Here is a 576,716-nt window from a genome sequence, read left to right as displayed (position 1 = left end):
GTATCAGAGTCCTTGAAAGGTTATAAACATGCTTCTTATTTCTGGGGCCATATGGTATTCGTGATTCAACGAACTGAGAAAACATACAACAGTGCCTACAAAATTATTTTTATTGTATTTGATGCATTAAAAGAGAAAGGCTATTTTAAAATGAAGGCTGGTGATGACTTCCTTCTGGAGTCTCCCGTTAGTGTGGTCATCAAATGCCAACCAGCCAAGCAAATCCATGAATCAGCCACGTTAGTGGGGAAAAAAGTGAGTCAAACCAATTTCCTGGCCTTATATAGTTTAAAGGATTGGTTAAATGACCTAATTTTTTGCTGGCCAGTAGGTTGGCATGATGTCTTGTAACTACAGCCCAAATTAGTGTTGGAGGCAGCGTAGACAAAAAGCTGAAAAGATGATCTGATTAGCTCCTTCCCTTTTTCAATGTTTTGTATTATTTTACTTGCTTTTCTCTTTGTCGAGGACAATGTGATTCTCCCAAACTGAGGAGGAACGCAGTACCTCCCAACACTCCCCCCTAGTCTCATCCACTACTGGAGAGCAGAGAAAAAAGTAAAAGAATTCCTCTTTTTTTTTTTTTTTTTTTTTTGTCTTTTTGTTGTTGTTGTTGTTGCTATTTCTTGGGCCGCTCCCGCGGCATATGGAGGTTCCCAGGCTAGGGGTTGAATCAGAGCTGTAGCCACCGGCCTACGCCAGAGCCACAGCAACGCGGGATCCGAGCTGCGTCTGCAACCTACACCACAGCTCACGGCAACGCCGGATCGTTAACCCACTGAGCAAGGGCAGGAACCGAACCCGCAACCTCATGGTTCCTAGTCGGATTCGTTAACCACTGCGCCACGACGGGAACGCCAAAGAATTCCTCTTTATAGGTTCATGGATTGTCTTTTCCCTTGGAGTAAGGTCATCGGACACCTGCTAGACTGACTCACTGGAGATTTAGCATTGGCTCAGATACAAGTGAAATTCAAAGGAGCGCAGAAATTCTGCTCTGTCCCATTCTTAACGTGGGCATGGGCCCACTTTGGCCCCACTGGTGACCACGTGCGGAGAGTCCTGACATAATCGGGCCAGACCTCCAGGGGTCTTCCTGGGAAAGACTCAGCCTAAGTATTGTTTGTATTGAGGTACGTGGAAGAACATAATTAAAGGCATGGTAACATCTCTAATCTCACTCAGCCAAGCCCCCAAGGATGGGGGGAGGAAGTCCTAGGAACAGAAAGCCACCATAGAGACCTCAGTGACACAGGGAAGAGCTGTTTTCCTAAAAGCCCCACAGCACACACTAGGAGCCACGTGGCTGGCCTGAGAGCCCGACCCCTTGTGGACAGAGGGCAAGCTCTCCCTTTAAGCTCATGGCTGGGATGTGAATCAGGAACCAGCTCCAGCAAAGGGCTTTTGCCACTGCACTGTAGCCATGGGCAGTACATTGGGAAGATGTATTTCCATGACCACTGAAGGGTCGGGTACCATCTCAGAAGTACGACAGTGGCCCTGGTGCCATTAGGAGCCAGTGGAAAAATCAGACCCCTGGCATCCCTGCGGCTCTGGCCACTTTTATGTTTGCAGCAACTGGAGGCATCTCAGCAAGAAGCCAGATTAGAGGACTGTGGCAGGAGCCACCCAGTATCTGAGAAGACTCACGCGCCCAGGGAATTAACCCGCAGAGCCCCTTAGGAGGGAGCATGAGGATTGGAAGGGACAGGCCACTCTGTCACTGTGCAGTTAGAGGAGAGGGAGACCGAGCAATACCATTTTGTCCCAGTGAGAGTTCCCAGGCTGGGGCGGTGTCAGCACCCAGGGGCCAGGTTCCAAAGGCTCAGACTAAGTTGCTCAGAAAGGCTATGGATGTCGTGTCTCCCAACCTGCGGGCCAGAATGACTTTCTGAAAATCCAAAGAGAAACTCTTAGTGCAGAGTTGCCATCGAAATGGTGTTATCTTGTCAACCAGGGTGTCAATTAAACGGGGCTTGAAGAAGCATGTTTGTAGCTCCCCATCAGGTCTGGTCTCTCGGAGTCTCAGGCAGCAATTCTCCCCACACAGTGCACGCCGCCTTGCTGTCATAATGTGAGAATGGGAATCATATGCTCTGCCTTCCTGAGGGGGAGAAAAATATTCTCTAATGTCTTCCAGAAATGACACTGTTTTTCATTATCCAGTACGTTGCGTGTCTGTCGTTCTGCTCAGCATGTTGGATTCGCATCACAGTGGTTGTTTCCAGGGGCTGCGGCGGGGTACCAGCATTTTCCTCGGCTACGTGTTTGGCAAGGATATATCCATTTCTTTTCCGAAAACGAGACGCATTTCTCCTCCCCTGTCTCTCTCCCTCACCCTCCACCACCTCTTTTACTCTTCGACAAGTGCGTTCGCTCTCTCTTGAAAATATCTCCCCAGAAATACAAAATTGACATGGAAATAATTGACATGGCCATGGCATCCTAAGCATTTTCTTTGCCATAATTTACTGGTTAGACATTAACCTAATTCTTGAAGGGATTTCGCAAAATATAATCTCACCGTACACTGCCAGACAGAAGGGGGCCATATGGTCTATCCAAACCCATCCACCTGTCTGTCTAATGTTTATACCATGGAATTTTTTTTCTTCCTTGTCTGGCTCTTCTTTGTATAAACCCACCAAGCCTGTTTCCTTGTTGCCTTTGGTGAATCTTCCCACACATAATTATTCTCTGCATAAAGAAGGTGGGTATTTTTTTTTTTCTTCCTAAAGGCTGAAGGGGAAAAAGCTGACCATGAGGAACTTGAGTCTTACACTAGCAAGTGGGCAGTTAATTGGGAAATGGAAGCAACCTAACACTAATTTGCAGGCGTGTTCAGCTTTCGTGAGCAATTGTCATGTCCAAGGTAGGTTGGGGGCAGGCTCAGTGGAGCTGAACAGGCCATGCCTAAATACAGCTGTGGCACTTGTGACATATGTTCTTTGCCTGGAGGTGTAAGCAGAAGAAAAGGGTTGTTCCTGGAGGTAAACTTGGAAGCAGAAGACATAGGACATTTTTCAAAGGAAAGTAAAAGCCGAGGGGGCAGAGGGCCTTCAGTGGAGTCAGATGGTCCCTCTGAGTGGCCCAGGCTGGGCTGCTTGAGTGCAGGACTATGGCCTGAGGCTAACTTTCTCTCCCCTAAGCCAAGAAGGCCTGTGTCTGCAATCTTGAGGACAGAGCCTGCATTTTACGCTCTAGAAGCCTATGCAAGACCTATGACCATAGCACATACCTAACAGGTACTCAACAAACAGAAGGTTTGATGGAAATACGGAAGGTACGGGTTCCCAAGGCCCCTTGAAGGGTGTGTTCAGACTGAACACTTTGAGGGACCAGGGGTTCTAATCCAGCACCGGCTTCCACAATGAATGGCAAAGAATATGTTCATTTTCGAATTCCTTCTCCAGAATGTCTCTAACTTCTTTACTGTAGATGCTTCCATTTGTTTTTTTTCCTATTGAAGTAGTTGATTCACGATATCGTGTTAGTTGCAGGTGTACAGCAAAGTGATTCCGTTATAGATATTCAGATTCTTTCCTGTTATAGGCTATTATAAGATATTGAGTAGAGTTCCCTGGGCTATACAGTAGGACCTTGTCAGTAATCTACTTTATATATAGTTTAGTGATGTGTATATATGAATCCCAAACTCCTGATTTATCTCCCCCCATCCCCTTTCCCCTTTGGTAACAGCAAGTTTGTTCTCTATGTCTGTGGGTCCGTTTCCGTTTTGTAAATAAGTTCCTTTGTATCACTTTTTTTTAAGATTCCGCATGTAAGTGGAATATCATATTTGTCTTTCTCTGGCTTACTTCACTTAGTAGAATAATCTCTAGGTCCATCCACAGTGTCGCCAGTGGCAATAGTTCATTCTTTTTTACGGCTAAGTAGTATTCTGTTATATATATGTACTACATCTTCTTTATCCATTCATCTGTTGATGGACATTTAGGTTGGGTCTGTGTCTTGGCTATTGTGAATAGTGCTGCTGTGAACATTGAGGTGCAGGTATCTTTTCAAATTGGAGTTTTCTCCACATAGATGCTTAGGAGTGGGATTGCTGGATCAAAGGATAGCTCTGTGGAAAACAGTAGGCTTGGTCCACCCTAATTTGAATCCTGGATGTTTAAATGCTCTCACCTAACGTGAATCTGCATCATTAACTCATGGTCCTGAATAAAACCAGGAATTGGGAAGAGTTTTACAGGAGTCTTGGCCAAAGTCTGCCTCCTGTGCAAGAGATCTTCAAAATTAGCCCAAGGATCTGGGATCATGGACCAGAGATAGGACTTCTTTAGAAAGGTATCTACTTGAATGCAATTTGGACCAAAGGCCTACAACTTTGGGCCACCTTGTCAGATGGCCTAGAGGCATGTTTTATATCCAGAGACATGTCCCTGGGGATGGAGAGATAGAGTCTATGACTGGGCCCTAAAAACAACTGTTTGGCTAGTGCAACAGCCTTGAATTCTGCCATATGGCATCAGAGGCTCCTGACCAAGACATAGCTGAGAGGGGACACAGCAGCCTCAAGGAGAGGTTCTCTCTCATGATGGGGGTAGTGTGTGTGTATGGGGGGTGGGGGTCACTGAGACACACAGAATGTGTTTGAATGGAGGAAAATGACTTCAATGGGAGTGTTTAAGGCATATGGAGAAGCATTTGGAAGAATCACAATTTTACTGCTGGTTCCCCAAGTCCCTAAGAAAAAAAATTCAGGAAAGGTCTCTTTACCATTTGTGAATTGTGAAATAAACACATCTCCAGAGGGGTGCGTGGGTGTGTGTACATATTAATATTCCAGGGGTGTGGGCAATATTGACACTGATGATTTTCTAAGTATTGGCAATTCCTCCCCAACTGATTCATCTGAAATCTATGTATTGCGAATCCTTCAAGGCTGCCAGATTCCTTTTGCAGGGAAACGTTTTTTCCCATTACCTTTCAAATCAGCTCTCCCGGGCTTAGCCCAAGTGCTGTATTTCAGTGTGCAGAGCAGAGGAAGAGGAAGTGTGCCTCTTGTGGGGGGAGGGGGGGCCAGGAGACCAGGAGAATAACTGCAGCCACATTAGAGAGGAAATGTGCCTGACGACTTCGCTGGGGCTTCTGTAGCCTCACCATTTACCAACAATTTACTAAATGCCTCTGCTAAACTGCATCTTCTTTGGCTCCCATTGTTCTACTTAACCGAAACAAGCCAGCATAGCATTGTCATCTGTGTCAATAATGGCCACAAAATGGCTTTTCCTCCTTCTGCAGCAGCCTGCCTGCAAAACATAAAAGAGTGTATAGTGAGGCGCCCAAGCAAATTACCCTCCCAAACTCATTTAAATAACGTTTTCCCCTCATATATGCAAAATTCAGATGAATATTTACAACATCCAGGAATAGGTACCACAGGAAGGAAAAAAAAAAAAAAAAAGACACACGACCAACCCACCCCAACCCTGCAAGTGTAATCATTCTCAAAAATGCTCCCCAAACAAATTGTACTGGGTGCTGTTGCCCAGCAACAATCCCACGGCAGCATTCTGCCCGGGCACAGGCAAAGTGGGGCGGTCCGTCCTTTCTGCTCGGAGTGTGTACAGTCCTAATGGCAGCAGAGATGGAAAGCGAGATGTGACGAGGGTCAAAGTCGGGGTCAGAAGTGCAGGTGGCCGTGACCCTGAAATCGACATGAAGCACTATTTGTGACATTTTTTTCTGCGTTCCATCGCTTGCTGTTTGTCTTGCCACGAACCACCTCATCAGACTTTGGGGACCATGGGACCTTGGGGTTTCCGTAGCGTCAGGTCTATTTCTACCCACCAGTGGATGAAGCAGGCCATTACCTCGGCTTTGGAGAATCTCAAAGCTGTGAAGCTCTGAGCAGAGAGAGGAGGGTGTGTCTGGGGGCTCCTGAGCCATTCGGGAGGCCCCGATGGAGCTGGTCCAGGGCTTGAGCTGGACCCAGGGCAACCCACCGGGGCAATGGCAGCTTCCTTGGAGCAAGTCCGCCCTGTGTGTGTTGGGGTGGGGGTGGGGGTCCCTGAAGGCCTTCCTCTAAAGGTACATGAAGAAGTAGTTTTTATTCATCTTTCTAACAGATGTCCATGTAAAGAAGAAAAAGAAGAGAAGGAAGGAATCATTCCTACATGACCCTATTCCTACATGACCCTAATCATCAGTCTTAATAGAGTTTTGCAAGTGTATCAGGGTGGGTTAGAATATGCTCAGGTCAGACCCGCCAGGACCTGAGGCCTGAGGTGATGCCAATTATCCCTGGACCTTTCAATATATTTCTAGATATTTTTTAGGTGGTATTGATACCAGAAGGATGATACCAGAATCCGGGTTCTTGTTCACCGCAGTCGAAGAATGAACTCCGCAAAAACACACAGGCAGCAAGCAAGCAAAGTCTTTATTAAAGAAAAGCAAATAGCTCCCAGGACAGGCTGGGAGGGGGGAGAAGAGCCCCCCTTCTCTATTGTCCTTTGGGGGGGTTTATTCCTTAAAGATGGGTGGTGGGTACCAACGTGGGGTCCAGAAAGATGAGGTTTTCGCCCATCGGCTTTGCTCAGTTACCTGTATCAGTCCTTGTCCAATAGGGCTTTTAGGGTTGGAAATGTCCCGTGTAGGTTTTATGGTTTCTTTGTCCTTTTCTTTGCTTAGATTAAGTCACCATTCCTCTCATTCCCTTTTTATCAGTTGAGGAGTGGGCTAGAGATTCGCATTTCCTACAGTGAACAAAGTCTGTGGGAAATTCGCATTTCCTATAATAAAACATGGCCTGTGGAGGTGTTATTGCCTGGAGGCCTTAAGCCACAAAGGTTAATCAATATCCATATTAAAGGAATGTATCGGAGCCCATGCTCTTATACTAAATACCTGAGTTAATATTCGGTCTCAGTATGGTCCATTCTAAGCAGTAGAAGACTCCATTTAAAATTGAGATTTTTACTTATTTACTGGTTATTAATTTCTGGTATACTTAAGTTTTATTAAATACTACTTCAAATTATTTGTTATAACTATAACTGATCTGAGCACAGTATACACATCTGAAAACTACCACCCACAATTTCCTCATGTACCTCTTGGATTAGGAAGGTTTCTCCAGCTCAAAGCTCTTTAGAGCCCCCATTCCTCAGGGTAATATCTTGTTGTTGCTTTTGAGGGGTTTGGTTTGTTCCGTTTTTGGTGACTCCTATGGCACCTGGAAGATCCCAGGCCAGGGACTGACCCCACACCACAGCAGGGACAATGCCAGATCCTTAACCCTCTGAGCCACCAGGGAACGCCGAGGATCATATTTCAGCTTCTTTTGCATCTTTCCAGCATAGCCTGGACTTAACCTTGCTAAGCCTGATGTCCCATGCCTCCCCTTGGTGGAAACTGGGCTCTACCCAATCACAGGTGGGGCCTGGCAGAGCACAGAGAGTGTATAAGAGGTGGGGTTTCTGAGTTCTGGTCTGGCTTCCTCCTGATGATCTGTGGGATCAGCCAGCGCCTTAACCTACCCTGGTCTCTGTTTCCTCGAAATGTTCTGCAGGCAGGAGGTCCCATGATTTCTAAGACACCCCCCCCATTCAGACCCTGACTCCCCCTGTTTTATTCACACTGTTGTCTACACTCTCATAGCAGCTATTGCCTCTCTCTTTCACGATATTGCTCCCTCCTCAGTATTTCTTTCCTCAAATGCCTTTTCCTGTCTGTTTCTCATGGAACGTTCCCTCTGCTCCACCCTGGAATCCTGGAGGTACCTGTCAGGAGCAAGCCCTCCCTCAGTTTCTTGCATGAGCTCAGCTCTGACCATGACCTCACGGAATGCCACCAAACGGACCTCTGCCATCTCCAGCTCCAGCCCCGAGTTCCAGGTACACATTTCCAGCACCATCGGATTCCCCCCGGGGGAGTCTCAGCACCCCTCCCAAGATTTCCAAACTGCAACTCCACGTCATCTTCCTCAAACCAGTGTCTCCTTGACTTAGTCCAAACTATTCAAATGTGAAGGTCTCTTTCTTTCCTTCCAATCAGCCTAACCTCAAGAATCAAGTCCATTTTCAGAAAGAACTGCTTAGACTGTATGTCTTTCATAAATAACACATCCCATATTCTGATCTCTTACTTCCCCGGTAAGTTATTAGAGCACTCATTTCATATGGCTCACAATTATTTGCCAAACACTGGTCTTCAGAAAGCATTTTTCTCTGTATTGATTATTACTAATGATCCTGTTTTATGAATGCCAGATTTGTCCTTTCTTCCTAGTGCTGTTTTTAATCCCACAAAGGAGAGGTGAGAAACCCTCCATTCCTTTATCTGTGTGATAACGAATGGCGCAGACATGATTTCTCTTTTTCACTGCAAGTCTGCATTTTTCATTTATTTTTTAATATTTAAAGAAATAAAGCGAGATGTCATAATGACATTCTAGCAAATGTTGTCATGGCAAGCGTTTATAGTAAAGAAATACTACGTTTGTTTGTGCTTCCACAGTCTGTCCATTTTAATCAATCTTGCAAGGGAAACTCAGACAAATTTTTGTTCTCAAAGCAGCAATATGAAAAGCCAGGCTCCAAATGCCTTATTGGAATGGTTTCGGAAAGCTGATGGGGGCGGGGGGATGTGTTATTAAGATGAACTGGTTGCTTGAGAGCTATTATAATTCATGATTCTGCTTCAGATGCCTAATATTTTCTGCAGAGGCTCAGGCAAAGATTATTGTACATTTCTGTGGTCAGAGGAAAAGCTTAGTGTGAAACTTGAAACTAGGAATAAATGAATCTTTTTGAAAAATAGGATTTGGGGTAGGATAAATATCCTATAGGACACTGGAAATTTCATAGAACGTACCTAACCTGCTCCCAGGAGACTTTCAGAGCTTCCTGCCAGGTTGCCAGTGCCAAGAAGATGAACTTTCTGGGGGCATCTCTGTGCTCCACTTGTGCCTCTGAGAAAAAGAAGTAAAAAGCTGTGCAAATGAAAGTTTTTAATCAAATTCCTTTGGGCCAGGACGGAGTCTGGACTGGAGCTTAGAGTAATATATATATGTGTGTATGTATGTATTTTTAATATTTACTTACATATACAAGTATATACATATAGATGAAAAGAACTGCACCTGTGATATATGCACCTTCCCAGGCTAGAGGTCCAAACAGAGCTATAGCCGCTGGCCTACGTACATCACACCCCCAGCAACGTGGGATCCAAGCCATGTCTGCGACCTACACCCAGCTCACACCAATGCCGGATCCTTAACGCACTGAAGTGAGGCCAGGGATTGAACCTGCATCCTCGTGGATACTAGTTGGGTTCTTAACCCACTGAACCACAGTGGGAACTCCCTGGAGTATATTGTTTATGTCACACTTAAATTTATAGAACAAAATCTTAGTCCTCAATGAAAATTATAGTTATAGAAACCCACTGAAATGAAAATAGTTGTTCCTCATTTTAAGAATTAGCCATTTCTTAAAAAATTTTTAACATGGTGAGCAATATTCTATATCAGCCTCAACTTTTAGGTGAAGAAGATCCATCTGGTCAAATACATTCAGCAGTCACTCTCGAAATTTCTTTTTGGTCTCCAACTCCTCAGGCTAAGAACACTTACTCGGGAGTTCCCGTTGTGGTGCAGCGGAAACGAATCCGACTAAGAACCATGAGGTTACGGGTTCAATCTCTGGCCTCGCTCAGTGGGTTAATGATCCAGCAGTGCCATTAACTGTGGTGTAGGTCGCAGACATGGCTTGGATCTGGCATTGCTGTGGCTCCGATTAGACCCCTAGCCTGGGAACCTCCATATGCCACGGGTGCGGTCCTAAAAAGACAAAAAAAAAAAATTTACTGGAAGGGTTTGGAGGACATATTGAAAGATTTTATTGAATAGAAGATGTGATAGGAGCAGATTTAGCAAAAGAGCCACACAAATTCTGATTTTTTGGTCTTGTGATATGTATGAACTGAATAGTTCATGAGAATTAGGCCTTGGAACCAAAATTTTCTTTTTCTTTTCCTTTTCTTCTCTTCTCTTCTCTTCCTTTCTTTTCAACAGTTGCACCTGTAGCATTCGGAAGTTCTTGGACCAGGGGTCAAATTAGAGCCACAGCTGAGGCTTACGCCACAGTCACAGCAACACCAGATCTGACCCACGTCTGCCACTTATGCGGCAGCTGGTGGCAATGCCAGATCCTTAAGCCACTGAGTGAGGTCAGGGAATGAACCTGAGTCCCCACAGAGACAATGTCAGGTCCTTAACCCACTGAGACACAATGGGAACTCCCAAAGTTTCCTTTAACGAAATATATCTAAGTTTGCCTCCACTAGGTTGAAAAAGTGAATTAAAAAATATATTTTAAAAAATGTAAAAAGAAAAGCCTCACACTTTCAGCTGACATCACTGGAGAACTGAACCCAAAAAGCTGCAGCAGCAGGTGATGCTTGGAGGAAACCAGATTTCCAATGGGCTGCGAAATCACAATTGCTGTTTCCACCTGTGCCGCTTCCTCGTGTTGACACTGAGATGGCCTGGACCCATCCATCCCCTGGGGCAAATAAAATGCTTGGTGTGCATCTTTCAAAATAAAGCTGAAATCAAGTCATGTCCCCGGTGTGTGTCTGCACGTGACCTCTCCTGCCTAGGGACGTCTTGGGTTTGACCATGACTATCCTTGGGCAGGTTTGGCCACCAGGAGGATCTGGAGAGTCGAGGCCATAACGTGGGAGGCCATGACTAAAATCTAGGAAGTCCCATGCATGCAGGTAAGGCTCAGCTGCCCCTTGACAGCCACCAGGGCCACTCCTCCCGCCAAGTCCATTACATTAAAGTTTGTCCTCTCATATAGCAAAACCAGCAGTGTGAGGCCAAGCCACAGCATGAAGTTACTGTGACTTATACGTTTCAAAATGGAGTATTACTTCATAAAGCATCAGACCATAGAAAGAAAAAGATATCCTTAAACTTCACCACAGTATCTGCTCAGCCTTCTCCATCACTGCTACCTTCCCTCAAATGTTGGCAAGGATTGCATGGTTCCCTTGGCAACGGAGCTCTGCTCCTCCCTCCCAATTTCCCAATTGACGCCATACTCTGTTTTCCATGTCACTCAGTCCACTCCTTCACTTTGGGTGGCTTTTTAAAAACGCTATTGTACTACAAAAATGTTTCTTCCTAGCTCCAACTTTGCATATTTGCTTTCTTTCCAGTTTGAGCCTGCTCTGTTCTGGCTACACTGATTCTTAGAGCTGTCATCTACACTTCCAAAGCATTTAAGTTTCAGCTGCATATAATAGAAACCACCTCTGAGTAACTCAAATAAGAGAGCGAATTCATTGGATAGTGGAATATACTGTAGAATTCCAGGACGAACTGAATAAATGAAACTTCAGAAGGGAAGAAAGAAGGGCAGCCCTAGTGACTTCAGGGATAAAACATAAATTCTTGGCTTGAGCATCACATGAGCCAACTGCAAGGTCCTCTTACAGGATGGACTTGATTGAAAATTCTGATTTCCCACAGAGAAGAATCCGAATGATCCAGCTGAGCTTCAGTTACCCAACATCCAAGCCCACATGAAGCACTTTGAGCCAAGAGGATTGGGCATTTTTTAGAAATGCACCTGACTTCTTCTGGAGAGAGGTCTGGACAACAAGAATCATTTTTTTCTGGGGATTTGGGATGGAAATGCTATAACATTGGGTTGTGATGATCATTGTACAACTATAAGTGTAATAAAAATTCATTAAGTTAAAAAAAAAAAGAATCATTCTCCTGAGAAAGAGGCATCTTTGTGAGCTAAGAAGATGTCCCATGAATAGTAAGTTCTTTGTACAGCTGCATCTCTGTCACACTTTGGGGCAGTATATGCTTCATGTAGTATACATTAAAAAATATGTTTTTTCCAGGCTAGGCTGTTTAGCTGTTCCATGGAAATAGGGGCTATGTCCTTGCTTTTGTCCTAATGAAAGGGTGGACTTCCAGCAAAGGTCTGACCAACCAAGTTGGCTAACACTATGCCCACTCTCGAATGGTAAATTTCACCTAAATCCTAATCCTTAATAAACACCTACCAGGCACCAAGATACTTGCTAGCCATTGCATATTTAAAGGTAAATTAGACAAGACCACTTGCTAAGACAGCTAATCTAGTGGATTTTCGGTATGATAATATTTCGGAGGGAATTTAAATAACAAATACTTTTAAAACATCATTAGCAGCCCCATGTGGAGGGTTCTCAGAAGCTGGGAAGTTTCTGCTTGACTTATTCGGTCTCACTCTAGGCATCTCACTTCAAGGACTTGCCATGTAGTAGAGGAGTCTGATCCGCAATCTTCCCCAGCTTCTGCCCTGAAAATAATGTTTTCATTATCATCCACAAGCTGTTGTTGGAAGACCATGTGTATTTCTCTCCTTTGTTATCTGTATCTTCACACCATACTTATCGGTGCTATTTTAGAGTTGTTTTGCTGTTCTGGTATTATGCATATAAACGCTCTTCTGTGACTCAGAGGTCTTGCTGGGTGGACAAGAAAACTGTGGGAGAAGAAAGAGGCTCCAGAGAAAGCTAGACTTAGGTTTAAAGCCTGGTTTCAGAGCTTGCTAGCTGTCTGACCTTGGCCACGTTACTTTTTGCTCCTGGGTTTCTTCATCTGCAAAGTGGGGTGACAATACCTACTTCACACAATTGTGGTGGGAAGAACCTGACAGATAGAGAAAAATCCCCAGGGGGCAGCCTTCTTGCCTGGGCCTGCTTCCTAGCATAGCAGCCATCTCCTGAGCTTCTGAGCCCACACTGACCAGTTGCCCAAGGAGGGTGGGCAGGTGAGCTTCTATTACTCCCAAGACAGCTCGATTCCTGAGGGTGGATGGCCACAGATACTCTAATTCTGAGTGTGCCAAACACAAGGCTGAAACTGTGGAGCAATGTATCCCTACACCTGCTGGATATGTACGACATCTTCTTAATCCATTCATCTGTCAATGGACATTTACGTGGTTTCCACGTTTGGGCTCTTGTCAATAGCACGGCAACGACGAACAAAATACTGTCACTTGCAGCAACATGGATGGAACGAGAGACTCTCATACTAAGTGAAGTAAATCAGAAAGAGAAAGACAAATACCATATGATATCACTTGTATCTGGAATCAAATGTATGGCACAAGTGAACCTATCTCCAGAAAAGAAGCAAACTCAAGGACAAGGAGAACAGAACTGTGGTTGCCAAGGGGGAGCGGGAGGGAGTGGGAAGGAGTGGGAAGGACTGGCAGTTTGGGGTTAGTAGATGCAAATTATTGCATTTGGAGAGGCTAAGCAATGAGGTCCTGCTGCAGAGCACAGGGAATTAGGTCCAATCACTTGCAATGGAACCTGATGGAGGATAATGTGAGAAAGAGAACGTTATGAAAGCGTATAACTGGCTCACTTTCCTGTACAGCAGAAATCAACAGAACATTGTAAATCAACTATAAAAAAATTTTTTTTTAATATTCTGAAACTAAAAAAAAGAAAAAAAGACAGTCGATAGAGACAAGGATTGATAGGTAGGAAAGTTGCTTTTTTTTTTTTTTTTTTTTTGCTTTTTAGGGCTGCATGTGCAGCATATGGAAGTTCCCAGGTTAGGGGATGAAGGGGACTTCAGCTGCCGACCACAGCCACAGCCACAGCAGTGCCAGACACAAATCATGTCTGTGACCTACACCATAGCTCACAGCAGCTTCAGATCCTGAACCAACTGAGAAAGGCCAGGGATCGAATCTGCCTCCTCATGGATACTAGTTGGGTTTGTAACCCACTGAGCCACAACGGGAACTCCCAGGAAAGTTGCTTTTAATCAGAATGCCAGAAATCTGGGGAGAAGTCAGACTCATACCCCCACCCCAAACCAACGCCAAAAATTCTGTTTAGCCATGAAAGGTTTTAAAGGGAAGTCATCTCAGTTAATCATTGAGATAGGGGCTCAAGAGTGTTTGGCTTCCCCCCTGCGTGCAGGCTTGGACTTGTGACTTTCTTTAGATGCTATCTTGTTCACACAGTTTGTTCATGAGATTGCTGCAGGATGAAGCTAGGGAGGAGATCTGGTCATCTGTTAATTGCTTATTCTTCATTTCTACTTCTTTGATCTATGGAAAGAACCAACACGTTAGGCAAGGTACTGTGTGATCCAAAGATATGACAGGTGTGCTAGTTCCAGAGATGAGTAGAGCATGGGGGCCCCTGATTGAAAAGTCAGTTACAAAGTAGCTCTGCTAAATTGACAAGAAAAGGGGTTTCCTGTTGAGGGTGCTTTCCTACGAAGAGCTGCTAACATGACTGTATATTTTTTTTCCACTCGCAGATAAAGATGCTAATGTAAGGAACTGCCACAGATTAATCAGTTGATGACTCTTCCAGTGGTTTATGTTTCTTTAAGCAAGTGGATGAATGAACAGATTTGGCCTTGGGATGCCATTCAGCTCAAAGTTGGTGGCAATCACAAATGGCTTTAATAAATGAAAGAGAGATTTTGGCAGAGCCCACAGAGGCGAATAAAGATGAAGGGCCTTGCCAGCATCAGAGTATATTAGATCCTCCTCTTTAATTGCTGCTTATGAATGGAGAGGATAAAGGAAATGGAATTTTGATTTGTCCATCTAAGCTATGCTCTTGAAGGAGAAGGTCTTTGTGACCTTATGGATTCAAGACAAAAAACCTCTACAGGGCATAGCTGAACCTGGCATAAAAGTTATGTTCCATGGCTGACATTGCTGCTGTTTGATGCTTGCTGTCAAAGTGTAGAAAAGCAAGACATGAATCCCTGATTGATTTTTCCGTGTGTGCATTTGCAACAAGGAAGGCTGAATCTAGCTGGAACCGTGTGGGGTTGAGAAACAGCAGAAGCATAATCAGTTTGTGTTGTGTCCCCCATGGTGAGTTCCAGGGCTGGTGATAGCTTTAGCTGTTTTTACATCTCTTGCTTGATATTCAGACATGGATTCCATGTCCTGCAGATGTACACATTCTATGTCAAGCCCGGGGGGGTCCAGCATGAGTTAAGAAAGCCCGAGGATGGCCTTGCCGTTTCATTGTCAGAAAAGCAGGGAGGAGGCATAAAGAGCACACAGCTGGGGGGAAGGTTGGGGGGACTCCTTTGCTTCAGCCCTTCTCTCATTTCCACTGCGCTGCCCTCAAATGCATCCCTGGATGATAGATCCTCCTCTCCAATCGACTCTGGGTGCTCGTGACTTATTCTGCAGATACACTCATCTCATCGGCTCTTCTGAACCCCAGCTGTGGTGCAGTTGCCTCTCTGCCTGCGCGCGTATAATTCTCAGACGGTCTTGGCGACCCAGAGATAAGCAGCTTGATTTGAGTTATCAAGGGATCTAATCTTCTCTGTTTGCCTCCCTAATTTCCAAAAATGAGTTCATTCCTCACACTCTATAAATAGATATTTGATATATATCTGACATATGCCTGAAAAATCTGATATATACACACAGCATATGAAAAGCCACATGGTACACTAAAAAAAAAAAAAAAAAAAAAAAAGCTTTAGACAAAAGGAGGGGGAAAAAGCCAGAAGATAAAGGACTTTGTTTCTAACTAATTATGTGATCTTGAGTCAATAAATAATGTATCCTCTTTGAAACTCATTTCTTAGCCTTAAAATCCATAAAGGAGATATTAGAACAATCAAATGAGACCATCTATAAAAAAGCATTTGAAAACTATTAAGATCTGTATAAACGGGAGGCAATATTTTAGTCCTTACTTTAACCTGAGCATGTTGCTGGTCACTGGGAAATATCGAGAAATGAAAGGCATTGTGCCTGCCTTTGTGGGATTTACAACCTACTCAGGAAGATGACACATATATACGTAAAAGGTAATTAGTCATGAAAATCATTATAAACTGATGCATACTTATAATGTGGGCAGATGGCATACCTCCTGATAATAGTTCGAAACCCTGGAAATCCTATAAACATTAAATTGCTACACAAGCCTCATGTGATTATTAGCAAAATCCTCCTCCTCCTCCTCCTCCTCTTCACCACTTTCCCATCATGGGGGTTGTTTTAGGGATTATCTCTACCCCTTTTTTGTCTTCGCTTAGATTCCAGATAAGCCTACACATATATCTGACATTTATTTAGTGCCTTTTTATGTCTTGTTTATCGCTGTATCCCAATGCCTAAAGCAACTTTTCAGTAAATGTCATTGCATGAAGGGATGAATCAGTGGATCAACCCAGGAGAAAAGAGGCAGCTTTTCATTTGGGTCTACACAAGTATTTTGCATTTCTAGAGAAAAAAATAAAAGAAAAGCGGTGGAAGAAGGACTGGCAGGGGCATGCACACACACGCACACGCACGAGCACACGCACACACTAGCTTGATCATACGGAGACATACTGGATTTGAAGAGGGCGAGCGTGAGGCTGGTAGGCAGACTGAAAAAACCCCCCGATGGCTCTGCCAACCTCACATCTACTGAGAACCACTAGTCGAACATATTTAGGGCCCCCTCTCTCTAACATGGGGTTCCCACAACGTGAGAATCTTTCTTGCACAGTCTCTGGCCTTCAGATTTTTCCTCATTCCTTTCAGCTGCCTAGAACCTCATGCCCCTGGCACACTTGCTTAATGTTCGTGCATGAATTTACATCCCCTTTGGATCATCTATTCTTTTAACCTGGATGTGGTTCTGAGCGTGGCTGGAGGTACATCAAGCAAGCTCTTAACGCATTGATGTTCACATGTTGCCGGTCCTGATTCGCTCGGATGGAGCTGTTTTCCATGAAAACCCAGCGCTCTCATCGGTGTCTATGTAAGAGTTAACCCCTCAGGCCACAACATATGCTTGTCATTGTGCAGCTGCGCTGATAGAAGAGCTTGGCCCGTCTGAGTGTTTGTTCCAGTTTTATGTAATTGCTGACCACCCATTATCTGTAAAGGAGCATCATCATTTTCTTTCCCAATTCCTGAGAAACAAAAGCTGTTCTCCCCTTCTTCTTGCAAACTGTTGGAGATAAAGGCAAAGAGGAAGAATACGCCCACCTCCTTGTCTCCTGTCCACCCAAAATTGAGCCACCACGGCTCCCTGCCCTGGACTGTTTTCAAATATTTCTGTACCAAAAAAAAAAAAAAAAAGGCATTTTTATTTTTTTTAAACCAAGACTGCTGCACATGGAACCCACACAGATCCTCGTCTTCAACGGATCAGGCCTTGCAAAATGGCTCACATCCCCGAATGAGAACAGATCCGGTTGGAAATTAAAAACAACCTTTTGTACTTGAAATGGAAACGCCAGCAGATGTCACAAGAAACATAAGGAACTAGCTACAGACAAAGGAGCATTTTTGGGGTGTGGGGTCCAGCAGAGGGGGTGTCTACCTTGGACTGTGGAGGGAACAATGGGCCAGGGGTTCAGCAAAGGGTTTTCTGAGTCTGGATTGTGTCCTAATGAGACAGTATTAACCATCCTGACTCAGTAATTTAAACATTTCTTCTCCAGCACTTTCAGGACACTCTCCATAATTATATTTATTTCACAATAGATTGATCCCAGACATCTTTTCAAATGTACTTGCCATTGAATTTGCACATTGTTATGTGTTCTCTCTTTGAATCTCAGAGAGAAACAAAGTAGACAGGCAGCAAAAATGGGACAAGGACACATTGTCCATGGGCATTTTCCACTCCAGAGGTCTCCCAACCCTCGTGCTAGATTGTTCATTTATCGCTCTCGCCTGTCTATCAAAAAACAGAGACATCATTTGACAACCCATGTTTTTTCTAAAATTATATATATATATATATATTGCTTCTTAGGGATGCACCTGCAGCATATGGAAGTTCCCAGGCTAGGGTTCAAATCAGAGCTACAGCTGCCAGCCTACACCATAGCCACAGCAACACCGGATCCAAGCCACATCTGCGATCTACACCACAGCTCGTGGCAACGCCGAATCCTTAGCCCACTGAATGAGGCCAGGGATCAAATCCGCATCCTCATGGATACTGGTCTGGTTTGTACCTCTCTGAGCCACAACAGGAACCCCCTGAAATCGTACGTTTATACATTTCCCTGATAACCAAAAATATGACTGAAATTACTCTGGTAGAGAGTTTTTTTTCCCCCCTGAAAATGGCAGTAATATAGTAAATGTTCTCTCGCCCGCGTGCTGTGGGGGAGCATGTGATCACGAGGCAGAGATCCATCGCAAGTCATTTTCCTTAAGTGAAATTTATCCTTCCCAAAGAGCTCGCTGGAGTCTGTGACAGAAATAAAAACGCTCTCCCTGTACACAAGTATTGTTTCTAAGGATGAAAGAGCCCCCAAAACCCCGACTGACATTCCAGATGGAAGTACTGTGACGGTGTGGAAAAATAGGATTTTACACAATGACACCAGCAATAAGAGTTCTGGAAGGCATTGCTGGTAATGAAAGCTCCATTTGGAACAGCCCTGCTTGTGGACTAAAACGGTCTCCATGTGGTGGAGTGTATTTGTGAATGAAGTGCCTTTCAATGAGGAGAAATCAATTTGAACAGCTCATTTATTGATGAAACCAAGTCTAGTCTCGGCAGTGAGAGTGCTTTCTTGGAACCAGGACTCGAAGAGATTCATGTGTCTCACCTTAACGGATGGAAGAAAAGCTTCTCATAACAAATGTTTATGGCTGCTCTGCTGCCACTGCGGGTTGGGTGGGCTGCATGTGTGGCATACGGGGGGTCCCAGACTAGGGGTTGAATCGGACGGCAGCTGCCAGCCTATACCACAGTCACAACAACACCGGACCCAAGCCGTGTCTGCAACTTACACCACAGCTCGCAGCAGTCTCAGATCCTTAACCCACTGAGCAAGGTCAGGGATTGAACCCGCATCCTCATGGATACTAGTCGGGTTCGCTACTGCTGAGCCACAGTGGGAACTCCTGAATGGGCTGATAATTGATAATGAGTGAACAGGGTGTTGGGGAAACTAGAATTCCTAACATTTCGCATGCCTAGGGGATTCTGTGGAGTATTCAAATTTGTCTAAGGATTAACCCTCTAGTGGCCATGTCGTGGATTCATTTAATGTCTCCATTCATTAATGAATGAATGTCATAACATTAAATGAATGTTTAATTAAATGAGCTTCCTTTACTCTACCTCGGCTATGCTGGTCCATCTACCATCCCCACACTGTGCCTGACACTTCCCCTCCCCTACGTTTGAGCTCACACACAGCCGGTGTACAGCAGCCCTGGAGGTGTGCTGTGCACAACAGGATGCAGTGTCCTTGTGCAGGGCCCTCCTCCCTGGGACCAGGTACCTACCCCCCATCCTTCCCAGGTGAAGTCCTGCCCATCCTCCTGGCTTCAGCTTTTCATATTTATCTTTAAATTGCAGTAGAGTTGATTTGCCATGTTGTGTTAGCTTCTGGTATACAGCAAAGTGTTTCAGTTATATATTTTTTTGTCTTTTTCAGATTCTTTTCCATTATAGTTTGTTATAAGATATTGAATATAGTTCCCTGTGCTATACATAAGGTCTTTGTTGGTTAGCTGTTATCATACAGTAATGTGTCTCTGCTAATCCAAAACTCCTAATTTATGCCTTCCCACTCCTTTCCCCTTTGTTTTTTCTCTGCCTGTGAGACTATTTCTGTTTTGCATATAAGTTTTTTTGTATCATTTTTTAAGATACCACATATAAGTGATCTCATATGATATTTGTCTTTCTCTGACTTACTTCACTTAGTATGAGGGTCTCTAGTTTCATCCATGTTGCTGTAAATGGCATTATTTCCTTCTTTTTTGTGGCTGAGTAATATTCCATTGTATGTACATACCACATCTTCTTATGCACGCCTTGATGCATAAATGTCAATGGACATTTAGGTTTATTCATGCCTTGGCTATTGTAAAAATGCTGTTCTAAACACTGGGGTGCATGTATCTTTTCAAATTAGAGTTTTCTCTGGATAGGTGCCCAGGAGTGGGATTGCTGGATCACTGGCTCCAGCTTTGTTGCGAAGTCTCCCCTAACAAATGTAGCCTTACCTCTTCTCTCGTATCTGATTAACCCCATCCCTACTGTGGCACAGACCAAGTTCTCTTAGTTGTTTACAGGTGTCTGTTGAGAGTCACAGACTGATTTAAAGCAGGAAGGCAGAGGCTGAATACCCTTTTACTTCCCAATAATCCATAATAATCCACATGCTTTCTCCACCTTAGTTACTAGCACCAAGCCAAAAATGTAGACCCCCCCCCATTCTTGCTCTTTCTTTCTTTATTACCTGTCTATATCCAGAGTAAATCCAGTCAGCTCTGCGATCAAAATCCACTTCTAGTCTTATCTTTTCTTACCCTCTCATTGACATTGTCCTTAGACCAAGCCCCCATCCTCTCTCACCCAGAAAGCTGCCACACCCCCCAACTGGCTTCCTGCTTTTAATCTTTTCCCTCAACAATCCCTCTCACATAACATATATCCTCTTCCTCCACCACTGCCTAGTCCATATGTGACATTTTTCAGCTTCGTTGAACCTGAGTCCCCCTGCCTCTGTGATGAGCACCCATCACTGTGTGAGTCTTGGTGACAGACAAGACCACGCCTCCTCCACTGAATTACTTTGAGCCCTGGTAGGAGCTCAGCTGCTTCCTGATGAGATGACTAAACCCACATTCAGCAGCTGACTGTGTTAAATGAGGTCAAGATGGGATAGAGTTTGGTCAAATAAAAAGTAAGAAATTCAAATTCCTCAGCATTAGAAATGCTGGTGTGAATTAACTCTTGTAACCTGTCCTCTTTTTTCCCCCTAAAAGGCAATTTTTCACATGACCTACTGCTTTTTCTCCTCTATGAGGACTTCTTCCTTCCCCTCAGATCTCTAGTCACCTAGTGGTCCAGGGCTGTGATCAATTCCCTTATGGGCTTCAATCCCTGGCTCTGCTCAGTGGGTTAAGGATGCAGCATTGCTGCAAGCTGTGGGATAGGTTGCAAAGACAGCTCAGATCCGACATTGCTGTGGCTGTGGTATAGGCCAGCAGCTGTAGCTCCCTAGCCTGGGAACTTCGATATGCTGTGGGTACACCCCCCAAAAAAAAGAAAGAAAGAAAGAAAGAAAGAAAGAAAGAAAGAAAGAAAGAAAGAAAGAAAGAAAGAAAGAAAGCTTTTTCACATGGGGCTTTTTATCAAAATACCAAGCCACCATGTGTTTGTTGCCCATGATGGAGCAAGGATTCTCTGATTCCTGTGGCCAGAAAAGCCCCTGCATGCCTCCATCACATGGAAGTGGAGCTATGAGGCAGGGACCAAGCCGGTTGTGAGAGCACAAGTGGATGATGGAAGCATGCAGCTCACGTTTGCAGGGAAACTGCCCTGCCCCACCCCCAATTCTCTGCCACTCCCTCTATAATCTGCGTTGTAACCTCCCCGGAGGTCCCCCTACTATACTGGCTACAGAGGAATCATCCTGAAGCCTGATTTCCTTTCCCCTGGGAAGGGACGGCCATGTGCTCACAGCTGCATGTATCACAGGTGGTCCTGGGGGCAGAAAGGACATTTATTTTTATTTTTATTTTTATTTTTTTTGCAGTGCAAATAACCGACTAGACCATCTCGTAGTCACAGTCAGAAAAGAGGGGGAACCTGAGATCAGAATCTATACCAACTCAAGCTGAGAGGGCGGTTCAGGATATGACTCTATAGTCAGATACATGGAAGGGCAAATGTTGGATGGCTCGTGAGACAATGAGGTTTGGAGGGCAGTGTGTGGGTGGACCTCTTGGGTCCAGAATGAACTATTTGTTTCTCACACAAATGTTCACCCAAAGGGCACCACGACAGAAAAATGTTGGACAATGACAAATATGCCAGATCCTTCCAGACACTGGATGTCACCCTCTGGTGGTTGCCCTCATTGTGTCGCAATGGGAAGAGAAAAGCAAATGTGAGGAAGAGCCTAACACCTCCTTATCTGTGTTTTTGGCCAAACAATGAGGAAATCAATTATCAAGGGAGGAGACTGGAGACAAGGAAACCAACTAGAAGATTAATCTGATGGTTCAGGGGTGAAATAAAGGCAGAAACTTGAAATAAACCTGTGGCAGAGGGGGAATGAAGTGAAGAGGATGGATGCAGATATTAAGAGAGGTTTCAGAACAGGGTTTGACCATGCATTATGTGTGGATGTATTGAGAGAAAGCACCGCCTAAAATAACTTTTGTAGTTCCAGCCTTGGTGATTTGGAGGATGGAAGCGATGTCCAGGGATGAGAAGGCAAAACATCAGGGATCTGGTGGAAGAGAAACACAGCTGGGCTCCGTCAAGTTCGAAGATCGACGTCAGATCTATCTTCACATGCCAAGCTTGCATTTGAAAATTTGGGAAATCACAGGATGGACGTCCAGGGCAGTGATGCAGTTTTGAGGTGATATTTAAATACTGAGAAGAAGTTAAAGAGAGAAGAATGTCAACACTCAATAACAAACAGGAAATGAGAAAGTAGATAAAGAAAATGAATCGTTTTGCCCCAAACAACATGGCAAAGTAGAAATATGTGTCACTGATTCCCCCAGTCCTGTTTTCTATCTCCTCCCTCCCCCCATAGTTCTTGCTCCTTTTCCCTTTTCATACTTCAGTTATACCTATCTTATCTTTCCTTTGGAGAGAAAAGAAACTGAACATATCAACTTGAACTTGCAACTTTGATCCATGTCATTTCCTACTCAAAAACTATTCATGGTTCGTGATTGTCCATTCACTGATATCCCGACTCTGTAGCATTCAGAGCTTCCCCTGATATGGTCACCCTCTCACCTTATACCCCAGGACAGTCACGTCCCACTATGCTCTATGCGGATTCCCCTACTTTGGGGTCTTTGCTCAGCTGCTCCCTGAGCCTGGTATGGCCTTTCTTTCCTTATCCAGCCATTGGGGTACATACATACACATCAAGGTTTTGAAAGCTTCCCAGCTTTTCCCATTCAAAATTCTCTCACTTGATGGGCTTACAGAATCCGCTCTGCACTTTGGTCAGAGCATTGGCCTCAGTGTTCTTTGCTGTTTACACGCCTTTGTCCTCAATAGCCTACAGCTAGAGAAGACTGAAACCTATTCCCTTTGTGCTCTATGCTGGCTTTTTTGAGACTCTGAGCACAGCCATGATTAGATGGATGTTTTGAAACGAGAGAGAAGAAGAGAGAGCAATAATGCAACGAGGCTCAGTCTGGCTCTGTGTGTTCTCTTTCTTAGTCTGACTGATTTGATACGGTGATCGGAGACGTCATTGAACTCTCATAAACAGGTATAAAGGTCTCTGGTATTGCTTCATGCGCTCAGCTGATTACTTTCAGAAAAAGAAAGAAACTCACAAAATGTATGAGGTCTGGGACTGGAGGGGACTTCATTATTTTTAATGTCTCAGTAAAAGATCCTTTTTCCCCTCTCTCTGCATTTACCAGACTAATCCCAATAATGTCTTTTAAACAATTAATTCTAGTTTCAAAAGCATTCTACTCTGCAGTTTGTCCAGAATTAAGTGACCATTAGAAGGCATTAGCTTAGAAATGAGTGCCCTAATTACTTCTGAAAGTTAGCAATAAAAGACGAGGAAAAAAAGTCCAAATTTCGGAGACATCAGCATCTTTGTGATCCTGGCTGCCTTTTGTGTACCTTTCCGTCTTCCCACCGTGCAAATTGCTGAGCAAAGGAAAGCACTGGAGTGTTTTGACACCTGCTGATTTCATTTTGCATTAGGCAAAAGTTTCTTCACCTTGCCTCATGGAAAATGAAGTGTATGAAAAGACATTAGCAACATGTGGATCATTTATCCTAGATGAACTCTAGGAAACACCGCGAAACAGGATGGGGCAGATGGGTACAAGCGATGCATGTCTGACTGTGCAGCCATGGCATTTGTTACTACTTAAAAAGAGTGTCATAGGGGAGTTTCCATTGTGGGTCAGCGGTAATGAACCCGACTAGTATCCATGAGGATGTGGGTTCCAACCCTGACCTCACTCAGTGGGTTAAGGATCTAGTGTTGCCATGAGCTGTGGTGTAGTTCACAGACTTGGCCTGGATCTGGCATTGCTGTGGCTGTGGTGTAGACTGGCAGCTGCTGCTCCACTTTAACCCCTTGCCTGGGAACTTCCATATGCCTTGGGTTCAGCCTTTAAAAAAAAGAGTGTCGGAGGCACAATAGTTCTCTGTGGTAGGTGTATTTGTTACAGCAGCAACACCACGTCAATCGGCTTTCTGTGTTCAGACTTCACAGGTGTTTGTGGAGGCCTGGTGGATATTCTCTTCCTAAGTCTAGGTGGACTAAGGCGCCTATGTTTCTAGTACATTCTCTTTTCAAGGTCGGAGTAGTCTTCCCATGATTCCTGCTCAGGGGAGATGTGCTAGGCTGTACTGCTCTGGCTGATGGGGGACACTTCTCTCAGTGGAGTAGTTCCACGCACCCCATGGGTGACATCTTAGCTCATGTTGGGTGGGCGTGCTGGCAGCACTCATAACCTTTATGTCTATTTTAGAGGCAATTACTTACAGCTTCCACATTGGCCCGTGGAAACGCAGGTGTCCCCAGAAAGAGTTCTTGCACTGCTCCGGTGGGAGCATCTCATATTCCCTGCTTCCCCCTTCCCCTCCTGTCGAGGGTAAGATCTTAGCTGTTGTAACCCTTAGGGGACCAGTATAGGATTAGGGATATCTTCAGGGGGAAGGGTAGCTCTTGGGCTTATTTAGACTGCTGTGCAAAGATGTGAGGTTTGGGACCAGAAAGAAGCAAATCAGAGATTTTTTTCTTTAGCTTTTGCTCCAAACAAGAGCAGCCACAATTCCTCAGGCTCACCTGGTTTTCCCAAGATTCCTCGCCGATGCTGATAAAGGGGCCTTTGAGGCCATCCTTAAAAGAACTCACTAGCCAGCCTGGTTTGGGTTTTTTTCCCCCTTCTCATCAAGTGGTTAGTAGGAAGTTGAAATGGGGAGGTAGTCTAGCCAAGTGGGGTCCCCAGCCCCACGCTCCTGCCTGGGGACCCTGGCTGGTCCCACTCTTGCTGTGCGATGTCGGGCCCCTTCCTTCCCTGTAAAACCCACATCACAGTCTAGAGGTGAAGATTACACAAGATAACGTGTCTGAAGTATTTGGCACAGTGCTGAGCACACAAGTCCGAGGACGTGGGCCATTCATTAACAGTGCTAGCAACAACAGCAGCAAAGGAATTTTGTGGTCATGTTCCCCGAAGCTTCACAAAGGAGAGTCGTGCATCCGAAGGAGGAAGCACAGAGAAACAGCACTGCTGTCTCCATATCGCTGTTTCCTTAGGAGTCTGGACTTTCATCAAATGAAAGCATATTAACTTCAGAGCATCACTGTAGTCAGATGCTGGGCACTGTACCTGCCAGCCTAATGAAGGCTTTGATGTGGTTTGTCCAGGTTGTATAGGTACCCTACCTTTAATCATGCGAAGCCAATGACAGATAGTACCTCACAAGACTCCCTTTCATCTCAAAGTATTCTTCTAGCATGATTTTAGAAGTAAATACCTAGGCATATTATTTTTGCCTTTATGCCAAATTAGAAGCAGGTGAAAGGAGGCTATTTGGTGGCCTTTGCCATGAGAAGATGCATCGCCCAGGGAAAAGAAATAGGTATTCTTCTTCAAAAGGTATGTATTTCTCTGAAGCCTAATGGTTTATGCAAGAGCTCAGGGCTGGGAAACCTGAAAGTTTGGGGAACTGTTAACATGGCACCCTGGAAACTGGTTCCCACTCCTTCAAGAAAGGTCATCAAAGGCAAGACGATGATGAAATCATTATGCATTAATCCTTTAGCTTCACCAGGGGTTTTCCGGTTTCTAGCTTTCCCGCCATTGAAAAAATATTCATAACACCTACATTATTCCATTTATTTTATGGTTATAAATAATCCAATACAATTTGCCGCTGTGTGGTTTGTAACGCATTCAGATCCACTTAGAACGTGATGGAAAAGAACAGGCTTGGTTGGGGATTGAGGTTTGCGAAGGGCTGAGCTCCCCAGAGAGTTCCCTCTCATCACGGAGGGCTCAGTTATGTGGCAGGGACCTCTCTGGTGGCCCAGAGTAAGGCCCCGTCTCAGGAGGCATGTCGGGAGCACCCCGGGGTGAAGCTGTGCAGGCTGCAGGCCGGGAGAAGAAGGACCACGATTTCAAACACCAGCAATCTTTTGAGTCATCTTGGCTCACGATTTCTTTAAATCTCCAAATCCTTCAATGCAAAAAAGAAAGAGAGGGTGATAATTCAAAACGGAAGATTGTTGCTGCGACTCGCTGGTGACAACAATATGGTCAAGGTCTGTTTTTCACAGTTCGGTTCACACTTATTTCAGGGCTGGGGGGGGAATGTGTTCTTGAAATAAATCTGAACTCATTCAGAGATTGCGCGCGGGAGATCTTAATGGAGATTTTTTTCTGTCTTTTGAGACTGTGAGCTTCATTCAGGGTCCAGCCTGCCTGCCTGCCGAAAATGCTCTAGCAAGACGGAGGTGGGTGCTTATCCTCTCTGGCTTTTCTTGAGACCCACTTCCAAACATCCTCCCACCTGCCCGTTGGCTGCAGCGCCGGATTCTAATTAAGTCCTCGCACATGCCGGCTGTCTCCTTTGGTGACAGAGCCATGCCTAGGGAGACTTCGGAGCCTATGGCACCGTGTATTCCTGAGGCCCCATCCCTGGCACTGCCTGCTCCTGGCACTCAGCCCCTCCTGTGAGCTCAAGGGCCTTGCTCAGACGCCATTCACAGGAGCAGGTGAGAGATGCAAGGAAGGCATTGCCTTCATTAAAGCCTCAGTAACGTTTAAGGGTCCTTACACGTGAACTCTACCAAGGTATAGATCCAGCAGCTAAATCCTTGAGATGACAGGTACTAAGTACCCAGGTCAGATTAAAAAGGCCACGATTAGACCTGTGTCCTGAGTCTGCTGACCTTGTTCCAGAGGAGAAAAGAGCATTGGACCCTGGACTTTTTTTTTTTTTTTTTGGTCTTTTTAGGGCTGCATTCATGGCAATATGGAGGTTCCCAGGCTAGGGGTCTAATCGGAGCTGCAGCTGCCAGCCCTACACCACAGCTCACAGCAACACCGGATCCTTAACCCCCTGAGCAAGGCCAGGGATTGAACCTGCAACATCATGATTCCTAGTCAGATTCATTTCCTCTGCGCCACAATGGGAACCCCTGGTTTTGTTTTTTTGTTTGTTTGTTTGTTTGTTTTTAAGTGGCTACAATTCTTGAATGGGCTGATCCTGAGCTCCGTATGGGTTTTTTTTTTTAGATTTTTTTGGTTTTTGGCTGGACTCTCAGCATGTGGAATTTCCTGGGCCAGGGATCCAACCTGAGCCACAGCAGTGACAAGGCGGAATCCTTAACTGCTGGGCCACCAGGGAACTCCCCTTGTGTCTTGATTAGGCACTGAGGCTGTCCTCTCCTAGGAGGTGTGGGGCCAGTTGAGTCCACCTCAAACCACCTCTGCCAATATCTATGAGATGAATCTTCACCTGGACCGGGAAGGTAACGCCCAGTCACCTTCAGAAATTCCTCCTCCCCGCCTCTTGGCTTCGCTGTCCCCATTGTGTGCCCTGAAATCCAGCAGCATGACGTGTAACCCAAAGGCCCCAGGCAGGCCTCGCCAGCTTGTGGAGAGAAAGATACAATGTAAATACATTTCCATCCTCTCGCCCTTGGGAGGCCATCTCAGTTCCTCCCCCTCCCCGGTCGCCTGTGCCCTGGAGTCCCAGACGGTCACGTGTGCAGTCAAAGGGTTCCCACTCTGCGCCTGCCCAGCCAGCTCCTCTGGCTGGGAACCCGTTTGAAGGGGTTCTGATGCTCCAAGCTGCCACGTGTCAGAGCTACGAAGTACCAGCCGAGCCGGGCTCAGCCGTCCTCCCGCCTCTGTTGCTAATCCTTCCCTTCGGGGGACCCAAAGCCCATGGGCAGGGCAGCTTGAGGGCCAATGCCCTGTTCTTAGGTGGTTCTGTCCATCCACAAAACAGCAATATTAACACAAAACCCTCTCTTCCCATTGAAAAGCACGGCATCCTCCTGCACAGTGATGTATGTTAATGGAGACTGACGGGTCACCAGTCCCGATCTACGGCCCCGGGGGCGTGGCTAGGACTTCCTGCTACAGACGACGCCCCGAGTACCCAGCAGAGATCACCTGACTCCTAGGAAAGACTCAGCCAGCCAGCTCCTTTCTCTGGTGTCTGCTAGGAGCTGAACTGGGTGCCGCCTAAAATTCATATTTGAAGCCCTCACCCCTGTGTGACTGTCCTTGGAGATGGGTCCTTTGAGGAGACAAGCAAAGCTACAGGAGGTGATAAGGGTGGGGCACTGGTCTCACAGGACCTGTGTGTCCGTAAGGAGAAGAAGAGAACCCAGAGGTCTCTCTCTGGTCTCGCACAGAGGAAAGCCCACGGTCAGAGGAGGCAGCCATCCTCAAGGCAGGAGGAGGGACCTTTGCAGACACAAGCCTCATAGCACCTTGACCCTGAACTCCCAGCCTCCAGAGCTGCGTGAGAGAAGGTTTCTGCTGTCTGAACACCCACAGCAGGTGGGGTGAGAGTACCTTCCAGCCAGCCTTGTTGTTTGCTCGGGGATGGGGTGATGGGGGCCGGGCAGGTGGAGGCTCTGCGGCCGGTGTGTGGACTCCCTCAACCCGGGTTTGTGGCCATAGAACCAGAGGAGTGATGGCCTCATGCCGTTGTCCCTCTTGGGTGATTTTCGGGCACGATGTTTTATTTGGTTTTCATAAGACCTTTATGACCCTTGGCAGGTGTCAGGGCATTTTATTGCTGCTCTACAGCTGGTGAAACTAAGGTATTCAACAGACTGTGTAAACTAAAAAAAAAAATTAATTATAGTTGATTTATAATGTTGTCTCAGTTTCCTCTGTACAACAAAGTGACCCAGTTATACATATATACACATTCTTTTTCTCATATTATCTTCCATGGTGTTCTATCCCAAGTGATTGGATATAGTTCCCTGGGCTGTACAGGGACCTCACTGCTTATCCATTCTAAATATAATCGTTTGCATCGACTAACCCCACACTCCCCGTCTACCCCACTCTCTTCCTCTCCCCCTTGACAACCACGAGTCTGCTCTCTGTGACCGTGAGTCCAGCAGGCTGGGTAGTTCATGGAACTTGTCTGAAATCTCGCCGAGAGTATGAGCCCCAGGCCCCCTCCACCATGCAGAGTGTCTCCAAGTGGACAGGGCTCAGGATCTCTGTTGGCTGGTGAAAAGGTCACTTCCTTCTGGTTTTCCAGCATCTGCGTAATGGCCCAGGAGCTGGTTCAGTCGTGGAGCAGCTGAGAGGGAGTCCGGCAGGGTCTTTTTCTGAGATGGAGGAGAAGATGGAAACTGCAGGCATCAGCCACCGAGATGCCACAAAGTCAAGAGGCTGGATCAAAAAGCAAGGGGGGCGGGCACATCCTGCCTCCTGTCCTCTTAACTGCCAGTCTGCTCTGGAAGCTGCTACACCGTGTACCCCTGCGGTGACTGCCAGGCTGGCCTTCTGCGAGCCCGCCCCAGAAGGAACAGGGTCAACATCTTTTAAGTCTTGGTGGTCTTACCAACAGACTCCCAGAGGCACCTTCTTTGCGTATTTCCCCCAGAGGCGCAGGACCTCAGCGACTTCTCCTTGGTCTCCCGACACCCTCTACAAATAGGATGCTTCCTGCCCATGAGCCCCTGACGGCAGCAAGACACCCCCAGGGAGCACCTCGTTTCCAAAACAGCCTTTACATGGGTGAGAGTCGCCAAGAATGGTCTTCCAGACTCATCCGGCCTCTTCTCCATCTCGAGAGAAGTCTCTGGTGGGCTTTATTTTCCCTCCAATCATTTGGCTCTTTCAGGGGTTGTTTCCTTCTGGCTCAAACAGTGGTTGAAACCAGAGACTCTGGGGCCCAACTGCCTGGGTTTGAATCCAGCTCTGACACTTACTGGCTTGTGTGATCTTGAGCAAGCTACTAAAACTTCCTACTCTGGAACTTTTCTCATCTGTAAAATACAGATAAAAGTAGCACTTCGGAGGGTTCAGGTAAAGATTACACAGCCTAAGATAGAAAGTGCCTGGAACAGGGCCTGATAGAGGGGGAAATGCTATGTAAGTGGTAGCTGCTACTATTATCATCATCTTTATTATTCATCCAGTAGTTGCCACTGAGTCCAGTCATGCTCGATGTATGGTTGGTGTAATGGCCCAGGTGCCAGTTCAGTCGTGGAGCAGCTGGGAGGGAGCCCAGGGGTCCCAGTTATATATTTTCTTATGTAACTAATTTTCCCAAATATTGGCCAATAGCATGCACTGGGATTATTCTCAAGCTTATGCTCTCATTCTTGGACCTTCCAGTTTTAATTTTGTCACCTTCCTTCCTGACTACCCTTCAATTTATATAATTTTTAAAATGACTCCCTGTATAGTCTTTCCTCCTCTGTTATTTTCAATAGCTGGTGAGATTTATTCTGGTGAAAAGCTAGGTGTCTCTAGTCCTCTTCGGAACGCCTGCCTCATTTCACACTCATCGCCTCTTCATGGTCCCCCAACTACACTGATGTTCTCAGGGCCAAGGTTTATATCTGATACCTTCTCTGAGTCCTGCATAATGCTTTGTGTGCATCAGATACTGAGATAGTAAATAAGGGTGGATTTGCTCCCATCCTGTCCCTATTCTCCCACTGCGGTCCCAGGTCTAAAGTTTCTCTCTCACAATTGTCAAGTCTATTGTACTGATACTGAATATGCTTAGTATACAGCAGATGAAACTAAAACCCACCCACCTAAAAATACATGCATCATGTTACATTACTTTTTTTTTCTTTTTCTTTTTTAGGACCACATCCCTGGCAAATAGAAGTTCCCAGGCTAGGGGTTGAATTGGAGCTGTAACTGCCGACCTACCTCACTGCCACAGTGATGTGGGAACCAAGCTGTGTCTGAGCCCTACACCACAGCTCATGGCAACACGGGATCCTTAACCCACTGAGGGAGGCCAGGGATCAAACCCGCATCCTCATGGATACTAGGCAGGATCATTACCGCTGAGCCACAATGGGAGCTCCATGTTTTTCGTGTTTTTTTTTTTTTTTTTTTTTTTTTGTCTTTTTGCTATTTCTTTGGGACGCTCCCGTGGCACATGGAGGTTCCCAGGCTAGGGGTCAAATCGAAGCTGAGGCCACTGGTCTACGCCAGAGCCACAGCAACGGGGGATCCGAGCCACGTCTGCAACCTACACCACAGCTCACGGCAACACCAGATCGTTAACCCACTGAGCAAGGGCAGGGACCGAACCCGCAACCTCATGGTTCCTAGTCGGATTCGTTGACCACTGCGCCACGACGGGAACTGGAACTCCATGTTTTTGAGGCTGGTTGCTACTCTAGCTGAGCTCCTCTCTCCTCCTAAGCTGGCCACTGGCACTCCCATCTCTGATACTAAGAATAGTGGAGCAGCTATTGTTAGTTGCTTATCTATCACCCACTGACCTTGTTTCCTTGCCAACATAACCTCATCCTGACGGCTTTATGAAAGCCTAGCCCTCAGCCTGGCCAAGAGGGTGTGTTGTAATCATTCTAGGTCAATCCTAGGTTTTTCTACTCTTGTTGCTAGGGGTTGGTTTAGGAATGGGCATGTTCTATGCTTTTGCAACTGTTGTCCTTGCCCCTAGAAAAGGGCAATGTGATGCCTGGATTTGTGGCAGCTGTCTTGGCATCATGAGGGGACGCAGCTCAAGACTACAAGCTAAGATCCACTGATGGCAGAGTGGGAAAGAGAGAGACCCTGGGCCCTTAACGATATTGCTGAGTTAGTAGTGATTAACCAGTCTTGGAACCAACCCATCTACACACTTCTTATGTGAGATAATCCATATCTATGGTTGGTTAAGCCACTTTTAATTGGGTCTTCATCTTCCAACACTAACGGCCTGCTGACCCAGGAGGCCAGCCATAGATTTTGTTAACTTACTGACTGATCAAACCTGCCTTGATTTATGTCCTATTAGTGAACTAGAGCTCTCAATGTTGACCACTATAGGCAGGGAGTTCTGGTAGTGGGAAAAAAAAATATTAAAACAATCAAGAAAATAGAATGTCTTTTACGTTGTTTTAGGTCTTGACTTTGGTGGGGAGGCTGATGTGCCAGGAGAGTCTGAACCTTGGAAAAATCATATTAAGAGAAAACGTCCAACAATTTTTTATTGTCAATTTTTAGTTGAATTATAGATTTAAATTGGCCAGTGCCCAAAATACTGCCAATGTGGGCCTGGAAGCTGAGTTTCACTCTGGCTGCTGCTGAAGCAGGATGTGGACTTAAGTACCAGTCACAGAGGGCTGCTGGGACCACCCCCCACCAAGCACCTCCAGGGCTGCCGCCAGTGGAACAATGTGGCCGGTGCCATTAGCAGGGACCCATTCCATCAGGTGGGACCATTTGCAGCCCAGAGAAGCAGGCAATTTTGATTCTCTTTCCATTTGGTCAGTGTTCCTTTCCTGTCTGCATGACCTGTATGAGTCTGAAGGACCATGGATTTGTCCCAAGAAGGAGAACAGCCTCTGACATAAAGCAGAACAATTGCTTCCATCAGTTCTAGTCTATAGAAGGATTTCTGGTGCTTGGTCATTTGGATATTCTGCTTCCTCTCCTGGAGTATTCAGGAACCTCGTGTCTATTAGCCTCTCTAGCTTTGCCTTATTCCACCTCATGCACCACGCTGGTGCTGCTGCCTTGCTCACCGCGCTTGCATGGTACCTCATCCTCCATGGATACGTGCCACCTCTTCAGTCTGCCAGGCAAGGCCTGGCTCCCTCTGGACTCCGCCCTCCTTCCAGCCTCTCCTCTCCCCCTCATCTCCTATAGACGAAAACCTACCCACGTCAACCTCTCTGTAGCTTCTTGAGCTTCTGGTGCCTTCCTGGCACCTCCTCAGCGCCCTTCCCCATGCTCTCTTCTCTGGATGCCTTCTCCACCTTGCCCCTTTGCACAGGTCCCGTCCCTTTGGGAGACACATCTCTGATGTGTGCAGGGAAGCCTTCCCCAATACCCTCATGCAGAGCCTCCCTCTCCTCTGCTCTGCCTTGTCCTATTCACTGCATCATACCCATCAGCCAATCATTGGCTGGTTTCTCCATCTCGCCCCCACTGCATTCTGAGCATCTCGTGGTCAGGACTTGGACCTGTCCATCTTTGTATGGTCTGGGCTTATTTAGCACATGCTAAGTGCCTGCCAGTCACTTTTGGGGTTGAATTAAAGTGAATCAAACTGGAAAAAAGAGTGGGAAGAAACACCTGCAGCAATTGCTGACACAAACAGGTCTGTTGCAGGCATTTTCTCTTTGTCAGGACCCTGGGACCACAGAAAAGGAAGCAAACATGAACTCCTTCGCAGGTTAATGCTGGGGAGTAGACATAGAACAAAGAGAAAACTGGGGAGTTGAGCCAGCAGGTATGGAGGACTGAAAGACCCCCAAATTAGTCCTGTGCCCTGCTACCCTCTCATTCTTTGTCCTCATTCAGATCCTTAAAATATTTCCTCAAATTTACAGTTGCCCTTAAAGCTGACAGGTTGATTATTTTCATTCCATCCTCCTTTTACTTCAGCTTTCAGAGACAGACCTCTGGGCGTTGCACGGTCTCCTAAGGAGTCCAAGTCTTTGACTCCTTGTGAGACCAGAACATTTGTTATTCTTTTACATCGTAGGGTTTCCTCCAGCCCCATCTGGGAAATACCATCTGCTTCTGCTAGCTCTCCCCAACTTCCTTTGTGAACTAAAAGGCAAAGTTTTAACTTAATAATGTTAGCGATAGCTACCTCCCTGTTGATGAATAAATCTTTTTCTGCTTTCTTTTGGGAGCTCTCCATCTCCTTTGGTCACCTATCATTCCATACGTGCCCGTCACCTCTCAGGAACTTTCTTGAGGACATCATTCGAGTGTATCTTGGACGGAGAGATGTACCTGGAGTCCGGAAAGGGAGTCCCACAAGGATCCTGTAGCACAAATCCTTCTCCGGTATTTTTTTTTTTTAGGACCACACCTGAGGGATATGGAAGTTTCTGGGCTAGGGGTTGAATCAGAGCTGCAGCTGCTGGTCTACACCACAGCCACTACGACTCAGGATCCAAGCCACCTCTTCGATTATGCCACAGCTTGCGGCCATGTTGGCTGCTTAACCCACTGATCAATGCCAAGGATCCAACCCGCATCCTCAGGGATCCAGCTATGTCTGATTCTTAATGGGACCTCCTTTCTGAGCCACAATGGGAACTCCTTTCTCCAGCCTTTTTTTCCAGCATCTTCCTCACTCCTCTGTTGCCACTGTGAGAGGAAGAGTGGCCATTCCTCTGTGGCCATTCCTTTCTCACGCTGTTACTGAGAGACTTGAATGAGATTCATTTGTCTGGATCCCTCTCTTCCATCATGTTCCCTTCTGCAGTGTTTGCAAAGCTGGGTAAATCGGGATACCTTACAGCCACCTTGTTTTCTTAATCTAGAGGTTTTGTGAAATGACACACTCCCTTTTGCTGGGCTACCACGGCTGAACTCAGAAAGTATAATTAGGAAGAGGATATTTTATATGGGAAACGTTGGTATTAGCGCCTAATCAAAGAATGCTACAGCTAATAGAAGGCTAGAGAGGTGACAGGTAATTATATTTTTGCTTTAGTTGCACGGGATGGAGTTTATCTCCGAGAGGACAGGGCACGTGTATGGCTGGCTGGGGGGATTCAATTAAAAAGGTCTATGGAATGCCCAGGAGTCTCTGTGCTCTTCTAAAGGGCACCGTTTGGCATCTTTAGGAAAGCTACACCCACACACTGGAATTTCTTGAATGTTTTACAGAAGGGTTTTTACCAGTTTCCTTTACAGAATTGGTTTCCAGAGAGTAAGGGCAAAAAAAAAAAAAAAAGAAAAAGACATGAGGATGACGAAGGGTTGTCATGTGCTTTAGTTCCCAGGCATGAAATTGGGGCTCAGGCCAGAGGAGTGAGTTTTCTTTGGGTCCAGGCCAGCAAAATGAAAACCCCAAGAACCCAGTCTTTGGATATGTCATTATCTAACAAGCCAAAGGAAATGGATGACATGATGCTGATTAAATGAGGTGAACGGGTCTGTAATTTATGTGAACATCCACAAGCAGTTAAAGGACCGATTAGTATCAGCATCAAGTTGTGCCATCACATGGACAATGAGAGCAGAGACGAAACGCACACAAACCCGTCACCGTAATAAGGAGTTCGGTCTAGATACCCCAGCGATGATCATTAATTTTGCCATGTTTTGATTTAGTGTTTGTGTTAATGTATTCTAGTATGTCTGAGAATATGAAAGTAACACCTGGCGTGCTCTGTGCAAGTGCTTCTCCACTTCACGACGAAAGCCAAAGGGGACACACAGCTGAACCCGAAGCTTCGTTATAAATAGGCTCCAGGGAATCAACTCCTCAGATTTCCGAGAATAAAACAAAGAGAAAATATACAAATAATAGGAGCCTTCCTTGTGCGCAAGACATACCTTGAAGGAAATATTATGCTCAGAAGTTTGTTTTGGGGGCAGTCTGTAAACCAAGCCAGGTTTTCATGGCATAGCTTTGTTTGCTTGCAAATGTTGCCTCCCACACACACGCACATGCATACACACGCACATGCACACACACACACACATGCACAGGCACATGCATGCACATTTCTCAAGCAGAATCAATGCAGCCAATTAAAACAAAAATGCTCATGTCCAGAGGTTTAATTTAGCTGCTATGTCAAGACTGTCAAAAGGTGGCTATTTCTTCTAGATTATTCCTGCCAGCGCTGGGCACATTGTCGACTTCATACTCCTTGAGGCAATTATTTCAGTTCTCTGTGCCTCTGAGATCAGCGTTCCTTCCTTTTGTGTAATTGAGAGCTGGCAACTCACATGCTTAGCTTATTCCAAGAAGAACAGGCAAGGCAAGAAGCAGTTCTTGCCTCAGAAGACCTAAAACGCAGCGTCTTTGCAGTGCGAAAAGCTGCCAGATTACTTTAAATTTGTGATATTTCCTCCATCTACGCAAATCTAATAAAGGGAGATAAATTGACTTTGGGGATTTTCTTGTGCGAAAATATCCAAAATCCATTTCATCCTTTTATTTCAGTTTTACTTAAAAAAAAATCTTGGCAGCTCAGTTCCATTCACATCTAGCTTGCCCCTGCCACCCTTATAAGAATCCATCACCAAGGAGAAACTCACTAATCCATGTCCCAGTTTTCATAGCTATGTTGACCTTATACACTTCTTAGCAGTTTTGGTGGGCATTTCTAAAGTGTAACACGAGAAAGAGAGAATTCACCATTTGTCCCCTGACATCTAGAAGAGCAAATGGTTCTTATTTGCCACAATCCCATCTCTAGGAAGTCCTGCTGGCAGTCTCTGCCTTCACCTGGAAGAGAAAGGTGAGAATACGCAATCCTTGAATTCAATATACACTGAGAATACATTTTTGGCTCAACACGAGTGCTGAGTATTCAGCTGGAGTTCTCAGGTGCAGTAGGAAAATGCAGTGGTCTGTTGAGCTCACATTCTGGCTGATTAATACACTGCTAAATGCTCTTTGGAGCTGCGCCAGGAGAAATATAAACAGCAAAAGAACTTACTCTATAAGTATCTGTCTTTTTGCCAAATCGTATGAGGAAAACGTGTTTAAGGGGGGAAAAAAATGGAGGAGGATGTGTTTTTATTACATGTATGCTCATCAGACCCCAGCTCTGTAAAACCCATTAAAACAACACGAAGTATTTAAAATCAGCCCCAATCACCTTGGCCGGTTACTGATTTACAAGATTAAACACATTCTGACTGGAAGATGAAGGGACATTAATAAACACAGATTCCTGAAAGAATCCTTGGTGATTACCTGCCAATCTGTTCAGAGAAGGGGCTCAGCATCGCAGGGAAAAATGTCAGCACGTAAGTTAGGAGGAGGCGTTGATATTTGACAATGACCCTGGGAAGCTGAGAGGGTTGCACTTGCAGAGGCCTAAGAACTGTCACCATTTATTTGAAAGTCTCCAGCATGCATTGGTGCAGGGCGGGGCGGGTTTTCAAGCTAAATATGCATCACAAGGACCTTCCCAGTCTTAGGGAACATGTTCCCTTAATTCCAGGCCTGTTGGGTTTGGTTACTCAGCTCCTGGAGGAGGAAAGGGATGTTCTCACACCAACATGGAGTAGAATCGCCATTGTCACCAGTCCCCATTCGGAGCATTTATAGATATAAACACCTTAAAATTTTTAAAAGACATTTACTGAAGTATAGTTGATTTACGATTATTGTGTTCATGTCTACTGTATAGCAACATGATTCAGTTTTATATGTATATAAAACTGAATATATAGATGCACGTGTGTAACTCATGGACACAGAGAATAGACTTGTGGTTGCCAAGAAAGAGGGAGGAGGGTAGGGGATGGCCTGGGAATTTGGGGTTAATAGATGCAAACTATCACACGTAGAATGGATAGACAGTAGGGTCCTACTGTATCGCATAGGGAACTATGTCCAATTTCCTGGGATAGAACATGATGGAAAATAATATTTTTTAAAAAAGAACATATATATATATATATATATATATATGATTGAATCACTTTGCTGTACAGCAGAAATTGCCACCACATTGTAAATCAACTATACATTAATAACTAAAAATAAAATGACATCGAAATGGAGAATATTTGCTTTTGACATTCTCCAGTGACAAACATGGAACTTCAAATTTATAAAAATTGCTCAATGTAGAATTTGAATAAAAAGTCAAAGACTATATGACAAGTCTTCAGTGAGCCCAGTCCTCCCTATTTGCCTGAATGTCAATATTCTAGCATTGCCTTAAGTTCCTTTTTTCCCTCAGATAGCACGTTTAGGAAATGATTCTTCTTTTTTGTCAGTGAACTCACATCAAGAAAACGTGATTTGATAGGTTATTTTTTCCATCAAATACCCAGCTCTCTCCCCATGGTTTCAAAGAGCCTGTCACAGTTCCCCAAATGTTAATGCTAAACCAGCCATGAACAGAGGCGCATGCCCAGGGCTACAGAAGCTAAAGTGATGAGAACCAAGATAAGACTGGGAAGGAAACATGCATACATATATAACACATCAGCACATACACACATATGGGTATTTACACCGACACACATGTATGTGCAAATATAATACCTATATTTGAAAAAAATCTTTTTATGCCCGTGATTTTTTGGGGTGAGTTTTAATGGAACTATAAGTGGGAAGCAAGTTGATGCAATCTCTGCATTAAGCAAATGAATGTCTTAAATGTTTAAAAACCCCTGATGGAAGTCTTGGTTCCTTAAATTTTAAGGAGAAGCTGTCTTCTTTTAGAAGCCACTGGACTGGAAGTGAGGAAGCTGGGTCCCTGACCAGGTTCTGTGAAACATCTTAACTCAATGGTTTGGTAGAACTGGTCTTGTTTCCTTACACAGGAAATGAACGTTGGGGTCTTTAATGAACTTTCTAGCTCTAAAAAAATTTGAGTCTGCCGTTTATAAAAACACACTGGATGTGAGTCTCCTGCTGCTGCTGCTGGACCTGCACCTGAACTGGTTCTTTCTGGGGTGTCGGAGGGGCCGTGCACACTCATGAGATGTGCCCTGCCCGCCTACCCCCACGCCCTGCACAGCTGCCGTGGGAGGGCACGGGGCTGTGAGCGGGGATTCTGGGTGGTGATGATGCCATCAGGGTCTGAGCCGGGGGGATCTAGAATCCATGACTCCCACGCCATTGAAGTATTTCTGCCGTGAGGTCATTCACTCACCACTTAAAACGTTAACATTCCATACGGCGACATGGAAAATTGCAAACACTAAAACCCAAAACAAAGTGCATCATTCAGGATACCAACAAGGAACAGATGGCTCGCTCAAATTAGGAGATTTCAAAGGTTGGTTCACAAAGGAACTCTTTATGAAAATGTAGGAAAGCACAAAAGGAATATTGCAGTAACCTGGGGTTAATAGCATCAGAGAAGCCACCATGACTAAGGCCCGGGAGCTGAGAGGAGGGAAGGGGTGTCTGGAATTCTTAAGCCACTAATAGAGGAGCCCTTCCGGAGAGGGGCAGGGTTGTTTGCCTGAGCAGCAAAAAGGAAAGGGGCTGAGGGCAGCAAATAACCTGAGCGCCTCTCCTCCCTCTCCGTCTTCCGCCAAGCCTGGAGTCCAAGGGTCCACGGATGGCCTGCATACTCATCAGCCTTCCGGGGCAGGAAAGAGGGTGGAGAAGACAGAGAGTGGATCTGGAGGATCAAAGAGAAGGCATCCGGCATAAAAAGAAAACAAACACGCCCTAGGGACAAAATGGCCTCAGATGCTTTTAGGAGGTAACTGCAATCTTAAATCACTAGCTGTATAAAAACGATCACATATTTGTTTCGCCTTTTGTTGCATGAACTATGGAAGCCATCCCTGAGAACCCAGAGGTGGGGGGATAGGGGTGCAAGGAGCATCAGACATGACACTGACATCTAAAGAATGAGAGTGGAGACAAGTAAAAGCGGAGCAGTTGACGTCCTGGTCAGCAGGACCCGAAAATAGCTTGTGAGCACATAGGTGTCTAGGAAGCATCACGCTGCTCAGCAAGGGGTGCTGGTGGGTTCTGGAGGCAAGAATTTGGGGATGCTTGTTTCAGCCCTGGATGGGAGAGCGTGCTCAGGCCGGAGGAAGAAACCTGTCTGATCCCCGGTTTGCATCTCAGCCTGTGATAGACAAGGACCCACCCGGGGTCCCTTCCTGCACCTGTGAAATCCCATTGTCGGGAGCACAGGATGTGCAGGCAGCTCTCATCCTGATCTGGTGTTATCTGTGCTGTGGATACAGAGGGAGAATGTTCTGAGGCCACGCCTCAGTTGCCAGTTGTGTTTCTCAGGACAGTCGAGGAAACGGGGTACTTCTCCTTCCATGTGTGTTTCTCAGCCCAGCCCATGTGGCTGTGGTCAGCTCGTCCCTGCGGGACGGATCTGCTTCTTGTGCTGCCCATCACATTTCCAGTCTGCCAAGCTGAGGCTCATGTGTGGACCTGGACACTCCTGAGGCCCTGGGGGATCCCAGTGCCCCTGCCCTTGAACCTTGGGGACATCCACCTGCTTCCTGTCAATGTCACTTCCATAAGGGCTCTCCCCTCTGCTCTTCTCGGCAGAGCTCTGAGAACGAGTGTATTGTCCTTTTTCAGCAGAGACTGGGAGGGAAGCAGACAGACGAAGTTTACAATAACCAGTGGCTGCTGACTAAAAATTCTATGTCACCAGTCGCGATGGCTTAAATGTTTTAAGAAATGTGTATACACGAGGCATTTTTCTAAGTGTTTTATAAGCGTTCACGCATTTATTGCTTAAACAACTCTACGAATGAGACTATTACCTTCCCTGTTTAGTGTGTGAGGAAAATGCAGCCAGAAAATTAAGTAGCTGGCCCTAGGTCACGCAGGGACTGAGGTGTTTTTCTACTCCAGGCAATCCGAGTCCAGAGGCCTTCTTTTAACCATTTGGACCCTTCAGGGGCTCAGACTGGCCAGAGGGACTGGAGAGGCCGAGGGAGGGAGAGGGGTTAGGGGGACAAGTCAGTCCAGGCCCAGGCAACGAAGCGGTTTGATGAGCTCAGATGTTCACTGCAGATCCTAATTAGTCCATTCTGTCTCTGAGTTAAAGGCTGCTTTCTTTTTTTTTTTTTTTTTAAGCTGAGATTCTAAGTCCAGCCTTTGTCACCCGTTTGAATGAACACAACAGGGAGGTTCAAAAGGTGAAGTTACTAAAAACAAAACCTTGGTGTTTTTGTTGTGTTTGGTTGGGGATCCCGAATGTCTATTGCCAGTATTTATGGAACCAGGAAGTGCTAATGTAACAGGAATGTGAGGGGCAGCGTAACCTGATACCCAAGAAATCAGGAAGTGCTAGAAACTGCTGGAGAAAAAAAAAAATGGTTGTTGCAACATTTCGCCTTGACTCTTTCCCCGAGTCCAAATAAAACGATGGTTTGTCAGGTTTTTGTCAGCGGCGAAACGGCCTGGGCTGTGGCCGGGCCAGACGGCAGAGGCTTCTCGCTTATGTTGAGGTCACAGCCTGTCCTGCTTTCCGAAGGTCACTGCCCTTCTTTCTGAAGCAATGCCACAAAAGGACCCTGTTTTTTCCCATTTCAGAACTGAGAACTCACTTGTGCATGAGAGGGGCTGTTAAGAGATGGCGGGATGGAATGTGTCTTAGATGACATCTTTGTGTAATGCCATCTCACATCGAACACACTGGTCACGGGCCGCATATGACAACGTCAACTGATTAAAGTTAAAAACAGTAAGAGTTCAGTTCATGGGTTGCACTAGCCCCCGTTGAAATGCTCAGTAACACCTGCGGCTGGCATTGACGAGTGCCTGCTGCATGGGACGGGGCCATGGGCGACATTTCTCTTGTCACAGGAGGCCTGCTGGAAAGCCACACACAGAGCCTGATCTCAACTGGGAAAAAGAGGCAAAGCCTTAAAAGGGGGTCGAGAGGGGCCTCCCTGGGGCCTCTTTCCTGGACTCATGACTGGAAGGTCAAGGCGTCTGTAAACCTCCAGGAGCAAGCTGGCTCAGGTTGAGTCCAGAGGCTGCGCTTCTGGAGCCAGAACAGGTGGTATTCCGCACTCTGTGCCTCTCTCCTCTTAGCCTCTGCAATACGACTGTCGTCAGAGCCTTTTCCAGCTGCGCAGCAGGAGCCAAGGAATGGGCTTTGGGCCTCAGCTGTCTGAGCATCAAGGGTGACAGTGATGGTGGTGTCGTCATAGTAAAAGAGCCCAAATCCCCTTCACGAGTGGAACCAGGAGATTGTGGATTCCATTCCTTTATGGGGAGGTGTGTTCTCTTCATAAGAAGCCATACTGCCAGCATCTCTGAAGCTCTCTGCCTTCACTGAGTCAAATGGTCTCAGGGTCATTCCTGTAGAGCAATGATTCTCTCAATGTTGACCGGACATGAGACTCATCAGGCATCTTTTGAAGCCCCCAGTGCTCGGACTGCCCCCGGGGCTACCTGCATACAGGTCTCTGGGGTGGCTCAGTAATGGGCATCAGTGCCCAGGTGAGTCTAAGGTGCAGCTGAGGCTGAGAAATCAGGCTCACTATGGAGAATCCCTTTTATTCACAGAACAGAGTGACCTTGACACATATTCCACAACCTTTTCTCTTTGACTTGGTTTGACCGGAATAGGAAGGCCTTTCATTCATATTGCAAAGATCTGTCATAATAGTAGTGCAGTGAAGTGAAAAAATCTCGGAATCAGGAGCCAGGACATCTGAGTTTAGTCCAAGCTTTTCATCTGATGCATCAAGATTCATCTGCAGCTGTTGTAGCATGGGGGTGTCAGACTTGAAGGGTCCTAAGCTCCCTCCCATTGCACGCTTTGGGCCAAAGATGGTACCAAGCATTCTGTTCCACAAGGGTGGAGATGACGGACCTTTGATGATACAGCTGTGGACCCAGTAAGCGTTTGGGGACAAGGAAACCTTCTCTCCCTTGATGCTCCCAGATGTCCAGAGCCACGCCTCTTTGGGTGTTGTAGGTACGTACTAGCACTGATGGGTAACCACATACTTCATTCTTCTTCCCCGGGGTATTGACAACCAATGCTGACATGGAATGAGCAGTCTTGTCATAGGGCAATTAGATGCAGGGCTTCTCCAGGACAGCCACCCAGCTGCCTCTCTGCCACCCCTGCCCGCTGCAACAGAAGAGTCTGAGTGGCCCTATGGCCTGCAGGACAAAGCTTGGGAATAGGACCCAGGATGTTGCACATGGGTTGAACTTGGCCACGTGTGCTGAGGCCTCCCATATGCTTACTTCTCTCACTGGCCACCTCAAGGAACTAGGGAAGGCTAAGCCTACCAGTTAAAACCAGTAGAACCCACAGCTGCTTTACGAATGACTCAGAAGACCGAGATCCTCACCTTTATCGGCTGCATGACCTTGGGCACCAAAAAAAAAAAAAAATCTTTGTTCATCACTTACCTTTAAAATAAGACGCTTGGCCACATGCTCCTGAGATCCTTTCCAAATCTAAAACCGTGCGAAAGAACGTTTTCTTTGGAAAGCAGTCCTTGTTATTACTCATTGCCCTGCTCTTTTCAAGGTGCCTGACAGTAGATTTTTGTGATTATTTCCTCTGTCTTTCCCCCTAACTTCTTATGTAGAGAAGTGAGCAGTCCAGGCTTTTTCAGGGTCATTTCTTTCTCTGGTTAGAAGACGAATCCGAATTGTTCCATTCCTGTTTTGGTCAAAGCATTTGCTCTTCAAAAAAAATCTTTAAAATGACAGCTGATGATCCTGCAAGTACTCTGGATGTGTCCTTAAGTGTTTGTAGTTCAAGTTGTCAAGGCCTAGAATGGATTTTAATGATTTCTCTTATTTTGCCTCATTTTCCTTTCTTCTAATCCCAGGTTTCCCTACATATAGACTAAAGTAGAATTTAGTGACTTTTTGGAAATTGCCAGGAATTTCCCCCATCCTTTAATGCGGAGGTTCTCAGAGTGTGGTCTTCTGACCAGTAACATCAGGGTTACCTGGAAACTTATTAGAGATATAGATTCTCAGGCAGTTCTGACTATAGAATATTCAGTCTTGTGTTTTAACCAGACTTAAGGTGATTCTTGAGAATTTGAGAACAACGGCTCTAATGAAAGATCTTTTTTCTTATCTTTCTTATTCGTAATGTATTTCCTTATGTAATACATTAAAAGACTGTGCTATTGTTTCTCTAATTCTTTTGAAAGTGGAGTTCTATTCTCTGAATTGAGTTTTCTTATTCTGGCCCTAAAAGACCTATTGATTTCTCTTCTTCTTTATTGAATGAATTTGTTTTCTCTTTATCTGGCTTTTGCAAAGAATAAGTTAATCACCCAGCATGACTTAAATGAAAGGCAACCAAACTGTTGGCTGATTAATATTTTTTATAAAACTCGATAGATTCTCACTCCTCTGAGCTGGTTGGTTCTGCAAAATCTCTGAATCTGCTCCAGCTCCACTGAATCTGGTTCTGTATTCTAACAAGGTCTCCAAAGAATTCATCTACAAATTAAAGTTTGTGATGCACTGCTGTAAAAGAATATTGCAAACCTTAAATGGAATGCCAGTTTCAGAAGTTGGAATAATGTTACCTGAAAAGTTTAGCCGAGCAGTCAAATTTTTCTCCGAGGTAACACAGTTGGTCTCCCATAACCATGGGTTCCAAATCTGGGGATTCAACAAACCACCAATCAAAAATATTCAGAAAAAAAATTCCAGAGAGTTCCAAAAACAAAACTTGAATTTGCTTGCAATTATTTACTTAGCACTTATATTGTATTGTATTGTAAGTCATCAAGAGCTGATTTAAGTATACGTGGTTACATACGCTGTCGATGTGCAAATACTACGCTAGTTTGTCTAAGGGTCTTGAGCATCCTGGACTGTGGTACCCACGAGGGTCCTGGAGCCAGTCTCTCATGAGGGGTGACAGTAGATCATTATGTTTGGAAACGTAACATGAGCTTTATGATGGTGATCATGAATAAATATAGTCTATATTTCAGATTATTTTATCTGAAATAAATGGATTACAGATATAGTAATCAATTTAAAAAAAAGGTTTTCATTCTTCTACGTAGGATTTTGCTAACTTGAGGACGGAATCACAGAGAATGTGTAGGTGCAGATAAAGGAAAGATCATCAGAAAGAAGGTGCTGGGGTTATAATAGAGGCCACTCCAGAAATGGTAGAGGTAAAGTCCCTGTAGAGAGATGACCGTGTAGTTCTGGAGGCAGATCTGGCTCCATGGAAGGGCAGTGTTGGGATCACATTATTCCTGCCATGTATTTTCTGAGCAGATCCTAATGTCTGGCCCACTGCTCCCTGCCAAGCTCTTTGCAAGGGACATCTCACAAGGAGTCCACAGCAACCGCTGAGATGGTATTGCTACTATCTCTGTCGTACAAGGGAGATTTAGGAGATGGGAAGTTATAACTAAATATGGGCCTTCGCACCAGATAACTCTTACTATTTTAATGAGGTAACATTGGTGGCAGGAGTAGGTAAAATCCCAAATCTCAATGGCTTATGAAGAATTCACCCTTACTTAGGGTCAGTTCAAAAAAGGCATTCCTGGAGTTCCCGTCATGGCGCAGTGGTTAACGAATCCGACTAGGAATAATGAGGTTGCAGGTTCAATCCCTGGCCTTGCTCAGTGGGTTAAGGATCTGGCGTTGCCGTGAGCTGTGGTATAGGTCGCAGACGCGGCTCGGATCCCGCGTTGCTGTGGCTCTGGCATAGGCCAGTGACTACAGCTCCAATTCGACCCCTAGCCTGGAACCTCCATATGCCATGGGAAGTGGCCCTAGAGAAGGCAAAAGACAAAAAAAAAAAAAAAAAAAAAAGTGTTCCTGATTAATGGGAGGCTCTTTTTCAAACACACCTTCAGGAGCCTAACTTCTTCCGTTCTTTGGTTCTGCTGTTTTCCACATTTGGCTTCCAGAACTCGCCTGTATCCACATCGCCCAAGTGGAAGAAGATGGAGTGTGGAGATTGGGGGAGAGGGGCTTTTCCAAGGTCAGACCAGAATAGCACGGATGGCTTCCATTCACTTGCCATTGTCTTGAACTTCAAGGGAGGCTGAGGAATGTGGTCAGTCCCAGGAAGAAGCTACCTGCCTGAGTTCATGAAAGGAACTTACCCTTGACAATGTCCATGTCTCCATCTGTAATGGAGAATAATTATACCTGCCTCTTCAGGAGGTTGTTAGAATTAAATTTCCTAACCACTGTTATTACTACATTGTGGAGCTCATAAAGCTTTGGTTTTCCCAGCTGAAAATTCCCCAGTTCAGAAGAGCCTCGTCTCTTCAAGACTTATTCTGATCTTATTAAGGATGAAGATCCAAGAAAGACATTGGAATTAAGTGAAAGTATCATCTGGGCGTCCGGAAGAGCAAGGAAATGAAATATTCAGCAGTTAGGCATAAACATCAGATTTTAGGGAAGCAGATTTCAAAGACTTCAAAGGAAGTATGTTCTAGCCTCCTGGCTATAGACCATAGATGTGAATGTAGTTCATTAAGGAGGGAAGGGTCTAAGCAAAAAGCAAACTCTGACAACACAATCATACATGATTACGTTGAGGAAGAAAATGGGATTCAGAGTCCAGAGGGAACTTTGCTGCTCTCAAGAGTGTTCTCAGATAAAAGGGCATGCATGAAATATGGGATACACTCCTTAAAATTATCGGAGCATCAGATATCAGGAAGAGCTGAAACCTTGTTTGGAGGAGAAGCAGAAAGGAACAAGGCCCTGATGGGACCCAATGGGGTGAAGTTCACAGCTGTCAGAGGGAATCGAGCTCATCCAGTTCCCATTATCTCCCGTGTTCTCCTTCAAGAACTGGGAAGGATGCAACCTAGTTGGGCAAGGAGATCATCTGACCTTTAAAATGGGTCCAGATCCCCAGGCCCAGGTGAATTTCATCCCAAATTAATGAGACTGAGAGCCAGCATAATGGAGATGGACAAACAGCCTGATTTTCAAAAACCAGAGTAAAGGAGGTAAGGGGAGCCCCAGTTTGGGAAGCTTCACAGAGACCCACAGCAACTCCTGGAACAGATGATTTACATGAGGGCTTGTGAGTACTTTGAGGAGTGTCATGCCAAGGAACAAGCATGGTTTCACCACATCAAACCCAGCTTGTTCCCCCTTGGAGGGGGAAAGGTGCCACAGTCTTAACATGAAGTGGTTTTGACAAAGAATTTAGCACAGTGTTTAGCACAGAATAGGTGTTCAATTAAACTTTGTTGCATGAACGCATGAACAGGATCCTTAGGAAGAAGATAAATAGACAATGAAGTTAGGTGGAATGGTGCAGTTTGGACAATGGATCTGTATTTTCAGGGAGGAAGGTCTTTATCAGTGCTTCTGTCACAGCTCTGTGTGGGCCTGAACTTGGCCTTGGAATGGGCATGAAATGAAGACACAGAAGATAAATACGTCAGATCTAGGAAGGATGTGCCCAATTTAAGGAAGTGGTAGCAGCGGCACTGTTCCCTGAAGAGGTTGACTCAGCTGCAATATTGAATCAAAGTCCGGAAACCACATGAAGAGGAACGTCAGCAAACTAGAAAGTGTCCAAGGAGGCAGCAGCAAGGACAAGAAGATGGAAACCAGGCCCTATAAGAAATGCTAAGAGCAATGGAGTTCGTTTAGTCTGGATCGAGAAGACCGGAGGTGGGGAAGGTGGACAGATGCTGCCTTCCATACGTTCTAAAGATGGTGGAGGGCGGGGCCGTGATGACGCATCAGCTCTTGCAGGGATCCCGGTCTCATTTCAATATGCAGAGAACTTAGCAAAGAATGAAGACTTGCCCCATTCATTGATCTCCCTCTGCTTTGAATGGCCATCTTGCAGCATTGTTTAATAGATGACTCTAGCTGTGGATGATAAGGGGAACTAAATCATGCTTGGACTTCTCAAAATCCAAAGTTGAGGTGGTCCAAATTCCTCCCCGATTCTTTGTTCTCCTTTCTGACAAAGAGCTGAGGAACTAAGTTTGTCGCAGCTGGTGGCACGGGAAAGCCAGGGCTGCCAGCTCACAACTCTGCCTGCCATGGCTGCCTTGCTGGGAGGAGCAGCACAGATGTGTCACTTCCATAATGCATGCTGCCTCCAGGGGAGAGACACCTCTGACAGCTGGCCAAGGAAGAGCCCTAATGTCAACTGTCAAAGCACCCAGTAGTCTGTGCTTGCGAGGGGGGCAGGGAATGAGATTTCAACTGCAGCAATAAGAGAGCAGACAATATGATCAAAACTAAACCAACGTGAACTAAGTCCCTTAAATTTATATGATACTGAGCATTCTCCTGGGCAAACTGATGTAATTATCATGAAGGTGATAGTTACAATGAATGGCACATTATTAGAGTAATGGTAAATATTACAATCTTTGTATTTGGTTGGAACACCCTGAGGGCTGTCCTACTTTTCTATTCATTTCTCTTGAACCACACTCAATAACCTTCCTAATTCCTCACTGCCTTCTACTGCTAAGGTCTCTTTTGGAAGGGATCAAAATCAGAAAATTTGGGAATTGGGGAACTCGGAATGAGAGCTTCTAAAATAAAATGTCAACATAAATTTCATATATTTCTCAAGCAGAACCCAAACACTGAGCCTGACGCTGATGCAAATAAGGAAGTGATGTGAGATTCTTATTTACACTGTAGGTTGAGGTCTTTCTCAGACACATTAAAAGGCAGCCGTGAAAATTTTCAGACTCATTGTGCTTCACTCTACCTGTGATTAGAAGCAGTTTGACTCTCTTTCTTTGAAGGTTTTTCTTTTATCTTTTTAACTCCAATATTTATGTCAAGCCACTGATCATACGATAAGATCCTGGAGGGTAGGAGTGGATTTTTAGCCACTCTTCTGTCCTCTACACAGCCTGGCGCAGTACCTCACTCACAGGCATTTAATTATTTGTTGAATAAATGGACAGATGAGTGGATATGTGATATTTTATTCAAACAAGTTGAGCAAGAAATGATTTCAAAAGAAGCAGAGAAACGCAATGTTTACATGACAGTTAAAGTTTTTTAGTTCTTGAATCCCATCTCCACCATCTCTCCCAAGTACTTTTTATTTGGAGATATATCACCGCCACTCTCAGCACTTAGTTCCAGCTTTGGATGGGATGGATCACTTTGTGTGAAATTCTTTACACTGATTCAGGGTAGCTCTCTGGAGTTTCCACTAGGAGGGTTCACGGTCCCATCTTAGGGGCGCCTCACACAGGAATTCTCATCCTCTGTAGCTTTACTTGCCTCCATAAAATCAAAGGCAAGTCTTATGAAACATACATACTTTCCAAGTAAATACGCCAGAGTCTCCACCCATTCATTCCCCATGAGAGATGCTTTCACAAGTATCCTTTAGACCAGGCTGCATGCTTTGGTTGGCTTTGAAGAGAAATGGCCACTCTGGATGCTCTCCAGATTCCGGAGAGCAGAGGAGAACCATTCAATACCCCATCCAGCTCCTTATTCTGGAGACCTCCTTCCTTTTCATGAGGCCTCAGGCCACTTTCTTTCTCAAGGCAATATCCTTGGGCCCTTTGTTTATGTGAGGTTACTTTAAACATATAAACCTTTTATCATGTTGCCGGGAGTTCAGTCATGTCTTCTCCACATCATATTGTTGAGGTTCTTTATTTTTTAACACAGATGGAACATTTTACATTTATCTCTGTTATATTTCATCTTGTGAGATTTGGTTCATCATATCAGTCTGACAAGAACTTATTGAGCTGGTTCCATAATCCCACATTTTTCTATCCTTCTAAACCTTGTGTGAGCTGCAGAGCAAATAAAGCCACATTCTATGTCTTCATCTAAGTCTAGCATCCAAGACATAACTATGGCCTTTTGGGTATATTTTCCCTTTTCAAATCATTTGGCTGGAATATACGAAGCCAGCTCCATTTTTATTATGTACTCACCTTCTGGCTGGCTGTTATTTCATGTGCCCCAGTTATCTGCGGATGCAGTGACCTGAATACATCTACAGTAACTGTTTTATTGATGCTCCCTGATGATGGCTCAGGAATTTGGACAGAGCACAGCAGGATGGCTTGTCTCCGCTCTGTCATGTTTGGGGCTCAGCTGGGAAGATGTGAATGGCTGCTGGTGACTCAAAAAGCTGGAGGCCAAAATCAACTGAAGCTTCCTCACTCACATGCCAGGCACACGGGCTCAGCTGGGACCATCCCCTGAGCCCTGACACGTGGACCCAGGGGGCTGGGTCCAAAAAGAAGCATCCAGAGAAAGGACGTTCCAAAGAATCAGAGGAAGAGCTGCCCAGCCTTTCCTGACCCAGGGTCTGAAGTCACAAAGCATCTTTTACTCTATTGGTCGAAACAGGTACAAGCCTGCCCAGATTCAAGGGAAGAGGCCCCACACCCCACCTCTCAGGGGAACAGTGTCAAAGAAGTTGAGGTCATTTCTTAAAAAGCCATATCTAAGTTGCATCTGATCGACAACTTCCCAAATCTCTCATGTCTTAAAAATGAGAATACATTTCTGTTAAGGCTTTCTTCAGGGAGGGAAAGCAAGAATGAGCCCACAAAAGGCTATGGATTTTTTATGTTCCACCTATATGGAGTTTCTATTTATTTTAGCATGTCAGCTTTGGAGGCATATCTCAAGGTAGCAGAATACTTAAAAGCATTGTTTTTGATGGGTTGACCATATTCAAACGGCACCTGGTGGTCAAGGCCCTAGTGAACTGTGCAAATGATTTCTGCCCCTCGTTAATGCCTTCTTCATTAGTAGTGTGATGCTCAACCCTGAACATGGCCACTGGGGCCAAGGTGTGGTTGAAGCCAGAAGTGCCAGCTCATGGAACATGCCAGGTGGGGGTCGGGCTCTGTCCCAGGAGAGCTGAGGGCTCACAGAACCCAACCACCTCTGAAACTCTCACGAGCCTCAGGATTAATTCCATGGGAAGGAAGACATCAAGAGCAACAGGTGTTTTTTTCTGCTTTGCAGGTAGCCCATGAAAAGTCAACCAGAAAAGGAAACTACAGGGGAAAAAGATTAAGGATGAAGGGGAAGGTTTCCATACGGCTCTCATAGGAAACAGCAGCATTGGGAACGTAACATGATAAAAACATCAAAAAATAGAAAACTGAAATTTAATCTAAGTAGTCTGTCTAAGTCAGACTTCATGTCTTTTCTCTTTTGTCTTTTTAGGGCCACACCCACGGCATATGGAAGTTCCCAGGCTAGAGGTCTAATCCACTGCAGCCGCACCACAGCCACACCACACACCACCACACACCACCACAGCAGCTCCAGATCTGAGCGGCATCTATCTGCGACCTACACCACAGCTTGCGTCAATGCGGGATCCTTAACCCACTGAACAAGGCCAGGGATCAAACCTGCATCCTCATGGATGCTAACCCACTAAGCCACAACGGGAACTCCAGCTTTCATTTTTTTTTTTTTTTTTAAATGATCACATGAAACTACCATTCAGGAAATTTGTTCTCAGGGGGGTCTGTGAACACTGGTGACAATGGGACAGTTTCAGGGGCCTGCCGGGTGGCCATGGGACCTGCAGCAAACAGACAGCATCCTCTTCTACTGACCTCTTCTTTGAGATCCAACGAGGACTGTGATGCAGTGCGCCAACCCGAGCTGGCCGGCCCTCAGAATTGTGCCTGATTAAACGCCTGGATGTAAAAATCATTGTCATTTTCCTCCCGGAGTTTGTTATGCTGCAGTGCTCATCATCACCACAAGCAGCTTCTAGACAAACATTCCCCTCGGAACATATGTTTGAGGGGGAAGGCGTATGTTCCTTGGGAATTCTGTGATGAAAACGCAGTTTAGGATTCCAAACGCTCCCTTTAAGAGATTCGAGCTTTAGCAGACCATTTTAATTAAAGTTCTCTAGACAGGAGTCAGAAAAAAAAACCCGAGATTGACTGGAATGCATAGAACCTGCACGGGGCAGGGGGAAAAAAAGCCCATGCGGACAGGTGGAGCTCCGGTCTGTGTTTTAGGAAAGCAAATCCTGATGTAGTCCACAAACAAAGCCTGGGCTGCTCAAAGATAGAGTTAAAAATATCCCATCACATGGCGGGAGGCACAGGTTTATTTGAAAAAGTACATCTTTATTGCCTTACACATTCGCTTTAAACGAGAGATTTGTTGGTGTGTTTGTTTGTTTTTTTTTTCCACTGAAGGACATGCTGATTATTGTCCTGTGGTTTTCAATTAATAAGTTCACAGTTCACAGTTTTTAAGTACATGGAATCATGTAAATTTCCATATCACAGCGGCTAATTTGTTTGTTTATTGTGATAGAGCCGGCACCACGTGAATCTGGTTTTGAAATCCATTCCAGGGAAAGCAAATGATTTTTTTTTTTTTTTTTTTTTTTTTTTTTTTTTGTAGGACAGACAATATGTAAAAACGACCCTCAAGCCTCACACCCTGAGTCATGGCATCTAGAAAGGGTTTCATGTGGCCACGGCCAGCTGAACGGGGTAGGAAGCCTGTGTGAAAATCCCCCACTGGTAGAGCGGGAGGCTTGAAACCCGTTTCTCTGTGACTCCCTGTGATTCACGGCTATCTTTTATTTATGATTACACAATTTTTTTCTTTGAGAGCTCTTAATGTATTCACAGACATACAAACACAAGGATCATTAAGTTACAAGCTGGGTTTATTTACCATTTGCAGCTAGCTCAGATGGTATGGCTCTGCTGAACAGCATTTGAATTTTAAGATTATGTACCAGCATTTCCACGTCTCCCGAACCCGGTTCCAGACCGAGGCATGCGTGGGGGATTTCACTCTGACTTTAGGAAGTGGAGTCTCCATGGAATGCTTTAGGATTAAGAAGGGATCTTTTTCAGGGAGTTCCCATTGTGGCTCAGCGGGTGCAGAATCAGACTCGTATCCATGAGGATTCAATTCGGATCCCCAGCCTCACTCAGTGGGTTAAGGATTGGCATCAGCACAAGATGTGGTGTAGGTCACGGATGCAGCTCAGATCTGGCGTTGCTGTGGCTGTGGCCTAGGCCAGCGGCTGCAGCTCCAATTTGACCCCCAACTAGCTTGGGAACTTCTATATGCTGCAAGTGTGACCCTAAAAAGAAAAGAAAAGAAAAAAGGGATCTTTCTAAAGACCGGACGTTGCAAACGTTTCTCATAGAAATAATAGGAAATGACTTCGGGGGAACTGGATAAAGAGAATAAAGGATTATGAAGAGGGAAAGTCCATGGAGAGAAGACACAGGAAGGCGTGTTAGAAAGTTCTGACACTCGACTTTCGGAAAAAAAAAAAAAATTCATAATGACGATCTGTTCCTTTGAAATGAACAAACGTTTGCGCATTTCAATCAGTAAAATGCACAGACCTTGAAGAAAAAGTGACACAAAGGCACTGAGAGATAAAATTGAGTAAAACGTCCCCAGTTAATTTGAAATTTCAATGCGCTCTCGAAATTGCTGGCAACCCAATGAAACCTCACAGCCATGCAAATTGGAATTTTCTTTTCCTGTGAGTTCACGTGGATGGTGTAATTGCATATCTGAATGTATAGGCTGCTGTTTATACTGGCCTTGAAGGTGTTGATCTTGGACACTTTTCTCATGTAACCTATTAATGTTAACATTTTCTCCCAATGCAATATGAGCCACCCTAAGCACTTGAGTCCTAAAGCAGCTCCATGCCTTCATATTTAGTGTTCCATGAACATAATGAGAAGGGCCCATTTTTGTCCTTCCCCAGAGCTGTCATTTAAAGCAGCCCCCACCTTACACATGTTGGCCCCATCTGTCTCCCTTCAAGTCTGCCTTTGTTCTACAGCAGGAAAAAAAAAATGGGCAAATTGGAGATGAAAAACAAGGAAACCACCATAGATTGAAAAATATTTCAATCATGCCTTTCGAAGTGGTTTAATTTTGCATTCTTAAAAAATAAAATTCAGATGTAAATAAGCTAAGCACGCGTGGATCTTGTTTCAAGACAGGGACAAGTTTTTCCAGAAAGCAGAACACTCTCTGTATCATTCCCAACTCTCAGGTCCAAGATGCAGTAGAGTTAATGCCTCTTAGAAAATCAGGCCTGGGGAGCTGGTCCCCTTTGCAGGCCACAGGGCTGTAGGACACAAAATTAGCCATTGAGCCATTGTGGTTTGCATATGAGTGTGCTCCATTCTTTTTTTTTTTTTCTTTCTTTTCTTTTTTTTGAAGTCTTTTTATAGCTGAACCTGAGGCATATGGAGGGTCCCAGGCTAGGGGTGGAATTGGAGCTGCAGCTGCCAGCCTACTGCACAGCCACGGCAACACTGGATCTGAGCCACACCTGCGCCACAGCTTGCAGCAACTCTGCATCCTTAATCCCCTGAACGAGGCCAGGCATCGGACCCACATCCTCACAGAGACAATGCTGGGTTCTTAACCCACTAAGCCACAACTCCTGCATTGTGATTTCTAAGCAGAGAATACATAATCTGCAATAGGATTGTGTTTCTTCAATTAAAATACACCAGAACCGGCAGGAAATCAGTCATAGCCCTCTTTAGCTACCTCTACCCCAAGTTCCTGCTCTCTGATAGAAAAAAGACTGAATAGAACAATTCGGTTCAATAGAACAATATTGGAAAGGTGTTTGGGAGAGAGAAGGGCTACCTATCAGATTCTTTGAATTTTTTTTTTTTAGGGCCGCACTGGCTGCATATGGAGGTTCCCTGGCTAGGGGTAGAGTTGGAGCTGTAGCTGCTGGCCTATGCCACAGCTCATGGCAACACCAGATCCTTAACCCACTGAGTGAGGCCAGGAATCGAACCCCTATCCTCATGGATACCAGTCAGGTTTGTTCACCACTACAGAATCTCCCTCTCTGAAATTTTTTAAAACTGGTATTGCAGTGTAGTTAATTTGCAATGCGGGGTTAACTTTTGCCGTTCAGCAAAGTGATTCAGTTATACATGTTTATCTTCTTTTTCATTTTCTTTTCCATTATGGTTTGTTGCAGGATATTAAATATAGTTCCCTGTGCTATACGGTAGACCTTGTTTATCCATCCTGTATACATAAGTTTGTATCTTCTAATCCCAAACTCCCAATCCTTCTTCCTGCACCCCTCTCCCCCTTGGTAGCCACAAGTTGGTTTTCAATGTCTGTGAGTCTGTTTCTGTCTTGTTGATAGGTTCCTTTGCGTCATATTTTGAAGTCTACCTATGAGTGACGTCATAAGGTAATTCTCTTTCTCTGACTTACTTCACTCAGTATGATCATCTCTAGGTCCAGCCTGTTCCTACAAATGGCATATTTCATTCTTTATTACTCAGCTTCTTTGCATGTGGTGCTCAGGAAAGGGAAATTCAGTGATAGTGTGGCTTAAGGCCAGTCCCCGTTCACTTGGCAGAGGTGACAGGAAACAGCCTCTTTGTGTTGAGCTGTGGGGGAAAGGCCCTTAGCTGTGCTCGTGCTGGTTTGCTCTTGGAGTTCCACCTGAGAATTCCTACAACGGTGCCCCGCATGGAGGTGAGGCTGCTTACATGCCACCTGCCACTTAGTCACATTACATGGGTTACCTACTTGCGTTACCTAAGTCAAGTCCTGGCTGCCAGTGGGCTGAGGGTTGGTGGGTAAAAGTCTCCCTGGATCCTGTGAAACTCACAATCCAGAATTGCCAACTCCGCCTGTGTTAAGAGACTCCCAGATCTGTTTAAACAAATGTTTGTGATGTGAAATTTCAAATTCTTGTTTCCGAAGTTATTTCCTAGACCACCTAGCCAGCTGCGGGAGGGTCTGAATCTAGATGTGGCGTCCTTCCGTGTGGTTGGCTTCTCCATGCCATCATTTGCCCTTGGGTGAGTGGCCAGATGATTACTGACGCCGTTGAGGTAGAAATTGGTGGAGCAGAAGCAGCGTAGCCCAAGAACTGGGTAGTGACGTCTGGTTAGGGCAGAAGAGGATGCACAAGGATATTTTCAATTCAAAACCGTCTGGGGATAGTTGGCTCTTTGGGTAACTTTAATATAAAGAAGTGGCTTCTGGTACCCACTGGATGAGATTAATGGGAATGAATGAATTCGGCATTTTTGACAGACAAAAAGGGCTCTCAGAATCTGTAGGCTTCAGGATGAGGTATCATTTGGCAGTGGCAGAGACAAAGATTGTGGCAGACACTCCAAGAGATTAAGAATCCAAGACGTAACCAGTAGGTTGGTTTCAGAAGGCTAGAAAAAGTGGGAATCGGACAGACCTTAGATAAAATGGACAGCCAGGTTCAGGACAGGGTCCAGCCTGGATGGTCTTGAAATAACTTTCCCTTCTGAGAGTCTGGGATAACAATAGGAAACAAAAATGGGGAGTAAAAAAATACCTAATGAAAAAATACATACAAGAGTCCTTGGGAGGATCTGGAGTTCTCGTCATGGCTCAGTGGTTAACGAACCCGACTAGGAACCATGGGGTTGTAGGTTCGATCCCTGGCCTTGCTCAGTGGGTTAAGGATCCAGTGTTGCCATGAGCTGTGGTGTAGGTCGCAGACATGGCTCGGATCTTGCGTTGCTGTGGCTGTGGTGTAGGCTGGCGACTACAGCTCCGATTCGACCCCTAGCCTAGGAACCTCCGTATGCCGTGGGTGCAGCTCTAAAAAGAAAAAAAAAAAAAAGTACTTGTGAGGATCAAATTTGATGACTACCAAGCGTGTGACATAGTGCCGGGCACAAAATAAATGTGAACTGTTGCTATTGTTAGATTATCACTAATAAGATATAAACATTCAGTTAATGTATATTATGAAGTTCTAATACTATGCTTACATACTATAATATATAAATACAGTTATTAATTATATGAAGAGTATGTTATATACGTATTTTATAGTACACATTAAAATATCATATGAATACATTATTGTTACAATATTTTTTTACTAGGAGAAAGAATAAGGGGTGTGGGAGTCCTGAGACCATTTCTGACTAAATGATGGCCTTTAAAAATGGGGGTCACAGGAAAGATGTGCTAGGTCCCCTCCAGCAAGAAGCACCTACTCAGTCCTTGTTTCACGTCGTAGTGAGATTTTGCTCTTATGATCTTGAGTAGCTTAGAGAGGAGAATGGGCCAAACGAGGCTTTTGGACACATCGCCTGAGAGCCTCAGGGAACCTGACTCACTGTCTATGGCAAGATGCCTGGTCCGCGGACATTTCCAGATTGTTCGGAGGCTCCAGTGTGGGAAAGGAGTCGCTTTGCCTTCCCACGGTGTTTACAATTCTCCTTCTCCCAGTCGTGCCTAAAGCGTTAGCCCCTGGAATACCAACCAGGGTATTCCCAGGGATGCATCGGTGGCTGCATCCACCTCTCCTAGGGTTTCTTTCTTCCACCACAAACCTGTAGGTGGGCTTTATAGCATCCCTCAGTATCTACACTGAATAGGGAAACATCCTCCCCCGAAATAAAGGCCACGTTCCTCAATGACAGGTAATGATTTTCTAGTGTTGAGAACAAAGGGACCACTGTGTATACGCTTTACTGTATTAATCAACAAAAGCTTGTTCAAAGTCTGTGACGCGAAGTCACAGAATCTAGGGCTCTGAGAATGGCGTTGGCATTGGGCAGGACAGCAGGTGGTGGGGGGGTACGTTATAAAGGGATGCAAACAACACATAGTCATAATCCTGCCCCCAGTAAAATGGCAATCTATGTGTCCTATGTATCTGCAGTGCTCCCTGAAAATGCTAAGCAATTGTTTTATCCTAGAAAACCCAGCAATTTTAGGTGCTAAATTGGCCTCTTCTTTTGAAAGTATTTGAACTTTGAAATCCCCATGTTCAAATCTGAATTCACCTCACTCTAGAATTAGTTACTTCCCTAAAATCAGATCATCTGTCTTTTCATCACTAGACCAAAAAACCTGAAAAATATTTAATTTCTCTTCCTCTCCTCCCTACCCCCTGCCACTCAGGTGAGGCAGCTGCCAAATCAGGTGGATTGTTACTTTGCAGGGTCTGTCTGGTTTCAATATCTCTTGTCTATTTCTGCTTCCATTATCCTAGTTCTTGTACTTAGTAATTTTATTCCAAACTGTTCTCCCCATCTTCCTCTCTGATTCAATCCTTCCTTCCTCCAAGTGCTAGATTAATCTTTCTAAGAAATTGTTCTAAATATGCTCAGAAAGGAGGAATCACCCTGCTAAAACTGGAAAGTCAGTCCACTGGTATGAAAACCACACTTTCACAGATTTGGCTTTTGCAAATCAACTCACCAATGCTTTGTCACCCCTAGATGAATGCATGTAGCCGAGCTTCCAAACCCTCAATGTTTGACATATATGATGACCCCAGGGGAATGCAATAGCCATGGGGGACTCTATCAGGGACACCATCTCGGATATTGTCATTTTAGAGTAATAAGCATTTTGATCACAGTACTAAGAATGTCAACATTTATCAAGGACTATGGTCTGGGAACCCAAATAGAATTAATTCCAAACTCTATTGATGCTATTTATAAACTTCAGGTCTTGGGCCATTCATTTTGCCTTGCTGAGTTTAAGCAATATTTTCCTGTTATTGTTTTTTTTTCTTTTTAATTTCAATCTGTAAAAGAGGAATATTCATGCCTACTTAATGAGTTATATATAAAGAGATAGATGATAGAGAGAGAGAGAGAGGTAGAACCTAATACATAGTGGTTGCTTTAATAATAATTATCCTGACAAATATTACTACCATCTGGACCTCCTTGCTATTTGTATTTTAATCCTTAAACTTTAATTTTAATTGGGCCTTTCCCAAAATATTATTCTTCCCATGTCAAGTCTTTAACATCAATTTCCTTTTTTGCCTATGATCCAAAAAACATGAAATTGCTGCAAAAAATCTCATCCAAAGCAGAGGGGAAGGGGGCTGTCAGTCACTGACCTTCGAGTCACCTTTGGCATTTTCTTTTCACTGAAGAAATAAAGGGAAATACTGAGCCACTTTCCTGTAGGATGTGTTTGGACTTGCTCTTCCATCACCTCTTTCTTCCTACTAATAATCACCCTTTTCCCCTCTAGAGAAATAGTTTTCTCTAAGTACTTGAAAATGCATTAGAAAAAAAAAAAAAAAAAAAAACCTCAGTTCTCTTTTCTTGAGCAAAGGGCTCCAGCCCAGATGAAAACCCAGGTCAGTACAAAAGCAACAGGAGAGCATTCCTTTCCCCAAGAGAACATCCTTCTGAAGCTATTTTGAACTTCTTATGATGAACTCCAGTAGGAGTTCCCAATAGGCTGGAAGGAGAGGAAGAACAGGAGAGAGAGTGTTAAATCTTAGAGGAACAGCTTTCTACAGAAGAAGCTTTTAGACTAGTGAATGGAGATTCTGAGCCCAAGGCTCTCGCCCATTGATGTCTCTGCACTGGAGGAGCCCAGGGCTGGGAGCTGTGCCCAAGCAGAAAGAGATGTGCCTTCAGTCCAAAAGGACCTTCAGCAAAGTCCTCATCCCCTTTTGGGCAATGAGGACATGTCTTTGATTTGGCTTTCTTTCAGTCCACTGATGTCATCCACCTTGTCTTCTGTCCAAACTCCGTTCCTGTCCTGCCATCCCACTGACTCACTATAATTTAAGAGCATGTGGGGGTGGAGAGAGGGCTGAGCCAGGAAGCAGGAGGCCAGCATTCTGTCTTATGCTCCATAGCTGACCTTCTATAGGACCTTGGGCTCAGTGCTTAGCCCCAAACTGTCCTTGTCTCTTCATCTGTTTCAACAGAGGTCACAGCAAGTTATTCACCCAGCAAGGAAAGTCTCTGTGAAAACCAAATAAGATGATGCAGGCAAAGGTGCAGAGCAGCGTGCAAAGAGGAGGCGTTTTTATGATGTCCTTTCACTGAAACTGTTTCCTCTCTCTCAGATGGGACCAATAATACGAGAACCTTTCAGGGGCTGTTCTTCAGCTAATAAACACATGATTCACCCCTTAATGAATAGAATAGGAAATGTGTACAGCAATCAGATCCAGGCAAGGACAGCTGCTCATTTAGTAGCCTCTGTTTAGAAAACAATAACTTGAATCTAGATGCTGCAGATCTCTTTAATAAATAACTCTTTAATCATCTGAGCCATTGAAAACCTTAGGCAGAGGAAGAAGCCTGTGGATCAATGTTCGAGGAGGAGAGGGTGTTCAGGCAGCTGGGTTTCTGAAGGCACATCTGTATTCAGCATCTTGTTTTCACAGTCAAATTATAAGAAGCAGGAGTGGGACCATAACTTCATCACATGCAAGCCATTGGCCAATAGGAAGGAAGAATGAGCCACGTGCTAAAGAAGAGCATCTCTAAGCTGGAACGTGCAGAGTTCTGTGACAGAGAAGATCAAACCTGACTCCATGTTGGATCTAACCCTGTGCTTTTTTGCCTGTGTTTAGTCATACTGGCTCTGCATCTTTTATTTTTTTAAAAATGTTGCCTATATCTTGAAATACACAGGATAGCCCATTCTCAAAGCTTTGGCTTTTAAAGGTATAACAGTTTTCCACTCATATAGAGACAGAAAGTTGCAGAACAGAGAGTAACATTTGTCTTTTTGGAGGTTTATAGGAACATTGTGCCCAGGCCTCTGTAGACAACTACCAAAACGAAGGATTCTGGCACCATGAAGTTCCCAGCAACCAGCCACACTCCCACACCCCCTCCCCTTTGGTTATAAAAGAAGCCTGAGTTCAACTTGGGAGAGATGGTTCTTTAGGACACTAGTCCACCTCTTCTTGGTCTGCTGGCTTTCTGTCTAAATAGAGTCAACACCTCATCTCTCCATTTATTGGCCTGTCATGCAGTGAGCAGTATGAGCTTGGATTCAGTAACAGTTTCTCCAAAGGGCAGGAAATGCTAAAAAATTCCAAAGAAGGGATCCTGAGGTCAGTGTACGCAAAGATCTCTCCCAAATATAGAAAATTTGCTTATAAGTTGTTAAATTTTCTTTTCTACTCTGATAGTTATTCTGAGGGAAAAGACTGGTTCAAGATGAAGCAAAAGGAAATGAATGGCCCATGGTGCCAAGATGGTACGATGTAGCGATTTCTCTAGAAGAAATAATATGGGGAGGGAGGTAGCAAGCTGGTGTGGGGGCCAAGTTTGTGAGACAACTTTTGGAGCAAGAAAGTTGAGACTAACAATTTCACCTTCTCATAGAGTCAGGTCTTTTGTCAATTCCTCTTTGCTTTTATACTGGAATGTTCTTAACACTCCACAGTAGCCAGAAAGCTCTGGTATCCTGACAGGCACTCCAAGGTGAGCCCTGCCTTCCGCCACTTTCACCAAGAAGCCCAGCCCTAGAGAGGACGTGGAGGCAAAGATGGGAATGTTCCAGGGAGCAGTTATTCTAGCTAGCCCCAAAGCTCTCCTTGAGGCTAATTCCACTTTGAAGCCCTCATATACTATCCATGGGAATGTAAATTGGTGTAACTACTATGGAAAACAATGTGGAGGGTCTCCCCAAAATTAAAAATAGAACTACCATGTGAGGCAGCAATTCCACTCCTGGGTATATATCTGAAGAAAACAAAACCATTTGTTAGACAAAATATGTGCACCCCCAATGTTCATCACAGTATTATTTATAATAGTCAATATATGGAAAGAACCTAAGTGTTCATCAACAGGATAAATGGATAAAGAAGATGTGGCACACACACACACACACACACACACACACACACACACACACTCACCATGGAATATTACTCAGCCATAAAAAAGAGAATAAAATCTTAACATTTGTAATAACATGTATTGTAGGGTTTATAAGATAGTCAATGTAAAATGCATGAAAATAACAGCACAGAGATGGGAGTACACAGTACACTGATATAAAATTTCTTAGACATTACATGAATTTATATATTGCTATCTCAAGATACACTGAGAATAGTTTAACTTGTATAAAGGAATTAGAAAAAAAAATTAAAATAAAACACAGTTAAAAAGCCAATAGTGGAGATATACCAGAATGCTAAAAGTACACAATTTTTTAAAAGTCGGGAAAAAAGGAAAAGGGACAATTAAAAATGTAACAAATATAAAATAGGTAGCAATATGGTAGACTTAAGCCAGGCTAGATCTATGTTGCACTAAATGTGAAGGGTATAAAGTACCCTTCAAATTTAAAGGTGGAGATTGTCAGCCTAGGTTAAAAGGCAAAGCCTGACCATATGCTGTTTACAGGAAACACATTTTCCAATTGAGTAAATGTAAAATGATAAAAAATGGAAGACCATGAAAACAATAATGATAAGAAGATGGGGTGAATATATTAATATTAGATAAAATAAACTTAAAAAGAACCAATATTATCAAGGATAAAAAGTGACATTTCAGGAGTTCCCATCATGGCACCGCAGTTAACAAACCTGACTAATATCCATGAGGACACGGGTTTGATCCCTGACCTCGCTCAGTGGGTTAAGGATCTGGCATTGCCGTGAGCTGTGGTGTAGGTCACAGACGTGGCTCGGATCCCACGTTGCTATGGCTGTAGTGTAAGCTGGCGGCTACAGCTCCAATTCGACCCCTAACCTGGGAACCTCCATGTGCCGTGGGTGCAGCCCTAAAAAAGACAAAATAATAATAATAGTAATAATAATAATTTTAAAAGAGTGAAATTTCATAATAACGAAAAAATCTTTAGGAAGACATAACCATCATAACTGTGTATTTATCTACTAAGAGAAGTTTGAATAGATATAGCAACTTCTCACAGAATTGAAAAGAAAAACATATGAATTGATAAGTACAGCTAGAGATTTTGCTTTCAACATATAGAACAAATAAACAAAATAAAAAATCTATCAGGATATAGAAGACATTATCATTTCCAACCAACTTAACCTAATTGATATCTTTAGCACATTCCACCCCCTGACAGCAGAATCTACATTTTTTAAGTGCATGTAGAAGATTCACAATATTTGGCTAAATGTCTCGATTAATTTGAAAGGATTGAGATGGTACAGAGAATGTTCTTGACAACATTGGCGTTGAATTAGGAATTTATATCAAAAAGATATCTAAAATATCTTCTAAATATTTGAAAATTAAACAATAAATGTTTAAATAACTCATGCATCAATAAATCACAAAAGACAATAGAAAATAATTTTAATTAAATTGAAATAAAAACACACTGCCAAAAAACCGTAGGATGCAACTGAATCAGTATTTTAAGGATGACTTAAATGTCTAAATGACAATATTAAGACAAGGAAGAACAAAAGTCAATGATTGAAGCTTCCACCTTAATATGCTAGAAAAAGAAATAGAAGAAATAAAATAATGGAGATAACAGTAGTTATCTGTGAAATAATAATTCTTAAAAAAACAGAGAAAATCAGTGAGACCCAAAGATAGCATTTGGTTTAAAAAGAATCAATAAAATTGACAAACCAGGAGCTTGATGGTCAAGATAAAAGAAGAATTTGCAATATCATAAATAAAGAGAGGACATGACTCCAGGTATTTTAGACATTAAAAGAATAACAAGGAACTATTACAAGTAACTCTCTTGCTAAACTCTGATATGGGTTGGCAAACCATGGCAACAGGCCAAATCTGGCCTGCCACTTGTTTTAATAAATAAAGTTTGATTGGAACAAGCCAAAACCATTTGTCTATGCATTGTCTGTGGGTGTTTTCATGCTACAGTGAGAATTGATTGACTGTGACAAATACCATACAGCCCACAAAGCCTAAAATATTTAATGTCTGTCTCTTTACAGAAAAAGTCTGTGAATCTCTGAATGTAGCTACATTTCCCAAAATGTAGTGAGAAAATGTCTTTAAATATATAAATTTTATCATAAAAAATATATTACAAAATTGAATTCCCATATACAGTAAATAAATTAATTTCCTATTACAAGTTTTCCATAACATAAACTCTAAGCTTAGATGGTTTAACTGGTGGAATCTATGAAACATTTGATGGAGAAATAACACCAATCCTACACAAAATCATCCAGAAAATAGAGAAGGAGGAAAACTCCTCTTTAATTTTATTTTATTTATTTGTCTTTTTTTTAAGGGCTGCACCTGCGGCATATGGAAGTTCCCAGGCTAGAGGGTGAATCAAAGCTATAGCTTCCGGGCTACGCCTCAACCACAGCATCACCAGATCCAAGCCACGTCTGCAACCCACACCACAGCTCATGGCAAGGCTGGATCCTTAACCCACTGAGGCCAGAGATCAAACCCACATCTTCATGGATACAGGTGGGCTCATTACCGCTGAGCCATGATGAGAGCTTCTGGAAAACTCCTCTTTTAAAATTCATTTCATGGAGTTCCTGTCGTGGCGCAGTGGTTAACGAATCCGACTAGGAACCATGAGGTTGCGGGTTCGGTCCCTGCCCTTGCTCAGTGGGTTAACGATCCGGCGTTGCCGTGAGCTGTGGTGTAGGTCGCAGACGCGGCTCGGATCCCGCGTTGCTGTGGCTCTGGCGTCGGCCGGTGGCTACAGCTCCGATTCGACCCCTAGCCTGGGAACCTCCATATGCCGCGGGAGCGTCCCAAAGAAATAGCAAAAAGACCAAAAAAAAAAAAAAAAAAAAAAATTCATTTCATGAGCTCAGAGTTACCCTAATATCCAAAGTAAATGACATTACAAGAAAACTAGAGACCAACATCTCTAATGAATATAGATGCAAAAATCCTTAAGCAAGATCAGTAACTAGAATCTAGCAATATATAAAAAGGATGATATGCTCTAACTAAGCATCTTATTCATCATTTTATACTACCACCCTGTGATTCAGGCAGGTTTATATCAAAGGGTAGTTTCTACCTACATGAAAATCTTTCCGGTAACATCTCAGTTACCAGCCTCCCATAGAAGAAATCATTCCTATTTGCACCATCCATGGCCGTAGAGGTTTTCTGCATAAATTCTGGGCCTGACTTAAGGACCCTCCACTGCATGGATTCATATCAGGCTCCTTTTGTTTAGGACTCTATGGACATTAAAAATGGCTGCATTTTCTTTAAGTAAAAGTTTGTTGGCCCGAGGACAATAATTAGGTCAATTCTCTGAGATCAAGTGAACCAGTATTTACTAAGTCCTTGTGTCCAGTGTTCCGGGTTCTCTGCAGCCCCGAGAGTGGGGAGCCATCATCCTTGAACATGTGCAGATGATCCCTTGTCAGGGTGGGGGGGTCTTGGGGGGGAGACAAAGTTCTAAACCAGCAGCAACCAGAAAAAGGTGCTTAGGAATACACGCTAGAAATCAGACTATGCAATATATTCTGAGAGTTTTAGGAATTCAGAGAACTGGAAAAGCATCCCCAGTTGGGTAGTCAGGTAAATTTTTATGAAGGAGATGAAATTTAAGTAAGCTCGGAGCAACCTCAATCTCGTTAAATGTTCTTCCTGGGACCATTAGTCTATCTCTTGGGTCATTTCAGGCTCTTTCCTCCAGAACCCACAGGAAAAGTGGGGTTATTTCCTAACGAAGCTGGTGAACGAGGGTCCGCCTGAGAGAGTTTCCTGAAGAAATATGCAAAGTGGGCATCTCTCTGGATCACAGCTGTGAGATTTTGTGGGGATCCAGAGAATAGAGCTTTCTACTCTTGGAGTTTGATTTTGTCATCTGAATTTCCATTTGCTTGCTCTGCCGCTCAGTATGCCACAGGACTATCAAGATCCTGGGAGCAACAAAAGCAAGGTCTTAGGAAGCAAGCTTCTTGCTGGATCTGGTAGAACGAAAGGGGGTCACATGTACCGAGAAAGATGGAAAGATCTGTAAGTAGCCATCATTAGAGAATTTGCTAGAAACACTGCATGCTCTGTCGACTTCTACCCCTCAGGTTCATTAGGCTCTTGTCTGTGATGATTAAGATGAAGTGCCTTGAAAAGTGAAACAGGACAAATATACTCTGCCCATCAATATCTACTTCAGAGGAGTATCAAATCTCCCAAAGGCAATATTTCTCTCCACACTAATCATTATTACATCTGATACTGGTTGCCTAATCTTGAGAGAAGCATTTATAGCTAAGTGGGTATATCTTCCATTAATTTATTATGGGCAGAAATACATCTCATCTTCACTTAGTTATGGAAGGTCTAAAGTGATTGAAAATAATTACTGTTGTTCTTCGCAAGGTTCATCTTGGACAATAAGATAATTCCAGATTTCCAAAGAATATATGTTACTTATGGCATCTTCCAAATGACCCACTCTAGCATTCTTATGAAGCTCCAAGATTTCATTTGTGAATTAAGCAGATTTTATAGAACCTGGGATTAATTCTTAATATACTACAGAGAAGAGGATACATAATAATCTTTTAAATTCATCAGAATAGCTAATTTTGTCTGATGGAAAAAAAAAAAAAGGGCCTGATAAAAAAGGTGAGGGGTGCTTACTCTAACCCTGTATCTTTACAACAACAACCCCCACCTGTGAACCAGATTCCCAGGGGCCAAAACATTTGAGATTCAAGTACTATAAGTCACTTTGAGAAAATGATTTAAGGCCCTACTCTCTGGTGGTGGTGACTGTGCTTGTTGCTGTTCTGCTTCTGCTTCTCCTCTTCCTCCCCCTCCACCTCCTGTTTGGCTTCCCCTCTGTTTCTCCTTCTTCTTTTTTTTTTGTTGCTCTTTGCAAATTCTTATTTTTCTAGATTTTTACTCTTTGGCTCTGAATTTGTCAAGCACTGCTTTTATCCCCTGAGATTAACAACAGATATTCATTTCCCTGGATTTCTTCCTTTGAACTTTTTCTAAAGGACAGGATTAGATTCCCTTTGGACTTGGTCTACCTCGAATATTTGGGATATGAATTTTATGCTATTATAGCTCTGGGTCCAAGCACCAAAATGAAAGGTCACTTGCTTTTCTGGCCTCTTTCTAGGTTGGAGAGTAAGAGAGATTAAATTTAGAAGTTTTAGAAGGCACTGGACAGATGGAGACAGAAATATCCACTTGGAAGCAAGAACACCAGACCCAAGAGAAGGTGAGAAACAGACTTGATCTGGGATGCCCTGGGGTTTAGGGTGCTGATTTGAAATCTAGGCTTTGTGGAGTTCCTGTTGTGGCACAATGGGATAGGCAGCATCTTGGGAGCACTGGGTCACAGGTTCAATCCCTGGCCTGGCAGAGTGCGTTGAGGATCCAGTGTTGTGGCAGCTGTGGCTTAGACTGACTGTGGCTCGGATCTAATCTCTGGCCTGGGAACTCCATGTGCCTCGGGGTTGCCGAAAAAGAAAAGAAAAGGGGGAAAAAATCTATGCTTTATTACTCGGAAAAGGAAGAACTGATGCATTGTCTTTCAAATCCTCCTAATGGTGCAATGAGTGGCCTTCAGGAGTAAAAATATAAGCAGAAGGACATATAGCAACAAAACTATAAAAACAAAAACACTATGCAAACAGAAGAGTATTTCTTAGGTGTAAGAGGGTACCATGATTAATCCTACTTTCTCAGTTTCCTCATCTGTGAGTTGTATCATAATAACTACACAACCTCCTTTATGGGCCAACAGAGATAGTCTCAAGAAAAAAAAAGATATAAATGTGTCTCATAATGGATTTGAAAAAGGCTTTAACTTTCACGTTGGAAAAAAAATCATCGACTGCAGACTTCTCACATCAAATCCATGGAAATAAATGCGTATGCATTGTCTTCCTTGGAAAGAAGACAGAACAGGAACTATGAGAAGTCCTAAAAGAATGCAAATGGAAAACCATAGAGGGAACATCAGCCAAAGAGGGAGGCTAGAGGCCAGGACAAGCCTAGGAGGAAGCAGCAACACACAGATGAGAGAAGTGCTAATCAAGCTTCCTGCTTGGAAGTGGTGGGAGCTGGAAAAGAATGAGATGGGGAACCACCAGGAGAGTGATTCATTGTGATATCTCAGAAGGAGGGGCGAGGTGGGTTTATTCCTATGCTTTGCTCTACCCTGTCCATAAGCAACAGTAACAGATGCATCTGACTCATCAACGAGAAGACTGTCAGATCTTAAGAAAGAGAAAATTGCAAAGCCTGGGCTGGTTTGAAACTCCTAGAAAGTACAGGGTTGCACCATATGGAGGATTAAATGCTGAGATGCCCTGTGCTACACAGAACCATCTCTCCATCCCTGACACTGCTTCCCAAATTACCTTGAAAGGTCAAGTCACGCAGCAGCGCAACAGAGGCAGACCAGGCTGGAATCTCAGCCACAGAAACAGGTGCTCAGCTGAGAATCCCCCACTATTTGATGATAGCCAACATTATGAAAGAGAAACAATAATGTCAACAAATGGAAAGATTCACACAAAGACTACAGAATCAATAGAATCATTAGAAGAGGACATAAAGGAAAAGACTAGTATCAGATTTTCCACTGATTAAATCAAAACAAATATGAAGCAATTTTTGTATACAGAAAGGAAATAATTATGAATCTGTGGGGCCAAGTTAGTTTTCTACATAGCGTCTATTGTATTCTCCCCTCTTGCTAACAGAACTCTAACATTACTTATACCATCCACATCTAAAATACTAAAAATACTCACTTCTTCAAACTCCCTTGTGACTAGGACTGGCCATGTGACAAAGATACATAAAAAGAAAGTTATTTGGGTCATGGTCCCCAGAACTCTATTATTTTCCTAATAAAAAAGACAGACATGTTGTCCTTATCTTATCCCTTTTTCCTCCCTGGAACACAAACCTAATAAGTATAGGTATGTGAACCACTTGTAGCACTGAGACTAAAATCACATGGTGAGGGTTGCAGAAGGTAGAAGAAGCTTTTGATGACTTATATGAGAAACTGCAACAGCCTAAGACTTCCAATATCCAACTTCTTACTACACTGAAAAGAAATCTCTAATTTGGCAATCTTCCCTAACCAACCTCATTGATCAAATTGCTAGTCATGCAGCCAAATGTAATTCCTAACTTATAAAAGCAAGATTTCTATACCTAGCTAAACTATCATCCAAGAGATAGCGTATGCTAAACATATTTTCAAGGAAAAAAATGCAAGAAGCAATGAAGAATCCAACTGCATTATGTGTATAATGTTAAAAAGTTATAATAATGTAAAACTATATAAAATGCAAAGTAATTCATACTTTTGTCAAATTTATCACTAAAACATTAAATGATTTTTCAATTATATATATCATGAGAGTGAAATTTTATCATTAAAAACATGTGATCTCTTATAGTCATCTATTGGTTCAAAATATTTAATTACGTTCTATCGTCCCAGGAAATAAGTTAGAGAGAGAGAAGCTCTGGGCCTGCTAAACCCTGAGCTACTCCCCAAACCCGTTCTACTTACTCATCAAAGACTCCAGAGATAATTGAAAGACTGTAAGAAAATGGAACATTCATTCTTGAAAGCAATATTGGAAAACAAAGTGTGACCTAACAGCGAGACTGCTGCTTGGAGACAATAATAAAGATGATGAGGAAAAATGGCAAGAAGAGGAGAAGGAGGGTAGAAATTATGACAAGAGTGGCTCAACATGTTTATAAGTGCCAGGCCCTGTGATCGGTGCTTTATGTGCATTATGTTCTTTATCTATTTGGAGCCTCTCTGTGTGCTCTGTAGTTGAGGATTTGACTCATCCATAGGGCAATGAAAGTGGCAGGTGACGGGGTTAAGAAGGGGTGAGAAACTGCAACAATTCCTTTGTTGGGAAAAGTTGCAAGACACAGAGGCCCCCAGCTGCTGGGGTCACGAATTTGAGCCCTTATACTCCTCTTCTTTCCAGTTGCTTTTATGCTATATGATAAATGGGTCTCTAAAACTCTGCCTCATGTAGATCTTTAACATCTAGATTCTGTTTACTTTGGCTGACTGGGGAAGAAGAACAAGGGCAAAAATGAAGAAAGATGGATAAAATTGACTTCCAACATCTGGTTAGAGGAATATTTCTGTCTGCTTTTTTCCCCCAAAAAAGTACCTGCCAAATTAACTTTCTACATATTTCCTTCTCATATAGAACCCAGATGGAAAAAAACATGAAATACAGTAGAGGGGAAGGCAGAGACCAGAATAAAGGGGCAAGAAAAGAAAATATTTGTTCACTCTCCTTTGCTGTTAGTTGTTTCTATAGCACGATAGAAAACCTTGCTGTTCCTCCTGGAAGGTGATTTATTTCTTTATCAGAGTTTTTCTCCCCCTTTTTCCCCTATGTATCACCATCCACCTTTGGATGGACTGTGGGGACCAATCTGTGCCATGTTCTCTCACTTGAGACTAGGTTGCCAGTCATCTTCAATATCTGCAATTCCACATCTGGATGTGAAGGTAAGCAACCCTACACATTGCTCGGAAGAGGCTTGCAACATAATTATGGACTCTGCTTTTCCTAGTGTAAAATTCAAGTTAGATTTAGTGATTTCATTGTCGACCTGAATGATATTTTCCTGAGGTTTTCAAGTCTACTCCGTGTTAACTCCTTTTCTGCCCAACTGTTTAAGTTGGTCTTACCTCCCGGTTGCCTTCATTTTAACGTCCTTCCACAGCTAGCATCCTTTTTCCTTGCTCTCCTGGCATTAAGCCTAACAGTCTCACTGCCCGTCCAGTCCAGATGGCATGACTTTTCGAGTCCTGATTGAGGATTTGAATTTGAGATGCCCCTCTCTGTCCACAGCAAGTTTCCCCTAGACTTTCATTCTTTCTTTACTCCTATAAAATTAATATGGTGCTTATAGGAGAAATACTGGATTTTGAGGATGTTTAGGTTTGAAACGAGCTTATGCCACCCACTACCTGTATAAGCTGAAAAGTCACTTCACCAATCTGGGCAAGTCACTTTTCTGATAAATGATGGAGTTGGTCTGGCTGGATGGTATTTAAGATACCTTCCAGCTGCAGCATCCTAGGATAAGTGTAACTAGTCTTTAACTTTCCATATAAAGGGGTCATGCAATTACATTGTTATAAAAATGACACATCCTCAAACCTGTTTTGGCTGGAGCTGGGTGTGTATAAATAAATTTATAAACATAGAGATAACTTAGATTTCTTTTTTGAGGAGTTCTCACCGTGGCACAGTGGGATCCAGCGATTCTGCCTGGCCAGTGAGGAGGTTCAAGATCCCCTGCCAGGGCACAGTGCATTAAAAGATCTCGTATTGCTGCAGCTGCAGCCTATGTCAAAACTGTGGCTGAGAAAAAATCAAACAAACAAACAAAAAACAAAACAAAAAGAAAACTGCGGCTGGATTTGATCCCTCGCCAGGGAACGCCACAAGCCATAGGGTGACTAAAAAAAAAAAAAGTTTCTTAAACAAACAGGGTACATTTTTTAAATAAGTTGGCATGTTGTTAAAGCAATGGAAAACTAAGGGGAAATTGCCTTCTCTTCTCCGCCATGAACAGCTCAGTCCAGACGAGACCTTCTATAACCTGGCCTCTGACATGGGCATTATTTATGACCTCAATGTCCACTGCACCTTGAATTATGTTACATGGTTTTCTTCTCTGGTCTACCCACAACAGATGTTTCGTTGGTGTTTTTATGTTAAAAGCAGAGAGAGAGAGCGAGTGAGAGCAAGAGAGAGAGAGAGAGCGAATGGAGCCTTTGTGGGGCCTGGTGGTTGGTTACAACAGCAGCAGTCAACTGATGGTCTGTCCTAGAGCTACTTAACGCAAGTACCAGAGTTCCTGTCTGATGGATGGAGTCGCTGTGTGAGCACACGCCCCACGGCGGATGCTGAGACCCAGGTCGCTCTGGGGGTCACGGGCAGTCACTCTGCCCAAGAACTTTGCCCTGGCAGAGGGATCCCTGCCAGCAGGGCTCAGCCAGGAGTCTCGCTTCTCACAGGGCTTTTTTATTGGTCTGCTAACTAGTGTTGACACTGCGTTATTTTTCAGGAGGTGGTGCTTTTCCCTGGACAGCATCTTTGTGGCGGTAGCACAAAGGTAATGGATGTCCCAGCAGGTTTTCAGGCCTAATGAATGTGGATGCCTTGAGCTCGGGAGACCTTGGGGGAGTGGGTGGCCCTTCACTCTCCCCCACCGCCCCGCGTTTCCCTTCCCGTTGTGTCCTAGAGCTTTGTTTCCGACAGGCTGCCCGTGGCAGTGGGTTGGGAAGATGACTCCGAGGGGGCGTCAGCCCACACAGGGACATGTGTGACAAATTATCCTGACAGGGCTGCCACTGCGATATTAGCAACTCGTTAGAAGAGATGGGCGAAATGCATCTCGGCTTTGATCAATTTTCTGCTAGCATTTCAGAACTTTAAAAGAATCCCACCTCCCCCACCGCTAAATTTCTCCTAATTTTTTGTTGTTGGGGCCGACTTGGCAGGACTTGCCAAGGGTCCAGAGAATCTGGAAACAGACTGAACGAGTCTTCCAAGAGCTTATGCCCCGTGTTGGGAGGAGAAAGGCAATGTGAGCCATCTGTAATTGAAAGAAAGAAAAAGAAGGAAGAAAAGAAAAGAAAAGAAATGAAAAGAAAAGAAAAGAAAAGAAAAGAAAAGAAAAGAAAAGAAAAGGAAAGGAAAGGAAAGGAAAGGAAAGAAAAGAAAAGAAAAGAAAAGAAAAGAGAAGAGCGAGCTTGGATGAGAGTCAGGAAGGTTCTATCTAGCTCTCACACTCTGACTCTAGGAGGCAAATGGGAAGAGCCGGTGGGAGAGGGGAAGGCCTTTGCACCTGGACTTCCTCTGCCTGAGAGTCTGGAAGACGGAAAGGCCCACAAAGAATGGCCTGTCCAACCCCGGTACCAGGAGTCGTAGATGCGACAAAGGTGGGGTCCTCCTGATTTTCCATTCCAGTGTCTCTCCCACTTGACTGCATCACCACAAAAGAGAAAGCCATCAAAAGTGAATTTCTCCGTTATGGTTCTCCAGAGAGAATCAGTAGGACTGGGGCGGGTGTGTGTGGGTGGAGGTGGGGGTTGGGAGGAAGGATTAGATTTACTTTAAAGAATTTGCTCAGGGGACCACGGCAAGCGGCATGCTAACAGGCTGGAAACTAGATGGGAGTCTGTGCAGCCTGCTTGAGGCCGAACTTTTTTTTTTTCCCTCCAGGAATCCTCAGTATTTGCTCCTAGAGCCTTCACCTGATTGGATGCGGCCACCCACAATATTGAGGGCCTTTTCCTTTACTTATTCAACTAATAGTAGATGTTAATCGTGTCTCCAAAGTAGATTCTCAGCCACATTGGGGCTACTGTTTGAGTAAATAAGGGTACTCTAACCTGGCCAAGTTGACATAGAAAATTATCCATCATAGCAAGGAAATGAGCCATCAAACATGGAGGTACTGTGTATAATCGTATCTTGTGTAATAAAAACAAACACATATATGGGGGCTTATCATGTGCCAGAAAATGTCCTTAGATCTTACACATTTGATCCTTGTTATTTGTGAATTATGTATGTAAATTCATATACACACTAATATTTATTTGTAATCCCCGTATCAACCCACAGGGTCACTTCAAGGTCATCCGTGGACAAGGATGAGAAATTGGTGTCACCCCACATGCACGTTTCCATCTGAGATGGAACAGGGTGACGTTCTGCCTTCTTATTTCAGCTATGACAGTAAACGCGTGTCCTTTTTGCTGTCTAATTAAGGCCATGGTTTTTGCATATCTGTGCTTTTTGATGGTAGTTTTGCTATTTATAGTGGCCCCTGGGCTTGGAGCTGAAGCAGTGTCTAGTGTTTCTAAGAACAAGAAGGCTGGGATGTGCTTTATGAGGAAAATGTGTGTGTCAGATAAGCTTCATTCAGGCATGAGTTTCATAGTGCTGTTGGCTGTGAATGTGAGTTCCATGTTAATGAGTCAACAATGCATATTAAATGAAATGTCTTTAAAGAAACACACATACCTGGGCATAGATCCAGAAAAGACAAAAACTCTAGTTCAAAAAGATACATTCACCCCTGTGTTCACAGCAGCACTATTCACAATAGCCAAGACATGGAAACAACCTAAATGTCCATCAACAGAGAATGGATAAAGAGGATGTGGTACATACACGCAATGGAACACGACTCAGCCATTAAAAAGAATAAAATAATGCCATTTGTAGCAACATGGGTGAACCTAGAGATGATCAAACTAAGTGATCAATCAGAGAAAGACAAATATCATATGATAGTCCTTATATGAGGAATCTTTAAAAAATGATATGAATGACCTTATTTATAAAACAGAAATAGACTTACAGACATAAGAGACAAACTTATGGTTCCCAAAGGGGAAAGGAAGGCAGATAAATTAGAAGTTTGGGATTAATAGATACACACTACCATGTATAAAATGGATAAATAACAGGGACCTATTGTAGAGCACAGGGAATTATATTCAATATCTTGGAATGGCAAAGAATCTGAAATAAGAATATATATGTGATAAAATCGCTCTGCTGTACACCTGAGACTAACAAACATTGTACTTCATTTTTTATAAAAGTCTTAAGAAAAAGAAACACACATAAAATAAGGTTTTATACGGGTGAACTGACAAAAATGTTGAGACCAGAGGCTTAGGGCAACTAACCCCATGCTTCTCCTAGGAGCCATGGCTCAGGATTCACTAACTCAGAGTCCTTGGCTACTTCATAGAACATAAATACTGCACATGACTGTAGATCATGAGGTTCAACTGGTTATTAAGTCGTTTAATCCTAGAAGAACCCTATTATTCCCATTTTAAAGGTGAGAACTCTGAGGCACAGAGAAGTTAAACAGGTGTTGCAGCTGTGATTCAGTCTGGATGGTTCAGGGTCCCGAGTCCATGGCCCTGACCTTGACCCTGTACTGTACCCCGGATACTACGGTTCCATCTATGCCTTTATCTTTGCTGACTCCCTTACCTGTTGTGTTATCCCACTTTCCTGAATTTTAATGTTCTGTGGGCCTTCTTTGATGGGTTGGTTTTTTTTTTTCTTTTGGTCTTATAAAGCAGTTCAGAAATGGGAGTTTGCAGAATAAAGGAAGAAAGATTAAACAGAAGGAAATACGGAAACTTGTTATTGCCCCTCTGGAATGTTCTGAAAGTTCGTTGACAAGCAGTCCAGAGAAAGACGACGGGAGACAGCGTCGGACTGAGTCAGGGATGGGAAGTCAGCAGCAAGGGAAGACAGGTTCAAATTGGTTTGTGCAGATTCCCACAAGGCACTTTTAATTGTGTGTCACTTAAAATGTAATGCTGCATCTCTCCCTCTCCTCATTAGTTGTACTTTTGGAAAATGTAAACTGGGCAAAACACAGCAAGGCGGCTCGCTTTCTGAAGATTTTTATTTACCTGTGCAGTGAGGCACGGTGCAGAGTTCCTGCCTTTGGGGATTTTATTGTGTTTGAGGAAATAGACTAAAAGCGATCATTTTAATGCAATAGTGGAGGTCTTTCAGGCAGAGAAACCTCACGGAAAAGATGCAGAGGCAGGAGAGTGTATAACTTGTTTCAGGAAAGGCAAGTAACCCACTGTGATCAGGACAGGAAGGTGCAAAGGTCAAGGCCACCCCTCTGCATGATTCCAAAAGACATCCTTTCGTTGTCTCCCAGGTGAACAGAATCTTCTGGCTTTGTCTAGTGCACAACCTGAGGACCTGGGTGAGGTTGGGAAGGGGGATCCCTTTCCTCTTTTTCTCTTATTATGTAGGGGAAGATTTGAAGGGAAAAATGGCATCAGCTTTTCCCATATTTATTTATTTATTTATTTATTTATTTATTTTGCTTGTTAGGGCTGCACTAGCAGCGTATGGAGGTTCCCAGGCTAGGGGTCCCATCAGAGCGGCAGCCGCCAGCCTATGCCACAGTCACAGCAACTCCAGATCCAAGCCGTATCTGTGACCTACACCGCAGCTTGCGGCAATGCTGGAGCCTTAACTCAGTGAGCGAGGCCAGGGATCAAACTTCGGCATCCTTGTGGATACTAGTCAGGGCCTTAACCCGCTGAGCCACATCAGGAACTCTCGGCTTTTCCCATTTTTAAAAGGACAAAAGCTTTGTCTTTTCCTGGATCAGCAAAACTGTCAACCAGAGATAATGTGTTTGTAGCTAATTCCCAAGATACCTGCTTGAAATATGACTACGGGCGGTAAAGTGAAAATGCCTAGTTATAGAGTCTCCACGGATGACAAGTGTTCTGACCTAAGGTCAAGAACTAGGTCAGAAATATAACCTTTCCAAGTATTTAAGCATTTTCAGAATGAAATGCTTAGGCCCTCGGAATATGCGAAGGCTCTGTGAAACCTGGAAGGGCTTTTAGAAAAATTCCAGTCTCCTTTACAGATGAGGCCAAATACCTTTGCAAATTCTACATCAGGCAGCGAGAAGAAGGAGGGTTTAAGATGGTACACTTTCCTCCCCACTGACTTGCCACTAAAATAAACAACAATAATAAACATTCATGCTCTTTGAGCCGGAATGGAGGTGCCAGGCCAATCTTTTCCTCGATGTTTTTTCTCTTCTGTTTTCCATTGCCTCAGCTTGATCTCAGGTTTGTACTGGAACGGAGTCCAAACAGGATAAAATACCCTGAAAAGCTTTGTTGGGACTGCTGCAACCTGGCCAGAGGCAAGAAATAGTAGAAATCATGAGAGAGCCTGTTCGGATGAGAATTCCAGCGGCGCTCGGTTCCATTCAAGCAAGTTCCAAAACAAGAGAAAAATCCTTACATGGCCCGCCAACATTTTTAGGGTGCTCCTCCAAAACAAACAGAAATTTGCATCTTTGAAGAGTCCCCAAGTTTGGAGCCCATCCATTGCCTGAGTTCCCCTGGCGGCCCCCTCCGTCTGGACCAGAAGAAAGTCCATGATGCAAAGTCAGCGGTGTGGACCTTTGGTGAGGCTGCTGCTTGGCCTCTTGGACACCTCCAACAGTGAGTGCTTTCCTAAGGCTGGGATGCAGAAAGTCCTGAGTTTCATTTTTCTTGTGCCAGCATTAATGGATATGATGCTGTCTGTCATTCTCCCACCCTGTAGAAGAAAATCGCTCTAAGTTCATGACTTAATCTCTGCTCATAGGAGACATAATAAAAGCTAGAACTCCCCCCAAAAGAGAGGTGAGCGTGGTTAATCACTCTGTCAGTGCAGAAAGATTCCTTTCTGCTGCACAGTTGTTCACTGACCTAAGACAGATTTGAAGAAGAGGTCCGAGGCTCATCTATGCTCCAGAGGCCATATTGTTTTGCAGATGGTGGAATAAATAAAATATTTCCTGAAGCGTGAACACGTGCAGGAAGGAGCAGAGGATGAGGGGATGCTGCTGTAAGCCGGGCTAGCCAGATGTGAATGCTGACCTCCACGCACTGGAATCTGATTGACAGTGGGGTTGGATTTCTCCAGCTGTTTGGAAGAGCTGCATGGGAAGTCAACTCGTTCCCAAGACGAAAGGGGGCCACCTGCAACATATCCCCTTCATCACCGTTGGGATTTCCATCGTGTGTATTTCTGGGATCTCGAATCCCTCGTTTTCAATGCGCAGAAATCTTATAAAAGGGATTTCCGAAGTATCAGCAACCAGATCTCTGAAAGAGAGTTCTGTATTCTTTCCACCAGGATCAGCGCTCAGAGTGTCGGCCGATCCCTACAGAGCTAGGTTTAATATTTAGTTTCAGGATGATTTGAACTGTGGATGGCACATACCGCAGCCAACAAGCTAACAGAAAGCACACATGCCTTGCGTATGTGTGTGTTCATGAAAGTAGGTGCGTGTTGTGAACAAGTTCCTGCAAATGGAAACCATCTATAAAACTGTCCACTGGAGCCAATGGAATACTCACTAATTAGAATCGTTTCTGGAAACTATTGTTTCAGGAAAGTGGTAGTTCCAGGAAGCCTTGAAGATTTTATTTATGTATGTATTTGTTTATGTAGGTTTTTATAACTGCAGCCTTGGCTAAAATTAACATCACGAAACAAGGACAGCAAAATTGCATTTTTAAATGTGCCCGAAAACTGAGCATTAGTCATAATACAATGCCGGATACCCCTGGATTCAAAACCAGCAACTCTGGGGGAAAAAAAAAAAAAACCTACAGAAACGTGAACCTCATGTATAGATTGGTTAGCTGAAATATACCTTTGCAGGAGCTACAAAATAAAGGGTTTGTGAATAACTGCAAATGCAAATTAAATTGCGGGCCAAGGTTTAAAGAGAACAACTGGTTTCAAACAGACCCTTAAGCATTTCAGAAGCAGCTATTTACATACAAGCAATTAATGCCTGAATTACAAATCATTCTTATCAATTCATTAAAACAAGCTCCCCAGGGACCTCTACTAGACTGAAAAAAATCTGAGATCTCTAACTTGTATACATTTGAAAAAAGGCACACATTTCACTGTTCACCCTCTGCTAATTCAGATTGTCCTTTTCAACAATCTGAGTGCGAAAGGTTTCTGCCTGCTCCTGGAGCGAAACCAGCTCTGAGTGATAACACTGACACTGATCTCTGATGTCTTGGGGATGTAGAAAAAGACCTCCTCCAAGTGTAAAAGCAGATCACACTTGTGTGACAGAAGAACCACTTACAAGATGCCATTTAAGGGGCCCATCTCACCTCCAAATATATCCCCACTTGAGTCTCCAGTATTTAAGGTTTCTGTGATTGGATTCATTTGGATGAAGGCAAATAGCTTTGTCATGGGGCTGCTGTTTAAATGAAGATATTTTCTGAGTGGGAAGGTAATCCATGCACCTGCCTGGGCTCAGGGGCCCCAGGGCAGCCAGGTTCAGAGTGGGGCTCAGATCAGAACATGGGAGGGGGAAGGCCTGCACCTCACGGCCTTCATTCACAGAGGGAAACCTCGAGAGCATAACGGGATCAGGTGGACAGGGGCGGTGAGGAAAGGAAGTGCTAAGAACAATTTCATCACTGTGTTGAAGGCCAGCCTTGCCTCCAACATGCTAGTTTAGCGTCACGGTCCCCAGGAAGTCGGCTCTGGGGACACCTTCTAAACTTCCAGGCTTTGCTCTTCCAAGGCTGAAGCCCCACACCCTGCCTTGTGCCAGCCCCTCCAACAGGTCTTCTTCCTGTTTGCAGCAGGCCCTTTAAAATCCCGAGAGGTTGCCTTTACACATCTGTATGCTCTCTGGGGCGTGCGGGGGGCGGGGGCCTTTATCCCACCCCACCCCCCCCCCCCCCCCCCCCCCCCCCCCGATCAAGCGTGGCTCTCACTTCCGCATAAATCTCCCGACTTCTCTGAGAAGGCTTTCCAGAATTAAAATTCAAACCCAAGCAAAGTATTTCTGGGATACTGTGAAATACAGTCAGCAACCCTAACATGTCACGTGCTGAGACGTCAAATACAGAAAAAGTCCAAGACTTTATATGACCTACTGAACATTCACACATTGTCCAAAGATTTTCTTTGAAATGCTGTTCTAGCCCAAGGGGATGGATCTGCTAAAAAAAAAAAAAAAAACTATATGAAAATCTATCCAGGTGGATATTTTAAAACCTAGTTGCCTATTGACCAGTCATTTCTTCCACTTAAAAAGTTAGAACTTTTTTAAAGGCAATCCTCTTTTTCCCTTGGAGAAGGTAAGCAAGAATCCTGTTTTGCTTTCATCACTGGAAGTCATTGTTCCATCCCGGAAGACATCTCTGTGCTTCCAGGCTGTCAAGCCAGTGACAAGAGATTCATTGCCTTCTCACCTAACTGGACCATTCCTAGGAACCACCAAGCCCTGCAAATCGTTCCCTATTTATACAACTACCACTTTTTTTTTTTTCCTTTTCTATAACACGGAGCTTTGAATGTTATTCCTGGGAGATTTCTACTAGGTGCTTAAAGATCTGTGATTGTTTTTGAGGGCCATGTTAGCTATGTGGGTTGGGGAAGATAACCTTTATTTGAGAACTCTAGCGTATCAAGGCAGATTTTTTTTTTTTTTTTTTTTTTTTTCCTGTGCATGTAATCCCTGTGCTTCCTGGTGAAAGGAATTTTGAGACTGCTAATCTGGTTCTCAGGACACCCAGTTAAGACTCTTAAGACTCAAACAAAGAGAGATGCACAGAAGGGCCCAACCAGATGGGAGGGAGAGAAGCAAATTGTTGTCCTTCAGAGGCCAAAAACTTGTCCATAGAGAGGTTGGTAGTGCAAACAGCTGTATTCAGGATCTTAGCAGGTGGTGAGAGGGGAGACCTTGGGGTGTGATTCAGTGTGATGTTTGACTCAGCAGAAGCACCTGCCAGGTGGGGGTACAGCAGCAACAACCCAGAAGAACAAAGCAACCTAGACTCCCTCTCAGGTGACCTCAGGAGAGGGACTTGAAGTTCAGTAATGAAGTGCTTGGGGGGAGGTGGGGAAGCACCAAGCATCACTCGGATTGTCCTGTGAACTGGAGATTGGCACTTGTCATCTGCCTCTCCGTGGACTGAACCATGGAGCCTCTGCAGCTGCTTGACCCTCAGCATCCTCTGAAATGAGCTCAGGGCGGAGACCAGCAGTGAGGCACTCTGTGCTCCAGGGAAATTGGCAGAACAGGTCTTCCGATAGTTAGCTATTTTCAGGAGGAAATTTTATGAGCCCAATTCTTGCATCTCCTCGTATCTAGAAAAGCACTAAAATCCTTCCTGGTAACCTCCTCTGAAGGTGACTCGTAGCAGCCTTCAAAAGCCTAGCAGCAACCTTCTGTACAATGCGTGCGTGGGTGCCGGTGAGCCCTGAGGGAACTCAGGAAGGAAACAAAGAAAACCTGCTATCTAGCAGCCATCAGACGGCAGCCACTCCTAACAGCAAGCCCCAAGGATGCTCAGGCTGTGAAAATACAGGATACTGGCTCCAGATAGCTGAGATGCATATCAAAGGCATGATTTCAATGAGCCCAGACCTTTGTACCTTCCCATAGAAAAGCACTAAACTCCTTAACTTGAGATCTCTGGTTTTCTGTTAGAAGCAGTCATCTTTTGTTTCTGCTACTTTACCCTTTGTGACCCAAACTCCTCAGCTCCCCGCTGGCCTCGTGGAATGGTTTTCTCAGGGTTACTTGAGATGCTGCCTCCTGGGTTTAAGTCCTCATTTTGCCCCAAATAAAACTTAACTCTCAAATTTTAGGTCATGCTTTTATTTTTTTTTAGATGACAGTCCTCACCCAAGCAAGCCCTGGGTGATCCCCAGAGCGACAGCATCTGGGAAACTGGAGGTTAGGTGCTGTACAACGTTGTCTAAATCCAAACATAAATACACCACGTTAGACTTAAGCTACATTTTACGGCAGATCTCAACACCTGTTCCTCTTGATCCCCTAAATCAGGCAAACCCAAGGGGCAGCAGGAACGAAAACCCTGTAGTCCCTAAGCAGAACTCTGCTTTTCACTGTCTGCTGGAAACTTTAAAGTCGGCTTAATAGTTTATCACTTAACACCCGGTCCCCAGTACTAATAAACTGCTAATCTGATTTGATTCCCAAGGGAAAGGTGCTGACATCAGAAGGTCAGGTGCAGATCAGCCTGCTGGTATAAAATATGTCTTTACAAACCTATGGAACGTTCTCTCTCAGATGAGTTCTGTCTTTGACCCCATGACCTCAAGCTGCGTGGATACGCAGATTCAGTCTGAAACAGCGATGGATGGCGCCTCAGCTCAGCAGCACCCCTTCCCCAAACATCACCTGCTGTCCCTAGCCCTCGCTGTGGACAATGCCTGACTCATAAACTAAGCAGATCTTACAGAAACACAGTCATTATAGTAACTTTAGGAATGATATTCAACGTTAAGATCGAGAAATTTATTTGTCAAAGTTGCTGAATTGTTCGACCCACCCTCACAATGCCCAGAACAAGGAACATGGTTAAACCAGAACAAAAAACAAATGCACTCATTTCATCCATAGATACATTGAAGAGTTTTTAAAGGGGATAGATGTATTTTGAGATGAGCATCTTTTTGGCCAATGTCATCTTTAACTGTTTCTTAGCAGAATGCTTTTCTTTGTTCTCCTCCATCTTTTTTTTTTTTTTTTTTTTTTGTCTTTTTGCCTTTTCTAGAGCCACTTCCACAGCATATGGAGATTCCCAGGCTAGGGGTCGAATCAAAGCCGTAGCCACTGGCCTACGCCAGAGCCACAGCAAAGTGGGATCCAAGCCACGTCTGCAACCTACACCACAGCTCACGGCAACGCCAGATCCTTAACCCACTGAGCAAGGGCAGGGACCGAACCCGCAACCTCATGGTTCCTAGTCGGATTCGTTAACCACTGCGCCACGACGGGAACTCCTCTCCTCCATCTTTTTCCTGGAAGTTCCTGGTCTTGGCTTTGAGGTAATGTCGCCTTGCTCACAAGTTTGTACTTGAAACTATGCTATGTGTCTTTGGAAGGAGACCATCCTCTGATCCTGGAAAAAGTCTGAACCTAATCAGGAAGAAAGTCTCCACAAGATTCCTCGGAAATTTTGCAAGTTAGGGATTAAGGCGAGCTAATCACAAACATTCAACTAGCTGTGGCCAGAGAAATAGCACCTTGTGGGTTCACTGCGGCCAACACTTAGAGAAGGGTGTCAGTGTCTACCCAGGAGCCAGACTGGCCCGGTGTGATGCTGAACAAAATGTTTAAAGCCACTATCTTCAGCTGATGTGCCTGGGCCTTTGTCATCAGCCACCCGTATGTAAATCCCAGACAGAAGAACAAGGCCTGGCCTGACTCCCATCCCTCGAGGTGCTGGACGATGTGCTAACCTGGGAGGAAAAAAAAAAAATCACTGGACTGGGGCATAAAATAGTGTTTATCTGTCGCTGTAGTCCTGCTTTTATTGAGGAAATAGATTATCCAGAGAAATGTGTACTGTTTATAGTTCTGTCAGATGGAGGGGTTGTTTCTAGGTCACATAACTTTATTGTCAGATACGCGGCCCCAGCAGTCTCCCCAAGAAGAAGACCTGGGTCCCAAAGCTCGGGCTCAACTCAATCATTCATCCATCGCCATTGACAGAGACCAATGATGTGCCAGGCTATATTAAAGTCTGATTATACCAGCAGAAAAGCAAACAAACTCCTTGCTCATGGTCTGGCTGAGCAAATAGTCACAGAAATAGATAATCATTCGTTGGAACCCTATGAAATGACCATCTTTCTGTCCAATATGATCGATATTGAACATTTCCTCTGGTGTAACCTTTCTGATGCAATTTATTAGGCTCAGTGATAGAAATACACCCGGTTTTTTGTTGGTGGTTTGCATTTAGCATGCAACAGGGCAGTTCAGCTGGGGAGTGTGGATTGGAGAAGGGGCTGGGGTGGGGGGCACTGGGTAGGCTTGCTGGGGGATCTTTGGTCAAAAAAGATGAAGGCGTGGGCTACGCACGTAAGAACCTTCTAGAACAAAATGCCTTTACAAAAGTATCATGAAGAGGCCCTTTGTTGTTTCATCAGCAAAGTTGCTCCAAAAGAGAAGAACTTTAGAACTGAAGGGTGATGACCTAGGGAGCTGACACTGAAGCCAGTAAGTGTCTGCCTGACCCTTGGTTTTTTTGTTCTTACTACCTGGAGCGGGCTCCCTGACCTGATAGGAGGTGCCCCATCCTAGATCTTAAGCACCTTCTTGAGTCACAGTCAGCTCCTGTGAAGAGCCCTTCTGCCTCCCACAACTGGTGTCATCCAGCCATAGATTTTGCCTCTTCCTCTGGGAAATGGTTCTTATGCCCAGTGTCTGGATTGTAAGCCCCGCTCTGCTGGTTCAAGGTTGGTGACTCCAGGCCCGTAAGCTCTGACCTTGGCTAGCTTTGTGACTGGTCTCACCCTTGCAAAATCTTTTTGGTTTTCATTTCCTGGCTTTCATAACATCCATGTCTAATCCATCTGGCTCCTGTCATGTACTAATCGGGCTGCATTCTCTGGTTCTGCTTTTTATTCTGAGTGAGCGATCTCAAGCCCTGAAAAAAAGGGATTTTTGAAGCGGCAACACAAGAGCACCGGGGAGGAAGGCCTATTGAGTGAGACTCCAATAAACCTTTGCAGCAACTCAGGGTTCTCCGAAAGTTCATTGAAAGTGTGTTGCCACATCGCTGTCTGGGAAGCTCTTGATGGTACAGGCTGCCAATGGTTTCACTTTACGCTCTGTGGCTTACCACACAGACAGTATTATGGGGAGAAGAACAAGCTTGCAGCCTAATAATTCATTAGAACTGGGAAGCGTGTGGCTCATGAAGATAAAAGGTTGTATAGAGATACATGTTTCTGGATCTGCATCGCCGCCACCGCCACGTGATGAGACCAGACACATGACAGTGAAGAGGGGTGGATAAATGTGGCAGGTCCCTGCATTAAGGAGAAGTTGTACTTAAGAAGATGCCTCTTAAGGTTCCATCCAATTCTGATGATCCTGCGACTTGCAAAATCTTTCTTCTTCTTTTTTTTTTTTTTTTTTTTTTCCCAAACATGAAATAGGACCTTTCTTTACCGAATATCACTAAGGTCCTGTGACAAATGGGTGCTATTACTGTACGTTCTCTGAAGCCTGTGCGGCATGTCTAAGGACGTTTTAACTCATGTTCTCCCCCAAGCTTTTAATCATTGCAGGAAAGGCCTGGGACCCATCGGCAGGAGCAGCAGAGTGTGTTTGTAGAAGGTGGTTCAGAGCCCTGGAAGCTGTGCTTTGAGACACAGCTGGAGACCTCACTGGGAGCCACCCTAGTTGTATGTTTTCCTGCTGTCAGGGGCTAATCCGTGTCTGGATGGGCAGTTTCTGAGGCCTCATTCACAACTTTTTAGTAAAGTCTACCAGGAACTTGTTTTCTGTGATGACAAGATGCATCCCAAATTACTCTAAAGATGATATTGATTTTCCTGCAAATAATAAGTCCAGCCGCGGGAGAACCATAAAACTTGAAGTTGTTGCTTCAGTGAGCGCTACCATGTAATGTCAGTAGCTTTGGTTTTTATTTAATTTTGTGATTAAAGTTTTTATTGATTTCCCCGCAGGGTAGAATATATCAATACCTTTGGTTTCAAAGGAGCATTCAGAAACAAGAAAACATAAAAGGACTCCACTACAGAAAAGTGGGGCTTTATTTGAAAATTTAAGAAACTGCCACTGGGAATCCCCACGGTATATCTAATTTTGGATGGGGCCACTCGGCCTTGTGTGTAGACCTAATCCCTCAGGTAACCAGCAGGTTAAGGCCTGGGAGATTCAGTTCAGAAATCCTTAGCTAGTGGTTATGAAAGCTAAGACGTCTTTGCCAGAAGCTGATGCACCAGCAAGTGAATCATACTCCATGTTCCCATAAATCATGCAGCTACTTCCTCTTCACCAGAAAAGGAGAGGCCTGATGGGACCCCATGTAAGAGGCCTTGCGGGCAGCTCTGTGCGTAAGAGAGATGGTTCCTTGCAGAGGGATTGCATCACTGAGAAACACAGATTGCTGCCCTCACTCCAGTTGGAGCCCACAAGGATTCTACAGCGTCTACAAAATAATACAGGAAACGTGCGGTTTCCTTCAGAGTTAGGAAGGGCCACACAATGATCCAGTCACCCACTTTCGTGTGCTTTCTTCTCCCCTTGGGCGTGGGGGCTGGACAGGGTGCCTTCCCTTTTGTGGGATGGGCAGGGGGGACAATGTCTTCAGGCCACACTACGTTCCTATTACATAGATCAACTGGTTCTATAGCCTTAACACTCACAATTAAGATGAGTGTTTCCCCAGCGACACTTCACCCCATCCTCCCAACAGCTCCCACGTTCTCAGCCTTATTCCACTGCTTAGCAGACGAAGCCTTGGAGGGATGCTAAAGATGTATTTCATGACCTACAGGTAGCAAGTGGCGGAGCTAAAAATTAAACCTTGTTCGCTTGGCTCCTAATCCATTCTTCCCTGTGAAGATGGCATGAATCCACTATAGCCTCCTTGCCATGTGGGCACTGGTGGATTGGTTTGACTTTTTTTTTTTTTTTTTTTTTTTTCTGCTGAGTTGTTCTGGCATAGAAGAACCACGGAAGCCCGGTCTGCCCCGCACACAGGGCCACACAGAGCCGCTGTCCTCGGAGTACCTGGGGGTGCTGTTCCTTGGAGCGAGGTCTTCTTCTTGGTGCTGGAGAAACAAACACAGGCAGCAGCCCGGCAGATTTTGCAAGCTCACCAAATAGTCGTTTGTCTGCAGCCAGAAAGACAGGGCAGTTTTCACTCCCCCTGTTTCCTCCTTAAAAACACATTCCCCTTTGTTTGAAATTCCAACCAATTTCGAAAAGAATAAGGCAGAATGATCCCTGTAGCACACAATCCAGAAAATATAATTGAGTGCACTGCAGCCGGGGAGAGAGCCAGGAAACGGAGGGAGTGAGATGGCTATTCATCAATAAAAACAATATTAGAAAGAAGGCCCTGTCCTCTGGCCTCAGGACTGTCCCTCTCCCTCGCTGCTTCCTCCTGCTTTGAGAAAAACAAAGGAAAGGAAAACCTTAGTGCAAGTCAAAGAAGAAGGAGGAAATTCACATTTGATTCTTGATCCTAGAAACTCAGTGCATATTCAGGTTCGCATTGGATCGGTTCATTTGATCACCCGTGTTCCCAGGGAGAGGTCCAAGGGAGCAGAGCAGCCCTGAGTAGCTTCCAGGCTTTACCTCCAAGAACACGCCCTGCTCCAGGGCAAGCTCAGAGTCTCCCTCACGGGGAGGCACTGCCTAGAGGTCTAGAGTCACAGAGAGAGGCCAAAAGCAAATGCAGCCGAGAAGCAGGCATGACTGGAGATATTTGCCCACGCTGTGGGGCTAAAGTTCTCATCGGAAGGAGGCCTTTGGATTAACTGTTGTTGACACATCAGTCAAATGTTAAATACTTGGGAAATGGCCTGAAGTGACTACTGGCCATCAACTCAGAATGCTCAGTTAATTAACTGATCAAGTTATTTCTTGATTCCCCCCCCCCAAAAGGCTCCAAGGAGTTGACGCTTAAGACAGGTCGAGGAGAGGTGGTCTGGAGACTTTGCTTGTAATCAGAGGTCCCGCATTGTCTGGAGGACAGTGGGAAGGAAGGAGCCAAAGGGAACAGGCAGAGGCTCAAAGGTCCAAGGAAAGCAGTTACAGTTCGGCTCCAGTGAAGCTTCAGTTTGGGTAAATTTGGATTTCCTTAACTGGGTCAAGCTGGTCCCGTAACTGTAGCTGTTGTGAAAGTCAGCCGCGCAGGAATCCTTGGGCTTTTCTCAAAATACCCGAAGAACAGGCCAAAGAAAAGGGCAGAGGGTGGTGGTGCTGGGACAACTGCCAAGACAAAGACACTTTCAGATTTCTGGGGACAAGAGGCCATGTGAAAGGAATTTTCCCTTCTACACACACACACACACACACACACACACACGCACGCATGCACGCACACACACACACTCACATACACTGAAATGCAACAGAGGGCATCTCTGTGCCTGTGGCTGGCAGAAATTTGATTAATTAGCTGAGCAGCATCGGCTTGAAATTAAAACAATTTCACATGTAGCAGGAGAACACACAGAGGGGACACGATGTTAAAATGAGCACAAGAATTAGAGGCAGAGCCATTTGGAAAAGCGAATCCAGACCATCTGGAGCTGAGGACGGGGAGTCCATGGAGCTGCAAGCATCTGGGATACCGAGTCTCCTCGTGGGGAAGGGGGTGAAGGGGGCGTGGAGCGTTGTGCAGGCGGAGCGAAGGTGAAAGGTCTGCAGTTCCCGGGCAGTGGCTTCCTACCCTGGGCTCGGTTCTGGTGCCAGCGCCCTGGGCTGGAGGGGAGCAGAGCAGCGCGGGCTCCCTGAGGACAATGAGGAGAAACAGACCCCGGGCTGCCTGCTCCTCGGCTTGCTTCTGGCCCGCCGATCGGATGCCCTGGCTCCCCGGACAGGAAATGAGTGCGACTCCACGGAGAATTGCTCAGGGATTCCAGAGGAAACCGTGGACCCTGGCAACAATAGAAAGAGGGGAGGGCGGGGCAGAGGAAAGAGTTTGTTTGCTTACTGTTGATCTACTAAAGGTCAGAGATAAAGGCCGGCAAAGTCCTTGGGCTGCACACTTCAGAGGACGGATGGATCCGGTTTCCTGTGCGCTGTCCTGGGGAGCTGAGGGTGCTTAGGGCTGAAAGAACCACCGCATCCCAGCCGCTGGAGCGTGCCCTTGACTCTCCCCTGTCCCAGGCAGCCTCTGCCAAGTAGGATAGAAGGTTTGGCATGGGTTTGCAAAGCAGGCATAGTTTATCATTTCTTAACTCAGGCTGGGAAGCAAGACCTTGAGTCCCCGTTCTTCCCAAACCCGGTGAGTGAAGCCCCTCTGTGGGCAAGAGAGCCCCCAGCAAGTCAGCTCTGTGTCCCCATCTGCACATTGGATACAAATTCATTTACAGAACATTTCAAGTACATAGCACCTTACCCGGCACTTGGTAACTTCCATCGGTGCAGCCACTGCTGTGTCGTCACCGTATGGCGATTTATCGTCATCGTTTCCATTTGTCACTGTTGTTGATAACACAGAAATAAATATCTTCATAGTCAACTTTTGTCGGGATCTCTGATTCTTTTCTCTAGTGTCAGTTTTTACAAGTGGTAAACGGAGTCCAAAGATATAAACTTTTTATTTATTTATGTTTTCACTTTTTAAAAATTAGTTGGTTTACAAGGTTGTGCCAATGTCTGCTGTACAGTGACGAGACCCAGTCATATATATACATCTTTTTCTCATATTATCTTCCATCGTGTTAGAATGTCAACTTTTGAGAGGTGTTTGATAACATTCTCAGATTACTTCCCATCCTGCTGGTACCCACCTCGCTCCCCTCTGTCCTGGAAGGGAACACAGGTAAAACAGCTTGATAAGCCCAGATCAAGCCATTTAAATCCGTTCAATCAGCACTCATTTACGTGGGCTAGGTACGTTTCTGGGCACTTAAGATAACAGCCACAGACAACAACAAAAAGAATTTCCTGTCCTCGAGGCACTCAGATCTTGTGGGAAGACCGACAAAAACAAACATATTTACAGAATACTTTTGTGAAGCCCTATGTGCTATGAAGAAAGTAACGCAAGGCTGGTGGGCTGATGCTATTTGGACAGAATCTGTCTAATTTAGACAGGAAGCAACACTTGAGCCTGGAACAGAATGAAGGGAAGCCTTGTGAAGATCCAAGGAAACAGCATTTCAGGCAGCAGAAGAGCAGGTACAAGGGCTCTGAGGTTGGCACTGCCCGATCATTTCAAGGGCAGGCAAGGAGGCTAGTGGGAACAGAGACGTGAGATGGGGGAGCAGGGCTTGGAGCCACAGCCCATGATGGAGGGTTGTTCCTGGTGCCTGGAGTGTTCTAACTAGGGGAGAGACTCCACGTGCCTCAGGCCCTGCCAGATGCATCTTAGGTGAAACTGGAGGGGTCGAAGGTGGGAGCAAAACCAATTAGCGGGGCCATCTACTTGTTGCTAACGTGAGAGACTAGGAAAAATATGTCTCCTTTTAATCCCCACGAGTCGTGAGGCTGCCTTTGCATATTCTTATTGGGCGTTTGCATTTTCTTGTTTTCTTGAACTTGACCCTCTTTCAGAACCACCCCGGCTCAGCCATCTGGGACCTTTCAGCTTCTGCCCTTGAGAGGGATCCAAAAAGCAGCACCTAGAAATTTCCATCCAGTTCCCCGTCTGTAAGTCTCCATCTTGGAGGCATTTGGGGGAGTTTTGTGGTTCTGTTTTTGGCTTCTCTCACTGTTTTCTAACAGCCTACGTTTTAAAATATGTCCTTTATTAAGCTGTGATTGTGCAAATTGGGGGATGGGACGGGTTTGGATGTATTAAGCTGAAAACTCAGGCTGGATAAATATTACATTGGGATTTACTCTTTTATTATGCTTTTAATCATTCTGTGAATGCTTTTTCAAGAACTGCTGGCATCTCAGGAATGGAGAATCATTCAGCATCATGCTCTTTAAATGCAAAAACTACTAGATAAACTGAATCTTCAAAATAACTAAATGAAAGTGTGCATTTGTTATGCGACATCACACAAGCGTTCCATTGGCACACCTTCCTAATGGCTTCTTTATGCAAACGTGGTCGTCTTTGTGCTATTTTCTACTTGTGCTGTTTCCAGTACATTTATTTCAATGAGGACGGCTGAAAATCTCTAAAGGAATTGGAGAGGCTGGCCCTCTTCCTCATGCTTCAGGATGTGCATTTACTTGAAGAACTTGCGTAAATGACCAGCCGAAGCCAGGAAGGGGCACCTCCAAGCTTCAGGCATGCCCTGCATATGCGGGCAAAGATGCCAAGCATACGCAATCCATTTCAGAACAAATTCTTACAGAGGTGGTTCATGAAAGGCGCAGAACTGGGGCTTAGATTGAATCTGGTCTTGGGAAGCGCTTACCTTCACGTCCATTTATAGATTTAGAAAGTTGGTCAGGGGGAAAAATGCTCTTCTGGTTCATCCCTAAGGTGGGGGCTGAAGAATTTTCCCTCTCTGGGTTTTGTTTTCTGTTTCCTCTGTGATAAGGCACTTAAGGAAGACTGAGTAGAGATGTCCCTGCAGGATTCATTACCTTCTGCCCCGTTTCACCTTGTTTGGGGTCCACACAGTGCTGCTTCATCAAACCTTGTCTATTAAGGACTTTCTGCCTTGGTGCATCTTGCTTCAGTATCTTTACAAAAGTTCTGATGCAGGAAAGTGTGTTGAGCACAGTGCTTGTGCAGCTGCAATGTGTTCTTTCTGCACAATTACATAAAGACATGGCCACTAGGACCGCGTGGTGCGGCAAGAGACACCCTGGGTTTGACTGCACTGAGGCTGAGTCTCCGCCAGAAACCCAACCCTGGGAAGTCGACCCATTATCACCATGCACGGAAGCTGATTGCTTTAGTGCAGAGGTCCTAACTTTTTTTTTTTCCCATGCCTGACACCATTTATCTGAGCGGCATATTCCCATTAATAACATCTCGCACTTCAGGGAGACGGGATGACGGAGAGGTTAGGAGCCAGGCTCCTACCAGCCAGGAGACAAAGATGCAGAGAGCTGTTCCAACCTTCAAACCCTAATTGACTGAGCATGTCCTATAAGCAGCATTTCTACAAAGACCTAAAGAGATAGAGAGGGATATATATATGTCCTGATATATTTCTATATATGTACACATACTGTATAATAAAGTATTGTATGTATCCTTTTAATTTTATAAACATTAGCTGCAATTTCTTCTATATCATAAATATGCTAAATCATAAATAAAATCTGAATTAATCTGAATGTTACAGAAGTGTCGTATATCCTTATATACTTATATCTGTATTCCTGGAACATATTCTATTTATGAGTTAATGTATTTACAATATAGAAGTTGCCGCTAACAGTTTCATTTGGAAAATTTAATTAAAACTTATTGATTGCACATGTTACATGTTTCTTTTTCACAGTTTTTTTTTGTGGCTACCCTGCAGCATATGCAGTTCCCAGGCCAGGGTTCACAGTTGTCTTTATGTATTGGATTATTTAGATAAAGCATCTACCTTTGTCAGAGAATGAAAACCATCTCATGCTTCCTCTAAAAGGTGAGGCTTCTCACATTCCAAAATTCTTGTATGAAGCAAATTGCTTTCATTCATTTTATCTTCAATAGAGGCACGTCCTTGTACTCGACAAGCAATTTTGGACATCGAGCAGTAAGCAGAGGTTTTATTCCTGAAGTCAGTAAGAGCTTTTCTTACTGGAACGCAGTAGAGTTTCATTTCTAATGAGATCCTTGTGCTTGAAAGTTAGCATGGAAGGAGTTTATGGGGATGATCCTGCTGATAATGACCGCTGGAACTTTGGTAAGTTTCAAAAAAAAAATGCACAAACACACCAGTCTAAACCAGGGCTTGGCAAACTCTGTCCCCAGGCTAAATCTGGCCCACAACTTGTTTTTGTAAATAAAGTTGAATCGGAACATAGCCATGCCTTTAGTTACATAAATAGGGCCCTCAAAAGCTAAAAATATTTGCTAACAGATCCTTTATGAAAAACATTTGCTGACACCTGGTCTAACCTGCACTGGACAAAATGAGATCAAGGTTAACCAAGACTTGGAATGGAAATGGAGTTTAAAAAAAATTCTAGACGCCACCACATCAGCTGTCAGTCAGCGGCTTCCGCCTTGCAACCACACTTGATGTGCCTGCCTGGGTGAGCCCCCTGTGCTCTGCTCCACATCCCTCAGGATGCCATGGAGAGATGGGGGCAGCCCAGCAAGAGCACTGGACCCCAGGCTGGATGGGATGTGTCTCCAGGAACCAAGAATAAGGAGCACTGCGGTTCTCTGCTGGAGGTGGAACCATGAGGTCCTCCTTATTTCTAAGTCCAAAAGCTAAATTACCTCCCAGCAGGGCACCTCCTGTGTTTTCTGAAAACTATCGCCTTCACTTGCAGCCTAAAGAACTGTTCCATTTTGCAAACTTGGAAGAAGTGAAGTTTTAAGTATTCTTTAGCCAGTGGAGCGTGGAGTTCGAAGTGCCATGCTCACCCATGGGAACCATCTCTAGATTAAAATCAACCTTGATGGACAATGAGGGAAGCCTGGCATTGTGACAAGAAATGAAGTTAGGATGTTGGGACCAAAGCCAGGAGACCTAGGTCCCCAGGTCCCTCCTGAGTTGGCTGTGTGATTCTGAGTAGGTCATGATGAACCACCATTTACTCGTTTTCAAATTGTTCTTCTTTTTCTTTTCTATTTTTTATTTGAATTTTATTGAAGTACGGTTGATTACAAGGTTGTGATAATGTCTGCGGTCCAACAAAGTGATTCAGTTGTACATATACACACATCCATTCTCTTTCAGATTCTTTTCCCACATAGGTTATCACACAACACTGGGTACAGTCCTCTGTGCTATACAGCAGGTCCCCACTGGCCAATCATTCCATATACCTCAGTGTGCACATGCCAATCCCCAACCCCCAGTCCATCCTTCCCACCCTCCCACCTGTCCCGTTTGGTTGCCATAATTTTACTCTGCTATAACTGTTTCTCACTTGGGATAGTAATGCCTAACTTATCTATCTCATTCAAATCCTCGCAAGGCTAAAATGAGATGGTATCACACATTTTTATGTAACGACTGCATTTAATCGAGGAACCAACCCTATTTGATTTGAGGGACGCCAAAGCCTGTTTGATATTCTTTGGGATGATTTAAGATCTAGGACATGTTGCAACATCCAGGGACCCACGTGGAACAGGAATACATTGAGATAGACGTACCAGGGAGGGGAAGATAGCCAAGATGCAGGCTGGACCCTCGAGGAAAGCCAGACCTTGTCCTGCTCAGTGAACATGAGCCCTTCCGAGTGGGTCAGGGTCTGGGAAGGAGTAGAACCATCCCCTCACAGAGGACCCCGGTCTATAGAGGGCATTATGGAGCTGAAAACTCTAACTACAGAGACAGGCTTGGTCTCAGACCAAAGTGAGAGGAAGCATTCTAACTGAGGCTCCAAACGCCAGGCAATGGAAGAAGACGGATCAACAAGGCAGGAAGGAGGGGAAACCGTAGTTAGTGAGTCACCCTGGTACCCAGGACTGAACAACAGCAAAACTAATTTCAAATCCCATCCCCTGGTGAGCAGAGGCATCTGAGGTGTTCCTGCTCTGATTGGAGGTTCCAGAGTGGTCTTGCCTGGGAAGTGTGAGCTGAAATCCCCTCACCCAAATATAACTCTCTCACTGGCTAACACTTGAATGGAATATTTCCATACTTTCAGTCTTTTTTTTTTTTTTTTTTTTTTTTTTTTTGTCAGAAACCTTTGAATAAAGTAAATCTCTTGGGAGAGAGTGCATTAAACTATTAAGAGCCATTCTTGCTTTAATGTGAATTTACCTCTTTGAGTTCATTCCTGCTATGGCGTTAACCCTGAGGATATGAAATAGAGAACAGGGAGCTTATAAAACCCTCATGACAAACTTCACTTCTTTGCATCTTGTGACTTGTCCTTGTGGGAAAAGCCATCAGGGACAGGTGTGTGGGTTGCAGCCCACACAAGCCTTCAGTAGTCAGATAACAGCTGCCTACCAGTGGCCATAATAACAAAGGGGGTGCTTCCCAGAGGGGCAGCTAATTGCAATGCTCTGCCCGGAGGAGACATTTTTTTCTCAGTCTCCCACAGGCATCCTACATGCTTGATAGCATCAGGGAAGCAAAAGGGCCACAGGCCCTTTTGCATGGCTCAGGCCAGCCACTTTCAAGACTGCCAGGTCAGGAAATGCCAAGGAATTCTGGTTCTTCCAGAGCTGTGGGTCCTCTGCCCAGAGCCAGGAGGTGCGAGATGGTACTATCTCTATTGCTGCCTGGATTTCATGGAGGAAGGACACTAAGGCTGTCAGAGGTGAGAGCAGTCAGAAGCGCCAGCCACTTTCAAAGGTGGTCTTGTTTTTCATGAAAGTTCCAAGTGATAATAACATGTCTCAGGATTGAGACTTTGAGAATGAATTTGCAGCTCCCCAGTGATGGATAAAACACCATCAGAAAGTGTGACAGTGCCCTGCACATCCAGCTCTGTCAGAGGGAAATGAATCACACACCACACACACACACACACACACACACCACAAAGCAGGCCTCCCAGAACATATTGCCATCACAACCCAGGAACACTGGCCACCACATTTCTGTTATCTATCTACAAATAATGTGCTGGGCTAATTTTCTACTGAAAGACAGCATGCCTCTACAAACTGGCTTTATTAACTCAATTGGAAAAAATGATTTTGCAATTTGCATGGGGCTTAAGAGTGTAATTAATACAATTCATAAAAGGCCGATGCCCCTTTGCAGACGTTAACCCCGCAGGGGATTGTGAAGTAGTTTGCTTTAGACAGAGTTCTTGCATCTGCAATTCCAATGGCCAGCAGTGCCCTACTTCTTGGTGGGCGACTCTGATCTTTCTCAATCATAATACACAACTGAGAAAAATTAAAGAAAGCCTAAATATAGAGATATTCACATATTAGAAGTAGTGTCATTGCAAATATTTTTCTCTCCCAAATTCTATACTATAAAGCAATTCCAGTTAAAGTATCAACAGTTTTTTTTTCTTTTGTGAAATTTGGCAAATTTATTATAAAACTATATGGCAAAGCAAAGAAGCAAAGGAAAATGTATATAATTAGGGTATTCTTGAAGAAAAAGTTGATGAATGGGAAGGAGAAAGGAAGATTTGCTCTACCAGATACCAAGACAACTTGGAAACTAAAGCACAGGGCACCTTGGCATTGGTGCAAGGATAAGCATTAAGATCAGTGGAACAGAATAAAATTCCAGAGGCTGACCCATATACAGACGGAAACTTAATATATAGCAGAGGTGACCCTGCAGAGTCATGGAGAAAGGACAGTCTTCTTAATAAGAAGCTCTGGGACAAATGGATCTCCATGTCAGAAAAAAAAATCAGTTCCAAGTGGAGTCTTGACCAAGTGTTAAAGCCAAAACAGTAGAGCATTTAAAAGTTGTCTTAGAAGGTTATACGGCAGGATATTTTCATAACCTTAAGGTATGGAAATATTTTGAAAATAAGACAGAAAAATCTCTAACATGAAAGAAAAAGATTAATAAGTTACTCATCAAAAGACACCTTTAAGAGTGTGAAATGCACCAGATAGGAAAAAATTGTAACAATTTTGATTATAAATCTTTCTGAAAACCATGACAATTTTTCTTGCATTTTTTTCAAATAGATGCCCTGAATAAAACACTTTAGCACTTTATGAAAGTGGGACTCATTGGTAATTCATTTACTTCAGAGATGCAGAAAAGTACTGGTAAGCTGTTTAGAAATGTTTTCCTCCTTGGAAGATTCTAGAAGCTTCAAATCATACCTCAACCCTACATCCTTCCTCTCTTGGATTCATTTCTTTCATCCTTTCTTACAGTGCAGAATCGTAGCAGACTTTCAAGTCCTCTGCAGCTGAGAACCTCCTTAGAGAGGCACTGACATGTACACAGCCTTTGGGTTTCAAAACCTGCCAGATCTTTCTTGCTCTCTCTTCTCATCAAGGTTGCAAAGTCTGGGGTCAGTTAGTCAGAAGAAGGGAAATTTACTGACTGTTCCTTTGATGATGTAATTTTTATGAAAGCTAGTGCACCTCATAGCTCATCAGACACCCAGGGCCCTGTATTCCCAAACCAATGATTGGGCGAGTCGCCTTCACCATAATTTTGTTTTTATCAAACCAGACTGAAAAGCCACCATCTTTTCTTTCTGCACATCTGCACATGATAAATTATTTCTATTCCCTTTAATCCATTTTTTATTATTCTTCAAAAATATCTCATGCTTTTCGTCCCTGGTGTTGTTGGAAATAAAGCCCTGCCAAATTCAGCTCCATGTTGGGGAGGCCAGCATCATACAGAATGGCCATTTTCCCCGAGTTAATGAATTAGTAAATTAGCAAGTGGTGAGTCGAAATTAGATAATTGCCTTAACTTAAAAAATCTCTGTATTCACGAAGCCCATTAACTGAAAAAAAAAAAAAATTATTGCCACTGACATCTCCACACACTGGGCGTTTCAGGGCTTTTGCTCTGACCTCTTACAGGGAGGTGGGGGAGGGGATTGAGCGGCTGGCCATGAGTGTATCAGCAGCAGCCCCATTTCGAGCCTTCAGCTAACCTTCCCCCTGCAGCTAATATATTCTTATTTCATCTCCATGCTGATGGTTATTATAGCAAAGACTGGGCTAATGCCTTGCTTTCCTACAGCCAGTTTTTTGCTCCTCAAATACCCTGAGGAATGAACTAGACGTCTGTCATCTTTGCCCATTATGGAAAGAAAGTTCTCTAATTGCATTGCACGTAAATAATAATATGGAATGCCAAGGCAAAACTTCCTTAGGCCCTCTGCAAACCTTCCCAGATGCAACCTCACAACGTCTGACTCCTTGGAAATAGACTGAAAATTACTGGAAAGCTCAGGAGGGATCATCTGGATGAGAGAATTTTCATATGGTTCTCTTTGTGATCTGGGAGACTGGATGGTGGCTGTCTGGGGGAACCGGATGCTTCTCTGCGGACACCGTTCTCTCCAGAAAATGAATCTGTCCTTCTGTCTAGAACATCATTCTCTTGAAACCATGAGGCGGTCGCCCCCAAACTTCAGTCAATGAATAAACTTCCTGGAAAACTTTCTAGACACCCAGATTCTGGAGCGTTTCCTCCAGAGATGGTATTTGGGGCGTCTAAGTTTGAGCCTACGATTTTGCATTTTTTGGAAACCAATACCCAAGTGGGTCTAAAACAATTGATCCCAAGATGTTCCTGAAACTAAGCAAAAGTGATTGTCATGTGGACATTTTGAGATAGGAGGTCTCTGGTCTTCTGTCTTTCAAGATAAAGGACTAGAACCTTCACTGTGGTTTGTCTGAGGTCGATCAGCACTCCCTATTGATGGGCCTACTCCGGTAAACTATCCACAGAAGTTTCCCTCAGGTCACCTAAGCAAGCTGATCTGCTAGAAGAGCTAGTCAGTACTTTGGAAAAGGTCTACCGTAAACTGTAATTTCAGTTTAGCTGAAATGATAGGAAATGAATGAAATATGAAATGACCTCCATCTTCAGTTCACCAATAATGGAGTCTTAGGCTGCAGACCTGAGCAGAGGTCAGCTGGCCAGGTGGTGATGGCCGGGGGCCTGGTGTGTTCTGAGATGTGTCCCGGACACTCAGAGCTGAGTCCAGCTGGTGACAAAGAAGATGCATGTCTCAAAAAGACAAAAGGGGCTTTTAAAAAGTGGAGATGCCAGAGACGGCACATCCCATGAAGTCTAAAAACATGGATCTGAAAAACTCTTTCTGAGCCTTCTTTTGCAGAGACTCATAGAGGAAGCAAAGTGAAACAAAATGGAAAATCAAATCTGAATCGCTTTTCATGGCGATCCTGTGACATGCTTATTTATGGGATAGACCCAAGCTAAGTGCTTCAAGTATGTTTGGATATGAAAACACTCAGTGATGCTGGGTGCGTTGCCTCATTAAATGTGTGTGCATGCTCACGTGTGTATATATGTAATGCATGTGTGTAGATATACATCTGTATTGTGTATACACGTTTGTGTATATGTGTGCGCATGTATATGCATATGTGTATTATATATGTGCATGTATATGTGTGTGTGTGTACTGTATGCATACATGTATGTATGTGTGTGTGTATGCATGTGTGTATGTTGTGTGTGTGTGTATTTTGGGGATGGGGCTTCAAATGTTCTTTTTGTGTATGATACATAAATAAACTTTGCTTGACTCATGTTTGATTCAAGATTTTTTTCTGTAAATTGAATTGGAATATACAACCTGCTTGCTTTGTAAGTTCTCATTGCATTATTAGTCTTAAAAGGGTACCAGTGAGAATAAAAATAGATTAGTGAATATATGTTTATACACAGCACACTCTTCCACGAGCCCATGAGATTCATATCTTTCTGTTTATTCTTCTGTGTGTATCTATTGATATCTCTATTTCAACATTCAGAAAGTATTTTCCATTTGACTTGTTGCAGAGTAATCATCCCCTAATTTTTTAAAAATCCATGTTGATTTGGTAAATTACAATAAACTCTCTTTTGCAGAACAAAATTGTTAGGTCAATCATTTCAAAATCACAGTCTTTTTATTTTAGCTATTTCTTGAAATGTTCCCATGTATTCAGTCAATAAACTGTAGAACGGCTTTAAATAACAATCTCGAATTTATCTCTCAGGTGAGCCATATTTCCTTCTCAATATGTATTTGTTTGTTAAAAAAAAAAAAAAACCCTCAAGAGGAGCTCCCATGTGGCTCAGCGGGTTAAGAACCCCCGACATAGTGTCCATGAGGATGTGGGTTCATTCCCTGGACTTGCTCAGTGGGTTAAGGATCCAGGGTTGCCACAAGCTGCAGCGTAGTTCACAGATGCAGCTCGGATCTGGTGTTGCCATGGCTGTGGTGTAGGCTTACAGCCACAGCTCCGATTCAACCCCTAGCCCAGGAACTTCCATGTGCCACAGGTGGAGCTCTAAAAAGAAAAAAACAAAAACCCCCAAGAAAGGTAGGCTTGGATTACAGCCTAGGTAAAGGAATCTCTAGCTGTCACGGCAGAGAGGACTTTCGATGGACCAGGTCATTCCTCCCACACAGCCCTCCCCCAGCACCACCACTTGGCGGGTTTTCCCTGTCCCACTTTCTGTCCCCCGCTCACTCTGGGGCTGAGTACCTGGCCTTGGTCAAACAGACACGTATCTTTTCCTGAGCTCGCCAGGCTGTGCCTTCCCCCCTCTGTGCCATCACTCCAAAGACTTTCTCCTTTCTCATCCCACATATCTGCTTATCATTCACATTTAGCCTACGAGTCTTAAGCTTGCCAAAGCCTTCCCAAAACTCCCTGGGGTCCCACTGAACCCAGGTCATCCCAGCACCTATAACACTCTGCCTAGGAATGTGTCTTTCTCTTTTCATCTGCTCTGTGATAAACTCCTTTGAAGGAACCAATCCACCTCCATCTTTGACCCATCAGCCCCAAGAATTCATTGTCTTCTGGTGTTTGGTAGATGAGGGTCCTATACCTGATAGATGCAGGAATGAATGAATCAAAGGTGAGGTCCATGTGAGGAAGCCAAAGCCATGCTTATCTTCTGTAGACCAAAAGGAAGAGCACCACGAAACCCAGTCTCCTTCCGTTATTTCTGTGAAAGCAGCGATGTACTAGGTTACCCAGCCCTACCTTCAGATAACACAGTGAACCAGGTCACCTGAATTTTACAGGAGAATAGCCAGTTTCCTCTTACCTTTGTCACACATCACAAAACCTAAGTGACACACAGTGAGTTTTCTAGATTTTAGATTTCTATGCTCTTGTGTCTTGCACACTGTAAATGGCGAACACGTATTTGTCGTAAGACAAATTAACGAGTGGGTGGCTAAAGGCTCTGAGGTCGTTGTCATAGGGTATATCTTAGAAGGAAATCAATTCTACTTTCCAAACATGGGCTCTTGCATTGTAATAGTCAAATGGGAATTAAATTCAATTCCTCCATTATCTGTATCTTTCCTAGGACCCACCAAAGGCATCGTCTTCAGGTTTCTCAATATATTGGTTGGTTATACAAGGGCTTCTTCTACTGAATCACCCAGAATGGATCTTCCTGTTTCCAGTCGGCAGCCCCCATCCCCTGGGAATAGGATAATGTGGAAGCTACCATTTTTCCGTTTTTCCTTTTAATGTTCTTAGGCAGAAAGCAGAGATAGGAGTTTAATAGCATATTATTTATTCCTGTCTCTCAGAGGGAGGAGGATGGCGGATGTGAATTCCTATTTGTGAATGTAATATAGCATGGATTAAGGTCTGAGAAGCTTTTTATCACGGATCGTCTCGTTACAGATGCTGCCAGCACCTGCTGAGGATGAGCTGCATTAGAGAAATGTCTCCCCGGCTCTCCCGTCTGGGGTTTCTCTTGGCATTACTGTTCTAAACTCTGTCTCTCAAGGGCTTCTCCTTCAGAGCTAAGCTTTGCTCTTTGTTGAAACTTGGCAAACAAAACCTCAGCTTGGGAACACTCTCTTCCCTCTGTCTCCCAATCTCCCCCACTCCCTGTTTATTCATTTCTTCCCAGAACTGCCCAACAGCATTTAATTGGGTACACATTTTGCAAGACATATTTATATGTATGTAAATAAATCTTGAGCCCTTTATTTCAGGTTCCTTCTAATTAAAGAAATGGTTTTCTTCGGGGTTTTTTTGTTTGTTTGTTTGTTTGTTTAGGGCCACACCTGTGGCATATGGAGGTTCCCAGGCTAGGGGTCAATCCGAACTACAGCTACCGGCCTACACCACAGCCACAGCAACACAGGATCCAGGCCGTGTCTGTGATCTACACCACAGCTCACGGCAACGCCGGATCCTTAACCCCCTGAGGGAGGCCAGGGATGGAACCTGCAACCTCGTGGTTCCTAGTCGGATTGGTTTCCGCTGCACCACAATGGGAACTCCGAAAGAAATGTTTTGATGACTTTCTCCATCAGCTCCTCAAAAGGAAAAGAAAGTTTAAAATAAGTGGTGCCATCCAAGTATTCTAGAATGAATTCTTTGCGAGCTCAGAATTAAGAGACGGTCAAACCCTACCATCTCCATTGTCATGCAAAAAAAATTTTTTTAAATATGTGTGTGTGTGTATATTTTTTTTTCTTTTTTTTTTTTTCTTTCAGATTGAAGTTGAGCAGCTTCTGAGAATGCTCAGCCCTACCCCCAAGGGCAATCCTGCTGCCCGGAATCCGCATGCCACACATGTGCAGGCAGGGCTCCAGGGTCATCTCACGCCTTGCCCAACTTCCTGCCACATCTGCTTCTGGGGATCCCACGGTGCACACTGCCTTCTCCGAGGGCATGTTACCTGAGTACCTGCGGCTGCCGTAAGTGACAGCCTCTGGCTGAAATCTCATCATCCCGAAGGTGTTTCAGCAGGATGGGTCACCTCCCCAACTCATCCAAACATCTCATTCCACGCTGTCCCTCTCTGCCTTGTCTACCTCTCCCTCTGTTCCCAGATGTGACCACCTCTCAGCCACTCTGAAAGTTCCCACGCATGCCCTAGGGTTGCAGTCGAAGCGCTGTGAGGCCAGTGCCCTCCTCAGACCCGGTGCCTGGGGAGGCTGTCCTCCTCCTGCCCACCCTGCCTCTCCTTCAATCAATCTTCACCCACAACCTTGAAAAGCTGTTGAAAATGCATTAAAATAAACGTGACGATGATTACCTCCTGGCCACACCCAGGAGTTATCACTTGAAAGCTCACATTCTGACATCCCACTTTCCCATCATGGACTCCGTCCTTCCAACTCGGTCCGCCCCACACGCAGTCAAATGTGTACTTCTATTGCCCCAAGCATTATGGGTCCTCCTCTCTGTTTCCTCTAAACGGCCTCCTTTTTTTTTTCTTTCCTCTCTCTCTCTCCCTCCAGCCTAGAATCCAGTATTTATCTCTTATATCACTTCTCACCCACAGTCTCACTGTTTCCAGACTGAGCAAACACCAAACCAGTTCTCTGTCTCCCCTTCCCCTACATCCAAGCCTAGAGATTCCCAGAGGGAGACACACAGTACCAAATCCATGCTTCTGCAGGGTCCATTCTCTCCCTGAGCCAGGTTAGTCCTCTGATGGATTGTGACCAGGGGCTTCTCTCATTTCTCATGATGTCCCTTCAAGCATGACCCTCCACTTCTATCCTTTCCCATCCATTCCTGGAGAAAACTTTATTCCCAGTTTCACAGGGGGAAATACCAGTGTCACCAACCTCTACTGCCTGTCCCCAGGAAGACACATTTATCTGATCCATACAGACCCTTGCCTGTGGCCTCCTTTCTTCCCACCTCACCAAAGGAGGGCCCTGCTCCTGCACCTGTCCAAGAACCTCACTCCATGGTCTAGTCCAACCACGCCTCTTCGATGCCCCTCCGCCACCTGGTTCCATCTCTCTTTTCTCTGCACGGCCACCCTTCTTGTAAACAGTTTCTGTTGACTGCTTCTATTTCTCATCGCTACGGTTTCTCCAGTACTCCACACCGCCGCTGAAAAATTCGCTCCACTAAGTCACCAGTGGGGAATGTAAATTGGTGTAGCCACTATGGAAAACAGTACAGAGGTTCCTCAAAAAATTAAAAATAGAGTTGCCATATGATTCAGCAATCCCACTCCTGGGCATATTTCCAGAGAAAACTCTAATTCAAAAAGATCCACGCAGGTTGCTGACGTGGCTCAGATCTAGCATTGCTTTGGCTGTGGTGTAGGCCAGCAGCTGTAGCTGCAGCTCCTGTTCGATCCCTGCCCTGGAAACTTCCATATGCCAAGGGTGCAGCCCTAAAAACCAAAAAAAAAATACATGCACCCCAACGTTCATTGCAGCACTATTTACAATAGCCAACACATGGAAGCAACCTAAATATCCATCAGCAGATGAATGGATAAAGATTTTATACACACACACACACACATAATGAAATACTACTCCATTATACAATACAATACATAAAAAAGAATGAACTTCTGCCATTTGCAGCAACATCGATGAACTCAGAGGGTATTATGCTAAGTGAAATAAGTCAAACAGAGAAAAACAAATACTATATGTATCACTTACATATGGAATCAAAATAAGACACAAGTAAATTTATCTATGAAACAGAATCAGACTCACAGACATAGAGAATGGACTTGTGGTTACCGAGGCAGGTGGGTGGAGGAATGGATTGGGAGTTTGGGATTAGCAGATGCAAACTATTATATATAGAATCGATAAACAACAAGGACCTATGGTATAGCATAGGGAACTATATTCAAATCCTGGGATAAATCATAATGGTAAAGAATATGAAAAAGAATATATACGTATAAATATATATACACACATATATACACATACGTGTATGTATAGAGAGAAAGAATATATATATGTATGCATAAATGAATCTTTTCTGGACAGTGGAAATTAATACAACGTTGTAAATCAACTATACTTCAATAAAATAAACAACACAAAACAGAGTCGTTAGTAGTACTCCAGTTGCTAAATCCAGTGGTCAACTCTTGGTCTTTCCTTTGCTCACCTTTTCTGAGTCACTGCTGCATATTTCCTATGTCCTCTTTAGTGTCTGTACCTGCTCTATACCCTGGAAGATGAACTGTGCCTGTGGCTTCAATGGACTTCCTTGTTCTTTGGCTACCTGTTGGGTTTGGCCAATGGGAAGCCCCATCAGACCAGAGGAGAGGGAGCAAGGTCATGGCTGAGTGCATATATCCTACTGCCCTCCAGTGGGTGAGCTAAGGGTAGGCTGCTGCCCTTGACAGAGTCACAGGTCCCCTTAAGGGCTCCTTCAGACAGTACTCTCCCTCTCTCTCTCTCTCTCTCTCTCTCTCTCCCTCTCTCTCTCTCTCTCTCTCTCTCTCTCGTTCTGTCTTTCTCTGGGTAGCACTTCTTTCCTCAGCTATCCAAGCCTAGGTGAGCTGACCCCACACCCTGGGGTTACGTTGGTATTCCATTATTACTTTGGGGTTCCCTACACCTGACCACAACTTTGTAAGTAGTCCCTTTACTCAACTCTCCTCGAGTTTCTCAGTTTCAGGGGTGTCATCTCTTTCACATCATGACGAGCACCTGGGTGAGGTCATTGCATGCCAGCAACCACTGGACCCCTCCTTGGTCTCATGATGGTGTCTCTCGTTCTCCTTCTATCCCTCCAGCTCTTCAGATCAGCCCCCTTTGGACCACAGTGTGATGCTTAAGGAGATGGGCTCCCTTGGGAAATTTCCCAAATATCTATGCCTCAGTCTCTCATCTCCAAGTGGCAGGTGCAAGGCTTCCTTGCCTCAGAGTGTTGTTAAGAAGATGAAATGGGTTGGGAGGTTCTGTTGTGGCTCAGTGGGTTACAAACCTGACTAGTATCCATGAGGATGTGGGTTCTATCCCTAGCCTTGGTCAGTTGGCTAGCAATCTAGCACTGCTTCAAGCTGCAATGTAGGTCATAGAAGCACCTTGGATCTGGAGTTGTAGCTAGGGCTGCAGTTACAGCTCCGATTTGACCCCTAGCCTGGGAACTTCCATATGCCACAGGAGCGGCCCTAAAAAGCACAAAAAAAAAAAAAAAAATTTAAAAAGATGAAATAGGTTAAATTAGGTGAAGCCCTCAGCACAGCATCTGGGGGCACAGTAAACAGATCATGAGTGTTGCTTATTGCATGTCCCTACTACTGATAACCCTCTTCTCTCTTTTCTATCTGCCCCCTAATTCTTGGTGGTCCCAAGAGTCCTATCTGGACCCACTTTTCTGTTCACTATTTAAAAACATCACTGGGTGATCTGAACTATGAGTTAACGTGCCTTAGGCCCGCCCCACATCGACACTGCTGTACAATGTGTCAAGTCCATAGACCCTCATAGAAGCTCTGCGTTGGGCAACTCACTTATTTCCCAGAGCTGCAATTTCCTTCTCCGTAACACAGGGATAATATTAGTACCTAGCTGAGGAAGGCTTTTTGTGTGCATCTGATGACTGGATACAAAAAAAAAAAAAAAACCTATCAGGTAGCACTTGGATTATCTGCAAGTTATATAAGAAGCCTTGCGACACAAGAATGTAAAGTCACTTCCCACAGTCACAGAATGGGACATCGAGGGCATTCCAGCCGGGCCGCCGCTAGGCTCACATGGGCAGTAAGGGATAACTTGGGTTGCATCTAGTTCCTGGAGTAAGGAAAAAGCTCAAGAAGTGGGAAATAGATCAGCTTTTGAAACCAGCCCCATGATGTCCTAAAATGCTAATAAAACCGTTTTCCTGGCCCTAAGAATGGATGAGTGCCCCAGCAGCAGCCAGGCATGCCTGCTCCGTTCACATAGATGGGAAATCAAACGGAGCAGCCTTTGACAGACAGCAAGGCTATTCCATCATTTTTCTAACCCAGCGAAATGAGGGGAAAAAAAAAAAAAAACAAATAGGCTGCATATTCTTTAGGCATCTATCTCCCCTTTGGGCATTGGGTTCACACCGACTTCAAAGGAAATGACTACTGAACTGGAGTTAAGGGAAAGCAGACCCTGAAGAATTGGGCTAGAAGAGCATAAATAATGACAAGGAATGGAGTCTGGGAAATTGGCTTGAATAATCTGCACTGCGCCCCAGCAATATACATGATGAACTTTTCCCTGTAAAGTGAGAATTTCTTTTATCTCACAAGTGTCTCCTTAAACAATGTTTTTAATTAGGACCCTTGTTTTCTTTTACTTCTTTATTAGGGAAGCTTCACACTTAGCCTGACGTTAGAACATTCTTCGAAATAAACAGTTTCCATAAAAGCAAAATTCCGTCATAAGATCATCGCTATTAGGTTGTATGGGAAATGGAATAGCACCTCTGGGAACTGAATGCTGTCAGGAGTCTATTTCAGTAACACAGGATGCTCTCCGGTAAGACCAGCCCCGTCTCCATTCGCTGCCACATCCCATGAAACAAGAGGAGACCAGTAAACTACTGATGACCATCAAAGGCCTTTTCTTGCATGAACAGATAAATTATCTTTTTAAAAATGGAGCTCCCTTTTCACATCAGAATCCACTGGTGCTTGCTGGTTGAACCCAGTGATAAAAATTTGCCACCACGGCAGAGGGAGAGAGAACACTACCAAAAAAAAGCTCCCCACTTTTTAAGATGGGATCCCAGCTCCTCTTTTTCTTTTTGCTTCCACGGGAGGATTTGGAAGAAAGAGGAGAGAATCTGTGGAGAGGAGATGCCCTTTGCACCACACAGAATTTCAAATCTGTGCGGTGTTGTATACTATCTCTGAATTCACAGCTGTCCAGCGAAGCCCATGGCTCTCTCTGCTGGGACCATCCCGGGCCCTGGGCTGGTCCCCTCCCCACCTCCTTCAATGACTCATGTGTAATATAACATCTGAGTGTGAATGTAAGCATTTTCATATGAAAAGGATTGATTTTTGCCACTGACATGGGATTCTAATGATTGGAAACAATATATTGATTTTTTTTTTTTAATTAAAGCCATCTTCCCACTCATAATGGAAGGTCTTGCCCTTTGTGAAATTTATATCCATAGTCCTTGGGTGATGTTGGCAATTACAAATCCCAATGGCAAGCACCACGTTTGGGAAGGAGGAAAGACAAATAGGAGAGAAATTATTCTCACTCCCTTCTGGGTAATGGGCTTTTAGCGTTGGTCAAAGGTGGCTGATGGAAGACTCGATGGATGTTGAAGTGTCTCGGCCCCACCGCACAGCCCCAGACGGACAAATTCCCAGGGGGCTTCGAGGCTGCTCCTAATTCATGGGCTCAGAATTCCCTTTATCCTTGCCCTGCTCCCGGAAGCGTCTAGAGGAGGCCAATTAAGACACTCCACTTTGAGAAAATGGTTTAAATTCAGTCCTGTTTGGTCAAAGTACCCTTTCTCATCAAAGAATTTCTCATCAGATATTCAAACGCTGACCCCAGGTCTCAAAGCCCAGAGACTAGTTCCACCCAGGCTGGCTCAAAGCAGAGCCATGAAATAACGAACTGGCATAGGTTGATTTGGGGTCCAAGGTAGCCTTCCTCTGCTCTCCACACCCACCTCCCTCCCTCTCTCCTCTTCCATGTATCAAGGTCACAACTGTTCAGACCTCCCAGGGCGTTAGAGGAGATCTTTTTTTTGACCCTGAAGACACACACAAAGCCAGAGTGGTTATGTCACATGCCCGGGCTTGCTTCTGGCAGAGTCCAGCCAGCAGGAGTTCTCAGTGCCCCATCCATCTGGTGCCCTCTCTCTTTCTGACACCACATCCCTTCAGGTCCCAAATATCACCGAAGGTTTTCTCCAGATTCTCTTGATGACTTATACTGTAGTGCTTGGTAGTTCTTATTTTATTGAAGTATAGTTGATTTATAAGTTGTGTAAATTTTCAGGTGTACAGCAAAGTAATTCATAAAGTAATTCAATTCAAAGTTTGTATACGTATTTATACATATATAGTTATATATGTATAACTATATCTATTCTTTTTTATATATATCTATTATATATATATCTATTCTTTTTTAGATTCTTTTCCACTATAGGTTATTACAAGGAATTGAGTATAGTTCCCCATGCTATACAGTAGGTCCTTGTTGGTTATCTATTTGATATATGATAGTGTGTATCTGCTAATCCCCAATTCCTAATTTATCCTTTCTCCTCTTCCGTCTGCTTTGGCAACCATAAGCTTGTTCTCTGTCTGTGAGTCTGTTTCTGTTTTGTAAATAAGTTCCTTTGCATCTTCTTCTTTTTTTTATTTTTTTAGATCCCACATATAAGCGATCTTATACGCTATGAGTCTCTCTCCGTCTGACTTACTTCATCTCTAGGTCTGCCTGTGTTGCTGAGTAATATTTTATTCAAACCTCTGTCAATGGACACTTAGGTTCCCTCCATGACTTGGCTACTGTAAATTGTGCGGCAATGAACATTGGGGGGCATGGATCTTAGTCTTTTGTGTGGCTCTACTCCTTCCCTCATCCCTGATTCAGCTCTCCTCCCTCTCTGCCCTCCCCACCCTGCAGGTTCACATCCAGGACTCTTCTTACCCCCATCACTTCTCAGCATGCTGTCTGGTCTTTCTCCTCTTCCCCCATGAATTCCCTTGCTGCTTCCTCTTTCTGCATTTGAAAACACTTGGCTATATGTAATGTATGTGGAAAGGGCAGCCTGAGACCCTGGTGCTAACCCTGGCTGCCCTGAGATTTCTCACCAGCAAGGGGCAACCATATCCATTTATCTGTGGGGTTATTGTGAAGATCAGCTCAATGATGTTTATGAAGACACATGCAAACTAAGAAATACCCCCAAGCACAGCCTGACCAGCTGATGTGAGAACCTAAGACAGGCATGATGGATAATAGCTGTGATAATAGTTATCCCTCCTGACTGATACGTTTGCCGTGGCAGCATCTTCTGTAGGCAAAGTGACTGCTCAGTGGGTGACTCTAGTGGGAGGATGGCAGACACCAGGGCAGGACTTGAGGAGATCATTTTCTGTGCAATAACTCCAGCCTCTAGAAAGCCCCAATTTGAGTACTTTTATTCTACCATGCTTAAAAAGGAAGAAAGACATTATCTTGAAGAGTCACATTCCGGAAGATGGGAGGGCTTTCCTAAAGTAAGAGTGTGACCACTGCAGTGGACAGAGGTAAAGCCATAATCAGCCATGGGACCCACCAAGTGTGGGACCAGGTACCCTTTTCATCTCCAATCTTAGCAATTCAGGCGACAGAGAACATCATTGTTCTAACAGATTCGTTGCCTCAAACACAGACGCCTCACTAGCCTAGAACGCAGCCACCGTACTAAGAGGTCCCTATGACATCAGAAATACATCTGAGAGTCAAATCACTTGTCACCTATTTATTTCTTGGCGGGGTGTGCTACTTTTTTAATCGGCTTGATATGAAAGATGGGCTGAAAGAACAATGAGTCTTGCTAGGCATAGGGGATTAAAGGTTAATCTATTATGGATAAAATAAATAAGCTACAAGGATATATTGTACAATGTGGGGAATATAGCCAGCATTTTATAGTGACTATAAATAAGGTATAATTTTTAAATATTGTGAATCACTATGTTATATACCTGTAACTGATATAATATTGTACCCCTACCATACTGCAGTAAAAAAGTTTAAAACATTTAAAAAATAAACCAGAGTTCCCACTGAGGCTCAGCGGATTAAGAACCTGACCAGTATCCATGAGGATGCGGGTTCGATCCCTGACCTCGCTCAGTGGGTTAAGGATCCGGCTGTGGCATAGGTCAAAGATGCAGCTTGGCTCTGGCGTGGCTGTGGCTGTGGCGTAGGCCGGCAGCTGCAGCTCCGATTTCCCGCATATGGGAATTTCCATATGCTGCAGGTGTGGCCCTACAAAGAAAAATAAATAAATGGATCAAATTAAAAATTAAAAAAAATAAAAACCAGCCAAGGATGGGTCCTGTTGCTGATGCCGTCTTGTGCGAGGCCAGCTCTGTAGGAAGGAACGAGGAGGAAAAGCAGGAAGCCAGGTGGCACACTGTCCTCTCTGGCCCATCAGCACCTCAGGCCAGCTCTGGAGGCATCCTGGAAACAGGTTTGCTGCCCTCCCCCAACTCAGAGGGCCCGCCAGGTGAGTCACAGGGTCATCCAGATGCGCTTTATTTCTGGAAGGGGCAGACACACCCTCAGGGACCCCTGGAGAGGGGACGGGCCAGGCTGCCTTCTCGCAGGAAGAGGCAGGGAGTCCCATTCTCTGTTCACACCCTCCCACCCAAGCGCCCCCTGCAACCCCACACCAGCTCCTCTCGGCAAAATGTCAGCCTCTCTAGTTTCTTCCTCTTTCCTCTTCCTGGGTCTCTGTCTTACTGAGACACGTTTTTTTTGTTTGTTTGTTTTTTTGTTTTGGGTTTTTTTTTTTTTTTTTTTTTTTTTTTTTTTTGCTGACAAAAATGTGTTTGCCTAATTGTGCTTATTCAGGAAATTCTTTTTCTACTAACAACGCACACGAAGCATAGGATGGCCTGTGGGACCTCCTCCAAGGCCGTTTCCATTCATATGACTTAACCCAGGAGGATTTCCCTGCTTGGGGAAATTTGTCTTCAGCTCCACACCCCCCGGCCCCTCTCCACGCACTCTGCCCCACGCACTCTGCCCCGTGTGCCTTTAGGCATTTCTCACCTCCTGCAGAGAAGGCGCACATCTGAGCTTTCGCTGGGCTCCTCCCCTTCTCAGCACCGGGGCCCTGATGGGTGTGACCACTTCACCCCGATGATATAGCTGCTCTCTTAAAATGCTAAGAAATCATCTCCAGACCTCCAGACAGTGCAACGGGAGGAATCGGTTCATAACGGCCAATAGATCGAATGTATGTCCCCTCTGTTCCCTAACCCCTCTGGGTGACCCTGGGAGCAGAGGTGGCCGAGATAAAACTGGCACCTGCCAACCCCGGCGGGAACTGAAAATGGGGGAGAAATAATTCTCTTCCCTCCATCTTCTCAGATCCTATAGAAGAGGTGCAAAAGCTGGTGTAATGAGCTCGGTGACCAAGAGACCAGCAATTCCTCTACATGCAATTTTTTTTATTTCTAACAAATGTTTTATTAAAGTATAGTTGATTTACTATGTTCTATTAATGTCTGCTCTATAGCAAAGTGACCCAGTCATGCCTATATATGCATTCTACAAATGCAATCTTGTGCTAAGGGTTTCTCTACTGCAGAATGGAGTGAATTTGGATCGGTTTTTAAAGGAGAATCTTTAGATTATTCTGGGTTTTAAACTGATAGGCAGATCTCCACAAGTGAAAGCCTGAAGTTCCTTGGAGCCATTGCCAGATCTGACACAAGCTAAAGAGTAGTGGAGGCCTCATGGGAAGCAGAGACCAACCTTTCTCACAAGTGCTAGAAAGACAGGTCACATTATCATTCTCTTTCTTTCTTTCTTTCTTTTTTGTCTATATCCACAGTATGTGGAAGGCCCAGGGCCAAGGATAGAATCCATGATCCAAGTTTTGCCACAGTCACAGTAGACAAAAGTGGGAAAACTGGACACTCGTTCCAGAATTGAGAGTGAAAATTTTACTTGGTTGCCACTATGAAAACTGTTGCGAATGAGAAATTTGGGTCCTATGTTCACATGAAAAAAAAATGTGTTCACGCAAAGAGGGAATTACAAATAGTTCTCTAAGTCTTAAAACTGAAGCGTGATTTGAGGACCAGAGGGGCCCAATGGCAGGAGAAGGCCAGGCATCAGGAAAGGGGGACTGGCATTGTACTTTCTCATCCTGGCGACCTCTGCAGAGAGTCGGTCACTTCTGGAGAGCAAAAGGCCATCTGTTAGTGTTGACTGTATTCCTGCTGAAGGCTGATGCAGACAAGTGATCTTTTGATGTTTAATTCAAGCTCCTAGCAGCACCTATTCTCTGCTTACCTGAAAATGGTATAGGGTAGTGACTTAAAAGAGCTGGACAGGTGGGCAGCTTCAGGCACAGGAGTGACAGATGTCCCAGGTTAAAGGAAAGCAATTTGGAGCAAAGCACTTTGGAAGGGAAATCCCTTTGATTAGGTTTGGTTCAAATTATGGAGGTCATCGCCTGGTGAAACGCATGACTCTCTTCCTTATAGAAACCTGAGCTTATACATTAAAGAAGTGCTTCCAGGAGTCAGGCTTTGATCACCTGTGATTGTGGGAAAAACTTGGTTCTGGGTGAATGAACTAGAAGCAATGAACCGGGGCAGTTGTCACGGAGGGCGTGGCTCTGTTCAGGGGGAGTGTTTTCGGAGGCTTGCAGAACAAGAGGCAACACAACACACAATTTCTGCCAGGGCCTTTTCCTTAGGCTAAACCTCGTTTGGTGAGGAGATTTCAGAGAGGAATACATGGACCTTCCAAAGACCTAGATGCGTATCCTTGTTGTAGATATTAGGATTTCAGTTTCCTAATCTGAAAAGTCCCAAACTAGGACAAGATCGTTGCCATGCAAATGGGCTATTTCTCTCTCAGGGATGAGAGTGAAGGAGGTGTCATTTGGAATTGTGTGATCTTTCTAAACTCACCAATCCGCCCTGCTGCCATCAGAAGCATTCTAAGTAGCCAAGAACCATTTGCTTGGAAATAGTGAAGGAGGTTAGCCGCTGTGCCATTCTTCTGGCTAAGAGACAAGCCTCGAAAGAGAACGATATCTATGAAAAGGAGCAAAATATTGGGCCCTGAGGTTTCATTTCTGTATTGAACGTTTCTGTCTTTATAACCATTCTAAAATTAGGTTTCTCCCCAAAGGTGCTTTCCTACAGAAGGTATCATATTTGAGTGGTGGATGATATCAAATAACAATTAAGTGATCAAATGTTGGCATTGGTTTCTCTTCAGCTTCTGGTGGGCAAATCCTCAACTGAGGGCTTCCTGCAGCTAGGCTGAGAATCAGGAACCCAGGCAAGAAGTTAGGAAAAAACCTCCCAAGTTAGACAAACCATTCTGGGCTCACCTACTCCCTACTTCACTAAAGAGAATGACGGCAGGTTCTCACAAAGAGGGAGAAAGACAGCATCCTTGCGTGGCTGTGCTTCTCAACGGTGATCTTTTCTGCAAAAGGATTCCAAGAATCTTAGAAAGCAGCGGGCTTGGAAATTGTATTTCCTCATTCTTGATTTCAGTGTAATCAGCACATCCAGAGGGGTGAACGTGAGACTCATCAGGAGGACCACACTGGTAACACGGCCAGCGCAGCTCAGGTCACGGTTGCATGTGGCTTCGAAGTAGACACACACTTGCCCAGCTGAGCAGTTATCGGAACCAGCAAGACAGGACACTGGAGACAGGTGAGGAAGTTGTCTGCAAAGTCCATTCTAGGAAGCTTCCATGGAAGCCGGGATTAATGAATTCAATGCAAGTGAATTCGCAATATGGGTTGTCGCTCTTGCTTTTGAGCTGGAACCATGATGGTATTCCAGCCTCACCTCTTAATTTTGCTATTCTTTTCTGCACTCTGAATTTCTCTTTTCCACATTCTTGACTATTTCTGTGAAGACCTGGTCTTTACTCCCAGGCTGAACTACTGTCTTGAGGAAAAGTGCTGTCTCCCCCTCTTCTCACTCCCTCAAGCACGGAGACGGTGCACTCACACACACTCAATGCACACTTAATGATTCCTCACCAGCAAAGTCTGCCCTATCCTATTATCTTTCTCTAGCCCAGTGGCTTTGAAATGCCAGTTACCCAACTAGGGCTTTTCTAATTGAGGTTTCCATTGATCTTCAGAGAAATGAGAAAATGAAGGCAAGGCAGAGAGCTTTTCATAAAACCAAATTTATTCTCTTTAGAGGACTAGGGTATTCTAAAATGTTGCCTTGCTCCTAGTTTGGTATTGAAATGTCCTTTCTTTTGTCAAAATAATTGGGATGGGGTAGATGGTAATGGCCTATTATTTAATATTCTTAGTTGACAAAATAAAAATCGCAACAATCCTATGCTTTCTTTCCCTCTCCCTTCTTCCTTCTTAAATATTATGAGTCCATGAAACTCAAAAGCCTAGGAAGCCCTGCTTTAGAAGGCATGACTCCTTATTTTTGTTTCTTTGTGGAAAACCTTGTATATATGATAGATAGCTTGCGTTGATTTTTCCAGTAATGATCCCTCTTGGTGCTGCCAGAATCCCTCCTTCTGAGTATTATCTGAGTTCAGTCAGTGACATTCACAGGTAGCCGGTCAGCTCAGTGGGTTAGAGCACGGTGCTAATAGAAATTCACAGATACATCTACATCTCTGGGTAGGCTCCTCTGTCAATGAGTCAGGCTGGGCTATGTGATTTGCTTGAGCTGAAGGGACAGCAGCAAAGGTGACACAAGCAGACACTGGAAAAGTGCTTGCGCATTGAGCTTGCCCCTTAGCTACCCTTGGATCCCTGCCTTTGTCAGGCTAAGGTGCCCAGGCTAGCCCAATGGATGATGAGAGGCATGTGGTCCAGTGCCCCCACTGCCCCAAGCACCATCCAGCCAACCACCAGCCTTGCGAATGAGGCCACTGGGACAAGCCAGCCTCCTGCCAGCTCATCAAGGGAGTGCAGACGTGTGACAGAGCCCAGCACAGACCACTGGGGCTGCCCAAGAATGGCTCAGTGGGATAATGACCATTAGCTCATTAACTCAATTAAGGGGTTGTTTAAGCCACTATGTTCAGGGCTGCTTTGTTATGCAGCAAGAGATGACTGATACAGGGACACAGTGTCAAGTCTTCAAAACATTGTGAAGAGTATCTGAAATTATCTTGGATGTATAGGATGTGACACAATCCTTTGGCTCAAAGTGATTTTGGCTCCCACAACTGTCTGCTCTTCAAGAGGTACACATTCTCTCTCTCTCTCCCTCGCTTATAAGATCACCTCCAGAGCAGGAGCCTAGTCCAACGCCGGGTTTTTAGGACCAACAGCTTTTGAGCAAACCCAGTGCCTGGGATCAGGGCCAGTCTAGTGGTAGGAATGCCCCACAGACTGCGATCTGAAGGTTGTAGGAAGGGCTGCTTCTCCCCCTCAGGTCTCCCTGATGCATGCTTGACATTTCAGAATCAGCAGTTTGTTCTCCGTGCTGATGTTGTGCTCCCCATGCAGTCTTTATAAAATGCAAACATTCCTGGCTGGTGAGCCTACTGTCATCCCCTCCCCGGGAATGCATTTCTCAGATAACTGTCACCAAGGGGTCAAAGTCGAGTTGAGAGTAAACAGCAAAAAGGAAAGGAAAGCTGAAAGAGGTGACAAGGCCCCAGCGACCCAACGTGGTGCTGAGTCAGCGCTGCTTCCCAAGGAGAGCCCCAGCCAAGAGGGGCATGGCGCCTCCAAGGAGAGGACCAAGGAATCTGCCTGGCTTTGGACTGTTGCCCTGGGGGTGGGATGGTTGGATGCGAGGTGATTTATCACCTCCGAGTATTAGCATTTCCCTGGAAGGCCTCCTTTGCTTCTTTGTACCCCAAAGCAACCCTTTTTCAATACCTTTGTGTGGTGCACATCAGCCCTCTGCTTTCCATCCTCACACCCTGGATGTCTCTCTCTACTTTTCTTAGACCCTCTGGATGTCAAACAGCTTTGCCAACATGCAGAACTCCAGGGACGAGAGCCACCAATGGGACAGGCCGGTGGGATGCATGGCTAGCTGCTGCCAGATTCCTTCTTTCTGAGCATTATCCAAGTTTAATGAGTTGAAACTCACAAGCATAATTAGCATGAAGCTTAAGATACTACTCTCTGTCCGTAATTGAATTTAATTTACAGCTTGAACAATTGCATTTACATGTTCAACCAAATGTTTGTCTTTGTTTGTTCTAAAATCTCTGTCCATATTTGTCTAGGAAATCTTAGCAAGGCCAAGGATCATTTGTAAAGAGCTAGGGTATTCGGGCTTCTCTTGGCTTGAATTGGAAAGTGAGTTTTTAAAAGGCAATCCTTGGAAATTACCCTAAAAGACTTTAGGCTTTCTGGTGTGAGACACTTATCAGCTTTCTAAATGTATAGCCTTAAGCCTTAAAAGAATGCTGTTCTGTTGCTTAATACAGCAACCTGAAGCCTCCTGGGGTGAAAAGTACTTAGCATAATTAAACTGCTGACTATTCTTGAAGAGAGAAGGTGGGTTTTGTTTTAAGATTACAAGTGGCATTTCCCAGCACTTTGAGTGGAGGCCATCTTGATAGTATGGGGTATCTTGCCTTCTGCTATCCTTGAATTGCCGGCAGAGCAAACTAAAAGTGCTTATAAGAGACAGTGTAATTCCATACACATGTCCCCAGGGTACCCCCAGACATAGATCAAAGTATCTCTTTCCTCCCTCCTCCCACCCCTTCTTTAGTAAGCGAAAGCAGAGCATGAACAAGACAATGTTTGCAAAACTGAGCTCCTCTTTCCCGGGCATTTGCAGCAAAGATTCTCAAGAGCTAGGATCTCATTCTCAAGCCTCCCAGAGAAACGGGAAGGATCTGCAAGCCTTGGCCCCGTGCAACCGCTGTCATTGCCCTTACTTTATCAAAAGCAGCATAGGAAGAAATCTTCAAAACGGAATTGCTTTCTATGTATTCAATATGTCACTAAAAACCTTCACACAAAGAAAACTCCAGGCTCAGGTTAATGTATTGATATTTCTCCCCAAAAATTTGAAGGAAGAAACAACGCCAAATTTAAACAAACCCTTCCAGAGAATGCGAAGGCAGAATACTTCTCAATATTTTATTAGGCCATGATAACTTTGAAATTAAAACTGAACAAAGGAAACTGCAATAACTAAAGAGATGAAAGAGGAGTTCCCGTGGTGGCGCAATGGAGGCAAATCTGACTAGAAACCGTGAGGTTGAGGGTTTGATCCCTGGCCTCGCTCCATGGGTTAAGGATCAGGCATTGCTGTGAGCTGTGGTGTGTGTCGCAGACACAGCTCGGATTCCGAGTTGCTGTGGCTGTGGTGTAGGCCGGCGGCTACAGCTCCGATTACACCCCTAGCCTGGGAACCTCCATATGCCGCGGGTGCGGCCCTAAAAAAGACAAAATAATAATAATAATAATAAAAGAAAGAGAGGAAAGAAAGAAAGGGAGAAAGGGAGAGCAGAAGGGAGGGAGGGAGGACAAAGAGAGCAAAAGAAAAATGAAAATCAGAAAATCATAGGCCAATATCCTTCATGAATACAGACGGAAAAATCCTAAACAAAATAATAGCAAACAGAATAAAGCGCTGTGAAATATACATCACTGGGCGCATCTGACGAATGCAAAGTTGATTCTCTGTTACAAAATCAAACATCATTTACTATAGTAATAGTATAAAGAAAGGCAGCCATATGGTGATCACCATAAATGCAAAAAATGTTAATTCATCACTAAAACAAACAAAACTCTCAGAAAACTAAAACCGAAAGGAATTTTTTTTAATCTGATTAAAATTTTCTACAAAAGGAAAAAAAAAAAAAAAAAAAAACTAATCCTGAAGCTCACATCATACTTAACAGTGAGCTAATGGAGGTGTTCTCTCTGGCTTTGGAAATCAGATAAGGCTATTTTCTGTCTCCATTTTCATTCAGTATTGTTCTAGATGTCCAAAGGAACACAGCCAGGCAAAAAGTAAAAATTTAAAGACTGTAAAGGAAGGGGTGAAAATATCATTCTAGAAAGGTGCTATATTTTGTGTCTGTAAAAAAAAAAAAAATCTAGGAGTTTCCATCATGGCTCAGTGGTAACAAATCTGAGTAATATCCATGGGGATGTGGGTTCAATCCCTGGCCTTGCTCAGTGGGTTAAGGATCCAGCATTGCCATGAGCTCTGGTGTAGGTCGCAGACACGGCTCAGATCTGGAGTTGCTGTGGCTGTGGTGAGGCCAGCGGCTGTAGCTCCGATTCAACCCCTAGCCTGGGAACTTCCATATGCTTCGGGTGCAACCCTGAAAAGCAAAAAAAAAAAAAAAAAAAAAAAAAATCTAAAAGTCTCTTTTTACTATTCGGATTGATAACTGAATTTACCATCTCCCTAGATATAATGTCAACATGTAAAAATCAGTTGAATAATTTGAAATTTAAATTAAAGAAAACCTGGGAATTAGGAAGGAAAATGGAAAGAGAGAAACTCAGTAGAAAAGGGGTCAGGAACACACCGATGGGGAATGCGGTTCTGGAAGCACCTGGAAGGCTGGGCTTTAGGATCTAACTGTGTATGGGTCTGTGTTCATTTCAGTTGCTATTGTTTTTGTGTTGTTCTGTTAATAGAGAAGTCTTTCCCTGCCCTGATGGGAGGCATAGAAGCTGGTCCTAAGGGGATAGAGAGAGGTTCTCTAGGATTTGGTTGTTATTTTATAGATATACACACTCATTTTCGTTAACCCTGAACTCCCCCCATCTCTCTGCCCAAATCTGATAGATCTTTCTAGAAGGTTTTGTGCCCCTGGGTAGCTATGTCACCCATTTTGAGTGTTAGGGTGTTTTTAGACTTCTTGAATAATGGTCTTAAGATAGAAATGTTAATTTTCTCTTTTTTAGTATAGTCTAGGCTTTTTTCATCTCTGTAAAGGGATGGTAAAAAAGGTTTATGCCTGAGGCACCGGGTTATAACAGAAGGAAGGCCCATCCCCTGGGGGAAGGTGACACTTCAGGGTTACTGGAGGGGTCACGCCCCATCGCTCCTCACCTGTGACTCGCTCTTCAAGTGTCCGTGTTTTAATTTGTTTAGTTGTGACATGCATGATGAATAGAAGCATAGATGTTTACACATTTAAGATTTGGGTTTTGGTTAGCTACCAGAGGACACAAAGCAGAGAGACACTGAGGCAAAAATAGCCAGTGGAGGAGTTCCCACTGTGGGGCAGTAGAAACGAATCCGACTAGGAACCGTGAAGTTGCAGCTTCGACCCCTGGCCTTGCTCATTGGGTTAAGGATCCAGCGTTGCGGTGAGCTGTGGCTAGGCCGGCAGCAACAGCTCCGATTAGACCCCTAGCCTGGGAACCTCCATATGCTGAGGGTGCAGCCCTAAAAAGACAAAAGATTAAAAAAAAAAATAGCTAGTGAGGAGGCAACCCAGGATTTTCCCAGTTGGAATTCTCGTGGGGTATGTCCTGCTCCTGCCTCCCTTGGGCTCAGCTTGTCTTGCTGAGGGTGAGACAATGGAATCTCCCCCCCATCCCAACATCAGGGAGAAAATCACACAGAGCCCTTCCTCCTAGGCTGCCAAGGTGCCCCAGGCAACTTTCCTTTTCATGCTCTGGGACTCTAAGCATACACACAGGAATGCCATCCTTTGGGATTCCCTCATTGCATATTTAACCATTATTGTCCATTTATTTTTTTATCATTTATTTATATACATATTTTTTTTTCTACTACACAGCAGAGTGACCCAGTTACATTTACATGTACACATTCTTTTTTCTCACATTACGTGCTCCATCATAAGTGACTAGACAAAGTTCCCAGTGATACATGGCAGGATCCCATTGCTAATCCATCCCGAAGGCAACAGTCTGCATCTATTAACCCAAGCTCCCAGTCAATCCCACTCCCTCCCTGTCCCCTTGGCAACCACAAGTCTATTCTCCAAGTCCATGGTTTTCTTTTCTGTGGAAAGGTTCCTTTGTGCCATATATTATATCCCAGATATAAGTGATACCATACGGTATTTATCTTTCTCTTTCTGACTTACTTCACTCAGGATGAGAGTCTCTAGTTCCATCCATGTTGCTGCAATTGGCATTATTTCATTCTTTTTCATGGCCCAGTAGTATTCCACTGTGTATATATACCACATCTGCCTAATCGTCCATTTAAATCACCTTATCAGATTTGCCTTACTCTTCTGATGGGCTGACACTCAGCATTGCTCAGCTTTCCTAGAAAAAGAGTAAGAACTTAAAGGGATGACATAAAATACTGTTTCTCAGAGATACCCATAGCACAGATGCCCGAGGGTTTTCCAGTGACTGTGTGTCAAACAACAGTGAGCCACCAGGTGTGGGACTGGTCTCTTTAACGGTCCTTCAATCCTTTCAATTAATCAAAGAGAATTTCTCATTTTTGTTCTTCAGTGTCCTGAGCATCTCTGTCACCCCTGTGAATCATCCACTCAAGCCAAGGGTAGACCAAGAGTGGGAGGATCAAGCACAGTCGTTAAAGGAGGCTGTTCTAGTCTCTGGGCAGTATTAGCAATATTCTTTCAGTTTTCATACGTACTTACTTTGTCACCATGGATTAGCGGCTGTCGGTACTAGTTTTTCACTTATTCATTGAACCAAAGTAGGATATCCACTTTGTGCATGCATGCCATTCTAAGGAATTTGAAGGTTCTCCTTGAAGGGGTTAAGGAACCACTGCGAGATTTTAAACAGAGGAATCCCATGACCAGCTGTCCTCTTAGAAAAACGAATCTAGCTGCTTCTCTCTGAACTTTTCATTAAAAAAAAAAAAACACATCTATCAAAGTGTGATGCAATTGGTGAGACCTAAACACAATAACGAAAAAATCTCTTTTCTCGTCTTCCCGCAACCTCCAGTAAGCACAGTCGGACATCCTCTACTTTCTGCTCTTCAAGAGTGTGCCAAGAGAGATGGTCGAGACAAGGAAAAGTCATGGTTGTTTGATTGTACCTTCCGGCACCTGAGCGCCCCCTATCTGCACCCTTTGCAAAGGCGACCCGGATTCTCCATCTCCTCCGAGGCTCTCTCCTTTCTGTGAATGAGAAAACAGACGGCCCCAAGGTGGGAGAGCCTGAGCTCAAGCAGATATATTCTCATTGGTTGCTCCTTCCATGACACCACAGGGTCGCTAAAGAGAAGTGTCCACCTGGGACTCTGAGCTTCATGGCTTCTTTCCACTGTGTCCCATGACCGGGATCTCACCCCCCCTATGGGGACATCACTTATCAGCCTCCTTTAGCGACTGTGCTTGATCCTTCCACTCTTGCTCCACATTAAAGAATAACATTCACTTCTCTTTTCCACTTGAAGTGAGCCTTGACGATGATTTTTTCCTACCCCTTTCCAGTAGGGTTCAGCGATAATGTCAAAACCTGGCTGTTGCAGACGAGCTTTGGTCAGGCAGTGCTTTTCTCGTAGCATTTTAAGACTCCATTGCTGACCTGGCATTGCTAATTTTTCCCCCTTTCAATTCCCCTCCTCTGAGAGGCAGATGATCACTAAACTAAATGCCGTGAGCAAAACTTAATTCATTCTAGGGATTCACATCTGTAAAACAAGCTCTGATAGGGAGAGCTGTTTGAAATGCAATAAGAGCTGAAGCTTACACAGCTCAAAAAAAAAAAAAAAAAAGAAGAAGAAGAAGAGGAGGAAAATGGGCTGACATGCCTCTCTCAGTGTGAAGGGATGAAGATGGGTTTAATTATCTCACCTGGTTGGTGTTATTTCATTTATTCTTGCTCCCTATTGTTTTCTTTTTTTAATAGCTAATGTGATAGCAGAAGAGCTGATGTTATCATCTGGATTTCTTCCTTTAGGAATGCTCAAAAGCCCCAGGTTAAAAAGTAAAAATCGTAGGTCAAAATGGTCAGAAATACGTGATGACAAGAGCAGGGGCTTTGGTTACTGTGCTCCATCATGGACCAATGCCAAAACTACCTGGAGACTCACGACCGAATACCTTATGCATTCTTTTTTTTTTTTTTTGAATAAAATAAATGAGGTTCTAATGAGAACAGGATGTGAAAAGAAGTTGTAATTGCAGGTATAGATAGATTATATCACAGGATATAATCTCAGATCCATTCTTCTGTCCTGGTCAACCAGGTACACAAAAGTCAATGTCTGGGCACAGAGCAATTTCTTTTACTGACTGAAATATACACACACACACTGACCCGCAGAAATAATTTCTGCTTCTTGGCATTGATTCTAAGATGATAGCTGCCCTCAGTTTAACATTTGCTGTCTCCTCCTCTCCTCTGTTTGACCTGCCTGGGAGCAGAGGAAGGAATTTTCCACAGTTCTTTCTCTTAATTGCTGAACTCCTGAAAATTCTCCTGTGATAAGGACCCAGACAGCAGCCTTGAGCATGAAGTATATTAAGGGAAAACTTATGGGAGAAGAGAGTGAATAATATAAGGCAAAGGGGACTCAATCCAGGGAACTAGAAATTATTATTCCAAACCCTGGGAGCAGAGGAGTAAAGTGATGCAGGAAGACAGAGGCTGCTGCCTGTGCCTTGGGGCTTCCTGGCAGGCAAGGAGAGTGGGGAAAGAGAACATGGCCAGTGTGGGGAAGTGCAGATCTCCACAGGGAAGAAGCCTAGAGTGCATGGCCTGTGGTCCTGCTTTTGGTCACTTATCCTGGAAGGAAGACTCTTGGCTGCTGCTACTGTTCAGGATATTCTAAGCCAGAGAAAAACAAGCAGAGAGTGGCAACATGTCAGCCTCTGATAGGAGTGGACAGAGGAGGCAGTGATGGGCATCTCACCTTGATCCTGGCTCCAAAGATCCAAAAACAGCCAGTCGTGAAACAGGATGGCCTTCCCGAGGGCTAAACCACCTGCCTCATGGCTGAGACTCATGTCAAAAAGCTGCTCAGTCAACGACTGAGGACTAGCTGCAAGCTGGGCACACCCATCCCAGCTGTCCAGGGCTCTCTATGCCACCAGGGGACACTCAGTGGGATGCAGAAAGTCTCTCTTTCCTCTGGAAACACCAGAAAAAGATCCAAGAAATTGCTTCCGATGTGATCCTTATCACTGAAATCTCCACTGATGAGGATAAGCAAGGAACAAACACATCCTTCCCCACGTAAAACGGCTTTTGGAGAATTGAGACGGGGAAGTAAGAATTGAGCCCAATGATTGTGAAAATCTGTAATCAATGAAACCACATTTCACAGCAAATGGGACACTGGCTGTCCTTGCCCAGCTCCGGGAGCTGTGGGTGGACGTGGCGTGGAAGGAAGGAAAGCATTCTAGCTGGGATGGGGGATGCTCCATCTCATCCTGTGCGGCCTTAAGGCGTGTTTGATTTCTGTTCCTCTGGTGTTATTGGTACTGGCGGTCCTACCAGTCAGGAAGAAACAACCGTGCCGGTTTGTGGACTGTCGGCGGCAACTTTTGGCTTCCAGCTCAAGTCAGGGCCCTGGGTTCTGGCCACAGCAGAGAGCCGGTCCCCGAGCGAGTGGCTCTGTGACAAAGGTGAACACAGGTAAGGACCACAAGCCAACACTTTGCAGATGAGGGCAGTGTCACGATCAGATTATGCTCCAGAGTCAATCTGCACTAAATCCATCTACTAAATCCCAATGCCCAACATCTCAAGAACTCCACAGACTCTGTCTAGAAAGAGGAAACTGGGATGGTTTCAGGAGGCAAGAAAGGAGTTTGCCTTTATTTAATCAGGCTACATGATTTAAGCCCTCCCAACATAGGCTTCTAAGGACATAGCATTATTTCCCTCTAAATCTTTTACGAATTATGAAAACTTTCAACTGGAACAAAGGAAATTTCCCTGTTTTTCAATAGAATCCTCTTACTTGTTGGCATCTGGGATAAAAATTAGAGCATCCCCAGCACAGTGGCCAGCCAAGCAAGCCTACCCCAGTCGGGATAAGCAGAGATGCACTTGGGCCCTGGCTGCCTCTCCTTGAGCAAGCAAACCTCAATAAATGTTTTGGATAATAGCAGGCACCACCTCTGGGGGTGCCTCTCAGGAAAGAGCCTTACCCCCCACCCCCCGCCCCGTCTTCAGTAGCCATCAGCCCACCTTGGACAGCTCTAATCATTAGGAAGTTTTCCTTTTTGTTAAGCCCTCAGCAGCTTTACTCTACCTCCCATCTCTTCACAAAGGAGACATGAATTTTAAAATATCTTTGCCCTGGAGCAAAAAGCACTCAAATATAAATACTGCATCTGCCAATTGCAGATAAAAGGTTGGTGTGTAGCCCTGAGTGGCAGGAGGAACAAGTGTACCCCGTGTATGCACATTCATATGAGCCCAGCTGGGGTCAACTTAAGCATCCTATTAAGTGGAGCCCCGTGAAACCGCTCATTTCGTAGGTACCAAATGATTAACAACTGGCCACTTGGTACAGTTCAGCCTAGAACATGATGGTTAAGAACGTGAACTTGGAAGGGCTTCTATGTACATTTTTGACATGATCTCCGAAGGGAGGTAAACATGCAGTCACACAGACAAGATTTATGAACTACCGTTCATTCACGGCAAGTTGTTAATTCTTAACAGTATTTATTACAATATTTAGAGATTTGTTTTGGCCTATCTTCATTTTGGACCATACTTGAACCTCCTAAAAACATACAACTGGCTCACATTCCCTAATCTCTGAGAGGCTGCAGAGAAGGTAACAGCTCAAAGGTATTAACCCCTGTGTACTTCTCAGGTGGAAATACAAAAGGAGAATATTGCTTAAAGGATAAAGCTAGCCGCATCCTTTCTTGGTAGAGCCCTTGACTTCTACCCACAGGTCACCCCTATCTCCATCTCAATGACATGTTCAAGGGTTTGGGGAGGGTGGTAAGTCACACCAGAGAACAGCTTGTGTCACTGCCTATGCCAAGAAATGAAACCTTGAGCTCCTTGCCAATGTTTTTTAAAAGTCTTATTGAGAGAAATAACGTTTAGAAAAAATAATCAAAATTACAGAATACTCCACATCCTCAGACACTCTGAAATCTCACCATGGATTAAGATAGCTCAGTAGGAGTTCCCGTCGTGGCGCAGTGGTTAACGAATCCGACTAGGAACCATGAGGTTGCGGGTTTGATCCCTGGCCTCGCTCAGTGGGTTAATGATCCCGGAGTTGCCGTGAGCTGTGGTGTAGGTCGCAGACGCGGCTGGGATCCCGCGTTGCTGTGGCTCTGGCGTAGGCTGGCAGCTACAGCTCCGGTTAGACCCCTAGCCTGGGAACGTCCATATGCCGCGGGAGCGGCCCAAGAAATGGCAAAAAAAGACCAAAAAAAAAAAAGATAGCTCAGTAAAGAACTGCTTATTTACCCAGTATTTTAAATGCCATCTCCCCTGATTGCTTCCCTGAATTGCCTGTATAACGGGTCAATATGAGAGTCCACTGAAAGTCACTGTTGCGTCTATTATATTAATATTATTCTGATTTCAAATGATATCCGCTTCATGCCCAGAGGAATTTCTATTTGGTCTTGAAATCAAGAATAGTGCATTTTGTAAATGACCGGATTGCCATTTTCAAGATGGCAATTAAAAACCTTAGAACCCAAACAGTGGTCCGTTAAATAAATGTCAATTTTTCTTAATCTTATTCCAGGTACCTTTTATGTCCCTGCCATTATTTTATTTTCTCTTAAAAAAATTTTTTTTCATCTTTTTGCCTTTTCTAGGGCCACTCCTGCGGCATATGGAGATTCCCAGGCTAGGGGTCTAAACGGAGCTGTAGCCACCAGCCCACGCCAGAGCCACAGCACCACCCTGATGGTATATAGAATATTTCTGTCACCCAAAGAAAGTTCCCTGATGCTCATTTTTCATCAGTTTCCCTCTCCCATCTCCGGGTTTTAGATGCCCCTGATCTCTTACGGTATAGTTTTCCCTTTTCTAGCCTTTTTTAGAATTTCACATAAAAAGAACCATACAGCTGTTTTGTGTTTTTGTTTTGTTTTGTTTTGTTTTTTGTTTTTTGGCTATGCCCACAGCATGAGGAAGTTCCCAAGCCAGGGATCAAATCTGAGCCAGAGTAGTGACAACTCTGGATTCTTAACTCCTGGGCCACCATGGGACATTAATACAATCTTTTATATCTGGCCTTATTCTGTTTAGCTTAGTCCTTTGGAGATTTATCTACGTTGTTGTGTGTATCAGCAGATTGCACCTTTCTATTGCTAAGTACTAATTCCATTGTGCAAATATATTGATGTGCTAAGATAGAGCTTGATTCCAGTTGGGGGCTATTACATATAAATCTGCTAGGAACTTTAATGTACAAGTATTTGCATGAATGTATATCTCACATTATCTTGGGTAAATACATAGAAATGGAATTATCGGATCATTTGTTAAGTGCGTGTTTAACTGAATGAGAAACTGCCAAGGTGGCTTCCAAACTGGATGCACCATGTAGCATTTCATCAGCAATATATGAGCAGGCCAGTGTTTGCATATCCTTAGCAACACATGGCATTGTCAGTCTTTTTCACTTTATATATTATATATGTGATGGCATATTATGGTGGTTTTAATTTGCATTTCCAATGGTTATTGATGTAAAGCATATCTTTATGTTATTTGTCATTCATATATTTTCTTTTGTGAAGTTTCTCATCAAAACTTTTGCCTCCCCCCACCTTTTAAAAACTGGGCTGTTTGTCGTCTTATTGAGTTGTAAGAGCTCTTTATATGTGCTGCAAATATTCTGGGTATAGATTTTCCTTGACTCCCTCTGGGGAGGCCCAGAGGTTTGTCATCATAGGATAGATACCTGCTCTAAGGATGGATTTGCCTCTTCTTCCCAGGATCCTCATCTGTTGAAGAAGGTATTGAAGGTTCATGCTGGCTGTTGTATAGAAGCTGGACGGTACCAGGCAAGGATGAAGCCTAGGAGGGATGCTGCAGACACTCAGGTAAGAGTCGCTGGGAACCTAAATGTCCATCGACAGATGAATGGATACAGAAGATGTGGGACATATATGCAATGAAATCCTACTCAATCATAAAAAAGGGTGAAATAATGGCATTCGCAGCCACAGGGATGGACCTAGAGATGATCATACTAAATGAAGGAAATTAGACAGAAAGACAAATGTCATTGATATCACTTACGTGTGGAATCTGAAAAAAATGATAAAATAAAATTACTTACAAAATCGTAATATTCTCACTGACAGAAAACAACCTTATGGTTACCAAAGGGAAAAGGGGCAGGAGGGAGGGAAATTAGGAGTTTGAGATGAACAGATACACACTAGTATATACAAAATAGGCAAACAATAAGGACCTACTATATAGGACAGGGAGTTATATTCAATACCTTGTAATGCAATATAGTGGGAAAGAATCTGAAAAAGAATATGTGTATATTTATCTCTACACATCTATATATATCTATATAAAATATAGATATATGAATCACTTTGTTGTACACCTGAAACTAACACAACATTGTAAATCAACTGCAATAAATAATATATAAATAAAATGTTTAAAGAATTAAAAAAAAAACAGTTGATGAGAAATTTTGGGTAGGTGGCAGGAGAGAGAGTGAGATGACAGGATTCAAGTTTAAATAAATCCCTAAAAGATCAACCGTATATTAAGAAAAAAGCCAACATTCTTCTAAGGACGTTCAAGCCTACCTTCTATGTTTTAATAGCCAAGAGTTCCCCCTGATTACCCCAAGTCAGTGAGTCCTTTGATAGAATTGCAAACAGTGTTTCAGGGTTCCATAGTCACAAAGAAAGCAGGGCAACCATCTAGTGGCTATGTGCCCAGAAAGGGTGTTCCTTTTGGCAGAATGAACCAGAGCAATTTCCAAAGTGGTATTTATTCTTTTTAAAATTATGCACACAACCAATGTCTGGGTGAACTGATTTCTCTCACCCATGCACTAATGTGTAGGTAGGCTTATAATTTGGAGCCCTCACTCAGGAAATCCTGAAATGAAGGTTCTTTCAGAGACGTTGACTCATCCCCCGGGCACTTTCTCAATATATCCATTTAACACGTCAATTACTTACTCTAAACTGCCTTCTAAATTCTGCAGGTGATTTTCAGATGAAATGTTGCTTGGCTAATTCTGGTGGGTGTTGTTTAGGATTTGGTTTTGCTCTGAAAATAGCTTCGAGATTTTGCTTTTGATAAAATTGGAAACTACTAGAAAGGGTCCAACCAACTGAAAATTTCCCGGATCTACTGCTGTGACTCCGGCGCAATCTACTAGCCCGTGAGGTTAACATTCAAATATGGCATCCATCCACGTACGCCTTTCACATCTGTAGAAAGCAAGTCCTTGGCACGGAATAGCTGTGAAAAAAAAAAATTGCTTTTAACCATGTATGTACAATTCCCAGGAAACCTGACTAAATGTGCGAGATAATGTAAAGAACCACCATATAGGATGTGTGTATGTTTATCTCACCAGTTAGTATTTTCCCAAGACATTAATTTTCTGCCACAAAAGCCTTGTCAAACATTAATTCTAATTTAAAACTGATGATTTCAAACCTTCAACAAAAGCAGATACTGCTCACGGAGAGCCATACCTATGGTGGATTTTAAGTGATTTTTTTTTTTTTTTTTTTTTTTAATGTTGGATGCATGAAGAAAGCATCCATTCTGAAGCAGAATTTCTAAGTTGAAAAAAAGGGAGAAGGTAGGTAAAGATAAGAATCTGGCCTCTCACCTCATCAGTGACCACAGTTTGGAGGATGGAGATAGAGATTTATGAACGGGAGGGCAGGGAAGGGTGTTGATGGAAGGAACAAACTTTTTTGGTAAAGTTTGTTTCTAAAAGAGCATCAGCCTTTCTGGGCTGGTCAATGGGATGTTTAATCTTCAATAACTATAACAAGAAGCTGCTTAAAAATTAAAAAAAAAAATGTTTATAGCTCCTGAAGTACCAAATGCAGCTATTCACTCTGCATGTACTTTTGTATACAGGCCTTCAGTGTTCAGGCTATAAAAGAACATGAGCCCTCAAATCATTAATGAAAGCAAGTGAATGTATCTGACATAGAGTGAGGCCAGGCCATATGAAAATGGAGTTTGGAGCAGAGAAATATTTATTGCCATGCCATGCAATGCAATGTGAATAAATGAGGGCTCATGCTCCCCCCAAAACCTCGAGCTCCCCAAAGTGTTTCAGTAAAGTATTTTAAAGGTAAGGTGAGGTGGCGGGGGTTGGAGCTGGTTGGTTTTTGCTAGCTTCTTAGTGTCAGAATCCTTTGTTCTTGCTGCTATCCGTGTAGGTCAGGTCACAATGCCTGTAAACCTCCAATAAGACAAACGTCATTCTCTTTTCAGCAAATTTTTATTTCTATATGAATAGAAAAGTGTTATACCTCTAAAGGTCAGAGCCTTGAGAATGGGTTATCCTGTTTATATCGGGCTAGAGGCAACCTTCTTTCCTTGGCGCAAAAGCAATGCAATACAAAGGTTAAATTAAAAGAGCCAGATCCAATATGGAGGCAGAGTTGTACTTCCCTATTACAAAATCCTAGGGAAAAATCAGACTCATGTGGTATTAGGAAAAGGAGGCCATGGATAGAAATGGCCAAGGTACAGACGCTCAAGGGACCAAGAGTCTTATCATGTATGTGTGAATTTATCCAGCTTGCAACTTGTGCTGTTTTTCTACCATGATTCTTCCTTTTGGAAGTTATGAAAGATGAATTTAAGATTCAACTCTGGATTAAGTCTGTATGAATGTTAAGGTCTATTCCTAGTCCTAGGTTCTAGGAAGCCATAGAAATGATGCATTTGGCCACGTTTTTTTGGTTATACACTCTGCTGCCCATGTCCCTTTCTGCCACTGTCAGCTTTTCACAGGGAAAAAAAAGTTTTATCAAAACTTATATGGCTTTGGAGTTCTCGTTGTGGCTCAGTGGTTAAAGAATCTGACTAGGAACCATGAGGTTTCCGGTTCGATCCCTGGCCTTGCTCAGTGGGTTAAGGATCCAGTGTTGCCGTGAACTGAGCTGTGGGTCGCAGACGGGGCTCAGATCCCGCATTGCTGTGGCTGTGGTGTAGGCTGGCAGCTGTAGCTCGGATTGGACCCCTAGCCTGGGAACCCCCACATGCTGCAAGTGTGGCCCTAAAAAAGACAAAAAAAAAAAACCTTACGTGGCTTTATTTTCTCCATGAACATTTATGACATGCAAATTTTCTGACCTTGAGTAGTTTGGGGTTCTTCGGCCAGGACAGTCTTTTCCAAACCTGAAGAGCCGAATGGAAACGTGTTGTGCACGGCGGTATAGACAGGACAGCGCATTTGAAACTTCAGGATACGGCTAAGAAATCCCTCAACTCCTCCTCTGGCCTAATCTCTCCTTTTATTCCCCTTATCTTTTTCTTCTCTCCCTAGTTCTGTAATCCTCCCCCAGTTTCTTCTGATTCCCAGTCGCACACGCGGACACACACACATACTAACCCTCATTTTAATCTATTTTCTTTCCTTTCAAATTTTGATTGTTCTCCATGCTTCCTCCATTTTTTTTTTTTTTTTTGGTCTTTTTGTCTTTTTAGGGCCGCACCTGCAGCATATGGAGGTTCCCAGGCTAGGGGTCCAATCAGAGCTGTAGCTGCTGGCCTACACCACAGCCACAGCAACACCAGATCCGAGCGGTGTCTTCGACCTACACCACAGCTCACGGCAATGCCAGATCCTCAACCCACTGAGCGAGGCCAGGGATCGAACCCACAACCTCATGGTTCCTAGTCGGATTCATTTCCGCTGCACCATGACGGGAACTCCCCTTCCTCCATTTTATTTCTTCTCCTTCTGTTCCTCATTTTAAGACGCAGTATTAGAGTGGGGCTCTGAGGACTCTCATTAAGGATGGAAAGGACAGATGAGCTTTTGCTGTCCTCCAAATTGGAGAACATTTGTAAACGCTCCCTTTGGGGAAGAAAGGAAACTGAAAAATCAACAATGTTACTGAATTTTTCGTTTCCAGGAATTCAGTTAAAAACGGATTCTTGATACTTAAGACCTTAGGGACTAGGCCTCAGGACATAGCGCCAATGGACACAGAATTTCAATAGATATATTTATTACTAAGTTTTATTCACAGCTGCCCTTCTGGATCCTATAGCAGGAAGAAAGTTTGCTATTATTTTTAAGTAAATATATGAAATTTATTGAATATAATATATATTCAATATATTTATTAGATATAATCTATTGAATGTAAATGTATGAAATTTATATAAGTATAAATATATGAAATGTATTTAATATAACTCATTGAATAATATAACATATATTATTTCAATATAATACATGAAATTTATTGAATATAATTATTTGAATACAGAAAAGCGCCTGAGTCATAACTGTACAGCAGATCAAATATTCATAGTTAATGATCCTTATCACCAGATCAAGAAAATGGGACATTTCCAAGCCCCTAAGTCTCCCCAGACTGGCCCCTCCCTAGTCATTAAGTTCCACAAAAATGACTACTCTCTGAAATCCCCTCACCATGGATTGATATGGCTTGTTTCTGAGTTTTATATACATACAATCACACAGTAAATATATTTTTTCTGACCATTTCTTTCGCCTAACATTACTTCGTGAGATTCGTTTATATCGTTTAAGTATTGCAGTAGTCTACCTCCTCTTACCACTTTATCATGGTCAATTGTGTGGTCTAATTTATACATTCTTTGTTGGTAAATATTGGTTGGTGTCTACTTTTTTGGTTATTATAAGCGTCTATGAATATTCTTATATGTGTCTTTTGGCACACACAAATATGTCTAACAAAATTGCTAGACATTTACCGAGGGATGGAGATGCTGGGTTATAGAATGTGTTTCATGTAGTTGTAATAAGTCCTGCCAGACAGGTTTTTAAGGTGGTTGTATAGATTTGTGCAGAAATATATGAGCATTTCCAGGTGTTCCACATTCTTGCCAATACTTCGTGTATTCTTTTTATCATCAGCTATTCTGTCCATTACGCAGAAGTATTTCATCTTGGTTTTAATTTTTATTTCCCTCCTGACTAATGAACACATTTTCCTATGTTTATTGATAATTTAGAGATTTACTTTTGTAAAGTGCTAGTCAATCCCTTGTCTATTTCTCTATTGTGCTTTTGTCTTTCTTACTGATTTGTAAGGTGTGGCAGACAGCTCCAAAATGGCCTGTAATGGAGTTCCCATTGTGACTCAGTGGGTTAAGAACGTGACTAGTATCCATGGGGATGCAGGTTCAATCCCTGTCCTCGCTCAGTGGGTTAAGGATCCAGTGAGGCTGCAAGCTGTGGCCTAGTTTGCAGATGCGGTTCAGATCTGGCATTGCCATGGTTGTGGCGTGGGCAGGCAGCTGCATCTCCAGTTCAATCCCTACCCCAGGAAATTCCATATGCTGGAGGTGTGGCCCTAAAAAGAAAAATAAAGAAAAAAACAAAATGTCCTGTAATGATGCTCATCTCCTATAGTCATGTCCCTTGAGCGTGGACTGAGCCAGGTGACTCGCTTCTAATGAATAAAATATGGCAAAGGTAGTAAGATTGAAATAAGGAAGAACAAATGTGACTCCATATCGTATCTGTTTCTTTTACCTTAACCTCTGTATTCTATTGCTTTTGTTATAAATTAGTCACTAAAGTGATGCTGCCTATAAGTTAAAGTATACATAATGGCCCAACCCTGGGGAACCCTGCCTCCCATGCCTGAGTATTAAGCTAAAATACCTTTGTTTCAGCTCACAGGAAATGTTCCCAACCAGGCCCACCTGTGAATGGCTGGAAGAAAGAAGAATTAACACATCCCCTCCAGAGACTAATTGGAACCAGGAAATATTTGCGACAACTTATCGCCTTTTTTAATTTTACCTCCTCGCTTTCATCTCTTTGCTCTGTAAAAGAAACAAGCATCCAAACACAGGCTGACTAGTTCTTTGGGACACAGTTCCACCACCTTCTTTGTCTGCTGGCTTTCCAAACAAAACCACCATTCCTTGCCCCAATACCTTTTCTCTCAATTTATTGGCCAGTCCCACAGCAAGCAGTAAGAGCTTGGACTTGGTAACAAGATGTTTTTTTTGTTTGTTTGTTTGTTTTTTGTCTTTTTTGCTATTTCTTGGGCCGCTCCCGCGGCATATGGAGGTTCCCATGGTAGGGGTCGAATCGGAGCTATAGCCTCCAGCCTACGCCAGAGCCATAGCAACGCAGGATCCGAGCCGCGTCTGCAACCTACACCACAGCTCACGGCAACGCCGGATCGTTAACCCACTGAGCAAGGGCAGGGACCGAACCCACAACCTCATGGTTCCTAGTCGGATTCGTTAACCACTGCGCCACAACGGGAACTCCCTACATTTTTTTTTTTAAGGGCTGCATATGCAGCATGTGGAAGTATCCAGGCTAGGAGTCAAATCGGAGCTGCAGCTGCTGGCCTACACCACAGCCGCAGCAACACCAGATCCTTAACCCACTGAGCGGGGCCAGAGATCAAACCTGCATCCTCATGGATACTAGTTGGGTTCGTTTCCCCTGAGCCACGACAGGAACTCCCAGATGTTACTCTTGACATTAGATCACTAAAAGATGGTAACGTCTGTCTTGCTGGTTCTCTGTTTCTCTTTGTTTCTCTCTGTGTGTCTCTGTTTCTGTCTTTCTTCATCTCTCTCTCTCTACCCACCCCCAACTCTCCATCTCTCTTTCTCTCAAAGTCTTTACTTGGGGGAAGCCGTCTGCTATGTTGTGAGCTGCCTTATGGAGAGGCCCGGGGATGTGTCCAGGCACCTGATGGACACATGAGTGAGTCTGGAAACAGACTGTCCTCTGTCGGGCCTTGAGATGACCCAGTGGTAGCCGACAGCTTCACTGCAGTCCCATGAGAGACCTGAGCCAGAGGCACTCAGCTAAGCCGTGTCTGGACTCGCAACCCACAGAAACTGTGAGATCACATGTTTGTTGTTTAAGCCACTAAGTTTTGTGGTAATCTGTTTTGCAGCAATAGGTAAATGATTTAAGCATTTTTTTTACATATATGCTGAATATGAATCTTTGCATTTATATGTATTGCAAATATCTTCTCTTACTCTTGGCTTTCCTTTTCATTATTGGTTTATTTGATGAGCGTAAATTCTTAATTTTTCATGTATTTCTGTTTATCCTACTTCTCTTTTATGATGAATGCTTTTATGATGTGTTCTCCTTAAGAAATTTGAAGAAAGCTTTGCTTACCCAAAAGTCAAGACAAAAATTCATTTGTCTAAATAGAACAGGTTTCCAAATAACCACATTATAATACATAACATTTATTGAACAATTACTAAGGGAAAACCACTGTGCCAGTTGCTTTAGCTACATAACAGAACTCAAACTCACAAGCGTCTATGCAGCAGAGGTGGATTTAAAACCAGACATGTAAGAGCCTTTCAAAATCTTCACCATTTATTATTTATTTACTTACCATTTTCTCAATACAAGTTGTCACTTTAGAGTTCTGGTTTATCTAAAGAATTTTCTGTCTTAAGAAGGCGGGCAGGGGGTTGGGGACAAGGGGACTCTCGTGTTTGCAACTAATCAGTGAATTAAAAACACGTTGACCTTCCTTTTTATTCCTCTTGGTTCCTGTACAGTAATTTCAAAGTAGTGCCAAAGCTGCAACGAACAGAAGGCACACCAGGCTTCCTGTGTTCTGTCTTCCAGTCCAGGGGTGAACCTTTTATAGTCTTGAGAATTTGGGCAGCTCATTTCACCTCCCTGAGTATATTTTTGGTGCTTTTGAAGTAGACGCCTTTCCTTCCTAATCACCCAACATTTTGCCTTTTTAATAGTGCTCTGACTTTTCCTGGGGAGTTCCCTCCTTAGCATTGGGCACAGCCTTCGTGGCACAGATCAGGACTCCTGCCCTCCCACCAGGAAGACAACTATGTCCCTGGAGGCTCCTTCTCCTCACTCCCTCTTCTCCCATCACAGCAGAGCCAAGGACCAGGCACACTATCTGCAGCTCAGCTAACCACAAACTCATTCTGTCTGTGATACAATGGGGTGATGATGCAAAATTGGAGATTAACTGGTCTCCGTTCATTCTTTCCAGGGGAATTGACTGACATTCAAGTAATTCTGATCCTGTTCCCACCTCTGCCACTTAGGACCATGTAAGGTTTGAAGTTTTTTTTTTTTGTCTTTTTGCTATTTCTTGGGCCGCTCCCACAGCATGTGGAGGTTCCCAGGCTAGGGGTCCAATCAGAGCTGTAGCCACCGGCCTATGCCAGAGTCACAGCAACGCGGGATCCGAGCCACGTCTGCAACCTACACCACAGCTCACGGCAACGCCGGATCCTCAACCCACTGAGCAAGGGCAGGGACCGAACCCGCAACCTCATGGTTCCCAGTCGGATTCGTTAACCACTGCGCCACGACGGGAACTCCGGTTCGAAGTATTTTAAGTAGCAACGGTAACTAGCATAGCAGTTCCCTCTAGTAGTTCTTCAATATATATTATGTGTCATACTGTGATTATGGAGAAGCATATATTTTATTCTTTTTTTTTCCCCCATATTTTTAGGGCCACACTTACAGCATATGGAAGCTCTCAGGCTAGGGGTTGAATCAGAGCTGTAGCTTCTGGCCTACATCACAGCCACAGCAACGCTGGATCCTTAATCCCCTGAGCTAGGCCAGGGATGGAACCCACGTCCTCATGAATACTAGTCAGGCTCATTACTGAGCCAGGATGGGAACTCCTATAGGCTATTCTGGTTAATGAGTTTTTCTTTTGAAAATACAGTAAAACAAACGGTGTTGTTCAATTTTTATAATGTTTGTATTTGAGTGTCTGTTTTATACTCCAAGTTCTTCATTAAGACTGAAGTTTTGTCTCTCTGAAAACCAAGCGGGTACCATGGAAAGTGGAAAACTTTGCAGAACTAGAAACAACTGCTGAGAAACTGACTTTGAGGTCACTTGTATGCACAGGGGCTGTTTTGTCTTCTTATAATTATGGTATCTAGTGCCTGTGAACAACTTCATAGCTATATTTAACTATTTAACATTCTTTTTCTAAATATCATCATATATAGGTCTTAGGTGTTAACCTCCCTCTTTGACTTAAATCTTTTTTTTTTTTTAATTTTGTCTTTTTAGGGCCACACCCTTGGCATATGGAGGTTCCCAGGCTAGGGGTCCAATTGGAGCTGTAGCCACCAGCCTATGCCACAGCCACAGCAACACAGGATCTGAGACGTGTCTTATGATCTACACTACAGCTCATGGCAACACCGGATCCTTAACCTACTGAGCAAGGCCAGGGATTGAACCCACATCCTCGCGGATGCTAGACAGGTTCATTAACTGCTGAGCCACGACAGGAATTCTGACTTAAATATTTATGTTCTTTGAATGGAGCATTTCAGGGGCAGGGTGATTACACAATCTGTTTATATGTATGTTTCTGTAATACATATATTTTGTCCAAGTTCTCTCAAAGCAATCATCCATACCTTACCTTTCTTTTCCAAAAGTATTCAGTGGGAGCGGGGACAGTTAGCGAAGAAGATCAAGGGTCCTAGAGAGAGGATGAAGAGGACAAATGGCCAGGACAAGAAGAAAGTCCCTGAGCTTTATAGCTCATAGGGGCCTGTGACAGCCTAGGACATGCTTCCTATATACTCTCCCACACCAGGACCCCACGTAAGGCCAGGGCTGCCCACACAGTGCATCACAGCCTCTGGACTTGCTAGTCCAAGGGTTGGCTGCCACCCTCCAGAGGAGAGAGGCAGACAACCTGCAGACAGGGCAGAGGAAGGAAGTGAGCTGCACCAGGCCATCAGGGGGCTTAGGGAAAGGCTGGCAGTCCAGGGGTCCCTCAAAGCTCTTGCCATATATACAGAAACCACTTATGAATTAAAGGCTGTCTCTGAAAATGTAGGAAATAAGAGCACCAAAAAGAACAGAACAAAAAGTAATCCTTTGCTGAAGCCATTAAGCTGTCATTTACTCTTTGGTATAAAGCATGATGATAAATTCATTGAACCCGCATCTCATATCTCTTTAGAAAACACCTAATTTGTGAGCTCTAATGCCAAATATTTGGGGACTGCAGTCTTGGCTTTAGCCCAAGTTGAAGGAAATTCCAGGTTTTTCTTGCAACAAGGCAGCTCAGCTTTAGCAGCACAGGATCTATGTGAGGGCATATCTAGGCAGCCAAAGCCTAAAGCTTAGAATTTTCCTGATTGTCTCACCATGGGCTCCTGTACCTTCTTTGGGGTTCTGCCTCCTCCTAGACTTGACCTCTGATACTCTCTCTATAGCTTTTTTTGGTCTAAATTTGGACATATCATCTTTCCCCTTAGAAGCAAAAGGTCATGCACATTCTTTAGAAGACATTAAAGGACAAAGTTGGGAGTTTCCCTTAGGAAACTGATGTACATAAAACAAAGTTCCCCCAAAGGGTAACTGCTAACGTGTAGAAATCAATGTTCTGTATCTCAGGTCAATTACAATCTGAGGGCACATTGATTATGCAAGAATATTTCCTATCCCCTCCCCAGACCCTAGCCTATCTGACTTGAATGTTGAACTCAGGTATCTGAAGTCCTCACAAGGACAGAATGGTTTTGCTGGACTTTCATTTTCTCCTTGAACTTTCTTCTTAATCTCCGCAGATACACCTCTGGGTGACCCCCCCCCACCCTGGGTCTTTACTGTGCAATACGTTTGTGTTGGTCCCGTCACAGTGAATTCAGCTCTGATTCTTGGCTCCTAAATCAGGTCCAGGAAATTCCTTTTCTTGTTTTGAAGCCATGTGCATGGATCTTTGAAGCCATCTTGGTATCACAGTTTTCGAAGGACCTGAACACCAATAACCTCTACTCTTGGCTGATCTAATTCTTACTACTCTCGTTAAGTAGTCTAATCAGAAGCTCTCTTGGAGGGCCTGTTAAAAAAACACTGATTCTTGGGCCTCTCCCCCAGAATTTCAGATTCAGTAGATTTGAATGAATGGCCAAGAGTCTGCATTTCTAGTAAGTTCCCAGAAGATGCTGAAGCTGCTGGTCAGAGATCACTCTGTGCAATCTGCTGTTCTGCAGCCTTGCTACTCAAAATGCAGCTCTTAGATCAGCTGCACACAACAACCTGGGAGCTTTTAGATATGTAGAATCTGGGATCCCACCCTGGATATACAGAATCTGATTCTTTTTTTTCACTTTTTAGCCCACACCCATGGCATATGGAAGTTCCCAGACTATGGGTCAAATCAGAGCTACAGCTGCTGGCCTACACAACAGCCACTGCAACATGGGACATGAGCCAAATCTGCGACCTACCTCACAGCACATGGCAACGCCCCATCCTTAACCAACTGAGCAAGGCCAGGGATCAAACCTACATCCTCATGGATCCTAGTCGGGTTTGTTAACCACTGAGCCACGAAGGAAACTTCTGAGTCTGAATCTTAAAAGGTTCCCAAGTGCTTCCTCGGGTCAGAATATGTTCTCCACTTGGCGTTTATTAGACTGGGGCACTTAGACTCTGGAGTGTGCCAGGGACACACAAATGGCAATTTGAAACATTATTTTTATATTAAAATGAACTTAAGTATATTAGGGGGTAGAATGCACAATTCGCAGAGCTTTTAAAAGTGAAAACAAGAACTTATAAATAAATTTGGGGATTATAACAAGTAATTTCAAAGTCTGCCCCTAAGGATCTCAGGCATGTATGGTATTTATCATCTTCCCTTATGAGAAATTATATTAGAAGATTTGAGAAGCTGTGCTTCTTCCTCTGTTTCTGAAAGCATGTGAGCCTGATTCTATTCATCATGTTGTGGCTTTTTTATTTTTAATGATGAGACTTTAATAGAAGCTGTATCTTCCCTGAGGACAGCATGGGAAATATCCTTGTCCTAAGAAGCAGAAGACTTCTCTGTTGGTTGGAAGTCTGTTGATCTTATTGGACTTCTCCCTGTCCCCTATTTCTAGCCTGAGTTTCCAGTTATAGCATCTTCTCTGTTGAGAGAGAAAAAATATGTTTTTGTCAAAGCTGTAATACACACTTGAGGATATCAGACTCTAGCTCTGTTAATTGTCTTGGAGGGTTTGTTTTCTACTTTTAAACTGAATGAGATCCTGAATTCTCCTAGATTCCTCCAACATGTGGCTACAGCTTTCCAAATTAATGTTTCCAATTTTCCTCTCATCCTTCTGGCATCATTGAGCACCAAAGCAGGCTTTTTCTCAGAACCACTTAAGCTAAAGCTGGACAACTTGATATAAACTTTGGAGAGTTCACCACAAGAGCTCATGTATGGACCATGTTCATGTCTTGGCTGTATGACCACCCAGAAAGACTACCGAGACCTTCTGTCTATAAACCAAGAAAACGGTCAGACTGCCCCCGGTCCCCCTCCCTCCATCTGAAGATGCTTCAAGCCTGACTGCGAGAAATCTGCACTGGTTATCTTCAAAACTCAGAAATTGGGGTTACAGCCTGCGCTGATCCTTAACTACTGTTTCCCTTTTGTTTCCATAGATATATCTCTTATTGGAGTTTCTGTTGTGGCACAGCAGAAACAAATCTGACTAGGAACTATGAAGTTGCGGGTTCGATCCCTGGCCTCGCTCAGTGGGTTAAGGATCCAGTGTTGCCTGTGAGCTATGATATAGGTCTCAGATGCCGCTCAGATCTGGCATTGCTGGGGTTGTGGCATAGGCCGGCGGCTGTAGCTCCATTTCCACCCCTAGCCTGGGAACCTCCATAAGCCGTGGGTGTGGCCCTAAAAAGACAAAAAAAGAAGAAAAAAAAGAAAAGAAAAGAAAAGAAAGAAAGAAATGTCTCTTATTAAATACCTGATGCAGATACACTGTATAGGCTTTGGGGGGCCTACTACAATGCCACCTCCTAAGATGAGATGAAGTTGTTGAATTAAACTGCCCTATTTTCAAAATGAAGAAATTAGTTCAACAGAGCAATCTACTGACCCGGTTTCAAAGGCAGAGCAGAAGGGGACCAAAATAAACCACCCTAAAATACACGTACACAAAGGACACCATGACTCCCATTTGTCCTCCTGAAAGCAGGAAAGAATTCTCCCACTGGATGGTACCGTCTCTATTCTGGGAGGCTCACAAGCATCCTTATCCCCAGAAATAGGAAATTTAGTGCCAAGAAGGCTGTCAAAAGAAACCTTGTTACTTCTTCACTAATTGACTACCATCCGCTCAAACGCTTTTGTTGTGCAGTTCTTCACAAATGTGTTGTCTCCTTGCCCAAAAGGTACGAAAATTGCCTGCTTTGGTCCTGTCGGGGTGTCTTAATTCCTAGCTTGCTGTACGTAGGACATTGTCTTTCTCCTGTAATTTGTGGTGTGTCAGTTAGAACCAAAGAACCGAGAAGAAGGGGAAGGTTTCTTCTTGGACAACTCTAAGCTCTGATGAGATGGTTCCCTCTCTGCCTCTCCCCCACCCCCGGAGAACTGACTTGTTTCCAAATCCTATTTTACTCAGAGTTTCAATGTTAAGCATGTTTATGCATGCGGTAATGATAATAAACAGCGCTCTGAGAAAGGCTGTCCTCTGTTCTCACAATAACTCTTGACATGTCTCCTTAGAGACTTTGGTTGACTCTGCTTTGTTAAACATCTAAAGATACGGTAACGAGAAAAGAGGCCTTAGCGAAGAAGCTAGAAACGAGAGGCTTATCAATTCCTTAGAAGACAATAAATGAGGCAGAGAGAAAATCGTGGAGTTACATATTTGGAGAAAGAGCTTAATGCATAGGAAATGTGGAAAGCTGTATTTGAACTTTGATGGTGAAATCATACCCAATAAAATCCCTTGCCAGCAACCACCGTTGCTTTTGAACTTCTGGTTCTACAAAATGGGAGAGAGAAGAAAGACTCCACCTGCTATGTTGATATTGCAAAGCACGGAAAAGATAGCAGCCTTATTATTATTTCTCTTTCAGATTAGGAATCCTATTTAGGAAGGTAGAGGAACTTCTATCTGAACATCGCTCATATGGCTGATGAAGTGGGGGTCACAATAAAATAATTGCAAGGGACTCTGGCTGAAAACACTTCACTTGCTCATTATCTTTGGTCTCAATAAAAAACAGCTCAAGTGGTAAAAGCTCTTCTCAGTCACCAAGGAATCGTAGCTGTGGGTAAGGAGCTGTGAACTTGAGAAGGGAACGCTTTATAAAGAATGGCGTTTCTCAGGATGCTCTGGTTGACGGCCGTCTTAGGGCTCCCTTAGTAACTCATTCTCCAGGGAGGCACTTACACGCCAATCTAAGCCACAGTGCACAGAAAGGGCTAGAACGCCAGAATTTTCTTCCTTGTTATCACACCTGCCCTCTCCCTGCCTACCTCATGCCCCCTAAAATCTTTAAGCCCTTTTATTCCAATGCATATGAATTAAATAGGAATTTTATGGTAGCTTACAAAGTAGTTTACATTTTAAAAATTGTTGAAGAGACAGAAGAACAGAGTGGACATACATACTGATGGAATTTTCTCTACTCTAGCGCTACAGAAATGGACATCCTGAAAAGAAACATGGTTTTCCAAGTTGGGGTTTTTGTTTTTGTTTTTGTTTTTGTTTTTCCACGAGAGTAACATTGGCCAGATTTCATAACTCAAGAAATGCTCGGCCAATCTGATGCTTGTTTTGTAGCAAATAGAAGTTTTGATATTGTCTTTCCTTTTGCATTTTTTTTCTGTTTTTAAAGTTTTATTGACGTATAGTCGATTTACAATATTGTGATGATTTCTGCTGCACAACAAAGTGATTCAGTTATACATGTAAACCCATCCGTCCTCCTTCAGATTCTTTTCCCACGTAAATCATCCCTTTGCATCTTGCTAAGCAATTCTGAAACGGCTCTCCTGGTGCCGCTTCTCAAACCATGGCATGATTACAAAGAAAGAATCATGCCTAGGCCAATAATAGATGCATAAAATCTGACATCCTTGGGATTTTCGCATGACTGTCAGAAGGCAAAATATAGAAGATGATGGGAGTTTAGTGGTTATGAATTTTCAGTCTAATTTCAGTGTCTTCATTAATACATCCGCTGTGATAACTTCATTATATTTTGAGCTTATTATTTGGTAACAAAGAAGCAGAGACAAGCTCTTCAAGGGAAAACTCTTCCTTTTGAGTAATGAGCTTGGGCTCAAAGGAAGCAACTGTGTTCCTTCTCTGCTCACATGTGCTCTGGAGGGGACCGTGACACCTGCAAGAGGTGAAGATAGGAGCAGAAATCACCTGGGGTCCTGGAGTTGGGGGGGGTGTTGGAAATGGGGGGGGGTATGCTGTCCAGGAAAAACCCTCTTCTGGTGCAGGAGAGGGTTTATAACGTGATCAGAGGACTTAAGGTACCATCTATTTATTAAAATAGTGGCATCAAGGTCCCCAGGTTTCTTGTGGAAAGCCCAGGAGTCACACCCAGGGGATCCCCCCCAAGGAAATTAGAGCAATGGAAGAATCCCCTTCCCCGCTGGCTCCCTGCACGGGTGGTTTGTGCTGTCTCTCGTCTCAGGAAGTCTTGGATCAAACGCACTAAGCACAAACAAAAGGGTGGCCCCGCTTCCTGGCACTTTCAAGTCTCTGTTTTTACCTGAACAAAAAGACGGGGTCTTTTTGGTGAGTACACATAGGTGAAGGGTCCTTTTCAAAGGCCCGGGAAAGAATTCATAAATTACCGAGTCACCTTTATATCATCTAACATTTTTTTAAAAGTTTCAAAATAATATTCTATGAAATCCAACCCGTCTGAATGTATCCTAGAGACATGAACAATAGTATTCGAGTGAGAAAAACAGATGAAAAAAAAATGTGTGTCATGTGAAACCCAGACCACACTCAGCCCTTCTGATCTAATTAAAAACCTTTCAGTCTGGCTCTCTTGGTTTGGCTATTCCATGCTTTCTGGAGAGTATTTCCACCAGGATGCTGGAGATCTGGGAAGCCTGCGGCCAAGTCCAATGTGCTGTGCGGTACAGGGCTGGCTAATGTGGTTCCCAGAAGAAGCAAGGACTGTAGTCTCTGGGCTGCTGCTGCTCCGACACCCCTCTGAGCACTCAGCATCCTCCATATAGATCTTGGTCCAAAGCCATCTCGCAGCCGCCAAAGTGCAGGTCTCACTCAGAAGGCTGCTATGAGACGGTACGTGACCACCTTGGGTTGGACAGAGACCTTGGGCTTCACTCGTGAATATTTTTCACTAAACATGAGTCATCTCCATGTGAAAAAGATTTTGATGAGTACTGTCTACATGCCATCCCAGCAAGCTGTTACCATTTTTACGTACTGTGTGTTTTGCATAGTGGTGATCCTAGGGTCATTTTTCACTCTGCTTTTTAAAAAAATAAAGCGTCCTCCCATTTTTCACGTTGGCCTTGTATTTTTTCTTAGATCTTTCTCTCGGTAACTGCATGTTCACTGTGTAATATACCCACAGTGTCCTATTGTTGGACATTCGGGGGGGGGGGAGTCCCTCCCCCACCGTGCTGATAACGTTATAGAGAATACTCTTTACAGAGCTGTTGCTTCTACTGAATTAGTTTCTTAAGATAAACTCTTAGAAATGAAATTACAATGGATGACCGTCTTTGTTGCTCTCTCTATTCTGTGTCTCATTGTGTCTCTCCCAAAACGTTTATACCAATTTACAGTGGCGACAGTAAACGTAGGCCAGTACATGTATAAAATCTCCTTTTAGTAACTAGTGACTAGAACCGTTTTGCTAAATCAGAAGAAAACGGTTTCCCAAGTTTGCTGTGGCTTGCACTTCTTTGGTCATACTTGTGAAGATATAAATTATTTTCCTGTGTTTGCTATTTGTATTTTCTCTTGTACCAATTATCAGAGTGACATATTTGTAATTTCTCCTATGCTCTGGCTCCATCAATTTTATAATGAGGTCTAGAAATACCTGCACAGTTGATTAAGTCCCCATAATCGATCTGTTTCTTCCATTACCTTGAGGAATGGCTTTTAATGATATTTTTGACTAACAGACATAACTAAAGGAATATTCAAGCCCATCCTTGGTTGGGTTCCATGCCTTGTTCACTATCTCTCTCTCTCTCTCTTTTTTTTTTTTTTTAAGATGGTTCGCTATCTCCTTGGAATCCATATTCTAGCCTAGGACAGATAAAGTGGTCAGTAGTAATTGCTTTAAACAAGTAATTCTAATTGGAATAAAAACAATTTTACCAGGAAGTTAGAGCTGTAGACATGCTGAGCTATTGAAGATGTGTATCCAAGCACTAGAGCCCATTTCTCCAGCACAGGAGAAACTCTTATTTAAAGACATCTTTATTATGATGGTCGGTCTAGACAACCAGTGTTTTCTTTCCCCTGGACCAAAAAAAAAAAAAAAAAAAAAAAAAAAAAAAAAAAAAAAAAAACCTGTCATCTCTCCCAAGTTCTATCAGTATTCTGAGTGCCCAGTACAATTCTCAATGTGTAGCAGGTGTTTAATAACTATTTGTTGAATAAATAAATGAAAGAATCAAATTGTGTGATCACAAAATTACTCTCACTGCAATTGGGACACACGAAGATATAGACTTTACCTTTTGTAAGAGCTGGGAGCCCATCTGCTAGGTGGTAGAGAGAAAAACTTGAGTTCAAAGTTTAAATCTTGGACAGAAACAAGAATTGACAATCTCTTTTGAGGTTTAACTCATTCTTTGGTGTAGCATTTCTCAGGATTTCAGATTGTTCTCCCAGCTCATCTCGGAGATTCTCTTCAAGGCACAGGGTGATGCTTACCTGACTTGTATCACTGAAAGAATGAAGCCCCTGACCTGGTGCTGATTCTGCTCTGGCTGGCAGTGAGGATCCATGTTTGAGCAGCACTCGAGGTCACTATAGATGATGAACTTGTGGCTTATTCCTGTTTACTGTCATCAAGGACCTGGAAATGTGGCCTTTTCCCAGCAAGTGATGGTGCAGTAGATGCCAAGGGGTGTCTGACACATCTTCCATCGGTCCCTGGTCCAGCACCCATGTCCCCTGAGCCCCTCAGGCCTTTCTTCTTAATGATGATGCTTTCTCTTCTTACCTGGGCCTAGGTTGCCTCATGTTGATGGATTATATAGAAAAGCAAAGGCGAAAAGTAAGCCAGCTTCTTCCAAAATAGCACCTCTACTACATGAAAGAGTGACTGTTAGGAGGGCTTCACAAAGAAGTATTCCATGACCCTGGACATGAAAAAACCCTGCAAATTAATTTGGAAGGGAGCTTGGAAAGAGTGTCATAGGTTCTTTTTTGTTATGAGTTGATGGCAGTTTTCTTTTTTTTCCCTGTTTCTTTTTTTTTTTTAATTGTTGAAATACAGTTGAAGTACAATGTTATATTAATTTCAGGTGTACACCAAAGTGATTTAGATATATATACATATATTAATTGCTTTGCCATTTTATACATATATATGTACTTTTTCAGATTCTTTTCCATTGTAGATTATTAAAAGCTTCTGAGTAGAGTTCCCTGTGCTATACAGTAAGTCCTTATTGGTTATCTATTTTATAATTGTAGTATGTATCTGCTAATCCCCAACTCTTAATCTATCCCCCCACCCCAGGGATGAATTCTTAATTCAGTGTCCCATGCAACCTAGGAAAATGAGATTCAGACATTCTTGCCTTGTTCTTGTCCATTCACTGCTCCCCTCTGTAGGAGTGAATGGGTGAAGGATGGAGGCCAAATGTCTACTTCTGAAGAAGGGCCTCCACTGGAAAGTCTGGGGAATGATCAGGAGCAAGTGCTGCTGTCCACACTTGGGGCTGGACGAGGACCCAGGGATTGAGTTGCTGGCAGTGTCTCTGCCTCCATGAGCACTGATTCCAAGCTCTTTTGCTTCTTTCTTACTGATTGTCTCTCCTCACTTCAGTCCAAATCCCCATCCAAAGAAATAAAGAGAGTTCCTGTTGCAGTGCAATGAGATCTGTGGTACAGCAACTCTGGAGCGCTGGGATAGAGGTTCGATCCCCAGCCCTCCCCATGGTGGGTTAAGGATTTGGGAATTGCAGATTGGATCTGATCCCTGGCAGGGGAAATCCATAGGCCAGCAGTGGGGCAGCCAAAAATAAATAAATTAAGTAAATAAATAAACCAACAAAGAAGCAATGAAAGCTACCCAATCCTTTTTTGTTCCATGTCAACCTGCTATAACTAAACCAATTTGCTTTGTCTAAACTGGGGTCTGCAATAGCCTAGGCTACCTGGAAAACAAGGACAGTGTTTAATTTCCTAAGATGTTAGACTCCAAAATGCCACCATATATTTATTTATATTGCTGTGCTCTTTAGCAAAACAAAGAGAGCAGCAAGGAAAAACCCTTCTGTAATGAACTTTATTGAACTCAGTCTGCTGTTAGATGTGGTGGGAATCTCCTGATCCTGTGCCAGCCGGCGGAGGGAGCCACTGGAATAAACCGGAGAGGGGGTGGGGGGGGGGGAATGTGGGGGGGGGTGTGGGCTGTGGGCGTGGAGAAAAGGAGCTGTCCAGGATCTGCCATCTCTGGGGTACGATCTCCCCTAGCGGGTGGGGAGCTGCATGTCCCGCTGGGGCTGTTGAAGGAGGCCACCATATGCCCTGTTTGACTCTGAGTGAGACATATGCCCTTTGGACTGTAGAAGTAGCCTCTGGCTTGACAGTGATGAAACTAGGATTCTAAAAAATGCTTCTGAATGCATCTCCAGCATAGGAAAGGTGGGCAATAAACCTAGATGGTGTCCACGGGGGCAAACATCAACCCAGGCCGCTCACTCACGGAAGGAAGCGGTGCTGTGCCCCGGGGCAGAGCTGGGAAAACGGAGGCTGTTCGCTGGAGTCTCATAGGGAGGGGCCAGGCCCAGAGGCCGCCACTTCACTTCCTGTGAGCAACCACTCTCCTTATTACATAATTTCCCCCTGAGCCCGCACAATAGGCGAAATGTGTGTTCAAGAGGCTTTCCTCTGCCGAAACATCATTTTCTGCACACCATGATTGGCAAAGCCTTCTCCTCACACCCAGAGTCTATGATTGGCCTTGATTACTGGACCACGGGAGGTCAGGGATGGGTTCCTCGGCTTCCTACCTCCTCCTCTCTCTCTTCTCCCATCAAAGGCTAATCACCAAGATTCTCGGATTCTAAATTCACTAAGGGCTGATTTGCCGCACTTGCCACTTATCCAACCAATTTAGCAGCAAGACACTCCTGGGACCTAATTTCTGGTTTGAGTCGTATTCATCCGCAGCCTAGAATAAATGAAGACTCATCTGATGGGAACGCGGGGTTAGTCGTGTGGAGGGTTAACCCTTGGGGGAAGGACGGATGTGGCGGTGGTATATCTGGACACTGGAGGATGATGGTCTTGATCCTTCTTCACCTGCTTCTCTCTGAAGTGCTCACCAGCCCTCGGAGTAAACATGAAACCCGGTGGCAATGCCGGGAAACACAGTGGAAACGGACCTGCTGGAGCCAGTGGCAGCTCTCCTGCTTCGCAATCAGGGAGGGAGCTGGGCCCCGCGGAGTTCAGTGTCCTTTACAGACTCCATGGGTCTCAGTGCCCAGTGCCATTCTCACACCGGAAACCACGTGGTCTGAATTCTTCCTGGGCTTGTGTGATGGCCACCAGGCTGCCCATTCAAGGAGCTATGACCTAGGGTCAATGTCAAGATTTCATGAACTTCCAACAGGTTTGTCTTCAGCCCCCTGCCTTCTGTCTCAGACCCTCTTTCCTATCTCAAGGTCTCTACCTTGAGCATTTGGTACTATGTCATCCACCAATTCCCCAAACTACCCATGAATGTTTCCTAAAAGCATCTTAGCCAGCAAGAGGATCATTACTTTTCTTCTGGCAAGCTCTGTTCCTCCAATATTTACCTGTCTCAACTCAAAATGCCCTATTGGGCATTGATCTGTTTGATTGACCATGACCAGGCAGGGGTTCCTCTGCCTTGATTCTTTCCTGAATCTGCTTCTTACACTGAAATCTACCTCCCCTGTGTCCCATCCCTTCAACCCCCCTGTTCCCAGTCAGCCGGCTGTCTGGTTCAGTGCAACCAAAGAAGGTACTTGGAGACAGTGAACAACAGAGTGGATCTGTTTTAATTGGTGACATGACACCATAACCCAAAGAAGGGACTCCGTGCCAAGAATTTCAGACTCTCCGGAGGACAGTGTTGGATGGGGCTGAACATGCCGGCTCGGTCTTTTCAGAGCCTTTCAGGCTCCACTTGCAACCTCAATGCTGCCTACTCCGATAATGCTTAGGGTAGCTTAGTCATCTGTCACGTGCACTCTTGTCCCAAACCTCATGTAGGACAACTCTTTAGAGTGATCATACTTTCCAACCAGAAATTGATATACATGATCTAAAAAATAAGAGGGACTTCTTCATTGTAGATTTATTGAAAGAACAAAGAGAAATCTATAAAAAACACATTAATTAGGTGAAGAACAAAAAGGATTCTTTGTAAAAAGTTAACCAGTATAGGAAATTGGAAGTTTCTCAGAATATTAAAGGTCCATGGCTCTATGGTGGCCACATCAGGTCACAATGCTCCAAAGCTATAGCAGAATGAGAGCCTTGGATCAGAGACCTTTGTGCTTATCACAGCAGTGCCAGTAATGTGATGTGACCTAGACTGAGTTATTTGATACCTGCAGACATCCTACCCTCATTCTTTAAAGAAGAAAAGAATCCTACAATAAGACTATACAGCATGGTCTGTGACCTCAGACAGACCTCAGTGGCCATCCTGGCTCTGCCGTGTTTCAAGCAGTGTGACCCTAAGCAGATGACTTAGCCACCTCTGAGCTACAGTTTCCTCATCTGTAAAACACAGATAATGGCAACATAATAGATAATTCACATAATAGATAATTCACTCTTGTGTTCAGTGAATGGTAGCTATAAGCATAAAATTAATACAATATTGTGATTAGATTCATTGAATACGAAGTTTCTTTCTAGACAATCTGTTTATCAGGACAGGAGGTAGAGGAAATAAAGAGAAAAGTTTAGAGGCTATGCCCCTGCTTTTATTTTTTTTCCTCCATTTTTCTCAAATGCCTAGAAGCATCCCTATAGGATTTCCAGATCCGGATGACTCAGCCAGTCTCCTTTCCGCCCCCCAGCAAAGGAGATTCCTAGGGAAGAGGTAGATAGGACATTTTAAGTATAATCCCTCAGTTTCATTTCCCAAATGAGTTCTGTCAGCATCCAGAATCCCCTTCTCTAATAATGACCTTCCCCAGTGAAAATTAAAGACTCATTTATCTAGAGATGGCCAAATGTAAAATTGTGCTTGTAAAATAACACCAGCTAAATCATCATCCTTCAACTTTGTGGCAAATAGGAAGCTTTTAACCTCAGAACACTTAAGAATTTGGGTTTTAAGAAGCCATAACCCACAGGTAGTACATGGATCTTTTGCAAAGAAACTTCCTGCCACGCTCTTTTGCTGTGGTTTTCTTCCTACCCTCCTAAACCTCATGAAAGTAAAAATAGCAATCAATCACCCAAAGTGGTACTTGGTCTAAAATAACTGAAAGGCGATAGAAGATGAGTGCTAGGAATGCTTAGCAGCAGACACTGGCTCTCCAGCCAAGAGATTACTCATTAATATTGGGCACAGGTTGATAGGGCGTCGTCGTTCCCAGAGCCTCTGCACTGTGTCCTGAGAGTCTGGTGTCCACTTATGTTCTTCAACAGCCACATCAACTTGAATAGACCAGCTGTCCACGTGAACCCAGGAGTTCCAGGGAGCAGAGACGGCCTGGTTTTGTGCTCCTGGGCCCAAAGATGTCCAAAACATTTTTATGATCATTTTAATCTTTTTTCCTTATACAAGAATTTTATTAAAAATTCACATGTACCCTCCCAATCCCTCTATAAAATAGTCTTTCAAGCTTGTTGGTTGAAGGATGATGCTTTTGTAGTACAAAAATAGGATGAAGCCAGGGTGAGGGTTTCCTTTGAATCCCTTTGATTCTGGCAAATATAGTAAATCCGGATGCCACGGATGTGTCATGGTGTGGCCTGTAACCCAGGAGTGCATTCAGTTCTCCTTCCACTCCTCTCTAGGCTGCTTTGATTAATTCATTAAACTTACTGATTCATTCTAAAAATATTTTTTGCCAGGTACAAGGTGTCTGAAATTGAAAGATAAGAGGTCACAGTCCTGGCCTTCCAGAAGCTTATAGTTTCCTGGGGGAGGTAAAAGAGAACTCAGTGATGACACTACAGCTGTGGGGTGACCCAAGGAGCCATGGGAGCCTCAAGAAGAGGAACCAGCTTGGAGGAAGACACAGGCTCCTGAAGGAGGTGACGCAGATGTCAAAAAGAACAGTGATTCAGAACGGAGGGGCTGGTATTGACCAAGGAGGAGAAATCCAGATTGGAGATTTAATCTAAAACTCAAGTGGTTATTTGCAAAATCCATTTACTCTCAGCAGTTTAGTCAGAGATGGAAGAGACAATTTTTGTGCCCTCTGATTCACTCCTGAGTCTGAGTGGCTGTGCTCAGGAAGAAGAGATTGCAAAGCTGTTGACCTTCTGGACTGATGCTGGTAGTGGGTTTCTACCCTATGTCATTGACCTTGGACACACCTGAGAAGTAGGTTCTCCCTGTGGGTGGCAGTGAGCAGGACAGGTGGGCTGGAGTGAGGCCAAATTGGAGGGGGGGGGTGGGGTGGATAAAGCTGGATCATTCACAGCCTCTCCAGAGGAGATCCAAAAAGGGCATCCCCCAGGGACCGTGGGTGTGGGTCAATGGAGCCCTAGTCCCAGCCCTTCCTTCATCAGCCCTGACCTTGCTTCTCCTCGGTTCACCCAGCCGCTTAGGAAGCCAACACTCTGAGGCAGAGACATATTCAGGCCACTGACAGGGGGCCCCAGTCCCCCTCCTGAAAGAACCAGGCACAAGGACCTGCCTTATCATCACTGCTAACAATTACACCACCAAGAAGCACAAAGCCTGGCTTTTTGTCGTGTGATGCGCTCAACCCACAGTTATGTGCAGAATCTCACATTACCCACCTCACTGGGTTGTTGCAAGGATTAAGTGAAAGCGCCTTCTCCATAAACTGCACAGCACCATATAAACACAGATTATTCGTGTTATTTTATTATCATCAATCCGCACAGAAAATCCCAAGAGGCCGGGAGGCAGGCATTATTAACTCGCATTTTCAAGTTGAAGGAACACAGAGGACAGGGAAGAAACTGCAGTCTACGGACTCAGAAAAGCTCTGGATGGTTATTGTTCTGAAAGAAAGGAAATAAAACAGTAGATTTTACAAACTCTCTTCTCATCCAACAATTTCAAGTTTAAATAATACGGTTTGATTTCATTTTACTTATTTCTAAGTCTCTATGGGTTTCTCAGGGAGAATAGTCTGACAGAAGTGTTTTTCCTTCACTCTTCATTTTATAAACAGTAAATTTGGTTGGTTTATCACCGAGAACAAAGAACTAAATCCTAACTGCAGGGTGTTTATTTTTCCAGTGAGGATCATCTTCAAGAAAAAATAGGGTAAGTGTTCAGGAGGGGCCAGGTGGGCAGGTGTGGCGACTTCTGAGAGCAAAAGGTTGGCTCACCTTTCCCTGGGGGGCAGGGCAGTGTCTGAACCCCAGGGCAGCTTTGTTCCTGCCTGTGCTCAAGTGGCTCTGCTCGAACCCGCCATCGATCCCGTCTGTGAAGTGTCTTTGTCATTTGCAGCTCTAAGTGCTGCAGTGGCTGCTGGTTGATGGAGTGGGGCTGGTGTGTTTGGGCGGCCCGGAGTGCTACCAGGGCTAGAATTCCCCAATGGAGGGGGCCTTATCTTGATGAAAGGAGCCGGTGGCCAGACATCACAAATAGATTTTACCCTTTGCATTAGCCATAGGGCATTGAGGCATTAGAGTCCAGGGTCTGCCCTAGAGCCAGGGTTGCCTGGCTTGCTTAGGTGGGGTCCAGGGAAGAGGGATGGAGGGTGGATGGACTCCCATCAGGCTCCTCTGAGCCAAGAGAGGAGAGGCCACCCTGGACGAAACCCGCATTTGCAAAGGGGGGACACTTCCAAAAGCTTCAAGCAAGGCCACTGCGAGGAACTAGGACATGATTTTTATGAATATGACTTAGATCTGGGACTGTCCCAGCTCCTGCCTTTGTCCTATTGTACTTAAGCAGAGCGCATCTCCTCACTTTCCAAAACATTACTCTTACCTTAGGCATGTGCCTAAGATGCTGACTCTGGTTGCCCCAGGATACAACATGCACTGACACTTAGCTTAACTAGCAGGTATCATGTGTCAGGCAGGATTCTGAATGCTCTGATCTTACTTTAATCTTTCCATCAGCCCTACCATGCTGGGATCCTTCTCCCCATGACACCACTGAAGACACAAGCTTAGAGTGTGTGTGTGTCACAGGCCTAGAGCAACCCAATAGGAAAGGGGCAATGTGAGAACAACGCAGTTCCACCTTGAATGGGTGATTGCAGTGGTGGCCTGTTATGGCTTTTCATGGGGTTCACTAGTGCAAACAGAATCAGGGGTCCACTCTCATTCTCAGCTTGTTGGCCGACTCTCCCAGAAACAACGTTTTCCCAGGTTTTTGTGTACATGATGATGCTTAAGGTCTATCTTCCCAACTAGTTTGGAAAGGGATACAGTGATGGGAAATTCGTTGACTTCCATGAGTGCAATGCTGGGCTGGGCACCAAGATGCAAACCCTCTAACTCTGAGCAGTAAAGGTATGAAGTGACTCCTGCACTTACATACTCGTATTTCCCACAATGCCACAGACCTGTGTCTTTGCAGAAGAGGTACCCAGTGTGTGTGACGATGAGTGAGCTTTTAACAGTCCCAGAGAATTTTGAAATAATAGGAAAAAAGAAAGAAAGGAAATTAAAATCATACTAATAACTCCTTGGAGTGCCCATGTCTTGTCAATTCTAAGCAACTGTGATTCAGTCACATCAGCGAATATCAGGTCTTGGTGCCGGACTATTTTGGATTAGGTGTTGGCCATTGAATTAGACCTTGGTGAGGACATTTGTTGCCACAGTGATGGGTGTGAGGGTCCTTTCACACCCCTGATTAGAGGATTTTGTATTAGGGGCCCTCTGACTACTCTGTGAGGTGTAGGCTCTTTTCAACCCGGGTTTGTAAGCCTGAGTCCACACCTGCCTCCAACAGATCCCTGTCACTTTGGAGCTGGATGTTCTTCTATTGGAATTTAAATCACTCCTCTCTTTGCTCAGAGAGGAGAGCAATCAACGCGGCAAACCCAGAGTGGACATGCTAGCAACACATCTCTCTCACCATCTGACACCATTCTGAAAGATTTCACAGCCCAGCAGCAGGGAGACCATTCATCATTTCCCAGGTCTCTGATCTGGCACAGAATGTGGAGCCAATTCAGGGCCAAGGTTGTGAGCGGTTTTATTGCAGGAAGGGGGACCCCTTCCAGGGCCCGAGAATGGGCTCTCATCTAACACTTGGGAATGAATTGTCCAAGGAGGCATTCATGCCAACAAAGCAAGAGACTTTATTGGGAAGGGGCGGAGAGCAGCAGGGTGAGGGAACCCAGGAGAACCGCTCTGCCATGTGGCTCGCAGTCTTTGGTTTTATGGGAATGGGGTTAGTCTTGGGGTTGTCTCTGGCCAGCTGTCTTGCTTGGCCTGTACTTGGTCTGGCTCAGGGTCCTTCTTGCTGGTGGGCATATCTCTCAGCCAAGATGGACTCCAGTGACAAAGACTCTTGGAGGTTGGTCATCTCCTGCCTCCTACTGGCCCCTCCCAAATCCTCCTGGTTAGTTGTTGGGGTGTCACCCCTGTTCCTTACCGGGGCCTCCTGCTATGAGACAGCTCAGGCAGGTGGCTATTACAGTGCCTAGCCAAGGTGAGCAGCTTTGGTCAGTGGTCCCCTAACAGTTTCTCAGAGAAGACAACTATGGCCTCCAAAATGACAGCAAGAAATCCCTGGGTCTTGAGGAGCCCTCCTTTGGATTTTTGATGACTACTGTATTTTTTACAGTTCTTTATTTTGGCCATTTATAAACTTAGACAACAGTCAAGAGAACAGGAGAATGAACTCCCATGTACCCATCTACCACGTTCAGCAATGAACAAGTCATGGCCAATCCTGCTGTAACCATCTGGACTCCACAGCCTCCTCACCCCCACATACCTGGGAGTATTTTCAGACAAGTCCCAGAAAACATGTTGATGATGACTATTTAAGGAAAGAGGAATGTTTATGTACCACAATACAATAGCTAAAGTTTTATACCAAGAAGTTGGGTAAGAATCCATTGATGGACATAATTAAAATCCCATTTTCATGGTTGAAATGGTTAAAATAATCATTCTGTCTAAAAAATGGAAAACCACTTACTTTTCTTGGTATCAAGACGGTGGATTAACCTATCTGTCAATGCTAAAAATCTCTCCCAATTCCCGATTCTTTTTAAAATTTTTTTTATTTTTTAGAGCAAACCTGCAGCATAAGGAAATTCCCAGGCTTGGGGTCAAATCAGAGTTACAGCTGCCAGCCTTTGCCACAGCCACAGCCACACCAGATCTGAGCTGCATCTTCGACATACACCACTGCTCACAGCAACACCCAATCCTTAACCCATTGACTGAGGCCAGGGATCGAACCCTCATCCTCATGGATACTAGTCAGGTTTATAACCTACTGAGCCACAAGGGGAACTCCTCTCCTGATTCTTTTAAGGGCTTGATTCTTCCACTCTTTATTCCAAATTCCCCAAAGGATAGGTGCTTTTCTTTAATACTGTATTATTTCACTTGCCATCAGCAATATAGATGGCATTTAAAATCTCCCAAGGTGTCTATATACATTTTCCTGTATATTTCTCCAGATGAATTTTTTGTTTCTTTCCCCCCTGAGTCTCTAAAATCAGGACAGGCTCTGTGTTGCCCTCACAGGCATCTTCTGTATTTCTGACTCAAGTTAGATCTTTTGGATCACCTGATTGTGGGGCCATTCAATTCCATAAAACAAGAAAAGAAGGCACATGCATTCTCTCTCCTCTGGCTTTACCAGAAAGGTCCCTGCATGCCCATTCTTGATCCAATCTCGGCTTCTTTATTTCAAGATTACAAAATTTAAAGGACTATCTTAAACAACAACAAAAACCTCTACCTACATTAGCAATTAACATTAACTCCCTTTTACAATCATTCCATTTTCCCTCCTGCTGTTCTAGGAAAATCTGAATTAAAAAGCCTGGTGCTGCTCAAGGGCAATTAATAGCATTGAGATGACAAAAGATCTTAGAACAGCTGACAAAGTGGCCCTGGGAGGGAACTGGGCCCTGGCTCAAAGTCACGGTGGGGGAGCCTGTGCCCCGGTGCAGCAGGAGCTTTTATGCATGAAGAATGAAAAGATTTTCATCACCCAGGATAATGCAATTAAAAAGTACACCACCAGAACTCACCCCATGCCAACTTGTTCAAAATTGGGCCTTAGACCCAGGGGCGGAATTGAAATTCGAAGCTTAAACATCTCCATAGGGAGGGAGGGGAGGGGCTTGGTCTGTGTCCTTGTGCAGACAGGTGCCTGTTGGAACCCAGGGACATATGTCATCGCCTGTGGTAAGAAATGATTGCAGGGACTAGGAAGGGTGGACAGGAGGACCCCCGGCTAATGTCAGAGGAGAAGCTCATTTAAGCGGGATGCGGGTCTCTTTTTCTCCTCTCCGCGCGATGTTTCTGCCCGATGTCGCTCTATGCACACAATTTGATGCGCATGGCGAGAGGAAAGCAACCATCTCTAATTGCCCGAAAATGACATCGTGTTTGTTGTCCTGGACACCGCTTTGCCCAGGCGGAAATTGTTTTCCTGATTGGTTTGCTTCCACAGACTCGGTGAGGTCCACCGTGCAGTTGGGAAGTTGTTTTTTGGTTTGGTTTGGTTTGGTTTTGATTCCCCCCATAATCTTCTGGAGATGAGCACAATTCAGGCTGCTGATTACTGACACGCCAGAGTAATCGTTCCAGGCAATTGCTCAGACCGTGGATTGGCAGGAGTACGGAAGAGAGGGAAAAGCCCCCTTCCTCCTGGGGAGCAAGAGGCGAACCAGCGGAGGGTTAAGCGAGGCCGGCTTTCTGTCACTGGCGGTAAGGTCCCCAGCAGCCATCTCGAAACTGTCCTCTGCTGCAGGATGCTCTTCCCGCGATATTTCCACCTCTTAACTCTCCTGATGGGTTTCTTGTCCCCAGGGTTACTCCGCAGGGCACACACACTCCAGGAGCAAGTTAGGCTCTCCAAGCTGAGCTTAAATCGACAGGTACCAAGCGGCTGTGGACTGCCAGGGTCTCCTTGTTCCCATGGAGGGTTCAATGCAAAGAGGCAGTTCCAGGGCACTCTTCTGTCCAATCAGAAACTTTCTCTATGAAATATGAGGTGGGAGAGAGTGGACAGACATAAAGCTGGGGGCAAATATGCCCACGCACAGCAGCGAAGGTAGAGGAATAGGTTCGGCTATGTCAGGAGAGTTAAAGTTTGGCACCTCGGTACCAGGGACTGTGCTAAGCCTTCACAAGGATGCTTTTTTACTGTTCACACTCAAGTCCTTTTATGAGGTCCGCTTTTATAGCAGAGAAAGCTGAGGCTTACAAAAGTTAAAGACACATAGAAGTGGCAGGGAGAATTCAAACTGAATTCAGACTTGACGCAAACTCCTGACCTAGCTGAATATCCAGTGTGCAAAGAAAAAATCGAAGATTCTCAAGCATAGACCCATTTCCAGTTAACAAGACTAGAGGAAAAAAATGGCAACTCCTATCATTTGTAATAACCGAGTTGTCTATACTGGGCACGCCCAACCAGTTACTATTTTTGACTGCACCTCCCTTTGTAACCATCTTACAGGGAGCAACCGCCATGGGGCCTCTGTGCTGACAGTGGTTCGCATTTGGAATTTCTAGGAGAGACCCAGAGTTGCAGCTTCTGGGCAGCCCAGAGCACAGGGAGGTAATTGTTTCCAGGATGCACAACCAAGGGTACTTGGGAAGGTGGAAAGGGCAGAAAAGGTGTGCAAAGAGGAGGGTGGAGAAAAGTGTTTCTTAAAAGCAGCAGTTCCTTTGGGAAGAGTTTGCATGTCTGTGTGGATGAATGGTAGTGGGTGTAAAAAGAAGAGTCGGTGTAAAAGCTAAAACCTCCCTCTTCTCAGAATGAATAGTCTTGTCTGTACTCTATTGGCAATTAATGATACACCATCCTGTAATGTCCTCTTTACTACTGTCTTGTATTATTGTCTTTGGCCTTTACTGTTTACTTTCTCATGTATTATTGACTTATCTTTCGAACTCTAGGATAAGCTCTTTGAAGTTTTAAAATTCCTTTTAACTCCTGAAGTATCTAACAGAGAACCTTGTCCATATCTATTGGCCAATAAAAGAGGATGCTTGGGTTCTTTTTTTCTCTGAGCCTGAAATAACAAAAGGAATTTAATCTAAGACATCCCAGAGAGGCTCAGAGGGGAGTAGAAAGAGCTTTTTCACTGCAACTCCAGATACGTTATTCATGCATCCTTCCATTCATGCGTTGATCCATTTATTCAATGTTCCTAGAATTATGCCAGTGAGAGGGGTACAAAGAAGCTTAAGCGTGTGGACATGTCCTTTAGGACATCATAACATCATAGGCAGGAAGAGAGGGCCACAGCTGCTAACATTCGGGAAAATGAGAAATCCCTGAGGGTCTCAGGTTGCCGACAACCGTGTCCTCACACACTTGCCATTTAATTCAGTGGTTCATCCAATAAATATTTTTTGAGTGTTTACTGGAAATTGGGATGTATGTGTGAATAAGATAGACGAAGACGTTATACTCATGAAGCTTGTAATCTAGTGAGTGAGATAGACATCTACAAAATAATGTCAATGATTAGTTAATTATAAGTTCAATGAAAAAAGAAGCATAAGTTTCTGTGGAAGTATACAGTGGGAGTGGGGGCAGGGATCTAGCCTAAATTGGGCCAAACGTGGTGGTGGCTGGAAAAGTATTTTCCATGGAAGTTTCATTGAAGCTGACACTTTAAGGCTTAGAAGAGTTTTGCTGAAGGAGAAGATAGAAAATGGAGGAGAATTCCAGTTGAGCGGCTTGGAGGTGGAAAAGAGCTTGACACAAAAGAGGAAATGAAATAACACTTATCAGTAGAGCATGGGGGGTGAGGGGTTGGTGGCGCCAGATGAGGTTAATGAAGGAGGGCCAGATCGTGTGGGAGGTTTGAGTAGTTTTTGTCTTGGTTTCAGCATCTAGCATCCAACCTCTCTTCCGTTTGGAGGCATCTCCCACTGTGCATGACGTCAGTGCAGCCATAGCTATGGTCTCTGTTCCAGAGTATGGCGGAGAGAGATCTTCCTTCTCCCATCCCTGGCATCTAAGGCATAGTCACAGGACTTACATTTGCACACTCACCCTGGACCAGCCTGGTCCCTGGATCTGGAGCAGGAAATGCAAAGTCAAAGGGAAAGTGTAGCATGTGCTCATGGCTGTGGCATCATGTGGCATCCAGCAGTGGTAGAAGTTCTCTCTGGTGCTCTGGCCTTCCATCTGGCCTCCAGAGCCCCCTCTATTCTTCTCATTTCCCAAGTCATCCAGGGATTCTGAGAGTCTGCTCTCATCTTCCAGAAACTTCCTACCATCTGTCTAAATTCATCAGAACTCTTTTCAGTGGCCAGCAACCCAGAGGCTGGACTGGTGAACAGATTAGGAGGTTGGTCTTTAACTCAAGGAAGCAGAAGCTTTGAAGGGTTCCATCAGATGTACATCAAGAATGCAGTTGAATGTGAACATCACTGAAAGTCCATTAGGTTTTCAAACTACTTCTACGTAACTCCTCTGGTTTTTATAGAAAGCAGAGAGGTAGGAATTACCATCTCTCCATTTTATCCCAAAACGAGAATGCCGCTGGAAGAATCCCTTGTGTAACGGCTGATTAATTAAGGGCAGAACTGGGGTCAGAGACCAGGTCTTCCAACTGCTTGTACACTGCATCTTCTGTTACCCCACGGAGAGAGGGCAGAGCCAGGAGGCCACGGGAGCCAGAGAGCACATTCCATGGCTTCCATGTCAGAAGCAGTAGCAAACTGTTTAAGCTTTATATCTAAGCTATAGAAATTCTCATAAACACTGTGCTTATACCCACCACATTTTTTTTTTTTATGGCCACACCTGTAGCAATGGAAGTTTCCAGTCTAGAGGTTGAATTGGAAGTGCAGGCCAGGGAGGATTGAACTCCTCACAGAGTCATCAGGTCCTTAACCCACTGAGCCACAACAGGATCTCGCCCCCATTTATATTCGATAGTAGATCAACATGGCAAAGAAGGTAGCACCCCCAGAACAGAGTGTGGAAACACTTCTAAAGCACAAAGGGGCAGTTAGGAAATTACAGAGTCACAATTTTCTATAGCTACAGAGACAGGCACTCTTACTAGAAATAAGTTTGAAGCTTAGTCATAAGCCGCCACACAACAACAAAGAGCATATATTAGTAAAAGAATCGAGCAAGGCATTAGGTAGCCTGCTGGGAAGTGGCAGAGATGGAGAGTCAAATCGTAAGATTTGCCTTGAGACGAGGAGACAATACTTATCCTGGAGGACTATGATAAGCATTAAATAAAGTAGCCCATGGAATGTACTTTGCTCAAAGGCCAATATGGAGGAGATACTCTCTTCAGTGTTCATTGTCTTCCTTGCTTCCAGAGGCATTAGAGAGCAAGAGGGGATTTGTCTGCTAGAGCCCTAGAATGGTACGGTGGGTCAAAGAGGACCATGGTTCAAATCCAAATCTATCAGGTAGGTATGGAGGTACCTCAGAAAACTAAACATAGAACTACCACATGACCCAGCTATCCTACTCTTGGACATATACCTGGACAAATCTTTCATTGAAAAAGATACGTGCACCCATGTGTTCATTGCAGCACTGCTATTACTATTCACAATAGCCAAGATTGGAAACAACCTAAAGGTCCACTGATAGATAAATGGATTAAGAAGATATGGAATACTACTCAGCTATAAAAAAGAACAAAATAATGCCATTTGCAGCAACATGAATGGAACTAGAGACTCTCGTACTAAGTGAAATAATTCAGAAAGAGAAAGACAAACACCATATGATATCCCTTATATCTGGAATCTAATATATGGCACAAATGAACTTTTCCACAGAAAAGAAACTCATGGACTTGGAGAATAGACTTGTGGTTGCCAAGGAGGAGAGGCAGAGTGGGATGGACTGGGAATCTGGGGTTAGTAGATGCAAACTATTATGTTTGGAATGGATAAGCAATGAGATCCTGCTGTATAGCACAGAGAACTATATTCTGTCACTTGTGATAGAATATGATAGAGGATAATGTGAGGAAAAAAATGTATATATACACATATATATATGTGTGTATGACTGGGTCACTTTTCTGTGCAGTAGGAATTGACAGAACACTGTAAATGAACTATAAAGAAAAAAATAAAAATCATTAAGAAAAATCCATCAGGTGGGAGCTACAGAGTAGATGTTGGGGCAGATGGGGAAGCACCCAGACAGACATGGTACCTTCCAGATCCCCTCCTTCTCAAGGCCAACCATGCTGCTGGGCTTTTCTTTCTAATAAGTTCTCTGGAACTTAGGTGACCTATTCAACCTTCAGGGATGTTAGGTGAAAGAAATCGGTGTGTCGCTTGAAATAAAACACACAGATATTAATCCAATTCTTTTATATTTTTTTCCTAAAAACTGATAGGAAAAGTTTTTTTTCCCCTTTATTGGGGAAAGAAACAAAATAATCTTTTTGATAAATAAAGAGTATTTTCTTTGCTATGAAAAACCAAATATTTTTCTAAAAGCAAATTTTATTTTCCAAATATTTGACAAGAGCAAGCTGTAAAATTCTGAAGAAGTTTAGTCAGCTGTGCAGATTGACTTTTGAAGTGTAAAATAAACCTTTACTTAACAGATGTCAGGACTGTGACTTTGAGAGATAATGACAGTTTTTATAGTAGGTTGGTGACAATTTCTAAGGAAAATGAATAAAGTTTTGGTGCCAAGTCTGGAAAAAAATGACAACATGATTATTAACAATTGACTGAATTAAGGAAAGCAAAAATAAGTGCTCTAATTTGTTTGATTAGACGGCATAAATTGTTCCATAAATACCGTAAAATGCATTTAACAAAGGGAGATAGGCTGTACCTTCAGGTAAGAATGAGAGTAACTCAAAGGCCCTACCTCCCTCCAAAATCACCATGAATGAAGTTGATGGAAAATCATTTCAAAGGCATCAGACAAAGGATCAAATAGCCACAGAAGATTTTTTTAATAACTGTGATCAGACTCTACCCCTTGAGCAGCAAATAGGGAAGAGCCTGCAATGATGACAAACACATTGCAACCCGATGGTGTAGGGTCAGCAGCCATTGCGGTATCGAGTAGAATTGAAATGTTAGGCAAAATCAAATACCCCTGGTCCCCATTCCAGTATCTGACAATCTTCCCCTGAGTCCAACTTGCTTGACACTGAGCAGCTTCTGGATACAAGTTCTTCCTGAGCAAAGCCCTGTTGGACACCTCTGTTCTCCAGGCAGCTCTCTCCTCCTGAATACAGAGACCTCTGGTATAATTTACACTGCAGCATTGAACATTGGCCCATGACATCTGGGGTGAGCCAGAATCCTCAAACCTTGGACTCCACTCTGGGTCCAGCTTCTCCCTTCAGATAGAGTGATTTTTTAAAAATGATTGGGTTAAGATCACCCATCTTGATATCTGATTTCTCTTTGTTCCATTTGTTCTTTGTTTCTTTTTCTTCTTTTTCTGACTTCTGTGGATTTAATTAAGCAATTATAATTCAATTTCATCTCCTCTATTGAGTTCTTTAACTTAAGATAATTGCTAGTGATTGTCTAAGGATTTATAATATAATTTTTAAGTAATTTGCATCCAATTTCAAATACATTATACTGCTTCTTGTTGAGTAAACATCTTATAACAGTATATTTACAATTCCCCACTCTAATCCTTTGCAGTAACATTGGAAATTTTGCCTTTACATATTCTGTAAACATTCAATCCATCGTGACTACTTTTGTTTTAAATAGTAGTTTTTTAGAGCAATTAATAGGAAAAAATATGTATCACTTACGTTAATTCCATTTCCAATGTTTTTCATTTCTTTGGATAGACCCAAGTTTCTCTGTCATACTCCTTTTGCCTGGAGAAGCTCTAACATTTCTTATGAAGAAGTTCTGACACAAGGCATCCATTCCTTCTGTTTGTGCTTGTTTGAAAAAGTCTGTTTTTCAAAATCTGTTTGCTCTGGATACAAAATTCTGGGTTGAAAGTTTTCTTCAGCCCTCTAAACTTGCTCGACCATCATTTTCTTACTTGCATGTCTTTTGATGAGAAGTAAGATGTAATTCTTATTCTTGTCCCTCTGTAGGTAATGTGTCTTTTTTTTCCTCTGGCAGCTTTCAAGATTTTCTTGTTATTTCTGGTTTTCAGCAGTTTGATTATCATATACATAGTGGTTATTTTTGTGTGTATCCTGGTTTTTATTTTCTAAGTTTTGTGAATCTGTGGTTTGGTGTTGCTATTAATCTTGGAAAATACTCTGCTATTATTTCTTTATATATTTCAGCCCAATTCTCTATCTCTTCTTCTGAAATTTCAGTGATGCCTATTTTAGACTCATTAACATTATCTGAAACTCTTAGATGCTATTTTCTGAAACCACTCCCCTCTGTGGACCTATATTCAAGTTTGCTGATTCCTTCCTAGTCTATATCAAATCTACTGATGAGCCCAGGAAGATAATCTTCATTCTTATTATTGTATTTTGTTTTCTAGCATTTCCATTTGATTTGTTCTTACAGTTTCCTTCTCTCTGCTGACATTACCTATCTGATCTTTCATGTTGCCTATCTTTTCTGTTGAAGTCTTTAACATGTTATTAACAGTTATTTTTAATTCCACATCTGTTTCATATCTTAATCAAACATTAAGATTTTCAATCAAACATCGATTGATGACTAATCTTAATTATCCATTGTTTTATCTCTTCAGGTTTTGTATCTTCCTGACTTTTCTTAGCCTTATAATTTTGTTGTTGTTGTTGAAGCTGAGTATGTTGCAAAGAACAGTAGATACTGAGTCAAATACATTTTAAGCTGGGAGATAAGCATTACATTCCTGCTACTAGTCGCCTCTCCCCCAGCTTTATTCAGGTGAAACTGACCTATGACATCATGTATATTTAAGGTGGAAATGTGATGATTTGATGTGTGTAGGTATTGCAAAATGATTATCACAAAAGGTTAGTTAACACATCCATCTCCTTACATAATTACAATTTTTTTGTGTGTGATGAGAACATTAAAATCCGTTCTCTTAAGCAATTTTCAAGTATATAATACAGTATTTTTAACTATACTCATCATGCTTTATTTGAAATCCCCACTACACATACAAATGAGATCATAGAGTGTTTGTCTTTATCTGTCTGATGTATTTCACTTGCAATAGTACCCTTAAGTTTTATACATATTGTCACAAATAGCAGAATTTCCTTCTTTCTCGTGGCTGGATAATAACCCCTTTGTGCATACAAAGGGATTCCAATTTAAATGTTTAAAATGTGTTGAAAACACCTCTAAGAAGGTGATAGAGGAGTTCCTGTTATGGCGTAGTGGAAACCAATCCAACTAGGAACGCTGAGGTTGTGGGTTCAATCCCTGGCCTCGCTCAGGGGTTCAGGATCTGGTGTTGCCGTGAGCTGCAGTGTAAGTCGCAGACGCGGCTGGGATCTGGTGTTGCTGTGGCTCTGGTGTAGGCTGGCAGCTGTAGCTCCAATTGGACCCCTAGCATGGGAATCTCCATATGCCAGGTATGGCCCTAAAAAGACAAAAGACAAAAGACAAAAAAAAAAAAAAAGGTGATAGACCTCTAAAAATTCAATAACAATGAAACTTATAACTCCCAAGAACTTGGAGATCTCTGCCCTGTACTCTCAAACTTTGATTCGTATTGAATACTCATTATAAGGTGTCATCTTGTCATTCAGGAAAATGACATATAAAAGTCATATAAAAGCTACAGTGAAATTTTCCTTGCTCATAAAACATTTGACCTGCCCAAGTCTTCTGATGCCAAATTCAGTGTTTTGACTGCATACCAAAGGAATTCATCTTCACTCCTGTACTTTTTTTCAAGCTCTCTACAACTCTTTGCTTGAAAATTCTATGATTACTGACTGTAAAAGTTTGTTTTCTTTTTTGTTTTTGTTTTTAAGGACAGAGACTTTATTTTTTTGGTCCACTTTTTGGATGTTTTCATTAGTGCAGTAAGCTGTACCAATTTCAACTGGTACTATTTACTATGCAAACACCAAGGTAGGTAAAGGAGGGCTGAATAGATTTTTACCCCTTTACTCCAGTGCATGAATAAGAGCTTGTGCTGAATGGAAGCAAGGGGCACACGGAGTGGTACTCCCAGTTGTCTCCACACATACAATGCATGAAAAGCATAACAGACTCACACTGGCATTTGGGAATTAATTCGTGGCTACATGGGAATGTAAGGTAAAGATGATCCAAGCCCCCTATCCCTGTAGTTAATAAATTTGTGTGTAGATGAGAAAGGAAGGCCAGGTTCTAAGGCCAAATCCATGAAAGCTTGTTCCTGATTGTTACCAGCCTAATCCCTTCTCAGTTTCACAATCATGAAGCATTTTCTAATGACTCTATCTCATTACTCTCTTCCAAGGGAACTTGCCATGTGCAGGCGACAAGGATTGCCTTGTAGGTACAAGGGCAGTGTCTTCCACGATCTGGTCTCCACTCATTGCAGTGCTAGGGCCTCTGAGACCATTTCAGCAGCACCAAATATTAGGTACAAGGATGGCGATTTTTAAAAAGTTTTGTTCAACTGAAGATTCTATACCACGATCCTTTCAGTAGACTTAAAATCCAGGTGATGAGCAGAAATATTGTGTTTGTCACTGATGAAACTTTCCTCTAAAATGAGAGACATAATTGGAGGTCAGGCATGTATCATTTACTAGTGAATTTACTCTCTTCATGGACAGTATTGCCAATAACTCATGACCTAATTTGCCTTATTTTGTGGGAGTAAGCAGAGAATCTAAACAGGAGGAAACAGAGAAGTTGCCTTTTTCAGTTCTGAATTTCACAAAAAGTATAAAACTCCTGTTGGTGAAAAATGACTTTATTTTCTTTTTCTTTTTAGGGCCACACTTGCAGCATAAAGAAGCTCCCAGGCTAGGGGTCGAATTGAAGCTGCAGCTGCAAGAATATGCCACAGCCACAGCAACACTGGATCTGAGCCACGTATGCAAACTACACCACAGTTTGTAGCAACACTAGATCCTTAACCCACTGAGTGAGACCAGGGATTGAACCCATATCCTCAGCAGGTTCTTAACCTATGGAGTCATAACAGGAACTCTGAAAACATGTTAATTTTTTTAACTGGATCTACATACACAAACCCATTCCAAATATTTCATTTTAATCAGACCTGTTATTAGATGTCATGAGAATAATGAAAGGAAAAAGATGAGCTGGTTTAAATCATAAGTTATGAAAGGAAAAAGATCAGCTGACTTAAAATTCTTTTTCTTAACTAGTTTGTATAATTAGAAACAGACGTGGGCTCTCTCTCTACCAACATTGTCAAAAGTCAGAAAGTTGCATCTTCTAGAGCTTCCCATTATTTTTTAACACGAGGGAGTAAAAATCTATGTAATTTCAACTTTTAATTGGTCAAATAAAGACCAGAAAATCCATTTAGTTTAAACTAAATATATACATTGATTAAAATAGGACTTTAAGGATTAACTCTGATTTGATCATTGTGAGTCAACTGCTTCTTTGTCAGGGATTTTTTTTAAAAAGACATCTTTATTGTGGAAATATACCATCAGATCCTGGGAAGAATGTGTGTAGTTAATAGATGGTTATTTCTCCAATTTACTAAAAAAAAATTTTTTTTTACTTGAAGAAATGTGAAAACTAGACTATAAGGTGTGGGCTTATGTGAAAGAAAGGAGCACTGAAACAAAAGGAAAAAGAAAAGAGAGATAAAAGCAAAAGCAGGAATAAGAAAAAATATTCTATGCTATACACACAAAAAAGACAACCAGTTTACTATGAAGAAAAACTACTTAATTTTTTACGCTGGAATTCCAATACACGCATGCTGTTTTTGTGATTACCAGCAACAACATAAAAGATCTCTGGGATGCTAATTTGGTCAAGTTGGAGGTCAGATTCTCTCAGAAAGAAACATACAATGACCATACTTTCAAGAATCTAGTTCCGGCACTCTAGCCTAAGAAAGAAATGTTAAATTTGCAACGTTTGCTGGCCCTTCTAGCCTTGCAAAGGGTTGGAAATGTTTCAGAAGGAAAACCACCCCGCAGGACCAACAGAGTCACCAGCGTGCATTCCAGTGCCCCCGCCACCGTGGCCACGTGTTTCCGAAGCTCTTTCACCTCCACGAGTGAGCACCACGGTTCTCCAGTCCCCAGTTCGTCTGTTGCACCAGCTTCAGATCAGAGAGTGGAATCGGAGAGAGTACCACCCACTCCAGTGCACTTGTTGCTCCACAGACTGTCGGCAATCCTGGGGCGGGTTTCTCCTCTCCCAGTCTCTCAGTCGATGCACTTCTGGAAAGTAGCTGACAGTCAAGAAGATGATTTTCCTGCCCCAATCCCCCTCCCCTCCCCCGGCCCCACTGTGTACGAAGCTATTTGCCATTCTTTAGAAATAAACAGAAAACATAGAGAAAAATATAAAAATAGGAAAGATGTGCCATAGCACTGGAAGCCTAAAGATGAACCAGTGGCCACTTTGTCCGTTCAGACAGCATATGAGACATTCATGCATTCATTCAACAGATATTTACTGACTCAGATGTTTAAATAGGTAGGAATCAATAAAAATAATGAATGATAAGGTACAGTTGAATAGGCAACAGTAAGTGACAAGTTTCATAACATTCCATTATTATGCTTAAGGGCCTAAATCCCATGTCTCATCTTTACAAATGTGATGTTCTCCTGTTGCTCCCAGTGACAAGTATTTCAGCATGAATACGACAGAATGTTATATGTGACAACTTCATGGCATAAGGGCAAAAGGATAGGAAAAAATCACATTTCCATAATAGCCCCCAAGTAGGATGAAGCACAGCACTGGGTGGGCTGAGATGAGGAGACACCAATGGCAGAAAGGACACAGCCTTGGAGAAAGCAGATCTGCCCCTACCTGTGTGCCAGGTGAGGAAAGTACCTTCTCTTGGGGAGAGATCAAGGTCTAGCCAGTCCCCGGGGGGTGCTCAGAGACTTCCCACCTCACCTGGGTAGTGGCCACTCCTGGTGAGGACCCACTTGGCTACCGACACCCAGTTTGATGACCCGAATTGAGCTGAGTTTGAGCTGACTTGCTTATGGAGCAGCAGAAATGGAAGAGAATCCACCCCTTTCTGATAGGCAGTCTGTTTATTTTAACATATGACACCTGTTGACTTAAAAAAAAAAAGCACAACCTGGAGTTCTTGTCATGGCTCAGTGGTTAACGAATCTGACTAGGAACCATGAGGTTGAGGGTTTGATCCCTGGCCTTGCTCAGTGGGTTAAGGATCCGGAGTTGCCATGAGCTGTGGTGTAGGTTGCAGACGCGGCTGGGATCCCGCGTTGCTGTGGCTCTGGCGTAGGCCAGCGACTACAGCTCTGATTGGTGGTGACGGAGGAGCTAAGATATATAGGAGTTTTTGCAAATGAAAGGAACCAAAAAAAAAAAAAAAAGGAACAAAAGAAGCCTGGGCTCACTGAAACCATTTCTTTGATAAGCACCTCTGCTCTCAGAGCCAGTATCCTGAGTTTTCACAGCCTGCAGGACTCACTCACCGGCTCTCACCCTTGGAGGTGCCTGCATTCCCAGATGACCATGATATTCTTCGTTTTATCCTTAACTATCGTTCATTATAGCTCTGAAGTGCCACCCCAAAGAGGGAAGGGGGACTCTCAGGAAATGATAAAGCGGAGGGGAGGTGCGTGCAGCACACACACATTTTACAAAAGTTTGTTGCTCATCTCCCGAAGGGCACAAGGCACAGACATGAGTGTTTTTCTAGATATGAGGAGATGCAAGAGTTGGGCTCAAACATGTTCTCCTAAAAATCTCTGTCTATCTAAAGACGTGTTCTTCCAGTTTTCCCAGCGCACAGAGGGACTCACTCCTGACTTTCACCCTGAGCTCTGCTCAGGGGGTGCTGCGGGTCGGCAGCTGCAGTGACTCTTAACTTTATCCATGGAGCGGCTGATGGCAAGGGCCAAACTTCAGTTCACACGCCCAAACAAATGGATGCCTTGCCCATGGTCACACAGCAGACGAGGAAGGGCTGATAGTTAGAATGCAGATTTCCTGAAAGCCAGCCTTTTTTCAAAGGGCTTCTTTGCAAGCGTTTTCTGCAAAGTGACACAACACCTCTGCCAAGGTGGGATGAAGGCTGGCTAAGATGTAACATTTGGGCGTGTTGGCGAAGAAATAATCGTCTTGGAATTCCAATGACATGTAAGCCATTCTTTCCCTTCTTTGTTAGCATAGGTCACATCCAGAAGTGAGCTAGAGCTGTTTGTTTCCACTCACTAGAGGCGATGACTGACTTGCCAGCAGTTGTGCAAGTCAGATGAGGTCACATCAGTAGCTAGAGATCAGCCGCGCTGCAGGGAGGGTCTACACCACAGTTTATTCCATGAAATCCGTGCCGAGAAGCCAGTTGTCTAATATTTGCCAGCACATCACAGATTACATCAGTAGCTGAATTTATAATTGGATGAAATAGGCACTGAATCAATTGAGAACATTCACCTGATGGGCCAGCTCTCTCTGGCAATGGCATAATCGTCTGAACATAAAAACCACACAATAAAGATGAAATAATATGAGATGTGGCACTCCTTTCTCCCCAGGCATCACTTCAAACATCCTGCGACCTGCCCACTTGCATAATAAAAAAACTGCAAGTTCAAGTCAGCATTATCTAGAGAGCTTGGTCTTGGAAAGCATACGTGCTTACTCAGTATCTGAATGTTGTAAACAGCTAGAATGAGGGTGTTTAGGGTCATAAATGTTCATATCAGGGCTAGTCCCTTGCCTTCCCACAAATCTGAACCAGGATGGAAATTGTTCCTTAAGGGGAAAAAAGACCGCAAACTGCTTCCGGCAAAGCACCTGCCCCTGTACCAGGAAATAAAACTTTCCAGAGAGACTTATGCCCTGTTTACACAGAAGGTTTCTAGTCTTACCTGCTTTCTTAACACTGCTATGTGATGTAATTTTTGGCTTATGATTCTATGCATGCTAAGTGATCTTCAGTCACCATATCTGCTAAATCAGATGATCTGGTCATTTTCTTCTTCATAGAGGAACAAACAATTTGAGTTCACCATGAAATAGTAGCTTGAAGGCAAATAGTAGGTAGTGGTGGGTGGCTTTTTAAGTCTAAATGTTTTTTTTCTATTTGATTTACTTAATTGAGCTAATGGGTTCTATGGTCGGCTGAATAGTCCGGTAGCTAAAGTCATCATTAGCTATTTTCTTGGCTAACCCAATAATGACCCTTAAATTGTCTCCAGTATTTCCAATTACCTTTGAAAACATGTGGAATGTCAGAAGCTCTAATAGGAAACATATATGATATGATGTTTATAGGAAATCTACTAGGAAAACTACTCATTTTCACAAAGGCCTTTTAAAGTGTCAAGAGGAAATGAAAAAACAAATTATGAAACAAAAACAGAAGGATCTAAAGAGAGGATTTTGTCTTGATAAATACTGAAATCGACGAGTACTAGAATGATGTAGAAATGCTTTAGCCCAATCACTTCATTTTATGGTTGAAAAGATCGAGGCTGGAGAAGATAATTACCTTATAAAGATAACATAGCAATGAGTGGCAGCCAAAATTAGAGACCATTTTTTTTTCCCTTGAAAAGTATGTTTTTTGGTACCAGTCTATTAAAAATATGCTTTATTTAAGAAGCCCTTAAACTTAAAATTCCAAGTGGCTTAAGCCTCTCTTTCTTTCCTCTCGCTCCTCCTTCCTCACCCGCCTCTTTCCCATAAACATAAATTGCAATTCATTTGCGATCTCATTTTCAAAGTACTCAACTTGCTGCTGAGGGTAGGGTGGAGCAGTAGAATAGGAGCACGACTCAGCCGCCGTTCTTAGGTTCTTAGTCTCCGTTTGCAGCCTGGTGAGAATGGCGTGGGTACGACAGACGGTGAACGACAGTAGCAAACAAGGAGAAACAGGAGTTGGAGTAAAATTGCCGAGTGTGGATTGAGTATAAAAGTCCCCGCCCTACAGATTCTAAGGTGGGTCATTAGTGGTGTGACACTGGCTGGAATCTCACACCTGGGCAATTCCTTATTGGAATAACCAGTTTGGGGTCCCATCCTGGGGTTTTTATCATTTTTTTCGCAGTGGAGTAAAATGCAAGGAAAATGATTTTTGTGAAGCAAATTCACAAGAGAATCACTGGCGACTGTACCTAACCTTATCTTGTTAAATCACACTGTGGAAAATCATTGCCACAGGGTCTGGAATACCTGTCAGCTGGCCATCATGCTCTCTACCCTGCAGCAAAATCTGTGAGCTGCTGGGAGCAGTGGGTGTGCATTATTTATCTCTGTGTGCCCTGCACCAAGTGTCGCGTTGGTCCCCGCGAAGGTGCTCGAGAAAGGCAGAGTGAATACATGAATAAATGAGTGAACCACCAGAAGCTGCTGGTCGAGCATGAATCCAGCAAAGGGAGCTGGATGATTCTAAGAATGTGTGTCAGCTCACAACGGTAAATGTACACAGAGGCTACAAAGGATCTTCACTACTCTCTCTGCACCCAGTCCCCTGAGAGGCAATGACAAGATCAAATCTCTGACCTCAGAAGTGGGAGGGTCCATACTCGTACCATAAAGCAGGATACTCATTAATATGATACCGTCTTGTTGGACATTTGGAAACTTGGCAGCTGGTCGTGCTGCGTAACTCCCCACTTTCATCACCTACCTCCGTTTGCAATTGCTCCAGCCTCTCTAACTGAGGAAGCTCCCTCTTCTGTAGGAATACACATCTCAAGCTAACAGAATACTCTGAGAGCAAATCAGGAGAACTTCTTCCTTCACAAGGGGCAAGGATGATTGTTTCCAGCAGGAGAATGGGTAGTGGTGGTGGTGACTGCATTCCAAAATGCCTGAATCCGTGCTAGTGGATTTTTTCTCCAAACTGCCCAAAGCGATAGGCAATAAAATGAATCGCACCAATGTCATAGCCATAGCCACCAGTCCTTAGTAAGTGGTTCTTTTGATTGTTCTCTGGCCATTTAGAAGCTAAATTTATTCCTAAGGAAACTAAAGTTGATTTTCTAACTTTAATTTCATTTGAAAACACATACAGTAAAATTGATTCTTCTGTGTACGGTTCCATGAATTTGAGCACATGTAAGAATCATGTAAGCCTCACCCACTATCAGGAAACAGAGTGGTCCCCCAGCTCCCTCCTAGTGCCATTTGTCAGATTTTAATACCCATGACTTCTCCTGTTCAGAGCTATTGTGGTATCTTTTGTTTATTTCAGTCTCCAATGTTTGTTGCTTTTACGTAGAAATACGATTAATTTATGGGTATTGACCTTGTATCCTGAAATCTTGTCAAACATATTTATTAGTTCTAGGAGCTGTTTTATGAATCCCCTGGAATTGTTTACAAAGAAAATCCTATCTATGAGTTAAAAACAGTTTTATTTCTTCCTTTCTGATCTGGCCACCAAGGTTTCTGATGACTGCAGTCATCAGCATTGGTGTCCCTTTATAAGCAATGTTTTGCTTTTCTCTGGCTACTTTCCTATTTTTATTTCCTCTGTGTTTGGTACATTCTGCCAAGTAGAGTGGAGGTTACTTCCTCCATCCTAAAGGAAGTGGAAACTTGATGGTGGATTTTTAAGTCTTATTCTTGCAGGAAAAGCTGAGAATTACAGCCCTGAATCTGATAGATTCCTTAGCGGGGGCACTTTTGTGGAAATTTTAATGTTTTGCTCTATTTTCCAACTTCCAGAAAACTTGGCAAAAATGTAGTAAGAGAAACTCCCTTATAGTCCTGACCCAAACTTACTATTTTTTCACATTTTTCCCATCTGCTCGATTATTCCCTTTCTTTTTTCCTCTCTATCTCTCTCTAGATTTTTTTTTCCCTGAATCATCAAAAACTAAGCAGGCGACATCATGTTTGTTCTGTAACTACTTCACTGTGTTTCCCAAGGATGGAGAACATTCAACATAACCACAGTACAGTTATCAAAGTTGAGTAATTTAATACTGACATAATGCCATTGTCTGATCCACATTCCATATTCAAATGATCTATTCAACATTATGCCTTTCATTTAGTTTTTAATGTCTCTTTAGTATCTTTAATCGGTAACAGCTTCTTAGCCCTTTCTCTGTCTTCCTTGACCTTGACCTTTGAAGAATGCAGGTTCATTATTTAGTAGAACATCCTTCAATTTGGGTTTGCTGATGTTTCCTCATGCCTGGATTCCGTTTATGGCTTTTTGGCAGGAATACCACAAAAGTAAGGTTGTGTCCTTCTCAGTGAAGCATATCAGGCATCTCTTGAAGTCAGTTTGTCCAAGTGCTGGTTTTTATAGCTTCGTGAAGGTGGCATCCACCAGGCTTACCCAGAAAAAACTAAGAGAGTTTTGCCCAAGAACGAGTGTAGGGGAATCAGTAGCTGCTCGCTCTTGTGAATTTTCTCTCTCTTGCTTTGTTTAGGTTGGTGGTTATTTTGACCTAACGTTTAGGGAATGCATTATTTGCATTCTGCCTGGAATCAAAACAAGCCTGAGTTATTCTTTTGCTGCTTGCTTGCTATTCCCGGCTGAGAGCTGTGTGGATGCCTGGGTGGCAGTGGGCCTTTCCTAGCCACGGTCTGGGCACCCAGCTTTATTCTGCATGCCTGTGGTGCCTAAATGAATGGAGGTTGACCAGCTCTGTGGGTGGGAAGGAAGAGACTCAGAAGACGACAGGGCCCTCGTTTTCATGGGAAAAAGTTTATCCTAACCTTACTTCTGGCTCTTGAAATAGGCTAGTGAGGAAATGCTTTCTGAACATGAATTTCAGCCAATGAGACATTCAAGAGCGTTCAGTTACTGAAAACGCTGGCCTCCCCCACCCCAGCGGTCTCTGCAGCTCTGCGGTGTGTGATCTCGCACAAGCTGCAGATGAGTTGAGACAAGTCATCAATATTTCATTTCTATATTTATAACTCCACTGAAACTGCAAATCTGACAAAGCAATATCCATTAAGGGAAGGGAAAAAAGAAGGGAATTTGCAACAGGGCGTTTCCAAGATATATTCACACTGATGAATTGAGGCCAGATCCTCAAAGAATTCATTGCATTCATGCGGGTCCAGGTGAAAGATTCCATCTCTGTGCAAACGCAGCCATTAGTACCCAACTTCCAAAGTTACTGGAGGGAGATGAGGAGACAAATATAGCCCTGAGCTAGTGCCAGGTGGAGAAGTGTTATCTCCAGTTTCATTTGCTATAGCTATTTAAGATATTTAGAGGATAAATCTTGGATTCATCCTTCCTTGTGGTTTATTAGTCTCAATATTTCGATGCACGGTGTTCAAAGACTTGCGTGCTCAGTCTCAGCACCATGACAGCCAGAGCTGTGAGTAGCTTGCGTTCCTGGATTTTTCCAGGTCTCCCTAGAAAAGAAGAAAGAAATTTCAAAAAGAAAAGAAGATATCGGACATGTGATGAGTGGAACGGAGAATGGCCCAGGGCTGCAGAGGAAATTCTCTGGTTCTTGTTGCTCGGATGGCTGGAAATCCCTGCGGACACATATACAAAGTCTATGCAGAGCCACAACTCATCTTCAGCCCTGTCTGAGAAACATCAGGATTTCTCTGTTTACAGGGGACCATTCCGTCACTTTGCATTAGCGTCACCCTGATTTACTTCTGCCGGTCACTTCTGACTCTCCTCATTTTTACAGTGAACAAATTGGTAAGTTTTGACACATTTATAAAAGTTTATAGATGTATCCTTTTTTTTTTTTTTGGTGTTGTTTTACACATTGGCATTCCTAAGATGCTTTCTTTTCGATACCCCTCTTTTCCTTATACATTCAAGATTCACGCTTTTTCCATCTCACATCTTCCTGTCCTCATTAGAATTGCCCACTCATTGCAGTCATCTCCTGGCGAGTGACATATGCTTGAAACAAGGCCCTGGTGACTTCCGACCATGTTATGTTCAGAAGGCCATTCAGTGCCATGCATTCTGGGAGGCTTCGAGGTGGAGGGTGGCAGTAGCCCCAGGCAGGAAAAGGTTTTTCCTCTTCAGGTGATCCGGAGAAGGTGACCCAACTCACTTCTGGACGCACCTTTATGGTTGATGGGGGCAGAGACCTCCCAGGTAGCTCGTTCCAAGACTGGGACTGGCCTGGACTCCTCAGCCTCCCGGGCCTCTCGTGGGCTGCAAACTCACACTGGCACAGAGGGCTCATGAGGACCCCACTGCCTCCGCACCTTGGCTTTGCTGTTTGCAGGAGGGACGTGCAGAAGCTGACGTCCGAGGCAATGAACTCACCCTTTCCCTCTTGGAACACAAGGCCATTTCACATTTACCTATGGGCCATGGCAGAGCCCCACCCATCAGGACTGGAGCGGCCTTGTTAAGCCATCCAGGCTGTCCCGTGGAGGGGCTGCCCGCTCCCCACTGTGCATTTTCTGGCCATTCGTCCTTTTCACTTGAAGCCGTTCAGACTGAATTTACAAATGGCTTTTAAACTGGATCACCTCAAGATGAATGTCTGTGCTCGATCAGATGTTAGCCATGTATTCTTTGGATTGTATAAAATGGGAGTTTAGTGAGTTTAATTTCTCCCTCCTCCCCACCTTAGGCTAATTATTGAAGAAAGTGTTTGCAGACCTGGAACTTCTCATAATTCATCCTGCTTTCTGTTTCTTTAGAATCGGGCTCATCAATCTCTGTTTGTGATGACATAACCCCTTACAAGAGGAACGAGGTGGTAGTGCCAGCCAAGAATTGCAGCTGCAGCCTCCGAGCAGAGCGAAAGAGACTCATCTGGAGAAATAGACTTTGGCCTTTTCGTCCTTTAATTGTGAGGGGCGATGTGTTGGAACACGCTCATGAGCAAGGGTAACCACCACATATTAAACCAAGAGAACTTGATGCTTATTCGAAAACACATCTTCTGAAACCTTAGGAAGAAAACAGATACTAAACAGACCCTAAGAGGAACCAGTCACTTTCAAATGTATTGTCTCTGAGAAAGTGCAACATTAAAAAATATCCAATCAACAGCTTTCTCTTTAGAGATCACTTAGCTTTGAAAGATAGTCAAATATGATGTGATCTTCCATTTTTAATTTCTGCTTCCCTCCTCTCTTTAGGGTGTCAAGGAATTTGCATCGCTTTGACATATGTATATATTATGCATTCGAAAAATTATATAAAGAAACAGAATCGTGGTGCATTAGAACTCTAAGAATATTTAAAAGATTTAGTCCGATGCCTAATTTTAGAAATGAAGTGACTGAAGTCCAAATGCATGTCTGAGAGCCGATTACTGAGAGCAAGATTAGGAGGTGGGACCCAGGCCAGGCACTCTGGGTGGCTGATACATTGTCCCTGTGCCCATCAGCGAGATGTCAGACAGACAGACAGACAGACATTTCCGTTCATCTTGGCCCGCTCCCATTCATGGTTGTGAGAATTCTATTATTAGGAAAAAGCTGGTGTAAGTGTTCTCATTTCAAGCTCAGGAAATGAAATGGAATTGAAAAGAATTGAGGTTCATGACATAAACGTTGATGTGGTTCAACCACCGCATCCTCATCTTTAAAATGAGGGGGTTAGGTAGTTGATCCTTGAGTCTTTTCCAACGGAAAACTTAAGAAGTTGAAATCTAGCCCAATATTCTCTTTGAGGTTTTCCCTTTTTCCTCTTCTGAAATATTGCTCCTAACCCTTCAATTCCCCCCCGCCCCCAATACAAAAGAGAGCTAATGAAATTTACTGTGGCAGTGGTAGTAGGAAATCAGATGATACGGAGAAAGCACCTTTAATTCCGATGAACAGTAAACCACTTAGAGCAGCTCAAGAGCAGCAGGAACTGTAAAAAATAGAATCATCTCTAGATGAAGCATGTATGGATTAGTATTTGTTGGTGGATTATTTCTAGCAAATATTCTCTTTCAGGTTGATGGCCCTGCCACTCAGCATGCATGAGGACTAGTCAGGATGAACTCAAGGAAACACCCGCCATTTTTAATATTTACTAAAACCATCTGTTATTAGAAAGGTAATTTGCTTTTGCCTTGAATGTATAAATTTCAATGCACTCCAGAACTACGGTTTAATGTCATTTTGCTCACCATTTTGGATTGCTTATATATGTTTCCTCCATTAGCTGGGCTAAGGGAGGGCCAATTATAGGATGTTTTATAGAATTTAGAACATGTTTTTCATGTATTATAATTATTTTCTCTTTTATCATCTCATTTGCGAGTATTATCAGTTGAGATACTTAAAACCAGTTCATGCTCTTAAATGAACTTACCATGGCTTGATTTTGGTGTCTATTATGTAGATAGGGTAGCTGCCATCATGGATGTGGCTTGAGTCAGGCAATCTAAATCTGGCTCAACATAGCCCCATAGTCAGCTGATTATTTGTTTCACATTTATCAATCCTCCTGCAGGTGGCTAACGGCATAGTGCTTCAGGAAGACTTGCTTTAGGAAGGAAATCTCATTACCCATCCACTGGGGTGACTCTGGTGTTGGAAATTCCTTTTAAGAAATAGAGGGGGAAAGAAGGGGCCCAAATTTTTGTCCCTGTGGGTGAACCCAGCCCATAGATTATAGTATGTCCACATGGTTTCTCCTGCCTCTCAATCCTTGCCCACCTGGAGGGAGCTAAAATGATGTTGTGTAAAGAGTTGTAGTTTAAAAGAAGACAATGAATGAATTAAAATATTCTTGAAGTACAAAGTGCCATTCTGGACTAGACTCTTTAAAGGGGCTATAAACAAATTGACATTTTTTAAAGTGGGGCCACCAGACTTGAAAGAATTCCTATTTTCTGAGGGATAGTCATGGAAATAGAGAAGCTGTACCTGGAGATGACAGACCCAAAGGGACATGTTATGTGTCTTCAAATAGCTGAAGCATTGTCATGTGGAAGGATGACTTTAATTCTTCTTCTTGGCTCCTAGGAATGTGGAAGGGCAGAGTGTAGCTTCTTTTGAGGGAATATTTTCAAAGGACCAGAAGGATGGGCGGAGTCAATACACCTTGAACTCCCAGGAACAGGGGATTTAGGGCCCACTGTAGGTGAACGTAGGTCAGGGGGAGGCCAACGCTGGCAGAAGGGTGGACTACATGAAGCTCAAGTGTACCTCCATCGCAGAGATGCTGTGATTTTAACACAATAGCTTTGGCGAAATGACTGTGTAGGTCTGTTTTTTTTCATCTACAAAATGAAGATTGACACAATCACTAGCTTAGTGATTATCACTCTTTTTTTAATTCAGTATGGTCATTTTTTTCTTCCCCTAAATGAAATCTCGGGCAACCCCAAGATGAAAAAAGTAGAGGGAGACTTTCCACTTTTGGAAAAGGGAATTGAAGTTCTGAGCTCTGGTCCCGGGTCTCTCCACCTCCTCCTCCTCTGCCTCCTCTTGGGCAGCCTCTGAGCAAATCTGGAAACTAGTTTGAAAACCAGAAGACGAAATGTTTTCTAATATTCCTAGCGGAGCTACAATTTCATGACTGTCATATAATTCTACTACTACACTCTAACTGGATTAATAAACACTAAAATTTATTTTTCAACCTGTTTTAGACATCAGGCTTACAGAAGAGAAAGTCAGCAGCCAAGCAGTTTACAAAAAACCAGCTTCAGGACCAGAAAAGCTTGGGCTCAGATCTCAGCTCTGTATCTTATCAGTTTTGTGACACTGAGGGAATTGCCTTACCTCTCCAAGATGCAGGTGGTAAATGCAGAACTTATACCCACCTTGTAGAATTTGGGGGAGACGGAAAAAGATCATTTATGAAGAGCTCATGTTATATGTGAAATGTGAATAAGGACTCAATGAGGTGGCTGCTTTATTAATAAAAAGGCAGACTTGCGGTTGCCAAGAGGGAGGGGGAAGGAGTGGGAGGGACTGGAAGTTTGGGGTTAGTGGACACCAACTATTACATTTAGAATGGATAAACAGTATGATCCTACTGTATAGCCCAGGGACTATATCCAATCTCTTGGGATAGACCGTGATGGAAAATTGTATATAAAAAAAAGAATGTGTGTGTGCATGTGTGTGTGTACATATACATGTATATCTGAGTCATTTCACTGTACAGCAGAAATTGGCACAACATTGAAATCAACTACACTCTAATTTTTTTAAAATGCAGTTAAAAAAAGACTAAATTAGACTGAACAAAATAATTTCTTCCACATGGAGATAATTTATCACTGGGAATAAGAATTAGAAACCAACAACCTTATCATTACCTGCTGAGACTTAGATGGATACATCCAGCATTGATATCAGATCCTAGTGCCCCCTACTCAGCCTGCTCTAGGACCTTGATCAAAGTTCTTGGCCGCATTAGGGCTATTCCCCGATAACAAAATGAAACATACATTTTCAATGTAAAGAGATGTCTCTAAGAAGGACTGAGGTTTGGTTTATGAGGTTTGGTTTATCCAAGAGAGCCTTTTAAAATTCATTTATTTTATTACTGTTTGAGATACCATTGATGAATAATATTTATACTGCATATGTACAATATTTATATTTAGTTTCAGGTGTACAACATAATGCTTTGCAATTTTTAAAGGTTATATTCCATTGATCATTATTATAAAAGAATGGTTATATTTCCTGTATATTTATTTACAAGAGAGCCTAATTTGGGGGACAACTTTTCCAACATCCAAAAGCTTTCTCGGAAAAATCCTGGAGCTACCTCTAATAACCCTGCCAAACATTCTTATGCGCCCTTTTTTCTTAAGGAGCACCTTTTCTTCTGCCTAAAGTTATTTGTCAGCAACTTCCCCTGGATGTCCCTCTGTTACTGCCGTCTGTCTATCTCCAGCATCCTCTACATCAGCTTACATGGCACCTCCTCCAGGCTCCCAGCTCCATCACTATTTCTCTGTTTTCCTCCACTTCCCTAAGGACACTCAGCGCTAATGTTTGGAGGAAATGGTCTAACAGGCAAATGCAGTTAATAAGCTGAAATCTTCTCCTTATCTGCCCGCTAGAGAGAGTCGATGCCAGAAGCTTAATAAATTTACAATTTAATCTTTGGTTGATGGGATGCATGAGAAAGACTCTTTGCTGCAGCTTTCTATCCTGAAATTTTGCCCCCTTTGTTTTTTTTTTTTTTGGTCTTTTTTGCTATTTCTTTGGGCCGCTCCCACGGCATGTGGAGGTTCCCAGGCTAGGGGTCGAATCGGAGCTGTAGCCGCTGGCCTACACCAGAGCCACAGCAACGCAGGATCCGAGCCGCGTCTGCAACCTACACCACAGCTCACGGCAATGCCGGATCGTTAACCCACTGAGCAAGGGCAGGGACCGAACCCGCAACCTCATGGTTCCTAGTCGGATTCGTTAACCACTGCGCCACGACGGGAACTCCCCCCTTTGTTTTAAATCATAGAACGATGTATGATTGTAACATCAATTACAAACCATTGATGTAACAGTCACGTAGAGACACATCCCAGTAAACTAAAGAGAAGGTATAGTAAACACTGCTTCGTAACGTGACAGAACAAGGGATGTACAGAACAGCATATCAAAAGCAAAGGTGAGCTGGGAGAGAGTCCTAGGCTGAGTATGTGTCATTTGGGTTTTGAAGGAGGTCATAGGCATAAGCAAACTTGGTCCCATTTTTTTTTTTTCCTGTCTTCTTGGAAGTTTTGAAAGAAGGATGAGAGCGCAGACATAGATGAGGATGATAGGGAAGGTAAGGGTGCTTTGGGATGCCCCACACTTGCTGGCAGCTCTTGACTGACTGGTTACTAGGAGACAGCATGCTTCACTCCTTCCTCCCCCTCTGTGGCCAAGCTTCTATCATTTATCACCTGGCACATTGGATCACGACTGATAGAATCTTTAGAAACAATTACGGAGTGCTCCACTCTAGTAAGGAGGCACTAAACTGTGGAAATAAAATGATCCCCGAAAATGAGGTCTCCTCAGAAAGCATCCCCACACGTGTCCAGTATGCACTGAGAGCCCGGGGAGAGATAAACACAAGATAAAATAGCAACAATATTTCTTCTTCTTCTTTTTTTTTTTTTGTCCATGCCCACAGCCTGCAGAAATTCTAGGGCTGAACCGTGGCAGCGACCTGAGCCGACAGGCTGTAACAACACCAGATCCCCAGATCCTTAGCCTGCTGAGCCACCAGGGAACTCGAGAAACAATATTTCTTTAAGACATTAGTGTGAGATTTCAGACATTTAGGAAAGAGGGAGAAAGTCACAAAGCAAGGTGGGTTTTTTTTACATTATGGAGAAACATTTTTAATCAAGGATCTCATAAGACAAGTTTATTATTTTTTTCCTTTTATTTCCAATTCTGTATCCATTTCTTCTTGTCAATTGTAACTTTTTTTTTTTTTTTTTTTTTTTTTTGTCTTTTGTTGTTGTTGTTGCTGCTATCTCTTGGGCCGCTCCCGCGGCATATGGAGGTTCCCAGGCTAGGGGTTGAATCGGAGCTGGAGCCACCGGCCTACGCCAGAGGCACAGCAACGCGGGATCCGAGCCGCATCTGCAACCCACACCACAGCTCACGGCAACGCCGGATCGTTAACCCACTGAGCAAGGGCAGGGACCGAACCCGCAACCTCATGGTTCCTAGTCGGATTTGTTAACCACTGCGCCACGACGGGAACTCCCCGATTGTAACGTTTGAAACACTGAGCACATATTTCTCAAATTCTAGGCCACTTTAGAGAAGACATTCAAGCAATGGATTTCCTGACCTAAGGCTCAAAAAACTAACTATAAAAATTTTAAAAATAGAAACAATGTATATTTTAAAAACCCACTCATGGCAATGTTGAGACCAACGTGGATAGTAAATACTATGTTCCTTAGAGGTTTTTCCTTCCAATCTTCTAAATAAATATATTTAATGGTAACACAGTGTTCCTAATTTCCATGAAATGGGCCACTTCAATATTCCTTTAATAATCTTTCCAAAGATTCATATACCTGGAATAGATCAGCACGAATTCCAAGCAATCAGATCTTCCAAGATAATTATAAAGTATAAATTATAAGGCATATTAAGCACCATGGGCATGAACTGACATACAGAAAAAGCTGGTCATCCGTGTACCCCCCACTAGCTCACGGGCATGAGCTATAACGTAAAATTTTCAGGAATTTTAATAAAGGAATGTTTAAGGTATTTCCATAACAGCATCTGTATTGTCAGAGACCAAGCCTAGGTAACAAAAGCTTGACCTGAGAGGAGGAGAAAGCATTATTAAAAATCAGGAGGCTGGGAAATGTTGCACGCGAGGAATGACGGTGCACGCATGTCAGAGCAGGGCCAGCAGTGAGCCAAGCGTCCAGGGACTGAAAATACATGCAGAGAGATGGGGAGGGGGCTTATTTTGCAAATATTTGCTGAAGTTTTCACTCTGTATTCTGCCCTTACCTTCTTTCCCTGTTCAAGCAGATATCAAGATATGTGCCCTCTGGGGCTTCGCAGCAGGGAAGAAAGCAAAAATTATCAAAATTCTAAGACCATTGAAAAGAGTGGTGACTCAAGAAGGAGCATCTATATGCATCTCTTGGGGAGGAAGAGGGGGAAGGAGATTGGAGAGAGGGAGGAGCTGACTTCCCTCCGAGGAACTCGGATGTTCCCAGTTCAGGCAAGCAGGGACCTGCTTCCCACTCTGCCTCATATTGAGACTGATTCAGGGCCTCGGGGGGAGGCAGGCAGGGTACTTGGAAAGACTCTCAGCCCCAAGCTTCGCACAGAAGCTGCAGAGCAGAGATCACCACGTGGCCTGGAGCCATGATCCTCCGGGCAGCCACCAGGCAGCCAGAGGAACCACCTTGGCCACCCGAGGTCTCAGGGCATGGGTCAGATCCCCAAACCCTGTCTGTCCAGATCCACTGAGGTGACCCTGGGGAAACCCCAACAGTGGCTGAGCCTTTCTTTCCTCTAGCCCAGGGGGAAACGGACTTAGAGGTGATAGTAAAATGCTTGATGCACCGGAAACCACCAGACTTTATAGACTAAGATTTATACCTGCTACAAACGTATCCATCTTTTTATCCTTTGGATGCTAGTGAGGCACTGAGACAGATTGCTGGGTTCTGGCCCCAGCTCCACCGCTCACTAGTTGTGTGTAACCCTGGCAAGTCTCTTAACCTCACCAACCTCAGTTCCTCCACCTGGAAACCTGGGATGACTAGGAGTACCAATTTCACATGCCTATCACAAGAACCAAGCCAGAGGTCTGAGTCTTTGACACAAAGTCTCAATAATCACCAGCTATTATCCTCGTCATTAATGTTGTTATTTAGTTTTCTGCTAGCACTATCCCAGTTGTCACCTCAATGTGAAGGAGCGATTTATACCTTAAAAAATGTTTCAATTGATGCCCCAGTTATTTGTGGATTTTCTCTTATCATAGGCTTAAAAAAGAAATACAAAGAAGTCTCTCATTTCCTTTTGGCCCCCAGGAGACTCCTACATTGTATGTGAAATCAATACCTTCCGGGCAAGTGTTCCTGGGAGAAAGATTTTTCCTAGCTCTTAAGTAGTTTCTTCAGTCCTGACTTGGGCAGAGACTCCTGGCTGCCAGTAGGAAAGCCACCTCTAAAGGTAGGAACCCTCTGTTCTCCCAGCCAATGGGAACTGGCCGGACCTCTGACACCGAAGGATCCAACGGGCCCTTTAGGGTCTTGGAACACATGCCAGATTGGGGAGGGAAAGGAGAATTCTTTCTTATAAATGACATTTCCCAGAGTTCTCTGAGATAATCTAGATTATTTCCATGGGAATTCAGTGCGCAGGCGGGGCAGGCGTCCATGGACTGGCATCCCGGACTTACACGGAGCAGCAGACTGTCTATGAAATGAGCCTGTAGAGGTGAATTTTTTTTGTCACAACAGGTGATGGTTGTGAGTGAAATAATCAAGTGATTTCTCTAAAGGATTGTCCAAGGGCCCTGCTGACAGCCCCTCCCCCGTTACGTCACGATCCAGCTCTGGTTCCCAAACTGTAAGTTTGTGGAAGGCAAATGGGCTCTGTGCTGGTGGCTATGACTTTCCTGCACAGATGTAGACAGAGATGGGCAAGAGGGTGCCACCCCTAACCATGCAACGGCGCGTGTGTTCACTGATGTATATTCATTCACGGCCTTTGGACCTCATGTCTTTGGGGGACCCATTCCAGAGGCACAAACTGTGGGCTCCCCAACTCTGCTCACTCGGGAGAGCCCGCTTTGTGCCGCCCCGCCTCCGCCGACCCTTGACCTTCTTCATGGGTCTTGACCCTTCGCATCTCCTACTCGGCACCTGTTGAAAGTCCTAGGGCTGAGGTCTTGCGTTTTGACTTACTGAGCTGCTTAATTCCCACTTCCCCTCGTATAAGATGCTCCAGACTCCAGGCTTGGGGAGGACACAGCCCTCCTGTCTCTGCACAGTTCTTGTATTTCTCGTATTTTTCTGTATTCAGAAAAATAATGCCCCTCAAAGAGCGAAGCTGGTTCAGGCGCCTCAGAGGATATGAAGGTTTTTCCTCGGGACGGGGGTGGGGTCATGCCCTCATAGGGAGATGGTCACAAAACTACGAGTTCCTGTGGCCAGCGACACAGAAGAGTTAAAATAGATGCAGGTTATTTGACGTCAAAGGAGATTCCTTGGGAGGGGCCTCAAGGAAGAATTGTGGCAACGTCCCCGCAGGTCAGGGTAACAGGGCGCACAGAGGCTTGGGCTTATTAAAGGACGGTCTGGGAGGCTTTGAACACGGATCTGAGGCTCCCTCAGAAAACTACACTGGGGAGACAGCAGCTGAGTGGGAGGCAAGATGTTTGATTCCTTTGGGTTTACTGAAAAGAGTATTATTTAGAAATAACTCCATAACTCCAAGAAGTAACCTTGAAGAACAGTCCTGGAGCATGGGGGGCAGGGGCGGGGCCTCAAAGACCAGAAGCCCCAAACTTACTGGGACCTGGATTCATCTCCTGAGGCTGCTGAAACAAGTGAACCCAAGATGGGAGACCTAAGGAGTTCCTGTCATGGCTCAGTGGGTCAAGAACCCGACTAGTATCCATGAGGATGTGGGTTCGATCCCCAACCTCACTCAGTGGGTTAAGGATCCAGTGCTACCGCAAGCTGCAGTGTAGGTTGCAGATTCAGCTTGGATCTGCCGTTGCTGTGGCAGGGGTGTAGGCTGCACCTGCAGCTCCGAGTCAAGGCCTAGCCAGGAAACTTCCATATGCTGCATGTGCGGTCCAAAAAAAAAAAAAGAAAACTGTATTCTCTCACAGTCCTTCAGGCCAAAAGTCCAAAAGTCCAAAATCAGTATCTCTGGGTCAAAATTCTGCTTCACCCTGAAGCTTTGGGAGTAAATCAGTGCCTCTTTCCTCCAGGTCTGGAAGCTGCAATTTCTCCTGAGCTTGTGGCTGCATCACAGCCATCTCTGCTGCATGGTCACATCCTCTTCTGCGTGTGTGTGTGTGTGTGTGTGTGTGTGTGTGTGTGTGTGTGTGTGTAGACCCCTTCTCTGCCTCTCTCTTATAAGGAAACGTGATTGCATTTAGAGCCCAGTGGACAGTGTAGGCTAATCTCTCCATCACAAGATCCCTAATTTAACAACTGCAAGACTTTTTTTTTTTTTTGCCATATATGGTAACATTTATAGCTTCCAGGGATTAAGACCTGGATGTCTTTGTGGAGCCATTTTCAGCCTACCGCGGGGCTCACCTTTATACAGACTGTCTTGAATTTCCCAGCAGTTCCTCAGTTGTGCTTTACGGACCCAAAAGGGTTCTGTCCCTCCCCAGGTGACTCTGTCCCATTCAGATCTCTGGCCTAAATCTAAAAGCTCATGCCAACCCCACTGAGCAAACTCTTCTTCTCAAACCAAGCCTTTCCAGGTCTTTCCAACTTCAGTTAAAAAGGTAGAGAAACTGATCAGACGCTCTTGGTAGCCCATCAGTATCTGTGCATGACGAGGTGGCAAAGCTCTGGGAAGGGTTAGCCGTTTGGAAACGCCTTTAGAAATCCAAATACAAAGACTTAGGATGGTTTGACACTGATTTCATACCCCCATCTACCCATTTCCACCTATGTCTTTGTTCCTTGTTTTCTTTATTTTAATGTATTCCATTCTCACAATTGTAAAATGGGGCCCAAGCTGTGCATTTCAGGGTCATTATCGCCTTTCTTAGGAAGTCAAAGCCCCCATCTTTGACCTTATGCTTTCTAATACCACCTAAGGTGGTAAAATTACCCACAAATGCACAGTCTGTCAGGTCTTATTGCTCGAGTGCAACCCACTTCCACAGCAGGATGAGGAGGGAGGGGGTAGATTCCTGTGATTTGCATTAGCACTTGTCCTTGGGATATGCTGAATCTTGGCTCTGAAACAAAGTGTAAAAATGATAAATTTGTCACCTAATATGGACCACTGCATTCACAAGACTGCAACTCCTAACATTAGTGGAGATTAGGATATAACTTTTTTAATTTGGAGCCTCATTACACAGTATAAATAAAAATAGAGCTCCAACTATATCATCTTTAATTGCCTCTAGACAGAATGCTGATTATCTTCAGAGGTCTCGACCATGTGTTTCTGGGGAGCCAGCAGAGTGGGTGCCTTGCTTTAACAGCAAAGTCAGGAAAACCGGGTGGGTATCATTAAGAGAGGGCAGAGCTGGATGTCTGTAGTCCTCCCAACTAGCAGCACAGTTGAACAAAATGTGTGAACAGAATATGACGCCATGGTCAAGGGGATGTCTTCCTGTGTGTGAAGTTGGAGGAAGGATGTACATTCAGCCATCTGAGTGTAAGGAACCATCCATCCACTTTTCCTTCGGTTTCTCCTTACCAAGAGTTTGAAAATAGCCACGGTTTTCACTCTTAGCCTGGCAGAGATCCAGAGAGAGATGCTGGTACTCAAGCTGTGATGGCTGAGTCTTTTAGCATCCCTTGGTACAACTGATTAAAGCAATCGATCAATACCAAAGTTTGAGAAAAACTAGTGTGGGTATGTTACAGACGAAGTCCCATGAATAAATAACTCAGATAATGGCGTTTGTCTTACTATCCAGCTCATTCATAATTTAGCAAGAGTAATACCCATTAAAAGAACACCTAGGATGATCTCTGCCAAAATTAAGAGTTAATTGGTTTCTATCTTCTGGGAAGTCTCTCCAACAAACAGGGAAGGGAAAGTGGGCTATGTACTGTAATAGTGGATGTAAAGTCACTTCTAAGCCATACTCTCATCTGCTGGAGATTTTTCCTTCAATAGTACTTCAAGTAGCATCTTTGGGATCCAACTTCTACAGCTCAACAGAAGTTTTAGAAAGGTCTTTTTTCTGTCCAAGTAGGGCTCAAATCTGTATCATAAAAAATATAATCCACTGCTTTAAATAAATTAATTCACTGGGCTCTGGGTACAGAGAGTATAAATAAGTTCCTCCTGGGATGGAAATGTTTTTGTAATACAAATGAAGCATTGCTAGAGGCACTCTCTCCATTCTGGCTGGTTCAGGCTTCAGTTATAAATGGTTAATGGCATCCCATTCACGCGGCTCCAGCACTTGGGTTGGTCTTGTGGACAAGAGAAATCAGGACCTACCCTGGGAAGCGAAAGGTAAGACGACACCCCCAACAGGCCAGGAGATAGAAATGTTGTGATCCAGTTCCAGACTATCCAGTAAAGCAGACGGTTCTTGCTTTACCACTGAAGAAATCGGGCACAAGGAAGTCAAGGTGATTTCATCAAGGTTCACATTGGAAGCCCAGTCAGCAAGTTTATACTGAAGTGACTGCATAGCTCTAAATTTTGACGGAATGATGCTAGTCCTGGGTGTGCATTTGAGGCTGGGAAGCTTGTTGATTACAGGATTTAAAAAAAAAAGCTGACGTCCTTGCCATAGTACAGATGGGCATCGATTTTTGCCTTACCAATTGATCTGTCACTGGATTTCAGTGAGCTCTTTAGAGACACACGGATGAGGTTGGAGTGTGTGAAAATCGTTGTTGAACCTTATCATCTCCAAAGATGTATTGGGGGAAAAATCATGTCTTTCAAATAATGTCTGTGCTTATACTGCATCAGTAATTGCTGTATAAAATAAACTTGAGTATGTTCCTAATGTCCTCTAGAGATGCTGTAAGTACCGTTTGCTAGTATTTATGATCTGCCATCAACCAAGAGTCAAGGCCATAAATCATTACCCTGAATATAATATTTTTGTTTCATGAAAGTCTGAGCTTTCAACCCCAAAGCAACAAATCAGTCCCCTCCTTATTGAGCCTGTCACAGCCCATCCTTGAGGACGAGCACATTTATTACCATTTCCGTGTGAAGGAACTGAAAGGAGGGACGGGGACCATCAATATAAAGGGAAAAGCAGTGCCTGGCGGGGGGCGTGGCCTGGCTCCACCACGTGGAGGCGTCACCTCAGGGTCACATTTTTGATGGCCCGTGTGTGATGTGGCGATCAAGTTTCCATGTCACCAAGAATCGAGCTGTTAACTGTCACCTTAGCTGAGAGGCTTGACATGAGGGCAGAGGGCTCAGAGGAGCTGGAGGCTGAACGTTCAGCCTCTTGACCGACCCCTGAAGCACTCCAGGCTCCTCTGAGGACAAGCCTGCTTCTCAAGGAACCACATTTGATGATCTTCTGAGGGAGAAGAGGTCCCCGGGACCGGCCAGTGTTAGCTTGTGTGTGCAGGAGGAAGCTTTTCCCCTCTAGGGGTTTCTCTTTGACAGATTGGATGAAACCTGAGCAATGCTTCTTGCAGAATAGGAAGCTGCTTGTTTTCCCTCTCATGGGGAGATCACGGTGTGGGCACAGCTCCCAGGGAGGAATGCCACCCAAAAGGGCAATAGCCAGATTTCCAAAGTGGAGCAGCCACTTGGGTGATGCTAACCAATATTTACCAAGACCTGTTGCCAGAGACACAGAAGAGCTCTCGTCATGATGCAGAGCTTTTTTCTCTGGTGTCTCAATGAAACCATCATTGATTGGGGCGTCTTCTCCATAGGGCCAATATTTGTAAGAGGAGGAAAAAAAAAAAAGGTATCTCTGGATACAATGAGATACCTTTTATTTTCATCCTCCTCATTCAAAAATGAACTCTAATATGAGCACAGGGCTGTACGAGGTAAATTACCACATAAGAAGAGGTTGTCCGCCAGTGTGGACAAAACCACAACGTGTAAGACAGACGCGAGATGTCATTAGGGATGGCATTCAGCTGCTTCCAGAGCCTTCTGCCTTACTCCTATTGGTCCTTCTTGACTCCACCTAAATGGTCCCCAGTATAACCCGACTGAGGAATTCATTGTCTTTTATTCTAAGTTGTTTTGCTGATACTGGTTTACACGTCTCCACTGATCCAGAAAACAGTCTTCACCAAAAACATGCACGCAAAATACCATGTGTCCTTTGCTTCTAGTTCCATGTGGTTGTAATCATGACACTTACAGCACGCGGCCCCAGGCGGATCTACCCTCAGCTACACAAAATTCAAACACAACCGACGCACTTACAAAACGAAAAGCCAGTATCTTAGTCTAATCTTACAGAAAGCAGGTTGCTGTCTTCCCCTCAAGAGAGCAAGCAGAGACGGAGCACTGGTGTTTGATGAACATTCGGTTGGAGGAGGAAACGCTAAATTGCTGCTGGGTCCATGAGATTTCGGGCAAGGCGTGCATCTTCTCTGGACCTCAGCTTTCCCACTCAAGATAGAGAGCAACTCTTCCACAGGGGTGTGTTGGGAATTAGAGGGTAGGTGTGCTGCATGCAAGAAATCCATGTGCACCCTTCTCTAACTCAGCTTCAGAGAGGCCTGTGTTAGGGAGCTGTTTGTCCTTTGTAGCTGAACTCAGTTGAATTATGGGGAATTTGGACCTGATGCCAAGAGAACAGTTAAGATCATTCGATGCCTCTGAAATGAGCTCCATGAGAAGACCAAAGAAACTGGAGTCTTTAGGGGAAAGAAAGACGCTAGTGACATCTAAGACAAGCCCTGGTAGAAGTAGGACTCACACAAAGGAGAGTGGGTCCAGAGAAACTGAACACACACAAATGCTCATTTAGAAAGACCTCTTCGGGAGTTCCCATCGTGGCTCAGTGGTTAACGAATCCGACTAGAAACCATGAGGTTGCGGCTTCGATCCCTGACCTCGCTCAGTGGGTTAAGGGTCTGGCGTTGCTGTGAGCTGTGGTGTAGGTCAAAGACGCGGCTCATGTCCCCCGTTGCTATGGTTCTGGTGTAGGCCGGTGGCTACAACTCCAACTAGACCCCTAGCCAGGAACCTCCATATGCCACGGGAGTGGCCCAAAAAATGGCAAAAGGACCGGGAAAAAAAAAAAAAAAAAAAAAAAAAAAACCTCTTCGGAAACAACCCATGTCCTATACTCATAGCAGATGAACAAACAAAGATTTGGAGAGACTGAAGTCACATTTCCACGTTCACACTGCTGGTTAGATGGCACAACTGAGATATAGATGCAACTGCTATCTGACTCCAAACCCATGCTCTGTGCAGAATCATAAGGTTGTAAAACATCTTGCCCTGGGGCCTGGCACACAGTTGGTGAACTACACCATGTAACCATTAACTTCTTGAGTTGGTGCCACTCTTTCTGCTAGATATCTGTTCTCTTTGCTACCTTCCCTGAGCTTCAATCAAACTAGTAGTTATAGAAGCCAACAAATTAGACACAGGAACAGAAAGCCCAAAGACACTTCCTATAGACGATTAGGGGGACAGTTTGCTGCAAGACTTTTCAAGCCAGTATGTTCTGTTCAGTTTTGTCACTCTCCACCCCATGCCCGGCGCCCAGCAGTTCCCATTACTTCTTTGAATTCTTGTGCCAAACACAGTAGGTTTCTGTGTATCTTAATAACATGCTGTGAATATCATCGTTTCATAAGACAATCTGCACTTTTTATTTATAGGTAATTTTTAAAAGGTTGTCGTGTGTGCATGTGTATCTATATGTGTATGTATGTGCAATCTATATATATTTGATATTTCCTGGAATATTCCTCAGGAAATATGTAGATTAGATTATGCTAATTACCAGTTACAAAAACAGATAAACAAAACACGAGATTTTCAGATTTTCGGAGGGCTGGGGCTCCCTCCGAGTTCTGTCACTCTGAGAACATTTTGCACTGGAGGAGATTTCAGTGATTCCGATGAAATCATACAGCGAGAGTAATTGTTCTCAACTTTAAGACTATTTAGTAAGTGAAGAGGAGACAGTTTCTTCTTTAACCAAGATCCACACAACTAAGAGGCTTCCAGATTCAAGTCGCAATCCTCAGTCTGAGTGCCAAGGAGGAGATGCTGAAAGATCATGAGACCGTCTGTTATTCCAAGACTGCCAGCGGTAAAGAAGTCTGGAGGAGATACTGGGAGGCTTGACTGTGATCCTCTTAAACCCAACACTTCTACAACTCCATTTTAACTCCACTTTCGTGAATTTCATTCTGCTGAGACCTACCAATACTCCCCAACACACCAGCAACAAATACAAAGAATTACAGAGGACAACATGACACTCGACTACTTTTTTTAAAATTTCCGTATCATTGAGGTATCATCGATATACAAAATGGTAAGATAAGTTTTTTTTTTTACTGTGCCCACAGCATGTGGGAGCTCCCAGGCCAGGGATCGAATATGCACCACAACAGTGACCAGAACCACAGCAGTAAAAACACTGGATCCTTAACCCTCTGAGCCACCAGGGAACTCTAGAATGGCAAGACATTTATTTCTTTTTCTCCATCAGAATGTTGTTTCCTGTTTTTGTCATGTATCATAAGCTTTAAGTTGGACATAAATTGATATTTGAATATTACTTTCACAGGGTTTCGAATCCATATATACGTATAAATGACATACATATATATAAATATCTGTATAAGATCTATAGATACAGATAAATAGATAAAGATATATATATAGATATGACCATGAAGATTATCCTGGAGTAGGCTGACAAGATATTCATTTACGTCTTTATTCTGGAAACACTTCTAAAAGGAGTAGCATATGGTTATAGAACATACGCCTGGTGTTTGCTGGATTTCTTCATTGTTGATGTAGGTACTTTTGAACACTCAACACTTTTATAGACATTCTCCTTTTTCATGTCCATCTTCCCCCAGCTATCTCCCCACTTCCATATCTGTCCAGTGGCCATGTTTACAAAGTGACAATGCGGCAAGTCAACTTGCCCAATCAGTTAAGTCCGTCAATCTGTAAGTTCAGCGAGAACGGACACGTTGATTCAATGCCCCTGTAAATTAAGTCAAACGGTTCAAACACCTCGACGCCTTCTGTTGAGGCTCTGAGTCTTAATAGGCTAATGCTAAGGCTGAATTCCAATTTTAGTTTTGCTTCTAAATCAAGGTTGGTGCTCTTTGAATATTAAGTGATAATAATTATTGAGATTGCTGTAATTACAGTTCACATGGCTTCAAAGTTATGTGTATCATTTTATTTGCTAAATAGTATTGTTTTAGTCTGCATGTTTACATTTACCAAGCAAATAGAGAGAGCTTTGACGATACCTGTTCTCTCTTGGGACCCCCATGGAAAACGAGGTGCTATGTCTCATAAGACATTCTTGGCAAATGCACTATGTAAACCAAAAAAAAAAAAAATTTCCATATGGTGCACAACATCCCTCAAATGAAAAGTAAAGCTTCCCAAGAAGGAGCCTTGGGGGATTCTGAAGTCAAATTGCAAGGAACAAATGTGCTATTTTAATTTTGGCCTTAAAACTTCCTTTCCTGGAATGGTCTCAATCTTGCAATCTCTGCTCGACAGCACACTTTAAACTCAAAACTCGTCGTTTTCTGGTTTGCTTTTCTTCCGAAAAAAAAATCATCAGAGCTCTGGATGAGATTTGCAACCCCCTGTACACCAATCTTAGAATCTCAAGAAGGGTCTATAACTTAATTCCCAAGCAGGCTGCAAAAGGAGAGAATTCTCCAGGAGAAAAGCCTTCCTTTTCTTTCCTTCCTCCTTCTTTGGTTGCAGTTCTGGGGTGTTTGCGGCTTCCTGCTGTTCAGATGAGTTTTGCCCTTTCCTTTTCCCATTGCTGGGAAGTTGCTGAGGGGGCCCGCCTGCAGCAGATCCCCTGGACTTTTGTCATCTTCCTGCCCCTGGGAACATGTGTCTGTTTCCTGATGCTCCGTGTGGCTCGACCACAAGGGGAGACACAGAAGGGCCACCTCCAGCCATGACAATTTGTCCATCATCATTATCGCAAGCTGTGTGGCAGCACCACTGGAGTGAGGGGTCACTGTGGCTTCCCATTAAAACTCCCCACTGAAGATGGATTTATGTTTGGGCTATTTCAAAACACATTGGGCTGCAACTTATCATTTAAGTTGTCAAGCTGGAAGCACTTTCCTTTTTTAGTGCAAAGGGTTTAAAAGCTATTAATTCATTTTGTTTAAGACGTAAAGACATAAACGAATGAGTTTTCTTGTTTTTGTTTTTGTTTTTTTTCCACTTAGGGGGAAAAAAAACCCTTTGGTCCAGATGTTTTCTGGATACAGTGAAACATTTTGAATGTGAGTCAAATTGGCAGGTTTTTTGGTCCTATTTATTGGGTATTTCTGCTTTTAATGTGTTTACTGTGGGAATGTTCTGGTAAAAAAAAAAGAAAGAAAGAAAGAAAAAAAGAACAGACTCTTGCAGATGATCCTCAAAATCATATTCTGGGAATTTCAAACAGAGCCCAACTCTTTTAGGGGTGATTTCCATTTCTCAAGGAGAAACATGATTTCCTGTTTTTGAGGATAAGAAATATGTACTTTTTAATCACTCCAAACACAAAGTCAAATTCATGTTGGGACATTTTGTTGATGTTAGCACAAATAAATCCATCACTTTCAGGAATAAAAATTCTATTACATACCTGTGGTTTAAAAAAATTAAAGAGAAGGGAAAAAAATTGGAAAGGGGCAAAATGTTTTAGGGGAGCATCCTGGTAAATCAGATTCAAATCAGGTCTAGGGATGGTCTCTGTTTTTGATAAATGAGAGCTGAAAGGGGAAGGAGACAATAGGAAGATGGGAGCACGTCCCTTGCCAAGAAAGACCCAAACGTTTCAAAGCCAATACATCTCAGCTCATTTATCTTGGGTAAGAGCCATCCCCTGGCCTTCCTCTAATCTTGTTTGGTTGTTTTCTTAGAGGGGGTCCTAGCTGAGGTCTTCTTTAGTGAACAATAAAGACCTACAGATTGCTCATCTTTTTTTTTTTGCTTTTTAGGGCTGCACCAGAGGCATATGGCAATTTCCAGGCTAGGGGTTAAATCAAAGCTGTAGTTGTTGGCCTATGCCACAGTCACGGTATTTGCGACCTACACCACAGCTCATGGCAATGCCAGACCCTTAACCCACTGAGTGGAACCAGTGGGACCAATGGGATACTAGTTGGGTTCATTACCACTGAGCAATAACGGGAACTCCCTTAAATTCATTTTATTGAACTATAGTTGATTTATACTGTTGTGTTCATTTCTACCGTAGAGCAAAGTGATTCAGTTATACACAGGGACGTTCTGTTTCATGTTCTTTTCCATGATGGTTTATCACAGGATATTGAATATAGGTCCCTGTGCTCTACAGTAGAGCCTTGTTGCTTCTCCCTTCTATATACCACGGTTTACTCATCTCTTTTTGATAGCCTGAAGCTTACTCTTCTCCAGAATCCATTCTTGCCCCTTGCCCTCCCCATAACTTGGGCAAAATCAATTCAGCTCACGCACTCCACCTACTTGGCAATATCCATCAGCGGTGAAATCCAGAGTTCTGACCTATTGGGCAAACTTGCGATGGGCGAAGTTAGTGTAGCTGATGATGGTGTCATCGTCCAGCAGGACTTTGCAGCACGGGAGCTGGGGGAGCCCTCGGCAGGTCAGAAGAACTCAGAAAACACCAGAGGTGGAGGGTGTGGAGAGCCCAAGCCACCCCCTCATTTCTGCTCAGACCCCGGCAGATTCTGTGTGTGACCCAGCCTGTAAAAAGGATCTCCTTTGTGTTAGGAAAACTGAGAGATCTTCCCAAAAACTTAGAGAAACCACCTTAAACATCATAATGAGAATTACTGAGAAGTGTCCTTTGTAAAATCTGGTTGAATCTGGGAAATGCTACTGAGTTCTGCAGCATCCTGTCACAATTAAAGAAATATAGTGATAATAAAATGATAAGCCCAGCGCCTATTTGTGGAACTGTACATACCGCTGGCCACACACAGGATGACAAGAACTCAACAGACTTGATCTCATCTAATCCTCACAGCAGGGATGATTTTATAATTATTTTTAAAATGAAGTAACTAAGGTTTTCAGAAGTTAAGTAGCTTGCCCCCTGGACATAACATAGTGGTGCTGGGATTTGAACGCTGAAGTCTGACTTGAATCTTCAAGGCTTAATTCTCCCCAAAGCATGGCGGATAGAAAGCCCTATGATTACAAGTGTGTCCATCAAGTGACAATTTGGCCACCAAGGCCGCAATCTCTGGTTGGATTTTCCCATCCCCAAGGGGTGTCATCTGTTCCAACTCAAGTCCAAATGACTTCTCTCCAGTTCATAAAGGAAGAGAGAGCATGACACATGTCTGGTGTGAACGTTCACAGGGTAGAGTGTCCATTGAGAAAGGAGAAAAGGCCATTAAAAGAGGCACGTGGGATCAATTTTGTGTCACCGTTAAGCCCAATATATGAATTCATAGCTGGGGAAGGGTTCCTGGTTCAGAGCCCCATGTGGGCCAGGAGGCGACAGCTGCAACCATGGGGTAACTGGGAAGCTGGGTGACTCAGAGGATGAACAGCTCCCCACTGAGGGACGGGATTGGGTAGGTCCAGTTTCTTTCTACTGAATTCTGCTCGGCTTTTCTATCTGCTTTGCCAAGTGAGTAAATATCATCAAGCAAAGTCTGCTAATAAACATCGAATAAAATGGAATCGACTGTGTTCCGTCATGGGTGGAACACCTCGGCCTCTTGCCCGGGGCTCTGTGGACCTGCAGAGTCATAGCACAGAGGAGGATGCAGGAGTTCTTGATTGAGGGTTGTATTTGTTTGCTTGTTGTTGGTTTTTTTTAAATTCTAAAATTAGTTGAATTTCTTTTTATGTAGAGGCACTGAATTCACCCAAGCACTGATATAAAACTCAGACTGTACCCAGAATTAGGAAAGAACTTCATCTGGGGAGGGGCTTGGGGGTTTGTCCCCAAAGCATCTTAGAATCTGGAGACATGCCGACTCCCCTGGCTGTGAAGGTAAAGGCTTTGGCCAAGGGGTCCCTGTTTCTCCTCTGGGTAGAGGAAATGAGTCAGACTAGCAGAGGTGCCAAAACGGCGTGGGTGCGTGGTCCAAGTTACCCTGCAAGATGCAAGGGCTCAGAAGAGCTATTGCATTTCTGTCTTATCAGCGCCAAATGTGTTTCTCAGTCCAGCCTTTCTTAGGAATCCAGTGGAGAAATGGCAGGATTCAAGTCGTAACCCAGCTTCCCTCCCTCCCTGCCTATGGGAGTCCGGAATGCCAGCCCCTTTGAAAAGGAAGCGACTTCAAGGGGGCTGGAAGAAGGCTTTTCCTTCCGGGGGCGAGGTGGGAGGGCACATGTGCTTCCTGTTCGGTTCCATTCCTCCCATAAGTCAGAATTTGCCTGTGATTTCTCCCACCTAAGAGCATCGTTCAGAAGGTAAAGTGTTGCTTTGCCGACTGCAGTGTGAATTTTCATGTCTTCCATCAGTCCCTGGGAGCTGCTGGGGGTTCCCATCCAAGACACTAAAAGACAATTTCCATCTGTGGTCTGTGTGTCTAGCACCAAAAAATGTTGTTTAGACGGGTGGGATGTCACCTTTGATTGGAAGGCTCCGTCTGAATGGAAGAGGCTCCTCGACATGTAGAGCATTTGGCCGAGCTTCTCAGATCCGGAAAATCAGGCTGGAAGCTTTGTAGGAGTCTGTGGGAAGAGACAATTTGGAAAACGTTTTGAATCATTCCTTATTTTAATCAGACTAAAAATACCCAAACATGGCTTTTTAGTATTCTATCATTGGTCCCTGTCTTCTCTGTCAGCATGAAGACATCAACAATAAGGAAGAATTAATCTCCCTTTAAATATCTGGCCTTTTATTTATATATCATGGACTTGGACTTGGGTTGGCTCCAGTTTGGGGGAAAGATCCAGATTAATAATTTAGTTACTTTGATCCAAACCATATTTCTTTAGTTGGAATTTGATTTTCTAAGATTTATATTTACCATGGAGAATCTAAAGACTTTTTTTTTTTTTTTTTTAATTCCAAGTTGGAGGAACACATTTCTGGGGATCACGCAGCAGGAAAAGAACAACAAAAGACTGTTATCTAAACATGTGAACTCGACATAGTGTTGAATGTTACTGGAGTCATGAAAATGCTGCCTGAGTATGGACTATTGCATAGATTTCTAACCTACATGGATGCTCTTTTCCCATCAACTTTGAAATACAACAAATCTTTTTTTTTTTTTCTTTTCTTTTTTAGGGCCCTACTTGCAGCATATGGAAGTTCCCTGGCCACGGTTCAAATCAGAGCTGCAGCGGCTGGCCACAGCCACAGCCACTGCAACAGCAACAGAGGATCTGAGCCACATCTACAACCAAAGCCACAGCTTGCCACACCAAATCCTTAATCCACCGAGTGAAGCCAAGGATCAAACCTGTGTCCTCATGGAGACTAGCTGGGTTCTTAACCTGCTGAGCCACAGTGGGAACTCTGAAATACAACAAATAGTTACATTAATAAAATAAGCAGAGTGCAAATGAATGTCAACTTATATTTGAAATCAGTGGGTAATTATTCTAAGAAGGTTTTGTTTGTTTTTTTATTTGTTTTTAAATAAGACAGTTGTGGAGTTGCAGTCATGACTCAGCAGGGTGGAGCCCTTGAATGGGATTAGTGCCCTTAGAAGAGTCCTGAGAGAGTTTACTTCCTCTCTCTGCCATGTGAAGATGCAATGAGATTTAAAACTGGCCATCTGATGGCAGGGTGAAGTGGGGTAGGTGGGAGACTAGTGGGATTAAGACATAAGAATCCAGGAGTTCCCAGAGTGGTGCAGTGGTTAACAAATCCAACTAGGAACCATGAGGTTGCAGGTTCAATCCCTGGCCTTGCTCAGTGGGTTAAGAATCTGGTGTTGCTGTGAGCTGTGGTGTATGTCACAGACGTGGCTCGGATCCTGCATTGCTGTGGCTCTGGTGTAGGCCAGTGGCTATAGCTCCAATTAGACCCCTAGCCTGGGAACCTCCATATGCTGTGGGAGCAGCCCTGAAAAGGCAAAGAGACAAAAAAAAAAAAAAAAAAAAAAAAAAAGGACATAAGAATCCAGAGGGGTGACCTCAGTTAGAATGGTCCAGCTTTGGATTTCTGTTCTAGCGATGGCCTGTAAACCAAGACGCCCCTTTTATTTTTTCTCTAATCATTGAATGAGTGGCATCTATCACTTTCAAGATGAGAACTCATCTCTAATAATGTTTATTTAAGAATACTTAACATTTAATTGATAGATGAGATGCTTCATGATGGTCCCACTGAAATGAAAAGCAGAGGTTCTACCAAAGTATTTTTACAGGTTTTTTCAGGTCCCAAAGAACTTGAGTTTTACTTACGTCCTCATTTTTAAAAGACATATTCAGATATTCAGGAAGATACCCCTAAAAGAAATTTCCTGGACAACCATAGTTTTTCTCTTGGATAGTTACAACCTTCACCTTTGCTTTCAGTTCTAAACTTTAAGGGCAAACAAGACATAATCAACTCATGGTCCAAACCTGCAAACCATGCATATGTAGATTTATGTAAATATATATGCAAATAAGGAACAGCCACTGGGCTTCTGGGAGGTCGCAAATGGGGCCCTTGGTACAGCAGAGGTCAAATATCCTTGGCTTAGAGCTCAATTCTACATGCAGATTTTTATAGGACAATGGCAGCCCCTAAACACAGCAGTCTTTAAATGCTGTGATAATTCTACGCTTGAGTAGTTTTCAGTCATAATTAGAAAGAGGTGACCTGGTTCAGAGAAAAATGAAGAGCAGAATGAAACTGAGCTCTAATATTCCAGTTTTCTTAAGTTGGATACTTATTATCTCCCTTCCCCCGCTTTCCTAATTTTTTCACATGCTCTTGAAAGGACCTCAGATGGCATGAAAAATAGCTTTTTAAATTTTCAACTTGCTTTGATTTGAGTACCAAATTTTTCCAACTTACCTAAAAGGCAGATCGTTCAAAGCCACTGTCCTTGGAATGGCCTCAATGCCAAGGAGCCTCCTTCCCTAAGAGACTGCGTCACCACCACCAGTTAAATTATCCAAGGCTACAGCGACAGATAACCTGCAATGACTGTTGCCACTACTATTATTACTAAGAGCTATGTAATTTTAATTCCAGGGTAATCAGTGGAAAAGACCATTAAACTTTAGCATTTCCTTGTGGAAGCTTGCTGGATACCCTTGGTACAGAAGACCAGGCTATTTCCAGTCCTTCATCCCGGGAGAGGGAGAGAGATGTGTGGAACAATGGGAATGATGGTATCCAATCAGCGTTAGTCTTGGAGAAATGAACCAAAATGGTCCTCAAGCATCCATGTAGGGCATTGGCAATTGAGTTCCCAACCAGAGGTTTTCGTCTGCTTTTGCTGCAGGGTTCAATAATTGTGCCAAGAAGTTTGACTTTGACCTTCACCAACTCTTCCTGCCCAGAAACAAGACTCAGGCAGGAATCTTAACAGTTCCCAACTCTGGCCACTCCCAGTCCACTGTCACCCAGCACCGCCTCCTGGGCTCCCCAAACACTTTGTTTTATAGGCTGACAGTGAGAAAATTCCTGTTCTCTTAAAGTGTTTCCAGGACTGTGGCCAACGGCAGACACTAGGTCATTAAACACATTTACAGCTGAATGACTAAAGAAAAGACATGATAGTTTTAATTAATTCTCTGCAATTGAGCCCTACATTCCTTGGATAAGATGATTACTTCTGTGTTCCTCTGATTCCAGTTCTACAAAACTGAGGTCAAAATGCCAATTTTCTTCAATGAAATGGTCTGGAAAATAAGAAAGATAAAAATCTAAAAGCATTCACAAATATCTCTTGTTAAGTTGAGAAAAGGCATTGAGTGAGTTTAAAATTAGCCAAATTCCATGAAGAGTGGCTGTAAAAATTTAATCTATCAGGATAAGAGCTGTGGTTTCAGTGCTGACAAAAATGTGAAAACAGGATTAAAAGAGGTGGGGGTGGGGCATCTAAAAAGTCAGAGAGGGCGTTTGCTCTGTTGAGCACAGAGAGCCAAGGACTTGGGGCAAAGGGAGTGGGTAGAAGCAGACAAATTATGCCATGGATCAGCTTTCAGTTTGCCAGATGAGGACTTTCATTTAGATGGTAAATAATTCTCACCTCTGGTTAGGTATAAACCATGTAAGCAGTACCAATATTTGAAAGAGAAAATTGTTCTCACTTCTAATTAAACGGTATTATATTCTCAGTCGGCTCTGTTGTCCAAGAATCCATTAATCAAAGAAGCCATTTCATCTCTACTTACATTAATTCCATCATTGTATCACGTGAGTTATGTTCAAACATTTATTGCCCAATAATTTTCAGAGAAAAATGTAATAACTTGGGTGGAGATATCATTAATGTGAGGAGATTTTTGGCACAGGAGTTAATGAAGTGCATGAACTAACCCTCCAACCCCAATTATAATGAACTTTTCCAAATTCCAAGGCTAATGGGAAAGCTTCAAATGCTGTAAATGAGACTCTAGGATTTGGGCAGCACTCTGTGAATGTCAATTTAGTCCTAGACTCTAGCAAGGATAATAGCAGGTAAACAAAATCAGCCATCTTTCTCATCTTCCAGAACACTGGAGGTTATTTCTTACATGCCATTAATTTTTTTAGCAACAATTTCCATCATGGAAACCTTTACACACACAGGTATGTATATAATGACTTTCTAAAACAGGATGTAGATTGTTCCTTTTTAAAATCTCAAGTGGTAAAACAAAATATCATTACGAGAACAAATTCTAACAAGACTTTATAGGTTATTATAAGAGGATTTATCATGTGTGTTGCCTTTTATCACTAGGCTTGTCAAACTGCAGAATTATGAGATAAATGGTTAACGGTAGTCAGTAATATTGGCTTTAGGGAGTCTGAGCAATTATAAAAGAGATGGTACTACTTATGCCTAACACTGGGTCTCAGCCTCTTGAAATGCCAGAGGTTTACCGCAGATCTGAAGCAGGAAAGAGAGACCGGAAATGAGAAAATGTGGATTTTGGCTCCCTCGCGGCATCTTTCTGTTCCAAGTGACCACAGGTGCTAATCTCACCCAGACAAGTTCTCCCTCTCCCGGTCAGAGAGGAGACGAGGCCTGAGGATGAGGACGGCAGCTGCCCCCCGTGTAGAAATGGGTAGGAGAGTGGGGACCCTCCCCCACTGCCAGGTCCTCAGGGAGTGGTTTTCATTTTTAGCTACAGAAAGTCAACAGAACACATTTTAAGTCAAAGAACGTATGACATCCCAACATAGAAAACATAGAAAACAGGGGCTGTGTTGAGGGCTGAGGGGTGGAGAACAGCCCCCACCCCCTGTGCTCTGCTCCCCAGCCCTACACAGCTTTCCTGGGGGAGGTGAACGGACACTTAGCTCTCTGGGGACCTGCGTGGGTTCAGACTGTTCCAGCTGCAAATGGAAGAACTCCACCTGAGTAAGGATGAGTTCAAGCAAAGGGAAACGATGATGATGACAATTACCTCAGAGGCCCAGAGGTCAGACAGCTGGGTTCCAGGAAGGATCCAGAGCTGGAATGGTGGGTCATCAGGTCTCTCCATCTTGGTCTCTCCCTTTAAACACACATGCACCCTGTGTGTTCCAGTCATGGCTCAGTGGGTTAAGAACCTGACTAGTATCTATGAGCATGCAGGTTTGATCCCTGGCCTTGCTCAGTGGGTTAAGGACCCAGCATTGCAGCAAACTGCAGTGTAGCATGCAGATGTGGCTCAGATCCGAGGTGCTCGTGGTGTAGGTCTGCAGCTACAGCTCTGATTTAACTCCCATGTGCGGGCCTTAAAAAAAGAAAAAGAAAGAAAGAAACACTCGTACACCCTTCCAAAGCCTACGCAAAAGTTCTGATAAGTCCAGTTTGGGTAGAGCCCAGCAAATGGGATGGCGATGAGGATGGGGGGAAGAAGGAGACCCAGGGTCGTGGAGGAGGCACTGGCTGCTGAGGGAGGTGGAGTTTCAGGGTCCAGGGAAGAAGAGCTGGTAGGTGGTCCAGCAGTTGGAAAACCACAGGACGATCCACTGGATGTGAAGACACACACACACCGCACTGGGACGGGAGCTTGGAGACCAGCTGAGTCACAGGAAATACAGGCCACCAGGCCGAGCATCTGAGCACAGCGCTGTGATCCAGGGCTTTGGGGTCGGGGCAGCAAAGGCCCTGCTCTCTACCCTCTGAGAAGTCCACAGGACTAGAGGGTATATGAGACTCTAGTCAAGTGCAGCCATGGAAACCCAAGCTGGGCACCTTGGGGCAACAGGCAGACCGCACAGGGAGCTATGCACCCACGGTCCTGGGCCCTCACTTCTGCTGAGGTTCAGAGTCCGAGCTCGAGGTTTGTGGTGCAGGGTCCTTGGAAAAAGTGGGAACCAGGAAGTGGCCTTGAAATAAACGTGATTAGCTGATATCACTTCTCTGCAGAATCTAAAATATGGCACCAATGAACCTTCTACAGAACAGTAACAGCCTCACAGACGTGGAGGACAGACTTGTGGTTGCAAAGGGGGAGGGAGTGGGATGGATGAGGAGCTTGGGGTTGGTAGATGCAAACTATTACATTTGGAGTGGATAAGCATTGAGGTCCGACTGCATAGCACAGGGAACTACATCCAGGCTCTTGGGATGGATAGAACATGATGGAAGATAGCATGAGAGAAAGAATGTATATATGTGTGTGACTGGGTCTCTATGCTGTACAGCAGAAATTGGCACAACGCTGTAAATCGTGAATATGCTTTAGTTTTTAAAATGTTAAAAAAAAATAAAAAGAAAGAAACATGGTTAGAACAAGACAGAAGCCCCACCCTTAGCCTGGAGCTCAAGGTCAGGGGACGGGAAGAGCAGGACTGTCGAGGGGCTAAGTCCCCTGAGCCTCAGAGCCAGGCCTCAGACCCTTGCTTTCTGAGTGGGGGCCCCGGGGAGCCTGCAGGAGGTGGTGGGGCCAAGGATGTGGCCTCTTAGGACAGAACAAGATGGGTCATCAGAACTTCCCACTTGCTCTGAATGGTATTTGTGGGGAGGCCAGAGCCCTGTATCCTCTGCTCACTGTGGGCCCTTAACCCTTCCTGACATCCTGACGGGGTGAGTGATCCCTGAGAGGAGAAAACTAGCAGCTCCAGGTGAACACGTAAGGCCTGAGCCAAAATAAAGACAGATGTGTTGAAAACATGTGTTGTCTGAAAACACATACACATATGTTTTGTTTTGTTTGGTTTGGTTTGGTCTTTTTAGGGCCACACCTGTGGCACATGGAGGTTTCCAGGCTAGGGGTCGAATTGGAGCTGTAGCCACTGGCCTACACCACAGCCACAGAAACGCCAGATCCGAGCCGCATCTGCGACCTACACAATGCTGGATCCTTAACCCACTGAAGGAGGCCAGGGATCGAACCTGCTTCCTCATGGATACTAGTCAGATTCGTTTCCACTGAGCCACGATGGGAACTCCCTAACCTTACATTTTTAATCCATATTGTCTTCAGGTGTGTATAAAGATTTCCAAAGAAAGATTTGGTGAAGTAACTTCCAGAGTTGCTCATATATGTTACTCATGATATTTTTCTCGCATAGGAAGACTAATACATTAAGCTTGTCTACATTTCAATGTTATATGTTTTACTCATTCACTTAGTTTGCTGGTGATTTCAGTGTCACATGGCAGCCAGAGAAAGGACATGGAAAACATTTAGATGCAGGACTTGGGGTTTTAACTTCAAACGCCCACACCCAATGCTTCTGGCGAGAAATAACAAAATATTTGCCTCTGAGATAGCGAACCTCGCCTCCATACACAATCGACGACACATTCCGTTGGCAAGCTTCACGCAATGCCCTCTCCCCTAAAGAGGATGGAAGCCGTTCTCACAAGATGAGAAGCTCCAGGAACACACACCATGCTCCAAAAACTTAGATCGTCTTAGACGATTGTTCATCGAATTTAAGGGTAAATGTCAAGAGACATGTTTTGCTAAGAGTTAAAATTTCAACATAGACCAACTCCGGCGGGCATGAGGCTTTTATCTGCACAGAACCCTCTCCCAGCCCCCAGGATCCCATGCCCAGAGGAAGAATAGACACCTTGGTTTGTCACCCCAGGGTGACAGAGTTGTGTGTCTTCTTTTGTCTTTCCAAGTCATTTCTTTCCTCCAAGGACTCTGCATGCTTTATGTACAGAACCAACCCATGGCTTTGCTGACATATTTTGCCCAAGTTGGCATTATACACTTGTGCCAATCACCAGTGAAAGGTGATTACTTATTCAGGAGAGAGGAGCTTTGAAGAATAGTGGGACACGGTTCCATCTAAATGACACATTTTATCTGTTTTTCAAATCATTCATGGAAAATACTGACATAAAGTGCCAATTATTTTTTCCCATGAATAGGGCTGGCAGTCTTATTGTATACTTTAAAAGTCACTTACAATTTGCTCACATTTTTTTTAATTCCCCAGGGAAAAGGATGTCTTTTCTTGGCTCTAAAGATTAAAGTTCAATTTGACTTCCTATTTTCTGAAAGGGACTCAAAGACACTGCAGTCTTAGCTCCTCCTAGATAGCGCTACAAGCTGTAAATTTGGTGATTGATGTCTACTAGGTTTGGCCTGGAGAGGCTGCATGCTAGTTAAAATAATAAAGTGTCCCATCCTCTGGATGCAGTCGAGACAATAGCAGGTGGTCGTTGTTTTCTGTGCTACAGTGAGCCACTCCATTGGAGACAGCTTGTTTTGGACCCAAGCTTCAGGTCATGCCTGAGTGATTCTACTTCTAACAAAGCCGCCAACAGACTCCATCGCATTGTTTGATTTGAATGGGAATTAGCTGCTGCTACTTGCAAGCCCAAGACCCTGTGTTATAAAATGGTTTGCTAGACAGGTTTACGGACGTCTCCCGGCTGCAGATTTTGGAGGGGGTGGGAATGATACCCAGTGGAAGCACACCTTTCATTTCTGACCTCTTATTCTATGTAAGACTCAAGGACAGTAGACTTTTCCTGGCAGGCAGGAAGAGAGGTGACAACGTGCTTTGGCTAGTGTCGGGGCAGCTGTGTCACTTAGACTCCCAGGAAAACACGTCGTCTTGGGAAAACAGTGGCCCATATGTTTTCATTAAAGAAAGAGCACACAACTAGTCCATGAGTCATCAGGGTAATTGATACTACAGAGTCCTACTCAAAGAGCACTGTATCCACACAAGCATAGGGCTGGTCTGGGCAATGGCTGCTGAAGTTTCATTTGAGAGGGTCAAAAAAAAAAAAAAAAAAAAAAAAAAACCACAAAAAACAAAAACCTGGGATTTGCAAGATGCTGTTCCCCAAAATAGTCCCTGGATATAGCTGTGCAAGATTGTTTGGGATGAGCAGTGATTGTATCCTGCACACCTGTCAGGTCCAGCCACATCACAACATGGACCACTCTAGCCTTGTACCTTAAAATATGTGTTTTATGGAGTTCCCATCGTGGCTCAGCAGAAATGAATCTGACTAGGAACCATGACGTAGTGGGTTTGATCCCTGGCCTCGCTCAGTGGGTTAAGGATCCGGTGTTGCCATGAGCTGTGGTGTAGGTCCTAGATGCAGCTCAGATCCTGCATTGTTGTGGCTGTGGCGTAGGCCAGTGACTACAGCTCCAATTAGACCCCTAGCCTGGGAACCTCCACATGCCGCAGTTGCGGACCTGAAAAAAAGCCCAAAAAACAACAAAAAAACATGTGTTTTATAGCATGATCTAGCAAATCTGAGTTCCCATACATGAGAGTCAGAGCACTTTAGAAAGGACTTACTGGGGTCTGGTATAAGCATCAATGCCAGAGCAGGAACCAGAATGCCAGCTTCTAAGTAATTGCTCCTATTCCAAGGACCAGTTGTTTGTATATATTTATTTGTCATGCTGCTCAGGACACGTTCAAAGTCATATTTTTTCTTTAAAGAAGATAGATCATTTGCCTAAAACCAGATGAGAGTTGTAGAGCTTAAGGTGGTCACAAAAATTATTATCGAGTTACAAACAATCAAGTTATCAATGCAACCAGTATCGTTTCTAGAAGGAAAAAAAAAAAATGTCATGACTCAGGATCACCATAGCAATCCTTATTGACTTATTAATTGATTGCTGCTTTAAATTTTTTTTTTTCTTGGCTCAGTTAATACAGTCTGGTAAATACCTATACTTGGTTTCTCATGCATTTATCTGCTCATGCAATGGTTTTTATCAATGATATTGGGCTTTTTCAAGGTTCAGTGTAGAAATGTACAGCTTGCTTGGCCTCTGAACAATATTTTTACTTTAATATGTTAGAGATCATGTCCAAAGGATTTGGGCTAAATTTTCATAGAGTTGGACCAAGGAAACTCTATGGTATGATCCCACTTTCCCTGCACTAACAGCACATGTTCCCTGCCATTTCTCCATGGTTTAAGGTGGAACTCATTCTCACTGGCTGTTTTCTGCGATACTTAAGTACAAGGGCAAGTTCAATGTAACTTGTGTAAAATTATTGGACTCGACCATTGTATACTGAACCTAAATTCTCCCAAACATTTTTTCCCCCTAGATATTTCCTATAATTTACCAGGAACTGTGAAAATGAAGTTTAAATTCATTTCCTACTTGCTGAAATGATTTTATATGTAAATTGAGGAACAGGACGTATGACGTGATCTTGCAGACTTCCTGGGGGAGATATATTCAAGTTAGACCCTTTCTGGACCCCTAGTTACATTCTATATACAGACTTTAGGTAGCGCAGATTATTGGGATTTGCTAGATATATAAGCTGAGAAGCTTGACGATTCTACATTTCATGGTCAGAAGTTACTACATGACGAACATAGATAAAAAACAACACAAGCTCATTAAGCTGTAGATGCACAACGGCAAACTAAATTCCCACACTAGTCAGTGATTTCCTCCTGTACATCGTGATTCTAATGCCCAAGGGAAGTAGTAAAAATTGGAATCCCCTACAACAGTTGAAAGTACTGATGGTATGTCTATAAACTCCAAAGTTCTGCTCTGTTGCAGGGGTTCATTGAAGGTGAAAATCAACATAGTGGTATCTGAATTATTCCTTGAAATAAGTTAGAGCTTAAAAACAGAAGAAAAGGGAAAGAGTGCATGGGAAAAAGGGAAAGAGTGCATATATCCAGGGGTAGCAGGCAGTGACTGGGAGCAAGAAGAGTGCTGAAATGGACCTCAGAGAAAGAGAGTTTCCCTTTTCAAGCCTTCATTTGGTATAAACCATGCTAGTATCCAACAGCTGTCTTATTCCCCAGAAGTTTTAGTTATAACGAACCAGGAATTCTCATCATGAGGTTTAAATCCATTCTTGTTGTGTTCAGTGTTGTGAACTGGGGATTGGCACTTGCTCTCTGCCTCTACACGGACTGAATCATGAGCCTCTGTAGCTGCTGGCCTTCAGCACCCCCTGAAAGGAGCTCAGGGTGGAGACCAGGAGTGAGACGCTCTGGGCTCTGGGAAAGCTGGCAGAACTGGTCTTCAGATAATTAGATATTTTCAGGAGAAGAGTTGATGAGCCCAATTCTTGCATCTCCTTGTATCTAGAAAAACACTAAGATCCCTCATGGTGACACCTGCTCCTCGTGACTAGCAGTAACTTTCACAAGACCAGCAGCAAACTTCTGCAAAAAGTGTGCCTGGTTGCATGTACCTTCCCTCTTTACCAAAATCACATACATATGACCCCCCCCCCACCTCTTTGGAGTGGTTTTTCAGAGTCCTCATTTCTCCCGCAATAAAACTTAACTCTCAACTTTTCGGGTGTGCCTATTTTTTAAGTCGACCTCATGAAGCTAGATCTGCATTCTTGCACCAAAGATGAGAAGATTTTCAATGATAGGAGATTGGTAGCCATTGGTCACCAACCTCTGTGTAAGCTGTCATGTTTATAAATTGCTATGGAGAATCTTTCAGTCTCTGTTCTTCAGAATTAAGCTTTTCAATCCCTTTTGATCTTTTTCTCCCTGGGTTTCATTTTCTATGTCTTAACTTATTTGACTCCTTACTGAACTACACAAGCAATAGCTCTTCATGTGGCTTGAAGGAGAAAGAGAATGATAAAAATATACTGCTCCTAAGGGGCGAATGATGTGTATGTGTGTGTGTGTTTGTGTGTGTGTGTGTGTGTGTGTGTGTGTGTATGGCACATACATGCTGCTCTACAATGTCTTCTTCTATTGGCAAGTAAGCATTTTTTCCTTTTGTTCCACTTTCCTTGCCAGGGAAACTCATTCCACTGCTAAGTAAAACAACATGGAAGACAAGAAAAGATACAGTGACTTTCAGACCCTTCCTAAACAACCAGCAGTGACTTTCAGACCCTTAAACAACCAGACAGGACAGGAGTAGCTTGACTATCGAATGAAGAGATGAATGTGGAGGTTCTAGCCTTGGTCTGGTCTTCATGGTTCTGAAAGCAATTCTTCTCACCTCTCTGTATTTCATTTCCCTATTTATAGAATGGAGATGAAAATCCCTTCTCTTATTTCCCAAGACTATATCTGGTGGACTAAAATCAACTCCTTTTTTCTTTTCTTTTTCTTTTTAATAGGACCATACTGTAGCATGTGGAAGTTCCCAGGCTAGAGGTCAAATTGGAACTACAGCTGCCAGCCTACCTGCCACAGCCACAGCAACGCAGGATCTGAGCTGCATCTTTGACTTATACCACAGCTCACAGTAACGCTGGATCCTTAACTGACTGAGCAGGGCCAGGGATAGAACCCTTGTGCTCATGGATACTAGTTGGGTTCATTACCGCTGAGCCACAAAGGGAACTCCCTGAAATCTCCTCTTAAAGAAGAATATTCTATGGTTCATATGTCTGTCTATCCCCGATTTCTTCAACGGTCTCGAATTAAACAATACTGTTCCTTTGTCTACATAAAGCCATGAATATTTCCGGGCAATTCCAACACTTCAATGTTTAAGATACATTTCCTACACGGCCAAAAAATGTACAGAAATGCTACAATTTATTTTTTCCCCTCTGGCCATACTCCCTAGATTTTTGGTGTTGAAAATGGAATCAATCACTATACGTTCAATGTAATATTTTATTTTGGGTGTGTTTTTTCGGCTCGACCAGCTATATCTTTACTGGGAGTGTTGAGAATTGGTTGGTGGCTCAAAATCTCCACATCACCGCCTTTCTTTCTAGCCCACAATTATCCTTCTTTTTCTGAAGGACAATCCCCTTCTGTTATCACGTGTCTTTGTTGTCTCACATAATTTGTCTCATCTTCCTCATTTCAGGAGCTTTCATAAAAGGCTTAGCAAGAAGGGAAAATGAGTTTGATACCCAACTGTAGGAGACGTGGGTATCAAATGCTTTTGTTCAGGATTCTTCTTTCTGAGACTGAGATGGTGTGACTCTGAGACAGAGACAGAGCTTATGAGGGAGTATCCAGGCCAGTCAAACCCGAGGGAGACTTCTAATGACGATAATTGTTGTCACTTTGATATGTTTACAATCATTTCTTGCTTGCCCGGCTGCTGAAAAAGCCTTCTACCCCCCAGCTTCCTTTCTTTTCCCCCAAAGTAGCCCAAGTGATCTTTTAAAGTAAAAATCAGATTGCCTTACTCACCACCAGTCTTCAATGCCACACCATTACTCCTAGAATAAAGGTCAAACTTCACCTTGGATTAAAGACCCACTTCTCTGGGCTCCAGTTCTTAGCTTCCAGCTCCACACCCACCTCCTTCCTTGCTTTTCAGCACCTTCAGAGCTCATGACTCCACTGGGCTTTCAATTCTGCTATTTCCCTTGATGCCATTCAGGTCTGCACATGGATGTCGCCTCTCAGACAAACTCAGCTTTGCCCAGCTTTTCTTTTCTTCATAGAATCACCTAAAATTACATTAAACTATTCGTTGGTTTTGTAAGGGTCTCTCTTTTGAGAACAGGCACTTTTGGGGGTATTATTTGCTAAAGTCTCCCGAGAATCTAGAACCACACCGGGTACATACACAATACTTAATAAGTATCTGTCCGATAAGTGAATAAATTCTTACACGCACACTATACAAGCTTCTTGTAGCCCAATGTTATTATTCTCCAGAGGGGAAAATAAAATTTAATCTCATTTTTATGAATACATTCTTTTTGGTGGATTAAGTCATTTTGTTATTGATTTATACGAAACCTGTTAATTCACTTCCCAGGAAACGTCTACCTTTTTTTTTCCTCCCCCGTGAAGCTGAGGATCCTCAAGCCTGAAGATGAAAGAGTTCATCATCCTCCTGGCAATTCCTCACTAACTTTTGACACAACAAAGAGGAGCTAAGATACAGATGATGCCCGCTCAGGTACATAGGAACATGAGAGAGAAAGGGCAAAGGCAGTGGTAGAGGAGAAATAGATGACCTCGTCCCTCCTCTGTCTGGCTCTAGAAGAATATCAAGATGCTCGCAGAATTCCTAGTAACTGAGCCAGGACTACCAAGGCTATGAATGCACATAACTGCGGAGAGAAGAGGTCATTTTCCTTTGATTCCGTATTTATTTACTGCAAAGTAGATGTGGCCACAGTCATTCTTTTCACTCCACAACAGTTTATGGAAAGACATTGAGAGAAAAATCTAAACTTGAACTTCCTTAGAAATGACCCCAGGGACGAAGGCTGCTCTGTAGTTATAGCAAATGATTCTAGGAAGACTCAAAGGGAAAAATGTTGTTCTCATTGTCTGTGAACCCAACAGAGAAATTTTTTCCTCCAGACAGAGTTTTGCTGGCATTTGACGTGAATCTACCACACCAAGAACTCACTGAACTTCAGGTGTGCCAGGGTCAATCTGAATTGGGTGAGACGGTGTTCTTGACTGTCTATGGAATTTATATTTATCCGGGAGAAGTGTGTGAGGGAGCCAGACTCTGAATGGAACCAACCAATCCAGACTTAACAGCTTTTTGCAAAGTGTACCACAAAGTATTCACATGTTGTTAAGACTCTAAATTCTTGAGTCTCCCATACTTCTTTAATTGAGTAACTTTATTCAATAAACATTTAGTAAACACCTACCAGTACCAGAGAGCATCCCAAGGGATACAAACACATTTTCCTTTTCTCCTGTAGTTTAGAATCTAGTTTATTTTGCACTTTCCTATCATGTGGCAGAAAGTTTGGGAAAAAAATAGGAATTTTCCCTCAAGGAGAGAAAACAATACATTGAGAACTCCAAATCAAGTGGAAAATGGCAGCTAAGACACAGAATGAGATTTCTTAGATTTGATGCTGATCTCAGTGGAGCATGGATTTCACAGGACTAAATTATGGAGCCAAGCTTTAGTTAATCAGTTAGCTTCTCTTTGCTTCCAAAGCTACATACTTCATCTCTGAATGCAGGCCAGTGGTTTCCCAAGTATTCATGTACTCAGGACACAGGGGATGTGGAAGCTGGGAGGGTTCTACCCAAATATTGCGTTATCGTTAAAAATGACCCACCGCAAAGACTCCAGAAGCCCTTCCCTTTAATTTGGTGAATTGTTAATTCCATAACATTGTAACGTGGGATATACTTATTAGGCTTCCTGAGTCCCAACCCTTCCCCATGTTAGGAGGCTATATTTGCCTCTTCCTATTGTGGAGAAAGAGTCCTATGGTCAGGAGGGGACCGGCTCTGGGATTGCCAGAGCAAGTGCCCTAGGCAGCAGAGGCATACAATTTCTGACTTGCAACTTGCCAAGGGTAATTGCCAACTCTCTCAAAGTTTAAAATGTGCGTGATTTTTGTCACTTAGAGGACAAGGTTGAGAAACTGTTGCCATGCACACTGCTTGGCCTTTTTATATAATCATATAATTTCTTAATGTCATTCCCATGAATGAGTTTATTTTTTGTCTACACGCTCTTTAATCACTGAGGGTCCAGAGCAAAACTTGGCTTTGTCCTACATTGGCATGGCCTTTGAAACACACACCCCCAAAGCTGAGATCTCCCTCCATGCAGGTATTTCATTTTGCCTGCTTTTACAACCCAGGATATTTGAACTGGAAGGATCTTTAAATGAGACGGTTCAACCCAACTTCTCTGAATGGCCCAAGACCATATGATGAATGAGCAGCTGGACTAAGGCTAGAACTCAGAGCACTTGGCTCCCAAACCATCCCTTACCTTAGGATGAGGCTTAGCTCTGATGCTCTTCGGCCCCTCTAAACACCCACTGAACAGCCCAACATTATGGACCTAACAAATTCACATGCGGTCTTTATTTTCAGCAGCTCATCTGAGGCCTTGGAGAAAGGTTTTCATTACCTTGAGTCATGGTGGAATCTAATACTTTAATTTGCTTAAGCCCCATGAAGTTCAAAGGTTACAAGTGGAAGAGGGGAGGAAAGGTTAGAGGGGACTTTTCCCTCAATTCTTTTAAGTAGGTAAAGTTTACACAGGGAAGATGCACAGGGATGGGGAAAAGATCCAAGCTGCCACTCACCAGCTCTGACACTTTGCTAGGAATCTGTGTGCCCAGGACAAACCAAAAAGGCAGTATTGGGAACCAAGAATGAAGACTTTCTTTCAAGGTGAGGTAAATCTCTATGTTCGAAATAGTTTGAGATTTGAGATCGGAGGTGTTCTTTTTCTGGGCTTCAAACACCAATTGAGGTTCTCCAAGAGCAAGTGGGTTTTTTGCATTTGAAAGGTTCCCTGAACATAAGATGAGAGCAACTGTGTTCCTACAGGTACCCAGGGAGCCATGGAGAATGGGTTTCAGTTATTTGGGATTCTGTAGGTATTGCATGCCTGCTATTTCAGTTTAGCAAAATAAAATTGGGGGGGAATGGCTGGGGTCTCTGAATTTCTGAGAAGAAAGTAGGCATTCTGATATTTGATCTGATGAGGAAGGCTTGCTAGTTCCTGGTGAGGCCTTGTGTCCATTTGGGCCCAGGCTCACGCTGAGTAACAAAGGCGGGTCAAGTTCAAACGCGTGGGTCTGGGAGGGAGTGAGCATTAGAAATTGTTCCCAGGTCTTCATGTGAGGAAGGAATCAGTCTAGAAGGTTTTTTTCTCTCCTGACAGTTCTGATCTATCTCTTCTTTCATCCATACCTTTTTCAGTCTGTCTCGAAGAAAGAGTTATCCATTTTTTTCCCCAAGGCCAATTCTTTCACTCTCTGGGCAAACTTGATTGGATCCTACCTACGAAACCCAGTTCTGTCAATTAATTCTCTTCTCCCAGTATGTTTCTCCAGTTCATTAATCCATTCTTTTCTAACTCCATTCACATTTAAGCCTGATGTGGAAGGTCCTGTGAGGTCAGGTGACTCTTGGAGTCAAACCCAGGTCTGAATCCTCTGTCATTTTGACAGCTTTGGGTCTTTGAACAAATCATTTCTCTCCTAGTTTCCTCACTGTAAAAGGAGAATCATAATAGAATCTATGCCTTCAGGGTTTTTAAAAAGACAAATGATGATGTATATATAGTGCCTGCCATATTTAGAGACTTAATAAACAGCAGTAATTGATTTTTTGCTATCATTATTATATTTGCAATATAACAGTACATTATTATTACCAATATATTATTCTATTTCATCTTCTCACATACAGGAGAATTTCTTCTTCATTGCCTGAGAGTATCTGTCATGATGTGATACCATACATCTTCACTGGATGTGAATTAAGTCAATGCAAGCAATGATTTGCTACAATAATTTGAGAAAATGTGGAGGTTTGGTTTGGATGTCCAGTGGCTTGAGCCATTTGTGCTTTTTGAAATTTGCTTAGTAGTTGAGTAGGGCTTAACCTCCTCATGGTAACTTGCTAGTGTCTCAGAAGTCTCAGTGGCTTAAAAAAATTGTGGTCCCAGGCATGCAGACAATGTATGACTTTTGGTGTTTATGGAAAGTAGAAAAGTGGAACAAGGAAGCTATCATGAGGAAGAATAATAGGAGTTTAATGCACACACAGATTCCAAGTTTTGTTCTGGAAAGAAGAGTGTGACTCAGCTTTTCGTTGTCATCCCTGGAGTTACCTGGGATGACACATCCTGGGATCCAGAGCCCACCCTTTAGAGCATCTGCCCAGCATTTCTCCAAGTGCTTCTAAGTCTGCTCAGTGTTATGCAAAGACCGAGGAAGAAGTCTGTGGCCAAATTACTTTGGGGAATTTTCGCAAAAAAATGAAGATAAGCAATTTCTTTACTACAGGATTGTGAATAGCCTTTAGGGAATACAGTGTGTAGTGATTTCCAAACTCATTTGCCTGAGGAACACTGCTTTTCGGAATATATCACAAGATTCTTGTCAGGAGTCATCCGTTTCTAGCCTCTTTATTTTATAGATGTGGAAATCAAGTTTCAGAAAATTAATCTGCCAAGATTGCTTAGTGGGAGAGCATGAAGAAGCTAGATGTCCTTATCCCTATCTTAAATCGGTCTTACTACTTATTTTTATTATTTCTTGGAGAAATAATAAAATTCACACATGAATTAGATCACTTTGCATTTTCCAAACAAGCTTACACTGAAAATGTACCACCTTACTTTTGAGCATTAAACTCTTCAATAATAATGAAATGATTTTCCCATGAGATGGGGAAAACAATTACCACCAAAGTTCTATTAGGAAAATGGGTGGCTTAAAAAAAAAAACAAAACAAAAAACAAACTAGAATTCCCTAAACAAATTTCTTTGATATTTTACTCATTATTTTCATGATTAGGCATAAGATGATTCATGCTTTATCCATAATTTAACAGGTCCTTTTGGTTATTTCCAAATAAGATTAGGCTTTCTGCATATTATAGATAAGCAGTCAGTCATTTGTGACATAAAGCTCTTCTTAAAAATAATTAGGTTTGCAATGTAATATTTAGAATTTCTCAAACTGTCTGATTGAAAGAAATAATCAAAAATTCATAAGAGGTGTAAAATTCTGCTGTCAGTCTGATGAAACTAAAAGAGTGTGAAAGTGAAGTTACAGTATTTCACTCATGGCAAGACTAGTTCCCTAGCCACACAGTTCTTAAGCTTTTAACCAAGAGTAGCTGATGTCCACTACTTTCCAGGTTAAAGCAAAAAAAGACAGTTCAGGACCTGAATCCAAGATCATCTTCAGAGAAAAATCATCGTGTTGTGTTGTTATTGTTGGTGTTCTAAACGCATGGAGTTCAGGCCACTGGGGCAGAGGATAGGTTTCTTCCCTTGTGCAGGCTTCTCCATGTACCACAAACATCTAGAAAACCCTCAACTGAACTGGCAAGTGAAAAAGGCTCCTTGGGCCGCCTTATGGCAACAGGGGGTGGACTTTTATTTTCTTTTGCCTTTCTTTTTATTTTTTTTATTGAAACAGAACCAATAGGTTTTATTTTATTTTATTTATCTTTTTAGGGCCACATCCAGGGCATATGGAGGTTCCCAGGCGAGGGGTTTAATCAGAGCTGTAGCAGGCAGCCTACACCACAGCCACAGCAATGCCAGATCTGAGCCACCTCTTCGACCTACACCACAGCTCATGGCAACTCCAGATCCTTAACCCACTGAGCAAGGGCAGGGACCGAACCCGCAACCTCATGGTTCCTAGTCGGATTCGTTAACCACTGCACCACGACGGGAACTCCCTGGACTTTTATTTTCTTTTGCCTTTCTTTTTTCTTTTTTTTTTTTTTAATGAAACAGAACCAATAGGTTTTATTTTATTTTATTTATCTTTTTAGGGCCACATCCAGGGCATATGGAGGTTCCCAGGCGAGGGGTTGAATCAGAGCTGTAGCAGGCAGCCTACACCACAGCCACAGCAATGCCAGATCTGAGCCACCTCTTCGACCTACACCACAGCTCATGGCAACTCCAGATCCTTAACCCACTGAGCAAGGCCAGGGATCAAACCTGTGTCTTCATGGATGCTAGTTGGCTTCGTTAACCACTGAGCCACGACGGGAACTCCAGGGAGTGAATGTTTATTCCCTTTTTCTGTTTTGATTGTGGGAGACAATGTTCATGCATATAGTTGGAAGCCCCTAGGTCACCTTTCCAACTGATGATACTCATGACCATAGCATGGGGTCAGGGGGAGCAGGGAAGGGCCAGGGGCTGCTCTCAGAAACCGTGCTGGGACTGCAGCTATTCTGGGAAGCTTCGGTTCCTCCCTGGAAAATTGTACCATGACTGGTGAGGACAAGCTAAAGAATCTCCTTTAGGAGTTCCCTGGTGGCTCAGTGGGCTAAGGATCCAGCATTGTCACTGCTGTGGCTCAGGTCACTACTGTGGTATGAGTTAGATCTCTGGCCCAGAAATTCTGCATGCCGTAGGTATGGCAAAAAATATATATAAAAACAAACTTTTGACAGTAAGTAAGAAGGAAATGGCTGGGGACATTTTACTTAGACATTCTTGGGTTTCTGAAAGTGCTTAGAATGGGTATTTGTTTAGAGACTTTTTGAAGTGAATGTGCTAGAAAATGTGTGTCTAAGAAGAGAACTTGAGATTTGAGGTGTGAGAAGGTTATGAGCCCTGTGACTTAATACACTGGCCACTGACCAACAGATTACTTCATCTGTCCTTAAGTCATCTTCTGAATGTGCAGCTGAGTGGGCCAGGTGGATGTTTTCTAAGTGGCTGCCCTGTTTGAACTGTTCCTGAATCTCCTGATGAACTGGAGGCAGCACCCAATGCAGGCCTTGCCCTTCTCAGCATCTCTGGTTACTATGGTACCGGTATCTTGTACATTCTCAATAAATACTTGCTAATTGGTTGATTGATTAGCTTCTGACTTCACCCTTTTAGCCTCAGTAGCGAAGCTTCTTTCTCAATTCTCAGGACTCGCTCTAAACTCTCCATTTTTCTCATATTTAGCATTCATCTGGTGTCTCCTGAAGCCATTCTATTATTTCAGATACTGCCTTAGCAGAATTTCTAAGTGCCAAGGAAAAAAAAAAAAATTTCTTTAACAACTTAGAAGGGAGATTGAGAATCATAAGTATGCTGCCAGCCCTGGAACGTTTGCCTAGTGACCTAATTTCATGGGAATTTGCCAGGCCAGCTCCATGGAAGAAATCCAGGCCTATTCCTCCAGTCTCCATGGGTTATTCAGCAGACACTCTCCACAGCCAGCTTCTTCACCTTGTAGTGACCTTCAGGATACTCTCCCCTGAATCCTGCTCTATTTTACTTTATTTTATGTTTTGGCTTTTAGGGATGAACCTTCAGCATATGGAGGTTCCCAGGCTAGGGGTTGAATCTGAGCTGCAGCCGCTGGTCTACACCACAGCTCACGGCAATGTTGGAGCCTTAACCCACTGAGCAGGGCCAGGGGTGGAACCCACATCCTCATGGATACTAGTCAGGTGCATTACTGCTGAGCCACAACATGAACTCTCGTTTAGACAGATTTGTACAAGGTAACGAGCTGAACTGAAATGATACTTCTTGCACTGAATTATGATAGGCACTTGTTTCTTGTTACTCCAGACTTCTTTTGCCTGTATTTGGGAGAATTCAAAAAGTTTAGCCATGTAGGAGTTCCTGTCGTGGTGCAGTGGTTAACGAATCCGACTAGGAACCATGAGGTTGCGGGTTTGGTCCCTGCCCTTGCTCAGTGGGTTAACGATCCGGTGTTGCCATGAGCTGTGGTGCAGGTTGCAGACGCGGCTGGGATCCCGCGTTGCTGTGGCCTGGCGTAGGCCAGCAGCTACAGCTCCAATTGGACCCCTAGCCTGGGAACCTCCATATGCTGAGGAAGCGGCCCAAAGAAATAGCAAAAAGACAAAAAAATAAATAAATAAATAAATAAATGTCACTTAAAAAAAAAAAAAGTTTAGCCATGCAATTTATGCAGTACATTATCAAGACCTATTTCATAAGATGTTAAGTTACCTCTTGCCCAACATGGATATTCATATACTGTCTTTTCTCTTTTTTGGCCCCTCACACCTCCTAAAACCAGATCTAAGGTTATTTTAGACATCACAGTTCATTGGACATCGTAGTATATATGGATCTGACATGCTCTTCAGAAAACCAAGGCCAAAGGACTGTGTGTTAGTACATACAAGTACTAAGACTTGTATTCTAACTCTGGTCCATCTATAAGCTTCTAGCCTTTCTGAAGAACACTCAGTACCTGCTTCATCTCTCCATCTGGAAGCACTGCAATGGCTTTTGGCCAAAAGCAATGAAGTTGTGACTTTCTTACTTCTCTATAGCTTGCCCAGGGACTTCAGTGAAAGAAAAGTAAACCTATTCCATTATCCCAAATGGCTTTTTAAATAATTAGGAGATTTTAATAATAGTGCCCCCCTGATGCTCTCAGGTTCCCCACAGGCACTCCAGCATTTCCAAGGTGAATAAGATGGCACCAAAGCTTCAAGAGAGAAGACCTCACTCTCACTAAACATGACCTTCAATTCATACAAAATGCTGAAAACAGCACTGGGCATCCCATTACTGAAATGGATTGTCTGGCATCACTGCTCGTGGTGTTGGAGTCTGACACCATTCTAGGGTGATATCTTTGAGAAAAGAAATGATTCAAATTTTTAAAGAGGCAGAGGTTGGATTTTGAAGGTTTTAGAAGGTTGGATTTTGGACATGTTCATTCTTTTCCAAGCTGGCTCCCCACATCTTGAGTCACCTCCCATTTCTTCTCTATATAGAAGGTGATGAAAAGAGATGCTAAAATCTGAGGGATTTCAGAGGAGTAAGAGAATGATGTTAAAGCGGCCTCAACATGAATATGTACCAAGGGCCTCAAAAAGTACAAACTCATACCTGGAAACTCCATTACTAAAACTTCGTCCTCAGCAAGTAGAATCGATAATGCATATGCATATGTGTATTCAACATAAGCGTAACCATCACAGTGTTCTCTATAATACTGAAATTGTGCAAGCAAATACCCAACAAAATGGTTAAACAATGGAACACACTACAGCTATAAAACATTTTGTTGTAAAGGCATGTTTATTGACCTTCGCAATATTTTACTTGAAATAAAAAAAGCAGGTTAGGAAATTCCCTGTCGGCCTCGTTGTTAAGGATCCGGTGTTGTCACTGCTGTGGTGCAGGTTTTTGTTTTGTTTTGGTTTGGGGGTTTTTTTGTCTTTTTTTTTTTTTTTTTTTTTTTACCATTTTTTTGGGCCACTCCCGCGGCATATGGAGGTTCCCAGGCTAGGGGTCAAATCGGAGCTATAGCCACCGGCCCACACCAGAGCCACAGCAACGCAGGATCCAAGCCGCGTCTGCAACCTACATGTGGTGCAGGTTTGATCCCTGGCCTGGGAAGTTCCACATGCCATGGGTGAGGCCAAAAAAAGTGAACATAAATATTAAAATTAAAATTAAGAAGTGTATTATAAAACAGTTCTTCTCATGAATTTTTTTTTCAGAAATAGAGACACATGAATGTGGTTGGTGTCTCAGTGATCAGCATTTTCTAATTATTCTATAGGCGACGTATTTGTCCAAAAAAAAGGAAAAGAGAAAAAGATGTATTACAATTCATATTAAAATTTTCTTGTAAAGAAGACCTTAACAAGAGTGGCATGCAGCTGTCTCAACGTGGATAAGAACAGCCCGGTCAGCCCCTTGCACCCTAACACGAGGGAACAGGGAAGGGGTGCTGCTTTGAGGAGGGAACATGGTGCAAGGAAGCCATCTCTTAGCTGGAGAGGTGCAGCGCTTCTGCGCACCTGCTCATATGCAGAACTCAGAGCAGGGTATTCCAATGGGACGGGGGTGGAGGCGCGGGGGGGTGGAAAAGAGCCAACAGGTTCCAAACACCCTTGGCGGGCAACATTTTCAAGACGGTGGCTTCTCAGAGAGTTTCCAGACAGAGTATCACGCTCTGTCTTTTCAAGAAGACATGTACACACACACACAGAAGTGACAGCTTTTTAATGCCTACTTGCTAGAGTAACCAGCTACCATGAGATGGGAATTTTATCAACGTGCTTCTTCCCCTGCTCTTTTGTCCTTTCCTTGTGCAAAAAGATGAGTTTCCTTTTCAAGACGAATCCTTCACCTCTCTTCTTTACCCTGACACCTCCTATCTTTTCAGGAACCTTGGTCTTTAGACAGTTGTCGGATTTCGGCCTGTGTCCGCTGGTGCCGAATGGAAATGCAGAGACAGTTTGGAGAAAAGGAGAAAAGATTAGCTGTCCTGCTTTGCCAGGCAAAGGAGGGTCACGGCAGGCTAATGCCCTGAAGACTGTGGCCCCCATTGGAAAGAACTTCCAGGAGATTTATACTAAAAAGGAGAAAGACAGTTTTCAGATAGGAATCAGGATCGGGACAAACGCGCATTCTCTTTGGGGGGATCTTAATCCATCACAGCTGGATCAGGAGATCTCAGCCTGATCATGACGGCGGTCTTCTGGGTTACTGCCGAGAGTAACAGTAGCAAAAAGGGCACATTGATCAGAGATTCTGGGTTACTGCCTAGAGTAACAGTAGCAAAAAGGGCACATTGATCAGAGATTAGGACAAACTAGGCAAGTTCCTGAAAAACATCATGGGCTAATAATCTTTAACCCACAAGCAGTTATGCTCAGGGTGCCTAATCTTTAGCTTAGAAGTGATTGTGTTTAGGGTCAGGGAGAAGGAGAAGGAAGGACTCTAAGCTGTTCAGTTTTTAAGTATTCATTTCTAAAAGAAGCATAAGGAACATAACTTTTCTTTTAGGTGTGTAAGATACCTACATCCTTGTGTGTATCCCTTGAGAGTGGACCAGGATCCTGCCCCAAGGCTGTACTGTTGGTGCTTGACTGTTCCTCCGCTGTCTCTGCATCCCATCCCTGCCCTGAGCAGCAACTGTCTGAACTGCCTCTAGGAACTCAGGGAAGGTCATGGTGGCTGAATGAAGCCCATTTCCTAAGAAGCAGAAATGGGGGACACAGAAAGGCTTTTGTGCCCAGGGGCACCATGGGGCCCTGCTCGGTTTCAAGACTATTTCAGCCAGTAAGCAACAGAGAGAGAGTGCCTGCAACTTGTGAACAATACAAGGGCCTACAGACATGTGTGTGTCCAAAAGCAAAAAAAAAAAAAAGTTTGCATTCAAAATGTAAATAATGCAAAGCAAATGTAATAAATAATAGAAGGTAAATAAAATGCAATATTATGTCAGCATTGCAGACCTAATACTCATAAACATTTCACTCCATTTGCAAATAATTTGTGAGTTGGATGGTCTCCATTTTCCAAACTCCCGACTATGCACTATTGGTTTTTTGTTTTTTTTTTCAAACACTTAAATGTAGTAAAAGACTGTCCTATTAATTCTAGGATTTTCCCTGACAGTCTTTTGGATTGTTGATCAATGAGACTGAATTACAAACTGAGTTATCCACCGCCAACTCATTTTGCAAGCAAAATTATAAACGTCCTTGTAATTTTTTTTTCTTTGCGAAAGACATACTTAGCGTGAATGGCAGGTGCATTTTAATATGTTTGATCTGAGGTCAGGAAGGATCTCTGATATTAAGAGTGCTGAGGCAACAGGTCCTCTCACTATCCTGTGTCTTTCTTCCCCTTTTCTCCTGCTTCTTTCTCTAAGAAGTGAAATACACTTTCGCATTCTAAACTTACCATCTATCGGTCCCTCCTCACCCTCCAGCTTTTACTCTAACCCTTTACTCTCCTTCCCAGTTTCTCAAATATGGTCTACACACATTGCCTGTATTTTCTCACTCCCATTCACTCTTTTTTTTTTTCTTTTTAGGGCCACACCTGCAGCATACGGAAGTTCCCAGGCTAGGGGCTGTATTGGAGCTGCAGTTGCAGCCTATACCACAGCCATGGCAATGCCAGACCCGAGCTGTATCTGCAAACTACACCCAGCTTGCGGCAACGCCAGATCCTTAACCCACTGTGGGAGGCCAGGGGTCAAACCTGCATCCTCACAGACTCTGTGTTGGGTCCTTAACCTGCTCAGCCACAATGGGAACTCCCCTACTCACCCTTTAGCTCACAGAAATAGGGTGTCCATCACAACCATTCTGCAGAAATGGAATGTCCTCACCAAAGACATCAACTACCTTGTTCCTTTATCCAATTCATATGATTCAGTTCCTTTTTTACCCACTTTCTCTTCCTTTTTCTTGAAGCACAGCTGCCTGGGCTTCTGTGATATGTTTCTCTCTTGGTTTTCTTCTTACTTCTCTGGCCACTCCTTGGTCTTCCTTCAAGATTCTTCTTTGTGCCTTAGGTGGTATTCAGGGATTTTATCCAAGCCTCTCTCTTCTCCCCCTAGGCACTCTCCCTGGGCAAGTTCCCCAGTTCACCTACCATCTATGTGGTAGTGACTCTCAGACCTATACCCCACCCCATCTGTCCACCTGTCTCTCTCAGAGTTCAGACCAATAGAGCCAGCTGTCTACCTCCGTAGGAGAATTCCTGAGTTAGATTTCCCCTCTAACAACTCAGTTCTTCGCCACTATGCTAATGCCTTCCAGAACCATGGAGAAAGTTCTCTCATAGTTACTAAGCACAGTGAAATAGCCAGATAAATGCTCCTAGTAACGGTGGCCTATTTTAAGTAAGAACTGGGTCTGACTGCACAGCACAAAGTGGGCTGCCTCTGCTGCAATGATGTCATTCAAGGTGATTTGTTGGAAGCATTGAAATTTATGGCTGGTGGGGAGGGAAGCCACAGAGGACATCCAGAGCCAGATTCAGACAAGTGCTTGCTGCTGTTCACAGCAGTCAAGTGGATGCCTCCCTTCCACGCGCTATCTGCTCAATAACACGGGGCACAGTTGTTGCCACATTTTGAAAAGTTAGCAAATTAGTACAAGAGGTCACTTGATTTCCTTCCTAGTTATAGCACACACTCATGATTGAACTGCTTAGCAAATATTCTTTGTTAATAATTAAGCAGTATTATTTGTGAAATTTTGCACAGGGACCACAGCAATATTAGCTTTTCACTTGTGATTGCTAGGTTAAGGAGGCAGCAGAAGTAAAAGACATTCCAGATTATTGGGGTGAGTTAATTTGAAGGCAGGGTAATGTTAAATTGAGGCTTAACAAATAAAGGGGCTTTTAGCAGCTTTTGATGAGGCATTCAGATAGCTTCCCTTTCTTGATGTGCAAATGGTTTGAGTCCAAAGGGACAAGGAGGGCCTGCTGCCAGACAAGTGTAGACACCCTTATTTTTATGTGCTTCCTGTACTGACAGAACTGTGGCTATGCATTTGTATTCTTGTTTTGGCAAAAGCACCAGGAGAAGCCTCTTTAAAGTATGAGGCTGGAGTTCTGGCTGTGGTGCAGTGGGTTAAGAATCTGACTGCAATGGCTCAGGTCGCTGTGGAGATGGGGGTTTGATCCGCAGCCCTGCACAGTGGGTTAAGAGATCCAGTGTTGCTACAGCTGTGACTTAGGTCAATCCTTGGCTTGGATTCAATCCCTGGCTTGGGAACTTCTATATACCAACAGTACAGCCATAAAATTTCTTTTAAGAGGAGGTTGTTACCACCTAAGTGGGACTCAAGTCTGTAGGCTAATTCTTTAGGTAGAGGGAATATCAGTGCATAAAAAAGAAATCATGGCACTTTAAAGGAACAGCATTTATATCACATATCCTTGCAAAAGAAAATAACTGGAGTTCACGATTTTGCTGAAGTCCTTTGGTGAAGGTATGTTCGCGAACCCACGTAAGTGGAGCAGGTTTTAGATTAATTTGCACATTTTTGCTTCAAGCTAATAAAGTATACATTTCTTTTCTTTTTTTTTTTTTGCATCACCCGTCATGTAAAAAATGGGGTAGTGGTAGTTTCTTGAGGACTGGGGAGCTAATTAATGTTTGCCAAGCACTCTGAAGATGAAAGGGCCGACATTAAATCCAGAATTACAACTATTATCGTCACAAAGCTCAGGAATTTAGGAAGGGTGAATCGGGAGCCCATATTCTGGATTCCAGCAAGATTCTGTCTGAAAACAGTCAAACCGATTCCAGCAATGTTTCAGATTCTAGGGATACATGGGGTCGGGTCCATCAAGCATGATGGTAGAAATCAGACTGCATTTCACCTGATAATTTTGGAAATAATGTATTAAAAGAATCCCAAGGAGTTTTGTGTCTGTGTTATCTCTAGAGTCAAATCTCTGCAAGGTTAGCCTGAAAAGAAGGCAGTCAGCCAAAGTGCAGGGCGGCACAGGCTGAAGGCGGTAGATAGAGACCGGAGGCAGAAACTGCCAACTGCAGCCGATAGAAGCATTTCATGAGTCACAGTCTTAGAAACAAACAATTTAGTAGGGACAAATCCATATCAGGCAACTCTCTCAGCCCCCTTTCTCAAAGACCATTTCCTGGGCACCACTGCTCACATGGATCTCATTAATTTTTAAAACATTTGGGGGAGGAAGATGTTAACTGCAGGTTTCTCATAAAATGCCCTTGATTGGGTTGAGGAAGTTTGCCCCTGCTCCTAGTTTGCTGAGAGTTTTTTTTCCCCCCTAATCAAAGATTGACAATGGATTTTTTTTGGGGGGGGGCTGCCCACTATGGAGGTTCCCAGGCTGGGATCGAATTGGAGCTACAGCTCCGGGCCTACACTATGGCCACAGCCACACAGGATCCAAGCCATGTCTACAAACTACACCACAGTTCATGGCAACGCCAGATCCCCGATCCACTGAGTAAGGCCAGGGATCGAACCCACATCCTCATGGATACTAGTCGAATTGTTTCCCTGCACTACAACGGAAACACCTGGATGCTGATTTTTGTCAAGTGCTTTTCCTGTGTCCATTGAGATAATTACTTGTTTTATCTGTTTTAGCTTATTAATATGATGAATCACATTGATTGTTTCTTTAATGTTAAATCAGTATTCCTGAGATAAATTTCATTTGGTCATAATATATCATGAGTTTTGTATATGTTGGGGTTCGATTTGCTAAAATTCTACTTAGAATTTTGTAAGTATGTTTTTAAGGGTATGGTGCTATACTTACCCCCCCCAACAATGTCATTGTTTGCTTTTGACGTTATGGTAGTTCTGGCCTCATGCAATAGGTTAGGAAATATTCTCTTTTCCAAAAGGACTTTGTGTAGACTTAGTATTATTTCTTCCTTAAATATTTGGTAGAATTCATAAATGAAGCTATCTGAGCTTGGAGTTTTCTTTATGGGAAGACTTGAAACAACAACTCCAATTTTTTTAACACATACATTTAGTTTCTATCTATTTTTCAAGCATCTTTTTGTTACTGTTTTCAATTTCTTTTCATGGTGGTCAAAGAGCATACTTTATGTTACTTGGATCCTTTTAAATTGAATATTGAGACTTTCCAATGACAGAATATGGTTTATCTTGGTAAAATATCATGGGTACTTGAAAAGATGGTTTAACCTAAGTTGTTGGCTGAAGTTTTCTATAGGTGCTAATTAGATCATTTTATTGTAGTGTTGTTCAAGTCTTCTATATCCTAGCCAATTTTCTGTCTTCTTCTTGTACCATTTATTAGCAGAGTATAAAAATCTCTGATTATAAATGTAGACCTATCTATTTCTCCTTGTATCTCTGTCAGTTTTTTGCTTCATGAATTTTAAAGCCCTTTCATTACATGCATAAATGTTTAAAATTATTATGTCCTCTTGATTAATTATGCCCCTTTATCATTATGACCTTTTTCTATCCCTATTAATATCCTTTGCCTTCAGATCTACTTTGTCTAATAGTGATATAGCCACCCTAACTTTTCAAAAATTAGTTTCTGCCTAGTATATTTTTGTGATTCTTTTACTTCTAAACTGTTTGTGCTTTTATATTTAAAATGTGTTTCCTGTAGACAGCGTTTAGTCGAGCCCTGCTTTTTGTAATTTAATGGCCTCTGTCTTTTAATCAGGATTTAAACCATTTACATTTAATATCATTATCAACATAGATACATATAAATTTATTATCTATTGGTTTATCCTTTGTCCTACCTATTCTTTGTCCCCTTCCCCTCTTTTTATACTATGTTTTCAACCAACTGCATAGTTTTTATTATTTCATTGCATATCTTCTAATCTTTTCAGATATTTCTCCCCCCCGCCTCCTGGCTTCAGGTAGTTTCCTCACATGCACAATGAGTATTCACATAGAAGCTGGAGGAGACCCTCAGAACACCTGCAGAGTTCCTTCTCTCTCTCTTTCTCTGTCTCCCTGCTTTCCTCTGCAGACATCTCCTAAAAGCATGTTATCTTGTCAATTCTAGCTGCTTCTCCACGACTGAGACCACCAGACTTTGCCTGGGATCCCCTTTCCTACACATTGGCTTGTAAGTAGCTGAAGTAACAGCTGGGGCAATCCTAGGGCTTCCCTCACTTGTCTACCACCTCTCGGAGATTACTGTCATTTGTTGTCTAATGTCCAATGTCTTGTTAACTGTCCTTCCACACGTTTGTTTATTTTGGGTTTGGGTTTTTTGTTGCTGTTGTTTCAGGCACAAGGGTAAATCTGGTTCCTTTTACTCTGTCGTAGCTGGAAGGGATTCTGGGTGGAAGGTAACGTTGTTGATCTTACAAGTTATTCTGAAAGTCACAAGTTGTTCTGAAGCAAAGTCACAAGTTATTCTGAAGCAAATTGGACATGTTTTGAAACATGACTCAGAAGAAATTTTCTGAAACTTCATCGACTATCCTAGAATATTTAAGAAAACTGGATGGGGGTTCCCGTCGTGGCGCAGCAGAAACGAATCCGACTAGGAACCATGAGGTTGCGGGTTTGATCTCTGGCTTTGCTCAGTGGGTTAGGGATCCGGCATTGCCGTGAGCTGTGGTGTAGGTCGCAGATTCGGCTTAGATCTGGCGTTGCTGTGGCTTTGGCGTAGGCTGGCGGCTATAGCTCTGATTAGACCCCTAGCCAGGGAACCTCCACATGCTGAGGGTGCGGCCCTGAAAAGACAAAAGATGAAAAGAAAAGAAAACTGGTTGGAACTCTTTTTTTTAATGTTAATTAGCTCCAAAATGTAGTTTCATTAAAATATTAAAGCAAAGTAACCCAGAAACAAATAGCTAATTCTTGCTCCAGTTTAATAATCTCTTGCCAACACTAATGTAACCTCTCTCTCAAGGACTTAGTTAAAAGGAATGCCTGTTAGATTTATTTCATTTTCAGGAAAGAGAGAGGTCATTATGGCTTAACAATTACCCAATTCCCTCCTTGATTTAATCTTAATCTATAAACGTAAGTCTATATTTTCAGGAGTATTATGCTGAATGAAACTAATTTATTGATCTTGGTGGCTAAATGTTTACCCCAATGCCTGGAAGAGACATACACAAAGCTAATTTACCCCCATGTGCGATTAACTGAAAATATATGTCTTCTATGTAATGAAGTCTAAAAATATTTTCTTAGTACTCTGGGGAAAAAAAAAAAAGAGAAAGAAATGAAGAAAACCATGTAAATACTTGTACAGTTTCCACATGTCAATTTTTTTTTTTTTTTTGGTCTTTTTAGGGCTGCACCTGTGGCACATGGAAGTTTCCAGACTTGGGGTCGAATTGGAGCTGTAGCCGCTGGCCTACACCACTGCCACAGCCACACCAGATCCAAACCGCGTCTGGGACCTACACCACAGCTCACGGCAACACCAGATCCTTAATCACTGATCGAGGCCAGGGTTGGAACCCGTGCCCTCATGGACACTGGTCAGATTCGTTTCTGCTGAGCCATGACAGGAACTCCCATATGTCGATTTTTTTAAGGGTAGTTTTTTTCTTGTTTGTATTTCTCTCTGATTCTCTGAGCTCTTTACCATATACCAGCTATTTTCCTTTTATTCTTTCCCAAACCCTTCACTTTTCAAGAACATCCAATATAAACAATGCCAGTGACCTAGATTTCTGTGTTAATGGCAAGGTCTGAACGTTCTCTGTAGCAAATTGCTTAATGACCATCTATCTTGTTTTTTCTGGACAGTCAGTCCTGGCTTTTGAATCTTCTTATTTTCCTTGATTAATTCCCCAAATTCTTTAAGTCTCTCATATATATATAATATTTATATATATGTATTGCATACATATATAGTATATTTATGAATTATATGTTGCTCAAATATATATATTTGATTTTAAGAGTATAAGTACACATATATATGTATATGTGTCTGTTTGTATATATGTATTTTACGTATACTTTTTTTTTCTTTTTTTGGCCTGGAGTTAATTTCTTTGATTTTAAGAAAAGTTTAAGAAGAGGCAAAGTAATAATAGCCTTAGGTTTGGAGGAACAAATAACTGTCCCAGGAGGAAGGAAAACACACGGCTTTGTCAGGCTGAATTCGTTCTGCGTCCCATCCTTTTGAGGCCGAAACTGGTGCCAGAGACAAGGGCCTTCCTAAGCCATTGACTCTACCCTCTTCTTTCTGCAAAGCTCAACAGAATAGTCCCCAGTTTAGCTCTGCATGTTTCAACTCACGAAATCCTAGCTGACCTCAGGACTCTCCCTATGCCTTGCTAGTTCTGGACCGTTCTCAGAGACTGGCCGCTGAAGTCCGTGAACAGGCTCTGCAGAGCTTCGCATCCTCCATGCCCCTCCCCTGTGTGATTGGCAGGCCTGAGTCCGCGTCCAGTGTCAGTTTCTGAGAACGGACGGTAGCTGCCGCCTTGTTTTTACGCCAACCTCCCTGGGCGAGTGGACGCTAAGAGGGACAAAATCACTGTCTTGGCAATTTGTCCCTCCATTTCCGGGATTCCTTCACCTACTTTAGTTTCAATTTGCCACTTCCTATATCTGTTGCAGGGCCCTGGCACACGCCGGCATGCCCTTGTTCCCCCGTGCATCCCACTCCCCTTGGGAGATGCACCGCGGAAGGGACGTGGGCAAAGGGCAGAGGACGTGGGGAGGCTCGGAGACGAGAAAACCTGAAGAAGCTGCTCTGTCACCTGTTTTGCCTCCACTGGGACCTTCTGCCATTACGTGTGATGAGGGAGGGCTCAGAGGAGAGGGAAATGGTTGTGGAAATTGGACGGGAGTAGGAATTAGGAGAAGCAACAGAGCAGATTTTAAGCATTTTGCAGAGAAATGGTAGAAAAGTGAACGTTGAGTCCATTGAAGCGGAGGAGAGGGGAACTGGTGAGGAATGAGAGGGCGCTGGAAGTGGCGGGATTTTTTCACAGAAAGAATCATGTTTTGCTGGACTAGATTTTGTTCAGGTTAGGTATATTTCCCCACTTAGTTTTGTGAGATGTCTGGAGGTATTCTTTTCTTCTTTTTTCATACAAATGTTTCTGTAGATGGGTGGGTTTGCTATAAACTGCTTTCACCCTGCAAGGGGTTCTCCCTGCCAAACTTTCCAAGGTACCACATTTCAAAACTCTCCGTGTGAGGATTCCCGTCGTGGTGCAGTGGTTAACGAATCCGACTAGGAACCATGAGGTTGAGGGTTCGATCCCTGCCCTGGCTCAGTGGGTTAACGATCGGGCGTTGCTGTGGCTCTGGTGTAGGCTGGTGGCTACAGCTCCGATTGGACCCCTAGCCTGGGAACCTCCATATGCTGTGGGAGCAGCCCAAGAAATGGCAAAAAGACAATAAATAAATAAATAAATAAATAAATAAATAAACTCTCCGTGTGAGAAAATGGTAAATGTGAGGCCATTGGTATAAGCTCTTTCAACTGAGCAGAGAGGAGAAAGATGAGGCAGGTCCTAGAAGTTAAGCAGAGACATTGCACACATTTGAGGTAACCAAGGGTCTAAATGCGACTAACATCTTTCAGAGTGTTGCATGCCAGCAGAAGGCAGATTCATATACTGACAGTGGTAAGACACCTCATCTATCAAGCTTAGTTTTACAGTCCATATGTATGCAAAACACTGACCAAAATAATGGGACTTTGCTTTCGCAGACCTGGCAATACGGTACACAATTGATACTTATTTGCCTCCGTCACTGCCTCATAAATAGGACGCATTATAAAGTCAGCTGTGGCATCCTATAGTATTCTCTCTGACTTCCTATGTTTAGAGCTTTTCCTACGGTCTCCTCTCCTTTGCCAGCCCATTTATAAGAAAAGGGGTGAACTCTGCTGATGTCACTTAAAGGCACCCTTGTTATTGACTTATGTCCTTTACTTAGGAATCAATCAGAGAAACCACCAAGTATTTAAGAGCTCATACTATCTGTCTACACTCAAGTTCCTTTGTAAGGAGAGATGTGTCTTCTGTTCCTCTATCTCTACCGGAACAAAAAATGAAGCTACTAACCAGTTTTTGTTTCCTCAGAAATAATGAGCGAGGCCTCCTCCTTCAGGATGAAGAGGGCAAATCAGAAAGGGAGCGTTTCCTGGCTCTTAGCAAGGTCACATGGCAGGTAGTTAAATGCAAAAGAAAGTTTCATACGCCTGTGACTGCCTGTTTTGGTGGTGGATGCAATGGGGGGGAGGCGGATACAGTTGATGATGTTTCCCTGCTTTATTGTCATCCAGCATCATTGACTCAAATGACCTCCAGCGTGCAGGAGACAAGAAGGGTCAGAGACAGGAGGGTTGGACGGGAAGGGAAATAAGGAAAACGAAGTCTTTGGGATGTTAAAAGGTGAAATCTGAGGACAGGGGAGTGTACGCACTGTTAGCAATACTAAACTATTACCGGGCTTTATTTATTTATTTATTTTTGCTTTTTGGAGGTGCCCAGGCTAGGGACTGAATCTGAGCTACAACCACTGGCCTACATCATAGCCGCAGCAACACCGGGTCCGAGCTGCGTCTGTGACCTACACCACAGCTTTACCGCAACGCCGGGTCCTTAACCCACCGAGCAAGGCCAGGGATTGAACCTGCAACCTCATGGTTACCGGTAGGATTCGTTTCCGCTGCGCCACAGTAGGCGGGAGCTCCCAGTTATTACAGGTTTTGAACATACTCTAAATAGAGTCCCTTGAACATTTTATCTATACAAATACCTTTCACAAGTATTTAAAGCTGAGACGAAGACTTTCCATACCTTGCTTAGCATGCTCAAAATTCTTTAAGAAAACTAGTTGCTTTTTTTCCAATGTCGGTCCAATTGATGAGAATATGATTTTATAGTGTGATTCAAATTTCGTAGAGAGCCTTTTGGTGACATGTATGCTCATGTGCACAGGCACACATCTTCCACTGGCAGAACAGTGCATTAAAATAATACTTGAAGAAGTGTCAGGAGGCATGAACACAAGGCCTGGCTTTGACATCAGCATGTGTCCTTGAGCCGTCACCAAAATTCTCTGGGCCTTGGTCTGCTGGGCTGTACAATGGTGGCAGAGAGAAGCCTGGCCCAGGAGGGATGGTTTGTAATATTGGACCAAATGAGGCTCTTCCTCATTTTTAGGGGAATCTTGCTTATAAATCCACCCAAGCGTCTCTTACTCCCTAGCGCGCCATGAGAGGAGGGCCTACCTCTAGCGGAATTATTTGGTTTTTACTTGTCCCTTGTACTTGTCTTCCTGTGACATGACTGCTTAGATCCCAAACATAACTTGCCTCTAATCAGACTTAAAATAATGAATGTCTAGCTACCATATACATCTGCTAAACAATGAGCCCCACAGGAAAAAAACCAACATCTGAATTTCATAAAACTTTCTTTTTTTTTTTTTTTTTTTTTTTTTTTTGGTCTCTTTGTCTTTTTTCCTAGGGCCGCACCCACAGCATGTGGAGGTTCCCAGGCTAGGGGTCCAATCGGAGCTGTAGCTGTCGGCCTACGCCACAGCCACAGGAATGCAGCAACTTGGGATCCGGGTGCTGTCTGCAACCTACACCACAGCTCACGGCAACACCGGATCCTTAACCCACTGAGCAAGGCCAGGGATCGACCGGCAACCTCGTGGTTCCTAGTCAGATTTGTTAACCACTGCGTCACGATGGGAACTCCAGAATTTCATAAAACTTTGTTTTCTGAGACACTTATCTTTCAAATGGGAGATACATATTTTTTCAGTATTTGGCCATTGATGGAAAGAATTCAAGTACATGTCATTGTATTTTGTCTCAGTCTTGCTGCTTCTGTCTTGAGCCTAAATACAAATTAATTTGCAAACCAACTCAGGGTACTAAAGCTGAGCGCACATTTGAAAAAAGCCGTATCTGGAGAACACTGACTCTTACCTGGAATTTTGCTGTTGACACAGTGTTTCTCATTTTTCACTTTCTCTAGTGTAGTGTCTTTAGTGGAGTTTGTATTTATCTCCGTATGAAGCTGGATTTCACTTTACTTTCTCTTTATGGTCTTATCACACGGTTTACAAACACTTTATCTCTGTTACAGAAAATAAATGAAATTCCAGGCTTTCGGTGAAATGTCATGCTGAAATGGATGGTCCAAAAATCTATATTTAGATGACTGACTCCTGTTTGAGGAAGACATGATAAATGTTCCATGCATATAAACTGAAGGATGATGGATTTAATGATCATACCCTAACTGGGGAATGCTATTTTGGAATAATTAAATGTTCCATCATTTGCAAGTCTAAATAGTCCATTGTTAGTTCCTGTTTTTGTCTGTCAACAGATCCTTCCACTTTCTAAAGGAAATTTATCATTAAAACAATTGAACTGATAGCAACATCCCACCAGAGTGTGTTAGCAATAGCACATTTCATGGGACTCTGATTCATAGCTACAGTTTAGGAAAACTTAATTTATGTATGAGTCTGCTTCATAAGTGACAAACATGACAAGCATTGTTTAAAGGCTACTGGTAGATATTTATCTTCAGGTACCGAAGTGATCGCCTGCTCGAAGCAGTGGCTGAGCCTTTTGTCAGATGAAAACAAAACTCATGTAATAAAAGAGCATTCACAGAGTATTTTCTGATTAAATAATGATAATTTTACAGTCTATTTTCTTGCTGATTCTATGTTTTAGAGGTTTTTACATCCTACATGCCTTTTAAACTCTTAATTATTGAGGCACTTCAAAATAATTGTATCTAAGTACCTAATTATATATGTGAATATACACACTGATATACATTTTAATATTTAATTCTTCTAGGTCTTGGGCCTTTAGACTGCAAATGGTGGTGGAGAGGAGTGGGACCAGGGAATATTTATTTACATCTGAATAATGTATTATTTATATCTATTTATATCTGAATACACATATCATAGTTCTCATGAGAACTCTTTTTTTTTAACTTATAAAACAAGGATATAGAAATTTTCCCTAAAATCTATCAAAATGTTTGTCCTTGTGTTCAAGATGTTTATATATGTCTCTAGCTAGAAAGATAGATAGACAGATAGACAGACAGATAGATAGGTTGATAGATAATAGAAAGCCCTACAATGGGCAAGGCATAGAGAACACATTAGCCATAGCCGTGAGTAACAAATCACTTAATTGTGGAGGTAATGCTCCTCAGCCTCATCACTGGTAGTTATGCTCATACGAATTATTTCCATAAAGTTGCATTGGATGAATGTTTTTGAGAACCTAGTCAAGGCTTCACTATTTCTGTGACTAGGTCCTAGACATCAAAACAACTAGACCAATGATCAAAAATGCCTGGCCACATTACTGACCAAACTGGATCATGGAATTATGGATTCAGCTGCCTCCCAATTAATTATCAAGAGGGCTGAAAATACCAGACGGATCATCCCACGACTAACAGATTTCAACTGCCTTGCCTGTGCTGTGCGGTCCATATGCGGAAGCCTGAACATTTGCAGACAGGGGAACTGGCTGGGTATGGCCAGATGGGCTTGCCCAAGTTGGGGAAATCATGGCAAGCCATTCAGAACTTTCTGTGTATCAGTGCAGTGGAGGGACACGTCCGTGAAGTGCTGATGGAATTGATTCAAGAAGCAGCCATCGTGGAGCAAGTAGTTCTCTAGATGCTAGGGTCTGCTTTTAAAAACTCCACAATGGGAGTTCCCGTCGTGGCGCAGTGGTTAACGAATCCGACTAGGAACCATGAGGTTTCGGGTTCGGTCCCTGCCCTTGCTCAGTGGGTTAACGATCTGGCGTTGCCGTGAGCTGTGGTGTAGGTTGCAGACGCGGCTCGGATCCCGCGTTGCTGTGGCTCTGGCGTAGGCCAGTGGCTACAGCTCCGACTAGACCCCTAGCCTGGGAACCTCCATATGCCGCGGGAGCGGCCCAAGAAATAACAACAACAAAAAAACAAACAAAAAAAAAAGATAAAAACTCCACAATGAAGGTTTCCAAACTACTTGGAATCATCCTTGTTGATTATTTTACTTAATTCAAGCACATCCAGCCTCCTTATTGATTTTGAATAGCCTAAAGCCATTCTTCACATTCGAGCAAAGCCGTTTGAAGGTGCATAAGTTCCTGCATATAGGCTGTAGTGAAACGCAGTGATCCAAGCCCATCAGATCTGACCTGGTCAATGTGGTATTTTCAGATGCTCTAATGACCAAAGGTACTGCAATCCTCAAAACTATGCTTAAAAATTTTAAACCCAATTTATATGTGATTTCTATCATTAAAGATATATTGAAGCTAAATCATCTGCAATTTAGGAGATTTCATGGACAGAAGTACCAAGCAGTGCGTCCCTGAAAAGGGAAGGTCTTATACTGAAAATAAGCTTGTATCAGTGGACATAAATGGATTTTTATGAGTTTCCCTGAATGAAAAAATCTTTAAGGCACATTACCATAAATGTTTTGAAAATAATTTAAAGAAGAGAGAAGAAAATTCTCAATCATTAGAAATCAGAAAGAGAAAGCACTGTTTAAGCTGAAAAGTTTATTTATTTTTATTTTTTATTTTTGTCTTCTGAGGGCTGTACCCGTGGCATATGGAGGTTCCCAGGCTAGGGGTCCAATCGGAGCTATAGCCACCGGCCTACACCAGAGCCACAGCCACAGCAGATCTGAACCACGTCCGTGACCCACAGCACAGCTCACTGGCAACGCCAGATCCTTAACCCACTGAGCAAGGCCAGGGATCAAACCTACAACCTCATGGTTCCTAGCTGGATTCGTTAACCACTGCGCCATGCCCAGAACTCCCCCAAAAGTTGATTTTTGATGTGTTATCAGTTGCATCTTAAGTATTTTTCAATATGGTTCATTAATTAAGGTGGCACTATAAAAATTAAAATATTGATAGAGGCATAAACATCAAAATCATGTCTGGACTCAAAATATTGTAAAGAAAAAGTCAACCCAGGGTTATCATCAGTGATTCACATGGATTTATTACAGTAGCTGTTTGATTAGCCAGAATTTGGTTACTAGAGAGGTAATAAAAGTTGAATGTCCCCTCAAATTTTTTGATTTAGTGAATCAGTGTAGACACGGCTTTATCAGAGATTAATTGCACTTTAATCATAATCCTAACAAAAAATGAACATTAAACCATAATTCAAATTTATGGGATGCTCAGAGAGAAAGTTGATTTAAAAGAGGCCAGAAAGGCATGGCTGCCTCCATGCAGCAGAGCTTTGGTTTGGGTTGCAGGAAATATGGTGCAAGCTAACGTGAGGAGAGAAAACATGTCTTATTCATCTTTTTACTCTCATAGTGCCCTCCTCAATACCTTCATGTAGAGCAAACAGTTTTTAAACAGTCATTTAACGGCTGAAACATTGCACAGGAAAATCAGAAAAGAAAGGAAAAAGTATTAACCAGTTGTTTAAAAAAAACAAACAGGTTTTATTGTTGGATCCATCCCTTTTCTTGTTGCTTTTTGTCCATGGTAAGTCACTTATCCAGATACCCTTGTATAAAATTAGAACTAGATCATCTCTGTCTACCTCTCGAGACTGTTGAAATTATCAGACAAAAGATGCACATGATGTAAGTGTTTTGAATATGGTGAGAGACTAAAAGAATGAATTGATGATTTCTCTATTTATATCCATAATTCAATCAGACACATTTGATTGGCCATGTTAGTGCGTTAAATGCTGACACTGGCCACCCGGGAAGCATGTGGTGAGACTCACCATCCCAGACGTCTCTAAAATAGAGCTCTATCTCTATAGCACGGAATTGATTGGGAAGAAACAACTCACTAAGAAACGTTGTAGGGTTTTTGTCAATAGTATAGATTCAAGAGTCTAACTCTTACTTTCAACAGGAAATAGAGGGTTTTAAAAATTAAGCTAGGATCTGTAAATACTATTTTAAAAACAAAAGAAACAAAACTTTCAAAAAGATGGGTTGATATAATTGAATCATTGCCCCCCCCATTCACATGTTGAAGTCCTAACCCCAAAAATGACTTGTAGAGGATTTTTGCAGAATTAAGATTAAATGGGGACATAAGGGTGGGACGTCAATCTGATAGGATAGTGTCCTTCTAAGAGGAAGAGAAGCCTGAGCTCTCACCCCCCCTCCTCACCCACCCCAAGGAAAGGCATGTGAGCAGAAGGAGAGGGGGTGGCCATCTGCAGGCCAGGAAAAGGACCCTCGGCAGGACCCAACCATGCTGGCATCCTGATCGCAGACTTCCAGCCTCCAGGACTGAGAAGATACATTGCTGCTGTTTAAGCCATCCCTTCAATGGTATTTTGTTATGGCAGCCCAAGTAGACTTATGCAGGTTTTAAAAAAACTAAACCTGAATAATTGGTTTTGAAGACTTAAATAGAATTGTACAGATCACATTAAAGATGCATATTTTCAACCACCGTGATGTTTAGAAATTAAATACTCTGGCTTATGCTTTCTGTTGTTTTGTTCCTTTCCTCACCAAAGAATTAAAATATAACAAAGACATGCTTTTTTCTGTTTGTTTCCCTCCCTTCCTGAACAACTCAGCCCTGATAACCACTGCTACCTTTCATTAAGCACCTATTAAGTGAAAGACATGGCCCTAAAAATTGATACCATTTTCTTAGAAAACCATATACACTAAATATATCTCCTCCTTCCCTCCTTCTTTTCACTTACTGTAATATTTAGAATATTGGCATCATTTATTTTTGTAGAAGTGGGCATGACTGCAATTTTAAAATTTGAGAAATTATAGGTCAAGAATAAGAAGGAAATGGAGTGAAGGGGGACAAGATCCGAATCAGGGACACCGCTCCAGGGGCTCCAGCAGCATTTCAGGCAAGAGATGACGATAGCTTAGAGGCCGTGTGGCACTGGGAGGTAAACAGAAGTAGATGGGTTTGGCATATGTTCTGGAAGCAGAGTTAACAGATCTTGTAATGGATTGAAAACAGGGAGTAGAGGAATAAAAGAAGTCAAAGATGACATCTAGGTTCTTGGCTTGAGTGACTGGTAGAGGCAGGAATATTTGGCTGGCAAGGGGCAGACTGGGAATGCATTTGCGGTAAGAAATCAAGAATTCTGTTTTGAACACCGAGTCAAGAGCCTATGAGTCATTTAAATGTGGAAGTCCAAGAACCAGAGGAGGTCAGGACAGAAGTAATAGATTTGGGATTCATTATCTTGTAGATGATAGCTATAGCAATGGGACTTGATAAGATTACTTGAAAAAGAAACAAAGATATAGAAGAGGAGGCTGGGGTTATGACCGGGATATTGAGCTGAGGAAGAGAAGCTGGTGGAGGAGACTGAGAAGCAGCAGCCATATGGAAGGCAGCGAAGAGCACGACATCAAGAAAATCAAGAACAGTGTTTTCCGAAGTAGGAAATATGCAATTGCTTTTGAAAGCGCCTAAGAGGTCAAGTAAGAAAAGGCAAAGGAAATGACCACTGGTGACTCTTAAAAGAGCAGTGTCAGAGGATGATTGGAACGGAAGCCTGATTGGAGAGGGTTGAGTGTTGAAGTGAGAAGTACAGATCTTCTACAGGACATTAGAAGAAATAGAGAAGAGACGGGGAAGGGAGGATTTGACAGAAATGCAGAGTGCACGCTTTGTTTTCTCTGTTTACCACGGAGGAAACCAAGAGTTTGCCTCAAGTTGGAAAAAAACCCCAAAATATACATAAAATACATATATACACACACACACACATATATACACACACATATATATATACAGGCATATGATGAAAAGAAGGAAAAAAATCAATACAATACAATAAAATGAAATTTTCACAAAATCAAATGGAAGTAATAAAATGGTTTAAAATTTTTAGGTATAAATAGCGATTTAATGAAGAGTTTTTATCTGTATTGCAAGAGAACTGAAAAAACTATGTAACCAATCAGCTTTAAGCTTTATGCATTATGTTACATTGCTACTAAAATGCCAAAGGTAATTTTCAGTTATATATATAAAGAACTTGTAACATGGCTATATTCTTGTAATTTAAAAATTATTGCATGCCAATAAAACTATTAAATTATCATTTTAAGGCATGAAAATGAATAATTTAAAGGCTATGAGAAAAGTCCTTCACTTTAATAAGTTCATAAGGTGTCAAACTTTCCAATTTATTACAAATTCTCTAGCTAATTTGCTATAATTAATGTGATTGAAAAGATTTCATTGCCTAAATATTCTGTTTATGTATTCCTTTCTAATGATGAAACAAAAGAACTAATTTGTTAAAGATGTTCTTTAATTGATTCCAAGGGGAATACTTAGGATGTAATTTGCTGACTCGTTTTGTGCGATTCCTGATTCCTACCACTCAATGACGTCCATAATTTTACAGTTACAAAACAGTATAATCATATAGTAATGGGATTCCCAAGCACTCGAGTTCCCAGTGAATTTTCACTATCAATTGTGTGGTTTCATAGAAAGAAGACCGGTATTAAGACACACATACTCTAGGCCTTCCTCAGCCATTAACCAGTTGCACGATATTGGGGGGGTTTTGTTGTTGTTGTTGTTTTAGCGTGGTTAAAAACAAATTTTTGATTTTTAAAGGTGGAGATAAAAACACGTTCTTCTGGTGAAGTAGGACCTTTCGACCAAGAATACAGATTCAGGAACAGGTAGGTGGATAGACATGGAAGTACTACCTTTTCCTGCCAGACACTTGCTGGGCTAAGGAGAAAGGAGGGTCTTCTCCTTCAAGGGAGACTAGCCATCTAGGTCTCTTCATTCAATTCCAAGTGTGATGTGCCCCCTCGGGTATTAAGGTGACAGGATTCCACTACCTAAGAGGAAGGTGTGGGTGGAGGTACAGTACCAATGTCCAGGCACTTTCTTCTATGTTGCAGGCTGAGCAACACCTGGCCCTACTGACAGTGGCCAGGGACTCACTGACTGGGCTGCATGGGCACAGAAACAACTCACCTGTCCTCTCAGTCACACCCTAGTCCTTCAAATATAGCAGCTACTACACTACAAATTTCTTGCATGTTCTTATTGGTGATCTGGGGCTTATTCACTCCGGCAGGTTAAGGGAGAACCTGGAGGCAAGTGTTTGCTTGAAAAGGCAGGTCCCGTGGGGGGTTGTTTGATTTAGGTTCAATTTTTAAGTGTTCACCACTTGGGTTATATTTCTGTCAATAAAAGACCATATTCTAAACCTTAGTTTGTACAGCTGCAAGACAATGATAGAATTAGGAACCACTCAACATCCACAGCAGGATGTTCACGAGACCCTTAAAGACGATGCTTAGGAAGGTTCTCAGATGAATTTGTGTTACTTTACCAATCAAAGGCTGCTTCAGTTTCAGTGTTCTAACATTAAAATGCTAATCACACTGGATATTCATTACAATATAGCCTGTGTGAAGGGTAATAACTCTTCAATTTTATGACCCTGAAGAAAAGTTTAGTGATCTGTTCCTACAGCCAAACTTCTCTTCGTTCCAGAAGTCATGATGGGCAGAACAAATGTGGACCCATGACATGGTCCTGACGTTAGGAAGTAAACATCACATGATGTCCTGTACGTGGAGTATGAAATGTGAGAGTCAAGTCATTCTTTAACCCCTTCTGTCATATATAAAGCCCTTTATTAATGGGCTCTGCCAAGATGGGGTCTTTACTACTAAAAAGACAGAAAATTTGGACCGGGTCCAGAGGAGAACATGACAATTGTTAATGACTTAGAAAAAGGACCTATGAAGAAAGGTCAAAGACACTCAGAACTTTTCAGAGAGGAGTTAAGTGTCTTTCCAATTTGAAAATGGGTAATTAACCATCAGGGAACACAAAAGCAAGAAGAGTAGTCTGGCTGTTCAAGTTGTCAAACATTAGAAGTTTCCGAGAGAAAATGTGGACACTTATCTGGAGGGGTTTGTGAGTTTGACAGTCTTTGGTTGGATGGCTTCAGTCTCCTATTTATCTCAAGTCATTGGCTTCAATGCATGGACCCCTTGAGGTCATTTAGAAAGGGGTGGTTAGGCTTATCGGAAGGTAAATATATGCTCTCCATGTCAGACTTAGAGCTGGAACCCAAGACTAGAAACTGAGACTCTGTTTTTTCATTCTGATAGCCAACCTGTCATGTCCTTATGTAATCTGTTGAAATAAAAATCTACCCAGTTCAAAAAAATCATTTGAAAACTCAATTTCAGTTTTAGATCTTTCTGAGAGGCACTCTGTTTAATGTCCCACACGTACTTGCTGAACACACTCTGAATTCACCCCACACATTCTTTTTTTGGCCACACCTGCGGCATGTGGAAGTTCCTGGGCCAGGGATCAAACCCACACCAGAGCAGTGACAACACCACATCCTTAACCTGCTGCACCACAAGGGAACTCCCATATCTGAACTTTTCTTAAGCTACTCTCCTTTCTTCTAGGAATGCTTTTGTTCAAACCTTCCATCTGTTAAAATACTACTATTTTATTTCCTATTCCTCAAGGCCAATTCAGTTGGCATTTCCTCCAAGTAAACTCCTTAGTTCTCTTCTTCCATTCTGCTGGAACTAATCTCTCCCATATGCACATATGGAAGGAGAGCTTCTATTGCATTTTGTACCTTTATTTCACTTCTGCTTTTGAAAATAGATGCTCGGTTATTTATTTGCTTCTCTTCTAGAGACCAAGTTTCTTGAGGACAAGAGAAATTTTCATTCTTCTACTCCCCATGGCACTGTGCATAGAATAAATAGTAATATTTCTCAGGAAATAGCCTCTGCAATGATGGATGTTATGAGTTCTTGTACATTCTGTTCTTCAAGACTGGGATACGCTGTCTCAGCCTAAGAAAAGTAGGCTGGTTTTCTTTTTCAAAACTCTGCGTAAGACTTATAGTCTCAATGGATAAGCAATGAGATTCTGCTGTATAGCCCAAGGAACTATATCTGATCACTTGTGATGGAAAATGATGGAGGATAATGTGAAAAAAGAATGTGTGTGTGTGTATATGTATTATATATATATTACATATATATAATATATATAAAACTAGGTCACTGCTATACAGCAGAAATTGACAGAACATTGTAAATCAACTCTAATGAAAAAATTAAAAAAAAAAAGACTTATAGTCTCAATTATAATCTTGGAAACTAATCTCACTGACTCATTGGTTCGCATTATTCTAGACTCTAGACCAAAATCTACTTTAGTTACCCATGGCTGCATAATAAATTACCCCAGCCTTTAGTGGCTTAAAACCCATATTGTCTCCCAGTTTCTGTGGGTCAAGAATGGAGGCCTGACCTAGCTGGCCTTCTGCTTCCTATCTCTCCCTGATCGCAATGGAGGTGTCTGTCCGGGGTCTGCAGCTTCTTCTGCAACATCAGCTGGGGAAGGATGAATCCCCCATGTGGTCGCTGGCTAGATTCAGTCTCTAAATGTGGGCTTGAGATCCCTTGCTGGCTATTGAGAGAAAGATGCTTTCAGTGCCTTGCTACACAAGCCTCTCTAGGATGGCATCTTGCTTTATCAAAGCCAGTGAGAGAGAGAATTTCTAGAACATAGAGCTTTTGCCATCCCACTCCCATGCTATGCATTTATTGGTTCTCACGCCACCTTAGACCACACAAGCTGAAAAAAATCAATCCTTCTCCCTCTGTGACTGTGCACAAAGCATGTTCAACAGAGCTGTTCCTTGACAAAAAACGAGGAAGTCTGAGAAATACGACACTTAAATCTCAAGAAGTTTCACAAAACAAATAAATACATTAAAAGCTCTGTAGTATGTTAAATTTCCATGGTAAAGAAAACTGTTTAACTTTATTTTCCACGCTTCCCAAATTTGTTTGGCAAGGGGTCCCTTTAACAACCTACAAAGCTAATGCTCTGCCAAATGCGCTTATGAAAACATGGTATCATTAATCAATATAATGAGAAGGAATCACTTCTGAGAATGTACCCAAAACATGGAGAAATTGAAAGCACTTGAGAGGCATTTTCTTTCATGCAAAGCTATCCAGGAGAGGGGGACGGAAGGCTGAGTGCACGGTTAAAAGCAGGCCCTATTGGGCAAATTCCAGGAAGGAATTTGATGAGCAGGGGTTGGAGGTTTCCACACACAGGTGTGTTTAGGCAGGTACAAATCCAGCTGAGAAGCCAAATTATGGGTCTTGCTTGGGAAACCTACTTCAATAGGTAAATGATTAACTTGCTCCTTGCAAACCGGGGGCTTGCAAACCGGGGGCATAGCACCATCACCTTCCTGCCCCTCCTACCCGCCCTTCTCCGTGTTTCTGGACTTAAGAAGGTCAGGGGGTACAGAGAGAAGGGAGGGCAGAGGGGAGAGGTCACATGGTAGTGCCATTACGATTGCTCGGGCTGTCATTTACAGAGACTTGAAAAACAGGGCAACTGTTTCCCCGATGTAAACAGTGACCAGACAAAAGGGGGATGTGGCGGCGGGAAATTGAGCTGCAAGGCGCTCCCAGCCAGGATGGAAGTGTGTCCAGACAGCGGTGAAATTGGCTGAGCTGTGAAACTGCCCAACCACTGTCGATTTTATCCTCCGGTGAGACTTAACCCCCTTATTCCTCCAAAGCACAGTATTAATAAACTGTTCTGGAAAACATCAACGTTATTTGAAAAGGTCCATTATGGCATCTCATTTCTTTATGCAAAATGGCTGTTTAACAAGACTGCCTCCTTGAACTTTTCACACGAATACGAGAGCCAATCTCATTTGCTAATGGAGGCTTTACAGCAAATCCTCTCCCTGCCCTTGTCTCTCTTTACCATTCTTTCATGGAGAATAATTTACAATTTGCATCAGCTGTGGGGGAAACACCCAGGAACACAGGGTGACATTCTCAGCTCTGCCATCTGGCAGGAACACCCCTGAGGTCCCTTTTAAGGATGCCAGCCCTGGCCCGGTTGGCAGCTTGAAGGGAAGAGAGGAAGGGCAGGTGACACTGGCCACGAAGGTGAGACCCCGGCTAACTGAAGAGCTCCCCGCCTTTGCTCAGAAATTCTATGCATCAGACACGTCTGCATGAGTTATCAAGAAGGTTAAGGAGTCATAAGGAAGGGACCCCCCTCCCCCACGGGTGGAGCACAGAGAGGATGATGTGGGTAATGAGGCTTCTGCTGCCGCTAGTGATTATTCGAGTGAGTAAGGGGAGAGACAGGGGTCAACAGTGGGAATATCTTGGCAAGAGAAACATGACCTGGATGAAAAGCTTAGGCAGCCCTCAGATCCCTCAGTGACTGTCCCCCTCATCCCCCAGCCCACCCCCGCCCCGAGTTTGGACACCGGTCAAACACTGGCCGATGTTTTTTGAGTTTGCCAGCTGTAGATACTACCCCCTTGACATCATGGGAGATGTGCATGTTCTCCATGGAGGGAATTCCTAAGTAATTTTTGGTTAAATGGACGAATTCCCTCTGAGTAGCAAGCGAAGAGGTTTTCCGCTGCTTTTCAGAAAGGGAAGGACAGGAGGTTGTAGGAGGCAGGCCAGGTCCCTTGGATAGAAGGAAGGGGAAGAAAAGAAGGTTGAATTCACTACGACGAGTAGAATCAGGCAGAAGCACTAGGGAAAGGAAGTGATGAAGTGATGGAATTTAATTTTTTCGAAGGTGATGTTATGAGCATTTAAATGACCCCTGGGAGTAACTGGGGTAAAGTATATGGTACAAAAGTTAAGTAATTTGGGGATTTTTTAAAGTGAAAAGTGTCATGTTTATTGCTGTATTTGTTGAGTTTTGACTCATCTTTTTTTTTTTTTTTTTTAATTCAAAAGACCCAGTTTATTTCAATCATCTAGGTGATTTAGGTTTTATGTTGATTTTAGTTCTTCTGGCCACAGAGTAACTAAAAACATTTTGGAAAGGAGGGAGGGGTTGAAAATCACTAGTAGGTCAAGATTTTCATTAAGATAAGAAAGAATGATCAATTGTCTTGAAATACTTCTTATTCATGGATGAGCAGAAACTATTGAAGGAACAATGGTAAGTCTGTTGATCCTGATTTTGCTCACATTAGGACCATTGTTATTTAACTTCTCTGGTTGCCAGTTTCTTTGACATATATTGTGAAATACACGGTTCTTTTCAAGAGGCCACCTTGATAACATAGGGAATTGCAGGCCTTCTGAGATGGAGCCTTGGGAAGGTGCCAACGAGGGGCGGTTTCTTTCCTGCAGTTTCTTTTGGAGAATTTGGTACTTCTTCAAGATTAACATGATGTAAGAATGCCAGATCAAAAAGAAAAAAAAGAAAAAAAGAAAAAGAAAAATCAGAGAGCATGGATTTCCCATCATGGCTCAGCGGAAACAAATCTGACTAGCATCCATGAGGACACAGGTTCGATCCCTGTCCTCACTCTGTGGGTTAAGGATCTGGCATTGCCATGAGCTGTGAGTAGGTCACAGATGAGGCTTGGATCTGCCATTGCTGTGGCTGTGGTGTAGGCCAGTGACCAGAGCTCCCATTCAACCCCTAGCCTGGGAACCTCCACGTGCCGCGCGTTGGCCCTAAAAAAACAAAACAAAACAAAACAAAACAAAATCAGAGAGCAAAATATGTTTTTCTTTCTTCAATCAACCTTTATCCTGTGCAGAATCCCTTGAATTAAGAGTTAAAATTGAAAATGGGTGGGCTTGAGAAATTTTCAGTGGTGGATGTATGTGTTTAGTCAAACTCTTTTCTAATAGAAAAAAAAAATGGGATTAGGAAACGATCCTTAGAGGACTAGCGATAAAGAGACCCAGCCCCGAATGGTGATGCCAATACTGCATCAAAATGCCTGTGGATGGCAGGTACCGGGGGTGGATGATGAAGTTTGAGCATTCATCTGCATCAAAAAGGCCATGCGATTAATCAGATTTAATATTCACTCAGCAAAACAACAAAATCCTCAGGCCATCATATGATTTTTTTACATCATGTTTACATATTATTATCATGAAGAAGTACCAGTCTCCCCCTGCACTGCTCATAGTCCAAGTTAATACAAATATTTATTGAGTAATTCCTCTCTGTATGGCTTTATACTAACCACTGTGGAGAGTGCAAAAAAACTGAGTGAGACATCAATCTTGCTCCTAGTTGGTTAAAATACATGAATATTCCCATCAGAGGAGAACTTTACAGAATTATTCCCAAGGTGGGGGAGCACCATGAGTTACATTAACAGGGATGAATAACCCTGAAGACTTTGTATGGAAATAGTCACAGAGAGAATTATATTTTAAATGCTCAAGGAAAGTTGGCTAATTTAAGAAAATCCTAAATTGTCTTACATAAGGCAGAGAAAAGGAAGGAAAAAGGAGAAAAAATTTTGTTAGTTCCAACAATCTATGTTACTGCTCATTTCTGAATTGCATGCTTATTTGAAAAGGACACCCCTGTTATCTTGCAGTGAAATTCTGTTTTTTAAACAAGCAGCATAATGTAACCAACCTTTTTTAAAAAAGCATGTGACATCAGCATTATCTTTTCATCAATGGCCAAAAAAAAAAAAAAAAATGCTTTCTTATGGTGTTTACTACAAAGACACTCATAAGAGGAAAAAGCGTTCCTTTCACATGAAAGATAATTTGCAGCGCACGGTGTCATAGCAAAAATTCCCACTACTTTGCCCATTTAAAGAAAATGTCTTTTGTTCATTATGTCCCACAGTACTTTTATCCTGTTCTGTTAAAAAGATAAAGGCATCAGCATACATTCAGAATTCTGCCTTAAGAAAGGTTACTTGTTTTTGAAATCATATTTTTTTCTTCCTTAAATGAATGTGGAAACATTAAAAATGTAATTTAAATGACCTTTCTTTGCAGTAACCTGATATATTTCCGGACATAATGCTAATTTATACTACCACAGGTTTAAAAAAAAAAACAACATAAAGAACAAGCAAACATTTGCTGGTTGCAGTTTGACATATATATGTAGTCTACAGACATGAAGGCCATGTAAAAGTTTTAGTGTGGAAAAATATTAGAATGCTTTCTTTTCACTTATTCTGATAGGCTGTGAAGGTCAAGAGGGATCAATCCACAGGGGCCAGTAAAGTTAGGAGTAATTTAATTAGGGTTGTCTAGATCTGAAATATCATCTAATCCACTTATTGCTAGTGGGGAAATACGTGTATCTATATTTGTCAAAAATGATTATGTACTTTTATAACCTGCAAGGAATTACACCACAAACCCAATGAGGAAGACAGCCCCATAGGGGAAAAAAAAAAAATTAACTGGCAATATTTATCATCATGCTCGATGTTTATTTTAAAGTGCAGTGGCATTTTTTTCCCCTTCTATATGAAACCACTGCACCATAACAACCACCAAGGGTCCTTTAAGAAAAGTTTATGCCTAGTCCCTTGCCACCCAAAGGAAGCCAGCTTGTCACATTCACAAGGATGACATTGCGTGGTCTTGGCTCCCTCCCAGCAGGTTACATTTCAATGTCACGTTACCTGCTGGTGTCACAGAATCCACTGTGTTGGAGAGAGGCCAGCAAGATCCATCTGCTTTCCCAGGGAAGTTCAAGAGATAGGATTCCCGCCCCCTCCATCATAAGATGAATGGATAAAGAAGATGTGATATATACATACACAAAGGAATACTAGTCAGCCATAAAAAAGAATTACATTGTGCTGTTTTCAACAATATGGATGGACCTGGAGGGCATTATACTAAGTGAAACAAGTCAGACGAAGACAAATACTGTAAGATATCACTTATATGTGGAATCTCAACAATATGACAAACTAGTGACTATAACAAAAAAGGAGAACAAATTAGTAGTTGCCATTTGGGACAGGGAGGGTCAACATAGAGGTAGGGGGTTAAGAGGTACAAATGATTTGGTATAAAAGAAGCCACAAGGATATATTGCACAACACAGCGAATGTAGCCAATATTTTATACTAACTATACATGGAGTATAAACTTTAAAGACTGTGGATCACTATACTATAAACCTGTAAGTTACATAATATTGTACCTCAGCTATACTTCAATTAATTGTGTTTGTTTTAAACAAAAAGAGAGACAGACTTTCAAATGAAATGTAATGATGCAGAGCCCAGGGGCTCCAGAGAAGCTTTCTGGTATCTAGAGCCCTCCTTTATCATCTCCACAGGACCACACATGGGCAGCAGCCCCAAAGCACTGTGGGGAGCTGCTGGGGGTCCCACCCGAGGGTCCCACCCAGCAGGTGCTGGGCAAACATGGTGGACAAAACACTTCTGCTCGGTTTCTCCCTGTCTCCCGAATGTGACTGCCAATAGGGCACTGGTAACTGGTGGGATTTCTGTTCCCTCATAATTTCTTCCCCTCTATCTGTCTTTGTAGACACTGAATCCACAGAGAAGCTGATAAGAGAAATTATAATTAACAATTAATAAATAAGGCTCCTCAGCAAGGCAAGTCCCTTAATCCCCAAGGCTTCTAGATGCATTTGGTGACTAATTGCATAAGCAATTCTGTCACCTGTGACCTTGCATTAAGACAGTTCATTATAAACAAGGCTCCACAAAGTTAGTCCATTTGTTCCAGGAAAATGAAGTTGATGCAAAATTCCAATCCTGCCTATAAGAGTTTTCAAAGCGCAGATTCATACATGTTGCCTAGAGTTCAGCATGTTTTCATAACACTGTTTGTAGACTTCTCCTATGGTGCTTAGAAATTGATGGTGGGTTAAGGATGCAGCATTGCCCAAGTTGAGGCATAGGTAGCAGAGGCAGCTCAGGTCTGGTGCTACCATTGCTATGGTTGTGATGTAGGCTGGCAGCTGCAGCCCTGATTCAACCCCTAGCTCGGTAACTTCCATATGCTTGTAGGTGCAGCCCTAAAATGTCAAACGAAAGCAAAAACAAAAAACAAAAAAACTCAGACTTGACTTAAAGATCACACATCATCCCAAACTTTTCTGAATTTAGGATTGGAAACACCACCATAAGTCCACAATAATGATGATGGACAGAAGAAAAATACTTGTTTCACATGTTTTCATAACACTGGCAGACTTCTCCTATGGTGCTTAGAAATTGATGGTTAAAAAAGATCTCGAGATGGGGCACCAAACAGACCTGGTTTTGAATCCCAGGCCTGCTACTTACTATGTGAGGTTGGCCAAGCCATTTAACTTCTGAATGTCCCTAATGTTCTGGTTATCTACCGCAGCAAAACAAATCCCCTCAAAAGTTATAGATTAAGACAGATGTTTTTATTATGCTTGTGGAACCTGTAGATCTGGAATTCAATCACATCATGGAGAGAATAGCTTATCTCTGCTTCCCTGGGTCTGAGACCTCAGCTGGGGGATGGAATCTGCTGCAGGAATCACTGGAAGTCTGACCTTCCATGGATCTGGCACCTGATTTGCTAGCTGTCACTGGGAGCACCTAGGCATGTCTTGGGCTTCCTCACAGCATGGCTGCCCCAGGAGGTCTAACCTCTAACATGATGGTTCTGGGCTCATAGGGAAATCGTTTCCAGCAACCAAGGCAGAAGGTGCATGGCTTTTTAAGACTCCTTGGAAGTCACATAGGCTGTGTTCTACTGGTCAGTGCAGTCACAAGCCTGGGACGATTCCAAGGGAGAGGATATAGGCCCCACCTCTCAAAGGGAGTGTCAAAGACATTGTGGCCATGTTTTAAAATCACCAACACGACAGCCCTATAGGAATGCTGGGAGAATGCAGCAAGACAGTATATGTCAGGAAATTAGCTGGTGCTTAATAAATGGAGTTCTGTATCTTATTATGTTTATTAAGATACCAATCGTAGCTGCCCAGCTGTGAGCTCCCACAAGACAAGGTCAGGTGGGACTTCCATGGGGTTACCTTGTGTTCACACAGCATCCTGGAATGTTCTACACACACTTAGCTAAACATTCACAGTCTGCTACTGGTTTCAGGCCCAAGGTTATAAATTAATTAAGGCACTTTTTGGAGTCTTAGAGGAGGCAACGATACTTAAACTATCTAAAGGTAGTTTACTAGAAGATATTGTTTATGCCCGAAGCACTTAAAGAAAGTGCTTTGGAATTATCGACAAATTATCATTTGGGTATTGATATTGATAAATGTGCCAGAGCAATGATTTAATATCATGCATATAAACTGCATAATTCTTTTCAAAAGCACCGGGATCCCTCATGGTCATGTATCAATACTATTTGTTTATTGACTTTAGAGTGTTGAGAATGCAATTTTCCTTATGCTTTTTTGTTTTTGTTTTTGTTTTGTTTTTAATCCACAATGCCTGAGATTGTACAAACCAAAAGCAATGAAAGGAGAGGTTAGACAGGAAAATTTTGCTGGCCAAAATGAGTTTGCACAGCTGTGAGCAATAAAATACAGCAGCCATGGCAACCCTCTCCAGTGTCCTGATAACACATCTGAAATGAGGTTATTAGAATTATTAATTCACATTAGTGGCTATTAAAATTACTACCTGCAGATTTGCTGCCTGAAAATCCTTTCTGTGTGTGTCAGAGGAAGGCTTTGTTTCCAAAGGGATCTGGATACTTAAACAGATGCGATCTATTGTGTGAGAAGCATTAGAAGGGGACCAGCAGATAATAAAAGCTCGAAGCGAGATGGGAAAAGCCGCCTTGCAACGCAAGGCAAGCAGATGTAGGGCTTTGTTCTTCTGAGGATGGCAAAGGACCAGCCGGGCTCTGATGGCCAGAGTGATAACCGGAAGCTCGTGGATTCCCTGCAAGGTATTACTTAAAATCCAACCCTGTGGCGGCTGTTTCATGCAATTCTGACTGGCATAGAAAATATTCCACCTTGGTGAGGCATAAACAAATCAGAAGAATCAGCTGTAAAAGTAAGCCATTTTTAGGGAGTTGGGGGGGTTCTCGGAGAGCCCGTGGAGACCCCCGTTAACTCAGAAAGCAGAAGCCTGCTGTTTCCAGCGAGAAAGAAACACCAATGCAGAGCTATCATGGTAGGAATTAATCTGGGGAAGCAGCTCTACAGCTGAGAAAGAACATTTTATTTATGGAAATGGGCAGGAAAACCCACAGGCACGGGACAGGAGACACACAGGTAGGGGAACAACGTCACCATGGCGGCGAGACTAGAGCTGCCCCACCTCCCTCTGGCTCATGAGGGCCACGTGCCTTGTGGAGACATCCCCCCCCACCCCCAATCCTCAGGAGCATCTTCCGCCCCCTGAGCAGGAGGGAAACCCATTCAGTCCCAGGTAGCACCACCACCACCAACAAAAAGGGAGCCGCGAAGAAGAGGACCTGGGACGTTTCGAATTCGGATCACACAGGAAGAGGATCCCCCTACTTCTGTCTTTTTGATCCAACTCCACGGAGTTCTCCACCCACTCAGAGGCCATTGGCTCAGTCTTAAAGGTCGCCAGCCAGATGGAGCAGGCTACCGCCACTAACAAAGCAGTTTTTTTTTTTTTTTTTTTTTTTTTTTTTTTTTTTTTTTTTTTTTTTTTTTTTTTTTTTAGGTCGCCAGCCAGAGCACACCGCCCACTAACAAAAGTGGGGGTTTTTATCACTTCTGCATAAAGCACCAGGGTAAACCGAAGGGTTCTGTCTCACCGGCTTCTGAGTCTAGGAAAGCAGGTGAGGAAGCTGGGACCCCCTAGGTGGGACGTTGACTTTGGAAGCAAAGCTCCATCTGCCACATTCTCCAACCAGAACTTCATGAAGCACAGGACCCACAGAGGCCTTGGGTTGCTTCCAAATTCTCAGAGCTGCCCAAGTCAGGCACAGCTCAGAAGTTAGAAATCCTGAAATTGCTGGGACATTCTTATGGTTTCCAGGATGACTTGATGATAGGCTTGAAATTGAGTCTGGCCTAGAAAACCAGAAGGTGTATTTGCTCAGAGGTCACCCGCAGAGACCTTCCTGAAGAGGGTTTTGTCATGGAGACTGGCCTCAAACCAGAACCTTAACTTCTCCCCAAACAGAGTTCCCATGAGATTGCCTAGTAGCTGAGATCAGAGCTTATCTCTCTGTAAAGTACATACCTGCAAAATTCAACTCTGTTCACAAGTTCGCGTTATCCAACAGGTATTTATCGAGTACTTTTAAAATAAATGGTAACTGTTCTTAGCATTTTGAAATCACATTGCCATAAAGTTCTTATGTGCTAGCAAAAATGCCCCACTGCTTATGGAACAACATGAAAAAATATTTTTTCAAGGATTAACTGATTACCTTTTGGGGCATTAAGATGGCTTAATCCTTCATTTGGCTTGATTTTCAAAGTTAGCTGGCTTTCTTAATGATAAAACAATTTTTTTTTCTGATTACAAAGGAATTCAAATTTAAAATAATGTAGAAGCACGGAAGTAGAAAATGAATACTATTCAAGAAGTCACTACCTACAAGCAACCACCTTCTACTCTTTCTCTCTCTATGTGTGTGTGTGTTGGTGTTCCTTAAAACTTGTTTCTCTGTCTCTTGATTAAAACCTGGATTCCAGGTTTCCCGAGCCCCTGCCATGAGTCCTATATGGTTCTTTTCTTCAATCTTAAAATTTTCAGCTGCAGCTTCAGCCATAGCTTGGTGCACCTCTGACTCTTCAAGCCATGTATTATGTTCACTTGTAGGTTATTGATTATTTCATTTATCAATTCCCTGCCCATCTTAACCTCTAACCCCAGTGCACATACCAGTATCAGAAACTTCCCTTCCTGTGGAGTCTCCAGGCACTGATTCTGCCTTTAACTCCTGAGAAGAATAGGGTGGGTGGGGGGGTGCCTTTGTCTCTCTAGGGAGAGGACAGGTGGCCCTGGCCATCTGGGTGTCATTTAGGCCAAACATGTGCCTCTGATTCCCCAGACATTTCCCTTCCAGAACACTTGTCTTTTCCTCTGTCCCTCATTCTCCACTCTCATGGCTCCACCGATGTCCTCCATCGGTGTTTTTGCTACTTCCCCTGTCCTTTCAAAAATCAGTCTTATGTTCATCTTGCACATGCTTCTCTGCCCTCCGTGCTGCCTTCCTTCTGGTTAGTTATAAAATTTCATTCCCTTCGATCCATGAGAATTTTGACTTTAATCCTTCGCTTGATTCAAGAGCTCTTCCCGTCCCTGCTCCGGAATCCTGCCTTTACATCATCACCCAAAGTTCATTCTTTGACGCTATGAAAAAGCAGATTCCACAAGCATATTGATTCAGACAAATGCACGGAAAGATGCACAGGTGTAGATGCACAGAAAACGATAAAGTCTGGACAATGAATCCATCTCATAAACCCCCGGCAGCGGTGCTCGTGTTCTGTGTGTTTTCACCTCCTGCCCACTTCGGCCCTTGAGACGTTTCTTCCCGCGTGTGGAGTGAGCGGAGTTGTCCCCTGGGTGTCGTGATCCCCTCTGCCCTCTTTCCTAGACACCTCCTCCCTCAAGTCTTGACTTTTAAATGTTTCTCCCCATACATCAAATAACCAACCTAAAAATGAACCCTGTTTGTTTCCTTTTTGAGACGCCTTCATCCCCTTCTTAACTGTCAGCAACACCTCCCGGCTTCCCAAATTCAGGGGCCTGGAATCATCTATTATTTCTCCATTTCCTCCTCGGCCACACTCATTCCCATGGGACCCTCGCTCCACTTCCTGAACAGGAATCTTACCAATCGAGTGCTTTCTTTCTCACTTCCACTCTGACTTTAGTTTAGGCTGAAATAATTTCCTGCTCCACCTGTACACAACCCCGACTTCCTACCCCCTCCCTCTGCTTATCTCTTCTTGTTCCTCAGAATCTAAAATTTTATGGAGGAAATATTTTATTGCCTCGGTCCCCTCTGCCACAGCCCTCTCTCACAGATGTACTCCATTCGTGCGGGGTTTTTTCTCTTAGATTGACTTTTCATTTTTTAATACAAAAGTCAGGATCTTACGATATTTGCATGACCCTCCTTTTTATCTTGTCTTCTGCCACTCACTACAGCATCCTTCAACTCCCAGGTTTATTTCATTTTGACACATTGGACTTGAAGCTTGAGCACTACCTAGAAACTATCATATTAAGTGAAGTTACTCAGACAGCGAAAGACAAATATCCTATGATATCACCTATACGTCGAATCTTAAAAAAAAAAAAAATAGCATACAAATGAACTTATATGTGGAACAAAAACAGACTCACAGACTCTGAAAAATTTATGGCTACTGAAGGGGACAGGTGGGTGGGTGGGAGGGATGGGCTGGGGGTTTGGGACCGACCCATGCGCACTGAAGTACAGGGAACAATGGGCCAACAGCGACCTGCTGTATAGCACCCAGAATTCTTTTTTTTTTTTCTTTTTAGAGCCGCACCCTCGGCATATGAAGGTTCCCAGGTTAGGGGTCAAATTGGAGCTACAGCTGCCAGCCTACACCACAGCCACAGCGACACAGGATCTGAGACCCATCTGCAACCTATACCACAGCTCACAGCAATGCCAGATCCTTAACCCACTGAGTGAGGCCAGGGATCGAACCCGCAACCTCATGGTTCCTAATCAGATTCATTTCCCCTTCGCCACGAGGGGAACTCCAGCACAGAGCAATCTACCCAGAATTCTGTGATTATCTATGGGGAAAAGAATCTGAGAGAGAATGGATATGTGTATGTGTGTGGCTGGGTCACTTTGTTGGACAGCAGCAATTATCACAACCTTGTAAATCAACTGCACTTCAGTAAAACTTTTTTTAAAAAGGTTAGTACTGAGGGATGTTAAACAAAAAACAGCCACATGAATCTTGCAACTGTATATGTTGGAGGCACAATATTGAGGTTTTAGTCTTTTATATTACATAGCTTTTTCCATGTAAGGATGCAGAAGAAATTCCTTTCATGGCTCAAGCTGAGAAAGGTTGGACTTGGCCTCAACAATATTTTAAATCTAGTAATTAATCTTAGTATTTTCATTATTGCCCCCCAGAGAAATCAGATATAAATGTGCGTGCGCCTCCTTTTGTGCAAATGTATTACCTGTTAAAAGTTTTATTTTAACTTGAAGAAAACATAAGCTTGAGCCCTATCCTATGTATTGTATTCCTTCCAGAACAGTTTGGTTAAAAACTGCAAGGTTGCATCAGATTTTGTTACTACATGGCAAATGATCTGGCAACACTTCTTGTTCTGAATCACAACAAACACTGCCACAGGCGCCAATGTTGCTGTTTCTTTAAGTACATGACCTTGTCCAGGAAATGGGAAGTGGACAGCCCTAGAATAGCCTTGAGGAAATGTTTGTGTTATGGAAACTTCTGCGGGGATAACATGGTACATTTCCTAAGACCCAGGTAAAAGCAGAAGCGAGAGAAAGACGGTCTCAGCTGCTTCCCAGGGATTGTTCCTGCACTGAAAACCGTGTCTCCCTGGCTCACTGAATGGGGAAGGGACTTGGGACATGGGGACCAATCTGTCTAACTTCAGTGGAGTTGGACCGGTGCTTAAAATAGGCACAAGGGCACTGGACCCAGCTTTTTGAAGTCTTTCTGTTGGTCGCAGACACCTCCTCTGTGATGTTTGACATTCGCTCTTCAGCTGGAAGGTCCTTTTGAATCGTATAGCTATGAAGAACCATATTTCCTCCAGTCCAGCTTAACCCCTTCGTCTGTAACCGCCAGCATGATGCCTTCACTTTCTCACTTTGACTTGGAACTCTTAGGTACCACCTTCAGAGTCCTTCAATACAAAGAGGTACTGAAATGGCTGAGGCTGTATAACGTCACAACTCAATACTCAGGTTAACTAGTACTTCCAGGAGGAGGCAGTTCTTGTCCTGATGTTGCCCCAAACCGGTCCCCTCAGACCACTCCTGGGAACCCTGTCCCAGTTGCTTGCGCTGTTTCCCCCCTTCGATTTTAATACATATTAGCAAAAACGAAATGAGATTTTTCATGGAGGTAATTTCAATTTCTGCCCAAAGATGGGCAGAGAAAGCAGCATGATACTTTGCCAGCTGCAGCTTTAGCACTTTGATGGAAGGATGCAAGCACACTCTTTATCTCTTTATGGATCACAAAGGCCTGAACTAATTAGTACTTATTAGAAAGCCAATTAGAAATACATTTTATTTCTCCGTGTGGTGTAAACGGAATATACCAAGGTGGATTGCGGGCTGGGATACCCTCTACAGCACTAAAGCCCAGATAGAGAATCGGGGTCTGCAAAGCGCTGCACACAGAGTGGGGGTTATTTTCACCCCATAAGTCTGGGAGCGTGAGAATCTCTTTCTTAGATGCGATATGGACCCAACGCTATGCAAATGCTGAGTCTGCTGCTAGGAGCCCTGTGCTTTGGGTAATGAGTATCCTTTGCCAATTTTAGCCTAACAGCCTAGCATTCCAACAGACCTCTCTTTGGTAATATTTCCTTTTCATTCTCATTTTCTTCGTGCTCAACCTTGCGCCTCCTGGATTTCCTTTAAATGATTTTTCCACCCCCATAGTTAAACATAGACGGCATCTGCTTTTGAGAACCTTCCATCTTCTTCTCTGACAGCCCTCTTATTCAGTTATCCGTAAGTGCAAAATCAGGGTTGACGTATCTCCCACACTCCCTTTAACCACTCTATCCCAGACCGACCTATGTGGGCTCCTGATTTTTCTCTAAGGGATCTCCACCAGGTGGCCAGCTGATGAATCCAAAGGAGCCATATTCTTCCACAAATTTCCCATTCACTCAGTTGATATTAGATAATGCTAATGGCTATTTACTAAATACAAAATTCATTATATACCATATGTAGGTATGCATATATCCATCCATCCATTCATGCATCTACAGCTCTATCATCTACATTCTATTTATTTACCATCATCTTTCTATCATCTATCTCTCTTTTTCTCATCTATACAAGCTTTGATAACAGTCTATGTATTATACGGCCTAGGAATTTGGAAGGGGGATGGCTTTTCCTATCATATGCTTCTTTTGATTCAGACGCAGCAGGTAAGCCCTTTCTGGCTCTCCACTCATGACCTGGATCTGTATGCATTTAACTTAGGTGTCACCTCTCCCCTCACTGGACTGTTTCTTATTACCCAGCATTGTGCCCATTTCGAAATGGACATCCTAAGCTCAGGCGCATCCATGTGGACAAAGGATACCTGATAGTTCTCAGAAGTACTTGCTCAGGGCCTTGGCTCTCCCCCACTGTTAGTGCTGAGCTGACTAAGCCATCTGCTAGCCTGCTTTCTTTTCTTGTACTCTTTGGGGCCTCCCATGTGTCATTCTGAAAGCCACCACTGCTACCCACTAAATTGCTTTCTGCTGCTCATATTCTTTATTGCCTTTGTCTTATTTTAGAATCTTACATAGCTCTCATCCTTCACCCACCTTTGAGCTTAAACAGAATTGGTCCAGTTCTATGGGTCACTCTTTATGATTATTCAAAATGAAATGAAAGCTTTAGCACAGAAAGGTCTAATAAAGAGAGTTACTTATTTTATCCTGTAATATCACTGCTTTTTTTTTTCTGGGGGGAGGGTGTGGTAGGGACAGGTTTTCAAGGTTTGTGATTCTAAACAAAAATGCCCAAGAAATTCTATTACCCATAAAGTACAAAATAAACAGACTTCCACAGAAAAGGTACATCCTTATGCCCCCAATATTGCCTTCAATGCACTGGCCGCTTGGCTGACATTTACACTGGTATTTTCTTCTAGTTTTTCCATGAAATTTGCTTCCCCCCTTTTAAGGGCGTCTCCATCATATCACTTTATTATAAGTAGGAATCAATCACATGTCTGTTCTTAGATCAGTTACCAAATAATATATGGAACCTCATCTATCCCTAAAATCCACCCTCACTTTTCAATCTAGGGCATTTAAATACGCTTTTTTTTTTTTTTAAATCCCTTCTCGTGTATCTTCATTTTAGACAGTCCAAGTTTTGTGTCCATCTTTTGTCAACTAATGGGCACAAGTGAATTAATGATCCTTGAAAGAAAACCTGGGACCAGGTTTTTGAGTCATTCCTGATCCAGAGATTCTTCTAGCATTCCCTGAACTTCAAAACCCTCTCTAATGAGAAGAAGGTTCCAATAAAAGCTGGGTTCACTTGCCACAAATTAGAAGTGTAATTCTTGGAGTTCCCTTGTGGTGCAATGGGTTAAGGATCCAGCATTGTCACTGCTGTGATGTGGGACCTTCCACATGCTGCAGGCATGGCTGAGGAAAAAGAAAAGAGGTGTAATTCTTTCTCTTTTCAAAGACTTAGGCATTTGGCCATTGGAATCTCAACAAGGAGGACTCCAGCTGTACAAAAAATTCACACTTTCCTGTATTAAATATTATTCACTGTTAAAATTTTATTTCCAGCCCAGATCCTTGCTGCTGTATGGTTCACTGATGTTGCATTCTCTATACATAACCTCCAGCCTTACCCTCAGCTGCTCTATGACCGATCCTTCAGGCTTCAAGAATGACCCGTGAGTGTGAGGGCCATTTTCTCCCCACTTTCCTCTGCTGGGTGATTGGAAGGGTTTTCCCGGGTTTGCGACGCAGCTCCTCCCAGATCACTCAGATCCAAGTCACTCCTGCTACTGGAATCAGACTTAGCGCACGAGATACACAGAGCCCTTAGATTTGCACAGTTTTTCTGAAAGCAGGGGTGGATGGTCAAAGCAGGGGTGGATTTTATGACCCCCTGGGAAATAGGACTGCTGCTGTACTGTCATTTCCTGAGTAACGAAAAATGCATTTTTAGTATTTATCAGAGCATGATTCAACTATAACTGATCCTCAGTTGTAGTTTTAATTATACATACTTGGTTTTACTTTTTTTTTTTTCTTTCCTGCCATGCTCATGGCATTTGGAGGTTCCAGGGCCAGGGATCATCCAATCTGAGCTGTAGCTACAGCAAAGCCAGGTCCTTAACCCACTGCGGGAACTCTAGTCATAACTTTTTTTTTTTTTTTTTTGAGATGGAAGTGAATTTATAAACTAACTTGGGAAACATTACATTCTTATGATATTGAATCATACATTCTACAAAGAGAATTTTTAATGAATACACGCTAGTACTTTCTTTTTTTTTTTTTTTTTTTTTTTGTCTTTTTGCTATTTTGTGGGCCGCTCTCGCGGCATATGGAGGTTCCCAGGCTAGGGGTCAAATCGGAGCTGTACAGAGCCACAGCAATGCAAGATCCGAGCCGCGTCTGCGACCTTACACCACAGCTCACGGCAACACCAGATCCTCAACCCACTGAGCAAGGGCAGGGATCGAACCCGCAACCTCATGGTTCCTAGTCGGATTCGTTAACTACTGCGCCACGACAGGAACTCCTCTTTTTTATTTCATTTTAGAAGTTTCATTGAAGGTTGCAATCATTTCTACTTGGTTTACTCTATACGTAATAGTTTGTACCTCTTAATGCCTACTCCTATCTCTCCCCTCACCTCCTTCCCTCCCCACTGGTAACCACTACTTTGTGTCTATTTCGTTATATTCCTTTATTTGTTTTATGTTTTAGATTCCACATGTAAGTGATAACATAACAGAATTTGTCTTTCTCTGACTTATTTCACCAAGACATCCTTGTTGCAAATGGTAGAATTTCATTCTTTTTTATGGCTAACATCCCCTTGCGTATCTGTACCACATCTTCTTTATCCACTCATCTGTTGATGGACATTTAGGTTGTTTCCATATCTTGGCCATTGTAAATAGTGCTCTATGAACATGGGGGTGCAGGTGTCTTTTCAGGTTAGTGTGAGGTCATAGATTTTTCATAATCTTTGGTGGATGTACCCTGTTTAGAACTTGGCCATCCTGAGGAAGCAAAGGGAAATCTCAGAAAGGTCTTCCTTCTGTCTCTGGTTCCTTCTGGTTCCTTCCTCACAGGCCTGCCCTTTATGACGGTCCACAGAAGTAAATGGAGCTTTCCCTGCTACATGAGGTCACGAAGCACCACTTCCCCAGGGGTACCACCAGGCCCAAGCTCACCCTGGGACTGAGTGAGTCTGAGTAAAGTACTGACGGATAAATGGTCTCTGAAGACACACCTTCCAGAGAGTGGTTCCCAACAAAGCATCCTTCCCTCATCCCCTTAGCTGCACTCCCCAAATTCCGCCCCACATCTTCTGTCCATCCAGCTTTGCCCCTTCCAGGAAAGGTGACCTAATCACAGCTTTATCCTTGGCCTCCTTACCAGTGCTGCTGCCAGGTCAATATTGATCTTATCCTCCAGACCAAGTCAGAATTCCATGGTTCACGCTTATTTTATCCTCTATCGGCTCTCAACTCTGGAGTCTGAATTGCAACGGAAGTGTGGGTGAATCACAGCCAGAGTTTGAATAATGAAAGGTCCAGCAAGGATGCCCAGCGTGGGCACTCACTGACTTCTCCTTCCACCCTCGTCCTGATGATGAATCACTTTTGGCCATCTTGTGATTTGCCCTCTTCCTCCTCACCGACCCTTCAGAGGCCAGCTGGTTCTCTCCCTCTGAAACTTTAGAGGAATTAACCGAATGATTCTTCCCATGCTAGAGGTGCCAATTCTTAAGCCCAGCATTTCTCAAGTGTCAGGAACTTGCATAGAAGTATAAAACCTCAGTTGTATGACTGGACTTGGGGGGGGGGGAGAATATTTCTCATCCATCCCAAACTATCACTTCCAGAATGGACAGAGAAAGTAAAAATTAGTAAATCTGGATGACAAAAGTAATCACATTTTAAATCACAATGGGAGGCAGAGTAGCAGTGAACTGAAGCCATCAACCGTCTTTCTTCAGGAAGATGGCCCACAGGTGCTTTGCTCAGCTTCCTCTCTTCATCCTCCCAGATGCTAGAACCTTCTCAAGAAAAAGCCATGGGCTGTTGGCATTTCTGTCCCCATACTCCTCTCTTTCCTAGCCCATCTTTGCCCCACTCATTCTTCAAGTGAAGGTGGATAAGAATTTCTATCTCTGCAGAGCATCAGGGCCGCTCCACAGACATGAGACGATGTCAGCAAAGGAACAGCAAGCCTGGTTTCTCAGTCCCTTTACCAACCAACACAGGGCCCAGTGTTCCATGGTGGATGAACACTGATCTCATGGATATTACCCCTTTTATTATTATAGTTCTTAGCTTTTAACATGTATTGAAATGTTTTTATTTCAATCTCACTGTTGATGGTAGTTTAGCTGGTTTTAAAAATCATGTTGCTAAGTAGTTTCCTTTAGCTATTTGTTTATCTGCCATCTGTTCTAGATAAGCTATCTCTTCTGTCTTCTGTGCTTTCTGAGTTTACTATGATGTGACTAGGCATACAGATTTGGTTATTTGGTTTTTTTTTTTTTTTTCATTTTGTTCTGTTTTGTTTTTTGCTTTTGGGCCACACCCATAGTATATTGAAGTTCCCAGGCCAGGGGTAAAATCAGAGCTACAGCTGCCAGCCTAAGCCACAGCCACAGCAATGCAGGATCTGAGCTGTATCTGCAAGCTACACCACAGCTCATGGCACTGCCAGATCCTTAACCCACTGAGTGAAGCCAGGGATTGAACCTGTGTCCTCATGGATACTAGTCAAGTTCATTACCACTGAGCCACAACAGGATCTCCAGTATAGATTGGTTTTGTTCCTCTTTCTAGACTCACAGTATGCATTTTCATTACAAGGACTCATGCTTGTCTTTTTGCCCACTCATTTCCTCCATTCTCTTCTCCCAGAACTCTCATTAGATTATGGAACTCGTAAACTCTCCTCCATGTCTCTTAACTGCTCTTTCATGCATGTTTATAAATCTCTTCCTCCTAACCCCACTGTTTGCTGCATGCTGAATATACTTTCTTAGCAATATCTTTACAATCTGTTATGTGCTTTTTCACAGAATTAAGTTTATCCTGTATTTGAGTTTTCTTTTTATTCCAATTATTATATTCCTTAGTTCCAAAATTTTAGATTTGGTTCTTTCCCATATCTATTCATTCTGGCTGTATTTATGCCTTCTTATGTTTGTTTCTTAATTATATTTTATAACCATTCCTCTTCATTTGTCTTTTTAATCACCCTAAATATAGGTCTTTGCCCAGACTTTATCTATGCTGATTTCTTGTCCTGGTGGTGTTTTGTTCTTGTTTGTTGGTTGGTTTGTTAGTTGGTTGGTTGGTCTACTTTCTTAGCATTAGTCTCCTCTATTTGGAATTTTGTTTTGCTGCTTCCTTTCTCTCTCTCTCTCTCTTTTTTTAGGGCTGCACCCACAGCATGTGGAAGTTCCCAAGCTAGGGGTCGAATCAGAGCTGCAACTGCCAGCCACAGCCATAAGAGCCACAGCAACTTGGGATCCGAGCTGCATCTGTGACCCACATAGCAGCTCAAGGCAACACTAGATCCTTAACCCACTGGGCAAGGCCAGGGATTGAACCCGCATCCTTATGGATACCAGTCAGATTTATTTTCACCGCACCACAACAGGAACTCCCTCTTTCTCTTTTTCTCTCTTGCCTGCCCTCACATTCTCACCATTCCTGGTCCACCAGTTTTGTCACTGTTTCCACTTGGCTCCTGGGTTCCAGGTGCAGAACCAGGTCCTATAATGGTCATTTGGGGCCCTGGTAGTTTGAAGAAAGCAGTGAGATCACAGACGGGGCAATAAAGCTGGTGAGCAGAAGGTTCATTTGCTGCTTCTAAGACTGTCTCTCTCTTTTCCTACCTCCCTGGATTTCTGATTGCCATAATCTATAGCCCCCAGGTAGCAGTTGATAATAAGTTTTCCAATATTGTTTTAACAGTATAGAGTGCCCCTGCCCCAGCCCTGGTTCTGGTTTTCCCTTCTTGGCATATCTTTGCTTCCTTTTCCCTGTAGGAACTAATGTCCTGCTGCCACTGCTTGCCTTGTGATGTGGCTTTGACCTACTATTTTGTATTTTTGTTTCATTTTTGGTCCATGGAAGTGTTTAATAGTGCTTCAGCTTAGCTCTTGTGAGTTTTCTCTTTTAATATTTAATCTCTCATTTCTTAGTGTTTGAAACAGATGGGAGGTATGTCAAAGCCTCACCTCCCTGTAGTACTTGACCGAAGTCCAACTTGACTTTTTATTTCCAAGTATTCACCAAAATAAGACCTTGGAAGGAAGGAAGCCCAACGCCTTTGCCTGTGCTGTATCTCTCATTGGAATGCCCTCTTTTTACCTGTGTTAAGTCCTTTAAGCCTAACCCATCTCCCTCCTGCCTGATGAAGGCTTTGTCAAGCACTCTAACCCTCACACCTTCAATCCTCCTTTGAATTTACGAAGCACTGTAGATCCTAGGCAAATGGAAATAAAACATTCATAGCTTAGTCATTCTATGAACTATTTAGAAGATCCGTGCGTAACACTAACTGGTGATGCATAACTAAACAACTTAGTAAAACCAAATGACCCCTAATAATGCTGACTTTCTTGTATTTTTATTTATCATTTAGTCATTTGCTACCAAAAAGGGATCCAAAACTCCCACTCTTTCAGATTTAGATAAGTTCATAAGTATTTTGATCATGCACTCATGCATATAATATGGTAAAAAGTTCGTTTTAGTTGTAGGATTCATTTCAATAATGTCATATAGTTTTTAGTTCTGCACTTACAGAGTTTTAAGTTTTGATTGAGACCACAATACTCTTCAGTTAAATTTTATCAAATTTTAGAAAGTAGAGGAAACAGTTTTAGAAAGAGTATTTCCAAATCTGGAGGACTTAACAAAATCTAGAGACATCTTTCATTCAGGTTAAGAATCTACTCATAAAATGTTTCATTCCACAACCGTGGCTTAGCTTCTACTTTTACATAATAGTTTCCCTCATATTTTCAGCCTTTCCAGCTGGATTAAAAACTCCTTGGTGGCAGAGAATGTCCTGCAGAGCCTTGAAGACAGAGACTTGGCTGGGTTTATCTATGCAAACCGGGGTTATCACAAGGTTTGGTTTACAGCAAAAGCTCAATAAATGGTTTGTTTGTTTTGCTCCGGTGCTCAATCAGTTCATTTTTATTTTCTTCAATCTTATCTATAGTAGATAATGTTCAACAATTGGGCTATAAACTCCTGTTATTAGCAAACGGTCTTGTTCAATTCGATGTGTAAACTAAAAGCAGGATTAGACTCTTAGGACACAGAGACCAAGATGATATGATGAGCCACTAAGATGTAGACTGTTTCAGGGAGCTTTTGGTGTATCGGAAAGCCCTTTAGGGACAGGGTTCTGTCTTCTACTTATTTTTATATCTCCCTTAGTGTCTGGTATGGTAATGCATATTTACCCAGATACTCAATGAATTCCTATTGCGTGAATGCCAAATCACAGCCTTCTATATGCTGTATTTGAGGGCTCAAATAGCCCCCTGGAGAAGTCAGAATAAAATGGGATTGGGGAAACTGGCATCCACATAAGGTGATACTTTATTATCAGGTGTTGGACTCCGAGATGTGCTCATTTTGCCAGCTGGATGGCTGTGTGGCAAACCCCTTTCCAGAGTTAATATTAAATTCTCTATCTCTATGGGCCTCCCTCCCCTGGTCCCCTAGGTCTGATGGCTTGACAGTTTCAGATAATGCAAAACAATGGTAGTGCTTGGTCTTTGCTTGATTTGTGATTAGTTTTCCTTAGCTGTTTTCCTACGTTAGCATTCCATCTGCCTCCTGAGACTTTGATGCTGGGCACATATTTTATTTATCTGAATTTTAAAATGCTATCTTCCTTTGTGAGAAAAGATAAGTAAGAGGGCTTTTTTTTTTTTTTTTTTTTTTTTTTTTTTGGTGCCCCCATGGAGCTGTTCTTTGTTTTATCCGCAATGCACGTGCTAGAGAACAACTTTAATGGGATCTGTCCTGAGTGCCTGAAGGACATAGTCAGATTGGAATTCACTTCTTCAGAGAAGATTTCACCATCCTCGCTGTGTCCTCATGCTAGGCTGTGCATCCTTTGATAAACTGAATAACAGACCCCCAGGGATGTTTATGTCCTCATTCTCACAACCTGTGACTGTTACCTTATGTGACAAAGGGGTATTTGCCGAAGGGATCAAGTTAAGGATCTTGAGATGGGGAGATTATTCTGAATTAACCACGTGGGCCCAGTGTCATTCTAAGAGTCCTTATAAGGAGTCAGAGGGAGGTTTGACCATGGAAGAGGAAGAGGTGATGTGATGATGGAAGCAGAGGCTGGAGTGATGCACTTTGAAGATGGAAGGAGAAACCACAACCCAAGGAATGCCACTGGCCGCTACAAGTGGAAAAAGACTAGGAGACCCTCTCCCCTTAGAGCTGCCAGAAGGAGCTGGCCCTGCTGACACCTTGACTTTAACCTAAAGTGGACTCTGGCTTCCAGAATTGTAAGAGAAAAAAATTGTGTTGCTTTAAGCCATTGAGTCTACAGCAGTTTGTTACAGCAGCAACAGGAAACTCATACCCATGCTATAAAGTATAAGTAACCAGCTCACTTACAAAATGGCACCAAATCCTAGAAGCTTTCTTTTAAATAGAGCTTTCAAGGCCAGGAGTCCAACAGTCCAAGTGATGTTTGAATCTCCATCCCGTCCATGGCGGGATCACTGGATGGAGAGGAAACCATCTACCTGGCATGTGAGAACTTTAAAGTAACAGAAAAAGAGATAGGTTTGCAATCTGGAGTTCACCTAAGGCCCCTCAGCTGCACAAGAAGATAAAAACATGTACCTCACAAAATTGTTGAAAGGATGGAAGATTCTAACATAATACCTGGCATGTATTAGTCACTTACTAAATGGTAGACCCCATAATTTTTACATGCACCAAATCAACTTTTCTCTTAGCTTCACCCAATTGGACAATCTACACTTTACAGCTATAAGGCAAAAGTCTAACCTCTCCTCTTACATAGGAAACCCTTTTAGTATTTAAAAACAGCAAGGAGTTCTCTTCGTGGTACAGTGGTTAACGAATCCGACTAGGAGCCATGAGGTTGTAGGTTCGATCCCTGGCCTTGCTCAGTGGGTTAAGGATCTGGTGTTGCCGTGAGCTGTGGTGTAGGTCGCAGATGCGGCTTGGATCCCGTGTTGCTGTGGCTATGGTGTAGGCTGGCAGCTGTAGCTCTGATTAGACCCCTAGCCTGGGAACCTCCATATGCTGCAGGAAGTGGCCCTAGAAAAGGCAAAAAGACAAAATTAATTAATTAATTAATTAAATAAATAAAAACAGCAACATCTCCTGTGTGACTTCATCCATCACAACAAAACATTTAAAGGGCAGTCTCTTTGTAGCCCAGGATCCAGATAATAAGCTGGGCTCCAGAGGAGCAAGTTGGTCATAAAATGTATGTATTGAAAATCTCTGAACCACAATGCATTGGCTCCCTGATTCTGCCTTTTCAGGGCAGCAAGCAAATGTTCTCAGTATGCAGCAAAACGTTCCTTCTCGTTGTGTCTTTGGCCTACCTCAAACTCTTCAATGACTGTTTTTCTTGTTCTTCCTCTGCAGCCCTCTCCCCACCACCCTTGCCCCCTTCCACACACCCTGAGACAGGAAACTACCACCAGCTAGGTAGGGTGTCACCTGTACTCCCCTACACCTGCCTGGCACAATCTTCTCCCCAACCTATGTCTGCTGAACCAATTCCTATTTCACTTAACACCCATCTCAGTGCTTGCCTCCTCTAAGACTCTCCCTTTACCTGTTTCGCCCCATCACTACCACAGGGATGAATCAGAGCTCCTCTGTCTGTGAGTAAAATGCCATGTGCTTGCTGCCATCATAAGACTTGTCACACCCTATGGTGTTGGATGCTCATCTCTCTCTCTCTCCCATGTGAATTGCTGAACTTTTTGAGAGCAGAGATTTTTTTTTTTTTTTTTTTTTTAATCTGGGTATTGCAGGTACTTAGCACAGAACTAGACTCTGGAAGGAACTAGACGAATACATGCTGGATGCAAAGATAAATGCTCCTGAGTGCTCTGTTACTATGTGTGCACCTTTACCTAACCTCTCTCCGTCTGGTGTCTGTCATTATGCCACCGACAGAGCTTGCTGCACATTTACCCTACGTGGCATGTTAGGACGCCCCCTTGCTCCAGATGCTTAGCTCCATTCCAGGATGGCTTCTCCAAGGAGCAAATGCTAGGTAGCTCCAACAAGCCCAGGACTTACAAAATAGAAATGACTTACCTAGGAAAAACAATGTGGAATAATCCTTTGGGCTCTCTATACCAGCTGGCACCTCTCAAGCTTGAGTCTGATCTCTGATTGATGTCGGAGGCTTGAATTACTTAACCCTGTCTCCCCTTTAATCAATTAATCATTTGCAAAAAAAAAAGGCAAAATAATACAAATGATTATTTATTTATTGCTTTGAGTCCCTTCTTCAAGCACTTTCTAGACTAGTCCATATTTCAGTGCATGTCACCTCTCTTCAATCATTTCTTCTTGACACAAGCTGATTTCTGAATTTGATATTTATTGCAGCCTACTTAATGTATTGTTCTGTGAGGTATTTTTTTTTCCCCAACAGCATTAGAAACTATGTGTTTATTCTTCCACAAGAATTGTTACTGATTTTTCAAGGCACATTTTTGGCGTTGTTTTTGTTTCAAAAAATGAAATTGCAAGGCCTTGCAGATTCTTTTGGTTATATTCTAAACTGGAAAGAAAATCTGTGCAAATGGATATCATTGTAAGTTTTTGTGGAGAAGGTAGAGAAACTTTTCACTTACACTTCTGGAAAGGTCTTTGATAATTCTCCTTATTCCCCTAAAGTAACTCCTGACTGAGGCTTGCTTTTTTTGTTGTTTAGCAATTTGTATAAATGCTGATCCAGCAGTGATGACTTATTTTAGAGAGAGAAAATGTATGCCCGTCTTCTTGAACTCATTGTGTAAACACACATAGTAAATCTACAACACATTTCACAGGAGACACCGGAAGAGGTGAAGAGTGTCAGATGGTCCTTTCTAAGTAAGGACATTTTGCCTGTTTCCAGTTTCTAGCTGTGCTTCTAAACACACACAACTGTATGACAATCTTCTGCTCCTTGCCTAACATGTCACCTGAGAGCTTGACCAACAGCTTCCTTTAGGGATGCCCACATAGCAAACTTTAGCTGAGCCTAAACACAGACTTTTTGCTCAGGCACCAGTCCAAGAGTACCAGCCTAAGTAATGAACTCTCCTTCAGCAGCTCTATGCAACACAAGAGAGAAGGAAACATACAGTGGCTTTGAGCAAAAATGAGTACACAGGACCAGTCCCATTCATTTCAACCATAAAATGACTTATGCTAAGAACACGTAAGCCATCTAAATAGAAGGTTTGAAGGTTTCACAGGACTTTTGATTCCTTCCCATGGCAAACCTCTTCAGTAAAATCACAAGATAAAATGTAGACTATTCTGGTTAGGCAAATGCACAAGATGCTAGGAGTTAAATAACTAAAAGCTAGAATATAATGATCAACTTAGAAAATGGGCAAAAGACACAAACAGATACTTTACTGAAGAGGATATACAGATGCAAATAAACACATGAAAAGATATTCGACATCAGTCGCCATCAAGGAAATGCAAATTAAAACCACAGTGAGACATCACTACACACCTATTAAAATGGCTAAAATTAAAAATACTGAACACTTACAAGGATGCTGAGACACTGGATTCCTCACGCATTAGTGGTGGGAAGATAAAATGGTATAGCGACTCTGAAAAAGAGTGGGGCTATTTCTTATAAAGCTAAACACATGTTTACTATAAGACCCAGAAACAGTACCACTAGAAGTTCATGTCAGAGAAATCAAAACTTATGTTCACATAAAAATCTGCACACAAAAGTTTGTGGCAGCTTTAATCCTAATAGCCGAAACCTGAAAACAACCTAAATGTCTTTTTTGCAGGTGAATAGATAAATAGACTGTGATGCATCTGCGCCATGGAATACCACTCAGCAATAAAAAGGAACTTTCAACTCTTGATACACAGATCTCAAGGAAATCATGCACATTTTAAAGTCAATATCAAACGGTTACATACCATATGATTCCATTTTCATAACATTCTTGAAATAAAATTCTAGAAAGCAAGAACATATTAGAAGACCAGCAGCAGAAAAGAGAGGGAAGTGTCTGGGCTTTAAAGGGTGGCCAGGTCAAACTTGTGAACTGTTCTGCATCTTGACTGTGGTGACACATGAATCTACAAATAGGATAAAGCTGTATAGAATTATATACATGCACAGATAAATAAGTGCATGTAAAACTGGCAAAATCTGAGTACAGTGGTGGAGAACATCAATGTCAGTTTCTTGGTTTTGATCATCGTAGTCTAGTTACCTTGAGGGGGACACTGGATGAACAATATACAAGATCTCTGTGCTATTTCCTACAACTTCCTGTGAATGTACTATTATCTCAAAATAAAAAGCTTTAAAATCGTTAATGTTAGAAGAATACTCATAGGCTATTGATAGATAGGATTGAGGTTGTAGGCTGATGAATTTGCTCTTCTGAAAAATGATGGGCAGATGAGTAAGAAGTTCAGATATGAACTCCAGGTACCAAGGCAATGGATAAATAGAACTGGCTATCATTCCCACTTTTTCCTTTTCTTCATCCTCTTCCACCCTACATCACTCTGCTTCTTGTGCATCCCTTAAATCCTATCTCCTCCTTTGTTTGCACCACCACTGCCTTAGTCCACCATCACTCCTTAGATGGACTCTTCCCGAAGCCTCTTGACTAGCCTCTGCTCTCCCTTACAGTCCATCATCGAAAGTGCCATAAGCTAGTCACCTTTCTTAAAAGCACTGTTGCTATTCATCTTGCTGCACTGGCTCCCAGTTACATCCAGGATGATAAATTCATCACAAGCATTAGAGAGAAGTCCCCACAATGTCACACCATTACCTTTTTATCTACCCACATGGCTTATCTCCTGCTTCCTCCCTCCCAGCACCTGATACTTCACGGATTCTGAATTCCTTGGGATTCCTATTCTCACCACAAGCACTTATGCTTGCTTCCATACCTTTGTCCATCCTCTTTCCTCTCCTTTGAATAATCCATGTCACTCCCTTGTCTTCCAGGAAAACCCTATTCTCCTGCAAATATCCAACTTCATTATCATCTTCTCTATGAAACTCCCTGTGGAATGTATCACTTCATTTTCTTGAATGTATGGCTGAATTTATAACATTGCCTTGTATTTGTTGGTTCAAATGTCTAGCTCCCTTCTTAGACCATGAACCCCTTAAGGACAGATTCCAAGTCCTTTCATCTTTATCTCCTTAGGACCACACACAGTGTTTATCTAACAATAGGCACTTAATAAATATTTGCTGAGTTGATGGGGGAAAAACTATGGAACTCTGGCAGTCTGACTGAACTGGCTGTGACTATTTGGTGTCCATAATGAGAATAACAGCTGTGATTGATTGCAATGACGGCCGAGTTACTGGCCTCTCTTTACAATGTGACTTTACAGCTCCTCCCACCAAGAAGGGGAACTATTTCTCCACCCCTTGATTCTGCTGGGCTTGTGACGTATTTTTTAAAATAGAACATGACAGAAGGATCGATGTGCCAGTTCTGAACCCAGGCCTTGAGGGACCTCATGTGATTCTACTCTTTCCTGGAACCCTGCCCAGCCACCATGTGAAGGAGCCAGGCCAGCCTGCTAGAGGACAAGAGTCCACAGGCAGGAAAGCCCAGTTGTCCTAGCCAGGCCATGCCTGACAAGTCTACAGTGAGCCAGCCCCACCAGAGAGACCAGCAGAACTATCTGACCTATTGTTGGCAGCAGATACATAAGTGAGCCAGTGGAGACCAGGCAGACCATCCCACTGACCTGTAGATTCCTGAATAAAATTAAGTGACTATCATTGCATGCCAATGATGTTTGATTTTTTTGATACAACATTATTTTGGTAATAAATAATGATGTGGAAATTGGTACTAGAAGTGGAATGCGAATGCAATCAAAATCTAAAATGTGTAGCATAGATTTTTGGAATCAATGAGTGAGTAGAGGATAGAAAAGCAGTAAACAAATGGTAACCTGTGTTTCGTAGTAGCAAAACTGGTTGCAAAAGTAGTGCTCCTGCATATTATGCTCAGTAAAAGAAACAGTCTCAAAAAGCCCATATTGTATAACCCTACTAATGTGAAATGGCCAGAAGAGGCTAATAAATAGAAATAGAAATTACATTGCTTGAAATTAGAAAATTAGAATATTAGAAATAGAATAATGTACAAGGGCTGGGGGAGGAGAGTAACGGGAGTGACTGATAGTAAATACAGGGCTTCTTCTTGGAATGACAAAAAAGTTCTAAACTTGATATCGTACAGTTGTACAATTCAAAAGAGTGAAGTTTAGAATACGTGAATTATTTTTCAATAATGCTGTTATTGAAAAAACTGTCACCTGCAGCAAAACAAAGGCTTCTTTATTGATCAATTGATCAATAAAGTTATTTTATAGCAGTCATAAGCTATAACTATATATACATTTATATATTTGTCTCAAACTATATAGATGTGTGTGTACACACACACACACACACACACACACACACACACACATATTTGACCCTTGAAAACACAGGTTTGAACAGCATGGACCTACTTACACCCAGGTTTTTTTCATTACACACTACAGTACTACATGATTCATGTTTGGCTGAATCCATAGATGCAGAACAAGGGATGTGGGGCACCAACTTGAGCATCCATAGATTTTGGCATCTGTGGCAGGTAATGGAACCAAACCCATGGATACTGAGGGATGACTGTATGTGTATAGATAGGTAGATAGATATTTGTGAATGATAAGATCTATAAAAAAACAGATCTTCCTTGACTTGTGATGAAGTTAATTCCCAATAAAGCCATTATAAGTTGAAAACATCCTACGTCAAAAATGCATTTAATACACCTAACCTACTGAACATGATAGCTTAGCCTAGCCCACTATAAACATGCTCAGAATATTTACTTTAGCCTACAGTTGGGCAATTATCATCTAACATAAAGCCATTTTATTTTTAAAAAGTATTGAATATCTCACATAGCTTTTTGAATACTGTACTGAAAGTGAAAACAGGATGGTTATATGGGTACAGAATGGTCGGAAGTGTATGGGTCCTTCACCCTTGTGATCTTGTGGGTGACTGCAAGCTGAGGCTTGCTGCCACTGTCCAGCATGATGAGAGATTATCATACTCCATATTGCTAGCTCAGGAAAAGGCCAAAATTCACGGCTGCTACTGAAAGCCTATCACTTTCACACCATCATAAAGTTGAAAAATCCTAAGTTCAACCATTGTAAGTTGGGAACTGTCTGTATACCTAACAAATGCTTGGATGTGGCTAAATGTATTCCACTTACAGGCAGACTGTTGAAAGTGTTAGCTGATTGCTTCTAGCTGCATATGGCAAGGTATATAAGAAAAAGATGAGGTAAAAAGGAACTGGCCAATTTATAAGCAGAGTGACTTGTAAGATGGAAAAACAGAACAATTAGCCTTTTTCAGTATCTTCAGATACCAAAACATTCTCAATGTAAAATACAGTCTGAGAGCATAGATCAAATCATGGTTGTGCTTGTAGGACCTCTTGTTAAAACGTTTGAGATAATTAAAGCAGACTATCTTGCCTGGACCAAAGGACTTCTAAAATATTGATAGCACAATCTCACAAAAACCTGGTTCCAAAGAAGCCATAAGTAAATCTGGCACATCTGTAAAACAATGTGGGTGTTGACTTTGTCCAATGAAATAAGTAAAGTCATCAGATTAACCAGATGCCCACTGCATTTTTAAGGAGGTTGTATAGTCAAAAGTGTTGCCATCTTGGATTAAAGAGGACTGGGATTGTTCAATATATGCAAAGCACTCTGAGCCTCCTATTTTCTAAAGGCAGAAGCAGATTAAGAAAGCCGGTCATCTGCCAACATGGGCTATTTCTTCAGATGTAGCCAAGAAGACAGATGGAAAAAGGAAACCATCTCAGAGGGCAGAAGCAGAAGCTAAAGTAAGAACTTTTTAGGAAAAAGTGAACCAAGGGATTAGTCACAAGAATCAGAACCAAAGTCTAATCAGGTAACCCTCCCCACCCCCAGAGTTGGGGTTCCTGCAATATTTACCTGGTGAGATTTCAGAATTGCTATGGACCAGTTACTGCTAGTGTCTCCCATTCTTTCTCCTTTTCAAAAGGAGTATTTACTGCCATTGCCCTGCTGCTGCACCATCATTATACACTGGGTCTCTGGGAGCAAGTAACTTGTCTCTATATTTCATAGGCCTTCTTATCAAGAGGAATCATATTTAAAGAGCCACATGTACAACTGATATTGAGTTTGGTACCATGATTGGATGAGATTGTGTTGGTCTTGAAAGAGTGTGACTATTTGTTGCATGTAGGAGGGCATGAATTATTGAGATAGGACGGCAGACAATTATATTGGATTGGGTTGAATTTGCTATTTGCTTTGACCAAGAGAATATGGTGAGAGTAACACTATGCCAGTTCTGTGCCTAGGTCTTGAAACCTTTCACACTTCCACTTTCTCTTATAATCCTGCTTCCACCATGAGAACAAGCTTAATGATTCTGCTGGCACATGAGAGACATCTGTCTGTCTTTTTGTCACATTATCTTCAACCCACAATTTTTGCTATATGGCTCACAGAAGATGTATCAGTTCCAGCCATCATATCTGTATTCCAGCCATCAAGGGGGGTAAAAATAAAAGGCTGGGAATAATAATCTTTAGCAGAGCAGCCATGTTGCTAGTTTAAAAAAAAAATGTGTGAGAATGAGAGAATAGGTATAGAAGACAACTTGCCAACTGCGTCACATGCAGATCACAGAGCTAGAGGGAGATGAAACCGAGATTGTACTAAATGCTGGCCTGCCCTTAAAGCCTTGGTCTGCTGTGCTGCAGCTCTATCATCCTTTCTTGCTCCCCTACCTTCTATAAGAGCATTTCTGCTGCCTTTGTTACAGTTGTTTATGTAACAACTTTGTCTCAAACACAAGACTTCAGGAGTCCTGAGATCACAGGACCTATGTTAGTCCTTTTTGCTCCTACGTCTTCATTTACTCCTCGTGATAAGGGTGCCAGGTAGTGCGCCAGACCCTTCATTGCTCCCGCATTCCTCAGGAGAAGAGAACTGAATGGATAGACATCTCAGAGGTCAGGAAAGTGATGTTAGAGAATTAGGTGACTTGCCTGAAATCGCGCAACTAGAAAGTGTCCAAATGGAAATCTTGAACCTACACTGTTTGCCTTCAAAGCCTCTTTTACACCAGCCATCCCACACTGGACTCAGCCCCAGAAATTCATGATTTGCACTCACCCCTCCCATTCACTCCGGAAGCTGTTTAATCATGCCACTGAAACTATACCTTTGGGACTATAAATACCACTTTTTTTTTTTTTTTGGTACTTGTTCGCCAAGATTTTCTGGGTTGAACCATTGACTTCCTTCTGAAAATTCCCTCCTCTCTCAGCATCATGCTGGGTCCCCTCTCTGCTGACCGTACACCCTCCTTGGGAGTGTTTCTTGCTGTTCTTTCAAAGCTGGGATCCCACAGGCACTCTCTGATGTCTGCTGGCCCCTGCTGGCCACCTCTCTCCCCCCAAGACTCGGTGGAGAGCATTCCTGGAAGCCCTGCTCATTTCTCAGGAGTCTTTCTCTCAGCCTCACCTTTCTCCCCAGGTCAACTGGTATGTGGCCACCTGCCTGTGGATACTTCCTTCTGGTAATGGTGCTTTTGGCCTAAAGCTGTCACCCCCAAAGGAAACATCTAACCTTTGCACCTCCTCCACTCCCACCCCAAAACTAAAATTAAAACTTCAATAAACCAACTCTGGTTTATTTTCCTTTTTACATCAGTGTCATTATCTTCTATATCATCTATGCTCTGAACCAAATGGTAGCCTCTGACTTATTTTTCTCTTCAGTCCCTTTTTCTCCCTCTGTTGGTTGGTACCCCATGTCAGACCCTGGACTCCTGGGTCAGGGAACTGGCCTCTCACACAGCTCTCTGCGGCCCCTAGGTCCTGTCTCAGAGTATGCCAGCAGTGCACCCCGGGACTTAGGGCCCATCTCTCTGCAGCTTTCTGTCTCCACTGTTCCCAGAAGTCTGCACCCTGGCTCCCTGGGCCCACCTGGGGCTTGGGCTTGGGGCAGGATCGCAGCATGGACTGATGGCTGTGACCCTTCCTGACTTGAGCTGGCTGTGTCACAGAGCTCTAGGGCACCTTGGTAGAGCTGATCCTTTCACCCATTGTATCCAGGAACCCAGCACCTCCAGGGGCCATGCCTTGTGGTCACCAACCTACTGTGGGCTGGGCAATGGGCCATGGGTCGGGAAGATGCCTAGCTGCACTTCTCATCACCAGCCAGGGCAAAGCAACGTGGTCCAGTGGCTGGTGGGAGGGAACACCTGGCCCCTAAAAGATGCTCCTGCTCTTGCAGCTGTGGGGTGGGGTACCCAGGCTCCCAGGGAATCTTGAACTTTTCCCTGAGTATGTCCTATGCCTAGGGAAGCAAGATACAAATAGAAAAATCCCAAATCCATGAATGGTAGAGAGAGAGACCACAGGAGGGAAGAATTTGCTTTCTTTCAAAAAAAAATTTTAATTCAATTAATCTTACTCTATTTATCATTGTACAACCATCTTCGCAACCTAATTTTAGAACATTTCCATCCCAAACCCCCAGTCCATCCTTCCCCCCTCCCTCTCCAGAATTAGCTTCCTATTCTAGGAATTTAATGGAAATTTTCCCTACTTTTTAAACAAGGGACCTTTCACTTTCATTTTGCACTAGTTCCTGCACATGGTCCCTCAAACACCCCTTCAATCTATGGTGTCTCCAGCTCACTTACTGGGTATCCTGGTAAAACACAAATCTGCCAAAGCTTTGGCCTTGCACATAAGTAGCCCCCTTCTCTGGACACCACCACCCCTCCCTGGCTCCCTCCTTCAGCCTGCCTGCCTGCCTTTGCTCCCACTGAGCCCCCATGGGAATGCCAGCCCACGTCCCAGCCTATCTGAGTCTACCTGCCTGAATCCCACTTGTTCTCTGGAGCCTGGTTAAATGCCCTCCATGATGTCATGTGACTTCCCAGCGGAAGAGCCCTCTCTGAATTCCTCCATCATTCCCACGCATGGGGTTATTTTATCGCCTTATGTTTCTAGTTATCTGTTCCACGTTTGTTTCTTTTCATCCGAAAGAGATTTGAAACCCCTTGAGGGAAGTGCCTGGGTCTTAAAAATCTTTGAATTCCATACATTTGGAGCAGAGCAGAGCACTGCCACACAGCCAGCAGACAGGGAGAGAAGGCACACAGAGGTGTGGGGAACGGCAAAGCTGCAGAGAGCAACAGGATCTGCAAAGGCAGGGAGCTGGGAAGGGTGGGGAAGCTTCAGGAGGTGACTTCCTGCCTAGAGCTGGGGCTTCTGGTGGAGGAGTGGCAACATTACCCAAAAAGTCACACTTCACCATCTCTAACAGCCCCGTCAGAAGGGTTCTGGAATCCTCAGCACAATTTTGCATTCCCACTGCAGGAGCCCCAGGTGCTGCTTTCATACATTGATCTCCTTAATTGTATCTCACTGCTCATTTGAAATGTGATTTGCAAATCCAGCCTAGGGCTTCAGAGCCCAAGTCCTGGCCGCTGCCTGTCACAGATTCAGAGGCTCTGCCTCCACCTCACCCAAGAGTGCCGCAGGAGAGAACCTTCATGCCTCTGCTTTACAACAATATTTGGGGTATTTCAGTTTCCTTTTGGTGATTCCAGTCAGACAGAGAAGGTCTGAGCTCAGTGTGCAAGAAAGGGCAGAGGAGCTGTAATTTTCCTTAAAACGGTTCTTGGCCAGAGCGCCGGTCTAATTTGTATGATGCATGGCTCGACAATGTTACGAAACACCATGCTGGCCTGCAAGGCTAATTTATGGAAATTACAAACATGCATGGGTTGGATTCTTTTTTATACGATAAAATGGTTTGACGGTTTGAATTTCTGTTGGCTTTTTAGTCTGCGAGGAATGAGTGAGCTCCGAACTTCCTAGCGGTCTCCCCCCACTGCCCCACCGCACATCAGAATCTTGCTGATCCTTTGGTGGTCTCGGAGTCCAAAAGCAGGAAAGCTTTTGAAAAATGCCTCCCGCATCCTGTTCGGCATTGCATTTCAAAGTTTCTTTGAGATGATTTTATTTTTGTGAGACCTTCAGAATACTGGCTGTTTTCGAGCCGGCTGTTTTGTTCACCTTGCTTTCTATTTCACCAATGTCTCAACAGATAGGACTTCAGCCAGAAGGACCTGAGCTCACACCTCAATGAAATCCTTAATGCAAGGACATTAAAAATCAGCCTTCAGGGTCCCACTGAAATTACTAGAAACGCATTTATACTGTAAAAGATCATAACAATTGAAAGGATTTTCTTTTTTCCAAAAATATAGGTAGTCATCTGATCCTGGGTATAGGCAACAGTATCAACTCCAAGGTTATCTTTATAATAATAAAAAAAATCTACTGATTTGCTTAGCTTTGATGATAAATTCCATTTTTTCTAGGTACAATATAAACTAAGGATTTGTCTATTAGGAAACAAGGATTATGCAGGGGTTTTTGTCTCCATTTAAATTATAATTGCCATTTGAGATAACATTTAAATAAATATCCCTTTTATCCCAAGAAAGGCAGCCTATCATCAGTTTTTGTCTAAATGAAGAAGGTTACTAAATAATAAAAATACCGTTTCATCTCTTTAATTAATTCCTTCTTCAATCCTATAGACCGAAACAAAAGCAAAACTGTTTCTTAAAGTCATATGTTGCTTTCTGATCTTCTTAAAATCTTCAATCAATTTCTTTCCTAAAATCTTTCTGTAATTAGGTGTGGAATATCTTACATTTATTCACTCATTCCTACAACAGACATTTTCCCAAGAATTCTCATTTCTCCATTTCAATCTTGGCTTTGCAAGCAAGCCTGCCATTTATTTCTGGTACTGATTGATGTCGCTTGGTTTAATCCTCAAATAATTATACTTAAACACCCAAAGAGCACAATCGTAGCAGCCTAACTCTTTTACTCAAATTCTAAGTCACTAGTTGTTCATGTTAATGGCTATAAGGAGTTTTTAAAGCATATTTTATCATGATTTAGCATGCCAGAAAAGGAGTTTGGCATTTCTTTTCCTTGCCTAATTTCAAAAATTGCTGGGATTATGATCACAGCAAACCCTTCTGGCTGACCTGTGGGTATTACAGACAGGTATCATACCTTTCCATGACTTTTCGCCTCCTTTTGTTATGAGTCCAAGCTTATACTGCTTGTTGCATGATAGACCAATAAATCAAGAGACAAGGTGCTGGGGCAAGGAATAGCAACAGTATTTGGAAAGTCAACAGACTGAGAAGATGGTGAACTAGTGTCCCAAAGAACCATCTTCCCTGAGTTAGAATTCAGGCTTCTTTTATACTACGAGGGGGTTTTGTCTGTTGCTGCAAACTTCCTGGTGCCAGAATCCTTTGCTCTTGCAGCTGTGCACATAAGTCTGGTTACAGTATTCCTATAAACCTCCAACAAGATAATTGTTATTTTCTGCTAGCAACTTTTTATCTGTGTGTAAGGAGAAGTGTTATACCTTTAAAAGTCAAAGCCTTGAGAATGGGCTATTGTGCATATTTCAGGCTATAGGCAACATTCTTTTACAAAAGGTGCAGAACCAGGAAGACTAAGCACAGGTAACTGAGCACAAGGGTTAGAGCTGAAGAACAGATCCATTATGGAATCGGGTTTGTGCTTCTCTGTTACACTTTCTCCTTCAGTATGTGAACAGCAACAGAGGATGCAACGAGCTGTGTCTTTTCTTGCCCACACACTTACTCAGGTCTAGTTATAATAAACACGCTGGTCAGTTTTTGAGAGGAAAGCTTGTGACATCGTGGGTGCCCTCCATGCCCTCTACACACATACAGCTATAACTGCTCCCTGGTTCTTGGGAAGCTGCCCCAGTTGTTCGTGCTGGGAAACTGAGCATATCTGACTCTGTAGCAAGTCAGCTCCTTCAGACAATGAAAGTCTGGAAGTTAAGACTTTGGCTTTGGCTTCGTGCTCCCACAAAGAAGGCACACGCCAGTGCTGCCCTTAGGCTCTGTACCCTCCCCACTACTCTCTCCCTCTTTCCCTGCCTCATCCAGGTCACTGCCAAACCCAAGCCATCAAGACAGAGAAGGACCAGACAGTGGGGGATGGGCTCAGACCAGTGGGGGACAGCAGGTGCAGGGAACACAAGTCTTGTTGCCAGAAAGACTCTATGCCTGACACTGCTCTCCCCCTTTCTCTAGTTTCCAGCCAGTTTCCCACATACAGCCTGCTAGGGCCAAACTTCTGATTTTCTTTAACCTCTCTTACCCAACTTTCCTTTACTGGCCTTCTGCCCCCACCTACTGCCCCAGGAATCCCTTCACTTCCTTCCAAGAAGAAAGCCCAGAACACACTATTGCAGTCTTCCCTTCAGATTTATCCCAATTCAGCATCCTCTCCTAAACTGTCGGTAACCAGACCTGTGACCCTGAGAAGATTCTTCTGGTCAAGTGTATCATCAGCTCAGGAAGGCTAGTTGGTCTATGAATGGGCATTTATGAAGACCACCTAGTTGTGATGCCTTTTATCTCAGGTATCTGGCCTCATGGATGCCCCTTCCTGTCTGAACTCTAACACATCAATGAGCTAAATCAACAAGATAATCTTAAGACAAATTCTTTCATCAAAGGCTGCCTGGGAAACCCTCCGACCTTGATCACATCAGGCTTTCCTTTTTATGTTTTGGAAGACGACCAAAATATACTACCTAAAACACACTACCAAAGCCAAACACTACTACTACAATTATTTCTACTCATTTGAAAGTAGCTGCCTTACCCTTGTGCCAGGCCACCAGTGACACCATGGGAAGTTCTCTCTGTCAACATCTGACCGTCTTCAGGATGCTGCTCGCCGTCTCCAATGTCATTCCAAAAAGCACTCCTCCAGGGCTGTAATAGAGGCCAGCTTTGGTATTCAACAGCACAAAGACTTCCCTTCCCTTCCTGCCAACTTGAGGCATCTCTATAGCTGCAAAGGACAAGAAAATTCAGTAAGTGCCAAGACTAAATGGATCAGTCTCCAACAGCCATAGCAAAAATTGTGAAGGAAATAATAGGCCAACAACACCCGGTGCAAAACAGTGGTCACTGTAAGTGTAAATTTCATGGCCTTTCTGTCACAAAAGAAACAAACAAATTAGTCAAGATCTTTGCCCCAAAGAAATTAGCTTGGAATTTAGAAAGAAAGTGCGACACATAATTTAAGGATTTTAACCAGAAACTGGCATTTTTATCCAAAGCATATATCTTGTATTTCATCAAACTTCTCCTTAGAAGATCATAAAATGCTGCATTATGGATGGTGTGGAAACCTAATGAACTATTGTTTTTGGCATGTTTGCAAGAAGACACTAAAGTTGCCTTTTCTTGGCTGTCACTAGACTGTTGTCATTCTCCGGGACATTGCATGAACTTATGTTGTCTTTAATTTTGCTTTTGCACACCAGCAGTCACAAGAAAATCTCCTCTTTCCCACTCTGTGAGTTCCTTTTTTTCTGTCTCTCCTTCGGTGTGATCTCAGCTTGTAGGGAAAAGAAGTGGAGAAGATCAATAAGGGCAAAAGACTGCAGTTGGCAGATAGAGACAAAGCCTTGGTGAATCTATACATATTTTTGGTTAAGTGAAGCACCGCTGTCATGCAAAACTGGCCCCAATATAATGCTAGTAATGAAGGAATTCCCAAATATTGGACAATTGAGTGGACATTCCCCTTCCTCTGGTCACCCAGCACTGCAGGGCAGCCATGCTTTGGAAGCTGCCCTATTGTATCTGACTGATGTGCGATGGCAGGTCTGTCATATGCAGAGAAAGATTTGGGCAATGCCTAAATTTCTCCTCATTAAGACAGCAACACAGATTCTGAGACCTCCAGTGTCCTAAGTGTTACCTTGGAGCCCCAAAGCCAGCCACTCCAGAGTCTTATCTGGATGTCATGTGCAGAACAGGGTGAGGGATCAAGACGGCACCTAAAAGAGAAAAAAAAATGGCTATTAAAAACATTTAAAGAGCTCTGATTCCTTGCAAGATTAGAATATGAAGCAAGCAAAAGGAGAAAGCTTCATGTCTGCCAAACAAAGCCTTCCTGATTGAGAAGAAACATGGCAAGCTTAACACCAAGTTAAGGCAAAAAGCAATCAGAGCCAGTGATGTTGCTGGTGGAGGAAGGAGACAGAGGAAAAAATGTGGGGAAATCCAACAGCACCATGGCACTTGGGCGTCCCCAACCTTCCAGGTTAAAGAGACATGCTCCCCACTTCCCATCTTCCCACTGTCCGTTGGGAGCCTCTTTCTTAAAAAAGCTCATTTAGTCTAAAGAGTAAAACATTGATAAAGCAACTGAGAGACCCATAATGAGAAAGACCCACCGAAAAGAAAGACCCCAACCCTTCAGGTCCTGGAGGATGCCCAGGAAGGAGCAGTAGGAACTTCTACTATTGGGGAGAGGGGTTGAAGAAACCCTGGGGTGGAGAGGGAATATCCCAGACATCATGCAATTGGCTCTAATCTTAAAATAAGGAAGAATTGTGAGCTGTTCAAGATCATGGTCACCAATAGAACCCGAGTCTTCTGACTTCCTCCATTACCTCCCCAGGACTCAAATTTCCGAAGCATAACGAGGCTAATGGAATTAGTTAACTCATAACCCAATTTCTCGGCCTACAGAGAGATCAGAAAGGGAAATACCAAGTCAGCATGCATTTGACAACGAGACAGGGCAGCCCAGAGGAGAGCGTGGGCAGACAGGGACCTGCGCTGATAACATCAGGGGGCCATCCCCCATCAGGGTCTGGGATGTCTGCAGAGGCATCCGGAAGTTACAGGCAAGTATGCGGGCACGGCCATGGCCACAGAGGTCAATAGCGGCAGGCGAGGCCAACCTGTGCAGGAGGAGTGCTGAGAAATTCCTTCCTCCTCTCAAGTCAAAGGCTCTTCGTCCCCCCGTGTTCTGGGGCCCTAGACAGGTGGCAACACAACAGATTGTTCCAAAGATGGTCCCATGCTTCCCAGGTCCTGACAAATGCTGTTCACAGTACATGCTGGGCAGGGCTTCTCTGAATGAGGAATTGACGAATCTGGCTGACTTCACCTGAATAGCCATTTAAACTAACTTTGATTATTGAGAAGAATATGTGTATATTTAGCAGGGCCTTTGAATACATGTAACAGAACTAATTAGAGCTACTTTTCATCCTAAAAGGGGGAAAAAAAGAAATTTACTAACAGTACACAAGCCATCCTACAGGCCCCCGTGGTCAAGAAAGCTGCAGGCTTCAGCAAGGAGCTGGGAATGGCCAGGACTCTGCACCTGCCAGCCTGTTCTGCTCTGTAGATGGCTTCTTCCCTCGCTCAGCATTCTGACTCTCTGCCTGGCTGTCCACACCAGGCAGGAGGTGGCGGCCCCTAAGTCCCCAAATCTGCAGGCTACAGCACAGCCAAAAGCAGACTCTAGTTGGCAGGTGTCCAGGCTTAGTGCCAAATTCCTGGCGAAGGGGATGGTCTCATTACTACTGGGTTCCAGATCCATCCCTGGCCCGCTGGCTACACTCAGGGAAGGTGGTGCAGAGTGAGATGCAGCTGGGGGCTGAGCAGATGGTTCTCAGAGAAAGAGGCAGTAGCAGGGTCCTGAGGCATCTACCATGGATCCATTTACCAAATAGAAGCCTGAACCCCTAGGAGAACTTCCCGGCCAAACCAACCACTTTATAAATAAAGAATCTGGGGCTCCGAGAAGCGAAATGCTGGCCCACATTTATAATTTATAGATTGCAGAGCCAGCCTTAACCTGATCCCATAATTCATTCATTCGACTCATGTCAACTTACTACATGTCCAGAACTTCTTGGCTTGAGACTGTTAATAAGACTGTGCAGGAGTTTTCTTGTGGTGCAGCGGGTTAAGGTTCGATTCCTGGCCTAACATAAAAAGACAAGAGATAACAAATGCTAGTGAGAATACAGAGAAAAAGACTCCTCATGCATTGTTGGTGGAAATGTCAAATGTTGTAGCCACTGTGGAAAACGGTATGGAGGTTCCTCAAGAAATTAAAAATAGAACTGCCATGTGATCCAGCAATCCCACTTCTGGGTATATATCCAAAGGAAACAAAACCACTAACTTGAAAAGATACCTGCACTACGTTTATTGCAGCATTATTCACAGTAGCCACAGTATAGAAACAACCTAAGTGTCTGTCAATGGATGAATAGGTAAAGAAAATGTTATATACTTACATACATATATATATATATATACACACACATATATTTATATATATATTCCATAATATGTGCATATATATATGTGATGGAATATTATTCAGCCTTAAAAAAAAGAAATCCTATCATTTGTAAGAATACAGATAAACCTGGAGAACATTCTGCCAAGTGAAATAAATCAGATAATTTACTGCATGGTATCTCTTATATGTGGAACCTAAAAAAAACAAAAACACAAACAAAACACTCTTTCTAATAGAAACAGAGAGTAGAATAGTGGTTTCCAGGTACTTGGGGCGGGGGAAATGGGGAGAGGTTGGTTACAGTGTATGAAACTGTGGTTAGGAGTTCCTGTGTGGCACAGTGGTTAACAAATCCTACTAGGAACCATGAGGTGGTGGGCTCGGTCCCTGGCCTTGCTCAGTGGGTTAACGATCCGGCGTTGCCATGAGCTGTGGTGTAGGTTGCAGATGAGGCTCGATCCCGCGTTGCTGTGGCTCTGGCGTAGGCCGGTGGCTACAGCTCCGATTCGACCCCTAGCCTGGGAACCTCCATATGCCGCAGGAAGCGCCCTAGAAAAGGCAAAAAGACCGAAAAAAAGAAGGAAAAAAAAAAAAACTGTGGTTATAAGATGAATGAGATCTGAGGATCTAAGGTATAACATGGGGCTTATGGCTGATACTATCATACTGTATAACTGAAATTTGCTATGAGAGAGAACTTAAGGGTTCTCTCCCACACACACAAAGGTAAACAGGTGAGGTGATGGATGTGTTAATTAACTGAGTCACTGGAATCCTTTTACAATGGATATATGTATCAAATCATCACATTTTACACTTTAAATATCTTCAATTTTACCATCAATTATACCTCAAAAAAGCTGAATAAATAAAATAAACCTGGCCACTTTACAATTTTGTTAACCCACATTGCTTATACAGATGCCACGTGCCATTTTAGAATCTAGAAAAGTGGTTTAAAAGCACCCATAACCATGGCGTGGTCCTTGGTGTGATCGTCCAGCAAAGAACATTTTCTCCAAAGATCCTTATTTTGTTTATTGCTATTGGCTGAATATTTGAAAACAATGGGAATATTTCGTCAGCTCAAAATATAGTGTCTTGGAGTTCCCGTCAGGCGCAGTGGAAACGAATCTGACTAGGAACCATGAGGTTTGGGTTCGATCCCTGGCCTCACTCAGTGGGTTAAGGATCTGGCATGGCCGTGAGCTATGGTGTAGGTCGTAGACATGGCTCAGATCTGGTGTTGCTGTGGCTGTGGTGTAGGCCGGCAGTTGTAGCTCCGATTGGACCCCTAGCCTGGGAACCTCCACATGCTGCAGGTGCGGCCCTGAAAAGACAAAAGACAAAGCACCAAAAAAAAAAAAAAAGTATATATATATATATACATACACACACACACACATATATATAGTGTCTTTTTCAAAGATTCTTGCAGTACAACCATCCTAAATCCTTCTTTTTCAGACATTTGTGACTCCTCCACTAAGACGTTGTCATCAAAAATGTAAAGCCTATGAAAAACGGACATGACTTTGGCCTGGTGAAGGACCTCAGTTGGAATAACACCATCACATGTCTTCACTTCTCTTGTACGTATGAAATTGTACTTGGGGGATTTTTTTTTCTTTTCCTTTCCTTTTTTTAACTAAAGCAACTCAATTTCAAAGTAGCTAGCTGCCTTCCTTCTTAAGGGAGTCCTCTTGATTTTCGTGTATCATTGTTCTGACCCATTATAATGCAGCTGGTTCCATCTCTAAACAAGCAACATTCCTCATCTCTTTTTCCATCCCATAAAACCCAAACTGAGTTGGGGGGAAAAAAATAACTCCAAAATAGCATCCTTCTATATTTGCAGTTTTATATGATTATAGCATGCTAGAAATGTCACTATAATTATAGCAACAAATTATTTCAACAGTCCTCACAAGTGATGCTATTTATAGACAATCGGAAGAGGATATAAAGTATGAATCCACCCTGGCAGGTACCCTGGTACTGGCTGAGCTTGAGCCTCAGGCTGGGACCACCTAGTATCAGGTGACTCCAGGTATCCTGTGCAAAAGAGAGGTTCCACGAGTCCCCAGTCAAACACAGAACATGAGAAATGGAATAAATAAGAGAAGACATTTGATTATATCTTGATTATATCTTGGCACTTACTCTGCATTCTTAGTGCCTTAGGTAGTATTTTTAAAATTACAACCACCACTTAACACTCTTTCAAGACTTAAAGCTGATTGCTCTATCAGAGGGACCTCAGGTTCAGAAGAGGTGAATGACAGGAGATCAATGTTGAGGACACACACACAAAAAAATCCCACCAAAACTAAAAAAAAAAAAAAAAAAAAAAAAAAGGTATCTATGTGTCCTTTATCTGTGTGTGCTCATTTATAGACCATTCAGCTGGAAAAAATACAAATAGTTACTATGTGCCTTGCTTACTTCCTTCATTTCATCTTGAGCAGGGGGAGGGAGCTGGCTGAGAATGCTTGCTTGTTATTGCTTTTTCCTTTTTTAGGTTCAGTCTCTTTCATTTTATGGTTTTTATACAGTTTTGCTTAACAAAGCTGTAAATTCAGGGATGAAATAAATTTCATAGTGGCTCTTTAACCTCTGCTGCTAGGGTACATTTGCAGAAACTTCAGTTTCGCTCAGAGATTCAGCTTGGGGTGGGGTTTAGAAAGGAAGACAAATCATTTCACTCTAAGTAACCCCGCAATAAATCACGATTTGCTCAAAATTATCAGTGTTTTCGCATATTGGGTAATGCAGCTCTCCCTGGGGTGCGGAGTAGAACCTCAGTGCTTTCATCTGGAGGTGATGGGTAAGGAGCCTCCCACCTCTACCCCCTAACCTGACCACGCGGCTCTGGGATGTCTCCCACGGAAGTGAGGACCAGCTGCAGTAGCTGGTAACGGCGATCTTGTGTTTGCCATGCTTCAGCCAACAAAAATGATATCCCTAATTTTCCTAACCTCTTCGTGAATGGCTGCCTCTGTGTCATTAAATGTTCACCTACCATACTTTAGTCTCTATCAAAGACTGCTTTTTTCCCATCTGTACTTCTCTGCTGTGTATTATTGCCTAGAGACTGTGAGAGTAAATTTGCCGCTAGTTGGCTGTCATTACCTTGTAGGGACACACATCCAGAGTGAAGCTTAATGCACTCAGTTGAACTTCAGGGACTATTGCATGGCACCCAGGAAGTGATCTGGGGGCAACCGTATGAGTACCTGGCAAGTGCAGAAAGGTGCCTCTAAGAGAGAAAGAGGGCAAAGATTTCCAGGGTTAATTGCTGGTTGCTTCTTCGGAGCCACAGGAGGAATCAACCTAGGGAGGAAAAATAATAACAACAACAAAACAAACCCCATAACATGTGTGCAGCAGGGACTGTAGCTGCAGCTCCATTTGGAAAGAATAAACACGTGTTAATCATTAGAGTTTGAAACTGATCCCAGAGTATGTTGCATTAGAGCTACAGACGTGAAAAATGAATCTCTGCATAGACAATAGCCATGAATGCTTAGATGATGACCAAGCCACCCCTCTTGGTGTGGCGCCCAGGATGGGCTGGGGAGGACTACATGATGTCAGCCGGTCGCATTTAAGGAAGAAGGAGAGGAATTTTCCTCGGAAACAGCAGGAGGTCCTCTGGCATGCAACCTACCAGCTTTGTAAGAGAGCTCCAGATGGATGCTGAGCGTTAAGATACCAAACACAGTAACACCATGCTGGTTGGACAGCTACCTGACAGCATTGGAAGGAGCCTGAGGAAAGGGTCCCTTCATTAAGCTAATAATACACTGGCTTATGTGGTTAACTGAAGCCAAGGGCTGGGGATAATTTTACAAAAAGGAAAAAAACATAGCTGCCATGGTAACCTGGACAACGACAGATCTCTGGATGTGACAAGATTCCAGTCTGAATTACACAAAGTCACCATAAGCCCAGAAAGCAAAATGGATTTAATTAGTTGGTTAAATCTGCAGCACAGGAAGAATGGCAACATTTGTCCTTTATTTTCCTTCCAAACTCACAATGCGTCACCAGTACGAGCATTCCCAGCAAAGGAGCATTTTTAGCGAAGCACGTGAGTGCAGAGCGATGCCGCACATGGGAAATCCCCAAATTTAAATTCCCTCAAATTAGCCATGACTACTTGAAGGATGCTCATGGAACAGGCTTCATCATATGTCATTTCTAAACATGGAGTCTTCAAACACCCCTTCCCACAGCCATAGATGCCAAGAGTACCACTTTCTAATTTTACGTCCATTATGATAACTTTAGCACAGGAGCCCACTTCATCTTCTTAATCAAAATATATTTGGAAAGTACATATGGCATTGTATTGAGCAGGAGATAAGCAACCTGCAGCAGAGCAGATTCTCATGGACTCAGATTTTACTACGTGAAATAACCCACATTATCGTAGGCAGATCTGTGGAGGGATGTTAAAGGGCACTGGAAAACTTTTCTAAAATAGGATGATTTATAGAACTGTTTTGCCTTTCTATAATGTTCATTTCCGTGGTGACTTGGCTGTGTGTTACAGGCTATTGCCATTATACTATCAAGTACTATTACCACTATTAGTAGTAATTATTACATTTTTCTATCTGCTTTCTAAAACTTTCTCCTTTGGTGTCTATGACCCCATCTTTGGCCACCTTGGTCCCACCCATAGCGGCCTCTCTGGGTCCCTTTCTCTGCCTCTCTCATGTCAGTGAGGACCTGAGATCCCCTTCCTCGAATTTACCATTTGATGTTTCTGTGCTTCCCCAAATCACCCTACGTATCTAAAATTAAACTCTTCTCTTTTTTCCTTTATTTCCCTCATTTTCTATCAATGTTGCCATCATTCTTCTAGAACTTCAGAATTGGTGATCTTTGTGTCCCATATCTAAGAAGTTGCCAAGTCCTGTAGGTGCTTCTTTCAGGTTTTCATTCAGCCCTGCCCCCCCTTATTTCACACTTGGAATATCAGATGAGGTCTAGTTCTGTAAGCAGACCTTCGTCTCTCAGGTCAGCTTTGTCTCTCAGGAGCACATGCTTTGAGCAAACATCATTAGGCAGCGGTAATAAAAACTCAAGAGTAGTTCCCAAGAAAGAATCTTGAGAGGATTCAGTAGGAACCTCATGCAATTTGAGAGAGGAAGCAAAGTCCAACTCGCAGACCAGGAGCCCAGGTGGGAGAGTACTAGGAGCCCAGGAGGCATTTCTCTCCACCCAAAAGGGGCTCAATTCCCTCATTTGCTGAAACCCACTCTCCTTGCTTATTCACCAACATGCAAATGACCACAGGGCAGCAAGACCTACCAGCTTCCCCTTCTATCACCACCTGGCAACATGCCTGGATCTCTTAGGTCCAAGGGCAAGGGGAAGAATAGATTGGACCAAATTAGCTGTTTAGCCAGGGCCACATGTGTGTTTGGTTGCTGGACCACTGGGAGGTTTCCTATGTGTCAAGTACCAGGCACCCACCCCTTAGACAAGCAGCCCTGCCCAGAAAGTAGGCGAAGTGTTTACCCTGCTGCTGTCTGAGAACCTGAGCGTGCAGTATGGTCTTTGGAAGGGGCCATGGGGAGGACAAACAATGAAACAGCTCTTGTCAAAAGTGCTGTTTCCCAGAATACGCTTTCTCCACCCACCCACTCAGAGCACTCCTCCTCCTCGTTCTGTGAAAGCCAGGAAGGGTCACTCTTTTGTTCCACATTTCACTCATTCTGTGCCGAGCTCAGAGCAGGAACAATCACACCCTACTCTTTCTTGAGCTCATATCTCTTTCTGCACATAATTCACTAAACCCTAATTATCTATTTGCATGATTGGGTCCCCTACTGGATCAGGCATCTCTCAAGGTTTAGAATTTTATTCATCTCACTATTCCCAGTGTCAAACTCGGTGTCTGGTACTAAATGCTCAACAAATGTTTTGTTGACTGAATTGCTTTTAATATGCTAATTAATTAATTAATATTTATGAAGGTGGTCTCCCAAGTCTGCCCCTTGCTTTAGGGAATTAATTGTATATAATTGAAAGGGCAGAAGTTGCAGTTAGAAGCAATGAATTAGAAGCATCCATAGAAATATGGGCGAATCTTAAAAAATACAGTCCTCAGTGAAAAAAAAGGAAGGAAGATATATGAATATTATTTACATAGGTTAAAAATGTATGCGCACAAAATAATATTGCTCATTTTTCAAAAACACATAAAAATACACATCAAACAAACTGAAATTTTTGGTTATGGAAACAGAATAATGGAAACAGGGTGTAGGCATTTTTAAAAGGGAGAAAAATAAAATAAGAATGAGATCTTGCTCAACTGGAAGATGACAATGTGCCTTGATGGTTAAGTCAACCAACTTCAAAATAAAGAATAAAAAACGGGGTCATCTTTAACATTATAAAGGCTTAAGTTCAAACCCCAGCTCTCGTTTGTTTGTGAATTGTTATGGAAACGTTATTTAAATCTCCCTGAACCTCAGTTTCTCAATTTATAAAATCAGGATATTATTAACTTCATAAGGTATGAAGATGTATGTAGATGTATACTAAGATGCATGTAGAATACCTGACACAGAGTAACTCAAGAAATGTTCCTATAAATGGACATGAAGTCTCCCTGCCTGCATTTGCTTATGGATTTTTCCAGTTCAAATCTACCCGGTACCAAATCTATCTTTCAAACACATCTAGCCCCTGCTCCATACCTCTCTCTTGGAGTTCCTGTTGTGGCTCAGTGGAAGTGAACCCGACTAGTATTCATGAGGATGCAGGTTCAATCCCTGGCCTCACTCAATGGGTTAAGGATCCAGCGTTGCAGTATAGGTTGCAGATAGCGCTCAGATTTGGCATTGCCGTGGCTGTGGTAGAGGCCAGCAGCTGCAGCTCTGATTTGACCCCTAGCCGGCAAACGTCCATGTGCTGCAGGAGTGGCCCTAAAAAGCAAAAAGAAAAGAAAAGTAAAAGAACCTCTCTCTTATTTCCTGCTTCCTATATTCCCTATTTCCCAATTGATTAGGATTGGGTGGATGATGGTGGGAAGGCTGAGATATTAGCGATATCTTAAGTCTTATTATCCATGAGATTAATACAGTAGGGGATGAGGTGTCTGGCAGAGATGACGTGAGAGGACAGAGAAGGATTGCCTGCATCCATGGAGTGGCCACTGGCATGCCCATCCCTCTTCTGTAAGATGAGGAGTGGACTCACCTGTCACCTAATGACCCATGACTCTGCATCCAGGAACTCAAGGCCATTCCATCAACTTCCTTTCATAAACTTTCTGCTCTTGGTAAACTGATTTTGTTACTGTCCTCACTGCAGGAGCCAGGAGGTTTCCTGGTTCTATGAATCTACTGAAGATATTCCACACTTGGAACATCTTGTTTTCTGTCCCTTATCCATTCTTTAGTGACAAGATGAAACCCTAACTTCTGTAAAAAAAAAAAAAAAAAAGTCCCTAGATCACCTCAATGTTTGAGTAATTTCTTCTTTCAGGATGGTCACACTTATTTGACACTATCTCCTGCCTTCTTCCAAATTTGTCATCTACTCATTCTGAATTATACCTATTTTGAGTATATAGACATTTATTTTTATGGTATCTTTGATTGTGCCTAGTATATAGTAAACCCTCAAAAAATATCTTTTAATGAAGAAGCCATTTCAGTGGTTTAAAACAATGTCATGTTTGCATGGGTTCATTGAAGAGTAAAATCCCAACTTATTCAATCACCCAGGAGAGGGTTGGCAGAGAAAATAAACTATCAATGGGCAAAAGTGGTCTTTTGAATTTCGAGGTTCCCTTTCTTTTTTCTAAATTGCAGAGGTATATGGCGATGCTCTCTTGGGATAAGTCACAACACCAATGGGCCTTAGTTTGGCCATTTATAAAATGAAAGTGTTTGATCAGAACTTTGTTCAGTTGAAAGTTTACATAAACACCCAATCGGTAACACACTGAAGATAGACAGCTGCCATAATTGAGGTTGAGGAGATGCTCAGATGCCCATCTTCTTATCCTTATTCCACTCCCAGCCCAGTCTCTTTGAAGATGAGTTTGAAAACCTCAGGATGAAACTATCCCAAAGGCTCTCAGACACCTACCAGTTGCTGATTCCGTGGATGCCGAAACCAGACCCTCCTGCTCTTTTCCAGCCACTTTCCATTAGACTGGCTTTCAGACAGTGCAAATCACTCAGTGGGAAGTGGTGGGAAACTCATTGCCTTCCCAAGGTCCTATGAAGATCAAATGAAATAACACAGGTCAAAGTGTTTGCTAATGCTAAATCTTAGCATAAAGATGTAGTGACATTCTTATGACATTATCTATGTTTAGGTAGAAATTGCTGTTTTTACTATTTTTATTACTACTTCACAAAACTGTTTAGAGATGGTTATGTTAGTTTACTTAAATAAGAGGAAATAGGGGCTCAGAGAAGTTAAATAAGGACCTCAAATCAGGCAAATCATAATAGTGATTCCAACTGAAGGCTTTTCTTATACCAAATTCATGATATTTTCATGCTGTGCTGCCTCAAGCTGAATTAAGAGAGCCTTCTTAAAAGGAAAGATGACCCTAGAAAAATGTGTTTAAAAATAACACAACTTACTGTGTCCTCCGTAATGACAATCCTGGCTAACATCTGTGAAGAGGTGAGGGTACATCCTGTTGGATCCTAATGTACCCTGGGACATGTCCAGTGCCTTCCATGACCTTGGGCTGCAATAAAAGATGTCAGAAGGGAGCAAAGATGAATGGGTGGAATTTATCAAGAGCCAAGGACTACCGCTTCTGGCATCAGCAGATTCCTGGGCTGTTTCTCTCATTCCGTTTTGTCATCTCCCACTCTTGGTGATGGGTTGACACATTTCTATGTCTGGTTTTTAGGTACCAAGCATATGCTAGTTAACTCAATCTTTGCTTTCTGAAGAGCTCAGACTAACACCTCTCAAAGTATGGATTAGACCCACATGCATTCACACACGCTCTGCTTTCTGGTCTCAGACTGGTGTGCTCGTTTTTGATTCTGTCAGCTCAGGACTCATCAATCATGACAGGTAGGACAAGGATGTTGCCTAGATTATGAGATGAAGTGACTTGCCCAAGATCATGCAGACAGTAACAAATTCACAGTCCAGACCCCCAATGCTCTCCACAGCATAGATTTTGAACAAAGCCTCAAAAATCAGCCTATACATTACTTTATTGCCTTCTGATCCCATTAGTGATATAAGGACTATGTGCCTTTTGATTGTTACATAATTAGACACTACAAATGCTGTGTTTCATGTCCTCCCGATCTATAAGGACAGTGATGAGAAGGCAGCATGGTGACTTGTCTGGTCTTAAGAAACCTCTACATGAGTGTGAAAGGGAGCAGGTATTGGCATCTACTCAATTTTGTGACCTTTCAGTTACTTTTCTTTTGTAAGTTCTTGTTTAAATAATTAATCAACCCCAATGAATGAGGCTTTCTGTTTTTTTTTTTCCTAACCTCATCTCCTTCTATAGCCCCCTCTAGGATTCCAAAGACTTCTAATCAGAGGAGAGAACCCCGGAGTGGGCCATGCTTTGGGGTAGGGCTTCAATATAGGCATCCTTTAGGGTTCTCCATAGTTTAGTAACTTTACTGCTAGGAAGCCCTGGCACAAGAATTCAAACCCAGGACAGAGAGTCCAAAGCCTCCAATTACAACCTCTGCCCTATTATCTCCATTATCTGGGTCTCCACCTAAGGGTTCATTCTTGACCTCAGTACTTCAAAAATAGATGTTTTTTCAATACAATTCACAAAAGTGAGTTACAAATTGTAAGTTATTGATAAAAAACAAATAGCTGAACTTTAGTTGAACAAAATTGGAACCTAATAGCATTAGGTGACTTCCACTTAGAATTTCTATTAAATGCTCTGACTCAGTCTAAAATTAGTACAAAATATATTTATAATTCACCAAATTTTCAATCTTCTATTTCCATGAAGTAAGAGAAACAGGGAATGGAAAAATTAAATGATTACAGTCCTAAATCTCTAAAAATGTTCAACACTACTTGTTTTTTTTTTAAACTTGGTTTTCATCTCATTCAAATTAGTGTAGGCACTGCAAATAAAATTTTAGAATGTAGACAGAAGGTCTGTGAAGCATAAATTATAGGTGTTTTCCCAACTGGTCTGTATGAAGGATTTGCTAAGATCATAAAAGTTTAATTCACTAAAACTCAAGTCTTCCAAAAAAAATAAACCCTAACATGGCTTTAAAAAATCAAATCAGGAGTTCCCGTCGTGGCGCAGTGGTTAACGAATCCGACTAGGAACCATGAGGTTGCGGGTTCGGTCCCTGCCCTTGCTCAGTGGGTTGAGGATCTGGTGTTGCCGTGAGCTGTGGTGTAAGGTCGCAGACGCGGCTCGGATCCTGCGTTGCTATGGCTCTGGCGTAGGCCGGTGGCTACAGCTCCGATTCAACCCCTAGCCTGGGAACCTCCATATGCCACGGGAGCGGCCCAAGAAATAGCAACAACAACAACGACAAAAAGACAAAAGACAAAAAAAAAAAATCAAATCACATTCATTCACTTAAGGAATTTATACTGGGTGCCTAGGATGTGCCAAGCACTGTCCTCAGCACCACAGGAGACATGGATATACATACATTGTGAGTGTATAAAATAATCTCTGGCATTAATTGGTACACAATCTAGAAGTTTTTTTGGAGTTATTTGAAAAGGAGAAGATCAGAAATTACATCTATTATGCTGGAAATGTCTGGAAATCCTGTTGTTGTAAACATGACATATGTTGAATTTCCCCTCTTCCACGTTGGCTGCATATACTTTATTTACAAAGCAAATATTTGTCCAGCTTTAGTGAATATACAACAAAGAGTAATCTGTAATCCCAGCACTCAAGGAGTTGACAGCCTTGTGATCATTTTGATAAACAGGTGATTTTACAGAAAAGAGGGCGCCCTCTCTGTCTTCTTTCCAAAGAAAGAATAGATAGCTCTCTGAGTAGAGGAATCAGGGGACAAAAGAACCAGGCAACATCTGAGCTGGATTTTTTAGAAAGAAGATGATGTTAAAAACAAATTGACCATTGACTTGTGAGAGACAAGCTCAACATAGAAGAAAAACAGGCTTCAGAGAGCCAAGTCTAGTGCCTCTAGGATTAACGGTGGTTTAGACAGATGATCCACGCCAAGGGGAGTCTATAAGAATAGCCCCCTTATCTGCACAAAGCTAGATATTTATCTATACTCTGCCTATGTGTTCTTACCAGTAAGAAACTGGTCCTCCTATCTGGCTAGAGTGGGTTATGACTCCCAAAAGAGGTTCTGAGATGGAAGACTGACTCTCAGAAGCAAGAACTGGAGGGTACCCACCATCCTGCCTCCCCACTCCTGCTGTTTCCATCTCCAGCAGAGCCCAGCATCCTTGTGTCCCCCTCTGCATCTGGAGGCAGAGCTAGATCACCGAAAGGACTATGCCATCATCGACAAGAACCACTGCAACCAATTTAGACCCTTAATGACTGTCATCCTGCACTTTTTCCCTCTGCAGAATAGTGATGGAAAAATAAGCACATCAGAGATGAGGTAAGTGAGAAATTGAAGTTATAAAATTGGGCTTTAAGACTGTACCTTGTGTAACCTTTAAGCTTTAGCATTAGAAACTAGTCTACCTATTGATAATGCAAAAATAGGACAATTATCAATAGACTACCTATTGAAAATGCAAAAATAGGACACATACTTTTACATTTAAAAGTAAACCTTTTAAAAATCTGAATCAGGAACTTTTTCATGAATGGGCAGATTTGCAATAAAATCTATGACAAAATACTCTCCTGAAAACCCATGAGTCACATAGAAAAGAATCTCACAGAACCATAGAAACTCAAGGTATGGGTAATGCCTTAAGATGTAATACCTATAATTGGTTATGGGGTTCTCCTGAGAATTCGTGATTTGGGAATGCCTCAATATTCCCCCAACATCATCCTTGAGAGTGTCTGCCCATGTAAGAGCTTAAACTAATTTGCAAATGGGATTCTCTGCTTGCCTCCAAGAGACAGGACAAGGTCATTTTAACCAAGAAAAAAAAAAATGAATTTGAACTAGGAACTCATAAGGAAATCTAGCCATTCAAAGCAGAAAAAGGAATGATGGAGAAGGAAGCCTCCATTCTCTCTCACTTTTCTCAAAAACTTGAAGTTCTGGCATGATCTTGTGTCATTCTTTCAATCACAAACCCCACATTCTCTGTTCCCAGCTTTTACCTTTTTCCTTAATGTCCTATTCTCATATAAAGCTAAATGTGGAAATACCCAAAAAAAGTCATGTTTTTTTTTAAAAAAAGAAATAAAATATGGAGGGAACATGCAAAAAACTCCTACATTTTATAAATTATACATAGGAAGCATAAGGAATTTAGGGACTCGCTTGAAGTCATATAGGGAACAAATCAAAAACCAGGAACCCAACTTGTAGGAAGATTGTAGTCAGATCTTGACTCTGGGGACAGAATGCTCATGAGGTAATGCTTATATTGTAAATACTTAATAAAAATCATCATCATATGTCCGTCCTCAACGATCTCCAGAGAAAATAAAATAAGATGGGGGAAGGGATTGCTGAGTAAAGGAGGGCTTCTCATTTCATCAAGGGGATCTTGGTCAATCCATGATACACCTGCCTCCTGCCCCTTGACACAGCGTCCTTTCATTCTGGCTCCTTGCTTAAAGACCATTTGTGGCCTATCTTTGGCTTCCTCTACTTCTCTGATCACTAAACTTTGACTCTCCATAAACATCAAAAACAGCAGTTGAACCCTCAATAATAAGAGACATGGCGACAAATATTCCTCTAGCAGACGGCACAGAATGTAGCTGAATTTTCGTCAAATATAAAAAAGAATGTGTTCCAGCTTTATCTTTATACAGAACTAGTAGGCATTTTCAAATTCTCTGGAGTGTCCATCAAATGTGATTCTCCACACATGACCAAGGAAAGGGAATTACAGGAATGCTATTCAAATTAACTTACTGAGAATTTCCACAGCTAATTCACCTACAGGATAAAACCTAAGTGTTTCCTGAGCATCTATCATCTTTAAAACACCTGATTTCCTATTTAAAACTCCAGAGCAAATCTCTGGTCTTCTCTCTTTCAGACCCCTCTTCTCCAAACAGAAGAGATTCACAACACCCTGGATTCTCAAGCGGGAGGGTAGTGAGGGAAACCGACTCAACAAGGAACTCCTATGCTGCTCAGAAGTGACCTCGCAGAACCTGAGATCGAAGCATGAAATAGTGGGAAAATCTTTGCCCTGAGACCTTGGCGGGTGGGGGCGGTGGGTAGGGGATTAAACAATCTAGGGTTTCTGGCACCAAATCTGTTGGAATTTCTTACACGGTCTTTAAAAAATAAATTCCTTCGTTTTTCCAGGTCCCAACTTCCTCATCCATAAAATAGTGGGTTATGTCAGCTGCCTCTATATTCAACTTTAGGATTTGGGGAAATTGAACGTAGCTGGTTTCATTTCCTAAATGCCTTCTCGATGCCCTTGCCTCCTACCCCTACCCAATCAGCATTACCTCTCCCCTAAATGGAAACACCACTCACCCAGGTGGCTGCATCGTAACCCGGCAGGTCCACACCAACCCCCACCCCAGCAAGTGCCCCAAGCGCTGACCCCAGACGTATCCTGAGCTATCCTCCTCTCACTATGGTACTTACATTCCGAACAATCCCCCTTTTTCTTCTCTCCTGATTTATTTTCCTGTTCCCACTTTGGCTTCTATGAAGTTTATTCTCTACACAGCAGCCAGTGGGATCCCTTTAAAATGAAGTCAAATCCTGTCCCTTCCCTGAACAACCCATCCTCAGGTCTCCCTTCCAGCTTAGAATAAATGCCTTGTGAAATCCTTACCATGGTCTGCAAAGGCCTCAGGGTTTGAGGTTGGGTCTTGGCTGTCTCACCAGCTCTCTCCCTTTGCTGATTCCCTCCAGTGCACTGGCCCCCTTGTTGTTTCCACACGGGGCCTTTGCACATGCTGCCCCAGAGCTGGAATGCTCTCCCCTCACACTCGCCTGGACTCTGCCAGGTCCTATTGTCAGCCCTTCTGTATCTGACCTCCGTATCTGAAATACTTGCCCTGTCACTCTCTATGGGTCTCCCACCTCATGCCTTAATTTTCCTAGTACCTCTATCACCGATGTGTTAGATTGTTCCCGTGATGGTCCACAGGCATCATGGCTCCTGATGTCTATCCCAGATGCAGCTCCTGCTCACCTTGGCTCCGAGCCCATGGGACATGAGCCTACGCGATGCCCAGGACAAGTGCTTGCTCTTTGGTGTTTGTTCCCATGGCACCCTAAGACCACTTGGATAGAGGGGCCCAGCCAGCTCAGCTCTGCCAACTGAATCCAGCCCCAGCAGACCCTCCAGTTCGAAGCAGTCTCATAAGTGAGCCCAGCAGAACCCACAGCTCATCCACAGAATTGTGGGAAATAATAAATCATTGTGGTTTTAAGCCAGTTTGGGATGCTTCTTATATAAAATATAATACATACAGCTCCAGTGGCATGTTGTTTCTCCACCTGTGATCTTCCCATTGGGATGTTCACTCCATGTACATGGCGGGGCTTGAAGACAGAGAAGGCTGTGATGGAGAAGCACCAGTGAGCACAGGAAGGGCATCAGAGAAGGTGAGCCCGGCCAAGATGAGCGCAAGACAATCAGAAATATCTTACATATCTTCCCAGTTCTTTCATAGTCAGGGCCCATGACCAAAAGCACCACTGTCTTCCCATCCTGTCTTTCTGCAAGATCAGAATCCCCTGGAGCTGAATGCTTGGCTCACTGTATTACTGATTTCCAAATAGAGCAGTCGCTGAGCTTCTAGACCCAAGTACGAAGAACAGTATGCCTTTTAAGTAACAGCTATTTTCTATGGGGTGTAATTATCATCATAAACCTGGCATTCCTCCATGTCCACGTGAGAGCTCAGTCTGTCTATTGAGGATAGGGATGCAGATTAAGAGGCTCAGTGGACCAGCCACCAACTGGAGGAACAGGCACCACAGCTTTAAACAGGTGTTAAATTGAGCCTGCAAGTGAGCTGAATCGGAATAGACAGTGGACAGTGATGTTGCTGGTTTTCTGTGACTGCTCTCTCCATAGGGGCAGCCTGATGTCAGGGAAGGCAGATGTGGGCAGTGGGGCTTAGCTTGCTTGCGAGTTCCTCTGAGCCTGTCCCACAGGTTACACAGTCTGGAGCAAGTTCATTCCGCTGTCTGGGCAGCAGTTCTCTTACCTGCAAGATGAGAATATTGTTCAAGATGAGCTCTCAGGACATTTTGAAGCTTAGACTGCTGTGGACCCAAATCAGTCATACCAGGAGTGTGCTGTTCTACCTGAAGAGGTGAACCATGAAATCACTCTTTCTACAGTTAAGCACAAATTAATAGTCCTACGAAGCAAATCAATGTTATGAAACTGCTTCCTAGTAGAGGTTGTGTTATGTTGCTCCTGAAGCAAATATCCTGAATTGATGTATCTACATTACGCACTGAACACTGCTGTGTGTCAGAGTCTGTGCAGGTATGGGGCCTGGTGGAGGTGGGAAAACCAGCCCCCTGGGAGAAGCAGCCATGTAGGAGAGGATGTTGAGTTCCCAAAGACTTCAAAACAGGGAGTTCCCATCACTGTGGTTCCGAGGATCACTCTGGGGCTAGCGCTCCTGGAAGCGGAAGAAGCAGGTGGCAGAAGGCCTGGAAGAGGTCGGTTACTACAGCATGAGTGAAGGATGAGAACCTCCCTCCACAATGCCGGTGGAGGGCTGTAACACAGCGACCTCTCAGCTCAACATGAGAAACATGCTCCCGGCAGTGGGTCGGCTCCATACAGTCATTCAGAGACCCAGGCTCTGCCCATAGGCCTTGCCATGGGCAGCATTCAGCCAGGGAACGATGAAGAGTGCAGAAGTTCTTGTGACTGAGCGTGAAAGGACCATGTGCTATTTCCCTTCTCCGTCCATTGTCGTGGCCATGCATGGTGTGTGGGAAAACCCTGTGCTCCTTAAGGTGCCCAAGAAGATGAAGAGAATGAATTTTGAAGTTTCTGCTATGAGAGCTGTGAAAGGAACAAAGAGGATAAAGATGGGAGGATGGAATCAAGAGACATTTTGGAGGAATCATCACAGAGTGTGGTGCCGGTTTGGAAGGAGGCTAGGAAATTAAAGGGAGAAGTTGGATGATGACCTTGATGTTTCTAGCTTGGAAAAGCAAAATTAAAAATATTGGCAATAAAAATATTAGCAATTTAAAAAGTTGGCCGTCTTAGTGAACAGAATGGTAGTTGCCAGGGTCTGGGTAAAGGAGGAAGTTATTCTTCTTCAATGAGTATGAGGTTTCTGTTATGCCAGATGCAGTTATTGAGATCTGCTCTCCAACTTCTGGTGGAACTATGTCTGGATTACACAGCACCTATAGTTAATAATATGGAATTGCCTTATTTTTAAATGTTAAGAGGATAGGTTGCAGGTTAAATGTTCTTACCAAATACACATGTACATATACAAAAAAGAACACAAGGAAAATTCAGAAATGTTTAGTACGTTGCTAGTCATGGTATCACGGGTGTAAGCGTATGTCCAGACCCACCAAAAGGTATACAGTAAATGTGTGCATTTTTTGGTATTTCAATTATACCCCAATAAAGCTAAATATAAAGGAAAAATTGACAATCTTTTTAGAGGTTGGTGCTATCAAAATTTCAAATGGACCATACTTGTCGCACAAAAATTCTACTCTAGGAACCTCTCCTACAGAAAAATTGATTATACATATATAATCATATATATAGCATGAATACATATATATATGTGAAGACATTCACTGCAGCATTACTAGCATTAGTCAAAAAAGGGAAAAGCTACCTAAACGTACATCAAGAAGATGCACCATAATAAATTATAACATAGCCAGTGACGACCATTCAAAATGACGGGACAGATCCAGTATACATGTGGACGTGAAAGGGTGTCTGAATTGTACTGGCACCGTCAAGAAGCAAGTTGGAGAATGATACATACAACTGCGTTTTGGAATAAAAATATACGTATGCATATTCATTGAAGAAAACCTCTGAACGAATATACCAGAATAAGCCAGTAAGTGACTATCTTGAGAGTTATATATTATTTAAAATTCCTTTCTACCGACTGTCTGGTCTTCACTTTGCTAATCAAATTATATATATACATATACATATATATATATATATATAACATATACATATATATATATATATATATATATATATGATTTGTGGGTTTTAATTATTTATGTGTTTATTTTTTAGACTCTATAAGGCCATGCCTGTTTAGGCTTAGGGGAGGAGCAGGATGGAAGTGTGTGCATGTGCCGACATGCGTGTTATTTTTGTTGTTCCTCCAAAACACTCTGTAATATCAGCAGTTTTCCCATTTTAGAAGTGAGGAAATAGGCCCAGAGAAGTGAACATGCTTCCCCAAGATCACAAGCATCTGAAGGAACTTTACTTGTGCTTCATGGAAACCACCGGAAGGGCCTCCACCACACTTTCTCTGGGCACAGGTGCCTATGGGCAGATGCTGGGGCCGTGGCAGGACAGGAGGGCAGAGTGGGCAGGGAGAGAAAGGCCCTGAGGAAAGTAAGGAGGGCGGCATCTTTTCCAAAGAGCCCCTGGAGCAGCCGCTAAAACACCTGCTGTGTCTCTCTTTGCTTCGCGCAGCTCCTCCAATTTCCCCTTCAGCTCTTCTTACTTCTTCCTTCTCTTTTTGATTCTCCCACTGTTTTGGCCCCCCAGCCTCCCAACAAAAGAAATGAGACTAAGAGTCAGATGACAGAGAGAAAGTGTAAACGTCAACAAAATGTTCATTTTCTCTCTATAACTGGCCATGGTTGCCATAGGATTTTTTGGTTTGTGTTTTTGTTTTTGTTTCTGATCACAAGCCCTTGACAATGCAATTCTGAGTATTTGGTATCCTGCCTCCCAGTAGGACACAGTCATGCCCATAAATTCGATTATTAAGCTCTTGAGCACAGGGACCATTTGTGAAATAAATGACAATTGTTGAGTTTTTTTTAATTATATCATAGTGCTACCAATTAATTTATGTTTCTCTCTCTCTCTCTCTTTTTTTTTTTTTTTTGCCATGCCTGTGCATGTTTAAGTTCCTGGGACAAGGATCACACCTGAGCCATAGCAGTGACAACACTGAATCCTTAATCACTAGGCCACCAAGGAACTCCTTTTCTCTCCTTTCTTATCATCCAGTCCTCTTACTCAAATGTGTCATATGAAATAAATAACAGGGATGTATGTATGTTTTGTTGTTGATGTGTGGTCTTGCTTTTGAAGAATCATAAAAGAATGCTATAAAAGAATATAAAAGGTATTTTATGTGTTAAGATATTTCATACAGAGTGAACCTAAAACATGAAACATCACATGTTTGTATAAGCTCACAGAGCCTGTTATTTCCATGCAATAAGCTACATGTGAAAGCTGTTTCTTAGTTTTATAGTCACTTTAGAGAGAAAGATTTGCTTAGCAAATAACCAGTAATATTACAACTTCATCCTTGTTGCTCTACTTGTAAAAATAAATTTAAATATATATTTAAGTAAGTAAGAGGATGCTTTTGCCTTTAATGTAACAATGAGTTTGTTATAAAGATGATCATTAGCATGCAGATGACGGCACTTTGTTTCTAAATAAAGTTAGCAATAATAACTGAAGATGGTTTATTAGGCTCATTTTTTAACCAAAGAAAATAATGAGGCTTTAGTGTGTGTGGGATGTGTCTGCACCATGCAGGTTTATAGAAAGCGTAGGAAAGCAGACTGCTTCAAAGTTACTGCAGTGTATTTGATGAGAAAAAAAGAAGGTACAATATTTTAAATTATAACAAAAATCCATATAAGAGGCTTTTCAAAAAATATGATCGTGTGGGGATAGCTGAAATGGCTATCGTTTCTAGGAATCTTCTTCAGCTTTCTCTGTCCTAGAGAAAATCAAATAAATTGGACTAGACCAACCATTAATTGGTTGCCAAGACTCATTTTTGTAAAACTCATTTTGGAATTGTAGGTATTCATGAAAAAACTAATTCCAAAGTGGTTTTTAAAAAAAAGTGGTTTAAATTATTATGATGATGATGATTTAATTGGTCGAAACAATTTTCCCTTGGGAGTGTTCTTTCCAAGTCATTTATTTCCTTTACCAAATGACCTTTTAAGAAGATATAATCAAGCTAAGATCGGGAATATGCAGATACATTGTGCAATTACCTGTCTTTTCTTCTCTCTCTCTCTCTGCTTTTCTTTATGAAAGCCATGCATCTTATTATTAAAATAGTTCAAATAAAAAAGATCTATAAAGTTAAAAACAAAAGTTCCACTTTAATTCCAGTGGGCTAGTTTAGAAAAACAAAAACAGTATTTTAAAATAGTATACTGAGTATTCAATATGAAAAATAACATGAAAGGATTTAAACATTACACATAATATTAATACATAATCTAAAATATAGCATGTAATACATAACTATAATATGAATATATATATATATGTTTCTTTTGCACAAATCTTAATTTCCAATGAAGTATATAGCATTTTGATGGAAAGTCTCCCTTATGGGGAATCTTTGAAAGCCCTGAAAGATGCTCCTTTCCACAGAGTACAATTTATTATTTCCTTGCTGTGTACTGAGGAGTGGTACCCAGGCGTTTCAATCATCAAAATATATACAGAAAAAGAAATTCTGCCCAGTACATTTGCATTTGCCTAGCGTGTAAAGTTATATTACTCAGAACCTGAATCCTCAAGACAGAGATGAGGACTGGAGACTGACAGTCAAGTTTGTAGCCCCCTCTCTATCCATCCATACTTCAAGGAAAGGATGCATGAAGTCAAGAAGACAATGTGGTCCATCTGACCTCCCAACACAAAGAAGCTGAGAAAAGTCCTAAAAGCAGGAAACAACGGCATCCGCCTACAAATGATGAAACTCAACATTCCTTAATTTCTAAAAGCTGGGTGTATTTAAAATAAAATTTGCTCTCAATAATAGTTGGAGAGTTTTTTCTATGCAATATTAGAGTCTTAACTCGATCTCTGGTCTTCATGCAGTATGAGAAGAGGGCAGTGACCAGTGTTACATGGGTAATAAAAGTAGTTTTCTACCAAAGAAATAGAAATTAAAACATCAGCGAGTGTAGTGTGCATTAACTGCTCTTTAAAACTGTGTGGCCAGGAATGTGGAGGAAAAACAGCAAGTGAAAAATGTATGCAAAAGATGGGATTTTGTTACAGAATGAACCGTGCCCTCCCCACCCCCATCCTAAAGTAATGTGGTGAAGCCTGAACTATATTTGGGGGTAGGACCTTCAGCGAGGTAGGTAAGGTTAAAAGAGGTCATGAGGTTGGTGCCTATTTGATTGTGATGATGTCCTTACAAGAAAAGGAAGGGACACCAGAGAGCTCTTTCTTTCTACCAGTGCACAGAGGAAAGGCTGGCCACCTGAGGACACAGTGAGAAGGTGGCCAGCCACCTGCAAGCCCAGAAGAGAAGTCTCACCAGAAACCAACCCTGACAACAGCTTGATCTTAGACTTCCAGCCTCCACAACTGTGAGGAAATAAATCTCTTGCTTAAATCACCCAGTCTGTGATAGTGTTACAGTAACCCAGACAGACTAACATAAGGTTAAAATGTGTATCCATTCCTAAGCTCATGATGGGTGGATGGAGAGGAAAAGATGGAAGATCTGGGCAAGGAGTAACTCTTGATTGAACAGGCCCAGGGAGACTAGAGGTGACAGACTCCAGAACATAGATCATAGATCACAGGTCACAGGTGACTTTCGTTCAGTAGACCAACTGTTCCAGAATTTTTAGACAGAACTTAGAGAACATAATGAGCTGATGGTTCTGACTTTTGGTATGTACAGAACTGTTTATTTTAATGTTTCAAGGTTGTACCTTTTCCCTTTTATCTCAGAAAAAGAAATGGCCTCTCTTCCAAATACAAATCTTCCTTTTTGCTTAGGCTCTCCAAACTTGCCACAATGAACATCCCCTAGACCGTCTGCTCATTACCTTCCTGGCCCTGCATCTCTCTCTCCACCAGCACCTGGACCCACGTACCTTGGACCTAGTCCTGAATTTTCCAACCTTTTGTAGATAACAGTCTTGCACATCATTTCCCTCAAAAGTTGTTCATGGTACAAAAAGAAGTAATTTTAAGTTAAAAAGTTTTCTTTTTAATTTTAGATCAGTGTATTATTAGAAATCATATTACAAAATTCATTTAATATAGCCTTCTATAATATTAATTCTATGCATAAAATAATTTAGCCTTTTCTGATTTATTACACGACACACAGTATTTGATTTACTTTAATTATATAAGAAAAAAGGATGATGTAGTAACAAGTTTCAAAATGATACTGTATGTAATTTGGGGACGGATGTATATTAAAATGTAGATTAAAATGTAATTATATGTTACATCATCAGGATTTCACTGCTTTAGTAGCTGATGTTTAGAATTCCTAAATTTTGCAGTTTAAAAATCAACGGGCTCATTTTTATAATTGTGAAGTTCTAATGATGATATAAAAGGGGTTTTCAGGCTGTTATTTGTAAGTACTTGCCAAATTACACATTTTTATTAGATAAAAAGCCAAACTAGATATGATAACCACTGTATTTTTTCTATTTTCTTCTTTGTTTTTTAAGCATTTGAGACTTCTTGGTGAGCCCTTAGAAGAATTTTGATATTTGACTTGTGGATCTGGAAGACCATCTTGGGGCAAATTTGCAAAAATGTTATTACCCTGTGCTTCTCAATAACTTGTATTCTAACATCGATTTTTTTTACTTTATGCCTTAAGTCCAATATGTGTTTGAAAAAAATCAATTAAAAACTTTATGGTGGGAGTTCCCATTGTAGCGCAGCAGAAAAAAATCTGACTAGTATCCACCCTGGCCTCCCTCAGTGGGTTGGGGATCCATTGCTGCAGTGAGCTCTGGTCTAGGTCACAGACTCGGCTCGGATCCCCGTGGCTGTGGCTGTGGCTGTGGCTGGCAGTTGTAGCTCTGATTCGACCTCTGGCCTGGGAACTTCCATGTGCCGAGGGTGCAGCCCTAAAAAGCAAAAAAAAAAAAACCCAAAAACCCACAACTATATGATGGCATTCAGGGGCACCAGTGGTTTTCGTGCATCTTTGAATCCCCAGTAATGGGCACACTTGCCTGTTTGTTGTGTGTGGGACTCGTGAATTGTGCTCTCATTGCTACCACATGAATCTCTTGAGAACACCCTTTCGATCTCTGGTATTCACAGATCGCCACTGCTCTAGACCCACGGGTTTCAAACTTTAACATTCTCTAACCTTAGTAAGCATCACAATCAGCTGGAGGAAATGTGGAAACGCAGATTTCTGGGCCTCCTCTGCCCCCAGATTTTTCAGGTTCAGGAAATCCTGGAGGCCCACGCTGGCATCTCTAACACGTTCTCACGTGATACTGATGCTGCTGGTCCCGGGATCCCATGGGAGAACCACTACGCCCTCATTCCAAACGATGGTTTCCATTCGCTCTCCCAGATCCAGGCCTTTCATTTTCCTTCCTGGAATGCCTCCCCCACTTCCCGGCACTCCCAGCCCCTCCTCTGAGCTCTTCCTCTTAAAACCCTGCCTGTTCATCAAGGCAGGATTCACTGCCGTTTCCTCTGGCCAGCCTCCCCCAGTTGTCCCCAAGCTTCCATGTTCTCCGCTGTGAGACAGCTTGGTGGCTCCACTTACTAGCATGGAGCACAACCCAGGGACTAGGCTTGGGGAAGATGCCCAGGACGCCACGATGTACAAGCTACAGGTCTTCTCTCTGAAGACACTTCATTCATGTATCTTGCTCTCAATCGCTGAGCTGAAGACTCCTTGATTGTGAAAAGTATCTCATTAATCTCTATATCCCCTAACGAGCCTTGTGCACATTTAGGCATTTAATAAGGCTAATTCTAATTTTAATTGACTCATGAAAAATATTGTTTACTTATTCAACAAATACTTATTGGATGAGCCATGATGAATGAGACAGGCCTAGTCCCAGTCCTGATCCTAGTAACGACAATCATGATGATTTATTGAGAGCTTATTATCTGCCAGACACCACCCTTAGTGGTTTCTATTTATTAACTCATTTAAACCTCAAGACAAGTTTATATGGTAGGTAGGTATATTAACATTAAGAAAGTCTAAGTTAATCTGCTTGAAGTCAGACAGTTAAGAAGAAAAGGAGCCAGGATTTAGAGCCCAGGCAACATAGCATCAGAGCTCACAATACTTTGGCTAATGAAACATACTAGCAAGGTTGGTGGACAATAAAGATGAATGAACTAAGTATAATCCTAATATGTATTACACATGGAAAGTACAAGATGCTGGGATGCTAATGATGGAAGGAATAAATCCAGTCTTTGGGGGTGGTCAGGAAACGCGATCCTGAGAAAATGACTTCTAAGCTAAAACCTGAAGGATGAGCAGGAGTAAGAGGGCAAAAGGGAGATGGTGAAACAGCATCACGCGTTGGAAAGACATGTATTTAGTTGGAAAGGGGTGTGAAATGGTTAAGGAACCCAAACAATGCTTATGTATGAAAAGATATAGCAGAAGAGAAACACCAGAACCAGATCATTCAGAGACTTAGAGACCTTGTTAAGGATTCTGAAACTTACCCTAAGAGCAATGGGAAATCACTGAAGTTGTCTGTGTGCATAAGGCAGTTGTGTGACTGGAGGGGAGGTACACAGATTAGAAGGGAACAAGTACAAATGTGGGTGATGGCTGGTAGGCTACTGCTATAGTCCAGGCAAGAGAGGAAGGTGGCTTATATTAGGGTGATGGCAGTGGGAAGAGGGAGAAATAAATGGACTTGAGTGAGAAGGCAGAGAGAAAATAAACCTTATTGATGAACTGGATATGAGGGCTGAGGGGAACGTGCCAAAAAGGACTCCGATTTCTCTCATGCAGAGAGTGACTGGAGGGTGACTTTTAAACTGAAACCTAGGTGATAAAAAGAACAGAAATGTCAAGATCTAGGAGGGGAAAGTGCAGGCAGAGTTAAGAGTGAGTTCCACAGCCTGGACATGGGAATGCACTTTCTGTGTGCGGTGAAGAGGAGGAAGGAGGTGCCGCTGGGGGGCGGGGGGCGAGTGTGGAGGTGGCAGGAAAGGAGACTGGGAGCCAGGGCTTACCGTGATCATCACAGCCTTAGGAGCCAAGACAGAGTTCAGAATTATTCTAAGTGCAACAGGAGCCACAGGGGAATTCTAGAAAGGACAGAGACATGCATGGACATGTGTAAACACTGTTTTAGCTGCTGTGTAGGGAGCTGATTATAGAAAAGCAAGAGTGCATAGGGAAGACGTGTAAGAAGCTACTAGAATAGGACAGTGAGAGGTACTGATGGTTTAAACGACAGAAATGGAGAAAAAAGAACAGAATTGGGGTATGTTTTAGAGGTGAAAGTGAGGGGTTTGCAGTTGGATTGTATCTGGCAGTTAAGAGAATGAGGAGTTAGGTTTTGGCTTGAACAAGTGCTAAATGCTGGTGTTTGCTATTTACTAAGATGGGGAGGTCTGGGGAGGAGCCTCACAGATGGGGAATACCCAGGACTCTGTGTCTGATGTGCTGTTTTACGTGCCCACCAGATTTTCCAGGGGAGAGTTACACTGACAGTGAGGTCTGTGGATCCAAGGTTCCAGCCAGGGCTCCTAGGGGTGTAAATTTGGAGTCTTATTTAAAGCCATCAGATGGATAGATCATTGAGTGAAACAGGAAGAGAAAGGGGCACAATACTGAGCTCAGGGACACTCCAACTGGTAGATGTTGGCAAGCAGCAAAGGGTGTAAAAATAACTGGGATGGCTAGGGAAAAAAATCGTGAGACTGGATTATCACAGAAGCTTGTGATGATCAGAAAGTGGTTCCAGGAGAGGAGGGTCGAGTGTGGGACAACTGAAAGGTTAGGATGCAGCTAAGGGAGTAACCACTGCCTCGGGCCACCTGCAAGTCATGGGGCCTGGACAAGAGTGATGTCTGGGGTGTGGTAGCAGCAATTAGGGTGAGAAGAGAAACCTGGGGGAGGATGACGAGAACTTCTGTCCCAAACTGTACTGTGATCAAAACCGAAGGAGACACATGAGAGCCAAAGGGGAGACGGGAACTATGATGGTGTATTCAGGTGCAGGTGTAAAAGGATCAGTGAATAAACTGATGACACGGGGGTGGAGGTGGGAAGGAAAAAGAGAGAGAGAGAGATGCTATAACTGCAGAACTGAAGTCCTTGAGAAGAAGGTCAGAGGAGGTGACAGAAGCAGAGAAGATGGCTTTAGATAGCAACAGGGCCAGTTCACCTGTTCCAATAGCAGGGAAGTAATACTTCATGAGGATGGTTACATAGACAGGGTCGACAGGTACAGAGAACAGTCAGGTTGGTAGATTTGGTGGCGGGAAGTTGAATTAATTTTTTTTCATTGTCTGCTTGTCTGTTTTCAAAGAGTATGAGCTGAGATTATCAGCTGAGCAGGATGGGTAATCGAATATAGTTTTGTTTGTTTGTTTTGTCTTTTTGCCATTTCTTAGGCTGCTCCCAGGGCATATGGAGGTTCCCAGGCTAGGGGTTGAATCGGAGCGTAGCTGCCAGCCTACGCCAGAGCCACAGCAACGCAGGATCCTCAACCCACTGAGCAAGGCCAGGGATTGAACCCAAAACCTCATGGTTCCTAGTTGGATTCGCCAACCACTGAGCCACGATGGGAACTCCTGAATATAGATATTTTAAAAGGAGATAAAAAGGTGTGACAGAGTCATATGAGCAAGAGGAAAAGAGAAGCCACCAGGGAAGGGAAGCAGTGCTGCAGGACAGTGTACAGTAGAGACTAGCGACTGGTTTCAGGGAAGATGCTCAGCACAAGTATGTGACTTTTTCCAGCAATGTCTAGCTGCTTTGGTCAATGATGGTCAGTTGAAACAAGGATGGAGATGAGCCACACAAGGAAGGAAGGTCAGAGGATCTGAGATGCTGATAACATTGAAAAATGGCTGGTGTGAGTTAGAGGGATAGGTGATGGTGTCTCGAGAGAGAGCTTTAAAATCAAGAGCATTTCTCCTGCATTACCAGTCTTAATCAGTTATTTCCAAGTCCCCTTGGGCCAAATGGATTTACTGTTCAGAGTTTTTCCAATTTCACAAAACAAATATGGCACAGGTGTCACATCCCAGTGGAATATGTACAGGTGGCAGCCTGGAATCAAGCGGTAATACTTCTGCAGCAAAGTTGTGAATTTTCGCACTAAGAGGGATAAAGACGATTAACAGTCTAACAAGTCTGATCAGGTCTTCTTGCCCAGGGAGTTGTCTGATCTGGTCAGTTTTGGCCTCTGGAAGAATAGTCAAAAGTAAATAAAGAAGTAAGCAAGCAAAAGCATCAGAGAGGTTTGGTTCGCTTTGGGATGTCTGTTAAGAAATTGTAAATGTAACAATCCTCTGCACCCCAAGTCCTTTGACTTCTTATTCTTTCTCTTTTTTTCTCTTTTTCTCTAAGAGACGTCACTCACTCCTCGAGGAAGACAGAATGCTCAAGCAAAATAGACATTCAATGCCATATAGGAATCAATGTGTCATCGAACCACCCGGTTTCTCCTCTGCCACACCATGGTTTACCACCACTCCCCGTGGGCTCATCCAGAGGAGCATCATTCTACACACAACCCCATGGAAAACTTAACCTCCTATAAAAATACGTGAGCGAAAGTAGACTCGCTCCTGGGGGTTGAGGTGGGGGAAGTTATCCTGAGTGTGCGAGCTCTGAGATCAGCCCCCACCCTCTGGTTCACCCGAGTGGGGAGAATCCACGTAGCAGCTGTGCTTCAATCATCTTTAGAGACACCGTCTCCCACCCTCTACCCTAAGTCAGTGAATTGTCATCAAAATACACAGAGTTGAATGTGCTGGAAAATATACATGATGCTCCATTGTGTAACTGTGTAATTACTGTACTATACATGCTGGACCAGAGACTGACGGAAAACTGGAGAATCGAGCAAAGTTGGGGCTAATCCTGGACCAGATCCAGCAAGCAGATGAATGGGGCCACCCTGATCTTTTGCCAAGGCCCACACCATAGATAACTGAGCTGGGCATGGGGTAAGTAAGAGAATTAGCTGAGGGAGTTTAGACTGGGAGGATGACAGATGTAAGTAAGTTTGTTTAGAATGGTCTTAGAATGTTTAAAAAAAAAAAAAAACTTTCCATATTCTTAAGTTTCAATAATCTTTCCATGTTTCAAGCAATGTTTCTGGCGATGTTTCATGATGTTGATAGACGTTACAGCAGTCTTTTCCTCTTTTGTAGTGTACTGAGGTGACTGTTTTCCTTTAGAGTATTTTTCCAAGCTGGACATCTCTGAACTGCCACAGAGTTTGCAGTGGTGGCCCATTAAGAATTTGACTTTTCCAAAAGCTTAAGAAGACCATGTATTTACCTAGGATAAGGCTAAGAAAGCTCATTAGCACTGGGAGTATCTTTCTCATAAAGTCCATTCCAGGTGGGAGGAAGAGTGAGACAAAGCAGAAAGACAGGAAGATGCATGTGTCTACGGAGTTCATTCCAGCAGGACAGAGCGTGTAGGTAGAATTAACGACAGTGAGGACTTGGAAATGAATGCCGCCCCCCAGTTTTTCCCCTCTTAAGCGCTAGGCTAAAGAATGGGAATTGAGTCTGTTTATCTGCTAAAACAAGCAGTTGAAAGGGTTTGGAGCAAGAAAATGTCATTATCATATTTATATAGCCTTTTCCCTAGAACTCAAACCACTTTGCGTTCTTCTGAGTCATTTAATATGTCTATGGCTTTAGGGGAACTCCAGTTAATTTGAGTCCTTGTCCTAGTTTTTACTGACTTCCAAGACCTGGAATCTCTAAATTACCGCCAGTGACTCAAACTCTCCGAAATTCCTTCTACTTATATGTGTAAGTGGGGACAAGAATACTAATTGTCTCAAGTCCCATGAGAAGCCAATGAGCCAATGGCCCATGAAGCGCCAATGAGCCAATGGCCTGCGAGGAGCCAATGAGCCAATGGCTTATGAGGAGCTAATGTAAACCACACTGTGCCGCACAAAGTAGATGCTCATTACAGTCAGTTCTCCTCCCAGGCCTCCTATGTCTCCTCGTAATTAGAAATAAAATACTCCCCATGTCAACCTTTTTATGATTTCCCTACTCAATTTCACAGACTTTCATATGGCACATTGCTAGGCTTTGGGAAAAAGATGAATAAAACAGAATCCCTCCCCTCCAGGATTTTGTAGTCTGTAAAGGAGGGTGGAGACCACAACAGGAACCAGAACACACCTGGGGGGAAAAAAAAAAGAATTAACAAAATACTGGGGAGCATAGAGGGAGCATAGAGGGTAGGAACTCTGTAGCCAGTGGTTCTGGGAAGACATCACAAGAGAGCTGATACTTTAGGGCGTGGCTTTGAAGAACAAAGAGGTAGACAAATAAGCAAAGCAGAGGCAGCAAAGTGGAAGTCCCTTAGTTCCCGGTGATGAACTAAGAGGATCAAATGCCAGGGAGGTCATGAGGACATGTCTGCAGCGGAAAATATGTTAGATCTTCAAGATCTACACCAAATTCAGGAGTCTCTGATGGCAGTTTTATGCACATAATTGTATCTTTCTGCTTGAAATGAGAACAGGACAGAGCAGTACAACATGACTGCAGAAGGAAGATGGGACCAGGGTATTAAGGAACATATTTATCCTACTAGGAAGGTGAATTCTATCCTGTACACAAGAGAAACCATACAAGGTGTTCAAGCAGATTTGGTATTTTAGATAGGGGTATAATAGGATGATTGGAACACCAGAGTATGCATGCATATACAATATTCTGGCAGGAAATGAAACTGGATATCTTCTGAAGAAATAAATGTGCTAACACTAGGACTTTGCCAATGAACTTGGCTTTGGGAAAGGGCATACGTAGAGAATGGAATGGTGGTGACACAGTCATGGACCACGTCAAGCACTTTACACAACTGGAAGCTAAGTCCAGAACAAACTTAAGTTCTTGAAAAACACTATCAACAAAGTGGAGTTAAGGCTCCTGGTACCCGACGTGGAAGACCCCTTGAGACCCATCTCATGCTCCCCTCTCACGATTACTCCCCACCTTCTCAAGCCCCTCTGAGTATCATAGTCATAGTTTCCGAGTATCTTTTTTAAGTTCTTTTTTCCTCCCTGAATCAGTTCTCTTTCCTTTGGGGTCGGTTTTCTTTTCTGGTGTTTCACTTCTGTGCTGCAGGCTTCTCTCAACTGCTTGGTTGGCCCTTCAGACTTAAGAATGAGAGGATAAGTAAGTTGTTTATGTGTCTGCCTTTCTCACTGGACAGTAAAATCTTTGAGAGAAAGCCTTCTGCTTTGTTCATCCTTTTTTTCCCACAATAGTTTTGCAAACTTGGGATGAGATATTACAAGGATAGTATTTAGAACATAGTAATTGACCCTCTCTTTTCTCTTCATACTTATTTGGAGTAAGGATTAATAACATTAATAATCAACAAGGAAGACAGAGTCAGTTATAAAATTGTATTCTGTGATCAACCCTTGAACTGTTACATCATTAATCATTCAGATGGAGAGGTTTCACCTGGGAAAGAGAAGTTGGAAGGAAGAGGGAAGAGGAAATAAGACATGAAAGGAGATGTTTGAATGATTGTTGAACAGATACAAGTTGATCTGATGGGCACTTATCCTGCATATGACACTTTCTGAAAATCAAACATGGAACTCTCCCAATCCTATGAGTCAGTCTCTTTCCCCCCATTTTACAGACATGAAATCAAAAGGCAAAAACATTACATAATATTGCCAAGGCCACATGGTTCATAGTTGGTGAAGTCAAAGTGTGTCTCCCGACTGACTAGTTCTAAAATAATCGTTCCACCTCACGCATGAAAGGCTTTAGAATGTAGAAGTGGCTAAATTTTATTAGCAACTGGAATTTCCCGGTGATGAACTAAGAGGATCAAATGCCAGGTAGGTCATGAGGACATGTCTGCAGCGGAAAACATGTTAGATCTTCAAGATCTACACCAAATTCAGGAGTCTCTGATGGCAGTTTTGTGCACATAATTGTATCTATCCGCTTGAAATGAGATGCAAGATTCTTGAGGGTATGGATTAGGTCTTCTACTTTCCCGTGTGTTTCTTTCCATACTGTTCTATCTACATAGTAAGCACAAATACTTGTCAGTTAATTTTGAAATTTTCCACTGCCTAGCCTTTTGGAACAGGGTCGATTATGTCTTCTCTGTGATGTTTAGCAGAAGGCAACAGCACAGATTGATGACTTCTAAAGCTCCCTTCCAGGCTATGATATGGTAGGGGACAAAAATAGACAGGAAAAAGCACCAACATCCTTATGGCCTTATGTGGCACAGTGGGAGAGAGCTATGCCAGAGTTTCTGATTTTAAAGGTTGTTTTTTTTTTTTTTTAAAAAAGGATAAAATGGAGTTCTGAGCAATTCTCAAAATGGCTTATTGATCATGTCACCCTGGTCTTCTAAACTCCACCCTGGATATATAAGAAATATCACATTGGTGCTGGGAAAAGGAGCTAGCCTTTCCAGTGGCCTCAAGGATATGTCAGACATAAGAGCAAGCTGTCTAAATATTTCCAGACTACAACATTAAAGAGAAGAAGAGCAGTCATAAAGATTTTACAAAGCAGTCATCAGTCGTAAGAATACATATGAAAATTTATAGCAGGATGGGGGATAATATTTTTCAAATGCTGCTGTAGATTGTTGACGTCCCTTTGAGATGCTCTTTTTGCCTCCAAACAATGGCAATTTGCTATTTAAAATAGCACAACATAGCAACTTTGAAACCAAAGCTACCAGGGTCACTTTGCAATGGACTTTATCCTGGGATACATTATTCCTATCTTTTGTAAAGGCTAAATGAAAGTGCAAAAATTATGATTGAGTCACGAAAGGAAGAGAAATCCGGGATAATGATCATAACCCTCCAAATTCTCCTCTGGAAAATTTAAAAGTAGCACATGGTACATAACCACTTTCATCTAGAAGCAAAAATATAAAGACATGATCTGAAGAAAGAGAACTAGATGAGCTTGCTTTAACAGCAAAGTGATGAGGATCCCTGAGGTCTTTGAAAGCATCAAGGGTGCCTATAGCAGCGAACTACGGTTGATTTTAAAATTGTCATTACAATCACATTGACGGAGATAAGCCCCCTACCTTCCAAATAAGCCATTTACCAACAGAAGGTGCTGCTCCACCTTAGGTGACAAAGCCATCCCTGGCCCCACTGAAGACGCCCGTTCCCTCTGACTCTCTTCATCCAACTGGTGTGCTCAGGTATTGTTGATGTCCTGAGGCCCTCCTTCCTGGACCCATGAATACCGTCAGGGCCTCCAGCAAGCCAAAGTGGTAGGGCTCCCCACCTAGGAAATTTCCCTTATGATCTCAAAAGAAGAGCCTGCTGACTCTCAGTGACCTATTCTTATGAACTTCCTACTGACTTAGTGCCCTTGCCTCTCTTAAAAACAACCCCGCTGGAGTTCCCGTCATGGCGCAGTGGTTAACAAATCTGACTAGGAACCATGAGGTTGCGGGTTCGGTCCCTGCCCTTGCTCAGCGGGTTAACGATCCGGTGTTACCGTGAGCTGTGGTGTAGGTTGCAGACACGGCTCGTATCCCGCGTTGCTGTGGCTCTGGCGTAGGCCGGAGGCTACAGCTCCGATTTGACCCCTAGCCTGGGAACCTCCATATGCCGCGGGAGCGGCCCAAGAAACAGCAAAAAGACAAAAAAAAAAAAAAAAAAAAAAACAAAACAAAACAACAACAACAAAAAACCCCTGCTAAGGTTATCCAGGGCTCCTCAGCTCAGAGCTACCAACAATGGAAGTTCAGCTATTTGTTTACAATGTCTTGGTGGTCTGGCCCACCGTTAATCTTTATGACATTGTTTCTGCAGGAAGCCATGTCAAATACTAACCAACTAATTTGGAAACAGATATCTAGAGCATAACCCGTATCTAGTCGGGGACCACACATAATAATAATTACCCAAGATAAGCAGCAGGAGCTGAAATTACAGAATTGAAAATATTCCACCAGGGAAAGAAGAGGAACTGAGATATTGAGAACATATATTTAATAGTGGTAGCTATAGAAAGAGAAAGGAAATTGGCAAAAAAAAAAAAAAAAAAAGAGAGAGAGAATTAAGAAGGTTTTTCTAGGTGAAACTGCTAGCTAATAATGCAGTCATGGGAAGCTCCATAAAATGCTTACACTGCAGTCTAACAGATCCCAGAATCCTCCAGTGGTTTAGGAAATTAAGTTGTTGAAAGTCCAGTGGCTTTTGTGTTTAGAATGCCCTCTCCGCTTTAGGCTAAAAAGCGAGTCAATGCTAGATGTTAACAATAACCAAAGAGAAAGGAAAGCAAACATCAAAATATCACTCTCTTGGTTCTTCTAAAAGAAAAGCACTAGAAGAACAGAAAAATAACACGGCCAGGGCACTCATCCAGGCAGAACTGAAAGGTCATGCTTGTGATGAAGGCATGAACACAACACAAAGAGGATTTAAGCTTTGACTTGACACTGTAAGAGTGTTTGTATTTAATTATGGACGCCCTCGGGGGCTCGTCTTTTTCCCCTTCAAACCTAGGAGTCCTCAAGAATGGAAATTACCCGATCGTGAGATTAAGAAGACAATGTACTTGATTCCAACCAGGGGCCACCATGGTTCTGACAAATTGCAACCCAGGTCTCTTTTGCAGGGCAGCGGGATACCCCTCTGGGGGACTTTTCCATCTACCAGGTACACCTACCTGGATCTTTGCAGATGTGACCTTCAATTAAAGCAATGATTTCTTCATTACCCACTGGCTTAGTATACAGAGCAACTCCCAGGGAGCACGAAATGGGAAAACTCGGAAGGAACCAGATGAGAGATTTTAAAATCAGGACCATCATTACAGTCTCAGAGGTAGAAAAGGTAGACTCTTCTGGGGACTTTCTAAAACTTTATTTATATCGTTTTCCAAGGACAGCTTTTATTAAGGAATGCGGTTGTTAAAATCACTGCCAAGGTATGCTTTGTTAGATGGAGAGGTTCCTCTCTGACCCCCTCATGCTTTGGGCCAGCCCATCACTGAGGAATATGTTTGTGGGAGCAGCAAACCCTACATCCTGGATTTCATAATGTTGAGAATATGTGCTGTAGCTAGCCACAGCTTCAGCAGTATAAGCCCACCCATATCGCCATGAAGAACCCCAAATTGCCTCCAGAACACTTTCGGGTCAAAAGCACAGTACTGGTAGGCAGAGTTCTAACCTGATAAGCAAATCTGCAGTTAAGCTCAAGATTGATCTGAAAAATACTCGAAAAATAATATCCCCCTGGTATAGGAGGTAGAGGCAACATTAAAGGAGACCTACAACCAAAATGTGACGACACTGATCTTCACCTTGACCGGGCACCCGCGATGCTCCATTTCTGCTCCCGGATGGAGCTGGAAATGAAGAGCAAGAAACCCGGGTGGGCGCACAATCTGTTTCCATTGACAAGGGTGTCTAGAAAGGCAGGAAGTTTCCAGTAGCATCCTGCACACGATCAGATTTAAACATAAAGGACAGCCCTGCTTTAATCATACTTTTCAGAAAAATCTTTCCCTTAATGTTTTAACTAGGAAACTCACAAACAGCCTTCCCGAAACTAAGCACTCCCGATCCCCGCTGAATGGGAATACTGGTTGGCCCTATACTTAAGAGAGGTCAGCAGAGAAGAGTTCTGATGAGGGGTGTCCGTGTCTGTGTGTTTTGTGGTTTCTTTGTTTGACTTTCTCATGGTTTTGATCACCCTCCCTGCCATTCCTCTGATAGCCCGTTATTTTATCATCATATTTCTTTAACGCGCGCCAACAGTATATACAGATAGACGCAGGACACGCTCTCCACGTCACTTCAGAGCCTATCATCCATGTTAGGAACACAACAATCCAGAAAGCAAATATACTGAGAGGGTTTCAAATATCAGATGTGCAAAGGTGCCGTTTCAGTGAGGGTTTACTCCTGGGAGGTCCTGGTACAGCCCTTCCCCCACCCACCATCGCCCGCAACGTTGCAAGACGACACGCCCACTCACGTTTTTAAAAAGCTGCTCACAGGACAGTAGCATCTCTCGGGTTTGCAACTGACAAGGTCTGGAAGGATGACTGGATGCAATATCTGTCTCTTCCAGATGTAAACCTGGGCAGCCCAGCAGGATGAAACAATGTGTTCAGAATCGGACTTCCAGCCCAGGGCTCTGAAACGAAGGGTGCTTTCTGCTAAGCGCTTTTAGAGCTGAGGCTTTCCCAGCCATTGTTCCCATCCTTATCTAAGCATGCATTTATTTTAACAGGCTTAAATGGTAACATTTTGTAAAGAAAATAAACAAACTGGCCCTGGTGTGCGGGGCTTGTTTCCAATACATCTCAATGTAGTTACCTGGTTTTGAGTCTTTGTTTTGTGACTGCAGTGTATCACAATGATAAATTCGCAGATATGGAAAACCCTTTGCCTCCCTGGGATAAAACCCACCTGACTACGGTATATGATTCTTTTGATATATTGTTGGATTCAGTTTGCTAATATTTTGTTGAGGATTTTTGCATCTATGGTCATCAGTGATAATGGCCTGATTTTTTGTATTTTTTTGGTGTGTATCTTTGTCCAGTTTTGGTGACACGGCGATGGTGCCTCATAGAATGAATTGGGAAGTGTTCCTTCCTCTGCAGTATTTTGGAATAGTTTGAGAGGGACTGATGTTAACTCTTTTCTGAATGTTTTGGTAGAATTCACCTGTGAAGCCATCTGGTCCTGTTTGTTGGGAGATTTGGGGGTTTTTGTTTTGCTTTGTTTTCTTAAAGTACAGTTTATTTATAGTGGAAGATTTTTAATTATTATTACTATTGATTCAATTTCATTACTGGTAATTGGTCCATTCATGCTTTCTACTTCTTCATGTTCTGTGGAGCTTAACACACCTCCAGAAAACATACCGCACATGATTTGAAGAACATAGTTCTAAGTCTTTCCTTTTACAATGTGATGGCAGTTTATTGCAAACTTCATATCTTGAGCCCACCAATCATGTTCGCCTAAAAAATTTTCTTTGGTGAAGAAAAGGATTATTTTATCCGTAAGTCTTGGGCCACGTCTTCATGGCAGTCTCTCCAGAGAAAATATGTCCCCATTTCCCCTTAAAGGCAGCTTAGAATTTCTGAACCACAGTGGGATAGCCTGACACCAGTATTCATAAGTGCCTCTTTCAGTATCCTCATGAGGAATTCTGGAAGATCCCTTGCCTATAAAAGCTTTCCCAAAATCTCACCACTCTGTGGGTTAGTATCAAAATCTCACCATTCTGTGGGTTAAGTATTTTGTTCTTAAAGTGATCCATTTCTGTAAAGGTCTTTGAGAGGGAGCAGCGAGGAGAGAATAAAAAACAGGACATCCACCAAAAAGAAAAGGATTTAAAAATGAACTCCTTCACCTGCTTTATAATTCGGACAGTCAACCCTGAGGGAAGCACTCCCTCAGATTTTTGAAATTAAAAACAATGGGAGTTCCCACGGTGGAGCAGCAGAAATGAAACTGACTAGCATCCATGAGAATGGGGGTTCCACCCCTGGCCTCGCTCATTGGGTTGGGGAATCCCACATTGCTGTGGCTGTGGTGCAGGATGGCAGCTGTGGCTCCCATTTGACCCCTTGCCTGAGAACTTCCATATGCTGTGGGTGTGGCCCTTAAAAAAATAAAGAAAAAAAAAGAAATTAAAAAAAATGGATTTATGCCACCTGCTACAAGTGGATCTTTAGGTGAAAAATGAAAAACAAAGCAAAACAAAACAAACACAACACAAAATCAACCTTAATCAAAATGAGAACTGAACTTCATACACTCTCACTTGAAAACAACTAACAGTAACAAATAGAGGGGCCTTCTGAAGAGTGGACAACTGTGGCTTCTGTAGTCTCGCATCCCTTCCCCTATATTCACAGAATCTAGAGACCCTCTTTTCCTCTGCGAGATTCCCTCTCTGCATTTTGTCTGTCAACAGGCAGATGGGCAAGTGATCCAGGCTGGCTAACAAGAGTAACTCATCTCCCTTGGGCGGGGGGGCACATCATCCAGGTGGGGCCAATCAGAGGTTTTTGGGGTTTTTTTTTTTTTAAAGATAATTACATCCCCTGGGGGAGAAAGCACCCTATTCCTGAATCCTTCCTCTGTGATCAAAACCTAGAAAGAAAGTCACTCAAGCACAGAAGAGCCACGACCACCTGACTCTGCCTGGAGAGCGCTGGCTCGAGAAGGAAGTCAGCTCAGATGAAAAACGGAAGATGTCCTACTGATTGGTACCAATTGAACCTGTGGCTCCAGCCCTGCCTGAAGCCAGGTCCACTCCTTGACTTCCCAGATATGACCATTCAATTAGTCTTTTGTTAAATGAATCCAGATTTGTTTCTTGATAGGCAACAGACAACCCTGCCTTACCACACAGGATCCTGGAATTGAAGAGATACTTCCTCTTATATGTAACAGGAAAGTTGCTATCATCTATCTACATAAGAAAAGATGTTCACTTGACATGATCAAGGCTCACATCAACTACAGAGATAGCAGAACTGGTCTGTCTAGGAGAGATAATTATTTAAAAACCTAAGGCAGCCATCTTCAAACCAAGACGCAAAGAATCTTAAAAATCAATGAGATGGGAGCTTGGTTTGGCAGACCATATTAAATTTGGGTATGTTTGAGTGAATTTGAGTATGAATTAAATTTGAGTATGTTTGACAACATCTGATCCATCTCAATATAATCCCAAAGTCTGTAAAATTACAATGAGGTTAAAAAAAAAAAAAATTACAGTGAAGAAGTGTGCCCTTGCATGCCAGGCTAGAGACACCAGCACAGTATGAATTTGAGAAGCCATTTGATCTCATAAAATACAAGCTACTGGATATTACTGTGACTTTTAAAAAAGAAACCAATTGTGTTAGTTTATTTTATTTCAAAGTTCATTCTACCCTCGGTGAAAGTAAATTATAATTAGATCTGATGTGTGCACTTGCTTTTTTGCTTTACACGTCAGCATGCAACCCAGACATATATTTTCTTATCCCCTGTCACTCTACAATTTTGCTGTCTAAACTTTTACAGTTCCATTATTTCCAGTTTTTGCAACTAAAACTTACACTGAAAAAACCAAGAAGAGAAAGTGCAGGGATGTCTCAAGAAATATTTTTCCTTCCTGTCTACACTGCTATTTATTGTCCCTGCTGGTGTGCTTACAGCATTCGAGCAGGAGAAAATGTGCCTGCAAAAGGCAACCTGCTGTACTAATAAGCCGAAAACTTTTTAAAATATAAAACTTCCAAGAAAACCTACCTTGTTCTGCATAACTTCCTCACCTCCTGCAAGCTTTTGTGTGGCGTGAGGGCAAGTCCATCCAGGCGGTGAATTTTGTAGCTGAAAATCAAGAAGTAGTCACGGATCACCTTCCACATAGGAGGCAAAACGTTTTAACAATCTGGTATTTTAACTTAATACATTGAAGAAAGATGCCCACTGACAAATAGTCTACCCGATACATTTGTCTATACTACCAAGGCTGGAAATTATGTAACAATTCAAAGCAAGCCAAAAAAAAAAAAAATCACATAAATATCTGTGAAAAATGAAAAATGTGTGCACTATTGATGTTGATTGTGGAAGTTACAAAACTAAAGTCATGTTTTGGTTGTAGTTCACATGACTTATCCAAATAAGCCAGTTGTGAATGTCTGCATAGGGTGTAAACACAAATGCTAAATTCTTTTTTGCCATCTCAGGATATTAAAAAACAAAGAAGAGAACAAATGGGGCAGATATTATTGCAAAGAGATATTTGGAGTAACACTTTTCTGTACAACAATAGATACTGTCACAAATCTATTGTAAATAATGGTTTAAAAAATTCCCTTAAAGCATTTACTGAGCACCTACTTTGAATCACTGAAGTTGAAATAATACCATTCGTATTCTATCACTATTTCAGTAGGAGTTAAGCAGATTTTTGTGATTTTCATGAAAGACTGGCCAGATTTTTTTTTTTAGGAAAATGTGTTCTTAGCTCAAATTCTCAACCTACAAAATTATTAGAACTATTGGGAAATAATAACAGCTCCTCTAGTCAATGTGATCTTCATTCCAATTTCACTGTCCTCTGTGGACTTTCAGTACCTCTATATCTCTTGTTATAGGATTCAGGTGATAACGGAAGAGAGAAACTACTGTCCACTCATTCTGTAGAATAACAAACCTACCTGCAATTATACCCATCCACTCCTCTTACAGTTATAACAGAGGAGCTGTCCTTTCAGTCTATGGTTAACCTGTCCTTCCAGAATTTAGATTATATCCCCTCCTGCCTTCTCAGGCAGTTCACACCCTGATTATCTTTCCTGTGCCTTATTTTCAACATTTTCTTCAATACTAGATTCTACCCATCAGGGTTTAAGAATGTTCAAGGCCAAACCAGACAAGGATACCACAGGAAAAGAAGATTACAAGCCAATGTCCTTGATAGACACAGATATAAAAAATCCTCAACAAAATATTATTAAAACCAACACCATGATATTAAAATAATGATTCACCATGATTGACTGGGATTTATCCTGGGGATGCAAGGATGGTTCAACACTTGCAAATCAATGTGATACATTGTATTAACAAAACAAGGATAAAATCATGATCATCTCAATAGATGCAGAAAAAGCATTTGACAAAATTCAATATCCAATTATAGTTAAATTCTCAACGAACTGGGTATAGAGGGCATGTATCTCAACATAATAAAGGCCATATATCATAAGTCCAGAGCTAACATTGTATCAACAGTGTAAACCTGATTTTCTCCTAAGATCAGGAACAAGACAAGGATGCGCACTCTTTCTACTTTTATTCAACATCATGTCAGAAGGCCTAGTCAGAGCAACTAGGAAAGGAAAAATAAATTCATAGAAGACATCCAAATAGAGAAGGAGAAGTAAACTTTCACTATTTGCAGATGACATGATAGAAAACCCTAAAGACTGGATCAAAAAAAAAAAAACCTGTTAGAACTAATAAAAGAATTTAGTAAAGTTGCAAACTATAAAGTCAATACACAAAAATCTGTTATGTTTCTGCACATTAATAATGAGCTATCAGAAAAAGGAGTTGAGAAAAAAATCCCATTTACAATTGCATCAAAAAATAAATTAAACATCTAGGAATAAATTTAACCAGGGAGGTAAAAGACGTGTGTGTGTGTGTGTGTGTGTGTGTGTGTGTGTGTAAAATTGGCCATGCCCACAGCATGTGGAAGTCCCCCAGGCCATGGATCAAACACATGCCACAGCGGGACAACATCAGATCCTTAACCACTATGTTGCCAGGGAACTCCTGAAAGACCTTTATATTGAAAACAATAGGACATTGGAGTTCCCTGGTCACCTAGTAGCTAAGGATCCAGCATTGTCACTGCTCTGGCTTGGCTTTGATCCCTGGTCCATGGGATCTTCTCATGACACAGGTGTGGCCAAAGGGAAAAAAAACAAAAAAAAAAAAAAAAAAAAAACAGAAAGGAAGAAGGAAAACAAAAAGACAAACAATCTTAAATATTTTACAGAACCATAAAAGATGCCAAATAGCCAATACAACCTTTAGAAAGAAGAACAAAGCTAGAGGCATCACATTCTCTGACTTCAAACTATACTACAAATCAAAACAGTATGGCCCTGGCATTAAAAACAAACACAGATTAATGGAATAGAATAGACAGTCCAGAAATAAACCCACACTTACATGATCAATTAGTCTATGACAAAGGAACCAAGGATAAATATACAATGGGAAAGGATAAGTTTCTCAATAAATGATATTGGGAATACTGGACAGCCACAAGCAAAAGAATGAAATAGACTACTGTCATATGCCATACGTGAAAATTAATTCAAAATGGTTTAAGACTTGACTGTAAGACCTGAAACCATAAAATTCCTAGAAGGAAACATAGGTAAGTTAGCTCCTTGGCATTGATCTTGGTGACGATTCTTTTGAACCTGACACCAAAAGCAAAAATAAACAACTGGGACTATTCCAATTCAATAGCTTCTACACAGCAAAGGAAACCATTAACAAAATGAGAAGGCAACCTACTGAATGGGAGAAAATATTTGTAAATCATAAATCTGACAAGGGGTTAATATCCAAAGTATAAAAAGAACGTGTACACTCAATAGCAATAAACAAACAACAATCCAAATTAAGACTTGCAGAAGATCTAAATAGACATTTTTTCAAAGAAGTCATAGGAATAGCCAACCACTACATGAAAAGACACTCTACATCATTAATCATCAGGAAAATGCAAATAAAAATCACAATGAGATATCACCTCACATCTGTTAGAATCAAAAAGACTAATAATAATCAGTGTTGATGGGGGTGTAGAGAAAAGGGAGCTCTCGCACCCTGCTGAGAGGAATGTAAACAGGTATGGTCACTGTGAAGCTGTGGAGGTTCCTCAAAAAATTGAAAACAGTACCAACTACCATATGATCCAGCAGTTCCACTACTGGGTATTTATCTGAAGAGAACAAAAACATTAACTTGAGAAGATACATACACTTTCATATTTATTGCAACACTAATTATAATATCTAATACATGGAAACAACCTAGGTGTCTATTGATGGATAAATGGATAAGAAATTGTGGTATATATGGAATGGCATAATATTCAGCCATAAAAAAGAACTGAATCTTGCCCTTTGAGACAATGAAAATGGAGGGCATTATGCTAAGTGAAATAAGTCAGAGAAAGACAAATACTGTCTGATCTCTCTTATACATGCCATCTGAAACAAACAAACAAGCAAACAAAAAAACCCTAACAGCCAACCAAGTTCATAGATACAGAGAACAGACTGAGGGCTGCCAGAGGCAAAAAGGGAGGGGTGGGACAGATGCATGAGCTAGGTTTTTTGTTTTTTGGTTTTTTTTTTTTGGAGGGGGGTGCCTAGTTTTTAAAAATTGAGGGAAAAAACATGTTGAAAAGTACCCAGCAAAAAAAAAAATCAACTTCCCTCCACACCATTTTCTTCCAGAACTCCTATCTCTCTCTTTCCCATCAGTAGAAACTTTCAGAGAGAATTATCTTTACTCTTGTCCCAAATTCCTTACCTTCCACCACCCCCCCCACTCCAACCTGACCTCTCTCCCTCCCTCCTCTGAAATCTATTGTTCAAGTCAACCCTCCTCAACCATCCCACCACTGTATCCAGTTGTATTTAGTCCCCACCCAACCAGAACCCTCGACAGTATTTAACTCCTTCTTTGCCACTTCCTTTTAGAAATCCCCTTTCCACTTGATGTTTACGCCAGTATGTTCTATTGGTTTTCCTCCTACCTCTCCAGCGGCCCTTTCTCAAAATCTTCTGTTGGCTCATCCTGACATCCAGCCTTTAAATGCTCCTCAGCATTCTGTTGGCCCCTTTTCCAACTCCCTCAGCAAGAGCATCCATTCCTTCCACTTCCATTACTATTATTGCTATTATATCAGGGGCACACAGATATATATGCAAATACATCCAATCTAAATAACCCCTCTGTATTCCCGACTCATTCGATGATCTCAAAGAAACTAAAAATCGAACCTGGACCAAAATGAACTCATGATATTTCTTCCACTCCAGTCTAGTGTTGATGCCTATAAGACGGCTGTCGCGCATGCCCATTTAATAATGGAAGCTAGGATCGTAGGAGTCATCCTTGACAAGATCCTCTCCCTCACTGGACTATCCATCTCATCATCTGTCCTATCATTATATCTTTAAATAAATCAGGAATACAACCTTTCCAATCTCCGCTGCCTGATCCTTGTCCATGCTTTAGTTACTTCCTAAATAGTCTCTTCACTCCTTCCCTTGCTCCACTCATAACCCATTCCCATATAAGAGGCAGAATAATGAAATAAGAATACAATGTGAAATGAAGTTCTGTTACGATAAATTCAACAATTCCTTTTTTTTTTTTTTTTTCCTTTCATTTTAAGGCCACACCTGTGGTATAAAGGAAGCACCCAGGCTGGGGGCTGAATAGGAGCTGCAGCTGCAGGCCTATGCCACACCACAGCAACACCAGGTCCGAGCCACATCTTCAACGAATGCTGCAGCTTGCAGCAACACCAGATCGTTAACCCACTGAACAAGGCCAGGGATCGAACCTCCATTCTCACAGACACTACATTGGGTTCTTAACCCACTGAGCCATAACGGGAACACTCCAGCAACAATTTTTAACTGTAGGATTTTTTTTTGGTAGTTTTTAAATAATTTTTTACTGAGTTAAAAAATTCTTTAGCATTTTAGTTCCCTATGACTAAACTTTGAGATAGTCTTTCCATATTTGATTGCTCAAATTATACTTTACTGACTGTCCTACTTAAAAATAGTCCTTTCGAAAGGTGAATATGTTCTAATGATGTTGTTATTGCTTTGATAAGTGTTTCTACTGGTTATTATTATTTTAATTTTTATAATGAAAAAATAATTCAACAACGCAGAATAATCTATGATTATTCTTTCAGACAAATAATATTTTTCAAGTTCTGGCCCTAATGTCTAATACCAACAAATCTTTTGAATCTATTCACATATGTCAAAATTTAGCATTGTCTTCCTACATCTTGTTATCAAACAAATGTTCTGCATTCCAGAAAGTTTACATTGTAACTTTGTTTTAATTTTTAGATGACTGTCTTTTCTCCAACATTTGAAGAATTTTCAAGGTACCTTTTAAAAGGCCCAAAATGAAGGATCAGAAAGTAAAAGTTTATTTGTTCATTTTCTTCTTTCCTCTGCCAGTCCAAATAAAGGAGACAGCTCTACATGAGGTCCAAGACACCCCTTGAACAATAGAGTCATTTAACAGAAGTGCCATTTTTAACCAAAATCTTTTGAATAATGGGAAATTAACCTAAATTCCAATTTTTAATCTTTTCTGTTTCACTTCTTTCATTTTTTACATTTCAGATGTAGGTTAGCTCCTACTAAAAATATGCTGAAATATGTGGATTTGATGCTTTAAAAAAAAACTTGACTAAGATTTGATATAGTTCTGAAATACCAACCTGCATCTCCATATGCACCAACCTGAAATACTTTGAGGAAGTTAGTGGCTCAAACAGCCTTCTGGGAGCAGTGGATCTCACCTTATTTCTGACAAATTGATGAGGGCTTGATGAAAGAAACCATACATTTACCACCCAGTCTGTTCTTAATGATGGGCCTAGGTCCCAGCCCAGCTCAGGCTTTCTTCATGTAATAACCCCTTCCTGGGAGTCCACGGAGCAGGGCATCGCCCATCCGAGGCCTCTGCCTGGCATCTGGGAAGTATGGTGATCCATCTGCCCTTTAGTGGAACAGGGTCCCACCTGGTCTGGGATTTGTGATGGTGGGAAGAGTGATGTGCTCAGGAGACCAAAATCAAATCAACCTAGGAAGACTGCCAAATTCTTCCTCTGTCTATAACTTACCCTCACATATAGGTCGGTCTGTCTCCCTTGCCGGGAAACTGCAGAAATCTAAAACTGACCCTTTTCGGCACTTAGTGGGATCCAGCAGCAGAGGAAAGAGGTTGTTAGCAAGGACAATTTGCTCCGTACCAACCCACTAGCAGGCAATTATCAATCAGTGCGGTAGGGCTCCCATTACCCAGCACTACGTGTGTAAACTCCGGAGTCGAGAAAAGCCTCAGATCAGCTAAGACCAGAAAAATCAGAGGCATAACTTAAATACGATATTTCCCCCAGAGTACATACTGCGTGTCTTGTTAGTTGGTTGGAGAAAGGCTGGCAAAATGCTCAACGAGTGAGCAAGAAAAGAGACAAGGGTTTTCTGCGCCTGGGCCCGAGGGAGGAGCCTATCCCTGGGAAAGGCGGGAGGGCGCGGGAAGGCGGCGAGGGCGAGGTTGCCGAGCGGGGGTAGTGCCTCCCTGAGTGCAAGGTCTGGTGACTTTGTCAGCCTGGTGGGTACAGGCTGGGAAATGCACACTCAGCAGGGAAAGGGGAAGAGAGATTGGCGGCAGTTTTCTAAAAACAACACAGCTCAAGTCTTCGCCTATGCCCCCTCGCTCACCCCGCGGAGGCAGCGACGGGTCAAAACCGGTCCCCGGTGCGCGCGTGGCCGCGTAGTTCCCACTAGGAAGGGGGTGGGCGTCCGTGACTCCAGGACGCCCCCGAGCTGTGCCGCCGGCTTTCCTCTTCTCTGTCGACCCGCCAGGTTCGGAGAGGCGCCTCTCCCTCCGAGCCTTGGGCTGAGGTCGCCCGGGGTCGCGCCAAATCTGATGACGCCGCTCGTCCCGAGCAGCCGGGCACTGGGACTGGCGGGGGTGCTCCGGGAACTGAGAGGAAGGCTGGGGGGAGGCGTCGCGCGCCCGCGGTCGCCAAGCGCCTGGGCTTCCCTCCGCGGCGCCGGCTCCCCCGGGTCTGCGCAAGGCGCGACTGGCGCCCCCTCTCGCCCCGCCACTGCCCCTTCCGCTCCACCCCGGCGTTGGACTCCCGGCCTAGTTCAGCCACCTTCCCACCCGGCGTGGGGGTCTCAGAGCAGAGCAGGAGGAAACCGGTGAGGGCGAAAAGGCGCTCGAGAGGGAGGGCGACTCGCAGCACCCAGGGGGCTGGTCTCCAACTTGGAGGCGGGGACTTCCCCGGGCGCAGGCGGCGAACCCGGGGTGCAGCTCCGCGCGGCCAAGGGCCCGCCTGCGCCCCAACCAGCGCGCGTCACGGGCGTCCAGCCGCGACCGCCACCGCCGAGCCCTAGCTTGGGGCCCGCGCGCCCTGGGCTGCCTCTCTCCCTTCCCGCCCCCAGTTCTTCCGCCAAAACCTTTGACCAGGGTCTCCTTGCCAACATTCCTAAATCTTTTTTTTTTTTTTTTTTTTTTTTTTTTGCCAGCTCTTTGCGCCAGGTAGGAATAGGGCTCTGCTTTGGGGTGTGCACAGAAGCGCGGTTTCCAGAAGGTGTCTGACCTTTTCACCTTCCCTGCGAACTCCTCCGCGGGCATCTACCCCTCTCAAGGGCCTGATCTGCGGCCAAAACCTGTTTGTTCCCTGAGATGTCCTTGCTATTCATATCCGCAGAGGCTTTCTGCAGCAGTTCCCGGAAAGTCCTCGGGGATGGAACTGGGGGGCATCCAACCCACAGTGAGGACGCGCCGCCTTAGGAGGCGGGGGTGGGCAGGAGCTGGAGGGCCGGCGTGACAATGGCCTGTGGCCCGAGCGGGCGCCGTGAGAGTCCTGCCAAGAGCAACTCCCGCCCCCGTTCTCGCTGGTCCGGGATGCACACAAACCGCGGCCACCGGACCCCTAATTTCCAAACCCGGAGCACCTGGGTTCTCAGTCAGAAGGCTGGGCGGGGTCAGGCGACGACTGCCCCCTAGCTGGAAGGCGCATTGCCTCCTACCCTGTGGCGTCCCCTCTGCCCCGGAGGAGAGGGCACTGTATCTCGGGTAACAATGGAGCCCGCGGCGCGCGACGGGCACCCGGGCACGCCAGGCGCCCAGCCGCGCGCCCCGATACCCAGTAGGGAAGCCGGGTGGTTCTGCAGCCCAGCCTCTCCCGCGCGAGTCTTCTGACTCGGCTCTACGTGGCAGCAACACGGGGTGCGTCCCCCACCCCAGCCGAGGTTTCCCCAGCCCCTTAGGGACTCGCCCACAGAGCCCGGGGCGCCCTGCTGCTCCTGCCCCAGGTCACGACCCCGCCGCCGCGAGCGCCTCCCGGGGGTTCGGAGTTGGGAGAAGCCGCCACCACCTCCCGGGCGCGCCGCCTGCCTCGGCGGCAGAGCCCGAGATCCTGGGCGAGCTGCTCAGCTCTCCCCTGGAGCCCGAGCGATCACGCCGAGGTGGGCTAGCCCGACCCTGGCGCTGCCAAGACCTCGAAGCCCCCTCCCAAACACACCCGCTCTCCCGCCCTGGGCAGATCCCCCGGCGTCTCCCTTCACCGGGGAGAGCCCTGCAGGGCCTGCGGAGAGACGGACAGACGGATGGGGAACGCACACGGAGGGAAACTTGTTCCTCCGGGTCTCCTGTCAGGCAATTGCTGGCGAGCCCGTGCGGGGAGAGGGGCGGGAGGAAGGGAGGGAAGGGCTCCAGAAGGGGAGGGGGCGGAGGAGGTGGGGGAGGCGGGGGTGCAGTTGGTGAAACTCCTCCGTCTCCCGCTCATCTTTTCATTGCTTGCTCCTCTCCTCCGTGCAGACACCCCGGACCTCCCCTGGGCGCCAGCTCCTCGGCCCCAACGGGTCCAGAAACAAGCCGGATTTTTTTTCTCTCTTCTTTCTGGAAATTGGCGTTGGTGTGTGTTTCCCTACCTCCCTCTTCCCCCCTCCCACTCCCCCCTTTTTTTTGAGACATGGCCCGGGCAGTGACTCCTGGAAGAGGAACAAGTGTGGGAAAAGAGAGAGGAAACCGGAGCTAAATGACAGGATGCAGGCGACTTGAGACACAAAAAGAGGAGCGTTTCTCTCGGATCAAGGCAGTGCCTCGCCGCTTTCCTTTCTCCAAGACGGACTGAGGATTTTACAGCTCTGGGCGGAGTGGAAACGCTCCGGATTGTGGAGATCGCCCCGGCGCTCTGTTTTCCCCGCACGTTCGGTTCTCCCGCGCCTGCCCGAGGACCCGGCGAAGGGAGGATGGAGAGGGGGCTGCCGCTCCTGTGCGCCGCGCTCGCCCTGGCCCTCGGCGCGGCCGGCGCTCTTCGCAACGGTAAGTGACAGGCGGAGGCGCGCGGCCGCGGGGGTGAGCCCGGCTCCGGCTGCCTGCGTCCGGCCGCCGGACCCGCGCCGAGCTGCCTGGATCCACCGGGAAGAGCGGCTTCCCGCGCGAAGGAAACTTTTATCCAGGCGGAAAGAATAAAGAAATAAGGTCTGTCGGTGGAGGGCAGGGAGATTGCAAGTGCTCGGGCTCCCTCCTGAAGTTGGTTGTTTGGCTGCGGGGCTTTTCCTACCTCTGCTACACGGCAGAACTGCCTACCTTGCCATATCAGCACACCAATTATCTTAATAATGTTTCCTCCCAAAGGCAATTAGATGAGACTCCCTTTCAAAAATCTGATGGCTGTTGAAAGTTAATGAACGAACACTTTACCGGGAGAACTTCCTGGTTCTCTGGCAGCTCCTCCGAACTGTTTCCTCTAGTGGGTGCCTGCAGGAGAGAGCGGTTTGCTGGTGGATGGAACTCCCTCCTCCGCTTTTGCAAATCGGCCGCGATCCATCTGGAGTATGAATGAAAGTTACAGCGTGTCAATAAAGGAATCCGATATATACAGTGCTAGGCACCAGGATATCTGAAAATCCCTAACCTAGTTGCAGCTTCCACTTAGCTTTTAAAACCACTCACTGTTAAGTAAATGGAAGACCGTGCTGGGTTATAAACAGTATCCCATAATCTAAATAATGTGTTTAAAAATGGGATCTGGTTGTAGGCATGTTTGACTTCCACTGTAACGTTGGTGGAGGAAGGGGATGGCATTATCTTTACAGGGAGTCTTCTGCAATTATTATTAACTAATTATCAAATATTTACTTTTGTCTGGCTTAGATTTCAATCAGAGTAATTAGAAGGAAAGACCCTCCGCCACTTAGCCACTTACGGTAGTGTGTTGTTTTAATAAGAGACCATGAGTGGAGGGGTTCAGGCCAAATCACATCTTTAGGGTGGAAGTTAATCTCTAATATGCTTTTAGGAGATTTCCGATTGAAGCAATAGATTTCCCCCAACAGCTACCAAGCAGTGTTCCAGAAGATATGCTTGGAAAATACACACACACACACAATTGTGAATGTGGAGTTCAATTTATTAATGAACCTGAGTTGATGGCATCGTTCCATAATCTGGCAGAGGATGAAATAACAGTCGCCTCCAATTGAAAGAGCTCAAGTGGTAAGACTTTAGAAATCGCAGTCACCCAACCTCTGCCCTCCACAGCTCCGGAGATGAAATTGGTGGAGGTGTTCATAGGATGGATTTGAAACCTAATGCAAACAGCTTTCAGACTTTAGGTTGTGAACTCTGTGTGTGTGTGCGTGCACATATATAAGAAATATATGTATTTCTTAATTTTCTTAGCAGCAGTCTGGGGAATGTTAAGAGCCTGCACTTCAATCAGTGCCTTGACTGGTTAAAACCATGTTGCTGTGCCTGCCGTGAGCAGAGCCAGCTAATGCCTCTGTAACTCAGCAGACCTCTTCAAGCCATGTCCACCTCCTCCGAGGACCAGTGTCTGCTAAATTAATTCATTAACCTTATTTAGGACTAATGGTCCAGAATCATTAGAAACTGCTCTTTCTTAATCAACTGTTAGAGAGATTTAACAGAGCCAGGGAGTCTAGGAGTCCGCATTATCTTATTACACTGTCACTTTCTCAGAAGTCACAGATTAAAGAGCTCTGGGGTGGTACGGAGTCCACCTCCACGTCTTCTGAAGTGACTCTGTCGAGTGGCTACAAGCAGCGCTGTTTTATTTCACTCCTCTAACAGATGCCAGACACTGCCATGATGTTTGTCCAGAGCTGGAGGAGACTTAATGAGATGGAGGTCACTTTCCAAGTTTTCTGCACATTTAAAATAATGCAAGAGCCTTGGCAGAATCACATAACAGAGGCCAGTATGATCATTAGCTGAGATTCTGAACTCCAGTTACAACAGCACTTCTTCTTGGCAAACCTTAAGCTTCTAAAAGCCAAGGCAGAGGAAACCCAGTATAAAGCTACTCCCAGTGTAAAAAATCTAAAAAAAGTCAAAAACATCTAGCAATCGAGAAAAACAATATAGTTTATATTGTCTCCTTTTTAATTTATGGGAAATGATTTCTGTAATGCATGTAGCTTTATGCATTTTTGATGTGCACTTCATCTTTCATTTCCATTTGACCTGGTTTTCCTGTAATAAAATTCTGTAGATTTATAAATTCATGCTGAGAGCAAAGAATGCCATTCTCTTTCCACAGGGAATCTATTAGATGCAATATTAAAATCTATATATACCATTACTGAAAATTTGTGATTGATAGGCTTATATATTTCACTGCTTTCATACCTGTTCCTCTTACATAGTTTATGCACCGAATTTTTATTGCTCAAAATTAAGCATCAATAAATGTGGCAGCATTTCAGGCTGAGGCTCTCCAGTATGACATCCATCATAAAAAGTGACAATGAGAGTCCACGCTGAACAATAAAGCAGCCCAGAGACTGGTTTCTTTGGGCCTCAGTGAATCACTTCGGCATTAGGGTTTTTTGAAAGGAACGCTCAAAACTAGTTAGCTCACCTAGAATTCGAGAATGCAGCTTACCATATGTGATAGCCAGACGTCAGTGTGGTGGACTTTTTTCCAACATGTAGGTAATTAGAATGAATGCTGTCTGGCTATTTATTTTTCTTTCTGCCTGGTTACTTTGATCTGGTCTCTAAGACCAAGCAACTTCACTTGGAGCAACAGAGCAGAATTATTTCTGCTGCACCTCATATACTTGGTTCTCTCTGATGATCTGGATCTCAAGAGCAGAGATAACCCCAAATCACTTAGATTTATGGGCAGATAAAACGACAACCAAAAAGGTTTGGCTTTAAGCCAGCTGAAGCCCTAGATGACCGTCCCCACTGATCAATGACACAGACCAGGCTTATCATCAAAAAGCCACACAAGGGGTCGAACAGCATCTTTTAGTCGCCTTCACTTAGAACTTGCTACTTAATGCGATTACACTTCTTGGGGGATAATTAAGTCTAGCAGAAGCTCCCTGGGGACCATGTTAACATCCATTGAGGGGACTTAATGTTTTTAATGCCAGAAGACCTTTTTCTTGGGAGGCAACTTTGTAGGGGTTGGGGGTGGAGCCCTATCAGATCTCAGTCCACTCTCTTCCTGAACCAACTTCCTGAGATCAAAGAGCGTTCCTTGGTGGCCGTGTTGCTCTCGGCGCCACCTGAAGGCACCACTTGGAGCTCCCCTGAAAGAGCTGTGAAATATTTAATCACCGGTCATTTATATGTAAAGCTAGCATACCTAACTGGTAGTCTGGGAAAGATCTACTAAAATATTGTTTTTATTGCAGATAAATGTGGCGATACTATAAAAATTGAAAGCCCCGGGTACCTTACATCTCCTGGTTATCCTCACTCTTATCACTCAAGTGAAAAATGTGAATGGCTGATTCAGGCTCCAGAACCATACCAGAGAATTATGATCAACTTCAACCCTCACTTCGATCTGGAGGACAGAGACTGCAAGTAAGTGGGAATGTTGGAACAGGGCGCCACAGCACCATCTAGTGGGCGCAGGTGTCCCTGGGCAAAGTCTGTGAACCATCTAGAATATAAATGGCTCCAGCAGGGATTCCCATCTAGGCCAGATCATGTGTCAATGGTATGGAAATTAAATTATGTTAAGTGATTTCTAAGTTCCCCAAGCCAGGGAGATTATATTTAAATGTGTAACCTCTCATATTCATTTTCCTGTTAACACTTTTGGTTTTGGAACTCTTTTGTTAAGAAATGTGTACCCATGTTTCTCTTTTTTTTTCCTGGAAAGGAAAAGAATTAGAAACCCAAAGTCTCACTCGAGTTTTTTATTAAACGTGGTGGGTCACTAAAATATTAGTGCATGGTGCATCAGCAAATGGTGAGGTGTTGGGTATTTTTTTTTTTAAACAAATCTGGGGCACATTTTGTGACTTAAGAACTGTGTTTATCTTATGGAGTTTGATGTGACCAAAGCAAATTGTCGTTAAAAAAAAAAACAAGGAATGTAGGGTGAGTCTGATGAGGGGTTTTTATAGATTAATGATGACAGGTTTCTTTCGGAAAATGCTAAAAAAATTAATAGTTGTTAATGCACAGGGAATGCAGTGGGACTCTACTGTGGATCTGTGTTTTATTCATGTGCCTTACCCTTCCCAGCTCCTTCTGTGGTCAAGCAACCAAGCATCAAATTATGCTAGGTTTCTTTATTATGAAAACATTCTCATAAGAGAGACAGTCTTAAGTTGTATTTCCTCACTTTGTATGAAAGAACGGTGTGTAGGTTTTGCTTTCCACAGCTGGGAAGGATGTTTTAACGTTGCAGGCAGCAGTCCATTCAGATTTAAATCTGCTGTTGTCTGGTCATCCAGCAGACCCCCTGTCTCTGTTTCATCCACATCATCCCATCTGGACATACCACGTGTGGTATATTCTTCAGAGACTCGAACCTGAATACCAACCTTTCGTGACATTTAGATATAGACATAGTTTTAGAAAAGGAATATAATCCATTGAAGTCTCACTACTAAAGTGTTTCTCTAAGTGTTTCTCAGGTTGGAAAATGAGTCAGTTTGGTATAATTGTATGCTGTGTATGGAGGCTACTATTTCCCTTGGAAATGAACACTCTTATGCAGGTGGTTTCATTATTTAAAATATTTTCTTTACAAACACAGATCCCTTTTAGAGAAGAACAGGATAGTATGGAAATGTTCCCACCTGTAAGGACTCCTCAAGAACCTGTTGGGTTGGTGGGATAAACTAGTGTTTCATGATGAGGGAAATGAGGTCATCTGGTTAACTCAACATCTGGTGCCTGGAGAATTAGCATACATTCATATACTGTTGATCGATTTCCAAAGAATCAGCAGACGCTACAGCACAGTAAAATTATGCTGATTTCAATTTAATCTTTGTTCTGTGATTCAGAAGTGCTTCAGGGCATTATATTGACTTTTTAATCTTGTGTGAAAGTTGCCGTTAATAGAGTATTCCAGGAACTTCTAGGAAACAGGGAATTCATTCATTTTTTGGTTAGTCTTCTGTATGGCAGTTTTTACAGTGTCAACCATCTAGACGGACTGGAGACTTGTCTTCCTCTTCGCTTTCTTCTGTTTTATTTTTTGCATTTTGACAATACTGAAAAACTGCCATAGGAGATATTTTTAAGGGACTCTGGTAAAACATCTTCAAGTAATAACATCATTCCTCAAAAGAAGGTGCTTTGGATTTCAGGAAACTCCTGCTTACTAATTCCTGATCTGAGCATCTTGACCATGTATGTGTGAAATTTAATAGCTAAAGAATTCAGAATAGTCTGTAGTTACTCGCAGCACTGTGCTGGTCAATGTTAACCACTGAATCTTGGGAGAGGGTAGGTCAAGTCCCGGGCCATGATATTTGCCAAATTCTATACTATAAATATTCCCACTGTGGCCTTTTCAAACTACCCATGTGATGACCCTGTGCACAGACTTGCAAAGAGACGTGCACGCTTGGTTCTTGTGAGCTGGTGCGAGCCAACTCCAGCACCCAACTGCACCGGAGTGTAGGAAGGGGAAGCCAGTTGCCTGAGTTAAAGTGTGTGACATGTTTACAAGTGTCTGGTGCCCAGCAAAGCTTAAACAATGATCTGCCATATCATGATGTGGGATAGAGTCTGGTGGAATGGGGAGAGCAACTTTTTTTGTTGGATAGAAGAAAAAGGATAATTACAGCTCGGAATAAGGGGCCATTTTAGTGACATCAGCAAGACACTGACATGGCCAAGAAGATTGTTTCTGTGTTTGTGACTGTGGGGTTTTGGTTTTGTGTTTTTAATGCGACAGGGCAAGGTGGTTTCTTAATTGTAGCAAGCAAGGGTTTGTTCTCACTGAAGGTGCCATCTCCTGGCCAGCTGGGAAGCTGAATATACTTAGCCTGTTGCAGTCAGTGGAAATTAAGACCCTGGAAAATATCTTTGTGCCATGTTTTCAAGTGTTGCTACCTGATTATTTAATCAATGAAAATTCCAAAAGTGATACATAGGAAGACCAACTTAAGACCTTGCCCTGTCTTCCCTGACTGGTCCACGTGACTGCTGATCACTGTTGAAGGTTGCAGTTTACACATGTGGCATAATTCTTGTCTCCTTCTTTAAAGGTCGTGAGAAGAGTCCACAGCTTTAAAATTTACAGGGGGTTGGAATTCCCTAGAAAAATGGAAAACACCAGAAACTTTGTAGGAATAAATTCATAGGCTTCAAAAGTTTATGTTGGATGTACATACAGATTTGGGGGGGGGGGTTGTGGGTTGATTGTTTGTTTGTTTATATTAAACCACTTCCAAAAATGTATTTGAAATAACACATCACATTCAGAGAATTGGTAAGCTTTTCTGTTAAGCACAAGCTGTTTTTCTTGTTTGAGATATTTAACAGTTTCCCCTGTTTCAGCTATATTTTATGTCTTATAGCAGAAAAAAAGTGCTTGCAGAGTTCCCTGGTGGCCTAGTGGTTAAGGATCTAGCATTGTCACTGCTGTGGCGTGGGTTTGATCCCTGGCCTGGGAACTTCCTTATGCCATGGGGGTGGCCGAAAGAAAGCAAGAAAGAAAGAAAGAAAGAAAGAACCAGTGTCATAAGTAAGATAAAATAGGGTAGTGGATCATGAAAGCCTTTTGTATAGTTAAAAGCTCCTCTCAAAAGAAATTATCATTATTACGTCTTTAACAACTTGGTGATTGTTAGGACATTTGGAGGTAGGAAAGTAAGCAAACTAAATATATCGATTCAGTAACAGGATGATCTGATTATAACACACCCTGTATCTCCTCTTGAAACTGTCAACATCTGAATCATCAACTTTCACAACTTGTGAAAGCTCAAAAAATCAATTCCTTCACACATTTGCTTATTGCAAAACATCCTGCAGGCCCAAGTAGACAATTTTTTCACAGACTGTAGGGATAAATAAGTAATTAAGTAGACAGGTTCCAGTAGGAAAAGTATTTTTTATTTCTATTTTATTGTTTTATTTAGGATGAAATTAAGATATTCTGTCGTAAGTTAAACATAAAGTAAAACGTGCATACTCACAACTTTTCATGTGTATAACACCCAGACTGGCCCAGTACATAATTAACCTCGGCTAACCATACACAGAGGTTTTTACAATGGCTATCAAGGGGGAATATTTCCTTAAGGAAAATGAATGTTCGAGTTGTGTCTGGCGGCTTTAAAATTCACCCATCTCTGTGTATGCCACCCCTCCATCAGATTTTATTATAAATAAGCATCACAACCATGATACTATAACTCCCAGATTTCTTTCATTGAACACGGTGTGGTGTCAGTCAAGCAAGGGAGCCATAGAGCATCTATCTCCAGGCTAATTTTGTGCCAGGATTTCTAGTGAGAGAGACCGTCTGGTTTGATTGTGATGTTGATACAGGAGGTGGTCACAGAATGTTCTGAGTGAGAAGAAGATGTTGAGGGGAAGGAGAAACCTGGTTTCTCTTTTTTTTTTTGCACCCACAAACTCCTCCATGCTTATGAAGTGTCAAAGCAGAGCTAAAAGCAGAAAAGAAAGAAAAGGCCACCTGCTGAGTTTTTGTCCAAAAAGTAGCTTTTATTGTGCATCGAATGTGGTTGTCAGTTGAGCTGGTTGGGTCTTCGTCCTTGGAGTTTCCTTTGGTGGTAAGGCAGACATCTTGAATCTCATAAAACTTTATATCTGCATAATAAACAAGAATGTCATTGATACAGTAGTTAGAATTTATAGAGCTTTTCCGGTTTCCCAGCAATGCAAACTCTCAGCATGATAATTTATAATGGTTTGTGACAAATACTGCTGAGCAAAGAGGTGTGTGGTTACATTCAGATCAGATGTCATCATCTGGGGAGCAATAAAAATTTCACAGACATTGGGTTAAAAACATTAAGAAAATGAATGTGAAGCTCCAGAAATAGAGTCTGAAAAGGTGGCAGTGATGGGGGAAGGGGTGGGAAGTGAGGTCTTCTGTGCGACAAGTTCCTGACTTCACTGCCTGGTTTGTAGGCTTTCACCAAGACACAAGGCCAATGTCGCGTGCATGGATGCTTTTCTGCCTAAATTTCGATTTGTAGTCTCTTCTTTGCGTCACCCGTAAATAGGTGTCTTTTTCCTAATTTGATGCAATCAGAGGAAGATTTCACCCTTGTCGCTTCACATGAAGTTTAATCACAGGAAAATTGTAATGAAACAGAGATGATACTCAAGTTTGTGGATCTTGTTGGAATAAACCCCACCGTGTGTCTTTAATGCCACTTTTAACATCACCTAAGTTGTTACAGACTTTGAAACACTACTCACTTCATTTATTTTCATAGAATATAAACTCACTGAATGACGATTAATCTGCCCTTAATGCCTCAAATCTGATTATTCCTGAAAATGTCATTATGCAATGATCGCGTTGTTGTCCTTTGGAGAGAATTGGGGGAATATAGGTTCCATCTTTGGTTTCCCTAAGTAATATTTTTGTTACGATCTTTACTTTGTTTGGCATGGATTTTTGCATTAACTTTTATTTATTTATTTTTTTTAGATTGCATTAAAGTATTATTTATCTTGGTTAGTGTGGGTTTTTTTGTATCTGAGACAAAGGCATCCCTTTGGTCCTAGTGTTGGGTTTTAGAGCATCCCTTAGACCAAAGCAAACAGTGACTCTGTTTTATGGAAAACAGTGGGTATTTTATGCCAGAATGCTTCCCTTTTTTCTAGGTGAAATATAGACACCTATTAAATTGTAATCAATATCTAGGAAAGAACATGACCTAACTGTCACATCTGATACAGTTTTACAAGGTGAGTCCATCCATGTCACCAATCAGAGCAGACGTTTCCAGCTACCTGGGAAGAGGCCCCCTTCCCATCTACTTTCAGTCTCTCACCTTTGGCCTCAAGGGCAATTGCCATCTTGATGTGTGTAATTCCATTTCCTACGAATTTCAAAATCAGACAAAATTCAACTATAGTCCTAGAGGTCTGTGTATACTAACTTTTAAAGATCGCCAGACGCTGGCATGGAGCTAGAAAAAGGTATACTGTTCCCTTTCTAATAATAATAATAGTAGTAATAAAAGAGTTCTACTGAAGTGTTTTCTAATTTTTTTCAGATGACTGCTGTAGAAATACATGTACTGCGTATACTACGGTTATGTTAAAATAAACACAGAGTTTTCGCTCTGGAGTGAGTCTGCTTTTTAGGCAAGGAAAATTCAGAGAACATCTTTCTTGCCTTTATTTTGCTCTATAAAGTCATTGCTGCTTTTCAGCTCAAGTAAATTCCCAATATGGACAATGTAAGAGGCGCCACCACCCAGCTCAATTCAATTAAAAAACTATTGAGTGGGTAGAAATGAACCCTTCTCAGAACAGCGGAGGTCAATGTTGTTGCACCACCTGCAGCATCCGTGGTTGCTGCTCAGGCAGATAATTATCTCCTTTCTTCCTTTTGATTTTTTTCTTCCCCATTAGCACTGATTTCATTTGAACAGACCCCCATGTGTTTAATAAAATTAATTTCCTTTATTATTTCTTCCTATAAGCAGTCACATTGGATCATGATGAATTTTGAATATTACAAGGCATTTCTGTAATTTGTAAGAAGCAACCTTTATGAGAAGCTAAAGGAAAAGATTAGCTGAAATCGTATCACACTGAATCAACATGTGCATGGCATTTCCAACCAGATTTCACGTAGGGGAGGAAGCACTTAAAAACTGATCCAAGGGAGACATATGCCTTCAGCCGGCATGCGTGTTCTCAGCTCCCTTCCATCCAGCATAAAACTTGATACTTGCATGCATGCTGACACACTTCGGCAGAAGCACACACACAAACACATATGTGCATGTGTGTGCCTGTGAGGGAGGCTATAAAATAAACTTCACTAATTGTCGATGTAGTTTTCATCAAGGCTGATCATTAAGCCTCAAGAAAAACAAGAGACAAGATTAGCGTTCAGATCAGGTTCCAAATGCCTCTTAATTGGGTGTTTGTAATCAATCCTGATGGTAGGAGTCGGTGACTTGGCAAAGCATGGCACCACCAAAGATTTTTCCTGCTCTTCTCTGGCTGGTTGAACTATGTCCAGTATCCGGGTCACTAAAGATGACAAGAGGCTGAGATGACTCTCAGATTGGCTGTGGATTACGCCATTCTGCTGGTTTGTGGTTGAAATTGTCTAGTCTCTACACATCGCTTAGAAAGTGAACTGCTTTCATCAGAATTCTACTAAATTCTGCAGAAAAGACCCATCTTTTGGCTTCTGTCCATTCAGTGGCCTCATAACATGATTTTTATACCCATCAGGCGTAGGTCTGTATGGCACGCATCTTAGATCTTATTTATGGTGAACATGTTTTTTTCTCCTTGAATGTAAATAATCAGTAGAGTTTAGAAAGCGGTCATTATGGCTGGTTCCCAGTGCTGGGTCATCCCTCCCCCCCCACCACCCCATGGTGTGACCACAGGCTCACTGAACGTTCTGTCCTTGTCTTGCTTCATCTCACTTCCTCTTCTTCTCATCCCCATTTCGCAGATGATAGGCTTAGGAAAGTGAAATTAACTGAGTCTGAATGCTCAGCTGGGGCACCATATCCCTGTCCATCTTTGCGTTCGAAGGGGCTTGGGATATGCCTTTTGAGTAAGAAAAACAATCTGTCAATATTTCATTAGAAGAATGACAAGCTCCCGTTGTGGTACAGCAGAAATGAATCCAACTAGCATCCACGAGGATGTGGGTTCCATCCCTGGCCACACTCAGTGGGTTGGGGATCCGGTGTTGCTGTGAGCCGGGGTGTAGGTCACAGACGTGGCTCGGAGCCTGCATTGCTGTGGCTCTGGTGTAGGTTGGCAGCTGAAGCTCCCATCTGACCCCTAGCCTGGGAAGTTCCATATGCTGCAGGGGTAGCCCTAAAAAAAAAAAAATATATATATATATATATATACACACACACACACACACACATAATATATATATATACACACATAATATATATATACACATTATATATATATACATATATATATAAAATAAATTTCTCTAGAAGAATGAGAAAATTCTAATTAAATATAACCAGGTTTTTTTTTATTATTCAGCAGCCATTTTCCTCTATGAAACACACCAAAGTTTAAATACAAACCAGCTAATTCTGAGGAAGGACTTAATCTTTAAACTCTTAGTTCAGATTAAGTGAAGCACTGATAAAAGATAAAAGATTGGGGGAAAAAAAAAAAAAACCTCTGTGCGCAGAAACTTCAACCATTTGATGATTTTCCCACTGAGTCAAAGTGTGCCATGGCAAGGATGATTTTTAAATGTAGTATTCACCCGAGAAATAAAAATGAGGGTGTTCAGTCACCACCTCATCTGATGGGAAAAAAACAAAAACAGAAACTTGCCTTAACTTAGCAATGACATGTGCGGTGGGGCAGGGGTCAGTGGACAGATATCTAAATTCTGGTTCCTTTGGTTGCTGGAGTTTGGAAGCACCATACACACATAAATGCAATGTTTATTTGAAGCCTAGTAACCAGGCAGCACAAAGGTTCCATTTATACAATTGATTCAAGCGACATATGAGATACCAGCTGTGTCCCAGCTACTCACAAGCCCAGGAGTCAAAGCTGGGTTCTCGTCCAAACAGCAGTCATTTGCTTAATCTCGGGTAAATAGCTCCCCTGTTTGTAAGATTTTGATACTTGTATTGGCTACGGTGACTCTGCAAGGGTTAAAGAGAGAATGTTTGCTCAAGGCGCTGAGCCCCTATGAGAACCAGAAGAGTGTTTTTTGAGAAGAAACAGATGCTCCGGAGTAGTTTGTTTTTATCTGGTCAGATACGTGTACAAGCAGCCGGCCAGGTTGGAGGTGATGGCTTGTTACTTCTGTGATAGATGGGCGTGTCACACAGACAGCGCCACCAGCCCCGGCTGAAAGAGGACGCTAAATGGCTCCCAGTTCAAGTTCTTAAATTTCTTTAGACCCACCGGAGGCGGAGAGGCCAGTCAGTGGCGTCACGATTTCAACTGCCCTTCGGACTCTCCACCCAATGATGCTATGAGCGGGTCAGCTATTGTGTAATACCTCCTCCGTCAGTGAAACGGCATGGAGGACATCAAGATGTGGTCAAAATCTTAGTCCTGGCTAGCCAGCTTTACAAAAAAATCAGAAGCACCAAATTTCGAAATTTAAAGAAAAAAGACCACAGTCTTGACTCAAAGAAAATGAAGGACACGGAGCCCCACAGACTTGGTGGCACCGGGGTTGATGTGGTCTGATTCAGGATTATGTTGTTTTTTAGCTGTGCTGACACCTGGCTGAAATAGATGACGGGTTTACCTTTTTTTTTTTTTTTTAAATCTGGGTTCATACCGCTCTGTCCATTCTTGAATAACTTGAGAACGTGGGCATCTCTTTGTTAACAAATGGGTCCCAGGAAAGGTAGTTGAAATATATTGAAATATACGGAGTTCTTGATATGGCTCAGGGGGTTAAGACCTGGACGTAGAATCCATGAGGATGCAGGTTTGCTCTCTGGCCTCGCTCAGTGAGCTAACGATCTGGCATTGCCGCTCCCTGCGGCATAGGTCGCAGGTGCGGCTCAGATCTAGTGTTGCCGTGGCTGTGGGGTAGGTGGTGTAGGTTGGCAGCTGCAGCTCCAAGGTGACCCCTAGTCTGGGAACCTCCATATGCTGCATATGCGCCTGTAAAAAGAAAACCAAAACACACACACACACACACACACACACACACACACACACATATATGTTTACATTTCTAGATCAACCCTTTTTTAAAAATGACTACCAATAAACATGGTAAATCTCCCTTCACTTGACAGGCTGACTCTATCTGCACCTCTGTTCTCATATCCGTCTGTTCAAGTCATGCTTTTTGCAACTGCGTGGGGACGGTTTAGGTGAAAATTTGTCTCCCAATGGAGTGGTGAACATGTCTCACTCGCATTCCTACCCTCCACCGTCCCGCAGAAGCCTTTGCCCCTAACAAGCACTAGTGTCATTGAACCAAACCAGCTGACGGACCGTTGTATTGAGATTGAAATCTGGTATATGAAGACTAGGGAGGGAAACCCAGAATTTCCTTGATGGGAGCTCACAGTCCACTGTAGGCAATCTGGAGAGAGGCCAGCAGAAGTCGGTGAAGAGAGAGTGAAAAGGACATTTTGGACAACTTCTCGAGGGAGCAGTCAGTCTAACTGACAACCTTTCAGACAGGACTTAGGGCAGCCACTCCCTGGACAGGGGTGTGGTGGCTGCATGTCAGGGATTCTGACCTGGTCCTCCCTCCCCTCCCCCACCTACGTGGTCAGACGCATCACAGCGTGCATTCTGGAGCTTCTGATTCCCAGCAGCACAAGCGAGGGTGCAGATTGTCTGGAGGGGGACAGGGCAGCAGGACCAGGCTCTTGGGCACACACCTCAGGGCATGTCTGGAACGTGGTTCAGCCTCGGCTTCGTTGGAACCAAAACATCACCAAAACTGGTGTGGCAGCCTCTCCATTTCCACAAGGGGCAGCATGTAATTTTATTTTTTCAGCGAAGGTTGTTGATGCTAAGCTGAGGGAAGAGTGTTTTGTTTTGATACTGATTGGAATTTTCCTTCCCCCGCCCCAAAGAAAGAGCTTTGCCTCTTCCTAACCCTTTATTCCAGTGCCAAGTTCTTTGTCCCTGGCTGGGGACACTACAGAGTAAGAGGATATATTGGTTTGGTCCTTCAAGACGCCTCCTCATTTCCCTCTGTCGCCAGGCTAGCATCCTACCTGATGTGTGGGCTAGTTCATTAACATGAGCTGGGAATTTCTGATTGTCAGGGGACCATGTTAGCAGCTCCCTGTGAAAAAAGTGTTCTGGTGAGAAGGAGGAATGGGAGTTATAATTGCACCTCTGTCATTCACTCCCAGCTGTGAGACAAGGCACAGGTCCTCCGGGCGGGGTTGCAATCGATGAATGGCTTGGTTACGGCACCATCAATACCCTGGTTTTGACAGTGGTAACCAGGACAGCTCGGGAAGACGTAACCACATCAGGGGCTGCGTCAACCTCAACACCGCTTCAATTAATCTTTTTCCTCCTCTTTCTGAAGAAAACAAAACGCTTTCCTTCCTCCACCCATCTCAAGAACACAGTGTGGAGGAGATAACGTAGGTGGACCTGTCTTAGGAATACAAGAGAAATACTTTAAATAAAGCCTAGGTATTACTCTAACAGGAAGTGCATCCGCAGGTTTTGCTCCTTAAAATAAATCAGACTGTAAACAATAACGTCTGCATCCTTGGGAAGGAGACGCTTATAAATATTTCAAGAGCACTGCACAAATCCACAGCAGAGATGGTATCTCATGCTCAGCTCGTACTCAGCCAATGAGAATTCCTGCATGTTCTTACAATAAGTTGGCTGAGGGTATGTGTGTTATCATTGCAGCCTTCTAAAAATCTAGGTGAGTGGAGTTTCTGGAAAATTCATGGATGATGCTGTGTCAGTGTCACAAACTTGATAGTAGCATTAATGGCCTGTAAAAAGTCATCATTTGCGCAGGGGTTGCCTGAGGACTTAGTATATTCAGTGCAACCAAATGGAAAGCCAGCCCATGCTCTTAGGTGGGAGCCAAGGTAAGGATGCTTGTTACAACCGCGGTGACCGTTCTTCCCAATCAGTGAAACCAAATAGTGCCATCATCATATATGTGTCCAGAAAGGGGAAACTACATGGATTTTTGTATTATAAGTTCATAAAGAGCAAATAACAAATGCTGGAGAGGGCGTGGAGAAAAGGGAACTCTCCTGCAGTTAGTGGTCATGTAAATTGGTGCAACTCCTATGGAAAATGGTATGGAGGTTCCTCAGAAAACTAAAAATATAACTACCCTAGGATCCAGAAATCCCACTCCTGGGCAGATCTGGAAAAGCTCTAATTCAAAAAGATACATGCATCCCTATGTTCTTAGCGACACTATTCTAGCAGCACTATTCACAATAGCAGAGACGTGAAAACAACATAAATGTCCATCGACAGATAAATGGATTAAGAAGATGTGATACGTATACGCAATGCCATATTGCTCAGCCATAACAAGAACAAAATAATGCCATTTCCATCAACATAGGTACAACTAGAGATTCTCATACTAAGTGAAGTGAGAAGGAGAGACAAATTCCATACGATATCACTTACATGTGGGATCTGAAATATGGCGCAGATGAACCTATCTCCAGAACAGGAATGGACTCACAGACATAGAGAACGGACTTGTGGTTGCCAAGGGGGAGGCAGAGGGCGTAGGATGGACGGAGGGAGTCCAGAGTTAGTAGGTGCAAACTGTCACATTTAGAATGGATAACAACAAGGTCCTACTCTATAGCACAGGGAACTATATCCAATGTCCTGGGATAGACCACGATGGAAAATAATATATAAAAAGAGTGTGTGTGTGTGTGTGTGTGTGTGTGTATGACAGAGTCACTTTGCTATACAGCATGAATTGGCACAACAATGTAAATCAACTATACTTTAATTTTTAAAAATTGTAGGAGTTCCCATCGTGGCTCAGCAGAAAAGAATCTGATTAGTATCCATGAGGACGCAGGTTTGATCCCTGGCCTCGCTCAGTGGGTTAGGGATCCGGCGTTGCCATGAGATGTGATGTAGGTTGCAGGTGCGGCTTGAATCTGGCATTGCTGTGGCTGTGGCATAGGCTGGTGGCTACAGCTCCGATTCAACCCTGGGAACATCCGTATCCCTCGGGTGTGGCCCTCAAAAGACAAAAATAAAAAAAGTGCAGGGAAAAGCAGCTGGCAAAATAAATGTTTTTAAACTGACGGGCCCTCCTCGCCTTCCCTCTTCCCTCCGTTTCTGGCACCCTCGGCCCCTTCCCTCTGCCATCTCCCTCCCCCACGTCTGGTTGGGACCAGTTTGCCAAAAGCGATGGGGGTGGTTTTCAGTAGCCTCCGTTAAAAGACAAAAACAAAAAACCACCTCCCAGGAAGGCCTTTAGCATGATAGCTGAGAAGAAGTTATTATTTTAGCCCCTTCTCCCCTCCTCACCCTCCAGAATGGCCTGATGTGATAAAATTATATCTGCAGCCTCTCAAGTCCCCCCAGCACTGTTCTCTTTTGATATGACCACTGCTGTGTGTGTGGCCGGGAGCTCAGCGTTCCTTCTTGTGCGACCATGTGGGTGTTCTGGGTCAAACAGATTCTTTCGGACTGGGCAGTCATGAGTGCAAAAAAAAATGTCCTTGGACCTGTTACCCTCCACACGAATCGTTCACCTCTCTCTCCCTTTCCTGTAACTGCCAAGGGCTTCGTATGTGGCACCTGCAGCCCAGGACTTATTTCCTTGACCCTTCTCAGCCTAGTTTCTGTCCCCTCCGCTAGACTGACTCGTTTGCTCAAATGTTAGATGGCACTTCCTCTTCGCACGCCCCACACCCCTGGCCTTCGCTTGCCCCGAATTTCTTCAGCCTTGGCACCACACCATCGCAACCCGAAAGCTTTCTTCTCTCCTGCAGTTCATGCCGCTGCACCATCTTGGTTTTATCTCCACATCTCTGACCACTTCCCTTTTTGACCGGTTTCTCTTTTCCTCCAACATTCAAATACAGGCCTTTGCCAAGGTCTTGCCTTTGCCCCAGATATCTTCTCCCTGAATTGCCTTTTGGAGCCACTCTACTCAGACGATACCCAAATTTCAGCCCATTCCAATGTGGCCTAAGCATTGGACTTAAACGTCCAACTTCTTTCTAGGTGATCTTGACTGGCCTCACCCAGTGCGTTCCCTGTAACAGCTGCTCATTTAATATTTGCTGAACTGAACTGGCCAACTGACATCCAGCGCAGGTGTTTATCTAGCCCAGAAGAACCAAACCCGGGCAAAGATCTAACTTAATTGGACTCTGAACATGCACACTTAGGCTTCTCATCCAGGTGGTAAACCCTTCCTCTTCTTGGGTAGCAGAGTCAAACTTATATTTTTGCTCCTAAAAACTCTTTTGAGAAGCCTAGAATTTCTCCATGAGAGTAGCTTTAGCCAAATCTCAAAAAAAAAAAAAAAAAAAATTTAAAAAATGCAGAGGTGCAGTTGCCGGAAAGCTCTTCTTTCTGCTTCCCCGTCCCTTCCATAATCTGTTTTGGAGTCAGAGGCATAAAACATATTAATATTGTAGGCCTATGTCCGGATTGCTGAGTTGTTCTGACATTCCCCACAACTCTTGGGACTTTGTGTCACAACTCTGTAAACGTTGTCTATTGAAGATTCATATCTGGGCTCGTATCCAAACTACCTTTACATAAATTTCACACAAATAATTTAGAGCCTCCTTCCATTCCAGCTGGCAGCCCCAGTAACTGCACATGTTAAGGTCACAGCAGGCTTGCTGGGGAAGATGTTGACCATGAACTTCTCTCTTAGAGAGGGCAACACGGGATGCTTCCCATGCACAGGGGTGTAGACATGTTTGTCCAGGTCACCATGTGAAAACCCAGTCCTGTGTCTTGGAGCAACCCCAGAAAGAGGCTGTCCTGGAAGGGGGTCCGGCTGAGGCAGCCCAGGGTGTTTCCCGAAGTGGACCGGGAGGGTCTCAGCTGTTCCCCTGGCTCACACCTCTCTCACCATGACACTCTTTCCTAAGGGTTTCTCAACACTACGTGTCACCATGGGCAAGCGTCAACCCAAGAGGAAGGGACAAAGCGGTCACGGGTGCCCAGCCACCCCCATCACAGCAAGCACCCCAGCCACCGTAGCTCGTGTCCACATTTCTTCCAGCTTCTTGATGCCACCACCTTGCCCAAGTTCTCTGGGGGATTTCTGGATGTTTCTGTTATATCTCTAGGGTGGAAACCCAGGGCACCCCCTCCCTGTCAAATCTCGAGTTTTTCTGCAGCCAAAGAACAGAATGACTCAGGTGATAAGCGCTTGTGTTTCCTTGGGGGAGGAGCCATGAGCAGGGGCCGAGCTATCATGCCCTCAGCTTGTTCCCTTTGGACCCGTCCTGTGTCCTCATGCTCACAGTCCCCTCGGGGCGGTGGGGGGGGGGCTGGCTTTGTTAATGGTGTGGCCTTCATGGATGATGCCTCTAGGAACCCATTGCATCCTGAGTTCTTGGAGGGACTTGGCCTCTAAGTAGCTCTGGGCTTAAGTGCTTAAACTTTTTGCATCTGAATTTCCTCGTCTGTGAGATGGGAAGTGTGGGCTCTGAACTCCGAACCCCTTTGCCTCTCATCTAACAGGACTCAGCTTGTGCAGGGGATTCCTGGTGCCACAAAAGCAAAATCCAAAGACGTCCTTTCGGTCCTGAACCCCGAGCCTTTCTTTGGTTTCGACAAGACCTCTTCAACGCCCTGACTCTTTCCTTCTTTCTTAAATCTCAGCTACCCCAGCTCAGTCCGGACCCTCCCTGCCTTTCGCAACACAGCTTCTGCCTGCTCTTTTTTTCACCAAGACAAGTTTATGTCTGTTTTCTGCCCGTAAATTTTATCAGACATTTTAAAACTCTATTCTGGCAACATTTCTTCCAAGGAATTGTTCGCCTCTTCACCTAGACTGTAATCTTACCCATGAACAGGCCTGTTTTACCTAATCAGTGATTGGAAGGAACCAGGAATGTGACCCTTTGAAACACTTTTTTCTTGTTCTACTGTTGCTGACAGTAATACTCACAGGCAGTGGAAATTCTGTGTAGGAATGAGTTGTTTGTTCTTGAAACTAGATGAGCCACAGGCCAAGTTGGAAATGTAATTTAACTGCCGTCGATACCCTCAGCATTAACCTAAACTCAGGTTTGATCACTGACACAGAAGTAGCTTTTACCTTATCGTTTTGTTCAACATAGCTTGTTAAAATTAGGTGGTAAAGAACAGAAATTGCATTGGCAAAAGTACAAAGGAATGACAACAGCGATTTTGTTCATGAATCCCACCTCACTCTATCTCTCAACGGCAGTGTAAGCTATGTAATAAGCCATGTATCTGTTTGTAAAACAGTCTTGAATTAAGGCGCTTATTCAAATGCCATTGTAAAAATAATTTTCTGAAATTGTGGTCTATCAACAGGAGATAAGATGGCACTTTGCTATCGCCTGCTGAGGCCCATTATGAATATTCTATTTCAGCAGCAAATCACACTGTAAATACAATGTTCAGATTCATTTATTCCCACAATAGCATTTTTGCAAAGGTGCAATTTCATAATTTGACTTTGCATTGAGAGCACATCATCATTTCCAAGCTCTTTTAAGCACTGGTTAATTCACACATCCTTGGGAGATTGTTTATTTGTACCAGACCCATTTTAGAGTGAAATCACCCAAATGTATAAAAACAAGGCCACTTGCCAAAAGCGGAACAGGGACAGCAATGTGGCTAAAACTCCGATGTGCTTCCTTTCCTTAGCACATCCGACCAGGCACGTCTGAACACCTTAAACACAGATGTGCTACCCATGAGGAAGGAATGTCATTCAAGTCATTCAGGGTGCAAATGTAAACATGTATAAACAGGACCCAAAATGAATGAACGTATGCATTGTACTTTTCTCCTCTGTTTGGTCCTTCTGAGCCATATTTGTGTTAAAGCAAATGATCAATGGCGGACTAACGTCTGAAGTTATTTAGCTAATTCCCAGGGTTCATTGGAAAATGTCTAGTATTTCTAAACACCGTCCTAAAAAAAGAACTTGAACTGTCCACCCCCATTATTTTTGTCATTCCAGCCTTCCTGGCCCTGACCTTGAGATTTAAACTATTCATGTTTCTTATCAATGTTGTTTGAGGGTTTGGTTTAGGTATTGATTACACAGGCACTGGAGATCGATAGTGAACACGGGTTCACTGTTCAACATTCATCACGAGTAGACTTGGGAAAAAAACACACAGGGTCATCAGTTCAGAAACTCACCAACTTGAAAGGTGGGATAAAGTCAGGCACTTTGTGAAACATGGTTTACTTGGACACCAGAACGCTTCCTCTGAGACTTCAACTGTTGCCTGCTACCTCATTCATTCGTTCACTCATTCGCTGTGTACGCATCACCTAGGATGTGCCAGTGACCTACATTCCAGGAAGACAGTGCTAACACTGGAGCTGCCACGTCAGGAGGGTCCTCTGTGCCCTCTGTGCCTTCCCAGCTTGCAAATCCCTCATTATCTTCCCCTGCAGGTCCAAGACAGGCCCCCTTGGGACCTGGCTCTCGCTCCAAACAAGATGCATATAGAAAACGTCTGGCTGAGGCAACTCTTGGCTGAGCATCAAGTTTGTTCTTGGCGCTGATGCTCTAGGCTTGGAACCCTCAGCTGGGGCTCCCAGACCCTCTGTGATTCAGCCCCCGGCTGGGCTGCTCTTGTTTCCCAGGTTCACTCAAGCTCCCGCCCTGCATACTTGACTTGCGGTTGCCTACTCTCCATGCCTGGCCCTGGCTATTCTAACCTCAGATCATGCCCTCTTTGCCTGTAATTACTGGTCCCAGTCAACTCCGTTTCACCCTCCAGCAGGCCTTGAGTGACAGACCTCAGGAAGCGTTAGGCTTAGAAGGAGTGAGCACATGGTTTCTAAAGCTTCCCAGGATGGTCTGGGGTTGCTTCCGAATATATGTTTGCCAGAAGCCAGGTTGGCAGAGCAGCTTGGGATATGGCCTCTGAGTGATTCATATTAGGAATCTCGGTGAGAACGAAACACAGTCAGCTGTGGCTTTTTGGAGTTGGTTTATAGCCCCAGCAGCCATTTTACTGGCTCTGCACATGGAATAAATTCAACAGAAAGAGTAGAAAGAAACGGGATCTTTCCTACCTCATACCCCTAGCCAGGGTATAAGCGTAATTCCTCACCAAAAATATTAATGACTAAGTGAATGGGTAGATGCTTCTTCTCATTATTCCATCTTCATCTCCTCCCAGGAAAAGTCCCCATCACTCCTCCTTGAATGGAAGTGGCAGGGGAAACAGAAAGAAAGGCTTCCTCAAGGAGACTTTGACAGAACTTGCCCAGGGATAGGATTCAAGGGGAGCTGGAGACAGGGATGTTGAAGAGTAAATGTCTCCATCTTCGGGTCTGGAAAAACAGTGGTACCAGGAACGTCAATAGTAAAAAACCCAGACTGTAGGTCCCACCTCAGACATTTTGAGATGCTTCTGAAATATACACACAACATTCTTTTTTTTTTTTTTTTGAATTTCTATCCCATTGGATTTATTTATTTATTTTTTTTTTTATAATTTTTTTTATTTTCCCACTGTACAGCAAGGGGGTCAGGTTATCCTTACATGTATACATTACAATTACATTTTTTCCCCCACCCTTTGTTCTGTTGCAACATGAGTATCTAGACAAAGTTCTCAATGCTATTCAGCAGGATCTCCTTGTAAATCTATTCTAAGTTGTGTCTGATAAGCCCAAGCTCCTGATCCCTCCCACTCCCTCCCTCTCCCATCAGGCAGCCACAAGTCTCTTCTCCAAGTCCATGATTTTCTTTTCTGAGGAGATGTTCATTTGTGCAGGATATTAGATTCCAGTTATAAGTGATATCATATGGTATTTGTCTTTGTCTTTCTGGCTCATTTCACTCAGTATGAGATTCTCTAGTTCCATCCATGTTGCTTAAAATGGCATTATGTCATTCTTTTTTATGGCTGAGTAGTATTCCATTGTGTATATATACCACATCTTCCGAATCCAATCATTTGTCGATGGACATTTGGGTTGTTTCCATGTCCTGGCTATTGTGAATAGTGCTGCAATGAACATGCGGGTGCACGTACACACAACATTCTATTGCTTCTGAAGATGATCAAGTTCAATGCTAACAAAAATGGGTTTGACCACTTAGTCTTAAGGGAAGGAGAAGGCCACAAATTAATTTGCCATACTTGTTATGTTGCCACTTGGAGGATGGCAGATATGTTTGCCATCACATGATATCTCTGATTGATGACTAGTTGCCACCTGCAGTGCCTTCGAGAAAACCCAGAAAAAAAATGTGGCAGAATAGATGGCAGTGCCCACTGTGGGCTGGAGGAAAAAGTGGAGCCCAAGTGTGGCCAGTCTGCCATCTTTAATCCATATGTTGCAACAGCCTCTTCAGGACAGAGGCTAACCACAGAAGGGTAAAGGAGAGTTTCATTTGGAACATGTACTTTTGCTAATTAAATGAATAGGCATGCCTGTTTATTTTTCTTGAGCACAGAGTTATCAGAAATAAAATTCAATATCTAGTTGTTGGGTAAGCCCATTGACAACTTTTGGATTAATTTCTCTGATTTCAGTAAAGTCTAATGTTTGTGTTCCATAGACTCATCTCTTAAAGCTCAGCTTTGTGGTGATCATTTTTATAGTTCTAAATAAAACTTTTTGGTGTGGCTTGGCAGACTTTATATTCTGTTTTGCACAATAGGCCTTTTATGGAGATGTGTACACACCTGAGTTTGCATATGTATGAGGGAGCCATGCTGCATATTTTCCCCTTAAGTAAATATTTGCAAAACACAAGAAAATAAGTCATCCATAATCCTAGCACTCAAAGACTGTCTATATCTTCATATATCTTTTTTCAGCCTTTTTTCTTTGCATTTAGAAGTAGGCATATGTTTAAAAAGTTGAGGTGATTCTTTATAGACACCTTTTAGCCTACCGTTTTCTCTTAAAATTACATTTTAAGCATTTTGTGTTAGGCCCTTAAATATTTTTAAACATGTCTTCTACAAATCACACGATCTTTTCAAAATAAAAATTTTTGTCTAAACTGCTTAGGATATTTAGTTTGTTTTTGGTTACTCAGAATAATCAGCAAATGTGAACAATGCTGAAATGTGCATCTGTATGCATTTTTTTTTAAGAGAGATTTTGCTTTCATTAGACTATAGTCAATTTACAGTGTTGTGTCAATTTCTGCTGTACAGCATAGTGACCCAGTTATACCTGTATTTTCATTCTTTTTCTCATGTTATCTTCCATCATGGTCCATCCCAAGAGACTGGGTAGAGTTCCCTGTGCTGTACAAGAGGACCTCATTGCTTGTCCATTCTAAATACTTTGCATCTACCAACCCCAAATTCCCCATCTTTCCTGTTTTTTTTACTTATCTTTGAGAATTTCTTTAGAAGAGATTTCTAGAAGTGTGGTTCCTAAACTGAACAATAAGGGCAATAAGACTCTTGATACGAATTATCCACTCACTTTAAATGGCTATTCCTGGGGATACAGGAGGTTGGTGATGTTTACTTTAAAATTATGGCTACATTTTTAAGGAAATAAGGAAATAAGCATTTTTATGACATAAATTGATATTTTAGATCAGGAATTGGCACACTTTCTGCAAAGGACCAAAGAGTAAATATTTTGGGCTCTTCTGGCAAAACAATTGCCTTCTCAAGGATTTATCTCCTCTATTATATGAGAAAGTAGCCAAAGACAATATTAAAATGAAGGGGGCATAGCTGTGTTCCAATAAAACTTTATTTACAAAAACAAGCGGGGCTAGACAGATTTGGTCTGCAGGGTAGCCATAGTAGCCAACTGTTTTCATTGAAAGTGTGGCTGTTCTGTGAAAACATCAGAATTTGTGGCTATCCAAATTTGGGAGCCATGCTTTGTAATGTTCTCTTTCTGAAGAATTTGAGCTTGTAGGACTGTGATTCCTGGTCACAGTCTGGGGAAGGGAGTAAATCTGCTTTTGTTAAGCAAGGCAACTTGGAAACTAAGCAAGGAAGCGATGAATCAGCCTGTTGTTTCAACATATGTGGAGGATGGAGCATCTACAAAGTTAGGCTTCTGTTTGCCTCTGTCAGGCAGCGGTGGCTGTGCCCTGCGTCTTCTCCTAGTGTGCCTTCTTGACAAATTCACTCAGGCTTCCACGAAAGTAGTCACACCTCTGTATACAGACTAATTTCACTCAATATTGATTTAATCAAGGGCTCCGTCACTCATTACTTCCAGCATTACTGGGCGATTCCTAGGAAAACAAAGCTGAAGCCGGAAGGGGAGAATCTTCTGAGAAATAACTTTGTTCTCATGGAACTTACCCAACAGTCAATATTTTTCCCAGATGTTGAGCATACAATTGCTTTTCCTTAGGTGACCCTTTGTAGAGCAGCTAAAAGACATCACTGACTACCTTTCAGAAAGGCGCCGCAGGTTGAAGATCCAGCGTTGTCACTGGAGCAGCTTGGGTTGCTGCTGTGGCATGGGTCCAGGGTGGTCCCCTGGACCAGGAGCTTCCACATGCCATGGGCATGGCCAAAAAAAATCACAAAACAAAGACAAACGAACCAAAAATAAAAAAAAAAATAAGAAAGGTGTAAAACACAAAGGAAATAAGCCAAGCGTAACCCCCTGAGTAATGACATGTCTGCTATGACATAGATAATTACCAATTATCTGTCAGGGAAACTTGTAAATTGACCATGGGGATAAAATACATTTTATCATGTTATTTCAGTGGTTGTCAGAATCCTTCTGGCATAATGAGGATGAAGAGAGTTGCCTTCAGGAGCTCTTGGACCTTCCGCAGATGCACACACACACACGCACGCACCCTTCTGACCCCAAGAATGCAAAAGCAGCTGCCTTCACAAACACCACATCGGAGTCCAGCAGTGGTTATATGCTCATTGTTTCTGTTGCTTTTATTTACGCTAGAGAAACAATGTGAGCTCCATGTAGACAGCCCTTTGCCAATAATAGAAGTCAGTTTGCCCAGCAAGCCTGAGATGGGGGAAAAATGGATTTGATTGTAGCAGATTAATATAAGCAATAACTTCCCTGCATGTGCATGCACACGTGCGCGCGCACACACACAGACACAAGTATGTGTATAACAGCTATAGTTAAAATTGTTGTTCAAAATACTTCTTACATTAAAAGACCTCAAATTGTGTTCTTAGAATAAGTTTCTAGTCATAATGCCCATCTTGGTAAACGTGAGGAAAGTTATAAACACACATACACTGCTTGGCAGCTAGCCAAGAAGATAACCCCAAATTTACATTCTGATCCTTCCATTTGAGAGATGAAGAAACTGGCGTTTTCACAGTGGGTGACTTGCCCGGTGAGGAGGACGGTGGTGCCAACTCTGTTCTCCTGTCACCCGGGACGGTGCTCCCCTCACCTGTTCTCACTTCCTCATGAGAGCTTGCGTGGTTTTTCCTCTTGGTGGTTTGTTTCAGGTTGTGCATATTCATGATCTGGTGCTTTGAGGTACAGCAGTGAGGGCTCCAGGGGGGTTAGAACTTACTCTGTGTCACCTTGAAGGGGAGAACAGGGACCAAGGGGTAGAAATTTTCATCCTGATACAACATAACAAATCTAACGCATAAAATAGGATTTCCCAGGGACGTCCATGGCCCATCTTGAGCTACTGTAATTGGAGAGTTGCGGACATATTTTAAAAAATGGTTTTAGTACATGGCATATGTTTGTACAAATGCAGTAATGGTTGTTTTTCACCTAAGTATGTGACAGCAACTCTTAGAACAGTTACTAGAAAGTTGACCCCAACTATTGACTCCCTCTCCTGTCCCCGTGTGCTGTATTTTGGGCCACTGTAATGTCATGTGGTGCTCAACTGTGGCCTGGCGGACACACCATTATGGTGCCTGTGGTTCTGTAGCAGATCACGCTTCAGTTACAAAGAACTGATTCGACTGTTTACATTAAAGTCAGTCTGGTTGTATGGATGCTTCCGCCTTTTGGGGTTACATTGCTTACACTCGAGGCATATGGTTTTCTACTCACTTTCTACGCTGATGAGGGACCATCTTGTAGAGCGGTCAGCTTCCCTCCTCCAGCAGCTTTCAAGCAGTGGCCCGATGCCATCTGTGGGCGGTGCTGTGCATTTCTGAAAAGATTCAGGCCTAGACCGAATAGGTCCCCAAATAAAAGGAGATGAGCAGATTGAATGCCAACCATATGGCTGTTGGTTTAGATGGAGTTGTTTCATTCCATTCCCCAGAGCAATGAAAGACACAGCTTATCTTGAAACTAAGTTTGCATTGGATAACGGCACTTGGGATGGCTGGTAGGGAACAGTCATGGTAGAGTAGGTGCTGAAGAGTAAAGGGACCAGTGAGGCAAAATTGGAGGCTTGCGGGGGGGGGGAATAAATTAGGAGTTTGGGATTAGCATATATACACCGCTGGAATAGAATAGGTAAACAACAAGGATCTACTGTACAGCATAGAGAACTCGACTCAATATCTTGTAATAACCTATAATGGAAAAGAATCTGAAAAAGAACCTGTGTGTGTGTGTGTATGTGTAACTGAAATACGTTGCTGTGCACCTGAAACTAACATGACATTGTAAATTCACTGTACTAAAATTTTTAAAAATTTTAAATAATAATAATTGGAGCAGGACATAAGTGGCTGACCGAGAACATCAGAGGAGAAGAAAATGTTACCAAGGTCTCTTATGTGGTGTTTGTTTTCTTTTCCACTCTCTTAGCTTTCTGTCTCTCTCTCTCTTTTTTTTTTTTTTTTTTTTGGTAGTGATGATACAGTATTTCTGGGGGTAGGAATTCTATTCAAATAAAGAAAAGCAAATCAGTGAAAGAAAAAGGAATGGAGGCCAAAAATGGAAAGTATTTAATGAAAATGTCTCGGTCTATTCCTAAACTAATGATTATAATATGTTTCAGTTATTTTCTCTTCGACCTTGGTTTATGTGTTAACCAAATTTCATTTAGTTATTTCCCAAGAACGGCTGAATATCACACAGGAAATGTTTGTTCCGTCATGTGATTTGGTTAAATCCCCCATTTATATCTTGATGGAAAAACAGATTCTCAAAATTTGGGGAAAAAAAATTTCATTTCTTCTTTTTCATCCCCAGGCCAGTATTTCTTCCCCAGGCCAGTATTTAGTTTAAAAAAAAACAAAAACAAAAACAAAACTGGGGGGAGGCACGTATATCATATGCCGGTATCACTAGTGAGGATCAGACACAGAATGATCAAGAATGCCTTGTTTGTTGTCCTTGGATGGGGTTACAGCGAATGGGGGAGGCAGGACTTATAAACAGATGATTTACTGTTTACGATGGTGAAGGCTATGGCCAACGGTTGAGGGCGGTGTTTTCTAAGTCGTTGCTCACTTCTGTTCTGTGTGGGCAGACTTTCATTTTCCTCTCATCACCTCCATCACATTTCACATTGACTTCTTCTTTATTAACCACCAGCCTCTGACTTAGAAGATCTGAAACTGAAACCCGACTTACATGTAGTGAAACCCTTTCACCTTGCCAAAGTTTGGCCTCATCCCTTCTCTACAGTATAATGATCACTGTCAGTTGGAAAGAAATAAGGTAGAGTTTAAACGTGGAGTTGAGCGTGGAAGGGAGAGGCCAACAATGGTCTCATCCTCCTCTGGGATTTGCAAGTTTGGAATCTTTCAGAAAATGGAGATTATCCAAATAAGGAGAAAGCAAATGAAACCAGGCAGTCTGGCAGTGCCCGCCGAGAGTCACAGAGAAGGGTGGATAAGAACTCAAAGCCCTCCTTTCCCTTGTCAGGTAATTAAAAAGAAGGAGCTTTCTAGATAAGACCAGTGCTGGAAAGCAGGTCTTTTAAAAATGTTTGTTTATTTGTTTGTTTTGGCACAGACTTTGATCTGTTGGCCCAACTTAGAAAAAAGATGCAGGATGGCTTGATTGGGCTTCCGTGGCATTTCACCCATAGACACTGAGGTTCACTGATGGTGTGATTAACTAGAAAGGAATGCAAAATATGCTGACTGCTGAGGGGCAGATTTTGCCCGAATTTGATAGATGCTGCTGAAATGATAGAGAGAAACTGAGCCGCCTTGGAGAAAGATCTCGTCAGCTTTGCTAACGGGAACTGTGGCTCTAAAGCAAGAAAGTTGACTCTAAGACAGGCATAACCAGAACTTTTACACATATCTCCAGCTAATGTCATTGGCTATGCTCCCTTTTCTCAAAAACAGTTTTAAAGTGGCCTCCAGCCACTTACTAACCATGGGGATAAAAGCAGCCTTTTTGTGTGGAGTGATGATTTCCAAATTTGGGGAGCTCCCCTGTCCCCCTTCCTTGCACTGAAGTCTGATCAGCTTGCCCTCCCTGGCTGTCAAGTAGCCGGGGCCATTGCGCAGAGGAGATATTTATGTTTCTCCAGCCCCTCCCTCCTCCTGAACAGACGGAGCAGCTGCAAATGTTTCTTCCTGCATTTTCTGTGTGGCCCTCGGACTTCTGGCAGGATGCCCGGCCCCTCTGCCATGGATGGCTAGCGATGTGCCCTCCATGAGGGCATCTGATCTCAAAGTGCTAATGGCTGAAAATTGGGGGGAAGTCCTTATCCCAGAGCCATCTTTTGATCAAGGAGGGGCCCTCCGCCTGAGAGGAAATCTTTCCTGTTTACAGACTGCTGGGGCTTTGAAAAGCCCTGGCAGGCCCTGGGCCAGGCTCCTTAGCTTTTACGCAAAGGGGCCAAACAGGATGAGACCAGGATGGAAACTGTATATCATAGGAACCCAGAGGGGCAGGAAGTCACAACATAAGAAGGAATTCTTGATTAAAAGTATAATTGGAAAGGTTTGTGCTGGGAGGAGGGGAGAGAATGGCACTAAAATATGTCTACCTTGTGTACATGTTTGTAGGGAAAAAAAACCCATTAGCCCACCTTTTCTTCAGTTCTGTTTCTCTTGTCATAATTATTCTCCACTTTGGAGAAATTGGAAGTATTTTTTCTACGTGAAGATTCTGTGCTAAGTGTGTTCGGGAGAAAAGACCACCAAACTTCATTCATCCTTCTCATTATTATTTTCTATGGAAGAAACTGAATCCTTTGTAGAATAAAGTATTCTGGAATTTATATTTAGGAGACCGAAGACAAGCGTGGGTAGAGGTCACAGTCGCTATTCACAATGCTTTTTTTCTACATGCTGTTCTCTAAGCGCGACATAGATGTGAACCTTTAAAAAATGACTAAAATTTTTTAAAGGAGTTTCCAGTGTGGCTCAGTGGGTTAAGAACCGGACATAGTGTTCATAATGATGTGGTTTGATCTCTGGCCTTGCTCAGTGGTTAAAGATCCGGCACTGGTGTGGCTGTGGCATAGGTCTGCAGCTGCAGCCTGATTAGAGCCCTAGCCGGGGAACTTCCATCTTCAGCTGTAAAAAGAAAATTGAAAAAAAAAAAAAAAAAAAAAGCGAGAAGAAAAGAAAATGGCTCAAAAATCTGACACTACTATGAAAGGTTCAGTTTTTCCTGCTGCAAAAACTGGGCGGTGGTGGTGGCTGGTGAAATCCCACTTGTGATGTGGGAGTCCCCGCCAAATGCTGCGCTCCTTTTCCAATCCCACTGCTGGCACCACTCAGCCCCCAAGCGACCCCTGGATCACACTAGACGGCTCTATATCCACACCCAGGGAGAGCGACTCACGATCCACAACTGCAGACACAAGTCAGTCGTAACAGGTTTTATCACTGTCCTCGTGTGCCAACCAGAGTCTAAATTGTCCTTACCAGATGCTCCCTGTTGCAGAAAATGTGTTCGTGCAGAATTCTGCATCAGCCACCTTGCTTCGTGCCCAGCAGGTGATATTTATGGGCTGTTTACAAGTTGCTCGCATATGGCATCCTAAGGAAGTTTGTAACTTTTATATGCCGTCATCCAGTTTATTTATTTTATGAAACCTGCTCCTCCAAAGGTCAGCCCTCTTCTGCCTAACTGCTAACTTCAGGCTGAAGGAAAGATCCTGAACGTAGTCTTAGGACAGGGGAGCTCAACAGGTTTTCCAGCCTACCTAGGTAGGGCTGCCGCGCATGCGTCCCTGACATGCGGACCCCAAGGGCGGAGCCCAAGTGGGAAGCAGGCAATGGCTCTTCCTAGTCCAGCCCTACTAGTCCTGCTTTTTTGCATGGAAATGTCGCCTGCCTTGGACTTGGCTCAGCTCACGTGGCGGAGGGACACGGCAGCAACCCTGAGGGAAGGCAGGTAGTCAGTATGGGACTCCAGGAGGCCCGGTGGCAGGTACCGCGCTTCTGAAATCCTCGCCGGCCACCGTCCAACGTGGGGCGTCAGGACGCATGCGCAGCTGAGGCAGTGCCCAAGCGGTCCCTGAGGGGAGTTCTTCCCGACACAGATGCTGTTCTGGAAGTTTCCAGGCCCGTCTCTCCAATCCGCCAGCCAGGTAGACTTGAAAAATGTGTAGAGATTTTATCAGTCAGGTCATTGAAAACAGGAGGAAGGCTTCTCTTGTCCTTTTCAAAGCTAAGCTCAAGGAGTGCCAGTGTTGCGTCTTTGGAAACGTTTCATAGCTCAGGGGGGAAGGGAAGTCGGGCCAAGTCTCATGGCCTCGGAGGGAGAGAAGGGCGCAGGCGCCTGGAGGGCTCTGGCCAGAGCAGGTGTCGGTAGGGTCAGCGTGTTTCCTCCCGACTGGGTAGGAGAGGGTCGCAAGCTCAGAGCGTGAACTTCTTCAAGTGATTTTTCCAGGTCACAGAGTTCATCTTTTCCCTTTTCAGGGATTTTCTGTACGTAAATAGAGCATTTAGCAACCAGGTCTTGGCGTAGGGAAACGGGCAGGAGCTACAGCCGCTCTCAAGGCCCCCCGGGACCCCTTTGTGAGTCTCAACCAAGCATATCCCTCTGAAGCAAAGGGCCTGTGGCCATTTTTTTTTAAATGTGGAACAAGTTTCTGTCTCAAATATCCTGAACTAAGCTTCCAGGGATGGCGCTCAGGCAAGGACCAGAGGCAGTTTTCTGAGCAGGACAGACTGAGGCTCCCATCTCAGCACCCATGCCTCTGACCCAAAGGCTGGTGTGCTGGGCGAGGCTGCAGGCCTGGTGGACCCCTGCGAGGAGAGCAAGTGGATGGGAAGGAAGGGCGGATCTGAGGGGGGAAGGGCAGGGTTGGTTTATGCTGTGGAAGGAGTGTGGCCGGCTTCCACAGCCCTCACCCAGGGTCAGCCACTTATTTTGTGTCCTTGGGCTTACTCAGTGGAACCTCATTAAGTCTCCTTGCTCTCAGCTAGAACGTGGACCTACAAATGGTACCTTGTGGGGTTATTGGCTGTAAAATGAGATTATGCAGGAAGAGTACCTAGTTAAGTTCCTGGCACAAGTCCGTGTGGATGAAGAGTAGGTAGTAGAAGTTGGAGTAGTATTTTGATTCGTGGGAAGAATATGGAATTTACATTCTGGCAATGTGCCAGCCTGGGCCTGTAGTGGTAACAGCTACAATTCATATGGTGTCACCGCATGGCTGGTGGTGGTAGATAGGATCTTTAGCCCTCACAAGCACCCCATGAGACATTAGCGTCCTCATTTTACCAAAGAGGAAGCTAAGTATAAAAAGGCTATAAGATCTGCCTAAGGGCACAGAACTTGAGGTGGCAGCCCAGGGTTTGAAGCTGGATCCTTCTGATGCCAAAACCACCACACAGCCTGTATGATGCCTGGCCAGATGCTCGGCTTGGGGACCTGGTGTTCCCTGACCACAGAGTCCCCATGAGCGTGACTGGTACGCGTGTGGTTATGTCCTGAGCAGTAAGTGAAAAGCACTTAGGCTCTTTGGAATTCCAGTTAGACCGTGAAGTGGGCCCTTCTCCTGTGAGGTTGAAAAGTCACAAGGCCTTTCTCGGGGTCAAGAGTGGCTATGAACACAGGGAAGCCACACGGAAGGGTGGAAGCTGACTGTGTACACACTCTTTCAGATCCATGAGACTCTTGAGTTGGGTAGTCAGCCCCCCCCCCACCGGAAGGCAGGACCACAGGAGGCCCCCCTGCCTCTCTGAGTGCCCAGCACCTGAGTCCTGGCCACCCTGGGTAGAGAGAAGTTGACCGTGACTTCCGCATGCCACTCCTGAGACCAGGGCCGGAAACGGTTCCTCTTGCGAGTTCCCTTCTACCAACTGAAAAAATAGTTCCAGGCGATCCCAAGATCTTGAAAACCTCACTTGGCTCTATAAAAACATGTATATTTTCTGCCTGCCAAAATGAGTGAGATGAATAGGAAAATAAATTTTGACTGTGAACTGAAGTTGATAAGTACAGTATTAACAGGAAAAGATGGTACTTGTTTTCAAGGATAATGTAATGTGGAGGAATTTTTTCTTAGAACAGCATCCAAGAGTCTGATTTTCTGGGGCCATGAGGCCAGGCCAGACCTCATCTGACTGTAGGATCCTGGTTAATCGGCAAGAGGGTGGGTCTCTTTTCCCCTCCCCTCTCTGTACTGTCAGGGCCTGTGTAATTTAGGACAATTAATCCTACTTTTAAGCCCCAAAGTGTTTGAAGGAAAAGTAATTTTGTTAGAACAAGATGTACTTTGACTCAATGAGCTGGAAGGTAGGAAGCAAAATTTGCGGAGGCCTCAGCAGTATTCCAGAATCCTTATTTATATTCTAAGTCTAAAGAAACTGAGAAATTTATAGCAAACGGCTTCTAAAAACATTCTTGGGAAAAAACCTGTTAACTCAGATTATAAATGAAATAGTCACCTCTTAAGAGTGTGCCGCTTCTTAGAATAAGACACACAGCTCGCAGCCTTAACTAAATTTGCCATAAAGTATGCGGCATAACTATGGACAGCATGTTTAGAGTTTGTTTTTCTTTATTTTCTTTCTTTATTTTTGTCGGCCACATTTTCTCGGCATATGGATTCAGGCCAGGGATTGAACCTGAGCCGCAGCCACAACCGTGACCTATGCCCTGCCAGCTGTGCTACCCCCATTGCGGCCAGGCCTGATCCTTAACCTGCTGTGCCACAGTGGGAACTCCTAAAGTTTGTCTTGTGATATGATTTATGTCCAGTTTGTGATTTCTAGTCCATTTGTGGCATATTTGAAGTTGAGCTGAATGAAGTATTTTTCGTTGTTTAAATTGGATTATTAGGACAAAGATGCTCATCTCCTCTGGGCTCTGGTGGCCCATCCCTTCCAGGGAGCTCACTGCCTGGCCTGGACCAGCCTGGGTGTGCAGCCTGGGGTCTGCTCCCATCCGAGCCCTCAAGTGTTAGAGTGAGAATGGTCCTGGTGCCTCCCTTGAGTCAGGGGGCCGTTACTCCTGGAGATCAACCCTCCCCAGCTTTCCCACCCACATCCAGGCCCCTTCCCTGGGTCTTCAGAGACATCTCATCCTTTTCAGAGGACAGGCCGGTTCTGAGAGTTCCAGAGGGCTCTGGGCTGGCTTGGGTGTAAGGAGTGGAGTTAAGATCAAAAGAGCCTTTTTTTCATGCATCCACTTAGAGTCACTAAAAGGAAATGGAGACCGAGAATTCCCGAACAATCAAACTTACTAAAGAGGTCAGTGAGCCAGGAGGCAGCCCGGCTTCAAACAGACCTTCCTGTCTGCCTGTGGGTTCCTGCCTGAGGATATGGCTGAAAGCAAAGAAAAGTGTTTCTCCAACTTAGGACTCTACTCCTCCCGTTTACAGAAAAGCATGTCTTTGGACCTTTTGCATGGCAAATTAACTTTTATCCAAATCTTGCTTATTATACATATCGTCAAAGTTTATTCATTCCTTATTTATGCTTAACATCCCCAGAGGGTAAAATGAAGCAGTGCAAGTTTACGCATTCATCCCAGCAAAAGTACGAAACCCAAACACTAAGATAACAACCTCAATTTGATGTAATGAATGGTGGCATTTGGCAAAATCCCTTTTATTGGGTAACATAATAATGGTAGGATCTGTTGGCAATTTTATGCTTTATTTGTTATTAGTTTAATTTCCTTGAATTTTAGCATGATGGACAACCCTTTTAGCCATTTTCATGATCTTCGCTGGTTTTTAAATTTTTTTTTTATTGTTTAATCTGTTTTAGCCACTGATGGCTTAAATGAATGGTCTGTTAATGGTGTATTAATTTAATGGGGTTCCACCAAAATATCCTGTGGAAAAAAAGCCCTTTGAATGAAAAGTTCTCTACTGCCTACTTAAGGTTAGAGTCGTTACGAACAAATGACAGGCTTATTGGTTTCCCGATGAGTGGACCATGGTGCCAGCAGCCAGGATGCTGGTCTTTTTAGAGTTCAATTCTGTGTTACTCCTGGGTTCCCGAAGGATTCAGTCCCGAGCCACTGTGTCTTTGTCCACACGGGGAGCCATGCCTTCTTGTGACCTGCCCTTGGCCCACATTTAATCGTAAACACAAACACTCGTGTGTCTGCAGAAACACAGTGCAGTATTCCTTATACGGTGGTGACCCAGACTGTGTTTGGGTTGTACTTTTTTTTTTAAAGATCATCATCAAAATGAAAATCTACCATTTGTAGATTCTCTTAGAACTGTCTGATATTTGAAGAATGATTGGGCTGGGACCCACCCCCCACGTCTGACTGACCTATTAGAGACAGTCTCGGGCAAATCAGAGGCTCCGGGCTGTGGTCAGAGGCTATGATGGAGCCAGAGCACAGCATGACTGGTTTTGAATCTGGGCAGGTTGGTAATGGGAAGGGCATTGGTGATCTTCTAGGGGAATCCGCTGAGGGTGCAGCTAAGGTAAGATGGCTCCCCAGCATCCCCCAGCTGTCTGGGTTAGAACTCTGCCCCCCAGTTTCTTGCCCAAAGCCATCCCCGTGACAGCTGCCTGCTCTCACTGTCCTTGTTTAATGTTATTTTTGCCCAGATACAATACAGATGTTCGGTCTCCCCCAGGATCACTTATATTGGGTGAACCCTTTAGGATTCTACCAGAAGAGCATATTACTTCTTTCTTTCTCATTAACTTTCAAATATGTACTTTTTTGGCCCCTTGTATCTCTCAACCTAGTTCCTAGAAATGGGTTCTGCTGAAGCATTTTTCTGTAAAAAGACTAAACCCCCAAAAGAGTGATACCTATTAGTAAGACCTGCCACGTAGAAAGCTCTCACATTCTAAGGGCTTCTTCCCAAATCCAGCACTCACTGAAGCATCTGAGATATGCAGCAATCCTGCCACTGAGTAAAACCTCACATGTACATGAAAATCCGTTTGCGATCAATAGCTTATATTGATAGAAATGCACTCCTTTTAACTTGAAGTTGCAACCTACTCTGATTTGATATAAACAAGTCCTGCTTAGCTGAATTTGCCCACTCCTGGCATTGTTCAATGGTAACATGAAATAAAGAATGTATTTATTCAGTCAGGGACTTCACCTTTCCTGATGGAAGAACATTCCCCTCACTACAGCTGTGATGGATGGGAGAATACACGTTGAATATGGAGGAGTGACATTCACATGAGCTTGCCAAAACCGATAAGCCTGCAGTACGGCAATAGTCCCACATCCCTGCTATGCAAATTAGCTATGTTTTAAGGGATTTTTGTGGGTTTTGAGTGGGGGGGTATGTGTGTGCTGTTAGCAAATGTCAAGTAGTTTAGCATGCTTCTTCAAAGATAATGAATATGTTTTCTGTTTGCTCCCCTTTGCTGAGTGGTCAGTGAGTGTGTTTTCATAGAAGAGGCACTGGATTTGGAGGAGGGAATCCAGAATTCAGCACGAGCGCTGCTGGAGACTGTTGGGTCACATGACCTGTGGTCCACAGCACTTCCTAGGGCCTCTGCTTCCTTAGCTGTAAGTTAGGGGTCAGAGAAGATGCCCTCCAGATTCCCTTCTGTAATTCTGGTGCATGATAGTTTTCCTTGTTTCTGGCACAAGGCAGTGAATTGTATGTGACTGAAGACACCACCATCATTGTGAAGACGTAAGAGTGCAAACAGGTTGTAAAATTTTAAAGAAGCACTTTATTTCTGTTTTCCTCTGCACTGATTGCAAAGATATCTACTAAAGATGTTAGATTTAAAGTTTACTGGGTTGAAAACATTGTGGGGAAGGAAAAGCCTGGAGAAAGTCCCTGTCCAGATTACTGTCTTAAAGTTAATATTTTATAAAAGTTTCTTATCTCATCTGAAAAGAAATAGAGAATTTAAATCTTCTAGGATTAGAAGATAGTTTGTTATTTAAGTATATGTGCATATGTGCCTTTAAATAAGTTGGGGAAAATGGAGAAGATAGGGCCTGGAAATAAAATAAGACAGATTGGAACTGTCTCATAAAATTTTCTTTTAAGTCAGAATACAGGAGTTCCTGATGTGGCTCAGCAGAAACGAATCTGACTAGCATCCCACAGGTTCGATCCCTGGCCTCGCTCAGTGGGTTAAGGATCCGGCATTGCTGTGAGCTGTGGTATAGGTCGAAGACGAGGTTCAGATCTGAAGTTGCTGTGGCTGTGGTGTAAGCCGGCAGCTGCAGCTCTGATTCCACCCGTGACTGGGGAACCTCCATATGCTTCCGGTGTGGCCCTAAAAAAAATAAATAAATAAAGTCGGAATTCAGGAAAAAGTCAGCAGTGAAGCAGTGAGCTTTCTTCCTTCAGACAGACCCAAATCTGCTTACCTGCCTGAACTGGATTAGGTTATACAAATTAACCCAAGGCCTTTTAAACCCTTCGATGTTATGGTTCCCACCAAAATATTCAGATACCTTCCTCTAGAGGTGCAGTGCACATGTCAGTGTAGTGTCACAGACGGAGAAAACTTACTTCCCCTAGACCTTAGCTATAGTTAAGCATTAATCAAGTCTATCAGAACCCTTGAAAAGGTATTTCTTTTTTTTTGAATGAAGATGTTTAAAATCACTTTGAAGATACTAAAAATATGCCAGAAAAATACGAGGGTCAAAAGTTGATAGAAGTTTGTTCTTCAGGAAAAACCAGGAAAGAAGTAAATCTGTAGAGAAGATTTGTCCTAACCAACACAAGTGAGAAAAGATGTTTGGAACGTCTATGGAAAAATACTAGATCGGGAGTCAGGAGACCTGGGTCTTTTGACGCTAAAACTAACTCTGGGACCTTGGGCCCTTCAATCTTTCTGTGTTTCTGTTTCCATATTTAACACGGATTGAGCCAGTTCATTTCCTTTCCGCTTGAGCCTTGATGTACGTAACTCTCTCTCTCTCTATGGTATATGTAATTATAATATATAACTCTTCTAAATTGTATCTCCATGTCATTAATTCTCTGCTTCCAGGAAACGCTTTGTAACCCGTGTTTGGAATGTTTATGGTAACCGAATCTGCAGGCTCTGAGTTCTTTCTAGAATTCTTGCCATCATGATCTCTTTTGAAAATTGCATATCTGGTCCACTTTCTGCGTCTCCCTGATTGCTCACTACACCCCTGGTCTCCACAACATGCTTCTGTTCAGTGACGACGCGCTGTGGTTGCTGTTGTTCACAGTTGTCTGGAAAAGTCTTGTCTCCAAATTACAGTGGCTTTCTTTTTTTTTTTTTTTCTTGCCCTGAAGCAACAGATGATGGGAGAAATATGTGTATGTTTCTGTTCTCCAGAGTTAGAGCTGGCTTGAGCGTAAAATTCTTAACCCTCTAGTTTAATCCAAATGCAATGAATCACGAACTAAAGGCAAACCATGAGATGCATATCAAGGGGATTATGTAAGTGAAATTAATTTTTAGAACCAGAATGCATTAGTTAAGCCTGGGATCTTAATTTGTGCCGACAAAAAACGTCCCATCAGCCTACCAAGGTGCCCGAGACTGCTCAGACAATAGCTGAAAATTTGAACTTGGCAGTTTTATGGATCGGTGTGTATCTAAAAAGCAGGCGGCTCTTAGAGCCCCGAGTAAAGGTTGCTTTCTGGAGACACCTACAGCGTGACTGTTTCTAAAAGTATCCAATCATTTGTCCCCTCCTAAAAGTGCTATTGGCAGAAGAGAGCTTGGTATTTAATCCATAACCCACTCTGTGCTGCACCCCACAGTGGCCAAGCACATACAGAGCCAGAAGAAAGAGATCAAGAAAGCATTAAACATGGCAGGACACAGGACCGTATTTAAATGATTAGGTGAGACGCAGTCTTGGTCTAACAATGGCCGAGCACACCTCGGGGCCCCACCTCCCCACTTGCTCCGATTTGATGGGTTATTGCAATTTGTCTGGAAATTGCATTTCAGGTTGTTTCAATAGCATTTGGCAGTAAAGAGGAGTGACTGGGGTATCTCGTTTGTGAATCTTGATGTAATAATCAGAGGTAATTGAAGCATGCACAAGCCACAGAGACTTATGACATGTTTTTAAACAAGTATTGACTGATATGAAACTAATTTAACCAAAACTGGAAATCGGACTCCGCCGAGAAGGCATGCACAGAATACCGAGTCTGTTGCAATAGCACCTAGTTGGGCTTTAAAAACAGCATGTTCAAGTTTCCTTACCTTTCTTGAAGGAGTTTGGGTGCAAGTTACTGACAGGCTGTGATGGGGGCTAATTGCCTGACGACTAGAATTAACCCTAAACCCGTCCATCATCTCCTCCTGCCTCAGTGGCTCCGCAGGATAAGAAAACCTCTTGGTAAGGGAGGCACACGCAGTCAACCAAGTGGCACTATTTTGTATAAACTAGCACAGAGGTGGATTCTTTTTATTTGTAAATGAATCTTTCTTAGATACAGTTGTACTCTTCTGTGTTTGTGCTCACTTTGCACACACCGATATACGTACTATGTACAGACATTCCATATAGGCATTCCATACCTACATCCTTATCAAGTGCAGTGCAAGTTCGATACTAAAAAATGAGACATAAAAGAACAAAACCTGTAATTTACATCTCTGAGCCTTATAGCAGACAGAGATGACTAGAGCAGGGTGAGTAATTCTCCTTAGGCCCTGGATTTCAAGTGGGGTGAAAAGCATTTGAGGATGAGCATTTGAAATTCAAATGATAAAAAAAAAATAGGCTAAAATGTCTGCTTCCACAGATACTGACCTTAAATACAAATGACGGTGGATTTTTATGTTCAGGCACTAAAGGGGAATGAATTGTGTGCAGTGCGCTCAGAAGATCAGTAGAAAAATAGAGCCTATGAAACCTTGTGATGCCTGTCCCCTGATGGAAGGATAAAGGACAGTGATAAGGTGGGGAGGGAGCAGAATGGGGAGAAAATAATTAACGGCTTCATTAGGCAAAACTCACCATGCACATGTGTTTCTAACACACACGAATATCCGTTGCATTGAGACTTGATGTGGAGCAAAGTTCTTGAAAGGTCATGAATTACAGCTTCTTAACATACAGTTCTCAGAGCCTAAATGTCACCCTTATCGGTTACAAGACCAAGGATGGCAGAAAAGGTGAAGTCTAAACGTTGTATTTTTCTCAGTAGAAATCTGGAGGACATGGACCTCATTAGAACCATCATTCCACCTGTGGAAACTGAAACAGGGTTGACAGAAGCATCTAGGGATTCATAGACGTAATACCTATTATTGCTAATAGGAGTTAGGTACCTAAATCCCAGAACGTCAGGATGAGGCTATGCCCCTACGTATTTAAGCGCTCTCTTCCAAAGAGATGTTGTTGTCACAATGGCTATCTCAATAAGGTTTAATGCAGTTGGAACAAAAGCAAGACACAATGTGGTGTGAGTTTTCCCAAAAGTGACTTATGTGATTTGTAGAAAAAATTTTCGAAAGTGTAAGATGTTTTCTTCCAGAACTATTTACTAAATGGTTTAGAGGATTCTGTTTACATGTTGTTAAGCTATGAATACAAAATAGTGGTTATGCGATGTTTGTTTAGATTTTCTTGTTTATTTTCTCAACAAGCATGAACTTATTTCCAAGGAAACCGTTTTTGTTTCTGATTCTCAGAAAAATCCAAGATAAATAAATAGACATATTTTCAACCTACAAGAAGGATAATCTTATTAGGGAAATAAATAAGGCACGGCAATACCTAAAAAATAATTCCAGCTCAACTTTGGGCAAACCTGTAATTATTTGGTCTGTATGGGCTCAGGGCTCCATAAATTCAAGTCGAGGAAACATGTACAGGTAATTAAGTCTAAGAAAAGCTTCATAGAACAAGTAAACCTTGAGTTGGGCTTTGAAAGAATAGGATTTGGATCAGCAGATTTAAAAAAACAAAAGCAAAAACAAAATCCTCCTAGGGAAGAAATGCCAGAATAGTTCTGTGCAGTTATCCTCAGACGAGGAACATTGAGACTGTTGTCCTTGACCTTCAGAAGAGCTAACACTACCCCAGGGTGCTTACTGGTCAGAGACACTGCAGAGACCCTGGGACTAGCCAGGAGATGCGCCTTCCATTTGTACTTTAAAACAAGAACCCTGCAGCCCTGGATATGCATTTGACCTCCAAATCACCCTTTCTAATTTCTTTTTTCACCCTGCAGTTTATCTACTAGGATCCATCGTATTTTATCTGTCCCTTTCTGAAGACCATTATCAAAAGTCATTTTAACCAGATTTAAACACTGGTTTTAAAAGTTCAGTTTACAGCAAGAAGGAAATGCCCCATGTTTGCAGCCCCAGCAAACCTTGGGCTTAACCCTCCCTTGAGGTGGCTCTGAAGCTGTAAAATAGGAGAGCATATCCTGGAAGCCATGGAGGATGGGCTGCTACAGAAATGTCCTCATATTATCTTCCACTGGCACAGCCTCTGGTTCTTTTACCTCCTTCGAGCACCTGTGCTATTGGTTCACCTCTGGTCCCCGACAGCGAGGTTCAGACCCAGGGGTGAGGGGTCAGCTCTGTCTGGACCCCCACTCAGCTCTTGGATTCTATTCCAGGCACTCTTGTGTGACTCTGGGCCAGCCATTCAGGAGTTAAGTCAGTAATGAATTGCTTGTGAAACCAGTGGTTTGACAAAATTGGCTGTTCTAGGAGTGTTGTGGACACAACTGTGGTAAAGACACGGTCGCCTGTCACAGGATGCTACCTGTTCACTCTCTTTCTTCTTTTTCTTTTTTCTGCCTCCCTATGCAGCAGCTTGATGTGGAATCTCAGTTCCCAGACCAGGGATTGGATTGAACCCAGGCCATAGCAGTGACAGCTCTGAATCCTAACTACTAGACCTCCAGGAACTCCCCCACTCACTCTTTCAAGCGTGTGCCACGATGACAGGCATAAAAGCCCTCTTGGCCTTTCAGAAAAAAGCACTCCATATTTTTATTCTATTACTACTTTTTTCACCAGAAATTATGTATATGTAATTATAAGCTCAGAAAAGAGTGGTACATATTTTTATTCTATTACTACTTTTTTCACCAAATTTATACATATATATATAATTATAAGCTATTATAAGCTTACATATAAACGTAAGCTATTACTACTTTTTTAACCAAAATATATGTGTGTGTGCGTGTGTGTGTGTGTGTGTATTTTGCACATGCTAAGAATACTTTCCTCCTTAATTGCAAAGCATAATGGGAGTAAAAATAAAAGCTTTTGCTAATGGCCTCCTACCATTTGTATAGAAAATCTCCATTGAAAATATCAATATTATTACTGTTCAAACATTTACCCAGACTGTGTTTGACATGCCTGTCACACATTAAAGGGAAAGTATGTTTGAAGACACTGGATTTTAAAGAAAAATTATTGAAACTTCCAAGTTGAAGTTTCTATATTTAATGACTGCCAAACCCAACACGACTTCTGCTTTGGGAGTATTTGAACTGTTGTTAACCTGTTTCTGAGTGTACATTTGTCAGTGAATAATTAGGGAGGAATTCAGTAGTAAGTCATTGATAGGCCATTTGAGTTCCAAATTTATGAAAGCCTATTTTAAGGTTAAAAAAATTATAAAGGGTATGTGTGCGTTTAATTAGAGAAAATGGGTATTTTGTCTCTGTCTGGAAAGGAGAATAATTACAATGTGTGTCATTATAAAGGAAGTACCCTGAATCAGTGACATTTTTACAGTGTAGCAATAATCTTACTATATTACACTCACAAAAAGATGTTAAAGGGACTATAGGTTGGCATGAAATTACATAGTAGTGTGAAGAGGGAGAGTGTAAGAGAAAATTCAACATAGAAAGTTAACAGTTACAAAAATAGGAATGTTCCCTGTCCAGAATTTGGAGTTCTTGGCTCGCCTGCCTAGTTTGTAAAAGAAACAGGAGCAGAATACATTAAATTTTTTCTTTAGCATCAGAAAGCCAACCCTCAAAGTCAGTGTGGAAAATGCTTGTGATAAATTGTCACCCAGGCATTCCTTTGACCTCTAGTTCCATCCACAGTAGGTCCCGGACCAGCCCTTCTTCAGCTCTGCACCTTTCTGAATCCTTGCTCCCCAAAGCTGATGCTTCATTCCCCGGGACAAGACGCCATCTCTAGGTCACCTGTTCCAAATCAGTAAGAAGGGCAGTGGCTGGAGGGAGAGGGAAGGCAGGGAAAGTTCTGTAAAGAGAGGAGCATAGAAGTCTAGCCCTCCCCCCTGCCCTTCGTAACACAGATAGAGATGCCACGCCAGGTCTCCCAAACACAGTTACAGAGCCTTTGAAATAGATACTTGCTTTCAAAGCACTCTCTATCCCTGGATTGCTAAATTAATGATGTCTCAGCAGCTTTAGAGCCATCAGAGAAGTGGTTTCTATACTTATCTGTGTTTTGCCTGTTTGTATTTGTGTGTCAGGCTAATAAATGAATTCTTTAAATCTTTCTCCTCTTACACTACCAACCAAGATAGAGGCCAGCAGTGTGATGGTTATGCTCAGAGAGGCTACGAGGCACTCTTGGGGAGAAGGAACTGAATGCGGTTTAGGTTCAGTGAGTGGAAACCGCATTCAATACTGAGGAAACATTTGTGGAGGGAAGAGATCTGAGACAAAGTTAGGAAGATACGGGATCATCACCAGGTACCAAAGATGAGCCGAACTCCCTGTCTGGGCTCAGTGCATTTTCTCTCCCTTTAGGTTTTTGAACAAGGCTGCGCCACCCCTTGGTGGAAATCTCAAATTGGAAGTAGACCCTAATGAACAGTCACCTCCTAAAAATGCATTCGTCTTTCATCTTAAGACAGTAGAAAGTTCTGGTTCTTCTAACTGGATTTGAGATATCCAGTTTCCTGAATGTTTTGGACGTCGGTGTTCTCATCTGTCAAATGCAGTGTTATGTGATACTAGTTCATTATCCCTTTGCGCTCTTCCCACTGTCGTCTTTTGCTAGTCCTATCCATGGTGTTCACCTTGACATCAACTAGGTAATAAAGCCAGTGCACTCCTGATCCCTGTCCTTGGAGAGAGACGCTGGCTCAGCCATGCTGACTTCATTTGTCAGCCTGGGTTCAGCCCTCTTTACCAAGCAGAGGCACAGTCTTATGAATTGGCACCATACTTGCTAAGCCAGAAGCAGTTACTAAAACAGTTTTTCAAAGCACCGATTCAACTTAAATTTCTAACATGTAAGGCAGACTAGGAGGAGGAATTAGGTTGCCAAGTGTATCTCCATCTTCTCAAATTTATGCCATCATTTACGAAGTGGATTCCCTCTCTGACTTTTCATTATTGTTTCTGACCTGTGGCTAGTGCAGAGTAAGTGACTTTTCAAAAGAGCGCATAGAAAATTCTTTCTGACCAGCACAAGTTCCATCTCTATGGTGTAATAGATGGGTATGTGATCAATGAGATTGGCATATGTTAGGTTAAACCAAGTTAAATCAAGGTCTCATACCCACTTCTCAGAGCCTGTGTATTGACATAAATTGTAGAGAGTCACAAAAGGAATATTGTGACGTGCAGCTTCCCCAAATGTTTTCTTTAAAAAAGCATTTCTTTTCCATGAAGCATTTCATAAGACACATTTTTAGGAGCCATTTCCTATGATTTCTGCTTCCTTCTTTAAAAAAAAAAAAAGGAGCAAACAACAGATTGGGAAGTGTTGAAAACAACAAAAATATCATCTAGGTAATTTGCCACTACAAGAGGAAAAAGCAACCAGAATTAATGAGGTATGTGAAATAATGGGATATTTTTAAAGTAATACAACAATTTGAAGAACTGCAGTGTTTTAAATGTTCCCCCTAAAAAGCTTCTCAAAGGCTGTTTTATTGTGTATTTGTAAGTGCGCATTTATTCGCCCCTAAATCAAGAATTAACATACTGGAACACCCCTTATTCTTATCTCTCCCTGTGACTTTATCAATTCTCTTAGTAAACTTTTATTCATAGGTAAAGTGCCATGAACTTTAGCCCTCTATATTAAGAATGTTCAAAGAAATTCGGCTGTTTAAAGAATGAAACGTTAACATTGTTTTATGTATTTTGGTTTTTAGTGACAAAAAAGTCTCCTTTCCTTAGGAAGTAATTAGCTAAAGTAAGGAAGATGGGGTACAGCCTTTTTTCTCTCTTGCTCACCTGTCTTGTTTTTACAGCTGTGTCTTTAGTATTATCAAGGGGAACTTTTTATACCTTTCTCTAGCTTGGGCTGTGCTTAGGAGAAGAGTGTGTTTGGAAATGCTCCTTTTATGCGACGTTTTATTTTAGCTACCTTGACCGTATTCCTGTTTCCTTTCTGTTAAGCTTACCATAAAGATATCTTGGGGTTGGGGAGGACTTTAGATGGTGGGATGAGGGCTGTGTGATCTCCTGGTTGGGTTAAATCCTTGCTTGAACCACAGAGCCATTTCTGCAAGCCGACTCTTTATGGGGTCATATGGTTAAACTCAGCAAGATGGCACTTCTGCTCTTAGACTACCGGTAAAGTTTATGGCCCCTGCTTTCCTTTCTTCTAAACACACCATTACTCCTCAAGGTCTGTATATATCATGAGGCCACCTAGGTCATTAAAATCCTTTCTTGTCTCTATGAGCTTATTCCTAACACAGAGATAGATAAAGGCTTGCTTTAACCCAACTAATTATTCAGTCTGTAAGGCAAGTCAGTGATAAGAAAAAACACATAAACTAATGTTTAGGCCAATTACCAGTGGTTCTCTGCATCTTTTTGTTTTTTAAACTCATACACGTGTTGTAGCATAGACAAAAAACCCTCGTTGACATTGGAAATGTTTTACAGCCACGATATGTTTCTCATTATGTAAATTATTCCCTGTGTCACAGATTGACTGGAAGTTACAGACTATATCCTAAATTAGTAAGGCTAGTAGTAATCCAGTCATCTGTAGTTGATACACCTTCTTTTGGACTTCATAGAAAATTAAATAATGAAAAAAAGGAAAAAGGACGAATATCCTAAAGCATGAACACTTCAGACGCTAAAGGTGACTTACAGCAAAGAGAGTGATTTCAATAAACATGGGAGATAAAGGAAAGGGAAAGTCTCTCTGTGACGTGACCTGTTTTTCTCCTGTGCATTTCATTCCAGTGTCATAAATGCATCAGGCCCATATCAAAAAGCTTCACGTTTCTTGGCTGTGGTTGGCTTAGTGGTTTGTACCTCAAGCAAGCTTTGAGGGTCTGCTGAACAGCATAACATGGTTTTGATTTGAGTCAGGGCCAACTGCCCGTCCTAAAATTCAGCTCAACCTTCTTTCTCCACTGGTGTCACTAAAAGGAAGAGACATTGAATCTGTCCCTAGACCCATTTTTCTTCAGCATCTTTTTTGCTTTCCACTTTTGCAGAAAAGGTGGGTGACTGTTACAGAGGAAGGGACTTCCCCACTCCAGAACGAATACTCTCACTTATCTGATGCTGAAAAAGTTCCACTGTAATTACTGCAAAGAAGGAAAGGGAAAAAAAGCCTTAAAAAAACCCCAAAAAACGAGTATTTGCTGACTTCAGTTCCTGCAGCACTGATTAGCAAACTACCTAGATCCCCACTGAATAATTACTAATTCATCAGAAGGATTTTTTTTTTTTCCTTAACTCTTAAAATGAGTACACGAGGTCCTATAATCTAAAAGGGAATTATGGCTTTTTATTTCTTTTTCCAGAGGATTAAAAAGGAACTTTCGGACTATGATCTTGCTCTGCCGGAAGGCAGAATTGCTGCCTTTCCAGAGCCGGAAGTTGCACCCTTGTGCATCCTCTACACCAATTAAGGGGGCTTTTTGAACAAATTCAGTACTGCATCCTGATAGCACTGATCCAACTACAGATCATTAAATCAAGTTGGTGCATCCGTGGAAACACTTAAAAGGATTTAGTGAGTTCTTTTTAAAAAAAAAAATATTGTACTATCTATATAAATTGATTTATTTAACTCCATTATTGACTAGCTTTAATTGATTGATATTTGGTGGAAGTACTGGGGAAAGACCTACTGTCCTTCCAAATAGCACCTTTCAGAAAATCAGTTTACATCATCTCGAGAGGACTCACCGTCTTCTGAGTGATAGATCCTTGGGAGGATAACAGTAGCTCAGCTTTCTGCACTACCAAACTACAGTCTTCTTGACCTGGATAGACGGTATACCTTTTGGAAAACAAAGCCGTGCTCCATTTGGTTTTCTGTACATTTTGTCTCTTGACTTCGCCCGCATTCCAGCCTCCCTAGAAAAGGAATGTCAACATGCGTAATTTCGCTGAGGCCTCCCGCTCACCCTGCAAGGTCATTCTCATTTTGTCCCTTTGGCAGGTGAGCAGCCGAGGCTCCCAGACGTTAGTGTGTGACACTCAGCCGGTCAGTGAGAGTATGAGGACTCTAAAGGTGGGTCGTCCCACTTTGGCTAATTTGACGGATGGCCAGGCAGGTGACACCTCCTGCCCCACTGTTCCCTTTGAGACTTGGTGGGAGGTCAAAGATGGCGGCACGTCTTGATCGGTCAGAGGTGCCGAAGTGAGCCCTGATGTTCAGAGGCGACCCAAGAACCCAGTTCTTACCGCCTCCAGCTCAGTCTCCCCTGGACCATGTGAAAGAGTCCATTAACTTAAAAACAAATTATCCCCCTTAGAAGGCTGAGAAAAGTGGAGCAGAGCAAGAAGAGCCGCCTTTCTTTAAAACAAACAAACAAAACCCCAAACTTAAAGATACAAGGATATAAAGTAAATAAGAAGGAAGTAAATGTGGCCAAGACGCCCCCTCTGTCACTTTTTGATGGCTGGATTAGCAATGTAAACCCATCTTGAGACAATCCATTGAAAGTAATTCTTTTTTTTTTTCTTCCCTGAGAACAGTGGAAAGTTGGCAAGAAGTAAAAATTTTCTATGAAATAGGGAGGCGAACAAGTTGTAAATGATGTTAATATCTTCCAGATGGCACGGTTTTACTTGGGAACTGAATTTATTGTAATTAAAGGCATGTGAATTTTTCTATAAATACTGAACTTTGCAAGTTTGACATTGGAAGACTCATTACCTCCAAGCGTAGAGCATAGTTGTTTTAAGGGAGGCGTTCCTCATCTTCCATTTAAAATGCATCTTTGGATTTCATAATCATAGAGCTATTTTCCCGTGTGAAGGATTTTTTATCTTTTGTGCCAATAAATCTTAATTATAAAGTGAGATTCCTCAGAAATGAGAAATTCAAACTCCAAACATTTTCCATTAAAATTATATATATTTTGACCATTATTTTACACCACATGTCTTGAATTCTTTCATATATTTATTTTTGAATTAAGCGATTATCACTTTTCTGTCTCTACACATATGTGTTGGACAATCTTGGAGTATCTGTTTTTGCTTCGATCAGGAGAGCATGAGCCTTCCATCAGAGCCCTGCTTTCTTTTCTTCAAGTGAGGACCATGGGCTCAGGGCTTCCAAACCAACAGCCAGTCGGAGCTGGGAGTATTGAAATAGCCGCCTGCCTTGCTCCAATTTCCCATCCCTGCCCTTCATCTTACCTGGGATCCTCTAGCCTTTGTCCAATCAGGTGATGTCAGTGGACCGATCGGCTTTGTATTGCAGCTTCCAAACTCATGTGTCCATTCATAGCTTGGTCTGGGTAGTTAGGCAGAATCCCAAGATCCTCAGCCCGTGGTTACACACGCCCTCTTACAATTATCCAATCACCCATCAATCTAGGGGCTGCTGTACAGGGATTTTGCAGATTTAATTAAGTTGCCAAATCAGTTGATCTCAAGAAAAGTGAGGCAATCCTGGGTCAGCCTGACCTAATCAGGTGAACCCTTGGAAGGGACTCAGCTTTTTCAGAGGAGTTTTGAAGCATGAGAGGAATCCACTATGAAGGAAAGTCTCTGTGGCTTTTTTGAAGCTGGAGAGGGCCACGTAGCAAGGAACGCAGGTAACTCTGGGGATCTGAGATCAGCCCCCAGCTGGCAGGCAGCAAGGAAGCGGGGGCTGCGGTCCTGCACATGCAGGAAACCGAATTCTGCCACAGCGATGTGAGCTGTGACAAGGATGCAGAGCTCAGGTGAGAATATGACCCTGCCGACATTGGATGTCCATCTTGTGAGACACTGAGCAGAGACCCCAGCCAGGTCAGACCTGACCTGCGGACTCAGCTAGTGAGTGTGTGCTGCTTGAAGGCCTCTGTTTGGGATACCTAGTTACCCAGCAGCAGGAAACCGTCTGTTACTGGTTGGATGATTATCATCTCAGTTTCTTTCCAATTGGTCTTGACCGGCCATGCCCCTCTGCCACTTTCATACTCCCTCGCACAATCACTGGGTATCCCTTTATATTTATGTAGTGAAAACCATTTACTATTGCCTTTTACTCCAGCAAAAATTTTCCCTCGATTTTTTCTTCACTTTTGTAATACCTCATTTTCTGGGACTGTTCGCTCTTGTACGTATTACTATGTTATTATCTAACCTATTAATCATCCATTTTCTATGGCTGCAATAAAATTATTGATATTCATTATTATGGCCCTGAGGTGTTACAAAAGTTTAAAAATGAAAAGATTAGCTTTATGAGTTTGATTGTACTCTGGTTATTTGAGCAAGGGTGATCTGACTGTGACACATAGAGAAATCTTTATTCAGCTTTAATCAGAGGATCCACATGGGAAGGAGTCAGGTGGACTATTCAGTGTTGGAATTTCCTGAAGGAGAATTATCTGGAAGCCTGTGGACTGGTAGCATGGGTAACTCCACCCAGGCCTTTGAGGACAATGACATAAAACAAAAGACAATTTTGTTGTTGTTGTTCCAAACGAGGTGAGATGTTTGATGTCCCATTTATAATCAGCAGAGTCGGATGCTGGAAAGATGCTTGGGCTAAAGAACATGCAGCAGCCACTGTGCCGAGCTCCCTGGTCCTCTGGCACCAGGCTCTTCCCAGCTCTGTGGTGGAGGCCCAGCCAGCCAGCAGCCTCACCTGGGACTTCCTATGCTCACCTTGAAGTTGGGTAGACAGTAGACCTTCAGCTGGAACCAGAGTTTGGGTGATAAGATCAGTCAAGGAACTTGAGGTTGAGGCAGAGGAAAGGCCACTCAAATGTTAACCTGTTACCCCAGTAAATGCAATTGCCCAGATCTCACAGCTAGCCATCACCCCCCACCTGCAAAAACTGCAGTGATCAAAAGACTAGTGCCCTACATTCCTGCTCATAATCCACAGAATGTGTACAAGAAGAAAAAAATGTCTATTTGAAAAAATATATCAGAGTTCCCACTGTGGTGGAGTGGGTTAAGGATCTGGTGTTGCTGCAGCTGTGGCGGAGATTGCAGCTGCAGCTTTTATTTGATCCCTGGCCTGGGAACTTCCACATGCCACAGGTGTGGCTTGAAAAAAAAAATTAATAACTTTAAAATGAATTAACTTATAGCATATATATGTATCTTTAGGAAAAATATATGACATTATTTTAATGAAGGAAACATTACTTTGTAAACCTTGAAATAACCTTTAAAGGGGAATATGACAACATAACAAACAAAGCAGCATTCAGTTGATGGCACAAATGTTAAAATTCTGCACAAATTTAGATGACTTTCATAGGAATTGGTATTTGACCCTAGGCCTGGAGCTGTAGGGACAGGAGCCAGGTCACGGCCCAGCCTCTCTGTTCCCTATAAATGCCCAGGGGCTCTCTGCACTGTGTCCCACTCAGGCGCTTGCCCCTCTGGTCTGCAACTAGGCTTTGCCAGCTCCATCCTGGGGCCTGAACCATCTGGTGCCAGCCTGGGGGCTGCAGAGGGTCCTGTCCCTCCCACCTACTCATCCTGGGGAGGCAGGCTCTTTACTGGAGCCATCTGTGTTCAGGCTTGGAGTCCTGACCAGGGAGAGAACAAAATCACAGCTACCTGTCATCCCCAGGCCTAGTTCTAGTGTCCAAGCTGCGTTTGGGTTCTAGCCACAGGTTCCCTGGACATCAGCCTGTCCTGGAGGACCAGGACACCTCTGGGAGGAAGCCCATTCAATGCCACCATCACCTCCACTGAAACTTGCAACTCATGCAACTCCCGGAAGGCCAAGAGCTCCCTCCCTCTCATCTCTCTCTCTGGTCTTTCTCACACACACATGCACACCTACCTTTGCACACACCAAGATGTTTGGATAGCTCTAAGCACACTGCCGAGAAAAATATCAGTGACGTATTAGTTGATGTGGCATTTTCCTAACAGCAATGCCAGTTGAAAAAGTGAATTACTGGTTGTTCATGACTAATTCTTAAATAATAAGACACATCCATTTCCCACCCGCCCCCGCCCCCCGCCCCTATATGTATGAAAAGAGAGTAACAAGAGTAGATGTTGGAATCAGATAGTGCCGCCAAGCAGAAGGTATAGAAAGGGTGCTAATTATTTCCTGCATGTGTCTCTCACCCAGCTCTTGCCCTTCAGAGATGGATAACTGCGCTCCTGGCATCACTGTAAAAAGACTTCAGTAGATAATAATAATCCAAGAGGACATTGTAACAGGGAAATTACAATGGCAGGTGTTAATGCCAGTATTTCAGAAAGTATGAGAGCAAATCTGATTCATTTTGACTTTCTAGTACTCACCAGAAAAGTATATCACGTAGAGAGTCTCATTGATTCTGTCTTTTTTTTTTTAAAGCAAAGCCTTTGAGTTATTTCCAAGTAAAGCATCATAAAAAATAGACTTTTCTGATCAAGAAATTTCAGATTGTTAAGTAGGCAATAAGGTATTGATTTGTGACTTTATGTGGAGGTAGTTAAAGCCTTTCAAAATAACTTAGCTGATTACAGAGGAACACCTGTCCAGTAAAAATTTTGAAAAATACAGAAATAAGAATAATTAAGAAATAACCTCACTGGTTAACTCAAGATAAACACTTGTTAACAGCTTGCATATTTCCTTCCTGTTCTTTTCCTGCAATATGAATCAAAATGGATGATATACTGTGTGTAGAGTTTTATGTTCTGATTTTTCACTTATTTATCATAAGCATTTTTCTTTTGTTGAACGTGCTTTTTAATGGTTGAGTAATATGCCTCCATATGAATATACATAAATTCTTTCTTATTTTCTTCCTTCCTTTCCATTTTTCCTTATTATTGTGAAGCTTCAGACAATACCTTTTGCATATATATTTAACATTATTATAGATTATTTCCTTTGAATAGATTTTATTAATGTTTTTACTACATAAGAGGCTATGAACCTTATAAGGCTTTTCATATATTTATCTTGATTAGAACATTGCAAGCCCGCCAGAGCGCTTAGGGAGTGGGTCATGTGAAATCTCATGGAAATGCAGGTGCAAAGTAATTGGTGCCTACTGGTTCCATCACTGTATATTTATATATCCAAATCCTCTTTCTAATACTCTGAGGAAAAAAAAATCCATTCTTTTCTGGGGAAAAGGGAAGGTAATTCTTAGACAGCAGTACAGTAATCCTTTACAGCTTGTTAAATTAGGTTGTTTTTGTTGTTTTTTTTTTTTATTGGCCACACCCATGACATATGGAATTTACTTGGCCAGGAGTTGAATCTGAGCAGCAGCTGCAACCTATGCCACAGCTGCGGCGATGCAGCACTTAACCCACTGTGCCAGCCTAGGGTCAAACCTGCACCTCTGCAGCAACCCAAGCCACTGCAGTCAGGTCCTTAACACACTGTGCCACAGTGGGAGCTCCTTTTTCTTTTTTCTTTTTTTCCTTTTTTCTCTCCCTCACTCAGACTCCCTCTCACCCTCCCTCATTCCTAGAGCTTATTCAGTTGGGATAGCTATTAATGCCTTGTGTAAAATAAACCAAGGATCCAAAGAAACACATTTTTGCAGGTGAAAATTATGCTAGCCAACATCATCTCTCACTCTGGTTTATGATGTCAGGGATCGGATTTCCCCATTATTAATGTACCTTTGCATGCGGGAGGGAGATCCTCTTGGAAGGAGATTAAAAAGACACCATTAGCTAAAATCCCCCTTCCTCATAACTTGAGAATGTCCAGAAGCTGTGAGGGGTTGGCCCACTAGCTCCCACCCAGACAACACCCTGCAGAGGATTCGTTTTTTCCCATTAACGGGCTTCACCCTAGAGTCAGGGGTCATTTGTACTCACAGGAGAAACCTGACTTAAGGAAAGTGTGCTGTTCGTCTGTTTACCCTACATACCTAGAAAGCCTCTCAGCGGGCTCTGTAGAGACTGAAGACATTTCTCATTCTCCCATCACTTTCTCCCTACCTTGGCCATTTTCCTAAAACCATAACTCAGACTTTCCAGAAGAAAAACATAATCTCTGAGTAATCCTTTCACAAGTTCTTAGAAGGAAGTCTTTATTCTTTTATCACTCTTATGGGAAACCTAACTCGTGGTTGCTACTAGGATTCAAAATGTTTTCACCACCCACGTTTACCCAGGTAGGGCGGGGATTGGGGGTAGGGGCTTGGGGGTGGGGTGGGCTGTACTGTGGAAGCAAGAAGGGCAGCTTAAGAAGCGAAGCCTGTGCTTTCAAGCCAGGGGTACTCCTGAGAAGAGCCACCCAGGGTCTCACACCCAAAAACTGAATCCTAGGGAACGTGTCTTTACTTATAAGAAGTTTAGGTAGAGAAATGGTTGCATCATTCCCAGTGAAGGTAGGCTGCTTCATTCACCATTATTAGTGCGGAAAGGGACAGCTTTAAGGTAGAAGATTTAAAAAGAGAGATGGGAAGGTAGCTAAACCCATATGATGTTAACCCTCCCATGATGATTTTTGGGGAGGGGAGGTCTCAGGAAGAGTCCCCCCCCCGCCCCCTGCTGCCCCCACACAGGTGGGTGGCACCCTTTGGACCCAAAGGCATCCTCCTCATCAACCTGGAACATTATTTTTCTCCAGCAGAGCTCCAAAGAGATAAGACGGGTTCACTCTGTGACCCCTCCTCTGGCTTTTATGAATTAGATTCCCAGGACTCCCTCCCCAGCTCTCCTCCCACTGCTGGAGCTTATCGAGCGAGGTGGGTGCCTCTGGGCTTAACTGTGCAGGTCTCCGCTACCCAGACTGGGGATCTTAGCATCCCCAGGAACGCAGTGGCAGCAGCAACGGAGCAGTACAGCCGGCTGGGGGATCGAAATTTGCAAACTCAGGATCCTGGGCCTGAGGCCAAGGCAGGCTGGGTGCGTTGCTGTGGTGACACATTTAGTCTCTGGGGAGGGATGCTGGCATACCAGCTGCATTCCTGGCACCACGTTTGCCAGCAGAAACTTATGGAATGGAACCGGTCTCAACTCCAGAGGGAGAGGCGAGCTGCTTTCTTAACTTCCTTGGCAGCATGGCCCTTTGCAATTTGTACGCATACACCCTCTTGGATATTTGCATGAACTGCTTTCTGTGATGGATTTGGGGCCCTGTTGGGAGGGTACTGTGAAGGGAAGTGCTGAAATGCTAGCAGCATCCCAGTTTATAAATGTATCTATTGTCTCCCTGAATAATTCCATTTTCTAAAATTGGCCCTTAAGATGCAATGACTTATCTTTTACTGGGTAGTGAGTCTAGTCCCTCTGCCCCTTTTAAGAATAGCTTTTATTGTTGCCAAGAGGAAAGCCCGGTATTTACTAGTAGAAGATAATGTGAATTAAAATCCTAGCTTCCTCCCCCATTGAAATTCCCTTGCACTCTATGCGCTGAGTTCTCGCATACCTGAGAGAAAAGTCTCCTGGCAGAAATGCCCTTAGTTCTTCAGAATGCCCGACCTACCTCTCTTATTTGTGTCTGGAAGGCAAAATACACTAGGATCTGGCCACTTAGTATTCAGACCATGTCAAGATGCAAGTAAAAAGCCTATATAGTAGAGCTGATGCACAGTCGCCAGACCAAATTCAGTCAACAGTTCAAATCACAGTTAAATTATAAGTGAACGTGGGGAGAACCATGCAGACCTGTCTAGTCACCGAAGCAGCAGAGATAAAAAGAATTACTGCGTAAACGCCAGCTTGAGAGGCTTTCATGAGCAGAGAGATGGGTTTCTTTCCAGCTGCCCTCAGTGGACTATGAAAAGCCAGTGAGGATTTTGAACTAAGGCTGCCTTCCTCCTCCTCCTGGTCCTCCACTTTTGCTCCTCCTCCTCCTCCTTTGTCTTTTCTTAACATGCCAAGAAGCTCCCCATGAATAGAGAAACAAACAGTTCTTCTGTGTATCTCCATCATGTTGGAAAGGGACCGCGATGCCAGCCAGTGGCCAGTGGTTACTCTTGAAGCACCAGATGCAGCAGAGGAAATGCAGTTAATACAATAATTCACATATGTTAATGCCACATTCCATCAATGTCAGCTTTATTTTCTTCGTGATATACACAAAGCTGGCACACAATTTTAACTGGTGAGGTAATGTCATCTTTAATTTAGAGAGCCTTTAGCTGTCCACTTTAACAAGCATAGCATCTCTGCAGTTGTCTCGTGAGACTTTACATAAACATCAGTCATATGTCCCGGACAGTTTGAAAAGGATTGCTAAGGAGGACACTGGTCATCATGAAGATTCCCTCACTTTGATGTCTTTTAAATTGCCAGGGACAGTTTATGTTAGTGCCATATTTTAGCCATTACTGAAATTAATATATCCCAGGACTTTCGGACCAAGTTAAACACAGGAATAAAGATGTGAAATGAATGGACTGTAATATTTCCATGTCAGTTCTAGAAGAAGTACGAAGACAAATCAGATTATCTGGCTCCTAGGTGACTTGGCAAATAAAAAGAAAAGACAGAGCAAGACACTAAGAAATACAGAATGCCAGACAAAGTTCTTCCTGTTTTCCTGGGGGATGTTAATTTATTGGAGATAGAATTTTCCACCTTTTAGAGATAAAGAAGTTCCAAGCATATGCATTACCTCGGTACCATCTTGAGAGTGACATTTTACTGCCATCGTCTCTATCATTTGTCTCTTCAGTGTATTATTATTAAGCCTGAGTTTAAAAAAAAAAATCATCTCACTGTGATGGTTTCAAGGGTATCATATTTCCTTTTCAAACAACAATATTCCTTTAAAGATTCAGGCTGGTAGGTATAAACAGAGTTACTTTGCATTTTTAAATCAACTTTTTTCTTTGCAGCAATTACGTTCTGCCATTCAAGTGTGTAGTTTGTGGGGAAGACGATCTGTGTTTTCAGCAGAGTGGGTGCTGAGAGAGGTTTTCCCTAAGAAGCCTGGAGTTTGGTGGAACTGAGTTAAATGGTGAAGAATCTGTTTATTATTCCGTAGCCATATGTTTAGAGGGTCGCTCACAGAAATCAAAGTATTATTCATGGAGAGCTCCAGCCAAGGAGACATTTTGAATTCAGCAAAGAACTTCACAGTTTGAAAAGAATGCGTAGCATTATGTATTGACACCCCACCACCACAGACAAAGGAACACAATTTAATAATAGAGAATTGTGCTCAAGAGATTTTCCTTTTTCTTGTTAATTGGTTACTTTAACTGACATTGTCTCCAAATATAATGGACACCATTATTCTTAATAGTTCTGTGTTGCCAGATGATGCATACGGACGTGATGCAGTCCATTTTAATTCTTTCCCCCTCTCTGTGAGATGCAGCAGTGAGTGAAGACAGTGCTTTTTCTGCCGGCCGCCTGTGGTGGGCGATGCTGATTTAATTATTGAAATGAAGAGGGCGTGTCTCGCTGATGCGGTGGTTCCTTCCATCTCTGTGTCTCAGGTATGACTACGTGGAAGTCATCGATGGAGAAAATGAAAATGGACGTTTATGGGGGAAGTTCTGTGGAAAGATCGCCCCTTCTCCTGTCGTGTCTTCAGGGCCGTTTCTCTTTATCAAGTTTGTCTCTGACTATGAGACACACGGCGCAGGATTTTCCATACGTTACGAGATTTTCAAGAGGGGTGAGTAACTTGCAGTAGGACAGGCGTGACTAAGTGCTGTCCCATGATCTCATGAAAGATAAAGTGAAAAGAAAGACGAGAAGTAATGTTTTTCTTTTGGGTAAAAAGTCACACATCCCCATTACGAAAATGTTGGAAAATACGCTAAACGAAGGAAAATTAACCCAAATGTATGGAGCAAGTATGTTTTTAAAACTTTGAAAATGTATTTCCAGTCCCAAAATTTCATCGTTCTAATATGCTGACCTGTGATATAATGCATATACGCCATAAAACTCTTTGAAGAGCTTTTATTATCATCTTCAAAAGTAAGTTTCATCTACTCTTCAAGTTTGATTTCTTTTGTTAACAGTGCATGCGTCCCCTCTTACCTGAAAACCAGGTACATCCTGTTCCCTTTACTTTTGGTAAAGTTTGACACTGATAGGTCCCAGGAAAAGCAAAGCAGTGCTCTAGCCTGTGAGTTTCTAAAGCAATTGAAGAAGAGGCTTTTTACTATTGAAGGGATAATTGGAGAAAGAACTTGGAGGAAACAAAATAGCAATCAGTGCTTTAAATGGCATTCCCCGCAGGAATTAAATATCAGTTGTCCCCTCCAAAATACTCACTTACTAATCTTCTGTTACAATAGTATATGGTGGGTATATAGTATATACACACTTCTAAGAATGTAGAAGTTTTGAGGCGTTAAACACCGGTATCAGTCAATTGATAAACAACATATCTTTATCTGGATCTCACTGTTTTTCACAACAGGCTGTAGATTCCTGCTATGTGTTAAGTTCAGCTTTCCCTTTTATGTTGACATTAATGTGTGGGGGCCTTCCAAGGACAGAGGCTCAAGATCTGAATGTCTTGTCCTGGAATATAGGAGAAAGAGCTTTGTTTAATAGAAAAAAAATATATAGCTACACCAAATACAAAAGCCTAGTCTTTTGAGCCAGTGACAACTAAGAATAACAAAAAGAATTGTAAGCATTTCTGGAAACATTGGCACAACTTCTTTAAATTTCAAAGAAATCTGGTACTGCCCTGTATACTTATGGATAGACAGAGCTTTCTTCAGAAATTCAACAGAGCCCGTGCTTAGAAACCCTAATTTAGAAGAAATAACAGCAGATTTATGACATCAGTATGTTCACATGATCATATATGTACATACTTCCTTGTGTTGAAAGCTGTTTGACTTATATGGATCATATTGTACATGTATACGTATGTACACAAACACACACGCCTGTATTTGCTTGCTTGCCTACCTGAGGCAGCATCAAAGAAAGAAGCTGTCAGAAAAGGAGGCAAGAATAGCTTTTGTTTCCAGTGTTTCTCAACGATCTGAAGGTGGTTGACAGAGAGAGAGAGTGAGCTCCTGCCCCAAGTCATTAGGAATTCTTCAGCCTCCTTCCCGTGACCTTGGCCCCTCACTTCTCAGTCTTGGGTGCACCGGGATTTCCCTGTCCTGCTCTCCAGTGCCAGCCGTGAAACATCAAGCCTCTCTTCATCTTTTTCTTCTTGCCTCCCTTCGTCCAATATGGCTTCCGGTTCTTTTGGATTTTCATCCAAAGTTTTCAAAGTCTCATGGCTCCGGAAATTTCAAATCATGGTGTTGGACATCTGAACCTGATAGAGTCTTGTCAGTCAACTGCTAAGGAGAATCCCAGCTTCCTCTCCACATCCACTGCCATTGACCAAATAGACCCAGTCTGCCCTTCTTCACCTGTTCTCTTATTCTACACATGGCTTCTCAAACCACTGACCCAGACCACCTTTGGCCGGTGTCTGTTACCTGTCAGGTCAAGCCTCAGTGTCCTCTGAGGTCAAGCTCAAACATTGCCATCAGCTGCTCCTGACCTTCCCGGCTTCACTCTCACAAACCCACTCTCTGGCTCCCTGCCCCAGGATGGTGCTCTGGGTGAGGTCCAGCAGACCTTGATGTGAATTTTAATTCGGCCACTGTCCACCAGTGTGAATGTTCCTCATTTGAAAAATGGTAACGGTATGTAGCACAGGCTGGCTGTGAAAATCAGTTGAAATAGCCAGTGCCTGTCCCTGAAGATGGGTCAGTCCACTCTGGCCGTTACGATTATGAATAAAGCTGGTGCCTCCAGATTTCACAGCCCTCCCTTTCTTCTGGTTTAAGCCTCTTAACCTCCATGGAAACTTGGCTCTAAGCTTATTCTTAATTAATGTACTTTTTATTTTCCTAAATTTGTACCCACTTTGTCCCCTATGCACGCGCACACACACACAAATATTCACACATACATACTGCCTGTGTATATACACACACACAACTACATTTCACTAATATGTTTTTCCTAAATATTTTCATATTTATTCATGTGTGTATACTGCATTTCCCAACTAAATCAGTACCACCTAAAAAATTCAAAGGAAACATTTTTCTTTCTCCCTCATTGCACATCCTGTCGTCCTTACAGACACTCCACACAGAGCCATGAGCTAGTGGAATTCATTTAGGCACACAGACAGGTTCATGGACATTTTTTCATCCACAGCCATGGAATAATATTGTAGAATCTCTGTTGTTTTGAAAACATGATACTTCTTCCAGACTGCAGCAATTTCAAGTTTCCCCAAAGCACATAAATTAGACGAATCATGGTTGAACCAATACATTAATCTTTCACTTGTTGACCTTGAGTCTTTCTGGCAGCAGATCACAGGGCCATTTCTGCATCCCCAGGGCTGCATTTCTAGAGGACCACCTTTGCCTGCCAGTGGTGGCCAGTCCCTGCCTCTCCCCATGCCTCCTGGAGCCCCCTGGAACCCCTGATTCTCTTCCAAGGTGCCTGCATTCCCCTTCTACATAGCTCTTCCCAAATGCTGAAACTGTGGGCCATCAGCCCGAAAATGATTCCCATTCACCTCAAGGAGTTTCTCTGGGAAGCACCAGCTGGCCCACCTCCCGCTCTTCCATGGTCCTTCTCTGCGCCTGGGTTGTTCAGGCCCAAATGCTGGGAGATGCTGTGGCCAGTTCCGGTGGGTCTCAGACTGAGAACAGCCTTGGTCCCTTCATACATCGTTTGACTGGGAGTCTGAATATTTAATAATAATTCTACAGAGGATGTCTTCATCCTTATCCCTACCCACCCGTATGGTCCTTGACAACGAAACGAGGGCTGCCTGTGACTACACAGGTCGCTCCCCGACTCACAGATAATGTCAGATGGTGGTGTCGCTGGCCCGAGACACTGCTTGTTCACCCCTCACACCAGGAGCCCGCTCACTCCCAGGCACACGGGGCGGCTGGCCCTCACGCCTGTTGCTGGCCTGGGTGTTCGCCACAGGATGCTCCAGCCCACTCCCACATCGTCCCTTCTGGGGAGCACTCGCCCCCCCGGCGGCACGTTTATACCACAGTGAATGAGGAACCGGGTAAAACAGTTCTCGGGTATCACTGAGGCAGTAGGACCTTGCAGAAGGTTTGAGCTTGAAAGAACGTCTTTTTGGTGAGGGGCTTCATTTTTTGAAGTTTTATTGCGGTATAGTTGATTTACAAGGTGGTGTTAATTTCTGCCGTACAACAAAGTGATTCAGTTATGTACGCACATCCGTTCTCTTTCAGATTCTTTTCCCACATAGATGATCACAGAACATTGGGTAGAGTTCTCTGTGCTCTACAGCAGGTCCCCGTTGGCCAGTGACTGAAAGGACTCTTTTTTTTTTTTTTTCCCCAAATCCTAAAGCCCACCTCTCATTTGTGATGCATAGAATCTGAAAACCAGGAAGGTTAAGAGGCCACCAGGGTGACACTTCAGGTCGTGGTAAAGGCAGGACAGAAACTCAGATCAGAACTCAGATGGCGCTCTGTCCAGCTCTCTCCCACTTCCCCATGGAATGCCCCCAGCCTTTGTCAAAATAGCTTAGCAGATCTGGGCTAGCTTCCAGAGGGATCTGGTAGGACCAGGAGGGTACAGTAAAGGCACTAGAATTTATCTGGTTTTGAAAGCATGCCCTTAATTCCTGTGCTTTACTTTTTGTCTCTTATTAAATCTTAACCTCACCTAGGTAATTTTATCTGTTTAAGAAGGAGAAAATATTAGAAACTGCTTCAAATCCTGCTGTTGGCTTTGCCAGCCAAAGCCCCACGGAGGAAGCTGGAGAGCTCCAGAGTCACTGTTCCTCCATCTTGGAAATAAAATTCTAAAGGGTCCCCAATTGCACAGGTGTATTAATGACTTTGAGAATCAATGACTTCAGTCAGCATAGCCACGGTCGTCTCCGAGTCCACTGAAGGGCTTAGAAACATAAATGAGACAGCACACTTCATAATCTCTTTACCTGAAATTGACATGGCAGGATGCCCCATGTTAATAAATATATGTCACTTTGGTGTACAGCAGAAATTGGCACCACATTGTAAATCAACTGTACTTTAATAATAATTTTTAAAAGTCAAAAAAAAAACAAAAACATTTTAAACAGAATTGAATAAAGCAAAAATAAAAACAACCAAAAAGAATGGAGTAGATAAGCATTCGAGGCCTTCGAGGTAAAAGGGTGAGCCACATGGTGGAAGGCTTTGGGAGGTACTTTAATCAAGTCAGACCTCTACAGGCCAGGCTTATTGTACTGTCCACTAAATCGTCTTCGTCTGTGTCTCCAGGGCCACGGCTGTCTAATATGTGCATGGAGAGAAAGCCATCGTTTGGTTTTCTCAATAGGCTGCCAGATGCACTGAGGGGGAGATGCAGCTTACTGGCTCTTGCCTCTAAAAACACAGATCTGCTACTTAAATTTAATGTGTATTGATGCCTAATATGTTGCCTTTCGTAGTTGGTGCTTCAGAAGAATATTTAGTTAAGAACAGCTCAACAAGGAGCTCCCATTGCAGCTCAGCATGAGCGAACCTGACTAGTACTCATGACGCTGCGGGTTCAATCCCTCGCCCCACTCTGTGGGTTATGGATCTGGTGTTGCCATGAGCTGTTGTGTAGGCTCAGACACAGCTCACATCTGGTGTTGCTCTGGCTGTGGCGTAGGCCAGCAGCTGCAGCTCTTAATTCAGACCCTAGCCTGGGAACTTCCATAGGCCGCAGGTGTGGCCCTAAAAAGAAAACAACAACAACAAGCAAACAAAAGAACAAGCCCAGCAAACTTCTCTAATTAGCGTTGAATCCTGATGTGCCCTCAGAGGATGCCCATCCGTGGGACAACAGCCCAGAAAAAGAATTGTTGAACCAACAGTTACCAGATCTGCTCCAGAAATTCAGAAGGGTCCAGTCACCTCTGGTTCCCGGAAGAACCCTAAAAGCTCTTTGCAATCACAGCAGCCGAGGTAGCAGGCAGGGGCAGAGCTGAGAAGCTGGTGCCCCCGTTGGTGTGGGTGAGCAGTTTCAGTCGTGGGGTGAAGACCATGCAATTCAGTGCCAGCTCCACGCGCTGAAATTGTGGTCACTCATCCAGTCACGAGGCCGACTTGCAGTGTATGTGTGCACGCACTGGACCCACTTCCATCACAGATCACTCTAATGTGGCGTCTTGAGAACACGGAACCGTCGTTTACATCACGCGTCATAAATATATACGTCACACACACCCATCTGTGTATGCACAGATAGTGTCAGGATGGCCTCCTGTCCTGTGTCTGATACTTTGGCGAAGGTTAGGATGTCAACATTGGTATCAAGTGACTTTTAGCCCCAGGACCCGCTTCGCAGTTTATCATGCCCCCTCTACCAGCCACACTTTACTGGCACACCTGTGTCAACACCATTCGGAATGAGTCAGTCGCCCTGCATCCATGTACGAATCACCTTTCACGTTTAGTTTGTCAAAGAGGCAGAGGTCACATCTGGCCGAGTTACTGAGTCGCTGGTGTCGGAATCTGAAACCCCAGCTCCCTCCACTGAGTTCTCTCCCCTCGCCTTTGTAAATGTTATATTTCACCAATAAAGGGCTGTCAGCCTCAAGATTTAAAGATTTAAGCTTGAAGGGGCTATAATTATTTCTCTAGGGCTCTGTCGAGATTTCTGTAGCTTACTCATTCATTGTTCCCACATGATTTTGTATGTGTCATTTTTTTTTCCTCTGCAACAGCAGAAGTTTTTAAATTGCTCCACACAAATGGAAAACTAAGGTGAACACAGTGAATCTGAACATGACTTTTCCTCCCTATCACTGCTGTGAAAAGGTCTGAGTAATGAGTGATGAGGACAGTGTTTCTAATGATGGGCTTTTATTTGGCAGAGAAACTGTCTTTGCTCAGGTTATTTCTAGGTAAGGTCGTTTAAGTGGAGTTTTCACTTTGCTCCTTTTTGCTTTAACTCGCAGGTCCTGAATGTTCCCAGAACTACACGACACCAAGCGGCGTGATCAAGTCCCCCGGATTCCCTGAAAAATACCCCAACAGCCTAGAATGCACTTATATTATCTTTGCACCAAAGATGTCGGAGATTATCCTGGAATTCGAAAGCTTTGACCTGGAGCCGGACTCGAATCCCCCAGGGGGGATGTTCTGTCGCTATGACAGGCTAGAAATCTGGGATGGATTCCCCGATGGTAAGAAAGACAGGGAAACATCCCCAAAAGGGAAGGATCTGGGGTGGGGGTGGGGTCCTGGGATCCTCTTAAAAGCAGTGTGCCACCTGCATCACTTTTTAAAAAATAGTTCAAAAGGAGGAGGCAAAACAGTAAAGCCATAAAATAATTGAATCCAAAAAAAAGTAGTGATTTTCTTTTTGGGGGGAAGAGAGGGGTTGTTAACACCACTTTATTGTGGCAGTGGGTAGATAGCACAGTGCCCTCAAACCTTTAGGTTTTATCTCATTGTCTGATTATAAACTTCTCAAGAACAGTAAATTCTCACTCCTATCAACATGAGAATCTCTGTCAGCCTTCCCACACTTACCCGTATACGTATGTAGATACATATTTTTTCTTGTTCAGGTTCTTTGCCCTTATAGGTTATTTGAGAGTATTGAGTACCGTTCCCTGTGTTATATAGTCGATTCTTCTTGGTTACCTGTTTCACACCTAGGAGTGTGTATATGTTAACCCTCAACTCCTAATTTATCCCTCCTCTCAAGACTTTGCAATTTTCTAGTGTAATTCCTTCATGTTATAGGTAAGGAAACGGAGGCCATCGAAGACTACACAAGGCCGCATAGCTATTTTTGTGACACAAATGGGGCCAACCCATGGTTTTCCTGGCTAAAGTATTTTGCTCATTTTATGGCCTCGCCTAGTGGTCATTAATTCATAAGCTCATCAGAGGATGAGCTGACATCAGTTAAATCAAACCATTCACTTTGCAAATGCAAAGACTAAGGACCAGAGAGGTTAAGTACCTGCTAAAATTTTACTGGTGAAATATACATCCATTATGCTACCAAAACAATTAGAAATTTCGGAAAGGAAGGTGAGCATGTGACGTTCCTAATTTAGATGGATTCTTTGTTTGCTCTCTAGGGAATTTTTCTCTTCGGCAATTCAAATGGCCTCAATACGTCCTTCGTATACATTGTTCATGTCATCTAAATTCACTGTCCAGGGAGTTCCCGATGTGGCTCAGTGGTTAACGAACCCAGCTAGTAACCCATGAGGATGAGGGTTCGATCCCTGGCCTTGCTCAGTGGGTTAAGGATCTGGTGTTGCCTTGAGCTGTGGTGTAGGTTGCAGACATGGCTCAGATCTGCATTTCTGTGGCTGCGACCTAGGTTGGCAGCTGCAGCTCTGATTCAGCATATGGAAGTCCTCAGGCCAAGGGTCGAATTGGAGCTGTAGCTGCCGGCCTATGCCACAGCCACAGCAACAGCAATACCGGATCTGAACTCATGGCACATGGCAACACAGCTCATGGTAACACTGGATCCTTAACCCACTGAGCAAGGCAGGGATCGAAGCCACATCCTCATGGATAGTGGTGGGGTTCATTACCACTGAGCCACAGTGGGAACTCCTGTGTGGATTTTAAATAGGGTGGTCAGATCAGGTCTTATTAAGGAAGTGATGTTTGAGCAAAGAGATTTGAAGGAAGCCAGTGAGATAGCCATGTGGCCAGCTAAATGAACATTTTCCATTTCAGTCCTTGTGAATTAGAAGGTGAATGGCAAAAACACACACTCGAATTCTGAACAGAGGAAGATAATATCAAATAATTTGTTGCAGCTGCATTGCTTGTTTTGTGTTTAGTCTGGTGTAAGAGTAAGATTTCTCTGGAGAACATACTCCATACAGATCAGAAAGTGCAGCTTGGAAGTTCTTATGAATCAGGCAGTTAGAGATTTAGAGCCATCGATAAAATAATCAGATATTATTATCAAGATGGAGGAAAGGATATTTAAGTAAATCGTAAAGGAAGAGCTAGTATAATGGAAAAAGAGATTGGCTCTGTCTTTGAAATGACATTAAAATGATCGGTGTAATTCAATTTAGGTATGTTCCTCATCAGTAAACAGCACTGGAGAAAATCTGGGTTTAGAGAAAGCTTATGTTGTCATTGGAGCAAATGGGTGATTTATCATTAGTATGGCCTCTTCTCTGCTTTTTTGCCATATAAATAGAGTTATGATGATCTTATCGAAACTCCTTCATTAAGTAATGAGATTTGCCCAAACAGAACACTGATTGATTTCCAAGTGTTCAATCCACTAATTAGGAAAACCATATTATAATAGTATTGTAATAATAGTTGGAACATTTAATAATGGGTTTATTTGTTCATAGCCCAAATTTGCAGCCTTCCTTTCTAGAACTTACATTTAAATTGACATCTGAAAAGAAGGTCCAATCAACCAACTTATGTAGAAAGGAGCACATTGTCATTAGTGTCAAGGGTTTTCCAAAGTAGTAATTTTCTGGCTCTAGAAAATCACTGAGTTGAAGCAAAGAACAATTAACAAGAAGCGTTGTCAGGCTTGCAATTCACCATGTTTTAGACTATGGTGCATTTGACTCACTCCCAGAGAAAACTGGCTTTGGAATATGAAAAATGTGATCATGCATTCGTCAGTGGACATCCCAGCTCTCTCAATTTTAGGCCAAAAAAAGAGAAAAAGAGATTTGAGGCAAAATGAGAGACTGGGTCCTCCTGGGTTTTTTTTTTTTTTTTCCCGTGGCACTAGAAACATTTTTGTTATCGCAGTTCAACACATTCAATTCCTCGCCAGCAAAATCGCTTTTAGTCTTTGATATGGTTTCCAAAAACAACAACCAGAGGTGCTGAAGGCTTTTAACCATCAAGTGATTTTATGATTTTATCATAAACATTGAGTTATATGACTAAGTAATTGAAAGCCACCCATTGATTCAGACTGACTTTGAAGAGAAGCAGCGTGCTCCCCAAACTCAAAATCCAAGGCGCGCACATGGCGAACCCCACATCTCCAGCTATCCTTGAAGCGCCATGGATTCACAAGTAGCCATTCTGGAGTCATTGGTGGAAGTTTACGTATGGTTTGAGAGCCACGAGCTAAGCATGCTTGCAAAGACTTGTGTGGAGTTACGGAGCCCAACATGAATGCCTAGGTCACCCCACGTGGATGCAGATGAAGCCAGCCCTCCAGCCAGGCTGGAGAAAGAGCTCACTCCCAAAGTTACCAAAAATTTTAGGAATAAGCTTCCTATAACCTGGGTTGAGTCTCTTTGGTCTTTATTCCCTTTTACATTAAAATTAACCTCCTAAAATAGAAATACAAAGCATAAGTGGCATAAATATCAAATATAAAGGATATAAACATTCTAAACTATAAATGACAGAAATGTGCAACTTCATTTTTCTGGGGAAAAAATGCAAAGTCCAGATATTCTCCACCAAAAGTTTACTCTAAGAAAGTATAATGGCCTATTGTGTATCTTATTGAAATGATCTCCTTTCTTGTTTATTTATTCAAAATACCTCATTTTAGAAATACCTCGTTATAGTGATCATTGCCCCTTTTTCCCATAAAAAGATGGCAGAAAGCCAAATTATGACTTGGAGCTAGGGTTATAATTAATGGAGGGATTAGTGGGAAAATTCAAAGAATAGGGTTCTGCCATTTCCTGTTGCAGGTATAGCTTTCAAGCAGCACAAAAGCTGTGTGGCCTTCACACCCAGGAAGCTATGTTCACTGCAGGCCTGCTCTCCCCCAAGAGGGAGCTTTAGCTCACACTGCTTAAATGCTCCAATCATTCCATTTTTGAATTCTCCTTCTGTTTTTGTGACCATTTGCATTCATCTCCCTGGCCTTTGGCTCTCCCACAACGGAAGTGGGGAACCCCATAGCCACTGATGGTGTAAATACACAAATGGGCCCGCACACAAGACAGCTCAGGGTCCTTCAGCCACTCTGGCTCGGATCAATATTGCATTAGCTTGCTGGGCCGAGGTCTCGCTGTTGTTCAGGAAAATTCAATACTTCTTTGTATTAGAGTCGAGAAAGCCTTTCACTCTCATATCTTGAGGGCTCCTGCAGTTGAGTTGCAGGCGGCTGTCCGGGGGCAGTGTTTGAAAGGACAGAAGGCAGATTTACCCGGCCTGTCTTCGACATTATAAACCAATGAGTCATGGAGACTCTCTAAATTATGAGTCTGCCCCAGACAAGTTCTCTTCTGTCTGCTCTTTCAAAGAGACTCCCCCTCCCACCCGCCCCAAAGGAATTGGGTGGCAGTGGAGGGGTGGGGGGCAGCCAGAGCTGGTGTGGGGGTGACAGCAGCTGCCCTCATCCGCTTGTATTCTTGGTAAGGTCAGTGGCTGTGGCCATCAGAGAATGACCTCGAGGATGAAGGCTGTAAAAGTTTGCCCACAAACCAAAGAAAAAGAGAGTTATGAAACCACAATATTGGAATTTAAATGAGGGGAATAGATGCTAAGCCTCCCATTAAGACTGTAGACCAGAGGCGAGAGTCTTTTTGAAGAAAGAAGCTGAGTTTAGGGCTCTAGTGAGATATTTTCATGCATGTGCTCCAGCCAGAGGGAGAAAAGGGGTAAACTGGTGACAGGGCCCTGTTCAGAATGACGACAACATAGAAGCAAAGGGCTAGTGTTTGTAGGAGAACCTAAGGCCAGGATTAAAGCTGGAGAGAGACAGGCAGTGAGTTCCCTCTTCTGACGTGCTGTCTTTTGCCAACTAGGAAACCAAATCTCACGTGCCCCCACCAGGCTGCAGAACCACTGTCCACAACCACGTGGCGCCCTGTGACTCATGTGTACCCATCCCCTACGTGGGCAGCCTCCTTGTCCTCTTCTCCGACGACACACACGTGTTTGGGGGCTGGCCTGGAGCATGGGGGGTGACAGTAGAGAGAGGCCTCCTTGAATTCCGTCACTTCCATTACTTTGCGGGCACGGCGAAGCTATCAGATATTCAGAGTTACCATTTTGCATTAAGCCAAATAGTAAATCACTTTGGTTCAGTTTCTTTCCTTTTTTTTTTTTTTTTTTTTTTTTTTAAAGCAAGTTAGCCAAGAACTCAAAACGGTTGGCCCAGGATCTAAGCACTCTTAAAATCAGGGTGCTTAGCCGGCTACCTGCCAGGAACTCAGCTGACACATGGGGCTCCAGGGAGGCCCGTTCTCATGAGCCTCACTTTCTCAACCACGCTGGAAACTTCTCCCAGCCCTCTGCCTTCTGCAGCCAGGGGGTACACGCAGGCCTTGGGCCACCACCTTCCTGCTGAAGGCCTCCCCCTCCAGAGAAAGGTCCCCCTCCTGGGCCCCCTTGAACAAAGCAGTAACTCTTAGTGGAAATGCACAGAGCCATGGATTTCTTGGAGGGCAAAACAGTCCACACCGGATTGTCCTTCTAAGCCCAAACCATCTGGTATCTTTCTACCATATGTGCAATGAAAGAAATACAGAGAAACGGGATATATATATATATATATATGTATATATATATGTATGTGTGTATATATACGTATATATATATATATATTATATATATGTGTGTATATATATATATATATATATTTTTTTTTTTTTGTCTTGCTACTAACTGGACAGAAATGGAAAGGTTCTCTAAGCCCAGAGGGCTTCTGCCATGTCTATAAGGCAGCTTACAGTGGCTCATTGCCAAGGTTGGTCTGAAATCTCTTTAGCAAAGGGATGGCTGCTTTAAGCCAAAGAGCACTTTGACTTGCTGACAGATTCGTCAGTGTCTCCAGTCTCTCTCGGCCACGACTACTGTTTATTTCCCGGTGAGCAGTCAGGTGGCTGCTTTGGGTCCCACTCTTGGCCACTGGACCCAAGAGCTGTGCAGATACCTCTCTTAGGTTTCGGAGATTAAAAAAAACTGAGACAGAAGTCAGACACACTTTCTTTTGTTTTGATTACAGTTTGCTATTATATGTAAATGATCAGTATCTATAGGTTCTAGGTATTTTAATTGTTACAATTATTAATCAGTCTTCAGATCCAGCCCTGAGTGAGAAATGAGCCACTGTCCTTTGTCTCAGTCTGTGATGTTTATCACAACCAGGCTCCAGGACTACAAGATGGAAAGAGGAAGGAAGTGGGCATTACCCAGGGCTGAGGCAGACCTGGGCACTGCGCCGGTGCTATGGGACCAGGTTCCGAGCCATAGACCTTCCCCAGGTGGGGGGAAGGGTGGGGGGCAGTGAGGACAGGTGACTGCAAGAGCCCCCAGTGGGTGACGACAGCCTAGCTGGAGTTTCTGGGTGCCGGGCGGTGTGTACCGTGTGGTCCTAGAAGTGAATGCTGGAGTGCACTTCACGGCCCAAATCTCCTTTGCCATTGAAGCAAGTATTTCGATTTTGTTCCTGAAAACAGTCCTGCTCACTGGGGAACACAGTTAGGCCTGTCATTGACCTTCTGAGCTCACTTGGAAATCCTCTCCGCAAACCCCATCCAATATGTTCACAGCCAACCAATTAACCAGGGAAGACTTGCTTTGGGTAAGAAAACACTTCTGGGTTCCACTGGGACCCATGTTTGCAAATGGTCATGCTTGCATCTGCTGCAGAAGGGAAGGTGTTTTCACAGTCTCTGCGTTTCTCCCTCTCCAGTTGGTCCCCATATTGGGCGCTACTGTGGGCAGAAGACACCAGGTCGAGTCCGCTCCTCATCCGGCATCCTGTCCATGGTTTTCTACACGGACAGCGCCATAGCCAAAGAAGGCTTCTCGGCAAACTACAGTGTCTTGCAAAGCAGTGTTTCAGAAGGTCAGTGTGTGTTCATCTTGCAAAGCCCTGCGGTAAATACTCATTATTTCTCCTCAGATACCTGCGGCCACAGGAAACACTAAAGACACGTTTTGTGAATCCGACAGTCAAGTGTTTCTTTTTCTCTTTTAAATGGTTTTTATGCATTTCAATAGGAAGAACTATTGGGGGGGGGGGTGCTTCCTTAAGAAAATTATATCCGGGAAAGCGGCTTGTAAGCCTCTGAAAATTTTGGGAGAAAAAGTGGTAAGTGGCAAAATTGTGCCTTGAAACAATGAAATATGGCCAGACCACTTACCTGGCACCCTCCAGGGTGTATTGGGCTGAGAGGCTGGAAAGAACAGGCATCCATCCTGGATGACAAAACTGCTGCTGATCAGCATAGTTAAGTTCACTGATGGGCGGGCAGGTAACATGCATGGTGCTCAGAGGTTTGGTCTGGGGAGACCCTGGCCGAAGATGGGTTTTTTTCCTCCTTACATGAATAAAAGTGGATATTCATGTCAAAGAAGCATTATTAATTTCTGTTAAAACTTTCCGTTAAAAAAAAGTAATATGTTTTTGTATCTTATTAAACTATTCAACTAACTCAGCACTTCCTCAGAGTTTCTGTGGTCTCCAGCTCTTTTAAGGACCTAAGGCAGGAGGGGGGCGCGTTGGTGAAATCCTGAAAAAAACAATGAATACATTGTGTTTCGTCAGTTTTAGCAACCAGGTTGTAAAAATGGCTTAGGGAGAAGGCAAGGGAATTTGCAGACCTGTTCCGCAGCTAGGCTGGTATCTTAACTACCAAATCTTACTAGAAAACAAAAAGTCCAATTAAACTTCAGAACCTGGGAGTTCCCATTGTGGGTCAGTGGTAATGAACCCAGCTAGTATCCATGAGGATGCGCATTCGATCCCTGGCCTTGCTCAGTGGGTTGAGGATCCTGTGTTGCTGTGGCTGTGGTGTAGCCTGGCGACTGCAGCTCTGATTCAGCCCCTAGCCTGGGAACTTCTATATGCCTCTGTGGCCCTGAAAAAAAAAAAAAAAAAAGCAGCAGCAAAACAAAAATACCAAAAACCAAAAAAACTTCAAAACCTCATTGGTACTTAATTTAGTCAATTGATAAGTTCATATCTTTTCATGCCTATTTTATATTACAAATAACAAACCTAAGCTTAAAAGTATAAAACCGGTGGAAGAAAACCTTTTATGTCATTAATGTTATTAGTGATGATAGAAAATTCAGAAAATGTGAAAGTTTGATTAGTTGAGATTTTTCTGGATGGTTGAGACTCTTCTATTTAATCTCTAAAGGTTTTTTTTTTTTTTGCACTTCAGTGCTTTGAATCTTTGAATTCACATTTTCCCAAAATTGGTTATTCCCTTCCCAGTATCATAGATTGTATTTCATTGTTTGCTGAGTATATAAGGCTGGTGGGATACGTTTTTATGATTCAGGATCATCACTGCAAACATGACTGTTTAGGGGTAAAACCGTGGTGCTCTTTGGAGCCCTCTGAGACTGCAATTTGCCCCTGATGGATACACTTGTGTTTTTAATAAAATAAACTAACGGTGTTAGTAACCATGGCCAGGAGGGGGTGAGAGAGCAAAGGGACTCCTAGAGGGGTGGCCTGGGTGTTGACTGCAAGGAATCAGACAGGGGGTTAAGGTCTACCTCAGGCTGTAAATGGACGGAGTCTTTTTTACTTGTATTAGATGTTAGAGGGAATGGTAAAATTTTGTGTAAATTAACTTTTGGGAGTCCCCTTTGTGGCTCAGCAGTTAACAAACCCAACTAGGATCCACGAGGATGCAGATTCAATCCCCGGCCTCGCTCAGTGCGTTAAGGGTCCTGTGTTGCTGTGGCTGTGGTGTAGCCCAGCGGCTGTGGCTCTGATTCAGCCCCTAGCCGGGGAACTTCCGTATGCTATGGGTGTGGCCCTAAAAAGCAAAATAAAATTTAAAAAATAATAATAAATTACCTTGTATCTGCATACATTCCACTTTGAAAATAAACCAGAATTTCCTGAGCTCCCCTCATGGCAAAGAGGAAATGAATCCGACTAGGAACCATGAAGTTGCGGGTTCAATCTCTGACCTGCTCAGTGGGTTAAGGATCCGGCGTTGCTGTGAGCTGTGGTGTAGGTCACAGATGCGGCTCAGATCTGCCGTGGCTGTGGCTATGGCTGTAGTGTAGGCTGTCAGTTACAGCTCTCATTAGACCCCTGGCCTGGGAGCCTCCGTATACCTCCCTGCAGCCCTAAAAAGACAAAAGACAAAAATAAAAAATAAAAAAATTGTTTAATTAAAATAAAAATCAGAATTTCCATCATTTCCTAAAAATTTTTTCATAGCATTTATGTCAACCTCAGTCAAGTTGGAAAAATAACTTATCAATTAGGAGATCTTCATAGCCTTACTTTTAAGAATTCTTACCATAAAACTACTTAATCGATGCTACAATCCAATAAGTCCTTTGCAGTCATCTTTTTAAAAATTTTGTTTGTTTGTTTTGTCTTTTTGCTATTTCTTAGGCCGCTCCCGCGGCATATGGAGGTTCCCAGGCTAGGGGTCCCATCAGAGCTGTAGTCACTGGCCCAGGCCAGAGCCACAGCAATGCAGGATCCAAGCCGCGTCTGCAACCTACACCACAGCTCACGGCAAAGCCGGATTGTTAACCCACTGAGCAAGGGCAGGGACCGAACCCGCAACCTCATGGTTCCTAGTCGGATTTGTTAACCACTGCGCCACGACAGGAACTCCCATCTTTTTAAAATTTAAGTTGTTTTAATTGAAGTATAATTTAGAATGTTATGTTAGTTTCAAGTGTACGGAAAAGTGATTCAGTTTTTATATATATTTATATATATTCTTTTTCAGATTCTTTTCCATTATAAGTTATTACAAGATATTATACACTAGGTCCTTATTGTTTACCTATTTCAGTGTATATGTTAATCTCAAACTCCTAACTTATCTCTCCTCCCCTCCCTCCCACCCCCGATATCCCCTTTGGTAACCTTAAGTTTGTTTTCTATGTGTTTGAGTCTGTTTCTGTGTTGTAAATAAGTTCATTTGCATCATATTTTTTTCAGATTCCACAAGTAAGTGATGTCGTATGATATTTGTCTTTGTCTGACTTGGTATGATCATCTCTAGGTCCATCCATGTTGCTGCAAATGGCATTCTTTTATTCTTTTTTATGGCTGAGTAATATGCCATTCTGTATGTATACCACACATGCTGTCATTTTTTGTAAGACTTTGTGTGAACATCAAAATGAACTTTCTAGTGTTCCAGATCTAAAAAGGAAATATGCATCCTTGGTCCCTATGTTTTGATGACTTCAGGTCACATTTTTTTTTCTCTTCAGACTTCAAGTGTATGGAAGCTCTGGGCATGGAGTCAGGAGAGATTCACTCTGATCAGATCACAGCCTCCTCCCAGTATAGCACCAACTGGTCCGCAGAGCGCTCTCGTCTCCACTACCCCGAGAACGGGTGGACTCCTGGAGAGGATTCCTACAGAGAGTGGATCCAGGTAAGAATTAGCACATTGTGGAGGGGCAAAGGTTTGGGTCATCAGAAAAGGTCATTGAAAAGAAGCCTGCCTTGACAAAGGCCTTCACATGAAAAAGGCAGGAGGGCACCAGGTGTGATCACACTGCAGAATTCATGGGATCAGAGAAAAGCAGACCCAAATGATGTCCCTGAAAACCCACATCTCAGAGACTCACATCTGACTCTTCCAGAATCAGCACGGATGTCTTACGTGGGTCACAACTGAAAGATGTGAACTTCCCCAACAGCTACATATTTTCTCTGGATGTGCTTCCTACTTCAACAGATGTTTATTTCTTTGATGAAATATGTTAACTCTACTTGCAGGTGTGCATGAAATCACTGTTTTTTTTTAAGGCGTTTTGCTTATTTGTTTGTTCAAGACAGAAGTTAACTTTCCCACACGGGTCCCTAAGCACATGCCCTCAAAGTGGTTTATTTGAGGGCACTGGTCTCGGTGGCTCATATACAGGCACACACACATGAAATGTTCGCACCTCTATCTTGAACAGTCCTGTTGGTCCTGCTTTCCCCGCTTTGCCCTGATACTCCTTTCCTATCATCCCCCTTCCACTCCCCTGCTTTGCACCCCACCCCCGGACTCACCTCCCAGCTCATCCCTGGCACAAACTCCCAAAGCCTAAACTTGTCCGAGCTTGATGTCTGGCTCCTCCCACCCAAGACCTGATGTTCACCTTCTTGACTTTTTCACCATTTTCAAATGAAACATCATATCTGGCTGTGTGGGTTAAACCGTGGGCACATTATCCAGCGTTATTTGCTGAAGGATCCAGACTTCCTTTTCAAGAGAGTAGGCAGAGCCTGTCTTGCATTCATTGCTGGATATATAAAAATGACTAATTCCCAGGGAGAATTTCTGAGCAAGGAAAAAACCCAAGATGATTAATCCCCTACTTTCTACATCTATGGCTGTTTCAGTCTTTGGAGCACAAATACCAGATTTTGTTTTACTTTGGAAAGGTCAATATTAGTTTAACATACACTTAAAGTGAAATGGCCTATTTCAGGAGCCTGAACTCACACTAACCTCGAAATGATAACACTGAGAAACGCGTAGAGGGTGAGAAAAGGAGAGGCTTTTACCCTGGGATTGCTGAGTCGCGCTCTAGATTATAAGTCAGAAATGAAATGGACTTGCTTCTTCCAAATAGCTCTTGGAGACTTCCCTGTCCCCATCCCCATCGCCACAAGCTGTTTGTTATGATTGACAGACGCGCCTCTGGAGGGGAGCTTGCGTTTTGCAGTGCTAAGCATGTTTGCATGGTAATGCGGGCGTGTTCTTGGTGATATGGAGAACACTCAATAACTTAAGGACAGTGGTCTCGCAAGTGTTCTGAAAATGCAATGGTAGCAATTCTTCCGTGCAGGAAATTCTGTGTCAGTGGAAGCATGGAGACAAAACAGGCTTTCCCAGAGCATTTGTCAACAGGAAAGGATGTCCGTCACTCTCAGGAGTCGGGAGCCATCTGAGATGGCCCCAGAAGAAAAATCTCAAATGCTCCAACTCTTTCTATCAAAGAAGAGTCAGGAGAAGCTAAGTAACCAAAACCCCCCAAACGAGAAGGATTCCCTCGTTCCACCCCCCATCTCTGGCTGGCAGGGGATCTGCCCCACATCTTCATATACCAGGACCCATTTGGAGAGAGTAGCCGCCACCATCTGAAACGTCGCCTGTCACCACAACAGGGAGGAAAGGGACCATAGCCAGCAAGCTGGTTCTTGAGGCCCCATCAGAGAGCACTTCACCAAATACATTTCCAAAGCGCATCCCACAGCCACATTTACCCTCTGAGGGGCAGCAATGGCACCCGTGCGGGAGGGAGGACAGCTAGTAATATTTGGTGGACAACACGAGTGACAATTGTGTCACTCTTGGGATAGTTGCCACTCACTGCATGTTTACTATGCTCCCTGACTTCTGCGGAGCACTTGACATGTTTGTATTTAATCCTCGCAGCAATCCCGTGGAGACACAGTTATCCTTCTTTTTAAAATGAGGACCCACAGAGTTTTGTGGCTCAGTGGGTTACAAACCCGATTAGTATCCATGAGGACGCAGGTTCGATCCCTGGCCCTGCTTAGTGGGTTAAGGATCTGCATTGCCGTGAGCTGTGGCATAGGTCAAGGATGAGGTTCAAATCTGAAGTTGCTGTGGCTGTGGTGTAGGCCGGCAGCTGTAGCTCTGATTCCACCCCTAACCTGTGAACCTCCATATGCCACAGATGCGGCCCTAAAAAGAAAAAAATAAAATGAGGATCCTGTGGTTCAGAGGGATGAGCAAATGCCCAAGGTCACTGTGATCAGCCTTGGAAGTAGGGTCTGTCGGCCTCCAAAACCTGCTTCTTTACACTTCAGTGGGCTTTGCCTCTATCCTGAATCACCATGTCTGTAAGTTCAGGTATATATGGTGACACATCGGTCACCTCCCTTTATACTCTTCTTGTGCTGAGAAGGTTCAGGTGGGGATGAGTCGGGGCTTCCAGTTTCTAAACCACCAAGAACGTGGAGCCCTGGGTCCTCCGCCTCTCTGGGAGGTGAATGTCAGGAGCTCAGCCTCAGTTCACCTGGAGGGAAAATGACCTTTTCTCCTGTGAGAGCTCAGTGGGCGCGTTTCCATGCTTGTTGCGTCTGTGTACACGGCAGGCGCTCTTAGCATCACCGCATCACCTGATTGTGAATAATTTCAGGTGTTTCCAGCCTTTCTAAAACTCCTTAGAAGTGGCTGGCTTATTATTTTCATTGGATAGATGTTTTATAAATTAACCCACTAGCACAGCGTAAGGGAGGCTGAGGGCAAGAAGCGCAAACCTCCAATCCCAGGAACATTCTCGCACCCAGACAGTCCTATTTATATGCACATCCAGAATGTGGATGGCGTGTGTTTTCTTTTTCGGCTTTGTCACATTTTGCATGAAATGTACCCCACAAAACATGTTGCTGTAGCAACAAGGACAAACACTTGCATGTGTTAAATTAATAAGGCAGCCCTGGAAGCTGACGCTCCTTCAAGACAGGAACAGTCTTTGGTTCAATTGTTTTCTCTGGGAAATTACCGAGTGACATGAAAAAACAATGCATCATTAACCGCCGATGCGGACATCCACCTTGGTCCTTCCTGTGGGATCTGTGGTCTGGCAGAAAGCTTAAGACCCAGGCAAGAGGCGGGTGAGGGAGAAGGAAGATGAAGGGAAGTCCCGACTTGGACCTTTGCACGTGGTCACATCCGCACACCTAAGGCCACTTCCCATCCTGAGCAGTGAAAACCTCCGACTTGTCCATTGCCAAGTTAACCACCCTGTGAGATCTGCCCATGTTTTTTTCAGCCTATTCCATTCTGGTCTGTGTCGTAGAACTGCTGGTCTTACGATTCATTTACTCTTTATCTTCTTTTTGTTTCTGGTTAAACAATCAAGGATTCCAAGTAAAGATGCAGTGTGTCAGGGGCACTATAAAAATTCTTAATTTTCAAGTACATCATGAGAACCCGAGCCATTCACCTCATTGAAACTGAGCTTCTTTCCCTATAAAATGAGGGTGACGTGGCCATCCCCATTCAAGCTCTAGCCAAGTCTCAGAGAAAGGCAGCCTTGGATTTTTCTTTTCAGATCTGCAACTTCAGTGTGTGGACTATGTGTCTGATCAGAAGACACGTTCTCCTAAATCCTAATGTAGCCCTTCACACACAAAGCAGAATTTAATTCGTTAATTATTTCAATGTTTTATTAATGATCGTGTTCACCACACTGTAAACAGATTTATCCTTCTGGCTTTAATTAAAGCTCTCGGGAGCACTTTCCTCAAAACAACTGTGACTTTTCCCTGATTAAAATGCCAGGAGACAAGAAAAAAAAGAGAGACATAATGACTGGATGGGATATGAACTTTGTTGATTCAAATAAATAAAAATGGCATCAGGGACTAACCAATGACCACTCCCTCCAGGGACTTTAGAAATAGAATTACTTGACAAACCAACTCAGGCTGAAACTCTGCTCATCTCCATATTTGGTAGCAATGTTTTTTTCTGGAGAAAAAAAAAAATGATGCTAGATTTTTCGTGCCTTCACTTATTCCAGACGAGCAGAAAGCAGTTGGCTTCTCAACCACATCCTGTTATGTTTGGTCCAACAGCCCATTGTGAATTAAGCCACAGAAAGAGGGGATCTTTGAGAAGATAGGCCGAAGCTGTAAGAATACATGAGTAAGCCCCTTCTCTGTCCACTGCATTTTCTCATAAAGGTGTCATTCTGAGGTATGAGGAGAGAAGGAAAGTTCCAGAAGAGCTCATGCTTACCTTCTAAGGAAGCTTGTTTCCATGTTTTCCTTTTGCCTTAGATCTCTTGGATAATATTCCACATGTCCTAACCAAGGGGAGTTTGAAAGCAGACACCATGGTATAAGAAGAAGCACAAAAGGGAATCAAAACACATGCACACACAGGGTGCGCCCATTCACAGCCACAGGGTGAAGGAAAATCGGTGTCCTCGTGCGAGTCAACACAGAGCTGGTTAAATCCAAGCAGACTTGAGATTGCTTTGAGGATTTTAAAATTCTTTTTAAGACATGTTCTAATCACAGAAGCTTATGTTTCTATAGCATTTTTCCTATTTAAAAGCCGTTTTTCATACACATCCCATTTTGGCCTTAGAATGTAAGTTCAGTGGACCGGTAGTTGGTTATCCCCATCTTCCTTCAAGAAAGCTGAAGCCCCGAGAGGTTAACTAGTTCCTCAAATCCCGACTAAGGGGAAAGCTGCACCTTGTCAGGGGGTCATTCTCCCAGGACTGCGGGGGTCTTCCTTCCTGGGACTTGGGAAGCCAGTCACTGGACACAAGGGGAGCCGTCAAGTCTTGGCTGGTGGTCAGACGTGACCTTGGCCCAGGGTGCGGCTGTCATTGGCAAAGCTCTTTGGCCATTTGAATTGTGAGTTTTTCACCTCCTGTTCTGTCACATGCAGTAAGCTCTGCAGATCATCTCATTCCAAGTATTCAGAGCAAAACGAAAGTCCTGATGATATCTTAAGACCTCAGGAATCCCAGAGGAAACTGTCCCGCCAATAGCCAGGGGGTCCTTCAGAGTTTACCGCACACAGACTCCCCCACCTCCCCCCAGAGCTGGGAGCTGTTGCTACTAGCAACCTCCATGGTGGCTCTATCATGTTCTGAAAATGAATTCTGAGTTACAACTTGCTAAGAATGGAGACAAAAGATCATGTAAAGGCATGGACCTGATTTCAAAAACTAAGAAGGGGCTACCTGGACATCTTTTACGTGCCAAATGGTATGAAATAACTCATGGATGCTTGAAAATATTCCTTGTGACACAGCATCATGGCAGGTTTTTATCACCTTTTAGGTGAGAAGGAGGTGTGTTGTTTATCCGATCAGAAGAATCTGTTATCTGAAACCCTTGTTTTTATCTTTAAAGTGAGGGTTTCTCCCAAATTGAAGATAGACACTGAAGTAAGTTGTCTTAAAGCTTTCAAATGTCATTTATTTGAACAAGCTTCAAATCTCCTTTTCTTTCCTTCTGAACATTCTTGGATGAATCTTTACTTCTCTCATAGGAGTGTGTTGAGTGTGGAACAGAGATCGCCTGTGAAGTAGTTTGTGACTTTTCATACAATTGCTAGTTTCTAGCAGGTTTATAATTTGTGTTCAAAATAGGTTCCATCTGCTGAATTGGACTAATCCGGAACATATATCGAGGCAAATTATCCTGATTGTAAACACTCTGTGCTTATAAACCAGACACTTCAGGGGGTGGGGTCTGTCATTCAGATCATTAGCAAATTGCTGAAATTGCAATAAAAGACTTTATAAATGTGTAACTAGAGAACTGGTGGAAATAGCTCACTGGGTTACCCAAATGTGGAATGATGCATGTAAAATAATGTTGGCAAATTTAGAGAAAATACAGCTGTTCAATTGAATGTTATTCCCCAGGTGTGCTCTGTGTGTGTGTGTGTGTGTGTGTGTGTGTGTGTGTGTGTGTTGCAGCTAATATTAACTTGCTTTTTTAGCAGAAACATTGATCTAGAAAGGAGACAACCTGCTTTTTCTAAAAAGTTACCCATGGAAGTTCCCGTCATGGCTCAGAAGTAACAAGCCTGATAGTATCCTTGAGGTTTTGGATTCGATCCCTGGCCTCGATCAGTGGGTTAAGGATCTGGCGTTGCCATGAGCTGTGGTGTAGGTTGCAGACCCGGCTTGGATCCCACGTTGCAGTGGCTGTGATGTAGGCCAGCAGCTGCAGCTCTGATTTGACCCCTAGCCTGAGAACCTGCATATGCCTTGGGTGTGGCCCTAAAAAAAGAAAAAAGAGAGAGAGATGAAGCAGCAAAACAAAATTCCATGTGCTGGTGTCTAAATTCCTTATTTTGCATGTAGGGGTTAAGTGATGTGCAAGACCACAGAATGAGTTCATGACAAAACCTGGGCTCCAGTCTCAGTGACCTCACCCCCACTTCTTTGCTCCTACTTACCTGTAGCACTATGAGGAAATGGCTTTGGATCCTCTTTGGAGATGGTGTCTGAGGTCAAAGCAAGCGCATTGAAATGCCAGCCTGTCCCTACTTAGCTGCTGATTGGTGAATGATGTCTCGAAAATTGAATAGTCACTGCAGAAGCTTTAATGTAAACAAATGATTGGATATTGTCTAGAGCAGGCTTTCTGTGTCTGGGCAATCCTGACATTGGAATTGGATAGCTCTTTGAAGGGGGTCTGTTCTGAGCGTCGCAGGATGTTCAACAGTGTCCCTGGCCTCCACCCACTAGAAGCCGGTAACATACACACACACAAACACACACACACACACACACACACACACACACACACACTCAATCATGACAACCAAAAATGCCTCCAGGCATTGCCAACTGTCCTATCTGGGGGCAAAATCATCCCCAGCTGAAAACCACTGGTGTGGAAGGTGACCGAAGCCCTAATCAAGTCATTGGTAAAATACTCAGACTGATCAGCATTTTGAAAGAAAAAGTGGCTGGTTGCTTGGCTGGTTTTTGTCACTTTTCAACTGCTTATCATAGGTATTATCTGAACAGAACCACAGGTCCTTTGTTTTCCAAAAATACAGATGCATCTGTTTACCTGATGCAGGAAAATAGCATCATAAACCTGCTTGCTTATTTATCTTCAAGCTTCACTATTTTTAGCTTTTAAAAGTGAACCATTTTTAGCTAAATAAATACAGATGTTATTTTAGAGGTCTGCTCATTTGAGCCTCCAAATGCGCTGATAAGGATGAGGTTAAGAAAAGGAAACACAAGGATAACATCATTGTTGATAAGATTTAGGAAAAATAAGACTAAAATGAGCTCTTCCACACCTGGCCGTTGGATGTCCCTAGCCTTGACCTACCTGTTTTAGGTTTTTTGCAGAATATAAATCAAAGTTTCTTCTCTTTCTTTTTTTTTTTTTTTTTAAAAAAAAGAACTTCAGACATAATCAAGAGTAAGGAACTATGTTTGAAAAACCTGTCTATGGCTTATTAACTTATCTTTTCCTGGGAAACATACTATTAAGTTTCCAGTTCTGTAACCTAAACAACAACACATTAGAAGCTATCAGTTACCAACCAGTTTCATATCTGTGGGCCAATAGGAAGGCAAGGTTGATGGTCTCACATCTGTTTTAGGTGAAAGGCTGTTCCTGTCTGCGGTATTTAAAATTTAAAGAACTTCTGTTATTATACAATTGGGAATCCTCGGGGAGTAAAATGTTAATGAAATCCATAACATGCACAGATTTTATGATAGCAGTTTTAAGAAATTCCTTTGGTGGGGTTTGTCGATTTCTGTCCCAGTGGTAATAATTGTACCTTTTACAGAGTGCGTTAATGTTCACAGAGAGCAGAAATGGCTACGTTTATGCAACTTGTCGTGTAACACACAAACTCCTAAGCCTTCAATAACTTCCATATCGGAATTTGAAAGCCCCAGAACAAAAAACGGGTGCTTTTCAGAAATGGCAGAACCCATAGTTTGAAACTTTTCTAGCACTTCCACAGCAGCTTTCTCAAAAGGTGAAAAAGGTCCATCCTGGAAATTCCAAGGCTGGCCTGTGAGTGGCTGTTCTGTGCCTTCGTTTACTCCTCGTTTAATGCCCCATTGGAGAGCTCCCGGTCGAAGTGACCATTTTGATCCACACCAGAGTGGCAGTTTGGGATGCTGACCTGAAACGGAGATACACGTAAACCCAGGCCCTTATTTCCTTTCTCCAGTGCAAGCCCCTCACATTCCAATTTCATTTCATTCTACATTCAAATAGAGGAAAGGAGATTAAATTAAAAATGCTCTATAAATCCCAATAGTAATAAAAGACATTATGCTTTTATATTTCCAACTATTGAACAGAGTAAGCATTTGAGACTAATCGCACATGTTATGACTTAGAATAATCACATATGTACTTGTACAAGTGACTTGTACTTTTTTTTTTTTCATCTCTCTTTGTCTCCGGGGGCTAAAAACACATTTATGGCATTCTTCTAATCGCTTTTTTTTTTTTTTTAAGAAGAATGAAGTCTTAATTTTACCAAAGTTTTCTTTTTCTTCCAGTGCTTTAAACTTCTAACTACATTTTCTGGATTTAGCAGAAAAATAAATAAGCTCCTTTATTCTTTTTGCAAGCCCGAGAAGCTAATAGATAGAATTTTTCAGGAGATGGGTGATTGGACCAGAGAGCTTCTGAAATCCTTTCAAGCATTTAAGATTCTGTGATTCTATTAAAAACAAATTTACTCTATCAGCTGGTGCCCTGGGCTTGCCTAAATGAAAATATAAATGTATGTAGCATAGCTGGAGTTCATTTTAAGTACTACTGATAATCATGTCGGGCAACACATAACCAAAAAAAAAAAATTTTTTTTTTTAATTGAGAAGATTTTCTTTCCTTAGATCAAGTAATTGTTTAGGTTGGCTTCACCCTGAAGCTTATCTGAGGATTTCGAATAGAAACTTCACTGGTGGGGCCTGTTTGGCTTTGGTTTTTTTTTGTGCTGGTTCGGGGGGAAGTGCAGCCCACTAGGAGAAAGATAAGATGAAGCCTGGACAGTTCATCTTTCATGTCTCTCCAATCTTTGATGGAAGTGTCTAGAGGCATAGGTTTACCCACCATTCCAGACTATCCACACCTCAAAGTCTTGCCAATGCTCGGTCTTTTCTCTTTCCCTAAGAAGACAAATACCACATGCAATTTGGAGCATGTCAGAGACCCTCAGACTGACCCAGGAAAGTGAAGGAAAAAAGCAGCCACAGGGATTGGGCTGTATGAACAGGCCATCACGGTGGCCTCGTGCTTCTAAGACTCGATGTGTTTACTTAGGACTAAAGCTGCCCCCATCTCAGATAAGAGACAAAAATTGAGATCCAGGAGTCCTCTTGTGCTGCAGTGGGTTAAGGACCGGGTGTTGTCACTTTGGCGGCTTCAGCAGAGAACTCCGCATGCCGTGGGTACCACCAAAAAAAACCAAAACCAAAAATAAGATCCAGGTAAATGCACAAGCTAGTGGCTGCAGGTGCAAGAAATTTGACAGAGTCTTAAGTTTGAAGGCCTGGAAATTAAATATAAAATTTCCAGTGGGAAATGCTCATGGTAATAAAAAAGAAGTTAGGAGATCCTATGGAATGTGAAATACCGAAGAAAATGTTTCTTATTTTTTTTCAGGAGGTACACAGAGTTCATGGGGAAAAGAGAAAAGAAATTTTTTTAAGGTCGCCATCCTATAGCTAAGATACAGGATGCAGATTTTCCTGGCCTAGTTTTTTAAGCTTTATTTTAAAAATCCAGACTAGTCACTGCTATTGTCAGTCATTCCACAGCACATACATGATACTATTTCTGTAGTTTTAACTTATGTTTCCAAATGTTGCATTCATTTATAAGGATGCTGTTATTTATTTAGAAAGCTCCAATACCAAGATGGTCAGAATTTATTTATTTAACAGTCATTTACCATGTAAAGAAAAAAAAAAATCAGTCTACGTTTGTTCATTTAATGTGATATTTCCTCTAAACCAACCACTAGTAAATAAATCTCATTTTTGAAGACAAATGCGGAAAGCATATTCTTACATGACCTCCCGCCTGGGTCATCCATGTCTTCTGGGGAGTAGGACAAAAGGAAAGGATGCAGGAATAGTTAACTTGGGGTTCAGTCATATACGCTGAGCTTGAACTCTATCAACATCTGTAATATAATAATTTATTTCCTTTAGTCTAAGAACTTGGCTATTTTCCAGAAGAGTTCTTGGGAATATCAGTTTACCTACTTTTTTTTAAGTGTCTAAATTTAGAATATTCATGTGTCTCATGTAAAATTCATCTCAATTAAAATTTTTTATCAAAAGTAATTCAAACTAATTAAGAACCAGTTTATCCCATTTCTTTTTAAATACTGGCGGTTTTATTAAAACCACGCAGAGTGAAGTGTTTTCAGACCCGATTTTGCATCTAAAAGTACAGTGACAGAGTTCCCTTGTGGCACAGCAGGTTAAGGACCCAGTGTCGTCACCACAGAGGTTCGGGCTCGATCCCTGACCGGGAACTTACACACGCTGCGGGTACAGCCAAAAATAAAGAAATTAATAATAAAAGCATAGAGACAACATGATAGGATTCTTAGTGTTCTGGAAACCCGCAAGGTTATATGAAAGAAATGCTTTTTTCTGCATTTCCAAATATGGGCCTTAATTCTACTTTTTATGATGAGGAACTCCCCCTCCCCCACCTCCATCTCCCAACACCACACACACCACAGTGGGGCCATGTTCACCAAGAAAACATTTCACCTTTCGTCACCCCCAAAGATGTGGGGAAATAGACACATCCATTGGTGTTAAGAGTGTTTCCAGCTTCTGTTATGTCAAGGACTCCAGGCAGTGTGAGGGGAGGAAGAACATGATACCTTTAGTGGGACATCTGGGCTTGTTCTGTGGTTTGAGAGGCATTTTCCCCATCGCATGACCCGGGCTGAAGTTCATGAAATGACTATAGATAGATTTTCTTTTCAGAACATTGAAAGAATGTGCAGTTCTGTGCCCTGACTGCATTTGGATGACAAGCAGTGTGATTCAGAGCACAGACGGATGCGGAGGCATGACATCCGCACCCCACACCCACCCTGCCTTGGTTACCCACCTCCATCCATGCAGTTTCCCACTTTCCAGCTCCTTCCCTGACACGGGCTGGCCTCGACTCAGCCCAACTCTCTAGAACATCCATTGCAAATCGTAATCACAGATGATTCTCTTGGAGAGGAATTCCTTGCCCATGCATCAGTTCAAGGCTTTCCCACATCCTTGATAAGTTGTCTTCAAAAAAAAAAAAAAAAAGAAAGAAAGAAATCAGGGTACACTTCCCGACTGAATGGTAAGCTTCCACTAGGGAAAACAAACGCAGTGAACTGAGTATTAAATCGTGAAGTTCATTTCATCTATACTCAGGAATGAGTGGCATCCCTTCAGAGACTCACTGTTTACACAGAGTCTCTGACAACCAGCTGGACCTCAGCAGCCTGGTCTTCGTCTTCTCTCTTGTCCCCCAAGACCGTGCTCTTTATAACCTTAGGCGTGTAACCGACTTTAACATCAGTAATCCTGACAGCTCCTTGCAGGATTTGTAACGCCACGTAGAGGAGTTTTCTTGGACACCTGCACCTCCAGTTTCCCCATCAGCATGACCTGAGAGGCCCACCTAGATGCCTGAGAAATACCTGGAAAGTCCGTGTAAAGGATGCTGTCAGAGTTTATAGGCCAAGAGGCTGATTTAGACCATTGCTCCCATCTGCAAGTCTTTAGTTGCCTGAAATCCATCCTTGTGTTTGTTTTTGAAACAAAGCTTGTAGGAGGAGGGAGGAAAAAATGAAAGGCGTGACTTACTGCAAACACTAATAATAAACAAGTCATTTTGTTTGTGCTGAAATAGACAGACGCTGTCTGAGCACAGATGTGTGTGGATCTTGAGTCATTTAGAAAACTCCCCAATAGTGCAGATCAAACTTTATGGGTAGCATAGAACAGCAGCTTTTGAAACAGAAAGATACCTTACCAGTACCTATTTAATATTGTTTTGATCTTTTAGGTTTAAAAATCTCTTTAAACGACTGATAGACTCTTCAGATATATATGTCTGTTAATGAGGTCACTGAACCTGGGGAAGGGGTTATATAGCCAGCATCTTGCTTCTTCCACGCAGCTGCTTTTCAGAGACCTTGAGACCAAAAACCCACAAAGATCACAGAAGGCCTGAGACCTGCATGTCTTTCCCGGCCACACAGAGCAACAATTCCAATATCCTATAAAGGTCACGTTAAAAACATAAAATCTCCTGTTAATTAGGGGGAAGCTTGGAGACTATAGTTAGTGAAATGCTGATGTTGTTACTGTTTAAGAATACAGAAAGACGATGAGAAAAGGCTTAGATACCAGATACATCCAACCCATAAGCATCCTATAGACGTCGTGATTACAAAGAACTTGGTTCTGAAATGAAAATGTTGAGAAGAGGTTGGAGCGGGACCTTTGAGAGCATGATAGATATGGTGAAAAGGTGATTTGAGCCCTGCTGCCCTTTGGGGTAACTTCTGGGAGGAGGGACACTTACTAAGTTAATGAGAGGTCATTTGAGAAATAAATAAACTGGAATCCTTCATATAGCATGGGCCTGGCCAATGAAACTCATCATTCAGCAAATGAGACCCTCCCTGCAAGGGGGGAACTTTTCAAAGGACTGGAAATTTCATGAGTTATTTGAATATCTGCAGTTTAAACACCAAGATCAGAATAGTCATATTCCTCAATTAAGAATATAAGTTGGGGAGTTCTCACTGTGGTGCAGTGGGTTAAGAATCCAACTGCAGCAGCTCAGTTTGCTGTGGAGAGGTGGATTCAATCCCTGGCCTGGGGCAGTGTGTTAAAGGATCCAGCATTGATGCAGCTGCTGTGTAGGTCATAGCTGCGGCTGGGATTCAGTCCCTGGCCCCATATGCTATGGGTGCTGCCAAAAAAAAAAAAAAAAAAAAAAGGAAGAAGAGTACAAGTTAGTTGCTCAAATAGTGACATTGAGCTGATGACGGGCTTTTGTTTGGAAGAAAGGGTTTCAGATCTTGCCAGCAATGCTCACTGACCCAGCATGGTGTTTAAATTCAGCAAACTTGAATTTAAATTGAGTGTTTGCTAAGGATGAAACCCTGCTCGTCAGGCCAGGTGAATTTAAAATTAAAAGAGGGAAGAAATAAATAAATAAAGGGTTAAAGAGGGGCTCTCAAAAAAGTTACAATCTAGCTACTACAGGCAAAACTACTCTCTCTCTCTCTCTCTCTCTCTCTCTCTCTCTCTCTCTCTCTCTCCCCCTCCCTCCCTCCCTCCCTCCCTCCCTCCAATTACCCAAATGACTAAGGGGGAAAAAATACGATGGTCACATTCTTATGGTTAATGTGTGTACCCCTCATTATGACTCTCATAATAGCCAGGAGCGGGAACCAAGCAGGCTCCGAATCGGTATTTTTGTTGGAATGGCTAATTAACTTGCTTAACATTGTCCAGGTCACTCTTGAATGTCAAAGCCACAGACGTATTCCTGGGGCCTGTGCTTTTTTGCCACCACATGCTGCCTGCATCACCCAAATATTTTCCCTGTAGTCCTCGAGTTAGTTCAGTGAGTATATTTAATGCATCCGACTCCCTCTGTATTCAGCTCTGTTGTTTACTCGACTTTTTCCCTCATTGACTAGAGGACAGGAGTCTGGTAACCTTCACTCTCTTTTTACCCAAATATCTAGCACTTGTCTGTGTCATCAAGGGAGACTCACCAGCCACTGGCTTCCCTCCACAGAGCAATGGATATTAGATGCAGAAACACCCACCACTATAAGTTCATGGTCTCAACTCATTGTGTTCTTTAACTGAGGTGTGATTCTGACAGCAGTGTGTGTCCCTGAAGAAAATATCATGAAGGGTTTTTTTTTTTTTTTTTCTTTTTTGGCCATGCCCTTGGCATGCAGAAGTTCCCAGGCCAGGGATCAAACCAGAGCCACAGTAGCGACCATGCCAGATCCTTAACCGCTAGGCCACCAAGGAACTCTCATCATGTGGTTTTGATGCCATTTCATTGAGACGTTTTCTTTCAGACATAGATATAAACAGAGGGTAGGGCTGGCCAGTGCACCACAGGGCTCCGGGAGGCGGGGAGGGTGTGTCTGACTCATGCAGACTGAGGTTTTAGGTCTTCTTCCCAGGAATGCTTGGATTCCCAGAGGCAGGGAAAGCCCACATTTTAGCAGAATTACCTCAACAGTGCAGTGCTTGGTCATGAGCTGAAAGTCTAATTACAAATCAGGTTGCATCGTCTCTGTCACCAGCCCTGCACTTCCTGGCCTGGACCTGTGGACCACAGGAAGACGTCCACAAACGAGCACGTGTGTTGGGGGCGGTGGGTGGGGAGGACGTTTATATCTACCGGCTAAAGGATTTTGGCCAAGAGATATTAGATAGAAGAAAAATGTTCATCATATCAGATATTTTGAAGTGTAGGCAGTTGGGTGGGATTTTTTTTTCCTGATTCTTCTGCCTTTAGCTCATCAACCCTGGCCCGTTCAACAGTCAAAATCTCATCCTCTCCTATGAGGTCCAGTTCGAATGATTCAAATGACCTCTTTTCCATAAAGCCCAAACTTCCCCTTTGACCACTAATCGTCTTCTGAACCCCGTAATGCCTCGTCTGTGGGCACAGTGGCACCTTTTACCTTGTCTTAGATTATCATGTTTTCTACATAGGCCCGGCTTGCCCTTGAAACTGGCACGCCATCAATATCTGTTGAATTTAATGGATTAAATGGTTTTATCTGGACCTGGGCGCCCTTCTGTTTACTTTAATTTCACACTTTCAGTTCAGGTGTCTACAGAGTGTGAAGCACCATTACTGGGCTTGAAGATACATCTGTTTGGGCACGTACCCTGGCTCCATGTAGCCGTTGATAGTTTGCCCAAAATGTTCTTAATAACAAAAACTACCATAATAAGTGCCGTCTCTACATAATACAGTCTTACTGAAATTAGGTGCAGAGATAATAAAGTCTGCTCTTAAGTTTTAAGTGGTTGTAACCCAGACCACTCTCTATCCATTCTTCCCATACTGCTTTGACAAGAGACAGGCACCGGAAGCCAGAGATGTGTTCACACAGTCCGCGTGATCTCACAGGATGTGGCTCCTGATGGTCAGCTGGGCCCATTCCACTTGACCCTGTCTGTTTGCTCTTCCTCCCCACCCCAAGCAGTTTCTACCCATCAGGCATTCTAGTAGAAGGATGCTTTCTTTGTTTTTGTGGGTATTACCCAGAAACAATGATGGATGGAATCAAGAATTGTAGCAAGAGAGCCTTGCTCAGTTTGTGTCCTCCATGTAAGAGATGCTTAATAAATCTTTGCTGAGTGAACGATCTAGCAAGAGTCCATGGTTCAACGGTCCTATAAGGCATTTGACTAGATCTGCATCGTGGTTATACATGTTTGAGGCTGGTCACAATTTTTGTTTAAACTGTAGCACACTTACTTTTCTTTCTTAAGACATTGCAAACAATTTTTGCTACAGTTTGTGGGTTAAATTCTTAACCAAGTTTCTAGGGATTATATTTGTTCTGTTCTTAATACTTGTTCTCTTTCCAGATCACAGGATTAGGTTCAGGTTTTCAATTTAATGCAACTTACAAATAAGCTTTCGAAAAATGTTAATTAAAAGTATTGAGTCCTTGACTTTTTTACTGAGTGAGCTATTAAAAGCTTCTGAGGTCCCCCTCTTCAAGTTAACACAGTGGTGAAGTGTGGAAGTTTCTTCACTTTAAGGAAAAATAGAGTTCTCAGGTTGGGTTATGTCTTAAAAATGAAAAACAGTCTTTTCCGAAGCATAGATAGTTAACCAGCCATTCTCTGTAACTCTACGTAGGAGTTTCAGATTGTCTTAGATGCTGATTACTTGTATCCCAGAGTCCTTGAATCAAAACCTTGGTACAATCTCGTTTTCTCCTCCTCTGCTATCAGGATATATTATTTCCTGATGTCCAGATCTTACAGGCTTACCGAGTAAGAGAGGAATTCAAATGGAATATTTGTCTGACTTTTCTGAACACAATTATATCTGTTCTAGAAAATACAGAGGGAAAAAAACCCTCAGATTTTGCATAGAATCCTCCCATGTTTGTCTTAAATACGTGTCATCGGTGAAGCTGAGCCTTTTCTGGTGGGTGTCACAGTCCTGTGCATTACCCTCACAGGTCTTTGAAATGCTGTCCGATACCCTGAGATGCTGTCCTAGGGGCCGTCTCCTCCTAGAGCAGCATTCTCCTCTTCATGCCCCATCTCTGTGGTTTCCCTGTTGGAGGGATTGGAGTATTGCAGTTCTAGAAACTGGTTGAGATGCTGGTGTACTCACCTGCTGTCTGCAGTCCCTTTTCTTTCCTCCTGTTCGTGCCACCTGCCAGGTCTAACAACTACAGCAGATCTTACTCTTCAGACAACCAGATGGAACTCCAGTGCAAAGAACATATCAGAGTGAAATCTTTCCTTTTTAATTAGTTGCTTCTGATTTATACAAAAACAAAAACAAAAATGAATGTGAGAAGGAAAGGACAAGCCAGCCTCAATCCAGAGGCAGGAGACTCCCCCATCCCCACCCCTCCCCCAACAACAAGGAGCTTTAGCTCCTTTATCAGCCCAAAGGAGATGGAGGTCAGCCCTGGTTGGGGACTTCCTTTTTCTCTTGTCTTTTTACTGTCAGCACATGGGCATCAGGGAAGCCAGCCTTGGGAATGCCTCCTTGCTGCACAGTGTCATCCATTGCCATTCTCGCTACTCACATCTTCTGCGAGGAAGAGTCATCTGTTCATTCACTTGGGATTGTTTTACTAGCAGCACAGGCTTTGCTGCAACCAGTAGTTTGCTTCCACCCAGGAAAATGTTTTCCTTGAACTATGGGAAAAAATTTAATTCGAGCAATTAAGACTAGAAAAGAAAATGGGTGAGCATCTTCCTGCATTGCACTTTCCCTGCTCTTGCCTGTTTTTATTTCTTTACCAGAATTTTTAAATGTCCCCTCATTATCTTTTGCCAAAATGATCCATCATCACCATCTTGCTTTTCAGCAGTGTGAGTCGTTTGCAGTACCTGGCGGCATAAACTGATAGTCAAAGTCATCATAAAATCGTTTCCTGGTCGCTAGAATATTACGTATGGTGCAAAAATGCTTAATTTCTGGAAAGTAACTAAGATTTAATTTTTCTTTGCTAAGAAATTCTAAATTACCTTTTGATAATTGTGGTCTTTATGGTATTAATTGAGGAGGAGCTTGGGTGTGGTAGTATGTCCATAGCCACCCATCTGATCTGGGGTGAGCCTTGGCTCAGTCACTGACCCTGTGTGACTCTGGGCAAGATTCTCACACCCTTTAGTTCCTTAATTGCTTCGTTCACAAATTCTTCATTGTATGATCTTGTTGTGAAAATTGAAAGACACACTGTATGTAAATTTGGCCCTTAATAAAATGCCTGAGGAGTTCCTGTAGTGGCTTAGCAGAACAAATCCGACTGGTATCCATGAGGATGCAGGTTGAATCCCTGGTCTCACTCAGTGGGTTAAGGATCTGGCGTTGCCGTGATCTGTGGTGTAGGTCACAGATGCGGCTCAGATCCCATGATGCTGTGGCTGTGGTGTAGGCCAGCGGCTACAGCTTCAATTTGACCCCTAGCCTGGGAACTTTCATATGCTGTGGGTGCAGCCCTGGAAAGACAATAAAGACAAAAAATAAAGCAAAATAAAATGCCCGAGACATCAGGGTTGCGCTGTGAGTAATAATAATAATAATTGCAGCCATCAGTGTTTTTTCTATGTAATACGGTAATAGTGAAAAATGCATAAAAAGAGAATCATGTCACTAACTATAGAATAGTTCTACCTCTGTTGGTTTCTGTAAAAAGTCCAAGACTCTAAGTCAAGGAACACGATGATCAGGGGCTGTGAATTAAGCCCCCAGATTCTAGAATAGCATGGATGTTCAAATGCTCAGGCATTATCAGAAAACATGTGTGTTATCTAAGGAAATGAGACAACTGCTTAAAAATATTTTCTTTAGTTTGTAGTGTCTAGTGATGAATTAAACAGCTCTTTGAGTCATCAGAGATGCTCTAAAAAAAATCCAACACACCCCACCCCCCCACCAAAAAAAGTATTTTTCCTGTTTTTAATCAGACTCCAGCTCTTTGTCCTTTATTTTTTCAGGCCCTTGTACTGACCTGTCTTGGGACTGTTAAAAGCTGGGAAACATTTGCTTGCCAGCGCTAGCTCAGTGGACAGTATTTATTAAGCAAGGCAGATTTTCATGTTAGAAAGGAGACTTTCCATAACGAGTGGCTGCTTGGGGCTTATGATAGGAAGCGATGATATTTATTTCCTGGGGGTGGGGGGCAGGCAGCTTGCTGGTGTTCAACCAGCAGTTTGCAGAGGTTTGCTTCATGATTTACTACACCATACTAAAACGTGCCTTTTGTCTTCCAGTGGGTCTCAGTACAATGTGTATGTGGCCGGCTTCTCTTTATCTGGACACTGTGTTTCCTGTCATTACTAAGACAATGCCACGGCCATAAAGTGCATGTGGGTTAGTACCTGGAGGCGTCTTACAACAAAGAGCCAGCCGAGGGTGGGAGGTTCTCCCCACAGGAACTGTAGGACATTTGTCCCCTGCCCCCAGAAGCCTGTGCGGATGGTTGTTTTCTTCTACTAGAGGGTCTGCACGATGAAGGTTGAGCTTTCTTCTGTGTTGCTGCCTAGCTATGACTTCTTGTTGTGTGGAGCACAGTGACAGTAAGACAGCAGACCCTCCACAAGCAGTGTTAGGCTTTTTTTTTTCTTTTTAGGGCCGCACCAATGGCATATGGACATTCCCAGACTGGGAGTCCAATTGGAGCTACAGCTGCCAACCTATACCCTGGCCACAGCAACACAGGATCTGAGCCGCATCTGTGACCTACACGACAGCACAACGCCCGCCGGATCCTTGACCCACTGAGTGAGGCCAGGGATCCAACGTCAGGTCCTTAATGCTCTGAGCCACAGGGGAACTCCAGACTTTTATATTTTACATTGGAAACAGCATGTCACTTCGGGTCACGTCTGCTGACAATGATAAGCTAACTCAGAGAGTGGCCACTGGAACTCAAAAGGAGTTTATTAGTAACTGTGTCAGACCTTCGGCCTACCATCGGATAAGTACCAGGTGTTTGTGTTTGTCACACGCACACAGAGTGAATCAGTCACTGGTCTTAGTGGATGCATTTGATGTGCTGCTCCGTGCCTCCCCCTCCATCCTCACCCACCCTCACCGTCGCCCTTCGTGTTAAACAGAAGGACATCAAACTCCAATGCAAAATCACACCCACCTTCCAGTTAAAAATAAAGCAGCTGTGAAATAATCACATTCTTTCAAAATAAGAAAACAGTGATGGGAGTAGAGCTGATCGGATTTAGGGAAAGCAGGTTACTTAATTATGGTGACGGTGTGTCTGAATTTGTACAGAAAGGCAATATTGTTTGGGATGATGCACCGTCTACAACACAGAGGGCTGCCATTATGTAGAACTGCTCGGGTTGGGTCTTTGCCTGTCTTGGGTCACCAATCTTGTTTATCAGAATGTGAGATTGGGAGAGCTCATCAGAATTCAAACCGAACCCACCAAAAGGATGGCCAGATTTTGAATGGTATTCATGACAACTGATTATTTCAGCTTTCAAATGACCAGAGCACAGTCCTCTTGAGTCATCAATCCATTTCTTGACAAATAGTGTCTACAGAGGTGAGGGACCCAGGGTAGTTTGTTTAGTGAGTCCTTCATTCATTTCCTCCCCTTTGCTTCCGTACTTCCTAGAACATTCTTTCCCTTTGTGTCCACTTGCGAGCTCCCGCTGTGCATCCTTCAGTGGGTGTCTTGGGGATCAAAGTCAGCTGTGAGCTCTGCAGTGCTCCATCCCATTCTCTGGAAAAGCATTTGCTCCTTGCGCTGCGCATTGTCCCATCCTGTAGTCTCGTGTTTGTGTTCCACGCTGTTGCTGCTCTTTGTATCCTTACCACTTAATACGGAACTTAGCAGAGTCACAGTATTAAGTGTCCACTGGGTGAATATCAATCAAAGGAAGTCAAAATGTTCACAGAGGGCCAGCTGATTAAATAGATGATGCTACAGCCAGGCCATAGAATACTATGATGCCATTGAAAAAGATGATATAGAAAATATTTTCAGCATGGAAATATAACCATAAAACTAAACAGAAAGCAGATTATCAAACATAGAGGTAATATGACCTCATTTTTTATCATAACAAAACATATAATATTCCCATGTATTTTGTGTAAGGAAAAAAATCTCTGGAAGGCTGTTGGCAATGGTTATTTTCTTTTTTTTTTTTTTTTTTGTCTTTTTGCTATTTCTTTGGGCCGCTTCTGCGGCATATGGAGGTTCCCAGGCTAGGGGTCTAATCAGAGCTGTAGCCGCCGGCCTACGCCAGAGCCACAGCAACGCAGGATCCGAGCCGCGTCTGCAACCTACACCACAGCTCACGGCAACGCCAGATCGTTAACCCACTGAGCAAGGGCAGGGACCGAACCCGCAACCTCATGGTTCCTAGTCGGATTCGTTAACCACTGCGCCACGACGGGAACTCATATTTTCTAATGGTGATCTTATGAAGATTTTAATTTCTTTTTTAATCTCTTCCGCATCTTATGAATCTTCAGTAAGCATCTATCACTTTTCTAAATAGAAAAACAGATATTCCTTAAAAAAAAAAAGTCTCGAAAGTCTGGGTAAAGGAAGAGGAAAAACACAACACAATGAATTCAGTGGTGGAGACATGAGCTCTGCACTAAACATCCTGGGGTTAGAAGCTCATTCTGTCCACCAGACAAAAAATAAAAATAAAAAAAGGAAAAAGTCATCTGTAGTCAAAAAAGAGGAAAAGTTTATTTGAAATCGAGAAAACTTTATGTGTGAAGGCATACAGACCAAAAAGGTATATCTTGTGTTAGAGATAACAATACTTTTATGTGGCTGGAAGACAGGGTTGGGGTGGAGGGAAATGTAGCAGCTGAGAGACTAAAAAGACAGATGGAGGCCAATGACTTCATTCTTGAGGAAGGAGAAACGGCCAGGCGTTTGGTCCGAGTCTCCTGAGAGATACCTGAGGTCTACCGAGTCCATCTCCTCCTAAACTCTCTCAAGCACTATTGCAGCAGCCCACAAATGTACAAAGGACCTCAAAGAACCTCCGTGGTGTTGCCAGTGAAAGTTCCCACAGCGCTGGGCGTTGTTCTGGGTACCATTTGGCCATTCAAGTTTATTTGCAGTGGTTCGGGTCCCAGCCTAATCATTTGGTGAGGTGGTCACTCATCCTTTCTAAAGCCAGAGGTAGTAATATTCGAAGAAAAATGAAAGGAAATTTCAAGTATGCTGGCACAGTGAGTAAGAGAATCTGCAGTTTTAAAGCACTGTAGGAAACCTCATGCAATTACAATTCATTGCTGTTGAGAAAAGAAAACATCTTTACAAGTGATTCATGGATCTGCTTTAGGGTCTTTCTTTCTGGGACTGGAGATTGTTTCTCATGTTGGACACCTAGTTAATTCCAGTCAGTGGCTCCTTCCTTGAAAGCAGTTGTTTCTAGTGCCTAGGATTCTTCTAGTTGACACTAGTTCTTTCTTACCTGGTAACTAAATCTTACCCTAAGAATAAACGTTTTAAAGTAGGAAAAGGACAGCCAGGGAATGAAATTCTAGAGTTATGTCAAATCAGCCTGAGATGCATACACACTCTTGGGAATTGAATTGTTTCTGAACTGAAGAGGCATTTGTAGGTTGGACAGGCATTTGACTAGCTCTGCTTCATGCTCCCTTGGACATCAAGATTTTAAGGGCTCTTCAGGCTGAAAGTGATATGGTATTGAACATGACTCAGTGGACGGTCAGTAAAGCACGAAATGTTCTGAGAGCATTTGGAAACAGTTGAAATTGTTCAGTGCAGACGTGGTTAGAGGACCCTTTAACTTCAAGTTGCAACATAAGGAAATCAGAGTTTTTGCAGCAACCTGGAATCAGCTGATAATTTGTCCAGAATAAATTTAGGTTTGGGGTTGCCAGAAAACAGAACAGGACACCCAGTTAAATTTGAACTTCAAGCCAGCAGTGAACCCCTTGTTATTAGTATGTTCCAAATATTGCATGGGATATATTTATACTTAGAACATTTGCTGTCTGAAATTCAAATTTGAATATCCTATATTTTTATTTGCTGAATCTGCTCAGGGTGGACTGCCTCCCTTTTTTGAAATCTGTATGCAAATTCATACAAAGTACTATAGTTCACTTTTGACAAAAATGTGAATTTCAGTTAGGCACTTGATAAAAATATGTTGGATAAATATTTATTTGTTAAATTAAAATTTAGATCATCCACCATTATTATCTTCAAATATTTATTGCTGTTACAAGCTTGCTTCTTTTTCTTTTAAATCTGGTGGAAGCATTTAGAGCTTGGACTTTACATCTTTAAAATCAGGAAAGTGAAATAAAGATTGTTTTACATTGAATGGTACCCCCTTCCTTTCTAGATGAAATCTCCTATTGTTGAATTGTGTGAGCTCAAGTTGGCTCTTGCGTGGCAGGGACATTGCTCTTTTCCCTGGATGTAAGTCTTGGTTCAGTTTTGAAGGAACTGACATGTTGATTTAACCACTTCAAGGGCCTTCAGGAAAAAGCAATTCATGGAAGACAATAGCCATTCTTTACAAGGCAGGCTATACATAAAATGGAAATTCTTGAGGTGTTTCATGGCCCGATAGGCAGTGGAGGGTTAATTGAAATATTGTTTTTTGAAAGTGGGGTTGTCATGTAGTAACGGGAAAGCAGGAATCAGAAGTTAAGTTGCAGGGGGATGTTTACGGGTTTGGGTGGTTTTGTTTTTTTGTTTTTTGTTGCTGTTTTCAAGGAAAACAGATTCTTGATAATGAATATACTGTTGAAAAACCTTGTTACTGTTCATCAATTGTAATGCAGTTACTTTCTGCATCATTTAAAAAATACTTGCCAAATATTTGTGCTTCATTTCTTTAAAATGTCTGTATTATATAGAAATACAGTAGACGGAGGATATAATAAATCAAGGAAGACAATTTTATAGGAATAATCAAATGCATCCATAAAATGAAACAAAATATTTCTCATATATAGAAACTAGTAATGATTTTTGTTTTAAGATGATTGTTAGTCATTAACAATGGAGATAAAGTTAAAGAGGAGTTGGCATTGTGGCTCAGATTAAGGACCCAACATTGTCTCTGTGAGGATGTGGGTTTGATCCCTGGCCTGGCTCAGTGGGTTAAGCATCCAGCATTACCGCAAGCTGCAGTATAGGTTAAAGATGTGATTCAGATCAGTGTTGTAGCGATACAATGCCTGGCTCGAGAATTTACATTGCCACGGGTGTGGCCCTAAAAAGAAAAAAAATACCTTTTTTGCTTTTTTGAAAACGTGGATATCATAGATATTACAAATGAAGAACTAGAACCCAAAGAGGAAGTGACTTATCCAAGGTCCCACAGGGAGCTCGAGGCAGAGCCAGTACTGGAACCTCGAGGGCCTGAGCTTTGTCCTTCCCACTCAGACCCCAGGGCCACAGGGACAGACCTCTGGGATGTAGTCATGGACCTTAGGCTTCAGTCACCCTCTGGCCATCCCTGCTGTGGTGTCCTCCAGGTGGCCCAGCCATCAGGGCTCTAAGAAAGGCTAGCGAGAGATGGAGGCAAGACTGTTGTGCTGAGAACTGTCTCCCCTGGAAACTCACTGGTAGGAGGTTGTAAGTCCTAGCTCCGGTCCCATGGAGGCATCATTCCCACCCCCACCCCAGGTGATGGCATGGAATTCACCTGCCTCTCCGGCTGAACTACCAGGAGGGAGGCCGTGGGAAGATTCAGAGAGGGAAGAAATGTAGATGAAACAAAAATCCCAACTGTGCCCTCCTCCTCTCGACTGCATTCCAGATTGTAAACGTATGGCCCGTTTCCCAAACCACAGCACACACAGTGTTTTCAGAGTTGGGATGGTTCCCGTCCACATCCTAATTGGAAAGAGGTAGGATGCTGCGGGGGGGTGGGAAGTGGGGTGGTGTTAGAGCCAGGCTCTAGTCCAAGCCTCTCCATCTCCAGTATGGGAGCTTATCTCACTTCATTTTCTATTTGTGAAGTGACAAATATTCATGTTTAGACAGTGTTATTAATCTCTTAGCAAATACGGTAACATGATATTGAACCTAGTTTTCTCTTTTGTGCCAGGATCAAGCAATCTTGGTTGCAACAATGAGAAAGGTCACTTCTCGCAATTGCCAATGTAGGGCAGCTGCTGTCTTATAATATTGGAGACTTTATTGGGGCTGTTGATGCCAATGGAATTCGGGTCTATTGATTGCAGATGGATGAAAACTGCACTGTGGTACCCAGGGGAGAAGATGCTCCAGTCACAGCAGTACAAGGATGGGCAACTGACAAGGCTTGTATTGTCTTGTAGGTAGACTTGGGCCTTCTGCGCTTTGTCACCGCTGTTGGGACACAGGGAGCCATTTCCAAGGAAACCAAGAAGAAATACTACGTCAAGACTTACAGAATAGACATTAGCTCCAATGGGGAAGACTGGATCACCATAAAAGAAGGAAATAAACCCGTTGTAAGTTTGCGTGCCACCTGCCTCCATCAATTCAGTCTTTGAACTGGATGATCAATTTTTACTTGTTTGTTGGGGAGCTTGCTGTCTGGCCTGGTTTATTTTTCAATTGATTTCAAATGAAAAGTGCAATTAGAGGTTTAAGTCTGACCAAGAGGTCTCGTGTTCCCAGATCCAGAAGCCAAAAGGAAATCATACGGATGTTTCCAAGAAAAGTCAATACTGGCCAAATTAAGTCAGACTCAAGAATCACTTTAAACCTCCCACAGGGACACGGACGGTGCATAGGATAAACAGCATCCTCTTAGAACCTTTGGATCTGTTTTGTTTTGTCTTTTTCCCTGTGTTTCCTCATTCTCTTTCCTAGATTGATTCTTTCTTCCTCTCCGTCACGGGCTGGTTTTAGAAGATCCCTTTGCATCTACCCTCCGTGGCTCATGAGCTAATTTACAAGCGTAAGAATGAACAGAACGACAGGTGTTCCCTCAGATCCCATGAGTGCCAGGCCACAGCCTCACTGCTTCCAGCCCCAGAGCACCCCCCCCCCATGCCCTGCTCCCACCTCCACCCCCCGCCCTGGGCTCTCTGCCCTGCATGATTTGGTCCTGAGATGTTTTTCTCAGCCTGTTGTTTATTCCGAGTTATGCTGGCTCTGATTCCCTGATCAGAAGATTGCTGAGAACGCATGCTCACTGTTCCCCACCACCACCAGTAAAAAACTTGCCCTGGAGGCCAAGTGAGATGCACAGAACTGGTGAGGATGGTAGCAAAAGTCCCGGTAATTTGGAATCGTGGGTTTGGGAAGAGGCCAGGTAATGTGTCCTGGTCCCCCTTGAAGTAGCCATGGCTTTGGTTTTCTCCTCCTAGAGCTGGAACAGAGGAGAGCCTCCTGGGTGTAAGGAGAGTCATTCTCTGTTTCAATAGCTGCAAAGCTCCCACTGTCATTTAGGGCACAACTGCTCGTGGGAGGAGAGTTCTGTGGACAGGAGAGCTAGTGAATAAATTTTGACCTTGAGTTTCATGAGTTATTCTTGTTTTGCAATAGGGTTTTTTGGTTTGTTTTTCTATGGCCGCACCCATGACATGTGGAAGTCCCCAGGCCACAGACTGAATCCAAGCTGCAGCTGCAACAGCTGTAGCAATGCTGGATCCATAACCCACTGCACCAAGCCAGGGATAAAACCTGCCTCTCCTCAGTAACCAGAGCCACTGCAGGCGGATTTTTAACCCACTGCACTACAGTGGGAACTCCTTGGAGCAGTTTTTCGAAGACATACTTTAGTTTCAAATAAATGAGGAAAAAAACAAACCAAAAAACCCCACTAAAGCCAAGAACACACTAACACACAGAGGAACCCAGAGAGGATGAGAAAACTGACCCCGGCTTTCAGGCCATCTCTTCAGTCAATGAGCAGTTTCCCCAGAGGCCCTCCTCAGCCATGGTTGTGCTCGTGGCCTGGATGTGGATGTGGGGGTGTCGGAAGTGCACACAGCTCCCTCCACGGCCACCAGCAGGGTTACCTTGGCGGGGGTACCTTCCACTGTAAGAAGCAGGAAGAATAAAGGGTCAGCAAAGACCCAGCCAGTGTCTGAGCACCTCCGCTGAACCTGGACAGAGTCCCCACCTCCATCTGGAGCCCAGCTCTGGATGCCCACCTGCCCTTCCCTGACCTCTGGGGCCTTCCAGCCCCTGCTGTCTCCCCTGGTCTCCTCAGCAACGGTGGCTGCAACCACCATGGTCCTGCAGCCCTCTTTCTGTTGGTGGCCTGTGCGTTTTCAGCAAACATAAAACACCCCCAGGGTGAGCCAAGTGCACACCCCTCGGCTGTGTGGGAGCCGGAGGGGCTCAGAGCAGATGGTCCCTGAGATGCACCTGCTGGCCCTGAAGCCCGGCTCCCCATTATTCGTCATCACACAAAAGTGCTCCCCCACAGATTGTTTCCCAGAGGGCTTTGCTGAAATAGGACAGAAATCTGAAGGCCATCACAGGTTAGGATAAGTTCCGATGTTAAATCGCCTCCAGAGGGGGATCAGGCTCACAGGCGACTTGGTAAAGCCTTGGACCACCTCCAGTCGTGCAGGCCACTTAAGCCAAGTGGAGCAAGAGCTCCAGCCCGACTCTCACAAGCCCCGTCTCCCAGGGGAAGAGCATCCTTGGGAAACCGTGGTCCTCCCCCACGGACTCCCTTGGAAAGGCCAGGGGGGCTTTCCCTGGCTCTGCTGGACCAGTGATGCTCCAGCCACACAAGCTATGTGACTGAGGCACTTTTACACGACAGTGCCCACCCAGAGCTGGACTAAAATCCAGGGACACGGAGGCTTTCTGTCCCACCTGAAGTAGGTCTAGCGCCAGAGAATTCCAGGCAGCAGACCACCCCCATTCCTCAGCGTTCTTGCTGGAGGACACTGCTGCGGTGCTGTGCCCAGGCCAAGGGGCCCAACAGATACTTGTGGGAAACCGGTTCCTGACCGACACTCATTACATGTGCAGTTATGTGCCTCATCTTTCTTAGCATAAAATGACTCATTTTTAAAACTAGAAGCAAAAGCCCTTGGAAAGTTGATACTCTTTTGCCTATCCTTTCTAACTCAGTTTTGACCACTAACTCATACTTTCACCCATAACTGAAAAAGATTAAAGTCATTTGTTAATGCTAGGGATAAGATCTTCCATCAAGAAATGGAGTTAGAAGGGAGGAAGCTCCCTGACCTCGTGCTGAACATAACCTAGAATTTTCAAAAAGCCAAACCCTGCACTGAATTTGACAAGCACTCCTTGGAGGGTGTCCTGGAAAAAAAAGTAAAACCTGAGCGTTCCCATGAAGTGTCTACAGCATTCTGTAAGCTCTTCTGATAATGTTAATAATGTCCCCTCTTTTTAAGATAATAGCACATATTCTTTAACACATGCTATCCTTGTAATAGCAATTTTGGAGGCTCTATCCTCTCAGAAAATTGAATCTATGATTAGGACAGCATTCTCTGTTAGACGCAGTGCTTTCTGGTGGCTGTCATTTGGAAAAACCACATGGCAAGTGATTAATGCCCCCTTGACCATGGTCAACAATGATGAAATTGTAAATAATTTGACAAGTATTTGAGAAAACATGGTTTTGGGCTTGTTTAAATCCAACATGTCTGTTATTCAAGGGCCCCTTTCTTTTTCCATCTAGATCTTTCAGGGAAACACCAACCCCACCGATGTGGTGTTTGGAGTTCTCCCCAAACCACTGATAACTCGCTTTGTCCGAATCAAACCTGTGACCTGGGAAACTGGGATATCTATGAGATTTGAAGTCTACGGCTGCAAGATAACAGGTAAGCGCCACCTCGAAGGCTTGCCTAGTTTCTCTTTTAAATACAGGGAAAGTAACTTGGTATAAATGGGGTTGGTCATTTTCTTTTTCATTTTCTTTGTTTTTTTGCCCATGCCCTATGGCATACAGAAATTCCCAGGCCAGGGATTGAACCTATACCACAGCAGTAACCAGAGCCACAGCAATGACAATGCCTGATCCTTAACCCACTGAGCCACCAGGGAACTCCTTGGTCATTTTTGTTTGATAGTTAAGAGCATATGCTTTGGGTTTAGACAAATATGAGGTTCAAATCCTGCTTATACTACTCACTGACTTATTTCTTTGGGCAGTATGCAACCTTTCAAAACCTTAGTTATCTCACCTGGAAAACAGTTGTAATAGCTTGTACCACACAGTGTTGTTGTGGTAATGATTAGCTCGTGGATATGAAGCACCAAGCACAACCTGGCACATGGTAGGTGTTTCCTAAGTGGTGCTTTTCCACTAGATGGCTGTGTAACACCTCCCCTGCCATCCCCACTCCTGGGTACCTGGTAGATTTACAATAAAGAACTATTACATGAATGTTCTCCACCCACTTTCTCTTTTTAATTTTGAAGTCCAGAGGTGGCCTCATTGGCTACAGTTCCGAGGAGTTTAATTTACACAGATTTCCCCTTTTACTCACTCACTAACCTGATGACACTCAATTAGATTTTGTCTCAATATTTATCTTTTGTTGGTGAATATACTGATAGGAGAAATGAATTTGTCAATATTTCTAGTTTTGAGTTGGTTTCTTCTGACACTAAGAGGACTTTACAAGTCTCCTGTTAAATTTGGAACAAATAGGTGGATTATACCAATTGAGAGATAAAAAAGGTGAGATTAAGTGGCTAAAAGGATAGGCAGGTCAGGACAGAGCAGGGAGTAAAAAGAAGGGTTCTGTTATTCTCACGGTGTTTCTATGACAACCAGGACTGTCCTTCGGTGTCCACTGATCTTCCTGTACAGCCATTCTGTGGTCTGAAGTAAATAGCAGTCACATTATTATTACTTTCTCTTTAAGTAAATATGCTGCACCTTCTTCATTTCAAAAAAAAAAAGCCAGTACAGTGTAAATTCCATGGTAAGCTTAAAACTTCAAAAACAGAATCAATAACCAATTCGTCAAAAAGTAATGAAAAGTGAACAACCTTTGAAAGCCTGGGAACTGTCTTTCGTATGATGTTAATGTGCACATTTAATTGCTCATTCCATGAGTGCCAATGCTGTTGTTTTTATTTTGTCTTTTTTAGTATAATTATTTTTAGAGAAGGAAAATATTGACTTTTGAAAGAAAAAAAAAAATCACCTGGGCAATCTTCCGTGAAATCACAAGCAATTTGGAAAAAAACTAGTAACTAAGGAGAGAAAAAAAAAAACAAAAACAAAAACAAAAAAACAAAAACCATACTTGTTTATAGTTGAGTCCATTTTGGAAAGTAAAAACTGACATCTGATTTCTTCCTAAAATGTTACTTGTTTCCATCCTAGATACAGACTTGTTTATTGTTTTCAGATCTAAACACTTGGAAAGTTCAAGGTCTTGGAGGCAGGGATTTGGCAGAGAGGGCTTAGGAGGGAGAAGGGACCCTGAGAAGTTAGCTATAACAACCTTGGATTCATTCTTGATCAGCGTAAGAGAAAGTTCTTGGTTATTTTCAGAGCATTACGATTGTGAGAGACTGCCCATAAATTCATAGACACAAGGCCATTTGAGGTGCAGGTGGACATTTCTGGTCTCTTCCTCCAGCCTGATCTTATGTCACTGTAAACTTCAGGAAGACTCCAAACGTGTTACTGTGAATTCTCAATTTCTGACTCTCCTTTTCATTAAATACAATACTTGTTTAAGCCTGAACTACTCTTTCTCATTTTCACAAGGATTTTTCCTGAGAGGTAATTCAAGGAATAGGAGTCTTCACCTGTAAACAAGGCAGATAATTTATTAGATTTTTAAAAATAAATGACCCAGTTATTTAAACAGCAGTTTCTAAAATGGCATGTTTTGACATTTTTCGCACTCTTATTTTATAATTATTTTAAGTAGCTACTTTTTCCAAATTACATACTGCTACTCTCTCAAGCATGACCTGTAATATATTCTTAATACTTTCTGTCTAGTAGATAGCTACAACCTGCAAAGGTGTGCAGGATATCCAGGCTTCGCTCTGGGCTGTCCACTTCGTGCGTGAGTGACCACGGTCAAGGCTCGTAGTGCCTCTAATCTCTGTTTCCTAGTCGGTCAGATGAACCTTAATTCACCTGTGATGAAGATTAAGTGAAAGGATGTATGTAACACTTGGGTTGGAGTGAGTGCTCACTAAATGGTACCCAGTAAATTAAACAGTTCTTGGTGCTCAATAAATTGAACCTAGAATCTGCCGCAGCAAACAGAGCCAATTACATGACAATGAGACAGTGACGTCAGAGTTTTCTTCTTGGTTACCAGAGCAGATACTTTGCATCTTTTAGAGGCCCTGGTCCCCTCAGTGGAGACAGATGAAAGAAGCAGAAGACTGCATGTCTTGTTTTCCATTGCATCCTGTGTGCCTGGAACATAATACATGCTCAATACGTGTATTTTTTTTTAATGAATGAACAAGTGAGTGATTGAATTGCAGTTTTATCCATATCTCTGTCAAGTAGGTGACTGGATTACCAAATTTCACTTTCTCTTCTTGAGTTTGCTAATTCAGTCAACTTAACTTTGCTAAGTCCTAATTCAATCTGGATTTTTTTAAAAAACTATTGAATTCAAAGTTACCATGGAGATCCATCACTTGAATCCAGTCTCCAGAGCCTCCAAGTTTTAATACAATTTTCTATTCAGAAATGATTTTTTCGAAAGACAGCAGTCTTGGAATAATCAGAGTATACAATAGTGGGTCCCGATAGAGAGCAGTAAGGAAAACCAGATTGGAGCAAACCACTCTGCTTTGTTGGTGATTGACGAAGGAATGTCTTCATTGTTTCAACAAGGCAGACTTCACCATTTTGGCAAAGCTGGACGTTGGTGAAAAAATCCTTGCCGTTTGAGAACACACTGCAAACTCTGCTAACTTACTCATTAACAGAAAGTTAATTCACTGGGGCTCTGGCACAGGTCAGTGTGTTCCTGTATGAATTAGAACTTGCAGAGTTCCCACTGTGGCTCAGCAGTTGCAACCTGACTAGTATCCATGAGGTTCAATTCCTGGCATCGCTCAGTGGGTTAAGGATCCGGAGTTGCCGTGTGAGCTGCGGTATAGGTCAAAGATGCAGCTCGGATCCTGTGCCTCAGGTGCAGCCCTGAAAAAAAAAAAAAGAATTTTCAAAGATGATCTCTGGCCCTGCAACATCCAGAGGTACCTTCAGAATCATCCAGGGAAGATTAAATTGTGCTCATTCAAGTTCACCCATCAAATGCGGTTATTACTTTCTCATTCTCTGAAAATTGTTTAACTGAGTATTTGATTTACCAGTATATCTCTTTTCCCATAAAAGCTTGATTAGGAGATTTTACTGTAAAATAATGTCAGTGGAAATAACCGCTGCCAGAGGAGAAAGGGGTTGGGGGGGTGAAATAATTGAAGGCAATAAAGAAGTACAAACCTCCAGTTATAAAAATCAGTTAGCCACTGGGATGTAATGCACAGCATAGGGAATATGGTCAGTAATTTTGCAAAAACTTTGTATGGGGTGAGATGGTTACTAAACTTACCATAGTGATCATTTCATTATAATACGCAAATGTCAAATTGTTATATAGCACACCTGAAACTAATGTAATATTGTACGTCAACTATATTTCAATTAAAAAAAAGAGAAAGAACCACCTAATTCCCCATCACAGATTTCATTTCTCCTTCCCATCTAGGATTAGTTTGAAGCTTTCTAAAGAGGGTTGCCAAGTAAGATACAGAATGTCTTGTTCAATTTGATGCAGACAAATGACAAATGATTTCTTCGTATAAGTATGTCCCATGCAATGTTTGGAACAAACTTATACTAAAAATAATTTGTTGTTTATTTGCAATTCTAATTTGGTAGCTTGTTTCTTGTTTTTTGTTGTTCTTTTTATTTTTATGGCCACACCTGCAGAAATATGTAAGTCCCTGGGCCAGGGATCAAATCAGAGCCGCAGCTGCTGGCCTACACCACGGCCACAGCAGCACCAGATCCAAGCTGCATCTTCAACCTATGCCATAGGATCCTCAACCCACTGAGTGAGGCCAGGTATCCTAACCTGCATCTTCGTAGATGCTGGTCAGGTTCTTAACCTGCTGAGCCACAACAGGAACTCCCTCTTGTTGTTGTTTTGTTATTTGTTCGCTAAATCTGGCAACACTATTTCCAGAGGATTAAGACGGAGCCAGGCTAAGGCACATCGGAGCCAGCCTACTGTGGAAGGTCACAGTGAGATCCCAGCATCTCACTCAAACTTTGAATTGTGAGTGTAATTTTTCTCCATATCATGGCCGAAAGCAGGTCACCTGGTTTCTATTCAAAGGCAAATCAAGGTGCCTCTTCATTGTTCTTGGACAAGGCAGATGTGCAGAAGGAATGCCAATCTGACTGTACCAGGTATGGCTCCATGGGCTGGTCGGGGGCTGGCAGCCCTAGGCTTGTGCCCTAGTCAGCTCTGCATTCAAGAAGGGACATTAATCCGGGAAAAGTTCTGCTCCCCTTATAATATTCAAGTTAATTGTGTTTTACTTCAAGTGGTAACATCTGGTCCGTATTACCAGCTAAACATTTTCTTTACAAAAGCTGGTTTTGAATCAGACAGGTGTGACCACAGTGACCAAAAATGTGAGTTCTATTTTTAACACTCTAATTTCCTAGATCTGCAGTAGAATAGTTTTGGTAAATCTTTTTATAATCCCCCATTGAATTTCTTCTTGGTTTCCAGATCCCAGCTAGAGCAAATACTGTGGCTAAATTACAGGAAAGGTGCTTGAGGGAAATGGCAGCTGCCCTTCACGGTGTTAATAAGCTGATTCATTCGACAAATATTTGTGGAGCAAATACCATGTATAAAGCAGGGCACAAGGAGTCATAGAAAAGTTTTTAATATGACTTGGTTCTCACCCTCCAAGAACTTAAAATCTGAGGAGGCAAGTAGCCATGCAAGGAACTGACTATGGTCAGTATACATGAGACATCCAGATGGAGCTCCAGGAAGAGTTCCAGAACAGAGAAAACCATGTCTAGTTGGAGAGATTAGGAGAATTGGATGTAGAGCATGAAATCTGCAAACAAGTCAAGATTTTAAGATTGTGGGAAGGTCGAAGTTTCTGTCATGGCTCAGTGGAAACGAATCTGACTAGCATCCATGAGGATGAAGGTTCGATCCCCGGCCTCACTCTGTGGGTTAAGGATCCGGCATTGCCGTGAGGTGTGGTGTACGTTGAAGATGTGGCTTGGATCCTGTGCTGCTGTGGCTGTGGTGCAGGCTGCTGGCTGCAGCTCCAATTTGACCCTTAGCCTGGGAACCTCCATATGCCTTGGGTGCGGCCCTAAAAAGCCAAAAAAAAACCCAAGATTGTGGGAAGGCCAAAATGTTGGGGAATTGTTTGGTGGAATGGGAGAAAGCCTTCAACCACCGCCACCAAGGTGAAGAAGTCTGAGGAGGAGCCTCCATGTGCTTTGGGAAGTCTGACACACTGGGTGGAATGTACGTGCATAATTCCTAGGCAAGCAGGCACTGAATTTTTGAGTCAAGATCAAAAGGAATGTCTTTCTATGTACAACTGAATTGCTCTGCTGTACAGTAGAAATTAACACCACATGGTAAATCAACTCTACTTCAATAAAATAAAATAAAAGGAAATGGCATGACCTGAACTGTATAACTCAGGTGGAAAGTATCTGAGTAATTCCTTCTCAAGGGTCATGGATAACATGGGCAGAGCTCAACTGAATTAGATGCATGCCTCTCTCTTAGGATGGTTACATGTTTAGGCTAAATTTTGGTTGATGCAGAATAGAGATGTTTAAAAGAAAAGTAGCTTCTCATTCCTGGCATGTTCTTAATGGAGCTGTACAATTTTGAAAGGAGAATAATGGATGCATTGAATATTTCGTTATTAAGCCACCAATCGATTAATCAGTGATTGATACTCTCTCCTTATGCTCAGAAACTCCTTAAGCTGCGTAGAAGATTTTAAAAGATCTATGATGCTGTTCATTGTCTTCAAGGAATTTATAATCCAGTTATGGATATAAGATTCTCCATCTTAAAACATGGAGAGAAGAGCTTAATGCTAAACTCTGCTGCTTCCTGTACCTGCAGTCATATTTCTGAGAAGAGAGAGTTCAGATTAAAGGCTACAGTAGTTTGATAAGTTTTCAGGAAGAGCCTTAAGCTGGGTTCTAAAGTTGAGGCAGAACTTACCTCTATCAACAGGAGGATAAGAAGGTAGCAGGAACATTTTGAACAAAAGCAATGATGAGAATTCTCTCTACAGTATATGGGAAGAAAATAGATTAACTGGAATATGCTGTCACAATAGGAAATAAAATTAGATAAATAGGGTAAAGCCAAAATGAGGGTGTTGTGAGCCAGATAAAGACGTTGTATAGTGTCCCATAAATAATGGAGCGCTATGGAACATTTTTAGAGATCTCTCTCTTTGATTATTGTGGTAAAATAAACATAACATAGTTCACCATTCCCACCATTTTTTTTTTCTTTTCTCTTTTAATTGAAGTATAGTCGAATTACAGCATTGTGTTAGTTTCTGGTGTACAATACAATTGATTCAATTGTACATATTCTTTTCATATTCGTTTCCAGTATAGGTTATTATAAGATGCTGAATATGGTTCCCTGTGCTATATACCTTGTTTATCTATGTTACACATGGTAGTGTGCATCTGTTAATCCCAACTGCCTAATTTATCCCCCCCACACCTTTTTCCTTTGGTAACCACAAGTTTGTAGTCTCTGAGTCTGTTTTGTAAATCAGTTCATTTGTATCATTTTTTTTAGATTCCACATATCAGCAATATTGTATATTTGTCTGGCTGACTTCACTTAATATGACAATCTGTAGGTCCACCCATGTTGCTGCAAATGGCAATGTTTCGTTCTTTTTATGGCTGAGTAATATTCCATTGTTTATTTGTACCACATCTTTTTTATGCATTCATTTATTGTTGGATACATATGTTGCTTCCATGTCTTGGCTGTTGTAAATAGTGCTGCTATCAACATTAGGGTCAATGTGTCTTTTCAAATTATCGTCTCCCGGATATATGCCCAGGAGTAGAATTGCTCTGTTTTTAGTTTTTTAAGAAACCTCCATACTGTTCTCCATAGTGGCTACTCTAACCATTGTTAAGTATACAATTCAGTTGCATTTATTAGTCACATTATTTTGCAACCATCACTATCCATTTTCAGAACTTTTCATTATCCCAGACTATAACTTTTATCCATTAAACCTTAACTCTCCACTCTCCCCTCATTCTAGCTTCTGTCTGTATGGATTTGACTACTCTAGGTAACTCATATTAATGGAATAATGCGATTATTTGTCCCTTTGCATCTGGCTTATTTTCTTTAGCAATGAAAGATTTTTAAGCATGAGAATGACATTTAAAAAATAATTATGGGGAGTTCCCGTCATGGCACAGTGGTTATCAAATCCAACTAGGAACCATGAGGTTGCGGGTTTGATCCCTGGCCTTGCTTAGTGGGTAAAGGATCCCGCGTTGTTGTGGCTCTGGTGTAGGCAGGGGGCTACAGCTCTGATTCGACCCCTAGCCTGGGAACCTCCATATGCCGAGGGAGCAGCCCTAAAAAAGACCAAACAAACAAACAAAAAAAAACAATTATGAAAAGTGAAATGGGGAGTTCCCATTGTGGCTCAGCAGGTTAAGGACCCAGCTAGTATCCATGAGGATGTGGGTTTTTTTTTTTTTATAATTTTTTTTATTTTCCCACTGTACAGCAAGGGGGTCAGGTTATCCTTACATGTATACATTACAATTACATTTTTTTCCCCACCCTTTCTTCTGTTGCAAATGAGTATCTAGACAAAGTTCTCAATGCTATTCAGCAGGATCTCCTTGTAAATCTATTCTAACATGTGTCTGATAAGCCCAAGCTCCCGATCCCTCCCACTCCCTCCCCCTCCCATCAGGCAGCCACAAGTCTCTTCTCCAAGTCCATGATTTTCTTTTCTGAGGAGATGTTCATTTGTGCAGGATATTAGATTCCAGTTATAAGTGATATCATATGGTATTGGTCTTTGTCTTTCTGGCTCATTTCACTCAGTATGAGATTCTCTAGTTCCATCCATGTTGCTGCAAATGGCATTATGTCATTCTTTTTTATGGCTGAGTAGTATTCCATTGTGTACATAGACCACATCTTCCGAATCCAATCCTCTGTCAATGGACATTTGGGTTGTTTCCATGTCCTGGCTATTGTGAATAGTGCTGCAATGAACATGCGGGTGCACGTGTCTCTTTTAAGTAGAGCTTTGTCTGGATAGATGCCCAAGAGTGGGATTGCGGGGTCATATGGAAGTTCTATGTATAGATTTCTAAGGTATCTCCAAACTGTTCTCCATAGTGGCTGTACCAGTTGACATTCCCACCATCAGTGCAGGAGGGTTCCCTTTTCTCCACAGCCCCTCCCGCACTTTTATTTGTGGATTTATTAATGATGGCCATTCTGACTGGTGTGAGGTGGTATCTCATGGTAGTTTTGATTTGCATTTCTCTTATAACCAGCAATGTTGAGCATTTTTTCATGTGTTTGCTGGCCATCTGTATATCTTCTTTGGAGAAATGTCTATTCAGGTCTTTTGCCCATTTTTCCATTGATTGATTGGTTTTTTTGCTGTTGAGTTGTATAAGTTGTTATATATTCTAGAGATTAAGCCCTTGTCAATTGCATCATTTGGAACTGTTTTCTCCCATTCTGTAAGTTGTCTTTTTGTTTTCTTTTTGGTTTCCTTTGCTGTGCAAAAGCTTTTCAGTTTGATGAGGTCCCATGGGTTTACTTTTGCTCTAATTTCTATTGCTTTGGGAGACTGACCTGAGAAAATATTCATGATGTTGATGTCAGAGAGTGTTTTGCCTATGTTTTCTTCTAGGAGTTTGATGGTGTCCTGTCGTATATTTAAGTCTTTCAGCCATTTGGAGTTTATTTTTGTGGTGTGAGGGTGTGTTCTAGTTTCATTGCTTTGCATGCTGCTGTCCAGACTTCCCAGCAATGCTTGCTGAATAGACTTTCTTTTTCCCATTTGATGTTCTTGCCTCCCTTGTCAAAGATGAATTGACCATAGGTGTCAGGGTTTATTTCCGGATTCTCTATTCTGTTCCATTGGTCGGTCGGTCTGTTTTGATACCAGTTCCACACTGTTTTGATGACTGTGGCTTTGTAGTATTTCTTGAAGTCTGGGAGAGTTATGCCTCCTGCTTGGTTTTTGTTTCTCAGGATTGCTTTGGCAATTCTGGGTCTTTTGTTGTTCCATATAAATGTTTGGATTGTTTGTTCTAGTTCTGTGGAAAATGTCATGGGTAATTTGATAGGGATTGCATTGAATCTGTAGATTGCTTTGGATAGTATGGCCATTTTTACAATATTGATTTTCCCAATCCAGGAACATGGAATATCTTTCCATTTCTTTACATCTTCTTTGATTTCTTTGATTAAAGTTTTATAGCTCTCGGCATATAGGTCCTTTACCTCCTTGGTCAGGTGTATTCCGAGGTATTTGATTTTGTGAGGTGCAATTTTAAAAGGTATCGTATTTTTGTATTCCTTTTCTAATGTTTCATTGCTGGTATACAGAAATGTAACTGACTTCTGAATGTTAATCTTATATCCTGCTACTTTGCTGAATTTATTAATCAGTTCAAGTAGTTTTGGGGTTGAGTCCTTAGGGTTTTCTAGGTATAGTATCATGTCATCTGCATACAGTGACAGTTTGATCTCTTCTCTTCCTATATGGATGCCTTTTATTTCTTTTATTTGTCTAATTGCTATGGCTAAAACTTCCAAAACTATGTTGAAGAGCAGTGGTGAGAGTGGGCATCCCTGTCTTGTTCCAGATTTGAGTGAGAAGGCTTTGAGTTTTTCCCCATTGAGTATTATGTTTGCTGTGGGTTTATCATAAATGGCTTTGATTATGTACGGGAATGTTCCCTCTATACTCACTTTGGCAGGGTCTTGATCATGAATGGATGTTGGACTTTGTCAAATGCTTTTTCTGCGTCTATTGAGATGATCTTATGATTTTTGACTTTTTTTTTTTTTTTTTTTTTTTTTTTTTTTTTTTTTTTTTTTGTGGTTTGTGTGTGTTTTTTTTTTTTTTTTTTTTTTTTTTTTTTTTTTTTTTTTTTTTTTTTTTTTGTTAATGTGGTGTATGATGCTGATTGATTTGTGTATGTTGAACCATCCTTGTGAACCTGGGATGAACCCAACCTGGTCATGGTGTATAATTTTTTTGATATGTTGTTGGATTCGGTTGGCTAAGATTTTGTTGAGAATTTTTGCATCTATATTCATCAATGATATTGGGCGATAGTTTTCTTTTTTGGTGGTATATCTGTCTGGTTTTGGAATGAGGGTGATGGTGGCATCATAGAATGTCTTTGGGAGTATTCCTTCTTCTTCAACCTTTTGAAAGAGTTTAAGGAGGATGGGCACCAATTCCTCTTTATATGTTTGATAAAATTCACCTGTGAAGCCATCTGTCCTGGACTTTTATTTGTAGGGAGTGATTTTATGACCTCTTCAATTTCATTTCTAGTGATTGGTCTGTTCAGTTGGTCTGTTTCTGCTTGATTCAGTTTTGGCAGGCTGTAAGATTCTAGAAAATTGTCCATTTCTTCCAGATTGTCAAACTTGTTGCCGTATAGTTGTTCATAGTATTCTCTTATGGTTTTTTGTATTTCTGCTGTATCCGTTGTGATTTCTCCTTTTTCATTTATAATTTTGGTGATTTGGGTTCTTTCTCTCCTCTTTTTAGTGAGTCTGGCCAGGGGTTTATCAATTTTGTTCACCTTTTCAAAGAACCAGCTCTTGGTTTTATTAATTTTCTCTATTGTTTTTTGAGTCTCTATTTTATTGATTTCTTCTTTGATCTTTATAATTTCCTTCCTTCTGCTGACTTTAGGACTTTTTTGTTCTTCTTTTTCTAATTCATTTAGGTGGAGGGTTAAGTTGTCAATTTGGGATCTTTCTTCTTTTTTGAGAAAGGCCTGTATTTCTATAAATTTCCCTCTGAGCACTGCTTTCGCAGCATCCCATAGATTTTGAGAGGTTGTGTCTTCATTATCATTTGTTTCAAGGTAGTTTTTAATTTCCTTCTTGATTTCCTCATTGACCCATTGGTTTTTTAGTAGCATGTTGTTTAGTCTCCATGGAGTAGGTTTTTTCTCTTTCCTTTTCCCATGGTTGGTTTCTAATTTCATGGCATTGTGTCAGAGAAGATACTTGAGATAATTTCTGTGCTCCTAAATATTGAGATTAGCTTTGTGTCCCAATGTGTGGTCTATTCTTGAGAATGTTCCACGAACATTTGAGAAGAATGTGTATTCTGCTTTTTTTGGATGTAGTGTCCTGAAGATATCAATTAAGTCTAACTTTTCTATTGTTTCCTTTAGGATCTCTGTTGCTTTATTGGTTTTCTGTCTAGAGGATCTGTCCATTGATGTGAGGGGGGTATTTAGGTCTCCTACTATGATTGTATTCTCATCAATATCTCCCTTTATGTCTGTTAATATTTGTTGTATGTATCTGGGTGCTCCTGTATTTGGGGCATATATGTTGACGATAGTAACATCCCCATGAGGATGTGGGTTTGATCCCTGGCCTTGCTCAGTGGGTTAAGGATCCTGTATTGCTGTAAGCTTCAGCATAGGTCACAGATGAAGCTTAGATCTGGCATTGCTGTGGCTGTGGCATAGGCAGGCAGCTGCAGCTCTGATCTGACCCTTAGCCTGGGAACTTCCATATGCTACAGGTGTGGCCCTAAAAAGAAACAAAAAACAAAAAACAAAAAAAACAGGTGATATGGCTGTGGTTGTTTCAAAACTGGGGTTTGAAAGGCCAGCCAGGAGACCATTTAGCATGTAGGGCAGGAGAGCTCATATCAAGATGATGCCAAAAGAAATGGAGATGGTAAGGCAGGTCTAGTACGCTGCCTAATATATGGACAAATGTGCCAGCATTTGGTAGCAGAACAGACATGGAAAATGGAAAATAGGGAAAGACAAGATGACTAGTTAGGAACTAGCTGATTTGGTGATTCCACCCATTAAGTACAGAGTTAGTTAAAGGGATCCAGTGTCAAGGGGAGAGGATCAATTCTGTTTGGACTTGGGATGTTTGCAGTGACAGTGGGATCTTGTGTGCAAAATGCTTGTGCAATAAGAAATGGGTTGGGGGGACACCTGGGAGGAGAATGGGCCCCTCCTTCAACCTCACTCCAAAAGTGCCCCCCTCTCTGTAAGGCCCCACCTGTCTCTTCAGCCTGCCTCAAGCTCTTTCCTTCCGGTCACTTCCTCATCACTTTCTTTTTACTTTTCTATTGCAAACTTTCCTGCTGTGGAGTGTATTGATGGCCACATCGCCAGCCCTCCATAAACTGAACTTCCACCAGGCAGGGCCTGTACTTGCTCTAGGGTTAACTTCCAGATACCAAAGGGACTCAACATCAATATTTTGACATTAATCTTGGAAAAACTCAAAAAGGGAGAAATGAATGTTCTTACTGAAGATTTTCTGTATTGGACTGTGAGTGTACAGGGCAGGGCGTGCGCGAGGAGGCGGAGGAAGCTCTGGTTTAATGTCAGATGATCCAGACATTTCCAGACATACACGAGTGGGTCAGACGATGTTTTTATTCGCTATGCTGGATTCTCTTTCTAAGCATGTTAGAAAGACCTCTAGAAAGTCAATTTACATTGCATAATCTGTTCCCTCTCTAGATTATCCTTGCTCTGGAATGTTGGGTATGGTGTCCGGACTTATTTCCGACTCCCAGATCACAGCGTCCAACCAAGGGGACAGGAATTGGATGCCTGAAAATATCCGCCTGGTGACCAGCCGCTCTGGCTGGGCGCTGCCCCCCGCCCCCCACCCGTACGTGAACGAGTGGCTCCAGGTGGACCTGGGAGAGGAGAAGATCGTGCGGGGTATCATCATTCAGGGGGGCAAGCACCGGGAGAACAAGGTGTACATGAGGAAGTTCAAGATCGGCTACAGCAACAACGGCTCCGACTGGAAGATGATCATGGACGATGGCAAGCGCAAGGCCAAGGTGAGACCCGCGGCGGGGGCGGCGGCCGGGGCCGGGGCGGGAGCAGCGCCAGGAGGAGGCCTTCCCTCGAGGCCTTGAGGCGAATCCAGGACCCTGGCCTCTTCCTGCGGAAGCGGGGCCTCTCATTTCCTGCAAGCCGTGGGATCTGCGGGGGCGAGTGGTGGCCTCTGATTCCAAGGAAGATGCGAAGGGGATGCGGAAACCACATCCCAGACAAACACAGGAGGAAAGCGTGGCCGGTCACCTTTCCTTCCATTAGGGACCAGCAAGCAGGTGGCTCAGATCCAGGGGACAGGGCGGTGGGGAGGGCGTAGCCAGGGGCTCAGGGTCACCAGGTAGGAACTCAGAATCTGTAGATTTTGAGCTGAGTGAGCACCCTGCTGCCCAGTCCCCTTCTCTCACTCATCCCTTAAGTGTATTTTTTTTTTACAAATTTTAATTTTTTTAATGAAAGAGTCTTTAGATTCTGTAGTGCTTTACAATTTTCAAAAATTTCATAACTGCTGAAATACATATAACGGAAAATTGGCCACGTTAACCTTTGGAAGTGTACAGTTAGTAGCGTTAAGTGTATTCACATTGCTGTGCAATCAATCTCTAGAACTTTCTCATCTTGCGAAACTGAAACTCCGTCCCCGCTGAGCGATAACTTTCCACCTGCCTCTCCCCCTGCCCCAAACAGCCACCGGTCCACTTTCTGTTTCTATGAATTTGACTACTCCGGGGCCTCATGGAAGTGGAGTCAGACAATACACATCCTTTCCTGACGGGCTTAGGGCTTATTTTACGTGGCACAGCGGCCTGGAGGTTCATCCATGTTGTAGCCTGTGTCAGAATTTCATTCCTTTTTAAGGCTGAATAATATTCTATTGTATGTACAGACCACGTGTTATTTATCTATTCATCCATTGATGGGCACTTCCCTTGCTTCTAACTTTGTGCTATCGTGAATAATGCTTAAGTCTATTTTTTAACGCATTGAACCTTTTAAAATGCAGTTGGCCCTTGATCTAGCGAAAAAGGAAATATTCCAACCTTCACCAGAAAACGTGGTTTTTGTTTTTTTGTTTGTTTGTTTTAGCAAAACAGATATTCTTTAGTGATTTTGTTTTACTTAAGCTGCTGGTTAAATGTTATTTGCATTTCCTGAGCGCAGAACACCAACTAGGAAAGGATGCCCCCAAGTATACTGGGTGGTCTGGAAGCTGGTTTCAGATTCAAATAAGGAACAGCCCACAGAAATTCCATTCTGTATGCAGAACTATATGTGGGAATTGTTTTCAACTTATGTTAACACCCCCCCACCCCGGCCACCAGGACAACTGGCCTGTTGGTCCCCGCCTTTCCAGCCTTGCTTCGCAGAGGACCTACTCCTTTTGTGAAAGGATTTTAGCCCATTGAACAGATTGTCATCCTCCCTCTCACTCTAAGAGGGTGAGAATATGGCTTAATACAGTAACTCAGGCCAAAGCTTTGCAGGCAGGAGAAAAAGCCAGGCTGTGCAACTGTTCTTGGGTGGCTGTCAGGTGAGAATGCTGAACCCTAACCACTTGATGTAGGTCCCCGGAACTTTGTCCCTTTGGAGAAAGAATTCAGCAAAGAGACTGAGGGTAGTGAGGCAAGTAAGTGTTTATTTAAAGAGAGAAGAGAGAAAAGACAGGGTGTGGGGAAGCATAGGCACAGGCAGCTTGGGGGCCGGGGGTGTGGAGAGAGAGACAGACAGACAGACAGTGAGGAAGAGAGCCACCCCTGCTTCGCAGATCATTTAAATCACTTGTATGGGGGGCAGCCCATGCCAGCCTCCTCTGGCCACTCATCTTGCTTCCTCGGGCTGTGGCCTGACTCTGGGCCCTGCCCTGTGAGCACGTGCATCCTTCAGCCAGGATGGATTCTAGCGCAAGGGTCTCTGTGAAGGTGACAGGATGTGCTGTAGTCTGGTGCTCTCCTTTCTCTGACCCCTGAGAAACCTTCCTGGGAGTGTGTGGTTCCAGAGATCTCCTTGACCTCAAGAATAAGAAATAAGTGGTCTCTGTTTTATCCAAGCAGGATGCAGCTTTTATCTGGAAGTCATCTGTCCATAGGGAACAAATCACGGTTGCTCAGCCTGGGACCCATCTATCTCCTGTGGGTCTGCACAGCCAGCTCCCACTCTGCCCGGGTGTGGGGGCTCTGCAGAGACGCCTGTGCCCACGGGCTGTGCTCGGCAGTGGTGTGCAGGCCACCTCGAGGGCTGACGCTGTCGGAAACGTAAGCGTTCCTCTCCCATGTCGCCCCGGGTGAACTTGTGGTTTCTGAACCATGTCCAGTGGTTTCTAAAAAGCTGTGTGCAGCTACTTTCTTTCTTGAGTCCGTTTCATTTTCCCCTTTTATGTCTGCGCCTCTTGTTTTGGTGGAAGAAAAAGTAAAATAAACCTCAGAAGCTGGAGTTCCCCGAAGTTTTTCTGAGGAGCGGTGAGCCCTGTGGCTTTATCACCAAGTGTGAATGGGCTCCAAACCAACAACTTCCCAAGCCTGGCGGTGTGTGCTGTTGAGTCCTTCAACCCTAGGGTTCTAAGGCGGAAGGAAAACAAATTACCACATGCTTTGGATGGGTTGCATCCTGTGCTTCCCGGCCCTCGTTATCTAATCTGCTCTCCTGCAATCAGGTCTAAATCTGGCACGCTGTTGTAGTCCGTCAGGTGTAGAATTCACCAGAAGCCAGCCCAGAGCTTTCGGCTTTAACAACAACAACAAAAAAAAAACCCCACAAAAAACAAAACCAAAAAAAAACACTCGGAGTTCCCGTCGTGGCGCAGTGGTTAACGAATCCGACTAGGAACCATGAGGTTGCGGGTTCGGTCCCTGCCCTTGCTCAGTGGGTTAACGATCCGGCGTTGCCGTGAGCTGTGGTGTAGGTTGCAGACGCGGCTCGGATCCCGAGTTGCTGTGGCTCTGGCGTAGGCCGGTGGCTACAGCTCCGATTCAACCCCTAGCCTGGGAACCTCCATATGCCGCGGGAGCGGCCCAAGAAATAGCAACAATAACAACAACAACAACAACAACAAAAGACAAAAAAGACAAAAAAAAAAAAAAAACACTCCATTCAAGATTGATTGAATATGTTAGATTTTATTGCTAAAATATGACTTATCCATCATTATCTTCCTACGCATTTAAACCATAAAACTTCTCAGTCATTTACATGGCACCTAATCTGTGATTCCTAACATGTCCATCCCCCTGGAATAAAATCTTCAGGATGAAAAAGGAAACTGGTTAAACCCTCCTTTTAGGACCAGTATGTATTTCTAAATGGCACAGAGATATTTAAAACTTACTTTAGTAAAACTTGCAAATGAAAGCTGCCTGTCTAGGATGCTGAGTACCTTCTACCTAATGGTAAAGGGAGCACTGTGTTTGGTGATAGAGCATAGCACTTGGATGGATTTCACATCCTCTGTGCCCTCTCCTTAGTTCCTTCCCTTAAATAGTGCATGACATACAGGGTGTATCACAGTCTTTGAGTCAACTAGACTTTCCAGGGGCAGATAGATTCTAAACACTGCAAGCCCTCTTCCTCTAAAGCATGGTTAGCAAAAGGACACAAAGACATTTAGTAAACAATCTTAAGTTAGCAAACTTAGCCCACTTCCATCCGGCCCTTCCTTGCTATTACTCTTCCCTGCTCATTACAGCCAGCCTTTATAATCTATTTATGTTGTGCTGATTCTTTGCTCAAGTTCAAAGAAGGGGAAGAGCCTGGGATTCGTAGCTGCAAGTACTTCTCTGCTAGCATTGTTGGAGCTATGTTAACATAGATGGAAGATGCCCGTATAGGAACACTGTTTTCATATGAGTGTCTTGGGACAGTTCATTGGGCCTGACAATGATATATATCAGATTCTCAGCGGCAGCAACTGCAGTTCTATAAGGAGTGTGGGGCCTCAGGAGTGAATTTGCTTGTGAAAATGATAGGAGGAAACTTTGAGAGAAGCAGGTCTATCTCAGCCCCCGACTTCTAGATTCCTAGATTTTCTGAGTTGGAAAAGGCTGATCTATTTACTTCTAGAAGTCAGGGAACCTCCAGTTATGTCACTGCTTCCCACCCTGTCTGCCTTCTCTTTCTTGTGTCCCCTGATTGGCCAGGATATTTCCACCACGGGATGGTGGCAGCTTCAGCTGGTTTCTGATATCTCAATCCCACTGTTGGGTGTGGTACCCACTCCTGATGGGGATGGACATGGCCACCCGCTCAATCAGGTCTCCCAAGTTGGGAAACCCAAACTGCACTCCATTTAAAGAAAAAGCAAGGGAACTGAATGTGCCGTGGTGGGAAGAGACCTCAGTGTCCTAGACTTCAGTCTTGTCTTCCATTAAAATAAGGAGATCAAACTAGGTTGTTTCTAATGGCAGCGTGGTAAAGGGCAACAGGTAAAATGGCTAGTTCTGAATCCCAAGGCAATGGGCAAGCTCCTTGACCTCCTTGTGCCTCCTCAGTAAAAGGAGGGTAATAATAGGACCTACCTCTTGGAGCTGTCTTGAGAATTAAGCGAGCGAAGACATTTTAAGCCCTAGAACAATGCTTTGCACCAGTAAAGATCACATGTGCTTGATATATAAAGAGACAATCCCAGCGATAAGGCATTTTGATTTTTCTAATTCCCTTCCTTCTTCCCATTCTGGACAGAGTCAGGAATGCTGTTAGGAGAAGAGGACGCAGGCAGGCTTATCTATTTCTTGAAGAAGAAAACAGGTCTAGTCATTGCTCTATTTTCTTACAACTCCGCTCGAGGATTTTAACCTTCCTAACAATGCAAAAAGGGAAATGGAATAATCCAGCAACAGCAGGACAGTAACGGCCTGGCTTCTGAACACGTCACAGGGACATCCCATTAGGAATGTCTGTCACCAGGAGGTGCTAACTCACTGTCGGGCAGCCAGACATCAGAGCATCACTTTGTTAGCGGTCAGGACCCTGTCGCCTTCCTGAGATGAGGTCTTTTACCTATGAACGCTTCCAGCTAATGCTGCTGCTTACGTCAACAGCCGTTCCAGCAGTTGCACTAACCCAAGTTCTTGACCACACAGCTCTTGTACTACATGGAATTTACTCTCTCCTCCCCCAGGAATGTGCTTCCTCGCTCTTCTAGAGGATGGAGTTGTAGCAAAGGCAGGACCCACTCTCTTAAGGGAATGTAAGAGGGGTACTTCTTGGAAATGTGGTGTCTGTATAAGCTCTGAGAAATGGTGGCTCTCTTCCCGAGTCATCTTCCTCCACTTCCAAGAAGCGGTAAAAGTGTGGCTTCTCCCAGGCACATCAGCATAGCATTTAACAGTGTGTCTCATTGGGGAATTCCCATTGTGGCTCAGCGGGTTAAGAACCCAACTAGGATCCATGAGGATGTGGGTTCAATCCCTGGCCTCGCTCAGTGGGTTAAGGATCCAGCCTTGCCGTGAGCTGTGGTATAGGTCGCAGACACAGCTTGGATCCCACGTTGCTGTGGCTGTGGGGTAGGCCGGCAGCTGCAGCTCTGATTTGACCCCCAACCTGGGAACTTTCAAATGCACTTTTATGTGCGTCCCTAAAAGGAAAAAAAATGTGTCTCATTTGGGATAGCCTCAGTGTGTCCTCCAGAGTTCCTGAGAAACCGCATCTGTCACTTCTTAGAGGTTTCCTTCTCGCTGAGGAAGGAACGGCAGCCGTTAAGGAAGTGGTAGAGTGAGGCCCATTTCTCTGCCCTGTGCAGAGTCCTGGAGGAGGTTTTGTTAATACCTGGTGGTTTTCTCCCGCTTCGCAGTCTTTCGAAGGCAACAACAACTACGACACACCTGAGCTGCGGACGTTTCCACCCCTTTCCACGCGATTCATCAGGATCTACCCGGAGAGAGCCACCCACGGCGGCCTGGGGCTAAGAATGGAGCTGCTGGGCTGTGAGGTGGAAGGTAATCCTGGTTCCCAGAGCCCCCTCTCATTCCCTACCTCTTTGGGTTCCTTTTTCCTGTGTTCATGCCCCTGATGGTGCTGCTGCAAAGTGACGCCTCTCCCCCTGGGTTGATCCTGCATCTCTTGTGCCTGCTGGTCCCTGAGGCTCCACCCTCAGCTCCCTGCAGGAAACAGTGCTTTCCCCTCCCACTTTTGTCTTGGTCGTTTGCACAACACTCCTCAGATTCTGAGGGTTGTCTTCTTTGAGTTTTTTTTTTTTTTTAATGATGTATTGTGAAATTCACATAACATAAAAATCACTCTTTTAAAGTAAACAGTTCAGTGGCATTTAGTACACTGACAACCACGTATGCCACCAACACCCTCCTCTACCCAGTTCTAAAGCAGTTCCATCACACCAAAGTAAACCCCCTACCCGTTAAGCAGGCCCCCCTCCCTCCCGCTCCCTCATCCCCGCGGCAACCACAGACTTCTGGACTTTCTCAGTGTTGCTCAGAGGTCTGTGACTGGTCCGCGTTTCCATCTGCAGTGTGGACTGCCATCACATACTAGCAGGAAGCAGCATTTGACAGAAACATCAGGACATTCTCTTGGATGAATTTCTTAGGCTGCTGCAGAGAAGCAAAACTTCCGGGAGATAATCTATGGGTGTGAATGGATAGTGAGGTCGGTTTAAAGATGCTCTGCATAAACTTAGGTTATCATAGAAAGGTCACATCAAGGACAAATTCAGATCTGACACTGACCTTAGAATTGCCCTCTCCTCTGCATTGTTCATCACATTGTGAATGAGATGAGTGTTTGAAAAAGATAATAGGATGGTTGCTCTGTGGACGATTTTGTGCTTTTGTGCACTGAAAGTCCCATCTGCCTTAGATTTGGGCATAAACGAGTAACCTTATACCAACATTTTCATCCCCATAAAGGTCTCTCTCTAGGTTAGCTCAGAGAATGGCTCTTGTTGGTACCCAGATGTTAACCAATTGAGCATATGCTCAGCGTTGTTTAGAAGGATGCTTTTTAAATATCACCTTCTTGAGATTTCAAAATTATTTGTGGTTTGAGCTACCCAAATATAATTGCATTCCTGGGCCTATTAAATATCAGAAAACATTTCTTAGGCACTAAAGAATCTTAAGCTGTAAATCACCGTGCTAGTGCATAATTCATAGCTGCTTTTCTATGTGTTTATTTAAAAGCAGGCCATTATCTGCCATCCTTTATTGGGTAGTTTAGTTGTTTCCAGAGCTGTCATCATGTCCCAGACCTCAGAATATCTACCTAGTCCCTATCAACACAGACCGGGAATGACCATGTGCCAGATCTTTGGCAAAGATGCCAAGAAAGAGAAGGGATGGGCAGAGCGAACCAACCGCAGACGTGCTCGTTCAGTGTGCCGAGCAAGGGGATCATCTGGAAGAGGGAGCCTGCTGCTTGGATGCAGGACTCGAGCGTGCATTCTGGAAGGCAGCGCTGATTTAGGAGGTGGAATGACGGATGGTTGAAAAGACTGAGCCTGGTGGCAGGTTGCCAGTGTCAGCTCTGTGGTGAGGTAGAAATGGTGGTGAAGGGATTTGCCGCAGATGTTTGCAGGCTCTCGCAGAAGTGGGGAGGTCGTCCCGAGCCGCACGAGGAACCAACAGCCTGGGAAAGCACTGTCAGAGCTTCTTAACACAGTTGGTGAAAGGGAGTGTTTTTCTTCATCCTTAAAACAATGAACAGGCCCTTATTAAACATCAGCTTTGTACTTTGTTCTACAGGAGTTAGAGAGAAAGGGGGTAGGTCCAGCACCACCATCCGTGAAGGCCCATCCTATCTGGCGCCAGCACTTATATGGAAGAAATCATTAGAGAACCACAAAAGAAACATATTTTCAAGTAGAAAAATGTGGGGCGTAAAAAGGACTCCGTTTCTCCTTTTCCGTTTAACCCAGGTACTACCCTGGGCCACTCGCGATGCCAGACTCATCCTTTATAAGTACCGTAAGGAATGTGGAAAAACCAGCAAGATGAATAACAAGTTTAAAAGTGGCACATTACTTACAAGAGCAAGTAAAATTTAGCAAAGATGCAAGCTATTATACGTGGGATGGATAAACAGCAAGCCCTACTGTAGAGCATAGAGAACTAGATTCAGTGTCCTGTTATAAAGCATAATGGGAAAGAATGTGTGTATATATAACTGAATCCCTTTGCAGTACAGCAGAAACCAACACAGCACTGTAAATCAACTATACTTCAATACGATAAAAAAAAATTATTTTTAAAGGCAAGCATCTGGATTGGCAGAGGATTCTGCTGATCAGTAGTAGCAAGAAGTAGAGCCCAAAATATGTGTGTATGCATTTTACAAAGTCTAGATTATATGCGTGCATGGTGTGTATATTATCTGTAAGTGGTGATTGCCTAGTTATTGCTGGTGTGTGTCAGGGAGTAGTTGAGGAAGTTGAAATTAGCAGTGTGTCTGCATTTGTTAGAACTCTGCTCAGTCCTTTAGCATAACAACAAACAGTGTCAAAATTTTATTGAGAAAGCAGCAGTTACCAGCACATTCCTACTGGCCAGGAGCCAATTGAGAACAGGCCCCCATTCCCAGCATCTTGTCTGGTTCTCAAACATCAAGAGAACTGTCCATTATCTCAAGTCTTGTCGAGTGGAATGTAATGCCGAAAACTGTAAAATATTAAACAGATTGCAAAAATGAGTAACAGGCTAAAAAAAAAAAATAGATGGAACTCAATGTAAAGAACTTCAAAAGCAGTCTTTGATTATAACGTCGGCTACTTTTCAACTGCAGACTCAGAGCTAGAGGAGTACTGCCAGTGGTGGCATGCGGTCCTCTGGGAGTTCGGGTAAAATGACCCCAGGGGACTCCCAGACACCTGCTCTGCAGGGAGGGCTCCCAGGCCCCAGGCCAAGAAACTGACTTAGAGGGAGATGGAGTCAAGATACTATGAGAAAAGGAGTGTCTGTGTAGGTATGACTGGGTCACTATGCTGTACAGCAGAAATTGACTCAACACTGTAAATCGACTATACCCTAAAAGATAAATTTGATTAAAAAAGTAAAAGTAAGAAACAGTGGGAGTTCCATCATGGCTTAGCCAGTTAAGAACCCAGCTAGTATCCATGAGGATGTGGGTTCGATCCCTGGCCTTGCTCGGTGCATTAAGGATCTGACATTGCCACAAGCTGCAGTGTAGGTCACAGACACAGCTCAGATCTGACATTGCCGTGGCTGTGGTGTAGGCCTGCAGCTGCAGCTCCAGTTCAAACCCTAATCCAGGAACTTCCATATGCTGTGGGTGCAGCCCTGAAAAAAAGCAAAAATTTTTTTAAAGAAATTTTTCAAAAAAGTAGTAAACCACACACACACACACACACACAAAGAAATGGAGTCACTCTTAAAAAAAAAGTAAAGAACAATATTGTACTAAAAGCGAATGCTGAGACTCCCTTTTGGGGAAAAAAATTACAATATAAACTTAACAAACTTCATGAATATCAAGAATATAAAAAAACTCAGACAAGTGAATCGTCTAGCGCCTTGAAAATAAAAGGCGAAACACTTCAAGCACAATCGCTATCATCAAAGTTCTCAGCTCCACGGTCATGAATAAATAACCAGTGAGAAATCAAGAAGTTTTCAGAAAAAAGGTGTTTATGTAGATAACGATGTAGAAAGATGCTAAGGCAGCCAACGCTCCTAAGGAGATAGGGATCAAACACCAAAACGCAGCCATCCCCAATGCATTCTGTAAAACCCAAGTATATCTTTCACTCCTGAAAGAGAGGCAAACCACACTTCTGGCCTCCTAACCACAGATTAGAGTTTTCTGCACACGTGTCAGCAGATGCCGCAACTGGGGCTGGAGAATACATTTCAGAGGTGTGAGAAAATAATCCTTGGATCTCGTTTCAGCACCTACAGCCGGACCGACCACTCCCAACGGGAACCTGGTGGATGAATGTGATGACGACCAGGCCAGCTGCCACAGCGGAACAGGTGATGACTTCCAGCTCACAGGTGCAGAAACCATCTCCATCCCACTGCTGTGCCGTTTCGGTTCATGTTGTGCTTGAGACCAGCTGATTAATGTCTGTCGGTGTTTGCATAAATCCGCCTGGCGGGCGGTGGGCATCGGGGTGGAGGCGGCCTTTCCTCATGTCATCGTGGAAACAAATTGTCCTTCACAGCCACAGCCATTCGAAACAATCATTGTAGCCATTTTCAGAGCCAAAGGCTGGGACTGTCTTCATTGACTAAGCATTTCTCCATGGCTGCATGTCACCTACATTGACTCTCATCTTCAACCCACCGCCCCAGTAACCCATATAACACCCGTACGTAACCACACACGTGAAAAGGTTTATTTTCATTTTCTACCGGGGATCAAATGTTTTGAGTGGATCCTTGATCCAGCTCATTGGCGAAATGAAGCTTATATTTGGAAGGCAGCTTTTAAGTTAGGCTTTTGTAGATCATCTCACAGGACAGTTTGCAAAGGCAGAATGAGTTGTTATCTCACCACCCCGCAGCCAATATATCAGGAGTGGAATGTGTCACATGCCTCTCTGACTCTTTTAAAGGATTTCTCTGTAATATCTTAAAAAAACTAAAAGCTAGAAAGTGACCCTCCCTTCCACTTGGACCAGCGGAGGAAGCATGAGGCAATTGGAAAAATGTGATGCACCATTTGGAAATTCGCCAAGGCACTGGGATTTTCACCCTATTGTTGCCAGAGGTGCCGTGGGCCCTTTACTGCTGCCCAGGTCCAAACACAAGTTTCTTATAGCATCTGACTCTCATTTGACTTTAAACATGAGCCCTTCGATGCAGGTCTGTTGTCTCCAGAAGGGACTCAGAGAGCTCACGCAGTTCATTTCCATGGGGAAAGTGAAGGTGTTACCGCGTCACTTCATAACTGTGCCATGTCATTGGCTAACACAGTCATGTAAAATCTGGAAGAAAACGTCCCACAGTCCACTTCCAATTACTTCGAAAGCTCTCCTCTGAGGGAGCAAGAGAGCTCTGCCCTCTGAGATGGGATAAGGGGTAAAATCTAGCTCAGATGTGGTGCCATGAACTGGGTTTATGTTTAAATCCCACCTCCTAAACTCTCTCCCTCCAAATTTCCAGGATAATCACTTACAGTCCTATGGCCAATAAATGTTACATGGCTATGGGCTTTTGAAAACAAATCTTGTATATAAGTAGCCGCAAGCCACAAAAATTATTCTAATTAATGCAGAGGTCTTTTCTTTGTAAGATGTCAAGCTCCAGCTGAAACCCGTACAGCTGATGTCAAAAACAGAGCACCAGTCTTTGAAGCAGGTCCTAAGGAAACTTCCCAGAGTCGCCTGTAAACACTCTGCACAAACCTCAGGCCTTTTGCAAACCCCGATCACACATCCGTAGTGAAATTCCTCATAAAAAGGAATGACTGCCGTCATCAGAGAATATACCCTGTTCAATTACCCTCTTGAGGAGAGGTTCTTTCCTTTATAAACCCTAAAGTGGTCACTTAATATTGATCAGAGACAGCCTCAGATTTACTCCTCGTATCAAAACAACCAACCATCTCATTTTTGCATCCATTCACGACTGAATCAATTGAAACTGAAGCCTGTGAATGAAATAGGCCAAGGAGGTTAGCCTGGAGCACACGGTGGATGGCAGTGAGTTCCAAACCGCAGAAAGTGGGTCATTTAGAATGGAAACACGGGCAGTTCTTTAAAAGTCCAAGGTTGTACTTTCTCGCCAGTGTCTAAAAATCATGTGTGGGGTAGATGGGGCGGGGGGAATACATTCTGATTTCTTTATTTTTACATATTACCCTGGCTGAAAGAAAAAGTCATTTTCTCAAGCCAGCAGATTTGTTTCCATAATGTGATCAATATGTGCCTATGTTAAGAACTTCTGGGGATGCTGATAAGGTTCATTCCATTCTCCCATCAAGAAGAGGTGATTCCAGAAGCTCCTCATCGTAAATCCAGCTGTACTTCAATTAAAAAGTTTTTTAAGGAGTTTCCATTGTGGCTCAGCAGGTTAAGAATCCAACTAGTATCATGAGGTTCGATCCCTGGCCTTGCTCAGGGGGTTAAGGATCCAGCGTTGCCATGAGCTGTGGTGTAGGTCACAGATGCGGCTTGGAACCTGCATGGCTGTGGCTGTGGCCTAGGCAGGCAGCTGTAGCTCCGATTCGACCCCTAGCCTGGGAACTTCCATGTGCCGTGAGTGCGGCTCCAAAAAAGACAAAAAAAAAAAAAAAAAAAAAAAAATTCTTAATGAAAACAAATTTGTTAAATTTAAAAACAATTCAGAGGCATTTTTGTGCTTCATACACACTGTGTTATGGCCAACTTGTCCCTTTTGAAAAACTTCTTTTGCTCTGCGAAGCTCTGTTAGTCTTTTCTGAGGAACGGTGCTCGAGCAGCCCAGCCCTCCCCTAACCAGGTACCTTTTCGCAGGTGAGCATCTCACCTCTGAGCCCACACACACATCTGTCTCCTCCTCATTCTTTCTGTCACAGCTGCAAACTTTGAGTGTTCAGTGTCCTGAAACCCAAGTAGAAGCCCTCTCCCTGTAACCCTGATGGCCGGAACGTGGAGATTGGAATCCGTGCTCTCTTAAGCGGGGTTTTGGGTCCTTAACACTGATGGTCTCACCTCAGTGGCCCCTCCTGGGGGGACCTAGGAGGGATATAGTTGGAGATAAGGATTGTCGCAGAATGCTCATTATCTGCAAACCACACTGAACTCCAGGAGAACGGTACCAAACGCAGGGAAATAAGGAAAGACTTTGCTCCCCTTTCCTTTACCTGCCAAGATGAAAATTCACCCTTGAAGTTACTCATTTGCAAATGCCTTTGAAGTCATTAGATAATACAACTGGCTTCAAAGGCACAGGAGGCCAAATTTCACATTGGATCTCTGTGTACCCAACAGCAGAATTTGACTCCCAACCTCTAACAAAACCAGCGGTGCATATCGGTTTTAAAAAGTGAGTTTTCACCTTGAGTCTCTCTCCTGTGAGGCCACTGGGAATGGAATGCTAATGTGTTCTGGCCTCTCTCCAATTCTGCCATTACAGATTCACCTGCTTAACCCATAATATATATAATTCCTTCTCCTCGCGCCCGCCTCCCCGAGGCCGCGCACACGGGTGACCGCTCAGCCAGCACATTTACTGGGCGAGCGAGGGTAACGACCAGGTGCTGCCGTTGACCAGCTCAGAAATCTTCAGGCCATTCCAAGAGCACGGTCTCCCGGCTGTGATTCATGATCTGGGTGATTTCTGACCCGTTGCAGCTGCAGGATGGAACGAGGGCTCGGCCAGAAGACAGATGCTCTAAATCTTGATTGAATGATACTCTTGGAAGGTGGACAGTGGCACCTTATCACAGCTTCCCAACTTTCCACAGCCCACACAGACCCACTCATGCCATCACCCTGAGTCTCCCAGGATTTTATCTCTCGGGAATGCAGTAAATGGCAGAATTGGAGGGAGCCTCTGAGTCACACAGCACACCAGTGTTACAATTAGCACTCAGGTGATGCTTGTGGTCTGTGGTCGGGCAGGTTGAAGAACAGTACTTTAAAACCAAACTCTAAAAAAGGCAGGGCGGTGAGTTCCCATTGTGGTTCAGGGGATTAGGAATCCAACTAGTATCCTCGAGAATGCAGGTTTGATCCACAGCCTTGCTCTGCGGGCTAAGGATCTGGCGTTGCTGTGAGCTGCGGCATAGGTCGCAGATGCAGGTTGGATCCCGCATTGCTGTGGCTGTGGCGTAGGCCTCAGCTGCAGCTCTGATTCAACCCTAGCCTGAGAACTTCCATGTGCTGCAGGTGCAGCCCTAAAAAGGAAAAAAAAATTAAAACATTAAAAAAAATAAAAGTGTCATGATGAAGAGCTGGAAATGGCCGAGCTAAGATACCCGAGCAAAGAGGATGAAGCTAAACTTCCCAGAAATTCAGGTCAACAAGTCAACACGGATTGATTGACGTTCGCAGTGTCCAAGGGGGTATTTTGTGCAGTCCTTGCCTTGGGACTGTCAAGAAATGTGTCTCCCCTTTCCCCTCTTCCTGCCGTTTCTCTGAACCACATACTGGGTAGAATATTTGTCCTTGGGAAAAATAAACAACCACAGCAGCCAAAGAAAGGGCGAATTACTGCCAGCCACTTGAAACCTTCAGTTTTGAAAATAGATTGTGGGGACCAGCCTTTGCAACTCCCCTCCCTACACCCCCTCCAAAGGCACACATCTGAAGCCTTGGGAAACTATTTGAAGCTTAGAGGTCCAGGTCAAGTTTAATACCCGAGTCGCTAAGGACCCTGGGAGGCCTTTGCTTTTCACTGTTGAGTTTGCGAGCGTCACTCAGTCTGGGAGTCAGGGAATGCCCTTGGAATACCGCCTGGATGCTTGATGAATAAGTACGTAGGGTCAAAAATAATGGCTTATTTGAATTTGATACTGTGGTGAGCAAAATTTAAATAAGACAATTCCTATAGCTGGATCCAGGATGATCTAAAGGAACCATGTGCTTCTGACAGATGTACCTATGCATACAGCGTCTCTGCTGCATATTACCTGCAATGCTGCCTTTCTTCTCATCTCCGAATGTTACTGTCTTTGTGTTTCAGGAGGGACCACCGTGCTGACCACAGAGAAGCCAACCATCATAGACAGCACTATACAATCAGGTACCAAATACAAGGGAAAAGTGGTCCATTTCCCTCGTACCTGTCTTCTCCCCCTGAAATAGCGCATCCCCACTCCTGTCAGTTCCCATTCCCCTCAAAGTCCTAGCAGAGGTGCCACCAGCATCTGGTCCCCAAGCAGGAGTCTTCGACACCGCCTTCCTTCCATCCACATGTATGTGCAACAGGAAGCGCGATTTCCTTCTCCATCACTCACTGCCAAATGGTGACAATCCCCGCTCTCCTCGGAAGGAACTGAGGAACATACTTTGTTTAAACGCTGCACATCTAGGACCCGGACTGTGTTTGCAAACTCAGGAGAAGGAAATCTCCCAGGCAGCAGCCTGCCTATTTATTCTCATCGCCACTCTGCAAATCCCAGACAGGCGAAGTTTGTCAGTTTTGCCTGCCACGGAGTTGGCAGTTTTACAGCTGCGTTTCCAGTGGGCGGGTCATGGGAAGGGGTGCAGGAAACCAGAGCTGGCACTGCACCAGGAGAGGCGCATCTTCGGGAAGGGCACCTCCGAAGCCTTTTATTCATAGAGCCCCGTGATGCCTTTTAGAGCCCCCGGGTTGCTGTTGATCAGGGCCCGGCCACAGGGGAACGGGGGCCTCCCCCTCACTCTCTTGTATTTTGTTAGTATGTTTTGAAAGTCTTCCCCACCGACACACACGAGGGAAACAGTCCGTATAAGCAAACAGAGGTTTTACATACTTTAAAGTTAATCGTTGCACTGAGGTGAACAGGTCTGCTCACCAGCTTCTCCCACTTCCTCTCTCGAAGTGCACTCAACCTTGGCCTCCATGGTCACTTATTAATGGGGCATGTGGTGTACATCAGTGTTTCCTCAACAGCAGCCCCTCCCCAGCCAGCAGAAGGCAGAAAGGACCGCTCTAATTAGCATCCTTCCTTAAAGGGTGCTGTCACTCTCAACCTGATTAAACTGCAAAATAAACCTCCCTTTGGTGGAACTTAACCCCAGGTTGCCCTGGGGTGTGCTCAGAGTGGCCGGAATCCCTGCTACCACTCAGCTCAAACAGGCCCAAATACTGAAGGTGAGAGAGGAAAATAGTGTGCGCGCCTCGATTCTGACAATGCAGAGGCCCCGCCCACATCTCTGCAGGTTATAAAACGTGGCCTTCAGGGATTGGCTGACCATCCAGGCCTCCTGGGTGGACCTGCCTCTTGCTTGCTTCCTGTCTTTCCCCCTGGAAATTCCCGGTTTCCTTTTCACCCTCAGCCCCATCAGATTGGTTTTCTGGGGGGAACTGCCTGCAGCCTCTCTCTGACCCTCTGTCACAGGGAAGAAGGGTGAAGTGAACAAGCAAAGTTCTAATAATGTAACAAATATTTTCGCTCTTGCTGTAGTTTTTCTTCTTGCCAAATAGTTCATTACAACCACTAGGAAGTTGCCAGCTAGCTTGTACAACAGCCTTGACAAAAATGGAAAGGTATATCAGATCCCCAAACAGGCTAACTCTCCCTCAGTGTCAGAGGTCTGAAATATCCGAGCAGGAAGAGCAGGAACAGCATTGTGAACTTTTGACTTGTGCAAGAGTTCAAGGCCACTGGCATAAGGGCTTCACAGAGGAGCCGTGGTCCAAGGGCAGAGGTACTACCATCTGAACAAATTTGTGTCAAACTATCCTGAGCCCAAGCTCATACTGCTCATCCCTTGGCAGGCTAATAAACCAAGAGGCAAAGTGTTGGGACAAGGAATCGTGACTTTATTCAGAAAGCCAGCAGACAGAGACGGTGGACTAGTGTCCAAAGAACCATGTTTCTCCCAGTTAGAACTCAAACTTCTTTTATACCAAAAGGGAAAGGGATGTAGCTGGTGGTTGCAAACGTCTTAGTACAGGAATCCTTTGTTCTTGCAGCGTCCACATAAGTCTGATCATAATATTCCTATAAACCTCCAACAAGACCATTGTTATTTTCTGATCTGCACCTTTTTTTCACTATATGTGTTACACCTTTCAAGGTCAGCCTTGAGAATGGGCTGTTCTGTGAATTTCAGGCTATAGGCAGCATTCTTTTATAAAAGGTGCAGAGCCAGCATGCCCAAGCACAGGCAGCATACCAACAAGGGCTGGAGCTAAAGGGATAGATCCAAAACGGAGTCAGGTTTGTTATTCTCTGATGCAGAACCACAGGGCTTACCAGTAGGGGTGGTCTGGCTCACAGTCACCCCAGAGCCCTTTCCAGCTCAGCTTGGTTTCCTATTTTCCATTGCCCGAGTCATGAATCTGGTTCCCAAGGTCTTCATTTGTGAGTAGTGAACTGTCTGACTTCTTTGAGGAGTTCTGTTCACTGTCACCTCCTGGCTAAGCCAATGCTTAGGACTTGAGTGTGTGTGGAGTCAGAGGCCAGGTCTGACTGAGGTGTTCACCCCGTGGAGAACAGTACCCACCTGCTGATACCTGGATCCCCCCTATCCTGCAGGCACCTTGACAAGCAGCAGCAAATCAGACCCTAAATTGTCCTCATCATCTGACTTGCTGAAGCCACTAGAGACTCAATCAGAATCTGAAGATTTCACATTGAGGATTCTTCTCAATATATTATATATACGGGGCATGTAGTATATATATAACATTATAGGGGGCATATAATATTCATATACAGTCTGGGTTGTACTTAGATGCATAAAAGTCTGTTGATGCTCTGCCAGGAACTGATGAGAAGCCCTGCATTTTAAATCAAGCTCTGCCTGGTGGGTGAAGCCTCTTGCCTTCCAAGGATCCTCAAACATTCCATGGAATAGTTCAGAGTCCGTGTGTGACCTCTGGTGACATGGACCTGGGCACCTCCACGTATTCCCCCTGAAAGACCAGCCTATGAGTAAGCGAGCACACATACTCCGTAGAAGTTCTAAAGACCAGATTTGAAAATCAAATCCTTGTGCATATACAGTGCTAATGATCTAATTGCAGGCAAGCTAGATCCACCAGGCACAGCCAGTTCTGGCTCACAGCAGCTATCAATTTGTTTTAAGTTCAGAATATTGTTTCCTGCTATTTTTAAGAGTCAAGAGGGGATTTAGCCAGATTATTCCCAATGAATTTAATGAGAACTGTGCAGCCACAGGGCCTGGGTACTCTTTTGAAGATTGAAAGGTCACACACACGTAGTCCTGTATATTCATTTCATTGCTCTTTTCTCTTTTCTTCTCTGCCTATCTCCCCCCCCCCCTTCTAGAAATGTTTGTGTGTATTTTCAGTTTTCAGTAGTCTTTTTAGCCAGGCTTGAATCTTCAGCTGTGAGCTACTCTGACTCCACCCCTGTCTCCACAAAAGACACTGATTTTTTAAAAAAATTATTTTAATTTAACAAGATTGCCATAAATTATATGATTGGAACAAGGAAATAAACGAGTGGTGAAATACAAAAAGTTAGAGCAGATCATCATGTTAAATTTATAGATTGGAAAGAAGCAGTAGAAGGTAAAGCCTGATTTCCATTCACTGGAGCAGGAGAAATGCCTGAATTCCTCCTTCAGGCAAAGCTGTCCTCTGTCCTGGCCATTACAAAAATACCCAAGTTCACATACTTTATGATATCACCAGAAGAGTAATAGCCAACTCATGGATGGTGTGGTTTTCTATAAATTATATAATAAATTCAATGTATTGACAAGGCCAATATAACCAGAAATGTGTATGCCGTAATGGCCCACTGCCCTCCTCTTTGTACATGTCCTATAAATGACATTTAAGGAGCAAACCCCAAACCACACACGTAGTCGCATTTTCCAATATTAACATTCTCTAATATGAGATTACACAACACCACATTCCGGGACCATGGGTGTTGACATCCAGAGTTCAACCATTCTTCAGTGTCCAGCTGACCACACTTCATCTCCTGGATTCAGTCTTGCTGCACAGAAGGGGAGCAGATTTTGGAGAGGGTTTCTCACGCTTTCAAAAGTCCTATTTTACGGTTATGATGGACTAGACATGGAGTATATCTCTCCAGTGACACTATTGCTGTGAAATACAGCCCTTTGCACTAACTGAAAATGCTCACATTATGCACATCAGGTGGCTTTGCTGGGTTTCCCTTCCCCAGCTGGCCTTGTGAACCCTTTGGTGGGTCACACTGTCATTGGGAGGGAGAATCCATCCTGCTAGATTTTGATCATGCATATCGTGCGCCTTCCTTCCAAGTTTCACATTAGCATTTGAAAAGAGTTCCTCGGAAACCGAGAAGGCAAAGTAAATCATCCTTATCTGTTCAATACATCTTTCCATTGAAACCCCCCTCCCCCGCCATTGTCGGGGTTGGGGAGGGGCAGTGGAACCCAGGCTCCAGAAGAAAGCAAGATCTTTGTGTTAAACACTTAGACGAAGTTAAAGAAAAGATCAAAACGAGTTAGGCTTCTCAACCTGATGCTAATACAGCTTATAATACATACTTCCCTTACTGTACAGGGAGATTGTTTGGAGACTTATTCTTTAGATCAGTTGGCAAGCTGCCCTGGGCACCTTTGTCCCCGTTTCAATGCTGCCATCTCGTGGACGCCTGAACTCAGTGAAAAGCATGACCCTCCCTCATTAGAGAAAACAGCCACTGTCATGTGTTTATTTTATGGATGGAAGAGTGGGACCGACAGGAGCCGGAGAATTTTATCTTTAGGATTATTTTCATTGTTAGCTCAAGTTTACCCCCCAAAATTCCCAGCATCAAAGACTTCATTTTCCCCATCCTTAAAAAATTAAGCTACTTTCCCAAAAAGGGAGTTCAGTAAAAAATAAGGCTATAGAGGTTGCATAAAAATCTCACAATCAAATAGCACCTTGTAGGTAGAACACAAAAGGCAAATCATTCCTGAGAAGCCATTCATAATTTCTTCTTAGATTCCAAAGGAAGCATTTAGAAGGTTAAAAAAAAAAATACAAATGGGTACCTATTCAAATATGCTCTGGCTTTACTGGACCTTGCATTGAGGTTTTAAGTGGAGTGAACAATTTCTATGCAAATCTGAAAATTCACTTGAAAAGCAGAGACTTACACTTGAAATTAATTGACCTGATATAAAGCACAGAAGTAAAAAATAATCTCATGAAATGCTTCAGTGATCTGACAGTAAAATCCTGGAGCCTATGCTGGTGTGGCGAGAATACAGATAACCTCCAGGGTGAGATATTCAGCCAAGTCACGTTTCTAGATTTTTGAGGTTCACGGGTCAGTCTCTAATTAAGATTCTTTTCGTTGGTGGATATCAGTTTATATGACTCATCCTCAAGAACAGACCATCTTTCATATTAAATATTGTGGAAACGGGGCGAATGCTGCAGATGTCACAGGCAAGCTTTGCAAGGGAACCTTCCTGGAAGTTTTATGTAAAACCCAAGTTGACAGGCAGTCCATAATCTTTTGGGAGCTGGGTTTAAAAAAAAAAAAAATTACTAAATGTGATTTTGCAAACCTTTTGACATCTCCATGCATCTTTTGAGTTTCCTGGTAACGTTGGATTTTTGGATTTCCCAGAATTTAAACAGATATTAAGTTACATAAATCATGCTTTCCATAAACAAATTAAGGGCCTTTCTGACCTAAATCATTAAATCTGTCTTCCTCTGCTTGTCTCCATTTTTCCTTTCTACCTGCAGAGTTTCCAACGTATGGTTTTAACTGTGAGTTTGGCTGGGGTTCTCACAAGACCTTCTGTCACTGGGAGCATGACAGTCACGTGCAGCTCAAATGGAGCGTGTTGACCAGCAAGACGGGGCCAATTCAGGATCACACAGGTAAGGAGGGTTCACTGTGGCTCATTTCTTTGAATTAGAGAAAGTGTTACTTTGGGCAGTTTCCGGGGTCTGCAGTTTCAGGGGTTTAGAAACTACTACAGGAGTTCCTGTTGCAGTTTAGCAGGTGAAGCCCCAATGATGTCTCTGTGAGGACGTGGGTTTGATCCCTGGCCTCGCTCAGCGGCCTGAGGATCTGGCGTTGCTGTAGCTGTGGTGTAGGCCGGCAGCCACAGGTCTGATCCCCCCCTAGCCTGGGAACCTCCATATGCTGCAAGCGCGGCTCTAAAAAAAAAGAAAATGCTATAGCATATTTGCTTACATTTTTATTTTTCTGTAATTAACAAGATGCCCTTCTCTAGTGGAGATTCACGTAGGTCACCGAATAGAGAGTGCTGATTAAATTTGGCAACTGATTGACATCTCTGGAAAACAGCAGACTGGGCACATCAGTGTGTATGAATTAGTACCTGTTTTCTACCTTTTCTAAACGTTTTCAGATGTACTCAAAGGTAGAAAAACAGTGAAAGGACCCTCCACGTACATAGCCTAGCTTCCACAATGATTAAATCATAGGACTCTTATTTTATCTCTAGCATCCTGACGCTGGATTGTTTGGAAGCAAGTTGGGACATATACGGTATCATTTATTTTATGGCGAAAGAAACAATAAGTGAGCCTAAGGCTGACCTTTTTGACCCTTAAGTGGCAGTGAATTGGAGTGGGGTGGAGCTCTTGTCCCTTTGAGGAAGATTCTAAAACTAGCCCATTCCCTCCGAACAGGTAGAAGTCTCACCACACCCCAGCTCACAGCCCAGTCCCCCTCCTGTCTTAATTTCTTCTGAGATGAATTAGGGTTGGGGGACAGAGGGGAGTGGTCAGCCACTCCAGGGGACCTCTTTTATCCACTGCCGTCCTATTTCTTCCCGGTCATTTTAACACCCATCTGGGGGTGTGGTATAAGGAGCCCGGAGTGGTCTATAGAGAACACACATGTGCACACACACACTCACAAAAATACCCAGCCTGCAGACTTCTGCCCTCATCAGTGACACCAACAGGGCTGCTCACTCCGGTCGTGGCTTCCCACATGGGACCCCAGAGGGGCCGGTGCTGAGGCTGAGAAATGTCAGTAAGGCATGGTGCGCCATGCTGCCGTTGGGGATGAGCAGGCCAGGGGGCTGGTGGGCAGGCAGAGGGTGCTTGACGCCTTGCCCACTTTGCTGCTCGTGTTTTCCTGGCCATTAAGGAGGTTGAATAGGCCTCCTTCCACCACAGCTCCCTCCTTTCCTAATGAGAATGACAAGGAAATTGGATAAAATTGGACTCCTTCAATTCTGAGACACTTTCCATTGAGGCTTAAGACAGGCAGTTTCAGAAAACTTAAAATACTTTGACTGTAAATGGCACTGTACATATAAATGGCATCAAATTAACCAAATGCAATTAGCTGCAATGAAGGCAGTAATGGTGGAAAAATTGATGCAAAGTGAAGCAAAGTGGCTCAGTCGGATCTGACATTCAAAGAAGGTTAAAAGCTACGTTAGCCAGAGACAAAAGCTAAAAGGCTTGCCGAAGTACAGTGCTAATTGAGAAAACGGAGAGAAAGTTCCCGACCCAGAAGTGCGAGAAAACCCCCGAAAGGAACAATATCAGCGCTTTAGGTGTTGGCGTGTCGGGAAAGGCGGGCTTGTCTTAGACTAACGGCTGAGGAGTGTGATTCCTTCAGGGGGATTTGTCTCCTTTGTCTCCCAGACACCCCGGTTTACTCGGCAGTGGTGCCAGCTGCCAGGTGCCCCCCACCCACTAGAAAGAGCCCCCGCAGCCCTGGACGCACAAGCTCAAGAGAGGTGGGTGAGGACGAAGTCTGAAAGGCAGGAACTTGTTAACATGGAAAAGTCTGGATGAAAAGAGCCCCCCAACAGCACACATGCACACACACAGTACACATGCACACGGCCCCATACATAGCACACAGGCACACGGCCCCACACACAGCACACACACACACGCAGTCCCAACACAGCACACAGGCACACACACACAGAGCACACAAGCACACACACACAGCGCACAGGCACTCATGCACACAGCCCCCACAGCACACACACACAGCCCCACACATAGTACACAGGCGCACACACACACACACAGCCCCACAGACAGCACACAGGCATGCAGCACACGCACACAGCACACGGGCACACAGCCCCACCCATATTGTGGGTAGCACTTTGCAAAATCAGTGGAGATTTGTGAAAATTCATGCCATCTAGGTAAAATAGCCTGTGGCCCGATTTTGAATTTGTCAAAGGAATCCCACTTGGTTTTCTGCACTTGACCTCTGACAGTGAAGCCGTGCCCTCCTTACTGAGGATTCCCGAAGCCCTCATCTTCCCCTGGTCCATTGCACAAATGCTTTGGAGCCGCCAGCTTCCATGGCAGATGCTGCGAGGGGCACTGGGGATGCAGGTGCAAAGGAGGGAGGCCAACCCTGGAGGCGCCCATGGTCCATTTGCGGGTAGGGATGGGTTACAGTGCAGGTGAGGGTGCCCCACGGCAGTAGGAGCGGCGGGGGGTGAAGATAGTGCAGGAGGGGCAGAGAAGCAGGCCTGGCTCAGGGACCATCCTCAGCCTCCCTCTTCTCCATTGCTCTGGGGTGGGGGAGGCGGGGGAGGGGAGGCGGGCAGAGGCAAGGCTGAGTGGAGTGGTACTGCCACACAGACAGGTGACCACCCCTTGCTAAGTCAGGGGGAGGAAACGAACCATGGGGTGACTGAGTGCACGGTCACAGGGGACACTTCTCAGAGGCAGAGAGCATCAGCACAGACTGCCCGGCCCTGGTTTTGATTTCCACCCTCCTTTCATCATCCCGCCTGCTGGTTTTATTAAGTTCCAGTGGAGGGAGGGAGTTCCCGTCGTGGCTCAGCGGAAATGAATCTGCCTGGTATCCATGAGGACGCAGGTTCCATCCCTGGCTTCACTCAGTGGTTTAAGGATCTGGGGGTGGCTGTGACTGTGGCATAGGCCAGCAGCCATAGCTCCGACTGGACCCCTAGCCTGGGAACTTCCGTATGCCGCAGGCGCAGCCCTAAAAGCCAGGGAAAAAAAAAAAGAGAGAGAGTGCTTAGAAGCCATATCAGACCAACAGCCAGGTGAGGGAGGAACGTAGCCAAGGACACAGCCCCTCCACCTGGCCACTGCTGACCCAGGACTCGCCCACGTGCGTAGAGTGAAAGAATACCTTCCAAACACCTCCAAACACCCAGCTTCTCGGGCAGTGCAGAGAACCTCCTCTGCGCACGAGGCCCCAGCATCAGATTCACACTTTCATCAGGGGCAGTGTTAGAGTAGCATTCCCGTTTGCAGAGCAAACAGGGAAACCCGAGTTGTGTGTTTAGACCAGGTGGTGGCAGGAGGCAGTGCTCCCACCGGGGGTCATTAACAGCAGAGCCAGGAGTGAGTCCTCCAAGCTTGGCATGCATCTCTGGTGCCAAAATAGCACGTTCTAATAAGCCTCAAAAATGCATCCTTGCCTCTCCTGGAACCAGAAGCCCACATCAGACAGGATGGGGCCTCACAGTTGAATTTCAAGCTCTCAGGTATATTTAAGGAATTTATAAACAGTTAAGATGAACTAGGCAAAGATAATCAGAATTTAGAAGAAAAAAAAGATTACCAGATTATTTGGACAAATTGCAATTTCATTATTACCTAGCAGTTACAGTGACCAAAGCATCATCAAGCAGAAATCCTGCTCCTCCAAGGGTAAATAACTAAGACTAGTGTAAATGTTTCCATTTATTGTCCATGTTTATCTGTGTGCTGCTGAAGTAGTCTTAGGTTGCAGGAAAATAGACCTTCATTTGATCCGCTTGCAGTGGTACAGAAACCAACTCGAGTCATAGTCTGTGTCCGTGTGACAGTGTTGCTGAACTCAGATTGAGCTGCTTGCTGCTCAAAAGCCAATAATCGAGAGGCAAGTGTCAGTAGAAAGGAAAGATGCTTTAGTCAGAAAAGCCGGCAGTCTGGGGAGAAGGTAGATTCATGTCCTGAGACCAACTCTGAAGATGCTGCTCAGCCATGACAGGTTTTAAAGGGAAAAAAGGAGAAAGACTCATTGCATGATGGGAGGTTGGATTCTGCATCGTCCTCCATTGCACGCAGGCTGGATGACTCTCTCTCAGATGTCATCTTGCCTCCGTGATCTGCCTGCAGGATTGATAAGGGGGATGCTAGGGGTCAAGAGCTAGTCAGTCATTAACCACTTGATTCTCTGTTCTTCTTCTTCTTCTTCTTTTTTTTTTTTCTTTTTTGGCTGCACCTGCAGCATGTGGAAATTCCTGTTCCAGGGATCGAACCTTCACCACAGCTGTAACCAAAGCCACAGCAGCCTCAATGCCATATGCTCAACCCCTGAGCCGCCCGGGAACTCCCATTCTTTGTTCTTTTTCTCTAGGAAAAGAATTAACAGGTTAGCAAGGTATGGTGGACATTCAGGAGAGCGTGAGTCAGGGTGAATTGCCTATAGATCTCATTTCTATGATTAGGGTCTTTCGAGCTTAGAGGGGGACAGAAGTGGGCACACAGGAAAGAGGCAGAAGAGCTGCTTTCCACAGTGCATTCCAGATAAGAGGTACCGATACGCTGCTTTACAGCCTCCAGCACAGATAGCCTCTCACAGAACCTGAAAGCAGAGCAGAACCAAGGAGATCCCCAGCAGTTTCACCCTTTCCCTAACGCGTCATGATTGGGTTCTGGTGCTCAGCCCGGGAGGGAAGGTTTCCGTGGCAGAACCTGATAGAAGGGAGTCAGAGGGTCGTCCACTTGGCCACACTCCCTAACACAGCTTTTTGTCGCAGCAGGAGATGGCAACTTCATCTACTCCCAAGCCGATGAGAACCAGAAGGGCAAAGTGGCCCGCCTGGTGAGCCCTGTGGTTTACTCCCAGAACTCCGCCCACTGCATGACCTTCTGGTACCACATGTCTGGTTCCCACGTGGGCACGCTGCGGGTCAAGCTGCGCTACCAGAAGCCCGAGGAGTATGACCAGCTGGTCTGGATGGCCATCGGACACCAAGGGGACCACTGGAAAGAGGGGCGGGTCCTGCTCCACAAGTCTCTGAAACTTTACCAGGTGCGCCCTGCCCTAGGTCGGGGAGGGCGGCAACTCCAGGGACACCAGGGTGACATTGGAAGTCACGTGGAAACATCCCAAAAATGACTTCAAGTGTTTCCCGAGCCTGGGATATGGCTGCAGTGATGCTCGTCTCGGTAGCGAGTTGCGCGGTCTCCTAGGTTACAAGCATAGAACCAGTTTGCTGAGGAAGAAGGGAGGGTGCGCCTGTGCCATTATTCCTGGGCTGTCCCAGTGAACAGCCCTCTGACTTGCCGCTTTTGCCACTCTGAAATTCTGTATTATACAAACGGAGTGTGGCATTCCCGTCGTGGCTCAGTGGTTAAGGAATCCGACTAGGAACCTTGAGGTTGCAGGTTTGATCCCTGGCCTCACTCAGTGGGTTAAGGATCCGGTGTTGCCATGACTGTGGTGTAGGTCACAGATGCGGCTCTGATCCCACGTTCCTGTGGCTGTGGCGTAGGCCAGCGGCTACAGCTCCGATCAGACCCCTAGCCTGGGAACCTCCATACGCTGCAGGTGTGGCCCTGGAAAAAGGCAAAAGGAGTGTGAGGAGAAAAGGTTTATGGCAGCCCCTCGCGGTGATTGGTGGGGGGGAGAGCAGTCATGTGCTCACGCAAGAACTCAGTGAATTTAATTCACACGCCGTGGCTTGAGCTGAACAAGCATTTGTAAACACTGTTATTTGGGAGCACACATTTAAAGACTTGAAAATAATCTCATTTTGTCAGGTGATTTTTGAGGGGGAGATCGGAAAAGGCAGCCTTGGCGGGATTGCCGTGGACGACATCAGCATCAGTAACCACATTCCTCAGGAGGACTGCGCCAGTGAGTATGGGCTGGCTGCGGAAACCGGGCGCGCTTACCCAGGGGCACAGGCCCGTCCGCAGAAGCGTCTTTGTTGTGCTCATTTAGACCTAGAATTTCAGTGCGGGCTCTAAGCACAGACTCTGGAGTGCGTGTGCTGCTGCAACGGGGCATCAAGCCAGGTCTGTCCACTTTTATCTGCCCCATTTCCTAACCAAATTCACTTACAGTGTCTGCTTGGTACCCACAAAACTTCCACAAAAGTAATGTGGAATCAAAGCAGAAGCTCACTGTTTCCAGGCTGTGTGCATCGGTGCCAAAACATCATGATGAAAAGCGAAAAACTCAGACATCAGGATAATTCTAAATATCGGAGTGTGTAAACAAACAGCAGGCCTTTGAAACCGTTGATCACAGAGAATTTAATGAAGATTACGTTGTGAATGAATCACAGACACCATCCGGCCTTCGCTTTATTACAAATAAGTAGATGTTTCTGAATCTAAAAACTGTTGAAATGACTCAAAAATATTGAATAAAGGAAATTTAGAGGCTTTGCCCAGTATTTCAGAGTTTATGGATTTTATCAGTCTGGTTAGTATATGGATAAAAGTCTGACACAGAAAACCAATTCATACTCCCAGTTCTTGATATATAATTATAAATAGCATCACTAATGGCAATGTAATAGCACAGTAATTAGTCTTAAGCTCCATTTGCCACACTTAAACTTTTGTTATATATCATTATATAATAGGATGTTAATTATAACAAAATGGAATAAGCCTATTGGGCAAATTTAAGACAAAGGAGGCCTGTTGACTATAATGGGTTTTTTGGTCATTTCAGCTTTTATTATATAATATATTGGATATATGTAATTGCTAAAGTGGCAATAATTTGATAGGGTCAATTGAAGAAATGGAGGGGAGAGCAGTGAATACAAGTCTGCTTCATATTAGATAAGGAGATGTATTTCATATCACACTATTTAGCAGACGTTCACAGAAAATGGTAAGGCTTAATATCTGAATTGCAGCTACTTTACACATTACCCACATCAACATCTATACTGTTGTTAAAATATATAATTCATAGAGTTACGCAAGACACACGCTACCATGGCTTTCCTATTCCAAGATTTGAGGGGTGATGATGATGTTTTTGGAATGTGAGAGCAGACTCCGTCAACTGAAACAAAGAAATCAATTCAATTCAGTCCAGCAGGTCTTCACTGACCACCTACTATGTGCAAAGCAGCATCCAGCGCTGCAGTGAACACACAGAGCCTAAGACAAGTCCATGAGCCCTTTTCTTTTCCTGTGACGGGTCTACTGTGGTTTAGCTGTGGTTTACTGCTGGGCAGGGTACTCGGAAAGTCACAGCTAAAGCACCTTCAAACTTTGTGTTGCTGTCACAGTAAAAAGTGTCTAAGATAACTGGACAAATATTCATCAAATATGTTTCCTTGAATATTTATCCATGGAGGCTTGGAGATTATTAGCTATTAATTATTCATGCATTAATAAACAGTATTTATTGAGCACCGGGTGTGTTCTGGACACTCTTCTAAATGCTGAGGACATAGCCGTGAACAGGAGCCCAGTTCCTCCAGAGACTTTTAAATGCAAAACACAAGACACAGTCTCTGGCCTTAATGAGCTCTCATACTCTGTAGAAAACCAACACTTAGGAAGCACTTAACCACAGAAGCACAGGATGGTAGCCATACATACAACCCCACTTCTGTCTTCTGTCTCTACCAGCTTTCCCCACACTCCAAATGCCAGAACCGTTTCTCTCCACCCTGCTCTCCTCCTCAGACAAAACGCTCTGCCCAGCAGGGCTTCCTGGATTTAGATCTGACACCAGTTCCAAAGTCATTTAACACTGCCTCCTCGCCACTGCTCTCCAGGTACTTGGTGGGCTCGGCTTGTATTAAACACTCCAAAGGAAGCCCAGCAGAGTCGCGCTCACGTGTGTGTGTGTGTGTGTGTGTGTGTGTGTGTGTGTGTAAGGATTTATGGAGTTTATGTGTATTGTATTTGGTTGGCAGTTCAATATCTCTTCCAATTGTGTTTGATTTGTCAGAACCGGGAGACCTGGATAAAAAGAACCCAGAAAGTAAAATGGATGAAACAGGTAAGTTTGTCTTGCTGACCAGTTTTTTAAGACATGTTACTGCGGCTTTCATCATGTTTCGGAAGAAACTTTCGGGTCCTCTGGTGCACTGGTTTAGCAAAGCAGTTGGCATGGAATAAACATCCACGTCCCTGGCCCTGTGCTTGGACGTGACCAGAGTACCCTCTCCTGACCTGCTGTGCAGACTCAGGAGCCACCATCCAAGGCCTCGGTAAGCACTTGAGCCCTGGGGACACATGCCACCCTGGTCCCTCCCTGCCGCAGCTGGAAGAGCGACTTAGAGGACAATGATGTGACACCTTCTCGTTCTATAACTCGAGACAGGAAATGAGTGAAGAGCGTGTCTTACGCAAACACCTACAATAATCTTTAGGCAATAATTTGAAGCCAAATTCTTGTGTCTGGTCGATAGCCGGCTCTTATCTCAAAAAGGACCATTCTGTGATCATCTGTTTTGTTCGATCCATCTGTTTCCATCCTCCTCTCCGGAAACCCTAGTTTTTCGATAATGATCACAGCGTTGGTGACGATGACAATGGTGATAACAGTAAGGGTTTACTGAGGAGCTACTATGTTCCAGTCGCCTTACCTACATTATCTTATCTGATCCTCACAGCTGCTCTCTGAGGTTACTTATCCCCATTTTCCAGATGAGGAGGCTGAAACTCAGAGCAGTGGCTTGACCTTAAGTCTCCCAGCTAATTAGGTGGTAGCCTCAGACTTTAGACGGTTTAACTGGAAAGTGTATGTTTTCCTTGAACCCTGCTTTGTGATCCAAGACCTTGGAGGGATGGAGGTAGGCCTGCCAGACGTAATTTTATTCCCGGAGGTCTCCTTGCCTCCTGCCAGCAGTGATGGGCGGTGGCCACTTGCCCCAGCGTCACGCTCAGTGCTGCCACAGCTCTGTATCCTGTCCAGTAGCATCAGCACCCGTTGCCATGAGAGATGTGGTCCTCACTGATAGGGACCAATAAATATGGCACCATGCCATGCCATCAGAACTATTACCACGAGGCTTGTTTAGCTTAGTTGAGTTACGTGGTCCGCACAGATGTAAACTTTATTAGAGGTGGCTTCAATACAGTGTTGCATCAAGAGAGAGCACATTAATATGTCCCTGTGGCTCGTTTTCCCCTGCTTGGGGACCTGTATCTCATATTTTTAGTTTTCTTTGATTGGAATCCTTGTTGATCAGAACACCATTAAGTAAACACCAGGCCTGTTGCATATTAACATTTTAGTATCATTTCTAGTACCAGGTAATTAGGCTCAAAGCTCCCATGTTAATCATTTCTCATGTCCCGCTCTAAAGAAAACATTTCCCCAGTTCCTGAGTGCAGAGCTGTGTGACTGTCTCTGGTGAAACCACCAGGGCCGCAAAGATGCTGATTATTAAATGTGTTCCATTTGGCACAGCACCAACACGGCTTCTAGCTTGGAGCCGTAAGCTATTTTAAATGTCAGCAGCAAGCGATCCCTTGTTCTGAAAGCTCTCTCCTTCTTGGGCGCCGCCGGCTTCAGGGGAAACGTGTTTGACTTGAAGATTTGACGTGTGGTCAAATGACAGTGGGACAGCTTGGGTGGGCTCTTGGTGCCTGGCGGGGGGATCAGGCAAATGCAGCAGACACGGGTAAGTCCGCTGCTAAGCAAAAGTGTGACGAAGCAAGGCTCACAGACCGCGTATCTGGCTGGGGTCCATCAGCACAGATTACAATCTCATAGGAGCCGGGCTGCATGAAATCTGAATCAGAATTAGAACCCACCCCTCACTGTGTACCCAGAATCAGTGGTTTCCACTGTTAAGCTTTCTATCAGACTCACTTCCCCCCAACACCTGAATTCCCAACAGTGAGTCAGCATTGGTGTTTCTTGGTGTTGGGGGAGCCACACCCCACTGCAGAAAAAAAACCCCAGGATCTTGAGGGAGGAGCCCAAACCGGGCAGGTGCTTCGCTCCTTTCTCCTTCCTCCTCCTCCGTTTCTCTGTCTGCTGTGGTCGGGTGTGTTCACTGGGCTCACACAGCCAATTTCATTTCTCCCCCAGGGAGCACCCCGGGATATGAGGGCAGGGGAGAGGGCGATGAGAACATCTCCAGGAAGCCGGGCAGCGTGCTGAAGACCCTGGACCCCATCCTCATCACCATCATCGCCATGAGCGCCCTGGGGGTCCTCCTGGGGGCTGTCTGCGGGGTGGTGCTGTACTGTGCCTGTTGGCACAACGGGATGTCCGAAAGAAACTTATCTGCCCTGGAGAACTATAACTTCGAGCTGGTGGATGGTGTGAAGTTGAAAAAAGACAAACTGAATCCACAGAGTACTTACTCGGAAGCCTGAGGCAGCGGAGGTGGCAGGCGAGTGGGAGAGCGGAGCGGAGGACAGAGCTTGAGCGGCTGGGAAACGGCTGGTCTTTCACTGTTCAGGCTGGGAAGCGCGTTGATGACGCCAAGCCAGGTTTTCTCAGGAGCTTCGATGAGTTTGGCCGACAGACATGAACGACTTAGCCGTGTTAACAATCGGAGTCATGTACAGTCAGCTTCTTTCTGTTGGTTTCATTTGAATAATCAGACGCTGGTGTGGAGACCAAGGATGATCGACCTAATTCCATCTGACTCCCCTTCCCCTTCTTCTCTCTCTGCTTCTTCTTCTGGATTCTTTTCGGAAACTGTGCAAAATCTAAGATGCTGGCGCCAAGTGTATTCCGTGGGGCCCCTTCAACGGACATGCTACCTGCAGCCCAGTGCCCAGAATATCTTCGACTAACTGCATTTCCGTGGACTCCTGAAGCCAGCCTCGTGTATAATTGCCCGCGTCGTGCATAGGCAAGAAGGACTAGGATGTTTTCTTTCAAGTACCGTAGCCTCAGTACCAGTCTAGTGTGACAGCTCTGTTTACGAAGCAATACCGTCCGATTTCCTCGATGTTTTCCAGTGTTGTACTAAACCTCGTGCTGTGAACTCCATACAGAAAACTGTGCCATCACCGAACACTGCTGGCAACTGGGTGTGCAGCCGACAACCGCAACGAAAAATCCTTGGCACTGGCTAGTCTACGTCCTCTCAAGTGCCTTTTTGTTTGTACTGGTTCTTATTGTGTTACATTAACCCGCCCCGCTTTCTTGCCGGTGAAAGCCCCCCTTCTCTAATCAACCCTGGTGGCCCACTGACTAAGAAGAAAGTATATTTTAGTGTGAGATGTCAGCCTCCGGGAAGGCAAGGGCTCCGAAGATATGGCAACGTGGCTTACTTGTTCCGCTTTTTTCTGTAGTTCAATTTCATGTCTCTTGACCCTTTTGTATAAAGCTGCAATATCCTCTCTTACTGTTCTTTCACATGGAATGTATTTTCAAATGTAAACTCTCTCTCTCCTAGCTCTCCGTCTTTTTTCTCTCTTAGGATTTAAGCATTTGCCATTGTCCAGAAAAGAAACTTGCAGCTTTAACGTGCTGGTAATGGCAAACAATTTTACTAGACTTTATGTTGGAAAATACAGAAATAAGGGAAATTCCTAACTTTGCCCTCCAAAGTCTAACTTTGGTTTCCTTGTTAACTGGTTAAAGTGACAGTATCTTTTTTCCTTCAGCCATTTATCTGTCCATTCCAACCAAAATCATCTTTGATGGAAATGTTGGCATTGAATAGAAACCGTGGTAAGTGGAGGGAAGACATAATACTAATTGGCTTCCAAGTGGGAACCCAAAGGAATACAGTTCTCCCCAAAATTCCAAAGCATGAGATTTTTACATCCACAGACACAAAAATGACCCATGAGGACCTTCTTGTTTTGATATTGAGTCAGACAAGGGAAGTGCAAGAAAGGACAGTTAATTTAAGAAAGTCCTATAAATCCTGGTTCCTGGGGATGAAGTATTTTAAGATAAGAGAGGGGAAGAGAACGAGTAAAGTCAAAACAAATGGGGTTTTTTTGGTTTTGTTTTGTTTTGTTTTTAGAGCCGCACCCACGACATATGGAAGTTCCCAGGCTAGGGGTCAAATCACAGCAACGCCAGATCTGAGCCACATCTGCAACCTACACCACAGCTCATGGCAACGCCGGATCCTTAACCCACTGAGCGAGGCCAGGGATCGAACCTGCAACCTCATGGTTCCTAGTCAGCTTCGTTTCCGCTGTGCCATGATGGGAGCTCCGAAACAATTTTTTTTTTTTTTAATCCATTTAGCAAAAACCTTGAAAAAACAGAGTTGAAGAATGCTCTAGAAACGTCCAGTGGCTCACCAAGGAAAAGCCCCCCTTGGGGCTGGCAAGACCTTAGCCTCTAACAGCACAGAGAAGTAAATACCTTTATCAGGCCACACGTGAATTAGCCCAAAGAACCTTTGGTGGCTTTCGGTGTGTTTCTGTCATGCCATGTTGTACGTGAGAACTTCCTCTGTTCTGGCACTGCTGTGGGTCTCTCACATATGTTTGTGGGAGTCACATTTGCATCATGGAGGGGAAAGTCCATTCATCCTGGTTTAATTGAATTGAGAATGCCTTTTGTTTCCAGGAAAGTATTGATCCCTAGGAAAGAGGAATAGATTCTTATCCCCAGAGGCATCTCTTCAGCCCTTATAATCCTACCAGGACGAAAGCACTAAGGAAGACTTGATTTTTTTTTTTTTTTTTTTTTTTTAAGGCAACAGACTTAAAGTTGTCCTCAGCCAAGGAAAAATGATACTGCAACTTTAAATTTTAAAGTATCTTGCACTGATAAATATATTTAAAAATTATATGTTTATAAAGTTATTAATTTGTAAAGGCAGTGTTACAAAATGTTCAGTTTATATTGTTTTAGATTGTTTCGTAATTTTAAAAGGTGTGAAATAACATATTTTTTTCCTTTATTGAGATCTATAAAACTTTCTGTAGTAAAATGTTTTCATTTTACTGATATATTATTGCTTCATGTTTTGTACCATCATAAAATTTTGTGCAAATTTTTTTTACAGAAATTTTTATTTTCTATGACAATATGACACTTGTAAATTGTTTCAAAATGAACAGCGAAGCCTTAACTTTAAATGACATTTGTATTCTCAGACACTGAGTTGCATAAAAAAAAAAAAAAGCATAGAACTGAACTGTAACTTAAATTCCAAACTATGACTACTACATTCCAAAGAAACAGTTGAATTAAACATTTTCATAAAATATCCCAAACCTGATGGCTCTTATTATACTAGCTTTGTTATTTGTTAAACAAGTTGGTATTATTCTAGTATCAAATAACTTTAAAGATTTTTTTAAGTTCTCTTTTAAAAATAATAACCTAATGAGAGAAGATTCAGAAGACAAAGCAGAAACCTGAACGTAGACTGTCACCCCAAACTGGACACTTGTCAAGATAAGGCATAAAGTATTTGGCCTTATAAATGGAAATTTTTCAACTTCAAATCTTGTGTCACATGTTTCTATATTCCATTTAGTAAAGTTTTTTTTTTTTTTTCATGGATTTCCCAAATAGCTGTTGGTAAGTTTTGTTCTCATAGAGAGTAGGTAATAAATCCGACAGTGTTTTTCATAGGCACCTATGGTAGTTTTCATTACAGGGCAAAACTAAGCATGGCATTGCAACTGGTTTCTTGGTCATTCTTAGGAAAATTTTGATTCCCTCTGGGAGCAAAATAATAGTAGTAGCAATAGGAATAACAGTAATAAACAAAGACAGGACAATTGTGGAGCCAAAGCATGGTTTTTAGGGTGAAGGAGAGCAGGCCCTTTACAACACAATTGTCCTCTCTTTAGCCCCACCATCTGCAGACCAACAGTTCTTTCCTTTTCTTCCTCTGATTGTAGGAAAACTTAACTCTGAAGCACAGGGACTCCGGAAGGGTGAGCTGCTCTGCACAGCCCTTCCTCGGGAAATTAGTATTCCTACTTTTCTCTAGCATCTTCCAAGATTTAACCAAGAAGAGGACATTTTCCCTCCTTGGGGGAGTTATAGGTCTCTCTGCTTAGAGAAAAGAGCCAGAGCTAGAGCCAGATCTGGGAAATCACTTTCCTGAACTTAAATTCTATTTCTGTTCGTGGATGTTTCCAGAAAAAATGATGACTTGGGAGGAATCTATCAGAATTACTCCAGACATACTTTCTGAAGAACACTAAAGGCCATAGATGAATGTTTTGTTTCATTGTTCAAGAAATCTTAAACAAAATGCTTTTCATACATTTCTCATCTCTGGTTAAGTTCTAAGCTAGGCTTTTCTTCCTGAGGTTAATGAGCTAAATCACCCTACAATACTTCCCAAGGTCAAGAATTAAATATAGCAGAAGAATTGAAACGTTTAACTTAGAAGATGAAAATAATTTATTGTTCCATCAGCTGCTTCCTTGCTAAGATATATCCATCATGACTTAGCAGGGTTGCACTTGATCTTTTTGCAAATCAGATGGATTTTGTAACATTCCGTAATGTTCCCGCAGGTTCTGTGGACTGATATTTGCAGGAAACGCGGTACACAACCACGTCCCTCTTTAAGACTCGCGGCTGCTTTGATGGGCTCACGCCCACTTTAATCTTTAATTTGGAATGCCCCACACTTTACCAGTAGAAAGGATTTTGTGAGCAATGCTTTGACAATGCCCCATTCTGAGCTGTGGTTGGGAGGGTAACAGACTAGGAGTTCGATTTGGTGGCATGAAGACAAGCTGGGAATATTAGGCCAAGTTATGGTTGGAATCGATTCCTTAGGATGTGAAGGGGTCATTAAGATCCTTTGCCCTGGAGGGCCTGTTGTGGCTCAGGAACCCAACATAGTGTCTGTGAGGATGCAGGTTCAACCCCAGGCCTCACTCAGTGGGTTAAGGATCTGGCATAGCTGCAGGCTGTGGCATAGGTTGCAGATGCCGTTCAGATCTGGCGTTGCTGTGGCTGTGGCATAGGCCTGCAGCTACAGCTCCAGTTCGATCCCTAGCCTGGGACTATCCATATGCCCCAGGTGCGGCTGTGTAAAAAAAAAAAAGGAAAAAAAATCCTTTATCCTAGTTGAGCAAATAAAGGACAGAAAACACCTAAGAGAATGGGGGATATAGGTGTACAGGAACCTTAAGGAAAAGCTCTGGACCAGAATTTAAATCAAGTTCTCTATTTTCTTCTCTCCACAAAGTCTTTATGCTAATGAGCCTGGAATTATCTCCCATCATCATCCCCCTGCTTAATCACCCTTGATTACCTCTGCTGTGCGTTCATAACCTCAGGTTAAACAATGCAGACAGCCCCTTCCTCGTCCCTGACTGTGACAATGTATCCTAATTGAGCCATTTCTGCCTCCCTGGTCACCCTCCTATTCTCCAAAGTGCATCCTCTGTACATTAATCTGCTAGTTAAATATTGATAGCCAGCCTCTCCCTTAATATTTACTTTGTTGCTCCATTACTGCTACATACAGAGTGATTATTTGTTTCTGTCTTCCCAGCCTGTTTAATCAGGACTGAGTCAACCTTTCCTGTGTTTAACCTTCTTGTCCAATCGCAGCGGCGAGTGTTCGGGGGACTATTCTGACATCAGCTCTGAAATGATTTTCTAGGCTCGGTGTAGGTGCCACTGTAGCCAGTAGGGGTCAGAAGGGCATTTCTCTTGGGGTCAAGTGGTTGGTGGTGAGGAGGGAAAGCCCTGGAGGTGTTGTTTTAGGTCGAACCTCTCCCTTTGAATGTTGTCTTCTCAATGCAGCCTAAGAGAGAGCCAGGGCCCACCTGGTAGTTCTGTGCTTTTTCTGGAACATTGGCCCTGAAGCTCTTCCAGCATGTAAACTTGATATGACAGCAGCCAGCCCATCCCCACAAGGACTGTGAAATGGCAGAAATAGAGACCCAGACACCAGCCTGGCCTTGATGGGGGTCGGCTGGAAATTTGGGGCACTGTCTCGGCTGCCTCCCCAAGTTGTGTGGAAGGATTAAGCTATAGGCAAATGGGAAGCATCTTTGAACGTGTGTTCTGCTGGGAAAGAAAGATGCATTGTGGCACAGAAATGCTAATAGCATCCTTGAAGGCAAGCGGGTCCTTCTGCTGTAGTCAGAATGATGGCAGTGGCCGTCTTCAACATTTTCTTTCCCAGACTGGAAGTTGCCACTGCCCTCAGCAGAAAGGCCACAGTTACCCTGGGCTTGTGTGTGTTGGGGAGGGAGTGATGTTTAAATTTTGGATGTGTTTGTGTTGCCATCAAAAGAAAAGGTTTAACAGATGTGCTCTGGGCAGTTTCCAGGCGGTGACTTGGAAAGTCTCTGTCTACTTAAAAAAGAAAAAAAAAAAAAAAAAAAGCATAATCTGAAAGAGGAGAGTCAATTTTTTTTTATAGTTATTTCCCCAGTAAAATTTTTGATCTACTGTTCAGCATGGTGACCCAGTTACATATGTACACATTCTACTTTCTCACATTATCAGGCTCCATCATAAGTGACTGGACATAGTTCCCAGTGCTACACAGCAGGATCTCATTGCTAATCCATTCCAAAGGCAATAATTTCTATCTATTAACCCCAAGCTCCCAATCCACCCCACTCCCTCCCCCTTGGCAACCACAAGTCTATTCTCCAAGTCCATGATTTCTTTTCTGTGGAAAGTTCGTTTGTGGTATATATTAGATTCCAGATAGAAGTGATAACAGTATTTGTCTTTCTGACTTACTTCACTCAGTATGAGAGTCTCTAGTTCCATCCATGTTGCTGCAAATGGCATTATTTCATTCCTTTTTATGGCTAAGTAGTATTCCTTGTGTATGTATACCATATCTTCCTAATCAATCGTCTGTCGATGGACATTTGGGTCGTTTCCATGTCTTGGCTATTGTGAACAGAGCTACAATGAACATGCGAGTGCATGTGTCTTTTTTTAAGGAGTTTTGTCCGGATATATGCCCAAGAGTGGGATTGCTGGGTCATATGGTAGTTCTATGTATAGATTTCTAAGGTGCCTCCATACGGTTCTACCAGCTTACATTCCCACTGAAGGTGCAGGAGGGTTCCCTTTTCTCCACAGCCCCTCCAGCACTTGTTATTTGTGGACTTATTAATGATGGCCATTCTGACTGGTGTGAGGTGGTATCTCGTGGTAGTTTTGATTTGCATTTCTCTAATAATCAGGGATGTTGAGCATTTTTTCATGTTGTTTGGGGTGAAATTAGGATTTAAGCCCAGGAGACAGCATCTCGGTAGCCCTGAGAAACTGTCCAAGGAGGTGGAGGGGGGTACTAGGATATATGAGTTTTTGCAACGAAGAGAAGGTAGTAGGAACAAAAGATATATAGAAAACCTGATTTACAGAAAACCAGTTTCCCTGGGAAGATGTTAAGGTCTAGGCTTACTGGAATCACTCCTTGGATATGCACCTCAGCTGAGGGCCAGTCTTCTTTAGTCCTTTCCCAAGTTCCTTCAGGGCTCACCAGCCCACCCTTGGGAGTGACTGTCTTCACAGATGACTGCGACATCTTTTGTTTCATCCACTTGACTACAGCCAGGGGGCAGTATTTCAGACAGCTCTGAAATACCACCCCAAAGAGGAAAGGGAGAATATCCAGATATAAGTGATAAAGGTGAAGGGGGAGGTACCTGCAGCCAGGAATGTATTTTACCAAATTTGCTGCTGGTCTCCTGAAAGTTACTATTAGTCTCAGCCATGGGTCATCATGAAGGATTTGGGTGTTTTTCTAGATGTAAGGAGATGCAAGAATTGGGCTCATCAACTCTTCTCCTAAAAATATCTATCTGAAGACCTGTTCTTCCAGTTTTCCCAGAGCACAGAGTGCCTCACCCCTGGTCTCCACCCTGAGCTCTGCTGCAATAGCTCATGATTTAGTCCATGTAGAGGCTGATGGCAGGTGCCCAACCTCAGTTCACATCTCTGTCTGCTTCTCCACTTCCCACCCCCGGTAGGATAGGGGCAGGCAAGAAGTGACTCTTCCAGAATGTCACCATCTGATTTTCAGTAAAAGCATCTTGCAGTTCAGAGACTTTGGGAAACACAGGTATCACAATAGGCACACAGTTTAAAGTTCCCCTCGTGGGTGCCGACGAGGCAAATGGTCCTTTGCATCAGTGGAGTGAACAGGGTCAGTACATGGTACTAACTTTCCAGCAACTTCCCAGGAGATTGCTCCCCTCCTCCGAGTCCAGGGAACTTTAAGGCTTCTGTGGCAGTGGTGACACCTGCAGTCACAGAAACTAGAATCTGAATAGCCAACCTCCAAGCAGCCTACTTATTGGTGCCTGATCCATTCTTTAATGGTTTTCGATTATTTGACATTCCTCTAAATTCCACCTACTGTCACCCTGCCATGCTGTTTACAAACAACTGGAATACTCTTTCTCTCTTCCTGCTTCCTCCTCCTCCTCTGTCGATTGCCTTGGAACTTCCAACTTATTTTTAGAGGTGCAACTCAAATTTCTCACTTAATATAAGCCACCCTTGTCCCCATCTAGGTCCCCATTGCATTTGGCACAGAGTGTTTCCAGCAACATCAGACTAACTTTAAAACTATTTGTCTACTTTCTGTATTGGTCAGCCTATGGACAATAAAGTCAAGCTCATTCCAGAAAGTTCAATAGGAAGAATTCAATGCAATAAACTGGCTGCCAAGGTGCTGAGAGAGTGGATGAGCCCAAGAGGAGAGGAGGAGACAAGGGAGATTTTAATTACACTAGACAGCTGCTAGCTACCTGCTGGGGCTGGAGGAACAAGAGGAAAAGGAGCTGTTATCTGAAGGCTAGGCTGCCTGGCCAGATCCGGTCCGTGGGGGTTGGCTCTGCTGCATCACCACCCAAGGCAGAGAGAGATGAGGATGGCTGTCTTGGCATCTCCCTAGCACCGACCTCCACTCTCCTGCTGGTGCCCCCACTGCCTTAAATGTGACCTGCAGCCTGGGAAAGGCAGCTTTCAGGAAAAGGGCTAAGATCAGGTCTGAAAGCAAAGAAGAAAGTGATACCTTACCCCGTAGCAGACAGTGAGCTTCATTTCGGCATCCTCAGCACAACAAAGATACTTCATGAATCTGTTGAGCCAAGTACTGACTTAAAGTGAGATCTGGTTTCTTTGTAGTCTTGTCAAAGGGACTTATGCCTTCTTAGAAAAATAATATCAATCTTCTCAGCCTCCCCTACATCATTTTCTTTCTCTTCGTCAAATTGAAAGGCTCTCTTTTTTTTCCTTTAACCACGGTATTTCCATCGTGGTGGGCTATTCACAGTTCCCACGTTCCCAGCATTCCAAGAGAATGATAAGAAGCTACTGGTAATCTAGTTTGAAATTTGCATTGAGTTCAGTCATCTGTTCCCTAGAGCCCTGCTCTAAAGGCCAGTCAGGCTAAAAAAGGAGCTTCTTTTGCTATCAGACACTTTTTAAGTCTTTTCATTATCAATTCACCAGTATAGCACATAATGAGGTCTTGTAGTGGCAGATAGGGAATTCATTTCTCAGCCAAGTGGCTGAACTTGTAAGCTGCCAGATCGTGGGCCATTATCTATAATTACTTCGTGGGTATTCCACAATGATCATTTTCTTTGTAGGATTTAAAAAAAAAAAAAAAAAAAAAAAAGGCAGGTCTTACGTAGCTTTGGCAGATTAAGCCCAGGCCAAAGTAAGATAAGCTGATGTTGCTGTAAGAGGCGGTGTTTCTCTCCTCTAGGACAAAATCATTTACCCTCTGCCTGGGTCAGGAAGCCACCTTCAGCAAAGCAACTGACTGTGACACAAGAATGTGTATTTACTGGTCTCTAAAACCCAGTGTTCTTTGCAATTTGCCCACTTTCCTATACAAGTTCTCTGTCAATGAGTTTCTATTATAGTCACGACTTGCCTCAGAACTTGCTTATAAATAAGCCAGGTGCCAGATTCCTCACACAATGAAAGGGGGGATGATAAGCTATTCCCATGCAGAAGCAAATTCTGGAAAATTCAATGAGCACAAAAATGTTGCTTCAGGAAGATGGGTGAGAAGGGGGCAGAGATGTGCTGGAAGCTCCGAAACAGAACGTCGCCCCCGACCCCCGCAAAAAAAAAAAAAAACTGATCATGTACATCTCTCCCCAACTCTGTGGGCAGTGAAGTCATAGCAGTTGCTTGAAATTGACCAAAGTGGAATATTTACTCCACACAAATGGGCAAACACTGCACATCAGCTCTTTTTCCTTTTCCTTTCCAAGGTTCTGTAAAACATTTACCAGCGCATCCTGGGGAAGGAAAGAATCTCATTTTTGTCAAATCTTGCTCTTTGACAAAGCCCATCAGATAAAGACTATCAGGGACACACTTGCCACCAAACAAATTTAGGTTTATAAAGCCACAAATTTAGGTTTATAAAGCCACGGGTGATGGAACTCCACAGGAGCTGGGGGCAGCTTATCAAGAGGGAGCTGGAGCTGATGTTGGATGATTTTTAAGAGGAACTGGGGAAGACAGAACCGCTCTGCATCGGTGGCTGCCATGCTGCAGGCAGTTTAGAAACCAGGAGAGCAGCCATCATTACTCGGGGAGGAAGGATGAAGTGCAGCTGAGGGAGTCATTGGGAACAATGTCATTAGGAAAGAAAAGCCGTAATCGTTCCATGGAGAGAGGTTGCCCATCGTTCCAGACGGCACCCTCTGTGACCTCGGAAAGGTCCCCCCAGAAACTTGTTTTCTTTAGGTTGTACTGGGAACATCCCTGTCTGATTACCAGCACTGCTAAGAAATGGACTCAGGGTCCTGTCTCCTTGGGAACTGCCGAGTTGAGATAACTGTGGAATGTCATTTTCAAAGGCCTTATCACCCGATTTGGACACCAAGGCTGCTTCCCTGTGTCAAAGTGACCCACAGGCTTGGAGCCTTCAGGCACGAGTGGCTGTCCATTGCCACCAAAGCAAATCAGATAGCAAAGTTTCTCAGCATCTAGGCTGCGAGAAATGGCTGCCAATGAACAAAAGCCGTTTCCCCAGGTTCAGGCCTTTGCAGCCTCCACCTGGTCACCACTGCTTACTTCGCACACACCTGATTCACTGGGGACACGGTGACATCTTTGCCCAAAGGATGTGCAGGTGCAGGAGAAGCTTTTAGGACTGAAACTCCTTTTGCACCTTTTGTGCACAATGCCTGGTGCAGAGTCAGTGCCTAATAAATGCCTATGAAAGCCAGTCCTAGGGGATGGGTTTGGGGGAAGAGAGAGGGGACTTGGGGCACTGCCGGGGCCTCACTGTATCGAAGCAGTTCTACCCTCTGCATGTTGACAAGTTGTTTGTTACCAGCATCATCAAGTTCCTTTTTCTGTAGAAAGGGCCACTCCAACCCTTCACGGATAGGAAGGAACGTGTGGTGTCGGCAGCTGTGCATCTAGGTGTGGCCCCTCTGCAAGTAAACATAAAACGTGATCTTTTTCTGTAGGTTGCATCCATACGACCACACATCACCCAAGGTTTTATTTTGGTCCCAAACCAGCTGCACCTGAATCACCTTGAGAACTTGTTTTCAAAAATGCAAATTCCCATCTTGGGCACACAAAGGCTTAAGAAGAGCTGACCCAGATGGTGGGGTTTTTTTTTTTGGCGGGGGGGAGTTTCTCTCTCCTAAGGTCCACTCGTCTAATAAATTTACGGGATGTATTGATTCATTTGTCCACGCAACCAGCATTTCCTGGGTTCCTGCAAGGAGAAAGACACTCAAGGAGCTTACGGACTTCCAGTAAACTTCTCTGTCAAGACCGTTTGCCCTGATTTAAGACAGATTTTGTTTACTTTATTTAGACCAAAAAAAAAACTATGACCTCATGCTTCGATAACCAACCATCAGAATTGCTAATATTTACCGGCTCAGATGTTGACAGTGGTTAGTGTCAGAGGAAGGCATTTCTCAGGAGTGGGAAGGGACATACACCTTGTGTTACTCCCTGCCCCACCCCAGTCCCCTCTCCACATCCCGAGCCTCGGTTGATGGATCAGTGCCAAGAGTGGCACCTGGTCCTTGGTCCCACCTGACCAGCCCCCCACCACTCCCCTGAGACCTGCTTCTCCAGGCCCTTCCAGACTCTGAGGCTGCTCCCTATACAGTGTAGGATTTCACCTGCTCCATTGCTGGTAGGGGCAGTGGCATCCCACACTGAGCAGACTCTTGCCACATAGAGGTCAGAGCCACCAGAGGAATATCTTGCCATCCTGCACCCTCCCCCCAAACACACACACCCATGGACTGTTCCAGGCAAGGGCCTCCCTAGGACAGCACCCCGAGGTACTGGCCCAGAAGCCTGGCCTCAGGTTCCACTTTGCAAAGAACTCGAGATGAGTTCATTGTCTCTATAGAACCTTTTGAAAATTAACTTTCCCCTGTTTGTCCATTACAATATTTTAACTGTCTAACTTTGTTACATTATGGGTAACAGTGCCCATCTTCCCCTGGAAATCAGGGATGGTACTTTGCTCCTATTTGTTTATGTAGCCCAAGGGGCATGCCTTCAGTAGAGTAGGGGTTCAACAAGCGTGCATTTAATTGAATAAATCACAGTCTCTGCCCTCAGGAGGCTTGCAGTCAGAATTGCCAGGTACCTGGGGCCATCTTTGAAATGAGCTCTGTCCCCTCAACAGGTGGGTACCTGAGCTACCCTGGGTGACCATTCAACATCAGGGGTTAAAAAGTGGGTGAGAATAACAGTTTATCAACTACAAAATGAACTGCTGTGGGGACTGTGACTTTCCTGGGCTATGACAGTCACCTGTGCACCATGCCACATCTCTGAATCACCTCCGTACAAGGGCAGGCAGTTGAAGTCTTTGGGAAGCTCAACCCATACAAGCATATCCCTGATTTTAATATTCAAATCACCACCACCTTATCTTTTAAAGAACTTTTTTAATTCATAAATTTTCATAAATCGAAAATACTCTAGTTAATTCATATTTTTATCAAACAGAGATGTTTGCATCACACATGGCATAGCTTTCCAAAAAATCCAATCAAACAGCCCAGGCATGGTCCCCAGAGTTAACTGCAATCAGCTCCTTTGATTTCCCTCAAGTCTTTACCATCCCATTTCTAAATAGTGCATTGCTATTTCTAATTCTTGATTTGTCAGTTTAGACATTAACTATCCACATCCCACCCTGGCATATAAGCACTCACCTCTCACGCCCCACATCACCACTGCCTTCCTCCCCCTTCCCAAAGAAGGTCTATCACAGTATTTAGTTATATCAGTAGTCAATTGCATATGACTATACAATTACTGTTCACTTCTGAGCCCCTTAACACACAAGTCAATACTCTTTCTTTTTTTTCTCTTTTATTTTTACAGCCACATCTGCCGCATAGGGAAGTTCCCCAGGGTCAGGGCTGGAATCAGAGCTGCAGCTACAGGCCTACACCACAGCCACAGCAACGCGGGATCTGAGCCAAATCTGCAAACTACACCACAGCTTGTGGCAATACCGTATTCTTAACCCCGTGAGCGAGGCCAGGGGTGGCACCTGCATCCTCATGGACACTGTGTCTGGTCCTTAATCTGCTCAGCCACAACAGGACCTCCCCAATACTCCTTTCCTACACAGTTCTTTTCCGGGGGTTAATAATTACTCCATTTGATTTGTCTGCTGAGTTTTCTTTGTATGTATCCTGCCCTCCCCCAGATAATCCAGTAATTCTGTGGCATGGGTGCAGGTGTTCCTGCCATGCACTTACAGCTCTGGGAGGACATGGCCTGGGGGGCCTCGGAGCTTGCCTAACCGAGGTCTTTCTTGGACTGCCCTCTTTGGGGGTCCTCTCTTTCTTAGATTATTTACTGTCTAGTAAACTGAAGTGTAGAACAAAGACTTTGCTGATAGGTAGGGACTCAAATTTTCCATTTTCCCTCGGAAGCTACCGGAGGATGTAAGCCTGCCCGAGGAGGAGAGAGTAAACCCAGAAACAGGAAGTCAGAGGCCAGGGACACAGGACTCAACAGCAGGGGCATAAAGAAAGGAAGCTGAGTCACCTGTCACTTCACGGGCTCCTCCCTTGCTGTGACAGCCTCTAATGCTGTCCTAAGGAGCTGATGGCCCCAGGTACCCACCCAGCAAATCCCCACAATGAGCACTTTAAATATCTTCTAGGAGTTCCCCTCGTGGCGCAGTGGTTAACGAATCCGACTAGGAACCATGAGGTTGCGGGTTCGGTCCCTGCCCTTGCTCAGTGGGTTAACGATCCGGCGTTGCCGTGAGCTGTGGTGTAGGTTGCAGACGCGGCTCGGATCCCGTGTTGCTGTGGCTCTGGCGTAGGCCGGTGGCTACAGCTCCGATTCGACCCCTAGCCTGGGAACCTCCATATGCCACGGGAGCGGCCCAAGAAATAGCAAAAAGACAAAAAATAAAGAAAAAATAAATACATATCTTCCAATTCTTTTTTTTTTCTTCTTCTTTTTTTCTTTCTAGGGCCGAACCCGCGGCATATGGAGATTCCCAGGCTAGGGGTCCAATCGGAGCTACAGATGCTGGCCTGCGCCACAGCCACAGCAACTCGGGAGCCAAGCCAAGTCTGTGACCTACACCACAGCTCATGGCAACGCCAGATCCTTAACCCACTGAGCGAGACAAGGGATGGAACCCACAATCTCACGGTTTCTAGTCAGATTCATTTCCACTGCTCCAGGAAGGGAACTCCCAATATCTTCTAATTCTATATGCCACTTGGATGTCCATAAAAGTGACATGTAAGAAAAAGAAAAACAGGAATCGAAAACATTTAAAAAGTGTTTGATGACAAAGATTCTCTCTTAGTCTGCCCGGCCTGCAGAACAGGGCCTTAGGGAACAAAACATCTTATAAGAATTCAGCACAGCCTGCAGTAAGATCACCCCACATTCCTATCGAGTTTGGGACTTTCTCAGCCCTCACGGTGTTTCTCTGAGCTCGTCGTGGGCCCTCTCCATCGAGACGATGTCATGCCCTTTAGTTCCGGGAATTTTTCTGGTATTAATCCTTTCTAATCCTATCATGCTCCACTTGCTCTATTTTCTGTTTCCAGAACTCCTATGAATTAGAGGTAGAACTGGTTCAAGCTATCATTTTCTCATTCATTTCCTTTTCTCCATTTGTCCTTTTTTTTCCGCTAGGATATTTCCTATTTCCTCTTCTAATTTTTCTAATGAAATGTTAAAGAAGAGGTATCTTCATTTTCATTTCCATGATCTCTTTCTTGTTCTCTTATTATTCCTTTTTTTCTTTTTTTTTTTTTAATTATGGTAAAATACCTGGAACATAAACATCGTCATTTTGACCATTTTAAAATGTGAAATATTTTCACACTGTGGTTTTGATTTGCATTTCCCTAATGATTAGCACTGTTAGATAACTTTTCGTGTGCTCGTTGGTCATTTGTCAGTGAAATGCCTTTTGCAGTACTTTGCCCATTTTTAAACTGGGTCATTTGGTTTTTTGGTTGTTGGGTTTTCAGTTTTTCATATCCTTGTTATTAATCCTTATCATATATGTGATTTGCACATATTTCCCCCATTCTGCAGGTTGTCTTTCCACTCTCTGATCGTGTCCTTTGATACACAAGGTGTTTGATGAAGTCCAGTTTATCTCTTTCTTCCCCTTTTGCCACCTGTGCTTTTGGTGTGAGTCCTATTCCCTTTTTAATAGTAATGTATTCTAATTTCAAGGATGCAATGGCACCTCTTCTCTTGCAAGTGCATTCATGGCAAGTTTGTTTGATTTTTACATTTCCTTCAGTTCCCTACACGAATCTTTATTTTCAGTGTCACTATTGGGGGGGGGGTTATTTTGCTTTACGATGGAGGTTTTCCTTAAATGCTTGCTAAGCTGTAGCAGTTATTCAGATTTAAAAGTGAGACCCTAAAAGCCTGAAGACACCTCATGAGGCCTGAGTGAGAATGGCCAGAGCAAGATAGTAGGTTTTAGTCTAAGATGATAAATCAGCAAACCAGCCTTACAAGGGAAGAATTCCCAAAGTCAGTACATGCAGACATTTCTCTGGGGCCCTCCAATGCCTCCAGAGAGGATTCGTCTATCAACTGACCTCCTGCTTTGGGGACATTTGGCTAGCAGTCCTATAGAAGCAGGGTGGGGAGGAGTATTTGAGGGCATCATACGTTATAAATGGGTTGAATGTCCTTGTTTTCAGGAGTGTCCTTCCCATTGCCCACCCTCGACATCTTGGTCTCATGTCTTAGAATTCAGAGCCTCTCAGCTTCCATTTCCCCAAAGAAGAATGAACTTCTAGTTTTTCCGGTTTTGTTGTCGTCGTTTTTTAGAGCCACACCCGCAGTATATATGCAAGTTCCCAGGCTAGGGGTCTAATCGGAGCTGCAGCTGCCAGGCTACACCACAACCACAGCAACACCATATCCAAGCCATGTCTGTGACCTACACCACAGCTCACAGCAATGCCCGATCCTTAACCCACTAAGCGAGGCCAGGGATCGAACCCACATCCTCATGGATACTAGTCATGTTTGTTTCTGCTGAGCCACAACAGGAACTTCAGAACTGCTAGTTCTTGATGGACGGGGAGCCTGGGAGGAGATGTGCCTGGGGACTTAACCTTTATCATGTAGACATTCCACCTGCTTTCCTGTACATCCCCCGTCTCAGTCTGCTCAGGCTGCCAAAACAGGATACTACAGACTGAGTGGCTTACACACAATAGAAATTTATTTTTCATAGTCCTGGATGCTGCAAGTCCGAGATCAAGGTGCATGGATGGTGAGGTCCTGGTGAGATTGCTGATTTCTTGTGTCCTCACCTGGCAGCTCCCGGGTGACCCATGTAAGGGCGCTAATCCCATTGGGGAGGGCCCCACCCCCATGACCTCCCCAAAGGTTCCACCTCCTGACACCATCCCATTAGAGCGTTTCAACATATGAATTTGGGGAGAACACAAGCATTCAATCTGTAACAGCATCTCAGCAACAAACTGTCTTGCAAAGCAGTATCTTGGGTCTCCCAGTCCTAAGCCTCCCTGGGTGCAAATCAGCTCACCTTTCAAGGCCCCTCCTGTCGGGAATCTGAGTTTTAGCTTCCTCCTCCTTCCTGAGTCATTGCCACATTCATGGGCTTCTCATTTCCCAGGAATCTACTGGAATCCTTTGCCCACTATGATCTTCTCCTGCCTTTGAGAGTTTAGGTCATTTTTATTCTTCACTGGCGCAGGGGAGAGAAAAAAGAGATTCCTGGGATCAATTTACCATTTCTCCCCAGAAGTCCCTTCTATCTTCCTGAGCATTCCTGTGTGTCCTTTTTCTTCGTGATTGCTATAGTTCAGCATTTCCCAAAGGACATTTTGAGGACCAGTGGTTACATGGGCTGCTAACAAAGACCTATAAAGAAAGGATCCCACAGCCAAACAAGCATGGGAGACAGTAGGCCACAGACGTGTGTGAGCAATGCCAGCGTCTTTCAAACAAGGGGAGCAGCACTCCTCAAGAAAGGTCCTCAGAGCTGGCTTAAATTCCACATAAGAAAACCATTCTCACTGCTTTATGGCACACCTCTTTCATGCCCACACACACACACACACACACACACACACACACATCTATATCAGACTCAGCATGCAAATCTATCTTACTCCCTAGATTTGTCTCTAAATGATTTTAGAGCTAAAATTCTCAAGGAGAATGTGCTTCAGTCTCTGAAGAGGAATTCCAGAATACTTTGAGTAACGACAGTCCATTTAAGTCTGGAGCCACCCACAGTAAATACTGATAAAGGGACAGCACGCTATTGAAATGCAGACGCCCTGCTTTTGATGATTGCTTAAGTTTTGGATTTTATGGCCACTTCTTATATAGTCAAATGAGGCACGTCCTGCACTGTGGCTTCAGCTTCCTGAAAAAAAAAAAAAGAAAAAACAATTCATCTCCCTCAATGGCCACTGAAGCCTTGTCCCCTGACAGGCATCAAAACCAGCCAGGGCCTGGGCTCTTGTCGTCTTTATTTTTCCTGCTAAGCCCTTCCTATGAAGTTGTCCCACATTTGATGTGTTCTTTGTTAAATACCACTCATTCCCTGCCAATTTAGCAAACATACTTTAGCGCGACCGCTCCAGCTGAAAGGGAGGATAAAAAAGGAGCTGCGATTTCTTTTGCAAGAGCGAGTGGGGGAGAAGCCTTATCCAGAGGCGCCTGGCGATTTTCTTCATTCCCAATTTTGACAGTTCTTTCATGGTTTGTGTCGTTTCTGAGTCGGGACGCTTCGTGGATGCCAAACGCCACTTGTTACAGACGCCGCCGGCATCCCTGAGATGCTCCTGAGGGTAACTTCATGATCTGCTGAGGACTCTGGCTGACACGCAGGGCAGCTCTGCTGCCAGGACCCTAAATGAATGCCGATGACAATTAAATGCAGATTAGTGGCAGCAGTACACACAGAATGTCTTCAGCTGCCTCCTGATTTCAAGGCAGAAATGCCCTTCCAGACCGTTACAATTAATTGCCCCCAGATACGTGCACGGCAAGGCTATCCCTATCGTGTCATCTGTCAGTGCTGATTTACATGTCTGACGCGGGGACCATGTCGTTTACGGGCTAGGCAGTTAAATTACGTTAATTGACCCGCTACCAGCCTGCTCCAGAAGTCACCAGACCCGCTGTGACCCGCCCACCTGTCTTTCTGAGCACTGCACAATCACGCCAGACGCCAGCTGAAACCGGGCACAAATCCCGCCCTGGGGTCCCCCCTGCCGCCTGTGGGTCTAGTTCACACTTTCTCCTGGGCTTAGCACAGAGCCTGGCACATAGTAGGAGCTCATTAAAAGTGTTAACTATATGGATGAATGAATGTTCTAGAGCCTTCCTTTCATCACTTCGATGCTTTACTTCTACTGGAAATCAGAGAAGCTCTATGAATAAAGGGCCAGAGGATGTGTCCGCAGGCAGGGGCAGAGCCTGTGACCAAGTGTCCACTTGCCGGACTTCTGCAGCTGCTCTGCTGAGCCAGGGTCTGCCTGGCCTGTCTGGTCCCACTGGAGGTGGAGGGTGTCAGGGCACCTCATGGTCACACTTACCCTCAAAGCAGAACCTCAGATGCTCACAGCAAGACTTTTTCTGCCAATGCCCCAAAAAGTGTCTCTGCACACGTCCCCATTCGACCTGACCCGTGGGCATGACCGTGGACCCATTCGTGACATGAAAAATCTCCCTATTGTCTGTGGCCAAGCTTGCTCGCTACAACCCGAACGGCCTTTCCTGCTGTCACTGCCACTTTGAAGCAGCTGCACAGCTATGACTATATTTCCCAAGCTCGTCTGGCATCTCGATGGCCCCATGAGACTGGCTTTCACCGCTGGAATTGTCTAAAGACAGCCACACCAAGAGAGCCCAGGTCACACATCTTACGTTATGCTCCCGTCCTGCTTCAAGCAGTGGGGTCTGCGCTGCTCCCTTTCACCTGACTGGACCTGCGAGGTTTATCAAGCCACGTCATAAATGGCAACACAGCTTCTGCCCAGTCTTCCTGGGACACTCACTCTGGAACCCAGGCAGCCCCCTGGGAAGTCCAAGAGTGGAAGTTCTGGCTACGGCCACAGCTGATGCACCGGCAGACGCCAGCCTTCCATGGAGGGGGCAAGTTGGCTAACAGCTCCAGCTATCAGCCTTCAGGCCATCCCAGGAGACATCAAATGGATTAGAAACAAGCTGTCCCCACTAAGCCCTGTCCAAACTGCAAGTTCAGGGGCAAAGCGAATGTTGTCATTGCCGTAAGCCGCTAAGTTTGGAGCGATGTGCTATGCATCACTGAAGACCTGAACAGGAATGCGAGTGGAAAAGATGTGTGTCGCTTCCAATCCGAGGGAACTATGGAAGGCCTGTGCACACCCCCTCTTTGCCCAAGGCCCTGGGACAGCTGGACCACAAGATGGGAGGAGCCAAGTGTCCAGACTGCCACACCGTGACGTCACTCAAATACCTGCCTCAAACTGCCCAGGAGATGGCAACGAACTTCTGCTGTGCAAAGACGTTAAACTGTAAGAGTTTATCTTTTATTTAATTTCATCTGGTGTGGCTACCAACCCTCTCATGCAATTTTTCTAGTCTGTCCTAGATTTTCTACTCCTCTGTCTTCCCAACTGAGTCACACTAACTGGTCATTTGGATTGCTGTTCGATTATCCACACACCAACAGAGGAGCCCTGCGCATTATCAGAAGGACGGTACTTACAAAGTCCAAATCTCCTGGGTGATGTTTAGACAGAGGATGAAGGAAGGGTAGGAAGTCGCATGTCTTAGTCCTCTGTGTCAACCCCTCGGTGACAAGGACAACACTCACCTAGGACAGAGACAGAAGAAACCGCCATGCCCCATAGGAGGAAACCAGCACAGCTGGGAGTGTGGCTCTCCAAGGTGGGTTCCGGAGGCAGCCTCGTGTGTGGAAGCTGACACCATCACAGGCAAACTTTTAGGAATGGATCTTTGATGTCCTTGCCTCATTTCGGTTTAGGGGGAGCAGACAGAGTTTTGGCTCCCATGTGCTTTGGTGGAAACCCTAAGAAGATGAGAGGCTGAGAGCAGCATCTGCCTCCCCAGTGTTCAGCCCATTTCCCAGGGCTCAGGGATCCAAGTCTAGTACTCATTTCCTTCTTCTTTTTTTTTTTTTTTTCAAGGGCTTACCTCCCTGGTTTTAAAAAGCCAGAGGCCACCAAGTCCTCCCAAATAATAATGCAGTGTCCTGTAGCACCATTCCTGATGCTGGGGAACGCAAAAGCCAGAGGACCCGGCTCAGGTTTAAATATGAACATGAGTCCATGTTATAGGGATGGAGGCTGAGCCTCAGAGGATCTCTCTCGCCATTTCTGGATTCTGACCAACCCCCAAAGGCCTTGCCCTCTGCGTAGGATTAAAATTTGCTTCCTCACCTGAAAGACATTTGGAAAAATTGGAGAAATTCAGCTGGGGGCTCCGATTGTTTCTCTGACCGCCTGGATGGGGAATCTTGGTGAGAGCCCATGGTGCTCCAGGAAGCAACTTTTTGAATGTTCAGCATAAAACGCCAGTGCCCCTGCCCTGATTCGTGACCCGTGCATCCTCTGGGCACCCAGGGACCTGCCCCCCCAACACACACAGCTTCCTTCCTGATGGTATCTTCACCTCTATTACTTAGAGCTGCCTGAAACCTCCCCTGCTTCATTTTTAATTTTTTTTTTTTTCAAAACTGCCCAGGGAGCAATTGGAATCCAATTCAAGATGAAAAAAACTTTACCACTAGATGGAAAAACACCACAAAAATACCCCTGGTTCATGTTTACTTTCTGAATTCCAGGAAGCACTCACCATATCAGCGAATTCAGACCTCCCCTGACCTGACAACTCCCTGGCATTTTGGGGGTGCGCTCATGAACGAGGGGGTGTGTGGGTTCCGCTTCGTGTTGCCAGCCCTGAAGGAGAAGAAACCAGATCACATACCTTTTCCCCAAATGGCCTGTGGGAGAATTTTTTTAGGCTTTGACAGAGACAGCCCCCCGCCCCCAGAGTGGAATTCAGCTTTTCACAGCTCATTCCTAAGCTGAAAAACCCTTCCTCCGTGGGGACCTCAGGAGTGTTAGGCCCTCATCCTGATGTGGTTCCGAGCCCGGTTTAATCCCTTATCTCTTCACGAGCTATTTTGGCTCAAGCTGTTTTGATTTCACCGGAACGGCAGAGCCTCTGCGAGTCCTGCTCAGGCCTCCGCTCCGCAGTGGGTCCCTCTGGGTCTCTGGGCTTAATGTCTTCAGGGCAGAACGTGTGGGATCATGTTTCCAGATTTGTTTTCCAGAGCCCCGGGCCCCTGGGTGCAGCCTTGCCTGGTTTTGTTAGTCTCTGCCGGGCCCCTCCCCCCCTCCCCCCTCCCTCCCCCTCCCCTCCAGCCCCTCCCCCGCCCTCCTCCCCCGCCTCCTCCCCTCCTCCCCACCTCCTCCTTCCCCCTTCTCCTTTCCAGCCCCCTCCCCCCCCACCGCCCTTCCTTGCCCGCTCCTCTTCTCCCTTCTCCCCCCTCCCCTCTCCTCCCTTCCAGCCCCTCCCCCTCCCTCCTCGCCCCCTTCACCTCCCGCCTCCTCCATCAGCAGCCCCCTCCCGTTGGCTGCAGCGCTCATTGCTGACCTTGGAGAAACATAAAGGCTTTTGCTGCCTGTGCTCACTGGGGAGCCTCAGAGGTGCCAAAAGCCAATTTCTAGTTCTCAGCCTCCTACATCTTTCACCAGCTCCTTCCAGATTTAGGGGTTTTAAAGGCTTTGTCAATCCACCCCTTTTCACCCACCCTGTCCTTCGGTGTCCTTGAAAGGTTCCCCCTGATGACAAGACTCTCCTTCTTAGCCCTGGAGCCTGGCTTGGTCTGCTTTCCTGCGGCACAAAGGGTGGCTTCACCCAGCCCCGAGGGCCAGGGAAAGCTGTGCCCCCACCTCTGGTGTTCTACTCCACCTGGAAACCATCTGGGGATAGGGGAGTGAGTCTTCTTAGGCAGCCCACCCCACCACCGCTGCCTCTCCACCCCTGCAGGCCTGGGTCCTGTTCACCCTCCCCGGACTGCTGGGTAAATGGGAGCATCGGCTGGAAGAAAATGGGCTGAGAGCCTTGACAAATCCAGATTCCCCAGCAAATCAGATGAGGAGGAATGTAGCTCACGGATGAAGCACTGCCCTGGTCCTGATTTTTTTTTTTTTTTTTTTTAATGACCATGCCTGCAGCATATGAAAGTTCTCAGGCTAGGGGTCGAATCAGAGCTGCAGCTGCCGGCCTACACCACAGCCACAGCAACGCCAGATCTGAGATGCATCTGAGAACTACCCTGCAGTTTGTGCCAATGCCAGGTCCTTAACCTACTGAATGAGGCCAGGGATTGACAATACATTGGTCCTTAACCTGTTGAGCCACAGTGGGAACTCCTGGGTAATGATGTTATGACTTCAAGTTACAGTCAGGTTTCCAATGTGACTTCCATACCCTGGCCAGCACCCTTCTCATGTAGAATCGTTAGCACGTGGGAAAGGCAGGGTGAAGCCTTCCGGCACCCTGTTTCCCAGAGGCAGACACTCCAGGGTATAGAACTTGGTGTCACTCCAGCACTCAGTTTAGAAGCACTTAGAAAACCAGGATTGTGGCTGGAGGATTCAGACATCCATAGACACGGACCCTGGGCTCAAGGAAGCTCCAGTCTGATCAGAAGATGAGCTGAGGACTTCGAGCTGCTGCAGCCCCTCCTCACTGAGAATCTCTGGGATGGGCCCTCAGGACGCACCAGGGGGCATCCTAACATGCCCTCAGGGTGGGGGAGTCCCAGGAGTCCACACCGAAAACCACAGTGGGAGAACCAGAGGGTTAAGTCATTCATTCATTCAAGACGTATTTACATGGCTTATGATGTGCCAGCCACTCTTCTGGGTGCTGGGAATATATGGAACTCAAAACAGATAAACCACTCCGGTTCTTGGGGAGATGCTGGACCTCGATCTCCTTGAATAGGATTCAGCCTCGTGGGGAGGTACGGAGTGGGGAAAGGGTGTTCTAAAAACAGAACCACAGGAGTTCCCATTGTGTCTCAGTGGGTTGAGAACCTGACTAGTATCCATAAGGATGCAGGTTTCAAAGGGGGAAAAAAAAAGGCAGAACCGCAATGTGAGATGAGGGATGCTTACGTGATGAATGAAGACTGGCTCTCTTGGACATGGATGGAGGGCAGGGCAACAGATGCAGGCAATGCGGGGTGTGTGTGTGGGGGTCTAGATACTGGGGCTTTTGCAGAAGATGCAGAGAGGAAGAGAAAGAAGGAAGAGGAAGGAGATGGGGAGCTTAAGATGCAGGCTGCAGAGCACCCCATGGATGATGGCAAGATTCAGGTTGTGACCATGGAAGCTACACTGAGCTGCAGTGAAGCTCATGAGTGCAGAGAGCTTACCCAGCAGGTGACAGGAGCAGGTGTCAGGAGCATCTGTCAGAGAAGAGAAATCCAGGGGCCTGCCCATCACCTGAAAGGAAGTCATACGCCTTTGTTTGCATTGTCTACTATGAAAGGACAAACTGTTATCACCTGTGAAATAAAACCAACTGTTGTTACCACTTCGAGAATTTGGGGTTTGTTTTCTTGCTCTTGGAAAGGAAGTAACCATGGGTAGGTATGTGTATATCTCAGTTTCCCTCTGAAAACCAAGCTGTTGTTGAATTTCCCTCAGAAAGCATATTTTTTTCCCTATAACCAGTTTAGAATTGAAAGAAAGAAATTGCTGAAAATTACCAGTTTATTCCCTGCTCTACGCCTTTAGCTAACTGAGGATGGTGATTTTTTTAATACAGGAATTTCAGTCTTGGTCTGAAATATCATACATACAAAATCTCCTGGAATATGTATGTTTTTTCTTAAAATTTAGCCTGAAAACAATTCACTTAATAAACCTTAGTCACTTTCCTTTTATATTTGTCCAGTTCTGGTTATTAATTTCTTAACTGCAGCTTTGCGTAACCAATGAATGGTTACATGACTTTTTGTTGGGTTTTTTTGTTGTTGTTTGTTGGTTTTGTTTCTTAGGCCTGCACCTGAAGCATATAGAAGTTCCCAGGCTAGGGGTCAAATCAATCTGCGCTGCCAACCTGCACCACAGCCACAGCAACACTGAATCCAAGCCATGTCTATGACCTATACCACAGCTCACAGCAATGCAAGATCCTTGACCCACTGAGCAGGGCTAGGGATCCAACCTGTGTTCTCATGGTTACTAGTCAGATTCATTTCCACTGTGCCACAGGGGAACTCCCTTTTTGGTTTTTTTTTTTTTTTTGTTATACTTTACTTTGCCTTAGTTTACAAACTCGATTGCTGGTTCTAAGAGGTCTTGAATTCCTCATGGAGTTATGCTACTGGGTAGATGAATGTCTCTACTTGACAGGCCCGGTCTTGAGGCAAAGGGTGCTGGTAGAAAGGGGTGCCTTTGTAACCTTGTCTCCCCTGGAAACTTCTGTCAGGAAGGGCAAGGTAACTGAAGGACCAAGCCTAGAGTCACGTTTGGTGCCAGCCTCCCTGCAGTTTTTGCCAGCCTCCCAGCACCCCTCTTTCAGCTGGTTGCCATCTCCTTATAAAGTAGCACTTGGGGGCCTCTGAATGAACTCCCCCTGGTTCTCCACACCCTTCTCTCCTCCCCTCTGGGTGGGTGACTGGCCCCTCTTCACTCTCCCCGCCATGTACTGTGTGGGCTCCCAGGACCCCACTCCCACCCCAGGAACATCAGGATGATCCCTGGTGTCTAAAGAATGTGCACCCCCAGGGCCCAGCTTCCAGATTCTTAGTGAGGAGGGGGCTGGGGGCAGGAGCAGTCCAGGCTCCCCATCTCCTTTTTCAAACCAGAGTGGGGTTTTCTGGAGTCCGGGGTCCATGTCTCTGTGTGTTTGCACCTCCTGGCTTATGTCTGTGGGTCTGGCCCACGGCAAACACTTACCGAGCGCAGCTGAGTGAGCATTACCATACAGGTCTTCTCCTCACCCCCCACCTCCTGGCCCAGGAGGCTGGTGATCAGTCCCCAGGTCCCCTCCACAGCTTCTCCCAGAGAGGGGGGACCTCTGATTGTAGAGGAAATAACCTTCTACATTAAGGCGCTGTGGTAGCCGGCACTGGGGACCCAAATAGGCTTGGAAAAGTCTTGTCCCCACCATCTATGTGATTTTCCAAAGATAATGTATTTCGGAGGAAAGAGCATTGGGTTTGGAGCCTGGGACTGTGCTTCGAGATCTGTCTCCATCTTTCCTAGTGAGTGATGCTGGGTAACTCACTTAGCTTGCCTCAGTGGTCCCTCATCGGCAAAGAGGGTTTAGGAAGAGCCACCTCCAGGGTATTTGTCAGAATCACATAAGAATGTAAACACTGACCCCAAAAAGGCTAAGTCAGAGCATAGGTGTGCGTGCCTTGTCATCAGAGGAACCATATCCCTTAACGGTGGCTGAGGAAGCCAAGTACTCCTCCTTGCCTCGCTGGACACCTCCCCTCCCCCACAACCTGCACACCTAACCCCCCTGGTCATTTCAATGCATCTTCCAGCAAAAAGGAAGCCTAAGAGACAGGCACTCTTATTTTTAATTTTTAATACATTGCTTAATGGAAGGCAGAGGAGGCTGCGTCTGCTTGGGTGGAAAGGAGCCGTGGGGGCACCGCGGATTGCTTAGCGCGCACCGCCCGGCGGTTTCCATGGAGAGAGGCTGCACGCGGGGCAACACCTGTCTCCTGTCATGTCGCATCTGAGCCAGCGCTTCATCGTACACTCGCAGGCTTTCTCTTCAAAACACTCCCATTTTGCTACTACACGACCCCCTCCCGGGCTGAGGGGGGGGGGCGCTGCCACAGACGCCTATCAACACGGGTCTGTGCATAGAACCGCGTCGGCTCTGTGGCTTGGCACATCGTCGCAAATAGCTTTGATTAGTTTCAGTCTCTTGATAGTTGTGTCTGCCGAGCTGAAACTAAACCAATTAGCAGCAAGAGCCCCCCACCCCCACCCCCACCCCGCCTTTCTGTTCCGCTCCCATGTCGATGCCTGAATTTGCAGCGCGAACAACCCCATCGCGGATGTGCCTCCTTCTAAGCCAGGACCCTCCAAGCCCCGCCTGGCTGCTGCCTTCCCTGGACACAGCCTCTGAGCCCTAGCCACTGTTAACGTCTAAGTAAGATGTTCTGGTGGTTTTGAAGATTACATCACTGTGGAACACTGGCCTCTAGTTTTAGCTTCACCCAGTAGAGCAACCACCTGGTTGTTGTTGGGTTTTTTTTTTTTTTTTTTAATGTTATTTGTTATATAATATTCTCTAAAATCTGAAACCCATCGACTATGTAAAAGCCCCCGATTTCAGCTCAAGGCCAAGAAGCTGCACCAGTGGTGGACGTGCCCTGGGGTGTGTGTAAGCTGGCAGATAGGCTGGACTGGATGGAAAGGGCCTGCTTTGCCAACTCTGGTCCCTCTGAGCTGCCTGAGCCTCCAGGGCAGTGCTCTGAGCACAATCTAGAGATGACTTGTTATCTCCTGTTTATCGATGATTGCTGAGTGGAAAGTTTTACTCAAGGGTGGGTAGGGGGTAGTGAACTGGCACCACTTCCCTTTGAAATGACTAAGCTTGCAAGAGTCAGATGAGTCACAAATGCTGCCATGTTCCAGGCACGGGCCCCAGGTTTGGGGTTTTACCCTCTGGTTGAGGGTTCAGGCTTCATCCAGGTGGCACTTAGAGACTGCCATCGTCCTCCATTAGGAATGAGGGGACCATGCTGAGCTCAGCAGAGGGGAGAGGACAATTCAGTCCCCTGGGAAAATGAGAGTTTGCTTCCTTATCATCATTTGTAACAAAGATTTGGCATCTGATGAAGATGAGTGGCTTTGCCCCTTGCTCATGGCCAGCAGTGACTCCTGTCTGATGGTGGGGGAGTTTATTTCTTTTCTTATTTGTGTTTGTTTGTTTGCTGGCCATGCCGTCGGCATGTAGACGTTCCTGGGCTGAGGTTTGATCCTCGCCATTGCAGTGACCCGAGCTGTTGTGGTGACAACGTCAGCTCCTAACCCACTGTGCCACAAAGGAAATCCTATTCCTTTCCTTATTTGGTCACTAGATCCCAGCTCTGGAACCTCGAGAGATTTACTTTCAATGGCCAGCACATCATCTTTCTCTTCCCTTTGTATTTTCTTTCTGAGAGACCAGGATGGCAGTGGTGTGGGGCATTTTTATGTAATTAGCTAAAGGTTCCGGTTTCTGCCTCTGTCACCCATCAATTCAGGACCGTTCTAACAGGCCATGTAAAGAAACAGGCAAGGTTACGATGAGTATGTCAACAACTAGAGCTGGATCTTGATCATCCGTCATTGTCCTGTCCAAGCAGATAGACCAGAGCAAGGATCTGCATATCCTGTAAGATCAAGTTAAAAAGCAAAGAAACACACTGTCACCAGCTAAGCTGAGCTGCCTCTGCACTCACGGCTCCACCTTCTCTGCGGAGATAAGCTCGGGTGCTGTGGGATCCAGGGAGGGGCATGCCCCAGCCTGGTGGAGAGAATGATGGAGGCGTCCTTGAATTGACTCCCATGAATCAGTAGGAGTCGGCCAGGAGGGAGGTGAGAGCTGACCATTCAGAGGGCGCAGGAATGGACAGGGTTAGCTTGGCATCTGGGTAGTGGAAGGAGACCAAAAGCAGGACCGAGCAATGGCCTGTGAGTTGTGGGGGTCAGTGAGGGGCAGGAGGGTGCACTTGGCCTCCGGCGCTTCTGACTTCAGCATCTGGAAGAACATCAGAGCCATCCATGGAGAGGGACCACCCTGGAGGGGAGCAGGTGGGCAGAAGTGGGGTGGGGAGGGGAGGGCGAAGCAATGGCCAGTTCCGTTGGAGGCATGTTGCCCTGGAAGCTCTGTTCTCAATTCATGTGCAGCAGGCATGTGGTCTAATTCCATGCGTTTAGGTAGTTGTGACACCCTCTGCGCCCCCACAGGCCCCTCACTTCCACCCTCCCGGCGGGGGGGCGGGGGACACAGGAGGACTAGGAAACCTGGTCAGTTCTTAGGGTTCCCCAAATCACATCAACACAAAGGAAAATGCATTTGTATACACCATGGGAACGCTACATAGTACATGAGATTAAAAACGCCACAATCTTTTAAATCCTAATGTGAAAGATCCTAATCATTTTTGTTACATGAAGCAAAAACGATATAGCCCTGTTATAAATTCTGAAAGAGCTGACGGGTAGTAATCAATTTTGCTACATTAGTAAAAGCATCAAGATTCAGGTAGCCAACCAATAAATAATTAATAGTGCCTACTATGGGGAAAGGCAGCTAGCAGATGCAAAGATGTGTGTGATGGACCACATCCTCAAAGAATTTGTAATTTTAATGGGCATTCATGAATACAAATCGCTATAATTAAGGGTATATATTTCATAGGAACTGTTAGCCAACTATCTGCGAAACCCCGGAGTGGACAGATTAGCTCTGAGTGGGGTGCTGGGAGATCGTGAGGGGAATTTACAGGACGAAGGTCACTGAGCTGAGGATGCTTTATGAATCAGGCTGGACCTTCGAGCACGAGTCGGATTTCATTCTAAATGCCACACAGGGTCTTTCTGCCACCACGAAGGAAAAAGGCCACAATCAAGGGTCAAAGGCACACCTGAGGTCAAAATAGATGCAACTGCTATTTTCATAGGTTAAAAAAAAATGGTCCAGTGTTGGCAATGCCATAAAGCTCCATCCAGCCATCCTGTTTGATCCTCAGCCTCGAGTCCAAGAATCTCCAACATGTGATCGGGACCCCAAGACCCACTGGCGAGGCGAGGCTGGTGAGGAACCAGCACCCTCACATCCTCCTTATCCTGAAGGAAACACACGCTAAGGAGCCCACTCTCTTTGCAGGAACAAATTCACCTGGTTGGAGGCCTGTGGACAGTTTGGAAAATTCACTGGTGGCATCAGGCTTATTCCACCGATTCCGATCTTGTGGACATTAAAGGAAAACCAGGATAAGGTCACAGTCCTGATGACAAGTGTCCCTGGCAGGACTTGCATCTGAAATTCTCACAAAAACTGAGGATTTTAGGCCTCAGTAGCTTCTGCGAAATCCGTGTCAACCTCCTGCAGGAGGTTACTCACAAAAGCATCGCCATCGTCCCAACCCTACTTGGCTGAAATTTGTCCAGGGCTGAAAATCCCAGTTTGAGCCCAGATCTGCATCCCCCAAGAGTGCCCCCTAAGGCCAGGCTGAGTCAGGTGTTTTGTTTGTTTTTGTTTTAGTTTTTATTTATGGCCACCCCTGCACCTTATGGAAACTCCAGGGACTGAATCCAAGCCACAGCTGCAACTTACGCCACAGCTGCAGCAACGCCAGGTTCTTAACCCACTGTACCACAGCGGGAACTCTCAGGATCAGGTTTTTTAACTTTTTTTTTCATCTTAGGGCCGCACCCACGGCATATGAGGTTCCCAGGCTAGGGGTCCCATTGGAGCTACAGCTGCTGGCCTACACCACAGCCACAGCAACCCAGGATCTGAGCCGCATCTGCAACCTACACCACAGCTCACAGCAATGCCAGATCCTTAACCCACTGAGAGGGGCCAGGGATTGAACCCGAAACCTCATGCTTCCCTGGTCAGATTTGTTTCTGTTGCACCACGACGGGAACTCCTGAATCAGGTTTTTGAAGCACATGTGGGTTTTGGGGCCGACTGATTTGATGCTGCCAATGGATGGGGACACCGTGATTCCCAGAAGCTGAAGCCATAAACTGGAAGCATGTTTTAAAAACCATAGTACAGAGAGTTCCCATTTTGGCTCAGCAGGTTAAGAACCTGACTAGTATCCATGAAGATGCAGGTTGGATCCCTGGCCTTGCTCAGTGGGTTGGGGATCTGGCGTTGCCATGAGCTGTCACAGATGTGGCTCGAATCCTATGTTGCTGTGGCTGTGGTGTAGGCTGGTGCTGCAGCTCCAGTTTGACCCCCTAGCCTGGGAACTTCCATATGCTGCAGGTGCAGCCCTAAAAAAATTTACTTAATTTAATTTAGTAACTTTTAATAATTTAATTTTTTTTTTTTTTTTTTAAAAAGAAACAAGACAAGGCAGCTGGCAGGCAGCCTTGTTTTGGACAGCCCAACCCACGTGTCCCTAACTTCCCAGGATTGAGTGTGGTTTCTGGAGGAAGAGGCCAGTGTTTGTTTCTTTGTTGAATGACGGATGCTGAAGGTTTTCTGCGCTGACCGAACCTGCAGGAAAGGGCAGCCTTGTCCTGAGCTTATGGCCACATGTGGCTGGCAGCACTGATGGCAGAGTCCTCACAGGTGACGAGGTGACGTCCAGGACCTGCAGGTGACATGAAACACCAGAAGCAGCAGAGCCCCTGGCATCACACTGCCCCCACCCTTTGGGGTCACAGAGTCACTTCTGCAAATGAGAAGGCAGAGGTTCGAAATTTGAGTGGTTGCAACAGGGACGGTCCTCCGGGACACATCGTGGCACCGAGGGACCTTGGAAGGACATCTTCCGTCTTGCTTTGTTTGCTAATTATTTATCTTCGGTGTCTCCCACATAGGCCATGCTCCCCTGAGGACAAGGTCACCTGATAGATGCATCTTCTCTCTTGAGCTGCAAGGGGCCATCCCAACAGCCCTGCTCCCCACAACGAGGGCCAGAGACACAATGGGAAGCCAGCATGTGCCTGGCAGGCAGGAAACATGAGCTTTTCTGCTATTCCTCGCACCGCCCAGGGCAGGACTGACGCGCTGGCTCCGCCAACACAGATTTGTGGATGGTTCGTGGGAAGAAAGGGTGAAGAGAATGGGGGTGTTTCTTGGACGCCCGCCTGGTGTGCAGGAGAAGGCCCAGCAGTCACCACACCCCACCCGCCTCCCTTTCACCCAGGACGCGCCGATCCGCCTCTTGCCCTGACTGTAAATTCCCAACAGACTTCCTAAGGATGTGTCAGATCTCAAAAGAGAAAGAGGGCAATTGCTAAAGGAAGCACCGTCACACTCTCCTTTCAGAGAAACGAGCAGGAAGTGGAGGCAGGGACACAGTTTTGGAAACAGGCAAGCGAAGGCAATGGCCTGGAAAACTGCCTTCGTTTGCCTTTAGAGGCTGTTAAGCATGAAAGGAAGTTCCCAAAGGAAGAGCCAGGTAACTGCCCTGCCGATCTGTGCAAACAGCCTGGATGCTCAGTGCTCTGGAAGGAGGCAGGCAGGATGGCCCGGCTGAGGGCCACCGTGCCCGCTTCCTCCCCCACCAGCTTGCACACTTCAGCCCTGGTTTTCTGGCTCCAGCCGAACTCACCAGGATGCACAGCCTCCCAGAGTGTCATCAGTCACATCACACAAGTAACTTCATCAGCATGACTGGAATCTTGCCAGTGCCTTTTTTTTTTTTTTTTTTTTTTTGTCTTTTTAGGGCCACACTGGCGGCATATGGAGGTTCCCAGGCTAGGGGTCAAATCGGAACTACAGCTGCTGGCCTACACCACAGCCACAGCAACGCCAGATCTGAGCCACATCTGTGACTTACACCACAGCTCACAGCAACGCCGGATCCTTAACCCGCTGAGCGAGTCGAACCTGGGTGCTCAGAGACACTCTTCAGATTCATTTCCGCTGAGCCAGGACTGGAGCTCCTCTCCCAGTGCTTTGAAACTAACGTCCCAGCTTCTCCACATTCTCCAGAAAAGAATATGAAGGCGGAGGCGTCCTCAGAGCAGCATCCCTCGTGGCCTGCGGGGATTACATCCAGTCGCCCCACTCTGTCCCCAGATGTCCCCGCTCCATTTCGGTGCCTCAGCATCTTGGCTTTTCGTTGTGCTTTGTCTCCAAGCTCTGATGACCGGGCAGCACACCTATTAATCTTAAATGAAATCGAGTCTCCACCACTTCCATTTGAAAAAGAAAGCACGTTGCCTTCCCCACTGGATTCCACAGTATAAAATATTCATGGTTCCTCTGGCACCTCCGAGCCCCCCGCCCATCGATTCTCTGGGTCAGCACTTAGCGCTCGCTTGAGGAAGTGCTTCCCGTCCATCAGGGACAAGTCCCGGGTGACAGCGTTCAGGGACCCAGCTGCTCCACGTCCACTGGGTCCCAGCCAAGCTTTTGCCCCTCCCATCAGGGCCTCTCCTGGGCTCCAGGCCACCCTGTGGGAGATCGCTGCCCCCACCCCCGCCCCCGGGGCTCTGGGGCCCTGCTTTTCCTTCTTGTTTCTTCCACCTGCCACACACAAACATTACAGGCATCTCCTGCGCCTTCAGGGCCGAACCAGGCCCGCTGGGGTGTGGCTGTTCTGGGAGATCCACTGTGGAGCCCCGAGGTCTAAGCAGCTGGGGGGACCCAGGGGAGCGTAGGTCTTCTAGAGGAGAAGGCACCCGTGTCGCTGTCCTTGAGGCTGATGAGAGCTTTTCCTCTTGCCTCTTGCAAGTGACATCTGCTGGCCCCTGCACACGCCTGCTGACATCGGTGATTCCTCCAAACTCACTCGCTGTCCTTGGGGTGGAAGACAGGGCTGAAAATGGGGAGAGATGCTCATCCCACGGACCGAAGGAAAGATCCAGAGCGCAGACGGTCACTGAACCCTCCAGTACCTCAATCCCTGGGTAACCACGGTAGCCACCCCCCAGAGGGTTAAACGGGGCTGTGCGTAATAAACGAAAGGATCTTAAAACAGTGCCCGGCACTCAGTACCTGCCCAGCAAACCTGAGCTATCACTGTGGTTCTAACTGCTGTCAGTTCCATTTGACATGGGCCGGGCCCAGCCATTGACAACAGGGACGTCTCTGGCAGATGCCAGGGAAACGCTGAGGGCTAAAAGCCAGGGAATAACAAGAATTTATTGTGGGTGGACTGGCAGCCTGGCAGCCTGGCAGCCCCTTTCTGCTTCCACCATTGGCTCTGAGCTGGCAGGTGGGGGCAGGCAGTGGTTTAACCAGGCTAAGCCCACACCCAGCTCAGGTGATTCTCTGTACCTAGTAAGTGCTCAATAATCCTGAAAGGATGATGTGTTTAGCATTCCCTTCACCCCAGCTTCGCATCTTTCTTAGTTTCCCGAGTATTCTCCCTAAGGAAGCGCCCCATACCCTTTCTCGTCCCCCAGCCCACACCATCAAAACATACCCGTCAGGTTTCCCAAACTCCCAGAGTCCTGCTCCTTGCCAGGTGGGAGATGGCTGTGCAATGGTTACAAACAAGAGTTTAGAGCCAGACAGACTTGGGTTCACATCCTGGCTCTGAAAACATGTACAGGGTACCTGTGTGAGCTGTTTAACCTCGTGAGCCCCAGCATCCTCATCTATGAAACAAGGATAACAGTAGTGTCCCATTCATGAAGTTGTCACTCCTGCAGCAGGGATTTTATGAGACGTTGCAAGAAAAGACATCAGCCAGGCACACACTATGTGCCCAATAAATGTTATTATGGCTGCTGTTGTTCATGAGTTAATCCATGTAACAGGGGACACTGGACTTTTCCCGAACCTTCCAGCGGCAACGTGCCGCAAAACTGTGGTCATGGCACGTTACTTAGTGGGGGAACATCTTGCCCAGCCAGAGGGAGCGGTTTGGACAGACACCCTCATCACCAGCAGTGGAGTCTTACCTCCTCCAGCCCAACCCAGGAAAGCAAAAACCAGAAGCCCTGCCATTGGGCTGGAGAAGGAATTGGGCTCATCCAGCCTCTCCTGCACCAAGAAGGCAGAATGGGGGAGAGACAGAACAAATCGAAATCTGATTCTGAGTCAGTGGGGCCCATCTCAGTCATGAAATTATTTCAAGTGGTGGCTGCGAGAGTTTGGTTTGCGGTGGCTCCATTGTTTTCTCTGCCCTGCGAAGGCTGGGGAACATCAGAGAGAGAATGAGAAGTCACTACGGCTGATCTGGGAGAGGGCCCTGAAAGCTCACCAAAGCTCTCGTTTGCTGTGCAGATTTCTTCCCAACGGCAATGGAGCCGCCCACCCTTCCCGGGCCGCCCCCAAGAGAGGCATTGGCTGTGTGTCTCCCCGATGTGAAACCTCTGGGTCCTCCGGGAACGGGCTGAGCAAACAGTGTTGTTTAAAGCAGCTGCCTTTGCCCAACCCGTGTCAGCATGTTCCTGCCTTGGGATGCGTTCTGCTGGGCCAGGCTGGCACTTTCTCCACGTGTTTACGTTTAGAATGGGACTCATTGCCAAAGATTAGGAATCCCTGTGCCCGCAATCCAGCAAGCACAAGCCAAAGAGTGGAAATAAAAACAAATTGAAAAACGCCTTGTAACTTCATTGGGTTCAGAAGCACAGGGAATTTTCCCCTAGAGCATTCAGTCCCAGAGAGGAGGCTCTCAGGGGCAGAAAACCGGAGTGGGCTTCACAGGGTCCGTCCCCAAGTGTATCGCCTGGACGTTGCTTCCTTCTGCACCATCCCCAGCCCAGGGACTTCCCCAGGCAGGCAGGTATGAGCTGAGTCCTTAGTTCTCCCAGCCCAGAGCCTGGGACCTGTGCTTAAGAAATGCTGGTTGGCTGGAGTTCCCGTGTGGCTCAGTGGGTTAAGAACCCAACGTTGTCTCTGTGAGAATGCAGGTTCAATCCTTGGCCTTGCTCAGTGGGTTGAGGATCTGGCCTTGCTGTGGCTGTGGCATAGGCCAGCAGCTGCAGCTCTGATTCGACCCCCGGCCTGGGAACTTCCATATGCCACAGGTGCAGCCATAAAAAGAAAAAAAATGCAGGTTGGTTGAATGAATACATGAACTCAGGTCAGTTCTTTGTGGTGGTTTTCATACTGGCTGCCAAGTTCTCAGACAGTCCTCCACTGGTGGTCCCTCTCCTTGAATACTTCTGTCCTTCCACCACTTTAGTTGGGCAGAAGTGACACGAGTGATTTCAAAGCTGAGTCATAAGAGGTCACTCAGCTTTTGCATGTCTTCTGGGGGCCGGGAGGCCCGTGTAGGCTGTCCAGCCACCCTGAGGCTGCCATGTTGGGGAAACCAGGGCACTGACCACCGGGAACCTCTCACCCAGCAGAGACAGACGCTCAGCGTGGCTCTGGACCTTAGACATGCGATAAAGCAACCTACGGAGGAGTCCAGCCCCACCTGGTGAGTTCCTCCCAGCCTTCTGAATCTTCTCCACTGAGGCCCCAGCCACTGCAGAGCAGAAACAAACTGTTCTGTGCCCTCTCCGGAAACCCAACCCCCAGAATCCAGGAGCATTCTAAAATTGTGCTCGCTTGTTGCATATCAGGAACTTTTGGGGTATTTGGGGCATGACAACAGACAAACATAACAGTCTTCAAAATACAAGGCAGGAGGCTTGTGCTGTGCTAGCTCTTTTCAGTTGGTTAAAAAAAAAAAAAGTCCCCACCGTCAGGAAGTCAATCTTAAGAAAACTTAAATGCCCTCTTCAAAATGAAGCCATAACTTCTTTATTTGACCTCGGAAGAGACGGGGAACAGCTGGTTCCCACTCACACTTTATCACAGGCCTTCACATCCTGGAAAGTATTGAGTAAGAAGCTTTTCAGCTTTTTCCTCTTTGGGTCAAATACTCTGAAATCTTTGCAGATTCTTTTATCTTTCTTCATTTTACCTTGTATTTGTCATCCCCTAAAAACAGATGCCAAGAGCTTTTTAAAGAGATGGAGCACACCATCGTGAAATGAGAGACTTTGATCAAACAACAATCCTTTTGGCCTAGAAGTCACGTGAGAGCATGCAAACCATTTTCACCTGTGTGATCCTCCAATTCCCATAACTACCCCTTGACACGAACGAGAGGAACAGTTCTATATTCCTCCTTAATAAAGTTATGCTCCTGGCTCAGGATCATGCTTGTTCACAGCTGAGCTGAGACTAGGAAACAAACCTCCTTGAATTGCAAGTCGAGAAATAGGACAGAAAGGAAATGAAAAGGAATACCGTCAGCTGACGTGTTTGAATAGCAAATTATTGTCGCTTCAATTTTCCTTGATTACAATTTTGTCTTTTCAATAAACAAAATCAGAACATTTTAAAAAAAGAAATTCTGGGTCTTCATAAAGTGGACAGTGTTGAACTATTTTGAAGTGTGTAATTTTAAATATAAATAACTCAATTGTAGGCACAACAGAAACTAGATAGTGAATGATCCTTCTCATTGCTGTCATTGACTTTAATTTTTCTAGTTCTAGGAAAACGGTAGAGAACTTGTTGTGATCCGAATCAGAAAACAGAATATATTGAGTTCCACTGGGGTGGCCTAAAAAAATGTACATGCATTTGTCTTTAAATGCTACTTGGCAATGTGTTCTATTATGCGGCCAAGGTCAAGTGTTGGACTGTAGAGAATCCCCAGGATTTCATGGGTACCATGTCACATCTTCATCAACAAGGCACTTGAATGCAAGTCTTTGCTATCTAACCCTATGCTAGCAATAGAACACACCAAGTCAGGACATAATGGCCCACGCTCCGTAGAGTCAGGGTCCCACTCTCAAGGTCAGATCTTCTGGTGGCCTTAATAAGGCAGACAGCTGGACAGGCTGTGTCTGTCTGCATTCTGAGTAGGGAGGAGGGATGTGCTGGTGATCAGAAGAGAGGAGGGGTGGAGATGGAGTGGAAGGCGATGAAGCTGACCTTTGTTCCTACTTAGTGAAGCAATATCCTCAGGATCACACCCATCACTGGCTGAGCCGAAGCTGGAAGAGATCTCATGGGAGGCCACTGTGAGACAACAAAGATGACATCTGTACCCATGGTGTTCCTCAAAGATGGACGCCTGAGACCTGATTCTGAAGCCCTGCTGGAGGGTTGGCCAGGAGTCCAGAATTGGCATGTCGATCAATGCTGAGTCCCCCTGAAAGAAGCGTGTTCAGTTGTGTCATCGTCTCAACAGCTCCAAAGGTAACAAAGAGTAAAACCAGTCTCAGGTTCTGTTCCAGGGCAACAGGAGGAGTGACCCTTGAATTTCTGGCTCTACAAAGAGAGGCTCTTCCTCACCACCTCAACCCAGGGGCAAGTCTTTGCACTTCCCTGAACCTCGGTGCCTAAAGTGAGCTGAGCGGTTGGGACATTAGCCTTTAGAGTTCTTTTGTGTCTGATGTTTGATGATGTCTTGAGATGAAACAGTTGGTTGCAGCCAAGGCACCTGGATACACGGTACCATTTTCGATCAGAGAAACTTACTCAGACCTTGGGCCAAATGCTTTTCCAGGGTCCCTCCATTCCACCCCGCAGACAAAGATGAAGCAAATGGCCCGTTTATAGCAAGATCCCGCTGAGTTTAGTTGGCAGGGCATCCAAGAGACCTTGCAAAGATGATTGCCACCAACGACCCAGGTGCAGCGGGAAGGATGTGGGTACAAACCCTTCTTGGGTGTGTCGCTTTAGACCAGGCCAGAGCCATCAAAGCACCATGCTTTCCTCCACCCTTTCCGACTGCCCCAAGACTGGCACCGCGCTTAGTAAGAGCGAAAGTAACACTTGACTATCTGGGGGCCAACAGTCTTTTCTGGGTGGTTGAAAGAGGTGCCAGACAGAGTTGCCATCCGGGAGAGAAAATTTTCACAGCCCCAAACCAGATCCTCTGCCGCCTGGTGTGCCAGCATCCAGGCCTGACCCTTACAGTTGACTTGACCACATGACGACAAGTGATAAGAGCACATTTACTAGCAGGTGTGACTGCAAATCCTTATTTTCATCTGTCATTCCGAAATACATAACGGCACCTACTTAGGCCAGAAAACCTTCTTTTGCCTAACAGTGTTTTCGAGATAAATTGGCAGTGAGAGGAAGCCTGCGTTGTTATAGCACTGTTTGTCAGCTGATTCCACTTATCAATTTATCAGTGCCATTTTGCAAGAAATAGTCTCCACTTCAGAGATGACACCTCATACATAATGGGGAAGCTCTCAGTGTTACTCGACTGCCAGCACATTACATAAGAGAATGTGTCACCAGGCCTCAAATAAAGCAGCAAGACTGTGTATGTAGGTGACACCAAAGCCGATATGCGCTTAGCCAAACGGTGATTCAATGCCTTCAGAATGTGGGATGCAAAAATGAGATTCTTCGGGAGTCAGAGGTCGACTCGGGAGAGTGTGAGAGCAAGCTCTGACAGCTCCCAAGCTCTGCAAGCTGTTCTCAGTTTTCCAAGAGCAGGGAGGAAACAGCGAAGGCTGAGACTCTGATACCCCTAAACGTTTGAATCCGTTTCACTGTTGGGCTTAATTTTATGTTCTGTTTCCATCCTCCTCTAACACCTTCCTTCCTTGAGGTTAAGCCGCAGAATGGGCTTAATGAGCTGGTTGGGTCATCAGTTATCAACTTAAGATAAATGGCAGTTGGGGGAAGGTGGGGGAAGGGGGTCCCATCCCTGAAGTCCCAGTGCCTGGCCCAGTCAGCCAACCACCCCACTTCATCAAGAGCAAAGGAAGGCTGTGGGTGGTTTTCATATCAAGACAGCAAAGCAGCATGTTAAGAGCTCCCCCAGAATCGTGCAGAAACCCCAAGTGTTCTTTCCAGCTCTGTCTGGTTCTGGGCTGAGCGGCTCAGACCATGCCGTTAGCTCCTCTGGATCTGTCTTCTGAGAAATGAGACCTAATAGACGTGGCCTTCTGCAGAAAAGTTCTGGTGAGGAATAACGATGAATTACTGTATCAACCCTTTCCACCATCAAAGTGGTGATGTAGCAATAATGAGCTTTGACCAGAAGCCATCTGTTTCGTGGGGTAATTGTTTTGATTGCTCCTGTTCGTTAATAAGCTGATGCTGGAGTTGCAGGAAGGCCGGAGGTAAGTGCTTTGGTGGCTTGTGAGGCGGCGAGCGGAGCGCGGGCTTTTGCAGCCGTGCAACACCGCCCTCTATCGGCGCTCGGTTATCAACACGCCGCTGAAGCCGTCAGGGAGCTGGGCATCTGAGTCCCTCACGAGCAGAGGCCTGGGAGCTGGAGTGTGATCCCCGGGACTGGACCACGCGGCGGAGGGCTTCAGCCTCACAGAGGGTGGTGCGTGTCCGTTAGAAAGCTGCTGAGCGGAAGTCCTATTCTCTGGGATTTCAACAGCCCCATTTCCCGGTATTTGTTATCCATGGGACATTTAGCAAATGGAGTGCCAGATGGAGCTTCTGGCTCTATTTTCTGTAAGATCCTTGAGAGTCAAAACCCTCCGAATGTTTCCATTTGGTGGGCTCGCTCCGTGGGGCTGGCCATGGCTCCGTGGATGGGGACATTCTGCAGGTGGACCCAGGGAGGGCTGCGGTGCCTGGAGTGCTGTGCATGAAAGGACGCTGGGTAATCAATCCCCTCGGATGCTCAGACGCTCGCTTCTCTTACAGTAGCTGACTTTCTGACAAGCCACGGGCAAGAAGGCAGAGGATAATTAATTACGACCACCGTGCAAGCCTCCAAAGAAAGGTAAGGCCCCTGTGGCTGCTCCATCTGACGTATCAGGAAACTGAGGCACAGAATGAGGAGGGGCTCCGCCTCAGGTCGACGTGCCCGCCATCAGGACCGCACAAACACAGGAAAGCGCTTACATCTCAGGTCTTCTCTTGAAGCTCAGCGGTGCCCCACCACTTTCTCCGCGACCACATGCCCACATAGAAATCATTTTGGTTGTTTGGTGTTAATCAAAATTGACAGGCATGCAAATCACAGCCCAAGATTCTAGTCCTTTGAAATTGCTTTATTAATCACTGTATTTGTGAAGACTCAGAGAAAAATCTCAGTGGTAATATTCTAAGAGCCTTTGACAAGCTCAGAGTTGTCCTGTAATGATACGGAAGACAGACAGTGGTCAAGTCACTCAGTGATGGTTCTCTGAGAATGACCGTTTGGGTTTTTTTCTTTCCACGCAGTTGCCAGGGTTTTTGTGTTCAGGCTGGTAGATGTCACTCGGCTTTATGAAATGGGTGTGATTCGGCACAGCTGTGGTTCTTTGTCCTGTGCAGAGATTATCTAAAAATTCTAGAGCCATGATACATCCCTGAGGCGTTCTCACTCGTATGGTATAACAGCTAGAAGGTGTTTTGGGGCTCAAAGTGCGGTGAAGGGGGGCCTGGCTCCGTCCCTCCCAAGTTTGCAGGCTGCTGTTTTTACAGATGTTCTCCTCGGCTCCCACCTTAATTTGAGTCAGGGGAGTTACTGGGAAATGAAACTGTATTTCCTCTGTGTCCTTCCTCCCTGCACAGTTGACTTCAGCTGGGAGCCCACAGGTGTCTACAGGCTGATGCTTGAGTTGTTTACCAATCTCAACCTGAAGGCGCAGTGGTTACCTGTTTTTCGCTGGCCCGAGAAAAGGGCTGCTCATAAGTGATGGGGGCGATAATCTGTGAATCTGGTGCATCTTACCTTCCCTGGGCTTAAAGAGCGGTACCTCCTTCTTAAGGAAAGGCTGAACCAGGCTTGGGCTGTCCTTACGGATCTGTGATGTGTGTCCCAGATTAAGATAACTTGCCACATGCCATTCAAACTGAACTGGTCCTTTTCGTGTTCCAAAGAAAAACCTTTATTCTGGAGTTCCCTGTTTGGTTAGGGGGATTAAGGGTTGGTCGTTGTCATTGCTGTGGCCCCAGAAACTTCTGCATGCAGCAGGGGTGGACAACCCCCACCCCCTCCAAAGAAACAGACAGACAAAACCATATGATGCTGTCAACAACAAAACCAAGATAGAACATTTTTACTGTTTTGAGTAAAACTAATAATAAAGATCATAAAACAAAAACCTTCCATGTATATTATTAGGCTTCCCTCGGTTCCCCTACATTGAACGAAATGAGTACAGTTTCAACAAATCTTAGCTTCTGAAGGAGTTTTGGGATATATTTCAACCTTCAGGTTGGCGCGGAAATCGTTCTCTTTAGACCAGTACCATGACCAGCAGCCTCTCTTTAAGAGGTTCTCCGTTTTATTTCGGAACAGCTTTCATAGCGGATAAGCCACTGGAAAGACTTCTTTCGCTGGACTTAGCAGCGTTCCTTTCAGATGTATTCGCAAGGACAAGGAGGCTAAACTGCAAAACTCAGGGATAGGCCATCTCTGGGAACTAACAGCACAAGGGCCAAACACTGATAGATTTGATCAATCTCATCAACTGCACAAAGAGAGAGCTTGTCGAAGGAGCCTGGGCACAGCCCCAAACCGATCCTTTCACAGGCTCAGTGATCATCTCAGGACAGTCGGGGAATGTGGCATTGCCGTCTGGCGCACACACAATGACACGTAGCATGTACCCGAATTAAGTGAATCGCTGGTGAATGGGTCAAGTCTCCCCAGAGCAACCACGGAACTATAATGAAAGAAAGTGATGACAGACAGGTTATAACATAGAGCCAGCCAGTTTCTGAACACAGCATTTGGGCTGACTAGCCTTGGACATGGGAAGAATTATGTTGCTCAATTTACAACTTATTAAAGAGGGGAGAGAGCCGTCGATACAGCTGGCTGGTTCTCTATCAAAGAAGACCAGGAGAGGTGATATTACAGAGCGTCTATTGAGCAAACTGTCAGGCGGTACTTAACTCACTTTTTTCCATACTTAATCATTAGACAAGGATGAATTTTCAAAAGGTTAAAAAAAAAAAAAAAAAGACTGCAGCACTCTTAGTAAGCCAAGGCGTTGCTCTCTTGTTATCTGTAAAAGCTTAGACATGCTGGTAGAATCGGTTTCATTCCTTGGGCAAGGCAGTAATTACTTTTTCACATGGTGCATGTTTCTTGCGAGCAGTTGCCTGCGACATGCAGAATGGAATGTCTCCGGGCTGTGGAGGGGGGTGAATTGGAAATTTATGATAGTGTTTTATGCTAGTAGGTGAAATCTGCCCCCACATATAACACAGACTATTTCTGATTTACCGGAAGATACACGCGGTACCTTAAGTACAGCTGGTGAACAGGCAGCCCCCACATAGGCACCAGCATTTGCTGAGTATGAACAGGGCCATCGCAGCCTAAAGGGACTTTATTTTGTGCCTCTGTGAATGAAATCAAGTTCATTATTGCTTTCAGTTGCTGGAGTGGGGGAGCCGGCAGACTCATGCCAGAGTCACAAATTAAAGCCTGATTTCTGTTCATCTTGCCGAGGCCTAATTTGCCTCATCCACAGAAAGGGAGAAGTTGTGTAAACTCTCACCAAGATTTCTTCAGCCCTTACAGCCTGTAATTTTATCTTCTTCGATGAATAATTTCAGCACCTAGCAGTGGGGAACAAAGGACATCAGAAAACCCTCAGAAGGCTTTGGTCTGTAAGAAGGCTTCTGGATATTATATTTCAGGAGAGGAACAGGCTCCTGGTTCCTCACTCCTGTGTAGGTGTGAATTAATCACCCCACCACTGACTCATCTGTGACCTTAGAGAGATTCTTACATTTCTTTCACTTTTATCATTTATAAGTGGTGATAACCTGTCTGACCAGCTCCCCACTAACCAGAACTCATTTATGAAATTTAATTAGATAACATCTTACATTTTCTATTCCATGGAAGTAAATATTCTACAATAATAACCAGCATTTATTTTTTAAAACAGTGCGTCAACCACCTATGCGCTGTCACACATAAATTAAGCCCCCAGAAGGAATATTTTGAGTGCCCTCTGCCTTATGAATCAATTGCCACTTTTCTTTACCACTGTGATCCTTCTGATTTTTTTTTTTTCTGAATTTTCAATCTATTTATCAGAATAACTCACCAGCTTGGGCCATATTTCCTTGTCTCTTCAAGAGGATTTCACATGGTGAGCTGGAATTTCCTTCGTTTAAGATGCTTGGAAAATCTGCAGAGGTCTCGCCAGTGCATGTCTAGAGTGGGAGGACCCAGGCAAGAGCCGAAACTGCCATTATGCCTAAAGGATGTCTTTGGCAGGGCAGTAATTTATACCCCACATGTGAAAAGTGGGTGCCAAGCAGTTGTTCAGTCCATGCAGAAGCACATTTCGTAGAATATAAACTTCCGAGTCAGGCACCCCCTGGTGTGTTTCAGATCTGGGCAAGGGAGCCAGCATATCTCCAGAACTGCCATGTCTGTGGGCGACCCCTGTAACTGGTGATTAATGAAAAACACAAACCGTTCCATGGAACTTTCCAACACTGTTCAGCAACTGTTTGGTTTCTTTCCTCCTCTTTGATTTGACTCATCCATCCATCTAGGGACCCATTTAGATCAAATTTCAGCATTTCAGGATAATAAATTATGTCTCTTACATTAATAGCACCAGAACAAGATATGAAGCCATTGATGATTTTTTTATTTGACGGTAATTCTTCCAGAATTATTCTTGACCTGTAAAAACCCAGCCACAATTTTTTTCAGTTTTTTAATTGAAGTAGAGTTGACTTACAATGTTATGTTAGTTTCAGGTTTACAGCAAAGTGATTCAGTTATCATACATACTTGGTGTATATACATACCCATATATACACTGTTTATACATTTATTATTCTTCAGAGTCTCTCCCATTTTAGGTTATTACAAGGTATTGAATACAGTTCCCTGTGTTATGCAGTAGGTCCTCCTGTGTATTTTATATATAGTTGTGTGTCTCTGTTAACCCCGTGCTCCTAATGTATCCTTCGCCCTCTTCCCCTCTGGTAACCGTAAGATCGTTTTTTCTGAGTCTGTGTCTATTTTGTGAATAAATTCATCCATATCATTTTTTTTAGATTCCACAAAGAAGTGATATGAGATGATATTTGCCTTTCTCTGACTTACTTCGCTTCGTATGATTGTCTCTGGGTCCATCCATTGTCCACTGGCAAAAATGGATATTACTTCTTTTTTTTTTCCTTTTTTTTTTTTTTTTTTTGGCCCAGCCATAATTTAGAGCAGAAAATAGATGATTCAGACCACCCGTTTAACGCATTCTGTGAGGGGGAATTTTCAGTTAATTTCCCATAAATACACAAAATTGAGAACTATTTTCCCCAGGACTATTTTAGGAACTAGTCAAAAACTTCCACAGTGACCCTGAGTTAACCGAGCGATTTCTGGACCTGAAATATAAATCTGAAAGAGCCCGGGGTACCCAGGCCGGTCTCCCCATCAGGGCGGCCTCGGGAAGAAGACCAGGAGGAAGTGCGGCAGGTGGCCGGCAACTAGGACCCCAAAGGAAGGGTTAAGGCAGGCCATTTTCTATTTTCTGTCTAGAAAAGGGTAGCATGAGGAACGATGGACCCTGAGCCATCAAGTCTGTGAAGGACCTGGACGCACGGGCGATGGGCGGGCACCGCCGAGGCAAATGTGCCTCCGGGGCTGGCGTCTCCTGGGAAGCATCCCCTGACAGTGAGGGCTGGTAAACACCGGAGCCAGGTGCCCGGGAGGCTGAGCCATCTCCATCCTGGCAGGTTTGGAAATGGTCGGCTGCTTATCTGCCGGGATCAAAGCTGTGGGGCAGAGCTGAACCAACCCCGGGAGGACCTGTTTTGAGTGGACCATCTCCTGGCGCTACAGTGGGAGGAAAGCTGGTCACATGGAAATGAAGAGGGCTCTCAACCGACTCTCTTTATCTATTTCCTTTTTCTGTCAAATTGAGATTTTTTTTTTCTTTTCTGAAAGGATGTATATCCTGAGGAAATTAACAATTTCTATTTGCCTTTGATAAAAATAGTGCAAACCACCGGTTTTAGAAGAACCTTGCAGGGAGGGTGGAAGACTTGGGGCGGGGCTGCCACAACCCAGTTATGAGCCCCCCCCCAGGTGTCCATCACTACAGAGGCCGGAGGGGGTGGGGCCCCTGTGCCAGTTTGCAGAAGGCCTGAGGTTGTTGGCCTGTGTGCTTCTTGCAAAAACAAAAGGGGAGAAAAAAGCGGAATTTGCGTTCTTACACAGCATTGGGTCACACAGCATCCTGAGTACTGGGGAAAGCCAGAGAGGCCTTTCCAGGCTACCCTTGGCTTTCAATCAGATGCTTCTAAGAAAGTGGCATATATTTTTTATAAGCTTCCGGATAAGCATTGTATAGAGTTGTATGGCATCAAAACGTGTGGTTTTCACACATATTGCTGTGGCCATCACAGGATTTTTGCACTTATGAGAATATCTTGGGAGGAGAACCAAGAAGGAAATTCGAACCCCTCTCCAGACTTTTCTTTGCACTCAGATGAACCTCCGGCCCACATGTGATCTGCCCCACTCTGGCTGTTCCCGTGCCTTAGACACTTGGGCTGTAGTTTAAGACGGAGACTCACCTGCAAAAAAGCAGGGCAGTCATTCCAGTAAGGACAGGAATCCGTCGTGTGTCTGTTAAAATACAGAGCGAAGTGTAACTTCAGGACCGTTTCTACAGGCCTTGCTGAGGGAAGCTGCAGCAGGTGTCCTTGGGGAGTGATTATTATCTGTTCTCTCTTGGTTGTTGTTTAGGGCACAATATGTAGTTTTCCCCTGGCAGCTGGAAAATTATGTTGTGGCAGGAAGGACATCATTCTGCCTGTCTTGAAAGGCTTTCCCCAAGGAGACTCGAGCTGAGACTGTGTCGATAAAATGCACATAGAAGAGAAATATCTTTCTTTCCCTCTTTATATTTGGTTACACATCTTTGGAAGGAAATAAACTAAATATAGAAATAAAATAGAGAAGAAACTTGAACACTTAATTTGAGATGGATAGGTTCTGCCTATAGAGTGAATGGACTCAATTATGGTAATTTCTATATAACTGTTTCCGACTCAAATGGAAATTGCCCCATTTGTAGATTGGAGCATCTTTCTGCAAATAAACCAACTGAACTTGTTCAAAAGTGTACATGCACACAGATCTGAAACCTCTCTGCAATTGACTGTGTTGGAGCTGGATGAAATCCTCAAGGGAACGAGTTAGCCTGCCTTCCTAGACCTTCCCAGCTCTCAAACGTTTTGTTTCAGAAGCTTTCTCTCTCTCCTCTCTACTAATGAACTTCAGTTTGTTATTTACTGTGCTCACTGGTAACCACAAGCCATTTCAAGTTCCCATCCCTAAAGATACCTACATTGGGGGTGGGTTTTTTTTTTTTTTTGGTTTTTTGGTTTTTTTGTTTTTTACAGCCGCACCTGTGGCATATGGAAGTTCTCAGACTAGGGGTCAAATCAGAGCTACAGCTGCCAGGCTACGCCTCAGCCACAGCAACACCAGATCTGAGCCGCATCTGCGACCTACACTGTAGCTTGAGGCAATGTGGATCCTTAACCCACTGAGTGAGGCCAGGGATTGAACCTGCATCCTCATGGATACTAGTCAGGGTCTTAACCTGCTGAGCCACAATGGAAACTCCCATTTCAGGTGTTTTAGAAGAGCTCCTCTAATTATGCTCCATGAAGGGAAGGTAGTAATCAGGTAACTGATTAGAACCCTCTGTGAACAGACCAGGCTTTAGAAATAAGTGCAATAAAACACATTCTTAGATGCTTTTTGGACAAATGGGTTCCTCTGACAAATATTGTTCCCCTTTCCTCCTCTGAGATTTGAGACTAAGTAGAGCAAAGTGTATAGGCATTGTATTCTGGTACATAGAGCTGTGTTTGAATTTCAGCCTACCATGTCTGAGCTGTGTGACTTTAAACCAACTGCTTACCATCTCTGAGCCTCAGATTCCTCCTCTATGAAATGAATGGTCTCCTCTCTTCCTCACAAGGTTGCAGGGAAGATCAACTGAGAGGATACAGAGGAGGCACGTGGTGCAAAGTAGGCACCTGGGACTGTTGGTCCTTGGAAAGGGTATGTCCCAACCCCAAACTTGTAGGAAGACTCATGGAAGAAAACTGGAAAGAAAACTAAGGGGAGGTAGATCCTAACACTGACGCAATAGCCTGCACCCAAACCCAGGGGATGACGCCACCTTTCTTCCTGACTTTTTTCTCTTACCTCCTGGATCTTTGCTGTGAGTTTCCAGATGCAGAATCTGGTCTAACTTCTGAAACGTGCAACCCTCAATAAATCGACCCAACTCTTCTACTCGTTTTTCAGAATTGAGAATGGCAAAGACCACATGCTTTCCTAACCAGTTCCCACATTCATGCATCTTATACTCTTTTTTAAAAAATGACCTTCTGGCCTGATCCATCTGGAAGGCTGCGTTAAACTTCCTGGGCTCCGGGTCGCCTGGGGTCAGCTACATTAATAGCCATCCCCTTCTCTCGACCTTCCTGGGAATTTTAAAAACCTCCCGGATACATGATGCTGAGCTCCGAGGACCCTACTTCCTACTTCCAATGGACTGTGGAGATTGTGCTTTACCAACTACCAGCAAGGCTGCATTACCTCCTTGTGTTTCTCCTTCCAACTCCATCAATTTATCCTATGTCATTCAATAATCTGGGAATTTGTGAAATCCCGTGTGTATGAAATATTTCCCATTGATTAAATTGCTCATTAAAACCAAGTCCTTCTTCAGGAAAGGCTCTCCTAGGAAGGTATTGATTGGTCTCCAAGTAATTGGTATAGTTATTGAACATACACTTCAAAGCATCATCTCAATGAGTTTCCTACTACAGATAAGGGACACTGAGGACGGGAAGGTCCCAAAGGCACGGGAAGGTAGAATGCAGAACAAGCTCAGAGCCCGAACTCCCTCCGCTGTCATCTCCACAGACACCAGCACAAACCATTCCTTCTGCTACTGGAATAGCATCTGCGGTGGTGGTTCAGAGAAACTCAACCCTGAAAAATACTCTTCTAAGGGAATGAGTATGAGGTTGCTTCACTTCTACATGACATCTCCATTGACTTAGAACACATGCCAAGCTGAAGAAAATTCTAGAATTCTCAGAAAGAAGGCTTTTTTTCTCTGGGAGCCAAATCACCATGACAGGTGTTTTGGAAAGTCAGCACATCTCCCCTAAAGTTGAATGGGTCCTCTGGGAATTCAAAGCCATGATTAGGAGCAAACCGCTGGAGTCTTCTCCCTTTGCCGGGAGTGCTCTTTGATTGCAGTGCACAGAATTTGTCTCCTTCTAGAAGAAGACAGCAGGTCTCGGGGTCCTTTGACTTTGACAAAACTGTATAGGAATTGTATAGAAATTGTTCAGTTTCTCTCCAGCAATTTCCCAAGTCTGTGCTATGATTCAGAAACAAGATGGCAGAGTCGGGCAGAGAAAGGACTTGGACAAGGATGACATTGGCACCCACAGGGGCGGTGTCGGTAGCAATGCTGGCATGTCGAGTACCAACTTGAAGGGGCACTGAGCTAATAATGCACTTGAGACACCCTCATATGAAAAGCAAGAAAGGCTGCATGAGACTCAAGAGTTAGGAAAGCAAAAATCCAAGAACAAAATATTCAGGGCCAAGACCAAGATGCAGACCTGGAGCGAAACAGCGATTGTTGAAAGCACTGATCCTGGACATGATGAAGAGAAACTGCCAGTTGCAGAGGAAGATGTGTCTGAACATTGCATACATCATCCAGCACGTTTCTATGGAGTTTAACCAGAACAGAATTGGCTCTTCCCAGCACACTTATTATCTAAACTGCTAAATGAAAAATCCCTGTTGACTCCCGAGCGTGGGAAAACTCATCTGCTAGGAGTCCAGGTTCAGACGTGAATCCAGGGCACCCCGTCTGGTGATGGCTCCCACCTTCCCCCGTCCGCTCCTCTGCAGTGTGACTCCATCATTCAGAGGCACAACTGACCACATGCAATGAGAAGGAAGTAAAACAGGGCAGCCTGTGGGTTCCTCTCACTCAGGAAAACAGCAACAACTCAAATGCTGAGTAGATGCCAAAATGGGAGCTCAGAGCTGTGTGGAGGTTCTCAAGTTCCTTGACCCATAAGACAGAATCAGTCTGGGGAGGGCAGAATTCTTGGATCTGGCCACCACATCTGGAGGGTCTTTTGCCTGAAGACCGCTTAGACACGCTGACAGCTATGAGACTAAGTTCTCCATCAGGCATGTTTTTCAGGATTGCTTTCTACTTTCATGGCAAAGTAGGTTGGGGGCAGTGGGAAAAGCAAAGATGGAGAGACTGTAGCTCGTGTCCTCACAGGGCTTACAATCTGGCTGGTGACACAAAACACATTGACCTTGAAGATGAAGTGGCATCCGCTGCCCGCGGGGTGTGATCAAGTACCGACCCCAGTAGGTGATCAATCAACCGGCATGTCAGGATGTTAATCTGCTCACTGGTCCCCCAGCCACAGCTCAGCGCACAGCGACCTGAGTCAGGATGCAGGGAGGCTGTGGCTAAAAATGACTTGAGGCTTTTTGTATATAATCAGGCAGAAAAGCAGCTACAGCAGGGAGGGCCGGGGAGACCAGGCGAGAGGGGGAGCCCCGGGAGCCCCCCCACCCCCGCTGCTCACCCCTCCCTGTGCCCCTCCCCCCGGGACGGGGCGGGGCGCCGTCGCCCACCCCTACCCCCCCCCCCCACCGGACAACGGCACCTTGACTGTCCCTCCCCGCCACCCGCCACCCTTTGTTGAGACGGGTCCTCCCATCCCCCACCTCATTATAGAGAAGAGGTGTATTTAAGTTCTTTTCAAATTTTCTCTCGGCGCTTTTCAGTTCTGCTTTTTGGCTTGTTCTCTCTCAAGCTCATTAAACACGATTGAAAATATTTTACCTTACCTCTTTATTCGTTCCGTTCTTTAAAGTTTCCCCTTCCCCACTTGTGTTTTATTATCACCTCTGCATTCTAATCATGTTCCCAGCTGCAAATAGCATCACAGCCCTGTTTTAGCAATAGGTTTCTTTTTCTTTTATCTTCTAATTGGAATTTACCTTCAAAACCTTCCAAGACTCCTTCCTGCAGACTCCCCCGTTTTTTATTACCAGCCTTCTCTGTGATTCAAACCCTCTACTGTGAAAGCTGTCTCCCTTCGGGAAGCCAAACACTAGCTTTTTCTGTAAGTCTCTATTCAGTTCCTCATTTCTTAGAACGGCCCATCTTAGAACCTGAAATGCCCCATCAAGTGCAGAGCTTCTGTTGTAAGGGAACCAGCTAATTTCTATAGGATGAAGCAGGACAGAGGTCACCTTGATTCAGCCATGGAGTCGGCATCGATGAGGGAGGGTTGGAAGCAGAAAGAACAGTTTCTGTTTTCAAAAAGAAACTACACTTGATTACAATGGTCTCCTATGTTTTTTGGGTTTTTTTTTTTTTTCCCTAAATAAGAAACTGAAAATAGAAATTTTGCCTGTTCTGTGATTTGCCAGTTAGCAGGGTCCAGATGGTGGGGAACAATAGTCGATTTAACTCTGCACAAAAAAGAAAGTCAAGTGTGAGTGTGTGCGCCCATGACTTAAGGAAAGGCCACTGATGACTGTCCCCAGCTCGGGGCCATATGGGGAACAAGGAGGAACTTGTCCCCACAGAACATGTGCTGTGCTTTCCAGGAATGGAAATCGCCAGGCAGGCTGTAGGACAGCAAAGAGGGGGTTGAGCCTTCTCCGGGGCTCTCTCTGACTTTTCCCACCAATGAGAAAAAGTGCCAGGGATCTGTCCTAACGAGGCACCTGCTGCCTTTAGCAGTAGCACTCAGGGAAGGGCAGGGACTGGGGGACAAGCCTGGGAAGTGAATTCTGAGAAATTTCTGGGGAGTGGGGAGGAGGTAGGCCGAGGGACTGAGCGAATCCACCATTGCACTTACCTCGAACGGACATCTGTTCTCACCACTTGAGATTCCATGGTCTGTGCTCAGGACACCTGCAATTCTGACGTGACAGAATCAGCAGGTTGATATTCTTTAACTGTTACAAGTGTTTTTCCCTTTAATTATCAGGTCAACTGAGAAGGAAACTAGGGTACTGAAAGGTGTATAAGTCATAGACAGAAATGAAGATGTAGGATTCTCCGTGGGGGAACCCAAAAGGCCCAGGCTGGTGGGAAATAGCTCGTGTTGAATGGTGATGCCATACATCTTAGAAAGTCTCTGGAGCCAAACTAGTGGGGCTTTCATATCTAAGAGCATCACTTACATCTTTTTTAACCACCCCACCCAGGCTCTATTTAGGTTGTGGCATTAGCATGCAGCATCGGTCTTCAGAAAACTGTAGTCAGCAGCTGAGATCCTCTTTCTGGGCCTTTGGAGTCATAGGGAAGGTCCTTACCCATAGTGGCTGATTGATAAATAAGTAATAAATGACTACACCCTTCACCAACATCAGAAACTAGTCAACATTTGGTTTGTCCCTAGATGGCTGTGTTTGGGCTGGGGGCATTAATGCATGCAGTTACTGCCCTGAAGTCTGTGATTCTGTGTGGTCAGGCCTGGCCTCTGTGCTTCCAGATGGACACAGGGCACCAAGGGGATCCAGCAGCATGGGCATGACCACTGAGAAGGATGGGGAGGTCCAGCCTGGGAAGCAAAAGTGGTGAACCAAGGGCTCAGCCATAGCTACATCTCTCTCAATGTGGATGAGTGTGTAGGGGTTCAGAGAGAATGGATCATTTGCTTGAGGGCACATATTCAGTACCTGGTGAGGCTGTGATTTTCTCCCAGGTCTCCAGACTCACGAGCATTGCATGCTAGTGCCTTCTCCTACGATCCATGCACACACGAATGGATTCCAAAAAGCATACACAGATGCATAGTCATTCCTTGAGAGGCCAGATACCCCCCCATGCACTGGCTCTTCCCAAGCTCTACGGGACGTGATGCTGGCTAGAAGTCGTTATGAGGAGTTTCTCTGTAAAGTAGATCTGATATAATGTCAGTCTTCAAACCTCCTCTCTAGGTATACAGGTAGGTAGAGACCATTTTCACTAACAGGATAGAGAATGATGCTAGTTTTACAAAAAAGTAATATAAAATGTACAAAGTATTCATTCAACTCAACATCCAAAAAGCAACTAAAAACGGGCAGAGGTTATGAATAGGCATTTTTCCAAAGAAGACATAAAGATAGCCCATGAAAAGAGTCTCACCATCATTAATCGTCAGGGAAATTCAAGTCAAAACCACAATGAGATATCACCTCACACCTGTCAGAATGGCTATCATCAAAAAGACAAATAATAAGTGTTGGAATTCCCGTTGGGTCTCGGTGGTAATAAACCCGACTAGTACCCATGAGGAAGTGGATTCCATCCCTGGCCCACTCAGTGGATTAAGGATCTGGCGTTGCCATGGGCTGTGGTGTAATCACAGACGTGGCTTGGATCCCGCGTTGCTGTGGCTGTGGTGTAGGCCAGCCGCTGTAGCTCTGATTCGACCCCAGCCTAGAAACTTCTATGTGCCGTGGGTCCAGATCTTAAAAAAAATAGGCAAGTGCTGGTGAGGGTGAGAAAAGGAAACCCTCATGCGCTGTTGGTGGGAACGTCAAAGGGGGAGCAGTCACTGTGGAAACAGTGCGGAGGTTCCTCAAAAAGTTTGAAAATAGGGAGTTCCCGTCGTGGCGCAGTGGTTAATGAATCCGACTAGGAACCATGAGGTTGCGGGTTCGGTCCCTGCCCTTGCTCAGTGGGTTAACGATCCGGCGTTGCCGTGAGCTGTGGTGTAGGTTGCAGATGTGGCTCGGATCCCACGTTGCTGTGGCTCTGGGGTAGGCCGGTGGCTACAGCTCCGATTCGACCCCTAGCCTGGGAACCTCCATATGCCGCAGGAGCGGCCCAAGAAATAGCAACAACAACAACAACAAAAAAAAGACAAAAGAAAAAAAAAGTTTGAAAATAGAATTATCCTATGATCCAGCAATTCTGATTCTAGGTGTTTTTCCAAAGTAAACAAAAAAGCTAATTTGAAAAGATACATGCACCCCTATGTTCACACACACAATGTAATATTACTCAGCCATAAAAAGAATAACATCTTGCTCTTTATAATAACATGAGTGAATCTGAGGGTATTATGCTAAGTGACATAAGTCAGACAAAGACAAAGACTATGATTTGACGTACAGTTGGAATCTAAATAGCTAACGTGATTCAAACTTCCAGCTACAAAATAAGTAAGTCACAGTTTTGCAATATTCAGTGTGAAGAATATAGTTAGTGAAAAATAAATACTCTGTGAATGTTTATTCCTAAATCCATAATAGCCTTTTATCAAATCTCCCACGTGAGGGAGAAGGCTCCCATGGAGCACAGCTGGATGGATGGATGGACAGGAAAGGCAGAGGAAGCAAAGTTAATTCCTAGGACACCTGGCTTTGTTTATCGGGTACTTTATGGAGGCTTCCAATCCATTCATCAAGTAATTTTCCTGCGCATTCCTCTCCTTTTTTGGAAAGCGTTTCACCACTCTCTTCTTCTGCATCCTACTGTTCTTACGTTGACCACTCATTGATGATTTAATTAAATGTGTCTACCTAACGTCTTGAAATAGCCAAAGAAATCGTTTTATAAAAAATAGCATGAGGTTGAGTTCCCATCATGGCACAGCAGAAACAATCCAACTAGGAACCTTGAGGTTGCAGGTTCGATCCCTGGCCTCATTCGGTGGGTTAAGGATCCGGTGTTGCCGTGAGCTGTAGTGTATGTCGCGGACACGGCTCGGATCTAGTGTTGCTGTGGCTGTGGTGTAGGCTGGCAGCTACAGCTCTGATTCGACCCCTAGCCTGGGAACCTCCATATGCCGTGGGTGCGGCCCTAAAAAGACAAAAGACAAAAAAAAAAAAAAAGTAGAATGAGGAAATGAGAGTGAATAGCAGCTTAAAATGATATCCAGCCAGCTTTCAATTTCCTTATTATGCTGGCAGAAACAACGTGATTACAAAAAGAGACTCCACATAAGTCGCTAAAAATATTACGTTAACCCTCTCTCCAATCACCTGTTTAACCTGTAATAATGTTTATTCTATTAACTGTGACTTAATGAGTTTCAAAATGGGCAAACAAATAATAAGAGGTAAAGAGAGAAATTAATCAAAAGGAGAGAAAAGACAGACGATGCCATACTATGCTGTGGATATTATGTATATTATACACAGTTGTATAGTATATTTAATATAGAATGATATGTTGTATATTATACATGATTATGCTTTATATGCTCTATATTAATATGTAAAATAGACACCATGCAACAGAGTAAATTGAATCATGTAGCCAATGTATATGTGATAATTTACTTACATAATCAGTCTGAAGATGCTGACTCAGTTTTAATGATTTGTTGAAATCATGTATCCAAGAATATATGCTCCAAAGTTCCACTCTATTGATATAACAGAAAAAATTCCTATTATCATAACGAAATTGTGCTGTGTATACATTTCATTCCAAATCTTTACTCCACCCTATCTAGCATTATTTAATATTTGCGTAATTTCTAGAGGAAAACTTTTATTTATTAAATTCTGTATACTTCGATCTTATTTTATTTCTTTTAATTAAATGGATTTCATATCTATAATTATATAACCGCCATTACAACCTAATTTTTTTTTTAATGTCTTTATAGGGCCACACCCACGCCATATGGAGGTTCCCAGGCTAGGGGTCTAATCAGAGCTGTAGCCGCTGGCCTACACCAGAGCCACAGCAACGTGGGATCTGAGCTGTATCTGCAACTACACCACAGCTCATGGCAATGCCAGATCCTTAACCCACTGAGTAAGGCCAGAGATCGAACCCACAACCTCATGGATGCTAGTCAGATTCGCTTCCACTGGGCCACAATGGGAGCTCTTTTTTTTCTAACTTTAGAACACATCCATCCCAAACCCTGAATCAGCCCATACCTCCCCTGCACCTGTCCCCTTTGGTAACTATAAGTTTTTCAAAGTCTGTGAGTCTGTCTCTGTTCTGCAAATAAGTTCATTTGTATCCTAAATGCAAGAATTTGATCTTATTCTTTAGGACCCCCAGCTTGCTCTTTCCCTGTGTATCCTGTTTCACATGCGCCCTATATTTTGTGGAGTTGCCTCCCTTGTGAAATCAACCAGAATCGTCCAAAGTACACAAGGTGGAGATACTCAGGTTCATCTCGGGAAAGGAAGTTGAAATCTGGGTTAGTTATTAAAACAGCCCCATTTTGACTGCACTTACTTGAGAATTTTACCTGCAAGGGTGTTGAGTGTTAGCTTGAGTTAGATTGAAGTGTTTGTTATTTTTAGATAACCAGCCTTAAGGAGACCCCTTTGGGCATGCTGGAGAATTCCCCAGCTAGGCATTGGTGGGAAGAGGGCCCAGCTCCCACTGCTGAAACTGGAAAGGGCAACTTTCCCATCCCCCAACTTCTAGCCACAAGGCACAAGCACATGGCCTGGAATCAGCCAGTTGGGGTTTTGTTTTGGTTTGTTTGTTTTTTGGATTTTTTGTGTGTTTTGGGGTATTTTCGGCCATAATATTCAGGGCTGTGATGTGGAATCTTTCGTTCTCAGAACAGGGATTGAACCTGACAGTGAAAGCATTGAGTCCTAACCACTGGATCACCAGGGAACTGGCCAGTTGGGTTTTAAAACGGAAGGCAGTGATCAGAGTGGAGAAGAGACGCTCAGACTTTGGCAGACCCAGGGTTCTGCAGGGGTTCCAAGGTGGCCCCAGGGTCTGCATGGCAGTGCCAGGGCAGCAGTAGTACCCAGAACGAGCCTACCCAGTTAGTGCTGGGGCATAGCCGTGGCATGGCTCCTGCTGCCAGCTTCCCTTGGTTTCCAGCCATTTAGTTCCTAAGTCTCTCCACTGATGCAAGGGTCCCCAGCATCACCCAACCAATTGCACTCCCGCCTAAGTCAAGCAGAATTTGCTTCTCTTACATAAAACTAAAAGCCCTGAAAGTATACTGTAGATAGATCTTTTTCTGAAATTTGGGTTTGGTCCCAGTGCAACATTTGTTTCCACAGTAATATTTATTCTATACGGAGCAAATCCTAACTCAGAGGTGGGGACAACATTTGAACTAATAATAATACTGAATTATGCATATTTTCTAAATGCATTATTATTCTTTTCAAATGCATGAGATGATGGGAATGAGTTTATTCTAGTTCCTGAAGGAAAATCATATTTAAACAAATACATTGAGGGAGTTCCTGTTGTGGGGGAGCAGAAACGAATCTGACTAGGAGCCACGAGGTTTCCGGTTCAACCCCTGGCCTCGCTCAGTGGGTTAAGGATCCAGTGTTACCGTGAGCTGTAGTGTAGGTTGCAGATGTGGCTCAGATCTGGTGTTGCTGTGGCTGTGGTGTAGGCTGGCAGCTACAGCTCTGATTGGACCCCAAGCCTGGAACCTCCATATGCTGCGGGTGCAGCCCTAAAAGGACACCCACAAAAAAAAAAAAAGCATTGAAAATGAGCTCTGTTTATGGGAGGGATCGGGAGCTTGGGCTTATCAGACACAACTTAGAATAGATTTACAAGGAGATCCTGCTGAATAGCATTGAGAACTATGTCTAGATACTCATGTTGCAACAGAAGAAAGGATGGGGGAAAAACTGTAATTGTAATGTATACATGTAAGGATAACCTGACCCCCTTGCTGTACAGTGGGGAAAAAAAAAAAAAAAAAAAAGCTCTGTTTAACAAATAAATTGTTAACAAAGAGCCACTCTTAGGGTTTTAAGAATACCTCGGAAGTTTGGTATCTCAGAGGATGTCCATATCCTGGAGCCTTTTTTTTTTTTTTTTTTTTTTTTTTTTTTGGTAATACTAAATCAGTAAACAGAACCTCCGAGGCTGGGAATTTTTTTTTATGGCCACACTTGCCACATATGCAAGTTCCCAGGCCAGGGACTGAATCTGAGCCACAGCTTCGACCTATCCTGCAGTTGTGGCAACGCCAGATCCCTTAACCCACTGCGTTGCTGGGCGGCGGAGTGAACCCACACCTCTACAACAACCCCAGCTGCTGCAAGTCGGATTCTTAACCCACTGTGCCACAGCGCAAATCCCAGAATTTGTTATTAAGGAAATCAGTGCGGGAGAAATCAAGCTTTTTTTCCCCTCTTGGTTAAGGCTTTGTTTCCTCCGCAGGGGAAAGGGCGGGTAACAGTGCTTGTTTGAAATGTAAAGTATCCCCGGGTAAGTGAGAGATTTCTGAGCTGGAAGGGAGTTGGGTTGCTAGACATTAGGAAGGAAAATGAAAGGAAAGGAGACGGGGAGGATCGTGTTTGAAAGAGTGATGTAAATACTCAGGCGATAGCCCAGCCCCAGCGGGGGCGTGGCGGGGGCGTGGCCTTCGGGGGGCGGGGACAGAGTAAAGAGCTCCAGGGACGCAGGAGGAGCCTGGGATGCTGGGAGGGACCGAAGGGAGATCTTCCGTGGGGAGTGGATGGCCTCGCCGCCGTGTTGTCCGGGGCCAGGATGGGCCGGACGTCAGCTCAGCTGATGCCAGTGTTGTCGTCCATTTGAAAGCTGTGAAACTCCAATTAATTAGAATTTATTGTGGTGTGAAAAGCCTCCTCTGGGGGGCGCAATCCACTTAGTGTTTTAAATCCGGTTCATGAGATTAGTCCAGCCCCTCAGGGTTCCAGATTCAGGCTGAGGATCATTTCGTCATTATTTGCTGTACAGCTTCCGCCTCCAAGCTGTGATTCAGACACGCCCGCACTTGGCCTCAGAAAGGACCTCATGCACCCCTTGTGCTGGTCAAGAAATGCAGAGCGCTGGCTGGGTGGTGTTTATCATGGCTATTGTCGTTTTCACATTTTCTCTTCATGAAGCCGTCCTCAGATCATTCCTCACCTGGACTCCTCCTGAAATTCCTGGCCCTCAACAAACCGCTCTCATTTGCTTTTTTTCCCCTGGACTCACCTGTTTATTTTATAAGAAATGAAGGAAGCTTGAATATGAGTGTCTGACAAGCACAAAAAAGCAGCGAGAGTCCAGATGCTCTAAATTTAACAAGCCAGAGAGGCAGATTCCCCTGGGACTTGCCTGCCTCCTGAGGTCAGACCCCCAGGGCCCTCCTGAGAGGCCTGTAGGCCCTGGGGCCCATCACCCTAGGTAAGGCTTGGTGGGGTGACCATCTGGTTGCACATGGAGTCCCAGGGGCGCTGGGGGAGCGGGGGGCAGACTAAAAGCCAGCTGTCTGCCTGGACACCCCCTGAGATGAGACTCTTAATCTTTGGTGCCCTTCTATGTTGCAGAGAGTGGCTTCCAAATTGCAGATTATTTTAATATCTCCCTCAGAAAACATTACACCGTGCAAAGTATACCACCTACAGCATCAGCAGATCTGAGTTTGCATCCCAGACATCTGCCCCTCAGCTCAATAGCCTTGGTCCAGATCTGAGCCTCTGCTTCTCTGTCTATAGTTAGAGGCTAGGAGTTCCCAGGTGGCCTAGAGTTAAAGATTCAGCGTTGTCCCTGCTGTAGCTCAGGCTTGATCCCTGGCCTAGGAACTTCTGCATGCCATGGGTGTGGCCCAAATAAATAGATAGAGAAATAATAAAATAAAGAATGAAATGGGGCTCATGCCAGCATCATGGAATTTTGTAAAGATAAAGTAATATCTGCAAGATGCCTGGCATCTTATGGGTGCAAAACAAAAGTCCGTTTTTTAACCTTTCCTTTCTCTTTCACTGCGACATTTTAAGAATTCATGCAGTTATTAAATAATGTGTGAATGAACGTATTTGAAAAACTGATATGGAAATACGTTGTGTAATACAAAGAGCAGCATTAAGTATAGAGCATGTTGAATGCTTAAAGCACTAGATAAAGTAGAGATGTTTCATTATTATTATTATAGAAATTTGTTACATTGATGTTGTCCTCATTTGCTCATCTTAATAGAGCACAGTATTCCCAAAGAAGCTATTACTTAGCATTTTTATTTGTTGAAAGTAATCCCGAACTAGATATTCAAAGGAAGCAGATCATCTAAAAGTCAATTCTAAGAAGTCAGCTTCCCTTTGAAATGCATTTCATGTCACTAGGGGGACAAGAGCCTTGAAGGCAGAAACGTTAATTACTCCTTTTCATATCCCCAAATCCTGGCTCACTGAAGGTGTCCTATAAGCAGTTTTCGAGCTGAATCTACAAAACAAAATGTCCAAGGTATTTCTCATCACATGTCTGCGTGACGTGTGAGGCAGAGAACAAACCTGGAGTTTGGACTCTGTCTCATGGATCTAAGAGAAGTCTCAGCAGGAACCATCTCACCCTCTGACAACTTGAACTCAGTGGAGAAAGATCACCCACAGCCTCTGCGTTAGGGTCCGAATCAACCACATCGGTGTCCTAAGTGGAGCCCTTTACCCCGCCCCTCGGTTTCAGCACGTAGATTTGTCTCCTGTTTGCTGAGTGCGGAAACTGCCTGACTTCCACACACTGAATGTACCACCTCCCACCCAGCATGGGCACCCTTCTCTTCTCTCCTTCTTCCCTGTTGCAAAGACAGACCCGCTTCCTTCTCCATAAGTGAGTCTCCAGCCTGCCCATCTGCTGCCAACCTCAGCTGCCTGATCTCAGGGGTCAGAACCCTCTTGGTTGACCTTACCTCTCCTGCTTCCAAATCACACTCGAGTCTCTTCCATCAGTATTGAAAGCACCGCAGACGCGCCCATCTTCATGAGCAAACACCAACCAAAATTTGTCTACACATGATACCCTCTTCTAGCTCTCACTCCGTTTCTCTTCTCCCTTCCACAGAAACCCTAGGAAGCATCGATACTCACTACGTCCACCGCCTCACCTCCCACCTGCTCCTTGAGCAGCTCCCACTCCACTATTCCTTGAAAATTAGGCTCACCAGGCCACCTTATTGCTAAATGCAGCAGGTGTTTCTTTGTCCTTGTCTTAAGCCCTCTTCCGTGGGCTTAAGGTTGGCCGTCCCTCTTTTTTAAAGCGTAACCTTCCCTTGAGATACACCATATTCTTTTAATGTTTTTCCTACCTCTTCAGTTTTCTCCTACGCCTTTCAGCCTTGTTCGAAGGTCCATTTTCCCGTGCCCACCGTCCATGTTGGCGTTCCATTACTTAGCCTGCTCTCGGTCCATTTCTTTTCTTACTCTGCCTCTGGAACCTCATCCAATCACTGGACCTCAAGAAGAACGGCCATGTCTGTCTCAGGCACTGTTGCATCCACAGAACCTTGAATTTCTTGTTTAGTGGCTTCCTGGTGGAGAGAAAGAGGATGTGTACATAGGCCAGATGTCCAGTCAGGCCTGCCTGTGTTCCTGGGGCAGCTGGCACTCTGGGAGCTGGTTACTAAAGAGCCAAACTGGGAGAATCACAGCCTGGGGAGCCAGAGTGTGGGGTCGTCCCAACTTTGACATCAATGAGATCGTGGTCCTGGAAGGTCCAGGACAGCCTGTACGGGAATCTGGGCCACCAGGACCTCACCACGAAATGGACCAGCCTCGTGGGTCATCCTGCAGAGAACCAGCGGCTCTGTGTGGCAGTGAGAATCAAAGGCCATCTGCCCCCAATCCCTAAGATTTTCTGCATTTCAGGCTCAGGGGATGAAGCTCAAGAGGAAGATGTGAGGTTTCCTGTTAACGCAGGACAGGGTGGTGGTGGGGTTTCAGTCATTAGCTGGAAAATGCAAAAGAGAGGAGACCACATTTATACTCTGGGCAGGGTGCGCGGATCATAACACCCAAGCCCGGACGCCCTGATATTACACTTATTTCTTAATGGTATTGTCCTTGTAGCCAGAGCCTCAGCAGAAAGGGAGCAAGCAGGAAATGCGCTCTCAGTCACAGTCCTGAAAACGAGGAGCAAATGTATCTCTTGCTTGTCTTTTCTCCCAGCGAATGGCTGCTCCCCCAAGAGCCCTGGAGGCAGCCAGCACTTTGACAGGCTCAGTAAATAATGAGCAAACTCCTTACAGAATGTCTTGTCCTGTGATGGCTCCAGACAGGATCCTCGCTAGGACTTGCCCAAAGCCCAGAGGCATCCATCCTCCTTCTGTGGAGCCCCTCGCGTCGACGTCACTCTCAGTCTTGCTCAGATGGGAGCCCAGAGAGAAAGCAGATATGGTCTCTTCAAGAAAGTGATGGAGGAGTTCCTGCTGTGGCTTGGCAGGTGAGGATCCCAACACAGTGTCCCTGAGGACTCGGGTTCAACCCCTGGCCTCACTCAGTGGGTGAAGTGAAGGATCTGGCATTGACGTGAGCTGCCGTGTGGTTCACAGCTGTGGCTTGGACCAAGAGTTGCTGTGGCTGTTGTGTCAGCCGGCAGCTGTAGCACCGATTCAACCCCTAGCCTGGGAACTTCCATATTTCACAGGTGGGGTAGGAAAAAGAAAAAAAAAAAAAAAAAAAAAAAAAAGCAAGACTTGGCATTCACATGGTGGCACGTCCCTCAAATGTAGCATACATCTTCTTGCCCAAAGCCTTCCAATTTCACCCAAAAAGCAACCCCTAGAGTCGGTCACCATGCTCGAACCTTGACAGAATTAGCAACTCTAGTCTTTCCCATCCAGTCCTTCCTTTCTCTTCCTTATCTCAAGCTCTTCCTTTTTTTTTTTTTTTTTTTAAAGGGCTGAATCTTAGGCATACGGAAGTTCCCAGGCTAGGGGTTAAATTTGGAGCTACAGCTGCCAGCTGACGCCACAGCCACAGCCACACCAGATCAAAGCTGCATCCGCGGATGACCTATACCACAGCTCACAGCAACACCGGATACTTAACCCACCAAACAAGGCCAGGGATCGAAGGCACATCCTCATGGATGCTAATCAGGTTATAACCTGCTGAGCTGCAACGGGAACTTCCAAGCTGTTCCTTCTGACCCAAGTAATTCTGACCCCTGGGTGTGAAGGAGGCCTGCTGCTGTCCCTCACCAACAAGCCCGTGTCCAGACTCTCCCGGAATGCCACCCATTCCGGTCAGCTTTCCCCAGGAACTAAGACCCCGCCGTACGGACGTGTTAATGTGTGTAAACCTCAAGGTATTTTTATCTTTAAAACATCGTTCACAGACAAGTTTATTCTCAAGCTCTGAGATATGCATCAGTGGTCTGAAAATGAGGGGGAGAGGAAAGGGGTTCCATTCGGAAGCTGGAGAAGCCCTGGTCCTCTTCCAGATGAACTGGGGCGACAAAGATGGCACCTCTTCCTTCCACTGGTAACCCCCGTGGCAACCAGAATCAGATTAGCTGACAAATCAAGGCAATCAGGCCTCATTAGAACTTGTTAGACCATTAGAACATTCAGCCAGCCAGCTGCCTCCCGGGTTATTCAGACAGTTCTGACACAGTACACCCCATCTGAATCCATTGTCTATACACACACATGCACACGAAGACGAAAACAAACACCTACCTCTCCCACCCACCCTCACAACTTCTTCCTGCTCCTAGACACCCTCTAAGGAAAGACGGGAGAGAGAGAGATCACAAGATAAGAGAAAAATCCCTCAGTGTAAATCTGTACTTTGAAATACAAAATTTTTTCCCAGAGAAAGATTATTTTTAACTGCAGGAGCTGAATTAACTTTGAGTTGTTTGTGTTTTCACCGTCAGCAAGAATGAGGTCAATGATAATAAGACTTTTTTCCTTCCACCTTTTTTTTCCCCGAAAGGACTTAAAAAGAAGCATAAAATACAGGGTAATGGGGACTAAAATGGGAAGAAGAGGAGAAGGAAATGAGGCAAATAGCATAAGGGCATGATAACGGACGGCATGATAAATTCTTCACGGCGTCTGTTGGGCTGCGAGGTAGCGCCGATATTGTCCAGCAGCTAACGACAAAGGGTAATTCAGAGTGTCCATGACAGTAAAATCCACCACTGGGAGCGGAAGTTCAGCTTCCTCCTCAGGAAGTGGGAGGAGGCCTTCTAAGTAGGACAGCTTCTCACAGCAGATATCATGAGTTCCGCCAGGGCTGCGTCCTCCCTGGTCCCCTCCATCTAGGCCACGGCAGCCACAGCATTGCACCAAAACGCCCTTCAGAAGAAGCCGTTCTTCTGGGGCCACTCAGTGAAACGGACGCCCTCAGGTTCTGAGGAGTCCGGCTCCATCCAGGCTGTGAAATAGCTGAGGACCCACTGACCTTCTCATCAATATTGGGCAATAATAACCACCTCCTGGCAGGTATGTAGTTAACAGTGTGCTCTCAGCCTCTTTTCAGAGGAGCTGGATTTTCGTGGCTGTCTTTTTCATAGATGCATGAAAAATGGGAGACCACGGGCCCAGAGTTTTAGTAAGATAGCATGAACGCAGTTTATAAGTGAACCCACTGATCACTTCAAACAAGTCTCATCAAACAAAAAATTTTGGAGTTCCCACTGTGGCATAGGGCATTAAGAATCCAGCAGTGTCTCTGCAACTGTGGAGGTTTGATCCCCTGCCTGGTGCAGTGGGTTAAGGGTCCAGCGTGGCTGCAGCTGTTGCTCAGATGCCATCCCTGGCCTGGGAACGCCCATGTGCCACGAGTGAGACCAGAAAAAAATTTTTTTTTCTTCTGTGCAGGACTCTCTTGTACACCTCCAAAATGAGTTGCTTGGAAATATGACTTAAGGAACAAAATATGGTTACTTTTTGTGGTCGGGTTACAGGGACCAGATGAAATGAAAAACAGGTTACCCTCATCAAATATAGTAGCTTTAATTTTTTTGGGGGGGGTGTCTTTTTTTGCCATTTCTAGGGCCGCTCCTGCAGCATATGGAGGTTCCCAGGCTAGGGGTCTAATCAGAGCTATAGCTGCCAGCCTACGCCAGAGCCACAGCAACACAGGATCCGAGCCACATCTGCAACCTACACCACAGCTCACGGCAACACCTGATCGTTAACCCACTGAGCAAGGGCAGGGATCGAACCCGCAACCTCCTGGTTCCTAGTCGGATTCGTTAACCATTGCGCCATGATGGGAACTCCCTAATTTTTGAGTTTTCCTGATAATATCACATAGTCATAGCATAGTCATCACAGCTATTCAGTGCCTCCTTCTTCTGTGCAAATAGGGGGCCTGCACCCACCCACCCACCCATCCCCCTACCCCTGCCCTCTTGGGAGTTGACGTGGCCTAGCCAATGAGATGTGAGCAGAAGACGAATGACCCAGTGGTAACCCTTCCTCTTCCCTGGCAATATCTGAAATACAGAGATGGAGCTTTTTTCAGCCAGATGCTCAGTGTGCAGTCCGAGCAAAGGAGGCTTTCAGCAACTGCCCTGTTCTGCCTCTATCTCACCAGCACACCATTGCTTATTCGGCCGCCTCTGAATATGCTAAACTCTCAGTTCAGGATGGCTGTTTCTCTCCTAAGCCTTTCAACATCCACACAGAGAACTCCCTCTGGTAAGACCCACCTCAGATTGCCTCTTCCAGAAAACACTCCCAAATCACCAGCCCATCCTAGGACAGCCTGGGAAACCCATTTTTGGTGCTTCTAGAAGATCTTGAACATGGCTCTAACGTTGCCCATCACACTGAAACGATCTGACCCTCCCTCATGTGGTTGTAAGCTCCCTGGATTGAAGCAGAGACTAACCTCTTCAGCATCTTTGTCAGCTCAGTCCCAGCTCGGTACTTGGCCCCTAGTACGTCCTCAATAAATGACTGTTGGGTGAATAATGACTGGCTTCATGAATGAGTGCATGGAAATGGCTCTGTGCTGAAGCAAAGCAGAGACGTCCTCTCCTCAAAGGTCATGCGAAGAACTCAAGCGATCTTTCTACTGGTGTCCGATGACCACTCTGTAAATATTTATGGAAGGAAAATTCCAACAAAGATTACAGTCTTTGTTGTTGCTGTTCTTTGATCAAAATTCACCACCCATTTCAGAAAAGAGACTTTATTGTTTGAAATTTGTCATGTAGGCTCTCCAAGGTTTGCTGGCTAACACAAGTGAATTCTCACGACATCCCGGGGGTTTGTTCAGTGTGATGACACTGGGCAAAACAATTAACCTCTCCCTTCGTTCATCTGTTAAATAAGAAAAGAGACCCACCTACCTCTCAGTTTTTAAGTACCTCCCTGTACTGAAAAACAGCACCAGACAAAACTTTTCACTATAGACCCAAAGTAGTTGGTCCAGGAGCCTTTTGAAATTGAACCAGAGAACAAAATCCTGGAATAAACATCTCGAGTAAAGATTACATGTATCTTGTGCCTCCAACCTACTGATAAGAATAATGCTGCCATTCTCATAAAACAACTGGTGTACCAGCATCCTCCCTCCTGCTTGCGAAGGTCAGGTTCAGGGTGGGAATGGTGTCTCTCTCATCACAGAACATGTTCAGACCCTGGGCTGGCATTTCAAGCTGGTTTATGAAGGAACCAAAAAAGGTCAGGCTTTTAGTTCTTTATCTTCATTATTGTACTGTTTAGACAACAACCAACCTCGGGCATTTTCCCTATTCACGTTGCTTAGTGACAAGAGCATTCTCTCCTTCCAATAAAATATATTAAAAAGGAAAAATTTAAAAAGCTAGGTCAAACTTTCTCAAAGTCTCAGGAAATGAGAAACCACAAGCAAAACAAAACAATTGACGATCTTTCTAAGGGTACTTTACTTTTTCTGACAGATGTTTTGTGGGGAGGGCAGGGGGCTGGGGCACATCTTATATTCTACTTTGGATAAATATAGCAGCGGTGCAAACAAGCTCTAGCCACCGAAGCCCACCCCACTGCAGTCACCCTTGGGAGGGTGAGCCAAGGAAAATGAATGTTGAACTTTCTCTCAAGATGAAATTCTGCATTCTAAATGAGCGGAGTGGAGAAATCCAGCCAGAAAGAGGACCGAGGGGCCACAGGTACTCAGGACCATGAATCAAGATCAGGAAGCAAATGCTAAGAGCGTCCAGCCCTGGAAGAATGAGCTCATTGTTACACGGGGGTGCCCTCTGTGAGAGCAAGATTCAACTTCCCTGGCACCAGCCTCCCCCAGCTAGACATTACGAAGAATAAAAATGCTATCTGGCACGGAGGGAGGACTTGATGCTTATTCACAGCGACAAAGGACTCGGCTAGTGGTTCACCTTCTTTCTGAATCTTTATTTTATAGATGAGCTAACAGAGTCCCCAAGCAGCCCCAGAGTCTGAGACAGCAGGATTGGACTCTGTCCACGGGCCTGACCTCACATGTAGGAGGCTAATTCCATCCAGCCTAGAAGTGCCAGGAGCGGCCGGCTGAGGGCTCGCCCACCCCTTCTCGTGGTGGTCTGGCAACGCGAAGATGTCCACCACCCACAAGAATATGCCTTTTTGAAAACACACTTTGAATAATTTACATAAATATCGCAGTTTAGAGAATTCCATGTCAGGAGACTGAGATTCAAAAATAGGGCTAATGGCAGAGAAACCAAAAAAGCAATTCGATTAGGAGAGCAGGTTTCATTTTGTGCAAAGACATTTATTTATGTTTTAACTCTCAGAGAAAGGTAGCTTGTGTACAGCCAGAGGTGGGCAGTGCCCTACATTTCCGAGTTATTTCCTGGGAAAATGGATGGCGTGACTGTGGTGGGTAATAACTAGAGGGGAATTACAGTGTGGATAGCTTGACTTTCATTAGGTCCCAAGAGTGAACAACATGAGTAATTCTGCCTCTTTAGTTCAAAACCACACCTCTTAGCACCATGAGCTCCACTGTAGCATTATTTGTGCTTTTTTTTTTTTTTTTTTTTTTTTTTTGCTTTTTTAGGGCTGCACCTGTGGCATGTGGAGGTTCCCAGGCTAGGGGTCTAATCAGAGCTACAGCTGCCAGCCTACACCACAACCACAGCCGCAGCCACAAGAACGTAGGATCTGAGCTGAGTCTGCAACCTACACCACAGCTCACAGCAACGCCAGATCCTTAACCCACTGGACAAGGCCAGGGATCAAACCCACACCTGCATGGTTCCTAGTCGGATTTGTTTCTGCTGCGCCACACGGACGGGAACTCCCTGGAGCACTTATTTGAAAACCAATCAGAATCGACCTCATAGCTGCCTTTTATTTCCTAAATTAGAATTCCTCACATTGTCTCCAGCAAATAATAACTCACCAGTTTATTCTCCGTGCCTGGCAAATAGCATTCAACATTGAACCTATGAATAGGAAATGTACCTCCATCACTGATCTATTGTGAATGATGGTCTATTGTATAAAATTCCTATTTAGATTTTCCATGTTAAAGTCTTGGGGAGGTAAGTGCTGATGCAAAAGTAATTTGCAAGAGAGTATTTCTCTATTCAGAATCTTTCAGGCACATCAGAATTTCTGTGCTTTTGCAAGAAAAAGATTTGTTATGCTCTTTGACTCATCTTATCATTAGATCTTCTTTCTTTCTTACTTCAAAGTGGTCCCAATCCCCGCTTTCACCCTGAACTGTTTTTAAGGCACAGACTATTAACCTCACAGAGTAACATTTGAAATGCATCTGTAATGTATGAAGGAAGCATTCAGAAATATAAATTTTCTAAATAAAAGTGTCAAGCTCCTAGTAAAATAAGATGGATTTATTTTTCTTTTGTCTAATCTGCAGCATAATTCGTTTCCCCTATTAAAAGTCTTGCACGAATACCAAGATTCACGGTTTTTTTTTTTTTTTTTTTTTTTTCCCTTAGCAGAAAACATTAGCCTAATTCCTCCACTTAAAATGATTTAACTTCTCAGCAGATGTCCTGAGCAGGCTTGGGGTATGTTCAGAGGCTCTCAGCAAATTAGCTGTAGTCATGTCCTGGAATGAGCAGACCCTTTGAATGCCTAACGGAAATTATTTAAGAGAAAGAAGGGAAACAGACCAGCCCTAGAATAATAATTTTGAAAACTGTCTCCAAGCATGCGTCATGCAACACAATCTTGATTCAAGGAACGGCTTATTATGTCCCCGATGCAGATAGGCTAAAGGTCACAGCACATCTCTAAAAACAACTGTGTGTGGCGAAGGCTGAAGAAAATGCACTTTGGCCCTGAGGAGTATGTTAATGCCGTCTCTCAGGCTCTGTTCAAAAGAGGTTCCACTATTTCTCTCATTCAATAGTGGGACCTGCTGCCCTGCGCCTCCATTCACATGCTGGAAGGAATCTGTGTCCTCTCATGTTTTTTAAGTTGTCAGTGGCCGACTATACTCTGTAATCAAAAAGCTATTGAGAGAAGCCAAGCATATCTATAAATGAAGCTTAGTGCTGTAATCAAATAAAACGTATAATGGTACTGGGGGGGCTCATCCTTCATTATTACACATCACAGTAATTAAGAAAAAAATTGGCGAGTTTATGCCAATGAGTTTAATTAGTAGCACTTTTATATGGTCCTATCTGTAGGAATGAGGTTTGGCTGCTAGTGACAGAGAATCCAGAGTAACTCTGACAACAGCGTCAGAGGGATTGACAGTTATTTCTTATTCTGGCTGGAAGACGGAACTCTCCTTTCAGACACCACACTAAAGTTCCCTGCAGGGCTGAGATGGTGGTTTCGAGGTTTCTGGAATCAATCCACATCCTTCAGAGGAGAATCTGAACCCGGACAGGGCTCACTGAGTAGAGTGATCGGCTTCCTGGGAAAGCCCTAGACTGGGACCAGCTGTCAGGGGTCACGGGGGCTTCTCCACAGTGAAGGAAGGAACACACGTCTGGCCAGGTGGCTTCACTGAGGTTCCACCAGCCTTAGGGAGGGGCCCCCTGACCTGCCCTGGCCCAGGCCTGGTGACAGCTCTTGTCAGCCCAGCCAGGCCCTGCATCCCTGCATCCCATCCTGCATCACCCGCCCCTCGTCCACAAACGCTTGTCAAACACTCATTCTAGGTCAGGCAACATCCAGCCCAGCTCCCACGACACCCCGTTCCTATAGGATCTCGTTCCCCAGGATCAGGATTTGCCATGTGTTCAGCACAGTTTTCTTTCCCTCCTGTTTCCATGGGAATGTAGTCACCATTGACTGAAGAGGAGAAAAAGGCCATGGCAAAAGCCCAAGTCCTCAACGGCCATCGTGTCTGAAAAATAGTGTGGATGAATATGAGTGGTTTAGAACGTGTTTCACAATGCATGGTTAGGTTAAAAAAAAAAAAAATGAGTTCCAAAGAACCATGGGACATTATGATCCTAGTCTATAAAAATATAGGAATCATATTTGCTTAATATATTGAGAGGACACAAAGGCTGGAAAAATAGGCACCGAAATGTGAACTGTCATTACCTCCAAATGGTGGAACTGGACCAAAGTCTCTGTGATGGAGAAGGGACCTAATTAAAAGCTAGCACGAGGCACCATGTGAGGTCTTGGTGGCGGCTTTGATGCTGAGAGTGAGGAAGAGGGTGCAGCGGAAGATGACAGGCAGGCTGGATGGATGGGGAACCGCAGTGCAGCTGAGAAAAACAAGGAAGTCGGAGGGGGGATCCCTTTGAGACATGGGGAGCGCTAGAAGTCTAGATTCCCTACAGATCATCCGCAGCACAGAACTGGAGCTCAGGGGCTGGAGAAGGCTAGAAAGGCAGATTCGGGAAATCCTCCACAGGCTGGAGTTGAAGCCCTGGGGCAAGGGGTGGGGCATGAAAAACAGGAGAAGAAAGTCAAAGTCTGAAGGGTGAGAAAAACCCACACTTGAAGGGGAAGATGAAGATGGGATAGAAATTAGGTGACAGGCAGGGTAGGAGCACAGCAAAGCTGGGATGCCAGGTCAACATAAGTAAAGGGGAAACAAAGAGGGAAGGGGGGAAGTTGCATCTCAGCTGGGGCTGGCTTCTCACTCCCTGGGCTTGGCAGAGTTTACGGCTGATTTCCTGAGGTTCTTTAGAGACACCCCCTATGCTGAGGATCTTTGACGTGCAGTAAACACAAGCCTGGAACCACCCTTTCCTTTTCCTCTCTCCTCTCCTCTAGCATCAGGGAGGTGAGAAACCAGAATTGCGGGGGAGGGGGGGTGGTTATAGAAAATATGCACCGAAATGTGAACTGTCACAGGTTGAGACCAACTAAGAAATCAGCTGAACCCACTCCCCCAACCCCCACTGCAGAGAACTGGCCACAGCAGCTATGCGAGAGAGGTGCACCTGTAACCTTGAATGAAGGTGAGAGTTTTGGCTATTACTCTCAATTAGAGGTAAAAATTACTGATTGATTAGAAGACCTTTTATTACCTGAAGATGACCCTAAAAGTCATGGTCACCCAAGAGCAAGAGACTAATTGGCTCCACAGAACCAACGGAGACAAAAAATAAAATTGCTTAATGATGATACCCTGGAGTCACACTTATTCAACAGAAGCACAGGGCAGAACTATGGGACCACCGCCTCTCCCTTAGATAGTAGCTTGTCGGTCGAACAGAATATTTTCTGTTGTTTGGGAAGCACAGCTACATTCCAAGGTTGAAAATATTGGTGCTAAGTGGCCCTGTTCTAAAGAGAGTGACCCCAGTGGCAGCCAGGTATTTCTTCAGGGCTATTCTCTGCTGCCATCAGCCACCACCTGCCTCCAAAGTACATTTGCAAAACAACTCCTGTCGCTGGAACTTGGTGAAGAGTGAGGGAGTCTCTTCTCTTTTCCACTCTTAGTTTTCTCTTGCTTTGTAACAAATCACCGCAGATGTAGCGGCTTAAAAACCCAAAAGTTCGTGAGCTCCCAGTTCCAGGCACCGTTCTCTGCTCAGGGTCTCCCAGGCTGAAATCAAGGTCTCGGCTGGCTGTGATCTCACCTGATGCTCTGGGTTCACTTAGCTCACTGGTCGTGGCAGAACTCAGTTCCACGAAGCTGTTTCCTTACTGACTGTCAGCTGGAGGCGGCTCTGAGAGGCCATGTACCTTCCTCACCAGGTGGCCCTCACCATCTTCAGAGCCAGCAACAGAGCCCCTACATCCAATCCCTCTCACATTTCAAGTCTGCTCCCAGGAAGAGCCTAGCCCTGGCAAAGCACTCCCCTGATTAGGTCAGGCCCACCACCATAGTCTCCCCTTCTTAAAGGCAACTGCTCGATAGAACATGCCCTCATCATGGGAGTAAACCATCATATTCACAGTTTCGGGGATGATGCATGATGCACCCCCAGGGTCAGGGATCTTGGGACTGTCCTGCAATACTGCCTCCACAAAGCCAAGCCTGGGTGGGCTCCCAAAGGTGCCTTTGTGAAGGATAAAAGCGAATGCAAGAAGGGTTACTGGGGGTTATTCCTCAGTTGACTGGTCTCTACTACAGCAGACTTGCTGAGCTGCTTTACTGACTTTCAGAAGGAGACCACAGGATGATCAGGGCCTGGCAGTAGTGAGGTTTGCCCCCCACCATTTGGAACGGCTACCTGTGAACGCTGCAGAATGTGGCTGATTTTGAGCAGGCTTCCCAGGACAACATCTGGGAGCCCCACTGGCTGCAGGTGAGCGGAGGGGGAAGGGGTGCAGGCGGAAGACCTGGAGCCACATGAGTCTCCCACGTCAGGAAGTTTCGGGGTGGGCAGCACATGGCCCTTCCCAGCACCCCCGCACCCCACCCCGCCGAGTCAGCCCCCACCATGCTTCCCACAGGACGGTCAACAGCAGGATGAACAGCCATGGCCAGCTTGCCCTTTTCTCTAAGTCCACCTCCCCTTCATCTCAACTACACCTGCGAGAAGCAGAAGGTGAGAGAAAGGAACAAGCCTCCTCTCCTGCAGAACCTCTGCCTGGATGGCTCCTAGGGGAAGAAGGGGACGGCCCTGAACCCTAAATCTGATAATACCCTATGTGTTCATCTGGCTGGACTCCATTTTTTGGATACCCGACTATACCTGAGACGCTGTGGCTTCTATCACTAAAAGAAGGAAATAGAGAGTCGATGAAGCTGTTGGAAGGTCATATTTAGAAAAAATACAACCCCTTCCTGCATATTCCTCACCAAGCTCACAGCACTTACAAAACCACTTAGACTTACAAACACGGTGAGCTGTCAGCTTTCAGGAGTGGACATATTCCCTCCAGGGACCTCAGAGCCAGGGCAGGGTGGGGGAAATTCAGAGGGCAGCCTGACCACCAGGGCCAGCTTCAGATGCTAATAACCCAGGAATCGCACGGCGCTGGGCCAAAGAAGAAAGAGGTGGAATAAGACGGATTCTGACAGGCAGTGCACCATGAGCTCTGACCGGCAGAAGGAAAAGCAGCATTTGAAAAAAAGGGGAGGTGGTACAGTCGAGTTCATTGCACCGAGGATGCTCATTTAGAAACAGGTGTCTTAATCCACGGAGAAGACAGGATGTATTGTTGCTGAGTTTCCAGAGTTGCTAACTTGTTTCGCTCCTGAACCATTTGTCTCTCTGTTCGTTTAATAATTTCCACAGCTGCTGTGTAATATAAGCACGGATGTACCACTGAGCCAATTTCTCCCAGCCAGTCCTGCTTCCAAGGACACTAATGGGGAGAGAGCACGGGGTCTCCCTCGCCAACCTGCCTGAGCCGGCGAATCGGGTCACAGTGGGCTCACTGCCCAAAGGAACAGCAGACAGGCTCCCATCTCCCCCGAATGGGTCCTTTAGTACATCTTTCCCTTTGACTTCAGAAGAATTCTATTAATCATTTAGGTACAAATAGTTGTGCAACAGCTTTTGATTCTGTAAAGAGCACGGCTTCTCTTTCCATCGTCTTATGTCTCCCTGAAAGCATTTTCCGATTGTTTCTGATTTTCCCAACTGGAGGACTCAGACACCACCTCAAAGGCAGCAGTTTCCAGAATGCTGCACCGTGGATGGAAATCGAGAGAATTGTGACTGTCAGCACACCCACCTTTGCAGAGAATCACTTTCTCTCCAAGTTGCTGACTTACAAAGGAAGTGATTGCTCCCACTGTGCCCCTTCTTCCAGGAAAAGGAGCAAACAAAAATGTCACGGACTTAGAGCGGAAAGTCACTCCCCTTGCCAATCCTGCCGGCTTACTCAAGAGGAAACTGAGACCTAGAGAGGAGAAGTGACTGGTTAACTAGTCACCCAGGAGCAGAGCTGCTGTTGACGCTTAGCAATCCTGCTTCTCAGCCCAGGGCTCTCCCTCCCTTTGAATCCCTAAATGAAATTGATACTGAAATACAGTACATTTGCCTAAATGTTGACCCTGCAAAACTTCCTCATTCCCCCCTCCTTTTTTTGTTTTTGTTTGTTTTTTTTTTTTTGGCTGCGCCTGCAGAATGCAGAAGTTCCCAGGCTCAAATCAAAACCGAGCCACAGCTGTGACAATGCTATGTCCTTAACTGCTAGGCCACCAGGAAACTCCAAAATTTCCTTATTCTTAAGCAAAATGATTCCTAGATTTTCTTCATTGGATATGTAATTTAGAACTAGGATTTATTAAGCCCCAAAGAGGTGCCAAGTCCTCCGCTATTTTGTGCACATCAACACATTGAAAGAGGTATCTTCCCAGAGGCCATAAAGCGTACAATATTAGTGAAGGAAGGAAGGAAGATAGATCAATCTTCCCTCCTCATACAACCACAGAAACTAGCCTGGTCAATGTTGGCTGTTCATTAAAGGAATAAGGACTTATGAAGAAATAGCCTCAGCTCCTGAATTAGGTGGCTGGGGAGCAAATTTTCGTAGGCATGTAAATGTGTGTGCTGGGGGTTGTGCTATGAAAAGCTGAGTCAGAAGGAAGTTGGAAGTCAGACAGGTGATGGGAGGAAAAGCAGGGTTCCAGGAGGAGACTGGATGAGACTAAGATCAGCGATATTGGGATGTCCCTGTGTCCCACCTAACCTGCCCGATTCGCCGCTGAGATGGCAGGTCACAGACTATGCAGTTGGTGTGTTTTATGCTTTTCCCAGTCTTTTTTTTTTTTTTTTTTTTTTGCAAGCCTGACTTTTTATTTATTTTATTTATTTTTTTATTTTTTATTTTTTATTTTTTCTGCTGTAGAGCATGGGGACCAAGTTACACATACGTATATACATACTTTTTCCTCCCATTGTTGTGTTGCGATATAAGTATCTAGACATAGTTCTCAATGCTACACATCAGGATCGCATTGTAAATCCATTCCAAGAGCAATAGTTTGCATCCATTAACCCCAAGCTCCCAATCTCTCCCACTCCCTCCCTCTCCCCCCACACAGCCACAAGTCTATTCTCTAAGACCATGATTTTCTTTTCTGTGAAAAGGTTCATTTGTGCCGTATATTAGATTCCAGTTATAAGTGATATCATGTGGTATTTGTCTTTCTCTTTCTGACTTACTTCACTCAGTATAAGAGTCTCTAGTTCCATCCATGTTGCTGCAAATGGCATTATTTTGTTCTTTTTTATGGCTGAGTAGTATTCCATTATGTATATAAACCACATCTTCCGAATCCAATCATCTGTCAATGGACATTTGGGTCGTTTCCATGTCTTGGCTATTGTGAACAGAGCTACAATGAACATGCGAGTGCATATGTCTTTTCTTAAGGAGAGTTTTGTCCAGATATATGCCCAAGAGTGGGATTGCCGGGTTATATGGTAGTTCTATGTATAGAAGGTGCCTCCATACGGTTCTCCATAGTGGCTCTACCAGCTTACATTCCCACCAACAGTGCAGGAGGGTTCCCTTTTCTCCACACCCCCTCAAGTACTTGTTATGTGTGGACTTACTAATGATGGCCATTCTGACTGGTGTGAGGTGGTATCTCGTGGTAGTTTTGATTTGCATTTCTCTAATAATCAGGGATGTTGAGCATCTTTTCATGTGTTTGTTGGCCGTCTGTATATCTTACTTGGAGAATGGTCTATTCAGGTCTTTTGCCCATTTTTCCATTGGCTGTTTGGCTTTTTTGCTGTTGCATTGTATAAGTTGCTTGTATTTCCTAGAGATTAAGCTCTTGTCCGTTGCATCATTTGAAACTACTTTCTTCCATTCTGTAAGTTGTCTTTTTGTTTTCTTTTTAGTTTCCTTTGCTGTGCAAAAGCTTGTCAGTTTGATTAGGTCCTATTGGTTTATTTTTGCTCTTATTTCTGTTGCCTTGGAAGTACTTTTCCCATTCCACACACCTACCTCCTACTGTTGCCCTTTTCTCTCTGTCGCTTTGGCAAAGTAGCTCGCTCCAATCTGCCCCTGGAAAAAGCACAATGCTAATTCTTCTTTCCCTGGAATGGAGGGCGTTTCTCTACTTTCCAACTCGCCTGTGTGTGGGTGAGTTTGGCGAGTCTGGGGGAATTTGCTGTTTCATCCTCCTGCCCTAGATCCACCCTCACTCTCGAAGTGAGGAGGAATAAACATCCAGGGCAATCCAGTCCACCCCGGAGGACACCAGGGAGGGACACGGAGTCCTGGGCCTGCCAGGCTCAACGAAATATAGCATTGTTGGGTATTTAAAGAAAACAAAACCGAATACCAAAGACTAATAAGGAGCATGAACAGGGCCAGCTGACATCAGACTGAAGCAGAGACCCCCTCCAGGAAGTGTTTGAGTTTGAGACATCAAGGCATTCCAATTAAACTCATAGTATGAGAGATGGGGAACATACTGGCAGAGGAATTACTGAAGTGGGAAATGAATAAGGTTCCATCCTGGTGTAAAGGAGCTTCTGAATTCCAAAATCCCAAAAAGTGTCTTCACTTGTGTTCCACGTTTAGTGAAATTATACTCAAGGGCAAAGAGAGGACAGGGCTGTCCCTGAGGAGGGCGGTGAGGCTGGGGGGAGCGAGGCATGGGGGGTCAGGAGCTGGAAGAGACCAGGTGAGGCTGCACGAGGGAAGTGCAGGGTCAAGGGGCTGCGTTTATTTACAATGTTGATGTTTTGTTCATTACAAGTTGTTTCATGAGTTTTAATTTTCAATTTGTTAAAAGGTATCATTAAGATCCTATTTATCTTGATTGCTCGCCATTGACATCTTGTTCCTTTAAACAGCATGGCTTCGGAAGTCTTTGTCGCAGCCGTGGAACTGTTACTAATACACTCAAGTGTTCAGACTGCGTTTGGCACCTTAACATAGATGTGTATTTGATGGCTATTTAACTTTCAAACTCTCATAGAGTGATCTATACAGGGACCTGGGGTCTCCCTAAACAACCAGTAATTCTTCTGTCTACATCACTGCCCCCCACAATGGCAGGTCCTGAGCCTCACCTGGAACCCTGCTCTGGGGGGTGTTAACACCCTCCATATGGGTGGTAAACTGGCCACTGCTCTGTGGCCCTAACAAACTCCAGTGGGGGGACAAAGGGCAGTGGGGGATTCAGTATTTTCACATTTCCGTGTTCTCGTTAATCCTGGGCATCATTTACCTCAGGGGTAAATGATGTGGTCAAGCCGAAGAGTGCACACCCTGCAAGGATAAGAGCAGGGTAGCTGCTACAGTGTCGTGGGCTAAAGCACATCCCGTGGAAAGGCCTCCACCCCCTGGGCTCTGTAGCTGACAAGTATCTGCTCTGTTTTCCTCCATGACATGTTTGCATTTCCTTCTCAATATGTGCCCAACACAGAATTTTCCATTCATAGCTGGATTTTCTATTGGTCTAATGTAGGTCCTTCTCAAACTATGCATTGGCATGTGCTAAATGGTGCCCAAGAGTACTCTAGTATTATGCAAAGACCCCTGGAACTGCTCTCCCAGGCCTTGGGTAACTGGGTTCTGCCACCCTGACAAGCCATCTGCCTACAGTGCCTTCCAGTGACCAGGAAAAACCCCAAGTCCACTTCCTTCTCCACCTCAAAATCTATTTTGCCAGCCTCCTCTAAGGAAGGAACTTAGAGCTTCTTAAGTCACTCTTGGTCTCTCCTCACCAATGTTTCTAAGTGAAAATAACTGGTCAGTGAAAAAATCATTCAAAAACTAGTGACTTTCCCTGAATTAAAACTTCTTCTCATTACCTAGTGGGGTCTGAGCCTCATAAATCTTTTACCTCTAATGACTAGACTGACATAGACTAGGGGATAAGGAAACATTTGTTCATCTAAAATGATTTGCACCTTCCTCTGCATCAAAGCAGGACAGCCAGCCGCAGTGGGAGCACACTGCCAGGGCCAGCCTCTGGGGACAGTGACTTCCAAAATCAGACGCGGTCACCCCACCTTCCCCCCTCACCCCCAGGAATCACCTGCCTCTTGCCCTTTATCACGCATAAGAACACGCGTTATGATTCGAGATGCTGAGAGGCAGTCAAATGCCTTTAATTAACTGAGGAGGATTCAATAATTGAAATAAAAGATTTCAAGTGATCTGTTATTTAGCTCTCTATTTAAATACTCTGTGCCAACCTGCCCCTCCACGTGCCATGAATCACGCAGTGAATAAGTGATTTAAGGTGACTGCTAGATTATGCCCAGGAGGGCCTGTCAATACGGCTTGCTATCAACTGCCACTTTATATCAAGGCTAATGGAATGAAATGTAATATGAAATTCTGCTTTGGAGAAAAATAAAATAGTGGTTGTCCATTGATTAAATTTACCTGAAAGTCTGACATATGCATCGACCAAATGTTGTATTTCTGAATGAGTCATGTGCTTTTAAGAGGCTGCCAGTAAAATACCACTTGTGTTTTAGACTGAGCCCTGAAAGCTTCTGTTCCCCAGGTTAAGTCTGTGATCCTCCACCCCAAATGTGCCCAGTCAGTACCATGGGCCTTGATGACCCGAACTGTGGTGGTTAATATGAAATGACTTGGGCATCTCTGTCCTGCCCACTAGATTCTAAGCTCCTTAAGCAAGGGGGCCAAATCTTGCTCTATTTTCATATTCACGATACCTAATGCCTAATAGGTTCATGCTTAGATGCACCTACTAGGTAAGAACCTACTAGATCCATGCTCACAGGCACTTAGTCAGACCTCTAATAGATTTTAAATTAAATATTCTCTGTTCCCAGTACATTACAGATTACAGATAAGTATAAATGTGAAAGAAACCATCTACATAGTAGCCTGTTTATAAACTTTCTCACCTTGTCTCTTTAGGATATCTTGAGGAAACAGATTCAGATTATATTTATAGTTTTAAATATAAAACTATATTTATAGTGGTGTAGTGGAAATGAATTCGACTAGAAACCTTGAGGTTGTAGGTTCGATCCCTGGCCTCATTCAGTGGGTTAAGGATTTGGCATTGCTGTGGCTATGGCGTAGGTCGGTGGCTACAGCTCCTATTAGATCCCTAGCCTGGGAACCTCCATATGCCACGTGGGTGCAGCCCTAAAAAGACAAAAGACAAAAGACAAAAAAAAAAAAATATATATATATATATATAAAATGAAAGAGACTCAGGAGAAACCTTTAAAATACTGCCAATGGGAGTTCCGTCGTGGCGCAGTGGTTAACGAATCCAACTAGAACTATGAGTTGCGGGTTGATCCCTGCCTTGCTCAGTGGGTTAAGGATCCGCGTGCGGAGCTGGTGTAGGTTGCAGACGCGCTCGGATCCGCGTTGCTGTGCTCTGGCGTAGCGGTGGCTACAGCTCCGATTCGACCCCTGCCTCCATATCCGTGGAGCGCCAAGAAAAGCAACAACAACAACAACAACAACAACAAAAAAAAAAAACCAAAAAAAAATATATATATATATAAAAAAAAAAAAAAAAAAAAAAAATAAAATAAAATAAAATAAAATACTGCCAATGGAATCCCCGCTGTGACGCAATGGGTTAAGAATCCGACTGCAGAAGATCGGGTCGCTGTGGGAGGTGCAGGTTCCATCCCTGGCCTGGGAACTTCCACCTGCTGAGAGTGCGGCCTTAAGAAAGAAAGAAAGAAGGAAGGGAAAGAAAGAGAGAACGAACCCCAAAACCTGCTGCAGACTAAGGCAGATGTCGGTTCCTGCCCACAGCTCCTCATATTCACGCCCCTGTGGTCCAGCTCTAAGCTCCCAATGCAGGCTCCTTCCACCCCTTGCCTGGACTCCAGTGGGCTTCCTCTGGACTCCAGTGGGCAGGGGGCTGTGCAGATGAACTGGAGAGTTCATGCTTCCCGGAGTGGCCCTCGGCCCAGGACTGATGGTCAATAGTCAGCATAGGATGGAGCCTCCATTGCCCACAGAGGGCTCTCCTCAACAACACATTTCTGTTGGCTTCCTTCTCCAGTTTCAATTCCCCACCCCCTACCAGTGCCTTCTGGAACCACCATCCAAGTAAACCACCGGCATCAAACCTTTGTCTCCAGGGCTGCTTCTGTGGCCGCAAGCCAAAGCCCAGCCGGGGCTGCCAGAAGCTGGAAGAGGCAGGGAACAGATTCTCCCCAGGGCCCCTGGAGGGAACCCAGCCCTGCCCTTGGTTCAAGGCCTGTGAAGCAGTTGTTGAACTTCGAAGCCTCCAGAACTGTGATCACTCCTTTCTGTTGTTTAAAGCCACCCAACCTGTGGTCATCTGCTATGATGGTGCCAGGAAACCACCGCGCTTTCACACAGAATGTGCCATTTCTTTTAGCCAAACTGAAGCCTCTTCAGGAGTGCTTACCCCTTTAGATGCAGAGTTAAGTGCCCTGTTTGGAAATGGAAACTTGACACATTCAGAAGTAGTTACTTGAAAGAGGGAGCATTATTTTCCCCTATCAAATCCTTCAGGGGTTTGCATCCAACCTGGAATAAAATATGATCTCAGAGCTTCCGTCGTGGCTCAGCAGAAACAAACCCAACAAGTATCCACAAGGATGCGGGTTCGATCCCTGGCCTCGCAGAGTGGGTTGGAGAGCTAGCATTGCCGTGAGCTGCACTGTAGGTCACAGATGCAGCTTGGATCTGGCTTGTTGTGGCTGTGGTGTAGACCGGCAGCTGCAGCTCCAATTCAACCCCTAGCCTGGGAACCTCCATATGCCATAGGGGCAGCCCTAAAAAGAAAAAAAAAAGAGAGATACACCCCAAATTCAGGTTCTCATGCGAGACCATCAAATTTTAAGTGTTATCTCAAAATATTTTAAAAGCTCTTCAAGCCCACAGAAATATGTCTGCCAGTCAAATTCAGCCCAAGGATCCCATTTTGCTGTGTCTCCTCTTCAGCCTTCCTTAGCCTCCAAGGCAGTAAGAGGTCAATCCTGGTAAGTTAAATGCGATCTTACCAGGATTTATAAAGGGAAGAAAAGGAGTAGAGTGTCAGGAATGCGTACATGTGTAGAAACACGGAAGCTCATAGGAATATCCGTGTTGGCTCCAGCCTAAAGAATAAAAGAAAAAAAAAATAAATAAGAGAAACCACGAGCAGAAAGATCACAGCTTGGTGCATGCCAGCCTGCAGTCAGACCCCAGCACCCGGAAAACACAGCCTTCTCTTTGTGCGGGTGTTGCTGGTAATTAAAGCGGGGCCCAAGGGCCACTGTGGGTACCAGAAGTTCTGCACCTGTCATTAGAAGGCAAGAAACACTGCCGCAGCTTGGTCGCAGTGCCCTCGCTGCAGGGCGGATGCGCACTGCGGGTTTCCTCTTTGTGGATCTATTTCCCTTCTTCACGTCCCGGGATTCCTCACAAGGGCTACGGATGCACCCCAGGGGCGCCTGGCGTGCTCTCAGACTTTCCGACCCCACATGGGGTGGCTTCTCTTTTACGTGTAGACGTCAGGGGAATGGAAGTTTACATTGGATGAAATCCCTGAAATCCCCTAGCTGAGTGCGGAATGGTGAAAAGCCCCAGGTTGGGGGTCTCGGCTTTTCTGGTAACCATCAGGTGACTTGGACAAGGCAGTGACGTTTTCTGGGTCTCGGTTTCCAGATCTGTAGAAATGGCTGGGGATGACCTCCCCCATGTGGTCACATCTCTACTTTTGTGATGGGGTTTCACAGATGGTGCCACCTGCTCCTTCAGGTGTCACTTATGCACTCTGTGATGCCCAGCAACACCTACAAGAGTGGGAGCAGCAGGAAGTGTAAAGGTCCAAGAAGGAGGTGATGGAACGGGCTTCCTCCGCCTTCCCATGTGACCCGGCTGATGCAGAGCACACCCAGACACTTGTTGTACAAGGGCCTCAGAGCCACAGGCTTGTCTTGGAAGGAAAAGATCTTTGTTCTGGACAATTCTGGGAAGGATGCTGAGAAGGATTATTTTTGATCACGAACTTCAAAATATATTTGCTTTCTCATCCTGTAAATAAATGATTCATAGAATGATGCATTTTAAGGAGTTGAATGCTTTTGGGTTGCTTTCCTGGAACTCTCCATTTCTGAACAGTCTCTAAAGACTGGCAATAAATATATGCAGCTGTATAGCTAAGTGATTATGAGCAGGCCCTTACATTTGCTTTAGGAAAATTCATTAATAAATAAACATTTTCCATAAACACACCAGATAAAACAAAGGTAATGAGATTCCCTTTTAACAAGTCAATACGAAGAATAACAAATGGTGACTTTTTAGGGGATTTTCCTGTAAGTTTCCTAAAAGCATCATTAATCTCTTCCTCCACTTACTTTTATCCATGACTATTTTATCCTGACTAAGAAGTTACCCTCCTACAATTAAAAATCCACAGTCAGTTACACAGAGTTACAGACCATGGGAAGAATGTGGAAAATAGCAAATAATCACAGGAGTGAGTCTATTTCAAGTTCAAGGTTTCTTAATGCCCCAAATGACCTAAGGCTGCAACCCTGTCTCTCCTCAGGGTGCTGGTGTGGAGGTGGGATTGGTGTGATTTCAGGAGGGTTGAAGTGCTTTGTGCTAAAATGACCTCATCCACCACCCTGGCTTCCACGCCTGCCCTCCCCACTGTGTCTGGCATGTCCTAATAACGCAAATGAATAAATTACAAGTCTTAATTGGCCAAGGTTCAGGGTCACATTTGTTTTGTCCGACAAAGTGTATGCAAAGGTCCAGGATGGAGAAGGGAATCCCACCAGGCTTTCCACAGCTTGATGAACATACTCTCTAAGTTGAAAGTGGTCATGGAGAAAGTTCCCACTGTGGTGCATCTGAAACGAATCCAACTAGTATCTATGAGGATACAGGTCCGATCCCTGGCCTTGCTCAGTGGGTTAAGGATCTGGTGTTGCTGTGAGCTGTGGTATAGTTTGCAGATGCAGCTCAGATCCTGTGCTGCTATGGCTGTGGCATAGGCTGGCAGTTGCAGCTCCAAATCGACCTCTAGCCTGGGAGCTTCCATATGCCACAGGTGTAGCCCTAAAAAAGCAAAAATAAGTAAATAAACATATAAAGAAAGAAAGAAATATAACATGGCCACGGAAAGAAGAGGGGCGTGGAATCCACGCTCCACACTTATAAACAAATTATGCGACCGTGTACAAGATATTTCACATCCCTGAGCTTATATTTTATTCTCATCCATCAAGTGGCTATAATAATGGCCAACTTATTGGCCATTACTGGATGGTTGAAGAGCAGAATAAAATATCATGTGTAGGAGCTCCCACTGTAGCATAGCAGCTCTGGTCACTGCAGAGGCACAGGTTTGATCCCTGGCCCAGCACAGTTAGCTAAAGGATCCAGCATTGCTGCAGCTGTGGGTGTAGGTCACAGCTGCAGCTCGGATTCAGTCCCTGGCCTGGGGACTTCCATATGTCATGGGTGTGGCCGTAAAAATAAATAAATAAATGTGTATTTTTAATTCCTGTGTAAATTACCTAGCACAGAACTGACTACAACGGGTGCTCAATTTCCATTTAGGTTTTCCTCCCAACTGATCCCTTAGCCTAACCCCTTGGCTCTGATTCTCTCTCTTTTAATTAATATTCAAGTTACCCAAGTAGAAAACAAGGGCTTAATAACCCACACAGAATTTTTTTTCCTTTTATGAAGTTTATCACATAGCAATTTATCAAATTTGTAATGTATTTGTTTTGGACCTTGGTAGTTAGAACCTGGGAAAAGGAACCATTCTTTAGCAACAAAGAATTTCTATCTATAAAGAATTTGGAGATGTGCATTCACCTTTTTAAAGACTGACCCTTGACCCTTCTTTTGGAAAAAAATCTCTAAGTATTCCTTGAATTTTTCTGGATCTGAAAGAAGGTACACTCTTATTTTTCCTTGTACTTAGATGTAATTACTGACATGAATAACATTGAGAAGATAATTCGTTTGAAGAATTGAAACATAGCTAGATGTAACTGAGCCAAAGCCATTTAAGGATTTTTTTTAATAAGTCAATGAATTTTATGATATAGTTGTATAGTAAATGATCACAATCTGATTTTATTTGGTGGAGGGGAGAGTAGGGAGCAAAGGGCACAGGCAACGTCTCTTGGCTCCACGGAACTTCCTCGGGCTGTGGGCACATTGCCGCTGGTGCTCTGTATAGCTAGATATGCAGCTGTATAGCTAAGTGATGGGGAGGCTTGAAGTGCTTTGTGCTAAAATGACCTCACCCACCGACCCTGGAAATTGTGGAATGTCTGGTCTGGAGACCAAGCAAAAGATAGAAACTCTGTTTCTTACCAGGATACTCTGCCTCCCGGAACTGAGTCTGCGCAAACCACCTGGCATGGGCTTGGCACAGCCCAACTTGAACTTGGTATCAACTGTCCTAAATGCCGTTTCTAATGAATAGGTAACCCAGAATAGGCTGATAGCAAGCCGTTACACACCTGTGTGTAGGAGTGGCTCCCTCTGAGGGAAGTGGATATTTTTCCTGAGTCATTGCTGAAAAAAAGGAGTCAGTTCTGGAGCAGGAACCAAGGGCTGGGAAGCGGAACTTGGACTGGGCTGCAGGCAGAATGTTTCTTCTCTCCCTGCCTCATGACAGCTGGGCATCAACTGTCTCCCTGTGGAAGAGACACATTCTGGAGCCACAGCGGAGCTGACACAGGGGGGGACCATGAAGAATCAGTGCCCAGAGCAATGGCTGGGAGCAGGAGAGATGATGATACACTGACTCTTCAAGAAAAGGCTCCCTAAGAACACAAGGACTCATGGAGAGCACACAGCCTGTGGCCTCCCGGGCGGCTCTGACTTGGGAGGGTGAAGGTTCTTCGTGTATCAGCAGGAGTTCAAGCCAACATCATTTGGTAATCTAAGCGCAGGCTATATTCAGCCAGGGCTTGGGTATTTTGTTTACAGGTGAATCATTTCCCTAACCAAGCTCATCTCGGTTGATTTAGTTGAGATGGTTTCCAAACCGATTCCAAAGAGCAGAACCTAAACCGACTGGCAAGCTTCTGCCTCCCACATCAGCCCACCCAGGGAGCCAAGTAGGAGGTTTCAGGCTTGCTTTTACAAGAAATCCCCCCCAACCGCGCATTCTGCCTTTTATCACAAAGACCGTGAAAGAGAGATGTTACCATATCATTTATTCACCCAGTACAAATTATTTCTCCATTATACGTTCACTCCTGGATTATGCTTTAGTGGCAAAACTAGCTCGGTGTTTTATTCACGGAGGAAGCCCCTGAGATCCCGCCAACCCTTAGCTCGGTTGGAAAACAGGACACTTCTGTGCGGCCCTACACCCTTTGCCTGATCACATTTCCAGATACCGCCCCAGCGAAATAAAGCAGGAAGAAAATCACTGGAGGCATATCTAATGCACAAGATAAACATAAGCTACTGGAAAGACGTGAGGATCCGTAACACGGAGGAAAAAAAAGAAAGCGGAGCCCAGTTAGAACAAGGGAAGGAATCACTCACCACTCAGCGGGAGACCCACTGCATTTCACTGAGACAGGTGCACTGGGTCTGTTCGCATATTAAATCATGACTGGGATTTAAAGAGCCTGTGTAAGGCAAGGCCGCAGATTGATTCACGTGCTATTTATAATTCCTTAACAATGTTTGATGTTTTGCAGTCAGAAAAATAGATCATGGGAATGGTTCACTGAAAAAAAAAAAAAATTTCAACATATTGATTTAGTTCTCTCCCGCTGAATAAAGCAGCACAATCACCCTTTGTATTTTTTCCAACACCATAAAAAATGTGTTCCTGTTGTGCGTAACACTATATAATGCATGGTGCGAGGAGGATTCCTGCTCACCCTGGTGCGAGGGTGGACAAAACCATGTGCGGATGGAAATCAGGCCTCCCACAAACCACACCCGGGGCCCGTCCAACACGCCGAGGGAAAGACCAGCATCATGAGCCTAAGAGCCTTCAGATGCTCCCTTAGCCGGGCCTGGAGACCAGGACAGAGGGGCTCAAGTGGCCCTTAATCCCTATTTCTGGAAGCTCAGCCCGGGGCTCTTCATGAGGCTTTCTTGGGAAAGGAATTGAAGAGGAGGGTGGAGATGAGGTTCACGTGTGACCTTGAACCCCCACCCAGTCCCCAGGAATCCGCAAGCTGACTGCTGGCTCCAGCTCAAATCCCCTTGGAGCCCCAGCAGGGATCCCGGGCTTCACCTGGGAAAGGAACCGCTGAGGCTGCACAGACAAAGCACCTTTGTTTCCTTACTCAGCTCTGCAGAGCTTGCAGATGGGCGGTGGCTAGGTGTTCGCACTGCTCCTGGAGAGAATTACAGAAGCCTTCTGGGGCAAGTAACCCCAGCTCGAGGAAAAGTACAGACATCTGCCGACCAGAAGCAGACTTTGGGGGCAAGTGTGTGCTCTGGGTCACCCAGGACCATCCCTGGCACGTTCTGGCCCGTCCCCCACGATGCATTTGACTCTGGGCCCCTTCCTCAGCGGAGCGGTTCCTCAATGCTGGGTGAGCCCAAGGAAAGAAGACACCGGAAGCTCAAGGATTACAGCTTAAATGCTAAGGGTGATGCTAATGGTATCACTGCCTAGTGTAGGAAAATATAGGCAGAACTCCAAACCAGGAAGAGAGGCTAGGAAATCGGAACTCCTCCAGGCCAGGGTAATATTGTCGTGCCTGCCACGGTGCCCTGTGTGTAATGCGCCCCTCATGCTTGTTACCCTGAACTGAACCGGAACTTCCCCTCTGCCTGAACACCCCCCTTTCCACCAGCACTGCCCACCCCTCTGCACACATGCCCTCCCACAATACCCCGAGAACAGGAAACACATCATTTGAGAAGACATTGCTGGAATCTCTGTAAGGGTTTTTGTTTTCAGATTTCGGAGGTTTTTTGGCCATGCCCAAGGCATGGGGAAGTTCCTGGGCCAGGGATCGAACCCGCACCACAGCCTCAACCCAAGCTGCTGCAGTGGCAACACCAGATCCTTAACCTGCTAAGCCACATAAGAAGTCCTCAGACGGCATCTTCTTTATAACTGCTTGTTCAGTCCTCTCCTGCATTAATTAATTAGGGATATCAATTGTGCCTTTTTTTGCATTCTTGGTCTGTTTCACACACAGTTCTGCTTCCTCCGGGTGAGTCCCACGCATTGGTTGTCTGTCTGCCGTTTAGCTTGTACTCCTCACATCCCTAACCATTTCCCCTCTGTGACTGTCTTTTTTCGGGACTAACAATTGCTTCAGCTGGTAACATCTATCTGGAGAAGGAGAGGAAGACCTTGGATCTAGTCTGTGTCCCGTGAGGAAGAGGTTCAGGTCAGAGAGCTAACAGAATTGTAATCCGGATTTTTTACTAAAAAACTGTAATTTTTTTTTTTTTACTTTTTATTTTGAAATAATTATAGATTCATAGAAAGTTGCACAGACAGTATTGAGGGGTCCTGCGTACCTTTCACTCAGTCTTACCCATTGGTTATATCTTAGGTAGCTCAGGAAAAATACCAACAACAACAACCAAAAAACAGGAAACAGACATAGGTGTACAGAGCCTGTGTAGTTCAGTGTCATTGTTTTTAATCACATGTACATTTGCGCCATCACCACTGCAGTGAGGATCCAGAATAATGTGTCATCTGTCTTTATCACTCTGTGATAATGGCCTTGCCCTTGGGGGAGGTATGGAAAGTTCCAGCTCTGCCAACCTCCTATACCCAACTACTGACCTCCTAGCCCCACTGAGCTCCTGAGCTGCCCTGGGGTCATCTAATCTTGCAGCTTCAGGCTGGCTTTCTTGCCTCATGATAGCCAACGGGGTGACAGGAGTCTCTCTTGAGAAGAAAAGAGGGTACAGCTAGGAATTTTTTGCTCTCATCCCTCTCCCTTTCTTAGTCCACAATCGTCTCTCCCACTCCAGGCCACCACTTACACACTGCTAGTCTTCCCACATGAGGGCCCAGCCACCATGAGAAACTCTCCAAGTTTCTCAATGGTTTTGTCTTTTACTCTCGTGCTGAGAACCCTTGGGTATATATTAATCTCAAGCTTCATTGATGGGAATGAAGCAAAACGGTCTTGAGTGGTTGCTGCACCTCCTAGCAGGCTTCCTTCCCTCCAGTCTCTGGTCCCACACCCACCCATTCTCATACTAGTTACCACCAGCTTAGCCATTCTCATGCATCCCCTTAGTCAGACCCCTGCCCCGAAAAAATGGCTGGTGACACTTTGTCGTCTACATAATGAACTACGGATCTCAGCCTCTCATTTCCACGAATGGGTTTCATCTAATATCCCAGACTTTTATTTCTCTCTGAACCTTTTCATCTCTAATCCGCCAGACCCAGCTCATATAATTTTCCCTCCATGGTGAATTTCCTCCCTAGGACTACCTTTTATATCTTCCTTCTATCCGCATACCACCCAACTGAGTTCAATAAATGCTTGCCTGAGTTTCCTCCTCTAAGATTGCTCTTTCTCTCCCTAAAGCAAGGGTTCAAACACCATTGATTGTGGACCTATCATTGATTGCTCCCTAATATTTTGAAATGTTCTCATCAGATCATACATTCCTTGAAGGAAGGAGCTTTTGTCTTACCACGTGTATCTCCTATAGTCTTGAACATGATTTATTTATGTTCATGGTGTCCTTGACCACCTACAAGGGAGTCAACAGCTATTTACGGTTTATTGATTGATGGATTCCTTCCACTTACGCCAAGACTAATTCCACCATTCATATGCATACTTTCTCTGCATTGTCTGGAAGCCCCTAGGCCAGATAGAATTCAGCTCCCTTATTTTCTTTCTCCTCTCTGGGCATGATACTCAGCACCAAGATATTTGAAGCATCATGTACGTCTGCCCCTGACCTCAGAACAGCTTCATTTCTATAGCCAAATCCAAGAATAGGTGCCTGCCTTCTCTCTGGCATCTCCTAACAAGAACCCCAAATAACAATAATTTAATTGTCATGCCCTGTGTTAAAGAAAGCAGCGCCCTTCTGGAAGGTGTATGTGTTTTAAAGAACACTGGCTGAGTGCAACGACCTTGACTTATCAAAATTCAAGTCCAGACAGCAAATAGGACTCATCCCAGATGGGACGAAGCTTGCAATTGTTGCTCAGAAGTAGATAAGCTCTGGAACAAATCTAATTACTTGATATCTAATCTGTCAGCCTCTATAGGTCACCCTTCATTACTGTGGAGCATCTTAAATTTATAAGACAATTGGCTATGCTGAAGTCCTGCACATCATGACTTCTCCAAAATACTTTATGACAAGTGAGTTTGCTTCTGAGCAATGTAAATGTTTCTCTTCACAGTCCCAATCCCTACAGTTTCAAAGTAGAAATAGAACATCTGTATGTAACTCGATGGGCCTCAAATGCCGATACAGTGAAGCAAGGATTTTACCTCAAAATCACAGAGTACATGCAAGATTGAGATGCTGTCACTCAAAATCATAAGCACGCAACTGCATCCATCATTTCTACCTTTGGCCTTTGAGATGTTCAGCCTTGTCAAATATTTTTTTAAATTGGGAAATTTTCATCAATGTTATGTAATGGGGAAGAATGAAATATTTGGAACTAAGGGGCCGAAGTTAAAACTGTGTTCCGATCATTTTCTAGCTGTATAACTTGAGACACATGCTTCAACTTACATAGATCCATTTTCCTCTTTCTGTAAGATGTGAAAAAAAAGTATACCTGTCTACAGGTTAGCTGTGAGAGCTAAATCAGATAATAACTGTGAAAATGGTTAAAGAGAACACTTTGTAAACTAGAAATTATTGCCCGTGTGCTTGTCACCATCATCAATTTTCTTCACTTTAAAAGCCCTAGTACCAATATATGCATGGCCCTAAATTAGGTACCTGAAGAGATCGAGAAGGAGTTCCATTCAAAACCATTGTATTTTAATTAACATATTTTATAATTCACTCTCTCTGATACTCAAGGACACTGGTTTTACATTAACTAATATAGCTCAAACATTCAAAGCATTTCGCTCCCACAGATACTGTCTAGAAATCTTGACATGGTCACCTAAGGATAATTAAATGAATGAGCAGTAACACCAGCAGTAAGAGGCTTCCTGGCAAGGCCGGGTGGTGGGCTTTTGATGTATAAATTTGCCCTGGGCTTTCTCTGTCCCATCCATTGATACCTAGAGCAAGAACTCCTATTTTCTGCAGAAACCACTTGAAATTATCTCAGAAAGATGAGACTAGTATATTTAATTTCAAGTGGAGGAGGAAATAAATTTTGTATCTTCAGTGATCATGCAGATTAAGGCTATGCAAGCCAAGGCTTTTTTAAGGAAAATGCTTCATAAAAGTTCTTTCAGAAATTCCTATGGAAGAATAAAAAAATTTTATCTCAAAGGAGAGATGAGGGAACGAATCTTCAGAACAGTGACTATTCTCTCTGCTTTCTTTGGTTATTTGGACTCTTTAGTAAGGTACTTTGAAAATTTCTAAATGATTAAAATTATTATAAGGAAAATTTTTTAAAAAATCTTCCTTGATCTCATTTGATGGCAAAAGAGAAAGAAAGCAAGTCAAACACATACTGTAAAATTATAGACTGTGGTTTAGTATCTCCTATGGCCTGATAGGCATATTTTATTAAATTCTGAGTGGTGTTGGGCTGCTCAAACCAGAACTGTGTGTTAAATTGTGTTGCTTTGTATGCCCACCATCATGATTCACTAATAGTTAAGGAGTTCCTATTTATCACTGACAATGGGCCACGCCCTGTGCTAACATCTTTATATACATTAGGTCCTTAAATCTTCCAATGGCCTTTGAAGTAGACACCATTCATATTCATACTTTCATGCCCAAGGTCACCTCCCCAAGAAGAGGAAGATCCCAGGTCACAGCCTAGCAATGTTAACGACTTATCAATTCATATGGTCCTGCTGCCTGCAGAAAGTGCTCAGTAGCTATTCGTTGATTATGGTTTTGCTGCACTACAATGAAAGAATGCTTGCTTATAAAAAGTTGTCTGCCACATGACTGTATTTTTGCAGACTTGAGTTAAAAACAAAGTTGAAGCTCTACTGCACATATAATATTTGATTAAACAGTTTCAGATAGCCAAACTAAGTCTTGGAGAGGAAAATTGCACCTAGACCCAGCTCTAATAGGTAATCTATATTCTGACATCATTTTACTTTTGAACAGCTAAATTACCTGGGCGACTGGGATCTGAGACAAGGTCCTAAGGAGAATCTCTCCCACATTTAATAGCCAATGATGAAAAGGTGAAATAGCCTTAACCTTGAATTCTCTCACAGTTTAGATTGTGCCCTGAACATTACATTTATGCCGTAATTTGGTTTCTTTTTGGTGTAAGGAAAGAAACACTTATGGGCAATGCCTATAGAGCTGCTGTGGTCAAATATTTATTAAAAAGGGCGTATTGATTTGCAGATTATGACTGACCACATATGACCCCTTCTTTCCAGTGACATTCTTATTTAAGGTATTGATTAAGGGCTTTTCATGCAGAAAGCATTTTTCTTGTCAGTTCAGTTATGCTGGCTTTTGTAATAAGCTAATTTGATTTCCTTTTTTAACCTTTGTTTGATTAGGGGAGCAGACATTTGCATTAAAATTCAAGAGAGATGAAGTCTGTCATCGATCTTGACTTCCTCATGGACCTCTTGTACTCCGCGAAAGATGATTTAGAGAATGTCAAGAGTCTTGGAACAACCATAATGAGAGAGGAAAAAAAAAAATCACTTCAGACTTCCAAACCAGTAAGGGCTTATTTGACAGAAAGGGCAATTGCGTTTGGTGGATATGTTTTAGAGAAATCAAATGCAGGAAGTTTAATTTTGTTCTTAGGCCAAGTCATTAAGAGAGCCACGAGATGAACCGCCATTAATAAAGTATTCCCCAGTTAAACCAAAACATTTCCAAACAACCTAAGAGGTGAAACAAAACATGTACACGGCCACAAAGGAAGACCAAGAGTAAATTCTAATAGCTCTCCTTAAACATGTTCTTGGTAAAACACTCCCCTCCAGACAAGTTTGTGATTTAATCCCCCATTGCTGTCTCTGAGCATCAGGGGATAAACCCATATCAGCTCAAGTCCTCCACGAGTGTACCCCAGAATGAATCCATCCTTGTTTACTATTTGCAAATTCTGATAGTTGCCCTCGACTCTGGATCCTTTACTGAGACAAGAAATCAATGTATTTTGTGGCCTCAGTGGCTTAGATCCACTGCGTATTCCTGAAATCCCCTCCCAAGATTTTCCCAAAATGAAATGAAATGAATCTTTCCTGGATATGGAGATTCCTTCCATTTTCTGAGGAGTTCCACTGGACTGGGGATTTTTAGTTCATCAGGAAGTTGCCTACTACCATGCAACTAAGGATGTATTAAATGCTGAGTGGGGTACGTGGCAAGTACGTCAGATGCCGCCCCCCAACCCACCCCAGTCTTTTTCCTGTAGCTGCTCAGAACCTTCTCCAGCTGATACAGTGCAGGAGTTAGAACAACCAAAAGACAACAAAAGGAACAGCTTGCAAGGAATTTGGTTCCAAAATTTCGGATTCCAATATAACTGGAACTCTCCCAACTCTATTGGATAAATTCTTATGGTTCTAGGTCACTTGGAAGAATTTTTAGGGTCAGCAGGTCTTTGCTAATTTCTTTCTTTCTCTGGAAAAGTCACTGAGTGCATTTGCTGAAAGTAATAACTTTCTGTTATCCATTACTTGGCCAGAGGTAGTTCATCTCCAGTCCCAAGAATCTAGATTTCACAATTTACAGTTGGACTATCTTCTATATTATTTAAAAACTAGTGGAAATTAATGTAATTCTCCTTTAAAATAACGTAAGCTGGAGTTCCTGTCGTGGCTCAGCAGAAGCAAATTCAATTAGGAACCATGAGGTTGTAGGTTCAATTCCTGGCTTTGCTCAGTGGGTTAAGGATCCGGCATTGCTGCGAGCTATGGTGTAGGTCACAGATGCAGCTTGGATCTGACATTGCTGTGGCTTTGGCATAGGCTGGCAGCTGTAGATCTGATTCGACCCCTAGCCTGGGAACCTCCATATGCTGCAGGTGCGACCCTAAAAAAGCAAAAAACAAACAAACAAAAACACACATAAGCTAAGATACTAGGAAACCAAATTTTTTTTTTTTTTCATCTTACCAGGGCCACACGTGTGCAGAATATGGAAGTTCCCAGACGAGGGGTCGAATCAGCCTATGCCACAGACCCGGCAATACCAGATCTGAGCTGCGTCTGCATCCTACACCTCGGCTCACAGCAGCACCTGATCCTTAACCCACTGAGAGAGGCCAGGGATTGAACCCACGTCCTCATGGATACTTGTTGGGTTCATTACCACTGAGCCACTATGGGAACTCCTAGGAAACCAACTTCTTAAAAATCCAATTCAATTATGGAAGCAGAAGACATTTGGCTTTAGAAGTAAATCTAGTGTTTCTTTTCTTTGGTAATATTAGACAACTATAAACATTTTAAGGACTGCAGATGAAATGCACATTCCTATGTGAAGTATTTCTAAATTGATAAAATAATACAACTACAGGTATTTTCAAATTCCATGAAGTTAGGTTCTTTTGCAGTAAAGACAACACTATTTTATTTCCTGTCCAACAAATAATTGAGATGAAAAATGTTCCACTTATGGTACCAAGTTTCCATACTGTCCGTGGCATGCAAGTTGAATATCCATAAAACATGGCAGAAGAATTTAGGAGAAGTATTTTCATATGTCCCATATGGACAAGTCATTACCTGTTCTTTCATGTTATGAACCCCCAAGTATCTTTATTATATTTTATATTGTGTTAAAATCAATATCATGCAATATAAAATTCATCCAGAGGATAATATATTTATGTATTCCTAAGGCGTTTTGAGCTGAGACATTTATTTGGACTTTAATTTTAAAAATAATGCTGCTAAACTTCTACCTGCATTGCTTCTCCCATCTTATTGCAGCCTCTGGTCCTGGCACCTGGGAAATCCATCAGACTCATCCCGGTGGAGGTTTAGGGGGCAGACATTATTATTATTATTATTATTATTTATTTATTTTACTCTTCAGTTGCCTTTCAGATCCACTGAACAGAATTCCTTATCTCCTAACAAATATTTTACTGGAGTATTCTATGTGTAATTCATCAGAATAGCTGCCAAAATGTTCAAATGTGTTTTTAAAAGGTAGGAGCTTGGTGGCAGACAAGTTGGAGGTTTAAAAAAGCCTGATTCTGCATGCCTTTCATTTTCCCTGTGGCCTCTGAAGTCGAGTTTATTGGTAACCGCCACGTTACTATTCCTGTCTCAACTGACTCCTCATTACTCAAAGCCAATAATAATTGCTAAAGATGACTAATATCACATGGAAGGTTGCAAAGTTCACTGCTAACCTTCATTCCAGCTCAAAATGTTTTCAAGGTTAATAGATTGATTTGGAGCTGAGATATGATGCACTTATAAAATGGGAGAAAATGAAAAATTTGGCATCGCCAATATGCGGATAGTTTTAAATGATTCATTTGTTACATTTGGACTGTAGCCATGAGGTTCATTTGATATATATCACATAGTTATATTCTAACCTAGACATTGGAAAATAAATTAATGGTACATTTTAACATGAGACAATTTTATGAAAACACACACACACACACACACACACACAGGCATGCACTAGCACTAATCCAGGATGAGAATTAGGGCATTGCAACTTATTGATTATTCCAACTGACAGATATCACCCATCTAAGACAGAGCCTAACCACTTCCAAAGATTGAGGCTACACTAAAACACCGCTCAGTTAAAGCCATAATTCCAAGAGACTAGTGGCTGATTGTGTCTCTTGTTCTCCTTGCTTGGAGGAAGGACAAGTGACATTTCCGACTTCATCTCAGTGCTGCCTGCACTTTGTGGAGCCCAGGCTCCAGCCTATAGATGTCTCTAGTTTTGCCCACACGCTAGAGTGGACTGAACAAGGACTCTAGCATCTCAGAGAGCCTTTCTAATCCTGCCCAGTGCCCACTCTGGGCCCTTTCCCACAATCTGTAAGTGAGCTTGGATTTCCGTTCCAGTTTGGGGAGTTTGGGGAGCTCTGGCCTCTGGGGCTGGCCCAGCAAACAGGAAGCAGCATTTCCTGTGGAGGGCCTTCCACGACGACACAGTGGGCTTCCTGGACCTCATTAAGCACAAGCCACCAAGACCTGAAGCTTCTTCCATTCAAAGGGTGTTCGATTCCCCATTCCTCTTTATTCCACAAGGCCTGGGTCACCAGCTGCCCCCTTGAGCAGACTGCCTTTATTTCATGCTCCTCCCATCTTACCTCCTGGTTAATTTGCTCAACCACAGCGAATATCGTGGCCTCTTCCCCAGAAACAGCGCCAGTCAGTGCCCCTTACCTACAGAACTTGCACACAAACCCCCTGGCTTAGCTCTAGAGGTCTCCTGCCTGCTGTACCACCTTCCTGTCCCACTGTTCTTAGGGAGCAGCTGGATCAGCCCTTGACTCAGCTCTCTTCTCACTCACTCTGGAATGTGGGCCATGAGCCCATCACTCAATCTAGCTGAGCCTCCATTTCTCACCTCTGCCGAGAATAAAAGTCTCCTTACACACTGTGGTAAGGATTTAACCACCCAACGCAGGAAATTCCTAGCCTGCTCCATGCATGTGGCATAGGCTCTGTGCACTTGTAAGAAGACTTTGTTCCCCTGGCCCGCAGCTCTCAGCACTTCTAGAAGTTTCTCTACCTAATCAATCCCCACTCTCTTTAAGGCCATATCAGGTTCCGCTGTGATTAAGGCACATGTACTTTCAAATATACTCTCACAATGCAGCCTTGTCTTTCCAAGTAGATTATGAACTCCAGGAGGGCAAACTAAAATTTCATCTTGTGTCACTAATCTTTTGGCTGCTTCTTGGCCTCGTCTGCTCTCTGCATTCATGCCCCCTGGCCCCAGATATTTCTGGGGGCCTCAGGAGGTGTCCATGGGATTCATTAATGTTTCTCTCTTGTGGTATCCAGCCTCTGCTGACACCCTAATGCCTGTTGGAGAGAAATGCATTCTCCTCTGTAGGTTCCCATGCTGCCTCCATGAAGCATTTCCACGGACACTGCTACTTCTGCTCTGGACACTGTCACACACAGACACACACAGACACACACACACACACCATCCCCATCACGTCTGCCCTCCCCAAAGAATGTCCGCTGACTGTCATCTCGTTGCATTGGGGCCCCTGAGTCCTGTTCCTTGTGCCTCCAATGTCTCAGGAGAGTTTTTTAGGAACACAGCCCTTATTTAGGGAAACATTTTTCATAGTATGTGAGTTTATTGGAAAGCGGCCAAGAAAAAAAGCGAAGCAACAGATGCAGAATCTCCTGTTCCAACTGGTAAGTAAGGCTTTGTTACTGGGCTAAGTCCGTGGATCCGGTTGCCTTTTTGCTGAGGCTGGGTTTGCTTCCAGGAGCCCTCAGTACTGCAGGCAAGGAGACTTCTAATGAGCCCCGTACCAGGTCCCCAGCCAGGCCTCACTACCAGCCCCGGCATCAGGTTAGGACGAGTTTCCCAGTCTTTAGCAGCACCCTGCTGGACACACACAGGAAAATCAGCTAAAGGTCAGTGGATCACCTCTCCAAGTCCGGGAGCATCAAGGAAATAATTCGCAGCATTTGAATTGCAAGTTGAATCTGCACCACGGAATTTTATTTTTTTTAATTCCTGTTTTGAATGTTTTAAATAGTTGTCTCTTTTTTACAAAAGTAAGACAAAGGAAAATATTGTCTGTTATTTGGAACAGGCATAGAGGGAAATTTATGGCACATCTAGGTTCAGATAACCAGGTTGAGGAAGACTAAACTTGGCCGAAGCATATGTTCAAAGAAAAAGTGATTTTTGTTTTTATTTTTTAAATTTTTATTATTATTATTATTTTTTTTTTTTAGGGCAATACCTACAACATATGGAAGTTCCCAGGCTAGGGGTCTAATTGGAGCTACAGCTGCCAGCCTATGCCACAGCCACAGCAACGCCAGATCTGAGCCTCATCTGCGACCAACACCACAGCTCATGGCAATGCTAGATCCTTAACCCACTCAGCAAGGCTAGGGATCAAACCCACAACCTCATGGTTCCTAGTTGGATTCGTTTCTGCTGCACCATGATGGGAACTTGAGTTTTGTTTTTAGATAGCAAACACCAAAATACTTCCAAACTCAAGAATGAGGAGTCATCATTAAAGAGTCTTGCTTAGGATACTTCAGAAGCTACACAAAGTCTGCTGATTTGAGAATTCAAACTGCTCCCTCATTGTTTTGGTGGCATCATTAGCTGCCTCTGGTCCAGGAAAGCTTCATCTCCAGTCTGGGATGCTCTCATTCCTTTGTTAACTCCCCCTGACTTCCCTAGGAAGACTAAGGCTGTCCTTACAGGCATCATTGGAACCTCTGTGCTAGTGGCCAATTCTGCAAGAGTTACCCCCGCCACCCTGTTCTAAAAGGGAAGTGAGAGAAGAGGAGGGGTAGTTTGAAGAAAATGAAAAGCAAAGGACAGAAAGCAAAGTACTAGGCTTCTCTATGGCTAATACGCTGGGTTTTAGTCTCTGAAACACACTGGCTTTACCTGGGTTCTTTAAGGCTTTCGAATCTGAATATAACATGCTACACAAACATGTACCCGAGACAGATGCATATACACACCTTCACACACTCTTTCAGAACTGAAACCACTAAGACGAACCAAAAAGGGATTCCCATTTCCCTGTTGTTGCCCTTTTCTGGTGCCATAAGTTGGGGGCAGGAACACTATGGCATTGAACTTCCAGACAAAATGATATACAGACTAGACAATGCCATGCACAGAAGATAGAATCAGAAGTGACCTTGGAAATCATCTAATTCAGTGTCCTCAATTTGCAGAAGAGGAAACTAAGGTCTCAAGAAATGAAGTAGTTTGTTCAAAGTTAAAGTTGGAATTAGACCCAGATCTCTCCAAAATCTACCGTTTGCAAATATACAATGGAATATTGCTCAGCCGTGAAAAAAATGAAATGTCATTTGCAACAACATGGGAAGATCTAGAGATTATCATACTGAGTGAAGTGATCAGACAAAGATAAACCTCAGGTGGTATCACTTAGATGTGAAATTTAAAAATACAAATGATACAAAAGATACTGGCAGACTGAAACAGACTCACAGACTTTGAAGACAAACTTATGGTTACCCAAGGGGATAGGTAAGGGGGAAGGATGGACTGGGGGTTTGGGGTTGGAATATACACAATGCGTTTTATGGGATGGTTGGCCAAAGGGGACCTGCTGTACAGCACAGGGAGCTCTACCCAATATTCTGTGATAATCTCTTTGGGCAAAGAACCTGAAAAAAGTGTAACTGAATCACTTTGTTGTACAGCAGAAATTATCACAACAATTGTAAATCAACTATGCTTCAATAAAACTTTTGAAAATGAAAAAAATCTACCCTTTTTTCCTCTCTGAAGAGCTATAATCATTTGCTCAATTTGGGGGCTGAAGTTGAAGCTGCCTTCTTGCCCTGACGATGTGTTGCTGCACTTGGGTACTTGCAAAGAGCTAGTCTGCTCAGGTATAAACATGCTTTGTGGGTTTCACACCTCCTATGTTTAATATGTTATACAGTAACTGAAGGACTTGTCAGAAATTTAATTGATACTTTTTATTTCTAGGTCTCAGTACTTTCATTTCGTTTCAGTACTTTTTCTACACATCCCTCTGCCTTGGCTCTGCTTTGGTCCGGGGATCATTTCTGAAGCTTGACGTTTTAGTAACGTTAAACTATTGACAGAAAACACATGAAACGCAGTTATAGGAGAAACCCCATCAGCCATGCCTGCAAGTCTTGTTAAATGACATGCTTGTTGCTTTTTGCTGTTTAATTCCATAAGATCATCCTTCTATCACTCACCTTGGGCAGAAACTGATGAAGACAATAGACAATCTTGGCAGACACTGAAGAGAAACCGTTGCCAGGGGGTGGGAAAAGAATGGATGAAGCTGACAAATTATAGGGTTGCCTATTCAGTCATGAGAATGGAAGCATGTGTGGATCAATGTATGAAAAGGATATTTAAGAGGAGGGGAGAAGGCACTTTTACACATGTTTCCTTGGCTATTGAATGTGCTGGTGCCAATCACTCACAGTCCAGATCCACTCTCTGAGCAGAAAATGACCTCATCTCTTATTCTTTAAGGATTGGAGCAGCCAAACAGGGTCTATTTTTAACAGGACTGGGAGCAAGAAGCATGGCATTGATGGCTAGGAAAGTTTGTCTTAGAAGGTCTGGCCTGAGGCAGGGAGGAATCAGAGCCAGGAGAGAGAGCAGGAAAGAGATTGTAAGCTTGCATGAGCACCAGCACATGAAATGAGGAAGGCAGACACTCAAAAATCAGAATCAAAGGTGAACTCATTTTACCCTGACAGTCACTAAGCCTAGAGCCGTAAATACCTCTTCATCTTGCAATCCATTCAGGTCACGGAAAAGTTTCTTTGGAAGTGTAGCTGCCTGTGTTGACTCTGGTAGGGTGGAAATTCAAGCTCATCAGTGGGGAAAGAAGGATTCAGAGTAAACTCAGCAGGACTCAGCTCCGAGCTTCACACCTCCCTTTACGAGAACCCTGCCGTGAAATGATAATATAAGCAGACTTCTTTTCTGCATTTCTCTAAAGCTTTAGGCTTCCTCCATGCAAATGTGTGGTGATTGTGTTTCCTCCGAAGGTCGAAGGTCGTAGGTCGTACTGAGCTTGGTTTTATCCTAGTCCATGTGCCTGAACCAGCTTTGGGGCTGCAAAGAACACAACAGCAGGATCATCTTGGCCTCCGAAATGTGTTTCTTGTGCTTTCTTTCAGCTTTTTTATTTCTCCAGGGATGAATGATGCATCAAGTACACATTTCCAAATAGCTTGCAATTTTTCTTACACTCTGCCTCTTTACTAGATTCCAAATTTCTGACAGATTCTTGACTTCCCTTTGGTAAGAGCCTCTTCAGTTAGTCACTGATACCCTTTAGGACTCCCAGGGTCTAACGCAGGCAGTATTTTCCCCACATTTGACAGCACAGAGGAGAGACACATAGCCGGGTGGTAAAATGTGGAGGAAATACCTGCGTGAGATGCAACATGCTAAGTTATAATACAATGCTGTATCCGATGGTCTGGGAACCTGAGGAGTGTGGCAGTTAATTTGGGGAAGGGTGTTCAGGGAAGGGCTCGTAGAGAAGAGATGGCTGGGCTGGCTCTTGCATGAAGGGAAAGAGTTGGGTGTTTCAGACAGGAAACATTTGCAAAGGCCCAAAGGTGTGAAGATACGTGACATATTCAAAGACTAGCCAGGGGTCCCCTCTGGCCCTGAGGGTTGAGTACATAAGGGAGGGATGGTGGGGAATGGGCAGAGAGCCCTGAGACCTGAAACTGGAAAGGCAGGTTGGAGCTGAGCTGTGAAGGGCTCTCTACCAGAGGCCAAGGCCTGTGCCCTCATTTTGGTGAAGAGCAGAGAACCCCTTGCCGTCACAGCTGCCTCCTTCTTCATGGAGGCAGATGTTGCTGGATGTTTAACCTACATGGGGTTTTGCCTCTATAGGTCTGGCAATGTGTCCTTAAACACTTTCACTTCCCTGTAAGGCATGCAGGAAGACCAGATCATGGGTTCCCTTGCACTTATAAGAGCCACGTGACAGTCCTGGCTGATGAAGTGTGAGCCAGTGCAATAGATATTATTTCCAGAAACCATCAGTGGAGAACTCAGACTCCAGAAGATGGCAGTGTCGCTAGGCAGAAGGACCTGTGGGTCCCAGGATCACTGCGTGGGAGGCTGCTCCCCAAATACCCAATCAGACTATGACTTGAGTGAGACATACACTTTCTAGGCAGTTAAGCTACAAGGTATCAAAGATCTTCAATAACAGTAGCTCACCTCTCCGGATTCAATGCGTGAGGACATTCTCACCGGAAAATAGCTGTTTATGCAGATGGACTATCCCAGTGTGTGGACTGGTTCCAGTGGCACCAGCTCAGTTTTCTCCAGAAGGACTCCTCGAGCATGCGCCATTGCACCAGACTCTCTAAGTCATTGACAATAAGCCTGTGGGGTTTCCTCATCCGTTCAGCTCTGATCCATGACCTGCTGAGGCTGGGCAGAACCAGCTCCATACAACCAAATTGCCCCTCCCCTTACTCCTCCCATCCTGTACTCCTCATTCAGGGTGCTGGTTGTGTTTTATGACTCTTTCCTCGCGGCTACTCTTGACTGTATTTTAATTTGATTTTTAAATCTGTATGTAGAGATATTTATTTAGGGAGGGTTCAGGAGCTGCGCTCTGTACTATGTCTACGCTCCGTGCCTCTCTGGAGACAAGTGTAAATGCAATGTACAGAACAGTCTTCTACCAGAGGAGTCTGAGCCAGTTCTAAAGAAATGGGAGTTGTAAAAAGATGACGATTCAGAGATAAGGAGGGGACTGTATTTGTAATTCTAACACTTCCCTGAGATGGGCTTGTAGCATGTGGCTTGAATCACCGTTTACCTGACCATGTTGTCTAACAAGACCCTTTAAATCCAGACACTAGAGTTGATAATGACAAATCTTTTAGGATTTGTCCTAAAAGATTTCCTTATCTGGCTATAAGATTCACAAACTTGAACTCCTTTTAGGATCTGATACCTTAAGTTTTGTGTTCTCGGTTTCTGGGTAAATGTGTAGCAAAGCCATTCAGAAGGAGACTAAGAGTTTATTGAACACGTTGTGATTGGATGACCTTCATGTTTTCAATACACCTGCATCGTGCTTCATGATCTCACACGTTCCAGCCGGCAGATGTTTAATGAATTCTTTCTTGAGGATATCCATAACATCATTTTCCAAAGCTTGATTATTGCCATATTTGAGCCTTCTAGTAAAATTGCTTTTGTTAAAGCCTTCTGAGAATTTAGTCAAGATGGTATGGGTAGTTCCATAAAAATGAAAGCTCCCAGAGGAGGAATCTGGAAAATGATTCAGCACCACCGAGTCCGACAGACCCCCTGGGATCACACCTTAGCCCCACATTCAGGAGCTCTCAGACCTTGGACGAGGACACAACCTCCCTGTGCCTCAATGTCCTTCTCTATGGAGAGACTTAGAGCTACCTCATGAGGCATGATGACTGTATCATTTGTTCACAATTACCCAGTTTTCCCTGCAGACATCCCCGTCCCACTGACTGGAGCTTGGCCACGTGAAATGCCGAGATGGGGCCTGAGCAGATGAGCCATCCGCCTCACCTGAGCAGAGTTTTTTAGAGGCATTGTGTGCTCCCATCAACCCCTGTATTCTCACCCCCACTCAGAAACCATCAAGTCTCATGCAGTGACTACTTCTTCAGCCTGGTCCTGGAATGAGCAGAAGCATGGGTCCGAGCCAGGCTGCATCCAGCAGAACTGCAAATATCCAGAAATTCCAGTACTTTTAGGGTTGAAAATTAAAACTCTCCATTCTCACAGGCAAATGAGTCTTGAATTAAGGAAAGGATTGGGGGTGTTTCCATCATGGCACAGTGGAAACAAATCCGACTAGGAACCACGAGGTTGAGGGTTTGATCCCTGGCCTTACTCAGTAGGTTAAGGATCTGGTATTGCCGTGAGCTGTGGTGTAGGTTGCAGACGTGGCTCGGATCTGGCATTGCTGTGGCTCTGGTGTAGGCCGGCAGCTGTAGCTCCAATGAGACCCCTAGCCTGGGAACCTCCATATGCCCAGGTGCAGCCCTAAAAAGACAAAAAAAATAAAGATAAAATAGAAAAAAAGTAAAGGATTGGGTATAGATCTGATAGGGATGGGGTAGACACAGGTGGTTGTAGAAGTCCCAGTAGGGGATCATAGATAAAGAGGGGAACCTGGGAGATGTTGGGAGACCACTGTGAATTTAGGAAAACCTTCAGAACAAGGCAGGCTTGCTTAACTAACGGAGGTGCGAGAATTGCCTCAGGTCATTGGGTGGGGGATGAGATGAGGCCTGCATTTAGATTCAGACCCAAGGCAAGAGTTTGAAGACCACCCCTCAGCTGATTTGAATATACACTTTCCCAGATACTAAGGAGGAGCTACTACTCCCGGAAATGAAGAGGCGGAGCTTTCCAACCCCAAGACCTTTGGATGATAAAACCCACCAGAGCCTTGGGGCAGTGTCCTTGCCTGTCCGTTTACATCTCTTACAAGCATCCTATCCTATTAAATCTTTTTCTTGGAGTTCCGGTCATGGCTCAGTGGTTAATGAATCCAACTAGGAACCATGAGGTTGCGGGTTTGATCCCAGACCTCACTCAGTGGGTTAAGGATCTGGCGTTGCTGTGAGCTGTGGTGTAGGTTGCAGATGCAGCTTGGATCCAGCGTTGCTGTGGCTCTGGTGTAGGCTGGTGGCTACAGTTCCGATTCGACCCCTAGCCTGGGAACCTCCATATGCAGCACGGGAGTGGCCCTAGAAAAGGCAAAAAGACAAAAACAAAACAAACAAAAAAAAAACTTGTCAATCCTTTGTCTTTCGCTGAATTCCTTCTGCGCGGAGGCATAAAGAACCTGACCCTTGGTGAGTCCACAGGGTGAGTAACTCAAATTTAAAACCATGGGTTTAAGTCCCAACCTGGCTTTTGGTTGGGTTCGAGTCCTGGCATGTGGGTTCAGGCCCCAATTTGGGTTTTAGCTGCATTCAAGTCCCAGCACATGGGTTCAAGTCCCAATCTGTGTTCTGGCTAGGAACAGGCTGTCAGGGCTTTCAGTTTCATATCCAACCCACCCATTGCTGAGTCCACTGATTAAATTACTATGGCCCTAGAAAATTTTCTCACTTGACAAAATGACTTTGGGAAAAGAAAGGTGCAATCATCCAAGAAGCATGATTAGATCAAAGCACCTATAAAGGCATTTCTTGAAAAGTTGTGGGTACGGCTGTTGACTTACATGGACTTTCCTGGGACCAAATTGATTAAAAATGAAAGCAATTATGTAAAGAGATAGTACCCAAAGCACCAACTCTAAGTATTCAAACCGTAAAATAACCTCTGGGTCCCCGTCTTCTGCAGATGGGAAGCAGTCTGAGACAGCTCTCAGCCACAGATGACGTGTTTTCCAACACCCACTTCAGGAGCCACAGAGGAGGATAACGGGGAAGGAAGAGCCGTCCAGAAGATGGAATCAAGTGGAGAACCCGGACTGAGAAGGGACTCCCGGAAAACGTAACTGGAACACACCAAGGAGCATTCCCTACTATCAGAGTCGGGGAGCTTACACCTTGCACGTTCTATGTAGCCAAAGCCATATAAATTAATGTACAACCATGAATCTACTCTTGGTAGGAAGAGGGATGGAGGAAGAGGAATATTGGGACTATCTGCTACTGCTACGGGTTTTCTTTTTGAGGTCCTGGAAATGTCCCAGAGTTAGCCTGGTAGTTGTACAAATCTGTAAAGTACGGAAAGCTACGTACTTGTCTACTTAAAAATGGTTTAAATGGTGAATTTTATGTTATGTGAATTTTCTCTCATTAAAAGAGGAAACTCTTCCTTTTCCTAGAAAAATGTATTAAGCTGAGTATGACTAAACACTATCTGGTTTTAATACACAAAGCAATTAAGGAATTTACAAAAGGCAAAACTAACCTTCCCAACTGGTAGATCATGTTACAGCAGTGCCAGTCTCTAAAGGGTTGGGAAGGAGAGATGGTTTGACTCAGAATAATTCCCAACCTAGAACATCTCTGAGTGTGCTGAGTGTCTAGTCTGCTTCTGTGTCCCATTGGGAGATTGGGTTTTCATTTTTGCCTTGGAGCCACTTAGAGGTTGACTTAGAAGGGATTTGAACCCAGAGATCATCCTCGGACTAGATAGAAATAGTCCAGACCCTGTGTGACAGGCCAATCAAACACAAGGAAGCTTGGAGTTCCTGTCATGGCGCAGTGGTTAATGAATCCGACTAGGAACCATGAGGTTGCGGGTTCAATCCCTGGCCTTGCTCGGTGGGTTAAGGATCCAGCATTGCCATGAGCTGTGGTGTAGGCCAGTGGCTACAGCTCCAATTAGACCCCTAGCCTGGGAATCTCCATATGCCGCGGGAGCGACCCTAGAAAAGGCAAAAAGACACACACACATACACACCAAAAAAAAAAAAAAAAAAAAAACCACACACACACAAGGAAGCTGAGTGTAATCAGATTGAAGTCACAGCTAGACAGAGGTAGGGAGTGCCAGCCCAGCCCACAAGTCTATCACTAAGTGCTTTTCAGTTTTTAACTTATCTAACTGAACATTCACTCCCACTAAGAATGACCTTTTGCCAACTCCATTTGAAGGGAGAAAACATCTCTTACTCTGCCTCTACTCTGGATTTTTTTCATCCTTCTCCTCATTATAATCTCTAGATCTAGGGCATTTACTCAAGACTCTTCACACAGTGTGGTCATCCACAATTTGCTATCTCAAGGCGTGAAAAAGAGAATCACAATTGCCCGGGGAGAAAAAAAGAGTTACAGGGGCAGCTTCCCTCTTGAGAGTTGAATTTGATTCTTTAAGGCCAGGAATT

At 43.9% G+C, this 576,716-nt stretch overlaps 2 protein-coding genes and 4 long non-coding RNA genes across 25 annotated transcripts; 2 read left to right on the top strand and 4 right to left on the bottom strand.

The window, feature by feature from the left end:
• LOC106505187 lies at positions 85,401 to 87,949 on the bottom strand. Its single transcript, XR_001299347.2, has 2 exons — positions 87,163 to 87,949; positions 85,401 to 86,699 (listed from the first exon to the last, which is right to left on the bottom strand). It is a non-coding gene; the product is annotated as an uncharacterized LOC106505187 (long non-coding RNA).
• On the top strand, positions 325,127 to 475,286 carry NRP1 (neuropilin 1). 13 transcript variants are annotated; one of them, XM_021064977.1, is made up of 19 exons: positions 325,179 to 325,548; positions 325,876 to 325,888; positions 327,173 to 327,679; positions 331,030 to 331,204; positions 383,423 to 383,604; positions 389,902 to 390,129; positions 396,576 to 396,731; positions 400,094 to 400,260; positions 424,914 to 425,069; positions 428,240 to 428,384; positions 441,344 to 441,675; positions 447,453 to 447,597; positions 451,519 to 451,602; positions 456,241 to 456,300; positions 461,917 to 462,054; positions 466,917 to 467,188; positions 467,920 to 468,016; positions 470,087 to 470,137; positions 472,181 to 475,286. In XM_021064977.1, the coding sequence occupies exons 3-19, from the start codon at positions 327,607 to 327,609 to the stop codon at positions 472,468 to 472,470; spliced, it is 2,751 nt and encodes a 916-aa protein (XP_020920636.1). In that variant the 5' UTR covers positions 325,179 to 325,548; positions 325,876 to 325,888; positions 327,173 to 327,606; the 3' UTR covers positions 472,471 to 475,286. The 13 variants fall into 13 exon arrangements, with proteins under 13 accessions (XP_020920630.1, XP_020920636.1, XP_005668233.1 ...); XM_021064971.1 differs by lacking the exon at positions 325,876 to 325,888 and having other exon boundaries at positions 325,127 to 325,548; positions 451,519 to 451,623; XM_005668176.3 differs by lacking the exon at positions 325,876 to 325,888 and having other exon boundaries at positions 325,447 to 325,548; positions 451,519 to 451,623; positions 466,914 to 467,188.
• Positions 465,735 to 493,884, bottom strand: LOC102161921. 3 transcript variants are annotated; one of them, XR_002336403.1, is made up of 4 exons: positions 489,060 to 493,884; positions 483,547 to 483,734; positions 481,055 to 483,441; positions 465,735 to 466,506 (listed from the first exon to the last, which is right to left on the bottom strand). It is a non-coding gene; the product is annotated as an uncharacterized LOC102161921 (long non-coding RNA). The 3 variants fall into 3 exon arrangements; XR_002336404.1 differs by lacking the exon at positions 465,735 to 466,506 and adding an exon at positions 479,288 to 480,273; XR_305965.3 differs by lacking the exon at positions 483,547 to 483,734.
• LOC110255703 lies at positions 504,505 to 506,725 on the bottom strand. 4 transcript variants are annotated; one of them, XM_021064968.1, is made up of 3 exons: positions 506,433 to 506,535; positions 505,650 to 505,702; positions 504,505 to 505,040 (listed from the first exon to the last, which is right to left on the bottom strand). In XM_021064968.1, the coding sequence occupies exons 1-3, from the start codon at positions 506,513 to 506,515 to the stop codon at positions 504,523 to 504,525; spliced, it is 654 nt and encodes a 217-aa protein (XP_020920627.1). In that variant the 5' UTR covers positions 506,516 to 506,535; the 3' UTR covers positions 504,505 to 504,522. The 4 variants fall into 4 exon arrangements, with proteins under 4 accessions (XP_020920627.1, XP_020920625.1, XP_020920626.1 ...); XM_021064966.1 differs by lacking the exon at positions 505,650 to 505,702 and having other exon boundaries at positions 506,433 to 506,725; XM_021064967.1 differs by lacking the exon at positions 506,433 to 506,535 and having other exon boundaries at positions 504,505 to 505,021; positions 505,650 to 505,878.
• Positions 506,870 to 576,157, top strand: LOC106505184. 3 transcript variants are annotated; one of them, XR_002336400.1, is made up of 5 exons: positions 506,870 to 506,957; positions 507,493 to 507,599; positions 508,116 to 511,108; positions 511,811 to 511,889; positions 575,222 to 576,157. It is a non-coding gene; the product is annotated as an uncharacterized LOC106505184 (long non-coding RNA). The 3 variants fall into 3 exon arrangements; XR_002336398.1 differs by lacking the exon at positions 506,870 to 506,957 and having other exon boundaries at positions 507,185 to 507,599; XR_001299339.2 differs by lacking the exons at positions 506,870 to 506,957; positions 507,493 to 507,599; positions 508,116 to 511,108 and adding an exon at positions 511,277 to 511,481 and having other exon boundaries at positions 575,222 to 576,154.
• LOC110255704 lies at positions 511,896 to 518,485 on the bottom strand. Its single transcript, XR_002336401.1, has 3 exons — positions 517,658 to 518,485; positions 515,164 to 515,753; positions 511,896 to 514,666 (listed from the first exon to the last, which is right to left on the bottom strand). It is a non-coding gene; the product is annotated as an uncharacterized LOC110255704 (long non-coding RNA).

Source organism: Sus scrofa, chromosome 10 (assembly GCF_000003025.6).
Source record: "Sus scrofa isolate TJ Tabasco breed Duroc chromosome 10, Sscrofa11.1, whole genome shotgun sequence".
NCBI lineage: Eukaryota > Metazoa > Chordata > Mammalia > Artiodactyla > Suidae > Sus > Sus scrofa.
Note: the sequence above shows the minus strand (reverse complement) of the source record. Positions and strands in the feature narration are given on the sequence as shown.

Coding starts and splice junctions, on each gene's coding strand:
- NRP1 (XM_005668176.3), top strand. CDS start 327,607: ATGGAGAGGGGGCTGCCGCTCCTGTGCGCCGCGCTCGCCCTGGCCCTC. Junction 428,385..441,343: donor CTACGGCTGCAAGATAACAG/GTAAGCGCCACC, acceptor TTCCCTCTCTAG/ATTATCCTTGCTCTGGAATG. Junction 447,598..451,518: donor GCTGGGCTGTGAGGTGGAAG/GTAATCCTGGTT, acceptor ATCTCGTTTCAG/CACCTACAGCCGGACCGACC.
- LOC110255703 (XM_021064966.1), bottom strand. CDS start 506,694: ATGAGTCCCATTCTAAACGTAAACACGTGGAGAAAGTGCCAGCCTGGC. Junction 505,041..506,432: donor CACAGCAAACGAGAGCTTTG/GTGAGCTTTCAG, acceptor CCCCATTTTCAG/CCCTGTCTTCCACCCCAAGG.